This window comes from Kogia breviceps, chromosome 4 (assembly GCF_026419965.1).
Source record: "Kogia breviceps isolate mKogBre1 chromosome 4, mKogBre1 haplotype 1, whole genome shotgun sequence".
NCBI classification, from domain to species: Eukaryota; Metazoa; Chordata; class Mammalia; order Artiodactyla; family Physeteridae; genus Kogia; species Kogia breviceps.
The window spans coordinates 123,825,593-124,402,308 of record NC_081313.1 but is presented as its reverse complement, the minus strand read 5'-3'; the positions used below and the strand labels follow the sequence as shown (position 1 = coordinate 124,402,308).

The 576,716-nt window shown below is 39.9% G+C and overlaps 4 protein-coding genes and 2 pseudogenes across 8 annotated transcripts; 3 read left to right on the top strand and 3 right to left on the bottom strand.

The window, feature by feature from the left end:
- Window positions 1–19,945: 19,945 nt before the first annotated feature.
- Window positions 19,946–26,472, top strand: SPINK1 (serine peptidase inhibitor Kazal type 1). Its single transcript, XM_059063021.1, has 4 exons — window positions 19,946–20,000; window positions 21,723–21,754; window positions 23,233–23,339; window positions 26,427–26,472. Exons 1-4 carry the CDS (start codon window positions 19,946–19,948, stop codon window positions 26,470–26,472), a joined length of 240 nt encoding a protein of 79 aa, XP_058919004.1.
- A 31,038-nt stretch (window positions 26,473–57,510) lies between these two features.
- Window positions 57,511–227,014, top strand: JAKMIP2 (janus kinase and microtubule interacting protein 2). Of its 2 annotated transcripts, XM_059063009.2 has the most exons (22): window positions 57,511–57,805; window positions 160,564–160,839; window positions 171,990–172,487; window positions 175,976–176,185; window positions 177,989–178,087; window positions 179,324–179,470; window positions 180,352–180,492; window positions 182,746–182,802; window positions 183,721–183,840; window positions 184,817–184,945; window positions 187,631–187,714; window positions 188,398–188,460; window positions 190,963–191,061; window positions 192,451–192,549; window positions 194,232–194,285; window positions 195,597–195,662; window positions 199,688–199,756; window positions 202,676–202,753; window positions 205,816–206,019; window positions 211,140–211,205; window positions 214,805–214,875; window positions 225,132–227,014. In XM_059063009.2, exons 2-21 carry the CDS (start codon window positions 160,711–160,713, stop codon window positions 214,853–214,855), a joined length of 2,463 nt encoding a protein of 820 aa, XP_058918992.1. In that variant the 5' UTR covers window positions 57,511–57,805; window positions 160,564–160,710; the 3' UTR covers window positions 214,856–214,875; window positions 225,132–227,014. The 2 variants fall into 2 exon arrangements, with proteins under 2 accessions (XP_058918992.1, XP_066887978.1); XM_067031877.1 differs by lacking the exon at window positions 188,398–188,460 and having other exon boundaries at window positions 225,132–225,659.
- Window positions 227,015–245,051: 18,037 nt separating this feature from the next.
- Window positions 245,052–246,423, bottom strand: LOC131756163 (ruvB-like 1 pseudogene; annotated as a pseudogene).
- Window positions 246,424–298,275: 51,852 nt separating this feature from the next.
- LOC131755740 (ferritin light chain pseudogene) lies at window positions 298,276–298,803 on the bottom strand (annotated as a pseudogene).
- Window positions 298,804–325,464: 26,661 nt separating this feature from the next.
- Window positions 325,465–440,977, top strand: DPYSL3 (dihydropyrimidinase like 3). 2 transcript variants are annotated; one of them, XM_059063012.2, is made up of 14 exons: window positions 325,465–326,227; window positions 403,378–403,466; window positions 407,656–407,840; window positions 410,318–410,482; window positions 412,746–412,807; window positions 413,714–413,794; window positions 417,546–417,614; window positions 422,376–422,496; window positions 426,054–426,210; window positions 426,885–427,026; window positions 430,981–431,151; window positions 432,530–432,709; window positions 436,117–436,279; window positions 437,730–440,977. In XM_059063012.2, the coding sequence occupies exons 1-14, from the start codon at window positions 325,847–325,849 to the stop codon at window positions 437,816–437,818; spliced, it is 2,055 nt and encodes a 684-aa protein (XP_058918995.1). In that variant the 5' UTR covers window positions 325,465–325,846; the 3' UTR covers window positions 437,819–440,977. The 2 variants fall into 2 exon arrangements, with proteins under 2 accessions (XP_058918995.1, XP_058918996.1); XM_059063013.2 differs by lacking the exon at window positions 325,465–326,227 and adding an exon at window positions 374,421–374,684.
- Window positions 440,978–443,491: 2,514 nt separating this feature from the next.
- On the bottom strand, window positions 443,492–574,450 carry STK32A (serine/threonine kinase 32A). Of its 3 annotated transcripts, none has more exons than XM_067031875.1 (13): window positions 573,917–574,112; window positions 569,622–569,769; window positions 533,067–533,122; window positions 531,644–531,795; window positions 499,313–499,486; window positions 479,650–479,687; window positions 472,495–472,584; window positions 463,582–463,679; window positions 457,961–458,077; window positions 455,473–455,598; window positions 454,071–454,199; window positions 447,680–447,744; window positions 443,492–447,282 (listed from the first exon to the last, which is right to left on the bottom strand). In XM_067031875.1, the coding sequence occupies exons 2-13, from the start codon at window positions 569,671–569,673 to the stop codon at window positions 447,189–447,191; spliced, it is 1,191 nt and encodes a 396-aa protein (XP_066887976.1). In that variant the 5' UTR covers window positions 569,674–569,769; window positions 573,917–574,112; the 3' UTR covers window positions 443,492–447,188. The 3 variants fall into 3 exon arrangements, with proteins under 3 accessions (XP_066887976.1, XP_058919000.2, XP_066887977.1); XM_059063017.2 differs by having other exon boundaries at window positions 443,494–447,282; window positions 573,798–574,450; XM_067031876.1 differs by lacking the exon at window positions 472,495–472,584 and having other exon boundaries at window positions 443,494–447,282; window positions 573,798–574,450.
- Between the last annotated feature and the right edge of the window lie 2,266 nt (window positions 574,451–576,716).

Sequence of the window (576,716 nt, the reverse complement as noted above, 5' to 3'; positions counted from 1 at the left end):
CAACCACTGCGCCACCAGGGAAGCCCAAGTACAAACTTTTGACCAGGCATCCAGGCAACATCCATTCCAGTCTGGTCTCTAGGATTTTGTTTTACTCCTTTATTCCTTACTCTCAGGCAGCAAAACTTGGGGAAAGATATGTCTCATTCATTTTCACATTCTCTCCATACTCAGTAGATGCTCAAATGATGGAAAAGCAAATGTTTGGTAAACAAATATTTGCTGGGCCCTACAGAGACAAAGGGACGCAAAGAAATTTTAACAAAGACTTTGCTAGGTTCCTCCGTCTTTACACACATAGTTCCTACTACAGATATCTATTTTATAGCTCCCTTCCTGGAACAGATCCTCCATCTACATTCTTTAGGCAGTTCAGGGGAAGGTCAAATAGTATTCCTGAGTCTTTTGAGCCTTAAAAATAATCAGCCTAATTTAATCCTCAGGTCAAAGAGACACAATTTGGGGTGGCAAATTTTGCTCCCCTACACATTATTAAATTTTGTTCTATTTTCTCCTTTCAACCTGTAGCATGTCAATTTAATTCTCAGACCAGACAGAAGAACTTAGAAGGGTAGAGGAAAATTTCTTTCCTCCCCAACAAAAAGGCCTTCATATAAGGTTAAGGACTTCTCCACAGTTTCTATCTACCTACACCACAGTCTGAATGCTGATGTGCAATTTTCACAACAGTAAAAGAAGATGGTAACCAAGTTTCCTTGTGTAACAGGAGCCTGATAATTCAAGGCATTAGTAATAAAAGTTTGAAAAAGGGTAGGTGCAATATATGTCATATTTTGTCAACCAGTATTCAAATGTTCATATCCCAGGAAGTCTTAATAAGATTGAAGTGATGTTTCCTCCTTTCTCTGTTAATCCAAATCTTAAGTATCTTTCAAGGCTCATCTCAAGAACTCTTATAATGATGTTTCCAAGAAAAACTCTGGCAAGTATTAATTTCTACACTGTTCTGACCATTCATACAAGCTAAGAACTATTATTCAACACAGTTCTTCATTTTCTTTTAACACGTCAGTCTCTGTGTCATGTGTCCAAGTCTTATATGACTTTATCCACACTGAGGACCCATGAATATGCTTTCATAGCAAGTGATTTTTATGCTTTCCAACACAACCCCTCAGCCCACCTTTGATTTCATTATGAACAGCTGTGATGACCAGTTTTGTGCACACTGACAGTGTCTCACCTTAGAACTCTGTTGTGCCTTTCAATCTTTCTGCCTCAGAATCTTTTCCCTCCTCTAAGGAGCTTAAAAGCAAATTCAGGGAAGTTCACCTCCTGGAGCCAACCCTAAGCAATGGGAGCCAGAATTCCATAGATAAATACTCTGGCTTCCAATTTTATACACGTCCCCAGAGACCATCCGGTGGGGGTTGAGCCCCAATTGCCCACAACAGTAATCAGGCCAATAATGCATCACTTTTCTTTTTTTTTTTTTTCTGGTCTTACATATCTAGTTCCTTTCCACCTGCTTCCTGCTAAGTAAACTTCTTGTCTTAGTATCTGTATTGTCAAGAGGAGGGGAGTGTTTGGGGGGAGAGGGTTCATGGGGGTTCATTATTTCATTCCTCAACTCTATTTTCTAGCATAATTTATATCTGTCAGTTGATTAAAATTCACATAGAATTTTCACAAACCTACTTCATTACATTCAAACTAAAAATCTGTAAGAAGCCACCATGCCCATTTTTCAAATGAGGACACTGGTTAGTTGCCATAGTAAAGATTATGATATTATTCATTCAATACAGTTTATTCACAGCCTACTACCATGCAGTCAGAGCACTAAGGAAACAAACAGAAAGGCTTTCTAAAACCATGTTTGGGGAGTGGAGCATTGGTGAAAAATGGTTTCCCAGAAGCAGTGAAATCTAAACTGAGATGTGGGAGAACTGCTTCATAAAAAGGGGACAAATCATAAAGGATCGATTATGCCATGTTAAGGAATTTTTATTTTATCATAATTGTAAAAAAAGGAGTCAACGAAAAATTTGAATTAAGGGAGTTCATTATCATTCTCCTTCCAAGTGAAGAACAGATTAGAGGATTAAAAAACTGGCAGGAGAAAAATGGCTGATTCTAGGCCTGAGGCAGGGAAAATGCAAGATGAGTTTCAAGCATCTTGTAGTGATGGAAATTAAGGAAATGCTCAAAAAAAAAAAAAAAAAAAAAAAAAAAAAGAAAGAAAAAGAGCATGCCATAGGGCTACAGGAGCCAAGTGGAAATCACTCCCAATGGCAAAGCTGGAATGATTTGATCAACAAAATAAACAGCCTAGTATTAGATTATTTTTTAAATATAAAATAAATATTCATGAGGCTTTGTACTTACTTATATCACTATCTAGACTGTTGGGGCTCAGGGCAAGTCATCATATTGATTATTTTGAATTAAGGTGACTTAAGAAATGGCCAATGCAGGAAGGACACTCTAACCCTCCTCTCTGTCTCTCTGAAAGCAGGAAATAAATCTCATGTGAAAAGTGCACTCCCTGCATCTGGAGGTAGAGTGACACCCTTATCGCCAGAGGCAGAGAATTGGGGCCAAGATGCCTGTATAAACAAACCTTGTTACTTCTTTACTTTGCTACCCCAAGTCCAAACTCTGTTTAGATTCTTCACTAATTGTGCACCCCAAACCTAAGTTTCTTTGTCCTGTCAATTACTCATAAATTTATTGTTTCTTTGTCTAAAGAGTATAAAAGCTTCCTACTTTGGCCACCTCTTAGGTTCCAATTCTATGAACTTCGTGTACACAAATTAAAATTTGTTTCTTTTTCTTCTATTAATCTATCTGTGTCAATTTTATTACTGGTCCAGCCGAAAGAACTCAGGAGGGGTAGAGGGGGAAATTTCTCCCTCCCTGAAAACACTGATAATTATTGTATACATGAACAAATAAATAAGGGAGAAGAGACAAATATTCCGTATAGAGGAATTCAAAATAACTTATATAGATTCTCCCTCTTCAAGAAGATTGAACTTAACTTCTTTTCTCCCTGATTTAGGCCACACTTAATGATTTTGTTCCAAATAATATACTATGAAAAGAGGGAAAAGGTAACTTTGTAGTTGAGGAAATTGGCCAACACTACCTGAACAAGGTGACCAACTTTAACATCATCAGTGACAAGTCATGTTAATTGCATGTACCCAAGATGTATGCCGAGAAGGGGTATCACATCATCTCTGTGATGTTTTTCCCAAAATCTACAACCACAGTCTGACCATGAGAAAAACACAAACAAACCCAAATTGAAAGACATTCTAAAAATACATGGCTAGTACTTCACAAAACTTGGGCAAGAATAGGCAAGGGGATTAACAAGGGATAACTGAGGAACTGTCTCAGATCAGAGGAGACTAAGGAATCATGACTATTAAATGCGATATTGTATCCTGGATGAGATGGTGGGACAAGCAAAGGACAGCAGTGGAAAAAGTAGTAAAATCTGAATAAAGTCTGAAGTTCAGTTAATAGAAATGTTCCAGTGGCGGTTCCTTAGTTTTGACAAAGCTACCAAGATAATGTAACAATACGGAAAACTAGATGAGGGGTATACACAGTTTCACAAACTGAAATATGTGAAAATTTCAGTTTCACAATCTGAAACTATCCTAAAATGAAAGGTTTCCTTAAAAAAATAGTAGGATGTATTGAGAACAGTTCAGAGACTGTTTCAATGAGTTGATAATGGTCTGAATTAGAGAGACACTGTCCCAGCAGAGAACAGAGTGAAGATTTTGAAAGTAGGTTCAACATGATTTGGTGATTGTGTTAAGGGACAAAGGAAACTGGTGATACAGAGATAGAGAACAGAGAGTACATTGCTGGTGAGCGGATGAACCAAGTCGTAAATCCAGGTCCTATGCCCCTTTAGAACTATTAGGTGCATAGCACATAGCATATAGGAGAGCCCACCTAAAAGAACATAGGGAACTAATCCAGGCATGGTGCAGAGTGATAGAATCGGAATAGAAAGAAGGATGTGGATCAAAGATGAACTAGGAAAATTGTAGTTGATTAGATTGAGTGCCATGGAAAAGTAGGGACAAAAGATGGCTTTAAGCCTAAGATTTGAAATGATGATGACTCTCAGGAGTTTAGGAGAAGTTTGGAAAAGGAGGATTGATGGAAAAGATGATCAGATTTATTTGGTAAAGTGTTTGAAAATGATGTCAGGACATCAGTGGAAATGCTCCAGGGTAGAATGAAGCCAGGTAGAGAGTCTGGAGACATAAACCATAAATCTAGAGATGTGAGAAAGACTAACAAAAGATCATTTGAATTGGCAAGAATGAATTCATTAATAAAATGTGAGAGGTTAGTTTAAGAATAGTAGGACCAGAAGCCAGAATCTACTCCAATTGTTTTCATTCCTTCACATTCTCTCCCTGTGCTTCTTCCATACCAACCTGCATTTTCTTATTTGAAATGTGGTTAGTTATATATTGATCTTTTGTCCCTAAATATATGTTTCTACCTTTAGCCATAGAATTTTTCTTGGTTTCCACATATCCCCCAAACATTTGGTTTTCTTCCAGTAAACATTTACATATCTCAACTAGACTGTTTCCTTCTCCCCTATTTGAGCATCTAGTTAATCATTGCTGGAGAGGAATCAGTGCCAGACTGGGAAGAGAGCAAAGCTGCTGGAAAGTGAGACTCAGGGCTGTATCAACAAGGAAACATGGGTGGGAGGTGGTCACAACCACTCTGGGTTCAATGGAGGTGGTCTTCAACACTGATGGCTTGCCCCTTTTTAAAAAAGTTAATGCAAGAGTAGTTCAGAAGTTCCCTATAAATTAAATATACATTAGAGAAAGATTTTACCAATCAGAGAAAAGAGAAAGGGCAAGAAGTTCATCCCAAATCTATCATAAGCTCTACTGTGGCAGCAGTAATAATAGTAACCAGTTATTAAGCCTTTAGTGTCATGGTCTGAGCCATGAGCTTTACATAAATTATCCTCTTTATTTCTAATGACAACTCCATGAAGTACGTATAGGTCCACAGTCCTTAATTCATAATCCCAAATCATACAGAGTTCTGAAATACAGAAGTTTTGTTTTATTTTGTAACTCATTTGACAGCAAAATCTGTCAAGAGATAATTTAAGGTTATTTATTTTCTTTATATTATGTGTTTTGCTGCGGAATTATTAGTGTGCTTTTCTAGAGAGTGCTGCCCTAGACATCACTGAGCTTTCTATAATGAATAGTATATGCATCATATGACTTTTCTAAAATTAAAAAAAGAAAACCCTCTGAATTCCTAAACTCATCTGGCAACCAGGGGTTTTGGAGAAAAGATTGTGAAAACTGAGGGTAATAAACGTGAAGTTTAGCTCAAAGCCACACAGGCAGAGTTTTTTGTTTTTGTTTGTTTGTTTGTTTGTGTTTTTTGGGGCTGTGTTGGGTCTTTGTTGCTGTGCACGGGCTTTCTGTACTGGCGAACAGGGGGTCTACTTTTTGTTGTGGTGCATGGGCTTATTGTCATGGCTTCTCTTGTTGCGGAGCATGGGCTCTAGGCACACGGACTTCAGTAGTTGTGGCCTGAGGCTCAACAGTTGTGGCTTGTGGGCTCTAGAGCGCAGGCTCAGTAGTTGTGGCGCACGGGCTTAGTTGCTCCACGGCTTGTGGGATCTTACTGGACCAGGGATCAAACCCGTGTCTCCTGCATTGGCAGGTGGATTCTTAACCACTGCGCCACCAGGGAAGCCCCAGGCAGAGATTTGAAATGAGGTCTGTCATTCTCTAAAGACTGGGATTTGGGTCATTATATAACATGCTAAAAATGTTATTATTTTAAGAGCTGGCACCAGAATTTATCTTGGGGGAAGAACAGACTTCATTGGGAAAGGAATTTGTTGGGTATGATATCTTAAGGATCTAGGTGTCATCCGGTACTGCTTTAGAAGCTTGTTGTTTTGTTCTTGAGTAGAGGGGGTAAAAAGAGAAGGAAAGAGAAGGAGCAACCAATTTTTGTGGGTTTGGCTTCTGTTTGGGGGGAAACAGCCAAGAAAGACTCTCAAGTAAGACTGGTTCTAAAGACCTATGTGTTACTTTATAGTATTTTGTTGCCCGGTGTGTGATATGATTTCCTCCATCATCACTTTGCAAACTTATTAAAGTCTACTGTGCCCACAAAGGCTTAGAGTGAATCATTTTCCCCATTTTACCAGGTGCCTCTAGACTAAACAGCATGTTTATCTCTGGAGATGAAAAAAACAAGTCATGACCTCAAAGGGTTTAGTCTAGTGGAAGAGATAAGAAAAATAAACAATTAGAATTCGCAGTTTAATGTTCTATAATCGAAGCATGCCTAAGTGCACGGTTGGCACAAATAAGTGAGCAACTCTTTCTGTCTAGCAGAGCACCATTATTCTAGCTGGGTACCCACAGGGGCAGCCAAAGCAGGGAAGACTGTATTCACATGACACTAAAAGGTATGTCTTTAATAACTGTTATTTGGAAATATACTACTAGGATTCCCAATGCAGGAAGAAATTTCCTTATTGAGTTCCAGAGTGCCTTTTGATCTCTATAAGAAGTCCTTTTATTCAAAAATATGATTACCTGGAAAGTTGCTGAGTGTAAATCTTAAAAGTTCTATTACAAGGAAACATATGCAACTTTGTGTGGTGAAACACGGTGACCAGACTTACTGTGGTGATCACTTTGCAATATATAAAAATGTGAAATCATTATGTTGTACACCTGAAACTAATATAGCATTGTATATCAATTATGCTTCACAATATAAAAAGATTGTCTCCAACGATTTTTTTCCTTTCCAACGGTAAACACTTATCACTTGCCTTTCATGTGTTGAATACAGAAAGGCTCTGTTGAGGGTTTATGACATTATTTTCCTCCTACTCTGGTAAATGATTAAAGGAACTAGGAATTTTGAGTTTGCAGGAATGAGTGTTTAAGAGGTAGACTCATAGCCGTTGAAAACAAACTTATAGCTACCAAAGGGGATAGCAGGTGAGGAGGGGAGAGATAAATTAGGAGTTTGGGATTAACATATACATACTACTCTATATAAAATAGATAAACAAGGACCTACTGTATAGCACAGGGAACTATACTCAATATCTTATACTGATGTAATGGAAAAGAATCTGAAAGAGAATAAATATATATGTACAACTGAATCACTTTGCAGTACACCTGAAACTAACACAACATTGTAAATTAACTATCATTCAATTAAAAAAAAGAAAAGAGTGTTTAGAATGGGCCTGATAGTTGTTTTCAGAAGTCTATATTTGTAGTACATTGTTTCCAATCTTAAGACCATTTTTGACCCCATGGCCACCTTCAGGAACAGCCTCTATTTCCTACTGTCTTTAGAGCAAAATTTCTTGAAATAGATGCCATTCTCTTTGTCTCCATTTTCTCACATTCTGTTCACTTTCTAACTTTATTGTTTTTGATAGATCTTTATTGAAGTCACAATACTGTGTTAGTTTCTGTTGTACAATGAAGTGAATCAGCCATATGCATATATATATATATATATATATATATATATATATATATATATATATCCCTATATTCCCTCCCTCTTGCTTCACCCTCCCACCCTCCCTATCCCACCACTCTAGGTCTTTGCAAAGCACCAAGCTGATCTCCCTGTGCTATGCTGCATCTTCCTACTAGCTAACTATTTTACATTCGGTAGTGTGTATATGTCCATGCCACTCTCTCACTTTGTCCCAGCTTACTCTTCCCCCTCCCTGTGTCCTCAAGTCCATTCTCTATGTCTGCGTCTTTATTCCTGTCCTGCCCCTAGATTCATCAGAACCTTTTTTTTTTTTTTTAGATTCCATATATATGTGTTAGCATACAGTATTTGTTTTTCTCTTTCTGACTTACTTCACTCTGTATGACAGACTCTAGGTCTATCCACCTCACTTGCATAAACTCAGTCCCGTTTCTTTTTATGGCTGAGTAATATTCCATTGTATATATGTGTCACATCTTCTTTATCCATTAATCTGTCGATTGACACTTAGGGTGGTTCCATGTCCTGGCTAATGTAAATAGTGCTGCAATGAACATTGTGGTACATGTCTTTTTTGAATTATGGTTTTCTCAGGGTATATGCCCAGTAGTGGGATTACTGGGTCATATGGTAGTTCTATTTTTAGTTTTGTAAGGAACCTCCATACTGTTCTCCATAGTGGTTGTATCAATTTACATTCCCACCAACAGTGCAGGAGGGTTCCATTTTCACCACACCCTTTCCAGCATTTATCATTTCTAGATTTTTTGATAATGGCCTATTTTTTTTCTGGGATATTTATCCTGTTCCATTGATCTATATTTCTGTTTTTGTGCCAGTACCATATTGTCTTGATTACTGTAGCTTTGTAGTATAGTCTGAAGTCAGGGAGTCTGACTCCTCCAGCTCCGTTTTTTTCCCTCAAGACTGTTTTGGCTATTCAGGGTTTTTTGTGTCTCCATACAAATTTTAAGATTCTTTTTTCTAGTTCTGTAAAAAATGCCATTGGTAATATGATAGGGATTGCATTGAATCTGTAGATTGCTTTGGGTAGTACAGTCATTTTCACAATATTGATTCTTCCAATCCAAGAACATGGTATATCTCTTCATCTGTTTGTATCACCTTTAATTTCTTTCATCAATATCTTATAGTTTTCTGCATACAGGTCTTTTGTCTCCCTCGGTAGGTTTATTCCTAGGTATTTTATTCTTTTTCTTGCAGTGGTAAATGGGAGTGTTTCCTTAATTTCTCTTTCACATTTTTCATCATTAGTGTATAGGAATGCAAGAGATTTCTCTGTGTTAATTTGGTATCCTGCAACTTAACCAAATTCATTGATTAACTGTAGTAGTTTTCTGGTGGCATATTTAGGATTCTCTACGTATAGTATCATGTCATCTGCAAACAGTGACAACTTTACTTCTTTTCCAATTTGTATTCCTTTTATTTCTTTTTCTTCTCTGATTGCCGTGGCTAGGACTTCCAAAATTATGTTGAATAATAGTGGTGAGAGTGGACATCCTTGTCTTGTTTCTGATCTTAGACGAAATGCTTTCAGTTTTTCACCATTAAGAATGATGTTTGCTGTGGGTTTGTCATATATGGCCTTTATTATGTTGAGGTAGGTTCCCTCTATGCACAATTTCTGGAGACATTTTATCATAAATGGGTGTTGAATTTTGTCTAAAGCTTTTTCTGCATCTATTGAGATGATCATACGGTTTTTATTCTTCAATTTGTTAATATGGTGTTTCACATTTATTGATTTGTGTATATTGAAGAATCCTTGCATTCCTGGAATAAATCCCACTTGATCGTGGTGTATGATCCTTTTAATGTGTTGTTGGATTCTGTTTGCTAGTATTTTGCTGAGGATTTTTGCATCTATATTCATCAGTGGTATTGGTCTGTAATTTTCTTTTTTTGTAGAATCTTTGTCTGGTTTTGGTATCAGGGTGATGGTGGCCTCATAGAATTAGTCTGGGAGTGTTCCTTCCTCTGCAATTTTTTGGAAGAGTTTGAGAAGGATGGGTGTTAGCTCTTCTCTAAATGTTTGATAGAATTCACCTGTGAAGCCATCTGGTCCTGGACTTTTGTCTGTTGGAAGATTTTTAATCACAGTTTCAATTTCATTACTTGTGATTGGTCTGTTCATATTTTCTGTTTCTTCCTGGTTCAGTCTTGGAAGGTTATACCTTTCTAAGAATTTGTCCATTTCTTTCAGGTTGTCCATTTTATTGGCATAGAGTTGCTTGTAGTAGTCTCTTAGGATGCTTTGTATTTCTGCGGTGTTTATTGTAACTTCTCCCTTTTCATTTCTAATTTTATTGATTTGAGTCCTCTCCCTCTTTTTCTTGATGAGTCTGGCTAATGTTTATCAATTTTGTTTATCTTCTCAAAGGACCAGCTTTTAGTTTTATTGATCTTTGCTATTGTTTTCTTTGTTTTCATATCATTTATTTCTCCTCTGATCTTTATGATTTCTTTCCTTCTGCTAACTTTGGGTTTTGTTTGTTCTTCTTTCTCTAGTTCCTTTAGGTGTAAGGTTAGATTGTTTACTTGAGATTTTTCTTGTTTCTTGAGGTAGGCTTGTATAGCAGAAGTGCTTTTGCTGCATCTCATAGGATTTGGATCATCATGTTTTCATTGTCATTTGTCTCTAGATATTTTTTGATTTCCTCTTTGATTTCTTCAGTGATCTCGTTTATTTAGTAACATATTGTTTAGCCCCCATGTGTTTGTGTTTTTTATGTTTTTTCTCCTGTAATTGATTTCTAAGCTCAAAGCACTGTGGCCAGAAAAGATGCTTGATATGATTTCAATTTTCTTAAATTTACTGAGGCTTGATTTATGACCCAAGATGTGATCTATCCTGGAGAATGTCCATGCGTACTTGAGAAGAAAATATAATCAATGTCCTATAAATATAAATTAAATCTATCTGGTCTATTGTGTCATTTAAAGCTTCTGTTTCCTTATTAATTTTCTGCTTGGATGATCTGTTCATTGGTGTAAGTGAGGTGTTAAAGTCCCCCACTATTATTGTGTTACTGTCGATTTCCTCTTTTATAGCTGTTAGCAGTTGCCTTATAAATTGAGGTGCTCCTATGTTGGGTGCATATATATTTATAATTGTTATATCTTCTTCTTGGATTGATCCCTTGATCATTATGTAGTGTCCTTCCTTGTCTCTTGTAACAATCTGTTTTAAAGTCTATTTTATCTGATATGAATATTGCTCCTCCAGCTTTCTTTTGATTTTCATTTGCATGGAATATCTTTTTCCATCCCCTCACTTTCAGTCTGTATGTGTCCCTAGGTCTGAAGTGGGTCTCTGTAGACAGCATATATATGGGTCTTATTTTTGTATCCATTCAGCAAGCCTGTGTCTTTTGGTTGGAGCATTTAATCCATTCACGTTTAAGGTAATTATCAATATGTATGTTCCTATGACCATTTTCTTAATTGTTTTGGGTTTGTTTTTGTAGGTCCTTTCCTTCTCTTGTGTTTCCCACTTAGAGAAGTTCCTTTATCATTTGTTGTAGAGCTGGTTTGGTGGTGCTGAATTCTCTTAGCTTTTGCTTGTCTGTAAAGCTTTTGATTTCTCCATTGAATCTGAATGAGATCCTTGCCAGGTAGAGTAATCTTGGTTGTAGGTCCTTCTGTTTCATCACTTTAAGTATATCATGCCACTCCCTTCTGGCTTGTAGAGTTTCTGCTGAGAAATCAGCTGTTAACCTTATGGGAGTTACCTTGTATGTTATTTGTCATTTTTCCCTTGCTGCTTACAATAATTCTTCTTTGTAATTTTTGCCAATTTGATTACTATGTGCCTTGGAGTGTTTCTCCTTGGGTTTATCCTGTATGGGACTCGCTGCGCTTCCTGGACTTGGGTGGCTATTTCCTTTTCCATGTTAGGGAAGTTTTTGACTATAATCTCTTCAAATATTTTCTCAGGTCCTTTCTCTCTCTCTCCTCCTTCTGGGACCCCCATAATGCGAATGTTGTTGCATTTAATGTTGTCTCTAAGGTCTTTTAGGCTGTCTTCATTTCTTTTCATGTGCAGATATACATTTTATATACATATATATGTGCACACACATATACATAAATGTATATACAGATATCTGTGTGGATATATGTATCTATATATAGAGACACAAATATATGTATGTCAATAATTGATCTCTGTGACCAGAAACATGATAACAAATCTCTGTGCCTCAGTTTCTTTACTTGTAAATGGGAATAATAATGCCATAGGGTTTCTAAATGATGGAAATAAAGTCCCACAGTGCCCGGAATAAAAGTTTTGAAAATTTTCAGCTGCAGTGGTTATATTGTAATTATAGTAATGATGATGATCTAATTTTTTTAATTATTATTTTTTAAATTTTATCTTTATTTTACTTTATTTTATTTTATTTAATTCTTTTAGGTTGTGTTAGGTCTTTGTTGTTGCATGCACGTTTCTCTAGATGTGGCAAGTGGGGGCTGCTCTTCATTGTGGTATGTGGGCTTCTCATTGCAGTGGCTTCTCCTGTTGCAGAGCACGGGCTCTAGGCATGTAGGCTTCAGTATTTTCAGGACGCAGGTTCACTAGTTGTGGCATGTGGGCCCTAGAGTGAGCAGCTTCAGTAGTTGCAGCGTGTAGGCTCAGTAGTTGTGGCTCGTGGGCTCTAGAGCACAGGCTCAGGAGCTATGGTGCATGGGCTTAGTTGCTCTGCAGCATGTGGGATCTTCCCAGGCCAGGGATCAAACCATGTCCCCTGCATTGCATGCAGATTCTTAACCACTCTGCCACCAGGGAAGTCCTAAAATTATTATTAAGTGATAGGTTTATGAACTGCCATGATAGATTTAAGAGGAGGGGGAATCATTACTAATTGAATCAAGCACCACAGATATTTTAGCCAAGCTTTAGAGGATGGGTACAATTAAAATCACTGGTACTTGTTTGGAAAGTAAGCAGTAGAAGGAAAAGAAGGAATCATGTAAGAAAAGTCATGCAGGTCCATGAATAATGCAAAATAAGATTTAAGAGTTAAGATGCAGCTAAGTCAAAGAAGTCTTCAAATGTCAGGTTAAATATATGAGGCTCTGTCTCTCCAGTCTCCATCATTTTTCATACTAGTCAAACCTTGGGCACAGGATGTGAAAATCAACAGGTGCTCAACCAATATCCCCATTCCAGCCAATATTATCGGTACCATCAGAACAGTTCTCTTAAGGTTTGTTATCATTCTTTATTCAGGTGAATAATTTGTCCTTGAAACAAAGGAGAGTAGGTCATAATATATCTGCTTGAGTTCCTGATGATATACATACATGGATATGTACACAGAGAGGTAAAATGAAGGAGAGATTTACACAAGCCTAGGCCATGCAAACACATTAAATATGACTAATAGTCTAGCACAGTAGCAGAGTTGTTCCAGCCAGTGCCCATCCTATCCCCTAGGGCAAATAGTATTTATTCTGTCAAGACATTAATAATATGAAGCTTAAATGCATTATCCATTATTCCAGTCCATAGTGGGAAGAGTTATATTATTACCAGCTGACAATTATTATTTCAGGGGAGATGGAAGACAATATTTTCATACAATATTTATTTACTTTTCTAGGTTTATTCTCACTCCAAACAAATATATTATGATGTGCATTTTTATAGTTGAAGAAAATGATTTTCCCAGAGTCCTATCACAGTTGAAATGGCAGGCTTGTAATTGGAGACAGGTTTGTCTTTTCATGTCCTTTTCAACTTGCTGCCTCCAAAGAGTCATTTTCCTTCATAATTTTAAGATGAGTTTCTAATTAGAATGTTATCTAAATTTTACAGCAATTAAGAAAACAAGAGTGGGGGACTACCGTGGTGGTCCAGTGGTTAAGACTCCATGCTCCCATTGCAGGGGGCCTGGGTTTGATCCCTGGTCAGGGAACTAGATCTTACATGCCACAACTAAAGATCCCATATGCTGCAACTAAGACCCAGCGCAGCCAAATGAATGAATGACTAAATAAATAATAAAAGACAGTCTTCACCCAAAAGAAGCTTACATATTAAAAGAAAAGAAAAGAAAACAAGAGTGCATGAAGTCCATGGGATATCACTGTAGTGAACAGGTTTTCAAACTGCAGGTCAGGATTGGTGAACTGTGATATAGGACAGAATAAAAAGTACCAAAAATCATCACATATAAAAAGGTTATGTTTTATTTCTTAACAGTCTTACTTGTCTATACATATGTATGTATATACTAGGCCATAACACAAAATTTACTCTTTACTTTGGGTCCACAGTCCAAATGTTTAGTAATCACTGTTTTGGAAAGAGCACAGGCTTTGGCATCAGATGGCTCTAAATCTGAATATTTCACTGCTGCTATTATTATCTAAAGAATTCCTGCCCCACGATCCAATTCCCTCTCCTCAGACTACTTGTGAAACCAAAGAAAAATCCCTTTTCTCAAATATTAACTGCTCCCCACCCTTTACAGTGGCTACTGGAACCTTCGTATTGGCAACAAAACTACTATTTAAATTATGATTTGAGATAAAATTATGATTTGAAATGAGTAAAGAATAAAACTCTACTCATTAAAACTATATCCATAAATGCTTAGCCTAAACTCCATGAGGGCAGAAATGATACATTTCCCTAGCACTCAGGTGCCAGAGCTTTCAAATAGTAGGGCTCTATGAATATTTGACTATAACAATAGTTGAATAAATAAAAGACTGAAGAAACCAATGAATGACTACTCTATATCAGGCACTGAAGACACAGAAATGAACAAGGCATGAATCTGGGTCTTCAAGAAAATCAGTATATACATGTACTACTTAATTCATGTCTTCATTAAATATTTATTTAGAACCTACTATTTTCCAGGTACTTTGCTGCTACTACAGTAAACAAAAAAACCAACTCTGCTCCCTAAAGGTGAAGAGATATTACAGAATAATCATACAAACAGCTATATAATAAAAGTTAAGTGCTATACAAGGTATCATGAAATGATAAAATAGCAAAGCTTAATCTAGATGCAGAAGAGAATTAGGGAAGACTCAGAAAAGCAGCTCTCTGAGAAAATTTAGCCTGAATCTTGAGTGTTAAAAGCTAGATGCTTTTTCTCCCCCTCTATTATGAGGGAACAGAGAAAAGTCCAATGTAGTTTGACAGATTGAACAAGGAGGAAAATGGTGGGGGATAAAGTGAGAGAGGTAGAAAGGAACCATATCATTCAAATCAATCCTTCCTGAGGATTTTGAACAATGGGAAACTGGAGAGTGGTATGATCACATTTACACTCTATAAAGATCATTGAACTGTTCTATGGTGAGTAGCTTTGAGGATGAAATAATGGTAGATGTTGTGAAACTACCTGAAGGAAATTTCAGAAAGTAAAGGTGGAAATGATGGCATCATCTTAGATATGACAGTGTAAGGTAATTAGAAGTGTCCAGAATTGAGGTTATTTTGGACACAGAGTCAAGAAGAGAACTTGGAAATGAATTAAGAGTGGAAGACGGTGCATGGTAAGGGCAGAGGGAGGCATCAAGGAGAACATTTAGGTTTTGACTTGCCCAACCAGCTGGAAGGAAAAGAAGCCATGAGGAGACTGAAGAGACAAATATTTGTGGTAAATGATTAAAACAGTAGTATAGAACATTAAATTTGAAGTGCCTATAGTATGTCCAAAATTGTCAAGAAAGTACTTAATATTTGGTATGAAGATCAAAGGAGAGATACAGGAAACAGATATATATTTGAGAAAGATATATACAATTATATATATAATTTAAATAATGTGGATAAATGAGCTAACCTACAGAAATCGAAAAGTGAGGAAGGACTAGGACCCAGCACCAATACTTGAGACACACCAAGTTTTCACTCATTTGAGGAGGAAGTGTCAACAGAGAGGATGGAGATGACGTGAGGATGAAGAAGTTATGAGGAAATGTAGGAGACTGTGGAATCATGAAACCCAAGAAAAGAGATTAAACTGCATTTGATCAAGTTTGAAGAATTAGAGGTCATGTGCTCTGAAAAAAATGTTTATGGAATTAATCAACCTGAATTGGTGACCTAAACAAGATGGAGGAAGCTAGGATGGTAAAGGTTGAAGCATCAGTGGAAGATGAGGGAGCTTGTTATATACACAAACAGTTTCAACAGTGTATTATGTATTATATTCAAGCATGTTTGAGATACCATGGAAACTCAGAATGAGTTGAGGAAGTTTTCCAATAAGAAACAGCATTCAAAGTGAATTTTAAAGACTTAGGAAGAATTCATTGTTGTGTAAGTGTAAAGAGGAGCCTTCTGGTTAGATGGAACAACATTTTAAATACTGAAAAAATAACACCAATAAAAATAATAGTGATGGATAATATTTCTAAATGTTTACCATGTGCCAGAAACTGTTCTAAAAGCTTTATATGTATTAATTCACCTCAACTATAAAATCAACCTCTTTCTTCCACTTTCACCATCATCTCTTGGTTGGACTATTATAATAGCCTAACATTAGGATTTTTTGCTGCTGTCATTGCCTTATAGTTTATTCTCATAGAGCACAGAAACCTTTTAGAAGGAATGCCATATCATGTCATTCTTCTGCCATAACTCTCCAATGGCTTTCCATTGGTTAAAAACCAAAGTCCTTACTATAGCCTACATGGCTCTTCATTATCCAGGCCCCCACTATTTCCTTTATCTTACTGGCTATGTTTCTCTCTATCACTTTCCTCCAGCCAGATGGTCATCTTGGATGTGTCTCAAACACATCAGCAAGTTTCTGCCTCAGAGATTTTGCACTTTCTATTCCCTCTGTCTGGAGTGCATGTTCTTGGATATTTGCATGATTCAATTCCTCACTTCCTCCATGTTTCTGTTCAAATGTCAATCAGCAAGGCATTCTCTGACCAATCTGTGATAACTACCTCCCCAAACCTCTAGGTTTATCTTCTTTATTCTTTTTCTGCATAATATTTATTATAATCTTTATAATTATTTGATTATTTTTTTATTGCCTGTCTCCCCCAACTTAAATGCAATGGAAGCTCATGAGGACAGAGGCTGTCATTTTCACTCACTGATCCATCCACATAGATGACACAGTTCTTGACATACATTAAGACCTGGGAAGGTCTAAGATTATAACTTTGGAAGCTGACATGTTAGCCTGCCACAGTTAAAGAGATGCTGGCAGAAGACACAGACTCCTGACTCAGAGAAAAAAGATATAATCATTCAATAGCAATAGCCAGACTGCCAGCATTTGCTCTGGTTCCCCAGGCCCAGCCTCCATAGGGTGACACAAAGAGGGCCACGGGTACCTGCACAGAAAGCACAGTGTGTTACAAGGGAAGGATGCCAAGCTTTAAAAATCCCTAATCTTGTAAATAGAGCTGCAGTGAACATTGTGGTACATGACTCTTTTGAATTATGGTTTTCTCAGGGTATATGCCCAGTAGTGGGATTACTGGGTCACATGGTAGTTCTATTTTCAGTTTTTTAAGGAACCTCCATACTGTTCTCCGTAGTGGCTGTATCAATTTATATTCTCACCAACAGGGCAAGAAGGTTCCCTTTTCTCCACACACTCTCCAGCATTTACTGTTTACAGATTTTTTGAAGATGGCCATTCTGACTGGTGTGAGGTGATAGCTCATTGTAGTTTTGATTTGCACTTCTCTAATGATGTTGAGCATTCTTTCATGTGTTTGTTGGCAATCCATATATATTCTTTGGAGAAATGTCTATTTAGGTATTTTGCCCGTTTGGGGATTGGGTTGTTTGTTTTTTTTTTTTATATTGAGCTGAATGAGCTGCTTGTAAATTCTGGAGGTTAATCCTTTGTCAGTTGCTTCATTTGCAAATATTTTCTCCCATTCTGAGTGTTGTCTTTTCATCTTGTTTATGGTTTCCTTTGCTGTGCAAAAGTTTTTAAGTTTCATTAAGTCCCATTTGTTTATTTTTGTTTTTATTTCCATTTCTCTAGGAGGTGGGTCAAAAAGGATTTGCTGTGATTTATGTCATAGAATATTCTGCCTATGTTTTCCTCTAAGAGTTTGAGAGTGTCTGGCCTTTCATTTAGGTCTTTAATCCATTTTGAGTTTATTTTTGTAAGTGGTGTTAGGGAGTGTTCTAATTACATTCTTTTATGTGTAGCTGTCCAGTTTTCCCAGCACCACTATTTTTTTTTTTTTTTTTTTTTTGCGGTACGCGGGCCTCTCACCATTGTGGCCTCTCCCGTTGCGGAGCACAGGCTCCGGACGCGCAGGCTCAGCGGCCATGGCTCACGGGCCCAGCCGCTCCGCGGCATGTGGGATCTTCCCGGACCGGGGCACGAACCCGTGTCCCCTGCATCGGCAGGCAGGCTCTCAACCACTGAGCCACCAGGGAAGCCCCCAGCACCACTATTGAAGAGGCTGTCTTTTCTCCATTGAATATTCTTGGCTCCTTTATCAAAGATAAGGTGACCATATTTGCATGGGTTTGTCTCTGGGATTTCTATCCTGTTCCATTGATCTATATTTCTGTTTTTGTGCCAGTGTCATACTGTCTTGATTACTGTAGCTTTGTAGTATAGTCTGAAGTCAGGGAGCCTGATTCCTCCAGCTCTGTTTTTCTTTCTCAAGATTGCTTTGGCTATTCGGGGTCTTTTGTGTTTCCATACAAATTGTGAAAATTTTTGTTCTAGTTCTGTGGAAAATGCCAGTGGTAATTTGATAGAGATTGCATAGGATCTGTAGATTGCTTTGGGCAGTACAGTCATTTTCACAATGTTGATGCTTCCAATATACACTACCAAATGTAAAATAGATAGCTAGTGGGAAGCAGCTGCATAGCACAGGGAGATCAGCTTGGTCCTTTGTGACCACCTATAGGGGTGGGATAGGAAGGGTGGGAGGGAGGGAGACACAAGAGGGAAGAGATGTGGGGATATATGCATATGTATAACTGATTCACTTTGTTTAAAGCAGAAACTAACACACCATTGTAAAGCAATTATACTCCAATAAAGATGTTTAAAAAATCCCTAATCTTTTTATTTTTAAAAAAATTTATTTTTATTATTATTATTATTTAAATTTTTGGTTGCATTGGGTCTTCTTTGCTGTGTGTGGGCTTTCTCTAGTTGCAGCAAGTGGGGGCTACTCTTCATTGCGGTTCATGGGCTTCTCATCACGGCGGCTTCTCTTGTTGCAGAGCACAGGCTCCAGACACGCTGGCTTCAGTAGTTGTGTCTCGCGGGCTCTAGAGACCAGGCTCAGTAGTTGTGGCGCATGGGCTTAGTTGTTCTGCAGCATGTGGGATCTTCCCAGACTAGGGCTCAAACCCATGTCCCCTGCACTGGCAGGCAGATTCTTAACCACTGTTTCACCAGGGAAGCCCCCCAAAATCCCTAATCTTTTAAAAAGAGCACTATGCCTGCCTAAACTTCACCCTGGTGAAAGATACTATCTTATTACACCCAACAGTAAACAAACCTCCCCTTTATTCCAGAGAGAGACACTATTCCACCTCCCAAGGCTGTTTGTTATACAAACCCTCTTGAAAAAGTTGTTTGAAACACAGGCAGTCAGTGTCTCTACCCATGAGACAGCAGAAACATGAGAGATAATTGAGAATTGTCTCCCCAAACCACACATGACAGACACAATGCATATTTTAGAATGAAAGACCAACACTTTGAGGTAGGTACTATTATTATTTCTGTTCTCAGATGAATATACTGAAGCTCAGTGAAAGTGAACTACTTGTTCAAGGACAAAGAGCTGGTAAGCGTCTCTGGTGAACCCACTCTACCTCGGACCACACACACACCTTAGGGAACTGAGTCCTCCCTACCTCTGCCCTGTCCCTCTCTCAGCTACTTTAGGCTTTGTGAATGGGTGACAGAAACAGAGAGAAAAGAGAGAAAGAATAAAAAATGGAAAAGCTGAAGAAAAGGAAGAACGAATGGAGGGAGTTTTTTAGATATTCACACCTGTTCATACACCCAGAACTACAGAGTACAAGGACCCTGGAGTTTACCTTACAGATGAGAAAACCATGGCTTGAGAAAGGAAGGGCCTCTCCATAGTCACAGAGCAAGTTAGGGCAAGAACCAACTAACTAACCACTAGTCATCTCTTCCTGACAGTCTTTACCTTGCATATTTTAGGCCCACGGCATTCCTCTCACCTTTCTTACACTGGTGCTGTGCCCCAAACCTGGGGGCCAGGTTATGCTATCGAGTCAATCAATAACCAAGGAGATCTGTGACAAAGGGCAGTAGGTGGAGACTGGGATACCATCCTGCCTTTATGAACCTACCAGTCCCAGGATTCTAGAGAGAAGTGGTAAGTTGAGTTCAGTTTTTGACTGAACTCTGGAGCCAGCACTCCAGCCATGAAGGTAGCCAGCATCTTTCTTCTCACTGCCTTGGTCCTATTGAATTTATCTGGTAGGTGGTTTCGCATATTTTTCTGATTTAAGTAAAACCTTTTTGACCTGTTGCTTTACTGACCACATTACTTTCTAGACTTAGAGTCTACTCTTGGACAGATCTTTTGGTCCCAGTGAGATGAAATAAGATCAGTGGATGAGAATTATATATAGAAAGAGGGATTTTAACATAACACAGGAAAACAATTTTACTAGTGAGAACTGCCCAGACATGAAATGGTTTTCCCCAGGTAATGAGGCTGACTCTTTGTAAGAGATATGGTAGAAAAAAGAAGGGATTATTTCAATATCAAGTACACTTCTAACTCTGTAAATGTTTAAGGCCAAATTTACAAATTTTAGTTTCTCATGGAATTGCATAAATAGGTAACAATGATTTCCAGTTATTCCAGTATAAAGGGCAGAGTTTGATTAAAATTTTTATTTTTGACCTACAGAATATTTCTAGAAAAAATATTCTTCTTGAATAGACGGTATGTTTATATCTTCAAACTGTCTTAATAATTATGACAGATGATCTGAACCCCTGGAATTGGCATCAGCTTCCTTTTTGTCTTTGAAGATGGTTAACACTTTTAATTTTTTATCAGATCTAGCAAAGAAACCTACTGACAGCCAAATCAGCACTTTGCGAAGAAAAGGAACAATACTATTTGTTGTATTTGCTAAATATTTATGGGAGCAGTGATCCCTTTTCCCTTTCTCATGCATATTAATTAATACATATAGATGCCTGTGGTGACCACCTGCTCATTAAATTTTAGACTCAACTAGATTCTAAAATTCAGTGGGACTCTCACCACATCAGGTTCTGACTATTCCAGGGGCCTTTTTCTCCAAGCCCCTAAGTGTCTCACTACTTTTCAATACATTTAGGTAGGAAGAACTACTTCCTTTAGATGACCTCAGAGATTGTTAGTATCAAAATCAAATCTCACCAATATTTCTTCCTCTGGATACTATCAAATTCGTTCTCCTTCCCTGCAGTGAGCTCACCCACAATCACCATCTCTTGATGGTGATGTCAGCAAAACCTGCTATTTTCTAGAGAATGCAGCATGGCAGTTTTAAGTATCTACCTGTAAATTCAAGAAATGTGAATTGAACTAATAGTCAGTATAATGCAATGGAGAGAAGGAGCTCTTTGGGAACTGAAGGTAAATTGTCAAAAGAGCTCCATTTTTTTAAAAACATCACTTACAAAAGAAGACTTACATGTAAGTGCAAAAGTTAGTTTTTCATCAGAAGACCTGGTTATTGCTAGTGTTCACAGCTAGTTATAGAAACTTTCCATATCTTTATCTACAAACTGAGATAAAGATACTTATATTTCCTACATCACTGTGAGATCAACAAACGGGTTGTTACTAGAATGTCAGTGAGCATTCAGAAGGTATTTGCTCCGTGCCTGACACATTTGAAGCAGTAAGTACATCATTTCTATTTTCAAGAAAATGGGTCAACTTGTCTTAAATATCAAATTGAGATACTTTGGTCCTAATCAAATTTTTGCTTAATTTTTTTGAGGTTTCAGCAGGCAGGGAGTGAATGGACACCAATGAGATATACTTGAAAAAAAATGGTAATAAGAAGGGGTGGGTGGTGGAAGAGGAAGCAGAGAAGTCACAGACTTAAATGGAAGCAGAAAATTCTGAATGAGAATACATCAGCCTTCTCCCATTCATGATCCAACTTGACATGTCTGATTTATGTTTTCTAGGCAGTACTACAGCTAACTTCCTGGAAAGAGAGGTAAAGACAATTTTGTAAATTTTTATTTCTGGGGCTAAGACTCTTTGTTCCACCCAAAGCATAGTCTAACTCACCTTTCAAATTAGCCTGAAGTTAATAGGAGGAGTATGAATGCTGGCAAGACTTAACCCATTAAATGTAGATAGTAATTGTAGTTCCGCCCCAGGCGCTTACGTTGAAGGACAAATTCACTGATACACAGGCAATTTCTCTTTAATCATATTATGCTTGCTGTGAAGGAGTTTTTATATATACTAGGGCTATCTGGTAGGACAAGGATTTTAAGTGGAAACCTTCTAAACATCACTCCAAGCAGCCCTTCCTCCTTACAGCCAGTTTGACTATGCTGGCATAAAGTTCTCTTCATCAACAAGGTGAAGCTCTAACTTATAATGAGCAAATAATAATAATAAACTAGGCTCTTCCTCTAGAAAAATATTCTATATCTAACTTTTCCAGTTTTTCTTGTACTTATAATGTAAATTTCAGTAAATTTGGAGACCAGAGGAAGAAGTGTCACTCTTCTCTTTACATTTATATTTAGTGGGAGGGCCGATGGCAAACCAAAAGTGTTTAAGTAAATAAATTACTACATTGGTGATGTGTTATAAAGAAGTTCTGGTTCCATTAGAAACCTAGCCTCGTTAAATCAGGGAAGGTGCCCTAAGACAGTGAGATTTATTTTCAGTCCTGTATAAATAAGTGTTAGCAAAGGGAGAAGTAGGAGAGTAAAGTGGTTAAGAGCTAAAGCTCAGGACCTAGATTGACTGGGTTTAAATCCTGGATCCAGTAAATTAGGTGTGTGGCCTTGGGTGATTCAATCTCTTTGTGCCTCATTGTCTTTACCAGAAGAAGAGTATAATAAAAAGTTCATAGGATAGTCGTAGAGTTTAAATATAATAATACATGAAAAGCACTTAGGACAGTGTCTGCCCTGTGAAAGTCATTTGATAATAACTAGTTCTTACTGACAGTAGAGAAAACAGGCTGTGCAAAAACCCCAAGGGTAGAAGGCACCACATGTCTTTAATTGACTTAGAGAAGACCAGGGTGACAGGACAACCGTGTGCAAGGAAGAACACGCTCCAAGGTGTGGCTGACCTGAGAGAGCCAGCACAGGTAGTAATTGTAAATTTGACCATTATCTCACTCACTTTATTCAAACCTCACAACGCCATGATGAGATAGGTGGGGAAACAACATCATTCCCGTTTCGCAAATGAAGTGACTGTGGTTCAGAGACACCAAGAGATTTACCAATGTCACACAGCTTGCAGATAGCAGAGGCATTACTTAAAACCAGGTTTTCTGACTCCAAATTTTGGATTCTTCCTCTTAGAACACTTAGTATCACTCTCCCAATCACAATCATGCTTCCATCTTTAAGCTGATTAACTCCAGGGAGATTTTAGAGACTTTGCTATAAATTCAAAGAATGAAAAATGATGGGAAATGATTCTGTTTCATTCCATTTTTAGGCTAAATGTACATATGAAGTGAGTGGATGTCCCAAGATTTATAACCCTGTCTGTGGGACAGATGGAGTTACTTATTCTAATGAATGCGTGTTATGTATTGAAAATAAGTGAGTACAAACTTGAATTTCTTTTAAAATATATGTTTTAAGCTAGAAGTCTTCAAATTTTTACATATATTATCCCTTTAAGCCTCAAAGAATATACCAATAACATTAATCTCACCATGAGAGAAACAAAATACCTAGTTTTCCCCAAAACAATTCTTGATTTCTTTTTCTCCTTATTATATATGTTATGATTATATATAGAGGTGTGCATGTGTGTGTGTGTGTATGTGTGTGTGTGTATTATGATAGAAAGTACTATTTATTATGTCAAGCATTGTGTGAGGCACTTAATATTCACAATGACTCTATGAGGTAAATAATACTAAGCTTATTATACCCATGAAGAAATTGAGACTCAGTTAGTTTAAATAACTTGCTCAAGATCACCCAGCCATGAGTGGCAGATCTGGTACAAAATCCTTGCTCTTTCCACTATACTTTAAAGTCAGGTACTAGACTAAATATTTGTGAGATCCAGAAGAAAATCCAACATGTTTTGTCTCCCAGTTTGCTTACACTCAACGCTAACACGGTGTGGTTAATGGTAGTATAAGCAAAGTGCTCTGAAAGCACAAAATTAAAAAGAACTAATTGTGCCTGCTAGGATTTGGAAAAGTTTGAGGTTTTCTCTAGGACATAAAGAAGGAGAGAGAGGTATTTCAAGATGAAGAAAAAACTGAACAAAAGTGAGAAATGAATTAATAACATGGTGCTGTATAAAGAAAGAAAGGACAATGTTAAAGAAAGGACAATGGGCTAGAGGAAGAAAAATGGTTGAATGTTTCTTTCAATTAATTTAAAAAAAATCACTTCTATGATAAAAACCCAACCTTTTATAGCGAACAAGAGATAGTCTGGATTTTTTTAAAGCCCACATACCCAAAATACCATTATACTTTAAAAATCATTCTTGGTGATAGCAATGATTGTGTTCACTAAAGCCCTGAAGTATGCAAATATGAATTATATAGATTAGGTGACCAAAAACATATTTTTGTAACATTTTATATAATACTTTAGTGAACACAGTCACTTATGGATATGAGACCTAGCCTCAGTGGAGTTTCTGAACTGATTGTAGGTGGGTAGGTGATGGGAATTAGACTCAGGTACTCAGAAAAATAAATTCGCCACAGATTTTCTGTCTTACTCAGCTGCTGAACACTTATGTGCCAAGCATTGTGTGAGTCTCCTCTGCTTTCCTAGTGGATATAACTGAAAGAAAATAGCGCAAATAAGGTAGCTTCTTGTAACTTGTGACAAATGCCATCAAATGAGGTGTGAGCAACATGCTACAGGAGTGAAGGAGAAATACAGATTGCTTCTTTCTGAAAGGGTCAAGAAAGGATTCATGAAAAGGGTGTCATTTAAACTGTACTTTGCATTTTCATAGCATCGAAAAAGCACTCCAGGTTAAATAAAGGTGTAGAATGATCAAAACAAATAAAAGAGATTTCCACAAGTGACCCAGAAAACTCTGTTATTTTGGAACTGATGTGGTATTAAGATTTTGATTTAGGTTCAAATGACTGCATGCATTCCACAGCTCTAATTCCTTGTACCATGTACCCTCTTCTTGGTCTGCTTTAAGTCGTTTCAGAAAATTCTCAGTATTTAACAAGAATTATGGAAATAGGTCCCCAGGGAGAAACATCTAATATCCTGAAGTTTTAGGCCCAACACATTGGATGTTCTGCTTTTTCAAAAAACTTTCCACATTAAAGACTTGTAAAAGGAACTTGAAACCACCTGTTAAAAGGAACTTGAAACCACCTGTTAAAAGGAACTTGAAACCACTTGTTAATTATCCCACAGCCTATGCTCTTGACATTAAGGTCAAACATCATATTTCCATCCAAGGGCAGGAGAAAGCAACACAACAGCCTTGAGACTTGGTCAATTTCCAAGTGCCGAGATCAAAAGGCCCAGAATTGAGAGTGAACCATTGGAAAAATATGAGCATAGAGCTGGGACACCCTGTTTCCTTAGACTTTAAAACCTACCAGTCCTACCTGCTCTTTCTATTATTTTAAAATTATGTAAATATGGGAGCAACATTTGAATGCCAGAAAATGTAACTTCTCTTCCTATACTTCTGATAAGAAAACAGGTCTAGAGAGAAAATGTGTCTTTTTCAAATGCAACATATTTTCAAATATACCATTTTGCCTTTCTCTCTACTGCCCTTTAAAAGCCCCAAACAAATACATTGTATGGTTAACTAGAGCCAGGCTCTGACCTTAGTTGTTGAGCTTTGAGATGGGTAGAAAAACAAGGGCTTGCATCTCCTTGATCATTAAGTGCTTAGCAGATATATTCAGTAAGAACTTTTTTTCTAATTCCTGTATGTCTTCTTAGGAAATCTATACTGGCAAATTCTTCTCTATAGACTAGTATTCTCTTGTAGAATATTCTGCAATGACAGAAATGCTGTCCAATATGGAGGCCTCTGGCCATGGTACCAGCAATTAAAATGTGGCTACTATAACTGAAATCCTGGATTTTTAATATTACTTAACTTTAACTGATTTAAATTTAAATACTTATATGGGATAGTGGACAGCATAGCTATGGAAAATAAGCCAATCCGTGGGCGCTGTCTAGATGCTAACTGAAGCAACTATCATATGGGATAAAGATATAATTTCCTTTTGCAAGATCTCACAGATGAGAATCCCCAGAGTTCTAAGGCAAAGGATCAAACAATAAGAAGGTCCTGAAGTAGCCCAGGCACCAGCTAAGATGGAAACCTGGTAGCTAGGACAATGACATCAGAAGGAAAAGAAGCAACAATGGATTAAAGATTAATTTCAGAAGCTTTTTATAACACCCTGCTAGATCTGTAAACTCTGTAAGGACGGACATTTTTCCCTTTTGTTGTATCCTTAATATATGTTATAGTTCTCAATCAATATTTGAGGAGTTAATGAATAAGTGAATGAGTAAATGAATATGAGAAATAGAAATGGAAATGAATCTCAAACCTCTATTTTAAATAAAGCTGATCTTTTTTCCTTGTTTCTCTCCCATTGTCACGTTTTATCAGCAAAGTTTAAGCTGATTTTTTTTCCCCAATCTCTTCTATAGGAAACACAAGATTCCTGTCCTCATTCAAAAATCTGGGCCTTGCTGAGAACCAAGGTTCTGAAATCCCATAAGAACACTGTGATGCGGTGGCTGGCCTGATTGTTGAATAAAATGCATCTAAACACTTCCTGTTGCTCCCATATGCTTTTTTCTCAAAGGCACGTTTGATTATACTGGGGACGGAGGATGGAGGCAAACTCAGAATAAACCAAGTTTTACAAAATACAGCAATCCTGTAATTTTGGACAGGGTTTCCTTCATGCTTTTTTCTTCCCCATCTTCCTCACATTCTGAGGACTCTGTCTCAGGAAATGTGATTGCAGATATTATGTGACAGGACATGATCGATCATGAATACATGTAATCCCATGAGGACTAGACTAGCATTTTAAGAAACAGTTGGAAAACTCTCAGTCCAGAAACATGTTGCCCATCACCTTTCACTGACTGAAATAATTCCTTTAGGGTTCCTTGGGATTTAACTGAGCATCTACTGTGCCTGGCACTGGTCTAGGTACAGAGGCAAATGATTTTGAAATGCTGCCTGTCTGGTGAAACAGAGTTTAGTCTTAACATTTTCCATGTATCTCACAATGTAGATTTCAGGTGGGACACGACTTTTTCAAAGAGACTCTGAATCATTGAGGAAACCAAAAAAGCTACATTTTCTCAACTATGCAGTGGAGGAGCCTCTGCATTCAGCCTTAATTCTCTCCCCGCAGAGGCCATTCCCTACTAGCTGCTGAGGTGAGTAGCAGTGATGTAGAGCTCCCCATTTTCCCTGGTAGCCTGCGGACTATATCTCAGCCTTAACATGGAGATCTGCTTCTTTGGGTCTGACAGGTTTGTGCTGAGATAACCAAAGAACTAAGACCTCATTTTGAATTAACTTTTACCACCAAACCATCCCCAAGAGATAATTTGCCATGGAAGGAAGGGACTACAGACCAGATGAACTGATCGTGAGGCCGCTGTGTAGTTCACTTTGCTTTACATATGAACCACAATAACCCTGAAAGTTTATCCTTATCTTGTGAGTAAACTTAGAAAAGTTAAGTAACCTGACTAATATCACCAGCAAATAAGGTGGCAAAGTTAGGCTTTTAATTCAGGGCTGACTCCAAATCTAACGCTTCCTAGTCTAAACCACAATCACCCCAGGTGGCCTATTCCTTCACGATTTCTTTCACAGGAACTTTAGGTAACATCCTCATATTAAATGGCCTATGTGTTTATAGTCAGGGACAGCAAATAAGGTATAAATAACAAAGTGCCTCAAAAGTAGAAAAGTATCTATAATCACAAAAAAAGAGAAGGAGAAGCAGCTTGAATTCCTAAGCTCATACAAAGAAGCAGCCCAGCATGGAGAAGTGGGTAGGGGGTTAAATGAACCTGAGATGCATCAGGTTCCCTGATAAATAGTGGAGAATACATCACCCACTGAACCAAAGGTAGCCAATAAAATCTGTGCCACACTTGGAAAACACAGTTGCCTGACATTCTAAGGGTTAGGTTAATTTCTTGTGAAATTCAGAATATACACGACTTGAGGTTTAAATCTGACCACTAGGGGATGCTGTGGTCTACCAAGTGACTCAGCCAAACCACCACCTCACAGTTCAGGTAAGTTATGAATGCAAGATGGCTTCCAGCATCTTGTCTGTGATGCTAGAGGACATTTCAAGGACAATGCTAAGCTTAAGGAACTTGGACACAGTAAATGGATTTAAACATTGAGTGCTAGAAATTTTCGTGTCTAATTGGACCATATTACAGGAGAGAAGAGGTTTGGAGATTATAGGCAGAGACAATACATAAACCCAGATTGTCTGCCTTTAATGGTTCTGCTCTCTTTCTGACCTGTTAATAAACTTAGGCAACCCACATTTCTCCCTGGCGATGCCCCCAAAGTGTTGCCAAGCCAAGTTCTCAGGACTCAAAATAAGACAAACAAGAGGCAATAGCTGCCCCTGGGAAAGAAAGGATAGACAACCAATGGTACCTGAAAGCAAATTCACAGGTCACACAATTCAAGGATCTGAAACTGAGCAGGATCCTGTGGGGCCCTCCTGGGTACAAATCCTTTCCCTGTCCCCCATTTCTTGTTTGCAGGAAGAGGGCTTCATCCTCCTAGACCTTCCCTGAGTTCCAAAGAGCACATTCAAACAGTTGGTGATCAGGAAAGTAAGAGAATGCAGAAACAAAGGCTGAGCGATCAAGAAACTACAGTGCAGTGATTAAAGCCCCGTCCTCATTCCCCCTCAAGGGATATACTTAACAGTATCTTTGAGTTCTTCTGTAGGAACTATAAAGGCCTCATCCAGGTGGAGGATGGTAACTTCAGGCTGAGCCCAAGATTCCTGGAGCACCTCCCCGTTACCTCACCAACAACCAATCAGTAGCAAGTCACACCCCCTATAGCCCTCATCCCAAATTTTACCTATAAAAATTTATCCCTGAGAAGCATCGAGGAGTTCGGGGGTTTTTGAGCATGAACCACCCTATTCTCCTTGCTTGGTCCTGTATTAAGCCCTCCTCTGCTCCATACTCCGACATTTTGGTTTGTTTAGCCTCACTGTGTGTTGGGCACACAGGATCTTGTGTTCGGTAACAGATTAAAATCTTACAAATGTTTTTCCCGCCAATCTGGATTTTGAAACGAAGGGACAAAATGAAATTTTACCTTCCTCTCTCGACCAGGCAGCACAGAAAGAAACAGAGATGGGCCAGCTGACTTCGGTAAGGATTCTTGCCCTTGGCCGGCCCCTGCAGGATTTCCCTGGATCCTGTCTGTGGGTTCCAGAGAGAGTGGGGTGTCCCAGTAGGTTTTCCCTCTATCCTTTTCATGGTGAGCGCTTGGCCGAGACTCCATTTTCCCCAGGGCGCGTCATACATGAATAATCTTGTCTAGGTTCAAAGTTCTCCACTGCGGCCATTGTAATTAATGTTTACCTTTGGTAAGCTTAACCTGCTCTTTCAGCCTTCAAACAAAATCTTATTCCCCCGAGGCGTCACTCAGGACCAGTCCAGCGTTAAGCCGGACCAAGTCTGACCCGGGACCCGGTCTAGTTTCGGAGTCGGTCCCGTCCTTCACCGGAAACAGTCCGGTCTCTATGTCCGTTGCATTCCAGCTCCGACCAGTTCACAACCCAGGCCCGGGGGAAAATAATGCTCAAAGTCTGAAAGTTCTTAACACACAAGGTATGGATGGAGGATTGGAGTGAATTTACCCACCACCTCCAGAGGCGGCGAGAAAGCCGCGACTCAAGGGGCTCTGCAGGTACCTTCACTGCTGTTTCTCGTTCCCCTGAGGGCTGTCGAGGGTCTCCTTGGGTTCCCTCTTCTGTCACCAGACCTGTGAAAAGATATGGGAGAGGCCACAACGGTGAGAGGCCCATGCACCGCAAAAAAAATAATAATAAATAAAAAAGATATTTACAACTGGAATATGTTTAGAGGAGACAGATAACCATGATAGATAAGAATTTAAAGCTTTTTCCTATGATAGATGGTTGAAAGAAGTAGGAAACTTTCGTCTGAGGAAAGGAAAACCCTTAGAAATCTGGTGAGTCTTTTCAAACAATTTAAGGGAGAGAATGTTAACACCATGAAAGCAGAAACTTTGTTTTTTGGGGTTTCTTTTGTGGTACGCGGGCCTCTCACTGTTGTGGCCTCTCCGGTTGCGGAGCACAGGCCCCGGACGCGCAGGCTCAGCGGCCATGGCTCACGGGTCCAGCCGCTCCGCGGCATGTGGGATCTTCCCAGACCGGGGCACGAACCCGCGTCCCCCGCATCAGCAGGCAGATTCTCAACCACTGCGCCACCAGGGAAGCCCAGAAACTTTGTTTTTGTTTTATTGCTGTATTACAGGCCGGAAGACAGTACCTAACATCTAGGAAGTGCTCAATTAATATTCTTTTTGTTACATAATGAATGAGGAAAAGGAATAAACATGTTATTGTTGGCCCCAAAGGGTAGAATTTAGAATAATTGCATAGGGATTAAAGTGAGATTGATTTGGGTTCAGTAGAAAAGCATATGGTATAATGGTTAAAATCAGGGGCTCGGATTTAGAATGCCTGGGCTGGAATCTGGTTTTACCGCTATTTAACCATGTGTCCTGGAAAAAGGCAGAGGATTTCTCAAAGTCTCAGTTTTCTCATCACTAATATAGGGTTAATAATAACAAGTCCCTCTTAGGGCAATCAGTACAATGCCTGCTCTACAGTAAGTGCTCAAGAAGGACTAACTATTATTATCGCTGTTGTTATTGTTCATCTCATAACCCTTCGAGCTCACTAAAAAGGTCTCTTCCGTACATGAACATTTCCCTGATAGGAGGAGCTTTGCTTCTTCAGGTAACAATTCACTGCATTATTGAATTAGACTAAAATCACTCTGCTTTTAACTGTAGAAAATTCCAAGGTTATAAACCACACCCCCAAAACAAGAATTCAAGGGTAGTGACTGAGAATAAGTTTTGTGGAAGGAGAAGGGTTTTGTGGCCACGGTGGAAAATAGGGTAGTAAACCCAACTTCCACTGTTAGTTCCTCATCCCTGGGGAATTAGGAATGCAGGACAATTTCCTTTACTGGTTTCAGAGTATTTGAAATATAAAGCTATCAGACAAAAATAGTATACAAAAAAAATTTTTGTCCCATTGAAGAAGTAAACTTGTTTGAAATAAAACATTTTAAAGTATTTTTAATAGTTTTAAAATAGTTTTTAAAACTATGATGATTTTTAATAGTTTATGAGCCTCCTGAGAAATAGGAACATGAGGAACATTGAAACTTTTATTTCCATTTCTCTTGCCCAATTTATCCCCTAAAAACCTTTACTTATTCCAACTAAGTAAAAATAAAATGTATTTGCATAATAAAGGAAAAAATTACATAAAAAGGTGCAAAGCTCTCACATTTCAAAGGTCTTATTCTCTCTCTCTCTCTCTCTCTCTCTCTCTCTCTCTCTCTCTCTCTCTCTCTCTCTCGGATTCTTAACCACTGCACTGCCAGGGAAGTCCCTAGGAACTTGCATTTTAAGCCAGCTAAGCATCTGATGGGCTTGGGGGTTGGAGAACCTACGTGGGGGTATTTGGGCACAGGTAGGGACCTCAGAACAGTTTTCTTGCCAAGAGGGTGCTAGATGCATGGGGAGAAATACTGAAAATGGGGATGGGAAAAAAACTTATACTGAGTAAGTATAAAACTAATACTGAGTACTAAGCACTGCCAAAAATTTCCTTTGTTTTCTTTTCTTTTTTAAAAATTTTTATTGGAGTATAGTTGTTTTACAATGTTGTGTTAGTTTCTACTGTATAGCGAAGTGGAGTTCCCTGTGTTATACAGCAGGTTCTCATTAGTTTTCTATTTTATACATACTAGTGTATGTATGTCAATCCCAGTCTCCCAATGCATCCCACCCCCGCCACTTTTTCCCCCTTGGTGTCCATGCATTTGTTCTCTACCTCTATGTCTCTATTTCTGCCTTGCAAACAGGTTCATCTGTACCATTTTGCTAGATTCCACATATATGTGTTAATATACTATATATGTTTTTCTCTTTCTGACTTACTTCACCCTGTATGAGTCTCTAGGTCCATCCACATCTCTACAAATGACCCAATTTCGTTCCTTTTTATGGCTGAGTAATATTCCATTGTATATATGTACCACATCTTCTTTATCCATTCATCTGTCTATGGGCATTTAAGTTGCTTCCATGACCTGGCTATTGTAAATAGTGCTGCAGTGAACATTGAGGTGCATGTGTCCTGTTTTTTTTTTTTTTTTCACATCTTTATTGGAGTATAAATGCTTTACAATGTTGTGTTAGTTTCTACTGTACAACAACTTGAATCAGCTATATGTATACATATATTGCCATATCCCCTCCCTCTTGAGGCTCCCTCCCACCCTCCCTATCCCATCCCTCTAGGTCATCACAAAGCACCGAGCTGATCTCCCTGTGCTATGCAGCAGCTTCCCACTAGCCATCCATTTTACATTTGGTAGTGTATATATGTCAATGCTACTCTCTCACTTCAACCCAGCTTACCCTTCCCCTGCCGTGCCCTCAGGTCCATTCTCTACATCTGCGTCTTTATTCTGGCCCTGCCACTGGGTTCATTCCATATATATGCCTTAGCATACAGTGTTTGCTTTTCTGCTTTTGACTTACTTCACTCTGTATGACAGTCTCTAGGTCCATCCACATCTCTACAAATGACCCAATTTTGTTCCTTTTATGGCTGAGTAATATTCCACCATATAGATGTGCCACATCTTCATTATCCATTCACCTGTTGATGGACCTTTAGGTTGCTTCCATGTCCTGGCTATTGTAAATAGTGCTGCAGTGAACACTGTGGTACATGCATTGTTCTGAACGATGGTTCAGAAAGGTATATGCCCAGTAATGGGACTGCTGGGTTACATGGTAGTTCTATTTTTAGTTTTTTAAGGAACCTCCATACTGTTCTCCATAGTGACTATATCAATTTACATTTCCACTAACAGTGCAGGAGGGTTCCCTTTTCTCCACACCCTCTAAAGCATTTATTGTTTGTAGATTTTTTGTTGATGGCCATTCTGACCGGTGTGAGGTAATACCTCATTGTGGTTTTGATTTGCATTTCTCTAATGTTTAGTGATGTTGAGCATCTTTTCATGTATTTGTTGGCCATCTGTGTGTCTTCTTTGGAGAAATGTCTATTTAGGTCTTCTGCCCATTTTTGATTGGGTTGTTTGTTTTTGTGATATTGAGCTGCATGAGCTGCTTGTATATTTTGGAGATTAATCCTTTGTCAGTTGCTTCATTTGCAAATATTTTCTCCCATTCTGAGTGTTGTCTTTTCGTCTTGTTTATGGTTTCCTTTGCTGTGCAAAAGCTTTTAAGTTTAATTAGGTCCCATTTGTTTATTTTTGTTTTTATTTCCCTTACTCTAGGAGGTGGGTCAAAAAGGATCTTGCTGTGATTTATGTCAGAGAGTGTTCTGCCTCTGTTTCCCTCTAAGAGTTTTATAGTGTCTGGCCTTACATTTAGGCCTTTAATCCATTTTGAGTTTATTTTTGTGTATGGTGTTAGGGTGTGTTCTAATTTCATTCTTTTACATGCAGCTATCCTTTTTTCCCAGTACCATTTATTGAAGAGGCTGTGTTTTCTCCATTGTATATTTTTGTCTCCTTTGTCAAAGATAAGGTGACCATATGTGCGTGGGCTTATCTCTGGGCTTTCTATCCTGTTCCATTGATCTATAGTTCTGTTTTTGTGTCAGCACCATACTGTTTCGGTGACTGTCGCTTTGTAATACAGTCTGAAGTCAGGGAGGCTGATTCCTCCAGCTCTGTTTTTCTTTCTTAAGATTGCTTTGCGGGCTTCCCTGGTGGCGCAGTGGTTGAGAATCCGCCTGCCGATGCAGGGGACATGGGTTCGTGCCCCGGTCCGGGAAGATCCCACATGCCGCGGAGCGGCTGGGCACGTGAGCCATGGCCGCTGAGCCTGCACGTCCAGAGCCTGTGCTTCGCAACGGGAGAGGCCACAACAGTGAGAGGCCCGCATGTCACAAAAAAAAAAAAAAAAAAAAAAAAAGATTGCTTTGGTTATTTGGGGTCTTTTGTGTTTCCATACAAATTGTAAAATTTCTTGTTCTAGTTCTGTGAACAATGCTATTGGTAATTAGATAGGGATTGCATTGAACATGTAGATTGCTTTGGGTAGAATAGTCATTTTCACAATATTGATTCTTCCAATCCAGGAGCATGGTATATCTCTCCATCTGTTTGTGTCATCTTTGATTTCTTTCATCAGTGTCTTATAGTTTTCTGAGTACAAGTGTTTTACCTCCTTAGGTAGATTTATTCCTAGGTACTTTATCCTTTTTGTTTCATTGTTTAAGCAGTACCTAACTTTTAGCTAAATAATATGAAACATGTAGATAATAAAATGATGTTCATGAAAAAGGAATAATATAGGTTTTTTGCTTTTCAACAAGTCAACATTCAACATTCACTGGAAAGCCAACGAACATCAAAAGTAAAAAAGGCTTGTTGGAGATCAGGTCAAAAGACACTTGGTTTGGTGGATTGCTATTTGTGGCCATGCATTTTTTTAGATACTAATAGGTGAGCATTCTATTTATTGCATGTGTAGTCATGAATAAAGCATGTAAAATAAAATTAATACTATTCTGGGGGCGCTCTTTATTATTCCCTGTTGAAGGAAGAAAAGGACTAATAGAAAGTGGCAGATTAGGAGTCATCAAATAGTTGTGTTAGAAACAGAAAATAAACACAAAGAAAAGTACTGAGAAAATAAGAAAAATACATACCTGTGGAATTTAGAGGAGTAAAAAGCAGAAGGAACCATGTGTACTATAAAAACAAAAATAAAACAAAAAGACAACAACAACAAAAGAAACATAGAGATAAGCACCTGAATAGAAAAAGAATGAGAAGCAGAGAGAAAGACAGTGAAAATTTTGGAAGTTTTATAGTGATTATAATTTTTCAAGGCCATATGCAAAGTAAGTTATTATATTTTGAACTGCTTATGCTAAATATCAGGGTTTTTAAACTCTTTTGTTTATTAAAGTGTAGGTGCTTTTCTTTAAAACTTACAGCTATGTTTTTGAAATAAAGTTTTTTTTGATTTCTAGAGAACTTTAAAATATTCAAAAGAATGACTTAATGGAAATTAACTTTCAAACCTTAACAATGTAAATTACTATCAGGTGAAAGTTAATGAAGAATAATAAATAGGAGCCAACCTGTATTGAGTAATTAATCCTATGTGCCAGACCCTATGTTAAATGCTTTCCTTGCATTGTCCCATTGAATCCTCACAGTGACCCCTGAGATCCTCATTTTAGGAATGAGAAAACTGAGATTCTCATTCACACGGGGTTAGAACTATTAAAACCGCAGAATTCCTTGGCTTATCTGTCCTGTTACACTGCCTGTCCATCTCTTACTTACAACTGCTACTGCCTCTGCCTTCTATAATAGCATTTATAGCCTCCCCTTCTTTAAAAATAATTACAGGTTCCCTGAACCTACCATGCTCTCTGGCCTCTGCATTACTTCTCTGAGTTGTCCTTATTGTTCAGCCTCCCCACCATTCACACACACACACACACACACACACACACACACACACACACAATTATTCCCACACAATCCATCTGTCTAATTTTTTCTTGGCTTATCAGAACGCAGGTGTGACCTCTGAGAACTCTTTCTTAATACAACTCTTAAGTGCCCCCTCTTTTTGCTCCTTTTATGTGCTTGGCCAATTTCTCAAACATCTTTTCAAGATCTCTGCCACTGCAGAAACCACGGTCTCCCAAAAGTTTTCTAAGTTTTCCTCTTTTCTTGATTTTCTAGGCATTCAAAGCACTTTTAGGTATATGAGTCAGGTCAATAAGTCTGTTTCATAGCCAAACACTACATCCCCTTCCCCAACTCATGCTCATCAGAAAAATCAACTGTATCTAGTAGAGCTAAAAAGTGAGGACCAACAAAATTTTCCATAGAACTTGGACAATGGAATCCATTCCTAAAATACTTTCTCAAATCCAACCCTTCTTCTCCATTTCCTCAAATACTGCCCTCTTTAAGCCCAGCATTACTTCTGATATGGTTTAATATAACTCACTAGGTGCTCTGTCTGTCCAAGGTTATTCAGTCTGTCTTCCTTCCAGTGTATCCTCCTACTCTATACACTGCACAATGCCAACTCTTTCTGAACCAGTAAATACTTCTAGACCACAAAATAAAGTAGTACTTTGATTTTTTTTTAAAAAGCTGTAATGGCTACACATTGTCTACTAAAGAAAGTCCTAATTTAGCCTGGTGGTTATAACCCCTCAGGAATATAAAACCTCACATGTTCCTGTCTTCATTCTAGGCATTTTCCCACGATAATGTCTTTCTGCATTCCTTTTTTACCTGTCACTTTTACCTATTTAATAAACATCACACATGTGTTATCACTTAAGGTAGTAGTTCTCAAACTTTAAACTCCATGAGAATCCCCTGGAGAGCTTCTTTACAATTTCAATGGCCAAGCCTCACCCTCCAGATATTTTGGATCAGTTGATCTGAGGTGGATCCCACTGATTTGTCATCCATCTCAGTTGTTAAATCTCTCATGAATTTTTCCTGCTCTCCCAAGCCTATCTCTTCCAAATTCCCATAATAATTTGTTGGTTCCTCTCTTATTGTAACCAGTCAACCTTGAAATATAAGAAAGTGTGCTAATGTTTATTTGTTTTAGTTTCCTAAGGGGAGTGATTGAGTCCTAAGTATCTCTGTATTTTGTATTACACAAACAGCACATTCTCAGTATACTGACTCAATAAATAAACGAAAATGAATTTTATATCATGAATCTGGTGGTGGTCAATATTTTTAAAGAGTTGGGTTTCCTTCTTTCATATTAGGTGAAAATTCCTGTTTGAAAATTGATGTGTGGAGAAGGACACCTTTTCCTTTACCCAATTATATTCAGTATCTGGGGTCTGCAAATTAAACTGATATATTATAGATTAACAGGAGAAAAACGTCTGATTCACATGCATATGAAAGCTAACAAAAGAAGTAACTAGCTCATTAGATGGTTAAACAGAGGCATAGATGCCTAACTCAGTAGGAGAAAAGGAGGGAGAAGAAAAGGCTTCTGTGGGAAGAACAAATAGGAGAGACAAATGGGTTTTTAGGAGAGCAGATGAAAAAGTTTGTGATGATGTTTGTCTGTGCAGGTGTGAATGGTCTTTCGCTCTTCTTCATAGCCTTATTTTCATTTATAGTAGGTTTACTCGTCTTCTTTCATCTCCCAGTAGGCCTGCCTCAAAGAGGGAATTTATTTCCCAGAAGTTTCCTGGATCTCTGGATGAGCTGTTCCTTCTGTTCAGTAGATAAAATTCTGCACATAGAGGATGGGAGAATGGGCCACTGTCCTAGGAAAAAGAAAGCAAGACCTTCAAGCGAGGTAAGATTGAGGGATTGGGGGTTTTATGCCTATTATTCCCCCTTTCTGCTTTCAGTGTAGATGGCAATGAGAACAAGGTCTCTTAGGGGTGAGAGGGAAAGAAACATGTAAAGGCATGGGGTTACCTACCTAAACATCAAGGAGGGTTATCTTCAAGGAAAAGATCATCACTGTTCTCAAAGATATCATCCTGGTGCTAGATTTGTCACTTGTTTCACATCCCTACTACCAACACTCTCCGAAATCCCTGCTCCAGTGTAACTTATGCTTTTACTTTTCTCATATCTTGTTCCTACCTTTATCTGTCTATCTCTACCACATTTAACTGGAGGTCTATTGGAAGACAGTGAAGTGTACCATCCCTACAAATTGTGTCTGTGGGAAAAAAAATGGGTTTTTTGTACACGTAACTAGGAAGGAGGAGGCTTATTGATGATTTTGGGAAGTGAGACAGAGTTTTCCTCTCAGACATTCAAAAAGTCAAAGCCAGAAGTTACTTACCTGATATAAAGTACTTTCAATCAAACATAATTGAGAGACACTGGTATTAAGGATGTTAAGTTCTGAAAGAGAGAAGAGGGATAATTTGGCTTATTCTAAGGAAGCTGGGTGAAATACTCTATTTGAATGTCACTAGAGCAGAAAGAAACTGAGGCTGGGACACAGCAAAGTCCCCTAACACCCAGGCAGCACCAGCTTTCTCAAGATAACATTGGCTGGAAGTCAGTTTCAGGTGGGAGGCAAGGAACTAAGAGAAAATTCACCTCTGTAACAGGATCCTTTTAGCAGGGAGAGGTCTGCACTTTGGTCCCAGGAGAGGAAATTGTGAGCTTCCCTAGAAGGGATGGAAGGAGAAAGCAGAAGCAGGAAGGAGAAAGCCCTCTCCACTCTGACCTGTGTGTCCTTGACAGTCCTGTATTGTCTGACATGAAGTTCCTCTTAGAATCCAGAATACCCAGGTGGGAAGACCTGGTGCTATTTATAATTCCCAGTGTGGCCCTGACACCTGCCAATGAGGTTGCTGTGTAACTATCTACCCATCCTTTCAAAATGAAGGGAATTTCAGGGGTCACTTGTTTTTCATTCCTTAAAAAGGAAAACAGTGAGTTGGGCATCAGATAGAAACATCTGCCTCTGTCCTCCTCAGCTTCTGAATTCTACCCTTCAATAGTCACCAAATTCCCACCTAATTCCCCTTAAAAACCAAACAGTAGAGAGGTGTGTATATTTCAGTTTCTCCCCCATGATACATCCATGTTACAGAAACCACTGAATCATGCCCCAAGACACTCATTTGAAATTAGCTTTGAGTGGGCAAGTTTTGCAAGGGTCAGTTATTTCCCCTGAACTGGGAGACAGCACTTTAAGTGTGAGAGAAGGAGAAACACAGCTGTAAGGGACACTGAGGACAAGATTGGCCAAAACGTGTAAAGTAAGGAACAGAGCAAAACCAAATCAAGCATTAGAGTAGGATTTCCCAGGACTCAGATCATGCCCATATCATATCCATATCAAAATGATTTTTAGGGTTCCTTTCCCTTCATCACAGCTAAGCTCTTCAATTCTCTCTGCCGAGTCTCAGGTAAACTTAGGCCATCACCTGACCCAGCTTCTAAATCTTAATCTTTAGATGTTTATCCTACTGTTCTCACCTGGATGTACCTGTTGCCCAAGGCAGGTTAAGTGTAAGACATGTCCATCTGTCTCCAGAGATCAACTTAATTAAAATGAGCATATCCTTCTTGTTGCAAACAAGATGTGTTTTTATTGATGTTTCGGGAAACCTTGGATGGAGTCATTCTCCTAACATAGAGTACTGCATTTATTTACTGAAAGCCACTGGGAAGGAATGATTGATGGGCCAAGGTTTGCGTTTCACCATATGTAACACAAGGAGTCTGTACTTAGTGTTGCTGTGTCCCTCAGTATGCAGTCAATAGGAAATATATTTGATTTGAGCAAAAGAGAGCTATTTAAGTGACCTCCTTTATTTTAGTATTAATGTTAGACCACAAATGAATCAGGTCTTCTATATAAAAACTGGTATTTTAAGTCTTTTAAGTAAATAAAAAATTACTAACTTTCAGCACTGAAACCAAGAATGATCTATGTATTGAAGCACGTGAGATTTTTAAAAATCAGATATACTGATTCACTGGCCTATGAGACTACTATAAATGCAAATGGGAGATTCCAACTGAAAGGCTTCTTTCTAAAGATTTGTATGACATTAGCTATATGATTACCAGGATCCTGCAGTAAATGTGCCCTCATGTTTAACTTGTTCTTGCCATGTCTGCTTACCTTGACTTTCTGATTAATTTTTTTCCCACTGCTTTTTTCACCTGAGTTTCCCTTCCCAGATGCTTAACTGCAGGGAACTGTCTCCTATTCCAGGGAATATATTTCTAATGCTCTTTACTGCACCATATTTGAGGCATTTCCTTTTATCGTGGACTGGCAGAAAATCACATCAATGCCAATGCAGTGTGATTTGTGAGAGAAGAGGATGGAAAAGGCAGAATTTGGCTGTTTTTAAACTCTCTTGCATAAGTAGGCTCTAGAGAGTATTTGAACTGTACTTCCTTGAAGAATAATTATGTATATCATAAAATTAGTCAACAATGAAAATTGTTACTAAACCAAGTACAGGACTAAGGTAATCCCTCGGCTGTTCAAAACCTCAAGGAACACTCCTATCAGGTGAGAGTCATAGAGCAGGACCTCAGGAGTCAGAGGGAGGAGACAGAAGGTTCTATTTCATTTCCTACCTCTTCTAGCTTCTGCTTTACTCATTTGTTATAAACTAAGTGTGCATTTCCTTTATTCAGTCATTTGTTGGCTGGCTTCATTATCTTGGGGGAGTCAACCAATTAGAGGAAAGAAACTGAAGGAGAAGAGACATTTCATTGATTTGTTAGGAATTTCTTTAATCCAGAAACCTGAGAGGCAAAGAAAAGAGATTTCCTAATCATATCAAAAATCTTGGCAGATTTAAGCAAGATAATCCCATATAAAGCCTTCAGTTATCTCCATATTGTAAATTAGTCCAATCTCTGGAAAGAGGAGGGGATAATAGATGCCTGTAAAGGTACCTACTGTTTAAAGTTTTGTGAGCTCCAAAGAGGCTTCCTGAAGCATCTCCTTTCATTGTCTTTCTATGCCTACCTACAAGTCCCTACCACAAAGAATGGGTATGAAATAAAACCCAGCCTTCTGTTATACCTCTCGATGACTCCATGCATGCTGGGACTGAGAGCTATGGGGGAATGGGAATAAGTACTGGAGGTTCACAGGAAACTGCATGCCTTCTGATTCTACTTGTTGCCCATGGGAGGTTATGACCTACAGCAACTGTCTAGTAGTTGAGGCCTTTATGAGAGACAGTAGAGCAGAGACCCTAGAGAGCTCATATACTTCTGGGTACAAGAAAATGATGACCTCTCTTCAGAATTTTTTTTTCTGCGTCACAAGGACCCTTCTTAGATATTTATTGGAGAATAAGAAAAGGCTGCTTGAAACCATCATTTGATGGCATCCTCTGATGCCTACCTGTGGTCCTCTGCCATGAAACCAAAGTACAGAAAACTCTGGGAGAGAGAATGATCCTTCCTTTGTCCCTTTCTTGTTCACTATATGCCATGACCAAGTGGAGTAGTCTGGGAGAATGCAGAATAGTTTAGGATATATGACATGAATATTCATTTCTCCTAATTTCAGCTAATCTCTTCCCATCATTCTGACTATTAAAGCATCTCCAAGGTCTTCATTTGAAAGACTTTGCACTCATACTAAAAAATTAGAACTAGCCCATCCAGAAGGAAGGGATAGAATTAGTTGCACTCTAAGTGTCTGTGTATAATGTAGGAGTCTCTGACTTACCATCGTCACCAACACCAGAGTGATGATGCCTGAATAAAAATTAGGCAGATAATGACAACCACAGTGATGGTGTCTGAGGCTCAGAGTCAGACAGGACAATTCGCTTCCTTTAATGTAGCAATGGGAAACCTGGACATATATAGCTTCTTAAAGTATTCTTCCCAGACTGGGTCTCTCATACTAAGAATCAGGGCATGAAGACCCTCTTATATAACTCTGACAAGCTTAAAGGGGATTTCAAGAAGCAAGCCCTTCCCCAATGTCACATAACTCTGCATTTCTCTGCCGTTAAGCATGAGTGTAAAGTAGATAAGAATTTCAAGGAATGAGGGCATTACTTGAGGCACAGAATCCTTTTTTTTCTTTCCAGTCTTCTCTAGATATCAGGGCTTAAAACAATGGGGAAAAAAACTTGGGAATGTAGGAAGCACAATAGAAGATGCAATATGAAGCTTTATTCCTCTTGATTCTCCAACACTGAATTTGTTCCCAAACTCTAGGTATAGAAAGCCCACCCCCAGGGAGTTCTCTGGTGGTCCAGTGGTTAGGACTGGGCACTTTCACTGCCATGGGCCTGGTTTCTATCCTTGGTCAGGGAACTAAGATCCCACAAGCCATGTGGTGCAGCCAAAAAATAAATAACTAAATAATTTTTTTAAAAAAAATCCCATGCCCCCAATTCTATGGTACTAAACAGAAAGCATACCACACAGTTCACTGATCTACAACTTGACAATATTCTTCCAAAAGGCATATTTTTAAAAATAAGTAAATAAACATAGCCCTGAAGGTCAAATTTAGAGAGATCTGGTTATGCTCTTGGGAGGGAAAGACACTCATTATGCATTGTAAGGACCTTACATCTCATAAAGGCTGGAAGAGAGAGGTAGATTATCTCTAAATGTTCTTCCCTGGAGAAGGAACTCATAATAATAGATTCTCAATGAAGGTCCCAACACTAGTGAAAAATTTGCTGAGAATTTTATAGAAATTTCTAACCACAAGAATAAAGCATACAGCTTACTTCCTGTGGATTAAAAGTGTCTCCTTTAAGAAAATGACATGAGGAGATGTGAGCACTCATAGGTCAGAATCCTGCCCGCCTAAGAAGAAACATGAAGTTTCCTCTCCAAGGCTGAGTCTCTTATCCTGAAGTATGTCATGAAGGCACCTCCTAGAAAGCTCTGAAGGGCTAAGAGACAAGGAAGCATTGTCTCTCAGCTTCAGTTCCACTCTTCACTACTTTGATTTGCAGTATTAGGGTTGGGGTTATGCAAACCCCATTGCTGCTTGGCCAGTAAACTCTGCCAATAGCAGGTGCCAGAGGGAGACTAGAAGACTGTAGGAAGGAGAAGGGACTGGTTCTTTCCCATTTGCATTCTGTGTGTTTGAGATTCCTGTGAGCATCACTGCAGCAACACTGGAAGGAGGAGGGAGGGCAGGGGAGAAAGAAAAGAGGAGAAAGGGGGAGGAAAAAGAGAAACCTTACAGAGAAAAATTCAGACATTATGTTTTTTCCCCTAAATACTGTCTGTATTTCCTAAAAACAAGGGTAATTTCTTTCACAACAAAAATTCAATTATCAAAAGGAGGAAATTAACAATGATATAATTCTAATCTATATACCTTATTGAAATATTGCCAGTTATCTCAGTGTCCTTCATGGCACGTTGTTTTATGTTTCAGTTCCCCAGGATCCAATCCAAGATTCCAAAGCACTTAATAATCATGTCTCTAGTCTTCTCTAATAGGGAAGATTTTCTCAGTCCTACTTTGTCTTTTATTACTTTGACATTTTTTTTTTTTTTTTTTTTTTTTTGTGGTATGCGGGCCTCACTGTTGTGGCCTCTCCCTTGCGGAGCACAGGCTCCGGACGCGCAGGCTCAGCGGCCATGGCTCACGGGCCCAGCCGCTCCGCGGCATGTGGGATCTTCCCAGACCGGGGCACGAACCCGTGTCCCCTGCATCGGCAGGCGGATTCTCAACCACTGCGCCACCAGGGAAGCCCACTTTGACATTTTTGAAGCGTGCAGACCAGTTATTTTGTAGAACATCCCTTAATCTGGGTTTATCCACTGTTTCCTCATGGATTAGAATTGCGATGTCATGAGTTTGGCAGATTCCTCGGAAGGGATGTTGTGTTCTTTCCCATGCATCATGTTAAGGAGGCACGCGAGTTCTATCCTGTCCTACTCTTGGTTATCTTTAATCACTTGATTAAAGAGATGTCAACCAACTTTTCGTCACTATAAAGTTACAATTTTTCCCTTTGTAATTAATAAGGGCCTTGTGGAGAGATAGTTTGAGGCTCTGTAAATGTCCACTTCCTCATCAAACTTTAACTCATTACTTTTAGCATCCATTGATGATTCATGCCTAAAAATATTACTATGATGTTTGCTAAATGATGGTTTGCCAAATGATGGATCATTCCTTTTATAGTTATTAATTGACATTCTACTGTAGAAGGGAACTATCCCTTTTCCCCTATTTATTCCATTTTGTTTATTTGTTTATATATGTTGGTATGGACTCATGGGATTCTGATTTTATTCTATGTATTATATTCCATTACTACAGTTATTCATGTTGATGCTCAAACTTTCCCAGATTTTGCTAGTGGGAGTCTTTCAAGCTGGCTCATTTGGTTTTGAAGTAGCCCCGTCATTCTTTGAATACTTCTTTACTTTCTGGCATGGCAAGATGTTCCAGGCTCATCTTATACTTTACTGCCTTGCCCTGGAATCAACCATTTCTCCAACGAGCTCTTGTTTCTTTTCTTTTAATGAAGTATGGTATTTAGAATTCATGGTCTGGATACTGGTATGCCACGGCTGCTAGGCCTTCTCAGCAGACAGAGCTGACAGTTATGTTTAAGTATTCTCTCTCTGCCTCTCTCCCCCATCTCACTATTAATTTGCATTCACACAAGTAAACAATGAGAGTGTCTGTTTCTCTATGACTTCATCAGCAGAAGCTGTTTTCAATATAATCTGATTTTATAAGACAGTTTCCAATGGTCTTTTCTAGTCATAAAGGCATGATTCACACAGATCTGGGAAGGGACATTGCTCACTGTGCCACTTAAAAGTGTATGCTGGGGGCTTCCCTGGTGGCGCAGTGGTTGAGAGTCCGCCTGCCGATGCAGGGGTCACGGGTTCGTGCCCAGGTCCGGGAGGATCCCACATGCCGCGGAGTGGTTGGGCCTGTGAGCCATGGCCGCTGAGCCTGCGCGTCCGGAGCCTGTGCTCTGCAATGGGAGAAGCCACAGCAGTGAGAGGCCCGCGTACCACAAAAAATAAATAAATAAATAAAGTGTATGCTGTAGCATAGGGAGATCAGGTCGGTGCTCTGCCTGCAGCTCTCAGTAGAAGGCAGGCTAGGTATTCCTCAGTAATCTCTGTCCACCTCTCCCTTGTGTGTGGGAGACATAATAAGTGTGGTCACAAATTACAGGAAATACATGAAGCCCTGACTCAAAAGCTGGTCCCTGATATTAGACATGGATTATTAAGACTCACTGCTAATTCTGGATTCCTCATGTGTGTCTCAGTGAAAAAATCCTCTCTTTCAACTTTAAAGGCTACACATGAAAACTGGCCACAAAGGCAATGAAGCATAGAAAAGAATATTGGGGAGATGAGTATAAGACATAAAGCAAAGCATTCCAGTACTGCTCTTTGGCCTGTCCTCCATGCTAAGATCCTTGCCATAGTAGAAAGTGACTGAAAACAGAAACAGGATAAAAAGAGTTAGCATGAAGCTCTATTCCACTTGATTCTCCCATAGCAAGTTTGTTCACCAACATGAGAAAACCCATCCCAGACTGTTTAATAGCATAAGGTATGCGATATACCCGTGACTGCCCCACAGTTTAGATGAGGTCCTGCCAGAAGGCATGACTCAAAAGATCGTGGTCTTGATGGTTAGACTCAATAAGTTCTGGGTATGGTCCTGGGAGGGGTGAAATTCAGTGTTCTATTGATGAATTTTTAATCAAACCAAGACTAGAGGAACAGTTAAGTAAGATGTATTCTAAAGGCTTTTCACTGGAAAAGGAAAGTACAATTCTAGTTTCCACCTATAGCTCCCATGCACAGCTACAGAGACTGAGGGTTTTGCAGGGACAGTCATGGAATCACTCCTCTATTGAGGGATAGAGGTGGAGGGGAGATTGTCCATACTAAAAGGACACTAGGAGTGTTGGTGACACGTCACTCAAATATTTGTTAAAGGAGATGGAGAGAAACTGCATCAGGGTTCCTCTTCAAGTTTTGGTCTCTCAGACTAGACTCTGAACTAAGAAATTACTACTGTGTGCTTGGAATTTTTGGTCTCAATCATCTTCATTTTCACATTCTCTATTTCATACATGAATCTTTCTGACCTGAAAATAGGGTGCCAAATGGAGGAAAGTATGAGGATTGAGGGCATTGCTTCATTGAATTTTGTGGTGTATTAGCTAAAGCTTAGGTTAAAGAAATCTGGAAAGCCCAGGAGATGTTAGCAGCCAAAGCTCCTTTTCTTTTGTCTCATACCATCTGCGTGTAAAATCCTATTTATAGAGCCTTACCTAGGTTGATCTGACAAACTGAGGCTCAAAAACTAAATTTAATATCTCTTACAAGCTTTGGTTCAAGAGATAGAAAAGATTGTCATTATGACCTATAAAAGACCAGGACTTTGACTTAATCTAATTTAGGTCACAGAAGCCACAATAAGGCATAAATGTCCTTTCTGGGCATCTGGACATCTCATACTGAGGTCTGGGACATGATGAATCTTCCTTCAAGGAAGTTATGCGAAATAAACCTACTCTTGTTCTGTAATATCTCCATACAGATCTCCACATAAAGTCAGACCTAGGACAGTTTCCAGAAAATTCTGGAAAATTAGGACATTGCATGATTCAAAGCACTTTGTTCTTCCTCTTTGACATCCTCATGCTATTGTGTATTAGAGCCAAAATAGAAATGGTTGGAAAAATGGAGGAAATATTAGGAGCTCCATCACCTCTGATTCACTGTAAGTTTTTTAATCCTATTAATTATGTATTAAAATCAGATAGTCATTAGTCATTCCACTGTATCAAAAAAAAATAAAGATCTTCTCTCAATTATGAAGAGCAAACAAATCTTTAAAATTACAGAGGAGGGCTTCCCTGGTGGTGCACTGGTTGAGAATCCGCCTGCCGATGCAGGGGTCACGGGTTCGTGCCCCGGTCCGGGAAGATCCCACATGCCACGGAGCAGCTGGGCCTGTGAGCCATGGCTGCCGAGCCTGCGAGTCCAGAGCCTGTGCTCCGCAACGGGAGAGGCCACAACAGTGAGAGGCCCGTGTACCACAAAAAAAAAAAAAAAAAAAAAAAAAAAAAAAAAAAAAAAATTACAGAGGAATTTGCATGAAGCACAATACGTCACATCTCTTTTTGCTCTTATATTTAAAAATTGTTCCTGGGACTTCCCTGGCTGTCCAGTGGTTAAGACTCCTTGCTTCCACTGCAGGGGACGTGGGTTCAATCCCTGGTTGGGGGACTAAGATCCCACATGCTGCATGGTGCAGACAAATAAGTAAATAAATAAATAAATAAATAAAAATAAGAATAAAAATTGTTCCTGGTTACAGAGGCTGGAAATCTAGGGGACATAATCATGAAGCAATGTGACCTATTCCTCCTGTCTGGGTCTCCAGTTATTCAGTGACTAAAGATAAAATAAAGAAGGCTTGGAAATTGAGCTGTTTGGAGGTATAGAAAGAATGGACATTTTTCTTTGTCAATGTTAATTTGCTCCTGATGTAAATGACTTTTAAAGCCTCACCTAGGACAATAGAGTAGCCTGAGGTTAAATTCACCACTAATGGCATTCTTACATATCAGGCCTTTCAGGAGATAAGAGGATGATCTAATAACAGTACAGTCTTGAATTCTACCACTGATACTCTGTTCTCATATTGAAGGCAAAACACCCAAAACTCTGGATAAGTCCCTGGCCCAGTTTTCCTTATTATAACATAAAATCTAACTTTGCCTGGTGTTGGGATGATGTAAGTGACCCCTAAGGAGACCTCTGTGGTGTAAAATTCATTGACTCTCTGCATTGCCCAGAAGCACAGCTATAATTACTCTGTAGGGAACTGTGGCTACATGGTGTTAAGCTTTCTAAGAGGAGCTTTCATTTGAAGGGGACACTAAAGAAGTAGTGTCCACAGACTTTACAGTTCTATTGAAAAGGAGAGGCGTGAAGTCCTTTCCCCGGTCTGGATTTCTCATACTGACTCCAGGCTAGGAAGTCCTCTGCCAGACACTCCAGATAAATCAAGGGAAACTCGTGAAACAAAATTTCCTCTCTTCTCATGACTTCAAGAAACTCCCTTTTATGAAGACAAACAGCGAGATTAACAGGAAATTTGGGCATGAGCAAACTGTACAAATAAAAGTGTCTGTATTTTCTACCACTGTCCTACTATACTCTAATGTGGAGACAGAGACGCATGAAAAGTCAGACAGATGATAGGGTTGTAGCATTAGGCTGCACTGCATTTCTGTAGCTCACTCTCAGTTTATCCAACTGAAAAGAAGATATGCGAGATTGGAAAAGGAACCTAAAAGTATTTGTTGTATAACCAATATATCCTGACCCCTGATTTGCCTGGGTGAATGAATGAGCCCTGACCTATTCACCCTGAAAAGTCACATTCCTGCCAAATACTCCCTTCTGCCCTACACATCCTCTGCTTCAATAGCTCTCTAAAAGACCCCAAGGGGATTAATTATATGAGCTCAAGAATCCGTGCCACAGCCTCTGGTGTTTGCTTCTCAGGACCAGGCCTTCATCAGAGCCCGTAAACATGTAAAACCTTTTTGCTTCCAGGTGCCCAGCACACATGGTTGGCTGAGCTTCTACAATCCTACACAGCCCTCTTCTCCTCCACCCACGGTGGTTGACCCTGCCCACTGATGCCCTGGACCTTTGTCAGGCAGGAAGGCTTAGCACCTTTCAAGGTGAGGAAAAATTCACTCTCACCTCTACCCTTTAGGGAAGGAGAAAGCTCTTTCCCTTTATGCAAAGCTTTTTTAGTGAGGTGAGAACAATTCTCTCTACCTTTTTTCAAATGGGTTGTTCAGGCAGGAATACTTGGGCCCCAGTGTGTGAAAGTGTTGAGTAGGGGGATCTTTCAGTTTCCACACAGAGCACATCACATCTGTGATGAGACAAGACTGGTTCAAGCACCTGTACCACATTCTACCTGAAAGCATTGTTCTCATCCATTCTTCTTTTTTCTTCTCTATTTTCAGTTACTTATCTCTTTGCCATAGAGTTGAAAAATGGGAGGATATTGTGAGAGACAAAGACATTGCATGAAATGAGAACCCCCAGATTTAACTTTGGGCATGTTGTGAGTCAGTGGATGAGGTTAAAAATTATCTGGCAAAACAAAGAAAGGTTAGGAGAAAGGATATGAAATTCCATTTCTCCAACATCAGTATCAGACCATTGTGCCCATATCATCCTGTGATGAGGTCTCTCCCAGGAACAAGAGAAAAGATTAATATTCATTCTGTCTCTTGAATCAGGTGATACAAGAGCTGGCTATTACGACTGGCAAAAGATCAATCACTAGTTTAGTTTATACAGGGTCATAAAGATCAATCCTGTGCATAAAATGTGCATCTCAAGGCTTGAAGCTCAAGTTGACTGCATAAGAAAAACCACTTGTTTCCTTTCATTTTTCTATTGCCTATGAATATTTGGCTTCTCAAATGCGCTTTGGACCAGTTTTAACATATTACAGGACCTCTGATTTAATAAATAAATAATAAATGAGTAAAATCACTAATGTGTACATTTTGCATTTGCCTAAGTGTCGTGATTTTACCATTTTGAAAATTATACTTCAACAAGAGTTTACAGATTTACCTGAAAGATGGATTGGGATTTTGTTAAGAATTGACAAATTTATTAGAAGAAGAAATAGATGTTAAGAAAAGAGAAGGAATTTGGACTTAGGGAAAAAGAAAAGAGGTTTAATAGAGTTAAGAAGAGGAAGGCTGCTTTCCTGAAATTTAACTCCCCTCTCTGGGTTTGGTCCTGCCTTCCTTCCATTATCCACATTCAGAATCAAACCTACTTGGTCCCCGGCGGTAGTCTCTGACTCCTCGGGAAGGACCCTTGTAGCATGAGCGAGAGCCGGGAACACGTTAAGGAAGAATATCCGGGGGAGGCAGTGGGCAGATGCAAGAGATCTCAAAGATTTCCTTGCAAAATCCTCTTGTCCTTGGTGGGGAAGGAAAAAACCCATGAAACTCCAATTTCTTCATTGTGCATTTCTCTAGAATGAAAGTCTAAGCAAGCTCCAGGCTTCCAATTTCACACTTCAGATCAGCTATAAGAAACAAATCAAATAGTAATAAAATGTAAATGCAGGATGTAAATATTTAAAGAAAGTTGGCTCATAAATATGTGAGACAGACCATGAAATCTGTAAATTACACTTTTAGACAATGCTTTTCTCCTTTCAATTCTTCTGTACCTGCCCTGTCAGAGGAAAATAAGTACTCAGCCATTGAGGGATCTAAGGAATAATATGGAGGTCTTGAGGTGGGAAGTCCTAGGGAAGTTGTCCAAACATTTAGGGGCTGGAAGGAAAAGATTGAGGCTTTAGTGGCTTTCATAAGAAAGGTTCAGATGTGGAGGAGGAGACAATATAATAGAACAGCTGGAACTCATAGAGATCCTTCCACATGCCAGGCATGGACTAAGATTTTTACAAACATGATTTATTTAAACCTCCATTCAGTAAGCAAAGGCAAGTTTCACCCTGGCTTCATAGATGAAGCAATGGAGCTAAGAGAAGACAAGGTTTCCAGGTCTTATGATTAGAAGGTGGCTGAATCAGGACTGTAACTCAGGAAGAAGTCAAACTAGTTATGGAAGAGAATATGGTTTAGAATGTTTAGGAGGCTCAGCATAGAGGAAGGCCATTTCTTGTTGGAAATCCACTTCTCCAAGCTTGGGGATTTTCTGAGTCAAAATCATATGGTTTTCCCAGGCCTCATCTATCCCTTCCCAGCCAAGCTACTTCCACTGCAGTTGCCTAAGCTCAGTGATGATTTGCCCAATGCACCAACTGGTCATTAATGCCTAATTCGCAAGGACACTAGGCCTGGGGAGGGAGGGAGGGAGGAGGGAACCCCCGAAAGTTGGGCACTTAGAACCCTTTTGAGTTGCCCCACACTTTTTCAGAGCCAGAGCCCTGAGGCCTTTCCTCACCACAGAAGGTAAAAACCAAACCTCTTCCATTTCTTCAAAATGGAAGAGTTAGTTGTCTACTTAGAAGTAATCCTTAAAAAAGTAAAAAAGTGATCCTTGATATTTACCCCTTCCTCAGCCCTAGCTTTCAGTCCATCAGCAAGTCCTCACAATGCCACCTCTAATATATATTCATTTGAGATAGTCCAGTTTTCTCCCTATCCACTGCCACTAATTCTAGCCACTCTCATTTCCAGCCTAGGTGACCATGGCATCCTAACTTCGTCCACTTTTGCCCTTTAAAACTTCATTTCCCACAATGCTTCAAACCAAGTTTAAATTCTTCATGACTCCTCATTGCATTTAAGAAAAACTCCAGGGACTTCCCTGGTGGCGCAGTGGTTGGGAGTCCACCTGCCGATGCAGGGGACACAGGTTCATGCCCCGGTCCGGGAGGATCCCACATGCCGCGGAGCGGCTGGGCCCGTGAGCCATGGGCGCTGAGCCTGTGCGTCTGGAGCCTGTGCTCCGCAACGGGAGAGGCCACAACAGTGAGAGGCCCGCGTAATGCAAAAAAACAAAACAAAAAACAAAAACAAAAAAAGAAAAACTCCAGTTGCCTGATAGTGGGCTGCAAGGTGCTGCATATTTTGGTTCCCACCCACCTTCCCAGCTTCCCCTCATGGCACTTTCCCCCATGGTCACCATATCCAGCTACACTGGCCTTCAAAAATATTTCTCCTCCCTTGCTTTTCCTCTCCTCAGAGCTCATCTCCATTGGAAACTCTCTTTTCTTAGCTCTTACAGGGCTGGCATAATCCATACTTCATTTCTCAACTTAAATGTCACCCCACAGTGAGCCATTCCTCTCCATCTCTGGTCCTCATCTTCCCCTCAGTTGTTCACTGCTTCATGGCACTTGTGAAAATGTGCTATTGTTTTAGTGGTTGGTTTTCTTATTCTTTGGCTGCCCCATCCACTAGACTGTAAGCTCAGCTAGGACAGGAACTAAGTCTGTTTTGTTCACTGTGGGGTGCACATGCTTATTGTACTACCTGATTCACGTTTGCTCCTCTTGGTGCTGGAAGTAATGACATTTTGAGTTCCTGAGCACTGTAAAAATTCTGACAATTATGGTGCCTCCCATAGTAAAAATTATACAAAAATTAAAATAAAACTTCTACATATACTGAAATTAAACTAGCTTATTTGCAGATTTTCTTTTTTAAAAAATTTTTATTGGAGTATAGTTGATTTACAATGTTGTGTTAGTTTCAGGAGTACAGCAAAGTGAATCAGTTATACATAACATGTATCCACTCTTCTCTTTTTAGATTCTTTTCCCATATAGGCCATTACAGAGTATTGAGTAGAGTTCTCTGTGCTATACAGCAGGTTCTTTTTTATTTATTTGTTTGTTTTGTTTTTGTTTGTTTTTTAATTTATTTATTTATTTATTTTATTTTTGGCTGCGTTGGGTCTTCATTGCTGTGCATGGGCTTTCTTTAGTTGCAGGGAGTGGGGGCTACTTTTCATTGTGGTGTGCGGGCTTCTCATTGCAGTGGCTTCTCTTGTTGCAGAGCATGGGCTCTAGGCACGCAGGCTCAGTAGTTGTGGCACACGGGCTTAGTTGCTCCGCAGCATGTGGGATCTTCCCAGACCAGGGCTTGAACCTGTGTCCCCTGCATTGGCAGGCAGATTCTTAACCACTGAGCCACCAGGGAAGTCCTACAGCAGGTTCTTATTCTATTTTATATATAGAAGTGTATATATGTCAATCCCAATCTCCCAATTATTTATAGATTTTCTGATTACAAAATTTTGGAAAAATTCATTGAAATGGAACTTTTCCCATTTCTTTGGTGTCCCTGATTTTCTGGTAACCTAAGCACATGTGTTGTCTGCCTTTGGGTAATATACAGCTGCCCAGAACCAGAAAGGAAAAAACTTCTTCTCATTTCAACATCAGAGCAAAGGTTGTCTTATCTAGTAAACCTTATTAATAAATCTGTAGGGCTTCCCTGGTGGTGCAGTGGTTGAGAGTCCGCCTGCCGATGCAGGGGACACGGGTTCGTGCCCCAGTTCGGGAAGAGCCCACATGCTATGGAGCAGCTAGGCCCGTGAGCCATGGCCGCTGAGCCTGCGCGTCCTGAGCCTGTGCTCCGCAACGGGAGAGGCCGCAACAGTGAGAGGCCCACGTACCGCAATAAATAAATAAATAAATAAATAAATCTGTAATGGAGCAGTGGTCACTCTTAGCATTACACCTCTTTTTCTACTGTGGGAACAACAATGAATCTTTTGGCCTCTCTTCATGCTTTCTCATCCCACACATCCGGTCAGCTCCTTAGCTACTTACAAACTCTAATCCCTTAAATAAATTAACAGAAGGAAAACCTAGAGGAAAGAACTGTGTATCTATGTGTTAGGGGGGAAAGGAGGCTGATTCTTTCAACAAACACATATGTGGTACATGATGTGCACAGCTACTGTGCTAAGTAGTAGCATGAAACAAAAACTGAGTAACATGACTGTTTTCCACACCTAGGACCAGCATACATTTCCTTCTCTTTGTCTGAAGCCATCTGCCCGCACCCTACTCCACAATTCCTCCAAAAATGTCTTCCTAGGCTCTCAAACTCAGTTATATTCTCTCTTTATATCCTATCAGAGCTTCCTGTAGTTCTCTGTTATAGCCCTCACATCATTTATTTTAATAAATTATGTAGTGTCTCTTTCATTTTATATTATAAACTCTTTTTTTGAAAAGAGTGTTCACATTATCTTATGCACAGCTGTGTCCCTGGTACCTAGTACAGCATTAATGTATCAGTAAACAAATGAATGAATGGTATTGCTGACCTCAGTGTTCTTACAATCAAATAGGAGTGAAAGACAAAAAAATATTTACTGTTCAACATCATGATCATAGTAATAAAGATGTGACAAGGGACAACGACAATGGGAATCTCATTTCTAATGCTAATCTAATGCTAATCCTGGTATCAGTGAAGAGTCCCTGAAGGAGGCGATGGATAAATCTTGAAGGTTGAAGAATTAGGGCAGGGAAAGGACTTCCAGAGGTTACAGGGTGAGCAAAGGCAGAAGTGTCCACCTGTTATGTAGAGTCATCCATAACATGGTTGGCCATAGGACTGTAGAGTTCATGGGAGAGTTCCAATATACTTGCTTCCTGGTAGTATTGATAAAGGACATGCAGTGAGGTCAGAATGATATCCTTATCCTTAATGACCTCAAGAAGATTCTGGCTACTTACATTTAATGTTTTCTGTAAACAGACAATATGTTATTAACCTCTTACAGAATAGACAAGGAATAAACAACAGTCACTTCTGTGACCCCTAGCTTTTTGTCCTTTTTTGGGGGGAAATCAGGACATTGGCCTATCTCTGAGGTAAACATTTCCAGAATTCCTCATAGACTGCTGGTAGCTAGTCTACGGTCATAACAACAAGTTCTTAGAATAGCTTGGCGTGATCTGAGTATTCTGTAAACACCTAGAAAAATGTGCTATGCATAACCATGGTTATTACAAATTATGTTAATAATAATATTAGCTAACATTACTTATTTATTACATGCCAAATGCTTCTTGGCTTTTTGCACACATGAACTTTGATCTTCAAAAGAAACTGAGGTACAGAGAAATTAAGCACTTGCCCAAGGTCACTCAGGAAAAAAAAAAAATGGTGAAGTGTGGACTCAATCCAGGTACTCTGTCTCCAGAGCCCATACTTTGCAGCTTCCTCCCATTATGCTGTGGTTTCTCCTGAAAATTTAATGCTGCTTTTGGAGCCAAGACCCACAAACACCCTGTACTTTTTCAGACATCTCGTAGAATTCAGAAGTCAAAGTTGGAGAGATCTCAGGAGGGGTAGACAGTCTGGCCACAGTTAGTAGATGCTAACATATGGAGAAGATGCTCTTGGAACAAAATCAGTGTTTCCCAAAGACTACCAGCAGTACACTAGGTGACTCTGAATATGCATGGGCAAACATTTCCATTTTAATAACTATATACTTAAAAAATATGTAATAGATATACATTATGCTAATATGCATGTATGCTAAAAGAAATTATTATAATTACTTTCTAATTTTTAGAAATATCAAAAATAGATAACTGGAAAAATAAGGTTATAATAATAACTTATTTAGCCATGATTCAATGCAGAAGTTGTTTGATATTTCATTTATTTACTGGTTTGTTCATTTGACAAATATTTATTGAGCATCTAATATGGGTCAGGTACTGTTCACAAATAAACAAACAAATATCTCTGCCCTTTCATAGCTAACATTCAAGTGGGGAGAAACAGATAAAAATTTTAAAGTATAAATAAATAACATAGTATATTAAAAGATAATAGATACCATGGGAACATAGAGCACAGTAACAGGAAATGACAATGGAGAGAAGGAATGAAATTTTAAATTTTCTTTTTTTTTAACTAAAAATTATTACAAGTGAAGTTGAAGTCTTTGTTTAACTACAAAAAAAAAATATTGTTTTACATTAAGTTCCTTTCTCTGGGAACATTCTCTTTACCATGCCTAATTTTATTAATGTTTTGCCAAAGCCAGAGACAAATTTCCTTTTAAAGTAAATAAAAATAAATACCACACAATTAAATATCTAAAGGAAAATATTATTAAATAATGGTAACAATGCTGCATGGATATAGCCAAAAAAAAAAAAAAAAAAAAAAAGAAGAGTACTATTTGAATGGTTAAATTAGGGAATTGTTTAAATAGGGAACACCAAACACTTTTTCCTTCCTATTGACTCTGTGTTGATAGGAGGAGAGAAAACTAGAATCACTCACCCCAACCAAGTCAGCTCTTGGTGCTCAGGATAAAAGGTTTCCTCACAAGGCTGGTGGGGAGGATTCCATCACCTAAGCACGTCTGAGTTTCTACCACCTGCAGCTTTCTTCTCTGCTTACCTTACATGACCATCTTTGTGGAGACAGCAGAAGATGAAATACAGAGAAGAATACAAAAGCTAGACTATCACAACCCATTCCTTTATGCTACACAGCTACACTTACGTGCTGCTGACGTGCAAGTGTGTGTAGACTGACTGTCTAGGTTCTGGGGGAGGGAGGGGCCCCTAGCTGCACAGAGCAGGATGCAGGTGCTCCCCTGGAGAGGACCCAGAGGCAATGCCAAGTCCGGAGGATGAGTTGCAACCCTTTCCTCAACCACCTAATTGCCTTCAAGTCAGTTTTGCTAGAATAAGGCCCTGACATTAAGTGTGAACCCAAGCAAGAAAATGTCCTCTCACATTTTAAAATTAATTACTTGAGAATGAGTAACAAAGAATCATAGCTAGCATTTACTGAGCACTTACTCTGTGCTAGACATTGTGCCTGTGCTCTACATGCATCATCCTATTTGATTCTCATGATGAGGTTCTACAATTATTTCCATTTCACAGATGAAGAAACGTAGGTTCAGGAAAGTTAATTAACATGTCCCAAATCATACCTAAAGTCAATCGAGCCCCGGCTGTCTGACTCTGAAATTTGTACTAATCCTATTTGAATCTGTAAATAACCCTATGGGTTAAGAACAAGAGTATCTCCATTCCATGGAGGAGTAGCAGAAAATGTAATGGTTAGGAGAGCAAATGCTAGTGTTAGAAGCATCAGAGTTTTAATTCTGGCTCTGCCATGTATTAGCCGTGTGGATTTGGTAAATTTATTTAACTCCTTTAAGGCTTACAACGTCCTTAATTGTCACATTTTAGAGAACTTTTAATCTCTTAGGGCCTCTCTGTTTTTGTCATCATCGTCATTGTCACCATCATCTTCTTCATCATCATCATCATAGCTATCATGTATTAAGTGTTTTCTCACCTTAATTTTTTCCCATGACTGAGATTGCCACACTATTCCTTCAATCCCTTGGATCAAGAAGTGGCTACAATGTACTACCACCACTACTAATAATAGCAATAAGAGTAAACATTTATTGTATGCTTACTACATGCCAAATGCTTTTAGTGCATTATCTCATTCAATCTTTACAACTACTGCCTGAGATAAATACTAGTGTCATTTATAATTTACAGTTAGAAACAGAATTCATCTAGAACTCAGCACTGCTGATTTCACATCCTTTTTTTTCCTACTCACCACCCAGACCACCAGCTGGCTTGGGACCTCCAAAAGGGCATCCTTGAAATATCATGGAATTTCCTGCAGGATATTGAACACTCCAGGAGTCTGACACTAAAAAGATTTGAAACTATCCACCAACCGAGAGCCGTGGTTGCTCAAGGAATTTCTGATTCTTCTGTTCCAGCTTCCTTTTCCACAGGGGAGTGCCAAACAACTCCAGGTCCTCTTCAGAGGGGGAGCTGGAAAAACAATAACTCACCTGAGAAGAACAAGCAGAGTAGTGCCAAGGAATCAAACAGATTCTTTTTTAATGGCAAAGTCCAGCCACCCATTTTCCTTGTTAACAACCTTGAGTGACTTTGAGTAAAAGATGCTATAAAGAACAAACATATTTGGAGTGATAAGAATCTCCTATTACATTATATAACTTTCTCCATATTTGTTATTATTTTTTCTGATTGCAAATTTAATACATTTTATTGGAAAACCATAGAAAATGAAAAAATAGCTAAGCTGTTTTATATGATTCAGTCTAGATTTCAATACAATTGAAATTATTCTCTTCCCATGGCTATACACCATTACCCCATTTTTAAAGACCTGGAGTCCAGGGTAGGAGAGACCAAGAGCATCCCAGAGAGCAGCAGCGCAAATTCACTCCCCTCAAGCCCCTGCAGCTCCTTTCACCCATCTCACCTCCCTCTTAGTCTGGTGGCTTACCATTGGTTATTGCCATGACAACGAGCAGCAGCCAGGGCTGGCAGCCTCTACCGCAGCAGGGGTGGGGCTTTGGAGGAGGGGGCAGGAGAGGAGGAGCCAGAGGAGGTATCTGCTGCAAGTTCCTGGCTGCTTCTGAGCTCACCCCATCCTCCGAGAGGGAGGAGGCCTAGTGGTGATGCTGCTGCTTCTGCCGCCTCGACTGCTGATACTCTAGTGAGGCTGGAAGGGTGGTTCTTATTCGCACCGTCGCCAACCAGAGAGTGAGGGAAAAAAATCCCAGCAGCCGCTGCTGATGTTGGGTTCGGAGGCTGCATCCGACTCGGTCACAAGGAAAATGGATTCAGTTTGCATCTCTCCCTCCTTTCAACAGCTTCGCCGGGTCTCAGCATGGTAAGTAGCAGAGAGCGAGGTTATCTTCTTGGTTTAGCTGGCTATTAAATGACCTGTGTATACATTTGTGGCCTGCACTTGAACAATGACTCCCTCAGAGAAGGAGAGGAAGATGTGGAGACAGCGATGGGGATGGGAGAGAGGAAGGATGCCAGGAAGAGAGAAGTAAGAAGGCATCTGCTTGTGTTTAAAAAAAAAAAAATGGTGTTCTGGTTTTATCCTGAACTGGCTCAGAATGCAGACTGAGCCACTTGGTTCCTTTCCTTTCAAGCTTAGCAACAGAATCAGGGTGTGGAAAACGAGCTCACAAGAAATGGATGTTATTGAAGGGAATCATTTAATTTGCGGCTCTCACATACAGGGTTGGGCCTTCCTCAGAAACACATTTGGTGCTTCCTAAGCTTTCCGGCCTAATTATAAGGTGATTTTGCTTATTTCCCTCATTGCTAAGAAAAGGTAGCCCCAGAATTTAGCATTTTATTTCATATTCTGATGTACTCTTGGTGAGAAACCATTTGCCAGATAGAGTTTCATTTTTAGTGCATAGATTTGATTGTGAACATACAAATGGTTACCCTATGGATATGCATATCATACATACACATGTTACTTAGCATTTATGAAACATATTTATATGCAGTGTGCTTTGCAATCATTTTTATGGGTTATAAATGACCTTGCATGCTTGGGGGTAATTGCATATTTTTGAAACTGTGCTTCTGGTTTGTATTATTATTCATTGGCTTCATTTGGATTAATGCAAGATTATTCTTGTTATTGTCCCTTAGTTTCATTGTGACCAGTTAGGACAATCTGTATCATAGCACTGTATGTGAATTCATAGTCTGCCTCTTTTCTTTATTTTTAATTGGGTTTGTGGGGGGTGATTTGAGAGCCCTGAATTTACAATGATAGGAAAGGGAGGTGGCTTGTGGTATTATTTTGTGTCTAGCATCTTGCCAAATGAATGTTGAAACAAATCAGTTTTCTTGAAATTCTACCCCAAGCCTTTCACCTTTGTACCTTTCATGTGTGTCCCAGGAAGCACAGATGAGTTGGAAGGTGAAAGGCATTCATTTTTTTAATAGTGCTGCTATTTGCTGTTTATTCCTTCAGTATCCAGGCACCATTTTACAGTTCCCTCAAATGTTGTATTATGGGTCTACTTCTTTAGGTGGTTAAGTAGGAAAGTGGGACTGTTTTGAAAATCTAGGTGTTCCCAAGTACCTTAGCCATCTCCAAATTAGCCTGCTTATACAATGAAATGAAACAAGAGAGTGAGAAAAGCTTAGGGTGAGAATGTGTGGCTTGCAGGCAAAATGGGGAGGCTATTGTAGTTTACAAACGCTTAGTGGGATCTGCTTGACCTTTTATTATGTCACAGCTTTAAGGCAACTCAGGATACTAAAGACGCCTGAGATGAGTAGGGTACAGGGCTCCATTACCACCCAGGATAATGGAAATTTCATTGAATTAAAGCCAGAAAAATCCTTGCAGGTAAAACTGTGTTAGTAATATTACATTTATCATAAGGACTATTTTTTATCCATCTCTCTCTTCTCTAACAAGATCATTGTCAGTGCAAACATTTTTTACAATGTAAAAAAAACATTTGTTCTAATCCTGCATTTTATTTTACACACTGCTCCCCTTCATTTACAATCTTTACATGTATTTGAATCAGGTTTATAGTTTAATTTCTCTGAGAATAAATGTCCAGTTTGGTTTATATATGGGAAGGCTCTTCAGCAACTTAATAGGAAGAATGGATTTAATGTGCTCATGGCATGTCATATATTATATAGATTCACAGCTCCATCAAGTCATGCTACCGTAGGCCTTATTATCACAACTACATAAAGTAGAGCAGGGAAAGGGGTACTGGGCTTGTATGTCATAACAAAAATTTTATAACACTCTGCATCCTGAATCATTCATGATAACTTTTGACTGGCAAAAATTAAAATTTCAGTAAGCTTTAAAAAATTAAGACATGTTGTAGTTGCATTGTATTTCATGCATTGAAAACAGTTACTTTGGGCTTTGTTTTATTTCCTTTGTTTTGAGTTTTCATTGGGCTGTGGAAGTTGGTACAGTTTGAGCCGAGGCAAATCACTCTAAGTCATGGACATAGAACTGACTCTCAGCAGTGAGTTTCAGCTGTGTGGTCACACCCTGATGGAAATAAGGGTCTAGTTGTTGATCCTACAACTTGAGACGATTATATGACCTTTGCTGAGGGGCCACAGAAAAGTGAACTGTTTTTAAAGGACTACAAGTTGAACTCTCTAAGAAAGGATAAGGAAATTAGGATTATTTTATTGGGAGAAGTGAAAACTAAGAGATAATGATCATTTACTTCAAAGAGCTGGACATTGCTTACTGACATTTTTTGGAGCCTAAAATATGGTCAGTGGGCTTCAACTTCATTAGAAAGAATGAAGATTAGAAATACAAAATGTAAAACTTCCTGATAGCAAATTTGAACTGTCAACTGGATAACCAGATAAGGCAGTGCATCCTTCAAAACCTCCAAAAGTACACCATAGACATACATTTATTTGGAACAGGCTAAATTCTTTCTCAAGAACTTCACTGGCTTTTTCTAGAGTAAATTGTCCATTTAAGAGTGTGCTTTAGTTGTTTAACATCAGGTACTGCTAGACCTGCAACAGTAAGACTCCATGTTGTAATGGGCTTCTAAATTACAGAATCTGAATATTTTTAAAGAATGCAATTGACCATATGCTTGGAGAAACGTGTATGTTATCTTGTCAGGATTCAGGGAACTGAACGTTGTCCTCTTCATAAGACTCCTTTCTCAGCAGCTTTATGGAATGTGATGGCTAACAGCCATATTAACATTATTCCCTTTGGTATGGCTAATTTTAAAAAATGAAATGGGGTTTAGTGGGGTCTAGATACAAAATATCAATAGTTCAAGAGCCATCATTTTGATGTCAGAAAAAACAAAATATATGGAAGATACATACATTTGATTTAAATGTGCTATTTAACAACAAGCAAATTAATTACCTTTTTCTCAAACACTGTCTTGAAAATGCCATTCTTGCTGCAATATTAAACATTTTGACTGGCATTTAAACTTTTGTAAAACTTGTTTTAATTGGGATAAAACACATATTATCTAATTTCTCACTTTGTGATAGGATGTTCCTTATTTCTTCAAGTGACTTCAGAACATATTTCAGTCTTATGTACATGCTTCAAGTCTCCATCAGGGGAACTTAGAAAATAGCTGGAGAGTCAAAACTGTTTTCTACATTTTTCATAGATTCATAAAAAGATTAATGCTTTGTTTTCCATAGTTGGAACCAAAAAGAAAACAAAATTTATCTTGGAAGTTTTAACATAAATTACTCAATTGTTTTTTACTGAAATAAACTAGATGTATACTTGGGTGTTACTCTGAGAGGTCAGTTACAGTTCCCCCTGTTTGCACATCCCAAATGTTATTTTACCAAGTGAAAATGTGTTTTCAGACATGATGAATTAATCAGTTGAAAAACAACTATTTGTAGAGCTCTTATATGACTAGCACAATTTTCACATTCTAGGAACTAGAATTTCTTTGTGGGGGGTATATAAGCTATACACACGTGAAATAGTTAATGACGAAAACAATATAGTTGTAATTAGCACCATCGTTACACCTGATCTTTTTTTTTTTTTTTTTTTTTCAGTATGCGGGCCTCTCACTGTCTTGGCCTCTCCCGTTGCGGAGCACAGGCTCCGGACGCGCAGGCTCAACGGCCATGGCTCACGGGCCCAGCCGCTCCGCGGCACGTGGGATCTTCCCGGACCGGGGCACGAACCCGTGTCCCCTGCATCGGCAGGCGGACTCCCAACCACTGCGCCACCAGGGAAGCCCCACACCTTATCTTAATATAACCTTTTGTAGTTCTTAAAGTCATTTTACATTCTTTATTTGTCATCTTATATTCCCCAAAATTCTGTCATGCCAGTAAAGCTAGTGTCATCATAATTATTTTACATTAGTGGAAAGAGGCTCAGGAGATTAGACTTGTTCAAGTTTGGGTTTGGTAAATAGCCTAGTTGGGCCCTAATTCCAACTCTCATGAGCTCAAATCTGCCGTATTAGAAGATTTAGCAAATTATCTTGACGATTTGAATTTTAAAATATCAAATATAGTAAACTCTGCATTAAATGTAGTTCATTTTTATTTGGACATTTATTTGGATATTTCAGGTGCCATGATTTGTTCTTTGATCATATTGGATTGCCACATAGATTAAATGCATTCTTCAGTTATCAGCCAAAAAAAAAAGGTAGATGCAAAAATTATTTTGGAGGAAATCTGGGATTCATGATATTTCATAAAAGCATGAAGCATTTGGGGAAAAAATGGAACTTTGTTGGACTGATGTGCACTTATTTTATGCCTAAGTATTATTTTTATTTTTAATGACATAAAGTTGGGGGATAGCACAGTTTTTTTTCCTGTGCTTAGGACCAAACTAATTTCTATAGGTCCTGGACCTTGAAGAAACTTAACCCATACCTCCTACCTGTATGTCCTAGGTATCTCTCTACCTACATGTTCTTAAAAATTAAAATGATATTAACTCATAAATAAGTGTACGTCAGTTTAACAACTTTCTGATATTTCCTGGACAAATACTTTTATACTTTTCTGAAGTAACAAAAATCAAATACTTTTCTCCAAAATATTGTAGTGTTTTGATGTCTCCCTTTCTTTGCTAACACTGTAGGCACGTACTTTGTCCAACTGTTTGTTAATTCAGCACTGGCCAAAAAGTAAATCATGCCATCTGAACTATCATTTCACATTTGTGAAGTGTCCTTTATAATTAATTAGCTTGCAGTACAAGTGACATCTGTCATATTAAAGGCATTCTGCTTTAAATCAATATTCACCAATACAATTAAATTTTCTTTTAAAGGCTCTCTTACATTTAAAACATATATCCAAATTGTTGGAAAAAAAAGGATAAAGCAGAAATGTATAAGAAAATCACCCATAAGCCTACCATCAAGAAATAATTACTGGGGCTTCCCTGGTGGCGCAGTGGTTGAGTCCGCCTGCGGGTTCGTGCCCCGGTCCGGGAAGATCCCACATGCCGCGGAGCGGCTGGGCCCGTGAGCCATGGCCGCTGAGCCTGCGCGTCCGGAGCCTGTGCTCCGCAACGGAAGAAGCCCGCGTACCGAAAAAAAAAAAAAAAAAAAAAAAAGAAATACTGTTAGTACTTTGAAATATTTCCTTCTAGATTTTTTTCTATCTGCCAGTATAAACACACTCAGATGTACTAGTTCATAAATGGGGCCATACTCTAAGCATTGTTTTATAGTTTTTTTATTTTATATAAGTTGGCCATCTTTCCATGTTAATGAAATATGTCTCCAGTAAATTTTTAATCTCTGTGTGCATTTTTCTTGATGACTCAAGATATTTTTCCCCACTATGGGGTCTTCACACTTTGCTTTTAAATACAGGTAGCTCCTGCTTGATTTTCAGCAGCTGTGAGTCAAGCATGATTTTCAGGAAATAGGAGATCTGTTATTCTGACCTGCCACTGCATCTCACAGTGGGTATTAAATTAACCTCGGTCATCTCTTGTCTGCTGATAATGAATGAGTCTTAAGCTCAAGTCAGTGAAATCCCTGTTTGAATTGCTAGGAATTTCACCAGGCGCATGCATAAGTGGCAATTAAAAAAACAAAAACAAATCTCTTCCAGATTCATGTTATTTTTCCTCAGTATAACAATGGCATCCTGTAGTCTTAACCTCAATGACCAACTTAAATTCTTCATAAAAACATTTAAACAATATACCTTAGCTGTCACATGACTTCTCAGACTAAACTAAGATATATTTTTGGCATATGTATGTTTTTTAAACTGGTATATAGTTTTTAAACGAAAGCCCAGTCATCTGACTCTTCCCTTTTTAAAATATGAATGGTTGGATTCTTCTTATGCTTAAGTTTGAGCTTTAAACATAACTCCTTGGAGAGGTTTCCTTAAGTATATCTCCACTATTACTCTCCGTACCCTCTGTTTCCTTTATAGCATTTATCAAAGTTGTAATTATAGAGCTATTTATTTGCTCACTTGATTTTCCCTGCCCTTCACTAGATTGTAAACTCTGTGAGGGCAGAAAATGAAACTGTCAATTAATAATGAAAGCCTTGGAACCACATGTGTGTTCAATAAACAGTGGTTGACTGAACGAATAAACAGGTGCTCCCCTGAAGGACCTCTGGCCTAAGATCGTAGACGAGCTTTTCTAGCAGGTCTTCAGACTGTGACTCTTTTTCTTGTACTTTGGCTGTGAAAACAAAATGGATTGTATTCATATATGTGATATTCTCAGGATTTTAGGATGTTGATAAAGGAAAGCCAAATTCTTAAGTGACAAATCACAATATTTAAAAAATCCATCATTAAAAATTGTTCACTACATACTATGACATAAATAAGAAAGGCTGTGAATATTTCTGTGGCTCCATTTATTCCCTTTCAAAACTGAATTGCAAGTCAGAAATAATGAGACCATTAAGGGAATACCTTTGGATTCACTACAACTTATTAAAATAAATTAGTAATTTAATTACTAGCATCAAATTATATGATACACACTCAAAGCTATTTTGCTATTCTAGAAATCCACTTTACTAAATTCTCTAATCATAAACAAATCATTCCTTCATATCTATATCCAAGAATGAGGCTTAAACAGTAATGGAGACAATAACCTTACTCAGAAGATAAATTGAGGAAAAATCTTGCTTTCATGAAAGTTTTTTTTTTTTAATTTCACTCTATATTTATTTTATTTTTATTTTTCTAACATCTTTATTGGAGTATAACTGTTTTACAATGGTGTGTTAGTTTCTGCTTTACAACAAAGTGAATCAGTTATACATATACGTATGTTCCCATATCTCTTCCCTCTTGCGTCTCCCTCCCTCCCACCCTCCCTATCCTACCCCTCTAGGTGGTCACAAAGCACCGAGCTGATTTCATGAAAGTTTTGAAATCAAATATAAAAAGAGTGACCTGGAAGAGAAGGGGTATGCTTGGTAAATACAAAGAAATATCTTCAAAACATTGGGAACAGCCATCTCTATAGGTGCCTAACCTGCTGATACATTGAAATTTAAGTATGAGGAAAAAGTCTTTGTTCCCTGTCTTTGTTTGGCATCTAAATCAAGATCACTCACTGCACTGCTTGAAATTCTAGAGTCAACTGCGGTTAAAATATAGATGGAAAACCAAATCTGACTAAGTTTAGCTGACACTGTCTGGTCAGAAAACAATTTATTGGTATCATTTTCAAGAAGGAAATTTTGCTGAGGTCATTATGACTCTAAAAGAGCCTTGTGAGCATGTGCTTCAGAAAAGAGGGTGATATTGTCAACCTGCCTTCTGATCCAAACTGGAAATGTTTCCTTGGAAAATGCTACCCAGTATAACCACAATGAAAATGTAAACCAAGCAAGTGTTTCTCACCCACATGCCTTATCTGGCTTTTTCTTGTGCAGCATTCTTGGAGAGAGGTACCTTCCAAAAATAAGCATTTCATGGAGAGGTACCTTCCAAAAATGAATGGCTTATCTAGTCCTAACTGACCCATATTTAAGGCCTGTAAATTCTTCATAGGTCAGATATACCTAATTTGAACATATTTTCCAAAACAAAAATTGTTTTTTTAGATGCAATTATACTGATGAAAACAGCTAGACAGAATATTGAGTCCCAGTCTGTAAAGTCTAGGATATTGTGTCATTCTACCAGCAAGCCATTAAAAGAATAGCAAGACAATAATTTTATGTATAACAATAACCAATATGGAGAGTTTATATTAAAAATAAACACACTGAATTCACATGAGAATCCTCAAGATGGTAATTCTGCTAATTGGCACTAAGGAGACAGAGAAAGGGACTTAAGTGTTTTGAAGATATTATAGATCCCAAACTTGCTTTCTTACGAATTTCTTAGATAATTCAGATTGTGAAAATGGGAACTCTGGAATTACTGGAGTTTCTCCATTGTCTGCTCTGCTAGGGTTACCTAGACCCCAAGGAAGGAATTCCTCCTACTCCACAGGCTTAGTCTTTGTCTCCTGCATCTGTTAAGTAGGAATTTAAGTGGTTGCTAATTAACCATAAAGGGGAATTTGTATTTCAGAGAATATATGATTCTTTGTTGTAGTAAGGAGAACATTTGAATTTTGACTTAGTTTTATTTTAAAAGCACTTCATTTAATAAAAGTACCTACAAAGTTTAGAATTTATAGTATTTTGAGCTAGATGCCTGAAACATTAGCAATCATTAAAAATAAACCCTAGCTTTTAAAAAATGAATTAACAAGGACCCCCTTACCCCTAGTTAATTTTACATAAAAGGAGCATTTTAGCCATCTTGCTCTCTTCTTAGCTAGATTGTCCACATTCGAGGCTCCACAGGGTTCAGTGGCACCCTCTGAAACAAGAGAGAGGAAAATATCAGCCTGCAACAAGGGAAATTGATTCTTCTACCAGTGTAGACCTTCAGGTTTTTTTCTCTATAGATTGAAAAGAGCCCAATCTCTAAATGCGTGCTTAAACATGCCCAATTCACATGAATGCTCTCATCTGGACAGGTTTAGCTACACACATGGTCCAATCTCTTTTAAGTGTGGTGTATTATTTTATATTTTTCTCTTTTCACTCTATTTACAGTTTTGAAATCAAACCTAAATGGCTTAGCCAACACCCCTGGAAGGTAGTAAAGAGACAAGATTAATATTTCTAGCCAGTCCCTGGCTATTTGCTTTCTGCACTTTCACTAACATTTGTAGGGCTTGAAAACATTAACTGTCTAAATTTATTTTGTATAATCTTCTTGCTTTGAAACATCTTACTTTGATCTTTGGTTGTATAGTCAACTGTAATCTAAGCGGAATTGATCTGTTCTCATTTCACATGGTGCCACTGCTAACCACATTCTTGATTTCCTCAAATGTTGTTTTTCTAACGAAAGGATCTTTATGACAGAGGGTAACTGATGAAATAGTAGAAAAGCATTTTGTTCAGGAGACAGTCATTTTGCAAAGAAGCACTCTCTGTTGGGTCAATCTGAAAATTTTTTTCAGACTTGATGCTGACTCTATTCTTTAGAAGAATTGAGGACATCTGTAGTATCGAGTTTCCTTTATAATTCAAGTAAACCAGTTTATTCCAGGAACAAATGAGACAGCCTTGACCCTCTTAATAACAAGAATATCTGACATGGTCTGAATATAACAAGAATAAAAAGAAAACTTACTTTTACAACTTACTTTTCAAAGTTATCCAGAAAAAGAGCTAAATTCTTTGAGTACCTATTGTGTATTTATTATACTGTTTTCATCCATGTCCATTTTTTCAGTCCTCACAAACAGAGGCATTGTTCTTCCCACTTTGCAAGAGGAAAGTGAAGCTTGGGTAGGTTAAATTCTTAGCCAAAGCCATTCAGTTAGTGAGTTTAGAGCTAAGACTGAAGTAAGAGCTATCTGATTTTATAGCACAGTGGTTAAAACCTGAAGCTTTGTGGACTGGACCCAGCTCAGGGAAGTGTTTGTAAACATATGTCAGGTGTTTGTAAGCAAAAATATGTTTCCAGCACAATATTTTTAAAAACACTCTTTTGTCCAAAATTTTATAATTTTGACATTTCAAAAAATATCTGAGTATCTCCCTTCTCTTAGACAATAAGAAAATCTGGCATCACTAGGCCCACATGTCTTCATGGTAGACACATCTGGAGTTGAGTGATAGATATTCCTCTGGGTGGGTATTGTGCTTTTCAGCATGTGCCACACCAACACCCCAAGCCCCTTCCCCACCAGTGGATTCACATTAACTCTTTGGCCCTTGAGACAGTTGGAATTCTGACCGCTGTTTAGCCCATTTTCTTTTCTTTTCTTTTTTTTTTTTTAGCCCATTTTCATTCCACTATACCATGTTATTTCCCAGTTAAGCATGGATTTTGTTCTTTAGAGAAACACTCAGGTTTCATTAATATGGAAGCTGAAATGAATTTAACCCAGCGGATGAGCATTTGATAAAAATGAGCTATCTGTATGAAATTTAATGCTGTTGATCTGATTTGGGGGCAATCACAATTACGTTTCAACCAGACAATTTGTAGCTTCAGGTGTTTCCTCTATGCACCATCAATTATTTGTTTTATTTCTTTCATAATTAGTAAGCAAAGGCATTTTTCACAAGAATTAATGTGTTCAATACTTTATTTTACAAGTTAGCAAGGACTTCTGATACTTTAAATTTCACAAGCATATAGATAGAGAAGATATTACATATTATGTTACATTGTATTATATTATGTTAATTTATGTTATATCATTTATAATCAGCCTCAGGATAAAGTTCAGATTGTCTACCTGTATGCAGCATCACCTAACCACTAAGTGAAAAGTATACAACTCAAATCGAGGTTTCTTTACTTCAGAATTTATTTGTTTTATGAGATGTGGCCCCACACAACCAAATGATCCATCAGTAATGTGAATCAGAGCCAGAGAATTATGACATGATCTGACCTTCACTCTAAATCCTAACTCAGGCGCTAAGGGAATTTAGGTCACTTGGTTATCCTCACCAAGTCCTTCATTTCACATACGATCCGTGGATGTGTATCTGTATGTGGACACAACTAAATAAACCAAGAACTTTTGATGAGGGTTGTGGAGGGTGGGGGGATGAATAAATAGTTCCTACATGTGCATCATTACCATCATCACTAATACCACAAAAGCCTAATTGAAGTTCCTTAAAATAGAAAGCATTCATAGACTTCCAATTGTTATCCCTGGTTCCTATCCAAAAGGAACTTCTGTTTTTACAAGGAGAAAGGGCCAAATTTAAATAGAATATTAACACATGTAACACTTAGATGGAATACATCAATAGCACCACTGTTTTCAGCATGTCTTTGTTTTTGTGATATGACCACAATGGCTTCTAGCTAATTGGCCTCAACTATTAATGTGTGTGTTGACATGGATGGTTTTGAATCAGTATTCAATCCTATCTTTCTTCTCTAAAGATAGATGTTTCATTTGATGAGCCAAATATAATAATCTTTACATTAATAAATAGAGATGATGAGGCACATTAATCTACTTTTTGGACCAAATTCAGGTTAAAAAACCTCTTTGAAATTTCTTTCAAAACACATTTGACATTAATGTTAGTTGTTGTTGCATTGTTGGTTTATGTTTGTTTCGGTACCATTCCTAGATGCCAAGCAGTGCCCTAAAGTTGTTGCATACATACACCAGCACGCTTTGAAGAAGGTAATAGTATCCCTATTTTATGCATAGCTCATCTAAGGTTTATTACCATACAACAGTTTAATACTTACTGAAGATTATCTAACTGATAATAGATGGAACTAGATTCTGAACTCAAGTCCGCCTGACTCCAAAGTCATCTTAAGGAATGAGCAAAACCACTTCCCTCTTGTAGTGAAAACTTGATTGGGCTCCCCAAAATTAAAGTAAATAAAGAGAAAGGCAAGTGTATTTTTAAAGTTCTTCTTATTATTAAATATTAATGAAGACCCAATTCTTGCTAAGTAAAGGATAGAAACACTGTTAAAATTGACATTCAAGAACAAAGTCCACATAACCATAGTTTCCTCAGTGAAGAAAGGAAATAAGGGGCTAAATGAATCCCAGTCCTAAAATAAACCATTTGGAGATTTTGTGTTTTAATAACTCTTTGGAGATCATTCGTGAGTTATGTATATTTGTACAATGTAATCTGGGATTCTCTTTTTAAAATAAACATTTAAATAGGTATTAAATATATTTTAATAAAAGAAAATTACCTAGTTTTCCTTCCTACTTTTTTAAAGCAATAAAACCTCCAGAAAACATTTTATGTTGTGTTTTCCACAATTCTGTAAGCTATGAATATTTTCTTTTTTTCTAAAGAGATTCAGAGAGCAGTTTTACAGGAATTTCATTTCTGGAAAAAAATCCTCAATTGCAAAATAGACTGAGCAGCACAAATCCCAAACTTGATGCTATGAAGAGCACAGTTTCTATGCTCTTAATAGTTTCCCTGGTTCTAAATTCATGCAACTTTAAGATTCTTTGGTTTCAATTTTTTGCTTATAGTGAATAACAGGAGTTTTGACAAGGGTAGGTTTGGGTGAGAAAAGGTTGAAACCTTGATTTGCCTGTCCCTATATATATGATAAATTAATTGTGACCTATGCCAACCATAGAATGTAATGAAGCTTTCTAAGCAGTATGTTGTAGAAAAAGTTTCAGTGACTTAGGAAAATATGTAAGATACGTCTTCTAAGTTAGAAAAAAAAGAGATCAAAAATCAAAAGGTGGAATTTAGTCCCAATTTTGTGAAAAGGGAAAAAGTTACCTGAATATATATATATATATATATATATTTTAAGAATAAATCAAAATATTAACAGGAATTAATTCTGGGTGGTAACTTTATGAGAAATTTCTTCATTGATTTTTTTTTATGATTTCCAAATTTACTAAAATAAAATTTACTTATTTATTTAGCAAATGTGAATATTTTTGAAAGAACGATTTGGTCATCAAAATTTCTAAGTCATCCACAAATCCAAATAGCTTTACTATCTGCGTGACTCTGTAGGGCTTCTGGAAGATTGAAGTTTTGCTCTCTCTGGATCAGAGGTTCCAAATTGGTTTCCATAGACAACCACAGTGTCCCTGGTAAGCCATAGAGAGAAGAGAAAGGCTGGGAGGATAGGGTCCAGGCTCTCTAAGCAAACACACACACACACACACAGAGAGATACCCACTGGATGTCCTCCTAAAGTTTTGAGAAAAAAGATCCTTTCACAAAATGATTTGAAAACCCAATGATATATCTGATATAATTGACATTCTGTATGCCAAAATATTAATTTCTTTAAAAACTAAAATTTTTTATTTTCACTTGGATATTCATCATCTTACTTTCATCAGCCTCTAATGGTTTTAATTTACAGTATTTGTTAGAATCAGACAAAACTCCAAGCTTAACATCATGTGATTCAGTCATAATTCATTTCCATGGAAGACCTCAAACAAGGATTAAATGATGAGAGAGAAAAATGCACACAAATTCTTCAAAATTCTGACCTTTTTCCCTTTAAGAAGTAGGCGCAGTTATCTCCATCATGAAGGACCTGCTTACACTTTTGCTGCCCTCTCTGTAGTTTAGATGAAGTGAAATCTTTCTGTTCTTGAGCCTAATAATAATGTTGATGTTGTAATGATGATGCTGCTAATGGCAGTCAGTGCTTTGAAGGTGGGGTCTGGAGTTGCACAGTCCCAGGGAGCACTGTGAATGACACTTCCCAGAGTTGTGCAGGGGAGCAGTACTGAATAAATACCTGCTGCGTGCCCTATGAAGTTCTGAACACTTTATAAGCATAACATCTTGGTCGTAGGTACCGTTGTACCCCCTTCTTACAACTTTAGTTGAGGAAACTAAGACAGAGAAGTGTTCAACCAGCTAACAAATGATTTACTGAATGTTTCCTAAGTACTTGTCTTTATATTACTAGGTATATGGGATAAAGATCAGGGCCTTTTTCTCAAAAGGCTAATAAGTAGTAAAGGAAACAGGTCTGTAAACAAGAGTTAACAGTAAAACCTGGCAAACATTGTAATGGTATGGCTTTCCCATTTAGCTACCAAAGGACATAGCCTAAAACAAAAACAAACAAACAAAAAAAAAACAAAGAATACCTTAACATTTGCAATCAAGATATAGAGTCTTATTTTAGCTGAATTGTATTTGATCTTTACTGAAGAAATAAAAACAAGATGTGAACAACTTTTTAGTGACTATTTCCTGCTGATTTATGTTACACATTGTAATACTGTACATTAGGTCGTATATTTTAACACTATCTGACCAAACCCATCTAATTGATGAGTTGTAAGATAATTCAAATATCTTATTTCTTAGGTGAATTACTAACCAAAGTTAGATTTTTCTCTTCATAACATCACCTGGTGAACCTGTTCAATTAGAAACTAGGGACATATTTAAACATTTTGAATTAGATCTTTAATATAATCTTCAAACCAAATGTAAATGAGTATTCTTTGAATTTGTGGCCCTGATTTTAATGCAAAGGAAAATGATGTTTAAAAATGATTCTAACACCTACGATGTGTTCTTCTAAGGTGTATGTGTGGAGGAGTAGAGAGTGGGGAGCATACAAAGATGAGTAAGACTCAATCCCAAAGGTATAGTAAGCAGTAAGCATTTAGGCACTAAAATTATGCCAAGAGACACAGAGACCTTTATCAGAACATAAGAACATCTGCAAATTGGGTATCACACATGTGAAAATCTATACAAGAAAACTGAGAAACATCCATCAAGGCACATAAATAAAGAAATAGAGTAAATTCATGATGATTAAAGATTGAGTTTCCTTACCTGAATGTGGGGCAGGGGCATTGTAACCTGCCTGGCCTTAGAGTTAGAAAGGAATGTTATAGTGATATGGAATCAAACCCTTTTTCAGAGAATGCAGACTATGATTTTTTAAAATAAAGCAAAACAGAAGAACTTAAACATTAATCACTTTGCAGCATGAATAGTTTGCTGTGCTCTGAATTTTAATATACTTGAAGTTTTATCACTTGGGATGTATTAGAAAATAGAGTGTAAGACTGGAGTAAGGAATGGCTGTTAAATCCTGAAGAGGAAATTATGAATGGCTTCCTACATTTTTTTTTTCCCTTTGAACCTTTCTTGGCATGTGAATGTAATGAAGCCACATGCACAGTAATTATTGGAAAACGTGTTAGATACATTGATTCCAGTTACAGTCAAGGGACTGTTTCATGATTATTTTTTCTTTATTTAGTACACAAAATGGTAACCCAGAAAGTGAAGGAAAATGTAAGTCCAGAGGGGGAAAGGTAACTGAGTATTTAATGAGAGTATTGATTCTGATCCACCTGCCTTCATTTTGGTGTTTTTCCTTTTTGAGCTGTGATTATCAGTACTCCACCCTCTATATTAAATAATCTATAAACCCTCTCTCTCTGTGTAGTCAAATGCCACTGAGGCAGAAACCTGTAAAAGCCTAGCAAATCTTTTAAACTCTTTATTTCCTTTTAAGTAAAAGGAAAGTCTTGGGCTACTTTTCTACAAGAAGGACCCTTCCAGCGGTAAATATGTTTTTTACTCTGTGACTGTCCATCACATTTTCCATTTTCCTGTGTCATAATAAATGCCTCCCAAGGTAATAATGCAATATTGGCTTTTTGTCATTTTTCTCTTTCACTGTGTATAAGTGTGTGTCTGTGTGTGTGTGTGTGTGTATGTCTGTGTGCGATGTCGTTGTTCAGTTTGGCAAAAAGGTCATTAAATCCAAGCCATACATCTAAAAAGGCATAGAATGTGGTATACTGCAGGGCTAATTAATCAGTCCAATGAATGAAAGTATTGACTTTACTTTTTCGTGGCTTCAGCCCAGATCCTGCATCCTCCATAAGTGCTTACGTTCAAGCACAAGGTGAATGATTGATTGACAGGTATTATTAAGAGGTTTCCTGGTTTATTTAAAGGGCTATATTAGATTATATTCAAAGACTGTTTCCACTCAACATTATCAACATGTGAAAGTAGACCCCCAAGCAGGAGCATTCTCTGTCCTACAAAATATTTCCTCTTGTGCATTCAGGAAGTCACTTTCTAGATTTCCCATTGGGGAAGCCAGCTTGCCATAAGTGTGATATTTTAATCCAAGTATGAATATAGCTCTGCTTGATAGAAAAACATCCAAGGAAAGGATACAGGATTGTCCTTTTCATTCTCTCCCATTTCTCAGGAAAGGTTTTACTGTTGTATATCAGGTCAGTAGAGTTTCTTGTAAAATCAGGGCATCCCTTCACTAGACAAGTATTCTTCCCACAGTTTTTGTCTTGATCCCAAGTTCACTTATCCTGGCTGTAATTTTTTTTTAGGGTGAGCCTGTGTGACACAGTTTGAAAGCACAAAACTGGGATACAGAAGTCCTGAGTTTAATCTTTGTACAGCCACCAACCAGCTGTATGACATGAGCAGGTGTCCTATCCATTCTTTTATTTTTTTTAACATTTTTATTGGAGTATAATTGCTTTACAATGTTGTGTTAGTTTCTGCTGTATAACAAAGTGAATCAGCTATACATATACATATATCCCCATATCCCCTCCCTCTTGTGTCTCCCTCCCACCCTCCCTATCCCACCCCTCCAGGTGGTCACAAAGCACAGAGCTGATCTCTCTGTGCCATGTGGCTGCTTTCCACTAGCTATCTATTTTACATTTGGTAGTGTATATATGTCAGTGTCACTGTCTCACTTCCTCCCAGCTTATCCTTCCCCCTTCCCACGTCCTCAAGTCCATTCTCTACGTCTGTGTCTTTATTCCTGTCTTGCCCGTAAGTTCATGAGAACCATTTTTTTCTTAGATTCCATATATATGTGTTAGCATATGGTATTTGTTGTTCTCTTTCTGACTTACTTCACTCTGTATGACAGACTCTAGGTCCATCCACCTCACTACAAATAACTCAATTTCATTTCTTTTTATGGCTAAGTAATATTCCATTGTGTATATGTGCCACATCTTCTTTATCCATTCATCTGTCGATGGACATTTAGGTTGCTTCCATGTCCTGGCTATTGTAAATAGTGCTTCAATGAACATTGTGGTACATGCCTCTTTTTGAATTATGGTTTTCTCAGGGTATATGCCCAGTAGTGGGATTGCTGGGTCATATGGTAGTTCTATTTTTAGTTTTTTAAGGGACCTCCATATTGTTCTCCATAGTGCCTGTATCAATTTACATTCCCACCAACAGTGCAAGAGGGTTCCCTTTTCTCCACACCCTCTCCAGCATTAATTGTTTGTAGATTTCTTGATAATGGCCATTCTAACCAGTGTAAGGTGATACTTCATTGTGCTTTTGATTTGCATTTCTCTAATGATTAGTGATGTTGAGCATCCTTTCATGTGTTTGTTAGAAATCTGTATATCTTCTTTGGAGAAATGTCTATTTAGGTCTTCTGCCCGGTTTTGGATTGGGTTCTTTGTTGTTTTGATTTTCAGTTGCATGAGCTGCTTGTATGTTTTGAAGATTAATCCTTTGTCCATTATTTCATTTGCAACTATTTTCTCCCATTCTGAGGGTTGTCTTCTCATCTTGTTTATGGTTTCCTCGGCTGTGCAAGAGCTTTTAAGTTTCATTAGGTCCCATTTGTTTATTTTTGTTTTTATTTCCATTTCTCTAGGAGGTGTGTCAGAAAGGATTTTGCTGTGATTTATGTCATAGAATATTCTGCCTATGTTTTCTTCTAAGAGTTTTATAGTGTCTGGCCTTACATTTAGGTCTTTAATCCATTTAGAGTTTATTTTTGGGTATGGTGTTAGGGAGTGTTCTAATTTCATTCTTTTAAATGTAGCTGTCCAGTTTTCCCAGCACCACTTACTGAAGATGCTGTCTTTTCTCCATTGTATATTCTTGCCTCCTTTATCAAAGACAAGGTGACCAGATGTGCATGGGTTTATCTCTGGGCTTTCTATCCTGTTCCGTTGATCTATATTTCTGTTTTTGTGCCAGTACCATACTGTCCTGATTACTGTAGCTCTGTAGTATAGTCTGAAGTCAGGGAACCTGATTCCTCCAGCTCTGTTTTTCTTTCTCAAAATTGCTATGACTTTTCGGGATCTTTTGTATCCCATACAAGTTGTAAAATTTTTTGTTCTAGTTCTGTGAAAATGCCATTGGTAGTTTGATACGGATTGCATTGAATCTGTAGATTGCATTGGGTAGTAGAGTCATTTTCACAATGTTGATTCTTCTGATCCAAGAACATGGTGTATCTCTCCATCTGTTTGTATCATATTCGATTTCTTTCATCAGTATCTTATACTTTTTTGCATACAGGTGTTTTGTCTCCTTAGGTAGATTTAGTGCTAAGTATTTTATTCTTTTTGTTGCAATGGTAAATGTGAGTGTTTCCTTAATCCTCTTTCTGATCTTTCGTTGTTAGTGTATAGGAATGCAAGAGATTTCTATGCTAATTCTGTATACTGCTACTTTACCAAATTCATTGATTAGCTCTAGGAGTTTTCTGGTAGTATCTTTAGGATTCTTTATGCATAGTATCATGTCATCTGCAGACAGTGACAGTTTTACTTCTTCTCTTCCAATTTGGATTCCTTTTACTTCTTTTTCTTCTCTGATTGCTGTGGCTAAAACTTCCAAAACTATGTTGAATAATAGTGGTGAGAGTCACAACCTTGTGTTGTTCCTGATCTTAGAGGAATTGGTTTTAGTTTTCCACCACTGAGAGCAATGTTGGCTGTGGGTTTGTCATATATGGCCTTTACTATGTTGAGGTAAGTTTCCTCTATGCCTAGTCTCTGGAGGGTTTTTATCATAAATGGGTGTTGAATTTTGTTGAAAATTTTTTCTGCATCTATTGAGATTATCATATGGTTTTTGTCCTTCAGTTTGTTAATATGGTGTATCACATTGATTGATTTGTGTACATTGAAGAATCCTTGCATTCCTGGAATAAACCCCACTTGATCATGATGTATGATCCTTTTAATGTGCTGTTGGATTCTGTTTGCTAGTATTTTGTTGAGAATTTTTGCATCTGTGTTCATCAGTGATATTGGCCTGTAGTTTACTTTCTTTGTGACATCTTTGTCTGGTTTTGGTATCAGGGTGATGGTGGCCTTGTAGAATGCGTTTGGAAGTGTTCCTCCCTCTGCTATATTTTGAAAGAGTTTGAGAAGGATAAGTGTTAGCTCTTCTCTAAATGTTTGATAGAATTTGCCTGTGAAGCCATCTGGTCCCGGGCTTTTGTTTGTTGGAAGATTTAAAATCACAGTTTCATTTTCAGTTCTTCTTATTTGTCTGTTTATATTTTCTGTTTCTTCCTGGTTCATTCTTGGACAGTTGTACTTTTCTAAGAATTTGTTCATTTCTTCCAGGTTGTCCGTTTTATTGGCATATAGTTGCTTGTAGTAGTCTCTCATGATCCTTTGTATTTCTGCAATGTCAGTTTTTACTTCTCCTTTTTCATTTCTAATTCTGTTGATTTGAGTCTTCTCTCTTTTTTTCTTGATGAGTCTGGCTAATGGTTTATCAATTTTGTTTATCTTCTCAAAGAACTAGCTTTTAGTTTTGTTGATCTTTGCTATTGTTTCCTTCATTTCTTTTTCATTTATTTCTGGTCTGATCTTTATTATTTCTTTCCTTCTGCTAACTTTGAGGTTTTTTTTGTTCTTCTTTCTCTAATTGCTCTAGGTGTGAGATTAGGTTGTTTATTTGCGATGTTTCTTGTTTCTTGAGGTAGGATTTTATTACTATAAATTTCCCTCTTAGAACTGCTTTTGCTACATCCCACAGGTTTTGGTTCATCGTGTTTTCATTGCCATTTGTTTCTAGGTATTTTTTGAATTCCTCTTTGATTTCTTCAGTGATCTCTTGGTTTTTAAGTAGTGTATTGTTTAGCCTCTATGTGTTTGTATTTTTTACAGTTTTTTTTTTTTCCTGTAATTGATATCTAATCTCATAGTGTTGTGGTCTGAAAAGACACTTGATACAATTTCAGTTTTCTTAAATTTACTGAGGCTTGATTTGTGACCCAAGATATGATCTATCCTGGAGAATGTTACATGAGCACTTGAGAAGAAAGTGTATTCTGTTGTTTTTGGTTGGAATGTCCCATAAATATCAATTAAGTCCACCTGGTCTAACGTGTCATTTAAAGCTTGTGTTTCCTTATTTATTTTCATTTTGGATGATCTGTCCGTTGGTGAAAGTGGGATGTTAAAGTCCCCTACTATGATGGTGTTACTGTCGATTTCCCCTTTTATGCCTGCTAGCATTTGCCTTCTGTATCGAGGTGCTCCTGTGTTGGGTGCATAAATATTTACAATTGTTATATCTTCTTCTTGGATTGATACCTTGATCATTATGTAGTGTCCTTTGTCTCTTGTAATAGTCTTTATTTTAAAGTCTATTTTGTCTGATATGTGTATTGCTACTCCAGCTTTCTTTTGATTTCCATTTGCATGGAATGTCTTTTTCCATCCCCTCTCTTTCAGTCTGTATGTGTCCCTATGTGTGAAGTGGGTCTCCTGTAGACAGCGTATATACATTTCTTGGTTTTGTATCCATTCGGTGAGCCTGTGTCTTTTCGTTGGAACATTTAATCCATTTACATTTAAGGTAATTATTGATATATATGTTCCTAGTACCATTTTCTTAATTGTTTTGGGTTTTTTATTGTAGGTCTTTTCCTTCTCTTGTGTTTCCTGCCTAGAGAAGTTCCTTTAGCATTTGTTGTAAAGGTGGTTTGGTAGTGCTGAATTCTCATAGCTTTTGCTTTCTGTAAGGTTTTAATTTCTCTGTTGAATCTGAATGAGATCCTGCTGGGTAGAGTAATCTTGGTTGTAGGTTATTCCCTTTCATCACTTTAAAAATGTCCTTCCACTTCCTTCTGGCTTGCAGAGTTTCTGCTGAAAGATCAGCTGCTAACCTTTGGGGATTCACCTTTATGTTATTTGTTGCTTTTCTCTTGCTGCTTTTAATATTTTTTCTTTGTATTTAATTTTTGATAGTTTGATTAATATGTGTCTTGGAGTGCTTCTCCTTGGACTTTTCCTGTATGGGACTCTCTGTGCTTCCTGGACTTGATTGACTATTTGCTTTCCCATGTTAGGGAAGTTTTCAACTATAATTTCTTCAAATATTTTCTCAGACCCTTTATTTTTCTCTTCTTCTTCTTGGACCCCTATAATTCCAATGTTGGTGCATTTAATGTTGTCCCCGAGGTCTCTGAGACTGTCCTCAATTTTTTTCATTCTTTTTTCTTTATTCTGCCCTATGGCAGTTATATCCTCTATTTTATCTTCAAGGTCACTTATCTGTTCTTCTGCCTCAGTTATTCTACTATTGATTCCTTCTAGAGTATTTTTAATTTCATTTATTGTGTTATTCATCATTGTTTGTTTGCTCTCCAGTTCTTCTAGGTCCTTGTTAAACATTTCTTAGTTTTTCCATTCTATTTCTGAGATTTTGGATCATCTTTACTGTCATTACTCTGAATTCTTTCTCAGGTTAGACTGCCTATTTCCTCTTCATTTGTTTGGTGTGGTGAGTTTTTACCTTGCTCCTTCATCTGCTGCATATTTCTGTTTTTTCATTTTGTTTAACCTACTGTGTTTGGGGTCTCCTTTTCACAGGCTGCAGGTTCGTAGTTCCTATTATTTTTGGTGTCTTCCCCCAGTAGGTGAGGTTGGTTTAGTGGCTCATATAGGGGACTGGTGCCTGTGTTCTGGTGGATGGGGCTGGATCTTGTCCTTCTGGTGGGCAGGGCCACGTCTGGTGGTGTGTTTGGGCGTGTTTGTGAACTTAGTGTAACTTTAGGCAGCCTCTCTGCTAATGGATGGGGTTGTGTTCCTGTCTTGCTAGTTGTTTGGCATGGGGCATCCAGCTCTGTAGCTTGCTTGCCATTGGGTGGAGCTGGGTCTTAGTGTTGAGATGGAGATCTCTGGGGGCGCTGTCGCTGCTTGATATTACATGGGGCCAGGAGGTTTCTGGTGGTCCAGTGTCCTTGACTCGGCTTTCCCACCTCAGAGGCTCAGGTCCGACACCCAGCCAGAGCACCAAGACCCTGCCAGCCACACAGCTTAGAATAAAATGAAGGAAGAAATAAAAATAAATAGATACAACCCCAAACCAAATGGTAATAGTGATACTTAACAAAGAAACATCACACAAAGAAACATACACACACACACACAGTTATAAAAAAAAAAAAGAAACAAATAGCTAAAAAAAAAGAAATGAACAGAGAACCCTAGGAGAAATGGTAAAAGCAAACATAAACAGACAAGATCACAAAGAAACATACACATACAGTCACAAAAAGAGAAAAAAGGAAAAAAACATTAAAAAATAAAAAATAATAATAAAATTTTAAAAACAAAATAAAAATTAAAATTTTTTAAAAAATAATTGTTAATAACAGGAAGAGAACAAACAAACCAATAAACAAATCCACCAATGATAACAAGCACTAAATCTAAACTAAGATAAATGTAAAACCACAATCCAATCAGATGCAGAAAGCAACCCCCAGTCTACATTTGCTCCCGAAGTCCACTGCCTCAATTTTGGGAACATTTGTTGTCTGATCAGGTATTCTTCAAATGCAGAGATTTTCAAGTTGATTGTGGGGATTTAATCTGCTGTTCCTGAGGTTGCATGGAGAAATTTCCCTTTCTCTTCTTTGTTCACACAACTCCTGGGGTTAAGCTTTGGTTTTGGCCCCGCCTTTGCATGTAGGCTGCTCTCAGGCATCTGTTCCCCTCCCAGACAGGAGGGGGTTAAAGCAGCAGCTGATTAGGGCTCTCTTATTCACTCAGGTTGGGGAGAGGGAGGGGTATGGTAGTCATAATTGGAATGTGGGGCGAGCCTGCAGTGGCAGAGACCAGAGTGACATTGCAGCACCCTGAGGCACACCATGTGTGTGCCTGGGGGAATTTGTCCCTGGATCATGGGACCCTGGCAGTGGCATGTTGCACAGGCTCCCAGAGTGCTGTGGGTAGTGACCTGCACTTGCACACAGGATTCTTGATGGTAGCAGTGGCATTGTTAGCAGTTCATGCCCGTTTCTGGGGTCCAGGCTGATAGCCACGGCTTGTGCCCGTCTCTGGAGCTCACTTAGGCAGTGCTCTGTCTTCTGTTGGCACACGGAGTGGGAATCCCCTCTCCTCACGCACCCCAAAACAATGGTCTCTTGCCTCTTCGGCAGCTCCAGACTTTTTCCCGGACTCCCTCCTGGCCACCTGTGGTGCACTAACCCCTTCAGGCTGTGTTCACGCAGCCAACCCCAGTCTTCTCCCTGGGATCTGACCTCCAAAGCCCGAGCCTCAGCTCCCAGCCCCTGCCTGCCCCGGCAGGTGAGCAGACAAGCCTCTCGGGCTGGTGAGTCCTGGTTGGCACTGATCCTCTGTGCAGGAATCTCTCCGCTTTGCCCTCTGCACCCCTGTTGTTGCACTCTCCTCCGTGACTCCGAAGCTTCCCCCTTCGCCACCCGCAGTCTCCGCCCACAAAGGGACTTCCTAGTGTGTGGAAACCTTTCCTCCTTCCCAGCTCCCTCCCAGAGGTGCAGGTCCTGTCCCTATTCTTTTGTCTCTGTTTTTTCTTTTTCCTTTTGTCCTAACCAGGTATGTGGGGAGTTTCTTGCCTTTTGGGAAGTCTGAGGTCTTCTGCCAGCGTTCAGTAGGTGTTCTGTAGGAATTGTTCCACATGTAGATGTATTTTTTATGTATTTGTGGGGAGAAAGCTGATCTCCACTTCTTACCTCTCCTCCACCTTGAAGGTCCTCTCCTGTCCATTCTTGATTTTTTTTTTCAACTATAAAAAGAGAGAAGAAGATGCACCTTTTTTTCCTCTTTGCTCCTCTCAAAAGAAAAAAAGCAAAGTGTTGAGAAGGGTCTTTTCATTCCTTTGCTTTCAGATGTGTAGGCATATTTGCAAACTGATGGAGGAATTCTCTTTTGAAATCCAAAGTCCTTTTATTTGCTTGTGGTACTGATTACAGTTATTTATGGACCTTGCTTATTTCTCCCATTAGCCCACAATCTCCACAAGGGAGGTGCAGTAGGGAGAGAGAGGGAGAAAAGGAAGGAGAAACACAATCTAAGGAGTAGACTAGAATTTAAGAAAGGGTGATGGAATTGCAGATGGCTCAAAAATGCACATAAATGTAAGCTTTAAATTTATAATATATAACTGTAAAAAGTAAGACTGCATAAAATTGCCTTGACTTGTTGGAATATAGTGAAGATATGGTGAAAGAACATTGCAGAAGGCATGTGCTATAAACATTTTAAACAATATTACAGGTACAAAAAATTTAATGATATGAAAAGACAGTTAGAATATATTTAGTGAAAAGCCTAGATTTTAAAACTCTGTCTATTGAAAATATGTTCACATATGCATAGGGAAAAAAGACATGAAGGAAATATAAAAATGTAAAAAGTGGGGAATTCCTTGGTGGTCCAGTAGTTAGGGCTCTGAGCTTCCATTGCCAGCAGGGGATGGGAGTGGAAGCTTGGGTTTGATCCCTGGTCTGAGAACTAGGATCCCACAAGCTGCACAGTGTGGCAAATAAATAAATAATAATTAGTAAAAAAATTTTTTAATGCAAAAAGTATTAAGGTGGTAGAAATATAGGTGAATTTTATTTTTCATTTAAAAATTTTTGTTGATAAGGTTTCCTAGGTTTTTTCCAATGAACATATATTACTTGGTTAATAAGACAAGAAGCAAACCAAAAAGAACTTTTTTGTTTTTGTTTTGTGTTCTTTGGTTTTATGTTGCTCTTTTTTTCCTAGTTTCCTAGTATGAAAGCTCACGTTATTTATTCAAGACCTTTCCCCTTTTTCAATTGAAGTATGGTTGATTTACAATATTGTGTTAGTTTCAGGTGTACAGCAAAGTGATTCAGATATAGATAACTAAAAATATATGTATTAGATTGTTTTCCATTATAGTTTATTACAAGATATTGGATATAGTTCTGTGCTATACAATAAATCCTTGTTGCTTATTTATTTTATGTATAGTAGTTTGTATCTGTTAACCTGATAGTCCTGGTTTATCCCTCCTCCCTCCCTTTACCTTTTGGTAAACAAAAGTTTGCTTTCTATGTGTGAGTCTGTTTCTGTTTTGTATATAAATTCATTTGTGTTTTTTTTAGATTCCACATATAAGTGATATCTTATATTTGTCTTTCTCTGTCTGACTTATTTCACTAAGTATAATATTCTCTTGGTCCATCCATGATGCTGCAAATGGCAATATTTCATTCTTTTTTATGGCTGAGTAATATTCTAGTGTGTGTGTGTGTGTGTGTGTGTGTGTGTTGTGTGTATACATATGCCACATCTTCTTAAGCAACCTATCTATTGATGGGCATTTGGGTTGTTTCCATGTCTTGGCTATTGTAAATAGTGCTGCTATGAACATTGGAGTGCATGTATCTTTTTGAATTAGAATTCATCTTTTCCAGATATATATCCAGGAGTGGGATTGTTGGATCATATGTCAACTCTATTTTTCATTTTTTAAGGAACCTCCATACTGTTTTCCATAGTGCTGCACCAATTTACATTCCCACCAACAGTGTAGGAGGGTTCCCTTTTCTCCACACCCTCTCCAGCATTTGTTATTTGTAGGCCTTTTGATGACAGCCATTCTGACTGGTGTGAGGTAATACTTTTTAAATAATTTTAATATTAACGTAATAGTTATTGCATTTTTTAAAAGATTTATTTTATTAATTTTTGGCTGTGCTGGGTCTTAGATACATGCAGGATCTTTGTTGAGGCACATGGGATCTTTTGTTGTGGCATGCAGGCTCTTCGTTGTGGTGCACGGGCTTCTCTCTAGTGGCATGTGGGTTTTCTTTCTCTTCTCTGGTTGTGGTGCACAGGCTCCAGGATGCATGGGCTCTGTAGTTGTGACACGTGGGTTCCTGAGCACATGGGCTCCAGCGTGTGTGGGCTCTGTAGTTTGTGGCACACAGGCTTTCTAGTTGAGGCGCTCAAGCTCAGCAGTTGTGTTGCGCGGGCTTAGTTGCCCTGAAGCAAGTGGGATCTTAGTTCCCTGAGGGATCGGACCTGCATCCCCTGCATTGTAAGGCAGATTCTTTACCACTGGACCACCAGGGAAGTCCTGGTAATAATTCATTGTGGTTTTGTTTTGCATTTCTCTAATAATTAGCAATGTTTATCTTTTCATGAGCCTGTTGGCCATCTGTGTTTTCTTTGGGGAAATGTCTATTTAAGTCTTCTGCTCATTTTTTGATTGGGTTGTTTGTTTTTTTAAATATTGAGTTGTATGAGCTGTTTGTATATTTTGGATATTAACCCCTTGTCAGTTGCATCATTTGCAAATATTTTCTCCCAATCCACAGGTTGTCTTTTCATTTTTTTTATGGTTTCCTTTGCGTGCAAAGGATTTTAATTTTGATTAGGTCCCATTTGTTTATTTTTGCATTTATTTCTTTTGCCTTGGGAGACTGCTCTAAGGAAATATTGCTACAATTTATGTCAGAGAATGTTTTGCCTGTGTTCTCTTCTAGGAGTTTTAGGGTGTCATGTCTTTTAAACCATGCTGAGTTTGTTTTTGTATATGGTGTGAGAGTGTATTCTAATTTCATTATTTACATATAGCTTTCCAGCTTTCCCAACACCACTTGCTGAAGAGACTGTCTTTTCTCCACTGTATATTCATATATTAATTGACCATAGGTGTGTGGGTTTATTTCTGGGCTCTCTATTCTGTTCCATTGATCTATATGTCTGTTTTTGTGCCAATCCAACACTGTTTTGATTACTGTAGCTTTATAGTATAGTCTGAACTCTACAAGGGTTATGCCTCTAGCTTTGTTCCTCCAAAAAAGACTTTTATGTTGCCTCTAGCTGAATATTTTAGAAAGTTTCTGATGTATATTAGGGAAGGAAAAGCAGGCCTCATATTCTTTCACCATTAAGATAAATTGTTTCATTGTTCTCTTATTTGTTTTCTTAAAAAACATGAATTAAAATAATTATCAATCATAAGTATATGTAGGAAATGAAAGCCCTAGAATTTAGACAAGCCAAATGAAGACCAGCAATGCTCTCCTGCCAGATTTAAGCTGTTATGATATTAAAGAAAAAGCCATAAGAGCAGGTCAGGCAAACCAGAGTGATTACGTTATCATTGTCAATAGAAAAAAGTGAGCCTTCTTGATGTTCTATCTACTAATAGTTTTGCAAATTAATATTGGGGTTATTTCTTTTTTGGAATATATGACCAAATGGTTTTTATTCATGGATATTTTTCTTAATTTACAAAATAATAAATCATTATTGTTATCTATTAGTATTTATTCAGCACATACTCATACTGTAATCCTTCTTAGTCATTCTAATTATATTTTGTTGTATCTATTATGAGCATGAATTGCTTTTTCCATAGACTATAGGTCAGTTGAAGAGTTTCATTTGTCACTTTTGCTTAATTTTATTCAGTGTCCCTACCAGTTTTTGTGTCTGCTCGAGCATCCCTTACCTCACCCACCCCCTTTCAACATTCTCTTTCCACAGTTTGCTTCTGTTAGTTATCCCAGACACCCAGTATGTAAGACCCAACAATTTGACAAATGTTTCACTGGTGGAGTAGTTCTGTGCACTCAGTTCTCCCTTTGTCTGAATTCCTATCGTGCTTGTGATCATTGCCACACTGTTTAGTGCATAATTGTTCTCCTTGTTTCAAATGTTCTCATGTTGTCTCCACATCTATATTGAAAGGCTCTTGAAGAATTTACAGTCCTTCTCCATTTTCCAGAAGTGGAAGGAAGCCTCTGTTTTATGAGTGCATCCAGTATGCCATGTACTATGCTGGGCGTTTTGCTTATCTCATTTAAGCCTGTTAATTCTTCTGTTAAATTGGTATTAATATCCTCATAAGTATTGGAAGAAGACTAAACTCAGAGAAGTTGCATACTTGCCTGAGGCCACACAGCTGGTTTGTGTCCCAACTGTCTGACTCTGGGTCTCTAAATGTTTTCCATTCACCATATTGTCTGACTGGTTGATAATATGTTACTTTCACATTGTAGCTCATTTATCATTTTATTTAATTTTCTACTTTTGTATACTCTTGCTTTGTGTTTGACATAATTGAGGTAAAATGTCATGATAGAAACATTAAATATAATCAATTCTTGCTTTTAAATGGCCTTCCCTGTTCATGCCAAGTTTTCTTCCTCTCTTGGTACCTTCCCCATGATTTTTTTTTCCACTCACCAAAACTACATTAAACCTCAAAGTGCCTAATTCATTAAAGTACTTCTCTATTCCATGAACAGTATTAAAGACATGAATACATGGATTGGCTCTCTCTATTCCTTGCATGAAAGAAGGTACCTTCTCTTTATTTCAATTTGAGATTCCTCTCCCCCTCTAAATTATTCTCCCAATAGTGGAGGCAGCACACTTGAGACAAAAGGCAATGAAGAGGAAGCAGTGTTCTGAGCTTAATTCCCTGTAGTGCCTCTAGGATATGCAAAAGCCTGTAATAACCTGACCTCTGCAGGAGACAGCAGAAGTGAATATTTACAGAGAGAATCCTGAGTGGGAAAAGGCTCCCTTTCAACTGTGTTAACTTACAGGAAGCTAGAGAAGACAGTCATAGCCTCCCCCAAATTAACCAGCACATGCCCACTCTTCTGTTCCACCATGTTTCTCTTTGTCAGAAAGTGCCTGGGTTTTATCTTCTTAATGCAGTTTGTAGAACTAGGAGGAGTAATTTAAAAACAGGCAACAAAGACACTAAAGGAAACTCTCTGAATGAGTCAATCCAGGCTCTTCTAATTCTTTTCCTTCCTCATGAAGTTCTCTCCAGAGTTCAGGTGGGACTGAAAATGTTGTTGTCTGGGGCCACTCACCACGTATGGTAGGCAGTCAAGAGACAACGGCCTGAGGTGGGATTTAGTTGAGGGTTAGAGAATATTACACATGTATATTGTTCTTTAAAATGGTTTGTGTTTTCATTCTCATAGTCTACTGGCAGAAGTTCAAAGGAAAAAACATTTCCAGAAAACAACTTGGCAGTTCATACCAAAGGCCTTAAAATGACATACTCTTTGACCTAGCAATTATGCTGTTAGGATTATATCCTAGGGAGATGATTGGATAAAAATCACTTTATCATTTATCATCAGTATGATTTATACTACCAAAAAATTGGAAACAACCTGTTATAGCCTGGATTGTGTTCTCCCCCCAAATTTATACATTGAAGCCCCAAGCCCCAATTTGACTGTATTTGGAGATAGGGCCTTTAAAGAGGTAATTATGGTTAAATGAAGTCATAAGGGAGGGAGCTTAATCCAGTATGACTGGTATCCTTGTAAGAAGAAGAAGGTTACTCCAGGAATGTGCAGACACAGAGAAAAGGCCATGTAAGGACACGAGGGGAAGGCAGTTATCTGCAAGCCAGAAGAAAGGCCTCATCAGAAACCAACTTTGCTGGCGCCTTGATCTTGGGCTGCCAGCCTTCAGAACTATGAGAAAATAAAGTTGTGTTCTTAAGCCCCCCAGCCTCTGGTGTTTTGTTATGGTACCCCTAGTAAACTAATACACAACCTAATCATCCAATAATAGAAGAAGATTACGTGAATTAGAGTACAATCCAACAGTGGAATATAATGCAATCATAAAAATAATGATTTATACCTACTTGTTGATATAGACAGTGCTCCCAATACGGTTGTAGTTAGAAAAGGAGGTAACTGAAAAACACACATGGTATGATCCCATTTATATAAAAATGTGTTTGTATATGTGTGTGTATACAATGTCTGGAATTATATGCAACAAACCCACACATCCTTTCCAGATATGGTTTTATTCCTCTTTCCCTCTCACCCTCCTCGCCTTCCCCTTTTTCTTCTTTTGCTTGTCTGTAAAGCCTGTTTTCCAATGAACATGAATTATTTTTAGAAATATAAATTCCTATATGTATTTCTCTATATATAATTTAGACATATACATTTTTATCCCATATTTTTTAAATGGCTTTTATATGGAATGAAACATGTCCAGATTGTAAAATTCTTGAGCTCAGCAACTATTACTATCCTATAAACCAATGCATATAATATCATTAAATATTTAATTATCTTCTTCATCATTTAATTTAATCTGTTTTATTCCCTTAATCAAAAACTTCCCTTTCTATACCACTCGTCATAGTTATTCAGCATTTTTGAGTGATGAAACATGTAAACTTTTTACTTTTTCCGTTTCTAAAACTTATATAGCGTTAAGTGCTGAGAACATACACTTGTAGAGAGAAAGATACAGATTTGAATGCTGGTCCAGCCACCTAAACAGCATAATCTTGAGAAAGTTATTTAACCTTTCAAAGTCTCACTTTTCTTAGCTGTTAAGTGTATAATAATATACTTTTCTTAAAAGTTTGTTGTTGAGATGCAATGAGATAACATATCCAAAGCACAACAGAGAGGTTCAGGGCAAGGATTCTGGCATCAGAATGCTGAGGTTTGAATCTCAGCTCCCTGACTTTTTAGCTGTGTGATTCTGGACAAGTTAATAACCTCCCTGTACCTCAGACTCCTCATATCGGAATAATGATGCTATGTACATAATTGAGATTGTTTTGAATATCAAATGTGTTGATATTTATTAAATTCGTATAACAGTGTGGCACATAGTAAGACTATATGGGCATTTATTAACTCTATGAAGAATATAGGGGTAATATATAGTATTTACCATCAAAATCATCACATTGTCAAAATATAATAGTCCAGGTGTTTTAATATGTCAAAACAACTGTATATTTGTCAGCTCTTTTCTTGCTGTGTAACTCGTGAGAGCACCTTGATTTAGCAGCTTTTTTGAGAATTTGTTATTTAAAAAATTTCTATTTATTATAAAAACAGATATTAAAGGACACAAGGAGGAAGAAGATTCCCCTTAGTATCCTCACTTAACTCATCAAACACTCCTCTTTCCTTCCAGTCTGGCTAATACATATACGAGGTAGTAGTTCTAATTAGAGTGTATATTTTTGTGGGGGGGGCCTCATACTTTTCTCAATAGAAGAGACTCCCTGCACCTGTCAAGGCCAGAGAGGAGCCTGTAAGTTCTGGATCCTATCCCCTCTCACCTTCTCAAGGTCTTTTCTCCTGAATCATCCATTCTTCCTCTCAATTGAATTTTTCACATTAGCATGTAATATGCTCTTGTATCTCAAATCTTAAAATATTCCTCTTTTGACCTCAACATCCCCTTTAGTCATTATCCCATTTATAGTCTGCCCTTCACAGCAACACCTGTTGAAAAATCTGTTTCTTGTGCTGTCTACACCTATCACCAACACTTTCTCCTTGACCTGCTCTAGATGGGCTTCCATTCCCATCACTCCCCTGAGACTGCATTTTTCAAATCCCCAACAACCACTGTGATGGGAAATTCCAGTCATTTAGTCCTTTCCTTATCTTGACCTTTTCTTATCTTGACCTCAAAGAAGACTGTTGACCAGTCCCTTCTTGCTGTTTTTCCCTTCATGGATTCTTTTACTACACACTCACTGACATTTTCTTCTCTTTCACTGGCTCCCCCTTCTCCATTCTTCTGGCTGGTCCCATTTCTACTTTCCGCCTCTAAGTATTTGAGTACAGCAAGGCTCAGTCCCAGACCTTCTTCAGCTCTCTAGCTATACTCTCCCCAGGTAATCTCACCCATTCTCCTCCATGGGATGGCAACACCCATGTGCAGTCCTGCCTTCGCAGAAGTCCAGGCTCATATTCAATCACCTCTTCAACATCTCTGATGATATATTTACTAGTCTCTCAAACTTAACTTGGACAAAGCAGAACTCTTGACTTATGTGCACGTCACCCTGAGCACAAATTATTCCTTCACCAGTCTTCATCTTGGTAAATGACATTGATATCCTCTAAATTTTTAAAGCCAATCTGTGGAGGTGCCCTTGATTTCTTTCTTTCCCTGATACCCCAAATCCAATCTGCACAATCCTGTTACTTTTACCTCAGAACATCCCCTAAGCTGGTCTAACTTTTTCACCTCTCTTTCCACCCTCCTAGTCACAGTTGGAGACACCTCAACAACTCACTAGAGGGATTGCCTGTTTCTCTCCCCTCTTACAGTAAATTCTCCTTACAGAAAACAGAGCAATCCTTTTAAACATAAATCAGATCACAAATCTCATTTCGAAATCATTTAATAAGTACAGCCTCCTTATCAAAGTTTACACGGTCCTGAAAATTGACCTTGCACACCTCTCTAACGTCAAATTATACTAACTACTGTCTTCCTCATGTGCTTCCCTTCCTTTACCTCAGACACGCTCTTCTTGGAATGCAGTTCTCTCTTACTTTAAGAAGTTGCCTTCTTCTTATCATTCAAATCCCAGCTTAATGTCTTCTTTTCAGAGAGGCCCTCCCAGATCATCCAATCTAGAGAAGCCAACAGACACTTCTGTCACCTCACTCCATCTTAATGATCTGTATAACACTTGTCTCTGATATTTTGTTTAAGGATGTGTTTGCGTTTTCTTTACCACCAGCACTCTATCTGTTCATTTCCATATCCCTGAAGCCTAAAACAATGCCTGAAGAGTAGGCACGCAAGTATGTGTTGAATGAATGCTCTAGACCAGAGATCACATAAGCATTTCCCCATGTGACTGCATCGTCTACAAAACTATCTTTAAAAAATAATAATTAATCAGGCTTCACTGGTGGCACAGTGGTTAAGAATCTGCCTGCCAATGCAGGGTACACAGTATTGAGCCCTGGTCCAGAAAGATCCCACATGCTGTGGAGCAGCTAAGACCATGCGCCACAACTGCTGAGCCTGCACTCTAGAGCCCATGAGCCACAACTGCTGAGCCCACATGCCACAACTACTGAAGCCTGCGCTCTTAGAGCCTGTGCTCTGCAACAAGAGAAGCCACCGTGATGAGAAGCCAGCACACTGCAACAAAGAGTAGCCCCCACTCACCGCAACTAGAGAAAGCCAGTGCGCAGCAACAAAGTCCCACTGCAGCCAAAAATAAATAAATAAATTAATTAAAATAATAATTAATTGATATACCAGCTCATATTTTTTGGACATTCAGGTCATTTCCTTTTTTCTTCTTTTCTCCTCTATTGATTCCCTCCCTCTCTCACTCCTTCCCTTTTAAAAAAAATATCCACCTGTGGACTTCCCTGGTGGTGTACTGGTTAAGAATCAGCCTGCCAATAAAGGGGCCACGGGTTCGATCCCTGGTCTGGGAAGATCCCAAATGCCACGGAGCAACTAAGCCCATGCACCACAACTACTGAGCCTGTGCTCTAGAGCCTGCATGCCACAACTACTGAAGCCTGCGTGCCTAGAGCCTGTGCTCCACAACAAGAGAAGCCACTGCAATGAGAAGTCCGCGCACCGCAACGAAGAGTAGCCTCTACTTGCCACAACTAGAGAAAGCCTGTGTGCAGCAACGAAGACGCAATGTAGCCAAAAATAAATAAATAAATAAATTTCTCCCTGTACCTTCCTTCCTTTATTTTCTTTTGTTTTCCATTATTAGATAATGCTGATATGAACATCTTTAGGCATGTACTTTTATTCTTCCTCTCAATTATTTTCTGGGAATAATTTGCCTAGGGATGGAAATCAGATCAAAGAGTAAGACACACCCTAACCCTGAAAATCTGTTACCTCTCTCCCCAACCCTTGAGTCCTCTATCACCAAAAATGAGAGACGGCACAATGGTATGAGGAGATACAGTGGTTTCTAAGAGTATAAAGTGGACAGTGAATGCTTTCCAATAAGTAGTAGGAGAATTAGTCAGTATGTGAAAGGCCTTAATGATGCTCCTGAACTACACATAGCCTCATAAATTGCACTCTTGGGACCTTTGTTTTCCTTTTTGTTTGTTTGTTTAGTTTTTGCCTACATATATAGTATCTTTCTGTGTGTTCTACTGGGATTTTCATTGTATAAAACTCTAAAGCCGTTATATTTGATTCTGTTGAACTTTGTCTTTGTGAAATACAGTTTCTATTTTTTCAAACTTTAGAAAGTTATTGCTTTGAAAGTTATTGCTGATAGTCCATTTTTAGCTTTTTCTATGATTTGAAAGTCATAGTTAACTTATTAAGCAACCTGAAGTTTATTTTGATATATGGTATAAACTGTAGGTTGTCTAAGTTTTTAAAATATATTTTTCTTTGCTCTATTTAATATTACATATACCTTCAAAGAAGTTACTTTTACCTTTCCTAAAATTAGCTGTCATTTGTATTTTAGCAATTAATCAATAAATCTTTCTGTTACCAACAGAAATTATTTACATTATTTGTTACAATGCCATATACATTGTTATAACTGTTTAGGTAAAGTTGTAAAATTAGGAAAAAATGTACATTTTGATTACCTCAGTACTTCTGTGTTCTCATTATTGTCTTCACACTTCAATTGGAGGAATCAAGCTTTAGGGACCCATATTATTTTCTGAATCTTTACTAATCTGTTCATTACTACATCTGTCTTATATAAGATAAGTTGATGATGAATAGCCTTTTAATAGATAAATTTGTCCTTTAAAAGTTAAATAACATATGATATAGCTTATGCATTAGTTAAAAAAACTTTATGGCTTGTATTTTGAGATGAAAAACAAGTTAATCATCATTAATACTTGATACATTCCAGAAAAGAAAAAAGAAGCTGATCTTGTGGATTGATGTGTATGTATAAAATTTTGTATTGATTGATATACATAAATTAAATACATCAAATTTTCCATTATATGTCTTTATCAAAAATCTTCAGAATGCTCTAAAAATGGTATAGATTTATATTAGGTCTCACAAGTAAGTGCATTATCATCCCAGTATTTAAAAAAAAATGCTACCAGCATAAAGTAATATGTATTGAATTTTTACCACCTGCCTGGCACTGTGCCAAATACCCACATTGCCTCATCTCATTTCATTATGATAATTGCCCTGAGTAGCAGGTATCACAGATATTATTGTTATGGCCCATTTCATAGAAAAGGAAACCAGGATTCAAAGATTATATAACTAGGCTCAAGTTAAGTGGCAGAAACTAGATTCACACTCAGGCCCATCTGACTCCAGAGCCCCTTTGATACTATGCCTGACTTGCTTTCAGTAGCTCTCTTGTCTTGTGAAAGCTATAGCTTTTCAAAGGTCTTCTCTAGACTTCTACAAAAGTGTCAGGACCAAGTTTAACCCTGTGGGTAGAAGGAGTAAAAACAAGTCTCCCTAATGCCCCATCACAGTCTCCGCTCTGCTACCAAAGGCAAAAACTCAGGCAATGACTTCATTTATGAAGAGTTCTCAGCTAGAGAAGAGAGATCTATGGTTAATTTGTATTCTTTGTCCCAGTGGCTAATTCTGTCCCTTGTCCCTTGAGTTCTTCGTTTTTGGTAGTAATGTTATATGTGAATGGAATGAGTCCTACCCGGTATAATCACTACACAGAGCATACAAGTTGACCTTGACCAGCACTTCACCAGCCCTTTCCTTCATGCCTCCGTGCTGATGCATAAATTAGCTTATTTCATGACCAGCAGTTTTAAATCACAGGGATTCTCTTTTTTTCCTCTACGAATACTAGTTTCCTTTAATCAGATAGCATAATTTATGTGAAAGGGAAGAAACTAAGTATTTATTAGGTGCCTACTGTAAATATGACAGCATCTAGCATAGTTTCCTAAACACAAGAAGCACCAGTAATTGTTCATTTTTCTTATCTTCCTTCTTTTATCTCCTGCCCTCTGCACTTTTAGTGTTTTGTTCCCTGTTACTCACCTGTGTTAACAGATGGCAAACTGTAGAAACAGCAGCTACCACCTGGGAAGGGTAGAGCGCTGGCTGTTTATAGAGACAAGGACAATTAGAGGAGAAATGTGTGCAGCCCCAAACTTCTTTGGTGACTTTAGATGACAGAGGGTGCCTGTCCGCCCTCCTTTTCTCCTCTCAGCCTCTCTTCTCCCCTTACCTGTCCCCAGTCTCCATTGACTGGGGAAGAGTTCCCACAAACGACTGTCTTAAAGAGATTTATTAGGTCTTGTTTATAAAGCTTTTTCAGTTATTCAAACAAAAAAAAATGTAGTACAGCACATCACATGGAACAAGATCTTGTTTAATGTTTTATAAGCATGAGAACTTTTCATGAACAAAGCCTTTCTGAATAGCTCAGAGGTGAAGTATGTAGTAATTCCAAGGCTAAATAGTTAGACTATTCTAATCTCTGCACGTACCAGGGTAAGGAGGGAGGGCAAGAGCCTCCCTCTCGGATTCTATTGACCTTGACTGACAAATCATTTCTGCTGTAAAGACAACACAAATGCAAATTGTCTTCAGTAGAATGCTTCATTCTGATGCTTTTGTCACTAGATAAAAATATAAGGTACTTTGTAAAGGAATTCTTTCAAAGCATTGTACTTTCATTTAATCCACTGCAGTTTGAACATTAGTAATCACAGTGACTATTCCTTCTTAAAAAACATTTAAATGTTTATGTTGGGCCTTTCTCTTTGTACTGATATACTTATTTGTTTATGATACTTTTATATAAATGTTTTTAAGTAAGCTGTGTTCCTTTTTGTTAAAGCAATATAGGATATACACACCTATGTAGATTAAAGTAAATTATCTCAATTATCACTATGGGTCCCCAACTGGAATATGCCTAGCTTATTGATACCCTAGTATTAGTGAATGCTCAGACCCTCTAGCCATTAAATACTTGTAGATGGAATAGCTGTAAAAAAAGAAAAGTTACTGTACCTTGGTTAATTTTAAACAATTAACTAAAACAAATTACAGAGGCTCTGAAAAGAATTGTGCTTAATATCTGGTTAAACCTTATTGTTAACATCCTTATGAAACTATTGTTGGTGTTGCTATTGTGTCTTAGGTCTATTTCCTCTCATTCCCACACTTTGCCTGGAGTAGATGATCTCCCCTTTTTTGTGGCTCCTAAATCTATGTTTTCAAGACAAGTTTCCATATTACCAATTATTTGTTGGACTTATCAATTTGAACATCCATAGACCTCTCCCTCTTGTTCCACATTTCATATCAACACCTACTCAGTTATTCAAGCCAGAATTCCTAGCATCACCAGTGATACCTCTCCTTTATCTCTCCCATAAATCCATTCTGAAATCATGTCGATTTTTCCCTCCACAACATCTTTATACATCCTTATCTTCTTTTTTGTCCTCAATGCCAGTCTCTGAGTTTAGACCGTCATCTTCTTTTGTCTGCATTATTTCAGTAACCCTTTAGCAGGTTTTCGAGCATTTGGTTTCTCCAAAGCTGCTTCAGAGATCCTGGATTTATCTAATGAGCTCATTCTTGATCATGTTACTCTGATTTTTACAATCATCCCAAGAGTCCTTGCTGACTATGGAGTAAAGCTCCAAATCTGCAGTCTTAAAATCTGGACCCAGTTTACAAGTCTTATATCAAAATATTCACAGCTGCTCCCTACCTGTACCCCTATTGCAACACACATCAATGCAAGTTACCATCTACCCATAATGGACTAATCTCTAATCCTTAAACCAAAATCTTTTATATACATGCTTCTTACCCTATCTGGTGATAGAATATAGTGTTTAATAGCCCAAGCTTTGAAGTCACACAGACCTGGAATAAAATACAAGTTTTGCTAATGACTAGCTATAATGCCCTGGCTAAATTACTAAACAAACCTTCTGGACCTCTATTTCTTAATCTGAAAAATGGGCATTTAAAACAAGTTAACTCATTGGGTTGTTATGAAGAATGGAGTATAAGTGCTCAGTATAGTACCTTATTTATAGTAAATTTCTGATAGATAATAGCTTGTATTACCCAGAATGCACCTCTCCTTATACCTGAATTCTGAAACTCCAGCCATCCTTAAAGTTAGAGCTGAGTAGTAACTGTTCCTGTATAGCATTCCTTGACCTGGACTTCTCCCAGGTCTGCCCACATGAAGTCATTGTTAATCATCCTTTTATCTAAGTTCCCAGAGCATTTTGTAATCCCTCTATTATAGCATGGGTCTCAATCTTTTATTATTTATGGATGTTTCCCCCACTGGAATGTGAGTGCAGGGCAATGGCTTGTTCATTTTGTGTCCTGGGACCTAGCACAGATCCTGGCATATAATAGACATTCAGTAGTTATTCACCAAATTCAATTCATTAGATAATTTAAACATCCTATTTCCCTCCTCATTACACCATTTAGTGGTTGTTTTGCTTAAACTTGAAAAGATAAGCCAATTATAGCATTTTCTAAGCTCCCATTTTATGAAATTAATTTAAGCTGGAACCATCAGTATAATATCCAGTCTCTAAAAAGCAGACTTAATAATAAGAAATGAATTTTTTTTTTTTTTTGAAAAGGAAGCATTCAGTATCTTTAGTTCTAAAATTGCAGGGCTTATTGGCACAGTGAGGTCAGTGTATTGCATCATCGCGTTAGAAGAACTACACGAATCTATTAGCCACTCAGTGTGATTGGGGGTTTCACTCTAGGCATCAGGCAGATGTTCAAACATCAGAGAATGGCTACAGAATGCTAGACACAAAAAGCAAGTGCCTAGTGAAACCTTAGCTGTTATAAGAAACATCTTTAACAAAAAGTACATTTAACTGAGCCCACAGGGACAGTATGTTATACCAGATTCACCAATAACTTTTATTAAGGATTAGATTAGCTTTTCTCCCCACTAGAAAGGAGGTTAGTACACAGAGAAAAGTAGGAGAGATGCCTGCCAGGATTGGATTCTCTACTGCTTCCTCTAGGACAATGTCTTTTTTTACTTTTTGAGAGTTTTCAGTTTATAAAAAACTGGATTTTCAATTTCTGTTGAAAAAGCAGACCTGGTAATATTGGGTAGCTGCTTTTCCACAGAGCAAGCTTCAGTGGCAGCCAAGAAGCAATTGCCCACTTAAAGAAGGCTGTCATCCCACAGTACATCCAACTATTGCATCCCATTGTCGATACTTGCCTCCCCTTCACCCATTTCTATCTCCTGGCTCAGCTCTGTAGGGCAGGGAGTTGTGCTTTTAATCCCTTGCTCTAAGCCTCTGTTTCCAAATCTGTAGAATTGGTATAGCATCAACTAGCTTGCGGGATTTTTGTAAGGACTAAATAATGTAATTTATGTGCAGCGCCACACTGAGTTCCTGATGTCATAGTAAGTTCTCTGTGAATGGTTACTATTTCTTCAGTTTGCTTTCGAAACCGTTATTTATGGAGCTTCTTCTATGTGCCAGGTGCTAGGCTGGCCATGGAGATATGATGGTGTGCAATGCAGGCATGGCCCCTGCCTTCAGAATGTTTATGGTTTAGCGTCCAAGGAAATGTCAGCTATCATTCTACTGGCCATGTGGGTTTTGTTTGTGTTATGCAACAAGGGGGGAACAAGTCATTGGGTTGCTTTGGGAATAACTGCACTGGACTGAGGAGGGGAAAAAGCAGCAGAGAGGCCTTATAAAAATGCATTTTGAACTGAACATTTTCCAACAGCTCTTCATTCTTACTGTTTCCACGAAGCTGCTCCTCCTCAGGAGCTTCCTATCTCAGTACAGGACCTTGTTAATCTACCCAGTTGCTCAAGGCAAAATGCTAGAAATAGTTTGATTCCTCTCTATCCATTCCTCTCTCTCCCACTATGTTTAGTTCTTCAGGAAATTCTGCCAGCTCTTCTTGCAAAGCATGTCCTAGATCTGTTCATCTCTTGGCATCTGTACTGCTATCAAACACACTGGTCCAAGCCACCATCACCTCTCCATTGGATGACTGCACAGCCTCCTAACTATTCCCCATGCTTCCCCTACAGCAAACTTTTTCTATAAAGGGCCAGTTAGTCAATATTTTAGGTCTTGTGGGTCATATAGTCTGTCTCAAGTGCTCAATTTTGGCCTTGTAGCACAAAAGCAGCCATAGACAACAATTAAATGACTGGGCTTGGCTGTGCCCCAGTCAAACTTTATTTACAAAACAGGCTGCAGCCTGGATTTGGCCTGCAGACCGTTGTTTGTAGTTAGACTCACTTAGCTTAAACCCCTGCAATGGTTTCCCAGAGCACTAAGAATCCCCATCTCTCCTGATCATGTTCTACGTGGCCCTCTTGATCTAGTCCCCTTTTGAATCCCAGCCACGCCATCCTTCCTTCTGATTTTCAGGCACACCGAGGTGATTCCTGCCACACGGCCTTTACACTAATTGCCTGGAATTCTCCTCCCCTGTGTTAGCATGGCCATGACCACAGTTCAGACTCTATCCAAATTATAATGTAAAGTTATCCATTGCTATCTTTTATGATCTTTTCAGTACTTACTATCATCAGAAAATATTGTATATGTTAATGTGGTTAACTGCATATTGTGGTCTGTATTTACATCCTAGTTTGAAGCTGGAGGCAAAGACCAAGGCTGTTGTTTCTCTGCTCTATCCCCAGAGCCTTGCTCAGTACCAGTCACACAGCAGGCCTCAAAATATATTTTTGGAAGAAAACTAAGAAAATAAATACTCTCAATCAGTGGAAACCATACTACCACTAAGCCTGCAGAACCTTATCAGTCAGTTCTGGCCATGGTTTTCTTCTGCCTCTTGACACACAATTGCCAAGCATGGCTGGCTGAAAAAGATGGAATTGTACCATCCCTTTCAATTGGAAAAAATTTAAATTTCAGAAGGACAAAGAGTAAAATCCATGTAACAAAGAGCCCATATCATTGCTAAGTTTATACTGATGCCTGCTGTGTGGCTGGTCTTTGTCTTCCCATGGCCCTTTGCCTGTGCTTGGGGTCTGGAGGGAGGTACTTAGAGATTCCTAATAAAGAGATACTTTATAACACAAGTGCTATGTGTGGGGTGTTAAAATTCTTTTTTTTGCCTGAAGTATGAAAGTCAGGTGATCCAAACTACATTTCCCAAATGGACTCCTTGACTTGAAAGAGACACAAAAGTCCTTTGTCCAATAAGCCATCCTCATTTTCATTGGAAGAATATAAACATATTGTTATAGGAAGACAGGAAATAATGTAATACAAATATTAGTCTGTTCCTGCTGTCATAATGGGACACCACAGACTGGGAGGCTTAAAAACAGAAAAATCGCTTTCTCATGGTTCTGGAGGCTGGAAGTTCAAGATCAAGGTGCCAGCAGAGTTGATTTCCAGTGAGGCCTTTCTTCCAGGCCTGTAAAAGGCCACCTTCTCACTCTGTCCTCAAATCATCTTTCCGCTGTGCATGTGCATCTGGTGTCTCCTCTCCAGATAAAGTCACCAGTCCTATCAGATTAAGGCTCCATTCTTATGGGCTCATTTAACCTTAACTACCTCCTTACAGGCCCTATCTCCAATACAGCCACATTGGGGGTTAGGGCTTCATCATATGAATTGGGGGGCACATAATTTGGTCCATAATAGTCAGGAACCTTCAAATGCTGCAATTTCATGTAATATACATTTCTTTATTGATTAATTGGGAAAAATACATATATATAATATAGTATTTGCTGGAAACATGAGTGATATATTCCTTGGGAAATCTATGTGCTCACTCTTTATTTTATCACCTCTAATATTTTACACCCAGTTTTAATTTTGCAATTCTTAATACATTAGACATCAGAGTTTCCAGATAAATGAGTTCTACATGTGAAATTCACTGTCAGTGAGACTGGAGAACAAAGGAAAACCTTCACTGTAGGGCCTTTATCACACATTGTAAAAACACGAAGACACCCAGTGGGGTTTGTGTCCCTTGGGTTAAGAATGGAGACGTTTACCACAGAATGGTCCCCCTTCCTGCCATTTCTCACATGCTTGGCCCTTTCAGGGCACTTCTCCCTAGAGAGTTATTTATTTTCTGTTCACTCATCTTTGCTCAAATTTATTTCACAATATCTGGGGTCTTCCCTAAGGAAGATTTTACATCTGGAAAAGAGCAGTTGCTTGAATGATCAAGGAGCTATTCTTTAATTATTTGTTTTTTGTTGTTGTTAATATTTATTTATTTGGCCGCGTCGGGTCTTAGTTGTGGCATGCAGGATCTTTCGTGGCAGGCTCTTCATTGCGGCGCATGGACTTCTCTCTAATTGTGCAATGCAGGCTCCAGAGCACACAGGCTCAGTAGCTGCGGTGCACAGGCCCCAGAGCGCGCGAGCTCAGTAGTTGCTTTGTGCGGGTTTAGTTGCCCTGCGGCAGCATGTGGGATCTTAGTTCCCCGACCAGGGATCGAACCCGTGTCCCCTGCATTGGAAGGTGGAGTCTTAACCACTGGGCCACCAGGGAAGTCCCTATTTGACTTTTGAAAATATGTAGGTTTTTATTTACAGAGCAAACTTTGCTGAGTGCTTACCATGTATGAGTCACAGTGCTAAGTAGCTTTATGAATGTTTACATTGAATCCTATCAGAAACTCTAAGAGGGAGTATTATTCTTATATTTTACTTGTCCATGAGGAAACCAAGATTTAGAATGGATAAATAAAACAAAGTTAGTATGCTTGGGGATTGATTCCAGATGAATCCAGTTTCAAGGCTGAGCCTCTTCACTAATGTGAAAGTTGTTTCTCATTTATTAGCCATTTGTACAAGAACTGGACTCAAGCTCTTTGTCATTATAACTTAACGTGTCAGCATACAGGCAAAACATTTTCTGTGCAACATTTGATTCTTCACGATCCAACATACCACATGAAATTCAGTTCGGTCCAAGGTTTATTAGTATGTACTTCTCGGAAGATGCTGTTAGGCAGGCGGTGTGAATAGGACAGGGTTCTGCTTTTCCAGTGATTGACAGATTGGCAGTGGTGTCTGACAGAAGCACAGCTAACAAAGTGCCCAGTGACATAGAAATAGCTTCCGCTAAGAGAGCTGGAGAAACAGAAGAGTAGGGAATAAACCCAGCTAAAAGTAAGGCAGGGTGGCATTTCAGATAAGAATCTGGGTTTTGAATCCTAGTTCTGTCACTTATAAGCTGTGTGACTGAATAAGGTTCTGTAAAGCAGTTTCCTCCTCTATAAAATGAGGGTAAGGGTGGTCTTCAGTTATTAAATCTGCTGTGTGAATTAATGAGATAAATGCATGGATAGTGTTCAGTACCATGCCTAGCACATAGTAAGTATTTGATAAATATTAGCAAATATGGTTGTTGCTGTTATTGTTTACCCTTAGGGAAATCACTAGATTGAAAACAAAAACAACTAGTCTGCAGAAAGTGAGATTAGAGATTTAGAGTCGACAGGTTTATGTGTGTGTTCTGTATCACATATTTGCTCCATAACTTTGGACATACTTTCAACTTTTCTAAGCTGAAGTTTCTTCATCTCTTAAATGGAAATAATGAGGACATCTACCTTGTAGCATATGGTGAGGTATAATAGTAGCAGCAGCTGATATTTATATTGTAATTACAATATGCCAGGAATTGTTCTAAGGGCTTTATATATATTATTTCACATAGCAATCCCCACAATAACTCTGTTAGGTCTTAAATGTATTATAGCTATGCCCATTTTACACATGATGACACTGAACACACAGAAGGTAAATAAATTTTCAAGTTCATTGGCAGGTAGGTGGCAGAGCCGTGATTTGAACCCTGGCACTCCGCACTCTTTAACACTGTGCTTTTCTCACTTGTTACACAAGTCTAGGAAACCTTTAGCAGAATGTCCATTACAGTGTTAATGTTCAGTAAATCTTCCCAGTTATTGTTATAAATAATAACATATGGGAAAATGGTTCCTCAGAAGAGGTAGCCTATGAGATGCACTTTGAAAAATATACATCAGGAAGTAAATAGTTCAGCAAACTCGGGCCTTGAGGGAATTTTTGCATTTAGATAGTCTAAACAGAGTAAATAGCTTATGCAGAGATACAAAGACAGGAAGTCACAGCACATATATGGAGAATAGTGAGAGTTCAATTTGGCTGGAACTTAGGATGAGGGAGGAGGTCTTGGACCATAAGCCTGAAAAAGGTCAGCTGGTGTTAAACTTTGGAGTGGTTTTAAATGGAATGAAAGGAATCTGATTTTGAGTAGAAAGAGACACTCTCAGGCAGAACCCTGATGGCACCTTGAAGATGGGTTGCAGGAAGCAGAGCCTGGAAAAGGGGAGACTGGTAGATGGCTACTGAATTAGTTCACATGCCATATGATGCTGGCCGTGAAAATACATCAGAGCAGAATGTCAGCCTCTGTCCGTTTATTTACATCTTTGGTAATTAACAATTTTTATTGCTAGAATCGTCGTGTTTTCAAGCCAGCTGTGTCCAGGGTTGTAATTTTTGTCCTTCAACTTGTTTAATTTACCCTCAGAACATAAACTCTTGGTAGCTGGGCAGAAGTGTGCTTTAAGCAATTTTTCTTGAAGGGACATTTATATGTTAAATGATTCCAGCCTTTATCCCCAGCAGAGAAATGGAGAGCAGTTCATTCCCCTGTGCTTGACTGCACAGCCTTCTCTGGATGCACCAGGGCATCACCAACATTTAAAATAACCTTGTTTTTTAAGAGAGTTCCTCATGACTCTGCCGGGTAAAAAAATGAAGGTACTGTGGCATGTGAGCAAGTAGGGGGGCATTCGCATTTAAATTACATGGAGTCTTTTTCATGTCCTATGACTTGTAATGCTGACTAATCGTTAATAAGCATTAGAAACATAGACAGCTTTTTCTGCATGCAGGCTTGGTTCTGGTGAAGACTATTTTGAGAAAAATTCAATCTCCTGCCTTAAAAAGTACAAACTTATGGGCACTGGCTCATCTGGTGACTTCCTTTTTATTAGCAGAATAAGTGTGTGACTTATACATGTTCAAAGATATAGGAATCATGAAACAGATCATGCTAAAGCAGACCAATGGACTACCAGTTATTAAGTTAAATATGTGAACAGCAGTAGTTCTTCAAATGTATGTAACTGAGAATTTCTGAGTAAAAATCATTTTTAGAAAACCAAAAAGTGTATATTTTTATACTAATGGGTGGACAGATAAAGATGTATGTATAAAAATGGAGAAAAATATAGAGTTATATAATTGGCTGGTGTTTTGGCAGGTATTTAATTCCGCAGTAATGGAACTAGCTAATGTTTCTTGAGTACTTTACAGGTTTCTGGCTCCATGATAAATACTTTGCGTGTGTGTGTGTGTGTGTGTGTGTGTGTATATATAAATTATATAAAATAGAAATTTATAAATTTTATTTAATGTATTTGTTATTTGTGTTTCCTATATTTATTTTATTTATACATATTAATATATTTATGAATAGTTTATAAGGTATAAGCACACCTAAACTCTCAGGAGAGCAGCCGAATCCAGGAAATTGTTCTTCTTCTGACAGATTAGAGGTCTATCTCCGTGTTAATTTTATTACTATTTTTTTATCCATGAATACAACTTAGGTCATCAGGCTTTTTCTAGGGAGGATTAGATGAGGAAATACCTCTATCAGGCACGTCTGAATGAAAGGCCACTAAGCAGTGCTTGGAGCCTGGTGAAACCCTGCTATCCAGGATGGCTTGGACACTCCAGAGAATCCTGAGAAGTTTACCTATTCCTCTGTTTCCTCTGGCTAAGTCTGAAGCATGCAAAAGTCCATGTCTTTCTAACCATATACTTATTTTGGATTTTCTCAGCTTGGATCCTATACTCTCAGAATTTCAAAATTTGATTTCACCTCCCCAGAATTCATCTTTCTGGAACCCTCATCTATCTTTAACACAAGTAATAATCAGAAACAATAATGACTAAAAATGCTTGCCTATATTATTATAAGCACACGATATATCTTTTAACTATATGACTGTATTAATACTCACCAAAATTCTGAGCACAATTTTATGGATGATGAATGTGAGGCTCAGAAAGTCTCTGAATAAGCAAGAGAACAAAAATAAACTCACAAAAGTTCAGGTACTACAGTTGATAACTTGTATCTTGAATTCATAATAACATCACCCCAAGGTTGTTTGTGTCTTTCTTTTTGTTTCTAAATGCTGCCCACAAAGTTGGTTCTTTAAGCTCTTAGGGAAAAAAAAGTGTGTAGGTCAAAGGAGAGTCTATTATTTGCAGGCTCCATAGCAGATGTGAGAAATACAATCGTTAACAATAAAAGGGGAGAGTTACAAAAGGCCACAAAAATCAACCATAAGAACTGAAACCTCAGTCTGGAGTGTTGAGGGAAGGGTGTGTATTCTTATCCTCCTGGGTGGATGCTAAGGGAATAACTTGGCCACAGCAAAGACAGTCACTAATCATTGTAGTGGTGTTGCAGAGACTACAAGACAAGACTTTGTTAATCTTGGGAGTCTTTGTTTAAATAAAGCAAGGAGTGGTTAATCCAACAGAATCTAACAAAATCCAAAACCTTAGGAATCTAAAAGAATAGGTCTTGAGTTATCCAAATCATTGCAAAACAGTTTTAGTCTTTATTTTCCTGTACTGGTAAATATTTTGCTGATGTGCTGTCCTCGGGTCATTGGTAAGTGTTTGCTAGTGTAAATCTAAGTTTCATCCCCCCAGGTTTGTCTGTCTGTGTTTTCCCATAGGATCTGTTGTTTGGGGAGCACTCAATGGGTCTACAGTACGGGCTGAGGGCAGACCTCATTTCCAAAGAGGGTCTCACATTTAAACTTTGATGCTCTGTCCACGTGAGGTTCTGTGTGCAGTCACAGAGCTACCTTGACAGGATTGAAAAATGTCCATCATAAAATCTAAAACTTTTGTCCCATTGCAAGACCTTACAGCCTTTAGTGAACTATGATTAATTTTATATAATAAATGCTGTAATTATTTTTTGTGAGGAATACAGTTATCTTGCTTTGCATCTTTTGCTTAGAAACAGTACTGATGGGTTTAATAGGTTTAAAATACGTAACTTTTGAAGAATTGTTTTGGACTTTATTTATTTTTAACATCTTTATTGGAGTATAATTGCTGTACAGTGGTGTGTTAGTTCCTGCTGTATAACAGAGTGAATCAGCTATACGTATACATATATCCCCATATCCCCTCCCTCTTGCATCTCCCTCCCACCCTCCCTATCCCACCCCTCTAGGTGGACAGAAAGCACCGAGCTGATCTCCCTGTGCTATGTGGCTGCTTCCCACTAGCTATCTATTTTACATTTGGACTTTATTTTTTTAATACAGCTGGCCTTTGGCAATTTATTTATAAACATCATAGAATGTTTCTCCAATGCAATTTTTTTTTTTTTTTTTTGGCTGCATTGGGTCTTCGTTGCTGCACGTGCACTTTCTCTAGCTGCAGTGAACGGGGGCTATTCTTTGTTGTGGTGTGCAGGCTTCTCATTGCGGTGGCTTCTCTTTTTGCAGAGCACGGGCTCTAGGTGCACGGGCTTCAGTAGTTGTGGCACGTGGGCTCAGTAGTTGTGGCTCGCAGGCTCTAGAGCGCAGGCTCAGTAATTGTGGCGCATGGGCCCAGTTGCTCCACAGCATGTGGGATCCTCCCGGACCAGGGCTCAAACCCGTGTCCCATGCATTGGCAGGAGGACTCTCAACCACTGCACCACCAGGGAAGCCCTCTCCAGTGCATTTTTAAGAGTCTTAGCATGTTCTTAATAATGTCATAGAAAAGGTCAAGTTGGAACCTGGTGGCTCCTTGTCATAGACATAGTATCATCAAAAAAATATGACATTAAAAAAAAATATGGCATGACAACCTGGAGAAAACTTGTTCTCCTTTGCCAAGCGTAGTTTACTAACCATCCTATAAGTCCTTGATATCTCCAGCTAACTTTTGGAGACAGGCCAACTCCCTGTGTTGGCTCATTTACTTGTCTTTTTTTTTTCTTTGAAAGACAAAGGCGGCATCTTGCATTTTAAAAAGAGAAAGAAAAAGAGAGAGAGAGAAAGAAAGGAAGGAAGGGAGAAAGGGAGGGAGGGAGGGAGGGAGAAGGGAATGAAGGAAGAAAGAAGGAAAGAAAGAAAGAAAGAAAATAGGGGAAATAGCTGGGTAGTACAGGGAAGGGATATTGAACCCAGTCTTTGATTAACATTGGAAAAATGCCAACCTCCACACAAGAGCATAATCTTCAGTTCTATTTTGCAAAACTGAGCCTTTTGGAGAAGAAAGTCACTACGAGATTAAGGGCTTCAAGGGCCTTCTGGTAGCTCTGGAGAATTCACAAGGAAATCAGAGCTAACTCAGGGGTGATACCCTAGACCAAAAACAGGGGAAGGAAAACAAAGACAGACTCCCTACATTCAATAGGATAGGATGTGCTATAGAACATTCTCAGATAAATACTGAGAGTAGCATTGGACTGTCCAATCAGGTAGCTCATCCATGAATTATTTTCCAGGATAATGGAAAGACAGTAAGGAAAATCTAATCTGAGTTTGTTTTGCCCAACCTCAACTTCATCTCATAAGTTAAGAGAAGAGATTTTTAAATTATCTGGGATGTAAGTTTCCTTTGAGATAAAAGTCTGATGCCTGCATTTTACTATGAGGAATACACAGATTCCAGTTAGAAAGGATTTCTCACCATACACACCCACTAAAGTACTGTTATTCGAATACCGTAAGCAATATTTGTACTTTGATTAACCAGCCTTCTACGTGAAAGCTATTTTAAATTAAGTGGATAATATAAGGCTTATTGAGACAATATGCGTGAGAGTGATGACAAACACTGATCTGCTCAAATCAGATAGTCTTGACGCCTAGGGTGTCCTACCTCCTACAAGCTGTGTGATGCAGCGCCGGTCACCTAACCTCTCTGAGCATGTTTCCTCCATAGAAGGAAGGATCCATGAGTACTTTGTCATAGTGTGGGTGTAAGGATTTATAAAATGATCATCTAAAGAATTAATGCAGCAACACATTTATTTATCACAGCAAGCACTCAATAAAGTCGATTATGATTATGGTTATTATTTGAAAGCTTTCTTACAGAGGAAAGCCAAACACTGAGGACCAGGATAGTACATGCAATTCTAAGGGGGAGAATCAAAACTCAGTCCTATTTAAGGTTTTCAGTGCTGTAAGTCTGCAAGCCTTGTAATATACTGATGCTATGCCAAGCATTGTGCTAGGCATTCTTCTAAGCCATTAATATTCATACTTCAGTAATTAATTTGCTCCTAACACAGAAATAGTGTCGGGTTGATTAACAACTAAATAAGTTAAAAAGGAAACGCCTGGAGATAGGTATAGGTAGCAGAGTTAAGTACAGGTCATCGTTTTTTTAAAGGACCACCTGACCAACTTACTCACAAATGTAAGATTGTGCACAGCTGCGCTCCATCACTTACTCAACAAGCCTTTATTGACTGCTCCCAATGCACTTTCTTGACCATGCTGCATGAATAAACCTCCACCTCTCCCTCCCTTACCCTGCTTTACTTTTTCTTCTTAGCACTTATCATCACCTGCCATACTGCATACTTATTTTTGTTTTGTTATTGTGTGCCTTCCCTCACAAAACCGTAAGTTCCATGAGAATCAAACTTCACTGGTAGTTTCCTCTCCCCCTGGCACAGAGTAGATGCTCAATCAGTATTTCTTGAATAAATGAAGGAATGAATGAGTGAAAAAACAAACTTGCTGCTCCCCACAGAAGAGCTCAAGAATGAGTTGATTTATGAAGAGAGCAAGATCTCAGAGGGAATGAGCCTGCCCGGGAGGCTGGGGTTCAGAGGGGGCTGCTCTGTACCTTAGTTGCATCAAATAAGCAAGCAGTGGGCTATGACACACACCACCGAGCCAGTAGTGCAGCACCGACTAGCCCTGCTTTTGTGACAGCTTAAGGTGTCTCTAATTATCTTAAGGAATATGTTGCAATCCCACCAGAGTCCTACCAAAAATCCACTAAAAAATACAGTCGTTTAAAAATATGTATGATCCACTTGGTTTGTGGGGAGCCGAGAGAGACAGTCACAGGTAAGGTGATATCAAGGTCACAGGACACTGGCAGTGTGGTTTGATAGTGGCAGAACTGTTGTCTTTGAATATTGTGTGCCTGTGTGTATATATATGTGTGCATTCAAATGAAACCTTGAGCTGGGTCTTTTATAACTGGGTCAACATTAACGGTGTTGTCACCTTGATTGTTAAGGTTAGGTGACCTGGAACAGCAGCAGGAGTTCATCTCGAATGCTGTTTCTTTTTGGCAGTTTTGCTGACACCTATACTCACGTTTCAGTCAGGCTCAGGTATTGATTGTACTGACCATTGATTCTACACCAGTAGCGTTAATTCAATACTTAACTACAGCTCACAGGCTTTCCCTGAAGCTAGGAAGAAAACACTTTCTTGTGCATTGCTGAAAGGAAATTACTTTCCTGTAGTTAAAATCTAGAATAAGTACTGCCCACCTCTATCAGTCTTCTGGATAAGTATCTTCTTGCATGGAGTAACACATATATCATCAAACTCTGTAGACAGTTACAAAGGAAAACATAGGTTTCTTAATTTTCGGGTGAATTCATCAAAGAAGCCTCTTGGAAAAAGGTACATACTTACATTTATAACCTTTACTTTCTTATATATTGAGCAAATTGTATGTGTTCATTTTAGAAAATTAGAAAACAAAGTAATAAAATTCAAAGGACTAGACACATCATAAATGCTGCTCACAGTTATACTCCCCAAGAAGTAGCATTTTGGCAGTCACATTCTGAAGCTGGAAAAGGTATATTTGTTGAAAAGTAGATTACCTGGGCTTCCCTGGTGACGCAGTGGTTGAGAGTCCGCCTGCCGATGCAGGGAACGCGGGTTCGTGCCCCGGCCCGGGAAGATCCCACATGCCGCCGAGCGGCTGGGCCTGTGAGCCATGGCCGCTGGGCCTGCGCGTCCGGAGCCTGTGCTCCGCAACGGGAGAGGCCACAACAGTGAGAGGCCCGCGTACCGAAAGACAGAAAAAAAAAGTTGATTATCTGATAAGTTTTTTGCAATGCAGTTATCATCAAAGTTATTTTAAATATACCACGTGTGTTTTTAATTTATATTTGGAGAAGTGCTGAAATTATTTTAATATTTAGGTAAGTTTTTCATATGGTAGCCTAACAATTTAGCTTAACAAGTTTGTGTTTTAGTTAATTAGGTTTTTTGCATCAGGCTATGTCTGTAATGTACTTCCAGGCCTGAATGGACAGTGTTCTGAACTCATCAACTCATCATTCTAAGAAGGCAGGCCCTTATGAAGAGTTAGTTGTGTAGGATACCATGAAGGGCTACAATAAAGCATCTCACTGGGCCTTCCAGCTCTAGCAATTTATGATTTTATTCCAGTGCTTCCCCACATAAAAGGAACTCACAGGTCATTTTAGAGACAGTGTTCCTCTTCACCAACCCTATATGTGAGGTTTGCTCTTCAAGATGGGTTGCAGTCATGATAACAAGCACTTTATTTTCCAGCTGTCTTTTATCAAGCACATCCTAAGTGTCATTTGCTGTGCTAAGCTCTGGTTCTGAAGACAAAGCCTGATATCAGAGCTTTGACTCTAGTCCATTCATTATGCCTCATGATTCCTGAAAGATGAGAGAAGAACCTGCAAGACAAGATTTCAGGATTATTGTGACCATCCCATACTACTTCAAAGTTGTCTGAAAATTTTTGTAAATGCACATATGCTGAGCATCAGTGGGGAGAGAGATGGCATTGAAGGGAAGTGTCATGGGGACAACCCCCAGGTGCTAGCCTGGGAAAGGCCCTCAGTCAACAGGGAGTGGCTTATCATTTAGAAACAAGACTATGACCAGACTTACTTGTCCCAGCTGCCACGGTTAGCTCTATAACCCCCAGCAAGGTACAGTCTGGCTTCAGAGTGTGCTGACAATATATATTTACATATGTCATGGCAATTAGTCTTCAATTTCTTCTCTCTATCTGAGTGATTAATGTGTGTCCTCCATTCTGATTCTATAATTAGGCATTAGATCTTAGTGATACCTACATTCCTACCTTACATTTTATTTACCCTTACATGACCTTGTGCAGGAGTATGTGTAACAAGAATGCCTTCTCTGTGATGGCCTCTGGCCAAAGCCAGTATAGCTGGTTAGGAGTGTGACTCAATGGGTCTGGTGTCCAGGAAATAAGGTTTTCTAGTTGTTAAAACAAGAGAGAGAACTAGTTATACCCATAATCAGCTGTACTTTGAACAAGCATGGCTCATGGAACACATTAAAACACTTGGAACACTTAAAACAATTTTTCATTATTCCCTTTAAAACTTAGATTCTAGGCATAGTCTTTCCATGACCATGAGTGGAAAATGGGCAGGGCTGTGACTTTTCTGGTCAGTCTTAGGTAATAGAAAGTCCTGTGATCTCTTTAAATCACACATAGTCTTATTTTAGAAACTGGACTGTCTAGTCCCAGAGGGTGATCACAACTGAACTTGATGTGATGTTAGATTTTCTCTGACCAATATTGGAAGCTGGCGTCTTGCAGTGTGTGTGCGTGCATGCGTGTGTGTGTGCATGCATGCGTGTGTGTGTGTGGCGGGGGGGGTGTGTCCTTATCTTTTTCTCACCCTCCACGACGGCTGGAACATTGGGAAAGGGAAGTGCAAAGGAGCATGTGGGAATTCTTTTTACTTGAACCGGTACTATTTCAAGATGGCTTTGTGTTCTCTCCCCGTGGCCTTTTTGCTTTTTCTCCACAAGAGCAAAGAGTTCAAAGCTGACTCTTTTACCTTGTGTACATTTTTTGTTTGTTTGTTTTGTGGTGTGCGGGCCTCTCACTGCCGTGGCCTCTCCCGTTGCGGAGCACAGGCTCCGGACGTGCAGGCTCAGTGGCCATGGCTTACGGGCCCAGCCGCTCCGCGGCATGCGGGATCTTCCCGGACCGGGGCACAAACCCATGTCCCCTGCATCGGCAGGCGGACTCTCCACCACTGCGCCACCAGGGAAGCCCTCTTGTGGACATTTTTGAGAGTTCTTCAGAGGCTATCATATGGGCCCTAGAGCTGTTACTCTTATGAGTCAGGCAGTGTTCCTCCTCTGGCCGGCCACCTGCTCATTCCACGGCCAGTTTTCTAGAAGGACACTCCAAATGGACTCTCATGGACGAAATCCCATTGCCTTTTCCAGGTAGCACTCTTGGGCATAAGTGAAACACCCCAAGGCCAGCTTCTTCTCTTATGTGGCTTAAATTTGAGGGTAAACTCACATATTCTTTGATTTGCTGTTAGAGAGAATACAGTTGCAGGAGGAACTCTCTTCTACTGTCCCAGCAAAGCAGCTTACCGGCCTCTCTGCTGCCTTCCAGATTTCCCTGGTGGGAGTCAGACTCGAGTCCATTGCCTTTAAGGATCTGGGAGAGCCGTATCAAGCTCTTCCAGTGGGCGCATTAAAGTCCCTCGCTAAGCTTCAGTGGTGAGGATGGGTACCCCCATCACTTCCCTTTGGTGAGGTTTAAGGAGCAGGTGTGACGTACCATCCTCTGAAGCCTCTTTTCCAAAATCAGCTAAACAAAGTCCTCCTCTTTTCCACCCTCCAACACTTTATATTCTACATCTTTTTTAAAGATCCTTGGGTGAAGACCCAAGGGTCATGAAACTGGTTCTCAGGACATATGCTGAAAATGTACTGTATTTTGATCTGGTATCTCTCTTTGGCTTGCAACACCTATTATATCTTCAGCCTTCATTAATATGTTAACATTAGTGTTCATCACCTTATGATCATCTCATGATGTTATTAAATCCCAGTAACAGTCATGTGAGGTGGCTGATATTCTTATCACTTTTTTTCTGATGTAAGAAATTAAAACTTAGAAAAGTAACTGCCTCAAGGTCACACACCTGGTAAGTGGCAGAACCAGTCATTGATCCTAAGTTTTTCTCACTATAAAGCCAAGCTGTTAATCATCAACTTCATATTTATTAACACACATTATAAATCTAACAGTTCTGTAAGGGAAGTGCTAAAATAGTGTTCAGTACTAAGTAATCACCTGAACTATACATTGAATTTCCATACAATGAATTTTCTTATAAAACACACAACCTGAAATTCTCGTCTTCAAGGCATTGCTGCTTAAAACCATCATATTAACATTTTGAAAATAAGTGTGTGTATGTGTGTATATATATTCCATCAGACACTTGTGTTGACTGAGACATTTAAGTCACTCAGCTTAATCAAGGAGAATCCTGACTACCTTTAATGAGAATGTTATTTTCCAATAGAAGAACAAGCATGTTTAATGAGCAGAATCTTAAAATCAATCAGCAGCTGTTGGAATCAATTCCTGTATACTTTTTAGATAGCTAAAACTAGAGATCTATCACAGCTTAAATGCATTCTTGGTCAGAATGTGTACCTTAGGGACTTCCTGGTGGCGCAGTGGTTAAGAATCTGCCTGCCAGTGCAGGGGACATGGGTTCGAGCCCTGGTCCAGGAAGATCCCACATGCCGTGGAACAACTAAGCCCATTGCCACAACTACTGAGCCTGCGCTCCTAGAGCCCATGAGCCACAACTACTGAAGCCCGTACGCCTAGAGCTCATGCTCTACAACAAGAGAAGCCACCACAACGAGAAGCCCACGCACCACAACGAAGAGTAGCCCCCGCTCGATGCAACTAGAGAAAGCCTGCACGCAGCAATGAAGACACAACGCAGCCAAAAATAAATGAATTAATAACAACAAAAAAAGAATGTATACCTCAAAGATTATAAAGGTCGGAGAATTGTGGGAAGAGCCGGTTCGGAGTGACAGCTCCAAACTGTGACGGCTTCACTTCTAAATTTGTATCATTACCATCTCTGCTAAGGGAAATTAAAATCTCAGTGCTGTTTATTGGTGAGTACTTTCTTCTTTATTTCTCCCTGTCTCCAGGAAGAAAAAAAATACTTGAATGTCTTGATCTAAAACCAAAAAGATTAAAAGTTATAACCTTTATTTATAGTCCTGATTTATAACACCAAAAGAGCAGAGTTACAGCAAGGCTAGAGCAGGGCACAAAGAAAAGACATAGTGATAATCATATGCTTTCAGCTCTATAATTAATTTTATTAAGAGATGTTTTGACATTAAAGTGGGAAGTATTTTCATTGTGCAAAATCAGGCAATACTAAATCTAAGAAATTAAAATTAAACACAGCATTCCAAATGTCTATTATTATGATAAATATTTCTGGGAATATTCTGGCTTCTTTTCTAAATCTGTGTTCTTTAGTGGAGATTAGTGGGCCTGACATCAGCTAGTCAACAAATACCTTACCTAAAAGGACAAACGCCCATCCCAGTAGTAAGAGAGGTAAATGAACACTTATAAGGTCTTAGAAATCATGTGTCTTGTCACTTGAAAAAGAAATGCACAACCTAAAAGTTGAGACAAAACTGAGGACTTAAGCCCAGGTCACAGCATCTCAGAGATAACTCTAAGGGACTGCTCCAAGGAGACAAGAGGGGAGCCAGGATATATAGGAATTTTTGCAACAAAGACTAGGTAGTCAAAACATCAAAAGATTATTGTTAACTAAAGAAAGCCAGATACTTCAGGTTAAGGAATTTAGTGCTTTTCTATGTATGGGAAGATGCAAGAGTCTGGGCTCCCTGAAATCATTCCTTTGATGTGCACCTCAGCTATCTGGGGCCAGTGTCTTGTAGCTTCTGATCCCGAGTTCCCTTGGCACATCGTTGAGGGGTGGCTGCAGTGGCTGATGACGCCTGTTTCTATCCTCAGTTCCCTCAGGGCTCACTGCTAGGGTGACGCTAATGTGATGGCTTGATGGCTGCAACATCCTTTGTTTACTGATATGGCAGGCAATATTTTTCATTCACTATCTCATATGATAATAGTAACTATGGATACATCAAATCTCTATCAGGCTCAGTGTCTCTTCAATCTCTTCTAGTAAAATTCTGTCTTCCCTTGGGAACTCAGCTGGGCGATAGTAATACATAGCAGGTGTGTATGAAGAATTGACCTTAAGATCTTTAAGTTGCTACCAGTTACCAGAATATCTTCAAAATTTTAACATTGAAACAATACGGGGCTTACATAAAATCTGTGTAAAAGATCCATGTAAGGGCTTCCCTGGTGGCTCCTGCTGATGCAGAGGACACAGGTTCATGTCCCAGTCTGGGAAGATCTCACATGCCATGGAGCGGCTGGGCCCGTGAGCCATGGCTGCTGAGCCTGCGCGTCCGGAGCCTGTGCTCCGCAATGGGAGAGGCCACAGCAGTGAGAGGCCCGCGTACTGAAAAAAAAAAAAAAAAATCCATGTAAATACTCAACATCAGAAACCTTTAAAATATGGGGTTTTGATGAAATGAACTTTAAGATACCCCTTAATAGCTAATGCTCATTCTTTAAATCAAATGGATTAATCTTTCTGGAATGTTCTTGGTAGTCATTGAAACAAAATTTTAATCTTAATCAAGAAATTACATGAACTAGAAAACCCCATCTCTTGAGAGTGGTAGATGAGAAGCAGTTTACTATGTTTCTTTCTTAAGCCAGGATAAGGAATATGAGGCGGGAAAGAGCATTAGTTTATAGGAATTACCTCATTTAATCTGCCCTGAGGCTCAGAGAGGAGAATGAGTTGCCCAGAATGGTAATTAGTCGGACTGCAAACTGAGACCAGAGCCATCAGACTCCTGACTTCTCAACCACTGTGCTAGAAAGTGCAATAGCAACATTTAGTACCATGCCTAACAAACGGAATTTTGAGATGGCCAGTTAAGGCTAATCGTTAACAAATATGAGAATTCAGTTGGTGGAAATACTTGGAAGATAATTCCTGTAATAATAACAAGCAACACTTGAAGTAAGCTTTACTGTTTGAAAATCACTTTCATATTCTATAAATTGCTGATTTGAGTGTGATGCCATCCATTTTTTTCAAACAATGGAACTAAGACAGTTTTGGTAATTTGACCATGGCGACATTGTTGACAGAGCTAGCATTCAAACTGAGGGCTGGCAGGTGAGAAACACATTGAAATAGAAATAGAGACACCCGAATAGCAAGGATCTCCTGGGTGCTGACCCCAGCTTATGCAGATCCACAAGAGTCCACTTTTTGGGGATTCCCCTCTGACCCTCTGCACTGAACCTTGCAAAACGGGTAGGCAGTCTGCCTGGGAGAAGGCTGTTTGCTGTTTCTTGCAATAGAGCATTTTCTTCTCACACAGATGTCTGCAAGGGCCCTCAGGGTGCCCTCCTACACCTCCTCCTTTTACACAGAGGATAAATCAGACTCTGTTCATGCTCATTAGACACAGCAAGCAGTTTATTAGCAGTTTGTTATGATCTGCATGTAGTTTGTAAGTCTTACCCCCGAATCAATTTCTGTTGTTCTTCTTGAAAAGCAATCTGTTTTGTCAATAACCTTACTTACAAAGATGCTGAAACAGCAACAGCAAATGGAGGGATGGAAAGTATATCAAGAATAAATAAGAAAACAAAAGGGCATAGGGAATAAAATGGAAAATACCAACCCAAAAGGATAATAATTAGGAAAGGCAAGAATCAGGTAGTACAGTAACAGCATAAACATAAAGACAGACCTTTTCCTTTGTTCCTCCCCTCCTTTGTCAGACACAGAGCCCAGCATGGACTGAAATTGCCCATTTCAGTTTTTCAATACAGAGCCTCTCTCACAACCAAAGTGAGTGATATTATCATGAGTAAAGTTTTTTCTTTTTAATTCGCATTTATTCAATAAGCATTACCTGGTGACAACCACCTGTCAACTATCGTGCTCATCAGTGGGGATGAAATGATTGATAGCATCTCTCCCATTAAGAACCTCAGAGTTTAATGGATTTAAAAAATCCTCACCTGAACCATAATTTAATTACGAGTAACAGTTTTGCACAGGTGATCTGTTATCAATTTTAAATTCTATAAGCATCATAAAGATTTTTACTTTAGATATTTCCTTGAAGGTGCTGGGAGGACAGAAGAATTCGAATATAACATTGTAGGATCAAACGGCAGGGTGGTGTTAGGTATGTCAGAAATTCATATTATGAAAGAGAAATATCATAGCATGAGATTAAGAGCAAATTCTAAAGCCGGACAGTTCTGAGCTTAAACCCCCAGCTCATGAAAAAGTACCAGCTGTGTGACATTGGCAAGCCATTTAACCTCTCTAATCCTGTTTCCTTACTTGAACAATAGGAGTGATAGTACTTACCTCTTCAGTTTTTTGTGAAGATAATTGACATGATGCAGGTAAGATCTTTAGCACCTAGTAAATATTCAATACACATTTGTTATTATTACTAGTAGTATCGGTCATTATTATCTGAAGGATAACAATAAGCCCTATGTTTTCTCCTATATCCACCATTGAGGCAGATAGGGAGAAATGGCCATATTTAAATGATAACACACTCCACTTATTACAAGAGATGGAGCCATCTCTTTTTTCTGTGATGATGATAGCAGCTATGAATAGAACTCTGGAAGCCACACAAATACATGGTAAAAGAGAAGGACGTTAAGAATTACTCCAGCAAAATGGGGGAAGGGCATAAAAATGGCAATGATTCCAAATGAAGCCACTAATCTTTTTTATCATTATGTTCGGTGTTATGGGAACTACATGGAGTCACATGACCTGTTCTCTTATCTGCCATTTAATCAAAGCTTTATACAGAGTCAATTAAATGTGCGGAAAATAACTTAACTAAACATGGACTGGAAAGCTAAGGTGGTTGGAATTTGGAGATGCAAATCAGGAGTCTGTATTAATCACCTTTCTCAGAAGAACAGCTCAGGGAGAGGGAAAGAGATTGCCCATGCAGAATATAATCTAACTTGCAACTGTTCGGCAGTATTTACTTTTTAAAACCCACGTATTCCAACATGTTCCAAGATTTTCGGTAATGATGCTTTGTATGCACAACACACTGATCCTAATTGAAATGCTGAGTAGTTTGTTTCTCCGAGGTTCAAATTCTTGATACATCTTCTGAATATCAAATACCCAGAACAATGCTGCAACACTGGCAGATGGGCATATAAATGTGTTATGTCAGGTTTCAGCCATGATACTAAGAACGGCTCATTTCAAAACCATCCTCAGCCCCAGATGGCTCGAAACAAAATAGTTTTGAAATCTAGGTGACCTATTTTTCAAAACTATTGTTGGGATTATCTTGGAGCAAAATAATCTAGATAAAAGGAAGAGGAGAGCATTTCTGTGTTCTCTGGGACTCTAAATCTGAGGCTCTTTTTCCTGAGTAAACATGACCATGAATTTAAGAGATGATGCAAAACCTCTAAATAACATACAGCATGTTATTCGAGGATCTGCTGCTTTCACAATTCCTGTAAAAACCTTATCCAGAATCCCTCCAAATAATCCCCTGATATTGTCAGGCCTCAGAAGTAGGGGCAACTGTGTATAATTCCTAGTCCAGACCTGGATACTTCTATTTTTTTATGTTTTTAATATTTATTCATTTATTTGGTTGCACCGGGTCTTAGTTGTGGCAAGCGGGCTCCTTAGTTGCAGCTCCTGGGCTCCTTAGTTGTGGCATGCATGTGGGATCTAGTTCCCTGACCAGGGATTGAACCCAGGCTCGCTGCATTAGGAGGGTGGAGTCTTATCCACTGCACCACCAGGGAAGTCCCAAGACCTAAATACTTTTAGAGCATTGTTAATTGTTACACCAGAGAGCAGCTGCGAAGCAAGTTTGTCCCGAGTGAACTGGAATACTACCATTGCTTATCCCACATCTCCAAAGGACTCTTTTCATCTTTAATGATTTCTTTCCCCCTAAAAATTCCAAGCAGTGCCCTTTATTGCCAAACTATATCTTCGTGGCTTTATTGATCTCTCTCCCCTAGACCATTCAAAATGGAACTGATACGAATCTCGTTTCTGCATCACATTGTCCTGTGCCTCTGGCCTGAAACCCTCACCTTCCTTCCCTGCTCATTCACTTTCTTCCAGTCTAACAAACGTGCCTCGATTCTTCCTAGCACCTTAATCTGCTTGCATTCTCTCTTAACTTAAAATGGCCTGAAATCACTCAGGCTTGGCCCATGGTTAAAAAAACAAACACAAGCACATTGGTAGAAAATCACTCAATGTACCACTCTGCAGAGCCTGAGCATTTTCTATGTGCCAGGCTCAGAGCCAAACACAATGCTGTGCAGTTTGCAAACATTTCTTTTATTTAACTTTTGCAACCATATTTTCAGATAGCTATTATATTATTAAGGCTATTTTGTAGACAAGAAAGTGAGGCTTACGGAAGTTAAACAACTTCTTCGGTCTTGTAGATGATGAAATGGCCAAGCCCATTTCAAACCACGTACAGCTGACATCAAATTCCCCTTCCCTAACCCCTGAATTTGCTGCTTCCCCATTAAGGACAAACTCTTGTGTTTCTCTCTCTGCAGGGAAAGTTTTTCAGAGAATAAACATTTAAGAGAGCAAAGCTTTTTATGTGACAGCATCCAACCCTGCCTTAGCCTTTTGAAATTATAGCACTTTAGGGGGGTAAAGCTTGGTGATTTTTGTCCTTTATTTTCTCTTCTCCCCCTAGTTTTTATGGATGACACTTCAGCATATTCTTTAGGTTTCCAAAGTGCTGTCTCAAATATCCTCTCATTTTATCCTCCTGAAAGTAAGGAGGCAAGCTAGGCAAGGATGGAATTAAGACTTTATAGATGAGAAAGCAAACATGGAACTGTTAAATATGTTGTCAAGGTCGTGCATCTATAACTAAAACTGATGTTGGCCAACTCTTAATGCAGGGATACCCTTATCATATAAGGAGTTCTATCTATCTGTCTGTTTATCTATCTGTCTATCTATCTATCTATCTATCTAGACAGTGATTAAAAAGGAAATGAAAACTACTGATCCAACTCTTTTGCAAATCAGTTTAAACTGCCCCAACTTGTGAAGACATCATGAAGATGGAGTGGGTACCAGAAAATCTTCCTTCTGTATCACCATTCCATGCAGCAGACTTGAGTTTGAGTTTGAGCTGAGCTTCTTATTAGCCTGGTTAACTCAAGGGATTTAGTAAATCACTCTGAATCTCATTTCTTTACATTAAATTAAAACGATAGTAGTTCTTACTTGATGGAGTTTTTCAGATGGGTTTAAAGTGGATGCCTATAAAACACATAGCGCAATGCCAGGCACACAGGACACAGCACATTAGATGGATTTTCTTTTTATTGTTGTTATTGTTATTGAAGAGCAAGAAAGATATTAAAAGATACTTCTCTACAACACCTTGTCTCATGTCAAGTGGCAGGTGTAGTAACTAACAAATAAGAGGAAGATGACAAAAATAATAATGCTAGAAAATGTACATTTGGCATGTTTACATGGGGCCTTCATTTATGAGCATATGGTACATTCGATGGTAAAAGAAAACTGCTTTGCATTATAAGTATTCTAGAATTAAAAAAACAAATTGAGGTCAAGTGTCTTGTATCCTTGGGACTTATCTCAATGCTTGACAGTGTTTTTTTTTAAATGTAGAATTATGAACAAAGGAATAATTTGTTTAATTAACTTCTTATTTGTCTTTTTAACCCTGTCATCTTACAGTGTGCCTGCCACAAAATAAGGTTTTAATTCAGTATCTGGTAAAGTGGATTGTTCTTCTTTATAATAAATAGCGTCTTCTTGATATTGGATTGAATTTGATTGAAGCCCCTTTGGAGAGGTGAAAATGCCTTCTCACAGGTGGTGGGAAAGTACAAGATCATTTTAACACTGTATGTCTCAGATATGTTATGCATCTCTTCTTTGGGGTTTTAGACAATTCATTATATTTTTAAAAAAGCTAATGTGTTAGAGATTGTTATCCCTAGGCTACTGTGAAGAGACAACTGTATAGCCATAGCTGGTGAATAAAATACAATAGCACTTTTTAAGCTATGTGCTCTTCTTTCCTGTAATGTCTAATGATGGTTTATACAGACTGCATAATGAATGAGCACAGGCAGAGCTGTAATTGCTAAAAATAACTATGGCAAAAGGCATAAAAGAGTAATAGAGAATCATCTAGTGAATATTGAGTATCAACTTTTTACTATATTTGGATCAATGATTACCTGTTTTAAAAAATTCCGTATGATTGAACACCCAGCACTGACAGCAAAAAGGGTTTTTTTCTGAAAACAGTGACCAAACTTTGCCCCATGGCATTGTCCAAAATTAACATTAATAACCCTAAGGGGCAATTGTAAGAGAACATACCACCTGGAATGTACAAAGTCATTGTGTTTAACTCTTCTCCTAAACTGTTTGAATAATTTTTTTTAAAAAGAGCACACTAACGTTTCCTATTGTTGGAAGAGTTACTTTACTTGGTCTCCATATTCCAGTTAACATATGTGGGAGGCTGCTGATTTGTTGAGTTTAATTGTATCTTATTCTCAAATGATGAAATCTTCTCTCACAGATTATGTGCAGAAATGGAACTGTTTTGTTTCTTAAAGATTTATGTAAACTAGAAAGTGGATATTAAAATCACAGTATTATATGCTGGTTTATCAAATGTTTAGTTAAGATACTCAGTGTCATATAATTCAACATACAAAATACATATATTTCTGGATTTTGTGTATCTGATTACATGTGATGTATGATATTGTTTTTCTCTATGTCTGATATTAAAATGGGAGTAACGGGCTTCCCTGGTGGCGCAGTGGTTGGGAGTCCGCCTGCCAATGCAGGGGACACAGGTTCATGCCCTGGTCCGGGAGGATCCCACATGCCGCGGAGCGGCTGGGCCCGTGAGCCATGGCCACTGGGCTTGCGCGTCCAGAGCCTGTGTTCCTCAGCGGGAGGGGCCACAACAGTGAGAGGCCCCGCGTACCGCAAAGAAAAAAAAAAATGGGAGTAGCGTAATAAATGCTGGAGAGAGTGTGGAGAAAATGGAACCCTCCTATACTGTTGGTGGGAATGTAAATTGGTGCAGCCACTATGGAAAACAGTACGGAGGTTCCTTAAAAAACTAAAAGTAGAGTTGCCATATGATCCAGCAATCCTACTCCTTGTCATATATATGGAGAAAACTAATTCAAAAAGATACATGCACCCCAATGTCCACTGCAGCAATACTTAACAATAGTCAAGACATGGAAGCAAACTAAATGTCCATTGACAGATGAATGGATAAAGAAGTTGTGGTATATATATATATACACACACACACACTGGAATACTACTCAACCAGAAAAAAGAATGAAATAATGCCATTTGCAGCAACATGGATGGACCTAGAGATTATCATATTAAGTTAAGTAAATCAGAGAAAGACAAATACCATATGATATCACTTACTTGTGGAATCTAAAATATGATACAAATGAACTTATTTACAAAACAGAAACAGACTCACAGACATAGAAAACAAACTTACAGTTACCAAAGAAGTAAGGAGGGGGGAGGGATAAATTAGGATTTGGGATTAGCAGATACAAACTACTATGTATAAAATAGATAAATAGCAATGTCCTACTGTATAGCACAGGGAACCATATTCAGTATCTTGTAATAAACCATAATGGAAAAGAATATATATATATACGTATATGAATCACTTTGCTGTACACCAGAAATTAGCACAACATTGTAAATCAACTACTTCAGTTAAAAAAAATAAAATAAAATGGGAGTAACAAGGTATAAAGCCCTAGTATTTAGAAAAGTCAACCCTATTGAAATGTAAAATTTATGGGTTATATTCTAAAATTTCTGCTATTTCCTTTAGATTCAATACTATGCTAATGATGCATGGTTAAATTTTTCAAAATGCAAAATGTAATTTATCACATAATATTCATATTTTTCTTCTCCCAGAAATGCTTTGCTGATGTTATGAACTAACTATGCTAGCATTGTAAAGGTAATGCATTCTCCCCTGCAATAACAATATGAAATGAGGTTGCAGGGGAAAGAAAAGAAAAGAAGTTACAAATGGAAATGAACTATATTTTCTACTTTTAATTTTTCAAAGTAGGTAATTCTTTGAGAAAATTAGTTATTGTGGCATTAAAAGAATAGTAAATTACAGATAGATTTGTTTTATCAGACAAAACAACAAACTTGACATCTTCAGAATCAGATGGTTTAGTTTTTTATTTATTTCATTTCTAATATAACCAAAATATTGTCACCATTCTCCTATTACTAACATAGTCCCATGTTATCCTTTCATTAGCTATACTTTGCTGGGGCTGGTGGTCACATACTTAAAAAAAAAAAAATCTCAGGTCAAATTCTCTTCACTCTATAAGATAGAAAAGAAAGAAGAAATTTCCATCTATGGAATTCTGGAGCTCTCTGGTGCAAATCCTCAAGGATTTAGAAATTTGGGAAATCATGGAGAGGAATGTTCAGGAAACCGCCACTCCTTACACAAAGAACCTCCCATGTGCACAGCATATAATCAAAAACAAAGAAAAAATAAAGGGGGGAGAGGAGGGAGTAGAAAGGAGAGAAAAGAGAAGAAAGGGAGGGAAGGAAAGGAAAAAGGAGGGAGGAATAACTAAAAAGAGCAAGTAGACACGCCTGAAATATGTGATAGCAAGTTATAACAGCATTCTTAAAAGATTGCACAGGTATTTATAAAAGCATCCATGTGATAATTACAACAAGCAGTAAAACACTAAGATTAGTCATTTGCAGCAAAGTTGGGTAGACAGTACAAATAGCAATTAGCAATTAAAATGTTAAGCTCTGGAGGACCCTTTAGAAATCATTGAGTTCATTGGCTTTAAAATGTTGGACCTTTAAGTATAATGTATGTTAATTATACTTAAATTTTAAAAAGAAAGAACTGTAAAAAAGAAAAAGTAGCTTTGAGAAGCTTGGCAATCTATGATCATTCTAACTCTGATTTTGTAGATTTGCATATTCAAATAAATCCAGGTTCTAAATTTTTAAAAAATGTTCCACCTTCAAATACGTTTGCATTGCAAACTATTTATGAATACCTAGGATAAATAGGACCTGTTGAAAGTATGGTGGAGTTTGTTTTTTTGTTTTTTTTTGCGGTGCGCGGGCCTCTCACTGTTGTGACCCCTCCCGTTGCGAAGCACAGGCTCCGGATGCGCAGGCTCAGCGACCATGCCTCACGGGCCCAGCGCTCCGCGGCATGCAGGATCCTCCCGGACCGGGGCACGAACCCGTGTCCCCTGCATCGCCAGGCGGACTCTCAACCACTGCGCCACCAGGGAAGCCCTGGAGTATGGTTTTTGAAATACTTTTCATCTCTAGGTGAAATCCTTCCTAAGAGGTCCCAGCCATGGGAAAAAAATAAGGAAGTTGACATCCATTTCCTCCCATACTTTAGCATGGAAGAAATATGATTTAAAACTAAAAATATCATTAGACGTCTTGAAGGGGCTATCTTTTACTTAGAGAGAAGTGTTTTAAAAAAAAAAAAGCCTCCCTCTATTTATGGATTTTTCCCTTTCTCTTTATAGTTTAGTTAGCTTTTGCTTTTTTTTTTTTGAGGCTATGTGGATAGTTACACACAAATTTAGAGTTGTTAAATCTTCCTGCAGAATATGAATTTTATCATTAAAAAGTTACCCTACTCATCTCTAGTAAAATTTATTTTTCTGGTATTAATGTAACCGCCACAATTTTCTATTTTGTTTTTATGTTACATAAAATAAATCATATAAATATATGTATTTTTAAGACTATTTTATATCCTTATGTTATAGATAGGACTCTTTAAATTAGGCTATGATTTTGGCTTTTTTTGTTTGTTTTTCCCAGTTTGCCAATTTTATCTTTTTAACTGGTATATTTTATTCATCCAAATTTAATGTGATTACTGATATTTGGCTTTACATCTACTACTTCATTAAATGTTTTCTGTTTGCCCCAGGAGTTCTATATTGGTTTTTTCCTTCTCCTTTCTTAACTTCTTTTGGATTGATAGGTAATTTTGTGATCATTGAATTTCTTCTTTTTTCTAATGTAGAAGTTATAGATTGTTTATTCTTTTAGTGCTAACCCTAGTAATTATAACATATGCTTGACTTATCAAAGTCTAACTTTACATGTCTATCTTTCTTCTCATCCTTAAAGCTATACTTACTCTTCTTGAATTATGGAAGTATATGCTTTTATTTCTGTGAATTATAATTATATAGATACATTGCAAGAAATGCATTCATTTAGAATTTGCTTAGATATTTATCACTTTTTCTGCTCCTTTTTCCTTCCTGTATCATTTTCCTTCTGCCAGTGGAATACCCTTTAGGGTTTTCTTTAGTATGCATCAAAAATGTCTTTATTTTACCTTTATTCTTAAAGGATATTTTCAGTGGTCACAGGGTTCTTGTTTGGCAGTTACTTTCTTTCAACTTATTGAAAATATCATTCCACTGTCTTATGCTTTGCATGCTTCTATTGAGAAGTTAGCTGTCAGTATAAATGTTCTTTTATATGCCAGCCATCTCTCTTTTTCTCTGACAGCTTTTAAGATTTCCTCTTTATCTTTGATTTTTGCTGGTAATTATTGGACTTATTGAGTCTATGGATTGGTGTATTTCAACAATTCTAGAAAAAATTTAGCCATCATCTCTTTAAACATTGCGTCTGCCCCATTCTGTCTTTTGGATCCTTTCATGGCTCTGTGGAACATGTGCCAAACTTTTACTCAAAATCCTGTGTCTTCTCTTGTCTCTTGAGTCATTTTTCATCTTTTGATCTCTCCATGCTTTTGACCTCTCTTTCATTTACTGAGTCTCTCTTCTGTTGTACCTAAAATGCCAATGGACTCATCTACTGATTTCTTAATTTTTGTTGCTCTTTGATTTTTCAGCTTAATACTTTCTATTTTGTTCTTTCCCAAATCTCCTATATCACTTTTTATACTTTCAGGTTGCCTTTCAACATTTTTAAGCTTGATTTTTATCTCCTTGAATTAAGTACGCATAGTTGTTTTATAGGCCCTTTCTAATAATATTACAATATTTGAAGTCTTTGTGTTTTTCTGTTGTATCTTGGTTCTGCTGGTTCTTACACATGCTATCTTGTCTCCTCATTTATTTGGTCACCTGTGATTGTATGCTGAGCATGGTATTTCAATAATTGTTAATATAAATTATTTGACTTCTCCAAGTCAATTTCCTTTTGCCTTTCCCAGACTCCTGAGGGTAACAGCAATTTGGGTTTACCTTAATCTATATTTGGGGTTTGAGATTTTCTGGGTCATCCAGATGTCTCACAGCCAGCCTGGAGTTTTTATGAAGATTTGTTTGCTTATATTTCATCTTTTCTTTTAGTATGCAGCACTCTGAGTTCTCAACCAAAAGCAAGGACAGTTTAATTGGATTCCAACTTTTTTCCTCTAGACCTACTGGTCTATCAAAAACTCAGTTCAGCCGCTTAGCCATTCTCTCCTGAATCAGCAAATATGGTCAGACCAAAAGCCCCAGGGTGCTTTGTGCGCTTTCTTGGCTCTGGGTTTCTATTTAACCCCAAATCTGACTAGTAATTCTTTATAATCTTATTTGTTTTTAATACTTTTTAAAATTTGGGATTTTTCTCCCCAGCCTTTTAAATTGTCTTTATTGGTTGAGAGTTGGTCAGAATTATCCAGTCTGCTATTAATTAAATAGAATCCTCAATGTACTTAAAAATTTACCATTTTTCCTACTATTAATTTCCTCATAAATAAAAAAGGAATTACCTGCTTCTTTAGACTGATTTAAGTGAATTGATGCATGTAATGCCCCAAGAATAGTATATGGTAATTAGTGAACATTCAATAAAGTTTAGCTTATATTGTTTTTCCTAACATTATTGCTATTTGTTAAAAAATATCTCATGTAAAAAATGGAAACTTGATGTTATGGAAGGCTCACATTTGCAAAAAGACATAGTCAACTGTCAAAAAGTTAAACAAATGTTAAGCAATTTTTATTAGTATAATAAAGATATACTAATTCTATAATCTACAATCTTTGAAGTGAAAAGAAATTTGAAGTCAGCAGCATTATGTCATTCCTGGCTAGAAATATCTTATATGTAAAGTGTAACAAATTAAATTTATACAATGCATTATTAATATTCAGGATGTGTTTATTTTTGGAGATTGCCAGTTTTGACAGTTTCCTTTACTCTCACTTTCCTCCCTCCTTGTACACATATCTAAATTGTTAGCCATATTTCTTAAAGGAATCTGCCTAACTAGAATTACTTGAATTTATGAACTCAGCATAACAAGGAATATTTATTTCAATCCTTAGCTAGGGTTATTGTTTAAGCTTTGCCTTGAGAAGGAGAATGGGAAGTGTCTGTGTTTGAATCTGGAATGTGTGCCCTTCCATTTTTGCTTGTAAACATTCATAGACATGACCATTATTGCCATCAGAGTGGAAGGGGTGGGTACTAGGTGCTGTGTGTTCATGGTGTCTAAATTAAGATGGATGAGGGAGCAACTGAGTGAAACATTCAATTCCTAGCTTTAAAATATTCCCTCCCCCCTCCACTAACTGATATTGGCAGAGCAATTTTATAATGTGAGAAAGACACACAAAGAGAGGAGAATAAAGCCCTGTGTAAGTATTATTAGTGGAAAAACTCCAAAATTTGCTCCCTGGCTTGTGTGTTCCTACTGTTTCAACAGATTTCATGGAATTTTACAAAGGACTCTATGCAAAATATGATCATTTTCACACCAAAATAAAAAAGAGAAACGAATTTATAAAATGATGGATATCAAAATGAGACCTTATGGAGCATAATTTGCTTTATTACAAACAAAATTCACTAAATACCTTCCTCAGGATGGAGCAGACCAGGTGGGAATCTTGATCCTAGGAGTCCAGGCAGTATTATCTGGAGTAGGTAGGAAACATAGCTTCTGCAGATGAGTGTAGATTGTAGCCAAGAAGGGAAGCCGAGAACAGGAGAGACCATTTCAGACATAAGTCTGATGGTAGGTATGAAGTTAGACCTCAGACAAAGGCAAAGGTCAGAACTCAGAAACTTGGATCAGAAAATCAAGTTCCAGAGAGCTTCAAGATGGCAAAGGAGTAAGATGTGGAAATCAACTTCCTCCCCACAAATACATCAAAAATACATCTACATGTAAAACAATTCCTACAGAACACCTACTGAACACTGGCAGAAGACCTCAGACTTCCCAAAAGGCAAGAAACTCCCCACGTACCTGGATAGGGCAAAAGAAAAAAGAAACAGAGACAAAGAATAGGGTTGGGACCTTCACCTGCTGTGAAGGAGGAAAAGTTTCCACACACTAGGAAGCCCCTTTACTGGCGGAGACAGGGGATGGGCAGGGTGGAAGCTTCGGAGCCATGCAGGAGAATGCAGCAACAGGGGTGCAGAGGGCAAAGCGGAGAGATTCCTGCACAGAGGATCGCTGCCAACCAGCACTCACCAGCCCGAGAGGATTGTCTGCTCACCCGCCGGGGCAGGTGGGGGCTGGGAGCTGAGGCTCAGGCTTCGGAGGTCAGATCCCAGGAAGAGGACTGGGGTTGGCGGTGTAAACACAGCCTGAAGGGGGCTAGTGTGCCACAGCTAGCCAGAAGAGAATCCGGGAAAAAGTCTGGAACTGGCTAAGAGGCATGAGACCATTGTTTCGGGGTGCACGAGGACAGGGGATTCAGAGCACCACCTAAATGAGCTCCAGAGATGGGCACAAGGCACAGCTATCAGCGCGGACCCCGGAGATGGGCATGAAACACTAAGGCTGCTGCTGCAGCCACCAAGAAGCCTGTGTGCAAGTACAGGTCACTATCCACACCTCCCCTCCCAAGATCCTGTGCAGCCTGCCACTGCCAGGGTCCCGTGATCCAGGGAAAACTTCCCTGGGAGAATACACGGCATGCATCAGGGTGTTGTAAAGTCATGCCAGCCTCTGCTGCCACAGGCTCACCCCACATTCCATACCCCTCCCTACCCCTGGCCTGAGTGAGCCAGAGTCCCCGAATCAGCTGCTACTTTAACCCCGTCCTGTCTTGGGGGCTGGGAACAGACACCCTCAGGCAACCTATACGCAGAGCCAGGGCCAAATCCAAAGGTGAACCCTTGGAGCTGTGCGAACAAAAAAGAGAAAGGGAAATCTCTCCCAGCAGCCTCAGGAGCAGTGGATTAAATCTCCACAATCAACTTGATGTACCCTGCATTTGTGGAATACCTTAAGAGACAATGAATCATCCCAAAATTGAGGCGGTGGACTCTGGAGGCAACTGTAGACTTGGGGTTTGCTTTCTGCATCTAATTTGTTTCTGGTTTTATGTTTACCTTACTTTAGTATTTGGAGCTTATTATCACTGGTAGATTTGTTTATTGATTTGGTTGCTCTTTTCCCTTTTTTTAATATATATATATATTTTTCCTATTTCTCTTTTTGTGAGTGTGTATGTGTCTACTTCTTTGTGTGATTTTGTCTGTATAGCTTTGCTTTTACCATTTGTTGTATGGTTCCGTTGGTCCTTTTTTTTTCCTTTTTTTTTTTTTAGCATAGTCTTTAGTGCTTGCTATCATTGATGGATTTGCTTATTGGTTTGATTGCTCTCTTCTTTTTTTATTATTTTTTAATTTTACATAATTTTTTAAATTATTTTATTTTATTGATTTTTTTTTCTTTTGTTCTCCTTTTTTCTCCCTTTTCTTCTGAGCTGTGTGGCTTACAGGGTCTTGGTGCTCCAGCCAGGTGTCAGGCCTGAGCCTCTTAGGGAAGAGCTGAGTTCAGGACACTGGTCCACCAGATACTTCCAAGTCCCACATAATATCAAATGGTGAAAACTCTCCCAGAGATCTCCATCTCAACGCTAAGACCCAGCTCTACTCAATGATCAGCAAGCACCAGTGCTGGACACCCCATGCCAAACAGCTAGCAAGACAGGAACACAACCCCACCCACTAGCAGAGAGGCTGCCTAACATCATAAGTTCACAGACACCCCCAAACACACCATCGGACGTGATCCTGCCAACAAAAGGAAAAGATCCAGCCTCATCCACCAGAACACAGGCACTAGTACCCTCCACCAGAAAGCCTACACAACCCACTGAATGAACCTTAGCCACTGGGGGCAGACACCAAAAACAATGGGAACTACAAACCTGCAGCCTGCGAAAAGGAGACCCCAAACACAGTAAGTTAAGCAAAATGAGAAGACAGAGAAATATGCAGCAGATGAAGGAGCAAAGTAAAAACCCACCACACCAAACAAATGAAGAGGAAATAGACAGCCTACCTGGAAAAGAATACAAAGTAATGATAGTAAAGATGATCCAAAATCTTGGAAATAGAATGGAGAAAATATATACGTTTAACAAGGACCTAGAGCAAGTAAAGAGCAAACAAACAATATGAACAATACAATAAATGAAATTTAAAATTCTCTAGGAGGAATCAAAGCAGAATAACTGAGGCAGAAGAACGGAGTGACCTGTAAGATAAAATAGTAGAAGTAACTACTGCAGAGCAGAATAAAGAAAAAAGAATGAAAAGAATTGAGGACAGTCTCAGAGACCTCTGGGACAACATTAAACGCACCAATGTTTGAATTATAGGGGTCCCAGAAGAAGAAGAGAAAAAGAAAGGGACTGAGAAAATATTTGAAGAGATTATAGTTGAAAACTTCCCTAATATGAGAAAGGAAACAGTTAATCAAGTCCAGGAAGCACAGAGAGTCCCATACAGGATAAATCCAAGGAGAAACATGCCAATCACACGTATTAATCAACCTATCAAAAATTAAATACAAACAAAAAATATTAAAAGCAGCAAGGGAAAAGCAACAAATAACATACAAAGGAATGCCCATAGGTTAACAGCTGATTTGTCAGCAGAAACTCTGCAAGCCAGAAGGGTGTGGCAGGACACATTTAAAGTGATGAAAGGGAAAAACCTACAACCACGATTATTCTACACAGCAAGTGTCTGTAGATCTACACAGCAGATTCAATGGAGAACTTACAACCTTTACAGACAAGCAAAAGCTAAGAGAATTCAGCACCACCAAACCAGCTTTACAACAAATGCTAAAGGAACTTCTCTACGCAGGAAACACAAGAGAAGGAAAAGACCTACAAAAATAAACCCAAAACAATTAAGAAAATGGTAATAGGAACATACATATTGATAACTACCTTAAATGTAAATGGATTAAATGCTCCCACCAAAAGACATAGACTGGCTGAATGGATTTTAAAAAAAGAGAACCGTATCTCGGTTGTCTGCAAGAGACCCACTTCAGACCTAGGGACACATACAGACTGAAAGTGAGGGGATGGAAAAAGATATTCCACGCAAATGGAAATCAAAAGAAGCTGGAGTAGCAATACTCATATCACACAAAATAGACTTTAAAATAAAGACTATTACAAGAGGCAAAGAAGAACACTAAATAATGATCAAGGAATCAATCCAAGAAGAAGATATAGCAATTGTAAATATATATGCACCCAACATAGGAGCACCTCAATACCTAAGGCAAATGCTAACAGCCATAAAAGGGGAAATCAACAGTAACACAGTCATAGTAAGGGACTTTAACACCCCACTTTCACCAATGGACAGAACATCCTAAATAAAAATAAATAAGGAAACACAAGCTTTAAAGAATACATTAAACCAGATGGACTTAATTGATATTTATAGGACATTCCAACCAAGAACAACAGAATACACTGTCTTCTCAAGTGCTCATGGAACATTCTCCAGCGTAGATTATATCTTGGGTCACTAATCAAGCCTTGGTAAATTTAAGAAAATTAAAATCGTATCAAGTGTCTTTCTGACCACAGTGCTATGAGACTAGATATCAGTTGCAGGAAAAAAAGTCTGTAAAACATACAAACACATGGAGGCTAAACAATACACTACTAAATAACCAAGTATCACTGAAGAAATCAAAGAGGAAATCAAAAAATACCTAGAAACACAATGACCCAAAACCTATGGGATGCAGCAAAAGCTGTTTGAAGATGGAGGTTTATAGCAATACAATGCTACCTTGAGAAATAAGAAAAATCTCAAACAACCTAACCTTACACCTAAAGCAGTTAGAGAAAGAAGAATTTAAAAATAAGACCCAGGGCTTCCCTGGTGGCGCAGTGGTTGACAGTCCACCTGCCGATGCAGAGGATGTGGGTTCGTGCCTCAGTCCAGGAAGATGCCACATGCCGCGGAGTGGCTGGGCCCGTGAGCCATGGCCACTGAGCCTGCGCGTCCAGAGCCTGTGCTCTGCAACAGGAGAGGCCACAACGGTGAGAGGCCCATGTACAGGGAAAAAAAAAAAAAAAAAACCGAACTTAGCAGAAGCAAAGAAATCATAAAGATCAGAGCAGAAATAAATGAAAAAGAAATGGAGGAGACAAAACCAACAATCAATAAAACTAAAAGCTGGTTCTTTGAGAAGATAAACAAAATTGATAAATCATTAGCCAGACTAATCAAGAAAAAAAGGGAGAAGACTCAAATCAATAGAATTAGAAATGAAAGAAGAGAAGTAACAGCTGACACTGCAGAAATATAAAGGATCATGAGATTACTACAGGCAACTGTATGCCAATAAAATGGACAACCTGGAAGAAATAGAAAAATTCCTAGAAAAGCACAACCTTCCAAGACTGAACCAGAAAGAAATAGAAAATATAAACAGACCAATCACAAGCACTGAAATGGAACTGTGATTAAAAATCCTCCAACAAGCAAAAACCCAGGACCAGATGGCTTCACAGGTGAATTCTATCAAACATTTAGAGAAGAGCTAACACCTGCCCTTCTCAAACTCTTCCAAAATATAGCAGAGAGAGGAACACTCCCAGACACATACTACAAGGCCACCATCACCCTGATACGAAAAACAGACAATGATGTCACAAAAAAAGAAAACTACAGGCCAATATCACTGATGAACATAGATGCAAAAATCCTCAACAAAATAATAGCAAACAGAAACCAACAGCACATAAAAAGGATCATACACAATGACCAAGTGGGGTTTATCCCAGGAGTGCAAGGATTCTTCAGTATACACAAATCAATCAATGTGATACACCATATTAACAAATTGAAGGAGAAAAACCATATGATCATCTCAAAAGATGCAGAAAAAGCTTTTGACAAAATTCAACACCCATTTATGATAAAAGCTCTCCAGAAAGTGAGCATAGAGGGAACTTCCCTCAACATAATAAAGGTCATATATAACAAACCCACAGCCAACATTGTCCTCAATGGTGAAGAACTGAAACCATTTCCACTAAGATCAGGAGCAAGACAAGGTTGCCCACTCTCACCACTGTTATCCAACATAGTTTTACCACAGCAATCAGAGAAGAAAAAGAAATAAATGGAATCCAAATCAGAAAAGAAGAAGTGAAATTGTCACTGTTTGCAGATGACATGATACTCTACATAGAGAATCATAAAGATGCTCCTAGAAAACTGCTAGAGCTAATCAATGAATTTGGTAAAGTAGCAGGATACAAAATTAATGCACAGAAATCTCTTGCATTCCTATACACTAATGAAGAAAAATCTGAAAGAGAAATTAAAGAAACACTCCCATTTACCATGCAATAAAAAGAATAACATACCTAGGAAAGGAGACAAAAGACCTGTATGCAGAAAACTATAAGACAGTGATGAAAGAAATTAAAGATGATACCAACAGATGGAGAGATATACCATGTTCTTGGATTGGAAGAATCAACATTGTGAAAATGACTATACTACCGAAAGCAATCTACAGATTCAATGCAATCCCTGTCAAACTACCAATGGAATTTTTCAGAGAACTAGAACAAAAAATTTCACAATTTGTATGGAAACACCAAAGACCCTGAATAGCCAAAGCAATCTTGAGAAAGAAAAACGGAGCTGGAGGACTCAGGTTCCCTGACTTCAGACTATACTACAAAGCTACAGTAATCAAGACAGTATGGTACTTGCACAGAAACAGAAATATAGATCAATGGAACAGGATGGAAAACCCAGAGAGAAACCCATGCACCTATGGTCACCTTATCTTTGATAAACGAGGCAAGAATATACAATGGAGAGAGAGAACAGCCTCTTCAATAAGTCGTGCTGGGAAAACTGGACAACTACATGTAAAAGAATGAAATTAGAACACTCTCTAATACCATACACAAAAATAAATTCAAAATGGATTAAAGATCTAAATGTAAGGCCAGATAGTCTCAAACGCTTAGAGGAAAACATAGGCAGAACGCTCTATGACTTAAATCACAGCAAGACCCTTTTTGACCCACCTCCTAGAGTAATGGAAATAAAAACAAAAATAAACAAATGGGACCTCATGAAACTTAAAAGCTTTTGCACAGCAATGGAATGCTATTGCACTGTTGGTGAGAATGTAAATTTCTACAGCCACTATGGAGAACAGTATGGAGATTCCTTTAAAAACTAAAAATAGAACTACCATATGACCTAGCAATCCCACTATTGGGCATATACCCTGAGAAACCATAATTCAAAAAGAGTCATGTACCACAATGTTCATTGCAGCTCTATTTAAAATAGCCAGGACATGGAAGCAACCTAAGTGTCCATCAACAGATGAATGGATAAAGAAGATGTGGCACATATATACAATGGAATATTACTCAGCCATGAAAAGAAACGAAATTGAATTATTTATAGTGAGGTGGATGGACCTAGAATCTGTCATACAGAGTGAAGTAAGTCAGAAAGAGAAAAACAAATACCGTACGCTCACACATATATATGGAATCTTTAAAAAAGAAAAAGGTTCTCAAGAACCTAGGGGCAGTACAGGAATAAAGATGCAGACATAGAAAATGGACTTGAGGACATGGTGGGGGGAAGGGTAAGCTGGGATGAAGTGAGAGAGTGGCATGGACATATATACACTACGAAATGTAAAATAGATAGCTAGTGGGAAGCAGCTGCATAGCACAGGGAAATCAGCTCAGTGCTTTGTGACCACCTAGAGGGGTGGGGTAGAGATGGTGGGAGGGAGATGCAAGAGGGAGGAGTTATGGTGATATATGTATATGTATAGCTGATTCACTTTGTTATAAAGCAGAAACTAGCACACCATTGTAAAGCAATTATACTCCAAGAAAGATGTTTAAAAAAAAGCACTAATCCAATATGTCTAAAAAAAAAAAGAAAACCGATGTCCAAGGGCAACATGTCACACATTTTAGAGATCTGAATTATTAATAAGGTAAGGTTCCTTGTAGAATGTTCTAACATGGCATAAATAAAGTGTATTCAAACTGTTCAAAGTTGTATAGCTGGTAAAGATATCTGTATCAACCCCTTAAAGTCTACCATTTAGTAAGAAGTTACTATTTATCACACACTATGATCTACACCCATTGTTTCATTTAATCTTCCAAAGTACTCATGACATTGGTGATAACACTGTTCCATTTTTATCCATGAGGAAACTGAAGCTTAATAAAATTAGGTTGCCCCCAATTCCCATAAGTATCTGTCTCATTAAGCTCTTTGCCTTCTTAGAGACATACTTCCCTGGTCCATGTTCTTTAAACATTTGTTTTCTCTGCCTGATTGAAAAGTCTGGGAAGGAAAGAACTCCATCCTTTTTATTCACTACTGAGTCCCCACTTTCAATCACAGTACCCAGAGCAAAATAAATACTTGTTGAGTGAACTAATAAATGAGTAAATGAATAGAGTATATACCATTTTATCATTACTTCTATGGACTGGGAACTACCTCATTATGACCCTAGGAAATTGTAGGCTCTGGGTTTGTTCCCCTTGTATTAGGCACAGACATCTATTTCTTGGCAGTAATAGTCATATTCTCTTTTGCCATCAAGCCCATGTTCTCAAAGTCCCTCTGAAAATAAAAATAAGAAAAGTTATTTTTCAATAGCGAAGACATGGAAACAACATAAATGTCCATTGACAGATAAATGGATAAAGAAGATGTGGTATTGATACATATATACAATGGAATACTACTCAGCCATAAAAAAGAATGAAATAATGCCATTTACAGCAACATAGATGGACTTAGAGATTATCATACTAAGTGAAGTAAGTCAGAAAGAGAAAGACAAATACCATATATTACTTATATGTGAAATCTAAAATATGACACATGAATTTATCTACCAAACAGAAACAGACTCACAGACATAGAGAACAGACTTGTGGTTGCCAAAGCAGAGAGGGAGTGGGGGAGGGATGGATTGCAAGTTTGGGATTAGCAGATGCAAAGTATTATATATAGAATAGATAAACAACAAGGTCCTACTGTATAACATGGGGAACTATATTCAATATCCTGTGATAAACCATAATGGAAAAGAATATGAAAAAGAATATATATATGTATAATTGAATCACTTTGCTGCACAGCAGAAATTAACACAACATTGTAAATTAACTATACTTCAATAAAAAATGTAAGTCGCAGAAGAAAAAAAAAGTTATTTTTAAAGAGCCTAATTTTTGAATTTTGAAGAGCCTAATTGAGACTTCTTAGGAAATAGTATAAACATTTCTATTTCTCTCTGTTCAGATACATTAATTTGTTACCTAGTCATTTACTACTTGGAATGTGTCCCTGTAACTGATTCAGAAATCTGCATCAAGATATAAAATAATAACAGTACCTTATATTTGCATAATGTAATTAAGTTTTCAGAGCTGCTTCCTGTCACATCTATCATTTTAGTTTTTTAGTTTATGTTTCTCTTTAGCAGAGACTTGGTGCATTTTGAGTTCATTGTGCCATAATAATATATAGCTGAATACCATTAAAACATTGGTATTGAGGTATAAAACTACAGCCTTCATTCGTACAGCACTATATAAACTGCTTTCACATAAATTATCTTAATGGACCTCACAACAACCCTAAGAATGAGATAAAGCCAGTATCATAATCTTTATTTTACCGACCAGGAAATGGAGCCTTAGAATTCAATGGACTTGTTACTGAAGGTCACCCAGCTAGTAAATTGCAAAACTCAGGCTGGATTCTAGGATTTCTGACGTTTAAGTGAAATAAGCTACTTACAAAAGAACACAAATTGTATATTTTAGTTTTCCTTGACACTTCACTGTATATATAATGCATACCTGTTGGTTTTAGATATTTTAGTTGAATTTTCTTTTGTTGATAGCTAATATATTTAATGGAAGAAATGATAAAGTTATGTGTCACAGAAGAATCTATATAATCTCCATAGTGTTATGGAGCACTTATAATAGTTTTTGAAATTTTTAAAATATGTGAAACAAAATAAATCTCCAGGATCCCTTGGAGGCTAAACCAATTCTGTAATTGTAAGGGTGAGTAAACTGCATTCCAAGGAAATTAAATGACTTGCTTAAGTTTAAGAAGGTAATTAATAAAAGAGCTCAGAATGGAGCTTGTGTTTCTGGACTCATCTATTCATTTAGTACTCCTTCATATTTTATTAAGCCTCTGTTGTATGCAGATCACTGTGTTAGGCACTGAAGGATTCGAAGAGTAGTGGAGTATCATTGCCTTTAGATAATTTGTAGTCCAATGGAGAGCTGAGGCAGGCACAGTGATAAATGAAGTACAAAGCAGAGTATAATGTGACTTGAGAAAAAAGTACAAGCAGGAGAACAAGAAAAGAAAGACGAATAATATTTTCACCTCCCGTTTTTAAAAAAATATTTATTTATTTATTATTTATTTTGGCTGCACTGTGTCTTAGTTGCAGCACACAGGATCTTCATTGCAGCATGCGGACCTCTTAGTTGCGGCATGCAGACTCTTAGTTGAGACATCCATGCAGGATTTAGTTCCCTGACCAGGGATCAAACCTGGGCCCCCTGCACTAGAAGCGCTCAGTCTTACCCACTGGACCACCAGGGAAGTCCCCAATTTACTTTATATTGACTTTGGAGTAAGTCATTAATATGTGACTTGCTCAGTTACAATAGACCACAGAAAATATTTAATTGCATTTTTAAAATATCCTGTAATGCATACTATACACATCAGTATATATGTACATATCTATATAGAGATATGTATATAGATCCATGTGTGTATGTATAGAAATATTTATATATGTGTAATTGTAGGCATGTATATATATATAAATAATTATAGATGTGTACATAAACATTTGGGGGTTGTTTGTATGTATATTTTCTTTTTTCTTCTGTGTACAATGTAAATTTTTTTCCCAGTTTTACTGAAATATAATTAACATGTAACATTGTATAAGTTTAAGGTGAACAATGTGATTTGATAGGTGCATATATTGCAAAATGATTGTCACAGTAAGTTTAGTCAAATTCCGTCACCTCACATAGCTACAATTTTTTCCCCTTGTGATAAGAAGTTTTAAGATCTATTCTCTTGGAAGCTTCCAAATATACAATACAGTCTTGTTAACCATAGTCACCATGCTGTATATTATATCTTATACCTGGAAGTTTGTACCTTTTGACCACCTTCACCCACTTTGCCCACCCTCCATCCTCCACCCCCACCTCTGGCAACCACCATTCTGATCTCTGTCTTAGGAAACCTTGCTCAGAAATCATCCTCAGCTTAAGCTTTTTTCAGACTTTCCTGACTAGTCAATGTAGCCTACATCAGAACAGCCCAAGTTCTGTTCCGTGGAAGCATTTGGTTCAGATTATGGCTCCTTGCCAACAACATCTTGTTACAATTCCATTTTTCTAAAGAAGACTCTTGACTTACTATTTGTGACCTGATTTACATACCAAACATTGACTCATCACAAATTCAGTATCACAAACCCACTGTTACATACCACATCAGTAGTCTGAGTCAAACATTTAAGGGAAAATGCATGATGAAACATGTATATATCTGTCCATTTTGGAGTGGGATTTGTCACCAGGGAGGATGCACCAATGCTAACCAAACTGTGGTAGCAACAGCATCATAAAACTGAGTGAGAGAATCTCACGGGGCATAGGGGGGCATTGTTGCTCTGCCCCAATCTAGCATTAATCCAGGATTTCCCAAAGTGTATCATTAGATGGGACACTGACTGTTTTCTTTTTCCCCGTAGCAATGTATTTATCGTTCCATATACTAGAAAATGTTACTAGCATACCACAGCTTTGGTTTTACTTCGATGGAGGCTAAAATTGATAGACTTTAAGGGAAAAAAAGTGAATTGATTTAAAGAAAAAATAAAGAAATAATATTATAGTTGGTGTGTAGATATAGTGAAAATCGTGAAGGAAGAATGAAAATGCCTGACGTTTGGGAAGCACTGCATTTAACAATACTGATTATACATGGAACATGGGCAGCCAGTATCACTGAGAGCACATGTCCATTTCTGGCCTTTCTGGACTTTCTAATGCTGGACTGTACTTGCCAGGGACTTAGCGCCGTGCATGGGACATAGGATTAATATGAATTAAATCACAGTGCCTTGTATAAACTGTTTAACTTCCTGTATGAAAAATATACAGTTGCCCTCAAAGAAGGCCTAGGAGTACAACGCACAGGTAAACACATTTAAGCTTTCATAGCAGAAAGAATGAAGCACTAACTTCAACTCCTCACTAGCTGTCATTCTCTGAGTAAATTATTAAACCACTCGGAGGCTAAGTTTTTTCATCTGACAAATGGAGATAACATTTAGGTAGACCATAGTTTTTTTGATAAATGGCAAGATCTATATAAATTTCTAGACATACTGTGTGGCACATTGTAGGTACTCAATATTGTAATTGTTATGTTTTTTTAAGAGGTGTTCATTTTATCAGGTGACTATAACGTGTTAAGAAAAAGTTTGTATTTCTTTTTTTATTATTTTTTAAAATTAATTAATTAATTAATATATTTTTGGCTGCTTTGGGTCTTTGTTGCTGCATGCGGGCTTTCTCTAGTTGAGGAGAGCGGGGGGCTACTCTTCATTGCCGTGCACGGGCTTCTCATTGCGGTGGCTTCTCTTGTTGCGGAGCGTGGGCTCTAGGCACACGGGCTCAGTAGTTGTGGCACGTGGGCTCAATAGTTGTGGCTTGCGAGCTCTAGAGCACTGGCTCAGTAGTTGTGGTGCATGGACTTAGATGCTCCAGGGCATGTGGGATTTTTCTGGACCAGGGCTTGAACCCGTCTCCCCTGCATTGGCAGGCGGATTCTTAACCACCACACCACCAGGGAAGTCCCGAGTTTGTGTATTTCTGATAGAAAATAGTAACACACAAGCATCGCTGGTAAGGGAACAACTGTAAGAAGAGGAATAAGGCAAGGGAAAATACCATGAATGGATACCTCAGCCAAAGTCCGCAGATCCCATCCTTGCCAGTGCTGACTGAAAGGAGTTGCTGGTCAGTTCTTTATTGGAATGTATTTGGCTGGCCTTAGACCCGTTCTGGATACTCAAGTCTTAAGGAAGATTTTAAAAGCTAGCATCACTTTTGAGCTTTTCTTTAAATCAGTTAGCTAAGGTAATTCACTTTTGCAAGTCTTTCCTTATTAACGTATTTTAACATTTTTCTGCCAGAGCTACCTTTTATTTGTAAAAGCTGCATGATATTTCACTGTAGAATTTTTCTCATTGATATTTAGGTTGTTGCTAGTGTTTTGCTTCTATTACAAACAAGCTATAATGACTATCCTTACACAAAGGTAATTTCACACGTGTAAGTGTATGTATAGCATAAATTCCTAGAAATAGAATGTCTAAATCAAATGGTGTATGCATTTTCAGTTATTAAATATGTTGTCATATTGCTCTGCAGAAAGGTGCTGGTTTACACCCCCATTGCCATATAAACGTGTTTCCCCACATTCATGCCCAAACAGTGCATTTTAAAAAATGTTTTCTTCTGATAGGTAAAAAGTGGAATTTTAAATTGCAAGTCCTTCATCACACATAAGGTTGAACTTTTGCTCTCTTTCAATGCTTTGTGTCAAACTGAATGACCAACCTCCCAACCACACACTTTATCCTGAGGTTAGAGTCAGAGCATTTCTGCCCTGGAATTGACTGTAGGTTTCCCTCAGTCCAACACCCTCACTTTGCGGACCTGAGAGTTGAGGCCCAAAGTGAAGAGGGTTTTGCCAATGTCACGCAGTTCCTCAAACATATTCTTTACTTGCCAAGTGACCATTTACTGTCTCTGAGTTAAGTAGTCTTTGAATTCCCTTCTAGCTCCAGTAATCCACTGCTTAAGGTGCAGAAAAGATGTCACACATAGTGAACTCACATAAAGAACTCTGAGGTTCAAACACAGCTTGAGCAAGACACGTTTTTCTGTACATTCACAATGGGCTTAACTGATGCAAAAGAAATTCCAAATAATCAAGAAATCAGAGGACAATTATCCTCTAGGGCAAAGCATATTCTCACTTACAGCACCAATGAGCAGATTTCATTCACTCATCTTGGGTGTAGCAGATGATGAGATAGAATTATCCCAGCTGATTTGTGTGTGTGCGGTTGTTGGCCTGTACCTTGCTGTTTGCACTCTGCTGTGTTGTTAGTGCTGTTTTCTCTCTCTGGTTCTATCCAATAAGTGCTGCATTTTTCGGACAAGTGAACAAACACAGCTCCAGCAGTCCTCTGACTGCCTGCACACACTGTCACACTGCAGGGATGTTTTTTCAGAGGAGCTTCTTAACTCCACCCCAGAGCCTTTCTTCAAAGTCAGGATTGTCAGCAGTATCAAGTATTAATACAAATGATTATTGACAGCCAAAGATGTTTAGAAGTTAAGGAAGGAAAATCTCAGCCAGGCTTCTCTACTGAGAAATGACCATGTTAGTTATCACAGAGAATCCAGTTGATTTTCCATGGAGAAGCTGATTGATTATTAATGGATAATTCAGTCCCCAGAAAGAGTAAATCCCTCCTTGCTACTTGCCTTTCCTCTTACTTTGTTCCACCTCTAATGTTGGAGACTCTTCCTCTTGTCCTCTCTAGCACCAAAAGCCCAAGTAGGGGGAGGCAAGGAGAGAAGGGGTAAGTACAACCCCATCTCTTCTTAAGAGAAGAAAGTATGGGAGACCTGGACTTTAGTAGTAGATCTATCATGAACTGACTACAGAACTTAGAGCAAGTCAAAACATTTCCCTGGGTATCATCTTTATCTCTGGGGTTTTATACTACTTTGAAATTCTAGGATTGGCTTTTTTATGCCTCGTGAAGCTTCTTTTTTATTGCAAATAAATTCCATCCAGTTCAAATTTTGCCAAGTGCATTTGTCAGAAGTTATTCTTTTGCAAGCGACAGAAACACAACTCAAAGTGATGTAAGCAGTAAAGATGATTTATTACGTCATATAAATGGAGAGTCTGGAGAGAGAGATATAGTCAGACATGTTAGTGCTATTTTCTCTCTCAGTGTTCTGTCTTGCTGACTCTCAGTCTTCCTCCCTCTTGAGTTCTACTGCACTCTCTGTGTTAACTCTTGTGTTGGCAAGGTAGCCACTACCTGATCCAAACAAACATTCCATCAATTCAAGCAAAATAATTCCATCAGAAGTCCTGGAATTGAGTTCCACTACACAAAATTGTGTTCATCCTAGAATCACAAAATTGTATTCATCCTAGAATCAGTTGCTGTGGTCAGTTCTGGATCATGTACCAACCTTTTGCCAGGCAAGTAGGAGAGAGGTAGAGGGGGAAAGCAGTTGACTCTACTGAAACCATATGAACTGGAAATGGAAGAGGGACGTTTCCCTGAAAGAGTTTCCCTGAAGGAGTTACCAGAAGAATGCAGAGATGATGAGCAAGCAAAATGAGTGGGCAGTAGCTTTTAGAATCATTGAAGCCTAACTTTTGCTAACAAGAAGATTCTCTCCTTACTTTTCCAGTAGACTGCTTATCATCTTTCTTGCACTAATTATGAGGATTAAAGATAAAGAATTCACATTCTCTTTATCTTTAAAATACTCTGCCTTTACCACTCAACCACCAACCAGTGTCTGATGGCAAAATGAATTAACTTATTCCTCTGTCTTTGGACCCAAGCTTTCTTCTTCAGTCCAATCCCAGGATACCCTCTCCCTCCACCCAGAATCATATTCCTTCTTTATATCTTATCCCTATCTTTTTTTGTGTGTGTGGTAGGCGGGCCTCTCACTGTTGTGGCCTCTCCCGTTGCGGAGCACAGGCTCCGGACGCGCAGGCGCAGCGGCCATGGCTCACGGGCCCAGCCGCTCCGCGGCATGTGGGATCTTCCCGGACCGGGGCACGAACACGTGTCTCCTGCATCGGCAGGTGGATTCTCAACCACTGCGCCACCAGGGAAGCCCCTTATCCCTATCTTTAGAGACTTTTTCATTCATTACATTGGTCCTTACCATATTTTGTTCCTTCCATATTTTGTTCTTGTAAAACTGAATCCTTACTATATCCTACAAGGTTTTACATATCCTCACTCACAGCTATCAACTTTTTCCTCTATCACTTTAGCCACAATGGTCCCTTCATAAATGCTCTAACCAGTTGAATATGCTTAAATATCAAAGAAGCCTCCCTAAATTTTCCTTCCTGCTAGAATGAAGTAATTCATGACAGGTTCATACTCCCACTGAAAATAACAAGAAAAGCCAAACATGTTACACAAGTCACACTTTAAAGGCATTAGAGAGCTGCAGAAGCAAGGAAGACTAGAGGGACTAAATTTCCACAGAGGTGAGAAACTTTCGGAGGTGATCTGAAGATCTACAGTTGCTGTCTTCCCTTGGAGAGTTGCTAATTCTTGGTTCTGGCTACAGGCTAAGACCCTGGGCTTGGTCCTGATCAGAGCTTTTAGCAGTGACACAATGAGGAAACACAAACACATAGCTGAATTTCCCTCACAAGACACTTGCTAAATTCTAAGGCTGCCATTACCTCTTCAAATGTTACTTCTCCCCAGGTTTGCCTACTTTCTCCTCCTGGAGATATCATGAGATACATATTAGACTTTCTTATTCTGGTTTCCATTTGTTTTAACCTCTTGTATATGCTTTTTGTTAATCTCTGTCTTTTTGTTCATGCTACTGAAAACTTTCTTCAGCTCTGTGTTCCAATTCACTCAATATTTCTTCATCTGTATTTAACCTGATATTCACCACCAATTTAATTTTTTAACTATATTTTTTTCTACCTAAAGGTTTGAGTTATTTTTATTTATAAAAATTCAATTTTGGTTATTTTATAAATCATATTTATATGGTTATTTTCATTATTTTATAAATTTTTCTATTTTTATAACTAGCACTTATATTTTTAATCTCTTATTTTATTTTAAAGTATTTTTAACATACATATTTTATGTAGTATGCTTGATAATTTCAGTATTTGAATCTTTGTTAGTCTGATTTTGTTGTCTGCTCCTCCTCAGTAAACTTTCTACCTTGGAACATTATTTGGGGTAATTCTTTGAGGTCTGTGTTAAGGGTATGTTTCACAAAGTGGTTTCGAGTTTGCTTCTCTCTGCTCACTTAGAGCACTGGTTTTTCAACCAACGTGTTTTTACCTAACACAGGTAGTTAAAAATAGGTGGTATACGTTCAGGCCACACATCCCCATGAAGGATGACTTGTGGTTCCATCTCAGGAAATTGTTTTCTCCCTTCTTCACACTTCAGCAAGTTTGAAATAGGCATTTTGTCTTAGTGTTCTTCTGGTAGAGCAGGTTGATTTTTAGTTCTCTTTGGAAATCTTACACAGCCTCCTTCATAAAAAGTAAGGCCTTACTTGTGGCAAACAGTAGGGTTTATTTCCTGTTCCCAGTGCTCAAGAGTCATCACATTTTGGCAGATGTTCCTAGGATAAAGCCATCTGTGGTATTTGTTTACATTTCTGGCATCCTATTTTTATTTTGTTACTGGATGTTGCTATTGTTGTTAATCTATAAATTTTAGGTAATTTTTAAGTGGGTAAAATGTTCAAGAAAACTAGTTCACTGTATGGATGGAAATGAAATTCTCCTTAATTCCTCTTTATTACCCAAGCCCCTCAGCCCTATTCCCACCCCACTTGTCTTTCTACCCACTCTCCTTAGTCATGGTTTTATTCTTAAAAGACTCCTTCTCTAATTGTCTTTTTTACCACTGTAGACAACTTCCCAGAATGTGTCTGTAAATTATCTTTTCTTACCCTGGAAATCTCACTACATCTACCCTTATCCATATCCAGTGTGGCTAGATCCTGATTCTGTCTTGTTTAACAATTGCAATACTTTTCTTACCAAATCCATTTGTCTTATTAATACACAACTCTGCTCCTGTCATGCACTTATTCAAACCATTAGCAAACCCTGTGACCTACTAAATAAGGCCTTTAACTGGCCTAAATTACCTTTCCAGCTCTATTTTCTTTCCGTTTCCTTCACCAACAGCACAAACTTGGTGTGCCTTAGTGTTTTTCATACCCTATGTAATACTTGGGTGTGTATATATTCTTTGCTCTATTAGATGGGGGTCACAGCATGAGCAAAGGCAGGAGGGGTAGAAGAGTATATGTTAATTACAGCAAAAGGTGGGTAGCGAATAGATCCTTTACAGCCAAATCTTAGATTACACAGATTGTGATAAATGAGGTTCGGGCCAGATAGCAAAGAGCTTTTAATGCTGAAATGTCATTATTCTGGGGACCACAGTGTACCAATGAAAGACCATATTATATATATTTTTATATCACCACTTTGCACAGCACTAGGGAGCATATACGAGTGACATGCCCTGAAGCTGTGTAACGTGTCAGCCTCAATAAACCTCATTTCATATAGAAAAAATTCTTAATCATGGCTGGCATTCATTATCTGCTTACTAAATTTTGTCCATCCTCCATAGGGATTTATCTTAACATCCTTTTTGTAATGACCTAACCTTTGTTGGGACAAGAAAAGTTAAGACAGGTAGCAGTCTGTATATTGGGAAGATCCCCATAGAATCTTGTTTTGTTTTTGTCTCTCCTTTAAAATGGAAGCAAATTAACATAATATTATATTCAGATTTTAGATACTGGATTCATTGTGGTTTTAAAATATATAATATAATAGATCTATGTATTATTCTGCATAATTTTTCAGAAAAAAAAATGTTTTGATTTTATATAATTTATGTCTAAGTCAAGTAAATCCTCAATTCCTATAAATCAATATGCATTAAATGAGTATAAATGAAGAAAAAGTCCTTGAGCTTTCTCTCTCTCTCCCCTTCCCCTTCCACTCCCCCTGCCCCCACAAAGATAGACCCTCCACTTCTGTAACGTAGGAGAAGAAAGAAACAAGCCTTGCCTTGTAGGTCAGAAGCTAGGGAGGAGCATACATGTCTGGTCACAGGCTAGGGCTGTTGCAGTTGGAAAGTGCTGTTTCCATTAGTTAATGCCATAGGAAGGAAGCCAGTGCATCTAGCTCTCTCTAAAGGAATACGGGAACCGGTATAACCAAACTGCAGACTAAGAGAAGCCATCATAAATTTCGCCTGCCTCAAATCTAAGGAAAACAAGCCTGCATCTTTGAGAGTGTTCTACCCTGTGGAGTGTTATCGAATGGGGGTCTCACTGCTCGCCACTTACTAAATCAACTACATACTTACAGATGTCGGTAGAAAGGAAAGGTGCCTTTAATCAGAATGCCGGTAGTCTGGGGAGATGGTGGATTCAGTGTCCCCCAGAAACCCCCTCTGAAGATTCTGCTCAGCCATGAAACTTTTAAAAGGAAACAGGGAAGTAATCTCAGTTAATCACTGAGATAGGGGGTCAGAGTTGTTGCCATCCCCCGCTGAGTGCAGGCTTGTGGGCAGGCTTGTCGTCTCCTCATGATCTTCCTCTAGATGTTATCTTGTTTACACAATTTGGTCACACAGTTTGTTTGGGAGATTACTGAAGGAGAAGCTAAGGAAGAGATCTGGTCATCTGTTAATTACTTATTCTTCATTTCTACTTCTTCAATCTATGGAAAGAAACAACAAGTTAGGCAATGTATTGTGTGATTACAAGATTTGAAAGGTGGGCTTGAGCCAGAGATGAGTAGAGTTCGGGGGTGCCTGGTTAAAAGTTACAATATAGCTTTGCTAAAGTGACAAGGAAAGGGACTTCCTGCTCAAGGCAGTTTCCTGCAAAGAGCCGCTTACAAATCCCCACTTGTCAGAACATCATTCCATTTTTATGGGATTATGGGCAAACATCTGTCTTCTGTAACTTCATGCTGACATAGGGTGCCATATTCTCAGAGTGGAAGATGTTGACATGGGTCTGTCACATCTCTTTGCTGACAGTTTTAGTTGCCCACTTACATATACGGGCAGAGCAAGCTACAATTATTTTGATGCCCACAAAGATATAGATTATTGTGAACAATAATGTTAATCCCATTCTCTTGAGGCCAGTTCTTGGTATAGTGCTAGCCATAGATTCAGTACTGCTCTGAAGATGGAGCAGCTTATGTCATAGCTATAGTCTGGTCATCATGCAGTTAGCTTTTTCCTCTGGTGGCCGTTATAGTATCTGTAAAACAACTCAGGAGTGTGCACCAGACACTGAGTCTCTGACTCGATTGTCCTAATCATTAACTGCTCTGTTTTGTACCTGGCGGGGGCCCTGCAGGGTTCTGCTCATTTCCACGAGTGTGGAAGGAAACTTGGAAATTGGTGCCAGTTTGCTTTTCTTTTTTATCCTCTCAGCCAATATATAGGCTTTTCTTTGTTTAAGCTTGTGCTAAAGAGCAATTAATTTAACTGGATTGGTAGCTATCTATAAACTGCCAAATTTAGTACAAAAATTACTCCATAAGAGTCCTGAGTGCTGACGTGGAAAAAAGGGAACCCTCCTACACTGTTGGTGGGAATGTAAATTGGTGCAGCCACTATGGAGAACAGTATGCAGGTTCCTTAAAAAACTAAAACTAGAGTTACCATATGATCCTGCAGTCCCACTCCTGGGCATATACCCAGGCAAAACTATAATTTGAAAAGATACATGCACCCAGTGTTCATAGCAGCATTATTTACAATAGTAAAGATATGGAAATAACCTAAGTGTCCATCAACAGATGAATGGGTTAAAAAGATGTGATATATATATATATATATATATACACACACACACATACATATATGTATATATATAAACACACACAATGGAATACTACACAGCTGTAAAAAAGAGTGAAACAATGCCATTTACAGCAACATGGATGGACCTAGAGATTATCATACTAAGTGAAGTAAGTCAGACAAAGATAACTATCATATGATATCACTTATATGTGGAATCTAAAAAATAATGGAAATGAATTTATTTACAAAATAGAAACAGTTACAGATAAAGAGAAAAACTAGCGGTTACTAGTAGAGAGAGGCAGGGAGGAGGGGCAAAATAGGGGTAGGGGTTTACGAGGTATAAACTACTATATATAAAATAAATAATATATTGTATATTAGCCATTATTTTATAAATAACTTTAAGTGAAGTATAATCTATAAAAATATTGAATCACTATGTTGTATACCTGAAACTAATATAATTTTGTAAATCAACTATACTTTAATAAAAAAAGAGCTCTGAGTGTTAATATTTATGTCTTCAGTTTGGTATGATTCTAACTGATCATGAATACTCATCCTCAGTCTAAATTTGAGAATGAGGGGAGAAAATCCTTCTGGTCCTGTGTCTAGGAATGGTCATATAGTAAAACAAATTGACTTACTTGCATGTACTTCTATTTTATTCTATGCCTTCAAGTTACTCGGCCTCCATTGTAGAACCTTAAACAAACACAACATTTGTCACAATTTGATAAGCTCTGAGCCACATATATATGCATTACTTTTGTCAAAAGGCCAAGAGGACATAAAACTTAACTTCTATCCCTGTCAAAACAGTTTAGTTCTCTATGTTTTATTTTCTTTCATTTGTTTCCATCTTTACTGTATTTTTTTCAAAGTTGAACTCTGACTCTCAACAACAAAGAAGAATGAATCTGAACAATACTAAGAGATAAGAAAACCTTGAGAAAGGTGCAGTCTCAAAAGAAGATGTAACATGAAGGCACATTCAGGGAGTCAGGAGAGGCCAAATTACACATCAGACTGCAAAAGCTGCAGATGGAAATCACCAGCTGCAAAGAGGGAGTGGGAGAGGATGAAAAACAGTGGCTTTGACAAGCATAGCCTATCCATTTTCCAGACAATGATAGGATCTGTAGGAATCTTGTTGGGGTGGCTCATTTTCCTGCATGGCCTCTCCATCTCTCAGGAAGTTCTGGCCTGGGGTAATGACTACTTGTGATGCAGACAGCCCACGGAGGAGTCCTGTTTCTATTTAAGCTGCCCATAATCGAAATGTGATCCCAAAATTAGCCACGAAGGCAAGATAGGAAACACCCTAAAAGATAACAAGCTGCTGGCATCCCTCTCAAATGAACTTTATCTTCTCTAGCCAAAATAGACCATTAAAAGAATTTTTTAAACCTCAGTATTTTTCCAGTATAAGTGGTAGCAGCTGCCAGCAGACAACTCCATTAAATCTAAGATGGAATGAGAGTGATCTTCTTTGACACCAAGAAAAGAGCTAAGTTCCAGTGTGGCTATTCTTATCATCAGTTTAAATATATTAATTAATTTGCCATAAAATTCTTTAATAAACCAGTTAATGGAAATGTTGTTAGAAATAAGTATTTCTTTGAGAAGGAGCGAACACCACAGATATGTTTAATGGATTTGATTTTCTACTGAAATCTGATTTGTGTGATCAGAAGTTCAACCCCCAAATTAATTATAATTCTGAGTCTTTAAACCATTTAAATCATTCTGTTAACCTGAGTTTTTAACAATACTTTGAAATTTTGACTTGACAGGACTAAGACTAAAGTGCAAAAATTTGAACTTAAAAATTACCATAAAAATTAATTAATTGCTTCAAAAGAATGGAAATAGGGCATCTTAATTTTTAATTCCATTATTTGACATTTTACTCCCCTTACCCCCTTGCCAAAAATAAAAGATTAATTAAGCTTTCAGTACTTCTTATTACAAAGAAATGTGTTTGTAAAATCTCTTTGCCATCCCTAACCCCACGCATCATCCACCAGTCTATTTTGTTCATTGCTTTTTAATTCTGGAAGATAAACAGGGAAAATGATTTGTAATTTGTAGCTATGACATAAATAGATGAGATTATCTCAGTGACTACTTAGCATGGTCTCATAACTGTCAGATGTCTAATAGTAATAATAATGCTAAAATGTATTGAGTTTTACTAAGTGCCAATTACTCTTGTATGTATTTGCATATATTAGCTTATTTCATCCATACAACAACCTATGAGACAGAAATTAAAAACTGGGCAGAGAGGAGTTAAGTAATGTTTCCCAGATCACACCCTAAGTGGTTAGGGCTGACCTTTAAGCCTGGGGTCTGATTCCAGAGCTCTTGCCCTTAACCATTATGCAACATCATTTTCCTATACTTTTTAAGATATATGAGTATGTGATGATGTTTGTAAATAGCTAACATAAAGATAGGAAAAAAATATATATGACTTCTGCTGTTTTCATTAAATAAAAATTATCTACCATTTTCAATTGTATACAAAATTGATGGTACAAATAATTATCATTATACTGTTTGATAGGACAGTGAAAAAAATCCACTTTCTCTAACTTACAGAAAGAAATCATTTGTTTTCATATTTTCACAGTTTTACAGTATTTATCAGTTGACAGTTTTCCCTGTTACCATGAACTGTTTTGTCAATCTTATCATTCCCCACAGACTTTTAAAAAGACAAATGTTCTAATCTAACTTGACAAAAGCAAGAAATCAGAGAGACAGAGATTGAGGGAGAGAGAAGAGAAACAGAGTTTGAGAGAGAAACAGATCTTTGTTCTGGTTTCAGATGCTTTACCCACACTCCTAGGCCAAAATTACAAGTGCCATTCTCTCTTCTTGCCAATCATCAACCTATTCATTCATTCACTCTTTCTTTCATTTAAAAATTGTTCATTGCATACCGTGCTGTTTTTATGCTAGTCACTGTTGGGTTTTTTTTTTTTTTAAACCTCATTATAGTGATCAAAACCCAACACTATTCATTTACATAGGGCTTCCATTTTAGTGGGGGGATAAATATTGATCAAAAAAAAAAAAAAAGCAAATATATAACCACAATGCTATTTACAGTGCTATTTAGAAAAAAATAGCTGATGCTATGAAAACATGCACTAGATGAACCTTCCCTATTCTGGAAAAGCTGGATGGCTTCTGTTATAGTTTCCTAGGGCTAACGTAATGACCGCAAACTTGGTGGTAAAATGACAGAAATGTATTGTCTTATAGTTCTGGATGCCAGAAATCTGAAATCCAGTTATTAGTAGAGTTGGCTCTTTCTGGAGGCTCTGAGGAGACCTCTTCATGCCTCCTCTCCTAGCTTCTGGTGGTTGCTGCCAATCCTTGGTGTTCCTTAGCTTGTAGATGTGTCACACCAATCTCAGCTTCCATTGTCCAGGCCTTCTCTCCTTTGTGTTTGTGCATTTGTTTGTAAATTTTTCCTTTTCTTAAAAGGACACCAGTCCTTGGATTAGGGCCCTAATCCAGTATGACCTCATCTTAACGTGATTACATCTGAAATGACCTTGTTTCCTAAATAGTGTCACATTCATAGGTACTTGGTGTTTGGACTTGACCATGTCTTTATCAGGGAGCACAATTCAACCTACAACAGCTTCCTTGAGTCAGTTACATTTGAGCTGAGATCATTAGACTCTGAAGGAAGAGAGGACCCTGCAGAAGGAGTGGGATGTGTAAAGGTTCTGAGGCAGGAAGGGGCGTTCTATTTGATGACTTGGAGGAAGGACACAGAAACAGACGCATGCACGGGGAAACACAGGAGTGAAGACTCAAGAACGTGCAGACTCAAGGACGTGCAGACTCAAGAGGCACAGGTGCAGCACATAGGCTCCTACTTGGTGTCCCCTCACACAGCTGTGGACAGTCACAAGCCTGGCCACCTCCACTGTAGTTCCAGTGCTCCTTCCTCTGCATCCCACTAATCAACAGCACCTCCTGTGTCCTTGAGCAGAAAGAGGGAAAAACACTCCCCTCTTCCGGGTGAGGCTGTAGGACAGAAAGTCTGTTTGGCCAAGCTCGGGTTGTGTTACATGAACACAGTGCTTGGAAGAAGTTAGGTTACATCCCAGCTTTGTAACAACTTGGGTAAGTGACTTCATGCTTTTGAGGGCCAGTTTTGTCATCTGTAAAGTGGGGATCATAGTATGTCTCAGAGTCTCATTGTGAATGTTAAATAAGCTAAAGGGTATTCGAGCACTTTGTAAACTTGTGAAAAAAAAAAAAAAGGAAAAAAGGAGAAAGAATGCTAGGCAGTACTAGGAACAGGGAAGATTAAAAATCCTTGGCCTTTTAAGCCCAGCACAGTTCATGCAAATATCTTCCCAGCGACAGAAAAAGCAGGGCTGGGGGATGGGGAGATTTATTAATATCATTTCCCAATCTGTCTACTGTGGAGGAGGTGAGAAGGTTAATAATAACAATAACATTTAATCTGTGTACAGTAGAAAAGGTGGGAGAGTTTTTTGTTTTGTTTTATAAATTTATAAATTTATTTATTTATTCATTTTTGTCTGTGTTGGGTCTTCATTGCTGCATGCAGACTTCTCATTGCAGTGGCTTCTCGTTGCAGAGCACCAGCTCTAGGCACGCGGGCTTCAGTAGTTGTGGCACACGGGCTCAGTAGTTGTGGCTCACAGGCTCTAGAGCACAGGCTCAGTAGTTGGGGCGCATGGGCTTAGTTGCTCTGTGGCATGTGGGATCTTCCCGGACCATGGATCGAACCCATGTCCCCTGCATTGGCAGGCGGATTCTTAACTACTGTGCCACCCAGGAAGTCCGGGAGAGTTAATATTAATCATTTTAATAACTGAGTTTATGTACCGTGGTTTATGGGTAACACTAATTTTCTCATATAAAATCTCATACAATGCTTGTGTCTCCTAAACCCCTTTCTAAAATAAAACTCAAATATCAGGGGGATGGGAGAGTCTGTAAACACAAACCTTATCTGCTAGAATGTTGGCAGGAGTGGCTTATCACGTTTGCTGAGCTTGGGAAGGCTGAGTGGAGTGAGGCACTGGGCCAGAAGATGGTGACAAAGGTGGGAGAGAAAGGGGCCAGAAAGAGGCTTCAGTCACCTCCAAACCCCCTGGAAGATCCTGGGAGACAGGAAAGAAACAAGATATTTTTTTTTCAGCCAGGACTGACCTGTCCACTCTAAGGGTCTCAGCTTTCCCAGAGACAGATCAAAGTATGTCATTGTCAGAGCTGTCATGAAGGTGGGGCTTATCACACAGAGGATGACACAGTGTATCTTGCAGTGGCCACACTGCCACACAGCTCTGGAGACTGACCCACAGTTGAGAAGGGAGGAGTTGGAGGCCTGGGAGCAAATGATGTGAAGTATGTGGGAAGCTTTTTTGATCCCTTCACCCGTGTCTTTCCAAAATATATTGTGACTTCATATACATATATGTGCACATGGTGGTGTATGTGTGTGTGTATATTAAAAATTACACTTTGTGTTTTGTTCATCATATTGCTCTTTTGATTCAGTAATATATCTTGAAGTGCAGCTGGTCTCATTGGTTCAGTATATCTACTTATGTATCTTATAACTATTGTATACTAGTTTATAGACTGGACATACCACCTTATTAAGCCAGTTCCTTTCACATGGATGTTACATTGTTCCTAGTTTTTCCCAATTACAGTGTTGTGCAGGTATGGGTTTGACCTTTATGAAGTCCTTCATTGTTACCTTTTGGAATTTTTTTGTGTGTGTGTGTGGTACGCGGGCCTCTCACTGTTGTGGCCTCTCCCGTTGCGGAGCACAGGCTCCAGACCCGCAGGCTCAGCGGCCATGGCTCACGGGCCCAGCCGCTCCGCGGCATGTGGGATCTTCCGGGACCGTGGCACGAACCCGTGTCCCCCACATTACATTGGCAGGCGGACTCTCTACCACTGCGCCACCAGGGAAGCTCCATTGTTACCTTTTAACATGCTATATAATTTATATATTTCTCTTGCTCGTTTTTTGTCTCGCTCTCCTAGAATATAAACTCCATGAGAGCAGGGAGTTTTGTCTCGATCTTCAGCACCTAAAACCGCATCTAGCAAATATTCATTGGAAGAATGCATACGGCCACATTCTGCCTCCACATATAGCTGTGGTATATTGTCCTCTTACTACTTAGAGTTAAGCTCTCAAAGGGGCGGGGATAGTCACCCTCATCTCTTTCATCTGCAGTGTCTGGCATAATGCCTTTCTTAGAGTGGGAGCTTAATAAATTTCAGAGACAAACACCCTAGCATACTGTTTAATACTTCATTCAGCCCTATGTGACTCTGCATCTCAGCTTAACAACTGATTCGTTGTAATTGTGGCCAAACACCAACTTAGAAAGGATTAACAGCAGCTTATATCTGGTTCCTCCTACCACCTCTACAGCTCTCAACCTGACCTAAGCCACCACCATCTCTAAGCTGGATTTTTGCAGTGGCTTCCAAGCCAGTCTCCTTACTTCCACTCTTACGAAAATTCTTCTACTCTTACCATTGCAGTCAGTGAGATGCTAAAACCCAAGTCAGATCAGGGCACCCCTCCTGTCAAACTCTCTAATGGTACCTCACTCTGAATAAAAGCCCAGGTCGATGTAAAATGGCCTAAGAAGGGGCTTCCCTGGTGGCACAGTGGTTGAGAGTCCGCGTGCCGATGCAGGGGACGCAGGTTCGTGCCCCAGTCCAGGAAGATCCCACATGCCGCTGAGCGGCTGGGCCCGTGAGCCATGGCCGCTGAACCTGCGCGTCCGGAGCCTGTGCTCCGCAACGGGAGAGGCCACAACAGTGAGAGAGGCCTGCATACCAAAAAAAAAAAAAAAAAAAAAAGGCCTAAGAAGCACAGCATGGTTTGCACATGCTGCCTTCCCTCAACTTGGCTGCTGTCCTAGCTTGCTCACTCTCTCCAGCCTGGCTGGCTTCCTTCAGCTCCTGGAACTTGGATGTCTGTGCCCACTGCTGAGCTCTTATACTTGCCCTGCACTCCTGGAATGTTTCCGCCCAGGCATCTGCATGGCTCACCCCTTCCAGTCTTTAGCCAAATAACACCTGCTTGGTTAGGCTTTCCGTTATCTAAAATCACAACCTACCTGGACACTTCCCATCACCTTCCATGCTTTTATTTTTCCCCATAGAACTTTATCATAATCTAGCAGAGTACTTATTTATTTATCATGCTTATTGTGTGCCTCTCCCAACTAACATGTTACCTCCATGAGCTGGAGATTATGTCTGTTTTCATTTATTTACTCAGTGCCAAGACCAGTGATTGGCAGCTATTAAGTGTTCAAATAGGCATTTGTCAAATAAACTCATTTTTAAAAAGAGCTCTTATTTGATACATACCTTGCTAAACCCTTCACCTGCCTTAGTCCATGGAATTTTCATCACCACCCTCCAAGAGAGGCACTGAATGATAGGGTGAAGACATGGGCTCTACAGTCAAACAGCTTGGATTAAATCTTCCCCAATCAGTACTTACCAGCTCAGGGCTGAATGAAGGTCAATCATTAATCTTCACTAAGTCTCTGTTACCCCATCTGAATGAATACAAGGGAAATATTACTGATTACTGTTTACTACTATTGGTTGTATTTTGTTAGACTGTCTGAAGGCACCAGGTCAACACTATAAGAAGTTTTTCAACCACAGCTCTAGATTCAGGCTTCCAATCCCATCTTATTTAATTATCTATCTCATGTGATCATTTAAGACTTAATAGCTATTTTGTGTGCACTGTTTTGCAGGAGTAAAGTACTGGCTTGTCTTACCGGATTTCACACAGGAAAAATGTTAACTGCTAGGTTATAAGTGCCCTGAAGAATGGGATTTATCACTGAAATGCCCTAAGTGACTACTTCAGTCAGGGCTCAGTGCATTGCTGCAATAATGATACAAAGCCTTGTGTTAAATCTTTGAAACACCCTGGACAAGAAATGTGTTTGCAGCCTTATGCTTTGATTTCTATAGAGCAGGACTTATTTTTGATTCATCTGAGAATTTTAAAGCTAATAATAGATTTTAAAAAATGATATTCCCTTTCTGATCCTAAAGGAGAAATAAGTGCTATGTTGTAGTTAAAATGAATGTTTTCGAATCAGGCTGACCTGATTTTAAATTTTGACAGACATATCATAGGCTGTCAAGAAACAACTGAATCAATGAATGGCTCATAGACATACAAGCTGTGTAAAGTTGGGCAAATTTAGAATTTTTAATGTCTTCTCTTGCATAATGGGAAAATGATATCTACATCAAGAACATGTTTCAGAGAGAAACTATATGTGCAATGGTAAATACTGTGCTTGACATATAGAAAGATTTCAATAGCATTATTATTCAACAATTTTTTAGTCTACAGCTCAGCATGTAGAACCCTCCTCCCCCGAATTTAATGTTTTACATGAGATGTAAGAATAGAGATGCGCTTAGTATCAGATATAAAAATGAGCCCTTTCCAAATTCTCTTCTCCCTCCTCCATCCTCCCCCTAACTCAAGTTAATCAATAGTCTTGGTATATGCATAATTCTTACTAAATCTTCTCATATAACATTTATTCACTTCTTCCTTATTTCCTCAACCACATGACAAATCATCTCTCATCATTCAAGACTCTGCTCAGCCTTCCGTTCTGTTAGAAGCAGTCTTAGTCCTCCCCAGGGAATTGGATCTCCTCCTCTGTGCTCCAGTAGTGCCTGGTTTGCTTCCCTGTTACAGCACTCATTACAGCTTCAGACTTGCAGTTCATTATTTACATGGCAATCCCTCCCAGTGGGGATAGCTGTAAAAAGTATTCATAAGTCATACATTTGAGGCTGGACTAGATGACTTGTGTTCCTACCTCAGAGCATTAAAAATATAATGCATGTAAACATTTTAGCCCAGTGGCTGGCAGTAGTAAATGGTCAATAATAATAATGATGATGATAATCAGCAGTAGTAGTAGTATTCAACTGTCACAGTATGAGGTGAGTAAGCAGATAAAGTATAATAATTATCTGTACAAAAGCTATGATGATCTAGAATATTATAGGCAAGCACTCCAGGGTTTTGGAATGTCAAAGATTGCTTACCATACAAAGAGGAAATAATGGATCTCAGAATCTTTCTTGTGGGTCTGCACACAGAAAAAAAAAAAAAAATGAGCCTTTGAGTTTGCTTTTCCTAACACAGTTGTCTATAGAAATAGTTTAAAATCTTAAATGAGAAATTAACACTACCCAGTATTTCCTCCTCAATAAATGTCTACTGAATGAATGAATGATGACTATAACTCTTCCATTGATAATATATTCCTACATTAAAATTTGCTCTCAAATAGTGGTCCTTATTTTAAAATGCAATTGCGCCTGAGAGCCTGTCTCTAAATTTTCTGGTATCTTTATCAGAGACTTGGTTGCAGAGAAATTCAGCCTTGGTGGCTATGGGAGGTATCTGATTAAGGACAGGGTAGGACCAGAGGATAAGCTAAAATTCTCACCTTTGGTACCTCACCGCATTGCCTGAGGCTAGCACTACCATCATTGCAGCTGAGAACTGGAAACCTAGGGATCACTTAAAATTCCTTCAAGTTTTTTTAAGTTATGAAGCCGTCTCCCCCTGCTCACCCCCTCCCACCAGGATTGTCCCTTAGCTGAACAAGGCTTCTGTCTTTCCTCCAGATCATCTGCTACATCAGATGTGATCAGCGACAAGGGCTCTGAGGGTGGCCCAGAAACATTCCATCTGTGTGCAGTGATCCCTTCAAGCTCTCCTTTATGCTCTGGAGCATGCTCCTTTGAGGGGTGGTGTCCCTCTGCATGTGGCAGCCTTTCCTGAAGGCTGACCTCAAACTGCTTAAGGAAAGGCAGCACAAGTGCCCATCAACTGATGAAGGGATAAATAAAATTCAGTTTCAACCATACAGTGGAATATAATTCATCAATAAAAAGAAATGAAAGATTGATACATGCTATATTATGGGTGACTCTTTTGAAGTAGAAGCCAGTTGATAAAAAAATCCACATATTGTATGATTCCATTTATACAAAATATCCAGAATAGACAAATCTATAGAGAGAAAAATTAAATTAGTGATTGCCTGGGTTGGGAGAGTTGGGCAGGCAATGGTAAATGACTGCTAATAGGTATGGCTTCTCTTTGGCATGATGAAAAGTTCTAAAATTGATTGTGGTAATGGTGTGCAACCTTGTAAATATGCTAAAAAACTGAGTTATGGATTTTATGATATGTGAATTATACCTCAATAAAGCTGTCCAAAACGGGGAGGGGGCAGCACAAAGCAACAGAAGCATTTTAGTGAAATTATATATGAGAATCATGAGATTGCCAGGCACCCATCACAACTGGAAAAGACTTTGGAAAGTTGCTCTCCAACAGAGGGGTAGGTAGGGCCATACATATGAACAGCTGCTTACCTTAAGGTATCTATAAATGGATTCCATCCTCAACTTCCTGTGATGCTTTTTTTCTCTCCTAAACATGTCTAATTTATTAATCCTATTCTTTTTTCCAGCTCTTATGGGATGAAATTCATGATAATTCCCAGACTAAAAATATGTGAAGTCAGGCACATATTTTATATTTTTTGGAAAGGATTATAAATTAAAATGTAAAATATGGCTGTTGCTTTGCACATTCTTGCTGCAAGCAATGACAGAGAGCTGGTACTCGTTATTTACAATGGGACAGAAGAATGTAATGTTTAAAAGTAGGACGTGATTCCATCCAAGTCTCCATGTAACAGAGCTGCCACCTCCTTTTTCATCCCCATGGCCATGGCCCCATTCAGGGCTGCATTATTTCTCACCTGGACCATTGAAGCAGACTCACTAATTTCCTGCCTCCATTCTCTCCCTCCTTAGTAACTCATCCTCCATCACACTGCTGGAGCTACCTTTCTAAAACGCAAATATGAGGCAGGCTAGCCCAGGGTACACACCTTGGATCTCAGTTTCAAACTGCCTGGATTTGAATCTGGGCCTCACCAGCTTTCCACTCAGTCCTCTTAGGCCAGTTACTTAATCTTTCTGTGAATCATTTTATTCCCCCCCCCCCTATTTTTAGTGAGAATTAGATGAGAGCAGTATTTTAATTGCTGAATCCAATGACAGGCTCATGGCAATCAGTCACCATAAGCTTTTATTATTATTACACTTATATTCAAAGGCTGCTATGTTTCTCCATTTCTACATAATGAAATCTAATCATTATGAATTAAATTTAATCATCGATTATTCAGGAGCCTGTGAAATCTAACCCCAGTCTCTATTCTCCCAGTTTACAACCTTCTCTACATACATCAATTGTGTGGGTCCATGTTTTTCTCAAGTTCCTTCCTCTGCCATTTGAGTATCTCCAGTTAGAAAAGCCCATTCTTCATTCAAGATGACGATATGGCAAGGAAGTGACTGGGAAGCTTTTCCCAAACTGCCCTTTCCTCTGTGTTGTGACAGCACCATAGGGATTTGAGAAAAGTTGACCAAAGTGAGACATATTTTATAGGTAGAACAAACCAGACTTCCTAGTGGACCGGATAAGGGAAATAAGGGATAAAAAAAAAAAAAAAAAAAAAGGGATGATTTCTAAGCTTAGATCTGGAATAACTGGGCATGTGCTGGTGCCATTTATTGATATGGGAAAACTTGGGGAGGATAAGGTTAGGTTTGAGATACCAATTGGACATCCAAATGGATTTGGTAAGGAAGCAGTTGAATACATGAGTCTGGGGTTTGGGGAATGGTCAGGGCTATGGATATAGCACTGATAGTCATAACCGTATAGGTGGGGCCAGGACGAAGCCCTGGGGACCAGCAACATCTAGAGAGCAACTAGAGGAAGAGAAACCTGTTAACTGTATACACATGAGTTTACTCACCCAGAACCTGCTTGGAGTTAAGTACTATCTTACTTATCTTTGTGCCTAGTGGCATTTGTCATACAAATTTTCAATGAAATGCTTGTTGAATTCATTTCAATTCTAAAAACAAAGAATGGTAACCACTTAGAAGTCTCCCAGCCATACACTTTAATGATTTCGCAACATTCGCAAAACAAGCATGAAGGACAACTCCAGCATCTAGCCGAGGTTGGAATATGGTGGACAGCTCCGTGATGGCTGGAGACAGGCGGATCCAACTTCCTAACCTTTTCCTATCCCCTTTCCCTAGGGACACTCTCCAAAGGGCATGGCCCCAGTGCTCATGGGTAGATGGCAGAAAGCCCAGGATCCCAGCATGGTCCTCAAGGCTGAATACCAGGGGTCTTGGTAGAGCAGCAGCTGCTAGAACATATGGATCATCAGCAGGAATTCCCCTTAGTTCTGGACTGAAGCACCTAGATGTACACAATACTCAATTTTCTGAAAGGTTGCATGGGAAACTCTCTAGTATCTTCTTTATCTGGTCATGGTTTTTGCATTGACTCTAACAGTTTAGTATTCATATTTTTCTTACCTCCTTGTACCTATAACACATTTAAGAATTTGTAAATCAAGATACATCTCTCTTTTTTCTCTCCTCTTTCTACTGTTCTGACTAGGCCGTCATCATCCTTCACCTTGGCAAGTTTAATAGCCTTCTATCTGGTCTCCCTGCCTTCATTCTCTCCCCACTCTGCCACCAGAATAACCACGCGAAAGTACTGCTATATCAGGGCATCTACCTGCCAAGAGCTCCTACAGCTTCCTTGTTACTTACTGAAAAATAAATAAATAAATAAAAGATGCCAAAATTCTAAGGATGGCATACCAGTTCTCCCAGAATCTATCATTTCCAGGCAACCTTTCCAGCATTAATGCCCATCAACCATATCCTGGGTTGTAACTAATCAGGCCCCCATTTCCCCCAAAATAGTTACTATGCTTCCTCTTTGCTGTACCTTGGCATCTGCTGTTTCCTTCACCCAAGGTTCACCTGTTTCTCCACCTGTTACAATCCTACCCGCTCCTAAAGTTCCAGGCAATGCCACCGTCTTCAGGGAGCCCTCCTTACTCCTTACTTCTCTCTTGAGAAGGAAAAGTTCTTATCTATATTTTTGAAACAACTAGTGTTTATTTTTTTAAGACAGTTATCAGATAGATGATGGTGATGATGATGAAGATAGATAGATAGACAGATAGATAGATAGGTAGATAGGGATAAAGGTTTGTTGTTGGTTTTGCCTTGGAAAGCTAACAATTTCAATTTCAACGTACTGTACTTAGCACAACATATACAAGCCTATTGACTAAATGAATAAGTGAGTGACCCAATTAACTCAGCATAATTAATCCCCACTTCTCCCAGTTTATCCACTGTATAATTCTAGAACTTTATATATCAGATTTTCTTAAAGTTGGATCTCTCTATAGGGCGACCATAGGTCATCATATAAGTGACTTCCTTTCACAAATACTAATTAAGTGCCTGGTATGTCCCAGGTCTTGTGATGGATCCTGAGAAGCAAGCTGTAAATACAAACAACACATTCCTGCTCTTACAAAGCTTACAGATTATAGAGGTGACCGCACTTACATAACAAGGGCATGTATTAACCTAGGGGTAAGGTGAGGCTTCGAGGAGGAACTGATATGCCAGCTGAGACCTGATGGAGTCATAAAGGTTAGTCAGACTAACCTGTCTGTGTGGCAGCATGTGAGGATGAGGATACAGGGAGGACCATGTGAGGAGGCTCGGCAGAGGATGGAGAAAAATGAAAAGTCCTTATGCGAAGAGAGGAAGAATCAGAAAAAGACATTCCTTACGGCCAGGGTATAAGTGAGTGATGTGGAGGAGGTGAGGCTAGGAAAATGGGCAGGTTCAGGCATAAAGAGCGCTCTGAGATGTGAAAGATATACTCATATATGTATTCATAGGCCTTTGAAGGGTTTTAAGCAGGGCGTTGACATGACCAGACTAGCCCTTTGGAAAGCCGGCCCTAAACTGATGCACCAAGTGGACAGGAGCCCTCGGGAGGAGGCTCGTGCAGGCAGCTCAGGCTGAGTGCCTGACGGTCACATGGCCCAGGTCTTGGTCACAGTGGTAACTGCTGTCTCTGCCTCTCCCAGGGCTTCTAGGACAGCGGCTGAGAAGACCTTCCCGAGGGGCAGCACGCAGTAGCTGCTGAGCATTCGCAATCAGGAGAAGCAGCAGTAACATGGGAGCCCCTGCTTGAGAGGAATTAAACACCAACAGACTCCATTCAGAGAGGAACAATGTCCAAGAAAGGGCGAAATAAGGGCGAGAAGCCCGAGGCGCTCATTGTCGCCCTTCAAGCTGCCAACGAAGACCTCAGGACCAAGCTCACAGACATCCAGATAGAGCTGCATCAAGAGAAGTCCAAGGTGAGTGAGGTTCCCCGAGGCTGCAGCCTGGGAGGCTCTGGCCTGGGTCTGCCCGCTGGCCTGCCTCAGTGGGCTCCTGTCTGCTGGTTGCCAGAGAGGGCAACAACCCCTGGACAGATCGAGATTCCCTGCGTGTGGCAGGAGAGAGTTGAGCACAGGATAGACAGAACATGAGCAAAACCTGCCCGTGGAGCTGAGCTCTGCCTCCCCAGGGTGCCAGATGTAAAAACTGAGACCGCACCTGCCCCCACCAACACCTCTGGACACTTAATAGGCATATATGGCCTTGGGTAGCTTCCAATGACTACCCTTGCCCTCTGTAGTCATTTCCCCTGTGGCATTTCTCAGATGTGTCCCTGGTGCCACTCCACTGCTCAGAACCCTGCAGAGGCCTCCTGCCTCTCAGTCACAGGGCTTTCCCCACCACCGCAGGGACTCTCCCCCAGCTCACTCTGCTTCAGCCTCTTTGTGGGACCAGGAGACACATGCCCATCACATTTGGGCCTTTGCCCTTGTTCTTCCCCAGTCAGCGGCATGCCCCTTCCTCACCTCCTTCAGGTGTCAGCCCTAGTACAAGCATCTGACCACAGTGTCCAAAACAGAGCACTTCCTGGGCCCACATACTCCCTAAGGCCTGCCTCTTCTTGATTCATCTCAGAGCAGTCTCTATGTTTATGTATTCACATGTTTAATGCTTCTCTCTCCCCAGTCAAGTGTAATCTCTAGGACAACAGAGTCTCATCTTACCTCTCTATTCCTAGAGCCTAAATAAATGTCCAGAACTGAAAAGCTCAACATGTATTTGTTAAACGAGTAGATGAATGACATGACCAAAAGGTGATTTCTTCCCTATACCTTAGCTTCTTCATCAGTCACATGCTGTTATCCTGTAGAGCTGGGATGAGGTTTAAGTTAGACAAGTACAAAAAGGAGTTATGAGGAGTACATGAGAAAATTCATGTCAGATGCTCAGAGAGCTGCCTGGCACATAGCAAACTCTGAAAAAAAAAAGAATTCATGGTAATATCCCTTCTAAAATGCTGTATGCTTGAGTCAGTTGCTAACTAGACTTAAGAAAGTCTCTTTACTTCTCTGAATCTCATCCCTTAAATGAATATGCTAACACTTATTTACTAGAGTGGTATGGATATCAAACAGGGTCATGGAGAGGAAAGCATTTTGAAATATGTGACAGGCATAAGACATTTTTGCAAACTAGAGACAGCCATGTCAGCATAAAGTTGCCTTAAAGAAATAACGCTTTCTGTAGTAAGGAAACATTCTTGATCAAGCTATAGATCACAAACCAACAGATATCCCTATTCTTTTTAATCTACCTCTTCTTCCTTGATGTTACTATTACATTTTAATTAGTTATTTTCACCCAAATCTATTTCTTCTGGTTTGAGCAATAATAAAGCTTGGATTGGCCAAAGCTCCTGGCCTCCTGTCTCAGCTAAGCCTTGACCTTAACCAGACCCCAGTGTAAAGTTTGTGAAGGATATTATAGTTTCCATGAAGCTAAAAGGAATGTGATGTCCAAAAATGAAAACAAACAAACAAAACCCAAAAACTTTTATGTAAGAGTCAGAAAACCAGAATATTGTCTTTATCTCTCCTTGGGGACAAATTTCAGTGTTTCAATATCTCGATCTGTAATTCAGTGACTGAATCTGTTCCTCCATATCTGTGTCCCTCAAACATCACTGGGCATTAGAATAACCTGAGGGAACTTATTAAAAATTGAGATCCCTGGGCCCACAATCCAAGGATTCTAATAAAGTAGGTGGGTTAAGGATCAGGGCTGCAATTCCAGCAAACAGTCCAGACAGTCCCCATGGAGGTGGTTCTCTGCCTTCATGTTAACAAACACTCCACTCCACGATTCCTTCCAGGTTGACAATCTATAAACATTTCATTGGTTTTAACTTTCCCTGGGGCAACATAACATTTCAAGGGAGGCAGACTCCTTTAATTGTAGTAACAACAGAATGACAAACTACCTTCACAGGAAGAAACCTATCCGTCTAAAGACCAGCAACCATAACCTGCCGTTGATTTACAGAGAGCAAGCTCATGAGATTTTAAAGAGGCAGAGGCCCGAGAGACCCCACCGTGCCATTTTCCACACATTCAAGCCTTTAAAAAGGAGCAACTCTTGACCGCAGACAGAGCTGTTTATCCTGCCTGTTTATCCAGGGCCCGGCCCTGGTGTCTAAGCCAGCAGGTCAGGGGTAATCTCCCTTTCCTCTAACAAGAGACGAGAAGCCAGACCCTGGAATAAAAGCACTGCCCTATTGTCCCCTCTGCTGCCCCCTCCCCCGTCTCCCTCTCCACGGCAGTTAATTACAGTCTCAGCACAGGGGCCACAGCAAAGCCTCACTGCCTGTCAGCAGCATTCTCCAAAGAGCAAAGGGAATTTAGAGGGCAAACAAGTCATAAAGCAGTTTTTTTAAAAATAAATACAATTGTGTTTCCAAAGGCCCAAGCTTTAAGAGAGAGAATATGAACAATGCCAACACATGAATTCACACTGTCAGTTTGGCTCCAAGGCTATGATGATAAAATGACAATTTAGCCACTGGGGAATGGACTAGTTAAAGAGCAGAAACCTTTGGAGTGATGGGGCATTACTCATTTTTCCAGAAAGACAAATCATCCCATTGACATTTGCAGAACACATTGTAGTAGAGCAGAGTCACAAATGCTAGACTTTTTTGAATGTTTACTATCTGTCACACACTGTAAGAACTGCATTTCCTCCTGACATAATCCCAGCTCTTTCCTTTAGTGCCTGAGTGACCCTGAGCAGGTTATGAAATCCCTCTGCATCTTCCTTTCGTCATCTGTCATATAGGATAATAGTCGCGTTTACTTCCTAAGTATGTGTGTGTTATTTTTTGAGGCATTAGTGTCAAACATGTTGTGTTATAATTCAGTTATCTCACTTCATCCTCACTACCATTCTCTGAGGTGGGCATTGTTGTGATCCACATTGTACAGATGAGGAAACCGAGGCTTGGTGAGCTAAAGCAATTCACCCAGAGTCACATGCTAGTCGGTGAAAGAGCTGGGTCTTCAACTCCCCTTCTCTCTTCTCCCAAGCCAATGCTCTTTTAAAAAAATGTTTTAAAAAAACATATCACATTGTATTTGTTTTAGGTATACAACATAATGATTTGATATATGTATAAATTGTGAAATGATTACACAATAAATCTAGTCAGTATCAGTCACCTCACATAGTTACAAAGTTTTGTTTTCTTGTATTGAGAACCTCTAAGATATACTCTCCTTGCAACCTTCAAATATTGTTAACAGGATTGTTAACTATAGTCGCCATGCTGTACATTACATCCTCAGAACTTACTTATTGTATAACTGGAAGTTTGTACCTTTTGACCCCCCTCGCCCATTTCTCCCATCTCCTACATCCTGCCTCTGGCCACAACTGCCAGTCCATTCCCTGTATCTATGAGCTCTAATTTTTTTTTTTAGATTCCACACATTATCTGTCCTTCTCTGTCTGACTTATTTCACTTGGCATAATGTTGCAAATGACAGAATTTCCTTCCTTTTTATGGCTGAATAATATTGTGTGTGTGTGTGTGTGTGTGTGATATATTACATTTTCTTTATCCATTTTACATCAGTGGACACTTAGGTTGTTTCCATGTCTTTCAAAGCCTATGCTTAAAATATGTGAAGGTCTGGAAAATACTGAAAAGTTTAGGCAGAGGAAGAGAGAATGTAAGAACTTTTCTTTACACTACTGTGCAAATTTTCAAATGGAGAAACAAAGTGGGAGAGGGAGTGGAAACATACCCCTATACTTCTCCCACAGATGCCTGCATTTCCACTGCAGGAAATGAAACAAAATTACTAGATACAGTCAACTTCTGGTGAGTAGAAATTATCTAAAAGATTCGCCAGTCGCTGATAGGAATAACCATGTAGATAGGTAGGTCATTTTGCCTGGACTCCAGGCATAAGGGCCAAGAGGATATAACTGTGAAGAGCCTGTGGTGGGTAGGAAAGAACACAAGGCGGAGTCTTTTTCTGTAATTAATTAATTTATTCATTATTTTCTTATTTTTTTGGCTGCATTGGGTCTTCGTTGCCCTGTGCGGGCTTTCTCTAGTTGCGGCGAGCAGGGGCTTCTCTTCGTTGCGGTGCACAGGCTTCTCATTGCAGTGGCTTCTCTTGTTGGGGAGCATGGGCTCTAGGCATGTGGGCTTCAGTAGTTGTGGCTCGTGGGCTTTAGAGCGCAGGCTCAGTAGTTGTGGTGCATGGGCTTAGTTGCTCCGTGGCATGTGGGATCTTCCCAGACCAGGGCTCGAACCTGTGTCCCCTGCATTGGCAGGCGGATTCTTAACCACTGCACCACCAGGGAAGCCCGGGGTGGGGTCTTTATGCTGGATGATCTTGTCATTTCTGGGCCTGCACTTGTGCATCTATAAAACGAGCAGATTGTAGACAACATAAAAGAGCTAAGATCCTTGCAAAATGGTCGGGATTAGTTAGGAAAGGAAACTGCTCTAGCTCTTCGGGACCCTTCCCTGACCACCGAATTAGATGACACTGTTCCCCTAGTTCCATGTACTCTATCACATCGCCCTGTAATACTTTAATCACAGGACTCTGTACTGTCTGAAGTTATGTTATTCGTTTATTTGCTTGTTTATTGCCTGCTGCCCCCACCCCAATGAAATATATGCTTCTATGGGTAAGAGACCATGTCTGCTTAAGGGATCCCCTAAGTAAGGTATCCCCAGAGCTTGCAGTGCTGCAGGGCACGTAGGAGACATGTCCTACTTGTTGAATGAATTTCCATGGTTCTTTTTAAAACATTCCCAACAACCCCAAGGGATAAGTACATTATAGTACTTATTTAGGTGGGCAACCCCAAGCCTGGGTGGAGAAAGTATTTCCACCCAGGTCTGTTTTTCTTAGAGCAGCACTGAGCCATTAAGCCACGGTATTTCCCTGTCTGTCTGCTCCATGGACACCATGATCCACTGATCAGGGTGTGTAAGCACACTAGGGATTGCAGTGAGATGTGAAATCCACCCATCCAATTCCCCAGGGTTTGGTCTTCTCCCTCAGAGGCAGTCTGCAGCTAGGGTGAACCCCACAGGCACAGAGGGGATGAAGCAGGAGCAGAGGACAGGGCTCCAAGGGTAGGGGCAGGGGGGCAACAGGCCTGGGAGGCAGGCTCTGGGAGGAGTCGGCTCCAGACAGCAGTTGCCACCTTGGAAAGCCCTTCAGACTGCAAAGCAGTCCTCACAGAGAGCCTGGGACAAAGGCAGTATGCGATACTATTCTGATTTCACTGAGAAAGAAAATGAGTTCTAACCATGTAACTCATTTGCTCCTAGTGACACAGCTAGTAGAGCAGCCAAAATGGGAATTCCCATCTTCTCCAAGGCGGTGATCAAGGTAATGCTGTCTTATTCCACCGCACTCTGTTGCCTCCAGGGCACTCTCAGAAAACCAGCCAACCTTCTCTATCCTCAGGCTAGTACTCTAGAGCTTCCAGGTTCAGGGACCACACTGGGCATCCAGTATTTCTTGCTTTCTGCAAATTTAGTTTTATTTTCAGGAAACCTAAGTAGCTAAAAGCAAGAAATGAAAAGAGAGAAGCTTTTATTACTTCCCCAGGCTGTATAAAAATTCTCCCTTCTCCCTTATGGGTCACATTCCTGTGGCAGCAGCCTTTCCCTCTTCACATCTCCTGTTGGAGAGTTACTCAGTGCCCACGAAAATCCCTGCCAGCCTACCATGAGTTTAGATCTCCAGCAACATCCAATACAGATAATCCAAGCTGAACATTTTGCTAGCTTGTCTTGTCTTGATAACCTCTCAATCCTCCTTATCTTTGACAGGCTGTCCAATGTTTAATCCTAGATTTCTAAGGTCACATTAAAGCTCAAACACCACCCTCTTTATCTTGGCAGAACTTACAGTGGCATTTTTCAAAGGCCAGAACAGAATGAAGACAGAAGAAGAAAATATAATGTGAGGCCTGGGAGGGCTAGTCATGAATTTTCTTCCTTCTGTCATAGTGGAAGCTTTCCCCAGCTGGATTAAATTTTCCTAATGATCTTTATTTATTTTATTTTATTTTATGGATGACCTCTGGGGTAAAAGGGATATGGGAAGTGTACCATTCAAAGCTCTGTTCAGTGCTCACCCCCTGGCCCTGTCCCACCCCACCCCCCAGTCCTTCTTCGTACACATAATCCAGGTGTCTTCCCAGTTAAGATTAGATGCCACCAGGGAACTCAAGACATCTTGAGGAAAATGTTACCTTTGAACATCTCTATCTATTAGGAAAATAGTTGCTATGGTCTTGATAATGTAATAATAGTAACATTCATCTTACTACCATAATGTGGGTATTTAGATTTATGTTGTTGTTGGTATTAGTATATCATTGCATGGTATAATATTAATATATACTATTATGTTCATCAAAATTAATATCTAGTATCTACCATGTATTAATAATTATTAACCTCCCATGTGTTCCAGCCTTTCCAAAGGACTTTTGCTACATTATGGAAGTCAAGCCTCGCAACAATCATGTGAGAAGGATATCACCAATTCTATTTTACACATGAGACTGAGGCTGAGTCAGGGGCCCCAGCTTGCCCAAGGTTTCAGAGCAAACTAGGAGATCTGGGATCTGACCTGACCTGGCTCCTGGCCCACACTGGACTCTGATCAGCCTCTTTATGTTGTGCTTATGTAGAGCCTGTTCCCCACTTTTCTCATCAGAAATTCAGGTGCAACAAATACTACCTACATCACAGAGCTGCCTAGGAGGTTAAGTGTACTGATAGGTGTAAAGCCTTTAAAAAATTGCCTAACTCATACATAGTAAGTTAATCCCTCAATAAATGCTTACTATTTATGTGATCGAGCTGAAATTTTTCTCCATAAAACATTTCCACTAACAAAATTGATTCTCTCTCCAATCAACTAAATAATTTTTTCCATTTCAAAGTATTATCATCTTCACATTTTTTCACTGTTACTCAGGGGTAGTTCTTCATCTCTTTGTATACTCATTCTCATAATTTACATTAAGATATTAAGATCTATTTCCTTAGTGGTGCAATCTAAGCTGCAAATAATTTTCAGAAAATGATTTTACTACAAAATTTCTATTGGTTCTTTTTTTCTCCCAGATGTCAGTCACATTCTTTGTATCTCCTTCACAGTGAAACTCTTCTCCCAAGCCTATAAAAAATCATACCTAGAAATCCTGCCAAAAAGGACAGTTTCCATGACAACCAAAATAAGCAGACAAAAAATGCCAAATGTAATTCAATACCTTTGAACTTTCTTTGAGTTCTGTGGATTCCTTTTATGTGATAGACAAAAAGGCCAGTGTTAGTTTTGTCTTCATGCTGGAATGTATTTCCCATACACCTGTATTTTCACTTTTTTTTTCTTTTTCATTCATTTCCTCTCCAGTCTACACACAAAAGATTAGTGTTTATAAATAAATTTTAGAGAAATTACGGAATCACAAAGTAGTACAATCTAATGCACCTGCAGAGAATTTGACAAATAATTTTAGATCAAGAGTATCTCCTCATATCCAATAATAATATCACTACCTTACACTTTATAGTACTTTACAGTTCAAGCTACTTTCCCATTCACTATCTAATTTAATCCTAAAGATAATTCTTTTACAGGTATTTTTAAAATTGTAATCAAAGATCCTCAGAATAAAGCAACCTTCTTAGAGACAGCAGATGATGAAATCAAAATACAAACCCAGAATTCATTACCCTTTATCCATTTTTACTACAACGTTTTATTGTTTTAGGAAGAGTTGCTAAAATTCCCTTAGTAACTTGTTACCTATCAGCTATTAATTGGCATGATACTGTTCCAAATGCCTAAGGAACATAAATATGTCCTGCTGAAATTGAAGGTGATCCCATTCCCTATCACTCAAGCTAAAGTTAACTTCCCCAAGGTCCTAGATGGAAAGTAAATTACAGAGTTTCTAAATCAGTGAAAAATAAGGCCCCCCTCATGTCAAAAAGTGCATTATCTAAAAGAAGAATCAGCAAACATTTTCTGTGAAGGGCAAAACAGTAAATATTTTAGGCTTTGTGGGCCAGTCTCTGTGAAACTACTCAACTTCATTGTAGCATGAAAGCAGCCATAGGCAATATAGAAATGGATGGGCCTGGTTGTGTTCCAATAAAACTTTATTAACAAAGATGGGGGGTGGGGCCAGGAAAGATTTGGCTTATGAGCTGTTGTTTGCCCACTCATGGTCTAGAAGATACTTCTTCAGTTCATTGTAGAAAAATGGAAAGTTAAATTTAGGTTTTCATCACTGGAGAACTGAGAGAAACATCAAACAGAGGACAGGCAAACATTATATGTTAGGGGTTTTTTTGTTTAATTGTTTTATACAGGGAAGGGATGGATGAAGGCTGCTCTAGGTAACAGTGCAAGCCTATGTTCGTTCTCTAAAACGTTGACAGGATATATTATTCCTGCCTCTGGTTACGAGGCTAGCCAGGGAAACATATTGGCTTATGTTCTTTAATTCCACACATACTCTTTGTCTTCTTATCATGTGTTGTGCTGACAACCGTTGGGTAGACAAAGATGAACAAGGCTCACTGGCAGCCTTCTAGGAGTTTCCAATCAGAGGTGAGGTAGGAGAGGAGGTGGTGAGGACAGAGAAGTATGTAAAAAAAGTACGGCATAAAGAAAAATGTGGAAGAGACCAGTAAGTAGGTATTAGCAAACTGCACTGACAAGACAAATGCAGGAGAAATAAGCTTGTTCCTGGGTGATTGGGGTGTCATGATCAGAGAGGGTGACATTTAGTTGGGTCATGAGGAATGAAAGGATCCCAAAAGGAGCTGAGGGAAGGGTAGGTCAGGAAGAAGAAACTCAGGTAGGCACACAGGTACAGCGATGTAGGGCATGTGCAGAAAATAGGATAATCCCCCGTGCCTGGAGAGGTAGAGTGAGGAGTTGAAATGGGAGCTGGAAGTCCAACCAAGTCTCCTGAGAGCTGAAAGATGCAGTTGAAGTGTTGGGATCTTATTCCCCAACAGAAAGGAGTCCTGGCACATAAATCAGGTCATAACAGGACTTTACTAAGAGAATGTCAGCAGCAGTGTGAAGAAAGCTCGGTTCATTAAATGAACCTCCAAGAACTCTGGAACAATACTGTCCAAAAGAAATATAATATGAGCCACAAACGCAAGCCACATATGTGATTTTAAAATTTCTTATAACCACAATTTTAAAAAGTAATACTAAACAGAATTGATTTTAATGATATACTTTATTTTACCTAATTTATCCGAAGTATTATCGTTTCAACATGTAATCAATGTAAAAATTATTAATGAGATATTTATGTTTACCTCATACTAAGTCTTCAAAATCGGGTATGTATTTTACACTTAGGGCAGGGCTCAATTCAGATTTTCAACATTGCTAGTGCTTGGTGTGGCTAGTGGCCACCGCATGGGACAGCGCAGCTCTAGAACATATGAACTAAAGGGCATCCGGGAGGGAACCTGAGCCTAGGCTGGAGGCAAGACCCAAGGACAGTCATCTGGGGATGCCTGGCTGCATATTTTGCCAAGTCTCCTTGTGCCCTGAGTTCTTTTAGAATAACCTACATGGGAATAATTGCTGTGCCTTTAAAATAAAATATTCATAAAATGCCATGTGGACTTAGAAAATCCTGTTCTAGCTAAAGGTAGGTAAACTGTTAAGGTAAGTGAAATCTCAAGACACTTTACATTATAATTACAATGGTTTCAATAAGGAATTTGGATCTTAACATTTTTCAGCTGGAAGGGCTCTTAATTATTTTATGAAACGTTCTAATTTTACAAATGGCAGAGACTCAGTATCACTCACCTAGATATTACTCCTGGGGCTGCCCAGTTCTTCCCTTTTTCCAGGTTACTGTGTGGCTGTATGTGTGTGCGTGTATATGTGCAAATGACAGAGACAGAGGAACAAAGACAGGCAGCAGAGATGAGGAGGGGGAAGGGGAACAGTACAACAAGAGCCTGGTGAGGCTTTTTTAGCTACAAATGCTGGGGCCCTACCCTGATCTACTGAATCAGAGACAGACTCGCAGCCAAATTAAAGTAGTGCCATTGCTAATCTATGAAGAAACCTATATTATCATTAGAAATAGTACAAAACACAGGAGAATTTTTTAAACCAGAATACTTGACAGGTGAAAAGATGAGAAGGAATACTTTATTAAATTCCCTGGAGTGTTGGCTTAGGTGGGAGAGAGAGGGAGATAAGAGTGCGGGGTAGTGAAGGATGCAGACACCCATGTAGCAGAAATAACAACAGCCACTGAATGCCTTTAGCACAGGGCCCTGCACTGCAGGGTTTTGGGCTGGTGTGTGTGTATCTGTAGTAATTTTGAGGGTGGAACCAAGTTGCCATAGTAAGAAGGGTAAAGTTGAGGACATATCAACTGTCTTCATTTCTCACCTCCCCCTTAGCAGCAATTAGCTTCTCTTCCAAAAAAAGGGGCGGAGGAATATTTTATACTAACACTTTAGGCACCAATTTCTTAGCCTGATCATAATATTGAACTATGGACCAACCTGGGTGTCCCGGTACACCCACATTTATCAGTTTGGACCTTGCTAGGGATGTGTAGTCTAGGAAGCTCTCCAGGTGATCAGTTTTGAACTCCTCACCAGGGTGAAGACTATTATAGTACCGCTTCCTAATTTTAACGTGTACACCAGTCACCTGGGGATTTGTTACACTGCAGGCTTTGATTCGTAGGTCTGGGATGGAGCCCCTGCATTTCTGACAAGCCCCTGCGTGACGCCTGTGCTGCTTGTCTGCAGACCACACAGAGCAGTAAGGCCCCAGAACATCAACTATTTGTCTGAACAAAGCAATGTAAGCACCCTCGGGTATTTCCTCCTTTCCCACTGCATTCCCAGTATTAAAAGACCTGTGGTTCCCCTTGCTCCTTCCACAGGGGGCTGGAATTTGAAAAGAGACAAGGCATTAAGAGATCACAGGGGTCTGAGCTGCCAGTCCTGCCTAGGAGCACACCTGTTTGACGAGGCTCACCTCTTTTTATCCTTTCACCTCTCTGCCTTCAGGTATCTAAACTCGAAAGAGAGAAAACTCAAGAAGCCAAAAGGATCCGTGAGCTAGAACAGCGCAAACACACGGTCCTGGTGACCGAACTCAAAGCCAAGCTCCACGAGGAGAAGATGAAGGAGCTGCAGGCCGTGCGGGAGAATCTCATCAAGCAACACGAGCAGGAAATGGCCCGGACAGTGAAGGTGCGGGACGGGGAGATCCAGAGGCTCAAGTCGGCGCTGTGTGCGCTCCGGGACGGCAGCAGCGACAAAGTAAGGACAGCGCTCACCATCGAGGCCCGCGAGGAGGCCCGGAAACTGTTTGATGCAGAGCGCCTTAAGCTCTTACAGGAAATTGCGGACCTGAAAACGGCCAAGAAGCAGGTGGATGAGGCGCTAAGCAATGTGATCCAAGCGGATAAAATCAAGGCTGGGGACCTCAGGAGTGAGCATCAGTCCCACCAAGAAGCCATCTCCAAGATCAAGTGGGAGTCGGAGCGGGATATTCGGAGGCTGGTTAGTAACCCAGGGCAGAACCATTCTCTTTCCAGGCTTCAGAGCGCTGTGGGGTTTGCTTTTTCAGGTGTCTTTCATGAGTGGATTATAAACAGTGCCCTCCTTCTGTCTAGTGCTATGGCCAAGATACAAGATAGGTCAATAGATAAGTAGATGCGCCCAGGCCAAAATTGGCATTGTAAAAGGTAAAAGATTTTGGAGTCACCTTGCTCATGAAAACTGGATTCTTCCAGCCCCACACGTATGGAGAGTATGGGTTTAATGACTCCTGTTTTCTTGGATGTCCATGGAAATATTCTGAATTATGAACTCTTCCAAAATCAGCATGTTTTGTAGGCTTTCCACTTATAAAATGTTTTGAGGTTTTTACCGGGGAAAGGGAAGTTTCTTTGGCTTTCAAGGTGTCTGAAAATGGCAGCCACTGGGAACATCCTCTGGGATTCACCTGTCTTCTCTCCAGGAACCGTGTCTGAAAGCAAGAAATAGAGCTATCAAAACCCTAGTCATTTTACAAATAGATCTTCTTTCCCAGTATAAACAGGGGCCATTCAAAATAGGGGCCATTATAATTCTTAAATTGGATGTCATTCCTAAATAGCTTATTTGCTATTACAAATTTCCAAGACTTCCTTCAACCCCTACTGAGCCAAGTCTTTCTTTTTAATATGTATGACCAAAAGCCACGTCAGTCTCTCACTATGCTTAAAAGTAAAACAAATAGAATTATTGTGTGAAAGCTATAATGTTGCAGATTGGCCTTGTCTTAGAAGTATCTATATGCATCTATATTCAGAATGTTTAACATTAGTTATATCTTGGTTATATATTAACTATCACCTGTTCGAGTGTACTTTATGCTTCTCTAAAAATATTTTCTTAGGAAAAACTACACTTTCCTTCTTGTGTGTGCCAGGTCTAAGCATTTATATTCTAAGAATTCCAATTATGTTCCTTAGACGATATCTCTAGAATTTCAATTTTATGTAAAAAATGGTTATCGTAGAACATTTTAGAAAACTAAACGTGTGATTTTCTTTGTACTGCAATACAGTGTGACTGTAAAATGTTGCCTTTGCTACACTTTCCAAATTCTTTATCTGCAATTCATACTATCACATTGGTTGACAATAAAGACCAAACACAGTGCAGAAATATTGGTCTCTGCCCTGCCTTTGGTTTTTAAGACAACAATGGCTGATGAAGAAAGAATCAAGACTGTGAACTCTGGAGTCAGCAGGTAGGTAAATGAAAAGGAAGCTTTACATTAAATATTTTTGCTTGTCGATGGTTTTAATGTAAAATCTACAAATATATCTACCTGTTGGTCTGCAATTTTTTCCATGATTTCCTTTCACCAGCACATTGCAGAAGCAGACATGAAATCCCTCTTAATAACAATGTAAAATCTAATCTGTCTGAAGATTGGTTCAAAAATTGGGTACAAACAGAAGAACAGGGGAAACTTTTTCATTAATACAGATGCACTTGTCTTCATTTTTTCCTTCTAATCCTGTTCTTACTGCAACACCCAGTTTTATTTTTGGAACTGAAAAGGAGAGAAATGGGAGCTATTCAGTGTAGAAAGTTTTCCCAGTGAATTCTGGTATGTACCCCCTCGCCATCTAAGAACTAGAAATTTGGAAGATTTTCAGTATTCTGAAACCAGAGTCCATATTTATAACCAGCATGCAATAGAGACTCCTTGACACTAGGTACTGGATATTCTACAGAAAACCACTTTGGGAAAATGCTGGAAGGATTACCTTGGCATAAGTATAGCATAGTGCCAAATAGAATGGGCTCTAGGTTCATAAGACTGTATATTAAATCAGGCTTCATCATTTATTAGCCATATGACCATGACCAAGTTCTTAACCCTTTGGGTCCTCAGTCGTCACCTGTGAAATGGTGATAACAGAACCTATGTAATAGGATTGTTATAAAATTAGACAAGGTGTGTAAGGCTCTGAATGCCTTGAATGTAGAAAAAGATCAATAAATTTCAGTTATAATGATGAGGCTGATTATATGGGTATAATGGGGTGATTTCCCAGCCAGTTCAGTTATGTAGGGTACATAAGAACCGAGTAGAAGCATACAGATCTGGAGCTACGGTAAACTGGAAATAAACCATAGATGACAGATCTAACAAAGGAACGTGCTACTTAGATAAGAGTAACACTGGACTCAAGTCTCCTGCAAGGAGATAAAATAAAGACAGTGCTTTTACTCCCCAATTAACAGGACAGTGTTTGATTACTTGCCAAGTTATCAGATGATGTCACAGCATCATGGCCTCCCAAAAATGATCTAAAGTTTTATCCTGTGACTTGGAGGCAGTAGCTCACAGAGAGTTACATGTGGGAACATGTGATTGTATAACACAGTTTCTGTCCCAAATATATATAAATACGTATTTTGGTCTTAGGAACACAGCAAAGAAAGATTTATACCAAGTGATTTGTTTTATATATAAGGAGACATTTTTATAAAGAGGAGAACAGTATAATATTGTTTGTATTAAATGTGTCTATTCTATTTCCATTTTTAAGATTCTCATGGAATATAATGAAATGAGAAGAAAGGTTTTACCTAATGGCTATGCTTTCTTCAGAGATTATTTATAGATATTAACTTCACTAGGCCTCACCCAGGGATGGCAAAAAGTTTTCAGTCCAGTGGAACTCTGATCAATTGGTATCAAATGCTTTTGGCCTTTAGTTGAGAAGTATTTCTGAGGCCATGCCCAGGCTTAACAAAAATGAGTGTTGGGGTCAATAAATATATCCCACAGATATAGGTGGGAAAATAGTGACTAATATTACCAGGTATTTTCTATTCTGGTTCTTGTCCCAACCATGATTTTCTGACTGTAATAGTAAAATGGTTGCTAAGAACTGGCTTCCCTGAAAAATGTATAGGAATGGAAAGAGCCAAACAACATGAACCATGGAAGGACAACTTCACCACTTGAATGCAAACATATTGGCCTTAGGAAATGATGAGGCTACTGGAAATACTGTAGCTTCTTCAGTTACACATGACCTGTTCATAGTTGTTACTGCTATTTAAACTGAACTCAAAAGTCATTCCCCCAAACAGGAGGTAACATCACACATTGTCCTGGGAAACATTGTAGTAGAATATTTAGCATCTGTCTTTATTAACACTAATGACCTGTTTTAAAGTTAACTTTTGCTTTCCATATCCAACCAAACCAGACTGTTTCAAACAATATATTGAATCACAGCACCTACATAGGATATACTAGAGAGAAAAAATTACCCTCCTTGACACCTAATTAGTCTAGGATGGACGTTCATTACATATTCTTGCCTTGTCTGATTCCTGAATTCAGTATACTTGTCATATTCATGATTTTTTCCCCTATGTCAATCAGCAGAACAAAAGTTAAGCTCGTACCATTGTAAAAATGCACTTCTTTGCAGCATTGTTAAATAAAATGTCATGGGTGTCATTTAATTCAGATGGATGAAATCAAAGCCAAGGACAGGATCATCTTTTCCCTGGAAAAGGAACTGGAGACCCAAACAGGCTATGTACAGAAACTGCAACTGCAGAAGGAGGCTTTGGATGAACAGCTCTTTCTGGTCAAGGAGGCTGAATGTAACATGAGCAGTCCAAAACGAGAAATTCCGGGAAGGGCAGGAGATGGCTCTGAACACTGCAGCAGTCCTGTAAGTCTATTCAAGTTGAAGTTAAAAACTCAGGAGTCATCTTTTATTTAGCACCTAAGTTTTACTTTTCACTTAAGCTCTTTTCCTGTTTACTACAGAGCAATCAATTCCACCTCCTACTATAAAACAAGCAAGTATCTTGGGAGCAAGGTTTCTAAACTCATAGACAACAAAGTGGTCTGTACTGCATTAGCTGATCACAAGAGAATTACATATCTTTTAAAATCCTTTATAGAATTTTTCTAGCTGTGATACCTGTCCAAACATCAGCATATTATAAGAATCATAAATTAGATGAAATACTTTGCCTCTTGCCAAGACTGGTCATTTTCCCTGGTATGAACAATTGAGTTGAAAAGTGGTAAAAATGGTTGTCATGTACAGGGGTCAAAATGTATAAATGTGTAAAAGACTAAACCATTTATAATCATCATCTGAAAGCTTCAAGTCTGATTGAGTTTGACACTTATTTTCCTGGATTTTCCTCATTTTATATGAGAAATTATTTTCAGAAGTTTAGTGATAGAAATCTGCTTGTATATAGTTTACTTTCATATCTTATACCTTTCGAATAATTTAGCGCTAAAAAAGATGACAATGTATTTTTTAGGAACAGAGATAGGTTCCAAAGTAGTACTTTGAACAGCCTAATAAATAATTTATGAATATATGTGTATATATATACATATATCCCAGTAGGTGGCGGAAAGAATACTGAACAAGGATTCAGCAGTTGTAAGTTTTAGTTCTATCACTGACACTTAACCTGCAGTGTAGTAAGATTGTCAAGAGAATGGGCTTTAGAGTCATACCCTTTAGTTTAAATCCTGGATCTGCCATTTGCTGTGTGACCTTAGACAGATCCTTTGACTGCTCAGAGTTTCCTCATCTGTAAACTAGAAGCAATGGTGGTACCCATAGAGCTGGTCTAAGGCTTAGAAGAAAAGATATGTAAAATATAGAACATAGTGTCTGGCACACAGCATCCAATACATATTAGTATAGACCTTGAACAACTTACGACCTCCCTGAATCTTACCGATTCTGCTGAATCCTCTAGGATACTGTGAATCAAGGAAGAGTGTGTGTGAAACTGCTTTGTCAACAGTACAGCACTATCAAAATGTAAGATGATAATGGAATTGCAAGTATATAGGTCCTATGGACTCTAGAGCACAGAATTAATCTATGACTGCTGTGTGTAAAGTGATTCCATGACTATTATGCCAGTGGGGAAGCCAGCTGATCTGGGCAGAATCTACCAGTGAAGTCTATCCTATAATCTACTGTCTTCTGTACACGAAGGTAATGCACAAGCCTTCTGAGTCTGAACTTTTTCTCCGGGGTATGCAGGAATTTGCAAATCCCATCCCTATATCCTGCTTTATCCTCTCTTTGGCTAAGAGTAATAGCAGGACATCTGTCTAGGCTGTGGGAAGCAATGTGCAACCATGACACAAGGGATGAACCTCATGTAATCACAGCGTGACCTTGGTCTCACAGCTCACAGATCTCATAAACTGATCCAACCATCTACCACTTCCTTTGCCAGGAGCCAGGACTCCAGGGAGTACCTGCCACATGGAATCATTTACAATTTCAAACAGGCTTGATCTTAAACCCAAGCAGTGAATATTGGGGATCGGAATAGGGTAAATATTTACTCTTCTCTGAATAAGAGAACATTTTACTCTCAACTCATGAGACAAATGAAAGGAACCAAGCCTATTAACTATTATGAGCAGTATTCTAAAATTTTGTGAAAAGTATTATTGAAGAAATAATTTTAATTTTCATGTGTAGGATTTGCGAAGAAATCAAAAGAGAATAGCTGAGTTGAACGCCACTATAAGAAAATTAGAAGACAGGAATACCTTGCTTGGAGATGAACGAAATGAATTGGTGAGTTCTAAGCAAAATTTTTTTATTTTATTATTTTTTTAACACTTTGTTATAGTAGTGTATACGATGTTATAGAAGTATAGCATAATAAAGAAAAGTGCACAAATAATAAAGGTATGGCTCAGTAAATATGCCCAGTGTGAAACACCCATATAACCACTACCCAGATGAATAAGTGGAAGATTACCAGCATCTCAGAACTTCCCCTTTGTGTGACCTCTTTCAATCACCATCCTTCTAAAGTTAACCACTATACTGAATTCTCTCACTATGGATGTCTATCGCCATTTTTAAAATGTGTTGTAGGGAATTCCCTGGTGGTCCAGTGGTTAGGACTCGGCACTTTGACTACCAGGGCCTGGGTTCAATCTCTGGTTGGGGAACTAAGATTCCCACAAACCGTGCGGCCCAACCAAACACAACAACAAAATGTGTTGTAAATGGAATCATATGATAATTACTCCTTTGTGTCTGGCTTTTTTGCTCAGCATTACATTGGTGAGAGTCATCCACTGTGTTGCATGTAGAATTCATTCATTTTCACTTTCTATCATATTCAATTATATACAATATAATTATATATATATATATATTGTAAAAGTATAAACAATATACGATATGTATATATAATTATATGATAAATATATATATTCATCTATTGTTAATGGACATTAATGTTGTTTCATAACAATTTGTAGCCGTTAATGGTGCTGCTACAGGTCCTGGTGAGAAAATGTGTTCATATCTGGGGGGAATATACTAAGGAACAGAATTACTGGATCATAGAGTATGCATGCAGTCAGCTTCAGCAATTGCTACCAGTTTTCCACAGTTGTCTTAACAGCTACATTTCCCCCAACAACGTATGAGAGTTGTAGTTTCTCCATGTCTTTGTCAACATGCAAAGATAATTGGTCATTTTAGTCATTTTGTTGGGTGTGATGTATATTCTTATTGTAGGATTTTCCTTCTTACTAATGAGGTGGAGTAACTTTTCAAATATCTATTGGCCTTTTGGGTAGCCTGTGTGATTTGCCCTTTGTCTTTTGCCCATTTCCTCTTGTGAGTTCATTTTCTTACTAGTATTAGGGATTTTCTTACATCATTTTTGGATGTTTGTGTTTAAAATATCATGCTCTGTGCCTTACATTTTACATTCTTTTTGGTGGCTCTTGGTATAAGGAAGTTATTTTCAGCCTCTAAATACAAGGGACACATTGTCTTATGTCTTCCTAGTTAAAACGCGTGCGGGAAACCGAAAAACAATGTAAACCTCTTCTGGAAAGGAACAAGTGCCTCGCCAAGAGAAACGATGAACTGGTGGTGTCTTTGCAGCGCATGGAAGAGAAACTAAAAGCCGTTACCAAGGAAAATTCAGAAATGGTGTGTACCACAGACTCTGCAAAACTGCAGCTTCCTTCTTTTTATTACTCTGTTAACCTGACTTCCTGGTCTTTTCCAGTTTATTTTTAAAATACAATGCTATTTGTGAAAGCTTAGATTTTTCCCTTATGTAAGCAAGGAACACATAAGGAAGAAATCAAGAGAAGGTTGCTGGCTCTGAATTTTGTGGGGTTTCTAAATTTTGCAGAACGATGAGAGCACTTCCAGGAATCTGTACACTCTCCAAAAGCTCCAAAATAGAGAAGTAGAGTTTCAACCTAGCTCCTCAGCCACAGAAACCTCCTTCCAGGATAAACGAGGTCTTACTGTATAGCCTAGGGAACTATATTCAATATCCTGTGATATTCCAAAATGGAAAAGAATATGTATATATGTATAACTGAGTCATTTTGCTATACAGCAGAAATTAACACAACATTGTAAATCAACTAAACGTCAATAAAACTTTTTTAAAAATTAATAAAATTTTAAAAAAAGAAACCTCCTTCCAAGAATTTCACTAACGTGCACTTTGTGGAACCATACAGTGGGTACCCCACATTCTCCTAAGATCTTGCATAGTAACTGAGAATAGATGCCATCATTTGCATTATATATAGAAGTGACGTGCTAACGTACTCCTTCACAGACTTCCCGTCCAGCTGTAGAGATCTTCAGACATTCCCAATGATTTCCACCTATTACAGCAGACAAAATGTACTTGAGGGTGTTACAGCTGGTGTGTGTGTGTGTGTATTGAAGCTGGGCCATTTTCACATTTAGCTGTAGCCTCATAAAGTTTCTACAGATGTTTTATGTTATCCACTAAAGTTTGGGATTTTCAAAGTCTCCACCTGAACTTTCTTTTTTTTTCAACCCAGAGAGAAAAAATTACATCTCATCCACCCTTGAAGAAATTAAAGTCTCTGAATGACCTCGATCAAGCTAATGAAGAACAAGAGACAGAGTTTCTAAAACTTCAGGTCATTGAACAACAGAACATTATTGATGAGCTCACAAGGGTAGGTCTTGATTAATCTATAAACTCTAAGCTGTTTCCAAGGACAAGTAGCCAAGAAATCAACATACACTAGAAGCACTTAATAATTTTGGTGGGCTTCCCTGGTGGTGCAGTGGTTGAGAATCCGCCTGCCGATGCAGGGGACACGGGTTCGTGCCCCGGTCCAAGAAGATCCCACATGCCGCGGATTGGCCGGGCCCGTGAGCCATGGCCGCTGAGCCTGCGCGTCCGGAGCCTGTGCTCCACAACGGGAGAGGCCACAGCAGTGAGAGCCCTGCGTACCGCAAATAATAATAATAATAATAATAATAATAATAATAATAATAATAATAATAATTCCCAAATGCATGATAATGTGAGTAGGTGGATTGTGTGATGTATCATATAATTGCTATCCAGTATCAAGATTCTGAGGCTAAGAGATTAAATATTTTGCCTACAATAACAAGACCATAGGTCTCTTGTTTCCCAACACCTGATTCAGTGTCTGGCACATAGTGGTAGTTTAATAAATATTTGTCAAATGAACAACAATATCATAATGAAATAACAGCTGAAATTCCAGTCCAGATCTTCTGACTGTGACTTCAGTACCTGCTGAAGTAGGTAAAGCAGTTGTTACTCCCATCTGCATCTGGCTGAGGCCTGTGTTACCTACAACTTTGGACTAAGACCTGTATATGCGTTTGGGTTTTCCTCTTTGACTCTGTCTTTATTTGTGAATGACATCTGTGATCACTCTTCACTTCAGAACCAAGCCAAGGCTTACAGAGGTGAACTAGTGATGGGGGAGTTTCAAGCAGTAGTATCCAGAGTAGGGTGAGCAAGATGATTTACTGCCATTGAGGGAAGAAAAGATTATAAATTCTGCTTTATAATTATTTATGGTTCACCCTTTTAAAATTTTCCATGTTGAGTGTATGTTATAATGCATATGCTACATTTGGAGGGTCATCTAAGTATAAATTTTAAAAGTTTTGGATATATTAAGGTTGCATGATCAAATTACTTTTACTTATAAAGGTGAAAAATCAAAAAAGTTAATACCACTGGCTTAACCAGATTATTTCTTAAACATGCGCTTCAAAGCTCTATGCCCCTCACTTCACTTCCACATCCTTAATAACTCATAAATCTCACAGATTCACTAGTCCAGGAATTTGCTTGGCTTTGAGTATCCTGAGTTTAAGCTAAAAGTTTCTTACAGAATTTTGAGGCATGTCTAACAGACTTTCAAGAAGACATAAGTGTCACTTATTCCATCCACTTTTTAAAAAAATATTTATTTATTTATTTGGCAGCGTTGGGTCTTAGTTGCGGCACACGGGATTGTCGTTGCAGCATATGGACTTCTCTCTAGTTGTGGTACACGGGCTCCAGAGCACGCAAGCTCAGTAGTTGTGGCTCATGGGCTCTGTAGTTGTGGCACACGGGATTGCCCTGCAGCATGTGGGATCTTAGCTCCCAGACCAGGGATCGAATCCGTGTACCCTGCATTAGAAGGCGGATTCTTAACCATTGGACCACCAGGGAAGTCCCTCCATTCACTTTTGAATTTGTACAGTAAGTATATGGAGTATTTAGCAGGTGGACACCAAAGTCCCAGGATATCTCCTTTCACAAAAAGAATGAATTAAGAAATCGATCGTTATTTCTAGATAGTCTTTGAATTTCCCAGAACATTCTAACAAGGACCACCCCCGTCCAAAAAAAGAAAACACTAGATGATTCCAACCAAGCCGATACCCTGTTCCCATTTTCAGAGGCTACAGGTGAAAACAAGGGTCCAAGCATAGTCAAAAGATAGCTTTCTATGCTTTTCAAGTGATTAAGTGAAAAGAATGTTTTATTCTTTAAAATAAAATAATATTTTTTCAACACCTAAATTTAAAATAATTTGGGATCTGAGAAAATTGAAGAATTGTGCTTTGGGAGAACACGAATGACTATTTTGTTCTTGATTTCAAGTATAACACACTTGGAATCCACTTCGCAACACAGTGTATACAGTGTACTTCCTGACTGTGAGGCTCTCATCCACATAATCAGGAAAAGTTGTAGAATATTCTTCCTTTGAAAATACTTAAGTATCAAAGTTGCCAAAATTTACAAAACATAATCTTATTTTAAATAGAAATATGTAATGCCTCAGGGGAAAAGCAACTCTGTCTTTGGGGAAAAAAACAAAAACAAAAACCCTACGGGGAAATATGTACCAACTCAAGATCTGAAAAGTCATTAATCTATTTTCCAGGACCGGGAAAAGCTCATTCGTAGGAGAAAGCATAGAAGAAGTTCCAAGCCAATTAAGGTAATGAGAAAACTAGGTTATCAGGCTTTTGTCACACACAGAGCCAGAGAAGTGAGGCTTGCCAAGGAATCTTCCTGCAAAGATGTGATAAATCAGATGTTCCTGAATTGCAGCAAACCCGGGGGTTTATCTGCCAGAAGAAAACCTCTTCTCTTGACAGTTCTCAGAAGTCCAAAAATGATTGCGTTGTGGATCTTAACCTGAAAGAGTTTGCTTTAATATGAGTTCGTCTTAGTGAAGAAGCCACTAGGTTTGACGTAGAAAGGGTTATCTGACAAGCTGGAGAGTCATACTCCAAGAACATGCAAGAGTACTTACGATTTGATGTCTCCCCTGAATAATATTAGCATCTGGTACCCATCCTATAATTGATGAATATATTTTCATTATTCACTTGGGCCATATTATTGATAATGATACTCTCAATCCACGAATATCTGTATAGCCTCTTATAATCCACAAAGTTTTGTTATTTAATTCGTCAATGTGTTTGATTTTTGCTTTTAACAATTGCATCATTTGATTTGGATGTGGAATTAGATGATATGAGTTGATAATCCCCTTCCCATAGATGCCTGGACTTTCAGAATTCCTTGATTATATTTTAAATACTGGACAGAGTAAATGACATAAAATCATCATGGTATAAAATGTAACATAAAGAGGATACAGTGTTTTTATGAAGAGCCCAAATATTAATGAATCTTCCTCTGAAATATCAGAAGTGAAATAACATAGGACAAACCATTATTGGAATTATTGTGTTCATGCCTAATATGTTTATTTCATCAAAGAAGCATTAAAGGATCTATGTCTTCTCTGTTCATTTGCATGTTTGCCAGTTGACAGTGCTTTAATAATATGTTGACGTTCCCCACTGTTAGTTTTATTGGTAAATATGTACTGTCCCTCCATTAGAGACCTGTTTTGGACCCATTTATTGGCTACGATGAGGACTCCATGGACTCAGAAACATCATCCATGGCCTCGTTTAGAACAGACCGAACGCCAGCTACTCCTGATGATGACTTGGATGATGTAAGCTTTTTCACTTCTCTCACCTTTTGTGATATTGTCACCACATCTTTCCTTGAAGGGGGAGGAAAACCATTTCACTTTTTATCTGCTTTATGAACAGCACATAATCTCATAATAGTGACCAATTTTGAGACTGTGCTTGACTTTGTTACCTCTCAGAAATAGCTTCACCTATGTTATGTAGCCCTTGTAGAAACTTCTCTGAAGTTCAGCTCTGTAACTTGAAGACTTCTTTCAAATTAAAATTATTCTCCCAGATTCCTCATCCAGAGGAGGAGTGAACCAAAGAAGAAGCTTAGAGGAACAGCTTTTAAATAAGTCTAAGACGGTGTTTAGCCAAGTTTCTTTGTCAGCCACCTTCATCTGAACTATCTAGGGGGTTCAATTACCATGAAAGTTCCTGGACCACACAACTCCTGACTCAGGATCTTGAGGGTGGAACCCCCAAATCTGCATTTTTCACAGAACTCCTTGGTGATTGTATTATGCTCTGAAGTTTGGGACCTAACACTGTAAAACTATGTTTTTATAATTTATCTGGGGAAGAAGTTGTTAGATATGAATGTATTGAAAGGAACTGAAACTAAAACTCTGATTATCATCTCCTCAAATTTGGATCCAAAATCTGGGTGTACATTTTTCTCATTTTGATCCAAAATTGTCTGTAATCCAAGCCCAAATGGGTAATAATCAGAAAGGTATAAATAAGCAAATGCTTCTCTTATTAATGAATACTTAAATATTTTTGAAATGCGCATCTAGAAAGTGTCATATGTGTATTTGTGCCCATACACATACTTTAAAATTAAGAATAAAATTTTAAAATTAAGAATAAAATCACATAGAATCCAATATCATACAATATCATACAAACCTTTATTTCTCTTTAAAAAATGGACAAATGCTAATATTTCATATTGAACACAGGACCTGAACATAACATAATTATTTTTCAACATTTTTCTTTAACCTCAAGAGTCTAGCAGCTGAAGAATCTGAGCTACGATTCCGACAATTAACAAAAGAGTACCAAGCTCTCCAAAGAGCCTATGCCCTCTTGCAGGAGCAGACTGGAGGCATCATTGATGCTGAAAGAGAAGCCAAGGTTAGTGTACATCTGGGAGAGTGCCCTGAATAGGCTTGCGACAGTCACAGCATAAAAGTATTGCAGACATAAAAGTACCAATAGGGTAGCTTTCTCTGTACCCTCTCTCCACTGCAGTTTTGAACTGCTTTATCTTTTATGTCAACAAACCTTGGATCTAGAGACATTAGAACCAGCTTAGATTGATGCTTTTGTTCCTTTAAAGATAGTTGAGTACATAGTTCTTATTTTTGCTATTTGAAAACATATTTTTAAAGTTAAACAATGTTGAATTTTGGTAATCCATGTTTTTCAGTTTCTTGCTTAAAAAAGAAAAACTTTACCTTTCAAAAGCAATGGTTAGCCAGTTCTTTTTCCTAGTTAATAAGTGCACAGCATTACATTGACAGCTTACTGAGAATTGTCACTAACAATATCTCACTTGACCCATGTGCCAGCCCCCTAAGGGGGTATTTTATAAAAGAGCAATTTGAGGCTCGGAGAGGTTAATTGAATTGCCCAAGATCACACAGCTAATAAATGCAAAACTGGGATTCCAAGTCATACCATACTGGGTCAGTTGTTTTTTCCATTATGTTGCAACTGCCTCTCATAAGTCTGTTTTTTTAAAAAAAAACCACATACAGTACTAATACTTGATATTTATTGAGTCGTTGCTGTGTTTCAAGCATTGTACTGAGTACTTTATATGCATTATCTCATGTAAACCTAAAACAACTCTATGAGTTAGATGCTATTATTAACTCCTTTTTACAGGAGAGGAAATAGTAGCTTAGTAGAAGTTAAATGTAGCTTAATTAGGTTAAAACCAGGGTTTGTAGCTTAGATGAAAGCTAGGATATGAACCTCGTCCTTCTGAATTCAGTCATAACCATCATGCCATAACTGCCTCATAGGTTAGTTTACTTGGGGCAAGAAAGAGTGTGACCATCCAGTGATTTTATCCTACTTCCTAAATAGAAGGTCTACAATATACTGAGGAGTGTTGTAGGAACTACTGTTAGTTGGTTAGTGGGAAAGGATAGATATTATAGCTATATTTTTAAATGGTAGCATACATACATGCATGCACATACACAAGAGAGTAAACATTAAAGAAAACCCACCATGATTTGGAATAGACAGGTAAGCAGTCATTAGGAAGGGATGTGTGTGTGTGTGTGTGTGTGTGTGTGTGTGTGTGTGTGTGTGTGTGTGTGCTTTCATGTCTGTGCCCTAATACTGTAAGAGTTGTGGATTCCTTTATCAGTATTTACTACCCATTCTTACCAGCGTAGGATTGGTCAATTGAAATAATAGCATATGCCTTGTTTTTTGGAGAGGTGACGACATAGAACCCAGTTCTCTTTCTCTAGTCTCACTCTCCCATCAAAATACAGGTTTAGCATTGTTTATGGCCTTTAAAGTAAGACAACTTACTATTCTGAGCAAAATAGTCTAAAACAAATCAAGATGTTGGGAAAAGAGTAGTAGGGTAAATTCAAAGAAAGTAGAAATGCAAAAACAGTTAGTATAGATGAAAAAGTATCAGTGAAAACAGAAGACCTAATCACTTCAAGACAAGGAAAAAAAAATAGGTTATACTCAACACCCATTCAAAGTTAAAATAATTCTTTTTTTAAAAATTTATTTTCGGCTGCGTTGGGTCTTCGTTGTGGTTCACGGGCTTGTCATTGTGGTGGCTTCTAGTTGCAGAGCATGGGCTCTAGGCACACAGGCTTCAGTAGTTGTGACACACAGGCTTACTTGCTCCGAGGCATGTGAGATCTTCCCGGACCAGGGATCAAACTCGTGTCACCTGCATTGGCAGGCGGATTCTTAACCACTGCACCAACAAAGTTAAATTAATTCTTATCAAACGAAGCTTGGAATTTTTTAACCTGATAAAGGTAAATATAACATTTAACAGTCCAAAGAAATATTCTCCTCACAGTGAATAATAAGAAAAGAATATTTACCATCACTGATTTTGTTCAACTTTGTTGAACCTATCCAGATCATAAGACAAGGAAAAAAATATGTGTATAACCAGAAAATTTAAAAAGCTATTTTTTCACAAAAAGTAGGATCATATTAAGAGAGAATACAAGTGAATCTAAAAAATTACTAGACTAAATGAAATAAGGTTGTTCCATAAAAATCAGTGTCCCAAACTGCTGATGTGCGCACATGTGCACACACACACACACACACAAAACACATGATAGATACATATATACATACATACATAGATTTGGATTTAGATTTAAATATAGGGCACAAAGTTGGCTTTGAAAGAACAGAAGGATTTGGGGGAGGCAAAATGGGAGAAGGCTTTCCAGAAGGGGAAGTCGTTCAAATAAAGAGAGAAGCGGAGAGGTACAAGGCATATTTAGGAAACAAGGAGATCACCAGCAGGTAAGGGATGGACCCTGAGTTGATAGTGGTGGGAAAAGATTGGAAATATAAGAGAAGTTCTCAAATCCCAAGCTAAACAGTTTGAATTTTAACCTGATGGTAAAGGGAGCCACTGAAAGTTGTACACAGAGAATTTAGGTTGTAAAAATAGATTGAAAATATTCTTTGGTGATAGAAAGTTCTTTTTTTTTTTTCTCAATTGTTGAATTCTAATCAAGGAACATGAGGGGAAGAAAAATGTTGAGTTGCCATTTTACTTACTGAGTTCTGGAATTTTGATTTCACTAGGCTCAAGAGCAACTCCAGGCAGAGGTGCTAAGGTATAAAGCCAAAATTGAAGATCTGGAAGCGACTCTGGCTCAGAAAGGGCAGGTAGGCATTTGGTTTCTTCCACTCCTGCAGATGCAGACAATTCAATCTGACCTTCCTCTAGATCACCCTGTGCATGGGCCCATCCAGGACACAGCTTGGCTCTCCACAGTGACCTTTCCCAAACTGTGTCAGAATGTTCAACTCTCTGTTTCTGTCCCTGGTGTTTTGTTGGCCAGAGTGTGAACCCAGCTACAACAGTGAACGAGGCTGGGCAAGAGAGAGAATGCCAGAGGAAGAGGAGCCCTGTACACATAGCCTAGAGTGGTCATGAGCTGCTAAGACCAAGACCCACCCCTCAAGCTGCATTCTTTGCCTCTATGCTACATTTATGGTTCTGCATTTTAATGTTTTCCATCCATATGTATCTAGCCTGTGTGCATTCTGACCCTTTTCACTTTTTGCCTGTGTGGTCACTTCTGAGTCCCCAGAAGGCTGGTCCTGGATTATTCAGACTTAAAAAGATAGGGATAGTGAGTGACAATAAAAAGGGGGTTAAATTTTCCCGGCAACTTTGGCCCCAATGTCTTGGAATAAGGAGCAGGCCGGGGTGGGTGTCATTTACCAGTCGTTGGCAGGCAAACAATCTGGGTGGAGAGAAGACGGCTCTGGCAAAGTGGTTTGACAACACATGCTCTTTCATGCCACTCTGAAATGCTGACTGCGCGATATTCTTTGTCAAACAGGATTCACACTGGGTAGAAGATAAACAACTTTTCATTAAGAGAAACCAGGAGCTTTTAGAAAAGGTATGTGGGGCGCAACACCCTAGTGGGGCAGAGGAGAGAATGATGAGAGATCCAGGAGCAGCAGGGGGTCCTCTCAGGAGTGGCACAGGGGCTAGGGGATGGGGAGGCTTTTCTGGCGCTGTGCTCCCCTCTGCTGAGTGCCCAACTGCATCTCTGTCACTGCCATCACCATCAGTTGAGTGGCACGTGGTGTGCATGGCTCTGCACTGGGCGTTGTGCCGACTTGAAAGGATGTGATCCCTGAAACCTATTGATTTGTTACCCATATATATATACTGTATATGTACTGTACGTATATATATACACACCCACACATGCACACATCCTATGTGGTTGTCCATCTACAAGAGCACCCCGTGAATAGGACTTGTTATTTTGTGCAAGGACGTGCTGCAACCTAGCATAGACTGTGTTCTTACTGTTAATTTTTTGCTAATGTTGGCTGCTTGTTTGTTTATTTTTTATGAAAGAACATTTCAAAAGATGCATCCAGAGCACAAAAGAGCATTTCCAGGAGGTTGGAACAAATCAAGATGCAAAGGCATGGTTTCGGCCCAATAGATAGAATTAATTTGGGTTAGCTGAACATAGACTTTTGATTAGGGGCAGTGAAATACAACAGAGATCATTTTAAGTTCAAATGCGGCTTTTCCTTTGGTATTTCCCTTTGATGATGTGAAACGTTTACAAAATAATCTCATATTATTCTTGTCAGAAAGACAATTTGAAAGCCCATTTGAAAAAGGGAAATAATTCTGTAGGGTGACATAGAGTTATATAGAAATTATTTTAGGATTGTTTCTACCAATATTCACTAGCCTTGACAAGTAATAAAAGTTAACCACAACACCCTGGTAAGCATGAAAAGGTAAAGAAGATACTTGTCCTCCCCTCCCTCTGGTCCTGTCTCACTTTCTACATGATGAGAGACAGAGCTGATGTATAGAAGAGGGGTGGGTATTCCAGGATTGAGGACTGGTACTCTCAGAAAGGTTATGGGTCCCTATAAAGAAACTTTATGGACATTAGCCCTGGTCTATGAATTGTAGCCACCTGTGAACCACTAATATGATGGCTAGTGCTAACCACCAGATCCAGGAATCTCCCCAGATATCCCATCTCTGATGTCAATCCAAGATTCTAGGAAGTAGTCAACTTCTAAAAACTTTCAAAAGTTTACTAGACCACAAAAATCTAGTGGAAAAAACTTGAGATGGCTACATAAATTAATGTTACATAGTATCTCACTTTCCCCCATCTTTATTTTTCTATAATTTTTCTATATCAGGAGGCCATGAGAGAAAGATTTTAGTAGTCTCCGAGATGCCCAGTAATAAGTGTTATTACACTTAATTAACATCTAAAAAAATAACTCCCATTATGTCTTCTTTCTGATTTTCTTTGGTCTTGATTTCTTTGGGCTAAAAGGGGAATTTTTTGAGCTCAGCCTTCTAAGAGTAAAAGAAAACCAAAGTGACAATAAAGCTAAACATTCTACTTCAGGTGTTTATCCTTGAGAAAGTAAGATTCACCCTACATTAAAAAGCCCCTGATTTTTTATTTCTAAATTCAAGATTTTAAACAGTTACTGTACAGAAGACCCACCCACACAGCTAATATCGAAGGCAGCCCCAAACCTAGATCATGAAAATGTTCTGATCCCTTGTTGGACACGGGCACTGTGTACAGGGCAAGGAAGGTTTGTACACAACTAACTTAATTCCATGCTTGATCAGGTTACACTAGATGTCCTACAGGAAAGCCCTATGGGAAAACAGAAGGGAGAGTTGTCACTTTGGATTGAGGAGCCAGGGGAAGGCTCTTATGGTAGGAGATGTCAAGGAAGTGTAGGATTTTCTCATGTAGAAAAGGGAATGGGGGAGCCCTTTTCAGGCAGAGGTGAGCATAGACAGAGCTCCTGGAGTAACCAGAACATAGGGTAGATCTGGGTTACTAGATTCAAGTGTGCGTGATCACATGTGAGTGTGTGTGTGTGTGTGTATATATGACAGTGATAACACCTAAATCTGGTGAGCAGATTATTAAGGTTTTTGAATTCCATTGAGGACTTCAGCTTTATTTTGCAGGTAACTGGAATTCAACAAATTTTTGTGTAGAATCAGAGCTGTTTTAAAAAAATATTTCTTCAACAACTTGTAACTCCAGAAATAAGAGGTGTCAGTCTCCATTATTTGCACCATTAAATCTAGTTCTTGGACACTGTCCCAGACAGCAAGGGACAGATTCACTATTCATAGGGTCCCTAGACTTTACCTCAATGAATGGAGGCATCCTCCAGTATTTCCTTCTATGACCCGAAAAACTCAACCAAAGGATAACTAGAGGGAAAACCAAAAATTTATTTTATTCACATCTACTTGGGACTTTTTTCATGGTCTAGACGATTTATTCACCGTGTAAATGAATGCTGTCCATGCTTGCTTTGCAAAGTTGTAGATGCTTTTCGCAATGTCCACCTAACTTGAGGATTTACTTTATCAGATAGAAAAACAAGAGGCAGAAAATCACCGGCTCCAACAGGAACTGCAGGATGCCAGAGACCAGAATGAGCTGCTGGAGTTTCGAAATCTAGAGCTAGAAGTAAGGAAATGATGATAATGATAATAAAATATTAACGTGCACTGAACCCATTCTTTTTTTTTTTTTTTTTTGCGGTATGCGGGCCTCTCACTGTTGTGGCCTCTCCCGTTGCGGAGCACAGGCTCCGGACGCGCAGGCCTAGCGGCCATGGCTCACGGGCTTAGTTGCTCCGCGGCATGTGGGATCTTCCCGGACCAGGGCACGAACCCGTGTTTCCTGCATCGGCAGGCGGATTCTCAACCACTGCGCCACCAGGGAAGCCCTGAACCCATTCTTTGTGTGAGGTGCTAACTTAAGCATTTCAGATACACACTCTCATTGGACCTCACAACCGCAACCAAGATTTGATAGATGAGGCAACTGAGGTTAAATAACTTGCCCAAGTCCTGTGACTAGTATGTGGTGAAGCACTGATGCAACTCAGAATTGTCTGCTCAGATACTATACTTTACAACACTGTTGCCTTTATGAACAAGGCTAATGAATAATTTTAAAATAATTTGAATAATATATTTCAAACTTTATCAATATTTATTGCTTTTAAATAATCATTTCCATCCTTCATTGAATTCTGACTCAGGAAAATATTATTTCAAGAATTATATTTTAAAATTTACTATATACAAAAACATTTTATTGGTAGACCCTTGAATTTGTAAGTAAACTGTTTGTTCTGTAATGCATTATGCAAAAGGCTAAGAAGCAAGGTAATTTGTTTTAGGAAATACTTTGGTTAACTTGACCAAGTTTCAGAGTCTTTGTTTTTAAGTAAAACATATCAATCAAATCGGATTTTGATTGTATCGTGCAGAATCTGGCTTAGGGTCTGGTTGAATGTGCGCTGATATGTAAAGGATAAGAAAATTTCCCATTTGATTTCTTTGTTATTTTACCAGCAATTTCTTCTTGAGGTTATTTTACATTAGGTTTGGATAATGTTAGCAGTTGGTATGCTTCAGTGAAAAAGAGTTAAGTCATCTTTGGTAGCACACGAATCTTACTAATAAAGCTTGAGTGGATTGAATATGCAAAAGACCATGAGATGCCATAGAACTTCATGGTCAGAAGAACATTCTTTGTGATACCTGAAAGCTCTAAATGTTCATGTAGTTTAAAATGGAACTCCACCTCCCACATTTCCTTGATCAAAAAATTTGCAAAACTGGATGACACCATGTTAAATTCTTCTCCCACATCTCTTAGTTGACTTATCAGTTCTTTTCCATTAAATTCAAGCATGAAGATCTTGAGTTCGATTTTTTTTTTTTTTGCCATATGGCATATTGATAAGCTGCTGAAATAGCATAGAGGCCACAGACAACTGGTTTAGTGATTAATCAGTTGTTGCTTTTTTTTTTAATTCCCATATATTCTTCACTGTATTTCAAGGAAAGAGAGAGACGATCCCCTCCATTTAATCTGCAAATTCACCCGTTCTCAGATGGTGTGAGTGCTCTACAGATCTACTGTATGAAAGAAGGTGTCAAGGTAGGCAGATATTTCCTTGTGTATGTTGTAGACAGTAGAAAAACTGGGAATTGGAAAAGGGGAGGTTGTGTGTGACTGTTTTGTCTTTCAGTCACTGGGTGTCATTTTGATACAAACTATGTAGGAACTGAAAATAGTCACATCTATGAGAAAGTCGACAACATACACAAAATAAATGTGTGACAGATGTATGAATGGTAACAGCAAACAAAAACAAAAAAATAGGAAGCCATGATTATTTAGAACAGAGTAACATAAAAGTGATACAGAATCAAAATATTAAGATAATTACCCTTGATTATCTGGAGGAAATATTAAATAAATTCAATATTTTAAGAAACATATCTCAAGGATGCCAGATAAAAAGGTATTTGTTGAGTCCCTTTGTTGTGCTGTTCTAATTGCTATGGAATTCATGATCTTGGAATTTCAGTATTAGAAGAAACCTTGAAATCATCTTGCCCACCATCTCTTTTGATATGGATGTTTTAGGGGGGATTTCACTTTTGGAAGGCCCTGGGGATTATAACATGTTGCTCACTTAGACAAAATATAATTTTATCTTTAGTGATATTGGAATACATTTTAAATATTAAGGTCAAGTGGAGGTGGCTCCATCTCCTGGAAAATATATTGTCCCTCAATGTAACAGAATCACATAGTGACTGACTTTTCCAGAGGTAAGGCTAGGAAGCCTCCCGCTCTTCCTGGTCTCTCCTTACCTTCTGCATGGCCCTTCCTGCTCCCACTCTCAGCTGCCAAATATACCTGCTTTAGTTGCCTTCTTTCTACCTCTGAGATTGAGCTAGACTTTTGTATTTCTGGCAGTAAGGATCTGCTATTCTGTTATCTGAACCTGAGAAAAAGGAGAAAGTGGTACTAATGGGGTGGAAATTAGGTCGAAAATTGTGCTTCTTTGACTTCTGTCTTAAACCACTCTCATGTTGTTTAAACTCCTGGCCTTCCTGGGCTGCCTGAAAATTTGTAAACCAAAGCAATTTTCTGATTCAACTTTAATTCAGTGAGAAGCACTTTACTTTGTCTTTTCCTTAGACGTTTTTAGATAAATCACAAACAACCTAATCAGTGCATGTAGTTTACATACAATGGAACTCTTTTAAATGGAGTTCAGCTGCTTCAAATTGACTCAGGGACTATAATAAAAATCAGCTGTTTTCCATAGGATGGAATTAATGCTAAACACCTAAAAAATAGAACTGCTCTGTAGTTTTCTATGTGGCAGTCAAAATCTCAACCACGTCAGAATTCCATTAATTAGAATGAAATTGGTTGGTTATTTAAATTTCTTTCCTGTTACTTTTCTTAATACTTGAAATCTACCACAGTTGAAACAATTTTCAACAATTATAAGAAAAAAAGTTACTGAGCAAATCCCGAGTCCTTAGTACATCCTAGACGCTTTCATGTACAATCTCTTTATCCTCAAATCAGCCTATGAAGGAAGTATTTATTTTGCAGTTGGCGAAATTGAAAATGCACTGTTAAGTAGTTTTCCCAGGTTCACACAGCTTATAGGAAGCAAAGTGGAAATGTAAAACCAACTGTGCCTGAATGAAAACAAACCAAGGAAGAGCAGGTCTCAAAATGTCCTAACTCAAGGTTCAGGCAGGCACTGATAGAACGGTAAGCCATGACTTGAATGAATCTCCTTGATTTTGCAGGATGTGAACATCCCTGATCTCATAAAGCAGCTTGATATCTTGGGTGATAATGGGGTAAGTAATGAATTAAGTGCAGTAAAGATATGAATTTGCCTAAAGAGAAGCAAGAAATACTTGCCAATGCATCACGTGTAAAATAGTAGCAAGTGAAGGGAACTATACTCAGTATTTTGTAATAACCTATAAGGGAAAAGAATCTGAAAATGTATTTATACATATATATGTATATATGTAGTTATACATATACATGTGTATAACTAAATCACTGTGCTGTACACCTGAAACTAACACAACATGGTAAATCAACTATACTTCAATTAAATAAATAAATAGAAAAAAAACAAAAAAATAATAGCAAGTGAGACAGCAGGTTCACTTAAGCATGCGGCTTCTGGAAAAGAATCAACAATCTATCGAACCACTCAGCTAAGGGATTGTAAGGATCTCTGGAAGGTAGTGGCAGAAGTGGGAACTGGTAAGGTGTTTTTCATGCATAGGTTTCAGGTTTGAATGCCAACTGGGTCTGCACTGATTAAAGCTAATTACCTTCTGACTGTTGCTGGGAGGCATACGGGGTGAAATTAATCAGTCATGCAGTTGTAAATGCTGCTGAATAGTAGGGCTGGTGGCAGCCCCATAAAAATGCACTAGGAAACTATAATCCCTTTTCTTTCTAAAAACACCTTCCAGACAGGGTCGAGGCATATTAATTCAGTGGGAGGACCATTCATTGAGATACTAGATGAATGATGTATGTAGGTTGAAGTAGTCACACTATTTTTTTCCCTTGAAAAATTACCAAAGGAGAGAACAAAATCAATTAAATCACATCAGACTGCTATGAAGAGATAACTCTTTATTTCATTTTAAAAATATCTTTATTGGAGTATAATTGCTTTACAATGGTGTGTTAGTTTCTGCTTTATAACAAAGTCAATCAGCTATACCTATACGTATATCCCCATATCCCCTCCCTCTTGTGTTTCCCTCCCACCCTCCCTATCCCACCCCGCTAGGTGGTCACAAAGCACGGAGCTGATCTCCCTGTGCTGTGTGGCTGCTTCCCACTATCTTTATTTCATTTTGGTTTCTGCTTTTCTTATGACTATTAATGCAGTATGCTTACAGTGAAACATAAAATCAAGTCAGTGCTAGAGATATAAAAACATCACATTTAATGTACTTTTTACAGGTTTTGAATGAACTCTTAGTTAAGAATAATTACTAAATAGAATAGGCCGTTTGTGAATGTTCCATGCATGCATATGTGGCAGGCAAGTTAGGCGGTATCTTCTTATAGTGTAAATGTCAAAAAGTGTTTTCAGCTTATTTTCTTTCTCCCCACACCTTCAACTCCCACCACAGAATTTAAGAAATGAAGAGCAAGTGGCTATAATTCAGGCCAGCACTGTGCTGTCCCTGGCAGAAAAGGTAATAAATCATACTAACATTCAAATCATCTCAGTGTCTGGCTTAACACTTGGGGTTGAAGGGCAATCTCTTTGCACATGATTCTGCATTATTGAATACCTAATAAATATTTTATTCTTCAGGGTGATATAACCCAGATAGAATGAGAACACACAAAAGAAGAGTCTACACACTGATTTAGGGTGGGTGGATAATTCTTGCTTTGAAGTCTCTTAAAAATATAATTCTGTAAAAATGCAAAACCTGGATTACATTACTTAAGCCATCCTTACCAAGCTGGGAAACCAATAAAGAAGGGTTTTGTTAAGTGGTAAATCGGAGCATGGCTCTTTCTGTGGGCTTTTCCTTGGGTATGTACATACCAGTTATTCCAGCTAATTCTGTAACTTGGTGGTGGCTCCCTGCACCTTCATTTAGAAAGCCCAACCTGGGGACTGTCAGAAGAGCAACACTGAGCGTTCTCTCACCCCCTTGTGTCTAAACCTGGTAAATGCAAGAGAGAGAAAAAAGGAAAGAGCCAAGTGAAGAAACCTGGTAACTGGCTGTATTCAGGGCACCTTGAGAATCAGCACATAGTTGACAGTCATGTGTACATGGCTGGATAAAGTAAGAACTTATGTGCTATAAGTTCCTTGAGATGCTTTCTTAATTTCTAAATGCATAAAAAAGCATGTTGTCAATTAAATGAAACCATGAGCAAGCATTCACCTTGCTCCAGTCTGAAATGAGGGAATTCTACTGGTCAAATGACCCAGTTAAGTTACTCAAACAAAACAATGACATTCAGAAAAATGGCAGAGGGAGAGGGAAGAATTGCTATAAGATAAAAAGTTACTTAAGAAATATTGAAATGGTCCTTTTTTGCATCCTGATTCAAGCAAACCAAGTGTGAAACAAAGGACATTTTGCTGACAACTGGGGAAATTTTAATATGGACCAGGTATCGGATGACAAAAGGAATTAATGTTAATTTTGCAAAGTGTGGAAATGGCCTTGTGGTTATGTTTTTTTTTATATAGACCTTAAGTGTTAGGGACATATACTGAAGTATTTCATGTGAAATATCTGGGATTTGCTCTTTTAAAAACTTCCTCCCTTCATAATTTAATAACAGACCTTATCACTTTCCATTTCCTTTTGTGATCAAATTAATAGCACCACATTGTCCCTAACATAGGTCTAGAATCCAGAATTTGGCAAGAGGGCCCCATGGGAGCTGGCTCTTACCTATTTCTCCAGCACCCCACTTCCTTCCTTGGTCACCAACCAAGGTCCAGCCATGCACAAATCCCTTTGGGGCTCCAGTCTCCTCTCGCCTCTCTTCTCTCTCCTCTAGCTCTCTCTGTCTCTCTCTCTCTTTCTATCTCTGTCTCTGTCTCTGTCTCTATCTACCTCTACATATTTTCATCCCTTGGTCCTTTAGACTGTTCCTTTTGTCTAGATTTTCTCTTCTTCCATTTCTACCTTTGTCTGGCTAAATCTTAATCATTAGACCCTCCCATACACGGGGAAGCCTTCCTATTCACCGAAGCCCAGTTAGGTCTTCTCACTCTGTGTTCCCACAGTGACCTGTGCTTCTGCTACCATGGCTTTTAGCAACTGTAATACAACCATGCTTTTTTTATTTATTTATTTTTTCTGTAGTTCACTAGACTCTACACTCCACGAGGGCAACTCTGGGATCTGTTTTTCACTCTTTGTTTTCCTAGTTTTTCACACCAGAACATCTCATCCAGTTGGAGTCATGAAGGGCTATGATTCTTTATTGCAAGCTTTCTCTCAAGCTTCCTACTAAAAGCAGAAAGTACCCTATAGCACATAGGAGGTGTTCTAGTAAAGCTTTGACGTATTAGTTCGTGCCTCCACTTAACCTCCTTTGCAGAACAGGTTTGAGGGGTTCAGATTAAACAATCAAGGGGTGATGCCTTATGCACTTAGCACTGTGATTGAAAGTGAGGAACCAGCTGAATAAGACACAAGCTTGTCCTTAAAACGTTCATGGTCTTTGCAATTCATAAGCTAAAGCCACACACACCCCATGTTTGGGATTCACAGATAAACATTTCTACCTCCAAGTAATTGTAAATATCATCTTGAACTTCCTGAGACCACACATTTGAATTATCTCTCTACCATCTGAGAGTGTGGCCTTTAGCCAGAGGTTGAGCCTAGACAAATTTCCAACACGGAAATCCTATTGTGACTTCGTATTAAAAATAATAAGAGCAGTGACCTTATGTGAGGACATGTTATGGGCCAAGGACTATGCTAAATACTGTCTATGCATTATCTCATTGCTCCTCACAACCACCCTATATTCATGCACTATTTTCATTTTATCTGTGAGAAAACTGTGGCCTGGGCTGTTCATTCCTCATCCTGCATCATCCATGTAGTCAGAGTTGGGAGCTAACATACAAATCTATAGCTAAAGCCCATGACCAGACTACTTCACTTCACGGTTCTCTTAAAAACATAGTGTGGGATTTCCCTGGTGGCACAGTGGTTAAGACTCCGCATTCCCAATGCAGGGGGGCAGGGTTCGATCCCTGGTCAGGGAACTAGATCCCACATGCATGCCACAAGTAAGAAGCCTGCCTGCTGCAACTAAGACCCAGCACAACCAAATAAATAAATATTTAAAAAAAACAAACATGGTACACAAGAGAATTTGTTTCTCAGTGGTAAATGGGCAGCAAGCAAGAGGAAACATTTTAATAAAGCTTGATGGTACACAATTGCAATATGAGGCTGTTTGCAAGAAACCCATGACTTTGCACTGAAATTTGTTTCATGAGGGAAGCCATGTGTATGTACAAGAGCTGAGAGATTAGCACCTCACCAGTGTCCACAGCCTTTTTTCTTTCCCCATGTTCCTTACAGCCAAGAGGCTTTTGGATATGGTGGCCCCTTGTGAATACCAAGGCTTTAGTATATAGAAAAAAGCTCAGTACACCACATAATTTATTTCAAACAAAGAAGAAATAGTTGGTAGCGAGGCAAATTTCTAACAGTGTGGAAGTAAAAAAATGAATGTTAACCAAAAACTAGAATGTATTCATTACCTAGTACGTGCAGTACACTGTCAGTAGGACCTTAGGTTAATTACATCCTTTAATCTTCACATTATTATTAATCCCATTTCACAGATAAGAAAGTTGAGGCTAAGAGAAACCAGGTAACATTTCAAGGCCACATAGCCATGAAAAGCTAGGATTGGGATTAGACCCAAGGTAGTTGGCCTCTAGGACCCACACACTTAATTATTTGCCCAATTGCCTCCCTGAGGGATAAGCTTATGGTTAAGTTGATGGAGACCCATTATAACAATTTATTCTCTGAAACCATATATGTGGTAGGCTCACACTATATTATTCAAAGTCTAAATTCATTCAGGGTATTGATCTAGGCTAATATCAACACCATCTAACAGAATGATATATTCTAAGTGTTAGGAAAGATAAGGTCTTTCTGTGTGATTTAAAATTTGTCTCCACTCAACAAAAATGATTCCTCAACATTTAGCTGTAATCAGTGTCATATACTGAAAAAAATGCCATTTCTCCAGTCTTTCCTGGCCTTCTTTCTTTCATCATGCTTTCTCCAATCATGGAGAATTAGACATACCTTCTGCTTGGAACTTGCCCCTCACCTTTGCTTAGTCATCTCTGACTCATTCCTTATACCCAGTGCAATTGTCATTTCCAAGAAAGCCTCCCATGGTGTCCTCCAATGAGGGCAAAACATGTGTTGGTCTTATTCACCATCACAGCCCTAGTACCTAGCACATTGCCTCACACATGGTAGATATCAATGAAGGCTTTCGTTGAATGAAGAATGAATGAATGAGTGGAAATTTATAAACTTGCTTCTGAGCTAAGAGTTAAAATGTACAAAGTTTTCACTCCAATTCTTAGTCTGCTTCCTGAGATATAAGGGGAAGAGACTAAGCAGCTCAAGAGGCAGTACCATTTACACCATGTCAAGCAATCATGTCAAACACTTGTGTCTGGTTTACCCCTTAGTGGATCCAGCAAATTGAAGGAGCAGAGGCTGCCCTGCACCAGAAAATGATGGAATTGGAAAGTGACATGGTGAGTAAAAATGAAATATCAGAAAACAAAAGAAAAATTGACAAGACAAATGGAAAACAACTGTTTTCTAGCAGTTTTATCTGGCACGGATGGACGTTTGTAGCCTTGCCATTATTTTGTGTATAGACTGGGAAACAGAATGCCCAGAAGTACCCCACAATTTCAAGTTATAGCCTCCAGAAATATCATGTTGTAATTTTGTAGTATTTTCAGAACTAATGCTGAATAAAATCCAGTTAGGTGTTTTCTTTCTTAGGCTAAATAATTTTTCCACCAAATTTACAGAAATGATGGGTGTAACTTTGGTACTAAAAATCCCCAAGCCACCTCGCTCCCATTAAGATGTCTACTATCAAAAAAAACCCAACAAAAAAACATAAAATAACAAGTGTTGATGAAGATGTGGAGAAACTGGAACCCTGTGCAATGTTGGTGGGAATGTAAAATGGTGCAGCTGCTATGGAAAACCATATGGTTAGTGGTTGCTCAAAAAATTCAAAACAGAATTACCATATGATACAGCAACAGCACTTCTGAGAGTACACCCAAAATAACTGAAAGTGGGCTCTTGAAGAGATATTTGTACACCTGTGTTAAAAGCAGCATTATTCTCTATAGCTTAAACATGGAAGCAACCCAAGTGTCTGTCAATGGATAAGCAAAATGTGGTATATCCATCTATGGAATATTATTCAGCCTTAAAGAGTAAGGACATTATGACACATGCTATGACATGGATGAACTTTGAGGACATTATGCTAAATGAAATAAGCCAGTCACGAAAAGAAAAATACTGTGTGATTCTACTAATATAGGGTACCTACAGTAGTGATATTCATAGAAACAGAAAGCAAAATGATGGTTGTCAGGAGCTAAGAGGAGGAAATGGGGAGTTATTGCTTAATAGGTACAGAGTTTCAGTTTTGCAAGATGAAAAGAGTTCTGGAGATTGGTCTCATAACACTGTGAATATACTTAACGCTACTGAAGATAAGAAAGTTTCTGTGAAACTTTTTTCTGTGGAACTTTCTTATCTGTGAATATACTTAACACTACTTAAAAATGGTTGCAATTATAAATTTTATGTTGTGTGTAGTTTGCCGCTATTAGCTTTTTTTTTTTTTAATCCCCAAGCCTGGGAATTGGTCATTTTTAACTTACAGCAATACATAGACTTTTATAACAGTACTGTCATTACTGTTATCATTATTACTAAAAATCAGGTAGTGATTCCTATCAGGTTAGGGAATCCTATAGTAAGAACAACAAGTTGAATTTATATAGCATATGACAGCTTACAAATCATTTGCTCATATTTTACGCAGGGCTTACATTTTACCAGCAGGTTAGGCTGTAAAGTCAAAACATATAACAAGAACTGTTTATATTCAAAATACCCTTGAACTCTTTAAATGCACAAATATTAATTAAGCAGTCAGCTTGTTACACTGTTCTAGGCACTGGAGCTCAGAGGTAATTAGGAAAGTCACTAGCAAAATCGCATGCAGACATATCCTCTCTCAAAAGTTGATGCAATCAAGTTTACCTTCAGTGTTGGACGAGGTCCTTGTTCCTTGTTAAGCATACGGAGAAAGAATTGACTTGTGCTTGGAGCTATGTTCTATACAAAGATACATTTTTTTAATGCCACTGGCAAGATGCTCGCAATATGAGAACCACACAGAAACTGAGGACAAGCAAGGGAACATCAGATTTACGTTTCCCAGCTCACTCTGGCTTTGCAGCAAGAGCAGACACTCACTCATTAAGTGGCACTGTGGATGGAATTGCCTCCACATTCTTTTTTTTTTCTTTCTTTCTTTTTAAAATAAAATTTATTTTAAATTGTGGTAAAAAACCTACAGCATGCAATTTGCCATCCTAACAATTTTTTTGTGTACCATTCGGTAATGTCAAGTACATTTACCTTGTTGTGCAACACATCTCCAGAACTTTTTCATTTTGCAAACCTAAAACTCTATACCCATGAAACGACAACTCCCATTTCCCCCTTCCCATGACTCTATTTATTTATTTATTTATTTATTTATTCATTTATTTAGGCCACACCAGGGCCCAAGTTCCCTGACTAGGGATCAAACCCATGCCCCCTGCAGTGAGAGCACAGAGTCCTAACCACTGGACCACCAGGGAAGTCCCCCATGATTCTTCTTAAAGCAGATGCCCTCTCCCAACCCCCTGCCTCCACCACCCCTTCATAAGTCTTAGCGAGACAGAGGCAGATGAATAAATTGGTCAGTTAGTTGGTATGTGGATGGAGCAATATGTGTGGTTAACTTCACGCCCACTCTCTAAATTATCTTTGTGTTTGCTAATGATACACAGATGAGTTTGAATAAATTGTTTTTTATTATACAACTTTGCTCTATTACATTTCATAACATTCTTACAAAAATATACTATCCCAGTATATTTACATAGATATACTTATTAGTTAGCATCTGTAGCATTTATCTTGTCAGAAATCTACCCTTAGGGACTTCCCTGGTGGTCCAGTGGTTAAGACTCCATGCTTCCACTGCAGGGGGCATGTGTTTGATCCCTGGTCGGGGAACTAAGGTCCCACATGTTGTGCAGTAAGGCCAAAAAGCAAACCAACCAACCAACAAACAAAAATCTATCCTTAATGACATACTCTTAAATTGGTATAAAAATCCTTTAAGACATTCCATGTGGATTGTTTGTTATATATTTTTTCTTCTTTCCATTGATTTGTACATTTCCTGTGTGAAACTATAAAAGTTGAACTATTTCCCTTCAAGACAAAATCTGTGACCCTACAAATACTAGTGATTTGTCTTACAGTGGAATTAGAGAAAACACTAATCAATACAATTTATATATCACTTTCTCATTAACTAAGCTGACTCTTTCTATTAATGTGGCCCTTTTCTCTAGGAACAATTCTGCAAAATCAAAGGCTATCTGGAAGAAGAACTAGACTACAGGAAACAAGCTCTCGACCAAGCATATATGGTAGGTACAATAAGCATTAGAGATACTCCGAGTGTTTACAATTACATGCTCTGGAGTAAAGCATCCTGTGTAATTTGTCATGTCATGTATTTGAATAGACCACAACGTGCAGCTCATTTATTCAGAGGTTTCCAGTTCTCATTTTAGAACAAATATATCTCTAGTTCTTTGCTGTTATAATACTCTTACAATAGTTAAAAATATTTCATTATACTTCATTTTTTAAAAAATTGAGTTGTGTTGTTAAATAATATTTAAATGAACAACAGATTGGATGGCAATGTAGATTAAAGAGAAATTGTATTAAATCAAATCTGATTGTCGGGGAGCCTAATCTAGGGATAAAATAATGATGTATTTAATGTGATACATATTTTTAATTCATTTATTTCTGACAACAACCCTAAGAGGTAGAGGGAATATTATTATTTATATATTACATATGAGAAAATGAAGGCTTAGAGAGAGAAAGAACTTGGCCCAGCTTGGTACACAAGTAGGTAGTATTTAGATCTGACTCCAGACATTGTGGCCTTAACTACCGTCATCCAGCCGCAGTAAGAATATATGGGTATGTATAAAATGGATAACTAATAAGAACCTGCTGTATAAAAAAATAAATAAAATTTAAAATTTAAAAAAAAGAATACATGGGGAAATGGGCTGTGCCTTTTTCCTCTCCTCCAGAAGATTGTGCTGACTGAGGAGCACATTTGATCCACTCCCCTGTACCAAATTCATAAAGCATCATTCCTAATATTGGACTACAGCTTGCATTTCTTCTCTCTGTGTAGACACCACCCTGCCCCCCACCATAATACACTGTAATGACTCAAGAGAAAAAGAGGAACATTTCGAGGAGTTGCTAGTAGAGGTTTTTATAATGCTTTCCTGGAAGCAGCCTGAGTCACTTTTGGGAAAAGAGTGAAGCACTTAGCCCCAGCTTATAACAAAGATGAATTAGTACTCCCCACCCAAGATGAATAAGAGATTCTGAGCACTGACTGATGGGGAAAGGAGAGGATGAGTATTGGCTGCTGACTAGAGAATAAAGAAGGAGGTAATTTTTCCCTCCCTTCCTATCCTTTTAGCCTTGCCGTCTCTGCCTACACACGGTAAGATTAAACTGCATGTGTGTGTGTTCTAGGACTGAAGACCATTCAGATAATTATTAATATATTTAACTTTTAAAACATGAGACCTGCTTAGTCCAGGACAGGAGCTTGGAGAACATCCCTCACCAGGGCATGTCCTTTCACCTACATCAGAGTCACAGGGGATAAGATGATAGATTTTGGTAACTGTATCTGAAGCATGTGAAAGAAAAGCAAACTGGGATATAAGAAGCAGTAGACTCTTCATCTAAAAAAGAAAAGCCTCAAGGAAGCATTTTATAGCTAGAGCAACTATAAATCTCAAGAGTATTAAAAAACAGACCAATTACAAAGACTCTAGGCTATATTTCTCAATTTTTATTTTTTTTTCAATTTTTATTTTAAGAAAAAAATGGAGACTGTAAAGCCATCTTCAGAGGTGTGTCATGTGGAAGAGAGGTGGCATTGTGTGTGTGAAATATCTCCAACTTCAAGTATTTTATTCCAACTTGGACCACTTTTCATTGCTTATTTCTAAAAATACGGCCACCACGATACATGTCTTTAAATATCTGTTAAATGAAAGAGAGAACAAACTTATTTTCAGCTACATTTGCAAATAGAAGGATATACAGTTATTATAACAAAGTAAGGACTTCCTAAAAATGAAAAGTATGTGAAATGGACAGGATCCCAAGAAAAAGAACAAATTCTCCATCATCAGAGGAGTTCACGTATTGGCTAGATGATCCTTATGGCATCTTATAAAGGGGATCATCAAAAGGATATTTAAGCGGGAGACGCTTTTTTTTTTTTTTTTTGGCTGAGTTGGGTCTTCATTGCACGCGGGCTTTCTCTAGTTGTGGCGACTGGGGGGCTACTCTTTGTTGCGATGCACGGGCTTCTTTTTTGTATATATAAATTTATTTATTTTTGGCCACGTTGGGTCTCCATTGCTGCGTGTGGGCTTTCTCTAGTTGTGGTGAGCGGGGTCTATTCTTTGTTGCAGTGCACGGGCTTCCTTTTTTTATATATAAATTTATTTATTTTTGGCTGCGTTGGGTCTCCATTGCTGCGTGCGGGCTTTCTCTAGTTGTGGTGAGCGGGGTCTATTCTTCGTTGCGGTGCGTGGGCTTCTTTTTTTAATATATAAATTTATTTATTTTTGGCTGCGTTGGGTCTCCATTGCTGCGTGCGGGCTTTCTCTAGTTGTGGTGAGCGGGGTCTATTCTTCGTTGCGGTGCGTGGGCTTCTTTTTTTAATATATAAATTTATTTATTTTTGGCTGCGTTGGGTCTCCATTGCTGTGTGCGGGCTTTCTCTAGTTGTGGTGAGCGGGGTCTATTCTTCGTTGCGGTGCGCGGGCTTCTCATTGTGGTGCCTTCTCTTGTTGCAGAGCACAGGCTCTAGGCAAGCAGGCTTCAGTAGTTGTGGCTCATGGGCTCTAGAGCGCAGGCTCAGTAGTTCTGGCGCATGGGCTTAGTTGCTCTGTGGCATGTGGGACCTTCCCGGACCAGGACTCGAACCTGTGTCCCCTGCACTGGCAGGCAGATTCTTAACCACTGTGCCATCAGGGAAGTCCCAGTGCGTGGGCTTGTCATTGCAGTGGCTTCTCTTGTTGCGGAGCACAGGCTCTAGGAGTGCAGGCTTCAGTAGTTGTGGTGCATGGGCTCAGTAGTTGTGGTGCGCAGGCTCTACGGTGCAGGCTCAGTAGCTGTGGCTCACGGGCTTAGTTGCTCTTCGGCATGTGGGATCTTCCCAGACCAGGGGTCAAACCTGCACTGACAGACAGATTCTTAACCACTGCACCATCAAGATAGTCCCTAAGCTGGATAAGCTTTGAAATTTATTTTGTTGCTAGGATCCTGTAAGACTAAAATAATACATCCCTCCACATGTACACACGTGTACATTCACACACCACACGTAAGATGCTAAATTCCAAGCTTTTCTAATTCTATGTGCCAGAGAATCCAGGAACTAGAAGCGACTTTGTACAATGCTCTGCAGCAAGAAACTGTTATCAAGTTTGGTGAATTATTAACTGAAAAACAGCAAGAGGAGCTGAGGACAGCAGTGGAAAAGTTACGGCGGCAGATGCTGAGGAAGAGCAGAGAGTACGACTGTCAGATTCTACAGGAGAGAATGGAGCTCTTACAGCAAGCCCATCAGGTGAGGATGTAGTCACTACATCTATGTTGGATGGTACTAAGAAAATGGGACCAAGTGCTTAGTACATAGTGTTGAGTATGAGTAGGGAGAAGCCTGGGAGCTAGAAGCTATGTTCAAAGAGTAAAATAAATAACTATTGTTTTCCACCTACACTCAGAAACAGGACGATGATTTTATAATGAATTAATCTGAAGAAAATTGGCACTTCAGAAGCACTGTGTCATGCTACTGTTTTTGCAACTACTTTGTCATGAAATATCCCTTGAATCTCATGGAGCCTGATTATGTCCCTTATGCTGGGAAGGGACTCTCTGGGACTCACTCCAGGACACAGATAATGCTTCCCTGCTGTTACTCATCCCAGTCCATAACCTAGCCTGATCAAATAATCCAAAGAGGATAAAAGGGAACAAGGACCTTTCTCTTTATTCCCAGAATAAACAGCAACAGCAACAAAGTATGGAAGCTGCCTCTTATTTACTGGCATTTGCTATAGGTCAGGAACTAAACTGAGGGCTCTACTTCCATCATTTCATTTAATCTTGGCAATAGCCCACTACTGTAAGTATTCTTATTATCCCAGCTTAAGAGATCATGATACTGAAGAAAAGAGCGCTTAGGTGATTTGCCCAAGATGACAGATAGTAAGCAACAGAGCCAGAATTACAACCCAGATTGGCCTGACTCCAGTGCACATAAACATTGCATTATACTGTCTTCTACAGCTTGAGTCATCTATAATTTATATGATTTATCTAGACCAGCAAGGCTCAAAATAAACACCCAATATTAACTTATAGCCAAAATTCTTAATTACAACTATTTCTTCATGTCATAGATTGACAGGCAAAAACTAGGGTCCTGGTCAAAAAGCAGATTCTGTAATAATTCCAGAATTGAAAGTTCCAGGCTAGGGTATTTGGTACTCATAAGCTGAAATAATCAACTGGTACAAAATCCAGATGGGCTATACAAGAGGTAAGAATCATGTGGTCATTAGAGATCAAGGTGAGTAGAAAAGGAACAGGGGTTATTTTTTGTGGATCTTTACAGCCTAACAAATTACCCAAGTTAACAGGGAACTCTGAAGCCATTTTGTCCCAGAGATGATAAACACATGCATGTTTGTTTCACTGGTTCTTGAGATTCCATCATAAAGGTTTGGATTTTGACTCTGAAGAGAGTTTTAAAGCTTTCAGTAATAGACTGTATGGTATCATTGCATCAATGCAGGCATTCTTTCCTTCTATAAGGGAATGAACATGTCCTCTGCATAAATTTCTTAGGCTGCAATAGCAGTTAATTAATTTCAGCAAAGAAGGAGGTATGTCATGGAACCACGGAAGTATTTGTTTTTAAGATGGACAAATAGTTATCTAAATTTTTTTATGATTAAAGCCTTGTCAATGCTTTTGTGTGTCTTCAGTCAGCTAAGGTACTTCACTCCCAAAAGAGATGGTTGTTTGTTTTGTTTTAAGTTACCCAGTCTGAACTGTTAAGTATATTACATTTCTAAGCCTCAGAGAGTTTCATTGACATTTACTGTCACCCAAACAGATGTTCATTAGCATATGCCTTTCCAGTTATTTCTTACTTTTCTTTCCTTTCAATCAGTAGCTTTGATTTGAGAGAATTATTCCAGAAGGCATTGGCCAGGATTTGTCATATATAAGTTTATAATGCAGTCTAAATTCTAGAGCATATCACTAACCACTTATTAGACATTTCTGTTTGAATGTTTTAGAGTGAACTCATATAAAACATACCTAAACACACATTCTTATCCTTACTTCTCCCTTACTCTCCCCATCTGCCTGTCTTGGTTAGTGGAACTACCATATGTCAAAGCACTCAAGCTGAAAACCCTGGGGTCTTCCTTGTCCTTCTCACCTTTTCTGATGTCATATTCTTCCTCAAAAGCCTCCATGATTCCAATTTCCAGTTGAGTCTAGTCGTGCTATCTCCAGGTCCTTCAGTAGCTGGCTACTCTTCCCCTAAAACCCAGATTTGAGACAATCTTCATAGCTTACCTTCCTCTCTGTTCATGCAGAACTCTTCCCGTACCTTTTAGGCCATGATTTCCCACCTCCAAGCCTTTGTTTTTCTGACTGCTTACCCCAAAATGTCGTTCAGAGTCTGCTGCACTTATCAAAATCTTCTCATTTTTCCAGTCCCAGTTTAGATCCACCTCTTCAGAATGCTCTCCCTGATGAAGACAATGAACTACATACTACTGAAAAAATCGACATTCCATACCCTTTTTATACACAAATTCAGAACCATTTATTGAGGGCCTGCTTGTGCTGGGTGCTGGGAATGTGATGGTGGAACAAGACATGAAGGTCATTGTTCTCATGTATCCTACAGATGAAGAGGGAAAAAGCGACAACGCAAATGAGCAATAGGGCAATTTCAGAGAGTGTCAATAAGTGCTCTGAAGATGTGTGTGTGTGAGAGAGAGAGAGGGAGAGGGAGAGAGTGAGAGTGAGTTTGAGAGTAGGATTAGCCACTCTAAACTGGCTGATCAGAGCAGGCCTCTCTGAAAATGTCAAAATCCCAAGAAATCAGCCACACAAAGATTTTGGCGAGGTGTCCCAGAAGTTAGGGTCAGCAGGAGCTAAGTCTCTCTCACGGGAATGTTTGGAATATTTAAGGAGCAGAGAGAAGGCCAGTATGGCAGGAACACATGGAGCCAAGGGAAGGTTGTTATGAGATGAATCTGGAGAGGTAAGACAGGCCAAGATCATGCTGGGCCTTGAAGGAGTTTGGGTTTTATTCTGAGAGCAACTTGGCTAACTCCCCCTCTCCCTCTTCCTCGCCCCCTTAAAACTCAAGGGCTGCCGTGATCATTTCACATTCTAAGAGTTCACACTGGCTGCTATAGGTGGATATAGGATGCACAAGATTAGAAGCAGGAAGAGCCGGCAGTAACCTCTCACACAGTCGTGATGGGGGACTTGGTATACTTAGTAGCAGTAGAGACCAAAAGTTGTAGAAAAGGGATCTACTTTGGACTCCATAGAGTTTACTGTTAGACTGGATGGCAGGCTGGCAAGCACATGGGAAGGGCAAAGACATAAAGCCCGCAGCACACAATGTAGCTTACCTAACTCATTTAATAAATATGTATACGCAGCGTCTTTGTGCTAAACACTGTACTGGGTATTAGAGATTGGCGATGAAGTTGTGCATAGTTTCGCCATTGTTTACTTTTTCTGCTTAATCTGTTTTTCCCTGTGTTTTACATTTTTTCTCCCCGTCTGGATGTGATAGTTCTTTGAGATCAGGAACTAATTGATGCCTTGCCTGTATTCTCCATCACATCCGTCACAGTCCTGAACATGTAAGAAGGTGCCCAACAAGCACAGGCTTGGTGGCTGAATAGATGCCATAGTAATTTCATGATTTTATTGGTGTAGTGCTTGCCTCTACATCCAGCAGACATATGAAGGAAGTTCTTGCACACTCAAGGTAGAAATAGCTAGCAAATTTATACTTTCACTGTGTAGCTTTGGAGCATACGCAGTACTACGGAAATACAAGCACACACATCACACACATTTATCATTCACTGTCACACACATCAGCATTCATTGTCACATAATTTCATGGTCCTTCTGACAAAACACACCCTCCCTTCCTGCACAAACCTCACCCTCTTTCCTTTAAAGCAGGATTTCTCAGTCTCTGCACTGCTGACATTTTGGGCCTGATGATTCTTTATCGGGGGGGCAGGGGGGGTGGAGACTGATCTGTGTACTGCAGGATGTTTAGCAGCATCCTTGGCCTCTACCCCTTAGGTGCTAGTTGCACCCCTCCCCCAAGTTGTGACCAGTGATCACATGTGATTCAAAACTGTCCAGAAATTAGATAGTGGTGATGGTTGCACAACTTTGTGAATATACTAAAACCACTGAGTATTACACTTTAAAATAAATTAACTAACTAACTTTTAAAAATGTCCAGACATTGCCAGATGTCATCTGGGGTGCAAAATCACCCCCAGTTGAGAACCACTGTTTAGAGAGAGGAAGATATAATTTCCACGTTCAACTGTTCTTTGTTCTAGCCTCCCTTTTGTCTCCCCACATTGCACTGTAAAACCTCTCCTTCTAAAAAAAAAAAACCTCTCCTTCTATATTATCACGTTGTTTAGCTTCCATTGTTTTCTTCTTAGACTCCAGTTCTCCATTTTCTAATTATTCACAAAAGAGGCATTAAATTACAAGCTTGCCCCGTGTAACCTTGTACCATGAACATACAAGGCCTTTAGATTGCCAGAAGGAAATTTGAAGACTCTTTTCACTTATAAATTATTGTCTATGTAATGTCGATTTCAAATCTGTGCTACTTAAATTACTGGAATTTTGTTATAGTTTACAGGTAATTTCAAAGACATTTCTGGAACTTTTTTGTCTTCAGGATTACTTGTGTTATTCTTGTTAATGGTTTTTTTTTTCCCTAGTTTGTCAGTTCCTTCTTTTGAATTTTTTTGAAGTGGAATCGCTACCTTGTTTTGTGAAAATTGGTCAGTCCTGTTTCATGAGGAAATTCCACCCTGAAACAGATTTGAAATGAGGTTGGAAAAAAAAATATAAGGTAGAACAGAAACCGATGGGATAGTTGCATTTGTGTGAGCCAGTTTTAGCCATTTTTTAATGAGGTAATAAACAGCCAAAAACCTTAATCAAATGGTTTACAACAAAGTTTGTTTCTTGCTCTCTAGTTCTGGGACATACAGCTGTCTCTACAAGGATGTGGCTTTCCCACATCTCACTCCACTCACGTTCCACTGGCCAAAACAGGTCTCCTGACCAAGCCCAAGGACAGTGGGGTGAGAATCATACCTCTCTCACAGGGAAGGGGTCTTTAGGGCTAGACTGACCCAGAAGAGAAAGGGATGGCAAATATTTTTAAAATATAATCAATGACAATGATTTTCACTGTGGGTACGGGTAATTTTTGATCCATGCAATAACCCTCTGGGTATAGAAAATCATGTATGTGACATTTCCAGATGTTATGTTTTTATAGAAAGTTCTGTGTTTAGGTTGGTGAATGATCTTCTTGTTTAACTTAACAGACTGAAAAGCTTCTTTTTCCCTCCCCTTTTTTTTCAGAGAATTCGTGACTTAGAAGATAAAACAGACATCCAGAAAAGACAGATAAAGGACTTAGAAGAAAAGGTACATGTGAAGTTCAATATGTATTTCAATCTTTATTTTTCAGATCAGACAATAATATTGTTTTCACTCACTGTGTTTTCTTTCTTCTCAGCTATTGTGTATCTTGTGTAGGCAGGTATAGTTACAGTAAATGTAAACTCTGCCTGTAGTCAGGCACCAGGATTCTAGCAAAATTTCTGCCTTCAGTTACATTTTTGCCTTTTGTGTTGATTCCTGTCCTTTTCTATAAGTATTTTCTTTCCTCAGTTTTCCCTTTCCCATCTTCACTTCTTTGCCAAAAGTTTCTTCTGAGTTTTGTTACTCTACATTCCTCTTCCTTTTTAAAATCTTTTTAGTCCCTTTTTAAAAAAGTCTTTCCCATTATTCATACAAAGCCCTTTCCTCCTTGTGCTGCAATTTCACCTCAATAATACATTCAGAAATTTAGATTGACACATCAAAACTATGCCCTCATGTCACTTCCCCAGTGGTCTGAGAGAGGAACTGCTTCTTCCAAGTCAGCCAACACTTTTGGCAGGGGTGGGGGTGAGGTAAAGAGGGCATTTGGAAATGTGTGTGTTCTGGGAGAAGGGAGAGGGCAAGCGCAGGGATGCTCCTTAGCTACAGTGAGTTCAACAGTCTTGCATAACAAATAATTATCCTGCCTAGGATGCCAGGGGCGCCCTGCCAAGGAACACAGCAGGGATGGCAAGAGGTGTTCTGTGGAGTTCCAGTCTCATTGACTGGAAGTAGCAGCCTGAATCCCTGTGTTGTGAAAAAGCATGGTTGTTTTGCAGTATCTTTCATGGGCACCCAAGAAGCAAATAGCAAACCACCTGCCATTTCCAAAATAGTGATTAGAATTTGGTCCATCCCAGATGGCTTTTATAGTTGCCCTTATGTGAGCTCAAAGGCCACTGGTAGGGTCCAGTAGCCAAACAATCAGCCACCTAGATTCTTATGGCAGGCTGGGTCTTCATGTACTTATTTGAGCTTGGGTAAGTGACTTTATCCACTGTGTCTAAGCCATATCTATTCAATAGGGATGGTAACACTCACCCTCACCTCCTCTCATGGGTTCCATGAGGAAAAAAATGAGGTCACTTACATGAAAATTAGGAAACACTGAAAAAGTATAAGTCAAATTAAAGTATATTTTTTTAAATTTCCAAATGTAAAGTTACATATCTTACACAAAATTTTAAATTTGAATTTTCCTCATTTCCAAAGTATGCTATTTAGTTCTTTAGGGTAAGAGTGTAGTAAACGAAAAGCTGCGTCTAATTTCCCAGTGTTTGGCAGAAAGACCCATAGAAAGCAGGGGTTGTCCGCAGTTTCCCTGGCTGTCAAAGGACACACCTGCTATCTTCCGTTTTCCACGTATTTAAATGGCTACTTGGTCCTAGTCAGTCTCTCTGCTAATTCGTAAATAGTCCTGGGGTGGCTCAAGGAGGAAGCTGCCAGCTCTTCCCCAGAAACTTCATTCAGTTCAGTCCCCACTTAACTGAGGAAAAACAACCAAATAAAGGAATTTTCTAACATCTAGTCACGTCACCACCCTAGCCAAATTAAGTGTGAACTTTTCATTTTACAGGTCTGAACTTCTTAAATATTTATGATAATAGAAAACAGAAAATGACGATTATTTAGCTATCAAAGCAGCATATTCCATACGTAGTACTAAACTAAGCCACTTCAAAAACAATCCAGTTGGTTTTCGATTAAAGGTTGGAATGACAGATGAGGTTTATAAAGTACCTTCTATTCACTTGACCTCAATTCTACTTATCCAAAAGCATAAAAAAGGCTAAAGATCACTTATGTCAGGGATAGTCTTCATTCTTTCCCCTGGAGTACTTGAACACCTTCTCAGGGTACATACAGTATTCCTTCCTTGTTCCTAATTCCCATGCACACAGTGAGTATAAATCAGGTGATAAAAACAAACATAGCAAAATTGCTTCCTATGTGCCACTCTTCACCATCCAAGGCACTTCCATGTTCATCATCTCATTTGATGATGAATTATCATTAATTATAATTATTAATTATAATAAATATTAATTATTATAATTAATTATAATTATCCTGAGAAATATACCACAGATATTATGTTCCCCTTTTATACAGATAATAAAACAAAGGCTCAGAGACATTAAACAACTTTCCCCAAATCATATAACCAGTCTATGGCAAATCAAGACCAGCGGTCAGGTATCTGACCCTAAGTGCCACAGCCTGCCTACCACATAGCATGGAATTTAGACTCTCATTGTAAGTCAAGTGATGGGCATCCCCTCATGCCCAGAGAGGTAGCTCTGACACCTGACCTTCTCATGGGAATAGTGGAAGCCTTCCATTCCTCTCCTCCATCCACTCCTGCTACATGTGCCATCCTATTACTATCCATCTTCAAGGAATGGAAAAAAAAAAAAGGACAGAGTTTCTGCTTTTCATAGTACTAGACCAGTCACTAATACATGGCTCTTCACACCATGTTTATAACTTGTTCATGCAATTTTGCCACAGTGAAGCAAGAGCCTTATAAGTATGGCATTAAAGGAAATATGCAAATAATATGCCCAATATGAGACTGCCATACAGGACCCTATTCAAAAATGTCATGTCCAACAGAAGCCTCCGGAAGTGTGATAACAAGGCAAAAGACTTCATGACTCTGTAAGAGTAAATCACTGAGGAAATCAGTATTTGAAAAAACTGATCTGACCTATGACATTTTATAATTAGTATAAAGTTGGTTTTCTACCAGTGCTACACAAGTATATTTTCCATCCAAGTATCTGCTTCTCTGGTGAAGGTTCTTGGTGAAGAGAGAAATATCGGACTCCATTTAACTTCTGTGAGTCAAATAAGGAGAAATCTATCTCAGAAGCATGACAGCCTGGAGTGACAGCATTCATTCACTGTGTGAAGTTATTTCTGATGAATAAGCATAGTTCATACCAGTAGGAGGACCACATATCCTCACTCAACCAGGACAGACCCAGGTTATACCTGTTGCCCTGATGTAATTACTAATACAATTCCATTTCCCTCTGAGGAGTGCCCCACTGTGGATAAGTGATCGTATGTTTACCCTACAGATTAATATTCTTCCTGCTCTGCCTTAGTCCTAAAACCTAACACGTTAACCAAATAATGATAGCATTGAGTGATTGTGTACACTTTGATCATTTTTAATTTTTTAAATTACCCTCTCACACATTAAAAATAGAGACAATAACATGTAATATAGTAGGACTTGGAAGGTCTAAGCTCTAGGCTTCACTATACCATCAGATTATATGCAATTAGACTATTGATTAACTGCTCTGTGCTTATTTTTCTTACTTATAAAATTAGGAGCTTAGACCGATTGCCTGTTAAGACCCTCTCAGAGTTCTAAAATGTATCAGTCGATGTTAGTTGAACACCAGTTATTCATTGCATTGCTTTACCAGTGGATAAATAAAAGGTATGGTTTTTTGAAATAAAAGTTGTTTGGTGTATATATGAGAAATGGTCAGATTTGAGCAAAGTGGAAAAGCTGAGGTTTTGTACAACCTGACTGGCAGTACAGAAATTCAGATTTACATAATCTTCTTCTTTTTCTTCTGCAGTTTCTGTTTCTATTCTTGTTCTTCTCTCTTGCCTTTATTCTATGGCCTTGATGTCAAGGTGCCTCTTACAGGTAAGATTCCATTTAATTCTCAAAATGTGCTTCTAAGAGGTATTTGATAAGAAGGATGCTGCATATAATTACTATGCCCATGTTTTTAAAAAACAAATACACTGGGTATTTAAATGCCAATCTTAAATGCCATAAAATGAGAAATAGATCCAATCCATTTGGGTGATTATTAAAGAAATGAAGCAACCATGAAGCATGATGGAAATCAAGAATTTTTTTCTAGCTAACTGTCTTGCTTTGGGAAGTCATGATGTCTGTGGATCTGTGAATTCTCATTGCAGCCCCTCATTATACTGAAAGAGTCATTTCTGTATCTGCAAAGTAAAAAAATATGAGTATGTTTTTAGTGTCTCTTCCAGGTTGAAAATTCTGCTTCTGTAAATCTAACAAGTTAAAAATGACTGATTTTTTTAACCCTTTCTCCCAGTCCCTCTTCGTCAGGACTCAGGAAAAAAGGCTATTTAGGGAAATTGGATCTTGTTTTAAAATAAGATAGTTTTCAGTGTCAATTTAGAAAAAAAATGAAGACTCACTATTATTATATTATCAAGTCAATTTCTTATGAATACAAGTATAAATCATCTTAGACAGTGATTCCCAATGCTATTAAAAATACAGATTCCAAAGCCTTACCTCCTATTTAATGAAGCAGATTACTGGACATGGGGATGAGACAGAGGGTGAGAAAGGTGGAGAGTAAAGATTGATCTATATTTTTAACAAGCATACCAGGTGATTCTGATGTCTACCCAGGTACAGAAACCACAAACCTTAACACCATTATTTAAAAATAAACAAGAGCTAGCTGCTATTCTAAATCTGTTTACCATGGTGTGTGTCCACTTTGGTTATCCTATTAAGTTATATTATGTAGGGATTTTTCCTGGACTTCACGTTACTTAACATTTTCTATAACAAGTTGAAAAATGGAAGAGAGACACTTTCTCTCTCTGTGGGTATCAACTCTGTTACCTGGATGTGAAACAGAAAAGCAAAAGTACTTTAGCATGACCTGATACAAAGAAGGAGTGAAGCAGATATCCCGAGAAAGTTTTATCCTCATATACCCAACTCCCTGGCTTTATTCCTTCCTCCAAAACATTTTCTTTTCAGACTGAGAATTATCCTCTGTTTGACAAGAGGGGTGGTAACCTTGCAGCACATAAGGAAGAGGACTTAGTTTCTTAAACTGAATGAAAATATCTAAAGAGAAATGGGCGAGATTCTCTAGGAAAGGGTCAAAATGGCCAGAGCATGAGAAAACAAACAGCCCTCCCATCCCCCAAATAACAGTCAATCAATGAGGCAAATAAAGTTCATTGAGACACAAGTACTACATGGTGGTGTAGGGAAGAAAAATCAAACTTCATAAATACATAAATACTAGCTAGAAAATGAGTAGGCTTGAACATTAATATCAATAATGACTAACAATTACATGCTAGGTGCTTTTCTAAGCAATAGATACATTAATCCTCACAAAACCCCCTAGAAAGTAGGTGTTGCTTTTATTTCTTCTTTTTACAGTTGGAGAAACTACAGCATGTGATTTTCCCAAGACCATATAGCTACAGTGGGCAGGACTAGGATTTGTACCCAGACAGGCTCACGCCAGAGTCCATTTTTAACCCCATTCTGCCTCACAAATGAAGAGGGCCTTTCTCTCACATTTTGAGTATTATTTATGTTCATATATATCAGCAATCAGAGGGGTCCTATCTACAATCTGTGTACTACTACATAGCTCTTGGGTTTTGAAATTGCAATGTGCTCATCTCCATACCTTTTCTAGTTTTTTGTAACTCCTCGAGGGATATGCAACATTTGATTTGCTTTTCCTCCAGAGGCGTGCGTGATTAACACCTGGGAATGGTCGAATGAAAAAATGCAATTATAATTAAGAATAATAATATAGCAAATTAATGTGGCAGTGAATCTGGGTAGTAAAAATATGTAGAGCAAAAAGGCTGAGTAGGGTATACAGCTTTGAAGTTAACTCTACTGTTAAGTTTGAATCCCGCCATATACTAGCTATGTCATGGTAGGTTTAGACCAAGATTAGGTTTCCTATTCCATAAAATGGTTATAATTATATTAACTACAGCATGGTATTATGTTGAAAGAATTAAATAAGATTGTACATATAAAGGATTTGCCACATTGACTGGCACATGGTTCAGTAATCAGCAACTCTTAGCTATTATAAAAAAGAAAAAAGAAGTCGGCTATCACATTTACTGAGTTTGCAAATATACAAGTTTGAAAATAAAACCTCTAAGTACTGCCGAGTAGTTTACCACCTAAACCAAAAGGAGTAGTTACCTTTTCATCTCTTCTTTTCTGAGAATAATCTGGATTTCAATAATACAAGGGAATAAGACATTACTGGAAACTGATTAATGCTACTTATATGTCCAAAGCAGGCAAGAGAGAGGTAGGAGGAAGTAAGGAAGAAAAGTGCTTTCTTATTGGCGGGTAGTAAGAGCATGCTGCAAATAACCACAAAAATATATTTCCTATTAAATTAATGATTTATATTCTGCTCTAAACCTAAGACTAACTTAAATTGTATATAAAGATAGCCTCCTTAAAATGAAATGACTTATGCTTCTTTCCTTTTAGCAATTACCTAAGTCATTTTTATCAGTAATGATCTAGAAGCTGCTGAAAGCTCCTAAGGTACCCTTACTGCTTTCAGTGGTTGCTGACTAAATAACTCAGTTAGTGCGTTATCGTGGGACTTTTACCTTAAGTAGGGGAACCCCATGTAGTTTTGGGAGATACCATCTGCTCATGTGTTCATTTTTTTCCTTCCAGTTTTATTGTGATATTATTGACATACAACACTGTGTAAGTTTAATGTATACAGCATAATGATTTGACTTACATACATCGTGAAATTATTATCACAGTAAATTTAGTGAGCATCTACAGAATTTTAAAAAAAGAAAAAATTTTTTTCTTGTGATGAGAACTCTTAGGTTTTACTCTCAACAACTTTTATATATAATACACAATCACGTTAATTATATTTATCATGTTGTACATAATATCCCTAGAACTTATTTATCTTATAACTGGAAGTTTGTACCTTTTGATTGTTCATCCAGTACCTCTTCCCCCTACTCCTCGCCCCTGGTCATCACAAATCTGATCCTTTTTTCTATGAGTTTCTTTGTTTGTTTACTTGTTTTTGAAGTATAATTGACCTATAACACTATGTTAGTTCCTGTTAACACAACATGGTGATTCGATATTTCTGTACATTTCAAAATGATCACCACAATAAGTCTAGTTACAAGTTGTTACTACAACTTATTGACTATATTCCCCACACTGTACATTTCATACCCAGGACTCATATATGTTGCAACTGGAAGTTTGTACCTCTCAATCTCCTTCATGTATTTCTTTCCTCCAAGTATTCTGTATTTTTATTCTAATAAATAGTGTACCACTAATTCTTCCATGTTAGACACTTACACAGGAAGGCAAAGGAAAGAAGAAAATGAGAGGAGTGCAAAAATAGCTATCCCCAGGTTAGTTGTTACATCCAGGTTACAATGACCATTGAAAATCCTCCTCTTCTGAGGAGGGATGGATTAGTGAAGAACAAAACAGAACCAGCTTTGTTTATTTTGAAGTTGGGAAGACCAGACAGAGAACAGGTGATCGTGATTCTTCATCCACATATTCTAGTTCATTTTTAACGATACTTCTCTGGTGTCAACCATGAATTTTTGACTTGAGAGCTCAATATTTTCGCTTCCTGTCTAGTAACATAAACCATGTTAAAAGGCACATAATATTGCGTTGTTGTTCTGATCTCCAAAAAACTTAGCAATAAATGCTGTATTATAAAAACAGCCACAGCTGATTAGTTACAAATTCTCCATTAAAATATATGAATGTTTATTTCTCATTTACATTTACATTTTTTTCAGTCCCTCTTACCAATAATGCCTATAGGCGAGTGTGGAAAACAAATGGCAATTGACCAATATCTACAATATACATTGTTTAAAATAGGAGAATTTTGCTCCTTGTTCTTTTATATTGGTAAAAGAAGTCCTTTTGATGCAGCATTATATGCTAGCTAACCAGCCCTTCCTTTATGTAAACATATCCATTAGCCTTTATCTAATCGTATTAAAATTGTTTCACTATCCGTCTCACACATTAAACTGTTAGTAAAGCATAGGGTAGGGCTTATGCTGTATTCATCTTTGTATCTTCAGTGTCTGCAACAATGCCTTATATATACTTAGGTGCTGAATAAATTTTAAGTTGACAGATGGACTGAAGGGCAGATGTATGAATGAATAACTTGCTGGGTAAATGAAAGTGAAAGCAGATTTGTGACCTGTTAGATCAGGGCCCTGGATAGCATAGTAATGTAACACCAAGATAACTATCCAGTTTGTTCTTTATATGTTGTTTGGAGAATAACTTAAAGAATGAGTGAACAGAGGAAAGAATACATAAACATATTCTCCCCCAACTCCACAGGGGGGATATCTTACTTACTGGAGTCAGTGCTTCTCAGACACTCTCATAACTCACTCTTCATACAGCAGCCCAAATGAGTTTTAGGAAACACCCATCTAATCATGCCCACTTCCTGGGAAAGCATCATCATTAGGGTCAAATCACGGTTCCTTAATGTGGCCAAAAAAGCCCTGTCTGATCTAACTACAGACTAGCTGAGGCCTCGTGTTATTCCAAGATTTACCCTGATGAGCTATACTCCTTTCCACCTACCACAGAGGTCTGCCCATTCAGCCCTTGTGTGCAGAGTAGAGTCAGTTCTCTATAGCCACAGGTTCCACAACCTTGGATTCAACCAACTGTGGATGGAAAATATTCAGAAAAAAATAATTCCAGAAAGTTCCAAAAAGCAAAACTTGAGCTTGCTGCATGCAGGCAACTATTTACATAACATTTCCATTGTATTAGGTATTGTAAGTAATCTCGAGATGATTTAAAGTATATGGGAGAATGTGCATAGGTTATATGCAAATACAACACCACTTTATATAAGGGACTTGAGCATCCTTGGATTTTGGTGGGAGGTCCTGGAACCAATCCCTCATGGACACGGAGGAACAACTATACTTTCTGTGCTGCTTTATCTAGTGAACACCTGCTCACTCATCCTTCAGATCTCAGCTCACTTGTGATTCCCTCAGGGAAATCTTCCTAGATTTCACTCCCAGTCAAATGTTATATGCATTTGGAGTTTTTGGTTTTGTTTTGTTTTGTTTTAATTACTGCCTCTCGCCTTCCTTGCATATAAAGTTCGTGAGGGCAAAGACCATAGATGTTTTCTTTCCCCTTGTATCTCAGATACCTAGACAGTGTCTAGCACATAGTTGACAATCAATAAATGCATTTTTAATGATAGTAATGACACTATAACAAGGAAGAGGACATCCTGTTTTGCAGCTGAAAAAGTACATTTTGTGTCCATTATTTTATGTAATACTTAACAACAGTTCTGGAAAATAGATACTATTATACCCCTGTAAACATTAATTTCCTAATTAAAAATTAGCAGGTAATAGCATCTACTATTTTTCTGAGGATTAAGTAATATTATATAAGTAAAGTAACCAATATAGTACCTAGCCCATAGAAAAGATCATTAAAAGCCAAGTTTCTAGGACACACCAAGCGTTCTGTTTTAGATCATGCATTCTGAGACGTGCTTCCCTCTACCTGGACCACATTTCCAACAGCACCATCAACTAGTTAATGTCCATTTGTCCTTCCCATCTCAGTGTAAAATTAGGGACTCAGGGGAGCCTTCCTTGATCCTCTAGCTTCAGTTAAGTTTCATTCAAAATTATTTATCTTCTTTACTAGGATTCTCATGGACCAATAATCTAACAATCCTCCATATCAGTTTCCTCATCTATAAAATGGAAGTAAGAATAACAGCTACCATTTATTGGATACTGTACGATAAGTTGTATATAAGGGTTGACAGATTGAAAAGTATTGGGAATGGCCCTTAGGGTCCTAGATGGTACAGTATAACTGGTTAGATGGTGGTACCCTTTACTATGAAAAGCATATATGGAAATCAGGAATAGGGTGTGACTGCTGTTCATGATTTTTGGCTATTTGTCATAACCAGAGAACAGGAGTTAGCTACAGTTTGTTAATCAATGTGCCTCTAAGTACGTGGTCCATAAAGGATCTGAACCAACTTCTAACAGTTAGAAAACTCTGAAGAACAGTGAACATAAGTAGCCTATCAATTGATCTTGGCACATATTTGCTAGGTTTCTTCTGTGAACTGGGCAATGTGACAGGTACTTGGATACTAGAATCAGAAGTCAGAAATGACATCACTGTATTCATCAACTTAGAGTCTGGTGGCGTGTCGTAAACTCTCAGAAGGGATGACTGCAGTCACTGTTTTACAGAGGAGGAAACTAAAGCTCAGCGCTGTAGAGCAATACATTCAAAAGAATCCCTGAGGTTTTGTAATATCCAGAAGGGCCTTCTGAATCAAAGATGAATTTGTATTTTATACAGTTTTAGTTATAGCATACTGACCTTTAGGTCATTGAAAATGGGTCATCTGTGGTGACCCATTGGATACTACTTCAGTTTTCATAACACCTGTTTGAATAAACCTGGCTTTGCTGTAGAAATCATAGTTCCTTTTACAGATACTCAATTTGCAGAAATTTAACATTCTGGGAGACTGCCTATAAATCCATTTTTTTTTAAAAACCAACATGGTTTTACTCAAATGATGGGCTTTACTTCAGTTGTGATGGGGAGAAATGGTGCATACGTGCTTCGAAACAGAATTTAGGATTTATCTCTGAGGTTATATAAATTGAAAATTTGCAAGTAAAAGACTTTTATGTTTACATATTTATTTTATATATAAAAACACTGGGTGTGTGTGTGTATGTATATACATATATATTTATAGAGAGAGCGTGCACGTGCACACAGACACACACACACCTTAAAGCATCTTTTATACAGGTTCAGATTAGTTCTCTTCTTTACCAGGGATTATGGGAATATTATAGCTGTAACGAGTTGTTTGGGGCTCTCATCTCAGTAGGATGTAAGTCTGAGCAATCTATTTTAAAAAAAAATAAATTTATTTATTTATTTTTGGCTGCGTTGGGTCTTCATTGCTGTGTGTGAGCTTTCTCTAGTTGCGGCAAGTGAGGGCTACTCTTCGTTGCGGCGCGGGCTTCTCACTGTGGTGGCTTCTCTTTGTTGCGAAGCACGGGCCTTAGGCTCGTGGGCTTCAGTAGTTGCAGCACACGGGCTCAGTAGGTGTGGCTCGCAGCCTCTAGAGCGCAGGCTCAGTAGTGGCGCACAGGCTTAGTTGCTCCATGGCATGTGGGATCTTCCCGGACCAGGGCTCAAACCCATGTCCCCTGCATTGGCAGGCAGATTCTTGCCACCAGGGAAGCCCTGCAATCTATTTTTATCAAAACAAGGCTTTCACTTATTTCCCTCTCTCATCCTTTAATTAAATCTTAGGTTGGTTCCCCAGTTTTTTTAGTCATTTCCAGTTCTTGAAAGTCTAGCCTAATTTAAAAATTCAGCTTCAGTCTCTGCTTCATCTCATTTCTTCCCTTAACCCCATGGTGAAGGAGATGCACGAGCTGGCTTCAAGAGGTCTCTTCCTCTGCCCTCTTCAAGGTTCAGCTCTTCTGGAGGGCAGGGAAGAGGAAGAGGGAAAATGATCCATGCCTCTCAACCCCTGGGCAGTGGTTATGGCCCCCTCCCTGGTGGTTGAAGCTGGCTATTACTGACCAGTTCTTGTTGTATTTTCTATGAGAGGTGATGGGGCCATTTGGAGGGTCATATGTGTGAAGTCTTTAGAAGCCCAGTGCACTATTCCCTGCCTGGCTGGGGCCCAAGCCCTTCCACTGAAACTCTGGATCTCATCATTGGTGGTACTGGCCTCAGCTCTTGTTGGGAAGGAAGTTACTGCCCCTGTTTCGCCTTGCCATTCCTCTGCGGTTCTCTGCCTAGATAGACAAAGGAGGATGAGAAATAGATGAGCATTGCTCTGTGTTTGTGCAATAGAATGCATGTCTTCTTTGTGCCAGCACCACCAATCTCTATGCTTTTTAGCACCCTCCCCTCCCTCCCACAGTGTACTTTCATCCCAACTATGGCAGTTCCTTCCCAGTGATTCTCTTCTGTGACTCAGTCACTCTTTCATCTCAGTCTAATCTAATCTTTGGGAGTAGACAAAGGAGCTCTGCAAATACAAGTTCGAAATATTTCGAACTTGCACCTATGGCACCTATGGCAGGAATTTCTTTGAATCTCTAATTTGCCTCTGTATGGTGGACTGGAAGCATCCTTAAGGTACTACATGCCTCCTTTTCCACCACTTTGGATCTTGGTCACTATTTCTGGAGTGCCAGTAAAATCCTGCTACAGAATTCGTATATTTACCTTATAGATGGGGAAATTAAGCCTTGGAGAATTTAAATGACTTTTCCATGGAAATCCCATTTTCTCCATCCATGCCATGGCCTAAAGGCCATGTCCTTAGGCAGCACATGGTAACATGTCCTCTGTGCCATTTTCTGGCTTTATTGGAATAGCATATTATGTCCTAAACGTCTACCCAAGCAAAAACCCAGACACATGGACTTAAAGAGGAACAGGGATAAGAGACTTGACTGGCATAGCCCAGGGAAATACCTTCTCAGAGATACTCTGGGACCAAACAAGAAATCTGTGTGGCAAAATTCCCAGGGAATCCTCAGGTCAGGACCTTGGGGTAGAGACCATCTGCCATTAAATACAATTGTTGGGGAGGGAAGGTGACATAAAAGTAAGTCACTGAAAAACATAGATAGACCAGCTTTTAAAATAATATCTTATGCTACTGACAAGGGCTTAATTTCCAAAATATACATACAGCTCATACAACTCAACAACAAAGAAACAAATGACCCAATCAAAAAATTGGGCAGAAGACCTAAATAGACATTTCTCCAAAGAAGACATACAGATGGCCAATAGGCAACATGAAAAGATGCTCAACATCACTAACAATTAGAGAAATGCAAATCAAAACTACAATGAGGTATTACCTCACACCAGTAAGAATGGCCATCATTTAAAAGTCTACAAATAACAAATGCTGGAAAGGGTGTGGAGAAAAGGGACCCCTCTTACACTGTTAGTGGGAATTTAAATTGGTACAGCCACTAGGGAAAACAGTATGAGAGTTCCTTAAAAAAATAAAAATAGAGTTGCTGTATGATCCAGCAAATTCAAAAATATAAATGCATCCCTATGTTCATAGCAGCACTATTTACAATAGCCAAGACATGGAAGCAACCTAAATGTCCATTGTCAAATGAATGGATAAAGAAGATATGGGAGATATATATATATATATGTATATATATACACAATGGAATATTACTCAGCCATCAAAAAAGAATGAAATAATGCCATTTGCAGCAACATGGATGGACATTATCATACTAAGCAAAGTAAGTAAGAAAGAGAAAGACAAATACCATATGGTATCACTTATACTTGGAATCTAAACATACCTATGAAACAAAAAAAGACTCATAGATACAGAGAACAGACTTGTGGTTGCCAAGGGGGAGGGGTTTAGGGGAAGAAATGAATGGGAGTTTGGGATCATCAGAGGCAAACTATTATATACAGGATGGATAAACAACAAGGTCCTACTGTATAGCACAGTGAACAGTATTTAATACCTGTGACAAACCATAATGGAAAAGAATATATATATAATATATATCCATATATATCCATATGTATATATATAACTGAGTCACTTTGCTGTACAGAAGAAATTAGCACAACATTGTAAATCAACTATACTTCAATAAAATTTTTTAAAATACAACAAAATGAAAATAATATTTTAATTGAGCTTCTCAAGGCATTGGCTTAGAAGGTCCCAGAAAGAAGGCAATAATGATAATAGCTAATATTTCAGGCCACTTATATGAGACAAGAACTGTTAATTGCTTTACATGCCTTACATTGCAGTAACCCTTGAAATAGATACTTCTGTTCTCTCATTTTAAATTAAAGAAATTAAGCTTAGAAATTTTCTTTATATAACATGCACAAGATCATGCAGTTCCAAGAGGTGGTAAAAAATAAAAGATGGTTTTTTCTTTTAAAAAAAGAGTTTGTGCTTTTATTCTGTTTCAGCTATTGACAGAAATGATGATTAAAGAATTTCTCCCTCTGTTTTACAGAATAACCGAAAACACGGATAAGACTGCAGAAAAGCAGATACTTCTAAACCTTCAAAGATGGCAGAAATGTTTACAGCAGTGAAAGGGAGATCAAACGCTTAGAACTATAATGTAGCCAGGACTACAGCTGTGTATTTTAAAGCCATTATTCAAGGTTTCTTACTTGACAGTTCCTACATGACCCTGTTGAAAATCTACAATATATGCTGCATTTAATGAAACATGTGTAGGTCAAACCAGAAGGAAAGAACAATAAACATAGATTGCCTGAAGAAAACATTTCAGCAATGGAAACAGTTTCAGCAGATCAAGCAAAGATGTGTCTTGGACATGGAACCAAAGTTACAAAGAAACATTCTACCCCTGCTGTGCAGGGGATGTCATTTTAATGTAACACTACACCCCATGGAAACACTAGTCCTGAAATAAACATCATTTTAAAAAATCAAACAAACAAATAAGGGTGGGTGGGGATTGAAGCACGAGGAATACCTATGAGGAGCTATTTACAATAAAATATTTCATTTGAAAAGTCTGGTTTCTTACTACAGGGATTTGCTTTTCTGTCTTTATTATTGTTTAAAACTCAGGAACTGAGACATCTGCAATTTGAGTGAGAAGAAAAGCAGTGTCTGGTTTGTTTTTCTGCAAACAGTGGAGCTTGTGGAATGCATTCCACACATGACAAATGAGAAGTGGAATCACAGTGACCCCGACTAAACTGGCAACCAAAGTGAAAGACCCAGGCGAATGCAACATAAGAAATAACAGCAGATGTTGATGCTTCCTTGGTCTTCTGTCACATCTGTGGTCCTCCACGAACAACAAACTGATCTCATTCATATTGAAAATTAAGAAGATGATGCTCTAAATCACAAGCTCCCTGACTTAGTTCTGTTTAGAATGTCAAGACTATAGGGCCAGAGGCACCTCTGAATATTTCCATTTCCAAAATACTGGTCTTCAAATGGCTGCTTAAAATTGCCTGCAAATAACATGTTATGTGATTTGATACAAATAGAGATGATAAGTAAACTTCTACCAACAGTTGAGTTTACTACAGAGATGTGACTATTAAATGAAATTATGATTATTTTTAGAAGTATCCTGATATGCTTAGAGCATTCTGACCTCTTGTCACTTAGACTGATAACATGTTTTTTTTTCCCCAGAGATCTGACAGCAACAAGGTAGCTCTACTTTTTTATATAAAAGTAACATTGTGTTACTGATAAGGTCATTTTCTACCAGAGACAATTAGAAGACTGGTACTTTCCTAAGTTATGTAATACTGAGTCTTGGATTCGGCTCTGAGAGCAAATAAATGTTCCTGAAAAGCTAATTTTAGCCTCATTTACTGTAGATAACAAACAGCCTCAATTTTTCAAATTGTCAACGTTTTATTTACAGGGCTAGCATTCCCATGCATTAAGAATGTGTATAGGGAACCAGAAACTCTTTCTGTGAAATGCTACACAAATTCTTCCACACATGGGTTCAGTATCTTATTCTTCAGTTTTAGCACTGGCATTTTCAAAGCCAGAACAATAACTGAAGAATGTACAAGAAAAGCTACAATGCAGGAATCCCACTTTTTGTTCTTATATTTACTGCTGACCCAGGTATCTTTGGCCCAGTCACTTAACCTCTCTGTGCCTCAGCTTCCTCGTCTGCAAAATGAGGTTAAAATGCTTTTTCATAAAGGTTTTTTGTTTGTTTTTTCTTTTTTGTTTTTTGAGGGGGTTTTTTGCAATTCTGGAACAAGAGGTGCTTAAAGTAGCACGAAGTGCTTTGTAATTATAATGACTGGTATATGTGACTTTCTTGTGTTGTTGAGAAAGAGTCCCCTGTGTAATAAAATAGTGCTTCAGTTTGGTTCAATCTAAGCACCGTAGCACTGAAGCTTTCCCATCAACTGCTAGCAATAAAGATTGAGCGATCCAGAACCAGGATCCCTAATCACCTATAGTAAATAGATCATTCTCATGCTACTGAACAAGTTAGAAGAATGTGTAATTTCAATGATAAGCATTTTCTAGCTCTCCTTACTGTATGTATATGCATGCCATAATACAAAACTCCACTTTTATCATAGGAGAGCCAGACATGAAATTAAGGTTTGAAGTGAACTGAGACTATCACATAATTAGTCTAATTATCCCTTTCATTTGGAGGGGGAGGCCTTGTGAGATGTCCTATTGGGAATATACAATATAACTATCCTTCTGCTGGATTCTTTGTTCAACTGGGTAGGTTCAATATTAAGTATGAATAGTACATGCATTGTGCAGGCAATATGAAAAAGGGTGCTACTACAGTTTGTGACCCAACACTTTCAAATCTCAGTCAGAACATATGGAAGAGGATAAATTACTCTCCCATATCTTAGATGACTTTTCCATTGGCCATTCCAGGGTGCATCTGAGCAAATTCATACCCCATCTGCTCCACCAAACCTACTTTCTTCCTCTTCATCTTGCTTTCCCCACCAAGAAACTTGTAGGTTAAATTTTATATCCAAGCACTGACTGGGGTTTGAACAATCAGAAATATTTATTGAAATAATGTAGTTTAATCATGTACCTTATCTGCTATAAATCTGATTGTATCACATACACACAAAATCATACAAGAGCGATGCCCATGAGAATGACCATCTAAGCAGCTTTAGATGTGTTTAGGGAAAATGCAAAAAAAAGGGGGGTTAGCTTAAGATCCAGGAGATTAGCAAATTTCTCTAAGATTTTAAGCTGAAAGGTGATATTTTTAACCATACCTCACTCATGGTCCTCAAAATTAACATATCTTGGGACAGGGCTAAATATTTTGATAGGCACATTCTCTGTTATCCATTTCCACAATTATAAAAAACAGCAAAATTGTACATGTGTGTTCCAGTCACTCATGGATCCACAGAAATGGACCATATCTAAATGAATGCTTCCCTTGCATACTATGTTCAGCAAGCATAAAAAGTGTCTCAATGATGGAGAGTGACTCCACTTCTTACAGAGATCAAATGATCCCCACTTGGGTCTTTAATATCTGCTTTAATTTATACATCTTAACTATCCTGACATATTTGGCAAATGGGTTAGCAGCAATCAGAACAGCATTCTTCAGAGTTCATTTTACTTAATTTTTCTTAACAAAGTGTTCATCTCTTGGAAAATAAACATAACTGAAGATATTAAAAAAAGTTTGAGATAAAAATGAAAGTCCCAATTTAGCACGGCTATGGAGGACAGGAAAAGTTTCATGAGAAAGGGATAAGAAATAGAAGACTATATTTGACTATAAAACTAGAAAGCATCTATTACTAAATTGACTGTCTAACTTTTTTTAATGGCCACCCAAGTTTTGTTTTAGATAACACTAGAATTTGCTAAAAATAACTATCAAATCCCTTTTAACTTACATCATATAAATGAAATTTTTGCCAAGAGCAAGGTTTTTAGGGGTAGAAGAATAAATTTTGCTTTGATTTTTTTTCCATTTATTAAAAAAACTGCTCACGTAGGTGGCATGTTCTTCTAAAGGATAGAGATGATGTAGAAGGCTCATGGGTCATCACTGGAGTAGAATGAGGACATATATTTTCCACTAGTAATAGAAGAAATAAAGTTTTGCCAAACAAATTTTCGCTACAGTATTTTATTTCAACTTACTTTTGTGGTTTTCCATTTAAAATAAATCTCTGGCAAATTTGTTCCTTTTTGCCTATTTATTGTCAACTTTTTCTGTAAACCCATTGTATAATTCATGTGTTCAATGTCTTCGACGTAATTCATAAGTTCATTGTTTTAAAATGAAGCATGTCTTTTTAACCTGCCTAGGTTTTCATGGAAACTGTAAAAATAGTATTCATCAGTTTTGTGTTGATGCTAAATAACTGGATCATATGTGTTATATTACATCAAAATAGATGGGCAGCATAGACATTTTATTTTTTTAATATTTAATTGCATTTTTGATCTGTCAGAATGGTACAGTATATATATGTATACATATATATATGAATGTGTATGTATATATTTATCTGCTTTATTGAAAAAGTTCGATATAACTTGAGAGACAGTCATCAAAGCAAATCTTAGATGACTGTTTATGTCATGAGTTAATGCTTCCAGGATGGAACCTAGCCTCTCCTTAAGTGGACTTCTACTTTCTAAAGGGAAAAAAGTAGGTCAAATGGTCTTGAGGGCCAAAAGCTTCCATACTGTTTAACTGCCTTGTCATTTCTATATAATATATTGTCTTGAGACTGAACCTCAGGCATTGTGGCAGGAGGATTCAGACATAACAGAAGTTGGAGTTGATCCTCTGTGATCCCATTTCAGTACTAGGCAGAGGAGATTCACATTCCTTTGCTGCCTTTAGTTTGGCAGTTTAGTTCTTTCTAAATAAATCTTCTGTCGTTAAGAGTACAACACCAATGCTTAATCATAATCACTAAAGATATACTTCAAGGAGCAATGTGGCAAAAATAAAAGGACTATAATTTGCTGTATTCAACCTAGTATATGAAACTCAGAGGTACAGGTGGTTGATTGGGTGAAGTTCCCTGTTTCTGTGTTTTTGCATCGAGGTCTTTGAACCCATGCTTATATTTCCATCCTTGTGATATCAAAGTTCTGTAGGGTGGGAGTGCTGTAGATAAACAACTTGGAGTCCAACTTTGCCTACAGTCAAGCATCTACAAACTTACTCTAGTGTGGATGATGCAGTTTCCCAAAAGCAGATCCCCAGCATCCATTGATAACAGCAATCACTTATATTTGATTGATAAGTCACAAAATGTGCCTATTTCCCCCCATTAACCATAATAACTTCCCACAATGAGGCAGATCAAAATCCAAACACTTTTATAAAAATGTGATGTAGATATATACACATATACATTCTGTATATAGTATGATGGTGTGAGTGCTTACTAAATGTGTACTTCTGTCCTAGGACTGAGGAATTGGGAAGGGGTTTTCTGATGCTGCTGGGTAACTCATGTTTTTGTTTAGCATCTGGTATCTGTGCTCTTCCTCTGCTTGCCTGTCTCTTCTCCCTTTTCTCTACCTTCTGTCCATTACTACTATTCCCTGTTTTTGACTGAGGCAAAGAACTACTCATTGGTTTTCCAATTACCCAAGCCCATAAACTAGCCTTCTGGTGATGCCAGTGGTTTTTCTGGAAAGAGCAACAGAGTCCAGCACAATCTACAGTATTAATATTAGCCCAAAGTCACATATTTTTATCAGCTAAAAATCTCATTCTGTAAAGGGTTTATGCCTGCTTGAACCTCCACAATACAATTCTGCGGGGACTCAAGTACAAGGCCCACGCATGGGAATACGTAATTCCCCAGACGTCTACTGTATTAATGCAGCGAGGGGGTCAATTTCTCAGAGTTTTCATTCAATCAACTGCTTCAGTTGGGGTTCTTTCTCTCCATCTCATTAGCATGACTCCATATATTGCTTCAGTGCTTGTTTATCAATGGAAGAAAAATATAAATTCACTGAGTTTCACCAGAATGATCCTCTAAAGTACACCAAACATGTACATGTACTGTATGTTATTACCGTAGAGATTGGAATCAACTTATTGTATGTAAAGTTTTATGAATGGTTATTTTATAATTTATGTATTTAATACAGGAATCAATGAGCTCTGGTGTTTTAGTTTATATAAAAATAAAACAAACTGCATTTTTAAAAACTTTATCTTGCATTGTCCATAGGCTTTTGTTTTGTTTTAACTCTTAATCTACTTTAGAAAAGCAGGGTGAGGGAAATCAGGATTATCCATATAATGTTGGGGAACAAACTCTACATCAAAGATGGTAAATAGGTTTCTTCTCATCTATCCACTCTGAATTTTTTATTGTACCTGCCAGGGGTACTATGGTGAGGAGTCCAAGGCACAATTTACACTCATGACGAGGGAACTATGGTCATTAGCATGCCTGCTCTGAATATAGTTTGGGGAAGAATCTTGCCAGCTATTTGCCATTTGTATTCTAGCTATTACTTATTTTCCTTTATCCACCTACCTTTTTTCTCTACCTTGTAGACCCACTAGACGTAACAAGTTAACAAGCGTCTGTTACATGTCCATCCATTATAGGTCCATCCCTATGGCCTGGTATGAATGGGTCGACCCTCAAAGAGCTTACAGTTTATGTGGGAAATGACCCATGTATACATGAAACAAATAAAGAACCAATATGGCACAATGTGAGGTATAATTTTATAGGTCACTATTGAAAACAATTAAAAATAATATTAGTCTTTGGGGGTGGGCTTGAAAAATCCATGCTAAGAATGGTTCTTAAGTTGCAACTTCTTCTCTTTAACTAGCAAAAAATGTCGCTCATCAAGTTAAAGTTATGTTACCCTTTTATAGGAACCATCTCCTGTGTCACGTCAGATCCCTAAAACAGAGAATAAGACACAACCCCAGCACTCAAGACATCATGACTACGTTATTTGAGGAAGACTTACAATTGCCTGAGTCTCTATGAGAAAGGTACCAAGCATATCAGCATGCCATGAAATAGGCAGTTATTGTTATGAATTCTGTCTAATGTTATAAATGAAAAGTTTTGATGAACTCCAGTTCTGATATATAACTCAAATATGCTAATCATGTCAACAGCTCAACTGACTTCTTCTAGCTCCAAAACAAAGTACCCTGGTGTCTTTTGGAGATATTAATGGGGGCAGGGAACACTTCCTACCATAGTACCAGTGGGACAAGTAAACATCCACTAGGTTCATACAAAGCCCACTCAAAGGGACTCTTCCTATGGGCTCATGATACAGCTCTGCCTCTGACCTACAGGTGAGCAGCTTTCATAGGGGTGCAGATGTGTAGTCAAGTGCTTACCTACCCCATGGGTAAAGATATGTGTCCAGTGGCTGATAAAGAATGCTTACTTTATTTAAGCTACTTTGTATTTACATACGAAATGTCAGAGTGAATGATGAAGGCTTTTTTGCTTACTGAAAATGCTCCAAATAAAAATGTGTTTAACAAATACATTTTTGCATGCAGATGCACTTATAAATATGAAACCATTGGTTTTGATCAATAGGCTCTATAACAAAGAGGCATTGGGAATCTGTGCCTGTAATTACTGTAAAAATATTGAGAACAAGGGCCACTACATCTATATCATCTTCATGAAGCTCCATATGACACTCTTTATCAGAATTTAGAAGGAGAAAGAGAAAACAAAACAGCCACTTCAAGAACTAGATTCTTCTTCCTTTATAATAAGAAATAATTTATTATGTAAATTATTTTGCCCTGACTGCCTAGAAATGCATGAACAAATCTAAAATTTAATTATGGAATCTTGTTGATTATTTCTATTTTCTTTTTACTTTATTGATTTCACTCTTTTGCCTTTAATTTACTTTAGTTTTGCCTTTAATTTACATCACCTCAGATGTATTTTTGTACAGCCACAGGGTATAAATTCAGTATTTTTTAACTGCACATTAAGTATTCTTAGAGCTACTATAGAAAAGTATCAATATGTAGAAAAATATTCAAAACATGGAAGTAAAGCAAAATGATGAATATTTGTCTTTCTAATTTCATTTCAGAGTGGTTTCTAATATGTCAATTGAAAAGTCTTTTGACTCTGGGGAAATGCAGCAATTGATGAGAGCCCAGATGTTTTACAGCCCTGTAAAGCTAGAAGCTAACTTGCAGAAAGTTGATAAGGTGAGACTTTTTTTTTTTGCCTGATAAAAAAAGAAAAACTCAGAGATTAGGGGTTTGTCCTATATACAAATTAACCACTTTGGTTTCTAGCATACTGCCTTCTTTCACCATACTTTGCCCCATTCTTCAAATCTTTCTTGAATCAGGTCAGTTATTCTACTGGTTTCTTTATTTAATGAAGTACATAAAACTTGGACACATGCTCATTAATTTTTATGAGAATGACATTTTTAACAATTTGAAAAGAGTGCTTTTTCAAAAGGCATTCTAAGGGATATAAGACAAGAAATGTTCCTTGCTCTCGATGAACTTCTGGTAAAATAAGGCAGTTAAGTCCCCAAAACAATGAAATAGAAATCCATACGGGAGGGTTAAAAGCCACCATCTACTAAGTATCCTGAGTTAATCTTTGATTCCAGACCTGTTCCCTCTCCTAGTTCCCCCAAGTCGGTGAGAGCTGTTAGATAGAATTATGATAGTTTCATGGGCTTAATTCTCTCCTGCTTTTCCCTCACCCTCCATATCCAGTCCTTCACAAGTTCTATTGATTTTACTTCTCCCACCTGTCTTCTATTCTCCATCACTTCTATTAAGAGCTTCTCGCCTGAACCCTTGCAGCAGCTTCTTAGTTAAATTAACTGCTTCCACTTGTGTCCTCTTTATATATACCCTACTTGTTGTTTCCAGCTTGATTTAATGTGCAAATCATAGCAGCTTGTTCTCATCTTTAAAATTACTCCTTGCTTTCCCATGCCTACCTGGGGTTGACTTTCAAACGCTTATGGAACTAAACATGGAATTTGGGGCTGGGGTAAGACACTGCAGCCAACACAAGCCTGTTATTTTGTCTAACCCAGCTATAGAAAATAAGGCTCAAACTCTCAGCATGGCCATTTATGTCCTGGATACCTCTTCTAAAACTTAAATATTCAGCTTAGCCATCGACTTCCTCAAGAGTTGGACACAATATCCTTTTTTCTCCCAAAGCATTCTATGTGTACTCATCTTGTCATTTACCAGGTAATTAAAATTATTTGTTCTGTTCATCCCCACTTATACCCCCAATTAAATCTGAGTTATTTGAGAGCAGAGAATATGCTATTTTCAGTTTTCAATCTTCAGCAGCTAATACATTTCCTAATACCTAGCAGAGTCTCAGTAAATTATCCTAATTTTATTATTTATATATTAGATTGTGGAGGGAGTCCTTTTTCCATGTTTTTATTAAAGTAGACTTGATTTACAATATGTTTCAGGTGTTCAACATAGCTATTCAATATTTTTATAGATCTACTCCATTTAAAGTTATTAGAAAATATTGGCTATATTCCCTGTGCTGTACTTACATCCTTGTATCTCATTTATTTTATACCTAGTAATTTGTACCTCTAATCCCTTTCCCCTTTCTTGCCCTTCACCGGTCCCTCTCTCCTCTTCTCACCACTAGCTTGTTCTCCATATCTGTGAGGCTGTTTCTGTTTTGTTATATTCATTTGTTCATTTTTTAGAGAAGTATCACTTCTCATTTGGATGATAAAAGAAGGCTCCATGAATGTGGAAACAGGTAAACTGGGTCATTTTTTGGAAATTTATTTTATTGTTGTTTCTGGGGTTTTGTTGGTTGGTTTTGTTATTATATAAGGGTTTTGCTATTTCTTCCTGTTGTTACCTTATTTTATATTTTGAACAATAATTTTGGTCCATAAACCAAAAGCTCTTCAGAAAACAGGCAAAAAGACTAACACATTCCCTACTCGCTTCCCTTATCCTTCCGGTTGAAGTTCTCTATTCCCCTGTATTCTACCCTCTGACCACAGGAGGGGAGCATTTGTCTAGAAGTCCAGGAAAAAGGGTCAGCGCAAAGAAAAGCCGAAGTTGATTTTACGGGGCATTTTGTGTCTCTTGTTTTTGTGTTTCTCTTCTGCACGTCCATATGAAAGCAATAATCTAAATATAAACACTGTCTTGTCCACTTTTCTGGTGTGGTTTTTCACCATCTTGGTTGTTTTCAGCCTCTCCTCACTTCAGGGAAGCTGGGTTGTTGTCTTTACCCAGGCTGCAAATTCATTTGCAAACACAAAGGCTCAGGGAAACTTAGAGACCAATTACAGCCTCAAAATATTCCAGACTCACTAAGATGCCAGACAAAAAGGGTCAAGGCAGTTCATCAGATTCAGTCCCTAATTCTCCCCCTCTAAAGCAAGTCCTTCCCAGAGAACAGACAAGGGAAGGTATGTTATTGTGTCTAGAGTTTCTCTGTGTGAATGTACTTGAATTCTTTTAAATGGCAGTGTTATGTTTTAAATATCTTTGCCAAAACACATTATGTTTCCTAAAGGAATTTTTAAAGAAAAAATAATGATTCGTCCTTAAAAAATATTTACCTCCCAAGAAGCACAAGAATGAAAAAAAACAATAATTTCCGATTGCTTGTACAAAACATTGACTAGATAAGCTTTTATTCTATTAGTCTGCCATTCTTAACTGTAAATGACATTTTATACATCACTCTGTAATTGGCAAAGGATCCCTGCTTCTTAGTGCTGGCATCTCCCCAGTTATATAGGGGCTGCAGTGGGAAAGAACAGTTCAAAACAAGCCAGGTACTTCCATTTTATTTTAATTACTGATGGACATAAAGCAGAATCCAAGTTATATTGGTCCTTTCTCTTTCTGGCCTATTTTTCTTTCTACTCTGTTATGAGAGGGAATATGAGTTTGGAAGACAGACTGGGTCCCAGCCCTAGCTTTGCCACTAGGTGTGTGTCACTGAGTTACTGAAACATTTGAAGCCTTCCTTTCCTTTTTGTAAAATGGGATAACGAAGATAATTTCCCTTGTTAGGCTGTTGTGGGAATTAAATTAGATATGTAGCAGGGTTAGTACCGAAAGTTTTCATGTGTGGCTGAGATATAAGGACTCGGTCAACAGTAGGCTTCATAAGTCACATTTTAATCATTTGTAAAGTCTTCAGTTCATTTATAAGTATAAAAGGATATAGTATAGAAGATCAATATAAAACCATAAACTATGAAAGAATAGTATATGCATCTTACCCCAGACATCCCTGCCTTCACAATCCTTCCTGACTCCTGGCACTCTCTAACAAAGCCAAGCGATATGTATTCTGCCAGAGCTTTGCAATATTACGTGAATAGGCAGGCATTTATATAGAGGACTAAGCAAAAATCTTACTCCTCAGGCTAGGGTTAATAGGCAGCAGAGGAGGAGCAAACACGGGGCAGCGCAAACAAATCCTGGGCAAAATGCCAACATCAGGCATTACCGGGAAGCCTATGCAATAACCCTTGCAGTACCCCGTTGGCACCACAGGGGTCGCTATAAGGAACCGCTGTGGTCTGGGGTACCTTTGACTCAGACTACTGACAATGAAGTTTTCATGTGAGCATTAACTATTTAATTTTTCATTTGTGTACATCACGATAGTCATTTTTTAAGACCCAGAAGAGACAAACATTTACTCATTCGTTGATTCCTTCGTTTATTCCTTCAGTTTTCAACAAATATTTATTCAACAGGTACCATGTCTCACTCATGCCTGTGTATGAAGGAGAGTTACTGGTATGTAAGTGACTTGCCTATTGGCAGAACTAATAAACAGCAGAGCCAGTGTGGGTCAGATGATCCGACTCCAAGTTTAGTCAACTTTCCACTTAATTCATATAATTAATGCATTGTATAATACATTATGTAATCTTATATATTATGATACATAATTATATTAATATAATTATCAATATAGCTAACATATAATTAATTATATATTAAGTGAATAACAACATAACAATTGCTGAGCCCCTACCAGTGTCAGAATTTTCTAATACATTTTTTTCATAGGCTGTATGGCCTCCAGAGTGGTCTTTTGAATCCCAGTCCTGTTCCCCATTTGCTCTATGACCTTAATCAAGTTAATGAATGTCTCTGAGGCTCAATTTTCCCATCCATAAAATGGAAATAATACAAAGTGCCTGGCAGGGTTATGGTAAGGATTAAATTTAGATAAAGTAAAATGAAACAGTATAAAAACAGACATAAAATGCATGGTACAGGGTAGGGTTCCAGTTCTTACCATTTGTGTTTTAAACAACTTTGCATCTACTAATGAGGAAACCAACACATAAAAGTTTGGTAACTTGCCCAAGTTTATTCAGCTAGTAAGTGGCCGAGCTAGGATTTGAACTCAGCTCTCACTTCAAAGCTTGTACTCTTTCCTGTCTACTGGGCTGCCAGTGTACTTTTTTGTCTCCGGACAGTTAGTGGGTCCTTGAGGTGAGAGAACATTTACTACTTTCCCACAGCGCCTGGGGAAGTATACATATAATAGTTGACACAAGTCTGTTAAGTGAGCAACATACTTAGACAAGGGGAGAAGACAGAATAGCAAAGTTTTGTTTTTGTTTCTACTCTTTTTCTGTCTACAAGTAATGTACTAAGGGTACCAGGAAACACAGCACACTTGTTGACTGAGGATGAAAGGATACGGCCCTTCACTGTATGAAAGCTTATGAATCCACTGTGATCTGCAAAGAATCTCTTTGCCTTTTGACCCCTTTTCAAGTGGAAAGCAAGGTTCTCTTCCCATTTCCTATCCTCTGCCTCAACAGAAGGGACCACTGACTTCCCGCAGCCTACAGAGAAAAAGATGGGACCGGGGGAATCAAGGCGGGGCTGACCCTGAGTGTGGATGACTCAACACTGCCTGCTTGGTGGGAATGGAGAGGGCACTCAAGACCCCTTCTACCTCCCACTCGTCATTTTACTGCCTCTCTCTCACACATCCAAACGTTCTCTTGGAGTTAAAAACAAATACGTATTCCAGAAAGTCCCTGGGCAAAATGAAAGTGAGTTACTAAGAAAGGCCATAATGAAGGTATTAGAATCCATCAACAGAAAATTCTTTTTTTTTTTTTTAGACTATCTAGCTGCCTAGTCTACAGCCCAGAGGAAAAAATCATCATGAATGATAAGGAAACATCCTACTGGGGAATAAGATTTTACCGAGCCTGAGGTGAGGAGACGTATATGCAGAAATTGGATCAGCCAAGACAAGCTGTCAATGGCCAGGCAAACAGCGGTGTGCTGGTCAGCAGGCTCAAGGAAGAGAGGGCGAGCCTTGGTTTATACTCTTTGCAGATTTCTCTGAGGTAAGTGCTTCCATCATGGCTGATTTCAAGCTACCAATGACAAAATTCCTGAATATTTAACAACTGGCCTTCAGGACTGTTATAAGCTCAAGCACATCCTGACTAGTCATTCTGAAAGGATGAGGTAACTTCCTGCCAATTTGTTACCATATGAACAATAATGTGCCTTTTTAAAGTAGGTATGTGTTTATCCCTTTAAAGTGTAGTGTGCTCTATAACCCACCCTACCACTATAATTAATAGCAGTGCTCACTGAGAGGTACATAGAGTTAAGATGGGGTGTCACCACAAATCAGTGCATGTCAAAACTGGTGAAATCGGAATCAAGTCTGTAGGTTGTATTGTTCCAAAGTCAATTTCCTGGCTTTGCCATTGTACTATAGTCATAAGTTGTTACCATAGGGAGAAGCTACATGGGACTCCTATTTTCCTAACTTTGTGTTTATAATTATTTTAAAATAAAAAGGTTTGGGGGAAAAATATAGGAAAAATATAGGAAAATATAAAGGTGACAGTAAAATTTCCCCCGAAATTATACCATACAGAATTAATCATCAGTATCGTTAGGTGACCATCATTTTAGACATTTTTCTTTGTAAATATTCAGGTGGAAGGAGAGGGGTTAAGGCTACTTTTAGGGAAATGGAGTTCTATAGTAGATCCTATTTTTAAATACAAAATAATTTAATTGTATTTGAATGTAACAAAAGAACCTGATGTTAAATTATAAGAATCAGTGAATTTCAAATACGTTTGCTGTGACCATGCCTGCGTGCACACACACACACACACACACACACACACACACACACACAGTGGAGTATCAGGTTTCTTAAATGACCAGACAAAAGCCTGTGAGACCATTTCTTTGGCCCTAAAATTAAGGCTCTGAAAATTATAAGTTGAGTTCATCTATTTCCTGTTACCAAAGATCATACCACTAAGAAAGAAAGCCTTGAGAGAGCCAGCCCACTAAGGTTTCAGAAAAGAATGCAAAAACAATGAGCATTAACCCTTCAAAGCATCTTACAGCCTTGAACCACACTGTGCATTCTGAATTTGACTTCCTGCTTTGTTTCATAGCTAAAGCTTTTAACCTTACTGTCCTCTTTTATATCTCTTAAGGCCACTGATACAGTAGTACAATATTAATGAAAAATAACAAAAAAAATTTAATATTGATATTTTGTCAAAGAGTTCACTGGTTGTGTACTTCAATGAAATAATAAAAGCCATCTTACAGATACAGCAAACTTTACAATTTTAAAATCTCTGCACAGTTTTTACCTCCTTTGAATGTCATAGCAACTCTGCGCAAGAGTCCAGGCTGATATTTTATCCCCATTTTACAAGTGGTGACAGTGAGGCTCACAGCAGGTGAGCAACTTGCCTACAGTCATAGGGAGTAGGTAGAAGGGCCATGGGGTTTTACAGATTCCTGGACTTTTTCCCTTTCTATCACATGTTAATAGAAGCTTAGTATCACGTTAGGACCCTTAAAACCCCCAAATAGTAAATGTAATTTAATACAGCTTGTAATACACTCAGGAAATTAAAGCATACAAGAAAATTGAAATCTTCTCTACTCCCCTAAAGAAAAATATGCCAAACCTACTAAGAGGTTAGTAGGATTTTTAAACATCATATTAGCGGATTATCCCATCTTACAAAGCAGGATCCAAGGGAATAGAACACAGGACAGATAAAGTTTTATTTTGGATAGAGAAAATAATAATGGATAATATTTTTAATATGCCATGGTAGTGCTACATATTTATCTGTATTACCTAGTGCTCAAACAATCCACTGAGGTAGATATAATTGTTATCCCAAATTTGCAAAAGAAGAAACTGAAGTTTGAAGAGATCAAACAGGTAGGAAGCAACAAAGGATCTGGGATTGGATCCCATGTTTATCTGATGCAAAATCTTGCATTTTTAGCCAGAGTGAGGCCATACTATACTGTGGAGACTAGAGGGAGGCCAAACAATCAAAACCCAAGAGTAGTTAAAGGTACAGCTGAGAAAAACTGAAAAAGTAAAGTTGATCTTTGGGATTGTCATGTATTCTTGGCCCCCTTCTCTTATTCCCCTTCTCCCCATAGTTATCCAATACCCAGTTAGCCACTGGGTATTTCCTCTCATCCAGATCTAAAGTTACTGTCTAAAAAGTATCTAGATCTCATTTAACATAAGGGACAAGTGACTCTTCACAGTTTTAAAATCCTTGCTCCTGAAGATTTAGATCAAGCATTAGTCAATCCTTTGGAAGCTAAATTGCTTAGTTCTCAGGAACTGGAGTTTGAGGATAGAAAAAAAAAAATTCTAAAAAATGTGACATGTAGTCAGTTGATTAGTTGGTTTTGATTAGAATACTAAGACAGAGAATTCCCTGGTAGTCCAGTTCTTAGGACTCTGTGCTTTCAGTGCCAAGGGCCCTGATTTGATCCCTGGTCAGGGAACTAAGATCCCACAAGCAGCAGGGCCAAAAAAGAAAAAAGAATGCCAAGACAATTAAATGGAGGAGAAATAGTCTTTTTAACAAATGGTGCTGGGACAACTGGTCTCTACATGTAAAAGAATGAATTTGGATTCCTCCCTCACACCATATACAAAAATTAACTCAAAATGTATCATAGTCCTAAATGTAAGAGCTAAAAGTATAAAACTCTTAAAAGAAAGGTGTAAATCTTCATGCTCTTGGATTAGGCAATGTTTTCTTAGATATGACACCAAAAGCATAAGCAACAAAAGAAAAAATAGTGAAACTCGACATGATCAAAATTAAAAACTTTTATGCTTCAAAAAACAGTCTCAAGTAAAAAGATGACCCATAGAATAAGAGAAAATTCAGAAAATCTTATATCTAATAAGGGACATGTGTCTAAAATATATAAACATATGTTCAAACTCAGTAGTAAAAAGCAAATAGCCAATTAAAAAGTGGCCAAAGTATCAAAATAGTTCACTAAAGGAAATATACAAATGGCTAATAAAGACATGAAAAAATGCTTACCATCATTAGACTTCAGGGAAATGCAAATCACAATGAGATATCACAGTAGGATGACAATGATCAAAAAGAAATATAATGATCACTTTAGGCAAGGAAGAAATTGTAACCCTTATAAGCTGCTGGTGGGAGTGTAAAGTGGTGCAGCCATTTTGGAAAACAGTTTGCAGTTGCTCAAATGGTTAAATATACAGTTACCACATGATCTAGAGATTCTACCCCTTGGTGTATACCCAAGAGAACTGATAACATGTCCACCAAAAACTTGCACATAAATGTTCATAGCAGCATTATTAATAATAGCCCAAAAGTCGAACAACCCAAATATCCATCAACTGATAAATTAATAAATAAAACGTAGCATAACCATACATTGGAGCATGATTTGACAATAATGAAGTAACAATATATGCTACAACATGGATGGACCTTGAAAACATTGTGCTAAGTGAAAGATGCCAGTCACAAAGGACCACATACTATATGATTCCATTTATATAAAAAGTCCAGAATAGGCGAATCTATTGAGATGGTAAATAGATTAGTAGTGTCCTAGCACTGGGGGGAGGTGGAAGGTTTGAAGTTAATGGCTAAGGTATAAGGAGTCTCTTTGGGCGGTGATAAAAATATTCTAAAATTGTTGTGGGGATGGATACAGTACTCTATGAATAAATTAATAACCATTGAATTATACACTTTAAAAGTGTGAATTATATGGTATGTGAATTATATTCCAATAAGGCTGTTTAAATATAGCAATGCAACTGATGGGACTACAAATCAAGACTATGATAAGATGTCACTTCAAACCTATTAGAACAGATATAATAAAAAATAGTGACAATACCAAATACTGGCAAGGTTGTGGAGAAACTGTATCTCTCAGCTATTGCTGGTAGGAATGTAGAGTAGTACAGTCACTTGGAAAATAATTTGGCACTTTCTTAAAAGAAATCTATGCATTCACGTACCATACAACCTAGCAACCACACTCCTGGGCGTTTACTCCAGAGCAATGAAAACTTATATCCAAATGAATTCCATACATTATTGTTCATAGCAGTTTTGTTTGTAATTTCAAAAAACTGAAATAACCAAAATGTCCATTCAAAAGGACAATTTGCTTTAAAAAATTGTGGTACAACCATACCATAGAATACTACTCAGCAATAAAAGGTAATGAACTATTGATACATGCAACTTGGGTGGATCTCAAGTTCATTACGTTGAGTGAGAAGAGCCAATTTTATGAGGTCCCCTATGTGATTCCATATGTACAACACTCTCAAAATGTCAAAATTACAGAGATGGAGAACAAATTACTGGGTTGCCAGGGGTTAGGGATGGTGGAGGCAAGGAAATGGGTGTGGCTATAAAGAGGTAGCATGGGGAAGACCTTTGTGGTGATATAATAGTTCTATATCTTGAGTCAGGGAGTGGTTACACTAACCTGTAAATGTAACAAAATGACATTGACCTATGCATACCTTGTACCAATATTAGTTTCCTGGTTTTGATATAGCACTGTTGTAAGGTAAGATATAATCATTGGAGAAAACTGGGGGAGGTGTACGCAAGAACCTCTCTATACTATCTTTGCCACTTCCTGTAGATCTATAATTATTTCAAAATAAATTAAATATATGTATGTATATTCCTATCTACCTATCTATCACAATATAAATACACTGCCATAAATATATATATTTATCTATGACAATTCAGTTGGCAGACAGTCAGTAACTATTAACTAAGCTATTTCTTGAGGAGATATGTATAAATGTATAGGAAATGCAGAAGATTTATTAAAGTTAAGCACACTACTCCTTGCTCCTCTCAGATGACGCCCAAGATAAAATCCAAGAGAAATGAGTCATCCTCTGGAGAAGGATGTGCCTTATCTACACTGAAAATGTATGCAAATAAATGATAAATAAACATGCCACACTCCCTAAATTTTTCCCGTTCTAAATATACATTATAATAGTGGATTTTAGTTTCTCAAGCTGTCTAAGTCATGGCTGTGATCCCCCAGTCTGGAGGAAATGCTGTGCTTGCAAGAGCTATGACTTCATTTCCTTCCAGAGCAAGTTCCCCCCTTTCAGGTTCTTGCACATGTGAAATTCCCTTGTCTTTCACTCCATGGGGCAGCTGGTTCCCAGCCTTGGAGTAAATTCAAACATTGTGGTTCAGAACATGCCAGCAGCTGCCAGAAGGATCCTAATCTTTCAGTTCCTGGGCCATTGGGGAAAGGGTTTTTGGCCAAGGTAATCAGAGACTGACTCCACTTAATACAAACCAGACAGCCAGGGTGGAGGGCTTCCCCTCGGGAGCCTGGCTCAGCTTCTCATCCATACAGACTCCTTTCGCAAAGTCTCAGCTGCATGAACCTCATCCCTCACTGATCATGTCCCTCCCCAGCAGGAGTGGAACAAAGCTCTGTGAACTCGGTGGCCACACACAAACTTGTACTCCATCTCTTAGGCTGCCGGGGCCCACCAGGCCAGGATGGACTCAACAAGGGTGCCCTCACCACACTGGAACCCACCTCCAATGATCTTTGTATCTCTAATTACAATTCCTCAAGCCTGCTACCCAACTGCCAAACTTCCTGCTATACTTCACGTTGTTATATATATTTTCTTACCTCCTACAAAGTGTCATACCACCCACATCAAAGTCCAATTACTATTGTTACCATTATTATTGACAGTCACCATTTCAAAAAAGCTTATTCTAGGATTTTATATACAGTATTTAATTTAGTCATGACAACAACCATCAATGTTAGACAATTACTTTCTCAATATTCCAAACAAACTAAAAACGATATCAGCAACAACTGAGGTCTGCATATTTCCAAGTCCTTGCTTATAATGTTGCCACCATAGGTCTGCCTGTGATACAGAAGGACCTGTCTTTCCATGGTCCATGCTGTGACCTTCGGAATGTGAGACACCTGAGCTTGAACCCTGTTAGATGACTCTTGATCAGTGGCCCTTGTACAGCACATAGGGGCCTGAGCCCATTTCTTCATCTGTGAAAATTGAAGATGAAAATAATGCCTGCCTCACTAAACTGTTGAATGAATTAAATGAGATAATAATGTATGTAAACTACTCAGCCTGATACCTGACAAAAGATGGACCCCAGTGAATGTCTCTCAAGTGAATTAAGAAATGAGCCTATAGCAATTAACATGAATAGGGGAGAAAAGAGAGAGAAAATGTCAGTGACTGACAGGACTCAAAGTCATATTTGGCTTTGTGACACTGGCCAGACACATTTGGATAAGGGAGTCCCATGGCTTTCTCCCAATTCTGTTGCCTGTTGCTGTCTGTAGAAGTTCAGTGCTAATCAGGCCACACCATGCCCTTGGGAGCAATTCACTTTGGTTCTATAGGCACCAACGACATCTCTAAGGCAGCTGTTCAAAAACACTTTTTAAAAAAAAAATTTATTTATTTATTTTTGGCTGCAGTGGGTCTTCATTGCTGCACACGGGCTTTCTCTAGTTGTGGTGAGTGGGGGCTACTCTTCGTTGCGGTACGCGGGCTTCTCATTGCAGTGGCTTGTCTTGCTGCGGAGCACGGGCTCTAGGTGCATGGGCTTCAGTGGTTGTGGCATGTGGGTTCAGTAGTTGTGGCTCGTGAGCTCTAGAACACAGGGTCAGTAGTTTTGGTGCACAGGCTTAGTTGCTCTGCAGCATGTGGGATCTTCCCGGACCAGGGCTTGAATCCATGTCCCCTGCATTGGCAGGCGGATTCTTTTTTTTTTAATCATCAAAATAACCTATCAGGGTTTATTAGAAAACACACCAGATAAGGCAGGATTCCTTCAAAGCAACCACGGGAGGAGTCACAATAATTTAAAAAGAAACCCTTCCACACTAAACTGACAACACTGCCACCCGTCCGAGTGGGGACAGAGCCCAAACTGGGGGCAAGCATCCTACCTACAGGCTGGACAGGACCCAGGCCCACCCAGAGTCTCCTTGCAGAAGACCTCAGCCGTCTCACTTCATGTACTTGTCCTGCTGGTCAGCCAGGATTTGGGCTGAGGACTTGGCATCGTAGAAGAGCTCACTGATCTCCTGGACGTGCTCCTTCTCAGTGCCGTCCTTCCCGTTGATCTTGGCCAGCAGGTTGGCCGGGGTCAGCAGCTGCACCGTGTACCTCAGAGTGGTCTTGGTACCAATCTCCCCCAGGTGGTTCAGCGCCTTCTCACTGATGTTGATTCCCTCTGTCTGAGCTCGGATTTTAATGATCTGTTTCATCTCCTGCAGGGTGTACAGCATGGTCCGGATGATCATCACTGGGTCCAGAAGGTTGAGAGGGATGCTGTGAGGAGAGATGATGTCCTCTGTGGCCCTGATGACACAGTTGCCTCAGTTGGACACAAAGATGATGATGGGGGCGATGGAAGACTCCAGCGCCTGGTGCAGGTAGGTGAAGCACTCGATGTTCAGCATGTGGACCTCATCAATGAACAGAACCCCCAGAACCAGCTCTGCCACGCTCTGGTGGATGCACTTGTTCACCAGCTTGTTAATCTCCCCTCGGAGTTTGTCTGTGATCTCTGTCTTCTTTGGCTTCATGAGCTGGCCCATCAGGGACAGGATGTCTTTTCCCCCCTGGGACCGTGAGTTGGCCACGTCCAAGTCATGCAAGGTCACGTCTTGGATGATATCCTCCTTCTTGGGCATATCCCCCTTGGGCAAGAAGATGTACTCTTCAGCTTCAAGGTCGAATTCTGTGGCGTAGGTATCACACCTGCCCTGCCTCTTCACAGCTCCACTGTTGGCTTCGATGTAAATCACATCTCCAGCTTTTACTCACTCTTTCTGCAAACTTTCAAAAATGCTGGGGTCCAGTTTCAACTGCTTGGTCCCCTTGGCTGTCTTGAGCCCTATGATCATGTGGCTGATGGTCTTGCCCTAGCCCTCCATGGGGTTCTCCGTCTCACATGAGGTGAGCTCCATGACCTCGCCTTCATATACCTCCTTGGTCTCCTTTAGCCGTGGCTCAATGGCCCTGCGGAAGTTCTCCATCAGCACTTCTGTCTCCTTGATCTCCGTGGAGTAAACTTCACTCCCCACCATCCGGCAGAAAGGGACCTTACTACCCATTTCCTGAGTGATAGCCAGAGCTAGACCTGTCTTGCCAGTTCCAGGAGGCCCTGCCAACAAGACTGCACTTCCAGCCATTTTCTTGCTTTCGATTAATTCCACTATCACACTACGTACCTTGCACGTGTTCTCCTGGCCCGCGAGCCCCAAGGCCACCGCCTTGGCCAGGCCCTCTCTTGTCCAGCTCCAGCCCCTTCACGTGGCTGTGGGAGGTGATGCACTGCATCTGGGTGGTGCTGTTCACCTTCTCGATCTTCATCCTGTGCACCTGGAGCCCAAGCACCCGCTGAGCCCTGGCAGCCCACAGGTGGATTCTTAACCACTGCGCCACCAGGAAAGCCCCCAAAACACTTTTTTTTGAAACTGAAGTGTATAATGATTTATAATGTGTTAGTTTCTGGTATACAGCAAAGTGATTCGTTTTATATATATATAAACCAAATATATATATATATATATTCTTTTTCATATTCTTTTCTGTTATAGTTATCACAGGATATTGAATATAGTTCCCTGTGCTATATAGTAGGACCTTGTTGTTTATCCACTCTATGTTGAAATCATTTTCATCTGCTAATCCCAAACTCCAACCCCTCCCTCCCCCACCCCCCTTGGCAATAACAAGTCTGTTCTCTATGTCTTTGAGACTGTTTCATAGATAAGTTCATTTGTGTCATATTTTAGATTCCATATATAAGTGATATCATATGGTATTTGTCTTTCTGTTTCTGATTTACTTCACTTAGTATGATAATCTTTAGGTACATCCATGTTACTACAAATGGCATTATTTCATTCTTTCTTATGGATGAGTAGTATTCTATTGTATATACGTACCACATCTTCTTTATCCATTCATCTGTCGATGACATTCAGGTTGTTCTCAAGTCTTGGCTATTGTGAATAGTGCTACTATGAACAGAGGGGTTCATGTATCTTTTTGAATTATAGTTTTGTCCAGATATATGCCCAGGAGTGGGATTGCTGGATCATATGGCAACTCTATTCTTAGTTTTCTGAGGAACCTCCATACTCTTCTCCATAGTGGCTGCACCAACTTATATTCCCACCAACAGTATAGGAGTGTTCCTTTTTCTCCACAGCCTTTCCAGCATTTGCTATTTGTAGACTTTTTAATGCTGGACATTCTGACCAGTGTAAGGTGACACCTCACTGTAGTTTTGATTTGCATTTCTCTAATGATTAGTGATGTTAAGCATCTCTTCTTGTGACTTTTGGCCTTCTCTTTGTCTTCTTTGGAGAAACATCTATTTAGGTCTTCTGCCCATTTTTAATTGGGTTGTTTGTTTTTATGTTGTTGAGTTGTAAGAGCTGTTTGTATATGTTGGAAATTAAGCCTTTGTCGGTTGCATCATTTGCAAATATTTTCTCCCAGTCCTTAGGTTGTCTTTTTGTTTTGTTTATGGTTTCCTTTGCTGTGCAAAAACTTACGTTTTGATTGGGTCCCATTTGTTTATTTTTGCTTTTATTTCTATTGCCTTGGGAGACAAACCTAAGAAAACATTGGTATGATTTATGTCAGAAAATGTTTTGCCTATATTCTCTTCTAGGAGTTTTATGGTGTCCAGTCTTATATTTAAGTCTTTAAGCCATTTTGAGTTTATTTTTTTGTATGGCATGAGGGTGTGTTCTAATTTCATTGATTTACATGCAGCTGTCCGTCTTTCACAATACCACTCTTTGAAGAGACTCTCCTTTCTCTATTGTATATTCTTGCCTCCTGACTGTAGGTGTGTGGGTTTATTTCTGGCTTTCTATTCTGTTCCATTGATCTATACATGTTTTTGTGCCAATACCATACTGGGTTTTGTTTTGTTTGGTTTTTATTTAACATCTTTATTGGAGTATAATTGCTTTACCATGGTGTGTTAGTTTCTACTTTATAACAAAGTGAATCAGCTATATATATACGTATATCCCCATATCTCCTCCCTCTTGAGTCTCCCTTCCATCCTCCCTATCCTACCCCGCTAGGTCACAAAGCACCCAGCTGATCTCCCTGTGCTATGCAGGTGCTTCCCACTAGCTATCTCTTTTACATTGGTAGTGTAATATGTCCATGCCACGCTCTCACTTCATCCCAGCTTACCCTTCACCCACCCCGTGTCCTCAAGTCCATTTTCTATGTCTGCGTCTTTATTCCTTACCATACTGTTTTGATTACTGTAGCTTTGTAGTATTGTCTGAAGTCTGGGAGGGTTATACATCCAGCTTTGTTCTTTTTCCTCAGGGTTGCTTTGGCAATTCTGGGTCATTTATGGTTCCATATAAATTTTATGATTATTTTTTCTAGTTCTGTGAAAAATGTCATGGGTAACTTGATAGGGATCAAATCTGTAGATTGCTTTGGGTAATATGGCCATTTTATCAATATTAATTCTTCCAATCCAAGAGCATGTGATATCTTTCCATTTATTTGAATCATCTTCAGGGAGTTCCCTGGTGGTCCAATGGATTCAATTTCCTTTATCAATGTTTTATAGTTCTCAGCATTTATCTTTCACCTCCTTGGTCAGATTTATTCCTCAGTGTTTTTTATATGATTTTAAAAGAGATTTTTTTTTTTTTTACTTTCCTTTTCTGATATTTCAGAAATGCAACAGATTTCTGTATGTTAACCTTGTATCCTGCTACCTTGCTCAATTTGTTTATCAGTTCTAGTAGTTTTTGTGTGGCGTCTTTAGAGTTTTCCATATATAGTATCATGTCATCTGCATATAATGACAATTTTACCTCTTCTCTTCCAAATTAGATACCTTTTATTTCTTTTTGTTGTATGATTGCTGTGGCTAGGACTTCCAATACTATGTTGAATGGAAGTGGTAAGAGTGGGCATCCTTGTCTTCTTCCAGATTTTAGTGGGAAGGCTTTCAGGTTTTGCCATTGACAAAAACACTGTTTTTGAGAAGGACTCACCCAAAAATGTTATATCTGAAGTTCTCTCTCTCTCTCTTTCTCTCTCTCTCTACTGCTAGACAGAGGAATAACTCCATACAAAAGCAAAATTCATGGGAACACTGACTCATATCTGTGTTGAGCCCAGTGTCTCTATATCATCAATTCATCCATTCTGAGACTTTGAGATTTTACCTACTAGTAAAATAGGAGGGAAATAGGGAGAAACCTCAAAAAGGTATTTTGTAAAATAAAGAAGATTTTAAAGCAAAAGCATAGAAAGAACTTATCTCTATTTTTTTAAATTGTATAAAATTTGGGCTTCCCTGGTGGCGCAGTGGTTGAGAATCCGCCTGCCAATGCAGGGGACACGGGTTCATACCCCGGTCTGGGAAGATCCCACATGCCGTGGAGCGGCTGGGCCCGTGAGCCATGGCCACTGAGCCTGCACGTCCGGAGCCTGTGCTCCTCAATAGTAGAGGCCACAACAGTGAGAGGCCCGCGTACCACACACACACAAAAAATTGTATAAAATTTGATTAACACTCATCACAGTGATCTTTTTTTTCTTATTCTACTATATACCCATGAAAACTTTGTTATGGAACTAACCTCAATATATGGACAGGTATTTAGGAATGACTGCAGTATATTATTTGTTTCATAAAAATCCAGAAACACTGTTACTATTCTCCGTTTACATTGGAAGAAACTAAAGATAAAGAGATTAGGGGAAAGAGATTTTTCAAAGACACAGTGCATTAGACTGAGTGGGTGGACTCAGACCCAAAAAGCTCAGAATTAGGAAGTTCTCATGTTGCAGTGCCAGCAACCTATGAAATGCTAAGTAATTCACAAAAGCTTAATCACAGCAAATTTTAGGCTACAGTTATGTAGCTGTAAATATATAAAAGAAAATTGAAATTTTCATCAATTATCTTTAGATTTTCCTCTCCCCCAAAAACAAATTATATATCTAGATAATCTAAAAATATGGTTACTGATTCAATATAAGAATAATATTCATCTATATATTGCATTCATATATATATTCTCAAATTAAGAGAAAATAGCTTCATCATTCTCTTTCTCTGTCTTCCTCCCCTGCCTCTACTCTTTTCCAACATCTAACACATACTCCCCTACATTCTCAGTGCTACCTAATGTCTTGACCTTTCATATACTCTGTACACTACAGTAGGAAAGTGTTGGTGTGAGTAGGGTTTTTATAAGTTTGTATATGGTTTTAGAAACAATTTGATAATGATAACATCTTGGAAACTCAGCTAATTAAAAGCCACTCAAACTCTGATGCCAGGTCCCCATATCACAATAAAGTATTTCCTCTGGAGGTAAGGCTGCCTGGCTCAATCTGCTAAGACTTCTCAGCTCCTGAGTCTTTAGAATTACTGCCCTTTAGAGCCACTATTTTAGAGCAATGCCTAGTGTCACCATAATTGTTGCATTTTTGGGTGGACTAGACGCCCTGCATGCAAACACTTGAGCTGACCACACATCTGAGTGAGCCAGCTTATAGCCAACTCCATGCTTGGGAATAATCAGCGGAGCTCCCAAACCAAGTCCCATGGACCTCCATTCTTCAGGGTGTCATTATGTGTGCCTTTCTGCTCCCTCACTCCAAACAACAGCAGGTGCAATAGAAACAACAATGCTTCATACTCAGATTTATTTAGTTAATGCTGAATTATGTTATTTTCATATAGGCCTGCTCAGAAACTGTATGCTAATATTCATGATGAGTTTCCAAATACACTGAGTTTGTCAAATATATTAAACCAAAGTACCCATTTGTATAGGATTCAAGGAGGTAACTTAAAAAAATATTTCCTGCACTATTATTTGTGGAAGTGTGGCTTGGGAAATTATGTTTAAGCATCAATGTGTTAAACCAGAGTAGCTTACTTGAAACTTTTCATATGTGTAAAATATTTCCCTAACTTTATACCCTAGAGTAAAAAGATAAATTACAGATGCTTTTATTCTCCAGAGTTCATGACTTCCTGGACTTGGGCCTGAAACATTCTATAATTTTTCTCCTTTCCAGGACCCAAGGCCACCTCCCTCCATAAATCTATCCTCAGCTATAATTATAAAAGCGAGAGTTTAATAAAAGCATGAAATGTTCCAATAACCATGCTGCATGCAATATTTCACTTAAACCTCTGATTAATGCTGTGAAATACCTATAATTATTGTTCCCATTTACATATGAGGGATCTAAGTCTTGCTAGGTTAAAGCATTTTCGAGATCACTTGTATAATTCTTGGAACTGAGGCATACTGTCTGTAGAGCCAGCATCTTTCAACACCTATTCTTTCTCTGCTGCATAAGTCCTAGTGCCTATACTGATTCTTTATTATACTTGACCTTGTAAAAAGCTGCACATGACTCACACACTTCTGCAGCCCCCAGTGCCTTAACAGTGTTTCATCAGCACTTTTGTATTTAAATAGAGATAGAAAATAGCCAAAAGGATCAAGACATCTGCAGAGGGGCAAAGGGGACTGACTGGCTCTCCCTTCCCAGACAAAGGCTTTGTCCATCTTAGTCCTTTGTGAGCTGCTGCACACTTGAGGGATCCTCAGGGAACACAAAAGACTTGGGAAAAGGGAAGAGCAGTCCAACTGACTGTTAAAAAGCCTTCTCTGTGTCGTGTTCTTCTAACTTGGACCCCAGTGAATACCATTTGTTTAAATAATGATGAGCACATAATAGATATGATGAGGTTGCCAAGAGCCCATCCATTCAGCCTCTATTTGGCTAAGGGAAAAACAAAAAAAGAAAAAGAAAGAAAACAACCCACCCTGATGTGGTTATGACATGATTCATTGGGCTCAGATTTCGCCAAACTGAAGTTTGAACTGGAATCCCAAGATCTATCAGTTCTAAGGAATAAAGAAGTTGGCAGATGAACAGGACCTGCCTCCACCCTCAAAACAAAAGTGGGAGGAGACAACTGGTAACTACTTAGGAATAACTGTCAGAGCAGCAGTCCTCAGTGGTACTCCCTTCCTCTAACTGCCTGAGTTGGGTAATGGGCGATGGGTTTTAGATGGCAGAGGTATACAGGGGAAAGATACTGACCTTTGGCATCACTGGATTGAGGTTGGAGGCCTAGCTCTTTCTTGCTCAGATTATGTGCTCTTGATCAAGTTAACATTACTTCTCTGAGACTTGGTTTCCTTCGCTGGAAAAAGTGGAGAAAATATAGCCAACTAACAACCATATAACAACTTTTATGAAAATTCAATAATTTAGTATGCTTATAGTCGAGATAGAAACATTTTGCTCCTCACTGAAAGCAGAATACCCACCATTGAAACCATGGATGATGCATTAATCTCTTCCCACCTCTACTCTCACCCAAGAGCCCTAAACTCTCCTCCCTGTTTTAGCCACACTTCACATAAAATTTTTAAGAGGAGCATGTAGTGCTTAAAATCCAGTATAGTAGTTTAAAAAAAAAATAGAGATGCTGGTGAAGCCATTATGTTTCGAGGTATCCATGAGGCTTAGTCATCTCCAGGGAAGAAAATGGGAGATTGTTATAACTCATCATGCACCAAAGTTCACAGCTATCCCTGTTGTACCCTGAAGCCTGACATTCTAACTTAACAGAGGCATCAGCACACCTCTCTGGCCTCCAGCAGAGGGAATTCAGAACTGCCCATTGAGGAATGGCAACTGAATATTGTTCTTGCAGGTGGAGACTGTTGTGATCCAGACTTCTCTAGCAGGAATGCTGCAACCCAACTAGCATAACTTGTATCTCATGGTGTTGCCAATTTTATTTCCCTTTATCCTATTCTCTGTATAAGCAAGGGGAGGTACCAGATGGTGGTAATAAACTTGCCCATTGATTGGAACCCTAGACACCAAGAAACCTTACTATCTACCTAGGAAGTGTTACCAAACTCAGGTCCCCTGAGAGGCAGTTGTTTGTAGCAAGGGAAGTTGCTTTTAATCAGAATGCCAGCAACCTGGGGAGTTGGACTCAGTGTCTCCCAAAAACCATTTCCCAAGATTCTGTTCGACCATGAAAGTTTTTAAAGGGAAAAAGAAAGGTAATCTCAATTAATCATTGAGATTGGGGGTCAGAATTGTCACCATCCCCCACTGCGTGCAGGCTTGTTGACTTGTGATCTTTCTTTAGATGCTATCTTGTTCACACAGTTTGTTCGCAAGATCACTGAAAGGGAAGCTAGAGAAGAGATCTAGTCAGCTGTTAATTACTTATTCTTCCTTTCTATTTCTTCTCACTGCTGTGGCCTCTCCCATTGCGGAGCACAGGCTCTGGACGTGCAGGCTCAGCGGCCATGGCTCACAGGCCCAGCCTTTCGGCGGCATGTGGGATCTTCCCAGACCGGGGCACGAACCCGTGTCCCCTGCATCGACAGGCGGACTCTCAACCACTGCGCCACCAGGGAAGCCCCATTTCTACTTCTTTGCTCTATGGAAAGAACCAACAGGTTAGGCAAGATATTGTGTGATCAAAAGATACGAAAGGTGTGCTAGGATGGGAGATGAGTAGAACATGCAAGACCCTTGAATTAAAACTTAATTACTATGTAGCTTTGCTTAAATTGACAAGAAAAGGGTTTCCTGCTGAGGGCAATTTCTTGCAAAGAGTTGCTTACAAATGTACTCAATAAATGAAACTGACTTTATAATTTAAGACAAGACCAGTGGGGTGAGAACCTTCTTTCCAAGATAGGAAGAATTTAAAACCATGTACAGATGATCATCAAGACGAGTCCCAGATATTATCCTCACAATCCCCAGAAATATCATCTAATCTCCATCAGTTTTGCCCAGACTTTCATTTTCTTTAAACTCAGTCTCTTTAAGCTGGTGCCTAATTAACTTGTTATTCTTCAAAATATCTTCTTTGTCAACTTCTCCCCCATAGTTCCTGCAGGGGAGGAAAAATAATTTTCCCCCTACTCTTCTAGGTTCTTGGCTGAGAACCCCATGTAATAAGAGACAAATTAACAGGAGAAAAACAAAAGTTTAATAATATGTATACCTCCTATATATGTGGCAGATACCCAGGAAAACTGAGTACCTCCCCAAATGGCCCAAGTCACCACCTTAAATACCTTCAGCTAACGACAAAAGAAAGATGTGTTGGGCGGGGAGGAGGGCACCTATGGAAGTTTTACAGGCAAAGCGCAGTTAACAAGGATTTAAGTCCATGCCTTCTCCATTGGTAAGAGTTTCTAGAGATTTGGCCATCCTCCTCTTCCTGGTAGAGACACCCTTACAAATAGAGATTTCCCTTATAAATATAAGTATAAAGGTTAACTTCTGCTTGTTTTTGGAGATTCTCCTGTGTCTGCAGCTTTTCTAAAATAATCATCCCAAAATAACCTATATGCCAAAGAGGAGTATTTTTTAAATAATGATTATTTAATTTATTTTTTTTTATTTTACTTAAAAATTTTTTAAAATTTATTTATTTTTGGCTGCATTGGTCTTCATTGCTGCATGCAGGCGTTCTCTAGCTGCGGCAAGCAGGGGCTATTTTTTGTTGCAGTTCACAGGCTTCTCACTGCAGTGGCTTCTCTTGCTGCAGAGCACGGGCTCTAGGCACACTGGCTTCAGTAGTTGTGTCACTCAGGCTCAGTAGTTGTGGTGCACGGGCTTAGTTGCTCCATAGCATGTGGGATCTTCCCAAACCAGGGCTCAAAGCCACGTCCCCTGAATTGGCATGCGGATTCTTAACCACTGAGCCACCAAGGAAGCCCCAAAGAGGAGTATTTTGAGGTGGTATTTTTTTTCCCTTCACTCCATTCTCTTTCCACTTGTGCATTACCTCCCTTCTATATAAGTGGACTCTGTTTATATCAGAAGTATACCCAAATTATTTTAAAAATGATTTGAGTAATCTCATATGTATTTATGTGAGCCATAACCCCCAGACAACTGACACACATACACATACAAAAAATTATTATGTAAAATCAAGAGTCTGAGGTATGAAAAATGACCAGGTCACAGCAAAGAAACCAGCCATCCTCTACCCTTCCCCCACTGCTCTGGGTTTGCAGAGAAGGATTTGCAATCCTCACACTAAGAAGCTGGAGGGTATGTATGCTAGGCTCCATGGGAATAAACAAGAAAATAGCAACCAAGTGAATTAGATATAACTACCTAAATAATTCAAGTAAAGGACAGCATTTGCTCAGTAAGTACCTGAACATTTAAACCTTGGAAATTTTATCTTGGCCTGATTTGGTCAATTAATTAAACTATTTTAGTTTACTCTTTTTCTTTGCCAAACTGTAACTACCTATCCCCAAGCTAAAGCCACCCAGGGTGGTATTTCAAAATAACCTAATCCTCCAATTTTGAGCTCAGTGTGAGGCCCTTCAGAACTCAGTCACTGGGGTCCAGAATCAAACAGCACTTAAGAATCTGCTCTTTCAGTTTTCATACAAATAACTTCCTGGGACACAGACAGGTACCCGACTGACTCAGCCTGACATCTACACCTACCATGGCCCCCACCCGTAAGAAACTAGACCACCAACCCTTCAAGGGCCTCCCAGTAAAGGTGGAACAAGTCATTTTTCCCAGGACAATCATGGCTCCCTCTGTCCCTAACCTGGTAAGGGAAGCCACAAAGAGTGATTAAGGGTATGTCCTTGTTTAAAAAGTTATTATCAAGGGCTTCCCTGGTGGCGCAGTGGTTGAGAGTCCGCCTGCTGATGGAGGGGACGCGGGTTCGTGTCCCGGTCCGGGAAGATCCCACGTGCCACGGAGCGGCTGGGCCCGTGAGCCATGGCCGCTGAGCCTGCGCGTCTGGAGCCTGTGCTCCGCAACGGGAGAGGCCACAACAGTGAGAGGTCCGTGTACCACACACACAAAAAATTATTATCAAGTATTACAAGATGATATAGCTGGCAAGTTCCTCAGCTGAAAAGAGAAACACAAAAGTCTAGCTGGCAAGTTCCTCAGCTGAAAAGAGAAACACAAAAGTCTAATTCTATACTCTGTTTTTGAATGCCAGTTAAAAAAAAATTCAAATGATAATGATTATGCAAGAAAAACACAAGGCCCCACCAGACTCCTAGAAATGCATATGAAGATACAAACTAAAGAAGCCAAGAACTTCCTAAGGAAAGATCTGTGAAGGGGTCCAGAGGGAAGGTCTTGGAGGGAAAAGAAGTTAAAGCCAGCAGACTAGGTGATGCTGAAAATTCGGCCTCTGTGCCCTGGTGCCAAATCGAATCTCAGAGACAGAGTTTTGGGTGAAGCAGAAAAGAACAGTTTTATTGCTTTGCCAGGCAAAGAGGGACACAGTGGGCTCGTGCCCCCAAAAACTGTGTGTCCCAACCAGGAGAATTTGGTGAGGAGTTTTATAGAAATCGTTCAAGGAAGGGGAGGATCAGGGTTTGTGCAGGGCCTGCACTCCTTTAATCTGGTCTCCTGATGAACTTTTCTGGTTCCTTTAATCTAGCCTCAGGTGGTATCCTGATGAGTTTCTCAAGGTTATCTAGAATGAAGAATGTTAACATCTTCCTTTTGTTGGGGGTTTTAGTTCTATAAAGATCTCAAAGATATTGTTATGAGTATCCCTTGAGGTGGAATCTGTCGCCCTCCCTGGCAGGACCCCCGGGGTGGGGAGGTACACAATGCATATACACAACTGTGTACATACTCTGTTTCCACAACAGAACTTTGGATACACAACGCGTATACACAATAGTGGACATACAGTGTTTTCACAAAGGAACTTTGGGTACACATTGCATACACACAACTGTGTACATCGTATGTGTCCACAAAAAGACTTTGGATACACAATGCACATACACAATAGTGGACATACTATGTGTCCACAGAGGAACTATGGGTACACAATGCATATACACAACTGTGGCTGGACCCCAGCAGGGTGCCCGGGCCCCACCTCAGGGAACTTTATGTACCTTATGTATATACACAACTGTGTGTGTAATATGTGCTCCTCCCTTTTCTTTGCATTTCCTCCTTTCCCTGATTAGCAACTGTTGGAATCTGCCTTTTGGGATTCAGGGAAGGTCATGGAGGCTGGAGTCTATTCCCTACAAACAAGAAATGGGGGACAGAAAGGCTTCCATCCCCAGGAGCCCCACAATGTACAGCTCGGTTTCATAGGGAGGCCATGGAAAAGGAGAGTTGGAAAAAAGAAAGAACATGTCTGGCACCAGGACAGAAAACAGAAAAAGAACAAAAACAGGAGAAGTGGATTTTATGAAATCTGGACATATATTTGAGATGTTAGTGTATTTGCAAAAGAAATTATTCAATCTTACAGCTGCCGATGGGTGAGCAGAGACGGCTAGGCAATCCAATCTCATTTGAGTTGTAGATCCTTTTTTTTTGTAAAAATTATTTATTTATTTATGGTTGTGTTGGGTCTTCATTTCTGTGCGAGGACTTTCTCTAGTTGTAGCAAGCGGGGGCCACTCTTCATCTCGGTGCACGGGCCTCTCACTATCGCGGCTTCTCTTGTTGCGGAGCACAGGCTCCAGACACGCAGGCTCAGTAGTTGTGGCTCACGGGCCCACTTGCTCCGCGGCATGTGCGATCTTCCCAGACCAGGGCTCGAACCCGTGTCCCTTGCATTGGCAGGCGGATTCTCAACCACTGCGCCACCAGGGAAGCCCCTGTAGATTCTTTTTTGTTGAATACTTTGAAAAGGCAAAATGGGATCAATTTATCTCTTAAATTCATTGCCATTTAATGAACATTCCTTTCTATTTTGACAGCAGATTTTATTCTTTTGGTGCAGTGTGAGGGGGGACTAGGGGACATGAGTGAAGAGTTCTGCTTTTCCCTTCAACTAACTGTTCTGTGATGATCTGATTCTAATTCAGCTATACTTCCATATAACCAGACATACATAACTATTCCACAAACTGTAAATACATACTTTGTGCTAAGCATCTTCAGATTTTTATGATCTCTTCTTTATATAAAAGAACTAAAGTTAAGAGGTTTAGAAACTTATCCTGAATCCATTGCCAAGATTTGAAGACATGTTTTTGGCTCCTAGATTGAAGTTCTTTCCACCACACCTGTGTAGATCTCAGAATGTGGGCCTCAGACCAGCCATATCAGCACCACCACCAGGGAGGGCATTCACTTCTAGCTATGGCATTACTCTGGATATGAAATAGCTGAGAAAATTTCTGTATGAAATTTGAAAAATCTATGCCGTTAAAACACCATATGGGATGAAAGAGTAAGCTGCAAAGCAGTGTATATAGAATAATTGCATTTTAAAATAAATTTTATATAAATAGGCGTGTATATCTATGCAGAGAATAATGACTGGAAAGATTTAGATGAAAATGTTCTCTCTGGTGTTGGAATTATGGGCAATTTTTGTCTTTTTTTAAGTTTTCTTTAAGAAGCACCTATTAAATTTTAAAAGTTAGTTTTTGGTAATCTTCGCTGAATCTAGATATCTAAGAGAAGAGAAAAGTAAGGCACAGAAAAACTATACGTTGGCATAAAAGAGCCCCATAGACTGTCACTACTGAAGTTTTCTGGGGGTAAACCCACCAAGCCCAGAGGCTTGCAAGCATTCTCACCTAATTTAATTTAAATTAAATTAATTTAATTTAATTTAATTCTACAATTTAATTCAGCCTCTTGCAGCCCCTCCACTCCCTGCCAGAGGGGCTCACTCTTCTGGCCCCCAGGGGGCAGCCCTGTGTAGGTTTACAAGAGCATCCCCATCCCCCCCCCCCCCCAACTCAGTGTGACTAATCAGGCGTCCTGTTAGCCATAACTCATCTAAAACCAGGGTATGAAGGATTCTGGGCGCATTAACAACAACAACAACAAATACTGCAGGCACAAAGAGATAATATTTTATAAATAGAGGCAAAATCCCCAAATAAACAGAAAAGAAACAGAACACGAACCACCCGCATTGCTCAGCCCTAGCACCAAAGAATCTCTAGCTACAATGGTATCTTGTTTGTGGAGGGTAGGGGAAGGTGGGAAGCACAAATACAACAGAGACACTGGATGCAGGTCAGATTACTTAAGGAAAGGTCGAGTTGTGCTGTGGAGCTGTTTAACCTTGGGCAAGTCCCTAAATTCCTGTTCCCCTATTTCATACCATTGTCAGTTTCGCAATCCCCAGCTTTGAGGATTGAAGGAGTGCTTTGATAACTGTCAAGTTTACAAATGTGAGAGTTTCCCTGCTGTGCTGGTCTAAGGAAAACCCACACCCCCGTGTGTCTCCTCTCCTCTCAATCCCCTTCTACAACGCTGTTTCGCTTCTGACACCAGATCTGTGAGTTTTCCATACATCAAGCAATTCTTCAACACCACCTGGGTGTCCTACAATTTAATTCAGTTCTGACACTATCTACCTGGAGAGAGCTCAGATCCCACAGGTTAAGGGCTCAGTCACACAAGACAGCCCTCCCCCTCCCCCTACTGCCAATGGGAATCTCATGTCCCAGGTTTCCACCTGTACTTCTGACCTAGGGGCTGTGAATCTCATGTTCCCACGATGCCCTCCTTTGTTTCAATTTATTTGCTAGAGCAGCTCACGGAACTCAGGAAAGCATTCACTTACTAGACTACTAGTTTATTATGAAAGGATATAACTCAGGATCAGCCAGATGGAAGAGAGAGATGCACAAGGTAAGTTGTATGGAAAGGGCTATGGAGCGTCTATGCATTTTCTAGGCACACCACTCTCTCACCACCTCCAAGTGTTCACCAACCCAGAAGCTCATCAGATCTTGCTGTTTTCGAATTTTTATAGAGCTTTAGTCTCCAGCATCCCTCCCCTTTCCAGAGGTCAATGGGTAGGACCAAAAGTTCCAACCCTTTAATACATGGCCTTCTGTGTCTGGTCTTAAGCCTTTTTAAAAATATATATATATATTTATTTATTTATTTATTTGGCTGTGCCAGGTCTTAGTCACCGCACACTGGATCTTTCTTTTTTTTTTTTTTTTTTTTGCGGTACATGGGCCTCTCACTGTTGTGGCCTCTCCCATTGCAGAGCACAGGTTCCGGATGCGCAGGCCCAGCTGCCATGGCTCACGGGCCCAGTGCTCCGCAGTATGTGGGATCCCCCTGGACCGGGGCACGAACCCGCTTTCCCTGCATCGGCAGGCGGACTCCCAACCACTGTGCCACCAGGGAAGCCCTGCACGCTGGATCTTTACTTGTGGCATGGGGGATCTAATTCCCTGACCAGGGAATTGAACCCAGGCCCCCTGCATTGGGAGCATGGAGTCTTAACCACTGGATCACCAGGGAAGTCCCCCAACCCTTTAATCACTTGATCTTTTTTGGTGACCAGCCCCATCCTGAAGTTTTGTTGGGACCTCACTCTAAATCACCTCATTAGCATAAACTCAGGTGTGGTTGAAAGAGCTTGTCATGAATAACAAAAGGTAATCTTATCACTTAGGAAATTACAATGGTTTGGGGAGCTTTGTGCCAGGAACCCAGGACAAAGATTAAATATATTTCTTATTATACCACAAAATTTGATCCACTTGATCCATTCTATGCTCTTCTCTGGGCTAGTCTGTGCCTTGAGACACTGATGTCTTTGGACTATATTGTCCAGACTCCCTTGCCCACTGGCTTCTGTTGGGTTTGGCCCATGGGAAGGAACAATAAGAGATTAGAGAAAGGAGGTGATAGAGGCAGAGGTGAGGGTGTTTACTCCTTCACTCCCACTCCCTTCTTACCAGACACCTATGTTACCTTAAAGAGTCCTCAGGAGCATAGGGGCCATCGTCTCTACTATGCACTGCTGAAGGCTGGAAGGCATTTATGAGATTTTTGGAGGGGTTTTGTGCTAATCATTGAGTGGTAAGTCTTATTCACCTTCAAAAAGTGACAGGACAGACATCATCTCATGGACCTTATGTTGTAGTGTAGAAGACACTCATTAACAAATTTTTACCCAAATAATGGTTTAAATTACATCTGTGACAAATGTTATGAATGAAAGTTGGAGGGTGAGAGTGTAGCTATATCAAGGGACAGTGCCCAGTCTAAAGTGTCAGGGGAATCCTCCCTAAAGAAGAGATATTGAAGTTGAGACTTAATACTCTTGAAGGAGACCACTTTGCCCTTCACCAAGCCAGTGATCACCCCATTGGACTTCTCCACCAAGCGTATCGGACAGTTGGCACTATGCAAACTGTGTAACAACTCCCCAGTGTCTTGTTCTAGCACTTGGGCAGGAGTGAACTTTAAAATGAGTAAATTTTTTTTAAATTATTGAGGTATAGTTGATGAACAATATTATATAACTTTCAGGTGTACAATATATTGATTCACAATTTTTAAAGGTTATATTTCACTTATAGTATTATAAAATGTTTACTATATTCCCTGTGTTGTACATATTATATATCATTGTAGCTTATTTATTTTATACCTAGTAGTTTATACCTCTTAATCCCCCATCGTTCTATTGCCCCTCCCCCCTTCCCATTCGCCACTGGTTACCACTAGTTTGTTCTTTACATCTGTGAGTCTGTTTCTGTTTTGTTATATTCACTCATTTGTTTTATTTTTTAGATTTCACATATATGTGATATCATACAGTATTTGTCTTTCTCTGTCTGACTTATTTCACTTAGCATAATGCCCTCCAAGTCCATTCATGTTGTTGCAAATGGCAAAATTTCATTCTGTATTATGGCTGAGTAGTATTCCAGTGTGTGTGTGTGTGTGTGTGTGTGTGTGTATACCACATCTTATTTGTTCATGCATCTCTTGATAAAATGAGCACTTTAAAATTATCAATATATTCCTTTGCACTCTTGTTACATGTGGGCATTCTACTTCTTGCCATGCACATACTTTTTTTTTTTAACCTTTTTTTTTTTAACTGGCTGCAGCTGTGGGTTGGCTGCTGCTTTTTTTTTTTAATTTATTTATTTTTAGCTACACTGGGTCTTCGTTGCTGCGTGTGGGCTTTTCTCTAGTTGCGGTGAACGGGGGCTGCTCTTCGTTGCGGTGCGTGGGCTTCAGTAGTTGCAGCACGTGGGCTCAGTAGGTGTGGCTCGTGGGCTCTAGAGCTCAGGCTCAGCCCTTGTGGCCCATGGGCTTAGTTGCTCTGTGGCATGTGGGATCTTCCCGGACCAGGGCTCGAACCCTTGTCCCCTGCATTGGCAGGCGGATTCTTAACCACTGCGCCACCAGGGAAGCCCTATGCATATACTTTAAAGATGCTCATTTTAAGGCCCCTCATGCTAGATTGTAAAAGAGGATGGTCAAATAGAAGTCTTATTATTGTGATGTGCAGCATTTTTCTTTACTATTGGAAAATTAACCTGGAGCAGATGGCAAGGGTGAATATATTTGTTTAATTTATCTTAAAAATGGTTTTGGGTTATGTTGAATAAATATATTAGCCTTTGAATCTCAGGAAAGTTTTGTCAGATTTTAAGTGTGTATACATCATATTGATTCAGAATCTCGTTCTAGCACGTGCTGTGGATATTGTGATTTTACAAAGTCATCACAGACTGGGAGAAAGGGAGCTTTCACTCTCTTAAATACAGGGTTGTCAAAGCTATGAGGTTTAACCTTAATTTTGCACTGGACTTTGAACCATTCTTGAAATCCTCTAATGTTTGAGTAAAAGAAAAATTTATGCATGTAAAACTGTCTAGTCCCAGCTATTTCAGAATGGCAGCAGGCTTTCTTGTTACTGCTCAAATCACATCACATGTAACGCCGTAATAATCAGTGGGCCTCCACACCAGTGAAGCCCCAGCTTCCTCATCTATGAGATTAGGATAATACTAATACTTTCTATGATTGCTAGGAGGTTTAAGTGAGATATTATTTAAAAATCTGCAATGCTCAGAGTTTAGAATTTGGAATGATGAAAGGTCCCTTTTTGTTTTTTACTGCTCTCATCAAAAAATCCAGTTAGAGAACATAACCTTAGTATGACATCGAGAAAAGTGAAAAATTCAGTGGTTTTATCCTAAACAACAACAGAAAGAATGTGTTTCTAATTAAGGAAAAAAAATACCTTGACCACCAGCTTCCAAACGTCAACTTCCTGAAAGAAAGTGGAAAAATCCAAATCTAAATAAAAATCTGCAGCTTCTCCCATTCCCATGCTTAGGGCCATATCAGCTAATACTCGGAGGGAGTCATTTCCATACACCAATGAAACTAGCTTCCCTTTGCAAATCCCCTTTTATAGGCAGAATTCCTTTTCTATTTCCTTGTGGTTTTATTTCACTCTCTGGGCTGTTTGCAATATTCTCGTTTGAGGGAGTGAAAGGCAGAGAGGAGGCAAAATGCAGGGTGAGTTCCTCCAAATGTCAGGCTGGGTAGTGCCAAGACAGCTGGGCCTGAAACCCTGCACCCAAGGAGGGGCACTGTTGTGGCTGGAAAGGATGTGAGCTCAGCCTCATCTGGTTTCTTTTAATGCTCGCAGCAAAGGGCCTGAGTTATTGCATTCTTTCTTGATGTCTTACATAAAATCAGATTATTAAGTGCAGAGACAGTCAACTGTTCTCTGTCCTCCTGGCTAGTGTTTTAGCATCACCATAGCAACATCAATAAACAGAGAAGTAAATTAACCTCTGAAGAAGAAGGTCACTGGTTTTACTGTCCAAATGGCTTTTACTTTCCCTGCTTAAATACACACACATACACACACACACACACACACTCACACTTATGCACACTATTGTTGTGGTTGTTTTTCTGGTTAAATTTATGAGCTATTTGACCCAATGGTGACAAGACAAAGAACGAAGCTTGGTTCCTATCACCCTTTTGTTTAAAAAATCTTCAACTATTCCCCATTGCCTATAGAATTAAGTCCGATTCCTTTGCACAGTGTTCACCATCTTGATCTCTTTCAAAGCCACATCTCCATCATTTATTCATCAGTGGCCCTCTTAAACCATTCAAGGAGGAAAAAGGCCTCATTTCCTTATAAGCCTCTTGCCTGACTTGGCACTTCTGTCCATGCCTCCAGCTGTCATCTCAGTACAACCAAGGCAATCTTCAGGCCCACCTCCAACACTGAGTCTTAAGCTTCCCCTCCTCTCTGTTTCTACTGCCACCAGCCTGGACCAAGACATCCCCAAGTCCAACCTGGGTGACATCTGCAGGAGCCTCAGCACTGGGCTGAGCCTGTCAGCTCCTGTCCTGCGTGGTCTGTTTTTGACACAGCAGCCAGAATGAGCTTTTAACATATAAATTGTTTTAGTTCACTCTCCTGCTTAAAACCCTCCCGTGACATTCCTGGCACAAAAATTAACTCCAAAGGCCTTACTGGGTGGGATCCCCACCGGGTCCTGTGTGACCTGGCCTGTGCCCATCCATCTGACTTCATTGCATAGCCTTCTTCCATCCCTGGCACTTACTCTCCAGAATCACTGCCTTTATTTCCGTTCCTTAAATGTGCAAGCCCTTTCCCTGCATCTGGCCTTTGCATTTTCTTAGTCTAGAATAGTTTCCTCTGATAGTTACGGGGTTGACGCCTTCTTATCACTGTTCAGGTCTCCACTTAAATGTGTTCTCCTTAGAGAATTTTGTGGTCACCCTATCCACAGTCATACCCCTCCAATCCCAGCTCGACCCTCTATCAAATTGTCATATTTTGTTTCCTTGATAGCACTTAACACTATCTTATGTTATCTTGCTTATTAATTTGATAAATTAATTTATAAATCATATGTCTTTCTTTTAGAGTTTAAGTAAGGCAGGGACTATTTTTGTTTGCTCACCACAGAATCCCTAGCTCCTAGTAAAGTCTCTGGCACACAAAAGGCCATCAATAAATTTTTTTTGAATGAATCAATGTATAAACCTCATTTTTCAAGACTCAGTTTACATGTGACCTTTCTTGAAGCCTTTGTTACCCATTACTAGAAACCTCCTTTCCCTCCCCTATGTATCTCCTACATGACATTGATCACTTTCTTCCTTTTTAAAAATTTATATATGTATTTGTCTAAATATTCTGTCCAATTCTTTTCCATTGTCGGTTATTACAAGATATTGAACATAGTTCCCTGTGCTATACAGTAGGTCCTTGTTGTTCATCTATTTTATATATACTATTATGTATATGTTAATCCCAAACTCCTAATTTATACTTCCCCCACCCCTTCCCCTTTGGTAAACATTCTAAAAAAATACTATTTTTTTAGATTCCACATATAAGCGTTATCATATTATATTTGTTATCATATTATATTTGTCTTTCTCTGTCTGACTCAGTATGATAATCTCTAGGTCTGCCTATGTTGCTGCAAATGGCAATATTTCATTCTTTTTTATGGCTGAGTAATATTTTATTGTATATATGTACCACATCTTCTTTATCTATTCATCTGTTGATAGACACTTCGGTTGCTTCCATGTCTTGGCTATTGTAAACAGTGCTGCTGTGAACCAAGCCTCTGTCATTTATGGCAGCAACCTCCGTAATATACCTTTATACTGGGTTTCTATCCTTCCTTGTGCCAATCTTCCTTTTCCTTCACTCCTGATTCCTGAGATCACTTGCCAAATAAACTATCTGTAAATAAGTTCTTGCCACAGGCTCTGCTTAAAAGGACCTCAAAATAAAACATTAACTTTTCTTTTAAGAACTTCCTTTGCTTTCAACATTGGTGTTGAAAAAACTGATTATACACATATAAAACAATGAAGTTGGTTCCTTACCATATATCATACAAAAATTAACTCAAAATGGATCAAAATCCTGAACATAAGAGCTAAAACTATAACACTCTTAGAAGAAAACACAAGGGGAAAGCTTTATGACATTGGCTCTGGCAAGGATTTCTTAGATATAATACCAAAGACACAGGCGATGAAAGAAAAAATAGATCAATTGGACAGCACAAAAATTTTAAACTTTTGTACGTTGAAGGAGTCTATTAACATAGTAAAAAAGCAACCCATGGAATAGGAGAAAATATTTGTAAATCATATATCTGATAAGGGGTTAATATCCAGAATACATCAATAACTCCTACAACTCAGCAACAACAAAAAACAAACAATGCAATTTAAAAATGGACAAAGGACTTGAATAGCCATTTCTCCAAAGAAGATAAACAAAGGGCTTTTGTATATCTTTTAAGCACATGAAAAGATGATCAACATCATTAATCATTAGGGAAACGCAAATCAAAGCCATAATGAGATACCCATTTACACGCATTAGGATGGCGACTATCAAAAAAACCAGAATATAACAAGTGTTAGCAAGGTTGTGGAGAAATTGGAACCCTTGTGAATTGCTGTTAGGAATAAAAAATGGTGTGGCCTTTATGGAAATCAGTACAGCAGTTTCTCAAAAAACTACACAGAAGTACCATATAATCCAGGCATTGCACTTATGGGTATCTACCAAAAAGAACTGAAAGCAGTATCTCAAACAGATATTTGTATGCCCATGTTCATAACAGCATTATTCACAATAGCCAAAAGATGAAAGCAACCCAAGTGTCTACAGACAGATGATTGAATAAACAAAATGTGATGTACACATGCAATGGAATATTATCCAACCTTAAAAAGGGGAGGAATTCTGGCACATGCTACAACATGGATGAATTTTGAAGATGTTATGCTAAGTGAAATAAGCAAGTCACAAAAGAACGAATACTGTCTGATTCCACTTATATGACGTACCTAGAGTAGTCGAATTCACAGAGACAGAAAATAGAATGGTGGTTGCCAAGGGCTGGAGTAGGGATGGAAGTTATAGTTAAATGGGTACAGAGTGTTAGTTTGGGAAGATGAAAAATCCTGGAGCTGAATGGTCATGATTGAGCAACAATGTGAATGTATTTAATGCAACTGAACTGTATACATTAAAATAGTTAAAATGGTAAAATTTAAAAAAAAACAAGAAAAAACAAAACAAAATAAAGCCCTTTTCTGCAAATTATAGAGACAGACAGTAGATTATTGGTTGTCTAAGGCTTCAGGGGGTTGGGGGAAATAAGGAGTAAGTACTAATGAGTAAAAGGTTTCTTTGAGGGGGTTATAAAAATGTTCTAAAATTTATTGTGCTGATGGTTGCACAATTCTGTGAAATACTAAAAACTATTAGACTGTATATTTGAAATGGGTGAACTATGTGATTCATTATATGTCAATAAGGTTGTTATATTTTAAAAAAAAGAAACCTCTTTTGCCATTGGACAGTCCCTCTACTTAGGCATTTAATAACAATCTTGGTTGTCCATCACATTCCTTCTCATTATATCCAGAAATTCATAGTTCTTTCTTCTTCTCCATCAAAATTAACTATGCCCCATTTCCTTTTCATCCTGCTGTCTAAAAACTAATACAATATACGTCTATGTTTTTCAAAAGTCCTAATGAGTTCCTATGAATAAACACATTTGATAAAGAGCCTCTGAGACTTTAAAGATTGAACTAATGTGGAAAGTCCAGGAAACCTGGCAGACCTAGGGGATATATTAAAAGAGGTGTGACAGCAAGCACACTAAAAGCTGCCTGTGATCCCTTCTCTTTTTGCTGCCAAGAGAGAAACTATCAGTCACAGTGCTAAGCTTTCACTTTCCAGAAAGGAAAAAGAGAGAACATGGAGCAGAATGTCCCAGCAGCCTGAGTCACTGGACTCAGCATTACAGTAGTATTCTGGATTACTGTTGGTTCCCCGAAAGATAAAATCCTGGGATTCATTGAAGAGCTCAAGATTAGAAAGGGCAATCTGGGTTCTAGGGCAGCCTGTTCTATGTCAAAGATAAGCCAGATACTAGTTAAAGTGGTAAGGACAGATTTTAGTCAGTAGTAACCTACTGCAATAGGAAAAGAGTCCAGCATGAACAGAACTCAACTTTGATTTGTACAAAGGAGACTGGGTGTTCTAAAGGGAGATTGAGGGAAAAGGGAGGATGGTGAGTGGGGGCTCAGTAGAACCAGGAAAGTGAAAACTTACAAAAACTGGGAAGGTGGGGTTGGTCCATGTGAATCCCACCTGGTTTGTTAATTGACACCATGTATGGAAGTTGGGCTCCTCCCCTCCCACAGGGGCTGAGAGACAGGGGACCCCATCTTCAGGTGTTGGTGGAACAAACAGTAAATTCTTTTGGCAGCCATAAGTTTTCTCAGGTGGTCCCTTTAAAGGGACTAGTGTCATTCTAAGGGTGAGGCATTGAGCTGGTAGAAATGATGTTAGCATTTTGCTTTTGTTTCTTCTTATTTTATTTAATTAATTAATTAATTTATATTTATTTTACATCTTTATTGGAGTATAATTGCTTTACAATGTTGTGTTAGTTTCTGCTGTACAACAAAGTGAATTGGCTATATGTATACATATATCACTGTATCCTCTCCCTCTTGAGCCTCCCTCCCACTCTCCTTATCCCACCCCTCTAGGTCTTCACAAAGCAAAGAGTTGATCTCCCTGTGCTATGCGGCTGCTTCCCACTAGCCATCCATTTTACACTTGGTACTGTATATATGTCAATACTACTCTCTCATTTCATCCCAGCTTCCCCTTCCCTGCTGTGTCCTCAAGTCTGTTCTCTACATCTGCATCTTTATTCCTGCCCTGTCACTAGGTTCATCAGTACCACTTTTATAGGATTGCATATATATGAGTTAGCATGGAGTATTTGTTTTTCTCTTTCTGCCTTACTTCACTCTGTATGACAGTCTCTAGGTCCATCCACCTCATTACAAATAACTCAATTTTGTTCCTTATTATGGCTGAGTAATATTCCATTGTAGATATGTGCCACATCTTCTTTATCCATTTTTCTGTTGATGGACATTTAGGTTGCCTCCATGTCCTGGCTATTGTAAATAGTGCTGCAGTGACCATTGTGGTATATGGATCTTTTTTTTTTTAACATTTTTATTGGAATATAATTGCTTTACAATGTTGTGTTAGTTTCTGCTTTATAACAAGGTGAATCTGTTATACATATACATATATACCCATATCTCTTCCCTCTTGTGTCTCCATCCCTCCCACCCTCCCTATCCCACCCCTCTAGGTGGTCACAAAGCACCAAGCTGATCTCCCTGTGCTATGCAGCTGCTTCCCAATAGCTATCTATTTTACATTTTGTAGTTTATATATGTCCATGCCACTCTCTCACTTCATCCCAGTTTACCCTTCCCCCCTCCCTGTGTCCTCAAGTCCATTCTCTACGTCTGCATCTTTATTCCTGTCTTCCCCTAGGTTCTTCAGAACCATTTCTTTTTTTAGATTCTGTATATATGTGTTAGCATACAGTGTTTGTTTTTCTCTTTCTGACTTACTCCCCTCTGTATGACAGACTCTAGGTCCGTCCACCTCACTACAAATAACTCAATTTTGTTTCCTTTTATGGCTGAGTAATATTCCATTATATATATGTGCCACATCTTCTTTATCCATTCATCTGTTGATGGACACTTAGGTTGCTTCCCTGTCCTGGCTATTGTAAATAGTGCTGCAATGAACATTGTGGTACATGACTCTTTTTGAATTATGGTTTTCTCAGGGTATATGCCCAGTAGTGGGATTGCTGGGTCATATGGTAGTTCTATTTTTAGGTTTATTTTTTGGCTGCTTTGGGTCTTCATTGCTGCGCATGGGCTTTTCCCTGGTTGAGGCGAGTGGGGGCTACTCTTCATTGTGGTGCACAGGCTTCTCATTGTGGTGGCTTCTCTTGTTGCAGAGCATGGGCTCTAGGTGTGTAGGCTTCAGTAGTTGTGGCACGTGGGCTCGGTAGTTGTGGCTCATGGCTCTAGAGCACAGGCTCAGTAGTTGTGGCACACGGGCTTACTTGCTCTGCAGTGTGTGGGATCGTTGCAGACCAGGGCTTGAACCCATGTCCCCTGCATTGGCAGGCAGATTCTTAACCCCTGCACCACCAGGGAAGCCCTATATTCAGTTTTTTAAGAAACTTCCATACTGTTCTCCATAGTGGCTGTATCAATTTACACTCCCACCAATAGTGCAGGAGGGTTCCCTTTTCTCCACACTCTCTTCAGAATTTATTGTTTCTAGATTTTTTTTTATGATGACCATTCTGACCGGTGTGAGGTGATAGCTCATTGTGGTTTTGATTGGCATTTCTCTAATGATTAGTGATGTTGAGCATCTTTTCACGTGTTTGTTGGCCATCTGTACATCTCCTTTGGAAAAATGTCTATTTAGGTCTTCTGCCCATTTTTTGTTTGGGTTGTTTGTTTTTTTGATATTGAGCTGCTTGAACTCCTTATATCTTTTGGAGATTAATCCTTTGTCTGTTAATTTGTTTGCAACTATTTTCTACCATTCTGAGGGCTGTCTTTTCATCTTGTTTATGGTTTCCTTGCTGTGCAAATTTTTCTAAGTTTAATTAGGTCCCATTTGTTTATTTTTGTTTTTATTTTCTTTTCTCTAGGGGGTGGGTCAAAAAGTATCTTACTGTGATTTATGTCATAGAGGGTTCTGCCTATGTTTTCCTCTAAGAGTTTTATAGTGTTTGGCCTTACATTTAAGTCTTTAATCCATTTTGAGTTTATTTTTGTGTATGGTGTTAGGAAGTGTTATAATTTCATTCTTATACATGTAGCTGTCCAGTTTTGCCAGCACCACTTATTGAAGAGTTTGTCTTTTCCCCATTGTATATTCTTTCCTCCTTTGTCAAATATAAGGTGACCCTAGGTGCGTGGGTTTATCTCTGGGCTTTCTATCCTGTTCCATTGATGTGTATTGCTATTTTTGTGCCAGTACCATACTGTCTTGATTACTGTAGCTTTGTAGTATAGTCTGAAGTTCAGGAGCCTGATTCCTCCAGCCCCGTTTTTCTTTCTCAAGATTGCTTTGGCTATTTGGGGTCTTTTGTGTTTCCATACAAATTATAAAAATTTTTGTTCTAGTTCTGTGAAAAATGCCATTGGTAATTTGATAGGGATTGCATTGAATCTGTAGATTGCTTTGGATAGTACAGTTATTTTCACAATGTTGATTCTTCCAATCCAAGAACATGGTATGTCTCTCCATCTGTTTTTATTGTCTTTGATTTCTTTCATCAGTGTCTTATAGTTTTCTGCATACAGGTCTTTTGCATCCTTAGTTAGGTTTATTCCTAGGTATTTTATTCTTTTTGTTGCAATGGTAAATGGGAGTGTTTCCTTAATTTCCCTTTCTGATTTTTCATTGTTAGTGTATAGGAATGCAAGAGATTTCTGTGCATTAATATTGTATCCTGCTACTTTACCAAATTCATTGATTAGCTCTAGTAGTTTTCTGGTGTTAGCATTTTGTTCATGTTTTTATAGGCCAAGTTTGAGACCTAGTCAAGAAGAGATCTCAGAGGGCCTGGCTGGAGCTTGGTTAGGGAGAGAATCTTTGTCATCTATCACCTGCGAGCTGTGTGATCCTGGGTGAGTCACATATCACCTCTGATCCCTAGTTTTTAAGATCAAAATCAAATATTTCTGGGCCCAGTACCTTTACCAACACCCCACCCCTACCATAGTTTCTTATTGTGCTGAAAGGAAGGGGACTTGGATTTGAATCTCATTTCAGTACTTATTAGCTTTATAACTTGAACAAGTCATGTAGTCACAGTGTTGACACCCTTAAAATGATGACAAATGACCCTTACAAAGACTGGAATCTCTGGCTCCTCCTTCACTACATTTCCTTGAATATTCCAAAGGTGTATATCATGGTATTGATACTTGGGGTTTTCACTATTTTGTGTGATTAAGTGAAAAAATTTTAAGTATTCCCACGTCCTTTGGTAGAGGACTGGTTAAGTAAACCACACATTCAAACATTGGAATCCTAAGCAAAAATTTAAAAATAGGTCTTTATAATAGACTTAGAATAAAGGCCAAGAAACACAAAGTGGAAAACAATGAAGTTACAGAATAGGATTATTAATTAGATCTTATTTTAATTTGTTATTAAATAAAAAATATAAATAGGTATTATATGAATAGGTACATGTACATATTTATTTATATAGGAATAAAAGCTTGGTTGAATATACACCAAGCACTAATATATGTGGATTGTAGACTACTGTGTGTATATTGTATGTGTGTGTTTAGGTGTTGGGGAGCAAGTGATGAATTAAATTTAAGATTTTAGAACACATCAATGAGGATACCACTTTTTCCCTTATAAAACAGCCAATACTGTGCTAACCATTTTAACCTTCAATAACTTATTTAATCATCCAAACAACCTGTAAGGTGATTATTATTAATATGATTATTACTATTCCCATTTTAAAGATTAGAAAAGTGAGGCACTGAAAGATTAAGTAACTTGCTTGATATCACACTACTGTAAAGTGCCAAAGTCAGGAGTCTACCATGGCACTGACTTCAAATTTTTTCCTCTTTAACCAATATTTAGCTTCCTAACTAATTGCTTTGAAATTAAATAAATAAATAAATAAATGCTTATCAACAGAGTAATCTCTAATTCCAAGATGTTTGTTCTGTCCTTATCAAAAGATACCAACTACAGATTTCTCCATTTACTATGTGGAAATATTTCCAGTATAGGAGTGTATAAAGGTGCAGGAGCACCTGTCCATATTATTTTAATACCCATCAGTAATATTTGTTCTTACCAACATTTAGTTTAAAATCTTCAAACTATCCCTTTGTTTTCCATACCTTTATAAATAGTCAACAAATTGAGTGAGGGTAGATCCTATATCTAAAAGTCAGAAAAGTGTTGCTCCCCACTTCTGCTTATTGCCCCTGCCCTCTAATAATCTGAGGGAGAGTGAATGTCTGTAGATAAATACCTGTAGATACAACCATAAGGCAGAGAACTCATTGTTGGAGAGCAAAAATGGGAATGAAAAGGAAAAAATTTTCAACTGTTTAAAGACAAAAAATGTAGTTAAACTGGAATACAATTTGTCAGTTATCCAGCATCCTCCAAATAGAAATAGTTTTAAAAGATGATAGTAAAATGTCCACTCCCTTTGGGCCAGATACAGTCAACTTTCTCAGCAAAGAGCATGGAGTTAACCATAGAAGGGAAAGAGGGAGTGGGGGATCAAACATAACCCCCTGTCTCCCCACCTCTGCCACACACACACAGTATTACATTACACGGTCATTACATAAAATGAACAAGGAAGCTCAGATTCTTGCCTAGAGTCCCTTATTGCATGACATCTACCTGTTTGAATTCCCATTTCCCCCATTTGTGAAATCACATCCTTCCTACTTCATCTCTCACAGGGAACAATTGCAAAGTATGGATCCTTTGTTGAGTGCTTTGAACACAAAGGATTTATAAATAGAGGTATGATAAAGGCAAAGTAATACCCGGGGTCAGTGATGCAGGTAGATTGCTCTTCTTTTTCCCCTTTTCCTCTTTCTGGTCCATATGAACCTTGATCTCCTGCTTCCCACCCTTCCCTGGTCCCATTGCATCTGAAGCCACCCAAAACCTATTTCATAGGCACATTCCCTGTTCTATGTTTAATCAGACAGGTTTCCTAAAATTTCAAAATGACAGAAACTACTTTTGTTTCCATCATTTAAACTACTTTTTGTTTCCATCATTTTGATGTAGGGGAGGTGGCCCATTTCATAGCAGAAGGGAATAGAGTTCCATCCTGCCCAGGGGCAGAGACTGCCAGCCAGACTCCAGAACCATATTCTCTTCATGGGTCTGCAGCTAGAAAATGTTTTCCTGGCTGCCTTGTGACTAGGTGTGATTGGTCATAAAAATCTCCCAGCTCTCATCCTCTTTGTTCTCTCTCCTTCCCCTAACTTGATGCTAAAAAAGGACAGCATTCCTAAAACAAAATGTCATTGTTTTAGGTTATATTGTGGTAAGGCCACAGCATTAACTTCTCTTGTATTCGAGCCGTTATGCATTTCCGGTTTCTTTGTTATAGCAGCTCTTTTCACCTAATACAAGCTTTCATCCACTTAAAGAAAGACTGGTATGAAGAGGCCATGGTTAAGAATTTGATCAGGTTAATAGAAGACTACAGTGTCAGCAAAGCACCATGATCATCCATTTTGCTTGGGAAAATAAAGGCCCCAAGAGATAGACTGAAAGGCCAAGAAATCAGATCAAAATAACTAAATAATTCTATATCTAAAAGAAGATTTTTAAAAGTTTTCTAGAGTAACCCTAGAATGGTGAAAAGGCTAAGAAAGGCACAAATGGGGTTTGAATATAGAGACTGGAGATATGAAAGGAATATATTAAAGAGAGGATGAAATGGAGCAACAAAATGGTGGCAGTGTGAGGATATGCAGAGAAATTGGCCAGTGACCGTTGCTAGTGGTCTGACCGACAATAGGATTTTAGGAACATGAAAACCTTATATTAAATTTTATATCATTAGCTTTGTTATGTGACATAACTCTCTTTAACTAATATAGTACATTTCTTTGTACTGGGATATTTTAAGAAAATCAAGAAAAATATGCTGTAGGTACATCTGGGTCATACTCAACCTACAGGAGAATAAGATAGATAGGAAGGTAAGAGTGACAGTAAATACTCATCAGAAGCCAGCAATATAAAAAAGAAATGAATAGGAAAAAATATAAGCCTTCAAGAACTTTTGAGGTTAATGGGAAGAGTCTAGATTTTCTACTATCTATGGAGAAATAGTAATGCAAATTATTCTTTAACACTGGCTCTGAAGTCGGACTGCCTATGATTTAACCCAAGTCTTACCAGTTACTAACTGTGCATCTTTGGACAAGTTATCTCTCTGGGCCCCAGTTCTGGGCCCTTTAAAAAGAGGATAATACTAGAACCTATCGCCTAGTGGTGTTATGAGGAATAAATTAATTCAATGATGTTAATACGAATAAATGAATAGTGTCTGGCGTATTGTAAGCCTTCAAGATGCTTTAACTATTATTATTGTTATCATTATTATTTATTTATTTATTTATTTTTGCTGTACACGGGTCTCTCACTGTTGTGGCCTCTCCCGTTGCAGAGCACAGGCTCTGGACGCGCGGGCTCGGCGGCCATGGCTCACGGGCCCAGCCGCTCCGCGGCATGCGGGATCTTCCCGGACCAAGACACAAACCCGTGTCCCCTGCATTGGCAGGTAGACTCTCAACCACTGTGTCACCAGGGAAGCCCATGTTATCATTATTTTTACTATAATATCTAGAAGATAATGTAGAGGGGTCAGGAATTGGTGAATACCGAAGCTTTTAGAGTATGTAGTTTTAAGAAGTGAATTATGGCAAAGTAACATTTATGTCCAACTATTATACATGAATGTAAAATTAGTTGACAAAGAAAAAAATGACTGCCTAAATAGACATTATTAAAATGAGGTTATTTCATGCCAAAATGGCTAATATTAAAAAGACTGACCATTCTCAAATTCAAAATGGGATTCTTATATAGTGCCAGTAGGAATAAAAATGATTATAACCACACTGGAAAATGGTTTAGCATTATCTATTAATATTAAACATACACAAACCAATGGCCCAGCAATTCACTCCTAGATGTATTCCCAGTAGAAATCCATGTGTGTGGTCACTAAACACTCTATAGAAAGATGTTTATCTCAGCATTATTCTTGATATCCTCAAACTGGAAACAACCCCAATGTCTATCAAGAGTAGAATGGACAAATAAATAAATTTATACCATGGAATACTACATAGCAATAATAATGATAAATGCACTACAAAAAAATGGGCAAATCTCACAAAAATAATATTGAGAGAAAAAAGACACAAAGGATTAGGTACTTTGATTGCACAAATGAATGAATGGTTTGAAATTAATGGTTCATATATATGCAATGAATACATCTAGTTATAAATAAACAGTGTAATGAATATATAATGAACCTACAGTGTTGAATACTGTATACTGAGATGAATGTATACTGTTAAATGTCAGGGTAGTAAGGACCTTGAAGAGGTAGGGGTAATAATTGGGAAGGGGGCGCAAGCAGGATCTTTAGTAATGTTCTAGTTTTTTCCTTGGGAAGTGGCTATTCAGGTATGTTCACTTTGCCGTAATTCTTCAAACTACATACTTACGATTCGTGCCCTGTTACACTTCAGTGAGAAGTTTTTGAAAAAGAGGACCCTTGATAAGGTTGGATTCAGGGTTAGCCCCCACTAGATCCAAGGTGATACTTGCTCTCTACTCCCAGGATCACAAACTTTCAGTCTCCATCACTGTTCATAGAAGAGACTCTAGCCTTACCACAATATAACCTAAAAACAATGACATTTCTTAAAGGAACTAAGCAATAAATCACATATTGCTGTCAGTTCCCCACAAGCCACTAATTCCATTCAGAGCTGTTCAAAGGCTTAGAAAAATGAAAAAAGTTCCTCCATTTCCACAAATCTATTTGTGTTACCATTTTCATTGCTCTGCACAGCAGGAATTTTTTCTTTCTTTCTTCCTTCCTTCCTCCTTCCCCCTCTCTCTCTCTCTCTTTCCTTCCTTCCTTCTTTCCTCCCTCCCTTCCTTCCTTCCTTCCTTCCTTCCTTCCTTCCTTCCTTCCTTCCTTCCTTCTTTCCTTCCTTCCTTCCTTCCTTCTTTCAATTAGCTATTTGAGATCCAATTTGAAATGCATTTGAATAGATTCTTACCAAAAAATAGTGATATGTGTATTTTTCTGTAAAAAAAATTTCAAATCCATTCACCCAATCATTTCTATATTTGGTGATGTCATTTTGCCACCCAAAATATTTCATTGTAAGTTTAATAGTCAGAGCTCCCAATCAAAAAAACCCCCTCATTTTCATCACTACTTACACTTGTAGTTGTATATTTACTTGGCTTCTTTAATTTCTGTCTCACACACAAGACCATAAGCTTCATTAGGACAGGGAATAAATCTTTGTTGGTTCTTTTGTTATATATCCAGTTCCTAGAAGATATACAAATAAAATAAATAACTAAATACTGTTGTGAGTTACCAATGTCAGTATGTTTCCAAACATTCTTAAGGGAGCAGCAACAAATCTTTTACAGATCCTTGATACATCAAGTACATAAAAGTGGAGTTACAATGCAGGATTTTCTTCCAGTGTCTCTATACAATCCTTAAGGAGACTCACAGCAGAATATGAAGACAATGTGACTACCTAGATAGATAATTATATAGCTCTCTGTACCGGGTAAAACTATTCATATATTCAGCTAGCAGGAAATCTTCTGGATACATCTAGCAGACCTGCAATAATAGGAGCAAAGCAAAGCAGAAGTTGGACCACTGTGAAGCCATCATTTTCAACCTCATTGGTCTAACACAACTCTCTTATTTTGTGTGGACTCTCCCTTAACATTTTTCAGCAATTTGTTCAAACCTGTGAAGTTGTCAAGTAGAATAGTAAAAATATGTCTTTACTGAGCAATTACTCTGTGCTTGTGCTGTGCTAAGTGCTTTGCAAACATTATTTTATGTAATCCTAATTATTACAATTTGTAGCTGAAAGAAGTTGAGTGTAGAAGAGACTTAAAAACTGAAGATAGGGAATTCCCTGGTAGTCCAGTGGTTAGGACTCAGCACTTTCACAGCCCAGCACCCGGGTTCAATCCCTTGTCCAGGAACTAAGATCCCACAAGCCACGTGGCCAAAAATTAAAAAAATAAAATAAAATAAAAATGAAAAAAACTGGACACAAGATTTAAATCATTGGTTCACTCATTGATTCAACAAATATGTTCTTTTGAGTGCCTGCCTTGTTAGGCCTAACCCCTGTTTACACCTAAATAACTTTACTATACCAAGTGCCTTATGTACGTCTGTCATGGCAAGATACCCCACTATACTCCTAAATCCATTTATTCTTTTTCCTTTTAACTACTAGTGAGAAGTCTTTTAGCTTACTATTTTTAAAAAATTCTTATTAATATTACTCTGAGAGAGAGCCAGTATCAGTCAGAGGAAGATGTCTTTGCCTGGTATGCTGTGCATCCTAATTCTACTCTTAGGACTATAAAGGAGCTAGCACCATTCTCCCATTCTCCCAGGATACAGCAAGGATTATGGTCACCCTGACCATGGCCTTGACCAGGAAGATTGAAGGAACAGAGACTGGGCAATGGACAGAACAGTGCAAAAGAAATCAAACACAGTGGACTCCCAAGCATCCATCTGTGATTAACTCTTTGGGAACCAAAAAGTGATTCAGGGAGAAATTTAGAGACTATTTTCCATCTTATCATCTACGTTCCACATGTGCTCATCATCAGCTTATAGTCCAGATGTTCCTTTTCTGATCTTAGGTTTTACTTACACTCCTATTCAGGACACCATTTTCATCTGAATATGGCTGAATCCTTTTCCCTAGAATCAGATGGAAAAAACAAGACAACATAAAATGAAGAGGTTGTATTATCCAATTTTGCAAGAAACAATTTAGAACCCTCCTCCAAACCAGGGTTTCTTTCCTTATTGGGCCATAAGGTAAGTTAATTAGGAAGTATGACATTTCTATTATTTTGTTCTTTGACTCAAAGTAATTCACAGATATACACAGGGTTGACTCGGATTTGACTTTGGGACATACACAATGTAGCGAGGTAAAATCAGCCCAGAGAGTTAATTTCAAGGCTTCTGAGCAACATGTCAGAAATAGTGACCTGAATAGGCAGATTGGCTTCTCTGGGAAATGTAGCTCCAACCTCAAGGGAACTAGGTGACTTCTAAGAAGTGAGAATATGTAAGAGACTCACATTAGTTCCCAATAAACTTCTAAGTCCACACAAGGATATCAGTGGTTGTGTGTGAGTGTGTTTATCCTTGTGGTTTGCATAAACTGTCCAATGTAAAATGCATGCGTTTTCTGCCCTTTTGTATGTAATATTTCATTTGCAAGAAGTTATTGAACTGAATATTGTAAGATATTTACTCAGAATTACCGGAAGTATTAATGTACTGTGTAGAACATCAATATAAAAAGCATGCAAGAGGGCTTCCCTGGTGGCGCAGTGGTTGAGTCCGCCTGCCGATGCAGGGAACACGGGTTCGTGCCCGGTCCGGGAAGATCCCACATGCCGCGGAGCGGCTGGGTCCGTGAGCCATGGCCGCTGAGCCTGCGCGTCCGGGGCCTGTGCTCCGCAACGGGAGAGGCCACAACAGTGAGAGGCCCACTTACCGCAAAAAACAAAAACAAACAAACAAACAAAAAAAAGCATGCAAGATAACTTCACTGGAAAAGTAGTTATTTCCATCTACACTATCCTATGTGAATTCATTCATTCATTTATTAACTTAATACATTCAACAAATATTTACTGGGTCCCCATACATGTGCCCACCACTCTAAAAGGCACTGGGCTTATAATAATAATTTTTAAACAGAACAAAACATTTACCTTCCAGGGGAAGACATAAACAAAATAAATAAGTATATTAAATTACATGATCATAAGCTAACTCTATTTTTAGTTTCTTAAGTAACTTCCATATACAGTTCTCCATAGTGGTTGTACCAATTTACATTCCCACCAACAGTGTAGGAGGGTTCCTTTTTCTCTACACCGTCTCCAGCATTTATTATTTGTAGACTTTCTGATGATGGCCATTCTGACTGATGTGAGATGATACATCATTGTAGTTTTGATTTGCATTTCTCTAATAATTAGTGATGTTGAACACTTTTCAATGTGCCTATTGGCCATCTGTTTGTCTCCTTTGGAGAAATGTCTACGTAGATATTCTGTCCATTTTTTACTGGGTTGTTTGTTCTTTTGTTATTGAGCTGTATGAGCTGTTTGTATATTTTGGAGATTAATACCTTGTCAGTCTCTTCCTTTGCAAATATTTTCTCCCATTCTGTAGGTTGTCTTTTTGTTTTGTTTATGGTTTCCTTTGCTGTGCAAAAGCTTTTAAGTTTCATTAGGTCCCATTTGTTTATTTTTGTTTTTATTTCCATTACTCTAGGAGATAGATGGAAAAAGATATTGCTGCGATTTATGTCAAAGAGTGTTCTGCCTATGTTTTCCTCTAAGAGTTTTATAGTATCTGGTCTTCCTTCAATTTAGGTCTTTAATCCATTTTGAGTTTGTTTTTGTATATGGTGTTAGAGAATGTTATAATGTCATTCTTTTACATGTAGGTGTCCAGTTTTCCCAGCACAATTTATCGAAGAGATTGTCTTTTCCCCATTGTATATTCTTGCCTACTTTGTTGTAGATTAATTGAGCATAGGTGCATGGGTTTATTTCTGGGCTTTCTATCCTATTCTATTAATCTATATGTCTGTTTTTGTGCCAATACCATGGTTTTTTTCTGTGTTTTTTTTTAACATCTTTATTGCAGTATAATTGCTTTACAATGGTGTGTTAGTTTCTGCTTTATAACAAAGTCAATCAGCTATACATATACATATATCCCCATATCTCCTCCCTCTTGTATCTCCCTCCCACCCTCCCTATCCCACCCCTCTAGGTGATCACAAAGCATGGAGCTGATCTCCCTGTGCTATGTGGCTGCTTCCCACTAGCTATCTATTTTACATTTGGTAGTGTATATATGTCCATGCCACTCTCTCACTTTGTCCCAGTTTACCCTTCCCCCTCCCCATGTCCTCAAGTCCATTCTCTACGTCTGCATCTTTATTCCTGTCCTGCCCCTAGTTTTTTCAGAAACTTTTTTTAAAAATAATTTTAGATTCCATATATATGTGTTAGCATATGGTATTTGTTTTTCTCTTTCTGACTTACTCCCCTCTGTATGACAGACTCTAGGTCCATCCACCTCACTACAAATATCTCAATTTCATTTCTTTTTATGGCTGAGTAATATTCCATTGTATATATGTGCCACATCTTCTTTATCCATTCATCTGTTGGTGGACACTTAGGTTGATTCCATGTCCTGGATATTGTAAATAGAGCTGCCATGAACATGGTGGTTCATGACTATTTTGAATTATGGTTTTCTCAGTGTATATGCCCAGTAGTGGCATTGCTGAGTCATATGGTAGTACTATTTTTAGTTTTTTAAGGAACCTCCATACTGTTCTACATAGTGTCTGTGTCAATTTACATTCCACCAACAGTGTATGAGGGTTCCATTTTCTCCACACCCTCTCCAACATTTATTGTTTGTAGATATTTTGATGATGGCCATTCTGACCGGTGTGATGTGATAGCTCATTGTTGTTTTGATTTGCATTTCTCTAATGATTAGTAATGTTGAGCATCTTTCATGTGTTTGTTGGCCATCTGTATGTCTTCTTTAGAGAAATGTCTATTTAGGTCTTCTGCCATTTTTTTTTAACATCTTTTAGAGTATAATTGCTTTACAGTGGTATGTTAGTTTCTGATTTATAACAAACTGAATCAGTTATACATATACATATATCCCCATATCTCTTCCCTGTTGCATCTCCCTCCCTCCCACCCTACTTATCCCACCCCTCTAGGTGGTCACAAACCACCAAGCGGATCTCCCTGTGCTATGCAGCTGCTTCCCACTAGCTATCTGTTTTACGTTTGGTAGTATATATATGTCCATGCCACTCTCTCACTTTGTCCCAGCTTACCCTTCCCCTCCCAGTATCCTCAAGTCCATTCTCTAGTAGGTCTGCATCTTTATTCCCATCTTGCCCCTAGGTTCTTCTGACCATTTTTTTTCTTTGTTTAGATTCCATATATGTGTGTTAGCATACAGTATTTGTTTTCCTCTTTCTGACTTCCTTCACTCTGTATGACAGACTCTAGGTCCATCCACCTCACTACGAATAACTCAGTTTCATTCCTTTTAATGGCAGAGTAATATTCCATTGTATATATGTGCCACATCTTCTTTATCCATTCATCTGTTGATGGACACTTAGGTTGCTTCCATGTCCTGGCTATTGTAAATAGAGCTGCAATGAACATTGTGGTACATGACTCTTTTTGAATTATGGTTTTCTCAGGGTATATGCCCAGTAGTGAGATTGCTGGGTCATATGGTAGTTCTATTTTTAGTTTTTTAAGGAACCTCCATACTGTTCTCCATAGTGTCTGTATTAATTTACATTTCCACCAACAGTGCAAGAGGGTTCTCTTCTCCACACCCTCTCCAGCATTTATTGTTTGTAGATTTTTTGATGATGGCCGTTCTGACCAGTGTGAGATGAGATCTCATTGTAGTTTGATTTGCATTTCTCTAATGATTAGTGATATTGAGCATTCTTTCATGTGTTTATTGGCAATCTGTATATCTTCTTTGGAGAAATGTCTATTTAGGTCTTCTGCCCATTTTTGGATTGGGTTGTTTGTTTTTTGGATATTGAGCTGCATGAGCTGCTGGTAAATTATGGAGATTAATCCTTTGTCAGTTGCTTCATTTGCAAATATTTTCTCCCATTCTGAGTGTTGTCTTTTCTTCTTGTTTATGGATTCCTTTGCTCTGCAAAAGCTTTTAAGTTTCATTAGGTCCCATTTGTTTATTTTTATTTCCATTTCTCTAGGAGGTGGGTCAAAAAGGATCTTGCTGTGATTTATGTCATAGAGGGTTCTGCCTATGTTTTCCTCTAAGAGTTTTATAGTGTTTGGCCTTACATTTAGGTCTTTAATCCATTTTGAGTTTATTTTTGTATATGCTGTTAGGAAGTGTTATAATTTCATTCTTATACATGTAGCTGTCCAGTTTTGCCAGCACCACTTATTGAAGAGTTTGTCTTTTCCCCATTGTATATTCTTTCCTCCTTTGTCAAAGATAAGGTGACCATAGGTGCATGGGTTTATCTCTGGGCTTTCTATCCTGTTCCATTGGTCTATATTTCTGTTTTTGTGCCAGTACCATACTGTCTTGATTACTGTAGCTTTGTAGTATAGTCTGAAGTCAGGGAGCTTGATTCCTCCAGCTCCGTGTTTCTTTCTCAAGTTTGGTTTGGCTATTTGGGGTCTTTTGTGTTTCCATACAAATTGTGAATTTTTTGTTCTAGTTCTGTGGAAAATGCCATTGGTAGTTTGATAGAATTGTATTGAATCTATAGATTGCTTTGGGTAGTATAGTCATTTTCACAATGTTGATTCTTCCAATCCAAGAACGTGATATATCTCTCCATCTGTTTGTATCATCTTTAATTTCTTTCATCAGTGTCTTATAGTTTTCTGCATACAGGTCTTTTGTCTCCTTAGGTAGGTTTATTCTTAGGCATTTTATTCTTTTTGTTGCATTGGTAAATGGGAGTGTGTCCTTAACTTTTCTTTCAGATTTTTCATCATTGGTGTATAGCAATGCAAGAGATTTCTGTGTATCAATTTTGTATCCTGCTACTTTACCAAATTCATTGATTAGCTCTAGTAGTTTTCTGGTAGCATCTTTAGGATTCTCTATTTATAGAATCATGTCATCTGCAAACAGTGACAGCTTTACTTCTTCTTTTCTGATTTGGATTCCTTTTATTTTTCTTCACTGATTGCTGTGGCTAAAACTTCCAAAACTATGTTGATTAATAGTTGTGGGAGTGGACAACCTTGTCTTGTTCCTGATCTTAGAGGAAATGGTTTCAGTTTTTCACCATTGAGAACGATGTTGGCTGTGGGTTTGTCATATATGGCCTTTATTATGTTGAGGTTAGTTCCCTCTATGCCTACTTTCTGCAGAGTTTTTATCATAAGTCGGTGTTGCATTCTGTCAAAAGCTTTTTCTGCATCTATTGAGATGATCCTATGGTTTTTATTCTTCAGTTTGTCAATATGGTTTATTTCATTGATTGACTTCCATAAATTGAAGAATCCTTGCATTCCTGGGATAAACCCCACTTGATCATGGTGTATGATCCTTTTAATGTGCTGTTGGATTCTGTCTGCTAGTATTTTGTTGAGGATTTTTGCATCTATGTTCATCAGTGATATTGGCCTGTAGTTTTCTTTCTTTGTGACATGTTTGTCTGGTACCATGTTGTTTTGATGACTGTAACTTTGTAGTATAGTCTGAAGTCAGAGAGCCTGGTTCCTCCAGCTCTGTTTTTCTTTCTCCAGATTGCTTTGTCTATTTGGGGTCTTTGTGGTTCCATACAAATTCTAAAGTCTTTCTTTCTAGTTGTGTGAAAAATGCCTTTGGTAATTTGATATGGATTTCATTGAATCTGTAGATTGCGTTGGGTAGTATAATCATTTTAACAATATTGATTCTTCCAATCCAAGAACATGGTATATCTTTCCATCTGTTTGTGTAATCTTCAATTTCTTTCATCAGTGTCTTATGGTTTTCAGAGTACAGGTTTTTGCCTCCTTAGGTAGGTTTATTCCTAGGTATTTTATTCTTTTTGATGCATTGGTAAATGGAACTGTTTCCTTAATTTCTCTTTCTGATCTTTCATTGTTAGTGTATAGAAATGCAGCAAGTTTCTTTGTATGAATTTTGTATCCTGCAATTGACCAAATCCATTGATCGGCTCTAGAATTTTTCTGGTAGCATCTTTAGGATTTTCCATGTATATTATCATGTCATCTGCAAACAGTGACAGTTTTACTTCTTTTCCAATTTGGATTCCTTTTACTTCTTTTTCTTCTCTGATTGCTGTGGCTAAGACTTCCAAAACTATGTTGAATACAAGTAACAAGAGTGGGCATACTTGTCTTTTTTTTTTTGGCTGCATTGGGTCTTTGCTGCTGTGCATGGGCTTTCTTGCTTTCTCTAGTTGCAGCAAGCTGGAGCTATTCTTCATTGTGATGTGCATGCTTCTCATTGCAGTGGCTTCTCTTATTGCAGAGCATGGGCTCTAGGCGTGTAGACTTCAGTAGTTGCAGAATGTGGTCTCAGTAGTTGTGGCTTGTGGGCTCTAGAGCACAGGCTCAGTAGTTGTGGCACATGGGCTTAGTTGTTCCACGGCATGTGGGATCTTTGCGGACCAGGGAATGAACCCATGTCCCCTGCATTGACAGGAGAATTCTTAACCACTGCACCACCAGGGAAGGCCCCTGTCTTGTTCTTGATATTAGAGGAAATGCTTTCAGCTTTTCACCATTGAATATGATGTTAGCTGTGGGTTTGTCGTATATGACCTTTCTTATGTTGAGGTATGTTCCCTCTATACCCACTTTCTGGAGAATTTTTATAATAAATGGTGTTGAATTTTGTCAGAAGCTTTTCCACATCTATTGAGATGATCCTATGGTTTTTTATTCTTCAAGTTGTTGATGTTTTGTATCACACTGAATGATTTATGTATATTGAATAATCCTTGCATCCCTGGGATGAATCCCTCTTGATCATGTTGTATGATCCTTTTAATGTATTGTTGGATTTGGATTGCTAGTATTTTGCTGAGGAGTTTTGTGTCTATGTTCATCAGTAATATTGGCCTGTAATTTTCCTTTTCTGTGGTATTTTTGTCTGGTTTTGGCATCAGGGTGACGGTGGCCCCATGGAATGAGTTTGGGAGTATTCCTTCCTCTGCAATTTTTGGAATAGTTTCAGAAAGATAGGTGTTACTTCTTCTCTAAATGTTTGATAGAATTTGCCTGTGAAGCCCTCGGGTCCTGGACTTTTTGTTTGTTGGGTATTTTTATTTTTATTTTATTTTTATTTTTTTGTGGTATGCGGGCCTCTTGCTGTTGTGGTCTCTCCTGTGTGGAGCACAGGCTCCGGACACACAGGCTCAGTGGCCATGGCTCACAGGCCCAACCACTCCGCGGCATGTGGGATCTTCCTGGACTGGGGCACGAACCCGTGTCCCCTGTATCAGCAGGTGGATTCTCAACCACTGTGCCACCAGGGAAACCCTGTTGGGTATTTTTAAATCACAGTTTCAATTTCACTACTTGTGATTGGTCTATTCATATTTTCTGTTCTTCCTGGTTCAGTCTTGGGAGTTGTACCTTTATAAAAATGTGTCTGTTTCTTCTAGGTTGTCCATTTTATTGGCATATAGTTGCTTGTAGGAGTTTATAGATTGTAAGAGTGGACTGAACAGGAGTAAAAATTTGGGAGTCATCAGCCTGTAGATATTATGAGATTGTCAAAGAAGTGAGAGATCCTGCTGGGAGATCAAGTAAGAATACAACTGGGAATACAGCATTGGATTTAGCAATATAGAGATTATTGGTGATCATGACAAGAGGGTTTGTTTTTTTTTTAATAATTTATTTATTTTTGGCTGCGTTTGGTCTTCGTTGCTGCGCACGGACTTTCTCTAGTTACGGCAAGCGGGGGCTACTCTTCGTTGCATTGAGTGGGCTACTCATTGCAGTGGCTTCTCTTGTTTCGGAGCACAGGCTCTAGGCATGCACGCTTCAGTAGTTGTGGCACACAGGCTCAGTAGTTGTGGCTTGCAGGCTCTGGAGTGCAGGCTCAGTAGTTGTGGCACACAGGGTTTATTGCTCTGAGGCATGTGGGATCTTCCGGACCAGGGCTCAAACCCATGTCCCCTGCATTTGCAGGCAGATTCTTAACCCCTGCACCACTAGGGAAGCCCAACAAGAGCAGTTTTAATGGAGTGATCTAGAGGAAAAGATGTGGTAGAAAGTTTACAACGAAAACCTCCATCCTTTCTTTCCTCCTTGTATGTGAATATTGTTCCTCACATCAAGAGGGAAATCTAATACTCCTCGCTTTGAATTTTTGTAACTTGTTTGACCAATAGAATTAATATTCTAGGAAGTAACAGTATACTCAGGCCTTTTCAACACTTATGTTTGGAGTGGTCCCACCTGGAACCCAGTGGACATGGTGAGATAAACCCAGGCCACATAGAGACGCTATGTCTAGACATTCCAATTGATAGTCCATTTGATAGTCAGGATCAACTGCCAGCTATGTGATTGAGGCATCGTAGATGTCCAGCCCAACCAACCTGTTAGATGACTCCAGCCTTAGCCACCATCTTGAGTGCAACCATGTTGTAGGTTGGGTTCCCCAGAAAGTAGATTCTGAGACACAGAGGCTCCATTGGGGAGTGCTTTGGGGATATATGCCTATGGAATGTATGCAAGGGAAGGGTGGAAACAGGATTGACAAAGGGAGAAATCACGCTGTTAAGCAATTCCATCAGAACCTCAACTGATGCTTTTAGGGAGTTCTGAGGATGGGATAATCCCCTGTATCTGCCCCAAGTTGGGATGAAAGTGTTGTGCTTTATATCCTCTATATTAACCAGTCCTCGGATATGGGCTACTCTGGGAAGGGTATGAGAACTTGGGTGAGGTGACCCTCACAAACTGAGACTTTCCCTGAAAAAGACTGACAGCTGAGGGCTGTCAGCCAGACTCCCAGCAAGTGCTGTAATAATTTGTTCATTTCTGAAGCAGGATCTGATCGACACATCCCAGGGTTCACCACACACTTCCTGATAGATCCCAAAAGAGAACTACCCAGCTTTGCCCAGTCAACCCACAGAATCATGAGAGGTGACCATAAATTGTTGTTCTAAACAATTTAGGGTTTGTGGGCGAGAATTTGTTGAGCATTTTTGGATAACTAGACAAGAAGGTGGAACATGGACTGAGCTTTGGAGAACCTCGATGTTAAGAGGGCAGAGAGAAGAAGAGGAGCCAGTAGAAAGACAGAGAAGGAGTTACCAGTAAAGCAGGGGATAAAGCAATCTGTTGTGGCAGACTTGGCCCTGTAGACCCTCTTTCTGTCCCTCCTCCCCTTCTTCCTGAGTCTGTATGGCAGTGGCGTTGACCACTGCAAGCTGCTTTTTCCAAGATTCTGATGTTAGTTAGTTTCCAGCTGGGATTAGTTTATGAAGGACACTGATGGAAAATTGGAGGGAGAAAAGGAGAAACCAGGGATTCCTCTCCTTCTCTGCGGTGGTGTCTCTTATTGTGTCTGTACCTCTGTTCTGGCTCCAGCTTCTGCTAGACAAACCTTTCATGATGCTAGCTTCTGCTGGGTCCTTCAAGCCCATGGACACCTCCTCTCCTCTCTGTTCCTTGAGCCAAGGTTGATATCGTGTTTCTGCAGTTGCCCATTCTCGTTATCTCACTTTCTCCTTTTCTTCTCTTTTGCCACCTGTGTTATCAAGGCTCTGAATTAAATTCCCTCTTGTCAAATGCTAAGAATAATTTTTGTTTTCTTGATTAGATCCTGACTTGATTTGATCCTGAAAGCCAAGTGAAGAAAGTGCATCAAAAAGATAGGAGTGATTAACTATGCTAAATTCTGCTGAGAGGTCAAGTAAGATGGGGGCTGCAGATTGATTATTAGATTGAACAAAATGGAGGGAGGTCAGTGGTGAAATGACCAGAGTGGTTTCAATAGCATGTTGGGCAAGAAAAGGTCAATTAGGTTAAATCAGGGACCACCTCTGCAGCCATGGTAGGGCCAGTCCCCCAGAGAACTGACACAGGGAAGACAGAATCATTGTGGGGAAATAGCCACAGTATCTACTCTCACTCTCACTGAGAGGGATGCAGAAGATTAAGGCCACAAGAGGGAATTCATCAATGTGGAAGCAGCCCACGATCAAAGTCAGAAGCTTCCAGTGAATAAACTCCAGGACTTAAGTTCATGGCAGAAATACATGCCAAAACAAGAAGGTAAAGTAACATAAGGAAAATTCAGAAACTCTGGTTAAAGCAACACAAAAATTCAGAATGCCTTTGGGAAACAGTGACTTTCTGCTTTCCAAGCCTTATTTTTGGAATTGGACAAACCAATTAATAGTGTATTGTGGGTGAATTTATTGCAGGAAGTTAGTATATGCTGATAAAATTTGTTTATCTGCAATAAACTTCAGAATGCAACATTTTTGAGTAGTGATTCCACTTGAGGGAAGCTAATCCAAAGAAATAATCCTAAAAAAGGAAAATGTTTTGGCATAAAGATGAATACTGAACTAATATTTATTAGAATAGAAAAGTTGGAGACATTATTAGTTTAGGAATGTGGGAATATGTAGTTAAATTACAGGGCATCCACTCGAGAAGACTATTATGAAAACCATTAAACGTTATGGTTCTATACATTAAAAAATACAGTTCAGCCTTTAAAATGAAGGATGCAGCATTTATATGCAAAGCATAATTATAACTAAGTGGAGGTATGCCTAAGTTTAAGTACCAGTGTGAAGGTGGTGAGACCCTGGGTAATCTTTCTACTTTTCTCTGATTTATTCATTGATAATGTATAATTATTTTAATAGTAGAAAAAATAAATTCTTTAAAAGGAAAAAAAATTCCACGTGATAGGAGACAGATTATTTCCTATTGGAGAAATTCTGTATTTATAAGGAGGCACAATAGTGATGGCATCTTTTAAGATAGGCTATATTTTAGCTAATCAAAGTCTTAATCTGAGTTCCAATTTCTTTGGTTGCTTGTGATTAGCAAAATATTTAACTTGCGTCAAAGCTGCCTCCCTTGCAATCTTTCTTATCCTATTACTGAAGTTTTTAATGTCATATCATGATGCTTGAACTGACAAAATTGCTTATATGCGAATGTCATAGCCAACTGCTCCAAGTTTCTGGGATCCTAATTATATAGAGGAAAGCTTGTGTTGCATGCAAATGGATTGAAAACCTTCACAGAGAGGAATAAGAAAAAAATATATATCCTGTAATAAAAATATCTTTAACACAGTCTTTAAGAGAAAAAAAACGGGGGATTGAGTCTGAGATGAAATTATGTCATTCAAATACATTATGAGTTCTCAGTCTCAGCTCTGAAAGATTCTGTCCACAAATCTCCGCATCCAGAACCAACACCCTTTTCAAACCACTCTGTTATTTCAAAACCTAAATGGATAGCTTACATGTTATGCTTTCTTTGTATTGTTGGAGAGTACATGCTAACAAAACATAAGGGAGCTCTCAGATAGGAAGCTCAGAAGAATGTCAATGTCAACCAGTATAGTACTTCCAGTAAACCCCAAGAACAAAGAAATATTTGGGATTCCACTGGAAATGAGGAAAATCCAACGGTTCTTTTTGCTTCTTCTTAAGGTTAACCAAGAAGCATCAACCAACATTATCTGCATGGCTTTGATCATAGCAACAAAACATTCCAGATATCTTATGCAGACAAGGAGTAGAGGTCTAAATTTCAATTCCCCTTACATTCCTCAAATTATTCTAAAAGAGGAATAAACGGTGGATATGTTTTTTTGGTAACCCAAGAGATTCTAATCAGGTATATGAATGTTTTCTCCAAAATTTAGCATTCTTCCTTCCCTCAGGTCAGACATTATATTTTTCCCTGCTCACAATAGTTCAGATTCCTCTTCACCCACTTATAGATTAATGACAAGCCTAATTCATTCAAATTTTAACAGCACCTTGGGTCAAAAACAGGGTATAGTATTGGGCAATGGGTATAGCGTAGTTTTAAAAGCGTAGGCCTATGGGTCAACGTTCCTGATTCAAATCCTGCCTTTACCACTTACTAGCTGAGTGACTTCATTCCTGTAAAAGGATAACATTAGTGCCTTCCTTCAGGGGGTATTATGGGACTCAATGAATTAATACATATGAAGCACTTAGAGTGGTGACTGGTACATCGTGTGTATTTCATAAAGTGTTAACTGTAATTACAGTCAGCAACCTTTGTGTCCGGCTCCAGGAAATTCCTTGGAGATGATTATACCCACCCTTCAGGATAATGTGGTGGGACTGATAATTAATCTCTCTAGCTCATTTAAGTGAACATCTGGTAAAGTTTTCATTCCAAACAATATCAATCGGAATGACTCGGCCAGACCATGATTAAATAAGGCAAATATTCTCTAATTCTACTGTATTGCTGACCAAAACTGTTTTTCCCCTCTGCTTGGAGCCAGAGACAATATTAAGGCTCGGTGGTAATTCATTTCATTTCACAGACAAGGGAGTGGTTAAGCTAAATACAAGAATTCCAACTATAAATATCTGGAGAAATATTTTTTTAAGAGCAGACTCTTTCAAACCATTCTTATTCTCCGGGAATGTAACCACCAATTCTTGGTTATTTAATGTGATAATTTCTCTCTTATAGAGAAAAAAGGTAGAGGCGATATAACTGATTGACAAATGGCAGTCTTCATCAAAGTTGCATGCCGCTCTGTAAAATTTAACACCTTCTTGTCCACAGAACCTTGATGATCCCAGAGATTCTAAAAATAGCAAAGGACTCCTTACTCCATAAGAATAATAGAGATGAGGAGATCTTTGAGGTTATCTTTTGTTCAACCACCACTGTTTAGACAGGGGATAATTTAAGAGTGAAGCAGAAAGCTGATTTATTGAAGGCCATGTGGCAAGTTTAGGACAAATCTGGGACTAGGATTAGGTCACCTAACTCCTAAGGCAGTGCTTTTCACATCTTTCCCATGCTTCCCCAAACTCCACTGCCTGCAATTATGGATACGAGGGTCTTGGCACCTTAACTTCCAGAGAGATATCAGTGTCTATTTCCTCCTTCTATTGTCTTTTTTGCAAGTTGAAACCAAAATTCTTTTCCATCCTGACCACCTGGACTCCATATGTAGCATTTTTTTGTGGCTCTTTTTAAAAAATTTTATTGAAGCATAGTTGATTTAATGTCGTATTAATTTCTGCTGTGCATTTTGGCTCTTTAAGTTGTGGATATGCCAAAACAATTCCAGTAAGTGATCAACATACATTGTACTTGGGAAGGTTCTAACTGTCTATTATTGAAGATGCAGAATGGACCAGGTCCTGGACTATATACTTCATAGGGATGACTTGATTTACTGCTCACAAGAATCCTATGATATAGTTAATATTATTAACACTCTTTGACAGATGAGAAGACTGAGATTTAGCGAAGTTAAGTCAATTGCCTAAAGTCACACAGGTATGAAATATCAGAGTCTAGTCAGATACTTTGATAATCTTACCCCCAAACCTGTGGGTAAGTTTTTTCCTATTTGGGGACTATCACTACCATCCATAGATCTATCACTGTCCGAATGTTCTATTTCTTGCTTTAAATTTCACATGAACGTTCTCTAGATTTGTTGGCCTGGTGCTGTTTTCTCCCGTATTTTATTTTATTTATTTCATAAAAACAGATACAATAGTTAGGGCCCGACACTGTTCTAAGCAATCGATATATATCACACATATATTTCATCTTTATCACAACCCAGTGAGTTTGGTAAAATTAGTAATTAGTATCCTCATTTTATAGGCAAGGAAACTCAGGCATGTGTGTAACTTGCCCAAGGTCACACTGCTAATTAATGACAGATTCTACCATAAAAGTTGCATCATTTAATTTTATACATTTTTCTCTTCCTTTCTTTATTTTTGATTAAGAGCATATTTTCAAAAGAAAACAAAGGAGAAATGTTTTGCTAGAATGAAGACTGGGTCATCCCAGATTTCTCCTCAACTCCTATTCCATGGTAATCTTTGGGGTATATACCAAGGATCAGAATCTGAAAATCACTGCTTTAGAATGTGCTCAAATAATTTTTTTAAAGTAATTTTTTTCTTCCTCAGTTATTTCGTATAATTGTTACCTGTTCTTAAACCAAAAGAAATGTGTTGCCAAAGACAATAACTTGCAGATGATTACACAACCATTTAAAAAGTGATAATTGTAAGGGCTATGTAATAACATTGCACAATGACTATAGTGTAATAGTAAGTGCAAAAGAGGAACACAGAACTGCATGCATTGTATGATGATAGCTGTATAAGAATCTATGTGTCTATATACCTTTGAGTGGCTTTGGTAGAGCAGTGGAATTATGGGTGATTTTTTCTTTTTAAAATTTTATCTGACGCTATTCTATTATCTAAATGAAAAACAACCCCAACAAAGTACCAAAATAAAGAAATATTCCTGAGAAATGACCTGTTCTTAACCTAAAGGAAAGACTTAGTTGTAGGTGAACCATCAGGATAGTGATTCTTCTCCAGATTATGTTTTTGGGATTTGTGTCTCATAATGGTCTTCAAGTATTTGGTAGATTATGTTAAAGACATTGCTCTGGAAAGTTAGCCAAGAGCCTGATAAATTGAATTGTGCCCATCCTCTTTAAATGTAATGTAGCCATCAAATGTACTATTTATGGTATGTTATGATATAGGAGCATGTTCAGTTACTTAAAAAGCAATATAATGTAGTATGCAAATAGAGTATGACAGTTATAATACAAAAGCAATACAAAGGAATAATGCAGAAAAGAAATACATCAGAATATTAAGGTTGTTTGAATTGGAGAGAAGACGGTTGGATCATTTTTCTTCTTTTATTTTTCTATATTTTCCAAATATTTTGTAATAAACACAGATTATATTATAATGTAAAGCTGTGAACTGAAGCTTTAAGACGAATTAAGAACCTGAAGTCAAAAGTGGGGGAAGTCAGCATCTTATTTGAGGAGTCTGAGAGTAGCAGAAATTGTCCAGAGTTCCATTTCCCATCTCTCTCCCTCCATGAAGGATGAGAGACCAGAGGGAATGGAAGATCATTGAGGCCAAATGTAACCCTCAGCTTTCTCAAAACCACATAGGTAGCTGATGTTTCAGTCCCTGGGGTCTTGGACAAAAGTCAATCTTCACAAGAGCATGCACCTTGTGAAATGTTAGGATTATAGCCATCCCTCTTCTCATGGAAGCTGTTTGTTTTTGTTTTTAAACACAGCTCAACTTCAAAGATATTACAAAAATTAGAAAAAGGAAATGTTATATCGATTGCATTTTCCATTTGAGACCGATAGAAAGGATTCTACTTAGGAATTACTTGCAGCATCTCAGAAACTCCCAAACCTGGCTGGTTATCAGAACAACCTGGGAAGCTTTTAAAAATAATAAGTGATTGGGCTCACAGGAGACTGTGACTCAGTAGACAAGGGATGAGTGTCCTCTCTGGTTTGTTTAAACAGAGACCTCTAACTAGGCCAAAAAAATACCATCTTTGTGTGACCAACCTCATTCTGATTTTTTCAGGCATGTTCTGATCTTAGAACTGAACATCCTGCATCCCAGGAAACTCCTCAATGCTGGGCAAACAGGGCCAGTTGGTCATCCTAAATCATCTTTGCAGACTCCTAACCAGGACATACACTTGACTGACTTTTAGTTATGGTGCAAACACAGAGAAATGAAGAACAGAAAGAATGGTGTGAAATCTTTGAAATGTACAAGTCATCTTTCTTGGACCATTGAAGCCATCAAAGTGATCACATTAGAAAAAAGAAAAACCTTTTAGTTTTTTTAATCTTCTAACTTCCCGAACGTTTCTCCTTTCCAATGAGCATTTTATTTAAAAGAATACAATAGGGAATCTTAGCTGTTATGACTCCATTTAAAAATGCCTCTTAGGAATAGGCCAAAAGAATGACAATTTTATCCAAAATATAGGTCCAATCCTTAGCCATCATGGGTAAACATTGCCTTTATTTTATTTTTGGTTTTGTTTTTTTTTTTTTTTTTTTTTTTTGGTGGTGCAGTGGGTTTATTTTATTTATTTATTTATTTATTATTTTATTTTTTAACATCTTTATTGGAGTATAATTGCTTTACAATGGTGTGCTAGTTTCTGCTTTACAACAAAGTGAATCAGTTATACATATACACACGTTCCCATATCTCTTCCCTCTTGCGTCTCCCTCCCTCACACCCTCCATATCCCACCCCTCTAGGTGGTCACAAACCACTGAGCTGATCTCCCTGTGCCATGTGGCTGCTTCCCACTAGCTATCCACCCTACGTTTGGTAGTATATATATGTCCATGCCACTCTCTCACTTCATCACAGCTTACCCTTCCCCTCCCCATATCCTCAAGTCCATGCTCTAGTAGGTCTGTGTTTTATTCCCATCCTACCCCTAGTCTCTTCATGACATTTTTTTCCTTAGATTCCATATATATGTGTTAGCATACGGTATTTGTTTTTCTCCTTCTGACTTACTTCACTCTGTATGACAGACTCCAGGTCTATCCACCTCACTACAAATAACTCAGTTTCATTTCTTTTTATGGCTGAGTAATATTCCATTGTATATATGTACCACATCTTTATCCATTCATCTGTTGATGGACACTTAGGTTGCTTCCATGTCCTGCCTATTGTAAATAGAGCTGCAATGAATATTTTGGTACATGACTCTTTTTGAATTATGGTTTTCTCAAGGTATATGCACAGTAGTGGGATTGCTGGGTCGTATGGTAGTTCTATTTTTAGTTTTTTAAGGAACCTCCATACTGTTCTCCATAGTGGCTGTATCAATTTACATTCCCACCAACAGTGCAAGAGTGTTCCCTTTTCTCCACACCCTCTCCAGCATTTATTGTTTCTAGATTTTTTGATGATGTTCATTCTGACTGGTGTGAGATGATATCTCATTGTAGTTTTGATTTGCATTTCTCTAATGATTAATGATGTTGAGCATTCTTTCATGTGTTTGTTGGCAATCTGTATATCTTCTTTGGAGAAATGTCTATTTAGGTCTTCTGCCCATTTTTGGATTGGGTTGTTTGTTTTCTTGTTATTGAGCTGCATGTGTTGCTTATAAATTTTGGAGACTAATCCTTTGTCAGTTGCTTCATTTGCAACTATTTTCTCCCATTCTGAGGGTTGTCTGTTGGTCTTGTCTATGGTATCCTTTGCTGTGCAAAAGCTTTTAAGTTTCATTAGGTCACATTTGTTTATTTTGTTTTATTTCCATTTCTCTAGGAGGGTCAAAAATGATCTTGCTGTGATTTATGTCATAGAGAGTTCTGTCTATATTTTCCTCTAAGAATATGAGAGTGTCTGGCCTTACATTTAGGTCCAATGGTAAGATAATGAACTCAAACATTAACGAAAGTGCTTTCTTTCAAAGTTTGGGCTGGAATTAAAGTGTTTGGGTCACTTGTTCCCTCTGTTGAAGTTGGAATGGGTAGCATAGAAATTCTCGCTCTGTGTTTCCCTCTTCAGCCTTTGTTCAATAACAATACAGTTGGAGGTGTGGAATAAGAACTTGAACATCAACAATGGGAGGAGTGCTGTGTGTTGTTATTAGAGATTTATTCTATTATGGGGAACACACACTGAACCCTGAGAAACTACACAACTTTAAGCAAGCCTCTTATACATGTAGTGAAGAGTGACTTTTGCCCTTTCTGTACCAAATCATAGTGTGGAGGCAAAAACTGACCAATTATTTTTCAATCATTGTCCCAAATAAAGACTTACAGTTTTCCCCAGAAAAAACAAAACACTTATTTTTACCTTTCTCATCTCTGTGTTAACGAGAAAGAAATTATATGGAAGTTCTAAACGATATGATTTCCTAACAAGTCCTTTTGACATTCATTCCCAAGTGCAAAATCTTGGAGAAAGCTGGCTTATAGAATTTTAATAGCTTTGGCTATGCTTTCCAAGTGTCTTACTTACTTTAACAATAGGCTTCCTAACCAGGTTCACAGAGCAAGGAGTCTATGACTCAATCAGTCTGTCGTCTAGCTAGGACCAAGGAAAATCTGAGGGACGGCAATGCTCTGGAGAAGCTGAGGTGACCAGTGTGCAGTGTGTAGTGGCTTAGCCTACCAGCTCTGGAAGCAATGTGATTGTGTTCAAATCCAGGCTTTCCCTCTTACTGGCTCTGCAGCCACAAGCAAGGTATTTTAACTTTAAGCCTCAGTCCCCATCTGTAAAATGGAGTAAAAATGCTTACCCCAGAGAGTTTTTTGTGGCTTGAATGAAATAAGCAAAGCACCTAGCACACTGTGGGAAGTGAGGTGTGTGCTCAGTAAGTGCTGGTGGCTGATCGAATTCTCTCCCCCTCATTCTTTATGTTCCAACCACGTGGGATAGATTAGCTCCCCCGATGAACTACATGTTCAGTTTCAACCGTAGACCTTCACCGATGCCCTTGCACCTACAAAAAGCTCCCTAGCCCTTCACCTTACTAAATCTTATCATCCTTCCAGCCTCAGTTTTGGGGAAGCCTTCCCCACTCACCTAAACTTTAGGCTGATCATAACATCTTCCTGAACTTTCCCTTTATTTGTCAGGACTGGCACATAATAAAACTTAACAAATGATAATTATTTACTAATATCATTCTTATTTAGAAACTTTTTATCAAATAAATGGGGTAAAATCCAGCTTTACAAAATAATGGATTCTCCCACCTCTGTTGCACGTAACCAGATTACAGCAAAAGGTATCATGTAGCATTTGCCAAACTTCAGTAATTCTTACACTAATACATGTTTTTGCCATATCTCTACAATATCCATACTATTTGCCTAGAATTTTCTTTACATTGGTTCACTTTTTGTTTACATTGATTTGTTTTGAGGAAATATTAAATCACAGCCCTTAATGAGAAACCGGTCTTTGGGAATTACTAACCTATTCCATCTCTCTCTTTTTCCATGTCAGGAGACTGAAGCCTGGAGAAGGGCAGGAACTTCCCTACAGTCTTTTACCAAGTATGTGTCAATGGCTTATCAATGGAGATAATTCAGATTTCCTACTTCTTAGCCTGCATCCTCTAGAGTATTCCATGTTGCCTCATGTGAGTTTCATTCTGGACAGGTCCTGTTTTAGTTTGGTTGACACATTTGTAAGGGACTGACAGAATAATCCATACTTGTTTGATAACTTACAAAGCTAACTAAGGAACACACTGGTGGTAGTTGTTCCTAACATAAAACAATGCCCTGTTCCAAAGGAGAAATTTATGTTTCATGACTGACCAGTGACTTCCTTTCCTATCTCTTAAGATCTGCTCCAGTAGCTTCTACCTACTTTATCAACAAGTAAAAACAAAAAAGTTAATTAGAACAGATTTCGTTATTGCAATAACAATATTGTTATGGAAAAGCTGCTGCTTCTTTATAAATAGTTTTATTGAGATTAATTCACATTTCATATAATTAAAATATATTATTCAATGTTTTTAGTTTAGTCACAGGGTTGTGCAACCATCACCACATTATAATTATAAAACAATTTTTCCCCCTAAAAGAAATCAGTATCCACTACCAGGCAATCCCCATCATCCCTCCTTCCCCGTGCCCAGTAATCACTAATCTACCTAACCTACTTTCTGTCTCTATGGATTTGCCTATCCTGGACTTTTCATATAAATGGAATCATACAATATATGGTCTTTTGCGATTGTCTTCTTTCACTTAGCATGTTTTCAAGGTTAATCATGTTGCATGCATCACTACTCCATTTCTTTTTTTTTTTTTTTTCTTTTTGCTGCAAAAAGCTTTATTGTTTCCATTTGGTCCACGTCTTGGGAGAGGGCCCCAGGGTGGTTAAAAAGCTGCCTGGTGGCTGCAGAGAGAGGCTTTGGGCAGAAGCCCTGACACCAGAGGGAATCCTCAAAGGCCGTGGGCTTCAGAGGTTCCTAGACATGCTTGAGGTGAGCCTTTGGAAGAGATACTCGCCCAGCCCAGCCTGGGGACCAGCCAGCCTGCAGAGGTTGGTCAGGTGGTCGCCATCTTCTTGATGAGTTTCACCTTCTCCTCCAGGAAGCCGCTCTCCAGGGGGAGAGCTGGGGGTCTGCCGGGCAGAGTGCAGGGCATGTAGATCCAAAAGAACCTGGTTCAGGCTCTTCTCCATGAGCATGGTGGCTTCCCTAGCATCCTGGGTTTTGCCCCACTCATCTTGAGATGGTTTCTGCACGTCCTGGAAGAGGGCACTGCCGTGGCGCTGGGTTTGCATTTTCAAAAGACGCTGGGTGGCCCCGTGCTTCTCAGCCATTTCAAGGAAAATGTGGCCCACGCCCTCCAAAGCCACATCGTCGTGGTCAAAATCGAAGCCCAGAGAGAGGGAGGTATAGGAGGCCCACAGATGCATGTTGACCAGGCGATTGATGGCGGCCTCCACCTGGGCGGAATAATTCTGACGAATCTGGGAGCTCATGCTTAATTGATAATAAGGAACTAAGCTCAAAAAATGGTGTTGGCTGGGCCTGGAGGCCGAGGATAGCTGAGTGGCTGATTCCGAAGGTTGTGACTGGAAAAAAGGTTGGAGGGTAGTTGGAGGGGGGAGCAAGGGGCGACCCTGGGTCTGTTCCGTCCAAACACTGTTGAAGCAAGAGACAAACCTGTGGGGACTGCCCAGTGCACAGCGATTCATTTCTTTTTATAGCTGAATAATATTCCATTGGATGAATATATACTTATTAGTCAATGGACATTTAGGCTTCCCACTTTATGGTTATTATGAATAACACTGCTAGAAATATTCAGGTAAAAGTTTTTGTGTGGATGTATGTTTTTATATCTCCTAGGTGTGGAATCACTGAGTTACGTGGTAATTCTATGTAAAGCTGCTGTTTTGCCTTCCCCAAATCCTTGACTTTTCCTTTTAGTAACAGTCCTTCCCACCTCCCATTTTGCTGTATAATTTCTCCCACTTTGGCTACTGTCAATCAACTCATCAGGATTGAGCCACCTGCCTCTGCCAAGAGGTGAGCATGTGATCCAAGTCCTGTCAATCAGATGCCCTTTCCCTGGACTTTGATTCTTTGGCAGAGGGACAGTGAGGCTGAAAGGAGTAGGAACCGCTCATCACTGTCCATTCACTTTCTACCATCTATATCTCAGAGCTGTGCTTATTCTTCAACTTTTTCTTCAAGTACTGAGTTATACCGAATCCTTCCAATAAATTCCCTGATTTTTGTTTTTCCTTAAGCAGGTCAAAGGTAGCTTTGTTGCTGCATCCACCTTTAGCCACATCTTTGGATAAGTAAAAATACATTCTTATTTCGTACTCTAAACTAGTCTTTCTGTTCATGCTGTTAGTCAACTCAAATCTTCACCCCCCACCCCAGTCCATTGTCCAAAAGGGAAGGAAAAACACTCTCCATTATAGGCCCTAATCCCCCAAATGAGGAATTCAAACAAGTCCCTGGATTCACCCTGTGTCCCAAAGACAAAGATGCTTATGCCAGCGCTACTGACAATAGTTTCTTCTTTCTTGGCCAAGTTATATTCTGAGGCTTTCACAGCAGCCTGGTCCCTGCTCTTTCATGTGTATAAGGAGGATGCAGTCAAAACAAATTAAAAGCTTGGATGCCTTCACCCTATATTAAACCACAGACCCACAGGAGGGTTCTTCAGATCCAGAGATTAGGTCCAGAACTCTTCTTTCCTTCTGTGAAAGACAAAAATGCACAGGACAATGAAAGAGGTGATTTTATTTAGGCTATTGCAATATGGAAAATGTTCATTAATGAGGAGCATCTCAAAGGAAAGGACAGAGACCTGTGGTTTATAGAGGGAAGTAGACAAGGAATCATGAGGCAGTGTGGAGGAGGGTCTTAAATGAGTCATATGGGAAGGGTGGTCCTTGGTGGTTCTCTCTCCCCTGAAACAGTAAAGCTTGAGGAACAATTAGATGAAGTTCAATGTTGTCCTTTCCTTCCCCCCTTCCTTCCATCCCCCCTTCCTTTTTTCTTTCCTTTCCTCCTTCCATCCTTCCCTCCTTCCTTCCTTGCTTCCTTCTCTCCTTCCTTCCATCCCCCCTTCCTCCCTCCCTCCTTTCCTTCCTTCTTTCTTCCTTCCATATTTTTTTTCATTCAGGAAATATATACATATTGAATATCTACTTTTATGCTGGGGCTAGGGCTCTGGGCTGAAGGTAGAGTATTCTGCTGTCAAGTCCTTGTGAAAGGAACAGAGCTTAGTGTGCTCTAAGCTCACTAAGCTTAGTGAGCTTAGTGAGCTTAGAGCACACTAAGCTTAGTAGGTGTCTTGACCTGCATAGGCTGAGGGAGTGCTGGGTTTTGAGGCACACTCTTTTCCTCTTACTGCCTCTTTCTTATCATTCCCCTTCCCATGTCACCTCTCCTCTCTTGGTTTCTGTGTCTTGGAACAAGATACCCCTTTGTCTGGATAGCACGTCTACATTTTTGTACTAACTCCCAAGTAATCTAAATACCAAGGAATTTTTCTAGATTTCAAATGAAGTCCACGAGATAGCTTTAATGGCTCCTACCAAGCACCATGGAATTCTTTAACAGAGATGATCTACTTTTTCTTAGTTTTATGTAAAGTGGTATCTAAAAACAGCTTCAGGATAGCCTCCAGTCCCCTCTTCCAACTAGATTGCCTCTCCTAAATGCCTCACATAGAAATTCTAATAGGTTCTCAGAGCTGAATGAATCTCTCCTTCCCTTATTTATATTCTTTAACAATCTGCCTTGTTGAAATCATTTATGAATGTCTGCTCTGGTAGTTTTGTAAGTCATTTTTTATTCATATGTCTATCTTCTAAAATGCCTTTGACACCTATCAGTTGTAAATCTTTCTGGGTTTGAGGAACAAGTGTGAAATGTTCGTATTATAGGAAAAAAACAAAGCAAAAAACAACTGTATTTAAGTGAAAAACTATACATTGTCTATAGCATATTCTTCCAGTGTTATCTTATTCTGATTCCATGGGAGTTACAATTTTGTAAGCTGTAAATAACTGATAGCAACGTAAAATAAGTCTTGTCTATAGACATGCAAATTCTATCCAGTGGAGGAAGTCTAGCTGACTTCTGGCTCCCATTGTGGAAGAGTCCTCTATCACCTCTATATCACGTTCATTTCAATATTCCTGATCTATAAATGTGTCTTTTTTTTAGTGGCACTTTTAACACCTACCTAGTTTTCTCATTAACAGGTTAATAAAATCTTTGACACATGTTCATGCTTATATCTATATGAGAGTCATAATTTAACCTTTTTTTGAAAATTATACTTTACCAAGATTGAATTTCATTAAATTGCTCAGATCATCAAGGTTCACTGAGGAAATGGGTTCAGGGGAAATAAAGTGTAGTAGTGAAGAATACAGGACTTGCAGTTAGACTCCCTGTGTTTAAGATCTACCCAGATCTACCACTTTTTTTTTTTCCTAAGCTCTCTGACCTTAGGCATGCTACTTAGCCTCTCAGTGCCTCAGCAGAGATAATAGAGCATATTTTATAGGATTATTGTAAGGACTACATGAGCTCCTTAAACAATGTGTGGCATATAGTAAGGGCTCAATACATACCAGCTATTGATATTATTATTTAATAAGGAAACATGTAAGTAAATTCTGGGCCCCAGTAAATCTTAGCAGGTTAAAGACAGAAAGCAAATTTTTTCCAGTCACGTATCTCAAGTATTCACAGTCACAGTTCCATGTATAGGAGGACAAGTTGAGGTGACAGAAAGAGGTAGAATCAAACCCCAATCAAACTTTGAGCTATTATTCTGCAATCTTGTCCCACTTTGCAAATAAATCATTAAAATGTTAGCCCTGGGATTTTCAAAACAAAGCCTCTTAGTTGACAGACAATGGGCCCTTCCTGTTTCTTTTAGACCAGCTCCCACACCCTCACTCTCCCAGGATTTCTTACAAATCTCTCCTCTGACTCAAAATAGAAAATGGGCAGAGGCACAATTATCAGGGTTATTTTGGTCTCAGAAGACCCATTTTCAAGGTACCAATTTAGAATCCCTTTCTAGCCAATTCCTGCTAATGTATTTTCTGAGACATTTTTGGGTCCTCCATGACCTTACATTTTACTGTCTCTCTTTTTGGCTCATTGATAAAAAATCTCCTTTATAAGTATCTCTGATTGGGTGTCAGGAAGACAAAGACAAAAAGAAGATAAAGAACCCAGAAACAGTAGGGTAGACTGAACTGGAAAGCCAGCTTGGGAGAAGCAGCCTTTATCTGCACACACATGGCAATTTGTGAACTATGCTCACGAGGAAGAAATTATATCTCAGGGAACCAAACACAGTGCTTGCTTTGGTTTTTTTTTTAGGAGGAAAGTTTTGTTTGTTTGTTTTTAAGCTGCTTTTGTTTTATCTGAATCAGAACAAATTTTTAAAAAATTTTGATACATAGTTTTGGTTTGAATTGTCTGATTTTCTGCTATGTGCTCATCTGCATTGGTAAAAGTTGAAAGCCACATCTATTTTTTTCCTAAAGTGTCAGGTTTCTTAATTATGAATTCATGAACTCTTAAGAGGTCAAGATAGGTGAATATTTGAAGTATATATATTTTAATAACTTCTTCTGGGCGCCTTACTTTTATTAGCTACTTAAAAGGGCTGAAGATTAACCCAAATTTAAGACTCACTGCTTTAGACAATTTTAAAAGAATGGAATCATTTTATCATTTCTTCCAGTCAGTAGGCAATAGGGGTATGCACGTGAAGAAGAGAATTTTTTTTTGCATCATAATTACATTTATTGTGGTACAAAACTGTATCACTATAAACTAGTGTCCATTAAGTATTATAAATTGCTATTTTTATTAACATCTTCATTGGAGTATAATTGCTTTACAATGGTGTGTTAGTTTCTGCTGTATAACAAAGTGAATCAGCTATAGATATACATATATCCCCATATCTCCTCCCTCTTGTGTCTCCTTCCAAAGAAGAGATTTTGACTCAGCCTTTGTTCCATCTCCTCCAAGACCAGAACTCGGTGTGAGTGTAATTCAGGGAGGGAGTGACTGCAAGAAGCTACAGAGCGTGTGATCACTGCAATTTCACAGACTAACAAGAGACCACTTTTCAAAATTCTTGTTTATTCTGTGCCACAAAATAAATAAAGCGAAATGAGTTCATCTTTCCTTTGGAGAAGTAAGCCTTCAAGGTCAACTGGTTAAGTGATGTGGACCAATTTCATTCCAGTGTTAGATAATGTTCTGATTATTTAGAATGTTTGGAGGGGTTTGTTCTCTGATGAGACTGAAAAATCACCACATTAAGGCTATCAATGATTCATCGCAAAGGTCCGGGGGTGGGGGGAACTACTCCCTGCCCTCAGTACAGCATAAAGGGTTGAATTCATTCTCCCAGCTTTCAACCTGCTTCTGAAGTGTTCTGAACTGGTTAAAGCAGAGGGGCACAGGGGGAGAGGGGAATCCACTGATTGTTCAGCTTGCTTCCTCAGTAGGCAGCACGGCCATATTTAAAAACTTGTTAATCATGTATTTAGCAAGACTTAAAAAAAGGTTGTTGCTTTTGACCAACGAATTTCATATTTAGAAATTGTTTACCTCTGAACAACTTCATAGCACCTCTAGAAGTAGGCCCTGACCATCATTAGCTTTAAAAAGTTCTCCAAGTGATTCTAATGTGAAACTGAGAATCATCAGAGTCAGAAAAATCTGGATTTTTTAACACCATTTTACGATAAATCACTTCAGACTCAAAGCCTGTTTGCTTATCTGTAAAGTGGGGACATGCAACAAATATTATATTAGTCTTCCATGAATATGGAAAAAGGAAAAAAAGAAGGGCACACTCTTAGGATTAAATGTTAATCCTTTTCCATCCTACAATAGACACTCTCCCCCACAAAGAGTTATAAAAAATGACAAATGCCTCATTACCATATTCAAATGTAATGAATTTAAAATAAGGGTTTTTTAAGCTGATTAATTCTGACCAAGCACTTTTTCCCTCTTTGCTGAGTGAATAATAATAACTCATTTACAGTAAGCAGGTGATTCACATTCTACTCACACTCAGGAGATTTGCTGGCTAGAACCAGTGTGGAAGATCAAGCTATCATGGCTGGCTGCCTATTCATCCATGGGATTATTCTTTACAACAGACCCAGCCACAGCAAGAGGAATTTATGCCCAGCTGAGACAATTGTCCTTATCACCATTCATCTTCTGGGAACATTCCCCAATCTCTGCCACATGTCCTTTGCCTCCTTTTGTAATAATACCAGCAACCATTTTTGAGTGACTTCTCTGTGCCAGTCAATTTGTGCTAATTATTTTACATATAGTATTGCATTTAACCCTCACAACAGCTTTGTGAATGAAGTATATTATCTCCATTTCACAGATGAGGAAATAGGCTTAGAGAGGTTGAAAACCTGCCCATGGGCACAGAGCTAATATTTAACATCTGGATTTGAATTCAAGTCTCTCTGGCTCTTAAACACTACACTAAATTCCTTCTTGGCCTTCCCAGATTCTGCCCTTTGTTCTAGCTCAAATCAGAGAACAAATAAGGTCTCCATCTCAGAACACTGCTACTTTGTGTTTTTATTACGCTAATAACTCACATTTTTGAGGGCTTAGCAGGCACCGGATACTCTATATTCCTTATTCTTCCCTTTGAGCCACCTCTTCTAGATTATCTACATGTATTTTTAAATTTTTAAACTAATAGATTTTTTTTTACACATTGACAATTACGTATATGTTCTTACATACATGTATCATGTCTACTTACTTTAGTTCTCACTCTTTTCTCCTCCCCCTCTGCTCATAGAAACTATTTACAGCTCCAAATACCAGCCACACTATTGCTTCTGGGCTTTTGCATACAGTCTTCTTCTGAGAGGTGTTCCTTCAAGTTCATTTTCCTTCTCCTTACTCATTCTTTAGAACTCGGTTTCCCATACCTTCCAAAGATGGCTTTACGTGGCCCACATGTGAGCTGATCTATTTGGTAACGCTTATGCTGTGTTTACATATTGTTTATTCAAAATTTGTCTCCCCCATGATGTTGGGAGCCCCTATACCACAATGACTGATGCATCAGCTGTTCATAGCAAAGTGCCCACATGTGGTAGACCCTTGGAAAAAAAAATTTTTTTTAGAAGTTATATTTTTATTTTTATTATTTTTATTTTTTATTTTTTTATTTAGAAATATGTACTTTTAAAAACACATTCAGTAATATCAATAAATTCAGGGATGCACAGGCCAGCTGCCCATGGATGTGTTGTTTTGCCTGTACACTGTTTTACAAAATACAGAATTAGCTGCCAACATTAAAAATATATATAATAATTCAAATTTTCACAGATTTCTCATCAATGTTCTAGTTTTCTCAACTCCTCCCTTATCATTTTTCTTCCTAGTGAAGACCAAACATACCAAGTACTTTTCTATGGTGTTGCTTGGTTGTTGTTTTGTTGTTGTTGTTGTTGTTTCACACACACACACACACTGTATTTTATTTTTACAAGAGATAAATAAACTGACACCAAGCATTGTAAATGGATGACCACAACAAAAGCAACAATGACTGCAAGTACCAAACACGAAACACACTCATACTATGTCATAATATTGACATTCAGTCCAATAATCCTCCACTGTAACAGCTCCTTTACTTTGCAGTGAAAATTGATTTGTATATTTTTTGCCTCTGAGTCCTTGTGGGATTTTTTTTTTTATTCAAACAGAAAGTCACAAAAATTATAGTCATCCTCATCAGTTCACTCAGTCCCATGTAATTAATTTTTTTTATCTTGATCTTTTGTTAGCATTTACGAATTCATCCGTTTTCCATTAGAGTTCTGAAAATGCTTATTCATTCAGTTCAGCAGTATAGTCAGTTACCAGAAACCTGTACTTGTCAGAGTCTTTTCCATGAATTCGTTGAAAATGAAATCCTTTTATAGGAACATTTTTGCAAAAGCATCAGAGTATACCCAGAACTGTCTGTAAATGACAAAAGACTTAAAAATGACCACGGTTAAAGATTTGATGAAAGTTCATAATAATGCAAATGACAAGGAAATTTAGTTATTTCTGAGATATACATTTTAAAGTAATAACTACAATTATGATTTATAACATTATACCAGAATATATAAGATTTTTAGAAATTTCATGTAATGTCTGAAACATTTATATTAACATATTTCCATAAAAATAACCCAAAGACAGTTTAGTATTAGTTGTTTTATTGTTTGTTTTTTTTATACTGCAGGTTCTTATTAGTCATCAATTTTATACACATCAGTGTATACATGTCAATCCCAATCGCCCAACTGAGCACACCACGATCCCCACCACACTGCGGTTTTCCCCCCTTGGTGTCCATAGATTTGTTCTCTACATCCGTGTCTAAACTTCTGCCCTGAAAACAGGTTCATCTGTACCATTTTTCTAGGTTCCACATACATGTGTTAATATACGATATTTGTTTTTCTCTTTCTGACTTACTTCACTCTGTATGACAGTCTTTAGATCCATCCACGTCTCAACAAATGACTCAATTTTATTCTTTTTTTGGCTGAGTAATATTCCATTGTATATAGTACCACATCTTCTTTATCCATTCATCTGTCAATGGGCATTTAGGTTGCTTCCATGACCTAGCTGTTGTAAATAGTGCTGCAATGAACATTGTGGTGCATGTGTCTTTTTGAATTATGGTTTTCTCTGGGTATATGTCCAGTAGTGGCATTGCTGGATCATATGGTAATTCTATTTTTTGTTTTTTTAGGAACCTCCATACTGTTCCCCATAGTGGCTGTATCAATTTACATTCCCACCAACAGTGCAAGAGGGTTCCCTTTTCTCCACACCCTCTCCAGCAATCATTGTTTGTAGATTTTCTGATGATGCCCATTCTAACTGGTGTGAGGTGATACCTCATTGTAGTTTTGATGTGCATTTCTCTAATAATTAGTGATGTTGAGCAGCTTTTCATGTGCTTCTTGGCCATCTGTATGTCTTCTTTGGAGAAATCTCTATTTAGGTCTTCTGCCCATTTTTGAATTTGGTTGTTTGTTTCTTTAATATTAAGCTGCATGAGCTGTTTATATATTTTGGAGATTAATCCTTTGTCCATTGATTCGTTTGCAAATATTTTCTCCCGTTCTGACGGTTGTCTTTTCATCTTGTTTATGGTTTTCTTTGCTGTGCAAAAGCTTTTAAGTTTCATTAGGTCCCATTTGTTTATTTTTGTTTTTATTTCCATTACTTTAAGAGGTGGATCAAAAAAGATCTTGCTGGGCTTCCCTGGTGGCACAGTGGTTGGGAGTCCGCCTGCTGATGCAGGGGATGTGGGTTTGTGCCCCGGTCCAGGAAGATCCCACATGCCATGAAGCGGTTGGGCCCGTGAGCCATGGCCGCTGAGCCTGCGAGTCCGGAGACTGTGCTCCACAACGGGAGAGGGCACAACAGTGAGAGGCCTGCATACCGCAAAAAAAAAAAAAAAAAAAAAAAAAAAAAAAAAAAGATCTTGCTGTGATTTATGTCAAAGAGTGTTCTTCCTATGTTTTCCTCTAAGAGTTTTATAGTGTCCAGTCTTACATTTAGGTCTCTAATCCATTTTGAGTTTATTTTTGTGTATGGTGTTAGGGAATGTTCTAATTTCATTCTTTTACATGTAGCTGTCCAGTTTTCCCAGCACCACTTATTGACTGCCTTTTCTCCATTGTATATCTTTGCCTCCTTTGTCATAGATTAGTTGACCATAGGTGCATGGGTTTATCTCTAGGTTTTCTATATTGTTCCATTGATCTATGTTTCTGTTTTTGTGCCAGTACCATATTGGCTTGATTACTGTAGCTTTGTAGTATAGTCTGAAGTCAGGGAGTCTGATTCCTTCAGCTCTGTTTTTTTCCCTCAAGACTGCTTTGGCTCTTTGGGGTCTTTGGTGTCTCCATACACATTTTGAGGTGATTTGTTCTAGTTCTGTAAAAAATGCCATTGGTAATTTGATAGGGATTGCATTGAATCTGTAGATTGCTTTGGGTAGTAGAGTCATTTTCACAATATTGATTCTTCCAATCCAAGAACATGGTATGTCTCTCCATCTGTTGGTCTCATCTTTAATTTCTTTCATCAGTGTTTTATAGTTTTCTGCATACAGGTCTTTTGTCTCCCTAGGTAGGTTTATTCCTAGGTATTTTATTCTTTTTCTTACAGTGGAAAATGGGAGTGTTTCCTTAATTTCTCTTTCAGATTTTTCATCATTAGTGTATAGGAATGCAAGAGATTTATGTGCATTAATTTTGTATCCTGCAACTTTACTAAATTCATTGATTAGCTCTAGTAGTTTTCTGGTGGCATCTTTAGGATTCTCTATGTATAGTATCATGTCATCTGCAAACAGTGACAGTTTTCCTTCTTTTCTGATTTGGATTCCTTTTATTTCTTTTTCTTCTCTGATTGCTGTGGCTAGGACTTCCAAAACTATGTTGAATAATAGTGGTGAGAGTGGACATCCTTGTCTCATTCCTGATCTTATAGGAAATGCTTTCAGTTTTTCACCATTGAGAATGATGTTTGCTGTGGGTTTGTCATATATGGCCTTTATTATGTTGAGGTAGGTTCCCTCTATGTCCACTCTCTGGAGAGTTTATATCATAAATGGGTGTTGAATTTTGTCCAAAGCTTTTTCTGCATCTATTGAGATGATCATATGGTTTTTCTTCTTCAATTTGTTAATATTGTGTATCACATTGATTGATTTGCATATATTGAAGAATCCTTGCATCCCTGGGATAAATCCCACTTGATCATGGTGTATGATCCTTTTAATGTGTTGTGGGATTCTGTTTGCTAGTATTTTGTTGAGGATTTTTGCATCTATATTCATCAGTGATAATGGTGTGTAATTTTCTTTTTTTATAGTATCTTTGTCTGGTTTTGGTATCAGGGTGATGGTGGCCTCATAGAATGAGTTTGGGAGTGTTCCTTCCTCTGCAATTTTTTGGAAGAGTTTGAGAAGGATGGGTGTTAGCTCTTCTCTAAATGTTTGATAGAATTCACCTGTTAAGCCATCTAGTCCTAGACTTTTGTTTGTTGGAAGATTTTTAATCACAGTTTCTATTTCATTACTTGTGATTGGTCTGTTCATATTTTCTGTTTCTTCCTCGTTCAGTCTTGAAAGGTTATACCTTTCTAACAATTTGTCCATTTCTTCCAGGTTGTCCATTTTATTGGCATAGAGTTGCTTGTAGTAGTCTCTTAGGATGCTCTGTATTTCTGTGGTGTCTGTTGTAATGTCTCCTTTTTCATTTCTTATTTTATTGATTTGAGTCCTCTCCCTCTTTTTCTTGATCAGTCTGGTTAATGGTTTATCAATTTTGTTTATCTTCTCAAAGAAGCAGCTTTTAGTTTTATTGATCTTTGCTATTGTTTTCTTTGTTTCTATTTCATTTATTTCTACTCTGATCTTTATGATTTCTTTCCTTCTGCTAACTTTGGGTTTTGTTTGTTCTTCTTTCTCTAGTTCCTTTAGGTGTAAGGTTCGATTGTTTACTTGAGATTTTTCTTGTTTCTTGAGGTAGGCTTGTATAGCTATAAACTTCCCTCTCAGAACTGCTTTTGCTGCATCCCATAGGTTTTGGATCATCGTGATTTCATTGTCATTTGTCTCTAGGTATTTTTTGATTTCCTCTTTGATTTCTTCCGTGATCTCTTGGTTATTTAGTAATGTACTGTTTAGCCTCCATGTGTTTGAGTTTTTCATGTTTTTTTTCCCTGTAATTCATTTCCAATCTCATAGCGTTGTGGTCAGAAAAGATGCTTGATATGATTTCAATTTTCTTAAATTTACTCAGGCTTGATTTGTGACCCATGATGTGATCTATCCTGGAGAATGTTCCATGCGCACTTGAGAAGAAAGTGTCATCTGCTCTTTTTGGATGGAGTATCCTATAAATATCAATTAAATCTATCTGGTCTATTGCGTCATTTAAAGCTTCTGTTTCCTTCTTTATTTTCATTTTGGATGATCTGTCCATTGGTGTAAGTGAGATGTTAAAATCCCCGACTATTATTGTGTTACTGTCTATTTCCTCTTTTATAGCTGTTAGCAGTTGCCTTATGTATTGAGGTGCTCCTATGTTGGGTGCATATATATTTATAATTGTTATATCTTCTTCTTGGATTGATCCCTTGATCATTATGTAGTGTCCTTCATTGTCTCTTGTAACATTCTTTATTTTAAAGTCTATTTTATCTGATATGAGTATAGCTACTCCAGCTTTCTTTTGATTTCCATTTGCATGGAATATCTTTTTCCACCATCTTTTTCCACCCTCTCACTTTCAGTCTGTATGTGTCCCTAGGTCTGAAATGGGTCTCTTGTAGACAGTATATATATGGATCTTAGTTTTTTATCCATTCAGCAAGCCTGTGTCTTTTCGTTGGAGCATTTAATCCATTCACGTTTAAGGTAATTATCGGTATGTATGTTCCTATAACCATTTTCTTAATTGTTTTGGGTTTGTTTTTGTAGGTCCTTTTCTTCTCTTGTGTTTCCCACTTAGAGAAGTTCCTTTAGCATTTGTTATAGAGCTGGTTTGGTGGTGCTGAATTCTGTTAGCTTTTATTTGTCTGTAAAGCTTTTGATTTCTCCATCGATTCTGAATGAAATCCTAGCCAGGTAGAGTAATCTTGGTTGTAGGTTCTTACCTTTCATCACTTTAAGTATATCATGCCATTCCCTTCTGGCTTGTAGGGTTTCTGCTGAGAAATCAGCTGTGAACCTTATGGGAGTTCCCTTGTATGTTATTTGTCATTTTTCCCTTGCTGCTTTCAATCATTTTTCTTTTTCTTTAATTTTTGCCAATTTGATTACTATGTGTCTTGGAGTGTTTCTCCTTGGGTTTATCCTGTATGGGACTCTCTGTGCTTCCTGGACTTGGGTGGTTATTTCCTTTCCCATCTTAGGGAAGTTTTTGACTATAATCTCTTCAAATATTTTCTCAGGTCCTTTCTCTTATCTTCTGAGACCCCTATAATGCGAATGTTGTTGCATTTAATGTTGTCCCAGAGGTCTCTTAGGCTGTCTTCATTCCTTTTCATTCTTTTTTCTTTAGTCTGTTCCACAGCAGTGAATTCCACCATTCTGTCTTCCCGGTCACTTATCCGTTCTTCTGCCTCAGTTATTCTGCTATTGATTCCTTCTAGTGTATTTTTCATTTCAGTTATTATATTGTTCATCTCTGTTTGTTTGTTCTTTAATTCTTCTAGGTCTTTGTTAAACATTTCTTGCATCTTCTTGATCTTTGCTTCCATTCTTTTTCCGAGGTCCTGGATCATCTTCACTATCATTATTCTGAATTCTTTTTCTGGAAGGTTGCCTATCTCCACTTCATTTAGTTGTTTTTCTGGGGTTTTATCTTGTTCCTTCATCTGGTATATAGCCCTCTGCCTTTTCATCTTGTCCATCTTTCTGTGAATGTGGTTTTTGTTCCACAGGCTGTAGCATTGTAGTTCTTCTTGCTTCTGCTGTCTGCCCTCTGGTGGATGAGGCTATCTAAGAGGCTTGATGGGAGGGACTGGTGGTGGGTAGATCTGACTGTTGCTCTGGTGGGCAGAGCTCAGTAAATCTTTAATCCACTTGACTGTTGATGGGTGAGGCTAGGTTCCCTCCCTGTTGGTTGTTTGACCTGAGGCAACCCAACACTGGAGCCTACCTGGCCTCTTTGTTGGGGCTAATGACAGACTGTGGGAGGGCTCACGCCAAGGAGTACTTCCCAGAACTTCTGCTGCTAGTGTCCTTGTCCCCATGGTGAAACAGAGCCACCCCCCACCTCTGCAGGAGACCCTCCAACACTAGCAGGTAGGTCTGTTTCAGTCTCCCCTGGGGTCACTGCTCCTTCCCCTGGGTCCCGACACGCACACTATTTTGTGTGTGCCCTCCAAGAGTGGAGTCTCTGTTTCCCCCAGTCCTGTCGATGTCCTGAAATCAATTCTCACTAGGCTTCAAAGTCTGATTCTCTAGGAATTCCTCCTTCCATTGCCGGACCCCCAGGTTGGGAAGTCTGACGTGGGGCTCAGAATATTCACTCCAGTGGGTGGACTTCTGTAGTATAGGTGTTCACCAGTCTGTGAGTCACCCACCCACCAGTTATGGGATTTCATTTTACTGTGATTGCACCCCTCCTACCATCTCATTGTGGCTTCTCCTTTGTCTTTGGATGTGGGGTATCTTTTTTGGTGAGTTCCAGTGTCTTCCTGTTGATGATTTTCCAGCAGCTAGTTGTGATTCTGGTGTTCTCAGAAGAGGGAGTGAGAGCACGTCCTTCTACTCTGCCATCTTAGTTCCTCCCTCTCAAAAATTTTTTTAAATAATGGAATTCATTCCAATTTCTGTATTCCACACTAAACCACCTAGGTGGCACCACATGCCATATTTGAAATCCTTGCCTTGCCAGCCTTGGTGAGGTGGAACCAAAAGCTATTTATAGCAGGACTGTATAGAACTATTTTACTTGATCAATGACTTTCTCTTTTCTTTTTCAATTATTAACTTTTCCTGGGCCATTCTCAAACTTTGCGTTTTGACAGACATAGAAACATTAGCTAAAATCAGTCTGGTGCAGATTTAGAAACAGGACTAGGGAGCAATTAGATTAATTTTAAATTGCTAATGTCAGTCCAGATTTTTTGTCCTTCTTGACACCTGGAACACAATTTCAACTCTTTGGAATTAATGTTAAAATTTAAAGCAGAGTGTTTTGGCTTAAAAAAAAAAAAAAAAAGCCGAAACAGGATGGTATGCTGTAAGGTGCAAGATCTTTTTCCTGACTCTGAAACTATAAATCCTTGCCTCCACACAAAAGGTCAAAACACTCTTTTCAAAGAAAAAAAAAATCTAGAACCAGTCAGGACATTCTAGTATAATTAGGAAAAATCCCAAGTTGTATGATTTGCAATCAATATGAACTATTGCCATTTATTACAGGGAATCCTGAGAGTTCTGAGGATTTGCTCCTTGAATGATCCATCAGTTCCCAAACTTCATTCAGGTGTTTAAACTGCCTTTAGGTGTGTGAACTGCCTTTGACTGGACCTATGGGGTGTGGTGCTGAAAGAACAGTTCCTAGAGAAGCATTTTCACCTACCCCAGCACAAGGAAGTAAGACCTGGGAATCTTCTCCAAGTTAGGAAGCATCAGCAACACGAAACAAAAAGAGTTTCGGTAGAGACAGTATCCAATTAGAGATAACAGAGGACAGCATTTCTCAGAATGTGCCCTGATTAAGAATCACCTGCAGCAGAAATAACTGGGAGATGCATGCAAATTTCTAGAATGTATTGGGACTCTTGCTTATCTATTGTCAAACTGCCTTTTAAAAAGGGTGTACCAGGGCTTTCCTGGTGGCGCAGTGATTGAGAGTCCGCCTGCCGATGCAGGGGACACGGGTTCGTGCCTCGGTCCGGGAAGATCCTGCATGCCGTGGAGCGGCTGGGCCCGTGAGCCATGGCCGCTGAGCCTGCGCGTCTGGAGCCTGCGCGTCTGGAGCCTGTGCTCCGCAACAGGAGAGGCCAGAGGCCCGCGTACCGCAAAAAAAAAAAAAAAAAAAAAAAAATTTAATTTAAAAAAAAGTAAAAATGGTGTACCTACAAACATTCCCAGAAGTGATGAGAACATATTTTGCTATATATTTACCAGCCTGAACCCACTATAGATCAATGGTTAGCAAACTCTTGCTGTGAAGGGCCAGATAAATATTTTCAGTTTTGTGAACTGTGCAGTCTCTGTTGCAATTTTTCAACTCTGTAGTTGCAGTGCGAAAGTAGCCGTAGGCTACAGGTAAACAATTGAGTGTGGCTGTTTTCCAATAAAACTTTATCTGTAGACATTGAAAATTCAGTCATATAATTTTCGCATGTCTTATAATATTGTATGATTTTTTTGCCGCTTATTTTGGTTTTTTATTGAGATAAAAAAATCACATAACATAAAATCGATCACCATTTTAAAGTGTATAACTCAGTGGTTTTTAGTATATTCACAATGGTGTGCAACCATTACCATTCTGTAATTCCTTTTTTTTCTTTGCGGTACGTGGGCCTCTCACTGTTGTGGCCTCTCCCGTTGCGGGAGCACAGGCTCCGGACGCGCAGGCTCAGCGGCCATGGCTCACGAGCCCAGCCACTCCGCGGCATGTGGCATCTTCCCGGACCGGGGCACGAATCCGTGTCCCCTGCATCGGCAGGCGGACTCTCAACCACTGCGCCACCAGGGAAGCCCTGTAATTCCTTTGAAAACAATTGATGTATAATTGACATACAACATTATATTTGTTTCAGGTGTACAACATTTGATATTTGTATGCCTTGAAAAACAACCACCACAATAAGTCTGGTTATTAATACCCATCACCATATATAGTAAGAGTTATTTTCTTTTTTTCTTGTGTTGAGGACTTTTAAGATGAACTCCTAGTTTTTTTCATACTATTTAAAAATGTAGGGGGACTTCCCTGGTGGTCCAGTGGCTAAGGGTCCACGCTCCCAGTGCAGGGGCCCTGGGTTCAATCCCTGGTCAGGGAACTAGATCCCACATGCCACAACTAAAAGATTCCACATGCTGCAACTGAAGATCCCGCATGCTGCGACAAAGATCCAGCACACGACAATGAAGTTCCCGTGTGCCACAACGAATATCCAGTGCAGCCAAATAAATAAATAAATATTTTTAGAAAATAATAAAGGGCATGGAAGATCTCATGCTCTTAAAAAAATGTAGAAAACATTCTTAGTTTGTGTGCCACAGAAAAAAAGGCATTGAGCTTGGATTTGGTCTGTAGGCTGTCGTTTGCTGACTGCCAGGATAGATGCCACAAGTCAGCTGTAGTAGTAATTACAGAGATTACTTTTGGATTTGCACTTAACTTTTGCAACATGTATAAAAGGTAAAACTCCTGAATCTTCCCCTATGTACTTCCATCATTCCCTTTTAAAGATATAGGAAGAGAAGGAATTTTTATTTCAATTCAATGGAAAAAGTCCTGCAAAGGTGTCTCCTGCAGAGGAGCTGTCTGACTTAGCCACATGGACATAAATTAAGTCCTCAAGTCTCCGACTTTAGACCACTTCTGAACCTCGTCATGAGAACTTCTGAGGCCACCTAGAGTTGAAGTGAGCTGCTGAGGCTGTAGTAGGACCAGCTGATGAAGGCTGCATAAGCAAGAGTCTGCCACTGATCTGACTCACAAGATTTGGCTTCTCTGGCTTAAATATTTGGGGTGGGGGGTCTTACACAACTAATAACTCATCAAGATTTTGCCTAAGAATTTCTCCCTAAATTTCATATAAGTTTCCACATTATATTACCAATCTTCTTGGATCCTTATAGCAACTTTTCAAAATAGACATCTGTTAGGTTTACTGTTCCATTGTGTACACTGTAAAGATTCAGAGAACTGAAGTGGCCTGCCTGAGAGCCCTCTACTAGTAATTGATGCTGCCTGAAATAGAATCCAGATCCCCTAATTGGTCCTCCCACTGCTTCACAAGGACTCTCAAAAAAATCCCACTCAACAAAAAGACAAAGCATTTTATTTAATTCAATATATATTTTATTACATATCACTGGGCACTGTACAATAGTTTTGTGCATTTGTGCTGGCACCATGAATATTATATAGTAAAATTCTTTTATTAAAATATAATTTTGAATCATCTGATCATATCCATATCCATATAACCATACTCAAATATTATAAATGTAGATATTTTGATACTTAGTATAGTCTTAAGCACTAAATGCTAAGCAGTGGAACGAATTGTATAGACATGTAAGACATGGCTGGGCTGACCCACTTTTCTTTCTCTCTATTTTTTTAAAAAATATTTATTTATTTATTTGCCTCCGCCAGGTCTTAGTTGCGGCACGCGGGACCTTCGTTGTGGCATGTGGGCTCTTTATAGCTGCAGCATGCATGCGGGATCTAATTCCCTGACCAGGGATCGAACCCAGGCCCCCTTCATTGGGCTCACTGAGTCTTAACCACTGGACCACCAGGGAAGTCCCTGGCCCACTTTTCAACAACTTTCCCGATGGAAAAAAAGCATTAGTATGAAATCCTCACCTATTAAAGATTCTGGCATATGTTTCTTTGTGACAAGCAGAATTCTAAAATGGCCCCCAACAGTCCCCACTATCCTAGTTGTATACACTTCTCCCAGTTCTTTAATCAAACATTAATCCAAGTCCTGCTCTGAAAGGATTTTGCAGATGTAATTAAGGGCATTCATCAGTTGATTTTAAGTTAGGGAGCTTATCCTGGGTGGGCCTTACCTAATCAGGTGAGACTTGAAAAGAAGTCAGAGACTGAAAGCAACAGAGATTCTCGCTGATCCTGAAATAGTGAACAGCCACGTTGTGAACTACCTAGGAAGGGGAATCACATGGCAAGGACATGAGGGTGGCCTCTAGGAGCTGGGAGTGGTCCCTGTGTGACAGAAAATGGCTGGTGGGCTTGCAACTGTAAAGAACTGAATTCTGTCACCATCCAAGGAGCTTGGAAGAGGACCCCAAGTCTGCTATGAGATCTCAGCCTCATCTGATACCTTGAGTTTGGCTTGGTGAGACCTGAGCAGAGAAACCAGATAAACCTGTCCCCAAATTCCTAACCCTTGAAAACTGTGAGATAACAAATGTGTATTGTTTAAGCTGCTAAATTTGTGGTAATTTGTCATATAGCAATAGAAATGTAATACTCTTATACAGAGAGAATGATTACATAAAACCTTTCTTCAGGTGCTCATATGCATTATTTACTCCTGTATTTCATCCCCCACCCTGCCCCCCAGTGAGACAAAAATCTGCTCGTCTCATCAGTCACAGCTCTAAGCTTTTTGCTTTGCTGTTGAATCACTGGTTTTCCCACAACTGTTCTCATCCCTTGACAAAAATGTTCAACTCTCTTCTTAAGATTGAATAAGCTAATTCAAGAACTCACAGTTTTTTATAAGGACAAGTTTCAAAGTGGTTTCTTAGATGTTTTCAGTGTCTTCAAAGGTTAAAAAAACAACAACAAGCAAGCTTGATTTCTGTATCATCAAGTATTCTAGAACTTGGGAAAGAGTACTTAACGATCTACAGAAATAGTTATATTTCTAATAAAAGTGAATCTGCCTTCCCCATGGCGAGTTTTCATTTATGCCTTGTCCTGACTTAAAGACTTCTCAGGATCCAGATGTAAAAAGCACTGGAAAAAATCCAAATGGTAAAATAAATCATCATTGTATGATCTAAGATTATATTCTAATTACTGACTATTGAATTTTTAAATAAGTAATTATGGATTTGCCAGCCAGTGTCAAAAATTATATCCATAACAAAGAATAATCCAGCTAACAATATTACATCCTTATTGTATTTTGTTATGGGGTAATTGCCAAGGTACATCCACTGGAATTATCACAATATTATAGACGTTTTATAAGTCCTATCCAAATCCCGAGTCACTCACATTTTTTAGTTTGAGAATTAATTTTTAGTTAAAATTAAGCCATGAATTAATTATATTAAAGATAAAATACTTCACGAGGTAATTAATCTACTATAATTTTTGCATGGTAGTTAACCTCAGTTTCTTTTGAAAACCCTGTTAAATTATGTACTCAATAAATGTATGGTTTTAAGAATTTTAGATTAGTCCATCTTGATATACTCTAGTTATTCCCAGAACAAGTCAGTCAATCTTATTGTAAAAGACTGCAATGTATATTTTTGTAGGTATAAATTTTATAGCCAAAAAATTATTTCTTTCTGATATACTAATGATTTTGTAGTGTATTGTTTGAGTGTATAGTTATACTGAATATTTTTTGGAAAAGAAATAAACAATGTTACAATTCCTAGTGACCAGTCCACGTTAAAAATTATTAAATACGTTATTAGACATCATGTAGTCAGAACTGAGTAAATTTTAATATGAGCTCTGCTTGAAAATAACAATCTTTAAAAACTTCTGTCTGTTATTGTTTTTAGTGTATTTTTATATAATAAGTTTCACATATACATCTGACTGTATCTTTGGTCTAGGATACCTTTGGAGACAAATGCCTAAGAGTTTTAGGATTAGAATAGAAGGTAATCTGACTTGGTTTCCCAAAATATGTTTTCACTTTGGTCATGACTTAGACTGATTCGTAATTATTAGCTATATACTATATTCAGTTCTACCTACAATTAAAAAATAAAAATTCCAGATACCATTAATTCAACACATGTTTATTGTTAATCTGTTGAATCACAGAAATTGGTGCCAGGCACGGAAGGAAATCAAACAACAACATTTATAGAGAACTGTTGCAGCTTAGTATGCCATATCTCATTTGTTTTTTCAACACCACAGCTTTTTATTCCCATTTTGTTGAGGAGGGGAACAGAAGTAGAAAGTTTATGCAATTCCCCCAAATTCACTAAGCCAGTGGCGGACCCACAGTTGTCGGTCCAGTTTTCTTGACTTCAAGTCCCACGTGTTTCTCAAATGTAACACACTCCACATGAATACTCTGATATTCTTAATCAGAGATGGAAATTGGGGCTATATGATTAATCTAATTATCTCTCTACATTTTTCTTCATGTTTCCAATATAAATCAGTATAAAAACTTGAAACATGGAAGGGATCCTGTTTCCTATCCATTCTTCTGAATTTTAAAAGATCTGGAGGAATAATGTTATTTATTAACGGAAAAAATGAAATCAGACAAAAGCCCTGGGATACGAAGACATTGCCAAAATGCCAAAACATTGTCATGTTTTCTGAATCTGTACATAGCTATAAAATTGTCAATGAAAGAATTATTCACCATGTTTCCATTTTTTTCTCCCATATCTCGTAGTATCTGTCGTTCATACTCTTGCCTGTCAGCTATTTATATTGGAGCCAGGATGTTCGCTAGTCTTGTGGAGCCAGCAAATTTCTGTCTGCAATGAAAAAAGCTTCTCTTTTTAGATTGTCATTTTTCTTTTGACTACCTTTCTTTGAGTTTTACTTCATTTAGGCTCAAGGGAAAACTGAAATAAAGTCATCTTTTTAAATGTTAAGTGTACATTTCATGTCTGGGGTCCTTGAGCCACTCAAGTTACGATAACAACAATATTTCCACTAAGAGAAAATTGGTTGGTTTTTGGCCCTGTCTCTAACAGAATTAGTATTGGTTGATTCAGAAACTCAGTCTTCTGAAGACACACACCTTCTATTAGAGTTTGAGTTGAACATGTTCTGCCCTAATGCATGAAGTATGATCACCTTTGTTTTAACAGGATATACCCTGAAGTTACTTTTGCAAGTCTTGGCTCTCTAGGAGTAAGGGGCTTCTGTATATTATCCCTGACGAGTGGTTATTTTTTAAACAAGTAATTAAATAAGGACAGTAGTTTATTTGGTAAGAAAAAGAGTTATAAAAATCGTAAAGGATCAAGTTCCAACAGATAGAAGACCCTAGGAGAATATGAGAGATTAATATAGATTAATGGTTCTTTTTTCATTTGGAGAAAGAGAGAAAGAACAGGTAAGGGATACATAGGGCACTTCAACTCTATTTTTTATTGCTTAAAATATATGTCATTAAAATATGATGAAAAGTTAACATTTATAAATTCTAGAGAATGCATACATGGGCATTTGTTAAACTACCCTTTGCTCTTCTGTAGTTTTGAAATTTTCATTGAAAAGGAAGGAAGGGAGGGAGGAAGGGAGGGAGGGAGGGAGAGATAAGCTAATAATTCATTATTGTTATATTTTTCTCTAAATGGCAAAAGGTAAGAGAGAATTATTTTTATTCTGAATAATCAGAGGAAGATTGGTATAACAATAATGTAAAACCAATGAGATCAATTTGTAAATGAGCAAAAAAACAGAAGAGTAACTGGAAAAACAACAAAATAAGTACATTTTTAAAAATCTTGGAAACGTATTATGAACATTGTGGCTTGTAAAGAGGTTGGACAGGTTATAAGTTTTGTTTGTTTTTTCGGTTTTATCCTTTAACTCAATTTATGTCTGGCCCTTACTTAGAGATTTTCATTTAGGAGATTAAGTTGCACCTGTGAACTGGCATCAAGGAAATTAGAGCATTAGAGCATTCCACGTTGAGTATCTATTTTATCATCTTAGCAGCTACTTCAACGTTTGTCTTCTTCACAGTTAAGGCAAAAGAAACTTCCGTGACTGGGAATGGCTTTCAAACATTTGAGAAAAGTAATATCAAATAGAGATGCTTTGTGTATAAAATGGGGAAGGGAACCCCCAACAACTCCACACTAGGAAGGTGATTATGTCTTGTCTTATTAACTAATCCTTTGGTGGAAAGGATTTGCCTCGAGGACATTTTATAAGCCCTCATTTCACACCTCATCATAATGATCATTTTCTCACTCAGCTGTCCAACTGCTGAGATGCTTTGCACGAGACGACAACTTGACTCTGATGAGGAGCTTAATTTTCCTTTATTTTTATTTTTCATTTTAGATAATAGGTCTTCATAATAGAGAGCTAACAGCTTTGCTCAATAATTCTCCATCAGCAATTTTCAACATGCTCAATAAATGTATTTTGATCTAAAATAACATCCTGGACATGCATTTAAAAAATCACAGACTTTATAATTATTAAAAGTTAATTCACACTTATAGAAATTTTGAGATTTTGGAAAATATAGAAGTGCTTGAAAGAAGAAACTAAAAGTTACTCATAATCCTACAACTCATCTTTCTGTTAATATTTTTATATGTATTCTTATAGTTTCCCCCCTACGTGTATATATTCATGAAATAGCAGGGATTTTTCTTCTGTGTACACAGTTGGGATTATTAAAATTTTTTATAACATGGTTTTATCATTGTGCATATATTTGAAAAACAACCTGTTTTTAGGTTTCTAATGAACACTTTGGTCACCAAATATTGAGCTGAAATGGACTAGTGGCCTGTCAGGAAAATTCTTAGAGTGTGATGGAAGTATATTAAAAATAGTCATTTTTAAACATACAAAACATTATTACAGTGTCAATTCGCTCCATAAACCCCTGCAAAGTTAAAGTTGCAGCACATGGTTAAGCTCGTTATTACAAACTCTGTGTGATATTAATGATATATCTAAATATACTCTGAGGAAATGGGGAACTAATGTTTATTGAGCACCTACTGTGTGTCAGGTAGAGTGCTGAATAGTTTGCAACAATTGTCTCATTCCTATATGGCATTTATAGGGTGAAGAATTAGGTGTCTAGTGTCTGTACCCATGAAGTGGGAAAGAGATAATGTAGGTTCAAATTCTTGAAATTCAAGGAAGGAAAAGACAGAGGGTGGGTTCTGATCAGAGATATTTAAATTCACTTTTGAGTCAAGGTAAACTGCATAAGTCCTCTATTTTCTCCTTGTTTTGAGTATGGAGGCACAGCCTTAGTGAGTATTAAAATTTTATCTTCTGTTGGGTAGATTTTTGCCTTATAAGACTGCAGTGAAGTTTATTTCGCATAAAAGTTATACTAGGGCTTCCCTGGTGGCGCAGTGATTGAGAGTCCGCCTGCCGATTCAGGGGACACGGGTTCGTGCCCCGGTCCGGGAAGATCCCACATGCCGCTGAGCGGCTGGGCCCGTGAGCCATGGCCACTGAGCCTGCGTGTCCGGAGCCTGTGCTCCATAACGGGAGAGGCCGCAGCAGTGAGAGGCCCGCGTACCGCAAACAAACAAACAAACAAAAATGTTATCCTAGCCTCTGCTGTATTGGGATTGCTCCATGCATGTCATTGCTTACTGTCAAGAAGTCTCTCTGCCTTCTTCTGATCTATAGGTAATAGAAGGCACCTCCGGAATACATTTCCCTAAAGTTATAATCGGATATGCAATGGGCTCACTTCACAAGTCATCTCAGTGCAAACTGGCAAGTCATTTACTCCAGTTACAGGAAATGCAAATTTGATCTGGTGTGTGACAAGTTGAAAGCTCTATTTTGTTGCCCATGTTATAGAAATAGCTTGCCGTTTGCACATGGTTTTGGATAAATTTTTCACTAGGAAGTGACTTAAGGTGGCCATAGATATAATGTTGCTCTTATGTTTGTGACTGCCCTAAGTAATGTCTCCTCTACCTTACCAGGGAAAGATGTAACAAAATCACTATGTGTTCATGGGGCTAAGGCCTTCGTTGGGTGGACATTGGTAGGATATTTCTTTATGTGAATGTTTGTCTTAATTAACTTCTGCCCAACAACAGCTGGGGGTACTTAGAATAATTTCCTTTGTTAACATCTTACTTTTAGTCTTTAACTGGCTGTTTGGATTCTTACAAGAGAACTCTGTTGTGGAGTGCTTTTTAAGAGCACAGGCTCTGAGTTAGCTGGTAGAGGATATGAATTCTAGCTTGAAGTACTAGGCATGATACTTTGGGCAAGGGACTTAACTTGTGTAGGCCTCGTTTTCTCCACCAGTAAAATGAGAATAATAATCATCCCCAATTTATGGGGTTGTTAGGAAGGTTAAGGCAATGCATATGGAATTCTCAGCACAATGTCTTACTCAAGGAATGAAGTCCTTAATAATCCTGTCAAGTGGGTGAGGTAAATATGAAGGAGAAAGACATCTAGAAGTTAAGTAAGATGCTTGGCCTAAGGCCACATAGTTGCAGAACTGGAGTCAGATCAGCCATTCCCATTTCAGTCTTCATTTCAAGACTGCTTGGCTTTCTTAATTAAACACATATGTGCATATGCAGCTGTTGATTCTTAAATGTGATGTTTCATCAACAAATGTAATTATGGAGCATACACATCGCAACAGACTAGTCATGAGGCAATGCGGCTCTAAAAATGGGGCTTATCTACGCCCACACGTGGGAGCACAGACAAGCCTGCATCTACATTCAGAATGTGCTTGTCTCAAAGGAAACCTTGGACTCTTGGATCATATTTTGCTTCCAGTTATGATTCTGTCATAACTTGGGCATTTACTCAGAGCTTCAGCTTCTTCATTAGTAAAATAATGGCACCTGCCTTGTAGCATTATTAAGATTAATCAAGACGCAGTGGAAATCCTTAGGACTGAAGCTGGCACAGAATAAATTCCTGATAAATGTTAGCTAATATCTTTACTGTTGACCTTGCTGATGGTGGAGGTGCCAGTGGCGTTTATAGAGTCAGATGGGGAAGACTTCAAGTCTTTCCTGACCAGCCAATTAAAATGTTGGCTATCTTATTTTCTTCATAGCTCTTGTGGCTATCCGACCTAATCTTTCTTACTCACTGTCAGTTCCCTGCCACTAGAATTGTGTTTCACAGAGAAGGCAACCCAGGCAATTCTGGACACATAGCAAGTGTCCCACTAACAGTCTGTAGGTGAATTAATGAAAGGAGGAAAGATGAGAGCAATAGGAAAGAGGAGGGGGGAAGTAACCTATGGGAGCAAAGAGGGAGGGAATGGCCTGTTTTCCTGATTTCTCACATGAATTTCTGAGTCCAACCATCATCAACCAGCATTTGTTAAAAAGGAGCAGCTGCCCAGGGGAAGTCAGCTTAAGAAATCACAAGTAATTTTGATAGAACACAGACAGTTTTTAAGTGTCTTTCTCCTCACTCGGGATAAGTATAACTTGTGTCAACATACTTGGCTTTGATATGAGTTCATGTCAACTTCCATCCCTCAAACCTCCAAGGCTTTTACAGGCCTGTCAATGAGATCCCATTTTCCAGTATCCTAATTCCCCCTCATATTGGAGTTCAGAGTTTCAGTTCATCAATTTCAGTGCAGATGCCTTTAAAGATCTTGTTTGTGTGCACGAGAAGGCTGCCAGATGCTTATGGGCATTAAATGAATTAATACATATATGCGAAACAATTATATTAATGAGTGGCACACAGCAACCACATCATAAATGTTCCCTATTGTTGTTTTTATTATTGTCATCATTATCCATTCATTCAAAAAGGATTTACAGAGTACCTTAGGTGCCTACAGATGCTCTAGACTCAAGATATTCAAAGGTAGACTAAACAGATGGGGTATCTGCCTTCATGGAGCTTATGATGTAGTGGAGAATTCAGAAGATGAACTTGGGCAGACTAGTGAATGACTGAGCTACCCAGATGGGTGGTTGTAGTCTATACTCTTGCTGGGGACAGGCCCCCATCTGCCTTGTTTCACACTGTTGCTCCAGTACCTTCTGAAGAGCATAGCAGGCATGCAGTTCATGTTGGAAGACTAAATAACTGCATGAGTGAATTTCTGAGACGGGGCCCAGCTGAAGGTGGGTGTTACAGGTTCAGGCTTTAGGCTGTGTGGGCACCTAAGATGTGAGCTCTACAGTTTGTGAACTCTGTGTTTATGTGGCAAAGTCTGGCTTAGAGTGCATGTGGGTGGACGTGGAGAAGAGGATGAGGTTGTGAGAGTGTGTCCCAGCACGAATAAAACCTGTGTGTGTGTCAGCTAACAGGAACAGCAAAGTCTTTGGTTGTCCATTTTTGAGGTAAATCTGGACCCTTGTGTGAGGTCAAGGGTACAGTTCTGGCCTCAGTAAGTGAGGTATCAGCCAGGGGGCTGTGCTATGAAGACAGGGTATGAAGAGTATTTTGCAAGGCAAGTCTGATCTGTCGCGTAATTGTGTGTGATGCAAATTAAGGGTGGATAAAAAGCAAAATCTAGGGTGGTAGATATGAAGTAAGAATGGGTTGAAATGTGAGTCAGTTACAGGTTTTTGTGATTGTCAGTGAAGTAAGCTGGTCTGTCTGTATGGCTCTGTAAACCAATAATTCAGGAGTTCATTATGTGAGGGTGCAGGTTTGTGAGGCAGATTCTAGAACTGGGAGCAATCGTGAGACAGTTCTAAGATTAGGATGAGACAGGTCTGGGAATGTGAGTCTGGTAAATCTGAGTTTGTGCATGTGTGTTGCTCTAAATCAGGAAGGATTTGGCTTTTAAATCAACCCACCTGAGCCAATAAGGTTTCTTTTACCTTTTAGTAGGGCAGAGAGACTTGTGTTTGGAAGGCCAACTCCGGAGTGAGTGTGTGTAAAGCAGGGTTTGTGCGCACGTGTGAGTGAGGCGAGTTCTTGAGTGTGACTCTGAGGGTTGCTGGGCGAGCGGGAAGCGTGCGTGTGTGTGCGCGCGCGCGCGCGCCAAATTGGATTTCTCCTTTGGATGGGCGGCGGGGAAGCGTGATCGCGGGAGGCCACACTTTCGGGTCTGGGCGCGCAGGAGGTGCGGCCGGCAGGGCGGGCGAGGCGGGCGAGCAGAACACGCCGCTGCTCCGGCCCCCGCGCCGCGCTCGCTGGCTCGGGGCTCGCAGGGGACTGGCAGGAACCGGAGCAGCACTGCCGCCTCTGGCGCGAAGGCTCAGGCGCCTCCTCCCGCCCCAATCACTGTGGCTCGGCGCACGCTGCCGGCGGCTGCCCTTTCCGCCTCTCGGGAAGAGGACCCGTGGGCCACTGTCGCGATCCAACCATGGCCTCGGGCCGCAGAGGCTGGGACAGCTCCCACGAAGACGATCTGCCCGTGTACCTGGCCAGGCCGGGCACCACGGACCAGGTCCCGCGGCAGAAGTACGGCGGCATGTTCTGCAACGTGGAGGGCGCCTTCGAGAGCAAGACGCTGGATTTCGATGCCCTGAGCGTGGGGCAGCGGGGCGCGAAGACTCCCCGGAGCAGCCAGGGCAGCGTCCGAGGCTCGGGGAGCAGATCTGGCGCCGAGGGGGACACACCGCGCCGGGGCCAAGGCCGAGAGGAGAGCCGGGAGCCCGCGCCCGCGTCGCCCGCTCCCGCTGGGGTGGAGATCCGGAGCGCCACGGGCAAGGAGGTTTTGCAGAACCTCGGCCCCAAGGACAAGGTAGGTGGGCCCGGATCTCCTCTCCGCCTGCCCTCGTTCCCTTTCCAGCCCGGGGCGCCATGGCCCAGGCGCAACTTTTTCCTGCTCACTTTGCAAGGGGATGGAGGACTAGGGGGAGGAAAAGGGCATCCTCCTCTGAGTGCAGCGAGCCCTCCCGGCCCGGATCTGGAGTATTCGTGCGTGTCTTCAACTGTAGCATCTTAGTGCGCGCGGGACGGAGTACGTGGGTCCCCTCGCCTCCCTGCCGCATCCCCGGGCCATCGGTTCTGTGTGGGTGTGTCAGCCCGGCCAGCCCAGGAGTGCTGAGTGATTTCCAGCCCTTTTCTAGGTCTGAGTACCCATCAGCACAATTGTCTTGGTCTCCCCTCTGCCTCTAGATTAAATCTCAAGCCAGGTCACCAGGGCAGAGGGCAGACTGGTCCTGGGAAAATGGGGTCATCTCCATAGTACCCGGATGAAAGTACGGGGTGGGCGGTCTCCCCTCTCACTCTTCCGACATCAGCTCTGTCCCTGAAACTTTTGAGTGTGGAGCCACTAAACTCCCCAAACCCCATGCCTCTTTTCTGTCCTAGATCGACATTTCACATCTGTGTTTGTAAAAAGTATATTTGTGTAGGTAGCTTGGCACAAGACTGGGGATCCAGCTGTCTTTGGAAGAGTATTGTATTTTTTGAAAAATGGGCGAGAGGATTAAGGGTACACATTAAACTGGAGCGAGCTGCAAGTTCCCTGCTGCTTTTCCTTGTGCCAAAGCCAATTTCTTGTATGTGTGTTTTTTAGAAACTCATGTCACACTGAGCTGACTTAAGATATGGCACTGAAACCCAGCTTGCCCTGATTTATTTGTTTATTTCATAGAAAATCAGGACCATAGTTCAGAAAATTCAGGGCCTGAGCAGAGTTGGAGTATTCAGAGTTCAAACGGATGCTTTTGAGTTGGGGAACAATAGTAATCAGATACCTCACCCTTGTCTAGATAATGGCTGCAAAATCCAGCTGCATATATTATACTGCACTAATACTGTTATGAATAATAACCTGAAATGGAAATGTTTGCCTGGGAACAATTACAGTTAACGCTAACCCAAGTTTTAGATGTTTTTCCATTAAAATGCAGCGAGCCAGTGAAAGGACAGGGCTTCTCTGCACTGCATGATTTTTGGAAGTTTAAAAATAATAAAGCTTTAAGTATTAATAGTGGGAAAGAAAGTACTGAAATTAGTACTGTTTTAAGGTGCCTTTGGGGAACAATGTCATTGTGCCTTGGAATCACTTATTTAGTTTGTGATTTTCACATCATCCTTAGTATACAGGATTTTTCTAGGCCTTGCTCAAATACCCTTTTAGGAAAATCTTCTGATCTTTTGGAAAGGGTTTGGCTGATTTCTAAACTGAAGAATGGCCCTGGGGAAAGGTTATTGCCTCTCTTCAGGTCTGACTTTGATCACTATTGAAATGTTCCCTTCCTGACTCTAAGGGGTGGGAGAGGTGATGGAAAAGGTCGGTAACAATTGCCCTGAGTCAGTGCTATTCCCTTTGCTGGAACACCCCTGATGTAAGCCAGATAATATGCCTGGTTTGCAAGATTTAAGAATGGTAACTAGAGAAAGGGAAAATGTTCCTCTTTTAAACCCAACAAGTCTTTCGTTTTCCTTCCTTTTGCAAACCCTGTACTTTTGCCTCTTAATTGAAAAATAATAATACAACCAGGATTTCTAGTGCTACATGGTTATTTCTAAGTTTGGGTTTGCTGTCAGCTTCATCCAGACCATGTTATTATCCCTAATTTCGTTGAATCACACTGTTAGAAGAGACAGCAGAGGTTATCTACTTCTGAACTTGATTATCTCCTTGAGGATAGGGATCTGGTGTTTGGATTTATCTTTGTGGCTGAAATGCCTGGCACATTGGAGGTGCTGGATAAAAGTTTGATAAAACCCCCTTAATGAAGCCATCTCTTTTGCTACATAGGTACAAAATCATCATCTGGCCTCTGTTTAAATACTGCCATTTTCAGGGAGCTCACTTCTTCATGAAGCAATTTTGGATGACTTTACGTTAAAAAAATTAAATAAGCCCAAGCCTACCACCTGTAGTTTCTACAAACTATTCTTAGTTCTGACCACTGGAAATATAATAATAACTATGTTTCCTTATTCTGAGATATCTTAATCATTTTAGGCATGTAGGCTTGTGTATCTGTCAGAAAAGTAGGGGTAATGCCACAGTAACAAACAGTCCCCAAATCTCAGTGGCTTAATTAAACAATAACTGTTTTCTGCTCCTGCTCCTTGTCTGTGATGGATCTGCAGGGCCACTCTGTTCATTATTGCTCCTCAGAGACCTAGACTGATGGAGGTCCCATGTCCTCACATCCATGGTGGGAAAAGCACTTGGTAAATTGCTCACAGCCTCTTAAACTCCCACCCTGAAGTCATGAGCATGACTTATGCTCATATTTCATGGGCCAGAGCAAATCATCAGTCCAAGTCCAACTTCGAAAGAACTGAGAAAGTACAATCTTACTGGGATCCTGTAAGATAGAGGTTAGAAATATTTGGGAAATAGCTTTAAGATCTCTCCCAGATCTGGGGTGCGTTAGTGGGATGAAAACTGGCTCAACCCTTACAAATTATGTGACCATAAATGTGTAACTTATTCTCTGTGCCTTAGTTTTTCTCTTTTGCAAAATGCAGATAACAGTGACTACTTTGCGTATGGTGCTCAATACATGTTAGTTACTGTTACTCATTGATTTTTACTGCCTTTTATATGTTTTAGAGCAATTATCACATTCTTCCTAAAATTCTCTTTTGTAGCCTTACTATTCCTAGCTTCTTCAGCTCTGCATTGTATGAGCCTTTTATCACTTGGATTTCCTTTTCAGGTTATACTATATTTTGTAAGTATTCTTTTGAAAATATAGTGCCCAGAACTGAACACAGTGTTCTAGATGGGATATGGCCATGGCAAAATGCATTAGGCTAGTTACTTTCCGTGATTTATACACAACATATGTTTCTGTAGTAAAGATTACACATAATAATTCATTAATCCATGTCCTACTGTTGTCTCCATAATAAACTCCATGTCATTCAGCCTTCAGAAACTTTTCCACATAAGCCAGGATATCTTCATACTATGTTGGTACAGTTGAACTTAAAACAAAACCAAAAGGAAAAAAATATTTTAACTGCAGGATTTTACTTTTTCCCTCTGTAATATTCATCACCATTTTGCTCATTTTTCTATTATAATGATAATTTTGAAGCTTAATTCTATAGTACAATATCCCTTACTCCAGTTTTGGACTATCTGCAGATTTGATAATAAATATCTCTTTTTGAGCACTTTCTATGTGCCTGACATCTCTATCTCTATCTCTTTATCTGTGTCTTTTCCGGGCATGTTACTGTAATGCAAGGCAAGGACGGACCTTCCCACTACATATACCTTAGAAACCATCTCCTCCATCTCCCTGCCAGTCCATTATTCAGAATTCTTGGAGCTCAGTTGCTCAGTCTTTGAGAACAGTTGCTGCAAAATCCTTATTCTTCCAAGTTTATTTTGAAGCTATAGAAAGAGGTTTTTAAAATATCGTGATAAAATTAAAATATGCTTTGTCTCTAGCATACCTAGTTATTAATTCCCACCTGAAGGAAATGAGTGTAGTTAATAAAAAAAAATAAATTATGAAAGGGTTAAATAACAAAAGTGTTTGGCAGAATAAAAATGTAAAAAATGTCACTGAGTTATACTCCAAATGCCATGTTCCAGGTTTGAGGTATCACTGGCTGTTTCTATTGTGGTTCTGGATCTATCTGTAAACACCTTATTAAATTATGTATTTACATTTTTCTCATGATAGGCATTCATATTGCCAAACTCTTCCACACAACTTTTTGTTTATGAGTTTTGACAGTCAGTACATAAAAAAGCAATTCTAAATGAAAAGTAAATATTTTTTCACCATTTGTCAAGATGGTTTCCATGCATGCAAAAAGGAAATCGCTTCTAGCAGTGAGGAAATTACTAAAGGGAGGAGAATTATGATATATAGTCTGCCAAGAGCAAATGATTCTGCAGACTCTGTCATCCAGTGAAAACAAAGTGAAGACATGATTATGTGGGTCTACTGATAACTCCCTTTCGGGAACTGGGGGTCATTTCTAGTTCCCTGCTTCTCACGTGGGCCACTTTTGTGCAAGGTTTTTCCCTATGAAGTCAGCAGGGCTTTGGGGTCTAGGAGGAGAGAATTTGAAACAAATGAGCTGTGCCTCTTACCTTTCACCATTTGTCTTTGTTGTCCTGGGTGATGGTTTTCAAAATGATTCAGAGAAATTGAAGTCTTCCTCCTTAAGCTACACAAAGGAAGACAGCTGGCAATAGAATTCTAGGCCTATAAAGGCCTCTCTGGTCATCCAAATCGAAACCCTGTAGTGGGCTGCTTGGACAAAGTAAAGTTTGCACTCAGGCTGGGAAAAAATGTTCTTACTTACCTGGCCCTCAGGCCACACTTGAATCTGGGAGTACATTTACTTAGCCAAACTTGGATGTGTTTGAAACCATTCAGAACTTTAGTTTAGTCTGACAGTAGGCATTTGAGGGATATAAAAAACGTGCCTTCTAAGTAATGCTGCGATTGGCAGAGTTCCCTCAAAGTAATGGGCCCTGGAGACAAGGTTTTGCTGATGGCTCTTGTAAGTAATGTTTTAGAAGCCAGAGGAAGGTCTGTGATACTTTTCTGTGAGTGATTTCTATAGCTGATTCTCTTTATGATTAGTTTCCAGTAATCAAATAATGTTCCTGTGAGACAGTGGATAAAGCTTCCTAGGAAGAGGAAATCTGGCCAAGCGGAATGGAATCCTTGAATGCAAGTTCAGCCCTTCTTTTGCAAGAGGAGGCAGAGGTCTATTTGGGTGTGTAAGCACTTTTAAAAAACTAAACCTTCAGGAAAATGTCATATTAAAATTTATCTGTACTCTTAACGTGGACTCACATGGCATTCAAAAAATAGTTCAACTCCATCCAAAAAACAGTGAGATGAGGCAGAAAAAAAGACAACTGGATAAAGCATTAGCTTCCTTTAACCAGCTAGCTATACAATTTAGGCAAGTTACCTCCCTTCTCTCTGAGTTTTAGTTTCCTCCTTTCTAAAATGAAGGGGCTGGACCAGTGGTCTATAAACTTTTCTGATTGTGTACCTTTATGCAAAAATTTTTTCAGCATGCTCTCTTTCTATATATGTGTATATATATGTATATATACATATATGTACACACATGTGCATATATAAAAATTATATATACAAATAATATATTAATATCTTATGACATTATTAGATACAAAGAAAAAGTACAAACTAAAAAAGAAGAGTTATCTTCATAAATATAAATCCTGATATTTTTTTCTTGTACCCTGGTGGTTCATCTTGCCCTCCCAGTTGGGTGAGTGCTTGTAAGTCTATGATCTTTGGAACAAAGCCATAGCAGTCAGTGGTTCTAATATGAATATAATAGTCATTAATGAGTTCACTGTCACCCTGAGTCCTTCAGGGACATATCGTCTTTTATGGACCAGTATCTAAGAGACAAGTTCCAAACCATTGAAGGCTTGTGATGAGGCTGCAGGCCAGGTGATGGCTAGTGTTCAGTATACTCTTTATAAATATATGTCTGGGGTTGGGCCACTGGGGCGTGGATAACAAGGGTCACCATAAATATGATGAGGATTCCCCAAATCTCCCTTCATGCACTAATATTCTCTTTTCTCATTGATTCAAAAACATTTACTAAGCACCAGCTATGTAGATGAGCAATCAAAAACTAATGTTAGAGGAACAAAGGTGAACCAAATAGATACACTTAGGAAAACATAAACTGCCTTTTGTCATAATCTTTCAGAGAAAACTGCCATTAACACAAGAGTGTATTATCTTTACTCCAAAATAAAAGTGGGAACATGCGGTATTATCTGTTTTTAAACAGTTTTTTTTAACCACTTTTTAAAACATCTAATAAAGTTTATTTGTGAGGGCAGGTTTAGGTTCATTGCAAACTTGGGTGGAAAGTACAGAGATTTCCCATATTTCTCCTGTGCCCACTCTTGCATAGCCTCCATTATCAGCTTCCCCCACCAGAGTGGTATATTTGTTGCAATCGATGGACCTATTGACACATTCTCATCACCCAAAGTCCATAGTTTACATTAGGGTTCACTCCTGGTGTTGTGCATTCTGTGGATTTTGACAAATGTATAGTGACATATATCCAGTAGTACAGTATCATACAGAGTATTTTCACTGCTCCAAAAATCCTTTGTGTTCCTCCTGTTCATCCCCCCCACTTCCTCTAACCCCTGGCAACTATAAATATTTTACTGTTTCTATAGTTTTGCCTTTTCCAGAATGTCATACAGTTGGAATCATATAATATCTAACCTTTGCAATTGCTTTCTTTTACTCAGTAATATGCATTTAAATTTCTTCTGTGTCCTTTCATGGTTTGATAGCACATTATGTTTTAGCACTGAATATTCTGTTGTCTAGATTAACTACAGTTTATTTATCCATTCATTTACTGAAGGACATTTTAGCTGTGTCCAAGTTTTGGCAATTAGGACCTAAAGCTGTTGTAAACATTCATTTGCAGCTTTTTGTGTGGACATGATTGTTTTTTCTCTTTTATTTATTTATTATTTATTTTTAAAAATAGATCTTTATTGGAATATAATTACTTCGCAATACTGTGTTAGTTTCTCTTGTACACCCAAGTGAATCAGCCATATGCATACTTATATCCCCATGTCCCCTCCCTCTTGAGCCTCCCTCCCACCCTCCCTATCCCACCCCTCTAGGTCGTCACAAAGCCAATCTCCCTGTGCTATGCAGCTGCTTCCCACCAGCCAACTGTTGTACATTCGGTAGTGTATATATGTCAATGCTACTCTCACTTTGCCCCAGCTTCTCCGTCCCCCGCCTGTGTCCTCAAGTCCATTCTCTTGGACATAAATTTTTAGTTCATTTGAGTAAGTTGAGTATGATTCCTGGATCATATGATGAGTATGTTTAGTTTTGTAAGAAATCTCCAAAGCAGAAGAAGTAAGAAGTCTTCCAGAGTAGCTGTACCATTTTGTATTCCCACCAGCAATGAATAAGAATTCCTTTTGCTTCACATCCTCGTCAGCATTTGGTATTATCGCTATTTTGGATTTTCGCCATTCTAATAGGCGTGTAGTAGTATGTCGTTGTTGCTTTAATTTGCAATTCCCTAATGACGTGCAATGCTGAACATGTTTTTATATGCTTACTTGTCTTCTGTATATCTTCATCTTATGAGGTGTCTGTTCAGGTCTTTTGCCCATTTTTAAATTGGGTTGTTCATTTTATTATTGTTTATTGTTTTAAGACGTCTTTGTATTTTTTGGATAAGAATCCTTTATCTCATGTGTCTCTTGCAAGTATTTTCTCCCAGTCTGTGGCTTCTAATTCTCTTAACATTTTCTTTTGTGGGGCAAAAGTTTTAAAATTTTAATCAAGTCCAGCTTACCCATTATTTCTTTCATGGATTGTACCTTTGTTGTTGTATCTGAAAAGTCATTGTCATACCCAAGGTCATCTAGATTTTCTTCTATCTGATTTTCTAGGGGTTTAGAATTTTGCATTTTATTGATACATTTAGGTTTGTGATCCTTTTTTTTTTTTTGTGGTACACGGGCCTCTCACTGTTATGGCCTCTCTCGTTGCGGAGCACAGGCTCCAGACGCGCAGGCTCAGTGGCCATGGCTCACGGGCCTAGCCGCTCCGCGGCATGTGGGATCTTCCCGGACCGGGGCACGAAGCCATGTCCCCTGCATTGGCAGGCGGATTCTCAACCGCTGTGCCACCAGGGAAGCCCTGTGATCCATTTTGAGTTAAATTTTGTGAAGGGTATAGGATCTGTGCCTAGATTCATTTTGTTGCATGTGGATGACCAGTTGTTCCAGCACCATTTGTTGAAAAAGACTATCTTTGCTCCATTGTATTCCCTTTGTTCCTTTGTCTAAGATCAGTTGCCTGTATTTATATGGGTCTATTTCTAGGTTCTCTATTCTGATCCATTAATCTATTTCTTTATCCATTTGCCAAAACCACTCTGTCTTGATTACTGTAAGTGTTGAAGTTGGATAACGTCAGTTCCTTAGAGTTTCTCACCATTAAGCGTTCAGATTGTCCATTTCTTCTTGTGTGAGTTTTAGCAGATTGTGTCTTTCAGGGAATTAGTCCATTTCATCTGGGTTATAAAAATTATGGGTGTAGAGTATTTCATAATATTCCCTTATTATCCTTTTAGTGTACATGGGATCTATAGTGATGTCCCCTCTTTTATTTTTGATATAAATAATTTATGTCTTCTTTTTCCTTAATTATCCTGCCTAGATGCTTATCAATTTTATTGATCTTTTTGAAAAATCAGCTTTTGGTTTAATTTTCTCTATTGCTTTTTTTTTTTTGATTTAGTTGATTTATGTTCTAATTTTTATTCTTTCTTCCCTTACTTTGGATCTAATTTGTCTTTCTTTTCTAGTTTCTTAATATGGAAGCTTACACTATTGATTTTAGATCTTTCTTCTTTTCTAATATATGCATTCAGTGTTATAAATTTCCCTCTAAGCAGTGCTTTAATTGCATCCCATGGATTTTGATATGTTGTATTTTCACTTTTATTTAGCTCAAAATATTTTAAAATTTCTTTTGAGATTTCTGCTTTGACCCATGTGTTACTTAGAAGGGTGTTGTTTAATCTCCAATTATTTTGGGGATTTTCCAGCTGTCTTTCTCTTATTGATTTCTAGTTTAATTCTATTGTGGTCTGAAAATAAATATTATATGATTTCTATTCTCTTAAATTTGTTAAAGTATGTTTTATAGCCCAGAATGTGGTATATCTTGGTGAATATTCTGTGTGAGCTTGAGATGAATGTATAGTCTGCTGTTGTTGGATGAAATAGTCTGTAGCTATCAGTTATATCTAGTTTATTGATAGTCCTGTTGAGTTCAACCATGTCTTTATTGATTTTCTGCCTGCTGGATTTGTCCATTTTGGATAGAGGAGTGTTAAAATCTCTAAGTATAACAGTGGGTTTATCTATTTCTCCTGGCAGTTCTATCACATTTTGCCTCACATACTTTGATGCTCTGATTTTAGGCATGTATACATTAAAAATTGTTATGCCTTCCTGTAGCATTGACCCCTTTATCATTATGTAATGCCCTTCTTTATACCTGATAACTTTCCTACTTTGAAGTCTGCTCTGAAATGAATATAGCTACCCCTGCTTTCTTTTAATTAGTATTAGCATGGTATATTTTCTACTTTTAGTTTATATGTGTCTTTATATCTAAAGTTGATTTCTTGTAGACAATGTATAGCTGGGTTGTGTTTTTTGATCAACTCTGACAATCTGTCTTTTAATTGGTGCATTTAGACCGTTCACACTCAAAATGATTATTGATATAGTTGGGTTAATATTTACTGGATTTGTTAGTGTTTTCTACTTGTTGTCCTTGTTCTTTGTTCTTATTTTTGTCTTCCATTCTTTTTTTGCCTTTTATGATTTTAATTGAGCATTTTATGTGATTCCATTTTCTCTGTTTTCTTCGCATATCAGTTATACTTCTTTTTTACTTTTCTTATTGGTTGCACTAGAGTTTGCAATATACATTTACAACTAACCCAAGTCTACTTTTCAAATAACACTGTACTGCTTCACAGGTAGTACAAGTACCATATAGTAACCAAATATTCTAATTTCTTCCCACCTATTCCTTGTGTCATTGCTGATATTCATTTCACTTATATATAAGCATAAATAAATAAATAAATAAATAAAGGAATACATTTTTGCTATTATTATTTTGAACAAATTGTTACATATTAGATCAATTAAAAATAAAAATTTTGGGCTTCCCTGGTGGCGCAGTGGTTGAGAATCCACCTGCCGATGCAGGGGACATGGGTTCGTGCCCCGGTCCAGGAAGATCCCACATGCCGTGGAGCGGCTAGGCCCATGAGCCATGGCCGCTGAGCCTGCGCATCTGGATCCTGTGCTCTGCAATGGGAGAGGCCACAACAGTGAGAGGCCCGTGTACCACAAAAAAAAAAAAAAAAAAAAAAAAAAATTTATTTTGTCTTCACTTGTTCCTTCTCCTGTGCTCTCTTCCTGTCTTTATGTAGATCCAAATTTCTGAGCTATATCATTTTCCTTCTCTTCGAAGAACTTCTTTGAACATTTCTTACAAGGCATCTCTTGCCGACAAATTCCCTCAATTTTCGTTTGTCTGAGAGTCTTTACTTCTCCTTCACTTTTGAAGGATGTTTTGCAAGTTCAGATTTCTAGTCTGTTTTTTTTTCTCTCTCAGTACTTCAAGTATTTTACTCCATTCTCTTCTTGCTTGCATCATTTCTGAGAAGTCAGATGCAATACTTCTCTTTGCTCCTCTGTAGGTAAGGTGTTTTTACCCCCTCTGGCTTCTTTCAAGATTTTTTTAAAATCTCTGATTTAATTAAATTTGAATATGATATGCCTAGGTGTAGTTTTTTCATTTGTTTGCTTTGTTTTTTTGGCTTACTTTTTTTTTTTTTTTTTTTGCGGTACGCGGGGCTCTCACTGTTGTGGCCTCTCCCGTTGCAGAGCACAGGCTCCGGATGCGCAGGCTCAGCGGCCATGGCTCACGGGCCCAGCCGCTCCGTGGCACGTGAGATCCTCCCGGACCGGGGCACAAACCTGTGTCCCCTGCATCGGCAGGCGGACTCTCAACCACTGCGCCACCAGGGAAGCCCTGGCTTACCATTTTGTGAGCTTCCTGGATCTGTGGTTTGGTGTCTGACATTAATTTGGGGGAAATTCTCAGTCATTATTGCTTTAAATATTGCTTCTGTTTCTTTCTTATCCTTCTGGTATTCCCATTATGTACATGTTACACCTTATGTAGTTGTCCCAATGTTCTTGGATATTCTCTTCTGTTTTTTTTTTTTTTTTTCTTTTTCAGTCTTTTTTCTCTTTCCTCAGTTTTGGAAATTTCTGTGGTTATAACCTCAAATTCAGAGTTCAGGTTTTCTTCAGTTGTATCTAATCTACTAAAGAGCCCATCAAATACATTCTTTATTTCTGTTATAGTGTTTTTGTTCTCTAGCAATTTTTTTATCCTTTGTTAGAATTTCCATCTCTCTCCTTATATTATATCTCTGTTCTTGCATGTTGTCTACCTTTTTCATTGACACCCTTAACATATTAATCATACTTTTGCCAAATTCCTTGTCTGATAATTCCAACATTCCTGACATATGACTCTGTTTCTAATGCTTATTCAATCTCTTCAAACTGTGGGGTATTTTTTGTTGTTTATTTTGCTTTTAGTATGCCTTGTTATTTATTATTATTATTTTAAAATATTTATTTATTTATTTGGCTGTGCTGGGTCTTAGTTGTGGCCCACAGGATCTTTGTTGCAGCGTTCGTGATCTTTAGTTGCAGCATGCAAACTCTTAGTTGTGGCACGTGGGATCTAGTTCCCTGACCAGGGATCAAACTGGGGCCCCCTGCATTGGGAGCGTGGAGCCTTAGCCACGGGACCACCAGGGAAGTCCCTGCCTTGTTATTTTATTTTTGAAAACTGGACATAATGTACTGGGTAAAAGGAACTACAATAAATAGACCTTTACTAATGTGGTGGTAAGATGTGGATGTAGGGGAAGCATTCTGTAGTGCTATGATTAGGTCTCAGTCTTTTGGTGAACCTGTGCCTCTGAACTGTGAACTTCACCAATTTCACAGTCCTCCCCTGACACCTATTAGATGGGACAGGATGGCTGGAGGGGGCTGGAGTTGTGTATTTTCCTTCTCCCACACAGGAGGCTGGAGGTGGCTAGTGCTGGGTATTTCTTCCTCTGCCTCAGGGAGGTTAGGCTCTGATTAATTAGTTACTTCTGAAGGCAGGCCTTGTTAAGAAGAACAGAATGCTCTGGTGTATTTCAAAAGGGTTCTTTTTCTCCCCTCTCTGCCAGAAGCAGCAGGGGATTTTTCACTCTGAGGTCCAAGGAAAGCTCTTGGAGGTAACAGTCACAGAACTGTGAGGGGTCTCTGTTAACTGGATAACTGGGTCCCCTGGAGTTTTTAACTCTCAGAGTTGTCCACATGCTGAGCCTCCAGAATTCATCAATCCCAGTTCAGGTTTTCCTACCTTGGCACTGGTTCCCTTGGTAGTGTTTGCTTCTGATTTTCTGTTCAGGTAAGTTGTGATTCTGTATTCACCTGTTTTCTCCAGTTTGGGGGGCAGTGGTTTTCCCTGTGTCCTCACCTTAAGAGTTGTTTGTGTGTTAGTTTGCTCAGCAATTTCCTTGTCAGGATGGAGTGGCAACTTCTTAGCTCCTTACATGTTGGATCTGAAACCCTAAACTATTTTTTCTAACTTGTTATTATGGCGTCTTTACAGAGCATCAAAGATTTTCTAAAATATAACTTATAATAGCAGTATAGTACTCTACTGTGAGGCATCACATATTTAATCACTTATGCCTTTTAATTGGACATTTATATTTTTGTTTTCAGTTTTGACTTCATTTTTACTTTCTCTTCTTTTGCTACTGCAAATAAGGAAGTGATAGACCTCCTTCTAGCTAAATCTTTTTGCATATTCACTTCATTACCATTTGTCAGTGGAAAATTCCTAGAAGTAGACACCTGTGGTGTGGTCATTTTCAGCTGCAGGAACACTTGAGTATGGAATGGTTGTTTCCTGTGTGAAACTTCACGGGCAGGATTCTGCAGTGTATAAAGCCAGGAAAGTATTTTGTGTAAATTCTGTAAGAAAGACGGGTACAGTCTGGGCCAAATTGCTCAATAACAGATGAGATTAAGGGGACACAAAGCCAGGTAAATGGGGACAAAGTAAAAGACATGGGAAGAAGAAGATTTTAAATCTTAGCTGGAGATAAAAATATGGACAGGAAGAAAGTTAAAGTTGTAAAAGGAGATCCACTAAAAAATAGAATTTTTCTCTACCAAAGTAGTTCCCACCAAAATCTATTGTTATTTTACTTTTCCTTGAGTTTAGGGCACAAATATGAGGTTCAAGGTGTGTTCTAATGCAGAGATCCATTTATGGAATACTAATTTATGCAAGGTACTACTGTCTTTAATCCTCACAATAACTCTACAAAATAAGTATTAATAGCTGCGTAGTCTGGGAGAGAAACTGAATCTCAGAGAGGTTATTTGACTTCCTGTAGTCATATAACTAGAAATGGACAAAGGATTTAAGCTCTTAGACTGTCCAACTGCTTTTTATACCACTTTGCTGTTCTCCTAATATGTGATGGCAGCTAAGAATTAGTTCTGAATGGGGTCAAGCACCTGGCACTGGCTTGGCTAAGAGGATTATCCAGAATAAAATATCTACTGGTGAGACTTTTTGGAGAGTAAGAGGATGGGGCTCTCAGAATCGAAATAGGAAAGCAGAGTTTGGTCAAGTCCAAAAGGTGAGCTCAGTGGCTAAAGCAGAAAATACCGGAAGTTAGGAGGCCCTAGAAAGAGACCAGGAGATAGAACAAGGGAAGGAAGAAGTAGACAGGGACTCAAGATAGTTGTCATGAAATGCACCAAATACCTAATAATTATTTTTTAAAAATTTACTTTATTGAAGAATAGTTGATTTACAGTGTTGTGTTAATTTCTGCTGTACAGCAAAATGATTCAGTTATACATATATATATTCTTTTTTATATTATTTTACATTATGGTTTGTCACAGGATATTTAATATAGTTCCCTGTGCTATACAGTAGGACCTTGTTGTTTATCCATTTTCTATGTAATAGTTTGCATCTGCTAATCCCAAACTCCCAGTCCAACTCCCCCACCGCCCACCCCTTTTTCACAAGTCTGATCTGATCTCTATGTCTGTGAGTCTGTTTCTGTTTGGTAGATAAGTTCATTTGTGTCATATTTTAGATTCCACATATAAGTGATGTCATATGGTATTTGTCTTTCTCTTTCTGACTTACTTCACTTAGTATGATAATTGCTAGTCCATCCACGTTGCTGCAAATGGCATTATTTCATTCTTTTTGATGGCTGAGTAGTATTCCGTTGTATATATGTACCACATCTTCTTTATCCATTCCTCTGTTGATAGACATTTAGGTTGTTTCCATGTCATGGCTATTGTGAATAGTGCTGTTATGAACATTGGGGTGCACGTATCTTTTTGAATTATAGTTTTGTCCAGATATATGCCCAGGAGTTGGATTGCTGGATCATATGGCAACTCTATTTTTAGTTTTTTGAGGAAACTTTGTACTGTTTTCCATAGTAGCTGCCCCAATTTACATTCCTACCAACAGTGTAGGAGGGTTCCCTTTTCTCCACACCCTCTCCAGCATTTACTATTTATAGATTTTTTTTTTTTTTTTTTTTTTTTTTGCGGTATGCGGGCCTCTCACTGCTGTGGCCTCTCCCATTGCGGAACACAGGCTCCGGACGCGCAGGCCCAGCGGCCATGGCTCACAGGCTTAGCTGCTCCGCGGCATGTGGGATCCTCCCGGACCAGGGCACGAACCCGTGTCCCCTGCATCGGCAGGCGGATTCTCAACCACTGCGCCACCAGGGAAGCCCTCTTTATAGATTTTTAAATGATGGCCATTCTGACTGGTGTGAGGTGATACCTCATTGTAGTTTTGATTTGCATTTCTCTAATTATTAGTGATGTTGAGCATCTTTTCATGTGCCTGTTGGCCATCTGTATGTCTTCTTTAGAGAAATGTCTATTTAGGTCTTCTACCCATTTTTTTTTTTTTTTTTTTTTTTTTTTTTGTGGTACGTGGGCCTCTCACTGTTGCGTCCTCTCTCGTTGTGGAGCACAGGCTCTGGATGCACAGACTCAGTGGCCATGGCTCATGGGCCCAGCCGCTCCGCGGCATGTGGGATCTTCACGGACCAGGGCACGAAGCCGTGTCCCCTGCATCGGCAGGCGGACTCTCAACCACTGCGCCACCAGGGAAGCCCTGCCCATTTTTTGATTGGGTGGTTTTGTTGTTGCTGAGTTGTGTGAGCTGTTTGTATATTTTGGAAATTAAGCCCTTCTCGGTTGCATCGTTTGCAGATATTTTCTCCCAGTCCATAGGTTGTCTTTTCATTTTGTTTGTGGTTTCTTTTGCTGTACAAAAGCTTGTAAGTTTGATTTGGTCCCATTTGTTTATTTTTGCTTTCACCTAATAATTATTTTTATTGGGTGCTGTGGCTTGCTGGTTGCTTGACCTGATTTAAAGGCACTTGCTAAGGGCAGATAGTATTCAAAGGATCGTGGCAGAGATGGAGCTCAGATCCAGATGTGCAGGATTCTGGAGCCCACACACCACTATTAATGCCAGTCTCTTTTTTTTTTTTTTTTTTTTTTTTTTGTGGTACGCGGGCCTCTCACTGTTGTGGCCTCTCCCGTTGCGGAGCACAGGCTCCGGATGCGCAGGCTCAGCGGCCATAGCTCACGGGCCCAGCCACTCCGCGGCATGTGGGATCTTCCCGGACCGGGGCACGAACCTGTGTCCCCTGCATCGGCAGGTGGATTCTCAACCACTGAGCCACCAGGGAAGCCCAATGCCAGTCTCTCTTTTTTTTTTTTTTTTTTTCAGTATGCGGGCCTCTCACTGCTGCGGCCTCTCCCATTGCGGAGCACAGGCTCCGGACCCGCAGGCTCAGCGGCCATGGCTCACGGGCCCAGTTGCTCCACGGCATGTGGGATCTTCCCGGACCAGGGCACGAACCCGTGTCTCCTGCATCGGCAGGCGGACTCCCAACCACTGCGCCACCAGGGAAGCCCGCCAGTCTCTTTTGAGGGCAGAATCACTTGGTTTATTTCCAAGAAGCTAGACTATGTCCAAAGAGAAAAGATGCTGTGCTTACAGGGAGTTGGAAGTGGGCTGGGGAAGGGCTGTTTTCCTCTGACTACATCCTGTCACTTAGATAGAAATAAATAAAGCCAATGAAATGGAAAATTGTATGATTAATGGATACTGAGTAAGAAGGAAGATAATACAGTTGATAAATGATGATATGTCACACAATTGGTAGTGAGGGGAAACCTTTCCAGAGATACACTTTTCTGTATTCTACAGTTTTCTACACACCACCAAGGGAGAGTCAGGAAGCCAGTGAGATTACAGGTGGGGAACAGGGAGTTTGAAGTGGGTGGAGGTGATTTGAAATGAAGACAATATCTGGCAATGCTTGCTTTCAGCTAAGTGTCTGCAAATGAAAGGATTAGGTGTCACTCAATTATCTACAATAGGTGTTTGTAAACTTTTTCTGTAAAGGTCCAGATAGTGAATACTTTAGGCTTTTCAGGCAATAAGCTATCTGTCCCAACTACTAAACTCTATATAGCAAAGCTTTCCGTAGACAATATGTAAATGAAGGCTGTGGCTGTGTGCCAGTAAAACCTTATTTGCAGCATCAGGTGTTGCACTGGATTTGACCGAAGAGCAATAGTTTGCTAACCCCTGATCTTGAATATAAGAAAAGGGGCATCAGTGTGTGTGTGTGTGTGTGTGTGTGTGTGTGTGTGTATGTTGGAATGGCAGAGTGAGTCATGGCAACTTGTCAGTATGAAAAGATGTAGAAATTTGCAGTAGGTATAGGAACTATGCAAGATCGTCTAAAAGGCTCGGAAACACCTGTCCCTCTTTCCGGGTGTCTGAGATTGGAGGAGGACATTACAAATAAATACATATCTGACCATGAAGAGGAGAACTATGCAAGCTATTTTAAAAGAATGAAATATGAGGCTTCCCTGGTGGCGCAGTGGTTGAGAGTCCGCCTGCCGATGCAGGGGACACGGGATCGTGCCCCGGTCCGGGAAGATCCCACATGCCGCGGAGCGGCTGGGCCCGTGAGGCATGGCCGCTGAGCCTGCGCGTCCGGAGCCTGTGCTCCGCAACGGGAGAGGCCACAACAGTGAGAGGCCCGCAAAAAAAAAAAAAAAAAAAAAAAAAAAAGAATGAAATATGAAGTGGAGGCAAGGCTTTGTAAAGGACAGGAGAAAGGGACAGGGTAAGGAGGATGACCTGGACATGACAGTTAGAAAGAAAGAAAGGAAGCCTGAGCGATTAGGAAGGAGGAGGTCAAGCTTTGCTGGGGTGCTTGAAAAAGGAGAGGTGCGAGGGCAGCAAACAGCTTGGAGCTGCAGAGAGGAGAGGGGCCTGTGGAGAAGACCTCCTGGAGATGTTAACAGAAGGTGGTAGTATTAAGTGAATGGGGAGAAGGTTAGGCTCACTCACTCTTTTTTTTTTTTTTTTAAATTTCCTTCTGCCTACTTGAACCCAAGCAGAAAGAGAACCACCCTCCTACTCTTAAGACTTGTCAACAGATTAAAAATGGGGAGATTTGAGAGCTGACATGATGGCTTATCCAATAGAAGTGTGATCAGGATTTTCAGGTTAAGGATATCCTTGGGCTGGTGTTTATTACCTCTTGGAAGATGTGTGCTTACCATTCAGGAAACCTGACTTGGGAGGCAGAAACTCCACTGCAGCTGGCTCCCCTTGAGGCCTGCAGGCAGTGTCAGTGACTATCCACTCACTGTTTCCTTCACTGATTCTCTCAACCATTTGTGGCTCCAACAGATATTTACTGAGAGTCCACTATGAGCCTCTTCCGGGTCACCAGCCATTGGGGATCTGTCAGGTACTTGAAGGGTTCGTGTGGAAGAGGTGATGGCAGCTTCAAAAAATGAGCACTCAGAAGCTGGGAGCTGGGCCTGCATCAGGTCAGAGGTGGGGGGAGGGGAGGAAATGGATATTCACGAAAAGAGTTCTCTATCACAAGACAGATTTTTTCCAACTAGACTGTAGAATCTCAGAGCTAGAAGCCGTTTCGGAGATCATTTTGTCTCTTTCACTTTAGAAATAGCAAAACTGAGAGCCCAAGATGGGAATAAAGATGAAAAATAAAATTTATTGAGTGCTTATTACATGCCAGGCACTGTTTTTTTAAAACAGTAGTAAAATATACATAACAAAATTTATCATTTTGACCATTTTAAAGTACATTTCAGTGGTAGTAAGTCCATTTACAATGTTGGACAATCGTGACCAGTATCTAGTTGCAGAACTTTTCCATAACCCCGAGAGGAAACTCTCCACCCATTAAGCAGTTGTTCCCCATGCCTCCCTCCCTCCAGCTCTTGGTAACCACTAATCTGCTTTCTGTCTCTATAGATTTGCCTGTAATGGCCATTTCATATAAATGGAATCATACACTAGGAAGCCCTTTTGTGTCTGGCTTCTTTCACTGAGCATAATGTTTTCAGGGTTCATCCAAGTTGTGGCACCCATCAGTACTTTATTCTTTTCTGTGGCAGGATAATATTCTATTGTGTGGATATATTACATTTGGTTTTTCTATGCACCAGCAAATGGACATTTGGGTCATTTCTGCTTTTTTGGTTGTTGTGAATGGTGCTGTGCCAGGCACGTTTTAAAAGCATTTTACGTTTATTAGTTTAATTCCGTTCACAAAAACCTTGGAGGGAAGTTCTCTAATTACATTGATTTTACAAATGAGAAAAAAAAGATTAGATCACATACCCAAGTCACACACTTACAAGAAGGGGGTTGGAAGGGTGGAGCTAAGACCCAAATTTCCTATCTCCCCGCCCAGTGCTCTTTCCACTCTGCACACTAGCTCAGCTCTGTGAGGGCAGGACCCGCCACTCACTCCTGGCTGCTCTTCCTTAATGTTCACCACAGTCACATGTGCTCAGTGTATTTGCTATAAACTAGGTGAATTGAACCCCTCTGCTGAATAATACATAGGAAGCTAAGGAAGGACTAGAGATTATTTATAGGAAGTCGCTTTTTATTTTAATATTAAATATAGAGAACACCTGACTCAATAGCAGGACATTGTAAATAATTTATGGCCAATAATAATAATAATAATAATAATAATTTATGGCCTATTCATAGGACAGAATACTATAGAGCCATTAAAAACAATGCTGTGGAAGCATAGAGGCGTGAGAAGGTGTTTCTGGGTTAGTCCCTCCACTCTCTGAAGCAAGTCACCATCAACAACTTGAGTAGGAAAATAGATTTACAGAGGTTCAGTAACCTGCATGAGCTCAAACAGTTTTCAAAGCCAGAATTCTGTCTGAATCCCCAAACCCACTCTCTCAGCCACAATAAAAAAGTAAACAGAAATTTAACAAAATCTTAGCAGTGGGATAGTGGATTAACTTATGTTTTCTTCTATTTCTTCAGAACATTTTTCACATTTTTTTTTACAGTGACCTTGCATTGCTTTTCAAACTGAATAAGAGCTTTGCATTTTCTCTTTCAAAGAAAAGAATCCTGCTTAAATAAGCCTCAGAATGTAGTTGATTAAAAAGAAAAGATTAAACCTCTCATGGAAGAAAATACAGGCCACAAGAAAAGTAAAGAACAGTTGCTGGCAAGATACACTCAGTGGAGGTCTGGTTTTATGGTTGCCTTATCATCTCAACATTTGGGAACTATTAATGGGTGCTGACCACTCCTTTTCCCTAAATAAGCATTTCTATTTCCCAGTTCCTTGCAAAGCTCTTCTGATGATTAGAGAAAGCAGTTAACAAGCCACACGAAATCCTATGCAGTTGTAGCCTGGTCTTGTGTGACATGGTGGAAATTAGAAGTATTCAGTTGCTTAAGTTACACCCCTCAATTCTCTAACCTCTATCTAAAATTTTACCTTGTTCTCATTTCTTCTTTTATCAGATTTTTTTTCCTGTGATGAGAACTTTGAAGATCTACATCGTAGCAACTTTCACATATACAATATAATAGTATTAACTGTAGTCCCCATGCCATCCATTACATCCCGTGACTTACTTACTGTGTAACTGGAGGTTTGTACCTTTTGACGCCCTTTGACTCATTTGCCCTCCCCTGCCTCTGGCCACAGCCGCCAGTTTCTCTGTATCTATGTATTTTTGGTTTTTGTTTTTTTTTAGGGATTCCACATTTAAGTGAGATTCTCATTTCTGACTATTGCCAGTAAGCACTGGCTTGGGGCCTGATTTTTATCTTCTCTGTGTAATCTCCATAAGGGATTTGAGAAATAACCCTTCTTCACATTGTTAATACAAGAACAATACTAGTTTGTTATTGTTTGTTACTGTGGGTAGGAACCACATTACAGAAAAACTAGTCATTGTTGCTAAGGACTTAGGTTGTTGATATTTAATTCCGCATTTCCCCTTTCAAGTCCCGTCTCCTCATTCAATCAGCAGTGATGTGGCTCCACCATAACTGTAATATTGTCATAATTTCCATAGAAACCATCTGTAGAGCTGCAAACACAGGATTACACCCTCCCTGCAGGCTGAGGCAGGAAGGCCAGATGGGCTGTGAAGGGGAAAAGGTCCTCAATGGGACATAAATCACTTGGTGCCGGGTGGTGCGGGGTGGCGGGGGAGGAAGCCACTTTAGGAGGAAAACTGTTTGGTACAGTCTTTGCCACAGGGTAAAATTCCTGAATAAAGTGGCCAGCCGTGTAGGCTCCTTTCCAAGGCCAGTGTCTAGGCCTGGTTATTTGTTTGGACCCTGATGCTAAGGAAGCTGAAGCCAGATTTCTTCCTGTGTGGGCTGCTGACTTCCTTGGTCATCAGCCACAGACAGACAGACAGACAGACAGAAGGCCCTGGTCAGCTCCTGTGTGTATGAAGATAGGGGGAGAAGTAACATGTAATGCCATCCCAGTGTGCCAGGCTGGACACTTCACATGAGTATCTCTTAGGACCTTCACAGCATCCCTGAGGGGAAGATATTATTATTATTCCCATTTTACAGATGAGGTAGCTGGGCTACTGTCACTCCCTCTCCTTCAGATCTCAGCTTCATCTTGAGTGTTTCCAGGACTTTTCTGTGGGCCCTCAAAGCCAGGTGACGTGCACCTATGTACTCACCAACGCACCTCTGTTTGATACTTATTATTCTGTATTATAATTTCTTATTTACTTCTTTCCTACTAGCCTGGAACCCATTGAGGGCAATGCCCTTGCTCAGTGTTTAACTCATAGTTGGTGCTCAGTACGTATTTTTGGATGAATAAGAAAGTTCCAGTAACTTAATCAAAATTTATCTTTTTCACAGTTGTATTCCTGGCAGTTAGCACAGTCCCTGGTATATAATAAACCCTCATTAAATATTTGAATGAAATAGTGAATAAATGAACATCAGCTAGCTCATTATGCAGTGTCTCAGAGTCACGCCAGGCTGTCTGACTTCAGGCACTCTGTTGCATGTGCCGGTAGGAGAGGTCATTGTCATGTCTGGCCGGGCAATTCAAAGTACATGGTTTTCTGGTAGTGGATTGGTACCGGCTGCTTTTCGAAGCACATCTCATTATATAACAGCTTTAGCACTTATCTGAGGCCACACCCAGCCTGGTGGAAAGAACATTTGTCTGATAGCCAGGAGAGCAAGGGTGAGACATTGTTCTGTAACTTACTGTGTAAATTTGGCCAAATCACTTAGCCTTTCTGGGCCTTAGTTTCTCTATTTTTAAAATCAAATTTTAGTTTAGTTAAGTTTGAGATTTCCTAGGAGCATACACCTCCTTTAAAAAAAAAAATCAAAAGTAATCTTATCTATAACCCCAGTAAAAGTGGAGCTGCTTGGGTGGAGGTCTTCCCCAACCTTCCCTTCCTGTGTCCCACCCTCCACTCTTGGTGGCCTCTGAGGGAGCTCAGTGGACAACTAGGTCTCTGGTAAACACAGCTGGGGACCTGCAGAATAGATTATATTTAGGGCCCCTCTGCTTCTAAAGTTCAAGAATTCTAGAAATACGGGCACTGAGTCTCACAGACTACCTAGCCAGTCCTGGACTGATGGTATGTGACACCTGTCCTTACCAATGGGCATTGTGCTGGAGAGGAATGGGGGTTGGATTTGGGTGTCTTGACTTCTGACTTTTGGACAGATAACTGCCACTTCCCCAAAGGGTATCACCATTGAGCAAGTCATTTCATGTCTCTGAGTCACTTTTCTCAACTCTAAATTGGGGCAAGTATTCCTTCATGACTGGGTTTTATGAGACTCAGAGTGGTAACCATCATTTACTGTGTCATTACTAAGAAAGTACTTAGTAAATTTTGTTGGGAGAGACGATCCACCATGGACTTTTAGTATTGCTGCATGTTCTTGCTGGTTGCCCCCCAAATGCAAGGCTCTGAAGGCTCTTTGATCATTTCTCATGGCTATGTTTTCGAGGAGCGAGCTTGAGAGATGAGGTAACATTTCCCCCAGACAAAGAGTAGTCTTACTTCAGCTTTCTTTAAAAGTCGTGAATCCACCAAGCACAGTGTTCTTCCATAACACAACCCACTGTGTGTGCAGACGTCCATGATGGGCTGTTGGCGTCATCCTTATGAGACTTGGGAGGCATGAGCAATCCCTGAAAACCAACATGAAACTGGCTAATGCTTTTGTCCTGAGTAATAACCTTGTCTCTGACCCAGGGGTCTCCTGTCTTCTGCCAGCCGGCAGGAAATACTAACAAGCTAACTTGTTAGGCTGTAAGCAGGATAAAATCTCATACCCTACACAGTCCTTGACATGTTTTATATATATATATATATTTATATATTATATGACATTAAATGATCACAACAGTCACATGTGGTGCATAGTTTGAGTAAACGTATTTCATAGATAACAAAAACTAAGTTTCAGAACAAGGTTCAGTAATTTTCCAGAGATCACACAGCTGTTATATGGCAGACCCAAGATTAAACTACTATCTTTCTTACTCCAGAGGTCATATCTTTAACTCTAATATATTTATTTCCTGAATCATAGGAAGTGATGGCTGTGAAATCCCTTCCAAACTCTAAAGCATTATACACATGTTGTTGTTATTAATGAAAATATAATTATGACGTGACACTAAGAAATGGATTCATTTTAACATATTTGTACCGATTGTCTGCTATGGCCCTAGCTCCGCATGGCAGATAAAGCTGCCTATTTAAACTTCTGTGGAGAGCCTGGGCTTTGTAATCAGTGTGCTGCTTACAAGCTGTGTGATATTGGACAGATAGTCAACATCTTTGTATCTGTCCAGCCTCAGTCATAAAAACAGACACTGTAATAGGTACTTTGGAAAGAAGGATTTAATACAGAGAATTGAGTGTACACGTGTTGGAAGCTGCCAGAGCAAAAAGGAACATAGCAGTGAATTTAGAGATAACTAGAGGAAATACCAACCACCCAAGGCTGAGGGAACAAAGAGGCTGTCAGAATGAGGGTGCTCAGAGGGGCTGCACTGCAGGGTTGGCACTTGAGAGTTCTGAGGAGAGAGCTCCACCTGGCTGCTCTTGCTGCCCATGAGAGGCTGTGGCAAAACACACTACGATATATAAAATAAACAACAAGGACCTACTGCATAGCACAGGGAACTATATTCAATATCTTGTAATAACTTACAATGGAAAAGAATCTGAAAAAATATATATATGTATAACTGAATCACTTTGCTGTACAACTGAAACATTGTAAATCAACTGTACATCAATGTAAACATCTAAACAAACAAGCAAAAACTGGGAGTGGAAGTGTGGAGAGAAGCTGGAGACTGGAAGTGACTGCAGCTACAGGAACAGGGAAGCACGAAAGGTTCTGTTTCCCCTTCTTCTCCATTGTCTGCCTCCTATTTGCTGAATAGGAAACTAGCTGTTTAAGGGCCCTGGGTGATGTAGTTTGCAGAGTTCGAGCCACGTAGAGATTAGAGCGTAAGAATGTAGAAGGATGAACTTGGGGCTGAGAAACAGTGGAAAAGTAACAGACACAATTGCTGTCCCTTGGTCCCCAGCCTGTAAAATGGGGATGATATCTGTCTCATTATATTCTTTTGGAGGATTAAATGAAATAACCACTCCATTGCTTGAGACTGATTACAAGTACACAATAAATGTAAGCCTTTATTACTCTTATTGTGCTAAGCTTGCTTTCTGAATAATCTGCTGCCTTTGCGGGTGTTCCTGGGGGACTTGGGTGTTATGTTTGCTTCAGGGATTATTGGGCCAGCTGGGAAGCTGGTTTTGCTAAGCCCCATGCGGAGAACAGGCTTCAGAACTCAGCACTTGCCCTTGCGAGTCAAGATGGGAACCCTCTCCCCAGAGATCTTTAATTAGCTGGTTGTCAGAATGGTGTTAATAGATGAAATGCCTGTCTGAGATTGGATCTGCGGTTGCTCTGTTGTGGGATTCTCATTTTACTTCATTTGTCATCCTGCTTCCTCTCTTTCCCAACCTAAAGCCCCCCTAGCCTTTCACTTCCCTCTCTTTTCATTCTCTCTTTGGAGAAGATAAAATGTCCTTCTCGGAGTCACAGCAAGATTTGCATTATCACCCAGCTCCTCAGTGCTCTGGATCTTCCTTCTAGAGCACCCTCTCAGAATATGCAGTCAGCTTGAGTTTCAGCCACATAGCCTGGCAATTAAGGATTTAGATGGTGGAGTAGAAACAACCAGAGTTCAGATCCCTACACCATGTTTTATTAACTCTGTGACCTGGGCAAATCACATCTCTGAGCCTCAGTTTCCTCATCTGTAAAATGAGCATGGGAATTGTATATATATCATAGAGTTGTTGGAAAAAATCAGAGAAGCTAATTCATGTAAAGCCCTAAACCCAGCATGCCTCACATTTCATAAACCCTCAATATATGGGAACTATTATGACTGCCTATCTGCACTATGGTTTTCCTTTTATGAACTCCTGAAATAGAGTGAAAGTATTAATTTATTTAATCCACAGATGTTTATTGGTCACCTGTTAGGTGCCAGATACTGTGCAAATAATTGGTGAGCCAAAAATGAGTAAGATGCAAACCTGACTTGATGAAAATAGAATAGAGTTCCTGCCTTTAAGGTTCTAACAGCTTGGGAAATGGTGGGAGGGAGGTTGGTCATGTTCACAAACACACTTGCAGTTTGGTGGGTGTGATCAGTGTTACAGTAGGGGTTTGCACAAGGGGCCACAGGGGCTAAGAGACAGATGGGAGACTGAACTGGGACCTGGGGGATAGGGAAGGCTTCACGTGGCCCCAGTGTGCATTTGTGTTAGCCTGGCAAAACATGCATGCATGGTGATGGAAATTTGTGCTGGTGGTGGGTGTGTACGCCTGTGTGTGCTGGTGGGGGGACGGGGTGGGGGGCGGGAAATGGGTGTTTCCAAGCCAGTGATCTGTGAAAGAGAAAGTATGGCATACTTAAGAACCAGAAATCTTATAGATGGTGATGGCATAAACTGGGCAAAAATCAGTGTTGGAGAGGTCAGCCAGGGCCAAATTATGCAGAGCTGTACAGAGCATGTGCAGGGCCACAAACTCTGGAAGGCTCTTGCATCCTCTTGGCTGCCTTCTTCCAAAAGTGCCTTCTGTGTCTCAGACCACACTTCTTATATCTTATGGCCTTTGTCTAACCAATACTCAACTGTCTCCTAAGACAGCCCCGATTTTGTTGAGGGAGGCGGTTTGCCCAGCTTGAAAATCTCCATTTTCCAGCCTCCCTTGTAGATAGAGATATGCACAGCTAAATGCCAGTCCTCACTGACTGGTGTGTACAGATAAAATGAAAATAAAAAGTCAGAGTGTATGTTAATAAGACCTGTGACTCACTTCTAAGAGACCAGTAATAACAAAAGAAACATTTGAAGCTTTGAGAGGTGTGTTGTCTTATGTAGTGGATAACTCAGGATAAATCCACTATTTAAAAACATTTTTATAAGCTCAGTAATTATAGAGAGAGCTCAAAATGGTAGGACACAAGAGACATGAATTCTGGTACCAGCTCTAAAAAGTCTAATTGTAGTTCTGAATGAGCAATTAGCTATCAAATCATAGAATTCCCTGGGAAGATGGAAACAAAGTCTCCACTGCAGTACTATTGTGAAGATCAAATGAAATATGGTAATAAAAATAATGCTAAGTAATATTCATTGAGTGTTTCTTGTATTCCAGGCAGTATTTTAAGCATTTTACATGAATCATTTCACTTAAATCTCAAAACATTATAATAAGCTATGAGTGCTACCATTTTATAGATACATGAAATGAAACAGAGACTAAATAACTTGTGCAAAGTCAGAGAGAGCTTCTAGTGGGAGGGGTCAGGGTTAGAATCTCTGCCATCTGACTCCAGAACCCAAGATCACATTCTTAAGACTAACCTCATCATGTGGTAGAGATTTTGAAAAACTGTGTACTACATCCAAAGGGAAGACTGTTACCATTTCCACGTGTGACTTGCATGGGTCACTGAGAATAGGAATAAATAACATATGCTAAAACATTCACCTTATACTGGGTGGAGTTTGATATTTCTTTAAAGATGTCAGGGAACTTTCAAAATCTTATATGGTTTCAGAATCTAAGTTCCTTTGTCGATCATCTTTCTTTCTCTCCGCTTGCCTTTAGCATCTTTGACTTTGAGTTCTGCAATTTTAGTAAAGATTTTTCTCCTCTGAATGCAACATTTTTTTGAATCTGAGGATTCGTGTCTTTCAGCAGTTCTGGAAATGTCTTAGCCATTATCCGTGGAGAGTAGCCTCTCTCCATTCCTATCTGAAATGCCTATTAATTATGGTGAACCATCTCACTAATGTCTAGGTTTCTTAATCTCTCTGTTATATTTTCCACTTCTTTTTGTTCTTCACCACAATTAGAGTTATTTGATCATATTTACATTCCAGCTCACGAACTTTCTCTTCAGATGTATTTAATCTGCTGGCTAACTATCTGCTATTAATTTCTCTGGCTATTTTTTCATTTCCAGAAGATAAATTCCCTTTCTCCTTTTTAAAATTTGCATTTTCTGTTTTGATAGTGTCTGATTCTGTTCCTGTACTTATCTCTTATTTTTACTGGGAATTTCATCAGTTTAAACTTATTGATTTTATTGTATCTGATTGTTCTATATGAAGTTTTTGGTTGTCTGTAAACTTACTGTGTTTGCCAAGTCTTGCTCATGGTACATTATTTTCTTATGTGTTTTGTAATTTCTAACTGTGAGTTCATGTTAGGTAATGTCTTTTCTGAAAGAGTCTAATGAACCTGGGTCTAGGGTGTCTCTTTTTGAATGTTTTTGCTTTTGCAAGATACCCCAGTGCTTTTTTTGCCAGGATCATTTTTAATGTTAATATCCCACTTTAAGAATTTCTACTGGTTTAAAATAAAATCTAAACCTGTGTGAACATCCTCCCATTGTGACAAATTCTGAGGAGACTCGCGCACAATGTCCCATCAAGAGCATGGGCCAAGGCAAAAAAGCTCCATGTCATCATCCTTTTTTAATAAGAAGATTTTCCTAGTTTACTTTTTTCATAGAAGGACCAAAATTTATGGGGGGGGGTCGGTCTCTGTTCCAGTCTCTCCCTCTTTGGTGAGGACCAAATGGCCTCATTTCTTGTCCTTCCAGAGCTTTAAAACCCAGACCCTTGGTTATAATTCCCATAAGACAGCCAAAGTGTCAGCTCTTCTGATTACTTCTGTTTTCAGTTCTCATGGTTTTTTGCCCCTAACTATGCATTTATATTTTGTGTTGGAAAGGTTAGTTTGTCTAATCTATCATATTGCTTTTCTCATCATTATGAATTATTTTATAGTCACAAAAAATTGTCCTCTGGGGCTTCCCTGGTGGCACAGTGGTTGAGAGTCCACCTGCCGATGCAGGGGATGCGGGTTTGTGCCCCGGTTTGGGAGGATACCACATGCCGCAGAGCGGCTGGGCCCGTGGGCCGTAGCCGCTGAGCCTGCGCGTCCGGAGCCTGTGTTCTGCAACGGGAGAGGCCACAACAGTGAGAGGCCCATGTACCACACACACACACACAAAAAAATTGTCCTCTGATTGGACCCTGGATAACAGAAAGCTTTGGTTAATTCTAATATTCGATAAAATCAATTTGATTCTCCCTTTGTTAGGTGATCGAGGGACTAATTGGTATTAGGGATTAATTTTCTATGCTAAAATTATAGATTAATTCATATCCTTTATTTAATTTTGCATTTCAAAATGGGATTTATGACCATTTGTATCTATATCAATTTCAGCTCTAGGTCCACCATTTACTTGCTATATGAGTTTGATCAAGTTATATACATTCATTGTGTCTCAGTTCTGTCATTGTAAAAAGGGCCATGATAATAGTATCAGTATTAGCAGGTTGTTATGCGAATTATGAAAAAGATGTAAAACATTTGGGAAAGTTCTCTTTTTAAAAAATATTTATTTATTTGGCTGTACCGGTCTTAGTTGCGGCACATGGGGTCTTCGTTGTGGCATGCAGGATGTTAGTTGCAGCATGTGGGGTCTTAGTTGTGGCATGTGAGCTCTTAGTTGCAGCATGTGAGGTCTAGTTCCCGAACCAGGGATTGAACCCGGGCCCGCTGCAGTGGGATCTGGGAGTCTTAACCACTGGATCACCAGGGAAGTCCCTAGGAAAGTTCTTGGACACATAGCATTTAATAATTGTACTTCTTATCATTAGTATTACTGTTATTATCTGCAGAAGCAGTATAGTAATTGCATATTTATTTCTGAGGATGTGTTCATTTGTCCTACTTTGTGTCCAAGCTACTTTTTATTCATGGTTTTATTCCAAATAAATTAACTTCAGATTTTTTTCACTATAATTTTCCTGTCTAAAACTTTAGGAGTGTTTTCAAGAGTTTGAGTCACCGTCCTCATTATGATAACATGTTAAGACAGTCCTTGTTGTGGGATTTCTTCTGTAGTTTCTAATTACTTAGATATTTCCACCCTTCCCATGGAATCTTTTACTTATTCTTTTATTTAGCTTATATTTATAAACCAGCTTTGAGGCTCTGCTTTCATCTGTTTGTTCAAGGTGTTCTTTCCATTCCCTTGAATAATTTTCCATTTTGAGCAATTTGTTTTGTGATTTAGATCTTTCTGTCAGGTCTTTAACAATGATGACAGATGTACCCATGTTCGTTTTCTGGTCTTGGTATTGTACTTCTGTTATGTAAGATGTGACCATTGACAAAAGCTGAGTGAAGTGTTCAAAGAACTCTCTGTACCATTTTTGCAACTTCCTATAAACTTATAATCATTTCAAAATAAAAAGTGAAAATAATGGCATTTCAAAAGGAAAGTCAAAATGAGTTTTAAAGAAGATACCCAGACCTGAAAACTGGTACATGTATGATTTTGAGATAGTTCTTACGCTTGACACAACTTGGTCATCGTGTGTGTGTTTGTGTGTGTATAGTTCTATGCAGTTTTATTCCATGCGTATTCATATAACCATCCTGATGCAAAATACACAATTGTTCCATCACTACAAAGGAGCTCCCTCATGCTACCACTTTATTGTCTACCTACCTCATCCCTGTCCCCTGGCAACTACTGACTTGTTTTCCATCTCTACAGTTTTGTCAATTTCAGAGCATTATATAAGTGGAATTATATAGTATGTCACTTTGTGAAATTATTTTTGTTCATTAAGCATAATTCCCCTAAGATACATCCTAGTTTTTCACCTATCAATAATTTGACCCTTTTAATTGATGAGTAGTATTGCATTGTGTGGATGTACCAGACTTTGTCCATTCACCTGTTGAAGGACATTTGGGTTGTTTCTACTTTTTAGCTCTTAGGAATAGGACTGCTGTGAACATTCCCATACAAGTTTTTATGGAAATGTATGCTTTCATTTTGGGGGGATAAATGCCCAAAAGTACAGTTGCTAAGTTGAATAGTTAATGCATGTTTAGTCGTTTTTTTAAAAAAAATTGAAATGTAGCTGACATACAGTATTATGTAATGCATATTTAGTCTTATAGGAAGCTACCCAATTATTTTCTGGAGTGGCTGTACATTCCCCAACCAACAATGTATGAGAGAACTGTCTTTTTTTTTTTGCGGTACACGGGCCTCTCACTGCTGTGGCCTCTCCCGTTGTGGAGCACAGGCTCAGCGGCCATGGCTCACGGGACTAGCCGCTCTGCGGCATGTGGGATCTTCCCGGACCGGGGCATGAACCCGTGTCCCCTGCATCGGCAGGCGGATTCTCAACCACTGCGCCACCAGGGAAGCCCGAGAACTGTCATTTTTGATATGATATTTTCTCCTTTAAGAAACCTCTGAATATCCATATGTTAAAAAATAAAAGACGTGTCTGGTGATGAAATGTTCACCACTTAGATTGTGGTGATGTTTGTACAACTCTGAACATACTAAAAAACCATTGAATTGGTTACTTTAAATGGTGACCATTATGGTATGTGAGATAGAGCTCAATAAAGATGGTAAAAAAAATAAAAGGATATTACAAGAAGGGATCTAACTGTATTACAAAAAAACCTCTTCTTCCTTCACTAAATTTCTAGTATTGATTAAGAATTGACCGTGTGGCAGGCATTACATGTAATGCTTTACAGGATACACGTCAACTCCTGACCCATCTAACAACTAGCATGTCACTTAACCATTCTCAACTTCTGCATCCTTTTCTGTAGTAAAATTACCTTCCTTTGTGAGGATTAAATGAAATAATGCATATAAAAGCATTTAGAATGCTGCCTGCCTAGTATCATCATCCTCATATTAAATTCATGAAAAGGCATTTTCCCCTTACCAGTTCATGACAGCCTGGTAACAGTATTATGAGAAAGTGAGCCATGTGTATTAATAAAAGATGACATATTTTCCCATTGTATATATAGGAGGACAAGGGAAGCAGCTGATGTTTACTGATCACCTACTATGCACCAGACACTGTATTTACTAGCCTCAGTTATGCACATTTAATCCAAACATTGGTCCACGACGGGAGTAGTATTATCGCCATGTAATAGAAGAGGAAACAAACTCAAAAAGCTTAAGAAAATTTCCCCGTTTCATAAAGCCAGTATTTGATGTAACCAAGTTAGCAAACCAGGTCTGTGCCCTAAGTTCATGTTTTTCTACTTTCACAGATGAAAGGAATTAAATTAGACTTTTCTTCAGACTCTGCAATTAACTTTGGGCATTTAGGTCCTTGAAGTTTTTCTCTCCGCTTTATTCAGAAACTAAAATTTAGCATGTCTAAGGTTGTTGGTGTTTAAAATATTCTTAATATTTTAAATTTCATATTTAAATTTAATATTTTAAATTTTGACAAAATTTGGATATCCTTCTGGGAGTTCAGAAAGAGGTTTTGTTCATCCTGGATTTCCAACTGTTTGGAGCTTGAATCGAAGTTAAAGTGCAAAAAAACAGAAGTGCTGGTGGGAAAGCCCATGGCCAGAAGCGCTCAGGAAGAAGTGAAGAGATAGATCCTAGAGATTGGAAGAAGGCAAAGCACCCACTGCCAGACTCAATTAAAAAACGAAACAGAAACAAAAAAGAATTCCATGCCAAGAAGAAAATTGTTTGCAATAATATGACAGCGAAACCATTTCTCAAGTTTATTCACCCGTGGATTAGTCTCTGTGTTCTTTCTCTGTCTTCTTTAAACTCCTTTTTCTTTAGAAATTGCCAAGTGTTGTAGTGGTAGCAAAGACGGGACTCTAATGTCAGCAAATTTATTGAGAAAAACCACGAAGAGAAACTGTTTCTTTGCAGTGAGCCTTAAAGATTATACCTCCCATTCTTCAGGTTTATGGAGGAACTTGGCTGCAGGTTTCCTCTGGAAAGAAACAACAAGGGTTTGGAATTCCAGTCGGAAAACTTAGGTCTTCCTGATTTCTGGATCAACGCAGGGGCAGAATCCCAGTGAGCACTCGCATTGTTGTGAGACAGGAGATCCTTGGATAGGAGCCCACTAATTGATTCTCAGGGCTTTAAGTGCCTGGCTTCATGTGTTGGCATGTTATAACTTATCTTATTTCCTTTATTTTATTTAGTATAAAATAATAATAAACAGGAGTAGGAGAAACAAGGTCTGGTTCCCATATGATTAAAAAAACAAAACCAAACGGTCTTGGGTTGGGTTAGGGAGTTCTCTGAACTATGAGAAATGACCTCAAAACTGGCTGAAAAACCCAAGAATGAAAAATGGCATGCTGCAATTTCCAGGAGGATGCTGGAGAGATGGGCTTCAGACACATTTCATTTTGCATTGTTAATAATGGCTTGGAAAGAGGCTATAAACCTATTATGGCAATTATATCTTCAGATGAGGGTAAATAGGATGGTGTTAGAGACACTAGTGAGGAAGAGACATAGTACAGAGCAACCTAGAGAGATTAGAAATATGGACAGGAAATGAACAAATGAGATCAGCCTGGGAAAGTAGAAACATGCATCTGGAGAAATACATAATTTGAAAAACAGAGAGGTACATAAAGGAAGGGTCATACTTGGAAAGCAACAATGGTAAATGGGCTTTCGAGCAGATATCCATTTTGGATATGTTTGAGACATGATGGAAAAATAATATGAAGGCCTGGTGTTCAGATAGCCTTTTGGAGAGCATTTTTTTCAAACAAGGGCATTTCTATTATCTCATTTGATTATCAGCCCAAAGAGGTTGGAAGTAAATAATTTATTCTCCATTAAAGAGATGAGGAGAGGTTAAGTGAGTTGCTTAAAGTCAAACAATTTGTTCATAAAATAGACTTGGTTAAAACGTGGATCTCTTGACTCTTTTTTTTTTTTTTTCTCTTTTCACGACAGCACCTTGTCATGACGTCTTGGATCTCAGAATAGTAACTGTTTCTGGCTCAGGATTTACCCATCTCTTTCTGATATTGTGCCCAATTTTATTTCATCTGAGACCGAGCTTAGTGTGACTGAAGCTCTGAACAGAGATAAACCCCACCCTGCCCCACAGTCCTGTATTTCCAGGATGAAGTGAGGCAGCAGGTAATGGGTGGTGGATCTCTGGATTAGGAGTCAGAACCCTACACTAATGGTGTCACTAACTTCAGGGTTCCAGGTGGGCAAACCATATGCCTTCTCTAGTCTCGTGTGTTTTACCTGTAGGACTGAGTGGGTAGATTGCTTATGGTCTCATGGAATTGATCTCTTTGAAGGTCTGAAAAAAGAATGAAGCTCGTGCAAATAGACAATCAAAGACAGAGACCAAGAAGCCCAAGAGGTGGTGGGGGGAGAGGGAGAGACCTCGACGCAGATGCGTGTGACATCCGGACTGTGAACACTTATTAGCATATGGCAAGCAGGCAGATTTACGTTTTCAAGGATCGCCATTGCAAAACTTATTTCAGGCTCTTCTCTTGTGCTCTTGTTAGTTCCTATCTTAAAGCTGACTCATCATTTTTTTCTTTTCCTTGGTAATGAAGTATGAATTTCGGTGCACCCTCATCTGCCTGTTTTGTGTGGACCGCAAGTAGAAATCACTAGATGTCTTTTGAGTTCTGTCAAGCTCATTATGGCCTGTACGTCCACATGGGTAGGCTCCTTGCCGCCATGTTTATGTCATGATTCCCCCATTCTGTCTCCATAGGTGATTAGATTGTAGGGTAACACCTGGCTCAAGCAGAGCCAGTTCCTTCCAGTTGGGAATTAGAACCAAGAGATACTCCTTTTATTCTCTCAGTATGATTAGAACAAAGAAATATGGAGTAACTGAATGTTTAGAGAAAGGATGTAGCTAATGTTAACACTGAATGTCCGTGAGGCCTTAGAGGGGAAAAGAGATGGGGGCTGACAGATCCTGATTCCAGCCTAGCTGGATACCTACACTTAAATCTTTTTAATGCAGTCCCCTCCACCCACATTTTTAAAAATTGTTTTATTGAGATTAACTTTTTAACAAGATGTTTTCACTGAGTCAACTGAATTAATATCCTGTTGTCATACAAATAAGCCCATCCTAAACTTTTTCCACCTCAGCCAACCCATTAGTCCTTCAGGATTCTGCTCCAAGGTGGGTTTACATTTGGTATGAGGTTGTTTGTGTATGTGTGTGTGTCTGTGTATGCATGCGTGCATGTATGTATATATGTATGTTGGTACGTATTCATCCAAAGCCATCATTTAACACACATCTCATAACTGCCTTTATCTATGTGCTAGGGCACTGTGCTGGACCTGGGATACAGTAATGAATAAACAGAGCCATACCCTCAAGGAGCCCGAGGAAGATGGCCAACAAAACAGATAATCAAAACATACACTATAAGCGCGGTGCTGGAACTTGGCAGAGACTCAGGGAAGCACCAGGGGTCACTGGATGGGTGTCTGGGAAAGCTTTCTGGAGAAGGTAGTGCCTGAGTTGAGTCATAAAGGATTGTTTGGAGATTCCCAAGTTAAGAAGGGGGATGGTCATTTCAGCAGAAGGTATGACATGGGCAAGCACTTGGAGGCAGGAAACAACATGATGTGAAAGAAATGCCTGGTTCCTAGGGTTATTGGAACATAAAGTACAGTAAAGAGTTAAGAGAGATGAAGCCACAGAGATGAGGAGAGGCCTAGTATGGGAAGTTTTGTTCATCATATTAAGAATCTTAGACTTTAACATGAGAGGACTGGGGAATGATTGGAGACTCCCATCCAGATAAATGACATTGAACGTGAGAGAAGAATGATAAGAAGGACCCAGACTGGTTGAGGTTGATCCAGGCAGGGAAAGCAGACATTACAAAAGCACCAAGGACTAAGGCTCAGGTTTCTGGCTAAAGACCAGGTGAAACGAGGTATCACCCACTGAGGTGCAAAGCATTGGAGAAAGTACACAAGGTTCTGGAACCTATCTGAGACATGTTGAGTGTTCCAGTTTCCCTAGGAGTCAGATCATAAGACCGGATTAACGTGCAGAAGGTTTTCTATGGGATGCTCTTGAGATCAACACCAGTGGATGGGAAGGGAGGGGTAGGGGAAAAGGAAGCAGAATTGAGTAGAAGGAAAATGTAGCCTCAACAGAAATCACAGCTGGCCCTACCAGGAGGTCTGGAGAGAGGACGAACATTCAGATCTGACCTGAGTCATTTGTATCATTGGATGTGCACCACCCCCCAAGGCAATGTCATCTGGGGTAAAGTGGACCTCCTTAGCTGAAGCGACATGCAAAGGTGGCTGACAGATGAGAGCCTCTGCTGGTGGCACTTATGTAGCTGGGATCATAAGCCCTTTCCTCCTGAAGGGGGATCTGGGCGGTGCACCACAGTGGGGAAGAGGTGCCTGTGGCTTTAGGTGGAGACACCCCTTGTGCTACTGGATGTATGAGCTTGACACCGAGAGAGGAGGTCTGGCTAGGGGTAAGGACTGGGAGGTGGTGTCACATCAGTGATGAGAATGCTTGATCTTTTCGGGCTCATGCACGCTTTGGAGAATCTGAAGAAAACTAGAGACTCACCCTCCCCAGGAAAAAATGTGCCAAAATACATACCTTACAGAATTTGTTCAGCTTTCTTTGGACTGGGTGCATTCAATAACACTCTGTACCCCGGGCCACATCGTGCAGTATTTTAATTAATCAGGTCAATCCATCCAGTTTCTTGAAGCGTTCACAGAATATCAGGTACTGTCCATTATTTCACCTAATCCTCATACCATATAAGTTAACCATATTAGCCCATTTTACAGAGGAGGAAACTGAGTTTAAATGAACTTGTCCAGGGGCACCATTGTTAGCAGGCACCACATGGCTTAGAATTGCAATCTGTGTGACTAGCAGAGTTGGATTCCATGTCTGAGCTCCCTGGTGGGCTCTCTGTGTGCCCACTTGGGCATTATCAGGGTAACAGTGGATTCTTGCCAAGTGGGGAGGAAAGCCAGCGGCCCCGGGGATCAGTCAAGAAGGTTTATGGACACCACCCTCCAGCAGCCATCAGGGTGCAGAGACCTGCGTTGCTGGGGAAGGAGAATCTACTGCTGGCATCAGGCAGACGGCTCCAGGGTGCAGGGGAGGGGGGCGCAGGCCAATCTCCCAGTGTGATGTTAGCTTGAGGGGGGCCCAGTGGTCATAGGAGTTTGGCAGGGGAGGAGGACCAGCCGGTCCCTCACTCTGTCCCTGGTGGGCAGGTGGCTGCCTCAGATATTTTTCTCTTGTGTGGATGTTGTCATGGAAAATAGCCTATCTTATGTTCTCAAGTTCATGGGCTAGTTACTTTCTATTTTACTTGAAAAAAATTGTCATATGAGTGTCATTCGTACTGTCCTTCTAAGAGCCTTTACCATCTTTTTATACTAGTTAATGAGAAGTCAGTGAGCAAGACCACAGAAAATTTATCATCACAAAGAGTCAAATCAGCCTTCTGTGGCAAACATAGTTTCTACCTTTATCTGAGTAGGATCTCTTACAACAAACTTTGTGATAAAGTAGTTTCCCATGAGAACCTTTCATAGTCCCAAGCTTTTAAGTGAGGAGACCTTGCATTAAAACATTACAGAAGCTTTAGGGATTTAGAGAGAAACTCAACTTTATGCTGACAAAATAGAGACTAAATACAGATTCACCTTAAATTGTTTAGTAAATGTGTAAATATTCAGTAACCGTTTCCCTTAAAGCTACCCCTACAAGTGATTTCCAGGGCTCCTGGCTTAGAAAAAAGAGAGTGGCCCCAATCTTAACTTTAATTTTAATTAAAGCTGAGTCAAAGATATGCAGCTGTTTATAATAATTGTTTTCCACAGTGGCATTAGCTTACAACAGAACCATTATTCTACTAACCAGCATCTTGTTATATATTACTTTCTCTCTTGCTATAGAGAATCCCCAGGAAATGTATAAACTAGGCAAGTGTCAATAACAAAATGTGTTCATCTCTCTTATCAGCAATACTTTGGGGTTTTTGGAGGTCATTGGAAATTATTTGTGGCTATGAAGTCATGAAAACAGGACTTGGTTACTTTTAAAAATATGTATTAATTATACATACCTTTTTGGAAGATGCTCAGTATATTGTACTGTAAATTCAGACAGTCCTTATCGACTTTGGTTATGATTACAGCAGGGAAGCAAGAGTAGAATTTGACTGGAGCCTAGGTTGGTCAGGGCTTCTCCATTTTTTACCCACTCACTGTCACAGGGACTCCAAAACCTGTTCTGTTAATCACTCTATGCCATAAAGATACACACAAGCAACTCCTTTTAAATGGGTCAGTTCATCTGTTTATCAGACGTGTTCTTTCATGTTCGAAAGAACATGTATGTGTCAGCATATCCACTCAGCTCTTCTACTGACCCATTTTACAGATGAGGCAAGCTTAGAAGTTTTTCGGGCTAATTCCAAAGTCAGCTAATTTGAAATGAATTTGGAAAACCTAAGTTTTTCTCTATTTCAGTCTCTGGTTCCTGCCTCTTCTGTTCACTGTCTCCAGTAAAAAAAACGAGTATCTGGACCTTCAAAAGTGACCAAGCACTCTGCCTGGGGCCAGGTCAGCATTTGTCTTGAGGTCGGAAATCAAGGGTTTCACTTGGGATTCAGTGCACACAGGTGACCCTTCCAACTAAGAAGCGCTTATTCGTTGACATACCAGTGATGTGTGGGAGGAGCCTGTTTTCCACTCCACTGTTCCTTTGGAAATTTGCTCAGAAAAACCTGTGGCTAGACCCTCAGGTATATGTCTCTGCCATTCTTATTTGTCTGAAAAGATAGGGAACCAGAGGCTGATGAGGCCCTATGGCCCTAGAGCCTTTGCTACAGCCGAGTACAGGAAACTGGAGGGGGAAAAAAAAAGACATGCAGCCAAAGTCCCTTCCTGGAGGCGGATGGGAAACCTGGAAAATATAAACTGGGGTTGCAGCCTTGCACTTGGGGGTTGGCTTGCTATTTTGAGCCTCCATCCAAGAGTGAGTCTCACATCCTCATCTGGGGGTGAGCTGTTGTGCTGGGCCCGGAGAGATCTGAATCCAATCACATGTGTTTCCATTCAGCCCAAAGGTGAAACTGATTGCATGTGACCGTAGATCCAGCGGCTCCAGCCCATGCTGTCAAACTGGCTTTTAGCAGAGGGTTGGGCAGTCCCAGGATTCAATCTTGTGGTTTAGGGCCCAATGCGGGTGGAGAGAGAGAGTGGGCTGCGGAGGAGGTCGTTCCCTAGAGATAACTCACCGCTGTCTCAGTTCTGAACAGGCACCAAAGTCTGCTTCGGGAAAGAACAGCCCTCACCTTTGAGACACAAAGTTCCTGTTCCATAATGCCTAAATAACTCAGTCTCCAAGTGGTCGGATATCAGAAATTCAGGTGACTCTAAGTCAGGCAGGTGGCATAAAAACATGGAAGCCAACCCTACGTGAAGGAAGAGGAAGCAGCAGACATTATAGCTAATTGGGGAATACACGTTTGTTCCAAAGGGCAGCCAGTCTTCAGTTGTAGCTGACGGGCACCACTGTGTATCTACAAGCCCAGAATTGCCAAGTTTTCCAATTTTTAAAGAAATCTAAATTTGAATATGAAATCTATATATTTAAAAATATTGACTAAATAAAAAATGTCACTCCACATAAATATTTATTTAATACCAGCCTCACTGTTGCAGGTTGAGTTTCCTGGGAAGCAGATTCTGAGAAGAATAAGATGCAGGAAGCGTATTAGGGAGTGTGCTTAGGCTCAGCATCTGTGGAAGGGAAGGGAAAGGAAGGATTGAGCAGAGAGGGAAGTTGAACTGTGATGTGGTCTTAACAAAGGCTTCAGTTGACCTTATAGGTCTGAAACTGGGATAATTCATTAGAGTTGTTGCCCTTTGGTACCTGGGAGGCCAGGCTTTTATATGCTCACATTAGCAATTACTGGATCAGGCTGCCCTTGCGGGAGTGTGTACCTTAGACAAGGGCAGTTTCCAGGAAGGAGCTGAGAGTACCTGAGGGGCTGAGTCCTTCAGCTCTGAGTTGGGGGCTGGGTGGAGATTCTTGTGTCTATGCAGACCCCTCCTTGTGTAATTTCTGGGAGCAAAAACTCCAGGATCTGTGTGTGCCTCTTCTTTTGGGGGTCTCAGGGCCTCTTAACCACGCTGCTCTTATGGCCACAATAGTACTCATTAATGTCCTCTCCTAACCATTCTAGATTCCCTTCACTCTTAGCTAACTCCTCTGCTGGTCCAGGTGGTGTACTTGGTGTTGGAACATGGATCTGCATCTCTGAGGGGTAAGAGACCCCGGTCACCATGTCCATCTCAGGTTACAGCTGGTGTACTTGTTCATTTACCATCAAGATCAGGCAGGGCTGTACCTGAAAGAACCCCTGTGGATCATAAGAGTGTCTGACATACTCCTCCATGCCCCCATTGTGCAATAGCAGCCCTATCTCCTCCAGCTCATCACGGTCCTACCAAGAAGGATACCTACTCTCCTTCTTGCCTGTTTAGTCCCTGAGCACAAAGCACACAAGGTGCCCTATAACAGCTGTAATTTGTAGTTCAGCAGAGTTCTTGCTGTGCCCCCTGGGAGAAGCACTTGCCCCTTGGGGAAAAGACACTGAACAACCCAGAGTTGCAGGGATGGGAAACACGTATTTCCCAATTGGGTCCCTGGCAGTGAAGGTAAAAGGGGTCTCTCCTGCTTCTTCCCCTTGTTTCTGGGATCCACGTGTTCTTCCTTTGGAAACAGCACCATATAAAGGGCACTGATTTACAATGTGCAGTGCATCCTGGAGGGTGGTGCCTTATCCTTGCAAGGAGTCGTCTCTGAAATGGTGCTTCATTTGTGCCTTCAGTAGGCCATTCCTCCTTGCTCAGGTTAGCAGGTTCAAGGTGATGCGGTATTTGATACAACTAGTGGATCCCGCAGTCATGTGGCCTTTCTTGCATCTCATTTGCTGTTAAACAAGCCCCTTGGTCTGGTGTGTGATGCTATGTGGATCCCATGCCAGTGCCTCAAACACTCCTTAAGCCCTCAAATAGGGTTGACTGAGGCCACAGCAACAGAAGATGCAAATCCATATCTAGAATATGTATTTGTTTCTGTAAAAGTGAATCACTGTGCTTTCCAGTGTGAAAGGGGTCTAAGGTCATCTACGCAAGTGGCTGTGTGTATCTTTGAGGCATGATGCCATCTTGGGGAGGAAGTGTTGCTCTGTGTTGCTGGCAGCATGGATGTTTGACAGCACCAGTAGCTGGGTCGGCACTAGTGACTGGGTATTGGTTCCCTGCATGGCCTCTACCCCTGTCACCATGTCTTGTCTACTCCATCCATGTGCTTATTGAACCAGCACTGGGGTGGTGGAGGGTGATGGAGGGTGGCTGATGTCAGCTGACTGAGTCATTTTGTCTGCCTCATCGTTTAGTGCCTCTTCCGTGATGGATGCTCTCTGGAGGGCATTAAAATACAATACATGTATCTTCACTCTTTATGCCCACTCCCCTGGTCTACCATGTGCTGCTAGCTAAGGCCATCTTTTCCTTGATCTTTAATCTTTCCCCTTACTGCCTAGGAATACTTCAACACCATGTATAATCTTGAGCCACTTTTCTTCTTCAACATTATGTATAATCTTGAGTCACTCTTCTTTCCAAAGTGGATGACTAGCTATACTATCTGAAACTCTGGACATTTGGAAAGACATCTCTTCACTATTGTCTTTCAACACCACCCCTGGGTGGGACTGTCAAGTGGCCATGGTCTGTTTTCAGTGTGATCTAGATGCCGAGCCATCCCATCTAGAAATCAGGCTCAGGTGTTTTCCTCCTCCACCAGCTGATCCTAACAGGGCCATAGGTGTGTGCTAACAGAAAGGTACTGGAGCAGCAGTAGTGGATGACATGGGAGACGGGGCCACCTTCTCAGGTAGTTTATTTGTGCCCTTCAGCCTTTCTCATGATCATCTGCTGCTTGGCCAACTTGGTCTTGTGATTTGGTGGGTCTGATAGAACCCAGCTCATAGTGGACATTTCTGGCCACTTCATGACCCTGGTCAAGCCCTCCACCTCTACCAGGGTCCAGGAGCACTTAAGGACCTATTTTTCAAATAGTGCATAATTTTCTTACTCCAGGGCCCTAAGAGTGTAAATTGTGATACTTCTGTTGGGACTGCATAACCTTCATGTGGTGGCTTTTCCCACCACAAATACCTCCAGTGCTGTAGAGTTTATTGGGTCTTATGGCTAAAGTGGCGGGGCTGTTTGCACTTGCATCCTGGATCTGCTGCAGAGCCCTTTCCTGCCCCAGGCGTGGCTCAGAATGGACAACCTTTGATGTAAATGTGCTGTAAAAGTATTTCCAGGACTAAGTTGTCTTTGAAACGTGAAGAGGCCTCCCAGGCTTTGTGCGGAGAAGGCCAGAGGCCTGCAGAATCATTCTCTACTGAGGAAATGAATGAGAACGTCCATCCAGGAAGAAGTAGGATTGCATGCCTTGCTCATGCTGATATAAGTTTGATTTTGGAATAAGCCCATGGGAATATTTTCCTGTGGCTATCATATTTTTTTCTTTTTTTTGGCTTATGTGTTTCAAGGGTAGGATTGTCAGGTTACTTCTGTGTATTTAATATGTAAACATCTAATAATAGCAGCTGAATCACCACTTTGATTTTCATTCTGTGACACTGGAAGTACACGACTAGGATTTCCTTTGTTTGAAATGTAGGTAAAATTAATGGACCCAAATGACTTAATGGGAAGTTCTGAGATGAAATGTTTATTCACATTAGAATAGCCTATATATTTCACAAAAGCCTGGCATATGTCTTTTGCCCCTTCAGAACTCTTCCGTATTTGTTCTGGGACTATGTTTTTCTTCGGACTATGTTTTTCTTCATCCTTCAAATCAGGACCGGGGGAAATATTTACCCATATTAACAGAGCAAAGTATAAATTTGTTTTTAAAAAGTAGAAAGTATTTTTAATAGTCAAAACTGTGTGAATTACTAAGCACTTATTTTAGATATTTTGGAGGTTAAAAGGAAGACAGAATATTCTTGACTCTCCCCTCTATTCAATTAATTTTTCCCCATTGATTCTACTCTATTCCAAGCTTTATAAAAGAGCTGGAGACTACCAAGATAAATAAGACATAGTCCTGGACACAAATGAGTTCAGCAAATAATAATCAGAACATTAAAGATAATGGTAGGAATAGCTGCTGTCTAATTAACTTTGTGCTAACAGCTTTATGTGAATAATCTTATTTAATCTTCAATATGTTCACTGTCCTTTACCCCCATATACACTGGTGCCCTCCCTTCCCTCTTAACCAGCTTAGATCCCATGGTTTATCCTCAATTCCCTTGAGTTTCTTTCTCCCTTCTCAGCACTCATCTAGCAAAACCCTTGTTGAAAGTCCACACGCTGCCTACTCCATGCCTTGCATGTATACAGCGGTACATGACTGGAGGTGTAGCCACACCATGCTTACGGGTTTCTCTTTAAATTTATGGCCGCTACCTGAGGGGAATCCTTAGTGCTGCGAGGGGAATCCTTAGTGCTGCGAGGGGAATCCTTAGTGCTGCCAGGGAATCACACGGTATTTCCTTAGCCCCTTTAATCTCCTAAAAACTGATTTTATACCAGCTCCTCTCCCCTCTTAGTTTTCAGTATCTTCTCTCCCAGATTGTCTTAGCTGATAGCAGAGAAAACAGACACAGTCAGAAGAGAACTGCCATAAACTCCCACCATGAAATTTACCTAGCTGCCTGTCTCTGTGCTGGTATACTCTTCCCCTTGGTTACTCGAGGAGGAACAGTCCTTGCTCCTGGCTAAGGGGAAGCCAGGAAAGTGGCTCCATTTGAACACTAGATGTCACCTGTGTTGTCTATTCAAGAGCCCTGACAGCAGTTGTTCCATTTCTCTCCTGCATCCTGAAGTTTCCTCTTCTTTCTGAATCAGCCCCGTTGGCATAAGCCGTGCTGTTTTCCTCATATTAGATTCTACTTTCTCTGCTAGTTACTGCTCCATATACTTTTCCCTATTTACAAAAACCCCTTGAAAGAGTTGCCTGTATTAGGTGTTTCCAGTTTCCACTTTGATTTTCTTTTGGAAATGCTCCAATCAGATTTGAGCTCCACAACTTCATTTAAGACTGCTCTGGCACACATACACACATGGTAGGTATGCAGTAAATCTTACCAAATTAATTTAATACTCTCTTACACATACACAAAAAAACCCCACAGTGAGGTGGGTATGAATATACTCATTTTATAGGTGCTCTGGTCAAGGTCCTTGGTGATTTCACGCACTGATGAACTCTCAGTTCCCATCGTCCTTGACCTTTCAACAGCATGTGAACACTTTCTCTTTCTAGAAATAATTTTATTTCTTGATCTTCACAATACTGTACTCTCATGGTGTCCCCGCTGTCTCATTGACCACTGTCTCTGATGCTTTTTCTGGTTCTTCCTTTACCCTCAGGATGCTTACTCATCTCAGAGCTCTACCTGCACTCACGTCCTTGGTCAGCTCATCCAGCATTGTTCCTTTATATAATAGCTAGAGGTTGACTGCTCCCAAATTTGTATCTCTGGCCCAGCTGTTCCCTTAGATTTCTAATCTCGAATATCTACCTGCCCGCTCAACATTTCACTTGGATGTTTAATAGGAAGGACCACCAGCATATTCCTGACTTTCCCCCCCAATCCCATTTCTCCCACAATTTTCCCTATCTCACCTTCATCTTTTGAGTTGCTCAGGCCGACACATTTAGTGTAATCTTTGATTCCTCTTTTTCTCATACCGCAGTCAAATCCATCAGCAAATATTGCTGGCTTAACCTTGAATTATATCCAATATCTGACCATTTCGCACTGCTTCCACTGTTACGATTTGGTTCAAGGAATCGCCATCTCACCAGACCTTCTGTGATCCCTGATATGGAAAATTCTAGCCCATCCTCAAGACACTGGAATTACTTTCATTTCCCCATCCCTGCTTTATTTATCCCCAATGCACTTGCCACCATTTAAACACTATATACTTTTTAAAACACTATATAATTTTTTACTCTTGATTTATGCGTTCTCTAGAATGGAAGCTTCAAGAGAACAGGGATTTTGTCAATTTTATTCAAATATTTGTATCCCTAGTGCCTAGATACCCATAATAGGTACTCAGTTTTAATGACTGAATTAATAAACCATCACAAAAATACTGTATGGTAGGTAATAAGATGCTCATTTTAGAGGTGAGGTAACCAAGGCTCAGAAGGTTGAAATAATCTGCTGAAGGTCATAGAAACAGGAGCTGGATGAATTGGAATGTGGCGGAGGTCCCTCTATTCCCAAGTCCAGATCCTTAAACAGTATACCATCCTGGATTCTAGTCCATAGTTTTCCTTCTGAACTCAATATCATTTTTTTCATTTTTAATTAATTAATTTAATTTATTTATTTTTGGCTGTGTTGGGTCTTCACTGCTGCATGCAGGCTTTCTCTAGTTGCGGTGAGTAGGGGCTATGCTTCATTGCAGTGTGTGGGCTTCTCATTGTGGTGGCTTCTCTTGTTCTCTTCTTGAGCACGGGCTCTAGGCGCATGGGCTTCAGTAGTTGTGGCACCCAGGCTCAATAGTTGTGGGTGACTGGCTCTAGAGTGCACGCTCAGTAGTTGTGGCCTGGGCTTAGTTGTTCCGCGTTATGCCCACATAACGCTCCTGCTCCTCTTCGCGGAGCAGGGATCAAACCTGTGTCCCCTGCATTGGCAGATGGATTCTTAACCACTGGGCCACCAGGGAAGTTCCTTCATTTTTTTAAAAAGGAAGTTCTTTAAATTAACACAAGGCCTTTGATCTTCTCTTACACTTTGATGGTAGCTCCTTTTGAGCCACAGCTCTCTAATCACTGCTCAGGTACCAAATCTATTCTATGGAGTCATTCTTTGGCCCATGTATTGCCTTGGAATTTTGTGATTGTATCCTATTAGCAAAGTGATTCCTCACCATCTTGAATTCACTTGCTCTGAAATCTGGAATCAGGAAACTCTAAGAAGGCTTACAGAAGCAAAAATAGATATTCTTAAATCTAGATTCTTACCATATGCCCTTCAATTACAGGAAAGTTCTTATTCCATCTTTTTCTTCAGACACAGTTTGAAACATTCTTACATTCACTCACCTAATAATAATTGAGCAGTTTCTATGGGCGAGGCCCTATTTCACACACTCAGGACCCAGCAGTGAATAAAACAGACACATTCCCTGCCCTCAGGGAGTTTACATTCTAGGGATGAGAAGGAAGATAATACTTAATAATAAAGTAATATATTATGTGATGAAAAAGTACTATGAAGATAAATAAAGCATAGAAGGGGGCTAGCAGATGACAGATGGTATTCTCTTGAATAAGAGTATAAAATAAACTACCTGAGATCTGGGATATTATTATTATTATTGACATCTGTAGCACAGGGTAAACACTGTGTGAGTATTGTGAGAATGAATGAATAACAGTGAAGAAGAGAGCCCAGTTAGGAGGTTACTGCAGTAGTCCAGGTGATAGCTGATGGTGGCTGGACACAGAGAGAAGCTCTGTAGATGTAGAGAAGAGATCATAGTGTGTATATATGTAAAAGACAGAACCAATAGTATTTCCTGACAGGTTGGATGTGGAGTGCAAATTGGATTGGACTGAAGGAGAGAAGTCAAGGTTTGGATGATGCCAAACCTTTGGTCTGAGCAACTAGAATAAAGCCAGTAGCCTTGACTGAGGTGTGGGAAGTCTATGTATGTGGTAGGTTTGGTGGCCAAAATTAAGTTTCTTTGGGACCATAAAGTCGCTCAGTGTCTCCTTCTCCCTCTCTAATAGTTTCCTGAGATATCTAAAGCCAAGTACTGCTGTGTATCCAAGGAAAATCATTAAGTCATTCTACTGTGGAAAACATCCATGCCGGTTCCACTCCTCACTCTCTTGGCCAGACACAGAGGCATCCTGTGTTGATCACAGCCTTTCTTCTTATTCCTTGAATAAGAAAGGCACCGCCAAGGAAGGCTTTTTTCTTCAAACTCATCTTAGACACTTGATTTTGATTTAAGAAAGAGAAAGATGATTGAAGGGGATGAAAGAGGGAAAAAATAGTGTTTGTTGTACATTTCTGCTGATGGCAACAGCTTGAACCGATTAGCTGGTTATTATGCATTCCTGTGCATGGCTTTTCACAGCAGTCTGATCCAGAGAAACACATCACAAGTCCCATTCTGCATGGCTTCTTGCATGCAAGCCTGACCTCAAAGAGATTAACCAAGTCTTGTAATTTGAAACAACAGACACACACAAAATCATCAAGTGATCAAAAATATGGTATAAATCTATTTAGTAGAGAGTGTTCTGGATTATAATGACAGTAACAGAAGAGATAATTAGGATGCAAAGAAAGGAAACAAAAACCCGACAAACCCATGAAATTAAAAAAAGGAAGGCAGTGGTATTTCTTTAGGACTGTAAATGTCCCCTACATATTTTTTGCTTTTCCTAAGAAGAACTTGCAAGATCCCTTCAAATAAATTTGGAGCAGTTAAAACTATGGGAAAGATTCAGAGAGACCTCTGCAGGGTTGCATAGTATGTAGTTAATTCTCTTTTTACTCTGTTCTAAATATAATCCTGCTCATTTGCATGCCAATCCCCAGAATGCTTTGTAATTTCACAACTCTTGGCTAGTGGTCTCAGCATTTAAGCTTTAAGAACAAAGCAAAATGTTTAGGGCGTGCCTTTTTCTTCGGTCTTTTTTTTCCCCCCTGTGCTTTGCAAAAGAGTACAGGGAGGTGACCTTTGCTTTGCATTCATCCTCTAAGAGTATCACAGAAATAAAGTAGAGAATGCTGTGGACTTCTCCTGTGAAGACGGCATTCAGTCTAGTTACCCATGAATAACCAGCCGCTGGATTAACTCACTTGAGAAGGAGTGTTTCACGGGGGCTTAGTCTGCCGTTTGATTATGTGACCAGGCTGGTTCATTTCAGATTTATGGAAAGCCCAAGCTGGAGTATTCTGTACCCTCTTTCTGTGGATGCTTTATATAGCTTCTCTATTGCAAAGGAAGCCTTCAAGTTAATGAGGAGATGTCCCGAAGTGTCGTCGGTGGCCTGCCTTGGAGAAATGTGAATTCAAGATCTCTAACACAGACCTAGTCATGCTCCGTGATATCTACAGAATTTCTATTTAGGGAGGATTAGGATCCACAAGGGGGTGTGGTGGTCGTGGGAGACTGGTCTTGAGAGGGCTTTATAATTTTTGCATAGCAAGCCATTTTTTGTTGTTGTTGTTATCCAAGTGGTATATTTGGGATTATTTTTTTCAGGAGAGCTGAGAAAGCTCCCCCATCCGACCATCCCTTAGCCCCGAGCCACAGTGGCTCCTCCAAACATGTCCCCCTTGGCCGTTTATTTGAAGCGGGTAGCAAAAGGATAATATATTCCAGCACCGAAAGGTCATGTTTTTGCTCCTAATAGCACATTGATCTCTATCAGCCCTGCCTAAAGTAAACTCGGCATTGTGAACAGCGCGCACCAGATCGCTCACAAAACCCACGGCTGCGCAGTAATGTGCCAGGGCGTTTGGCTTCTCACTACAGGTGTTTTCTACTCTTTACTCACGGAGCAGCTTTAATGCTTTTTCTTCGATTCTGAGAGCCAGACAGTTTTAAAACATTATTTTGAGAATTATTTTTACAATACAGAGAACGGCTGATGGTAGCTGACACGGTGCCCCCTCGCAGCCCTCCGAGAGTGAGGGGTTGCTTCGCATTTTCTGATGCCTATTTTCATGGTCTCAGGATAGCAGCGGCCGGCCAGGCTGCACAAAGTCAGCCCAGGTCTCGGCTTACTAAGGGGTCGCGGCGGCTGTTTACACACACAGCAACCAGCAGAGGCGGCGCTCGGCCTCCGCGGTAACAAAGGCAGCTGTATCCAGCCCGCGCGGTGGCGAAGGAGAGCCGAGTTCCGGGCGGGAAGTCCAGGGCCGTCTCCTTTTTGAAACCAGGGTGGGGAAGGTGGGGAATCGGATCACGGGCAAGTCGGAGGCGTGGGCGCTTTCCCGGGCTGCGGCGGGGCCAGGAGGGCTACGCTGGTGCTTCTCTGCCGCCGACACCAGGGACTGCAGCATCCCCGCCCCGAACAGTCCCTCGCGCCCCCTGGTGGCGGTGGAGCAGGCTGGCTCTGCTGCACTCGCAAGTCACCAGAAAAAAAAAAAAGGAAGAAAAAGTGGGTGAGGCAGATGCAAGGAGGAAAATCAATAGGGATAAGAGAGAAGAGGGAGGAGTCGCAGATCAGCCATTCTTGTCTTACGGGGTCCCAGCTGGCACCGCAAAAGACAGGAAAAAAAAAAAAAGCTCGGGCGTGAACGCGAGTGGAGGAGGGTGTGTGTGGGGGGGTCGGGGGTGAAAGGGGGACCGGGGAGATTTACTATTGTCTCTGGCAGCCGCCGCGGGAGCCGGGGAGGGGGGTGGAGGCGAGAGGAGGAGGCGGCGGCCGCGGCCAGCGCACCATTCGCTCCACCTGATCTTGGGGCGCTGTGCGCTGAGGAAGGCGCGGGCAAACAGGAGTAGAAGGAGGGAGGGAGGCAGCTGCCGCAGCCACCGCCGCCACCATGTCCTACCAAGGCAAGAAGAACATCCCGCGGATCACGGTGAGTCGGACGCCGCCGTGGCTCGCTCGCTCGCTCCTGGCCGGCTGCACCGCGCGGTTGGGGGGCGGCTTGGATCCCGCCGGCTTCCCTGGGCTGGTACCCGGGGAGGGACGGGGGGCCCGGGGCCGGGGCCGGGGCGGGGGTGGTGGTGTGTGGAGAGCGGTGGTCAGTCCAGCCGGCGCGGCGGGGCGCCACCCAGACGGAGCGACCCTGGGATTTGGGGAAAACCAAACAAAGAGGAAACCCAAACAGTGGCGTGGAGAACTTTGGATTCTTTATCTTCCTTTCCCACCACCCGGTAGTTTCCAAATTACACAGGGTTCTCGGCCCTCCCTGGACCCCAGCACCGCCTGGGTCGTCACTGTGTGCTGCCCCAGGCGAGGTGTGTTTTTTGTAGAAGGTTCCTTTTGGCGGGGCGGGGTATGGAGAGATGACACCTTTCCCCAGGGGTGCTTGGTAGCCCGACCGCGCCCCTCTCTGAGCTCCAGCCCTGTGGCTCCCCGCCCCCACCCCCCGACCCTACCACCCCGCGACGGTGATGGGATGCCTGGACATCCGTCTTCACCTTGGCTACTCCTTGCTTGTATTCACCCCAGTTCATATTTCGGTGCCTCATACTCGGACTGGACAGCTAACGTGGCTGTAGTGAGAATGACCAACTTTTTTTTGCCTTTGATGGATTTACATTTTTCCTGTCATTTCTCCTCCTCATCCCAAGAAAAGACTGAGTTTTTAGAACAGGTTTTAGTTTGCGGTGGCAGGCGCACGCTGTGTACATGCCGTGTCCAACTGCCATTGTGTGCAAAGCCGAGCCTCCCGCGGCCGGCGGGTGTCAGATGCGCTGGGCGAGCATCTAGGGCGGGGTGGAGAGGAGATATGCCATAATCAGGTACAGAAGCCTCATCTTCGCTGGCGTCCAGCAAGCAGCTATCTCGGCAGAATACCGCGCCCTGGTGCGGGATTCCTCCAGGTTGCGCTGAAATGACGCCTCGAATGGAAGGGACATACGACACGACAGGCTGGAATGGACATTTTCAAAAAGGGGGCAAGACAAAAACAACAGAAAACCCACTGTCATTCGTTAGTTGAGCACGAAGCAGTGCGGTTGTGCTTTGTCTGTAGTGTATGGTGTGTGTGTGTGTGTGTGTGTGTGTGTGTAGCGGGGGAATGGGTGGCTACTCCATCTTTGCAAGACGAACAAAGGAAGTGATCAGCTGGTCCCTGGGAGGCTCTGCAGCTGCCCTAGGGCAGTGCTGTACCTGCTACTGTAGTTCATTTGCCGGGATCCACTAGGTTTTGCTGTGGGCATGGGTCTCTTTGCACTTGCTGGGTTAGGCTTGGAACAACCTGATTGCAGTGCAGGACCTTCCCCTCTGCAGGCAGGAGGAAGCTGTTCTTGCCTCTAGTACACTTTATTGTCAAGTGGTTTATTTCTATGGCAGTACCCTACCTTTTTCATGCACCTGAGCTTCACCGGACACACGTGTGCCCCACCCCTACCTGCTGTCCACTTGGTCCTAGGGAAGCAACACTCCCCAGGGGGATAGAGTTGGGATGGGTAGGAATCCTTTTGCCAGGTAGAGGCATTGGGTTTAAGCCCATACTCCTTGACCACTACCTGATATCACTGACTTCACATTATTGTAAAAGCATAGTGAGTCTTTTATAATAACACTCTTTTCTCAGTGCCAATTGTCTTTGCAAAGAGCTGTGGATGGTATTATTTGTTTTAAAAGATGATTGAGACAAAAGCTCAATTTTTATACTTATTTCTCTAACTCAGGAGACATGAACCTCAGCTCTCATGCTATGTATGCTGTGTGGAAGTTATGTTGCATGTATGCCACTTGCTTTATATCCAGTGTGCATTTGGCAGTTCTCCTGTCTGGAATAAGCAGAGAACAGATTATTTTTTTCTTCCCAGTCTGAAGACTGCAATGGTTCTTCTTATGGATTCAGCCTATGCTATGGCATTGAGAGCCATGCCCATTCTTAAGCCACCTTTAAGGAAAGATACAGAAATTTAGCCCATATGATAACAGCCTCAGAAGCTCCTGTAAGTGTGGCTGGGCCCTAATCCCCGGGCCAGGTTTACAGGGGGCTCCCTTTTGTTCCCGCTTGGATGCTCTTCCCTGGGGTGCATCCTTCATTTTCAGTGCTGCTTCCATCCTTTCTCTGCGTGTGGGGCGTGGTGCTGCATAGCAGCCTCTGCCTTGAAGCTGAGGCTGTGCCTTCGGCAGCTGTGACGGGGATGGATGGTGGCTGTGAATTTCTTCCAGCCGGCCTGACTTGCATTCATTGTTGAGAGGGGTATGGGCTGGGGAGAGGCAGAGGGGCATGGCAGGATGGGAGTGTGGGTCCTTGGGGGCAAGGAATCCATTTGTTGATTTTTCTCATGCTTTGCTTTTGTATTTCCTTGAACAAGAATTATATTTTAGAACAAAACAGTGTTGTAATTTTTGTACATTTGCAGGTCCATAGATGATTATGGTTATCTACATACTACCAGGGGTGAGATACCCTTCCTAGGTATAGCTAAAAACAAAAAAATACGGACACAGGCCTATATATACAGAAAATATGATTAAAGATCTAAAAAGAGCATATGTCTCCTGCTGTCGATTCTAGTCTGTTTTTTAAAATGGTAAGATTATGGAATTTGAGTTAAGTTTCCTATCCTCTCTCTATTCTGTTCTGTGAACTGCCCCACCCAGTAGCTGGAATGTCACTGTAATCTGAGGACTGATGGGGGCAGTCTTTCTTGCTGAGTACCTTTGCCTCACAGGCGCATTTTGGGGGACACAGTAAGGTTTTGTTTGCTTATTTTCTGCTTTTCCTTCTACCTCTGTTTGCTGCCCTCCTGAGAGTAAAGCCTTCCTACTACCCTGTATTTATTGGTTTCCTGGAAGGGGTTATTTCTCTGTCGCTGGTAGAATTAGCTGGGGCTTTCCCTGGGAGTAGCTCAGGCCTCAGATCTCATTGTTCTCAGGACACCTACCTGAGTAATCTGCATGTCCTTACCCCAATACTAGCCCTTGCTTCTAAATGGCAGAGACAGCAGTGTGGGTGGCCCAGCCAGTCAGATCAGGGAACCTGGTATTGTCATCCACCTCTGTCTCCTCTGTCTCCCACAGTGCCTGGCACATAGATGCCTAGTGATGATTGGTTAAATCAAGAAATGAATTAAAAATTGTTCCTACTAAGAACAGCTCACACCTACTGAGTGTTTATTTTGTGTCAAGTATTGTGCCTTATATGCATTGTTTCATTTAATCCCTCAAATCAACACTGTCTGAGAGGTACTAGAGTTATCTCTATTGTATAGATTCTTTTCTTCTGCCCGGGGTCATAGATATAATAAGTGTTGGAGGCAGGACTCAAACCTCCACACCTGATGGAAATCAAAGTGCATGTCCCTCACCGCCCCACTGGTTTTGGTGGCTCTGCCCATACCATCACTATTATGTGGTGTTAGTAGGGCAAACGGTTTAGATCCTATAACATGGTCTCTCTTACTTTTTACATTGAATAAATGTAAACTTGGGGAATGGTAGCTGACCATCTCAATTCTGCTGGTAGAAAGTTTGACAAATCATTGTATTCTTCTGAGATATAAGCTACAGCTTGAAGCTGACTGCAAGAGTGGGTGGAGATCTAACACTTAGGTTCCAGTGCTTTACATGTATTCTCTTAGCAGGGTCTCTGCAAAAGCCCATTTTACAGTTCAGGAAATTGAGACCTAGATAGGGGAAGTCAGTTATCCGGAGTTGCACACTGAGGATTTGAGGCAAAGCTGGAAATCAAGCACAAGTCTTGTCTGACTTCACAGCCTCAGCTGCTTCCCAGAGGTACCTGCAGTAGAGATTTTGAAAGCTGTGGATAAAGAGCTCCAGAATTCCCTCTAGGAGACAAATCACCGAGAACTGGCTATTGGCAAATACTAATTGGATTTTTGTAAATACTATCTTGCAGCTCATGCATTTCTGCCACATTGAAAGTTGGGGTGTATGTGTATGATGTTTAGGATTGCTGGAAGACACATCCTCTGTCCAGAACACGACCTGGAGAGTTTGGTTTAGGGCACGTAGTCAGGGCGCTGTGATCTCATTTGAAGAGTGTGATTGTGAGCATTGTGGGTGCCATGGGAATTTTTCACTTGGGAGGAGAAGTAAAGGAGCTATGTGAACTGGAGGAACACCCAGATCTCTGCAGCTGTTGAACTGGGGGCCTTGAACTAGACTAGAAACTGGGGAAGGGACAGGTGCAACTCCTTCCCTGGATCTGTGCCTTCCTTTTGCTTCAGTAGGTGTCACTTTGGATGGGGAGCAAATATTAGGAGATGGAGGACCAGAGTTTGCGAGACCAAAAGAAGAAATGTCACCCAAAGCCAGCTTGATCTGTGTAAGGCATCTTGGAAAGGAAATTCCAGAGAAAAGACAGAGGAAAAATATCAAAGACTTAGGAATGGGAAGCATCTTAGATATCTGATCATAGAAACCTTAGCTCAAGCCCTGCCTGGGGTGTTTGTTTGTTATTTTATTATTATTATTATTATTTTGAGGTACACGGGCCTCTCACTGCTGTGGCCTCTCCCGTTGCGGAGCACAGGCTCCGGACGCGCAGGCTCAGCGGCCATGGCTCACGGGCCCAGCCGCTCCGCGGCACGTGAGATCCTCCCGGACCGGGGCACGAACCTTATGACCCCTGCATCGGCAGGCGGACTGTCAACCACTGCGCCACCAGGGAAGCTCTGTTACTTTATTTTTTGAACAGGTCTGTGGTGATTCGCAGCCAGGTTATTCCTCTTGCTCAAACACTAGCAAAGTGCCTCAGGTGGATAAAGAGAGCTCTGGCTATTAGTAGCTGTGACAGAGCCAGCTGGGCCCTTGGGGGAATTCTGGAGGAATAGATTTCCTGAGAGGATTCAAGTCTGTGTAGTAGAACTGTCAGTTTATAAATAAAAATCCTCCCTCATTATCTCACCGGGATGTAGAAAGGCTCAGATGAAGGAGTGACTGTGGACAGTGGTCTCTGAACCCCGAATGTGTGCAAGATTGGAAACACCGATTTATTTATGAAATCTTAACTACTTTGGAATGTGGAAATTAATAAAGGAGGACTTGACAAAGGTCTGGAGTAGGAAGAGACTACTTAGGGATCAATGTTTTAATACAAGTTTTCTAACACAAACAAAAATTAACACAATGTTATACAGAAACTTTTTTTTCCTGCGTTAGTTATGTTACAGTGTTTCTCAGAATTATGCTTGTCTGTAACTTCTGACGTGCTAACGAGGCCATTAGACTGCATTTGGACTTGGATACAGAGTCTCTCCCTTAAACTAAAGAAAGGGCATTTTCCTTATTCAGTTGAACTATATTGCTTTCAGTCCTAATCAGCTTCTAGCCTAGACTGACCACAGATTTATGGATACCCTTTCTAGCAGTTTCTTCACAACTCACTGTTGAATGGCTTTTTCTCTGTCCTTTCTCCTTAGTTAAGGAGAAAAAATTATTTGAAAAAGAACCAAGAAACTCTTCATATCCTAAAGGGCCCTCTCTCCTTTACCCATTGACATATTTCATAGATCTGTTTATGTCTGTTTATTATATTTGAAAAATCACAAAATGTTTACAACAGTTGGAATGTCTCCCTAGGAGGTAAATGTACCTCCCTTTGATTAAATCACTGCTTCTAATCATAAAGGGACTGGAAATGTAAATATGCCATCACCTCCTGGAATGGATGCTAATCGGAGGACTGGACTGCTCCCTGGCCACACCCTCCTCAAATCAATGCTCTTCTTTACCTTTTCTCCTATTTTCTGTAGCCAGAGGGAAACAAATGAGAAGGACCCTGGACAACCCAGAGAAATAGGCTCCTCTCTTTTCAGACTCTTGTACTGTGAAATCCCCTTTTCATCAAATTCAGTGTGTATCTATTTCAATGTATGAAATAGACCAAAAAAATAATTCGGTGGAATAGGGTGAGCCCCTCAACTTGGCCTCTTCTTTGGCCCTAGTCTGTATGTGGAGTCTAGTATAAAAATGACTTCTCTGGGGGAACATTTCTCCTGTTAACTAGATTACAGGGGACTCGGTGCTTGGAGTAAGGATAGTGGAGCTGTTGTTTATCACTACCATTTCTCGAGAGCCTTAGCGCAAATCTCATGGGTTATCTCATTTGACTCATGACAGCTCGTATAGCTGTAATGGTTAACCATCATTCTGTGTTCTGGATAGAGGCTCAGAGTGATTAAGTAACTTGACAAAAGTCACACAGCTGCAAAAGTAAGATCCTGGCATTGATCCCTCCAGAGACGAGTTAGTTTCATAGGCAGGAAAGCAGTGATTCCATACTCACAGGTGACTGTCCCCACCCCCTTGCCACCAGCTAGCCAGACCTGTTAGCTCAGAAAAGGGGGCCAGTGTTCACAGGGTGGAAGGGGTGGGAATGGTCAGGTCAAACCTTATCACATCACCACTGGAACGACTGAGTCCACGTCCTTCTAATAGTGGTTCGCTCATTGCTCTGCCAGCTGTCTGAGTTAGCTTCTGGCTCTTTTCCCCAGGAGCGTGTGTGTGTTCGGGGTGGAAATGCAGATGCTATTTTTCTGCCTTGCATAAGTGCAGATCTGGGCCCAAGGCCCCTTCTCAGTCTCTGTCCCTGTCCTCTTCCCGGACATAGAACGAGCCAGGCTCTCTGTTCTCCTTCAGCCAGGCCGAGGAACAGAGGACACACCCGGCACTCTAAGCCAGATGGGGGAACTCTACTCGGGAATGGTCCAGGAACGAACGGGAACATCTGGAACTAAAGGGCACGATTCTCTTGGCTAAGTTAGTCTTTTTTTCTATGGATGGGCTGGACAATGAGCTATGAAGGATAAAATGAGATTTTATTTTTTAAGAGAGGGGTTCCTCTGACAGGTAGAGCAAAGGAGCCCTCTTGTTTGATGACACAGGGAAAGGGAGAGCGCCCTGGATGGAGTGTTGGTACGTTGTAGTTCAGGCCTGCCCTTGCCTCTAATTTATGTGTGACTCTGGGCAGACCCCTTATTATCCCTCTCAGATTCTGCATCAGTCAAATGAGGGCATTGAACTAGATAATCCCCAAATCCCTGCCAGTGCAGATGACCCTGCGAGCCTTTATTTTGTCTTCTATTTTCTCCTGAGATCATGGTCAGCCCTCTGTACTGTGTTCCAAATTTGCAGAGAGGAGTTCTGATCCCTCCCCATAAAGGAAGAGAGAGCAGTGAGAAAATGGATGAGGGCAGTAGTTGTTGGCTTAAGCTCAGTGGGACCAGCCAACATCTGTGCTGGATATAAGGGTCTTTGGTTGTTTTTTACCCTTAAAATCCTAGCCTTTTTCTCATTCAGAGAGCAGTCTTGGTTAACAGACTCTGTGCAAGAGAGCAATGGAATAATGATGTTTGATAGGTTCTTTCCTTAGCAGAGCTTTAGTATTAAATTAAATGAGTATTATTAAAATAATACCACGATTCATTCGCTGGAACATACAGTGTCTCTTCTGGATAAGGCTACCATTGATAAGGGCACAAAGGCAACAGTTGCCCCGAATCTAGACTGGTCAAACAAACAAGCAAACCAACAGGGAACAGCTCTGAGTCTATAGATGCTCCGCAAGCTCTTTTCACTTTGCTTTTGCCAGTATTTGAAACGCGATGGCTCCCATGCGATGGAAATAACTTCCCCCCAAAGGCCAAATAACGCCATGGATGCTCCATGAGGTAGGGATGGTTTTTTGTTTCATTGCCACGGAATCTCCAGCACGTAGCCTTTGGCTGGCACATATTAAGCCCTCTGTAAACATTTGTTGAATGAATGGGTACGTTTATTTAACATTTACCTTGCAGGAATAATTTCAAGCGAGAAAATGATCAGATGATCAGAACGTGTGTACATTTGGCTTCTATGTCATCCTGCCTTTCACTGACAACTTTCTAGAATATTAACTTTCAAGAGATAAGGCTTGGCTCTAAGAAACCAGCATGGGATCACTGGACGAAGAGAAACATGACAGCGCTTTAGCAGACCAGTCAGAGTTAACTGTAGTCTGGGACCTGACTGGGGCAGATGTGCCAGGGAGCCCATCCATCATTTGTACTTCTTCCTTCTCAGGCCTCCACTCCTCTCCTTCCAAATTCTGCATCTGGCCTCATTTTCAGCCTCTTTCAGGGGTCTACCTGGGTACTTCTTACTTGCAAACAGATTCATCATTTCTCTTACTGCAAATGATTTAAAAGAATTAATGGAGACCTTTATGTCCTCTTTCAAATAGAGAAAACTACATGACTGAACCAGGATCTAACAGAGATCTTAACTGATCTTCTGGGCTTTCTGCCTTTGCCCAGAAACCACAAGTCATTCCAGTTCTTAGCAGCCAGTAGATAGCCTAGTATGCATTTGCACAGTGAACTCCACCTTTCAGAAAGCTTGGCTAAGGAACAGCCTGTAGTTCCTTCTCGTTTCTCAAGTAGTATTGGCCATTTTAAAATGGAATGTTTTTGTGCTTGTGTGTGTGTGTTTTCCCAGAGGTTTCTGGTCCCTCATGCTATTGTGTCTGTCAGCTTTCTCTGGGCTTGCAGCTATTCCTGTTATTAGCTTTTATTCTAAAATTCATTTTTGGCTTGAGGGATGGGGACAGTTAAAACACATTTTACCAAGCTCATTTCTGACTGTAAACTATACAGTCGATGGTCTCAGTACTCTAAATGTAATAATAATCACTAGATCTTTTTAAGGGGAGCATCTATAAGGGAAGACAAAGGGGAGAATTAAATATATTCATGGAACTTAAAATAATGCATTTGAAGTACTATGTGTATTAAAATGTGTCTTATATAATTAATCATGTATAATAATACCTTTCTTCTATTTTTGATTGAATAAATATTTTATTGACCACCGTCTCTTTGCCTAGCAATGTGATGCTTGTCGCAGAAGCATCTAAAATAATAAGAATTAACATGTATTTATCACTTATTAAGTGCTTTCTTTCCCTTATCTCATGCAATCCTGAAAACCACTCAATTAGGTATAGTTGGCTTTCCAACTAGGTTTTCCCATTTTATTGATGAGGAAACTTTGAGAGATCAGGAAATTGGCCTAAATCACACAAGCCTTTCAGTGTTGGAACCAGAATTCATACTGACTCAGAGCCACATTCTTAACCCAACTCTACGGTGCTACCTTAAATTCTACCTTCTTTTATCTTCTTGCACCTCTGGGGTCATGAGACATTGGTCCCAACTGGAGTTCACTTAAGTCCAGGGTTAAGTCCTCCTCCACATATATTTCCAATGGGGCATGAGGGTCAGGTTATGGCAGATGGGAAGCACAGCCAGTGGGTGCCCTGGTCTGCGTGGGGTTGGACTCGGGAGCCCTGCCTGGTCCAGGAAGCTCTTTTGCTTTCCCCTTGGAGCAGCCTTGCTTCCGGGAATGTCAGGAGCAGCTCCACACTGTTTGTACTTTCAGAGCCAACTTGCCAGGGGGGTGCTCACCGTGCCCACAGCCCCCAAGGCTATTTGAGTTGAATTAGCAAAAATGCCAGTGAGGGCTGCTTCTTCAGGTGGATTTGAATGCCACTTTCTCATTCTATATCCCACACTGGCCTCCCCAGCTTCTTGAATAAATCCTAAGCAAGATTCCGCTGAGGTTTTGACTTGATGGCGCTTTGTAAAACTCATGGAATCAGAAGCTCCTTAAAGAATTTCTCAGTCAAGTCTCCCCTTACCCCTTACAGATGAGGAAACTGAAACCCAAGTCTCAATTTGAGACTGACTGAATTAGGGCTTTTCCAGCTGTCTGGTTTACTGTAGGACACTGAAATTTACAAAGTGAGCAGGAATTTTTTTCCAATTACAAAAAAAAACCCAAAAAAACCCCAAAACCAAAAAAACCCCACGATGGTTGTAGAAATATTTACCAAAAAAAAAAAAAAAATGAGGACAATAAAAATAGGCTACAGTGAAATCATTCAGTGATAGTCATTGTCAAGTTTGAGTATACCCATCTAAAATTTTTTCTTCCTACGATATATGCTGTTTATTAAAATAGTATGGCATATTGTTCATGCTATTTTATGTCCTGCTTTTCATTCCATAATATATTATGACATCTTTCCATGTTTTAAATATTCTTTCATAACATAATTTTATTTTTTTAAGTTGAAGTATAGTTGATTTACAATGTTGTGTTAATTTTTGCTGTACAGCAAAGTGGTTCAGTTTTAGATATATATATATATATTCTTTTGAATATTCTTTTCCATTATGGTTTATCACAGGATATCGAATATAGATCCCTGTGCTATACAGTAAGACCTTTTTGTTTATACATCCTACATATAATAATTTTCATCTGCTAATCCCAAACTCATAATCCACCCCTCCCCCATTCCCCCTCCGCTTGGCAAACACAAGTCTGTTCTCTATGTCTGTGAGTCTGTTTCTGTTTTGTAGATAGGTTCATTTGTGTCATATTTTAGATTCCACATATAAGTGATATCATATGGTATTTGTCTTTCTCTTTCTGACTTATTTCACAAAGTATGGTAATCTCTAAGTCCATCCGTGTTCCTGCAAATGGCATTTTTTCATTCGTTTTTGTATGGCTGAGTAGTATTCCATGGTATATATATACCACATATTCTTTATCCATTCATCTGTCGATGGACATTTAGGTTGTTTCCATATCTTGTGAATAGTGCTGCAGTGAACATTGGGGTGCATGTATCTTCTTGAATTACAGTTTTATCTAGCTATATGCCCAGGAGTGGGATTGCTGGATCATATGGCAACTCTGTTTTTACGTATCATAATTTAAAATACCTACATATTATCCCAGTGTTTCAATTAATTCCATTTTGTTTGATTTTTTTGATTGTTTCCGAGATCTTGGTACTAACAGCAAAAATGAAATGGTGGGTGTGTTTTCAGTTACTGTTTTTTTTTTTTTTTTCCGGTACGCGGGCCTCTCACTGCTGTGGTCTCTCCCATTGCGGAGCACAGGCTCCGGACGCGCAGGCTCAGCAGCCATGGCTCATGGGCTCAGCCGCTCCGCGGCACGTGGGATCTTCCCGGACCGGGGAACGAACCCGTGTCCCCTGCATCGGCAGGCAGACTCTCAACCACTGCGCCACCAGGGAAGCCCTCAGTTACTGTTTTTTAACTGAAGTTAAATTAAAAGCTACTCCAGGATGAGAAGTTGAGTAACTTGCCCACAGTTGCTCAGCTTGTGAGTATCAGACTCTGATTTGAGTCCTAGTATCTTTAATCTTAGTCTTATATTCTTGTCATCACTCCACTTGCTCCAGCAGTTTTGCCATTTTCCAGGGAAAACTCTGCTTTCTGTCTTTGTTTTCTCCTTCCCTCCAATGAGCACATTTGTTCCTTCACCACCACCCTTGCTCGCCTCCCTGTCTTGCTGAGGCTGTTGACATTTGTGGAGGTACACAGTGTCTTAGGACCAAAAGCTGCACAGCTGGAGAGGAAATATGCCCATTCCTTTTTGCCCTCCCTTGCCTTAATGGCTTAACCTGTAAGCTTGGGAGCTGGTTTTAATTTCACATTTTCTGTGTGTATGTGCGTTTGTTTTTAAATTTTTTCCCCCTTAATTCTTTCAAGGAGACCTTTATTTGAAATCATACACTCTTTCCCTCCAAGCCAATCTGTGCCCCGTATCTTGATGAGATTACTTTGTTTGGGGATATTGATAAATTCAGAATGGGGTTTCTGGTTTATCCAACTAAGTTGGTTTAAATTATGGCCTTACAGAGAGAAAGGGCTTTAAACAACCTAAAACATTTTAAACCAATTGAATGTAATCCTCTGCTTCTAGAAAAATTCATCCTAGGTTTATTCCATAAAGAAGGCATGTTTTTGTTTTGTTTTGTTGTTCTTTGATTCCAGTTATTTCATTGAATGCTCTATCTCAGATTCCTTGCTGTGAGAATTCAACTTAGCTTTGCTCAGTTAAGGGCAGGAAGAGAAATAAGCGATCCATTATTGCAACCCTTTCATTTTAATGATTAAGAAAAAGCGGGCCAAAGAGGGAAGATAATTTGCCAAAGGTCACACAGCAAAATAGTTTTTAAAAACATGAGGCCAAGGACTCATTTCCCTTGCTCTGGCTCAGTGCTTTTCTCACAATTTTTTCCCCCCCAGGGGGAAAATGTGAGGGGTGGGGGTGTTATGGGCAGATTTGTGTCCATTCAATATTCATGTGTTGACGTTTTAACCTCCTAGTACCTCAAAATGTGACTGTATTTGGAAATAGGGTCTTTAAAGGGATAATTAAGTTAAATAAGATCATTAGAGTGGGCCCTGATCCAGTACAACTGGTGTCTTATGAGAAGAAATTAGGACACAGACAAACACAGAAGAGAGACCGTGTGAAGACACAGGGAGGAGGAGCTGGCCATCTACAAGCCAAGGAGAGAGGCCTCAGAAGGAACCAACCCTGCCGACACCTTGACGTTGGAGTTCTAGCCTCCAGAACTGTGAGAAAATAAATTTCTGTCCTTTAAGATAACCAGTCTGGGACAGTTTGTTGTGGCAGCTGCAAACTAATATGGGGGGAAGTTAAGAACAAGGACATTTAAAATTCAAAACTTCAAACTGGGGAAGTTCTCAATGAATAGAAAAGGGAAACCCAGGTAATTAGTATTTCTAAGAAATAATGCCATGCCAAAGCCCATACTAACTTGATTTTCAGTCATATTTTTATATACGGCATCTCATTTCATGCTTATAACATGCCTAAAGTATAGTTATTATTAGTTCCACTTTACAGATGAGGAAACTGAGGCTCAGAAATTTAACTTATCTAAAGTTTCGTATTTATTAGCTAAGGGGTGGTGTTAGGTCCAAATCCATCTCCTTGTCTAACTTTAAAACCCTCACCCACTACACTGAAGTTAACCCAAGCAGTTTAGTAACCATTGTTATCAAGTTGTTTAAAGTTAGGAAGAGAAAAAATATACTCTGAAGTCTCAATCACCTGGAATCCACTTAATCGACTGAACAGGAAATATTTGGCCCTTGATTTTAGGGTAAAAATGGAGATCAGGGAAATTTTAAAAGATAATCAGGGGCTTCCCTGGTGGCGCAGTGGTTGAGAATCCGCCTGCCGATGCAGGAGACACAGGTTTGTGCCCTGGTCCGGGAAGATCCCACATGCCCCGGAGCAACTAAGCCCGTGAGCCATGGCCGCTAGGCCTGCGCGTCCGGAGCCTGTGCTCCGCAACCGGAGAGGCCACAACAGTGAGAGGCCCGCATACCGCAAAAAAAAAAAAAAAAGATAATCAAGGTATTTGAGGTCTACTGCAGAGTCTGCCCAGTGGCTTATACCTTCACACGTCAAAGTGGACAGCTACACATAATGAAGGATGAATGTTCATAGCAATGGGCCCCAGGCCCCAAAGAAATCTGACCCATCAGAGGAGAATCAGTTACGTGTGCTGGGTCACACTTGCTAAAGCAGGAAACCAGACCCGTATATCTGTAACATGAGGGGATGTGGAAACTGTGCCAGAGTTTTACAATTAACTTATTTTAGAAGTGTTTTCAACAGTAAGACCTGATAAATATGTAATCAGTCAAAAAAAATCAAATGAACTTGAGCTGTGGGTAAAACCACTTGTTATGATATGGGAAACAGAAGGTGCTTGAAATATTGAATGTGGATGGCTCTCTTGCAGCTGTGTCCTCCCTGTTTTAAGGTTGTGTGGTCTATCATTTCTAAAACATATCGGTTAAACTTACTTGGACTTTATCAGTGAGAAGACACAATCAAGTTAAGAGGTGGCCAGGCTTTGTTTCCAGCAGATATTGGGGTTAAGGTCCAGCTCAGCTATATAGCAGCTGTGTAACTTAGTGGGCTCTACCTTTAAAAGAGAATTTTAATCCAGCCACTTCTCACCATTTTTCATTCCTGCCACCACCCTAGCTGAGCCTCCATCACCTTCCCTTGCAGGAACCCTCCAATGGTCTCAGTGCTTCCACTTTGCCAACCATCAGGTCATTTCTCCATGCACAAGCAGAGTGATCCTTTTCAAATGTAAATCAGATCAAGTCACTCCCCAGCTCAAAAATCTGTTGCACTTGGAATAAAACCCAGACCATGGTGCTCAAGGTTCCACGTGCCCTGGCCCTAACTATCTCCACTGCCCCCAGTGTCTTGGCATCAGCTGTCCTCCCTTCTCACTCTCCCTTGGACCTGATGTGTTTATCTGCAGCTCAGAGCTCCTGTCCTTGCTGCACCCTTGGAGTGGGGATTAGTATTTTTTTCTAGGAGTCTTTACTTGTGGAGCTCAGTTTGGCTGATAGCTTCCTAGATATGCCCTCTTTGAAGACCTGATCAGAAGCAGTCCCAGACCTTCTTCCAAGCCTCCATCCCCTCACCTCTTTCTGTTTTTAAAATTTGTTAGTTGAAAAAAAAAGTTATTTTGGCTATGCCGGGTCTTAGTCGCGGCATGCAGGATCTTTAATTGTGACTTGCGGACTTCTTAGTTGTGACATGCACGCGGGATCTAGTTCCCCGACCAGGGATCGAACCCGGGCCCCCTGCACTGGGATTGCAGAGCAGAGTCTGACCCACTGGACCACCAGGGAAGTCCCTCACCTTCTTTCTAAATGTCACTTATCACTGTTGAAATTACAGTACTTATTTATTAGCTGACTTATTCTTTGCTATTTCAACTCTTACAGCTGCAATGGCAGGGAATTAATATTGTTCACTCGTGTATCCCTAGTACTGTGAAAAGGCGGCATTTACAAATGTTAAATGAAGGAACGAATGGCTAAATAAATAAATGAATGAAAAGGCATGTTGTTCCTTTACTTTAAACTAATGTGCTTTCCCTTAGTAAGTAGTTTAGGGAGAACGGGTGTCAAGGAAACAGGGTTATTAGAAGACAACTAAACTATCTGCCCCATGGTCTAACCTCAAGTGAATGAAATGATCAATGAAAGATGAAAAAGACTTGGGATAACAGACAAAAGTCATAACACATAGATGAAAACCTGCTGCGTCTGAGATGACTTGAAGAGACTTGCAAAGGTCCTAACTCCTTTGCTATTTCTTTTAGACACAATTTAATACATGTCACAACACACATCTTATTCTGGTATGCAGAAAACACCTGCAACTGTAAACTTCGGTTGCCTTAGCACTTTTGGAAACATTTCTGAGCAGAGACACGTCATAAAAGAACAGACTGTTTTGGAACTATTCCAAAGAAGATTATTCTCCTGGTGTTAGAATCACAGAATGTGAACCAGTGATCATTGGGAAGAGAAGCAGGTAACTCATGGCTTTGCAGGTAGGGATGAAGTCTGCGGGCTCTTAGCCACAGGGAATCAATTCCTGTAATGTCAGCATAGCATTTGCAAATAGAAAGCAGTCTTGAATATATCCCGGGAAGTGCCTATAGGGTGAAGCCTTAGATCTTCATTGAAGATGAAGAAACCTTTTGTCACAGCAGGATTAACTGCCCACTAGTCTCATTTTTGCGTTCTGGTAATTTTCAAGTGGTGCCTCAATTATATTTATTTCAAGGGTTCATTTCATTCCAAGTCTGCCTGATCTCCTGAAGTCCTTGTTCTCAGAGCATCTGCGGTTTTCTCTGTCAATATAACCTGGAGAAGTTTGGGGCCGAAGAGTCAAAAATAGGCAGTGCTTAACCACCGATCTATCAAACGAAAGCAGAGCTGTGGGTTTGCAGGTACCGGAAAGCTGTGACCCAGAGAGTCAGTCATCACCACTGTCTGCTTCTTGTGTCAAGAAAGAGCCAGAAAAAAGAGAGAATGCCCCACCTCCTCTGCTTCCCATACTCCTTAGGAAGTATGTTTGGGTTCTTATAAGAAGGTAGTTAAGGCCTATATGTAAACTAAAGAGAGGTGAAAAGTCAAGCTACTTTTCAAAGGTAGCAGTGAGAGTGGGTAGGCGTCCAGGTGAAAGATATTGACACGAGAAGATTTGAGTCCAACTTTGAAAGAAACGTGCGTCTCTTGAGCACTGCGATGCACCAGAATTTGGGCTTGACTCCTGACCTCAGTCCTTTGGAGCAGATGTCATCGTCCTCATTTTACAGCCAGGACTGTGACTGTAAAGCCCTTCTCTTTTTCACCATTCCACTGAGCTGCTCTGGCAGATTCACCACTTAGATCTTTTAGCTGCAAAGTGACTGACAAGGCAGGCCCCTTTGCTGTCCTGTACAGACCCAATCCCTGATGTCTGGACTCCTTGGCAGAGCAAACCGAGAGCATCTCTGCCCTTTGAAACAGTCCCTTCCTCCCACGCTCTCTCTCCAAGGGCCCCTTCTGTGGCCACGTGATGTGAGCTGCAGCACGGCAGCCGTATGTTGTCGACGCATCCATCACAGGCCAGTTTTAGGAAGTTGCAGAAGCCAGTGGTTGTGTGCTTGCAACCGCAATCCCCAGGCAGCCCTGGCCAGTTGCAAAGTATAAGGTCAGACCTGGAGAAAAATCCTTGTGGCCTTCACAAATAGCTGGGGAGCAATTGCCTGCCATGTGAAGGTGCTGCTCACACATTCCAAGGCCCAAGCCCGCATGGCTCCTCTGGGAATTGCATTTTGGCTGGCTTTCAGATTTAGTGAAAGAGTTTTTTGTTTCTGAGAAGCAATAGTGGGAATTCACTGGGCTTTCCTGTCATTCCAAAGGCCCAGTCAAAGCCAGCTGCCAGGCACACATGATCAAAGTGGAGAGAAAGCTGCTTCTAAAAGAGCGAAGAGGGTCCCATTCAGTGGACAGCAGCCCCGAGAGGCAAAGTGCCTTGCTTGGGTTCGCAGAGCTGGGACCAGAATCCAGGTCCTGACTACCATTCCAGGTGTCCGTACTACCTTTCATTGCCTTTCAGTTGGTATGGCCATCTCAGTGTAGGATTAACTCAACTCCATCCATCAGCTTCTGACCAGCCTGTTAAATCTCAAGTCCCCATTCCTGCCTATTTGGTGTGTAGCTAACCAGCACCTCAAAATTATTCTTCACACTCTCGCACCCCAACTTTGTGACTCATTTCTCTTCTGCATTTTTATTCATCGGTTCTTCCTGGCCAACCTGCCTTGAAAGGTCATTTACCTTTGGCACTTCACTTCCTATCTGTCTATCTGTCTAAGTATAGTTGATTTACAGTGTTGTGTTAGTTTCAGGTGTACAGCAAAGTGATTCATATATATATATATATATACACACACACACACATACACACACACATATATATTCTTTTTCAGATTCTTTTCTATTATAGTTTATTACAAGACATTGAATATAGTTCCCTGGGCTGTACAGTAGGACCTTGTTGTTTATCAGTTTTATATAGAGTAGTTTGTATCTGCTAATCCCAAACTCCAAATTTATCCCTCCCCCACCCCATCCCCTTTGGTAACCATAAGTTTGTCTTTTATGTCTGTGAGTCTGTTTCTGTTTTGTAAATAAGTTCACTTGTATCATTTTTTAGATTTCACGTAGGAGTGGTGTCATATGGTATTTGTCTTCCTCTGTCTGATTTACTTTATGTAGTATGATAATCTCTAGGTCCATCCATGTTGCTGCAAATGGCATTATTTCATTCTTTTTTCATGGCTGAGTAATATTCCATTGTGTATACGTACCACATCTTTATCCATTCCTCTGTCGATGGACACTTAGGTTGCTTCCATGCTTTGGCTACTGTAAATAGTGGCACGTCACTTTCTCTTCCCCTTCAGTTGCTAATTAGATTCCAGCTTTCCTCTGCAGTGTGCCATACATGTTCTAATCCATACTGTTGCTGTCATCTGGACCATAGCAAACTCCTTACTCTTTTTTCCTTTTTATAATTTTCTATATTAAATCCCTTTTAAAAGTTATAAAATGGCATATGCATTGTGCAACTAGTGAAATAATGTATGTAAATAGAGGAGAAAGAGAAAAGAAAAAAGTTCCCTATACCTCCTCCCTTTGCATCCTTTTCCCCTACCATACCTAATGTTGACAAATTTGGTATACATCCCTCCAGACCTTTCTCCTGCTCACACAGAAACATAATAGTATTTGTTTGTTTGCTTTTGCAAGAACAGTATCGTATTTTGCACATTGCCACTTACTTATTTTAGGTATTTCTTCAGTTCAGTATATAGATATAACCTGTTTAAAAAGTAGCTGCACCATAATCCACAGTGTGGCTATATTGCAGTTTTATTAAACTGTGTCCCATGGTTGGATGTTCAGGGACTAGGCTGGATGTTTTCTGTTTGCCTCTTTAGTTGCCCTCGCCAAGGTTTTCTGTCCTGCTCCACACCCTGGACCTGTCTGGGCTGCGCCAATAGGTCCTTTGCCCTTGGGCTCCTGGTTGGATTTAGTTGATGTGGAACCACTAGGGGACTGGAGGGAGGGTGGATCACGAAGTCAGGGTGTTTTCCCTCTGATTCCTTGCTGCTGGGTTGCTGTGGAGTGGCGACATGCCTCTGCTGGAGGTCACAGCAGGCGCCCTCTCCATACAGCTGCCCTCTTCAGCTCTGGTAATCACTCCTCTGGCCTCCTTGGACCTGGGGATGACATTTCTCCCTGCTGTTGGTGAGCTCTGTATGCTGCCTATCCATTTAATTTCCCTAAACCCTGCCCACGCTTTGTTAAACAGTCTTTGTTAAATGCACTTTAATAATCCAATTGGAGTATTCCATCTGTTTCCTGGCATCCTGAGTGATATAGGTTGTTGCTTTTTCTCCCTCCTCCCCCCACCCCCCACCGCTTGCTATTACATTCTAACTAGTTCCTTCCTTTATCTCCAGCATGGCCATTCTGTCAGCTTTTTTTTTTTTTTTTTTTTTAACTCTGCGATTGTATTTCACTCATTTTCTCAAAATCCTTCCCCAGGACCTATGGGATAAAGGTCAGACCCCATAGCCAGCCACTGTTTGCATCCCCTTCTTCCAGAATCCAAAGCATCAGGGACCCCACCCATTTCCACAATTTTCCCCTGAAATGCATTTCTTGCCTTGATACATTTGGTTTTCCCAGTGACTGGCTATGACACCCGACCCTGCACTAACCCCCCTAAGTTGCCATGTCTTCATCAACCCAATGGGGAGAAAACAGCAGATAATTCATTTCGTTGAGGATTAATTGAACAAAATGTACATAAAGCTTCTAAGAGTTTCTGACATGTAAGAAGTTTTCAGTAAATGCTAGTTACGAATTATTGTTCCTCCACTTGCCTTGGATCATACCTGTGCGTCCAGATTAGCCATTTTCCCAAGACCCATCTCAGCTTGCCTCTGTGGACCCTTCTTTGATTTCTACCAGAGGAAGGATTTTTCTCCCATTTCTCTCTCTCTCTTAATTAATAGACTTTGCTCTTAAGATCACTTTTTTTTTTTTAACATCTTTATTGGAGTATAACCGCTTTGCAATGGTGTGTTAGTTTCCACTGTATAACAGATCACTTTTAGGTTTACAGAAAAATTGAGCAGGAAGTAGTAAGAGTGCCCATGTACTCCCTCCCACTCCCCCCCACCCCAAGTTTCCCCTTTTATTAACATATTGCATTGGTGTGGTAAACATTTGTCACAGTTGACGAACCAGCATTGATATGTTATTAATGAAAGCCCATAGTTTTACATTAAGGTTCACTCTTTTTGGGGGGTACCTTTCTATGGGTTTTGACAAGTGCATAATGCCTTGTATCCGCCATTAAAGCATCTTATGCAATAGTTTCACTGCCCTGAAAACCCTCAGTGCTCTGTCTGTTCACTTGTTCACCCCTCCCTCCCACCCCCTACCTCCCAAGCCACTGGCAACCACTGATCATTTCACTGCCTCTATAGTTTTACCCTCGCTCTTTTTACTTCACATTATTATTTGTGGTCATGGCTTAATTTTTCCGACTGTTTTGTCCTTGCCTTCCCGTACACCTAACATAACATCTTCACAGCCAGTAGTCACACAAGTGTACGTTTCAGGAATGAATTATTAAACCTGTTTATCCCTAGAATCAAGACGTGGTTGAAATTTCAGGCCCTCCTTCCTGATGAAGTAGGCGTTTGGCTTTTACACAGGCTGTTGAGCTAATGGGACACAGGATCCCGTTTGAACATAGCTGGACCCCAGTTTCCTAGTGTGCATATGGGACAGAGAGCTTTCACCCATAACACATGGATTTGAGGCCTAAAAGGAACAATGCAAAACAAAACAAAAAACCCCAAAATAACAAACACAACACAAAACTCTCTTATAAACCCAGACCAAAGGTGGCCATGAATTAGATCTCTAAAGCACTGACTTTTCTTCAATCTATATTCTACTTTATACTCTGTGTCCCAAAGGTGGCCATGAATTAGATCTCTAAAGCACTGACTTTTCTTCAATCTATATTCTACTTTATACTCTGTCCTGAGCAACACATTTCTCAGGCACTTTATATGTAATAGTAGTAGCTTCCTTACATTTATACTGCAATTTGGATTTGCCTTTAATTGTACATGTACATAATCAGAGCAATAAAATAGAGGTGGTAGCACAATCGTGAAATTAGTAGTAGTAGTAATATTTGTAATGCCTGCCACCCATGGAGCTTTTTCTAAGTGCCCCGACCCTGCATCATGATATTTAATTCTCACAGTAGCCGGGGAGGTAGGCATTAGTATCTGTACTTTACAGATACGTAAACGGGCCTTTTTAGAGAGCTACACCTTCACTCAGCTGAAGAAGCTGAGGTCCAGAGCTGGATCAAGCCACTTGTCTAAAATCACACAGTGAGTTAGTAGCAGAGATGCCAATGCAGTTCTGGCTTCCAAACTCCCTTGGTCACTACCTAAATTCTGAATGGCTTTGCAAACTGTGATGAGGGCTGGTTTCCATCCAGACAGCAACCTTTCCATTTTTCCTTCCCCAAAGCCCAGCTAAAGATGGACCACATTTTTTTTCTTGTACCCAGATTTGTCACATCCTATTTTATGATAAGTCATACTTGTTCTCACACTAGATTTACCCACCCTGCCCCTCTCTCTCCTCCTCCCTAACCTTCTGAAATGGTGATCCTTCATTCCAATCATCTCCTCTGTGTGCTGTGCTGCCCAGTACCTGGGACGTCCCTGTGACTCTGCTTTGGACACTGCTCAAGCCCATGTCGGTCCATGTCGGTCCATGTTTCAAGAGCAGGGATGGTAGTCCTGATACGTTAGATCATTTTAGGTGATTCCGGAAGAGGGCATTCAATAACGCTGAACCACAAAGAGAGAAATTTTGTCCCCTTTCTAATTTTCTAACCTTCTGAGCAGGTCAAGGAAAAAGTCTTAGGATAGTGCTACTTTGTCTTGAACCCCACCCCTCCACTCCCTGCCCCACCCTGACACTGGGTTATCTTCCTTTTAACAAAGGTAGCAGATCTGACTCGTCCTTCAGAACCCTTTTGAGGGCAGAGAATGGAGCCAAAATATCATGAGGTTTTTATGGTATTCATTCCTAGGTTTACTGTCTATTTTTGGTAAGTGATACTGGCTTAGAATTTATGGGAGTGAGACAGTGTTTACTTTTAAAATATATTTATTTCAGGATAATATTAAGTAAATCACAGTACAGTTTGTACCAGGATCTGTCCAGTATCATGAAAATAGCACAACAGTGACTGAGGTTTGGGCTTCACAGGCCCAGCTGACCTTCCTTCTTGAGGTTGGAATGGCTTTGTGGCTTCTTCTGTCCATTGCTGTGTCATCCCTCCCCTCCCCCTCCTCTGGTTCCCTGTCTGGTTATCCACTCTTGCTTATCCGTGTCTGGAACCCTGTTAAAGACTAGGAGAGTGTTATCGGGGCCTGGGATTAAGATGCCATCCACGGTTCATTTCCCCACTCCAGTCTGACCCAGGGCAGAGCACATCACTTGTCTGGCCCTTCGATAATTACGTCTTCAAAATGGTGAACATGAAGTTCTGGGGGGAAGAATGCACACAGCTGGCTTTGATGTTCTAGTTCAGAAGAGGAAGCCGCCACCCTGCCCCGGTTGATCCTGCCCTTGGCTACTGCTTCCTCTGCATTACTGCTTGCCTACCTTGTGGTCTGTCCTTCCAGGGCCAAACCAAACACTTGAAAGAGACAACAGTGCTTGCCATTCATTATGCATTCTGCTCGGTGGGCTGTGCTTTGAAGGGAGTGCCCCCCCCCCACTCTCCCCTCCCCACTCTCCTCCCCACCCACTCCCACCATTAGCCTCCATGGTGCATACTTGGTCATAAGTATGTTTGGGTGGTGAGAGAAAGGAGGGATGTTGTTGAGATTCATCTGTAGCAGTTCACAGGTTTGTAATAGCCAGCCCTGTACAACTATGCCCGGTTTCAGTAAAGACTCAGAGCCAGGAAACTGCATTGCCCTTCAAGAAGTCTTATTTCCTCCCTGACCTTACTCGTTCTCTCCGTCTCCATGGCATGCTTGTCATTGAGGGGCCTGGAAACAGATCCATGCATTGGGCCGGGAGGGTGAGTTTGGGGGCAGGTTTGAGACCTTGCCACCCACTCCGCATTCCTGCTGGAGGAGAGCAAGTAGATTGTTATCTGCTCGTGGAGCCTTATTTCCAGTGGAAGAGTGACCTGGAGGGGCCGTGGGAACTTGTCCTGGGGGAGTGGGTTTAAAAGAAGAAGTCTTGGCTGACCTTGGCAGCTGGTGGCAGGAGCTGAGAACAGTTGCTGGGGGTTGGCTGGGGACTGGCGCCTCTGGAATTCCCTTTATGGCAAGGTCTGTTAGATTTTGATTAACAAAGTGTTAGTTCAGTTCTTCTAGAATATTTGTGAGAGGGCCATTGTACAGTGGCCAGTTATGATTGAAAGGAAGAATAATTATGATAGTAGCTCACATGTACTAAGCATCTATAAATTGCCAAGCAGAGTTCAGCCCTTTACATGTAGGAACCCCCATAATCCTAACCAGCACCCTGAGAGAAAGATATCATTGTCCCGCATTTCACAGATGAAGTAACTGAAGCCCAGAGAGGTGAAGTCACTCTCCCAAACACAGCTAGTGTTCGTTGCAGAATTCAAACTCATGCCTGTGCATCTCACCCAAGGTTGCATATTTAACAGCAGAGGTGGAATGAGAACTCTGGTCTCCTGAAAGCCTATTCAGTACCTTTTCTTAAATACGATGTTGAGGCAACCAGGACTATCTTAGAAAGCCTTTTCTCTGTCTTTAAATGATGCTGCTTTGGCGAAGAAAAGCTACAAGATTTCATCTGTGTAGTCTATCCATCCTGTTGTATTCTTAAGCATGGGAGTGTTTTTTAGGGAGTCAAATCTAATTACCCAGATGGGAATTTATTTTAAATAACCACCTGCGCCTTCATCTGGACTTTGAAAGGATCTTGAGTCCCCACTGAGAGTCAGAGTCTGCGCATTGTGATTTGAACACAGGTACTAAAAGATTTTATTGTGGAAGACTTCTTCTTCAGTTTATATTCTCTTTTTCTCTTCCTAGGATTATAGTTTTTATTCTGAGCTGCTGGCATATCTGCAGAGTATAGGACAGATGTGTCCTAAGTACTGTTCTGGGGCTGATTTTACTGACTGGGAAGAAATCCACGGAGGGCTCTGGGTTCTCTGGGAGGCATATTCTCATTAGCTCAGACAGACATGGTCATTTAAGTTCTTTACATTGAAGACTAGGTGAGGAAAACTAAAATGGGAACCAGCATCTCCAACCGGCTTAAGTTCAAGATCCTGTCCTTGCATTTTCTATTCTAGTTTGAATCACAGCCATTCTTAACAGCACCCCTTGTTATAAGTTTATTTCCTCCTCCCTTCCCTCTCTTGCTACCCCTGTCCCCTCTGTACCTCTGTCTTTTCTCACTCCTTTCCTTCCTTCCTTCCTTCTTTTCTTTGTTTCTCTCTGTCTCTTTTCTCTCCCATTTTCTCACAAACTCTTGCTTTTTATACTTGATTTTTCTAATCATTGTCATATCCTAGTGAAGGAAAAAGGGTTGGACTTTATCAAACTTCAAGGGCCTCTGCTACCCTGGATTGTAAATCAGGTCCCTTTATAAACTGCATTAACACATTCAGGCCATAAAGGGCAGGTCTAATCCACTGATTTTATAAGTAGTGGCTTACAACTGATTGGATTCCTGAAGTTTCCTACTGCAGAGGAAGTCAGCCGTTCCTGCTCTGGAACTGTCAGATGCAGTGTCAAACAGAGAGGACAGTCCTGTCTGAAAGAGCCACTTGGCATATGGTTTAGGCACTACTGGTGCAGTGGCCTCAGGTGGAGAAGAAGTTTGGTGCCAAGAGATGGGAGACCTGGATTTACTTCCAGCTGGAACTAATCAATGCTGTCACTTGGAGAAAGTCATCTGTCTCTCTGTGTAGATCTCCTCATTGGGAAAATGGGAACAATAATCCCTCCCCAGTATGCTTCTTAATTTAAGGCATTTTATAAAAATTTAAAGTACTGTAAATAATGAGTGGAATAAATATAACTATTATTTATAGGTGTTTACTGTGTTAGATATTTTATATACACACACCTTTCCCCCTTCATCCACCTCATTTAATCCTGGTAGCCACCCTGAGAGGTGAGCTAGGTGTTATTATCCACTCTGAGCTAATAAAAAACTTGAGGTGCTGAGAGGTTAAGTCCTAACTCAAGGTCATACACCTGGTTAAGTGGTTGGCCCAATTCTCCTAGTAGTGGGAGAACCCAGTGGAGCCCAAGCTTGGCAGCTGGCACACCTGGCACTCCGCTGGGCTGCAAGGCCAGGCTGCACTCAGCCCTGGTGGCCATGCAGGGGCCAAAGCAGCCAGAGTCCTTGGCCTGGTGCTGCAGGCTCTGAAGAGCTTCATCTGGGGTTCCAAATACCCTCTGGACTATCCCTGTGTGCTCTAGAAGTACCATCATCCTTTATACCTATTAATGCTGAGAAACATTGGTTGGCTCCCATCTAGACCACTTTCCCTCCTTGGCCATCAGCTCTCGGGTTCCTGACCGCCTCAGCTGCTGAGAACAGAGAGCAAAGAGCCCCTTAGAGCCATGCTCACCTTTCTAACACCGTCGAGGGTAACTTTTAACCAGAGCTGTCAGAGTTGTTCATCTTGTTGGCTTTGGGCCCCAGAATGTGTTACTGTCTAAGGCTGGTCCATGACTTCACAGACAAGCATGTTCCGTAACCAGGGAGGTTTGGTTTTATGTGGCCTTGGAGTGGTCAGTCGTTGCATCATTCTTCAATGCCAAGTCCAATACTTGCCTTTTAGATGCTTCTGTGTCTGATGACTGTTTGCCTGGGTTGTCCTTTGTAGTGGATCTCACATGCATGGAAAGAGTTAAAATTAATAAAGCAGTTTTATTAACCACTTTAATAAAAGTTCAGGGGACAAGCTGAAGACCCCCAGGAACAGCATTTGCTTGAGTTCTGTGAGTTGTGGTTTTGATATCTCTGATCTACATGATAAAGACAAATAATACTATTAATAATACTATAGTGCATAGAGCAGGGGTCTTGTTACTCCCGTCTCTGAAACTTACACCAGGCCTGTAGTTCATCTTTGTGTTCTGTTTAGGTTCCTGATGATTGAGTCAAGCTTGTTTCACTAGCATTTGAATGGTTTTTAACGATGCCATCTCAATGATGTTAATTCCACTTGGGTCACCTCTTACTACACCCCTGATGCACAAGGGGCCTGAGATAGCTTTTTTCCCCTTTGTTGATATTTGATGCTTATTGAAGGAAGTGATGATCCCCAGTGGCTCAGGACTGGATGCCCCCAGGTAGGAGGATGGTCATATTTCATGCTGGGCTCAGTTCAGGCAGTAACTGTCCCCTTTCCCTAAACCAGCATACTTCAGCTCTTTGCTAGAAAGATAAAGAGCATCAGAAAAGCACTGAGCTGTGGGGGGAACTCTTATAGTCACCAAGATTATTATTAGTATGAAGCTCATGCTGGAGAAGCTTCTGTTGCCTTCACAGACACACAAACTGTGTCTGGGGCCGTGGTTCCTGGTGCTGGTCTGTGACTTGGTGTGGGCTGGCTGATAGCTGCTTAAGAGCCGTTTATAGAGCTTATAAAATACATAGTTGTTGGCCTAGAGCAGGGCCAGGGAATCTATATTTTTCTAATGTGCACCCTAGTTTGAGAAGCACAGTCCTAGGACTGCCTCCTATAATTTTGCAATTACTGTTAAAGTAGTAGATTACAGTAGCCGTCAATTAAATTTTTTTTTTCCTTAGAAGTCCAATATTCCGACCACTTCACATAACTTTCTGACTCAGATGGCCTTTTTATCATTCTGATATATAATACAACCTCCGATGTCCCACCCTTCAGCCATTCATTTGACCAATATTTAACAGCTATCGAAGATGGGAATAAGGTAAAAAGATCAAAAGACACATAGTTCTAAGGCTACAGGAGTCTTTGGTCTAGTCAGGAGACTGATGAACAGTAGACCAACTCTTGTAGAACAATTCATTGTTTCAGCCACAGTGAGAGCAGATAGAATTTGCTGGAAAGTCTGGTAGTGCATCCTAGGGGAAAAACCCTTTGATTGAGGCACGACAGTGGAGAGGATGGTTGTCAGTGGTAGGTGAACATAGGAGAAGGCGGAGAGAACATCTTTGCAAAGGCTTAGTGGCCAGAGAGCCTGATAGGTGGCTAGAACTACATGTCTCTTAGTTTTGCCACCATATAAAATATGAGGCAACGTGTGATAGAACCTAACAGAGTGGATGTGCTGACAGAGGCCAGCTCCTGAGGGGCTTGGAGATCACGTGTGGTAGTAGTTTGTATTTGACCTCATTAGCACATCTTCTTTGCCATATATGTAGGTTTTGTCTACACCTCATTGATCTGTATCTTTAAAAAATCCTTCCCCCTGACAATACAGTATGATGAAATTTCTTATTCTTACCCAATACCTTGGAAGCAGGAGAGAGTAAGTGGTAAGTGGCTATATCCCCAGAGGAGCCCTAGCTTCAATTCTCATTTTTTGGCCCTGTTCACAGTCTTTGATTTCGGAAGCCAGAAGTCAGCCTGTCTGTGGGGCTTCCTTCCCCCATTAAACCTATGTCCTTTTTTGAAAGCCCTACCTCACCAGCATCATCTCATGCCATTTCCCTCCTTGATCCCTAAGCTTCCTCCACACTGATCTTTTTCAGGTTTTCAAAGAAACAAGACTTCTTCCTCCCACAGGGCCTTGGCACACCCTGTTCCCTCTGCCTGCAGTTTTCCATCTAAATTGATCTTCCCTGAAAAGGCCTTTTCCAGCCTCTATTTAAACAAGCCCCACTCCCTTGTATTTTGTGACATTTGATACAATTTTACATTGTTTTACTTATTTTGATGACTTTGTTTCTTTATTGCTAGACTTCTCCTTAAGTTCCATCAAGGCAGTGACCTTGATGGCGTGGCTCACTCACAATTGCATCCTCCCCACCTATTTAACAATAAATATTAGATACTTATTTGCTGAGTGAGTGGATGTGTGAATAATGGATGGATGGATGGATGGATGGATGGATGGATGGATGGATGGGTGGATGGATGGAGAGTTGAAGTCTGTATGTTGAATTCTTAACAAACTGCAGCCCACTATTGGTTTTCAGGTTGCAGTTCCACTACAACCAGGCTCCTAGGGATTCTGTTCTCCCCTGTGAACCCAACAAAGCTATGTCCATCCTTCATGCTGTGGTCTAAGCTCCATTCATTTAATGAAATCTGTGATCTCTAAAGCTGACAAGTGATTTGTGTCTCTCCTGACTTATAAATAAAATATATGTTTATATTTTGTTAATAACCTCGGAGTGTATGTGCCTTGTTTCCAGTTGGATCACTTATCCAAACTTCATTTAAGTTATAATTTTTAAAAAGACGTTTCTCATAAGAAAAGCAATTTTTTCACAAGAAAAGCAATAAAGAAATATGTTTCAGAGAATGTGAGAAATACTGAGTATAGTGAAGCAAATATGAATCCTGCATAATTTCTCCACCTTGAGTTATACATGCCACAGCTTTGTGTGCATGTGTGCACATGTATAAATAAGTATCCTGAATTTTAAACATAACATGATCCCCCTGTCATATAAAGACTTTTTATTTTGGTGGTACGCGGGCCTTTCACTGCTGTGGCCTCTCCCGTTGCGGAGCGCAGGCTCCGGACGCGCAGGCTCAGCGGCCATGGCTCACGGGCCCAGCCGCTCCGCTGCATGTGGGATCTTCCCGGACCGGGGCACGAACCCACGTCCCCCGCATCGGCAGGCGGACTCTCAACCAGTGCGCCACCAGGGAAGCCCCATATAAAGACTTTTAAAGGCCATTTCATTGTATGCCTGATGCTAAGTTCTGTTTTGGGGAATCACTATTGAGTGCCAGCAGAATACCAGAGTGCTAGGCACTGAGGTAGATGTTATCCACTTTGCATTATATAGTGCTTTCTGGAAAAAGACAATATAAAGAGTAGCTACATTTCTGAGTGGCTTTGATAGGTTGCAGAAGCAAGAGGTGAAACTCCAGAATAATTTGAATAGGGTCAAACGAGAAAGACTGGGTACCTAACAGAAAGACTGAGTACACTGAGCACACAGATGTCTTAAGAAAATGGTTTCTGCTAAACCTCTCAAACAATGAATTGGGAGAACCTCGGCAGACCTCTCTTCTCTGAAATCCTAGCTGTGACAATGACTCCTGTTTTCCTTCTTTTCTAGAGTGACCGTCTTCTGATCAAGGGAGGCAGAATCGTCAATGATGATCAGTCCTTTTACGCTGATATTTACATGGAAGACGGCTTAATAAAGTAGGTGTATAGTACCCTTTGCTTTGTCTTTTGAACTTTCTTCATTAGAGGCTCAGAAGGAAACTTGCTTCTTATCAAAATTCCCCACATTGATAAGATATTGTATAAAACTGGTATATCCAACCCACCATATGAGCCAAACTTGGCCTCATTCAGTTTTATTTTTATCTTGTTCAGCTTCATTGGCTAGCTTAAGATTCTGGTTATAGATTGCTTACTTATCTTTGGAAACTTGGCTTAGGTACAACTTTCTGTAGGCAAACATTCCTTACCAGCCCCTAAATCTAGGCTAGCTTTCCCTTTGATGAGCTTTTAAAAACCCTGTGCTTTTATCAATCATAGCAATTCTGACACTGTTGGCCCTCTTAGAGCAAGGACCATGTCTTATTATTCTCCGTATTTACAGCACTTAACCCAGTACTTAACACATAGAGACTTTTGTAAGAGCTACCTTTTATTGAGTATATAGTATGTGCCCGGCACTGCATTAAATGTTTTACATGCCTTATCATTTAATCTGCCAGCAATCCTATGAAGTGAGTACTCTTATTACCCCCTTTGCAGAGGAGGATAGAGGAGAAAGAGGAACAGAGAGAGTAAATAACTTGCTAAAGATCAACATATTAATCAATGCATTGAATGAATGGATGAATGAATGAATGAATGGATGAATGAATAAACAAATGCAAGAATGAAGATATTTGTGTTTGTTAGCCTTGCCAATTTGCATAAATACTTTTTCATATTAGAAGTAGGAAAAACAGAATTGTTAGACAAGCCAACCAGTGTAAAACAATACTTTCTTCAAAATATGAGCCACGATTAATTCTACATTTTTCTCTTACTAAGACATTATTGTGTATAGTCCACTCTGGTGGAAGTGTGTTCCCTCATTTAAAGATCTTCAGAGTTGGAAAATAATTTAGTACCTAAATGCTTCTTCCTCATTCCAGAGCTCATGGCAGGCATCACTAATTGATCACAGAACTTTTCAAAGTTGAGCCCTAAATACAGGCTCACAATCCATCTTCATGCAGTGATTCAGGCACCTACTACCATAGTTGAATACATAAACTGAGTCTTCTTTGCCATCTCTATTAAAATAGACTGGAAGGCCACTTGCCAAGGATGTTATAGAAGGAATTTAACCATCGGATGTGTGTGTTGGTGGTGGAGAAAAGGTTGTATAAACATGATCTTCATCCAGTCCTATAAAATGATACATCTCCAACAACATTCTTAACTCACAGACCATAAAAACAGAAATAATTTCCTCCAGTTTCTACAGAATTGTTTCTTGTGAAGATTGATGGAGTGGCTGATATGTGCAAAGAAGTTGTCTCAGGCACTGGACACATACCATGTCACATGCTATGGTAGATATCATTGGGACCCAAATCATCGTGCTGTCTTCCCCCAGGGACCTGAGAGTCTTTTAGGGGAAGTGACATGTCTGTACATGCAAAGCACATGACATCACCAGATAATATCAATATCGAGTATTAAGTTAGTAGAAGAGTTGAGATCCAGAGGAAGGAGAGGGCTATGTGAGATTAAGATGGTTATTGATTATAATAGCTGATATTTACTGAATTTTCATACGCTTAACTAATAGTGTTCTTTGGGCTTAACAAAGATTAACGTTTAATCTACACAACAGACCTATGGAGGAGGCACTTTTTTTTTTTTTTTTTTTTTTTTTTTTGGTATGCGGGCCTCTCACTGTTGTGGCCTCTCCCGTTGCAGAGCACAGGCTCCGGACGCGCAGGCTCAGCGGCCATGGCTCACGGGCCCAGCCTCTCCGCGGCATGTGGGATCTTCCCGGACCGGGGCACGAACCCGTGTCCCCTGCATCGGCAGGCGGACTCCCAACCACTGCGCCACCAGGGAAGCCCAAGGAGGCACTTTTATTACATTTTACAGATGAAAAAATTGAGACATGATGAGGTTAAGTAACTTGGCCGAAGTCATAACGCTAGTATTAGCAGATCCAAGATTGCAAATCCACATAGCGCACATCCAGGGCAGAGCCACACTCTTAATTATTAGACCTGGCTGTCAGTAGAAACTTGACCAAGGAGGGGAGATGGAAGCTAAGCCTTCAAGGATTAAGGGGACCTTGATTGGTTCAGTGGGGAAAAGGAGGGAAGGCTTTTCTTTTTCAGACTGTGTGTTATACCAGTTGTCAAAATTGGTAGAAGCATACATACATAGGCACACCCAAGCCAGGCAACTCTTCATGCCTTTGGATCTCAGTTCCCCTTAGAGGTGAATCAGTGAGGCAGGGAAATGGGAACACACTGGCCAGTATCTGGACTAGAATGGACTTACAATCAAGGCTGCATTTTTTCCACAGTGTGTTTTGAATTGTGTTTCTGGAATGGCAGAGTGGTGATGTGGTAAGGGTGAACTCTTAGAGATGTCAGGAAGACTTAATTTTAGTTGTAGAACTTAGATTTTGTCAGGCAAGTGCTAGACTTCTTCCTACCCCAGCAGAGTGCCTTTCTTAGTTGGCTATGAACAAAAGCGGAAAGTATTTATGCCACTGGCAGTGGGGTACATGTGTCCCCAAGGTAGGAGAGGGCTCATGATAAGGTAGAGCCTTAGGAATCATAAGTTTAGGGTTTCCCTGGTGGCGCAGTGGTTTAGAATCCGTCTGCCAGTGCAGGGGACACGGGTTCAAGCCCTGGTCTGGGAAGATCCCACATGCCGTGGAGCAACTAAGCCTGTGCGCCACAACTACTGAGCCTGCGTGCCACAACTACTGAAGCCTGTGCGCATAGAGCCCATGCTCCGCAACAAGAGAAGCCACTGCAATGGGAAGCCCGCGTACCGCAACGAAGAGTAGCCCCCGCTCGCCACAGCTAGAGAAAGCCTGCGAGCAGCAATGAAGACCCAATGCAGCCAAAAATAAAATGAATAAAATAAATAGTAAAAAAAAAAAAAAGAATCATAAGTCTACCTGGAATTAACTGGATGTTTCAATCAAGGATGTGAACTAAACAACATAGATGGTCTATGCGGTTACATTGTGCTAGGAGTAGTTGTATTTGTCATTTGTCTTGTGTAGTGTGCCCTTGGCATACTTACTGGCTTCCTTCCCAGCCCAGTCTCCCCGTCTCTGCCTCCCTGGGATGCTGTGAAGCTTCTTGGGTGAAGCTGTATCTGGTGGAGGTTGTCATAATCACCTTCCTTGGGTTGAAACTTGTACTGAGATGCTGACCATACAAAAGCAGCTGGTGTAGGCATCTGCATCTTTGGCTTCCTCTTTGAGAATCTGCCATCAGCTGTGATTGACGGATAAACTATCAGGGAAGGATGGAATTGAGAGTGAAGTCGGAGCTGTGAAATGCCCCAGACAGATTCCATTTGTTATTAGGAGCACAGATGAACCCATTTAGAGGATAGCAAAGTTCACACACCTATTCTTTAAAATGATTCTTTACCTCCTTCAGTCTCTCCTAACAGTTCATTATTTTACAGCCATTTGGTCCTTCTGCAAACGTTCTTCCTGACCTTTAAATAAAGAAAAAAATGAAAAGGATAATAAAAACACTTATTAAAAAATATTTATTACACACCCTATATTCTAGACATGGTTAAACCACTGGGGTTACAGTACTAAGCCGGGACACTTGGTCCTACCAAACAGCATATCAGAATTGTTTTGTGTCTATAAAAAAATTGTTTTCTGGATGGACCTAGAGATTATCATACTAAGTGAAATAAGTTAAAGACAAATATCTTATGATATCACTTGTATGTGGAATCTAAAACATGATACAAATGAACCTATTTACAAAACAGAAACAAACTCACAGACATAGAAAACAAACTTATGGTTACCAAAGGGGAAAGGGGGATAGGGATAAATTAGGAACTCGGGGTTAACAGATATACTATATATATATATAAATGTATATATACACACACACACACTACTATATATAAAATAAACAGCAGGGTCCTACTGTATAACACAGGGAACTATATTCAATGTCTTATAATAAAAAAAATGTTTTCTGTTATGGATACTTGTCCTTATGTGTTTCTAGATTGCTAAACTTGTGAATCACTTGCAAAAGACTACTTTGATAAACATAAGTTACAACATTTCAAATCCTTATAATACTATGTTTATCTTGGAAGTCATTCTTTTAAATTGCTGGTTGTTTCCCTGTCTCACCAGGCAAATTGGAGACAATCTGATTGTCCCTGGAGGGGTGAAGACCATTGAGGCCAATGGGAAAATGGTGATTCCTGGAGGCATCGATGTCCACACTCACTTCCAGATGCCCTACAAGGGAATGACCACCGTGGATGACTTCTTCCAAGGGACCAAGGCTGCCTTAGCGGGGGGTACCACCATGATCAGTAAGTCCCCCGACTTTACACATTTGTGTAAAGCATGCGAGGGGTCCTAGGGAGTGAGTTTAACTAACATGTTAACTGCAGTGGTCTCTGTTGGTAACTCGTACACTTCCCCTCAATTCAGTTTTTAGACTTTCTGCCTGATGAGACCTGATAAAAGCTGGTTATAGTGAGGACATTGGCAGCTCCTATAACCGCGTAGAGGAGATTCAGGAGGTTCATGACCTTGAAAGCAGCTGTCTTCTCTGTCTGCCTTAGAGCAGGGGCCCAGTATGCCATGGGTGGGGAATCAGTACTTATCATCTCTGGGCCAGTCTCTGCTAAAAGTGGACTTTAAAAGTTGTGGATCGTGGGCAAAAAGCGATTTCAGGACTTCCAACTTGGGTCTGAGGCAGCAGGGGCAGAGAGTACAGGCAGAGCAGTGAGAATGGGGCTGAGAAGCATCCCATGATAATGATAATGAGATAATGAGACTTGCAGTTCTTGAGAACTTAGGAGGCTTCAATGGTGGTTAGTGTTATTTGGTCTGTGTTGTATTTTGACCAAATCATATCTTTAAGATTGGGCAAGCTGGGGGGTTGTTTCTCTTGTTTTGTTTTTCTGGTGACTTTTGCAATTCCAAAGAAACCTAGGGAGTTGAATGCCAGGATTACTGAGCAGATAGCATTCCAGGGCACTCCTTCCTAAGCCAAAGGAATCCCAATGAATTGGCTCCCGTCCCAGCCCTGGCCCCCAACTTGGTCAGCAAGAGCACTGTTTACCACAGTATACATCCACTTGAGAACTCAGTACAGCCTGAGCCGTAGACTTACTCACTGTCTTTCGCTTCCTTTCAATGGGAGTAGTAGCAGGGTTCAGCTCTAGCTAGTTGGGTGTGAAAACCCAGGAAAATTGTGTCAGGGCCATAAAGGGTGCAATTCTGGGAGACCAAAGCCTTTCTTCAGCCAAAGGGAGGAAGCCAGCTGACTTCTCGGCAGCTGCCTGTCCACGAAGACCCTGGTGTGGGTCCAGGCATCAGTAACATAGCTCCATGACGTTGCTTTCCGATAAGTGCACTTAGGCTGCCTGTGCTAGAAGGCTGAGGAAATGAGTGATCTTGGCCTGGCTTTCTGCCATCTTGCCGAGGAGCTGGACCTGTTCAGAACCCTGGACATATGCATTAGGCTTGGGCTTCTGCCTTGGGCTTCTGCATTAGGGAAGGAGCTCCACGTGAGAAGAGAGGAAAGCTTACAAGAATGACAGAAGTGTACATGTCCTTTGTAGATAATTTAAAAACCCTAGGTATGCAGAAAAGAAAAAAACCCTATAAATCTCACTTCACTGTCACAGTTTGGCTATTTTTTTTTTCTATTTAACAAAAAGGATTGTAATAAACATCTGTGCTTTAGCCTTCTATTTTCACTAATTAATATGTCATATATATCTTTCCATTCATTTATTTTTATTCTACCAAATTTTAAATGGACTCCTGACATCCGTTTTATGAAGGTATCACAATTTATGTATTTAACCAAACTTCCCTATTGTAAGACTTTGTTCCCAGTTTTCCACTTACATAAATATATAAATAGTGGCAAACATCTCGAGGACCCAGATTTTGCATATAACCATGTTTATTTCCTTAGAGGTAATTCTTAGGCATAGGAATAATTGTTGAGGTATGAAAAATGTCATGGTTTTTGATACACATTTCAAAATTGTTCTTAGGAAAGTTGTACCAATTCATACTTTCTCTCGACTGCCATGGGGAACTATGAAAAACTCTAATTTTTGCCTTAACTTCACCAATGTTATTGGTGTAAATCTTATTCTTTTTAGAAGTATTATCCACCATTGCAGGTACTGCATGAGTAGGTTTTGGCCTCAAAAAAAACATATTCTTGATGAAAGTTTGCATGGAAATAATATCTGTGGGCCAAGCGTCAAGTTCACTTAACTGATACTAGGTCTTTCCTACGGCAGTAAACATGAGGACTCATCCTCTTGTGCTCAGACGTAACTTTAAAACCCCTCCTTCTTCCCATAGAAGGGAGTCCAACTTTGATCGCCAGCAGTGACTCCTGTAATAGTGGTAATAATGGCACACAGTAGGTGCTCATCAATTGATAGCTAATATTTATGGAGCACTTACTATGTGCCAGGCATCAGGTGAAGCACTTTCCATGCATTTTCCCATTTAATCCCTTAACAAATTTAGAGGGAAGGCAGTGTTACCCCTGTCCCCAACCCCACTTGGTGCCCATTTTAAGAATGAGAAAATTAAGGTTTAGAGAAGCTAGTAATTTGCCAAAGATCCCATAGCTCAGTGACACTTGAATCATCAGCAACGTTGAAACCACCCGGGAACCCTTTCTAAGGTTAATCCTATACTCAAGAAATAGAGACTTTGCTGTCGTAGCTAAGCAAGCAAGAGCAGACCTGTACAGAGGGGACCAAAGGCTGTGTCGATGAGTCGCCCATGCGGGGCCTCTGTTGTTCAGTTGACCACGTGGTGCCCGAGCCCGAGTCCAGCCTGACGGAGGCCTATGAGAAGTGGAGGGAGTGGGCCGATGGCAAGAGCTGCTGTGACTATTCCTTACACGTGGACATTACCCACTGGAATGACAGCGTCAAGCAGGAGGTGCAGAGCCTTATCAAAGAAAAAGGTGAGCCCGGATGTGCCTTCCTCCCTTCCCCCTTGCCTGTCCTTCCCATACTGTCCACTCATTTAGTCGCTTCTCCTTGCTGGACCCTGGAACCTTGAGTATGAATGCCGGATATAGGGGTACCACTATGGACCAGGCACTTTATGCCATCCTACTTATTCCTTATAGGATCCCCATGACATAGGGATTATTATCCTTACTCTGCAGTTGGAGAACCTGAGACTCAGAATAAGTAGCCCAAGATCATAGAATTTGTAAGCAGTAGATCTACCCAAAGCCTGTGCTCTGCACCTCCGTGCAATACTGCCCATTGTACAGAGGAAGAAACTGAGGTCAGGAGAGCTTGACGTCTTACATAAGGTCATACAGCTAGTACATATGAGATTAGGAATGTTTAACCTCTATCATTTTGATTCCAAAGATCCAACCATTACTATTATATAATAATAGCATCCTCGGAAAAGGGTAAGACATTTCTGGAAGCAAAGATGTGTTCGTACTCCAGATAGGAGCTTAGGGCCTGAAAGTTGTGTGTGTGTGTGTGTGTGTGTGTGTGTGTATCTGCATGTGTCTATGTCCTCTCTATGAGTCCATGATTTAGGTTCCCATTGACTTAGATTATTCTGTGTTTACTTCTTTCTGTGTTCTGATGGTCACGTATTTCACACACGCACCACCCCCTCTCCATGCACGCAGACATGTGATGTGCTCTGCATCCAAGGGGGCCCTGGAGGACTTAGGGGAGTATGAGGAATGGCCTGTGCCAGTAACTGTGGCAAAAGGAAGCAGGCCGGTTCAGAGCAATAGGATAAATGCCGCAAGATGCAGAATATTGTTATACTAGTAACAATAGTGCTACGATACTAGTACTAATAGTATTATTATAATTATTTATACTAATTTTATATACTGTTATCAATTAGCAGTCTCGATGCAAAGGTCGGGAGTGCAGTGGAAGGCAGTGTGCTCGGGGTTAGGGGGAGGGGATGACCTCCAGAGGACAAGCTCTCCTTTGCATACCCCCCCCCTCACCCCACAAGTTCTGCCCAGTTCTCACTATCTGATACAGAGGGTGAGATTAACCCCTCCCTTTTTTTGTTTTGGCCGCACAGCGTGGCTTGCGGGATCTTAGTTCCCACACCAGGGATCGAACCCGCGCCCCCTGCAGTGGAAGCGTAGAGTCTTAACCACTGGACTGCCAGGGAAGTCTCCTTCCTCCCTTCTTTCTGTGTCTCCTTTCACATTGCATCTCAACTAGGTAGAAAAGTGAACGGCTTTAACACCCACTTCCCTTCCGAAGGGCCTGAGTCGTACCACGGATGACCCAGAGGCTTGTGGGAAGGGTTGTGTTGGGAAAAACTGCCCTGAGTTGCACCATTCTGGGTAGGGAAGGTCCTAGATTACAGTCCACTTTTGGCCTGGAATATTGTGGGCTGAGATGGCCCTAATGGCCGGAGAACAAAATTACCCTCCTTTCCTCTAAATGACTCTCTGTCCCCCAGTCCCACCTATTTCTATAAATTACTCTATTAATAGTATATTTGGGGGAGAAATTAAATGGCTCTTTCCTTGTAACGCTGATGACTTAGATATTTAAGCCCAAGGTGAACCTTGATTTCTCTGCATTAACTCTGTTACTTCCCTTAGGACAGGCTCTAGATTTTAGTTCTCTCTCAGACCCAACACCTTGCCCAGGCCTGGTGGAGAGCAGGCACTCACAAAGAACAAAATAAACCACTCCCAGGAGATCAACCACGTGCTGGTGCTAAGAGTTCTGCATGTGTTGTCTCTTTTAAAGTTTCCAACCACCTTATGAAGCAGGGTGGTGTTATTTTTCCATTTTATAGATGAGGAAACCGAGGCTCAAGGGGTTAGGTTTTCCAAGCTCGCTGACCCAGCACGTGGTGCCACTCCTGGTGTGTGTACACAGCTGGTGTGCTGCAGTGATTCTTGACACTGTATCCTGCCTCGAGCAGTGTTGAGGCTTGTTGGCCCTCTGGGCTGGGAACAGTGGAGGGGGAGGCAGGAGGGAACCGCAGAAGAAGAGACCATTCTGCTATGACGTCATAGGAATCATCAATTTTACAGGGTAGAGGAGGAAATAGAAAAATGCTCTTGGAGAATGGGACGCATCCGCTTTGCATTGGGCAGGGGCCTGAGATGCCCTCAGGGCCCCGGGGGTGTCACAGTGGGAGCACAGGATGCAGCAGGGTCATAATAATGCTGTCTTCCTCCTGTCTTCCCTCCCATCCCTCTCTTGCAGGGGTGAACTCCTTCATGGTTTACATGGCCTATAAGGATTTGTATCAAGTGTCGAACACAGAGGTAATAACCCATCACTGTGTGCTTTGGGGTCTCTGGATGGCTTTCCTATGGTTGCCGGTGACCTTGGCTCTTTGCACATGAGTTACTGTGGTCAGTGTGGGAGACTGCTGGGCAAGAGAGCTTCCTGAAGTCCTCGCTGTCCATGCTACATTTTAAGTAAGGTAACGGGCAGGATGCCCGGGGCAAGGCAGACAGGGAGCTAAAATTTCAACTGGCAGCAGCTTTCTCAAAATGACAAGAGGAAGGGCGTGTCTAAATCTCCCATCTACCAAACAAACTCTACAGCCCTCGGGAACTCTGGGGAAGTGTAAGTGTTCAGCCCTGTGGGATTAAGGAGGGCCGTCTACTCTTTGGGGTAATCGTACCAGCTTGCCTCTGACTCTCTCCGAAATGCATGGGGTGTGCTTGTTTTATACAAAGCTCAGCTTCTCAGAAGAAATACAGAAAATGAATTCCCCTACCACCTGGCAAGGAGATGAAGGGTGGTCTGCCTGGAGGGGCTAAGAGATAGAGGTTTCAGCTTTTGAGTTAGCTTCTGGCCAGGCTGCAGTGCCTTTCAGGAGTGTTAAGAAGGATTCTGAAGATCTATCTGAGTTCAGTGGGAAGTAATTCCATTTAAAGTGTGTGCAGGAGGCAGAATAGGGGGGTTAGTATCACTCTGTTAGATGTGTTCCCTGTCTGCCTAGGAGACATGCTGGGTTCCTTATATAGACAGTTTCCTAGAGTTCCTTTGGATTAGCACTCCTCTTTGGTTGTGCATGTGTTAGTCTATATTTCTGCCCTAGTCACTTATTTCCTCTGGTTCATCCCATTTATTTTAGCTCTGGCCGTAGTCGTTGGCCCTTGCATGAGATTGCTAAAAGCATTGTGTCTTGTGAATGTGACAAAGACTTATTTCTGTTTCAGCTGTATGAGATCTTCACCTGTCTGGGAGAGCTGGGAGCCATCGCTCAGGTGCACGCTGAGAATGGGGATATCATTGCCCAGGTAACACAGTGCAGCTCCCTGCAGTGCACTTCCTGCTTGGGCTAGGGTCTGCCTCCCATTTATTTTCTCATTTCTTCAGTGTTGCCAGAGCTCTCAGTATGTGCCAGGCACCCTCATAAGTACTCTGCTAAGAACAAAACCTGCCCTCAAGGACCTCACAGTCTAGGAGGAGGAATTATGAGGGCAAATAGACAAGTGAGGGAGAAAGCAGAAGATGCTGGAAAGCAGGGAGCTGTCTGGCCATTCTGGGGAGTCAGAAAAGGCATCCTGGCAGAGGAGGTTTTCAAATTGGGCCATTTAGTGGGAGAGCATTGCTAATTCTGTTTTGAAAATGAGTCCAAGGTACGTGTCATGCTCAGTCCTAAAGAAAAACTCTAAGACAGCATTTTTCAGAAGCTGGAAATCTGATCCAGGACTGCCTGGATCACGGCCTTAGATAATAAAGAATTCAGGTCTTGTGGGGATCAGACATCCCACTGATTTCCTAGAAATCATATTGAGAAACCTGAGGAAAGAGTGATGAAAGCAAGGGCCCCAAGGCCCCAATTGATCATTTGTAAGGAAGCAGAAAGCACTTCCTTCTCCATCTCCTGGGTTGCTTAGTGGGCTAGATGGACAGATGTGTCTTTGCCAGGGTTTTGTTTATCTCAGAAGTGTTCAGGATTGGCTTCCGCTAGGAGGCGGCAGCCAATAAACAGTGTCAGCTCTCTTAGTCCATTTGATAACATTAACAGCAAGAAACCATTATTCATTCTTTTAAGAGTATTTCCTCAGTGCTTTGTGCCAGGCACTAGACTATAGCGGGGAGCCAAAACAGATGCATTCCAGAACTCTTGAGTACTCGGGCTGTGCTTTAGAATGTGGTCGGCAGGGGTGTGGGAACACATTGAGGCCGACCCTCATCTCAGACCCGTCAGCTTCCAACAGCAGGTCCCACCTGGGTAGCACTTCCCACCATGTGCCAGGCCCTGGTCAGGGCTCTCGTATGTTCCCATTTAATCTTCGCCCAAGCCTTTCAAGATGGCGCCCACCGTCTTCCCTGCTTTATAGATGAGAACACTGAGGCTCTAAAGGATGAGGTCACTGGCCCAGGAATCACAACCAGCAACTGGGAGAACACAATCTTAGCTTCTCGGGGGATGTGCCTCAGTGAACAACTTTACCCAGAGATGGTGGAGAAGGGTCCTTCTCCACCAGTCCAGCTGCAGGCTCCCAGAGAGTCAGCACCCCGGCTGTACAGGCTCCAGCTGTTAGGATTTCAGACTCTCAGGGCTGTCTCTCTAGTGGAGGAGGTGAGTTAAGCGTGCAGTTTCCACTCCCTTATGACCGAGAAGGTTAATTAGTGAGGCCCCTGACAGCCTTCTCCCACATCCCCCGCACACCCAGATGATGAAGTCATTTTCCGAAGAGGCTCCAAATGCCTTGCTCCCATGGGAGGCATCCTGGTGGTGGTGGAGCTGGCTCTCCTCCCCATTCTCAAGTTTGCAGTGCAGCAGCCAGACGCCCCAGCCCTCCCTCCAGATGCCCTAGCAATCAGACTCCCTGCTTCTTCATCCTAGCCTCTGTGGAGGCAGATGGGCTCCGACTCACAGCCCCTTTCCAGCTTCCTTTTGAGGCTTCTTAGCACAGAAGTCTGTCTGCTTCCTCACTGCCTCCCCGCCTCCGCCCCACCTTGGGAAGATCTGTTCCCGGTCAGGAAAAGAATAAGGGCATTTTTCCATTTGGATGAGTTTCGTGTATGTGTTTATTAAATTCAGCTCAAGCTGAAAGATTTTATCACGTTGTTTATTTAAATGAAGGCAGATGCTATACTCGGAGTTTTTGCTACACTTTATGCAAAGTGACTAAAGAGCAAGAAGAAATATTTTCTAAACGTACCAACAAGGGACATTTTCACAAGTTTCAAGCTGGCAGGGCAGTCGGAGAGTACAGCGTATTTAGCCTTTCGTCCAACGAATATCTACTGAGTGCCTACTATGTGCCAAACCTTGGAGGGGGAAGGTGAAAAAGACAGGGTCACTTTCCTCATGGAGCAATCGAAACTGTGATGTAATTACAGCAGCGATCGGTGCCTCTAGTTGCCCACACCTCCCCCACCCATGTCAGGTGGCACCCATGGGTCTTTACATGTTATTCTTAACCTTCCAGCTGTAGGGACACCGTGGCTTTGCGAATAGGCCATCCCAACGTGAGCAGTGCACTAGAATCACCCGTGGAGCTTAAGGAACGATCCCTGGGATTCTCCGAGTTCTGGAGATCCAGATTCGGGAGGTCATAGAGAGCTCAGTCAGGTGTATTATGGAAAGGTTGCCCTGGTGATTGGAATGTGCTTGGAGACCATTGTTCGAGCGAGTTTCATCCTGTGCGTTGTCCCAGCACTTTTGGACCAGATAGGAAAGAGATTGTCGTGTAAGATGGAAGATGCTTTAGTTGGACACCTCAACCCTTGTGTGACTTCACGAGGCAGTTCAGAATCAGAAGTCACCAGAGTTTGGAAGAAATTGTATTTAATCTAAGCTTTGATACATGGAACAGGAAGAATGAAAAGTGGAGGTACTTTGCTGGAAGTATCAGCCTCTGACCTTTGGTCCAGTTATGTCAAGCTAGAGGCAGTGACCACTTTACTTCTGGTGGCTGCTGATAGTATATGCACCTTCCTTCCTCCTCCTCTTTAAAAAATGTACGTGAATTAAAAAAACAAAAACAAAAACAAAAAAAGAGTTCTTCTTTTCCAGGGCGAAGGGATCCCTTACTTTCTAAGTGTCTCATAGTTTCTAGGTGAGACAAAGCCTCGTTCAGCTCACTCCCTCCTTCATCTCCTGTATCACCAGCGCGAGGTTCCTAGGAAATGGCCTCAGTGCTTGAGTGTGAATGCCTGCAAAACTGCAGATCTGCTGCAGAGGAGTTGTGCCAGCTCCCATTAGCCCAGCCTCCTGCTTCCAGAAAGCTGGCTGGGTCTGAGGAAGTTAGCCATCAGCTATGAGGGCTAGAGAGCTCTGCCACATCCACAGCCTAGTTAAATCGAATTTGACCAAAAGGCTAAGTCAGGTAATGCTGTTTAGAGGCATGATTTAGTCTGGTGAAATTCTGAATCTGCTTATTATAGCCGAACATTTAAAGCATGAGAAAGCCTGAGGGGCTTATTAAAATACAGAATCCTAGAACTTATCTCATATATTCTGACTTGGTAGACCTGGGTAAGGCTAGACATCTGCACTTTTACAAAAGCAACTCAGCAGATTCTGATGCAGGTGGTGGATGGAGCAGACTTTGAGAAACAGAGCAGGAAACTGTAAGCTCCGTGAAGTTAATTCAAGTGTGTAACCTGGAGCCTCTCCCAGAGCAGGTACTCGATAACATCTTGTTGAATGGACGGGTTTCAAAATGCATGAATGAATAAACAAACGAGTTAAGCAGTGTCCTTTCAGAGTTGTCTGCCTCTGAAAGAAATGAAGAATGAGTGAGCTGGTGCGACTTTTGACGTGTAATGGACAAAAAACTTGATACTTTGACAGACTGTTGTCCTTTTAATAAAAAAAAAAGCCACCCCTAAAGGTTCTTTTCTTCTTTTAGTTAAGACTCTACCCTGTTTTGTAATTCCAGATATAGAATTAACAAATTTGTTCAACATCTCCATTTGATGCTTTTTTTCCCCTTGAACACATCTTTAGATTAGAATATACCAGCTTAACTTTTTCAAACCTTGGTTGAGCTAATATAAAAACTCTTCTCTATTCTTTTCTCATTCTAGGAGCAAACCCGGATGTTGGAAATGGGGATAACTGGCCCAGAAGGCCATGTACTGAGCAGACCAGAGGAGGTAATTTTCAGGAGGATGGAGTAGGGGAGAGGGGTGGAGGGAGAGAAGCAGTAGCAATGGAGGCTCTTTTTTTTTTTTTAGCCTCATCTTCCAGGAGACTCTCGGTCATCGCAGCAGCCTGGTTTATGGCCTGCTGCCCATTTTACATTGTAGTGTTTGCATTCAGCTCCCCCTTCATTGGCACACACACATAAGGTGTGTGAACAAACATCTCTGAAAGTTGGTGGGACCCTGTGAATACCAGACAGAAACTGGAACATTTCTTTCAAAGACCACGTCTGACTGACCCAACTCAAGGCCCCTGAGGAAATTAGAAAGGGTCCCTAATCTCTCTAAAGACAGTACAAGTCGGAGGGTGTTGCACAGTTACTCAGTAGGAGTGGTAAATAACTAAATCCTTTCTTAATCATGTGAATCTCAGAGGTTTCCACTATTCCTTTATTCCATATAATGAGTCCTGCACAATATCAGCCATATGGACAGGGGGCCGGATGGGTTTGTCATAGACATTATATCTGTTGATTTGTGTATGGTGATGAGGACATCCAGGTACGTTTTTCCCATGTGTAATATGAATGCTGATTAGCATCAGTGCTTAGGAGCTGAAGAGCCAATGAATGGAAACTAGCGGCTGATTCCACGTCTCTGGGCTGTCAGCAACTTCAGCTGCTGGCACAGGCCCGGAGCTGGGAATGGGCTGCCCATATGGCTGACAGCACATTGGCTTTGGGAGATCAGCCTGGGTCTGGCACCTGCAGCAGATTCCAGGCCCTCCATGTCAACAAAGCAAATCCGTTCCTGTTGTATCATCCCAAGCTCCATACTCTACTACAGGTAGAAGAAGGAGCCAGAACCAGAAATCACAGTATTCCCGTTGGCCGTCTCTGTTAGGATCTTTTTATTTTATTTTATTTTATTTTATTTTGCGGTACGCGGGCCTCCCACTGTTGTGGCCTCTCCCATTGCGGAGCACAGGCTCCGGACGCACAGGATCAGCGGCCATGGCTCATGGGCCCAGCCGCTCTGCGGCATGTGGGATCTTCCCGGACCGGGGCATGAACCTGTGTCCCCTGCATCGGCGGGTGGACTCTCAACCACTGCACCACCAGGGAAGCCCTGTTAGGATCTTTTTTAAAAAGAAAATGTAGCACACATAGAGAAAACTGTTCCTATCATAAAGGAATGGATTTTCCCAAACTGAACACACTTGTGTAACTAGCACCCAATTGGAGAAACAGAACATTATTAGCACCCTAGAAGCTCCATTGTGTTTAATGATATTTTTGTTGCCTATTGAAATAATTTATAATTGTGTGATCAAGGTTACAGTCACAGCCCTCCAGAAAAGTCCGTCTCCTTAATACCAGGTCCCTTCTTTGGAATATTTGCCTATACCCAGTACTATGCTCATTGCACTTAATGGAGATAACGGTTATCCTTGCTCCAGTCTTGGTATTATCATTACATAAAGAAGCAGGAGCTCAGAGAGATTAAGCCACTGACCATCACAGTTGAAGGACTGGAAAATTGTTTACCCTGTGTGAATAGGCCAGGGTGAACAGCACTGTTTGTGAAACTTTCCTTCAATGCTGTTCACTGTGGAGAAGTCCTGGCAAGATCGATTTCTGCCGCAGCAGCCAGGGGATTTCTGAGCAGAGTCTATTTTTGTTCCTTGGTTTGTTTTTCCAACCCCCCCCCCCACAACCCTACTCTCCTCCTGTTCCCATCTCCTTTTTAGTAAAAAGCCTCTCAGCTGCAGATCTCGACAACACTGGAAGCCCTTTTGGGTGAAGTTGGAGGGTGATGTAACCTTCCAAAGATAGTCATGTTGTCAAGGTGCTGAAAACCGTGCGGTGCTTGTGGGTGGGGGTGGGTGGGGGGGTGGGAATGAGATCAAAGGGGCCGGGACTGCAGTCGTGGAGGAGCTGGAGTGGTCAGCACAGGCATGAAGAAGGAGGCATGGGTGCAGGAGGGGCAGCCCCTCTTCAATTCAAAGCACACCTAGATAGCATCTGGAGTAATGCTGTTCAGAGAGCTGAAGCCGAGGCTTGGAGACAGCCACTCTGACATCTGGGTGCTTCAGGAACGTGGCCACATTCACCTGTGCTTGGGGCTCCAGGACCTTGATCTCACCACGTGGAACAAAGTGCAGCTTGGGGGATGCTAGCTGGACCAGCCAAGTTCTTACAGCCTTTCTCCTAAGTCACACTGACCAAGGGCAGTGACTGGTTTGCGTTTTACAAACACTGGGCATGTATCTGCAAGCTATTTTTGATATTTTTTTAAAGTGTTGGGCTGCATGGCTAACCAGAGGGTCATATCCATCCAAAAAGGAGCTGTTGTTGATTGAAAGGAAAAACGCCAGCTTGTCTGCATTGGGCTGAATTGGACTAATTCGGGCTTTGGGTAGTAATGCAGGCTCTCCCGCCGGTCGGAAGGTGTCATCGGCAATACAACCAATAGCCAGCCTTCAAGGAACACTTGCCTTGTTCCAGGATTGAGTTAATTGCCTTACAAGGATGAACTCTGTTAATTCTCTGAACAGCTCTGTGTGTCAGGTCCTATTATTATCCCCGCTTTATGGACCAGGAAGCTGAGTCTTTGGGAAGTTGTGTAACATCCCTGAGATCACCTGGCTGCTAAGTGGCAGAACCAGAACACAGATCCAGCTCATGAGAGAGGCTGAGCTCTAAGGTCTTGCTTTGTTAATAAAATAAGGGAAGATTTACTATTTCTTACTCATTTAATTCAACTGGGTCGGTTAGAGTATTTGAAAACATGAATTCTACATTAGGGTGGGCTGGAGGAAATCCGTGATAAAGGAAATCTTTGTGTTGAGAAGCCTGGGAATTATTAGTGTAAGAAATGCCTGTGGGAACAAACCCATCACTGACCACACATTGCTGCAGGAAGGACTTAATGCCTAGTTGCCTTCACTGGTTATTTATACATACTGGTGTCGGGATATTGTATTTTGCCAGAGATTCTGCTCTAGGCAAATTGGGGAGCAAAGACTTCCATCACATGTGGCCTTTGTGATAACCACAGGGAGAGGAGAGAATAGGCCAAGGGAAAACTCTAGCTATGCTGATGCAGCGCCCACTCTGGCCAGACACTGCTCTCACCCCACTGTCCCCTGCTACACCCTCCCTATCTCCACTTCTTTTTTTAATTTTTAATTTTTATTGGCGTATAGTTGATTTCATTACAGAGTATCGAGTGGAGTTCCCTGTGCTATACTGTAGGTCCTTATTAGTTAGCTATTTTATATATAATAGTGTGTTTATGTCAATCCCAATCTCTCAATTTACCGTTCCCTTCCCCCCACCCCTGGTAACCATTTCTATGTCTGTGACTCTATTTCTATTTTTAAAATAAGTTCATTTGTACCATATTTTTAGATTCCACATTTAAGTGATATCATATGATGTTTGTCTCTCTCTGACTTACTTCACTTACGATAATTTCTAGGTCCATGATAATCTCTAGGTCCATCCTTGTTGCTGCAAATGGCATTATTTCATTCTTTTTTATGGCTGAGTAATATTCCATTTTGTGTGTGTGTGTGTGTGTGTGTGTGTGTGTGTGTGTGTGTGTGTGTGTGTGTATACCACATCTTCGTTATCCATTCATCTGTCGATGGACATTTAGGTTGCTTCCATGTCCTGGCTGTTGTGAATAGTGCTGCAATGAACATTGGGGTTCATGTATCTTTTTGAATTATGGTTTTCTCTGGATATACGCCCAGGAGTGGAATTGCTGGATCATATGGTAACTCTATTTTTAGTTGTTTAAGGAACCTCCATACTGTTCTCCATAGTGGCTGTACCAATTTACATTCCCACCAACAGTGAGAAGGGTTCCCTTTTCTCCACACCCTCTCCAGCATTTATTGTTTGTAGGTTTTTTGATGATGTCCATTCTGACCAGTGTGAGGTGATACCTCATTGTAGTTTTGATTTGCATTTCTCTGATAATTAGTGATGTTGAGCATCTTTTCATGTGTCTGTTAGCCATCTCTATGTCTTCTTCAGAGAATGTCTGTTTAGATCTTCTGCTCATTTTTGATAGGGTTGTTTGTTTTTTTGACATAGAGCTGCATGAGCTGTTTGTATATTTTGGAGATCCCTTGTCAGTCACTTCGTTTGCAAATATTTTCTTCCTTTCTGTGGGTTGTCATTTTGATTTGTTTATGGTTTCCTTTGCTGTGCAGAAGCTTTTAAATTTAATTAGGTCCCATTTTTTAATTATTTTTTAAAATGTTCATCACTCTAGGAGGTGGATCAAAAAAGATATTGCTGCGATTAATGTCAAAGTGTGTTCTGCCTCTGTTTTCCTCTAAAAGTTTTGTAGTGTCCAGCCTTATATTTAGGACTTTAATCCATTTCGAGTTTATTTTTGTGTTTGGTGTTAGGGAGTGTTCTAATTTCATTCTTTTACATGGAGCTGTCCAGTTTTCCCAGCACCACTTATTGACGAGACTGTCTTTTCTCCATTGTATATCCTTGTCTCCTTTGTTGTAGATTAGTTGACCATAGGTGGGTGGGTTTAATCTCTGGGCTGATCTCCACTTTTGAGAAGCCCAGTAGAGCAACACAGCTGGGAAGCTCTAGTTCTCAGGTTTGGATCCAGGGCGTCTAACTGCAGATCTACCAGGCTTTTAACCCCTGTGCAGCACTGCATTCTCAGTTTGTAGAGACAGGGGAGTGGTACTTTGAGAGGTTCGTGCTCCTCTTGACTCCTGGGGACTTTTTTTTGCAGCTGGAAGCTGAGGCTGTGTTCCGTGCCATCACCATTGCCAGCCAAACCAACTGTCCTCTCTACGTCACGAAGGTCATGAGTAAGAGCGCAGCTGACCTCATCTCGCAAGCCAGGAAAAAAGGTGATTTGTGCTCCGAAGATCTCAGAGCCCCTAACAAGCCATGTGGCTCCTTTCCCTTGGCTGTCCTGTGTAAATGGTGCCTATTTTGCTCATTGCCTTTTGCTCTCAGGGAAGCCCCTCATCCTTGTTAGCCCACTGGATCCTTTCTGTATCCTGTGTGGATGGCAGGATCCCAGATTTCTTCTACTTGGCAGATGAGTAAACTGAGGCTCAGGAAGGGTAAGTGGTCTGCCCGAGATGACACAGCTTGAATCAGTTCTTTGGAGAATTGGTGCATCTCTTTTCCTCCCTGCGATCTTTCACTGTCAGTTCATGTTATCTGAACTTTATAAATGGACATATTAATGAAGATTATATTTGGTGCAGCAAAGCCCCTACTCAAATGGACTTAAACGAGTAAATTATTGGTTGAGGGTGTTTCAGGCATGGTTGGATCAAGGGGTTTCAACACTGATATTAGGGCTCTATCACTGTTACTCCTTTCTGGACTCTGCTTTCCTCTCTTTTCAGTATGAACAATGACAAGAATAAATGCTAAGAGCTGCTCTTGTCCTCCACACTTGGTGGGGGCATGGTGAGGGAGTAGAGAACATCTTTTCCCATAGCTCAAGCAAAAGTCCCCAGGAACACAGCCATTGCCTTGGCTTGGGTCGTGGGCTCATCTCTGAACCAATATCTGCTCCGGAGATGGTGTAATTGATCGGCCAGGGTTGAGGGCAGAGTACAGGGAGGAGGTCCCACGCCCTGTGCCACGCAGGGTAGCACAGGTTATTTCAGAGAAGGAATTGAATGGGTCTCCAAAGGACGTCCAGCGGTGTGGCCTTCATGACCCGGCTCTGTGCCCGTGGCCTTCTGACTTACACTTCTTTTCTCCACAGCTGTTAACTCGGCTTCCTTTGCTCGCCTCGTGCTAAGCTCAAGTTTACCCTCATTTCAAAACTTGCTTTCCTGCTTTCCGTTCTTGTCCTCAGTGACACACTAATGGGCTCACTTGTGAACAGAGAGTGGTTGAGACGCAGGAGCCGTAGGGCTCTGCGTTTGGTTGGGAGGGAGGATTTCCTAGGCCCGGCTGTATGATTGTGACTGCCGTGTGCCAGTGGGACCAAGCTGAATGATTCATCTACCAAACCCAGAACTGGTCTGTAAAACTCCACATGTGAGTGACTGGGGCGGCTAAAAATAGTCCCAGCTGACTGATGGCCGGGTGTTCGGCTGCCTGGCCTTCTGGCAAACGGGACCCTTTTCTTACGGGAGGGGAATCTCCCTAATTGCCCTGACAGCCTTTCTAGCTGGCTGATTCTGGGGCACCACCTGCCTTACCCTGCTCACGGGAAGCCTGCTGTTTTCTCGCTCGGCTTTTAAGTGTCTCCATATGATATGGCCTGGCTGCTTCACTGCGTATGAGTCATCAGGACAGAACCACGAAAGAAGCCCAGTGCTGCTTACCCGTTCCTGAAGGAGGGAAAAAGGAAAAGAAAAGTGCACGGGGATATCTCCACTCCTCTCCCCATGGCCACCTACTATCCCCATCCTCTCATGCCTCCTGCTGATGGCCACATCTGGCTTGGGACCCATTCTCGGATGACCTGGGGGCTTCAAAGACAGTGTGTTTCAATTATATGCTGGGTCTTATTTTAAGTTCCACGTAGAAAAATTCCTCACCCTTAGCCTTCTGGCTCGTGACTCTCTGGCAAGGAGAACTAGTACAGCTGTGTCTCCAGGGTGGAAGGGAGGCATTATTTTAGTGATGAAAAACCGGCTGCTGAGATGGAAGCCAATAAACATCTCATGAACCGTCATTCTCAGGGAAGGAGTCAAGAGCATTCAGAGCAGGAAGACAGTGTATGGCAGGGTTCACTCTACCCTCTGGACCAGGGGACTGTTTAAGCCCCAGGGTGTTTAATCCTCAAGTGCTCGTCAGCATCTCTGCACGGCTGCTCAGAATCAACATTAGGAATTTCAATTTAATGAGGACCAACTGTATGCCCTGCATTGAGGGAAATAGTTTAACTGTATTATTATGTAGAATTCACAAAGCACCAGGAGAAACTGGCATTTATTATCACCATTTTTCAGATGAGGAAATTGAAGCACATCTTGTCCAGAATCTCCCAGCTTGGAGAGCTAGTCTCCAAATCCAATTGTGTCAATAATATAATTACAATCTCTACTTATTCTAGTCTTCCATCTAAAGAGTCCACAGGGAGAGGTCTTTTACTTTTAAGGTTGTATTTCTCTTAATAGTACTTGAATGCTTGCCTTGACTTTCATTTCTTCATTTCTTTGTAGTCCCATACGCTTTAGTTTGGTAAATAGTTTTGGAGAGTCCTTGAAATTCTCTTTAGTCCGGTGTGGATCCTTTTCACTGCCACCCCAAAGAGCAGGGCTGTCCTATATGAATCATTGCCATTGCGTCCTTCTTTTGCCCATGGCAGACGTCACAAATCAATCATGAGCCTTTTCTAGTGAGACCAGAAGCATATTTAGAATTCTTCCCAACACAGAAATCCAGGCAACTAAGACCAATTGATTGGAGTTGAAGCAAGGCAAAACCTGTAATCCTAGCCATAGAGCCTTCTTAAACTTCCACCTTGTGGGGAACTTGAATGTGGAAGATGGACGACCAAACTTAAAGAAGCCAAGGGCTGCACAGGAATCGTTAGCCCAAGATTCTGGCACAGAGAAACTTGGTACCAACCCACCTTCTATGAGATAGCGATTGCCTTCTGTATCACTATCCCTTCTTTCAGAAGCTCAGTTTAGATCAGCCTATGTCCCAGTATCCTTCCTCCCCTCTCCTTAGTTTGGACATTCCAGCCTCTCCTTCTAGACACAGGGTCCGGGAAGCTAACCTCAGCTTTGCTGTGTCCCTGGTTGTTGGGTGTCCTTGAGCAAATCACTCATTGCCTTAGGTTAAGGAGTAACAAACATGATGCAAATAAGATGTGTCTTCCTCAGGAATTGGTTTTACTTTGTGGAACCAAAGCATGTCTTTGCGACAGCAGGATGTAGCAGTTCCCAGTGATGTGGGCACATATGGGGCTTTGGGCTTCTACAGTGGGGAAGAGTAAGAGGTGTAAAAGAAATCACATTTGCTTAGCGTCTCTTATGTGCCAGACACTTTGTGTATGCCAAACCTTTCATTTTCACAAGGCTGAGAAGTAGACATCGTCTTATTTCATCAATTCCAGGACCTATTTATTCCACATTTTAACATTTCTGAAATGAAGATGAATCTTCCAATTAATATATATATATATATATATATATATATATATATTTTTTTTTTTTTTTTGCCTCAAATGTTAATTTGCCTCAGAATTTGAGAATTGATGCTGCATCTTGCAATCAGTGGCTTCTACAGAATACAGAATCGTTCCCATTTAGAAGAGAGAAAAACAGAGGCTTAGAAAAGTGGGGGAACATGGGCTTGAACCCAGGCCTGCCTGACTCCAGAGCCTCAGCCTTGAGTAGGCTTAGGGGCTATGATTATCTAAGCCTGGCCCAGGGCAGCACATACGTTATATCACCCATTGCCTCTGTCCTACCTGTTCCAGGAAACGTGGTCTTTGGGGAGCCCATCACCGCCAGCCTGGGCACAGATGGGACCCATTACTGGAGCAAGAACTGGGCCAAGGCGGCTGCGTTTGTGACATCCCCACCTCTGAGTCCTGACCCAACCACCCCTGACTACATCAACTCCTTGCTGGCCAGGTTGGTGCAGAATGACAAGTAGTGGGCATTGTGTGGAGGCATCTTGGGAACGATGGGATGAGGACTGGAGCCGCCCATCCATCAGCTAGACTAGAGTCTGCAGTGAGGAAAAAACGTCGAGAATTCCCCTGCAGTGTTGAGCACAGATGACAGGCTCTTCCCTATCGTATTTTAATAGATACTACAGTGATCATATTAGTAATGGTAACAGCAGTTAATACATATCGTATGTCAAGCACTAGGGTGAGATTGCACGTGTGGTCTCATTGTTCCTCATAACAACGCTGTGAGTGAGGCACGAGCATCACCATTTTACAGACTGAGCAACTGAGGGTCCGGGAAACAAAATCATTTGCCCAGTTTTGATGATCACCTAACCAAAATTACAGGGAGACTAGTTTGCTACTGCCCTCTGTGGATAAGTCCCATCCCTCCTTTGGGTCCTTTTTGTTACACAAGAGGTGATCTAATCCCACCCCCTCATTTCCCCGATAGGGTAACTGAGCCCTAGGGAGGGGAAGAAATTCACCCAAGTTCGCATAGTCGGCAAGAGGGAGAATAAGGATTCCAAACTCAAGTCACGGCACTCCACGTGCTTACCCTAGACCCTCATCTCTGGGCCCCTGCGGTGCCTCTAGCCTCCCCGTTCACATGGAGTTTTTCTCCTTTGCCAGTGGGGACCTGCAGCTCTCCGGGAGTGCCCACTGCACCTTCAGCACTGCCCAGAAGGCCATAGGGAAGGACAACTTCACAGCCATTCCCGAGGGCACCAATGGTGTGGAGGAGCGGATGTCTGTCATCTGGGACAAGGCCGTGGTAAGCATCAAGGTCATAGGAGGGCATCCAGGGCCAGATCAGAGCCTCCTGCCACTGTTCCTCTTTGCCCTTTGATGAGGGTGCTGGGGGTACAGATGAGGCCTCATACCTGCTCAGGTGGCTCTGGAGCCAGGTGGCTCAGGTGGTTTGGGAACGTCCCTTCTAGAGTGATGAATCCTGGGGCCTGAGGTTCTGAGGAGGCCTCCTCTAGATTGTTAAGGGCTAGGAACCAGAAACACAGATCATTTGTCTGATGGTATGAACGATCTGTGCTTAAAATAATAGTGAATTAAAAATTCTTTTTGTTCGGAGGGTTTTATTATCTCTTTTGAAAAGGTTGGATATAACCCTTTGAAATGATAAGCAAGGGGTCTGTGACTAAGACTCAAGTCATTTGCTCACCGAGGAGTGGTGTGTGGTCATCCAGGCTGTACAGGTGATTGTCTGTCAAAGTCTTCTGGCAAAGTGGCCAGGTTTTATTTTCCTTGTTTAACATCACAGAAGCTGAAAAAAAAAAAAAAAGTCATGCAAATGAAGTCTTCCTAAGATTTGAGTAAAATTAATAAATAACTCATTATTAAGTTGATCACTTCCCTCTGTTTTATTTTTAAAACTGTAAAGACACTCATTTTAGAGCCAAATAGAGTACATATCTACACAGTGTAATCCAAGTTTCCCTTTTCTTGGCTCCCAGGAAGCTCAAAACTAGATTTTAAACTAAATTCTTCTTTCCTTACCCAAGTTGTTTTGTGAAGGGGGAAAGTATAAATATTTTTTGTCTCTTCTCTTACAAACTTAGATTTTTTTGGTCTTTCTTTTACATTGTTATCTAATTATGAATGTGTATATGTATTTATCTTGGCACTAACTGGAACTGTTAAAAAATAATATATATTTAAAAATTACCAACATGATACATGCTCAGTAAAGAACATTTGGAAACTACAGAAAAGTACACACATGAAAGAAAACAAAACTCACTTATAATCCCACAACCCAGGAATAACAATTGTTATCATTTGGGTGAGGTTCTTCCATATTTATCCTCTGCCCATGCAAATACAAACATATTATCTGAGATATGGGCTCATAATTACATTTGTTTTTACTGTGAACTGTCTGTAATCCCTTTTGGAGTTAGAAGGGGTAAATAAGTATGTAAATGTATGTACATGTCCAGAAAAAAATGCATACTTCCAGAGCAGTCACTTCCATCTTCTTTATCTTTCTTTTTTTCTTTTTTTTTTGAGAAGGATAAGTGTTAGCTCTTCTCTAAATGTTTGATAGAATTCAACTGTGAAGCCATCTGGTCCTGGACTTTTGTTTGTTGGAAAATTTTTGATCACAGTTTCAATTTCATTACTTGTGATTTGTCTGTTCATATTTTCTATTTCTTCCTGGTTCAGTCTTGGAAGGTTATACCTTTCTAAGAATTGGTCCATTTCTTCCAGGTTGTCCAATTTATTGGCATAGAGTTGCTTGTACTAGTCTCTTAGGATGCTTTGTATTTCTGCAGTGTCTGTTGTAACTTCTCATTTTTCACTTCTAATTTTATTGATTTGAATCCTCTCCCTCTTTTTTTTGATGAGTCTGGCTAATGTTTATCAATTTTGTTTATCTTCTCAAAGAACCAGCTTTTAGTTTTATTGATCTTTGCTATTGTTTTCCTTGTTTCTGTTTCATTTATTTCTGCTCTGATCTTTATGATTTCTTTCCTTCTACTAACTTTGGGATTTGTTTGTTCTTCTTTCTCTTGTTCCTTTAGGTGTAAGGTTAGATTGTTTATTTGAGATTTTTCTTGTTTCTTGAGGTAAGATTGTATTGCTATAAACTTCTCTCTTAGAACTGCTTTTGCTGCATCCCATAGGTTTTGGATCGTTGTGTTTTTTGTTGTCACTTGTCTGTAGATATTTTTTTATTTCCTCTTTGATTTCTTCAGTGATCTTTCGGTTATTTAGTAAGGTATTGTTTAGCCTCCATGTGTTTTGTGTTTTTTACATTTTTTTCCCTGTAATTGATTTCTAATCTCATAGTGTTGTGGTTGGAAAAGATGCTTGACATGATTTCAGTTTTCTTAAATTTACCAAGGCTTGATTTGTGACCCAAGATGTGATCTATCATGGAGAATGTTCCCTGTGAACTTGGTAATAAGAAAGTGTAATCTGCTGTTTTCAGATGGAATGTCCTATAAATATCAATTAAATCTATCTGGTCTGTTGTGTCATTTAAAGCTTGTGTTTCCTCATTAAGTTTTTTATCTGGATGATCTGTCCACTGGTGTAAGTGAGGTGTTAAAATCCCCCACTATTATTGTGTTACTGTCTATTTCCTCTTTCATAGCTGTTAGCATTTGCCTTATGTATTGCGGTGATCCTATGTTGGGTGCATACATATTTATAATTGTTATGTGTTCTTCTTGGATTGATCTCTTGATCATTATGTAGTGTCCTTCCTTGTCTCTTGTAACATTCTTTATTTTAAAGTCTATTTTATCTGATATGAGTATTGCTACTCCAGTTTTCTTTTGATTTCCATTTGCATAGAAAATCTTTTTCCATCCCCTCACTTTCAGTCTGTATGTGTCCCTAGGTCTGAAATGGGTCTCTTGTAGACAGCATATATATAGGTCTTGCTTTTGTATCCATTCAGCAAGCCTGTGTCTTTTGGTTGGAGCATTTAATCCATTCACATTTAAGGGAATTATCAATATGTATGTTCCTATTACCATTTTCTTAATAATTTTGGGTTTGTTTTTGTAAGTCCTTTTCTTCTCTTGTGTTTCCCACTTAGAGAAGTTCCTTTAGCATTTGTTGTAGAGCTGGTTTGGTGGTGCTGAATTCTCTTAGCTTTTGCTTGTCTGTAAAGCTTTTGATTTCTCCGTCGAATCTGAATGAGATCATTGACGGTTAGAGTAATCTTGGTTGTAGGTTTTCCCCTTTCATCACTTTAAATATATTGTGCTTCTGGCTTGTAGAGTGTCTGCTGAGAAATCAGTTGTTAACCTTATGGGAGTTCCCTTGTATGTTCCCTTGTATTTGTCGTTTTCCCCTTGTTGCTTTTAATAATTTTTCTTTGTCTTTAATTTTTGTCAATTTGATTACTATGTGGCGTGGCATGTTTCTCCTTGGGTTTATCCTGCCTGGGACTCTCTGTGCTTCCAGGACTTGGGTGGCTCTTTCCTTTCCCATGTTAGGGAAGTTTTCAACCATAATCTTTTCAAATATTTTCTCAGGTCCTTTCTCTCTCTCTTCTCCTTCTGGGACCCCTATAATGTGAATGTTTGTGCATTTAATGTTGTCCCAGAGGTCTCTCAGGCTGTCTTCATATCTTTTCATTCTTTTTTCTTTCTTCTGTTCCATGGCAGTGAATTCCACCATTCTGTCTTCCAGGTCACTTCTCCGTTCCTCTGCCTCAGTTATTCTGCTATTGATTCCTTCTAGTGTATTTTTCATTTCAGTTACTCTATTGTTCATCTCTGTTTGTTTGTTCTTTATTTCTTCTAGATCTTTGTTAAACATTTCTTGCATCTTCTCGATCTTTGCCTCCATCCCTTTTCCAAGGTCCTGGATCATCTTCACTATCATTATTCTGAATTCTATTTCTGGAAGGTTGCCTATCTCCACTTCATTTAGTTGTTTTTCTGGGGTTTTACCTTGTTCCTTCCTCTGGTCCATAGTCCTCTGCCTTTCCGTTTTGTCTGTCTTTCTGTGAATGCGGTTTTTGTTTCACAGGCTGCAGGATTGTAGTTCTTCTTCGTCACTTCCATCTTAAGCCATGCATTTAACCATTTTCCCTGGGTGATGGTGACAGCCCCGCTGATCCTGTAGCTTGCTGGGTGGACTTCTGTGCTCACCACCTCAGAGGTCCCTCTTTGTATATGTGGGCCTTTGTGGTCCCCCTGCTCTGAGCTCAGAAGCCCTAGATGGACCATTTTGTGTGTGTACGTTTCAACAGGCCACAGGGAAGATGGATGAAAATCAGTTCGTGGCCGTGACAAGCACAAATGCTGCCAAGATCTTCAACCTGTATCCCCGCAAGGGAAGAATATCTGTGGGCTCTGACAGTGACCTGGTGATCTGGGATCCAGATGCTGTCAAGATCGTCTCTGCCAAGAACCACCAGTCGGTAAGACCTGAGCAGGTGGGAGTGGAACAGAGTGGGGAACGTGGGCAGGGAACATGGTTGCCAGAGACGTGTGTTTGTGGTGAACCAGGATAGTCAGGCAGGGACGTGTTGCAATAACAAACCATCCCCAATTCCCAGGGACTTAAAACCTCAACAGTTTCTTTCACACTCCTGCTTTCCAAAATGGGTCGGCAAAGGAGAGGGGCTCTGCCATCACAGTCACTCAGGGTTGGGGGCTGGTAGAGGCACCAACTCTACACGTGCTATGATTGCTGAGGTTGGGGACCAGGACATGGCTCTGAAAGCTTTTCTGAGATATCACTTCCTCTCACCCTGCACTGGCCAGAGCCAGGCCGGAGGCCATACTTTACTTCAGGAGGTGAGGAAGTACAAGGATACCTAGTGCCTAGAAGGAGAAAGAATGGGAAAAAAATTGGTGAACAGCTCTGATGACTTCCTCATGAGGAGTTCCATGTGAAAAATGATAGTTAAAGCCCGGTACGTAACAGAAAGGGTTTTAAAAATACAGTGCTTGTTAGTAAAAAGAGTATTTTTCAAGCACTTATGTTTCAGGCACTGTGCTTTTTTTTTTTTTCGGTACATGGGCCTCTCACTGCCGTGGCCTCTCCCATTATGGAGCACAGGCTCTGGGACGCGCAGGCTCAGCGGCCATGGCTCACGGGCCCAGCCACTCTGCGGCATGTGGGATCTTCCCGGACCGGGGCACGAACCCCCATCCCCTGTATTGGCAGGCAGACTCTCAACCACTGTGCCACCAGGGAAGCCCCAGGCACTGTGCTTTTAACTTGTTGAATCTTTGTAACAGTCTTCTTCAGGTAGGCACTATTATTAAGGAAGTGGAGATGCAGAGATTAAATAATTTATGCAGCAAGTAAATGGTGAGGCTAGGATTCAAACCCAGATAACTTGACCCAAACTGATATCCTTAACCACTTTTCAATAATGCCTTGCACTTATTGAATAAATGAAGGAGGTAGGGAAGAAGCCCATTTTGGGTGGTAGTGGCCTTTGCTTCAACATTGTGTCATATTACATTGTTTAATTTTGAGCTAGTGAGGATTTAAGGGTCATGTAACCCATCTATCCAGTACAAGATGGCAAACATACACCATCTCTGGTAGTTATCCACCTTCTCTTCGAACACTGCCAGTGACAAAAATTTTCTTCCACATGAGGACCTTACTTAAGATTGGATGCTTCTCTTCGCTAGGAAGCCCACTCTTAGCAAGCTTCTGTCTCCCGAGGCCTCCACCCACTAAAAGCTGAAGGCAGGATCCCAAGCACAGGAGAACTGCGTTCCGCTTTCTGCCCTTACTGCACCCATAACCAAGGCTTTGTCCCTCGCCCCTGTCTCTAGGCTGCAGAGTACAACATCTTTGAAGGGATGGAGCTGCGCGGGGCTCCTCTGGTGGTCATCTGCCAGGGCAAGATCATGCTGGAAGATGGCAACCTGCACGTGACCCAGGGGGCTGGCCGCTTCATTCCCTGCAGCCCCTTCTCAGACTATGTCTACAAGCGCATTAAAGCCCGGAGGAAGGTGAGAAGCAGGCAAAGCCCAGAGGTGGAGGGGATGGGCTCTGTGTCCCATTCAGCACAGGGACAGGAACCATGAGATGGGGAGGGGTCTGTGTGCTCTAGATCCTCCCAAAGAAATTCACAGCAACCATCTCTTCCCGAAGGACCACTGCACAGATTTAATGGACTATTATAAAAGGGGGTTTCAAAAACTTTCTTGGCTAAAGAAAGCTTTTTTGCAAACGATTTCCCCCCATTTTTAGAGGGCTCTTCCTTAAAGTAATTAAACATTTTAATAATTCAAAATAAAGTCTTTATTTTATGTTAATAATTTACTCTTCAAGGCTTACAAAGAGTAGCAGCAGTCCACCTGCACACCTCCTGGTTCCATCCCACATCTGTCTGATGCTGCACCATTGGGACAAATGTTTATAACTCTTTAAGCAAGTTCTGTGGCTCATATACAATCTTATTTATGTCCCTGATTTCACAGATAAATAGGTAGATGCATACACAGCCATATGGGTACGTGTTTACGTACATGTCTGCCTACCTCCCTACACGTTACAGACAGAGTAGCTCTAGCTGATGGAGGGGTGAGGCCCAGAACTCTGTCTTTTCAGCGCCCTCTCGTATCCCCACACTCATCTCCAGGTCGCCTTCCTGTAGGGAAACCTTAGGGCTCCTCAAAACAGGGTTTGACCAGCCCTGGGATTGTGGGATTGGAGCCATGGTACTGACCTTGTCTGTTAGACAGGATAAAGTTATCTGTGCACATGGGATGGGGGAGATGGTGGGGAGAGGAGGAGGAAGGGGGGAGTTCCCTTTGTAAGTCACTGGGGGCCAGGCCAGAGGAAACAGAACCATGCCACCTCTGTGCCTGGACCCACCCCAGGGGTTTCCAACTTTCCTGCAGAGTACGTTGCCTGGGAAACAGGCTCCGAAGGGGAGATTTTCACGCAGGAGGTTTCCTGGGTGTTGCTTTCAGGATCACCCCTTGTGGCAAAATGAAGGAAGCAGAACAAGTCAGAGGGAGAGGTCAGGCTGGGATGCAGCTGTAACCAAAGCTGGGCTGGTCCTTGAAAGGGGTCTGGGCCTTATATTCACTCCCTCCGCACCCCCGCCCCTCCCAACCTACAAACCAGTATGAGATGTGGGCTGCCCCGGAGCAGAGGGTGGGGCTTTGGGCCTAGAGGTTCTCTTCATCTGAGGGCAGTTCTTGGGTGGGCCTCCAGTGAGCCCTTCCTATTGTCAACACCCTCGCCAGCAGGGAGAATGAGTCTTCAGTCGTGGTGACATTGGGGCAGGGCCTTGGGGACAGGAAATGGGTGCCCACTGCAGTACCTCTTAGAGAGAGAATCACAGAAACTCAATATGTAAGTGCCCCACCCGACTCCCAGACCCCAGTAAGTGGTCGTCGAGCCTCTGGGTGGATGTTTGCAACAGAGGGGGGGCCTTCCCATCTCATGAGGCAGCTGCCCACCCCTGCCTGTGACAACCAACTTCTTTTTTTTGTCTGTGTTTGTTTTCAAATTTAATGTCTTATTGGAAGAGGAACAGATAATCCAGTCAGTTATAAAATCAAAAATAGAGGATTCTAGAATTATGATGGAGACATAAACATAAATTGAAATAAATTATTCAGAATTCTGAGAAGGCTTCTTTGTGCAAATAGCCCCAGCATGATCTTGGTTGTCCAATTACTGAGCTCCTATGTGGGAAGTTCCTTGTAGTTTCAGATGTAGGGTTACCGAGGCAGTTGTTGAGTAGAAGCCAGAGAGAATCCATATCCTCCAGAGCCCAATGGGTGGCAGCAGCCATATCCATGGCCTCCATAGGAGAACGAACTTCGTTCTTCTGGGCTCCAGTCTACCTCTGTGCAGCCGACCAAGCTCAGTTCTTCTCCAGGCACCTGCACAGAATGAGTTAAACCCATCTGAGCACCTGTGTGTTCCCAAAGTCATCTGTCCTTCAGTCTAAATATCCCTGCAGCTTTCTGCTGTTCATTCATGACAGTGCTCTAAATCCCTTTAATTCTTCTCTCTTTATGAGTGATATTTTAAAGGTAGCTAGTATGGAGTAAAATTCCACACTCCAGTTTTGGCCTGATAGAGAAGAGAATGAAACTCAAAACATCCTAGGTATCAGCTTTGTATTTCCATGAATGTGACTTAGTCTCTGGGGACCCCAAGAGATGTTAATGAAGTACAGTTATTGGTCAAGGTTTGGGGGGAGTACAGATATAGTCATCATCTCACCTGAATCATTAACATCTGCAAATTTGGTGAGCTTTGCCTCTGGGCCTGCACCTGAGTCACTGACAGAAGAGAGGGAAGCCTCTGTGGCCGGCATCCTTGGAGTCTTACAACGAGCTGTCCTGTGATGTGTCAGCACTTGACATGTCCTCATTGCCTCACCTCTGCGCAACGATAAGAAACAGGCGGAGGCTGTGCGCCGGCCATTCTGCTGCCTTGGGTGGTCTTGCAGTGTTTGCATCATAGACTGTGAGCACCTTTGGGGGAGGCGCCCTGTTTCATGTGACCGTGAGCTCTGGATCCACCACGCCTGGCCTCTGCCGATGTTGCTGGCGGGTTCCACGGTCCCAGGGCAAGTGCTGTGGGACCACAGCCAGAGGCCAGGGGGTCAGACCCACTGAATGAGGACAGTCATTTCAAGGCTGCCGCTTTTGATCTGTGCTGAGGAGCGTGAGGACGGAGCTCCCATGCAGTGCTTTCCAGCACTTATGACCTTATCTCAAACTGCTACCCTTCCCACCGGCGCTCCGGCCGCATGGGTGGTTCTTCTGTTTGATGACGTTCCCACTGTCAGTTTCCTCTGCTGAGAACGCTGCCACCCACACCTCCCCCAGCCTCCTCCCTCCCTCCACCCGGGCCCCACCAACAAGCTCCTTTGGTCCTTAAGATAGAAGCGCATCTATTTAGAGAGGCCTTCACCCGCCACCTCCATGGTCACTCTATCACAACACCCCACATTATTTATTTTATACTGCTTCTCCTTTCCTTAAAATAACCTTTTAATTTTTTTCCCAGTTTTATCGAGATATAATTGACTTGGGCAGCACAAACATAAGTTTGAGGTGTACAGCATAATGGTTTGACTTGCACACACCATGGAATGGTGACCACAATAAGTTTAGCGGACACCATCATCTCATATAGACACAAAATTAAAGAAATAGAAAGAAGATTTTTTTTCCTTGTGATGAAAACTCTTAGGATTTGATTTATAGCATACAGCAGTGTTAAATATCTTTATCATGTTGTACATTGCATCCCTAGTAAAAATAACACGATTATTACTTTCTGGCTCTCACTACATGCACTTAATTCACTGCCACCTCTGTGCTGCCTAGAACACACCCTTAACTGTTGAGGGAATAAACTTTGGTGCCCGCTTTCTCTGCTGCAGATGGCGGACCTGCACGCAGTGCCCAGGGGCATGTATGACGGGCCGGTGTTCGACCTGACCACCACGCCCAAGGGGGGCACCCCCGCCGGCTCCACCCGGGGCTCTCCCACACGGCCCAACCCTCCTGTGAGGAACCTCCATCAGTCCGGATTTAGCCTCTCAGGTGAGTCGGAGAAGATGATGGCGCAGGTAGTGTAAACGGGGAGGACGGAAGGGGTAGGGGAAGCTCAGCGCTGCGAGGTTAGCTGTGATGCCGGGAGCTAACCCAGATTGTCTTCTAGGGAGACGGTCACTGGGCCGCAAGCTGGGAGGTTTGCTGAACCAAAGAAGTCCTGGTGCGAAAGGAAGCCAGGGCTCAGCCAGGTTAAAGATCAGGTTTAAGTGATGGCCAATTCTGCTTAGAGATCACACCTGGCGGGGCGGGGCCGGGGCGGGGCCGGGATGGTTTCCTTATGAATTGAGAGTGATTTTCTGTGTTAGACAGAGAGCCCTGCAGTATGCTTTGTTTCCTTTGTTTGCCCAGGTTACCAGATAGCTCAGATTATTTTTATGCTCAAATTGCAGTAGCTTCTTCTAATCTAGGATTTTAATTCTATTCTCCCCTTCTTTGTCATGATAATGATGCTAGCAATTACTGAACATTTGCCATGGCTTAGCTGTATCATGAATCTTTAAGAACTATGATATTCATAGAAAATATTCAATTGCTCAATAACCAGTAGTCTTAAAATGGGAAAAAATAAGTGTAGATAAGCATCACTATGTTGGAAATTGTAAAGTGAGGGAAATGAGATGACAAAAAAGGAAAGGGACAGTAACTGTGTGGGGAAGGAAGAGGAGGAAGAAGTGGGAGAAAAAAGAAGATAGGGAGGAAAACACATAAGGGGCCATGGGGAGGAAGACAAAGGAAAAGTGCGAAAAGTTAAGGTGATGTTGTCAGAGATCACATACGCTAGTTGCCAGAAATTTTTCAGTATTTTTGCCATTTTTCGTTGCTCCCTGGCCACCGTCACCGGTAAACTTTTTTTGGCTCCTTTCTGAAAGGACATGAGTGCATATCATATCAGTGTTTCCCTTTTTTCGGCTCCTTTCTGAAAGGACATGAGTGCATATCATATCAGTGTTTCCTTTTAGCTGCGGCCCCAGGCCAGACTATCACCACTGCAAGCTGTGAGACACTGGGCAGGTTGCCTAACCTCTCACAGCCTCAGTCACCTCCTCTGTAAAATGAGGTAATAACAGTACCTGCCTCAAGGGTAGTGGTGAGGACTGAATGAAATGATCTGACGAGTATTTCAAACGTTGCTTGTCAAAATGAACGTGAGCATCTATTTTTCATATCATTCCCGTTGTTATTTTTATTATCATTGTTATGAAGCCGAGGGTCCGACGAAATCCAGTTAAGACCCTGGCTTTTCCTGGCAAAGGCTTGTTTTCAGGATGGTGGGTATGAAAAGCCTGGAATAGCTGTGACAGACTAGAATGGAAGTTTCTTGGGAGATGAGGAAGGCATTTAATGTCTTACACTCTTCAAATTAATCCATTTTCTCTCTTGTCCACACCCCCCTGTCTCTCTCCCTTTTTAATCCCTGGGAATTTATTGCCACCTGCAGGCACCCAAGTGGATGAGGGGGTCCGCTCGGCCAGCAAGCGCATCGTGGCGCCCCCTGGAGGCCGTTCTAACATCACATCCCTGAGTTAAGCGACCCCTCCCCCAAAGAGAGGGGCAGAAGCAAGAAGCGATTCTTTTGAAGCCAAAATGGTACACCAATATTTAAGAAGGAAAGTGAATCCAAACAGTTTCGATCTAAAGAATCAATAAGCCTCAAGCCTTATGTTTCTCCAATGTTAACGCTCGCTTGCCTAGCTTTACGAATATTGCTTTGTTTTCTGTTTATGCATAGCCTTGATTTGTTGGACGCCTCTACCCCCCATTTACATGCATGCAATCAGGCCACTAAGGTAAAAGCATCCGCTATATAGTGTTGAGAGCGTGTGTAGTGCTGCATCTTATGACAAGGGGACAGACAAAGCTGGGACGTCAGGAAAATGAACAAAAGGGACGCCAGTTATTTGGGGTGAGTGGGTGGTGGGAGCCCAGAGCAAGGCAGAGGGCTCAGAGGGACTGGGGTAGGGTGTGTATGGGGGAGGCGGGTGGGTGAGCATAAGGGGTCTTGTGTATTGTGTCGATGAAGTGCGTTGATTTCCACGGAAGATGGCCACTCGGGGCAACTGTCACGCCATCACGGTCCCCTGGGGTCTGTGGAGAAGGCAGGCAGTCTTCGGGTTCTGGACTTTGTCACATCCCCTCCTAGTAGATTTTATCCTTTGGAACATTTTATTAAAACACCAAACCACCAAAACCCAACCGTTGCTTCCACCTGCTTTGGTCGTGCTGGTGTTTGGTCGGGCCTTTTTCCTCACTGTTGCTTTCAAATTCTTCTCTTTCCTGGGTTGGGAAGGAAGAGGGGAGAGAGGAAAGGACCTTTCTCTTCCTCTTGCCCTCCCTGACTCTTTGGTGCTCTTAAAAGGCAGCAGCTGGGAGCACAGCACAGGCCCTGGGGGGAGGGCAGCCACGCTTAAATAGCGCCTCCCTCTAAACACGTGTTGGAGCTCACCTCTCACGGCTCTTTGCAAACCGAGGCAAGCAGGGGGCTTCTCAAGTTAGGACTGGAGCTGAGATGGGCTTCTCTTGCCAGGGGTGAGTGATTCTCTTGATCTCCTAAGATCCAGGCACATCCATGATTGAATATGATTTGTCATTATTGTTAAAAATTTGTTTGCTTAGATGTTCCCTAGCTTTTATTATTAATAGGGAGTCTCTGCTCCTATGGGAGGCCAGCAGGACTGTGGGAAAGCCAGTCTGGAGAGGAAGGAGCACGCTCTGTGGCCGTGGTTCTCTTCCTCAATTCTGAACCTTCTCTTTCCCCTTCCGTTAGCATATCCTTTAGGAGAACTTTCTGTTTTAGTACCAGAATCTCCCAGTGAGTGGAAGTGACATGACATGTAAAGGAAATTAGCATAAAGCATTAGCAGCCACCTTGTCTGTCAGAATGAATGTCCAATTCCCTATCGTGCCACTTCTGAAAATTCAGTTGCTGGAGCAAGTTCTGAGAGCCCCATGAGAATCTGTAGAACCAAGAGGCCCATATGCAGGAAAAATAGATTCAACCTGGGATCAGACTTCGGTGCTCAGGGGATCCAGCTGGTTGATCCTGCAACTCTGTGTACCAAGTACTCTCAAGAAAAGAGCAGGCCTGGAGCACCTTTCAGGTGCTTAGGAGAAGCCATTATCTCTTCAGGTTTTAATAAGACCAGAGAACAGGGGACACGTGGCTAAAAAGGAATTTGGAAATAGCGAAGGAAGAGGATTTCCCTAGCAAGCTACTTTCTGTTCTAATCATGAAAAAGATGATTTCCCTTCATAAAAGGAGTCTTGCTGTTTTTAAGGCTTTTTCATGGTGCGTTTATTTTAAGGGAAACGTGAGCGAAGGGGAGGATGTAGCTCTTGATTTATAACTCAAAGATTTGGGGGCCTGTGGTACAACAGAACTCAGAATGACAGTTTTGCAAGCAGAGGAGCTAGTCAGATCTGAAGCATCTGTATATATGATATGCCTCATTGGCTGGGCTGGGCTTTAGGATACGTTGCAGTACCAGCTATAACCACCAGATGGAGGAAAAGACACGTATATGACTGACTAGTCCGAGCATCCACTTGTGTGCCCTCTGCAGCTCTTACTGCTTTGCTGAGTCCAACTCATCCTCCCCATGACTTCTCTGTGCTTTGAAAGATAAATCTTTCATGGCCAAGTTGGTTGCACTTGGGACTTCTGAATGAAACACTCAAGCAGAACTTTATATTCTACACACGTTTCCTATGCTGTAGGAACAACCCGTATGCCTTCACGATGGGCAGCAGTATCTGAGGAAGTCTCCCTGTCTTCACGTACTATTAGTAACTTTCCAAGCATAGAAAGTTCTGAGAATTCCAAGAAAACTCCCACCATATTCTTGACTTTGATTTCTGATGCGTTGTTACTTAAGTTAAAATTTATATTCAAATGTGCCCTGTTCTATGAGACCCGTTAAAGAGCCCTGTCCTAAGGGTTTAGGAAGAGAACATGGTGGTGAGTCACAGCCCTCTCAGAATTCCCTGGCATCTCATCCGTGTGTGGGAGGCCATGCCGGGTCTTCTGTCTCCCCCAAGCTTGCTTTTGCTGTCTCATCTCTTGGCCTGGCCCCCCTCTAAGGTGGGGGGGATGGCAGTCACCTGGGCTTCTCTCTGGGACGGCCACCATCTTGGGTAGTTGAGAAGGTATTACTAGAACTGTTAAATCCGCTGCCCCACTAGAGAGATTTCCTCTAGGTTTTTTAAAGATGGCAGTGTAGTTATCCCGAGAATGGGTTTCTTCAAAGTCCCGTCATCCTGTGGCCTTTTTCTTCATGACTCCATGCAGAGAGTCATGCTGTGTTCCACAGGCCTCAATCCCAAGCCTGCACTTGGGCTCCCCCTGAGAAATCTTCCCAGAAGCTTCCTGCCACAGCTTCTCAGGCCTTCTCCCCTGGAAAACTCCAGCTCGAGTCCCAGTGTACACATGGGCTGTCCTGAGCAGCCAGCATCCCTTTTGAGTTCCCTCTTTGGAAATGGTGTGTGGGTGTTCAGTTGTGTCTGGTGACTATGGACAGACAGTAAATCTCCCTGTGATCTGTGGTAGCTGTGAGGCAGCTCTGGAACGCGAAGAGCTGTTTGCTTTGAACCGTGAAGAAAACTGTGTTTTGAGTTTAGCTGAGATTAAGAAAAAAAAGTTCAAGTGACTGTTAATGTAAACCTGGTTATTAAAATAACTATAAAATCGCAGCTGTCGTTGTGTAGCCTTCTTCTGTGTGTGTCATGCCGGTCGACCTAAAGTGTGACAACTGCACCATAGAACTGACAGGGTTAGTAAGAGGGCACATCTGATGTAAACCCTGAGAAAATTTGGGAGTTTCAGTTGAGCTTGAGGTTTTGTTTTGGCCACAGAGTTAGATGGCCATTATTAAAACTTTGGAGAATAACTAACTTTTTAAAATGTTCATCAAATGTAGCATTAATGTACAAGGCCATTTGGGATAAATCTAGCTGACTACAGAACAGATCCTGAAAAGTTTTGTTTTGGGTTTTTTGTTTGTTTGTTTAGGTCATCCCCTTAAAGCATTTTCTGCTTCTTTCTAAAAGCTTGGACTTTGAGAAAATTCAAACAAAGCATGTTTCAAAATATATTCTTTAGCAGACTGTTCCCAAGGTGTCTAATGAGTGTGGGGAAAGGATTGTTTACTATAATAATCTGAGAGATTGAAAGTACATATAATCAAGTTAAAGGCTCTGAGAAATTTTATGTCTTTCAAAATTTATCCACCTTCTATATCATCTTTTATGCTCTGCTAAACCTGTTATACTAAACCCTTTTGGGGAAACACTCCTGAATCCGATTAGAATTTATGCAGGGCATTTTTCATTGCAAATGTTAGACGTGTATAGGCAAAGAACAGTTTTTGGAAAGGGTTTTTTAAAGTCTGGTGTAACTGAAAACTTCAGGGATAGATTTGGGTAGATTGAAGCATAGCTGGATGGAGAATATTGTTTCTCTCCATCTCTTAGCCCTGCTTGCCTTTAGTAAGTGCTTCATTCTTAGGAAAGCTCTTTCCGTGTGGGAGCAGAACTGACCTCCAGCGCCTCCAAGTTTGCATTTTTTACCTGCTTAAGAGATTTCAGGGGGAGAGAGGTTCTCTCCGTAGTGCCAGCCAAGGAGGCTGATTCTGATTGGTCCAGCTTGGTCACGTGTTCACCGTTGACCTCGGCACTGTGGCCTGGAGACTGGGACTGATTGGCCACACCTGGTAACACACCCGGCCCCTGAACCACCTAAACCACGTGGACTCTGCATAACTCGAAGAAAATCAATTTGTGATCCCAGAAGAGGAGGGCATGGATGCTAGGCAGATAAACACAGCAGGTGGCCACGGCAGAGTTCTCAAGCCTGCAGGGCACGACTGTTTTCTCAGCACAGTATCTGTGTGTAGGCTGGGGCAGGTGCTGGAGAGGATCAGGGGATGGTAATTCCTGGTGAATTGCTTTTATGTGTGATGAACCCCCCTTGGTTTGGCAGAACAATGCCGTCCCTGCAGGAGCTCAGAAACCACGTCAGAAGCTACTCTGAGCGTCTAAGGAATTATTTCAGTTTGACGTTCAAGGTTTGGTGATTAAGAAGCTTTTGCCCGTAGTCGCATTTTGTGGCTTGAACTCAGGACTGGTGAAACACCTCTCCCTGCTCATGACTAGGGCAGCAGCTGAGCTCTGCTTAGGATAAGTTTGGGTGTAAAGCTCAGGGTCAGTGCTTAAAATGATCTCAGCCTGCAGGGCTCTAAAAGGGATGAAGCAGGTTTCTTTGTTTTTGTTCTTTTAAGTTAGTGCAATTCACACATTGACTTTCACACCTCTTCGGGACTGGAGGTATTCAGGGCTGAGTCACCTCCACCAGGTGGGGAATGAGAACACTGAATAGGAATAACAAGGTCCCTCTGGTTTTGAAGAACTTTCTGGAATCAACTTCGTTACCATCAAGAGAAAACCAACCATGAGCGGGAAATGGGATGAAAGGGCCAAAGCAGCCTGCAGGAATGAGGTTGCATTCTTAAGGCTGGCATTCCTCTGAATGGAAGGTCTAGATCCTGCCCTGTGATCCGTGGATGCTGAGAACAAGATAGCACACTTCACATGACCTGGACGACAGAGTACTCTGCATGCAGGACTGAAGAGCCCACAAGACTTATGAGAACCTATCCTGGGAACCAGTTAGCCTGTGGCTGCTAAGCTGTTGTGGGTCTGAGAGGTGATTGGAAGGCCCCTTGATTCTCCCCTGAGGCAGAAGTTGCTTCTGGCTGCAAGAGTTCAGAGCTGTCTGTTAACCTTCCTGTCCCGGGATATGGGCCTTGGACCATCCACCTGCTTGCTTGGGTATGTGGAACAGGACAAAGATGTGGAGGGGTAAGAAGGCAGAGTGCTGAAAAAAAAAGAGGTGCAGGGACTCTCCATGGCCTTAAGGTCATAGCGAAAGGCAAAATCCAGAATTCTGGGCTGTGCTTCCTTAGGTGTGAATACTGGAGGAGTCAGGTTTTCAGTTTCTACATATGTGGAGCAGCTTGATTGTGCTGCATTCCATAGTTCTAGAACATCATCTCTAACACTATCTTGTCTCTAGTAAAGGACATTCCTCACAGCAGGAAATGGAAATAAGACCAGGTGACTTTGACCCTACCCCTAGGGGAAACGATTACACACACACACACACACACACACTCACACACACACAGCTGACAAAGAAGAAAGTGGCTTATGGTGTACAGAAGACATTTTAATACACACAGGCACACTGACAGTACATATGCTACAGCTCAACAGAAGCACAAATTTCCCATCCAAGTGCTACCTGTCCACAACAGCACAGTTTGTGAACTGTGTTTGGATTTTTAACGTCAATGTTAAATATCAGACACACTGAGATTGTAAGAAACGGTAATCACAGGCACAGTTTCTAGGAAACAGGAATTTGTGTCGACAGAATGCAGGGACAACTGGATACTGAAACAGTTCACTGCTTTACATGCCTTTTCATTCAGCCCTTGAAAAATTAAAGCCTTAGCATTACTGTGTCAGCCAAAAGCAGCAACACTGGCTCCTGCTAGCTATATTACCCACTCTTTCTCCCTAGTTATTTGTTCATCCATCCAGTCTGGAAAAGCTATTATGATATGAAGTCTACTTTTTTCTGGTTAAAGCTTTACTATCAGTAGTAGTATTGTTGGGAAATTATGTGAGATAGTATATGTAATCTAGAGCACTTAGAATGAATGGTATATGGTTCAACCAAAGACTATATATGTGTATGCTTTCTTCATGGTATTTTATTGGGTATATGCAATATAATTAATTTAGCTAGTTTCCAAAAAAAAAACCCAAAAAACAAAACAAAAAAACCTTTTACTATCAGAAGCAGCCTAACCACTAATTAATTAAGTGAGCCTAATTAATGGAGCAATGCTCTGTGTGGCTTGACATTCATTCCTGCTCTAGCAATGACCTCAGCCCAAACCAGTGCTGCCTTTTGGGGTGTGAGCCATTAGCAAAGCCTTTCCTTCCATGGAGTCCGGGTCATGGCCAGGGTCACAGGGCTGCCCCACCCATCCACTAGCGGTCCCTGTGTATGCACTGGGGTGGGTGACTCTGCTACAGTGCCAGAGGGTTAGAACCCGGATGCTCCTGGTCTTCCAAACCTGCTCACTTTTCAGATGTTCCACACAGGTAAGGGAGGAAGCCGTGAGGAGAAAAAGATGCCAGAAATGCCGGACAAAAGGAATTAAGAGTCACCCTGTTTTCTAAAATGCTTAGCCCTGAGCCTTCGTTGTCACCAACCTAGATGAGATATGTTCTACCCTGTAGGGTAGTAAATTTTAGCCCAAGTTATGGAATAAAACCCAAGGATCAGATTTCAACAACTAGCAATCATGGTAAGGATTTAAGAATTCTTTTATCTTTTGGAAAACATTTTTGTCCTAACACTCAAAATGCCCAGTGGTGGGAGGTGCTTAAAATCAGCCGTTCTGTACTGATGGATGCAATGCTTTTTCTTTTCTAACTTGAAATATTACATTTCAAGTGTGTGGGTCTGTAACCTGATTAGGACTGGAAATCCATCTTACCTCTCTAGTCAGTGCATCCATGGTTCTTGACAGCCCGTAAGGGTGCTGTAGGCATGGAATCAGGTCATTGGAAGTAAAAACTAGGGATTCAACCTACAGAGGTTGTATTGGGTTACTATCCCATTATAAACTGTATAGACATGAAATGGCACAAATGATTTAACTCCCATCCCAATGGAGACTCTACCAATCCCATTGCACTTGGGTAAGTGTTTCCCAAAGTCTCTCCTTTGGGATGATATATATATATAAGGTCAGAGCGAGAGAAAGAATCAGGTAACTGGAGAGGTGAGTTGACAGCATATCAAGGCTTGAATTGAAACAAATGAAAAAAATTGGTAAACATGCAAGTGGCCCCTGACACTCCTGATTACCAACCAGGAGCAGAATCTGGTCACCTCCTTATAGCTCTTGTCAACCCATTCCCCCTCCTTGGGAAATTGAGCCAGAGTTTACAGTGTTTGGAGAAAAACAAAATAGCACAAACAAATAATGTGGGGGAAATGTAGAGAAAAGGAATCAAACAGAACACAAGAGCTGGCTTTTAATTCTTAACAAAAATATGGTTACTCTTAAAGTAGAGAGACACTATTTCACAGCTTTTCAAGGCCAGGAATTTTGGGCCTATTAGCTCAGTGGGAAGAAAACCATCAATGCTGAATTAAAGTTCAGCACTGGCTTTCTGCCCATGTCTAGTTGCCCCAGTGTGACCTCCCTTCTGGAAAAGTCCTATGTAGCTTGCGGCAGTCTGTTACTTTGGCCCATTTCCACCTGTCTGGTCTCCCCTGTTGCCAGCTTACTGCCACCCTGCTGAGGCCCATAGTCTCCCTAAGTAAGGACATGGTTTAGGTGATCTGAATGGCCAACAGTTAAAGCAATCCCCCACCAACCCTGTTTATTCTTGACTACCCAGCAGCATCTGTGAGTTGCCAAAAATAGTTCTTCTGCAAAGATCTTCTGTGTATCAGGAGAGTAGAGTTACATCCCAACTTAGGTGAATTAAACTTTGTGTTTGGCAAATAAATAAATACAATATAAAGAAAAGGTGAAATATCAATACTATTTTAAATAGGGGATTCTACCCGCCATTCTTGCAGTAAGCAGAAGTAACTATTGCTGTTCCCTTAGTCAATCTTAGACTTCTCAGATGTGTGGGCATCCCACGGTTTTAAGTGTGTGATTCTAGTCTATAAAGGCATGTATAATCTGTTCAACACTTTAGTGCATCTTTTATTAGCCAAAAGTGAGACCAAAAAAAAAAAAGAACCAAAAATGATTACTCGTTTCATTAGTGAAGGATCTCATGATATTGGGCTTCTCTAAGAAAAGATACTCACCATGTGTTGTGTATATTTAAAGGAATTTTTCAAGGGTAAATTTTAGTATCTTCCAAATTCACCTCACTTTCTAACAGACTGTAACTCCCATATAAGATACAACTTCAGGTACTACAAGGTGGAGGTGCTTTCAATGTGACAATGTTCTTTTCTGGTGCTCTCCGGACACAGGTCTCTGGTAGTCTTAAGAGGACAATTAGCTCTCAAGGAACATGCTTCTAGAAAAAGGCCAGTGGTGTGCTAATATTTCACAACTGGCTTCCCGGGGTCGGGTGGGCGGTGGCGGCCGGAAAGGGTGGAAAGCCCTGATTTGTAGCATCTGCCAATTTCCATGATGTAAATACTTCCACCATCACCAATTTCAACTCTCAACTTCACGTCACCGTACGGGGTGCTGGGACAGATGCGCATAGTGGCTCTTAGAATTGATACAAGCTGGTACGGTGTTCTGACTTCAGCACACCACTGGAAGGCCCTCATCAATCTGTGTTACTTATAATCTGGTCCCACTCATTTCTTCCTGAATGAATTCCTTACTCCTCTTCAGTCGGATTTGGGGATTGTGACCAATCTATGAAGTTTTCTAACTCTGAAGAGAGTCACTCCATCACCCACCTATGTCCATTTGTCACAGTGTAATTAGGAGTGGAAAAATAAATCTGCGTCCAAATATTCCTTTTAAAATAAAAATAGAGGCTGTTTAGAATAACGGAATGGAGAATGGTGGCAGTGAAAAGGCAGCAGAGGGCTCATCTAGTATTACGTTCTCATTTTAGATGAAAAAACTGAAGCAGAGAAAGGGGGTAAGTAACTTGCTCAAGGTCACGTGGTGGTGACTCTAATTCCCAGGAGCCTGGGGACTCTTCCCTGGACCATGCTGCCTCCCTCCAAAGGTATTCAGTCACATTGTCTAAGGTGTGTGAGGTGTGGAGAGGTGAGCGTCTCTGTCAGCTCTTCCTGACGTGGAAATGTCCCAAGAAGAAGATGTTGAGGACTTCACAGGTGGTTTTTCTGGCCATCCTTTTCTTGTGGGTCTTTGGTTTGTTCCAAGGCTTGACTGGCTTGTCTTTTATTAAAGTCCTTTTTGACTCTTAAAAGGAAAAAAATAAGGTGGGTTTGTTCATTGAAGTGAAAAAGAAAAGATTTAAGCTTTTGAAGTGATAGCATTAAGCCCAACAGTTTATAAAGAGGCATGAGCCAGGCTAACTCTTAAAAACATCATTGATTTTAAGTGTTGAAGGCCCAATTCTACTGCCCTTCCCATCAACAGAAACCTGATACTAAGCTAATTTACCTATTACAATTTTTGAAATCTCTTACAAGAAAAAAAAGTTTCTGAATTTTCCAGATTTTCTATCATGGTTATGCATCATTTTTGTAATCAGAAAGAAAAAAAATGTTTAAAACTATATTAAGTCTTTGCAAGTTGAATCTGGCTGAAACACTCCACCATTTGCTGAGCTGCTGTTCTTCCAGGGGTTACTTACTTCTCTCTGTTGAAAATTATGAACTCCTTCTGGACAGTTTCAAGGTGCTCTTGAAGAAGGCCCATCTTTTGGGTGAACGTTGAAAAAAAAAAATAGAGGTATAGTTAGCAGACCAATGAAGATCCTCAAGTAGCCAATAACCTACTGAGTGTCTGTTAACTGAGTGGCCCAAATCGATGGGGACCAATGTGTCCTCGAAATAGATGCTATTTGAGAGTTTGTAGGAGGAGTGAGACCACAACCAGCTTAATAGAGGAGCATATAGGAAAGAAACGGGAAAAAAATACATCAACTCTCTGCTCCCCACAATGAGGCAGCAAGGAAGACCTGGGTTATGGTTTATGAGCTTGATGTCTTTCAGCCATTTAGCCCAAGAAACCATGGCTTCAAGGCAGATGGGCACAAGGGTTTATTAAGCTGGTCAGCTATTTGCTTCTCATCTCCTGGCCCTCCTGTAAAAGGTTTGGAGGTTCTGAAACCAAGTCCCCCTAAAACTGAGTTCCCCTGCCAAGTTTATGGTTAATCTCTCTGTCCAAAACTTTATTCCCTTTTCTGTCCTGCCCCTGTCCCCCTCAGGATTCAAAGAGAAGGGGAGACTGAAGCTGAGCAGGACCCTGCAGGGCCTTCCCAATAAAAGTCCCTCTGTGCCCCCATTTTTCTTTGTAGAGAAAAAAGGGTTTAGTCTCCTAGGCCTTTTCCAAGTTCCAAAGAGCACTCAAGCAGTTAATGATTAGGACAATAGAATCATGGGACTCCCATTTCCTCCTGAAGGGAACTGGATAACAATCTGATGCATATCTTTGAGTTCTGTAGAAACTCAGACCCCCCAGCCAAGTGGGGGGGATGGTGACTAAATGCTGACCAGAGCACATAGACCCCAGGCTGGTTGGAACCAGAGGGTTGAGATTTCCAAAACACCCTGTTCCCTCACCACCAACCAATCAGAAGAAGGTCCATGAGCTAAACATGCATCCTAGGACCCGATCATGCATACTATGACCCTCTCTCCTAACACTGTCTTTAAAAACCCTTGTCTGAAAGCCATCGGGGAGTTTGGGTCTTTTGAGCCCATCCCCTCCTCCCCTTTCACCTTGCTTGGCCCCTGCAATAAACCTTTCTCTGCTCTAAACTCAGACATTTCGGTTTGACCTCACTGTGTGTCAGGCACACAAACTTGGGTTCAACAACAGTTCTACTTGGATTTAACGAGTAGCCTAGAAACATGTCTTCACACTGAATTCTGATTGACTGTTCCCCTCAACTGCACTGGGGCTCATTATACTTCAGTTGTGGTGAGCAGCCTTCTTCATTTGTGACATTCTCACAGATTTGCAAAGCATTTGCTTTGCTGCTTCACTGTCTGGCTGTCAGTATCTCTAGATGACTTTTCCAACATAATGAGAAAATTTAACCTCAAAGAAATGACCATCATCAGGCCCAGGATAGTGTCAGCCCCAGATCAAATGTTTTAAAAGTCTGTAACAAACTACTTCCAAATTACTTCTGATGACAAATATTCTTCTCGAAGGAAGAAATATCATTCATTCATTTTGTTTTTAAATCTAGGAATTAGAAAATACTAAGTCTTCAAGTACCAGAGAGTTGTTTTTTGTTTTTTTTAACCTTTCCTGAACAAATATTTAAGTGCTGGGAGAGTAAACTATAAAAAGGAGAGGAAATTTTCAGAGAAGGGGTGGGGGGAAGCAAAACAAAGGAGAGAAAAGAGATTCTGCTACACCTGACTCTTATCCTCAAGTTGGGGTACCTGTAACCCTGGGGGTTTCCAGTATCAGTAATAGGGGACATGAAGCTAATGGGATAAACATGATCTGATAGAGCTCCTTGGAGCAGCAGCTTTACCCCAAGATTGTAGAACAAATATTTTTAACATTGAAATATTACATAAAAATATATAAAATATTATCTAATGTCTTAACACATTTATATAATACTTTATATGTTTATATAAACATGTTTATATATTTTATGTATGTTTGTATTTTATACATATACATGTTTCTATATGTACATATTATGTATGTATATATATTATAGACAAAAATATATGTATAATATAAACATAAATACATAAGCATACAAAATGTTATATAAAATTTAACATGGAGATATTTAAAATATTAACATTTTAAAATATTTTAACATTAAAAATCAAGATTATAATCACTAAAATGCAGAAATTCATTCAAGTTCTTTTCTCTGTCATATAACTCTGTTTTGTTTAAACAAAGATGTAAAATGCACACTCAAGAGATGAGTTTGTGATACGGCACTGCAGACCCTGTGAGTCCCACCCTGGCCCTAAGGGCTCATGTGCCACATGTTCTCTTTCCTCTGCTTTAGTTGGAAAAGTTTCAGAAGTGCAGCTACATGGACAAGTCAACAGGAGTCGCCAGAATAAGAGTCTGAGGGAAAGGAGTGGGGAACAAACAGAATGCAGGAACGAATGAGTCTTATGTGATTGAGAAGAGAACTACTGGTTAAAAATCTTAGAATGTGCTTCTCAGGGATGACAGAGCAAACAGAGATTAGACTGGTGTAAGTAGAGATGGCATCAGAAATATCTGAAGGGTTTAGAGCAGGTGGAAATCTCAGGAGGCAGAAAAAGAGGACTTAAGTCATTTGCTTCCATAGCAGGCAGACTGGGTGTGTGTCAGTCTTTTTGGTTCTTTACTTTAAAGGGGCTGATGAGCAGAGATGGCAGTGGAGAACATCCTGGATGCAAAGAAACAACAGAGGCATCTACTGTGAGCATGAACCAGAGTCACGGAAAAGAATGAAGTTAGAAGTCAGGAAGTCGAGTGGAAAAGTAAAACGTAAAAAATGGCTAACATTTTTTTTTTTTTTTAGGGTTAGCACTTTAGTTTTTTTTGTTTTCGTTTTTTTATTTTATACTGGACTATAGTTGATTTACAATGTTGTGTTAGTTTCGGGTGTACAGCAAAGTGATTCAGTTATACATATAGCTATTCTTTTTCAAATTCTTTTCCCATTTAGGTTATTACAGAATATTGAGCAGAGTTCCCTGTGTTATACAGTAGGTCCTTATTAGTTATCTATTTTAGATATAGTAGTGTGTATATGTCAATCGCAAACTCCCAGTCCAACCCTCCCCACTCCATCTCCCCCTTAGCAGCCACAGGTCTGTTCTCTGTGAGTCTGTTTCTGTTTTGTAGATAAGTTCATTTGTGTCATATTTTAGATTCCACATGTAAGTGATATCATATAGTATGTCTTTCTCTTTCTGACTTACTTTATTTAGTATGATAATCTCTAGGTCCATCCATGTTGCTGCACATGGCATTATTTCATTCTTTTTTATGGCTGAGTAATATTCCATTGTGTATATGTACCACATCTTCTTTAACAACGGCTAGCATTTTGGCAGACATGTACTAATTGACTCAGAACAGTCTATGAAGTAGGTAGTAATACTAACTCCATTTTATAAATGAGGAAACTGAGACACAGGGGGAAAAGGAAAACTTTAGTCCTTTTACTTTATTTAATCACAGCCTGCATTCTACATCTGTAGATGGTAACAGTCACTGCATACCTGAATCACCTGAAGAACTTAAAAAATCCTGATGCCCAGGCCACACCCCCAGATTCAGCTGAATGAATAAACAAGCATGATGATAATGTAGGGAGCTGCTAAGATTGACTCTCACATTTTAAAATCCTTGAATAGAGATAAAGTGCTACTTTGAGATTCACCATCTTTCTGATTCTTCTTTGAGGGAAGGCTACTCTTTCTTTTGAAACAAAATCCTTTTAATTTTTAAATAGAGGCTATAAGATTAGGAGAAACTAGAGCAAAATGATGGCATAGGCAGCTCCAAACCCCCAACCCTCAACAGAAACATAAGAAAACAAACAGAAACTGTTAGGGCCAACACTGTCAGAACTCTGGAAAGCAAGCAAAGGTTTATAGCAACCAGACAAACACTGAATCAAGAAAAAAGCAACTTAAAAATGGTCCTGGTATTTAAGGAAATCTCTATCAAAATATTATCTGAACACAAGCAAACATAACGGGACAGCAGCGGTGATGCATGACAAGGAACAGTCTTTTTGCAGAATAGTTTGTAAAAGTCACTCAAAAATGCAAGTACAGCCTTCAACAATCAAAAAACAGCAAACTCTAGAGAAGGAAGGGGAGAATCTGATTTCTGGAGTTACTGGATTGTAATAGTCAACTAGCAAGTTTTCAACAAAAATACCACAAGGTGTACAAAGAAACAAGAAAGTATGCCCCATTCAAAGAAACCAAATAAACTGACATAAATCATCCCTGAGGAAACCCAAACATTGGACTTACTAGACAGAGACCCTAAAACGACTATTTAAGGTATGCTCAAATAGTCAAAGGAAACCATGGAAGGAAACCATATGTTAGGCTGCAAAACAGGTCTCAATAAATTTAAAAAGATTAAAATCATACAAAATATTTTCTCTGACCACAATGAATGAAGCTAGAATTCAAAAGCATTAGAAAAACTGGAAAATTCACAAACGTGGAAATTAAACAACACATTCTTAAGCAACCAATGTGTCAAAAAATAAATCACAAGACGAATTAGGAAATATTTTGAGGTGAATGAAAACAAAAATACAACATGCCAAAACCTAAGATATGCAGAGAAAGGCAGTGCTCACAGGGAACTTTATAGCTGTAGATATCTACATTAAGAAAGAAGAAATATCTTAAGGTCAAGAATGGCATAGTACAAGGGTTGGGGCGGGGGAGGTAGACAGATCATATAGAACATGGAAGGCATGGCAGAAATTACTCACAGATTGCTGTCATCTCTAAAACTTTAGAAAACTTGTAATTTAGATGAAGTCTTGTACTTGGCTACATTTGGGGGTCTGTTAACAGAGGAGCCTGCATAGGCAAGCTTTCTAGGTGCAAAGGAAGGAGCTGGCCTGGAGAAGCTGGTTGGTTATGATATGAAGAAGAACACATCATTAGGAGGAAGATGGGTGCAGTAAAAAGCAAGAAGCAAGATGGGTTTGTGGCATAGCTAAGCATTCCTTGGAGGGCCCTAGGAAACACTTAAGTACGGGAATCTGGTAAGAGGCCAGTTCTGTGGACAAACAGGATGTGGACTTTGGTTAACTGACCGTTAAAGGGTATAGTAGCCCCTGAGGACTAGGGACATTGAGGATACTTATTTGTTTGAAGAGCTATTTTCACCACAAGACTATGCAATCTTTGAGAACAGGGATGTCAGTGAATGCAGGAATAATATCTATATCTCTCTCCAGTGTTGAGCACAGAATGTGGCAGATAATAGGGATTCAATAAAAATAGCCTAAATAATTGGAAGGGGGGAGGGATAGAGGGGTGGAGAGATGCAGGAATGAAGGAATGGAGGGAAGAAGGGATGGAAGAATGGAAGACCATTAGTTGAGTCGGTAGGGTGACGGGTGGATGATTTTGTGGATGAATGGATGGCCATTGAGGCAAAATGAATGTTTGTCACTTTACCATCATTATAATACGCAGAACCACATGTATAAAATCCTACTGAGTCCCTTCAAGTTACCGTATTGAAATCTGACCTCGAACTCTGACAGAGGATAATGCGGTTAGTTACAAAATTAATTTGACTCAGCCTGAGTTCCAGCAATAGTGCTCAACCGTGTAAGAATTCTATCTTGGGCTTCCCTGGTGGCGCAGTGGTTGAGAGTCCGCCTGCCGATGCAGGGGACACGGGTTCGTGCCCCAGTCCGGGAGGATCCCACATGCCGCGGAGCGGCTGGGCCCGTGAGCCATGGCCACTGAGCCTGCGCGTCCGGAGCCTGTGCTCCTCAACGGGAGAGGCCACAACAGTGAGAGTCCCGCGTACCGCAAAAAAAAAAAAAAAAAAAAAAAAAAGAATTCTATCTTTTCTGTGAATAGATACTTCTTACTTCTGCTAGCCCTGATATCACAAGATTCTGCGTGTGGCAAAGAACAGACACCCCTGTCTAGGGTCGGCCGCTCCCAGTGATTCCTTGGAGTGTGGCCCAAAACAGCCATGTGTGTACTTTAGAACCAGCCTATTTCCATCATTTTAGGGATGGTCACCTGACCTAGGCTTGGCCAATTAGATTCTCTCCTAGGAGATTGCAAAGTTTGAATTGAGAGCTGGGAGAGGACAGTAAGAGAACCAAGTTAATGGCAGAGACCTAGGGAGGGAGTCCACATGTGAAATGTTGCTGCTGGGATCCCCAGAGCTGCCCTTTCAGAAGCTGGGGTGTTCAGCTCCGCCTCACATTCAAGAAGCAGCCGATTATCGTGGGATGGCCGCCCATCAGAAGCTCTCCAACGAATTGCAGCTGCCATGAAGATTCCCACGACCCTGAGTCTGAGGGGACTGCTTACCTGAGAGGAATCACATTTCCTCATCTCCTTCTCCTTCTTGGCCAGGCGCTTCTTTTTCTTGTGAAGAGGCTTGGACTCCAAAATCATTTCTTCAAGTTCAAAGGTGGGGTCACAATTCAGCCTGCCTTTCTGCAAGGAAGACAGGTTGACTCACTCCTTAGATACCTGTATCTTTCTAAAACTAGACCCAACCGAATACGGAGAATAACACTACGTCCTGCAGGAGCAGGTCCAAGAATAACCAGCTGCGAGTTCCACTTGAAGTTTGAAATAATTTATTGCCAACCTTGCTTTTCATGTTCTTTGATTTTGTATTTTGTTTATTTTTCTAAACTCCCAAGGAGCCTTCCATGAGTTAGAAAGGAAATCCTATTATAATTATTTTTCTGAAGTTTGCCTTTGGTGCTGTTTTTTGAAGGGGGTTCAAGGGTAGATCAGAATCACCTGAGTTGATTCCCAGTTTACCCAACCAGACCTCGAGAAACGATGTTTCTGAACACGAGGGCCAGGAAATTGCATGTTTAACGAGCTGCCCAGATGATTCAAATTCACAATTAAGTCAGAAGTCCAGGTAGAAGGTCTCTCGAGGCAGCGCTGACGGCTCATTGCCGGGCGCGTGGCAGAGCCGAAACAACAGGAAAGGTGCCTAGATCTCCACGGCGTCATGCATCACCCACGGTGCAAGCGGCCCCTGCTGGACCTTGTCGGGTGGCCAGGTAGGACCCCACCCCCCTGCTGCTCCATGAGCGTGTTATTCTGCCAATCTGCCGACAGCTGAATGTGTAGAATCAGGCTGTGGGGGGAGAGAGGAGTCAGAGCGCTCACTTGGCCCCTGGGCCGGAGCTTCTGGGTCTGGCTTTTACCGGCCGACTGCGGGAGGCCACAGATACCTTGGCTGGGTATAGCCGGTGGGAATTATTTCGCTTTGGCTCTTAGTCATTGTGAATATGGTTCCCAGCATAGAACTACCAGAGGAAGAGGGGTGCATGGTAAACATAAATACCCCACCCCATCCCCAGCAGCTGTCAGTCCTTTGACTCAGAACTCCTTGGATACAAATTTCTATATCTTTGGAATCAGAGAAAACTTTTTTTTTTTAATTGGCAGATTCCCAGAAATGACTGTTTGTAGGATTAGGACTTCTTTCCATTAAAAGTAAGCCACAAAACGTGGTTAGGATCTAGAACTCCCAACATAGATCTAGATTAGAATCCCAACTCAGCTGTGTGACCTTTGGTGGTCAACCTACCCTGTGTGTGCCTCTGTTTTCTCATCTGTAAAATAGAAATTTGGGCTGTCTTACAAGATTGGCGCGTTACCTAATGAGACCATGTGCGTATCTGGCGCACAGAGTTATGTGCATTGAATGAGAGTTACCATGGGTTTTTTAAGATTGACTTACGTTAGGAATAAATCCTGGAATGAGCCTCTTCTGCAAAACTGCGTCCCAGTTCATATCATTCATATATGGGAAGTTTTGAACATCGGACAAATGGGAAAATCGTTGGTCTGGATTCGGTTCCAGAAGCTGCCAATGGAATACAAACACCAAGATCATGACGAAGGTCAAAACTTGTAGTGCAAAAAATCATACAGATTCCCTATGAATATTTCCAAGTATAGGATTGAAGGAAACAAGTAGTGTTCTCCTTTCTTAGCCCCATAAACAAATAATATAGATGAGTGGTCAGAAGGAATTGTGAGTTGGTTTTTGTAAGTTGCAATGTGGTGAGTGAAAATAGCTTGTCCTAGTGAGTCAAACTTATGTTTGATTACTGATTCCCCAACTTAGTAATGATGGGCAAGTTTGTTCTCTAAACCTCAGTTTACCCATCTGTAAAAAAGGGATAATAAGCTATTTCATAAGGTTTAGCTACGATTAAATCAAGTCATGTATACAAAGTGACCAAGAGAAAGTCTGTTCTTCTTACGTGGAAAATGTACATTGGTTTTAACAAATGAAATTTATTTCACACTAAAAAATTTAGCAGTTTTTACCACTAATCAAAATATACTGGGGTGACAAAGATAAGATGTAACTAAGGTTGCTGTGATAGTTCTGGGTTTTATGAACTGGGATTAAAGATTTTTTTCCCCTTTAACCACTCCAGAGCCAACATCATTTCAATCCTGTGGCTCTCACTTGAGAATGGGCCTGGAGGTAACAGCTATGGGTCATCAGTGTGCACTTTTGGGATAGTAGGGCTGTCTTGGAACTAAGGAAAATGACCCCCACCCCCATTCTTTATCTTTGACATCACCAACGGCAATATCCCTATTCCAAAACAGAACACTGGACCCATAGACAAGAGACATAGGTTTTGAATTCTTAGCCCCCAAAGCTCTTTTCCTTGACCAGTTACAACCTGGGCAATTTTCTCTCTTCAGAAAAAAGCCAAGCTCATCCTCTTAGGCTCCTCATTCTTTCTTTCACGTAATTATTCACTACACATGATTGAGCTCTCACTACAACTGTCCTTAATCTTTCTGGTGAACACAGGCACCTTGAAAAGCTGAGGAAAACTGTGGACCTCATTAATTCAAATACCAAAGTATACCACCTGTTATACTCTGTGTTAAGTGCTGAGGACACCATGAACAAGTCAGACGTGGTCCTTCCCTCATGCAGCTTAAAGAACAATGGTCATTAACCCAAGAGCCACACACGTGCAATGTATAATTTAAAAGTGGGAAAAATATGATGAAGGAAAGTTCGTGCTGTGTGATCTGACAACAGAGGGAGGCTCCCAGAGGAAGTGATACGTGAGCTGAGATCTAAAGCTGTGTTTCTCAAACTATGCAGAAGGGCCAGTTATTTCTCTTTGTTTGTTTGGTTTAATTTCCAACCCACTGAAGTCAATATGTGGTGTTACTGTGCATGGCTAGTATAGAACAACACACTGTGTGCAACTTGTGATTTGAGTTCAACATCACTGCATAGGCTTGGACCCTATTCAGTGAGATGAGTCTACTGACCATGTGCTTTGAGGTATCAGAGTTATCAAGTTGCTATAAAAGTTTTTAAATACTTCCCTCAATTTCTATACGTGTTATGGACCTGTTGGAAGTAATTCATGGACTTGAACCAGTCAGTGAATCGCATTAGTAGTATTGACCTAAAGGAAGGAGCTGGAAGAGCTGGGGATGGGAGCAATGTTCTAGGCAGTGAGACTAGCATGTGCAAAGGCCCTGTGGTTAGAGAATGATATGTGAGGGTGAGGAGGGGGAGGGCAAAGAGGAGAGAAAAGAAGCTCAAAGCTGTTTGTAGTCAAAAGAGGGACAACAGTCCAAAATAAGACTTGAGGGGTAGTTAGAACCTTTATACCATACAAATAATTTTGATCTTTATTCTAAGAACAGTGGGAAAGCAATAAACATTGCATTGAACAGATATCTAAGGGGCACAGCAGAGAAGAGCATGGAGTGTATAAAAGTGTACAGGGGCAAACCAGTGAAAAGGCAAGACCTGATGGCAGTAGGACTAGGAAGATAGTAGTGGAGAGAAGTGACAGATTCAGAAGACATTTAAAAGGTCAAATATGAACATGGTGATGAACTGCTATGTGGATGATGAATGATTTCTGGTTCTGGCTTATATTAGTGGGTGGATGGAGAGGCCAGAGCAGGAACGCTGGAGAAAGTCCAGGAAATAATGAGTTCAAGAATTCCATTTGGCACATGGAGTTTGAGATGTCTTTGGGACATTTAAGAGGACATGTGTGTCACCTTATTAATGAAGCCATGTATTTGAAAGCCGTTAGCTGCAAAACCCACTCTGGAAATGTATTTATCATGACTGCCTCCAATATTGTAACTTAACTTTTAACTTCAAACCAGAGCATGTGCTTCATTTTTATCACTTTCTTTTGCCATGCATCTGTCCTTCTTACCTTTTTAAGAAGTGACACCATTTCCTGTGACCAGGCAGAAGGGTAAGTCACAAGCGCCGTCTCAAACATGTGTGCAATTTCCTTGCTGGAAGTACTGGAGCGAATATGATACGGTCTCTTAAGGGAGAGAAGTAAGAGTCTTCATTTTTAAAGGGTAAAAGAAAAAATGTTCCTTTGCAAATGCTTCCACGCTAAATTTTCAACTAGTAAAATCTAAATAGCATTTTCTAACCCCCTCCAGCCAATTGTTGTGTTGCCATATGCATATGTGGTCCACGGTTGCCAGATTTCCTACTTGTAAAAAAGTATACCAGAAATCTATACATCCTTGTGAAATCTTGGAATTTTTAAAAGTTGGTAACCCTCTGGGTCAAAGGAAACATTTCTATGGGCTAAATCCACGTCTGAGATGTCAATTTAGAACTGCTTTGTAAGGTTAACTAATGTAAGTATTTACCTAAAACACTGGACAAGCGCTCAGTAAATGGAAATTTAAAAAATTGTTATTTAAGTGTTGATTATAAAGAGATTCAGAGTTTTACCATACACACACCTCTTTTTACTTGTTCAAATCATAATGACTAAGCTCAGGTTAGAAGGTTACCCAGAAGACTTCAACCCCAGTCCCCAATGCTATGAGCTGCTAGTACTATGGAGTGGGGCGGAGAATTTTGTGATGAGGCAAAAGTATTTTTACCTCTGAGAGAACCGGATTCTTCTATAGTCCTAACTTGAGGGACAAAGAAATTAAACAAAACGGTGGCTTTGTTATAATTTTCACAGATATCCACTAGAGGGCAGTCTTTACCTACATTGATTTCTCTGTTTCATAAAGGATTCACCCTGGAATTGTCTCTCCTTATGTGAAGTGAGCTACTTAAAGCTGGAGATTTTACCATATTCACATTTTTGCCCATGGGACCTAGCACCTAGTGAGTGCTCATTACATGTTTGTTGAATGAACAAAATTTTCATATTAGATTAACCACAGTAGGACAGTGAATATGGATATGTTATCAAGTGCCTGACCCTTTCGAGATAATAAATGACTATGGACCGATTTCTCCCAACTAAATTGGGAGAAATGGAGGAGTTTAATTTTTTTCCTTGTTTTAAATCATTATTAAAAGGTAACATAATGTAATTAAGTGTTGGAGCTCTGAAGGCAAAAGGATTTGAGTGCTAAACTGGGTCAGTCAATTTGAGTTTCAATTCCTTCATCTGTAAGATGAAGTTACTTCTGTAAAATGAATCACCTTAGGGGAGTGTTGGGAAAATTAAATGACATAATACATGTAAAGTTCTCAATAGAGTGGCTAATATATATTAGACATAATACAGGAGAGATATTATTGACATAAAGGTAAAAAGGATGGTGGCTCTAAATGTAAATAATGAACGGCAAGATGAGTCATCAAAAAAGATGATGTGAAGGAAGGCTTAAGTCCCTGCATGGCATGTCAACAGCAGTTACCCAGGGAATCAGGAAGTGCTAGGGGTTGACTCCCTAAAAGGGAGATTGACCAAACTTTATTTTTTTAATGCAAGGTTTAAAAACCCCTTCCGCATATTTTCTTCCCTCAAGACTGCATAAAGGACCATAGTTAATTCATTTGTCTCAGTAATGATACAGTGGAAATAACCCTTGTAACTCAGTATCAGAAAAAGAGTGCCGGGTACCTTATCAGTGTCATCAATGTTTATTGACTGTTTGCAAGCCAAGGGCACTGTGGGTCACTACATGTGATTCACTGCATGTTTACCATTAAGAGCTGGGGCAGGTTGGCACACCAAGTTTCCCAGGTTATATACATGTGCACATACATTTTTTCTTTTTTCTAATTTTCTTCAATTCATTGATGTCTCGAAACCTGCTTTAGAGACATCTAAAAACACAAAATGCTTTGATAAACTCATAAAGGAACAAATGACACAAGCAAATGGCTTAAGTATGTTGTGTTTTTTTCATTTACTTTAGGCCATATGACTGAATGTAACATACATATATTTAAATCCTCATATGCTCTGTTGACTTGTTCAAAATAGTCAAATTACCTTTGTCTTATATAATAATGTATGTTTCTAGTTCCAAACTTTAAAATCCATATTAAGCCATCAACAACCAGAGCTTTATATTTATTCATTTACCAAATATTGATTGAATGCCTACAATGTCCTGCACCTCTGCTGGGCCCTGGGGATACAATGAAGACAGGACAGATGGGATTTCTACAGTGGTAGAGACTACAGTCTACTCAGCAAAACCATAAATAATAACAGACTGTATACACACACACACACAAATCAATGGAATACATGCTATAAAGAAAAATTACAGTGTGCAATGACAGGATATAGCAGACAATTTTAGGGCAGCATATAAATTAAGAATGAGAATATAAAAAATAACCAAGGTGGAAAAGGTAAAATGTTAGATGGGACAAAGTGAGGTGTTGTGATTATAGTCTTATTTCAGGAGTACAAAAGCAAAAGAGCTGCAGCCAAGGATGTACAATTAGTGCAAAACGACGTACTTCCCTATCATAAGCTAATACTATGGATAATACAAAATTAGAGAAGTGGACCTTGCCTTTACAATGGCAATGCAAACGGGGACACAGAGAGATGACAAAGCAGCTTGAGAGCTAAGGGACCATGGTCAGGACAAGATCAGATACCACAGGGAAGTTTCAGGCACATTTCCCTTTGAAGCATATATTTTTCTGTTAATCACAATTTGTAAATGTGGAGGAAATGATTGTTTAGCACCCTTCTTCTGTGGTTTAGTTGTGTTGCCAGTTGTAATTAAATGTTGGTATTTCATTTCTTCAGATTAGCTATATTTTGAAACATAATTACATGCAGGCTCCTTGGTGATTCTTTGTGAGAATGTGTCAATTGTTTTGTAGTTACTTGTTCCTCTGTATTTTCAACAAGCATTTGTTATGTACCTGTTGAAAGCTAAATATTGTGGATAATACTAAACTGTATAAAACACTGGCTTCACCTTTAATAAATTTACAGTCTGATGATATAGAAGAGATTAAAACCATAAAAATAGATATACCTGGAAAAATTTACAAGGGCGATACATTTGCGAAATGGATTTAATCCTAAAATGTAAAATAGATTTACGTGTTCTGATGTAGAAAGTTCTACATTTTATTTTAAGTGGCAAAAAAAAGTCTCAACAGGTTAAAGCATAATTCTCTTTTTACTGAAGCAACAATAACTGTATATGCGCATTTATGTGAAAACATTATCCTTATAAAATCAGGAAAGGTTTGGAAGTAAATACAAGCTGTTAATTCTAGAAGATGAGATTGGAAGGTCAAATGAGTTTTTAATTTCTTAATTGAGAATTTTCTAAGTCTGTCCTTTCTTAGAAATGGTCAATATACATGAGATATAAGGATTCTGTTCTACAATTAAGACACATCCTTAACTTTACTCAAGCTTAATTTAGCAATTTCCAAACTTATTCAACAGTGATTTTTTAAAAAAAAAAAGACCAGGGCGGGCTTCCCTGGTGGCGCAGTGGTTGAGAGTCCGCCTGCCGATGCGGGGGACACGGGTTCGTGCCCTGGTCCGGGAGGATCCCACATGCCGCGGAGCGGCTGGGCCCGTGAGCCATGGCCGCTGAGCCTGCGCGTCCGGAGCCTGTGCTCTGCGATGGGAGAGGCCACAGCAGGGAGAGGCCACAGCAGTGAGAGGCCCGCGTACCGGAAAAAAAAAAAAAAAAAAAAAAAGACCAGGGCTTATCTTAGGAAAATATATTTATAGGCAAAGGAACAAGAGGAAAAGAGCTCCAAGGGATGCCTCGAGACAGGAGGGAGTACAAAGAGGCTGAAGTGAGTTTGTGAAGAGTCAGGGTCATTCAAATTGAAGCAAAATCTGAAAAGTTAACATGGTTCTAAAGGGCAAAGAATTCCAAGCTAAGGTGTCTGAAGAGTGTCGCGGAGGAGAGGGGTGGGTAAGGCAGGGGTGTGTGTGTGTGTGTGTGTGTGTGTGTGTGTGTGTGTGTGTGTGAGAATATACGAGGCATTAGGGAGCAACAGCATTTTTTTTTAACATGAAAAGTTATATCTGTGCTTTACAAAAAAAGAATTTGCATTCCCATGTTCATTGCAGCATTATTCACAATAGCCAAGGCACAGAAACAGCATAAATATTCATCAACAGATGAATGAATAAAGATGTGTGGGGCTTCCCTGGTGGTACAGTGGTTTAGAGTCCGCCTGCCGATGCAGGGGATGCGGGTTCGTGCCCTGGTCTGGGAAGATCCCACATATCACGGAGCGGCTGGGCCCGTGAGCCATGGCCGCTGAGCCTGCGCGTCCGGAGCCTGTGCTCCACGATGGGAGAGGCCACAACAGTGAGAAGCCCGCGTACCGCAAAAAAAAAAAAAAAAAAAAAAAAAAAAAAAGTGTATGTACATGATATACATATATATATTTATACACCCACATATATACATATATTTATCTATAATATATACTTATATATGGTATTATATATTTACACACAATATTCATTATATATGGATAAATTATAAATGAATAATGGCATATTATACATAACATATATATATTCATATACAATATATATGAATAATGAAATATTATTCAGCCATAAGAAAAAAGGAAATCCTTCCATTTGTAACAACATGGACAGACCTTGAGTCCAATACACAAACTGAAACAAGTCAGACAGAGAAGCCAAATAACTGCATCGTATCACTTACACATGGAATCTTAAAAAAACAAAAATTCAAACACATAGAAACAGAGTAGAATAGTTGCCAGGGGTTGAGGCTGGGGAAGATAGGGAGAGGTTGGTAAAAGGGTACACACTTTCAGTTGTGAACCGAATAAGATCTGAGGATCTAAGTGTAACATAGTCACTATAGCTGATAACCCCGAATTTATATATGTAGATATGAATTCAGCAACCTAACAGTAACTATGTTTCACCTTTCCTAAGCAGAAAAGGAAAAGAAAAATGAATCTGACAGTGTTAATACATTGTCAGTTACATCAAATCACAGGGAACTACCACGAGGTACAATGATATGGGAGGGAGAAAAAAAAATCTTTCCTTAGCAAAATTCTTCCTAGGCATTTTCTTAGTTTAAGAAATATTTCTTTTAAAAAGAAACTACTCTAATTTGCCACTGAACCCAGAACCCAAGAGGCAGATGAAAGACAGGAATCCAACAAGACAGGGCATGAATTGTGTTGTATTAATAACTCACACTGAATCAGAGCCCTGGCCTATGACTGCAAAATTATTTTCTTTAAACAAACAAACATATTTATATAAGATATGGAGTGACATGTATTGATTTTCCCTCTCTGGGAGTTAATAATATCCCTATAATTCCTTTAATTTTATCTGCATCATTTAATGGCAACTCACATGCCTGGCCCCATATGTGGGAGAGTGAATTAATTATGGGCGGAAATCCCCAGGTGTGTTACCAGCATCACATGGCATTGTTGCTTTCATCTCTGAAACAAACTACTTGACTTTTGGCAAAAAAAAAAAAAAAATCAATCCTTTCACTGTAAAAATGAAACTTGCTGGAAGAGTAACTAAAGAGAAATGTAATTCTACGGTACCCGGCCTCTCAACAGCTCATATGCTGTCACTCCCAGCGACCACCAGTCAACAGCAAAGGAATAACCTCCTTCTCTTCTGGAGTTGAACATCTCAGGTGCTGAAAAACACAGAAGAGTTAGGTCAGTTTTACTCCCTGAGGCATTAACAAATCTATCTTCCCAGCATGTTCCTCCAAAGGCAAATTACCAGGGAAAAGGGTACAAATACTTTGATGTGTGTTTATCATCCATTGCTAGATTGCTCACTGCAGGCAAAAGTTTCTGAGTTTCTAGTCTTTCTCATTCATCACCAACACACACAGGCATGGCATACACAACCCTTAATGGACAAATTCTCCTCTGACTTAGAACATGCACCTATGAAAAATTGGATCCCATCAGGCCTCAAATGTGTGGCTGACTGAAAGCAGGAAGGCTGAGAAGAATATTTATATTCATTGTCTTGATTTGGAAGAGGTGTGATCAGGACATAAATTTGTACTACTGCTGCAAACATTGTTCAGAATTTAGCTCCAACTACATGGGATTGACTCTCCATGTCAGGGTCATCTGGAAGAGGCAAAGGCAGCATCTGCAGCCTGTACTGGGGGTGAGGGAGGGGAGAAAGGGCGGGACACTCTGAGAGAGACACGGTTTTCCATCACTTGTGGGGCGTTGACACTTTGTCCCTTAGTTCTGTGAATTGGCTCCAGTGGAAGGCAGAACCTCAGTCAATCTTACCCCAGTGGACACCCCTAGTTATGTGTTCTCTAACACACTGAGAACCTTCTACCTTCTACACACCCTTCCAAGAATATACCTAACTCCTGAGGGATGGAGTGGGGGAAATGAAGTACAAAGCAAGGGCAGGTCTCTTCTCTGTTTGCTTGTCTAGTACCGAATCTGGCATTTAGTGTCACTCAACAGAAATTGGTTAAAAGAATGAACAGTACTGAATCAATCAGTCAAGCCCTGGTTGCAAACATTAGCTGAAACCAGGCTGTCTGTGTTCAAAAACTGGCTTCACCACTTATTGTGACCTTAAACGAGTCAGTGGGCTGAGCTTGAGAATCTTCATCAGCAAAATCAGAACAATGAGACGGCAGTTCCTATAGAGGTGAGAAACTAAATGAGATAATGCATGCCAAAATCTCAGCACAGTGTCTGGCACCTGGAAAGTACTCAAAAAACTAGGCAGTCTTCTGGAGAGGCAAACATCCATAATAATGGGCATTTTACCTAGCCAAAAGCTGCACACTTGACCTAAGCCTCTGGTAGTAAGGTGCTGGCTCTGGACAAAGGAAATTGGTGTGATGTGGGACCTGCATACAGGTTTGCCCTGCCTGGTGCACTCAATTTCAAGTAAAATCCTGTGGGCAGCATCCAGTTAGACAGGTAGAATGTTGACATCCCAACGTCCAGGGTTGACCCAGACTATAAAAGCCCACTGTAGCAGAACTAAGGAAGCTTCATTCCCTGGTGGATTCACCTTTCATGCGTCACTGCATTCTTTCTGCAAGTCACAGCTCCCCATGCAATTTGGGAGATAATGGTCCTGACCCCACGGTGCTCCCACAGACTGGATGGAGTGGGCTATACTTCTGCTTTCCCTTATCAGTATCTCACAGCAAGTCATCTGTAGATGACGTAGTCCCTCCGGGTGACAGGTGACAGATATCTCAGAGAAGCTGCAGAGAACTTTGAGGGATAAACAGACAATTGTGCTAAGAAATTATCCACCAGCATGAACATCACTCTATGAAAGCTGTGTATTCTGTTGTCTTGGACCACCCTTGGAGTTTATATGAGTGGAATCCTCTTCTACTTACCGTTTTCTGGCGTGAAGACACTTGAATATGCATTCATTCATTCAACAAATATTCACGGTATGCTAGGCATTGAGGAATTTTGGAAGAACACTAAGAAAAAAACATGATGGCAACATACACAAGCATAATGGATGGGTAATTCTTTGAGCCCTCAAAGAGCTGAAAAGCCAGGGCAGGGAGATGCTGAGGGCTTCCATCAACCCTGCAGGAGGACTCCTTGCTCCTGAGATGGTACAAATAGAGGTGGAGAGGGACTAAGTTTCCCTCAAAACAGACGCTGAGTATTTCATTTAGTTCTTAAACTATTTCCATACTTCCATTCAGAAAAGTAAATATAAAAGAAAAATTAACAAGCAGTTATAAGTAAATGGCCATGTAACCTTTCACAGGGCACAATATAGAATCTTGACTCCACCACTGGGTCCTGTCCTGTTACAACCATAGAAGTAACCACTATGCTGCATTTCTGTCGGTAATTTTCTTCTTGCCTTTCTACATAGATTTACTACCTGTGTATGCATTTCTAAGGAGCACCTTAGTTTTGCCTATTTTAGTAATACATATGTTACATATATGTTGTGTGTATATATATGTATATGACATTACATATATATAACAGATGTGTGCATAACATGTATGTATATGTATTTGTGTATATATATATAACATGGGTATGTGTGCTGTGTGCATGTGTTAAATCTTACTGCTTGTTTTCTTTGGTGACTTGCTTTTCTTGTTCAACATTATGCGTATAAAATTTATCCAACTTGCTGCACATAGTTTGTTTACATTCAAAGCCATACAAATACACTGTCATTTACCTACCTTTCCTACTTTTAATAGCCATTTGGATTGTTTTCCATTTGGGGTATTTTGAATAATGCTTTCATGAACATTCCTATACATGTAAGAATCCTCTAGGTCCACACGTCTTTAGGTTACGTTTTTGGGAGGGGAAATTCTGGGATGGGCTGTGCATCTTCACCCATGCTAGATAATGCCAAACTATTTACCACAGTGGTTGTACCAATTAACGCTCTGACTAGCAACGCATGAGACTTTGCTCAACATCCTTATCCACACTCGACATTAACTAACCTTGTGACTTTTCCAATCTAGTGGGTATGTAATGGTCTTCCATGGTGGTTTAAATTGGCATTCTCCTGATTACTAATAAGCTTGCCCATGCTTTAATACATTTATTAGCTATTTGGATTTCCATTATTTGGCTTTCAGATTTTTTTTATTTATTTTTTATTTTTTTTGCGGTATGCGGGCCTCTCACTGTTGTGGCCTCTCCCATTGTGGAGCACAGGCTCCGGACGCACAGGCCTAGCGGCCATGGCTCACGGGCTTAGTTGCTCCACGGCATGTGGGATCTTCCCGGACCAGGGCAGGCTTTCAGATTTTAAAGCAACTGGACAGTAGATTCTGCTCAGGACATAAAGAAAGGGGCCAAAAACTGATATAGAAATATAGTACAACAGAAATAATTCATGGAATTTACAAAAATGATTCTAAATTTCCTCTATAAAATATGTGAATAATAAAGGTTTCCTGAAAAAGGATAAAGGGACTTGCATTCCATGTGGTAAACCACATTATAAAGCTACAATAATTGATTTGAAAGCCACAGAATATAGATGCTAGTACATAAAAATACTTAGTTTATGATGAACATGTTTCAAATCAGCATGTATGGGATCTTATTTGATACATGGTCTCAAAACAATTATTTAAGAATATAACAAAAATGAAGTCATATCCTTTTTTTTTTTTTTTTTTTTTTTTTTTTGTGTTATGCGGGCCTCACTGTTGTGGCCTCTCCCTTGCGGAGCACAGGCTCCGGACGCGCAGGCTCAGCGGCCATGGCTCACGGGCCCAGCCGCTCCGCGGCATGTGGGATCTTCCCAGACCGGGGCACGAACCCGTGTCCCCTGCATCGGCAGGCGGATTCTCAACCACTGCGCCACCAGGGAAGCCCGAAGTCATATCCTTATTGTATATCTTACCACATATATGGCTGGATTAAACTATAACAATAATAAGAATATAGGTAACCATGTCTAAATCTAGAGGTAAGAAGGTCTTGCTAAGAATATCATCAAAGGTAGAAACTATAAAGTAAAAAGACTAGTGGTTTAAGATCTGGAAGCAACCTAAGTGTCCATCAACTGATGAATGGATAAAGAAGATGTGGTAGATATATACCATTGGAATACTACTCTGCCATAAAAAAGAATGAAATTTTGCCATTTGCAACAACATGGATGAACTTGGAGGGTATTATGCTAAGTGAAATAAATCAGAGAAAGACAAATACTGTATAATATCACTTATATGTCAAATCTAAAAAATACATCAAAAAGAGTCATGTACCAAAATGTTCATTGCAGCTCTATTTACAATAGCCAGGACATGGAAGCAACCTAAGTGTCCATCAACAGATGAATGGATAAAGAAGATGTGGCACATATATACAATGGAATATTACTCAGCCATAAAAAGAAACGAAACTGAGTTATTTGTAGTGAGGTGGATGGACCTAGAGTCTGTCATACAGAGCGAAGTAAGTCAGAAAGAGAAAAACAAATGCCATATGCTAACACATATATATGGAATGTAAAAAAAAAAAATAGAAGAACCTAGGGACAAGATGGGAATAAAGATGCAGACCTACTAGAGAATGGACTTGAGGACACAGGGAGGGGGAAGGGTAAGCTGGGACAAAGTGAGAGTGGCATGGACATATATATACTACCAAACATAAAACAGATAGCTAGTGGGAAGCAGCCTCATAGCACAGGGAGATCAGCTAGGTGCTTTGTGACCACCTAGAGGGGTGGGATAGGGAGGGTGGGTGGGAGGGAGACGCAAGAGGGAAGAGATATGGGGACATATGTATATGTATAGCTGATTCATTTTGTTATAAAGCAGAAACTAACACACCATTGTAAAGCAATTATACTCCAATAAAGATATTAAAAAAAAATAAAAAATACAACAAATTAGTGAATATAACGAAAAAGAAGCAGACTCACAGTTACAGAGAACAAACTAGTGGTTACCAGTGGGGGAAGGGAGGAGAGGAGGGGCAATATGGGGGGAGGGGCAATATAAGGGTAGGGGATTAAAATGTACAAACTACTGTTAGGTATAAAATAAGCTACAAGTATATACTGTGCAATATAGGGAATATAGCCAATATTTTGTAATAACTATAAATGGAGTGTAACCTTTAAAAATAAAAAAATAAAATAGACTACAAAAGAATATGACTAAGGTTTGATGTTAGGAACAGTTCTTCATGTCAAAAATGCTATAAGAACAACAGCAACTAAAATGTAGGAAATTATAACACATGATACATTAGAATTTAATATCCTTTATATATAAAGGTCAAGAATTCTTTACATAATAAGAAATAGAAAAAAATGTATTAACACTCTAATAGAAAACGGGCAAAGAACATGAACAGGCAATTTACAAAAGAAGTAAAATAAAAGCAATTTTAACGTCATAATGAGGTACCGTTTTCACTTATCTTTTTTGCGAAGATTAAGATATTGACAGTGCAGCCCTGGTGAGGATTCAAGGAAGTGAATATCCTCAGATGCTTCCAGAACAAATGAGTAGAAATCAACGCAAACTTTCAGGAGGGAAATGCAGTAACATATATACCCTTTGACCAGAAATTCCTTGAATGGGGATTTATCACGGGAAATAAATTGTAGCACATATTTCTGCTACTGCTAACAGGATTTTTATCACAAATTTATTTATATTTCAAAATGAGAAATAACCTAAGATTCAACAATAAAGAATTGGTTCAATAGATTTTGATGCAGCCCTCTAATTCTGTAGCATGTGAACATTAAAAATGATAGTTATATATTTGGGCCTGGAAAAATAAGTAGTGTCAGTTGTCCAGAGCCAGGCTCTGAAGTCAGAGAGAAGCGGTTTCCGTTCTGGCTGAGACATGCTTATTGCCAAGAGGCAGAGAGATAGCACAGCAGCGTGTGGAGGGTTAGACTCTGGCATCCCTCACTGGATTGCTTTTAGTTTAAATGATGTCACACATGCACTTAGGACAGTGCTTGGCCAATAGGAAGAGCTCAGTAAATGTCAGCCATTACTCCTCCTGCTCCATTGTCATCACCATCAACATTCCAGACTTGAGACGTTTTCGATTTGGATTTAACTTCGTGCCCTGCCAGTTGCTTGCTGTGTGATTATAATCATGCCACTTTCTCTGGAGGCCCGATTATTTTTAATGTATAAAAACATTTTATTGAGTTGCTTTGAAAATTTAATGATATATTGTTAAAAACTTAGCAAAATGCTTGGGACATAATAGATTCTCACTATATGATGCCTATTACTATTATTGTTATTACATTTTAAAGTGAAAATTTAGGTTGCCAAACTCTAGTATGATCCAACTTAAAAAAATGTGTTTGTGTGTTTACAGAATAAAGGTCTGGAAGGAAACCATAAATATCTACAAGTAGGGAGATTAATTTCCCCATTGCTTAATCAGCATTTTACACATTTTCCATAGTATATCTGTTTGTTTGGTTTGGTTAATTTGGAGAAGAGGAATATTTTAATTGGTTAAGCTCTAAGTGATCTGGATGATATTCACACAGACCAGGGGTGGGGAGAAGGAGGGATTGGAGTTGATTGGAAAGAGCATGGAGGTAGAAGATGATGAATTCAAAAAAGTAAAACTTCCTTGTTGGGTGCAGGTGCTTAAGAACTGACAGACAAGGGGTGGGGTAGGGAGGGTGGGAGGGAGACACAAGAGGGAGGGGATATGGGGATATATGTATATGTATAGCTGATTCACTTCGTTATACAGCAGAAACTAACACACCATTGTAAAGCAATTATACGCCAATAAAGATGTTAAAAAAAAAACTGACAGATAGCTTATCTTCTTATTGCCAGAGTCGAGGAACTGCTGTATAATATGCTAAGCATCTTACATTAGAAAATGTTGTATATTCCTATATTCTTTTTTTTTTTTTTTTTTTTCCTGCGGTACGCGGGCCTCTCACTGTTGTGGCCTCTCCCGTTGCGGAGCACAGGCTCCAGACGCACAGGCTCAGCGGCCATGGCTCACGGGCCCAGCCGCTCCACGGCATGTGGGATCTTCCCAAACCGGGGCACGAACCCGTGTTCCCTGCATCGGCAGGTGGATTCTCAGCCACTGCGCCACCAGGGAAGCCCTCCTATACTCTTCATTCAGTATTTCATCCTAGTTTTCTTTCTTTTTAGAATTTTTTTTATTTCTGGTTAATTGCTAATTACATTCTGCAGGAATGCTATCAAATGAGTGCTGGTGAATGTCTGTTAGGTAGATTTTACCAAATTATTGGGAACATAATTTTTAAAAAGAGAAAGCAGACTTCCGCTTGTGATACCTCTTAGGAAGATTCCCATCCAAAAATCAAAGGCAAGAACAACTTCTGGATGAAAATATAAGCGTTGACAGTCAGATATTCATTTTTTAAAATAAAACTAGAAACATTTCTAAGAGCGTGGCCTACCTAATTAGGCTTACATCTATTTAAGAATCATAAATACATAAACTTTAAAATTTCCCTCTCTCTTTTAGGGAGAAGCTTGGTTTTCTAAAGTCAGAACGAGCTTGCTTTAAATCTAGGCTTTTTCAACTATAAGCCATGTGATCTTGAGCAAATTACTTAGCTTCTTATTTTCCTCATTGTAAAATGGTGATAATTACAGTTTGCCTCACAGGGTTGTTGAGAAAACATTAATGAGTCAATGAATGCAAAACATTTAACACATTGTCTGGTCCCTAGAAGGCTTTCAATAAATATTAGTAATTGTTAATTATAAGGGTGAGGGTGGAGAGGTGCAGAGAAACTTGACTGGATTCCAATTTCCTAGCTCTATGTCGTGAAAAGACTAGAAATGCCAAGTTTTAGGAGAATCAAATTATATGGATATTGTATTTAAAATCACTGGGGAGAGAAAAGAAAGATGGTCTTCCTTTACTCCTCTCACCATGGAAACCAGGCTTAGAAAACCCAGATGCACATTTTCTGATTTGGCTCCAAGCAAATAGCCCTTAATACGGATACCCAGGAAACCTGGGGAATAAACTCATCAGGCCAGCAGCCTCAGAGATTCCTTTTTATCATTTGAGTACCATGGGTTTTAGGCAAGAAAATAGGCTGAATTATATGTGTCCATTATTTTAGAAGGACAAAGGAGACTTCTTCCTCCCACTGATAATTGGAAGCCAGGAACTTGCAGTTGTTCAAATACCATATAAAATCAGGCTCATTTTTCCCCACAGATGATTTCTTTCTCTTGGAAAGTGAGGTGGCCCTGCACAGAGTTCTCTTTTCCTCCCTCTCTTTAGTTCTCTCTTTAGTTGCATGAGGAAGAGAATGAAATATTGAAAGAAAGTGGCATTGCTCTTGCCTTTAATTTCAAGTTCAAATATTTCACCTGCGAATTATTCATGGGATTGTTGTGGTGATAAACCTAAAACCAAAATTACAACTGGAAGGTACTTTGTGAACTTACAGCCCTATGCATGTTATGCAGGATTACGTAAATCATGGTTATAATAATACTTATATCACTTATTACCATCCTACTTATGGCTGTACCTTCTCTGTTTGATTCTTTTTTTTTTTTAACTCCTTTTACTAGAAGGTAAGCTCCATGGGCTGGAGACCTTGTATGTTTTGCTCCCTACAGGATCACCAGCACCTGAAACAGTGCTGAGTACACAGAGGCAATTAGTAGATATTTATTGAATTAATTATTTACTATTCTTCATCAGGAAGTAGGTAGAAACTGTTCTTAATAACTCATAAAATAGTGTTTTTACATGTAATCCGTGACTCTCCTGAATCAAGATCAGACTGGGTGCTTGCTAAAAGGAGAGTCCTGAGGCTCACCGCAGACCTGTGAAATTAGAAGCTCTCCAGGTAAAGTCAGAGGGGGACTTGTCATTTCTAGCTTCAAGGCCCTACAGATGATTGAACCCGTAGTACATGGTGTCTACAGGAATGAATAAAAAAGCCTTCCTCTTAGTCGCTATGGTGGCTCAGGGGGCCCATACCCATGTAAGGCTTGGTGCCGGCCATGGTGGTGATGCATGTCTCCACAGGTAGCATCGTAGCAATGTTGAAGTCTGTGATGTGCACGTGCCCTGAGAGGGAGAAGGACCACAGAGAACGTTAAGTTCCATTCAACACAGTGGCACACCACGCTTTTTTTTTTTTATCAATAGTACCTGGAAGCTTAGTTTGTAAATTCTTGTACGCCATTTGCAATTGGGTACAGGCAGTAAAAACTCTATTATCCTATCCTATCCTCAAGACCAATATAGTCTAAACCAGCAACACTCCAGGTGCCAAAACACGAAAAGGTTAATATCTGGTTGTAAATTTGTAGTTCAGTGTCAGAAAGTTTTAACCTTGGTCTTTAAGAGCCCACGCTCTGGTAAATTCTACTTAGGCAATTTTTGCCTGTTGTCAGCATTTTAAGTTGGTATAGCCTGTGAGAATCAAGAGGGGGGCAGATAAGAACTATTTGAAGTATCAAATTTCCAAGCATCTTTACAGGATCTTTTTTTTTTTTTTGGAAGAAATAAATGTTGTTAATACAAAGCAGACATGACTGTGGATACATATATTTATTTCTTTGCCAAGAAAGAGTTCCTTCTCTCCTTGTTTTTCTTAATATCATTAGTAGTTCTTTGTCTGATAGCTCAGGTTGTCCCCCAGTGGTTCCCAACAAAATAATGGACCAAGGGAAAGTAGGGAAAAGTCAAGTTTTATTTTTAAAGAGGCTCTAAAGAGAGCCCTAGACTGGGAGCCAGGAGACTTAGGTCCTGCCCTGAATTCTGCTCCAAATACATCGTACACTTGAAGTTCCTTTCCTGTGTTGAACCTAAGTTTCCCTTAAAAAAAAAAAGTCATGGGCGGACTAGATGATCTCTAGGGTCTCTCTGCAGTGTTCACACTCATGGCAATATAGTGTGGGTCTAACACTTAAGTTCAGCAGGGAGCACACCCTACAAAGTGTATTAGGGTCCTTACATTCACAGCAAGAAGTAGGATAAGCCTGTTCTGTCAGCTGTCGGCAGGAAAGTCATATGCTTTCAGAGGATCGTGAAGTGTTGGCATTTCCATTTGCATGCTTCTGTGGTTGTGATGAGATATGGTGGTAACTGGAGGGGATTCTTCTTCCATATCCCACAGACCACACTCCTCCTGCCAACTGCACTATCTTCTCCCTGATAGCATCCAGCCTGCCACTAACGATAAATCTCACTGTCTTTATCACCAGGGTTTTGTGTGGTGCAAAAAGTGTTTTGTTTATATCTGATGACATTTTCATAAAGTAAAAGTAGCGCTCGTCAAGCTGAAAGTGAAGGTATTCTTGCATAAGTGGTACCAACAGATGATTTCCAGAAATCACCTTATCATAATATAGGTTGTTTCAGTATTTTCTTTCTCTGTTTTCTCCCCACGGGTCACGCTCAAAGCACTGGATCAATGTTTCACAAAGTTTGATACAAAACAGGTGAGCCTGGAGACTTAATAATTAAGAGCCTGTTCTCTGGTCTCTGACTGCCTGGCTTCAAGTCCCGGCTCTAATACTTACTAGCTGTGCTGCCTCAAAAAGGTGACTTATCCTCTCTGTAAAGTTGAGATGATAGTAGTCATCTTCTCATGAGGTTCTTGGGAAGATCAAATGAAATAATGCTGTGGAAGGCTTTGCTCAGCATTTGGCAGGAAGTTGCTATTTGTCATGATCAGATGTTCCAGAGTGATTTTGTGAAACACACATGCCTGGACTTCATTCTCCTGGGACACCAATGCAGTGGGACTGGTGGGAGAGCCAGGCATCCCCGTTAGAAACAGAACAAGAAACTCCACAGGTGATTCAGACGGGCAGCCAGGCATGGGATCCTCTACGTTAGCCTGAGCAGGTGTTCTAAGCCGACTCAGTCCTGAGATTGGCTATGCTCATGTAGAAGTAGAAGGTAGAGGATGTTTCAGAGTCAGCTGGTTCTCAAAGTGCAGTCTCCAGACCAGCAGCACCAGTATCACCTGGGAATGTGTTAGAAATGCAAATTCCTGGGCCCTACCTCTGCATACTGAATCAGAAACTAGGAGGATGGGGGCCCAGTGTTTAAAAAGCTCCCTAGGTGATTCTGATACCCAGTAAAGTTTGAGACCACGCTTTTAAAAGAAGACCAGGCTTAGTAGAAGATCTTGACTGCAGTAAGTACTCACTCATGACATTTCTTTCGAATGTGGTTGAAAGAATGTTAATGTTATAAGTAGTATTTTTTACATTCATATGATTAGTTGCAATTTTCAAAAGGTTTTCGTACACTTTAGCCTAATGAAGTAGTTCTTATTTTACAGAAGAGCTGTTTGTGGCTAAGTTCTCAGTGCTTAGAAGTAGCAGAGCTAGAATTAGGATCTAGAATTTGGTCCAGGACTTCTTTGGTGGGTTATAAATTGCCCCAAAACTTGTTGCACTTTATCCTAAGACCAAAGAGCTGAACAAACTAAAAGAACTATCTGCTGGTTGGCTCAGGGTTCCCCCACCAGGGTGCATAGTAAACAATGGGGAGGAATCATTTGAGGGGGAGGATCTCCTGGAACTGTTGCCTGGTGCCCTCAAGCTGAACAAGGAAAGCAGAGCTCCTGGCCACCAGCCCCGACGTCTCCATTCCAGGCCCAGGATGCTGCCATACTTCCCTGTGCTGACCGTGGGGATCCTTCTGCCATGTTCCCTTCTGTGCTGTGGAAAGGAATCTGAGTTCTGGCTCACAGAGGAAGGTTCAGTCACCTGCTGATGGAGGGACACAGGAATTGCTTGGGTGTGAGGGACCACTCTGGCCTCTTCCGTAAGCCCCAGCCCTGAGGGAGCCTTAGAACAGAATTTTTCAACCTGGAACTACTGAGACCTTGGACCTGATAATTCTTTGCTGTGAAGGGCTGTCTGGTGCATGGTGGAATGCTTAGTTGCATCCCTGGCCTCTGTCCACTAGATGCCAAAAGTACTTCCCTCTCCTGGATAGAATCCTGACCATCAAAAATGTCTCCAGACATTGCCAGGTGTCCCCTTCAGGGAGAGACAGTAGAGCAAAAGCATCCCCAGTTAGAACCACTGCCTTACTGTGACGTTTTTCAGATACAAGGCTCAGAACTTCCTCACTGTGAACACCCTAGGGAGTGATCTGCCAGTTCTTCTCACCTCTGTACCTTGAGGCACAGAATCACATTAAAAATTGGAGTTCATAGTATTGAGTCACTGAATTTAGTCATCATTGTGGTCATCACTTATACGCTTTCTCACTGTGCCTGTGTTCAGCCTGAGAATGTTTCTCAACACAGCCCTCAAGGACACCATAACCAATTGGTTGGCATGGCTCCTAACTTCCAAAAATTTCCTCAACTCAAAAATAGTTAGATTATGTGTGCCACATTTTTCTAGGATTCTTATTAAAAATTCATATCCTTAGGCACTAGCAGAGACTTATATACATGATTATCTGGGGATGGGTACAGAGTTCTACTATATATATGTGTGTGTGTGCATGTGTATGTGTGTATATATATATATGTATATACGTACATATACATATATATGTATATATATACACACACACACATATATATATATATATATATATATATGCTTTAAGATGCTACCCACTTGATTTTTAGGTACATTTTGGGACTCTGCAAGGGAGAAGCTGTTAAGGTAGCAGGATTATTTCTTCCTCACACCCCCAAACCGAGTTTTTGCCTTTCTCTGTTCCCTGTGACTAGGGATGATATTAAGAAACCTAAATTATAGATGATGTGGTAATTGTCATTCTCTCAGATACACCAGGGAGTCATTATTGCTCCTTTGTATGCAGCTCTTATTTCCTGAATAGCTTAGGAAAAACACCAGAATTTTAGACACTATTGAACTGATAGAATTGGGCGGGGTACTTAAGTTGGTAGGACATGAAACCTATATATCAGGACAGTTGGTTATGAGCCATCCAAGATCTAATGCCATCTTGGGCTCTGAACTAGTGAGTGAGACATTTAAGGAGAACAGGTATGCTCTAAATTACAGACTTTTTAAAGTCAAATTCTGATGTATAAGGAATGTTCATTCACACCAGTGGAAGGATTCTCCATTTACAAAAGAATTTAGCTCCTTTAAATATCAGTCTTTTCTGATGAACATGAACCAATATGAATCAGTAAGAGTAAAACAAAATTTCTGCCTCTTACTGATGGTGCTGAATTAAAATATAAGCCATGTGGTGTAATACTGTAATACAGCTCACTTGGAGGAACGGGCATAGGAGGTGTATTAGAGGTAAATAATTATCCTTTACAGTTGCTAAATCCCCATGCAAGAGGCATACATGATCTTGTCCATAAAGGGTGAAAAGTCATAAATGTGGACAGAGGAGACAAATGAAGTTTTCGAACGTGAACCCTTGGAAAATCACACCAGAAAGCACTCCCAAAGGCAGGCATTGATTTGTGGTCCAGTTGGTTGTCACGAGAGCAGCTCTGCAAAATGAGATGAGGAGCGAGCGAGGGCCACCGGGAATTTCTTCATTTCAAAGTAGTTAATTATGGCCCCTGAGCAATGCCTGAAAGCTTAATTTTTCAGAATTTGAATAAACGGAAAGTAAATAACCTCAAAAAATTATTTTCTCCAGAAAGAGATCCCCAGGACAATGCTTAGAGAATGGCTCGCAACCTTTTTGTTTGCTTGCTTCTATCCCATTTGCACGTCCAGTCCTTCCCAAAGCAGTGTTTCTCTTATTGACTGAGGTGATCCTCCAGTTGAGTTTAGGATGGGAAAAAGTACAGAAAAGCCCCCTCTTAAGTCATTGTCGAAACCCCAAAACTTGAGAGTGAAAAAGATCTTTGTAAATAGTACACCAGATAACAGGTGTAGACTAGGACCGTCCCTCAGGCAGACCGGGATGCCTGCTTATAAGTCCCTAAGCAGCAGAGCCCCAGTCCAACCAAGAATAAAATGCTTGAAAAGTGGGCTTAACCCCCTGCATGCATGAAGGAAAGGCAGAATGGGCCACTGAAAGTGGTGTTGCTTGAGAATTAAGTGCCAAAGAAAATTGTTTAAACACAAGACCTAAGAAGTAGACACACACAATCCTTGGTATATCCCACCTGGAATCAAAATAATTCTTTAGTAAAGACAGGTAAGGACCCAGCTTTCACTTACACTATATGATATAGATAAAGTCATATAAAACAAAATGAAGTCACCTAAGCTTCCTTCTGTAGGGGAGGAAGCCCCTACTACCTCACGGAGTCATACTAATATTTAACTGTTATTGAGTGATTTCCTTGTGCACGTGGCAATCAAGCACTTTATAAAAAGGGTGTCAGTTAGTGTTTACAATTACCCTGAGAAGTAAGGACGCGTTTCATCCCTGAAGAATCTAAGGTGCAGAGAAGTTTTAGGCAACCTGTCGAGCGTCTCAGAGCTGGTGAGTGAGAGAACTGGGTTTTGAGCTCAGAACCCCATGCTCTTATCTACGATATCACACAGTCTTTCTCAAGGGTAGTCTCTAAGGGTCAAAGATTAATTTATTCCTGGATCTTTCTACTAATCTACAATCACCAAGTTGACAAGAAAATAAGGAAGAGAAAGAAGTTGAATGAGAGAGAACAGGACGACCTCATGGTAAAAATAAGATGAGGCCAGGTTTGAGATCCAAGACCGAAACGTTGTTCTCTGAATGGAAGGTACTTTTTTTTGGTTGACAGGACCAATATGTCTCCATTCAGGGTCCTGACAAATGCTTGAGCAATATATGGGGCACAAAGGCAAGCAGGTGAGGGGGTAGTGGGGACAGAACCCGAAATCAGGCTCTGCATTACCAGTGGTCACCTTCCCAAGGCTGTGGTAGGCACACAGAGCACCTTTTGGTCCATCGTGCAAAGATGGCCTCTAGAGACTGGGGGAGGCCTTGTCCACAGCTGTGAAGCTCCACAGAGTTTATCTGCACCGGTGTGAGAGGGGATCCTGCTTCCTATTTAAGGCAGAGATAGCTGGTGCTTTAATGAAAGTCACCTTCATGTTGTCTCACCATTGCCCTCATTTCTGAGATTCAGAAACTATTCCCAAATGTCAGAAGCAGTAAAGGGAAGGAAGAAATAAGGCATTGGAAGAAAGTGGAGAGAATCTTTTTAGACAGTCCATAAATAAATAATGACTCCAAGCTTTGAAATTAGAGGTCATACACAGAAATGTTTCTTAGCCCTCTGAGCACATATGGCGTCTGGCAAATCAGGCTTAAAATGCAACTAGGTAAGTAAATAATGAGCAATGGATGGTCCGTGGAGTTTCAGTCCCACTTGCAAAGAGATACAGAGCTTTGCAGATTTAGGACTCCCTCCCCTGTAGCTTTCTGAAAATTTAACAAGGATATTATTGCCTCTGTAACACTTATAACATGCAGGCTGTGTGTCCTACAGGTCTGCTCTAATAAATAAATCCAAATGTACATTAAAATAATATTAGGAAGAGATTATACACATTTAATCACTGTTGGTCAAAGCATGTTCTGTAGGACATCTTCAATCAGTGCTTCTTGAACTTCAGGCATTCATGTATCACCATCATGGTCATTGTCATATCCCTCTGTCACTTTCATAGCTGGGTACCAAAGATACTCTTATCTGCTTTATATCTTTCTTCAAATGGACTGATTTTTAGTAACTGAAAACCTTTGAACAGAAAACTTGATATCTCTTCTGTAAATGTGAAACCAATTTACCCTCACAAGAAGGAAAGTCTGTCACGAATCTCTAGGTAGATACTATTGCCTACCAAATGCTCTAAGCCTCTTCTGTCTTTATGAAAAAAAAAAAAAAAGGAGACGATTGCTATAGAGATATTAAAGCAAACTAGCACCAAAAAACTGGGATGGTTTTCTTGAAGAAATCAGTAGGAATGGAAGAAAATTGAAAAGAGAATGACTTTCTCCTTATGTAAATGCAAGGCTATTTAAGGGTGTACTACGTCACTGCAGTAAATTATAAAGTTCCCCCATATGGTCCCTCCCATCATAAAATGGAGTTTGTACATGCACCTCAGCTGAACCGAGTAAGACACTTTTTCCCTGTATAGTACTACTTTGCTGGGGATAACCAACTTGTTCTACATGCATGTTATGTGGTTGATTGCAAACAAATCATTTACTTACCATGTTCATCAAGCAAAATATTGTCAGGCTTCATATCCCTAGGGGAGTAAAAAGAAAGGAGAAAGTTGCTCATAATAAAACAAAGAAACAGAACTAAAGGATACAGGTGAACTGCTTAAGAATGCTAGCTAGGAATGAATGTACTAGCTAGGAATGAATGTACTAGATTGTGCACTCACAATCTCATTCAATTCTTACAGTGAATTGAGATAGTTACCATGAATACCCCCAATTTCTAGGTCAGAACTGAGGCTTAAAGAGGTTAAGTAACTTAACCCAAGGTTACAGAGCTAATAAACAGAAAAACAGGGCTCTGAACCTGGGTCTCTCATTCAAAACCTCAGACTCGTTTTTTTTTAAAAAAATATTTATTTATTTGGTTGCACGGGGTCTTAGTTGCAGCAGGCAGGCTCCTTAGTTGTGGCATGCGAACTCTTAGTTGTGGCATGCATGTGGGATCTAGCTCCCCGACCAGGGATCAAACCCGGGCACCCTGCATTGGGAACGTGGAGTCCTATCCACTGTGCCACCAGGGAAGTCCCTAAAGGCTCCAAGTGTGTCAGTATTGCTCCATAGATCATCCGGCATTTATTTATTTATTTATTTAAATTTTATGTATAATTTTTATTTATTTTAAAAATTTTATTGGAGTGTAGTTGATTTACAATGTTGTGTTAGTTTCAGGTGTACTGCAAAGTGATTTATTTATACATACACATATATTCATTCTTTTTCAGATTCCTTTCTCATATAGGTTACCACAGAATATTGAGTAGAGTTCCCTGTGCTATATATAGTAGGTCCTTGTTGGTTATCTATCTTACATATAGTAGTGTGTGATCATATAGCATTTAAATTGTCATAAGGTAGTAGTACAGTAGTAGTGCTAATCATCATTGTTGTCTGTGTAACTCTAGAGCTACAAAGATGAAGTAAACTTAAAGACTATAAAAAAGAGAAACAAAATGATCTATAAGGTGATTATATTTTAAACTTGCGGAGATTAGAATCTTTTTTAGGATGATGCTATAATGCCTCTAGTTGCTTAATAAGTATTATTCCTGGGGTTGTTAATTAAGGGATTTGGACCAGTTTTCTATGCATTGGTGAGATCCTTAAATCCATAGAAGGGAACATAATCCACCCTCTTCCAATGAAGGCAGTAGTTTGATGGTAAATACGTAGAGTTTTGATGGTAAATTCTTAGAGGAATGGCTTGTAGAGTTTCAGAAGTCCTCAAGAAACAAATATTATTGTAAGCAGTGTTCCTCAATGAGAGCAAAGCTCTGTAGTTTTAAACAGCCCTCACTCTTCCACACTCCGGTTTTTACTGCCCTTCCCTGATGTACCATTAAAGCCCTTAAACCCAAATTCACAGAAGCCATTAGGGAAGAAATTCTGCAACAGGTTTGGGAACACATTTTCAGCCTAGTCAAGTGGCTTTTATGTCGCTGGAATAAGGTGACTTTAGTCTGTGACAGACCAAGAGTGTCAAGAGTCCTCTTTTGAAAATATAAATGAATAACAAGCCTCTTACCTACACATAGAACCAAGTATATGCCCCACCCAACAGGCAGGTGCATGGGTACTTTCATGAGCTTTGAATATCTTCTCATTTAGTTTATTAGGTTCTTAAAATTAGTTCTGGATTCATAAGCGGTCATTTGTAGCTGTGGCAAATTTTTCTCTGGTTCAGGGTATAATTTGCTAAAAACAGAGTGCAAGGGGGTTTCAAATTGCATGTTTCCCTGGCTAAACTCTCAGCATTGCAGACTCCACCCTAACCCCTTTGATGGATTTCATTATTCCAAAAATTATCAAGTCTAAATTCACTCACATGGAGTAAAGGCCCTTTCATAATCTGGCTCCTGTGCCAGCCACATGGAGTGCATGGAGTCCCCTAAAAGCTCCCTGCCTCCCCTCACCTTCTGCCGTTCCTTTGCCTGAATCAGAGCCCTGAACCACTGGACCCAGAAAATGCAGATTCGTCCCTCACCTCTTAGCTCAGATGCCACTTCCTACAGGAAGCCTTCCCTGATTTTTCAGTTCTGAGTCAATGGCCCCTCCTGTGTGCTCTGCATGGTATGCTTATCCCATCACAACATTTATCACACTTCTATTCATTTTTTTCTGCAACTGGATCATGAACTCCTTGATGGTGGGGATGGTTTCTTGATTAATACATAAACCAGGATATACCAGAGCACTCCAGCGCACCACTGAACACTCTGCAGTTTAAAGCTCGAGGTGAACTAGCCATTAGGCTCTTGCCACCTCTTTCAGACCTGTACCAGTGAGCATCAGGTAGTGTCTGCCAGGGAAGGAGGAGGCTCTGAGGAGCCCTGCCAGGAAGGGAGAGACTTGGGTGTGGCAAGACGAACACAATGATTTCGTGGCCCGAATTTATGAGGGCTTTGCTAGGAGAAATGAATTGTTGTGGGTCTGGCACTTTATGAGCTATTAAATCCCTAGGTGTAATTTTAAAAATTTGTTCTAGCCACACTTCGTTATATCCACCACTTTCCCCAGAAACTTCCTTGCAGCTTAAAGAATAATACAGAGATCAGAGAGGTCATAGTTTAAGGTGATATGTCCTACTTCAATCTTTTTTTTTTTTTTTTTTTTTGCGGTACACGGGCCTCTCACTGTTGTGGCCTCTCCCGTTGCGGAGCACAGGCTCCGGATGTGCAGGCCCAGCGGCCATGGCTCACGGGCCCAGCCGCTCCCCGGCATGTGGGATCTTCCCGGACCGGAGCACGAACCCGTGTTCCCTGCATCGGTAGGCGGACTCTCAACCACTGCGCCACCAGGGAAGCCCTATTCATTTATTTATCAAACATTTATCTACTTTGATAAGTCACTGTGTTAGGATATGAGAAATATAAAGATAGATGAGACATAGTTCCCTCAGGGATGGGGAGGGTAAGAAAGGTTCATAAGGAACCATGCCAAAGGGATTTAAAGTGGTAAAGAGGCATGTTTATTACTAAATTCAGAGAAAGACTATGAGGAAAATCTAAGAAAAATAAAAAGTGGACTTTTAACAGAAAAATAAAGTATATAAGCATAGATTCTAAGTACATAGTTTCTCTAAAAAGTGATGAGGTAACCTCTAAGTCACTACAGGGTGAATGGCAGTGTGATAAGATTGTTTATTCATGCAGTAGGAGAAAGGAAATGAAAATAAACCCAGGTGCTGTATTAAAATTCCAGCTAGAACAAGTTGAGATTTTCTAGTTCAGAATTTTAGCACCACTTCTTATCTTTTCTCTCTTGTCCAATAATCCTAAATGGTCTTCTTCATTTAAGGCAATCTATAATAAGATGGTTTAACTGGGTAGTTACCAAACCTGGGTATATCTAGGATCACCTGGGGAGCTGAAAACAACATGCACCCCAACGGTTTCCTCACTCCCATCTCCTTAATCATTCCTGTGTCATCACGACAGCCTATCCACTGGGCAGCAAGACCTTCTATCATATACCTTTTATCACCAGACCCGACCCAGGGATTCTAGACTATGTAAAACTTCCTGCCTGATGTTTCCATCTGTATGTTTAGCAGCCATGATAAATATAAATATAATATGTCCTAAAGAGAACCTTTGATATCCATCACATCCCACACAAACACCAAAAAAACCCATGAAATTAATACTTGATCTAGTAATTCTACTTCTAGGTATATACCCCAAAGAAGTGAAAACAGGTATTTGAACAGATATTTGTACACCCGTGGCAGCACTATTCACAATAGCCAAGAGGTGGAAACCACCTGAGTATCCATTGATGGGTGTATAGATAAATGTGGTATATACATATGGAATATTATTCAGCTTTAAAAAAAGAATAAAATTCTGATACAGTCTCTAACATGGATGAACCTTGAAGACATTATGCTAAGTGCATAATGGCAGGGTCCAAGGCGGAACTGATATATCTGCTGTTCTCACTTGAATGCCTTTAACAAGACATTAGCAGAACTTAATAGGCTAATTACATCCCTTCACTGCGCCTACCCTGGAATCAAGTTGCTCACCCTGCAATCTGATATGGGGTATTGTGAGGAGAGGGAACAGGCAAATAAGTGTATCCAAATCAAACTCAACTTCTTCAGTGTCCCACGGCTTTCTGATATGTCCACAGTTTGGATTTAATTCTTTGTCACATAATGCTCTCCTGGATTGGGTCCTCTCCAAGTTCTTGAGAGGGGGACAATATAATACATATAATATTTTATTTATATAATATTATTTTATAATATCATATTTATTGTACATATAATATATTAATTACAGTGCTACATGAAGGCTATTGATCACATAAACAGACCCATGTTAAGAAAAGAGAGGTTTGGGGGTGTGAGAGTGTGATGGGAAATTGTAAGCAAAAACGTAATTTCGAACAGGAGGCAGAAGTAAAAAGCTGCCAGGATTGGATTAGTAAGGGCCAGGTATCATCCTGCAACTTTCTTACCACGTGGATGCTGCTGCTTTTTTTTTTTTTTAACTGAGACATAAATGACTATTATATCAGTTTCAGGTGTGCAATATAATAATTCAATATTTGTGTATATTCTGAAACGATCACCACACTACATATAGTTAGCACCCATCACCACACATAGTTAAGCATTTATTTTTCTTGTGATGAGAACTTTTAAGATCTATACTCTTAGCTACTTTCTGGCTACTTTTTGTTGTTACTCAATCCCAGCCTTTCCCACAGTTTGTTCAAAGTAGTATTAGTTACAGAAGCCATTACAAGGAAATGAAGTAAAGAGACTGAATGAAGGCTTTCAGGCTGTGTTGGTAAAGGGCCTCCATGTCCAAGGGAAAAGATTGATTAGCAATGCGTGCCATTGCCATAGGAATAGGTGTTGGGGCTAGTCCATAATAGTGTTTTCAAACTGCTGTGCTTCCCATGAGTCAAGAGAGTGGTTATAGCTATTATTATTATTTTGTTTTGTTTTTTTTGTTTTTGTTTTTGTTTTTTTTTTGGTGGTACGCGGGCCTCTCACTGCTGTGGCCTCTCCCGCTGCGGAGCACAGGCTCTGGACACGCAGGCTCAGCGGCCATGGCTCACGGGCCCAGCTGCTCTGCGGCATGTGGGATCTTCCCAGACTGGGGCACGAACCCGTGTCCCCTGCATCCGCAGGCGGATTCTCAACCACTGTGCCACCAGGGAAGCCCTATAGTTTTTTTGTTTGTTTGTTTGTTTGTTTTTTATAGCTATTATTTATTGTCCATGCTGTGGCAGGCACATGGCACGAACTTGAGAGACAACATCTCTCTTATTCTCTATAACAGCTCCACAACTTAGATATTACACCCATTCTTGCAAATGAAGAAGGGGAAGCTCAGAGATGGTTCAAGATTTTAAGTAACAGACAGAGCTGGGATTACAACCAAAAACTGCAAGGTGCAATCTTAGTTTATATCTCAAACATTCGTATCTTACTTCCTCTCAGGAGAGAGAACGTCCTAACATTCCCAGGGGTCTGGGGTGTGGTTGAAATTGTTCTGCAGCAAGTTTAATTTTTTTCATAATTTCTATTGTATATTTAAAAATCACACAGACTTGCACCCTACTCTATAATATATACATATCTCTTTTAATATAAAAGTAAAATTCCACCTTTCTTACTCCGGATAAATCTGTTGTTCTAGGAAGGTGAATCCCCAGCAGCACAATAGTACAGACATTCCAGTTTGAGAAGTATGGCCATGTACCACCATCCCAGAAACTTGAGATTTTTAACCTTTTTGTAGTCTCTGGAGGCAGAATGTTTAGATGACAAGGCTTCCTGCCTTACAGTTTAACATTAGTCAATGCTCGTTCATCATCATTGTTTTCCTTATTTTGGATTCACACAGCTAGAATCCTAGGTCACATTTATGCATTCTGCACACAAGGAGACGGGGACACAGAGTAAATCACTCCACCACAGAGACCAGCCTGAACTCAGGGCTCCTGGGTCTTCCACTCAAACCCAGGAGGTTTTAGGTAAAGAAATGTACTAGTTAGAGGCAGGGAAAGAGTCTGCAAAGTAAGAGGAACCAGAAAGGAACAAGACCACTTGTGGTCTGTTGATGGTAACAGATAAAGTCTGTCATCTGGATGCTGGTGGGGGCACAGGAGCAGAACCTTAAGTGGCCCCTCCTGGGCCAGGAGTTAGCACTTTAGCTGCTGGATCAAGGGAGCTGGTGGGCGAGAGAGCAGCAAACAGGAGGAAGGGGGGCAGGAAAGGGATTGGGTAACAGGAAGGCTCAGGCAGCAGCTCTATCAACCGATACAGTGAAATACAAGAATGTCAGTAGTTTTACAATGGGTATGTCTATACCAGTATATGGACTAAACATGTGCCTTGTATATGCTATACTGTATTGTACTGTGTAGTGTGTGTGTGTGTGTGTGTGTGTGTGTGTGTGTGTGTGTGTAGAATACAGTTAGTAATCACAAATGTTTCTATCCGTTCCCAGGCATTACTAGGTTTATTTGGGAAGCAGTAGAACCTAGATGTTAAGAGTGGGGCTCTGGAGTTAGATGACCCAGTTTCAGATCTCAGCTGAGAACTTGCTAGTTCTGGGAACTTGGGCAAGTTATAACCTTGTATGATGTACATTGTGATTGCCCTGCTAACATGCATTCTTCATTCTCTTAATCATTTCAGTACTCATTTGGGTATTTAACCTCTCTGCCACACACACACACACACACACACACACACACACACACACACACACACACACACGCTGTAGTCCTTTTGTTTGGGGGAGTCTATCCCACGCTTGACTTTAGGAGACGGTTCTGTGACTAAGGCCTAAGCTAGTGAGAGTTATGCCACTCCATAGTCCTGGTTATTGGGCCGGGATGGGCTGTAACACTATTTAAGCCATTAAGTAGGAAGAAGAGTTAAGCTATGGGCTTCTGAGGAAGAAGTTTCCTTGCTGCCTTGGGGAAACCTTCCAGAAGGTGTGTGATTCATTGGATTTAAAGGAGTTAGCATAGAGTCCCAGGCTTAGGTGTTGGATCAAGATAGCCTACAAGTCTGGCATACATCTGGACTTGCAAGTATCATAGAATAATAAATCCCCTTTATTGTTTAGTCTCATATGAGTTAGTTTTCTACTGAGACTAGAAACATGTTTGGTAATATGTTTCTGAGACTCGGCCCCCTGAATCTATAAATCGAGGACAGCAATAGTATCTGCTTTATAGAGCTGTTGTGAAGATTTAGTGAGATGGTGCATGTAAAACTTTTAGTTTAGTATCTGGCACATAGTAATCGTTCAACTGACTTTCAGAAAACATTGAACAAGTAATTAGAAAGTGTCAGTGTAGGGAGGGCTAGATGGCAAGAAACTGGTGTTAAACTGAGAACGATAAATGATGAATAGTTGTTTTCAACTCTCATGGAACCATTGTGATGTACTCATGATGATAGATCTCAGTTAATGCAACAAGTGAGATAAGGATAAGCCCTTTAAATACTCTATTCCCTATTATCCCCTAACAACCTTATGAAATAGGTATAATTATTACCCTTATTTCATAGATGGGACCACTGAGGCACACAGAGGGCTAATTCCAGGAACTATTGCATTGTCATCCACTCTTATGAGAAGAGTCAGGATTCCAGTCCATGTTTACCTGACACCAGGAGTGATATTCAAAATACTTAACGAGGAACAAACACTAATCACAACAGGGCACTGATCATTAGGAATCCTGGAGGCTAGAGATAAATTACCAGTAAGACTGTGAGTGGGTGACGACTAATAGGAGCCCGGTTTGACTTGACACCTTACTTAGTTCAGCTCCAATGGGCAGCAGGGGAACCACGAGGCTGATGGTGAGTCAACAGAAGGAAGAACTTTCTAAGAATTCAGCATGTCTAAAAATGAAATCATCTACCTTATGCGGTAGTGAGTATCTCACCTCTGAAGTGTTTAAAAGCTAGGAAGACAATTCCTTGTTGGAGAGGCTGTGGAAGAAATTCTGCCACTGGATGCAGGTAGGACTTGAGCTCTAAGTTAACCTGCACTCTAAGGTCCCAAGGTTCCGTAATAGCCCATAGTTGTTTTCCAACTGGCAGGAAAATAGTGTGGCTTCCGTTCATTAGCCATCCCTGATTTTCTGAGCACTGTAATAAGGACTTGTCATATTTTTCCTGCTTTAATATATATGACATTATTAAATCTACTTCACAAATTAGAGAAATAGATCTCAGGGCTTATTAATTTTCCTAAAGTCATACAGCTAATAAGTGGATGAAGCCCCAGGCTGAGCCCTGATCTGACTAGTCCAAAGCCCCTTACCCTGTCTACTATGTCATACTCTGCTTTCAAACGAGAATATTGTGTTTTCTTAATGGTTGTATTATAAGATAAATGTGTGATTTTGGTGATGATGTATTCTAGAGTATGAGAAGGGACAGTATGTTTTCCCCATAGTTTAGTGCAAGGAAGGTAATGGAAGCAAATGGATATAGTGTTTCAATATTAATCAGTAGCTATAAATTTATTGAACACTTGCTATGTAGATGTTGTGCATACGTTAGAATTTATCTCCACCACAGCCCTGTAAATTATATATAGGTCTCTTCATTTTACTGATAGAGCAAATGAGGGTCAGAGATGCTAAGTAACTTGCCCACGGTTGCCTCTCTTGTAAGTGGAAGAGCCATCATATAATTCTAATGCCATCAGTCACTGCTTATGATGGACACCTTGCAAATAGCCTTGCTATGGGCATATGAATATCATGGTGGACAGCTACATGATTTGAGCATATAAAATATCTTCATTTTGTTTACAAAGGATATGACTATATGTATATATTCGTATATTCCTATACATATAGTGATAATTCTGTAAAAGATTATCAGTATGTATTTAATGCTCAACCACATAAGGCTAGAAATAAATAAAACACATTAGATTACCACTGGGTTTTTATTTTCTGTAATACTTTTCTATATTCCCCCACAAATTTCTAAAATAAACATGCCATCTTTATCAATTTGAACCAAAGTATTACATAAAAATCTTCTTATTATAAGATATTACATAATATCTTCTCATTACTTTTATCAATGAAGACACTATTTTTTTTTCTTTTAAGTACCAGTTTAATAGCTAGAACACATGATTTCTTATCTTAGCCTTGTCTCTGATTTGCCTTGTAACCTTGGGCATATCACTTGCTTCTCTGGGCCACAGTTTTAGCATCTGTACTGGGGTTGACAAACCATGGGCCAAATGTAGCGCACATCATCTGTTTTTGTATGGCTATGAGCTAAGAAGGGATTCTACATTTCTAAATAGTTGAAAAATTAAAAAAAAGAATACTATCTTATGACACATAAAAAATCATGTGAAATTCAGATTTCAGTGTCTGTAATAAGGTTTTATTGCAACATAATCATGTTCATTTGCTTACATATTATCTAGATGACTTCACAATACAATGGCAAAGTCGATGAGTTGTGACAGACCCTATAGCCTACAAAGTCTAAAACATTTGCTATCTAGCCTTTTACAGAAAAAGTATGCCAATCCCTTACCTATAGAGGGAGCAAGTTGAACTAATAATCTCCAGGCTCTTTTTTGCCCTAGTATCTAGAATAGCTAATGGATCCCATTCTCTATGATTTCCATCCTTATTTTCCTACCACCCACTGTGAATATTCTATCCTTATCTCCAAACTGATTACAAATTCAAATATGTCTCCTTTCCTGACTGGCTCTGTATTTTCATTAAAGCACAAATAAGAAATAAGTTTGAACTAGAGCCTTTGTTAGAGCATGGTAAGACAACCTGGCTTCAGCTCACCTCTCCTGTGGCTTCTTGAACCACTTCCCCCTTTCTCACATGTTCCAACCACAGAGGCCTCTGTTCTGCTCCAGGACACCTAACAAACTTCCACCTTAGAGCTGCTTGTCCTGCAAGGCTTGGCTCAAATGCCACCTACTGGCGAGGCTTCTTTGAGCGCAATGACCCTCACCCCCAACTCTGTACTCTTTTTCCTAGATCCTTGTTTATTTCCCATAAAGCACTCAACAGAATCTGTAACTAACATGATTAATTATGTATTTGTTCATTGTTTATGTTTCTGTATTATATTCATTGTCCATCTCCTCAACCAAACTGTAAGCTCTAAAGGGACAGAAACCATGTTTTTATTCTTCAAAAACTCTTCATACTAAGTGAAGTAAGTCAGACAGAGAAAGTCAAATATCATATGATATTGCTTATATGTGGAATCTAAAAAAATGATACAAATGAACTTATTTACAAAACAGCAATAGAGTCACAGATGTAGAAAACATACTTATGATTACCAAAGTGGAGGAGGGGAGGGATAAATTAGGAGTTTAGGATTAACATATATACACTACTATATATAAAATAGATAACCAAGAAGGACCTACTATATAGCACAGGGAACTTTACTCACTATTTTGTAATAACCTACAATGGAAAAGAATCTGAAAAAGAATATATATATATATATATATATATATATATATATAGACACACATATATATACACATATATATGTATATATATAAACTGAATCACTTTGCTGTATACCTGAAATTAACACATTGTAAATCAACTATACTTCAATAAAAAATTTTAAAAATATACATGTGAATAAACAAAGTTGTTGATGAATCAAAAGTCCATTCAAGAGCTGTGTGCCTGGCACATAAATAAGTCATCAATACTACTTGTTAAGTGACTAAACCTGAAAGAATGAAGCTTCAGCTTTGTACTAAAATGTAGGCTAGGCAAAGTAAAATTTAATTTGGACTAAGTTACAGGTTGCATATTAACGAAACTCTTGACCTTACAGAAACTATTAAAAGCTCAGCACCAGGCGAGTTAAATGTTAACCTGTAGACGAGCAGCTCTTTGCCTTGTTCACGTGGGTTTTCACAAATGGGTGCCCTCGTGTGAGAAACACCGTTTCAAAGCTCCTTTCGGAACTGCCTGACGCACAATACAAAGCAGGCAGAGCCTCCTGTTTTCACAATGTGTAATTCATGCTCATTCATTATTCGGTAGCTTGGGAGCAGGTGCTGAATAGAACATACCAACCTAATACCCTCATTACTGCACTGCCGTTTTGTTTTTGAGGCTCAAGTGGCCCTTCCGCCATGGGAGTTAGGAAGAGAAAACATTCGCAAGGGCTGGTGAGCTTCTGAAGAGAAGATTTACCAAAACAACAAGCAAGGGCATTTTCTCAACCACTCCACAGAAAATGGCAGTCGGAAGCCAAAATCTATTATCCCGCTGCAATAAACAGAAAATATTATCAATACACTGGGAGGAAGAAAGGCAGCATCACGTGGAGCATGAACAATAAAAATAATCGGATCATCTATAAGTATTTTTAGACTTTTAATTTCATCATCCTGGACATGCTGCTTTGGTAAATTGGAAAAGATTTCACTTCCCTTAGAGATACGTAAGTGCAAAACAAAACTCCTTGGACTAGAGAAACATTATGAAAAAACCAGAGATATCTGAAATATCTCACCAAATCTGAAATATGAAAGTAAGCAGAGACAGTCTCTGGGCAACATAAAATAGCTTACCATATACTAAAGCTAATGGATTTGACTTAGTGAACTCTCTCTCGGGTTACTGTAATTTTATAACCAATTCGAACAAGTTGTGTTCTGGTCTTCCATCCCATAATATATTTGAAGCAGCATATCAGGAGCGAAGTAGAAGTTGCTCTGAGTAGTACGTGCTAGAGAAGCAAAGATTGAAATTTCAGCACCTAAACTATGAAAACGTACTGTATTCATTTGCCAGGGTTGCTGTAACAAAGTACCTCAAACTAGGTGGCTTAAAAAACCAGAAATATACTGTTTCATGGTTCTGGAGGCTAAAAGTCTAAAATCAAGATGTCATCAAGGCCCCCCTCCTTCTGAAACCTGTAGGTGAGGGGTCTTCCTTGCTTCTTCCTAGCTTGTGTTGGTTTGCTGGCAAACTTTAGCCTTCCTCGGCTTATAGACACATCACTCCAATCCTTCATCTTCACAGAGTTCTCCCTGTGTCTCTTCACATCATCTTCCTTCTGTTTATATCTAGCTCTATGTCCACATTCCCTCTTTTGATAAGAATCCCCATTACACTGGGTTAGGACCCACCCTCATAAACTCATTTTTACTTGATGACCTCTGTAAAGACCCTATTTCTTAATAAGGTCACATTCTGAGTTACTGGGGATTAGGACTTCAACATACCTTTTTTTTGGGGGGGGGACACAAAATGTAACCCATAACACATACCAACTAAAAATGTGTATCTAAACTAATGTTTGTTGCTATTGGGTAGATAGCACTACATAGCTCATCTGATCTTGAAGAAGTCTATTATGTTCATAAGAATGAAACTAAAAGAGCCTATATTAAGAGCAGGATCTTTGGATCAGTTCATCCTACTTTTGAATGTGGCCTTAGTATACCAGCTGTATGGTACTGGGCAAGTCACTTAACCCTGTCATAGTATTGCTGACTATCAGACTAGGTAGTGTGTGCAAAACGCTTGTTAGCACAGTGCCTAGTTCTTGGTCTATGCACAGTGAATGACAGCTCTTCTTAAGCCATTAAGAAAATGAGATAGGTACTTGTAGTATAATTTAAATGGTGAGCAGAGGGGAGTAAACACCTCCAGGAATTAGAAAAGCATCTCTCCAGATGATTCATTTCCACAGGCTTCAGAAACCTGGGGTGTCATTGTGTTGACAAGTTCATTCATCAGAAGCTCATCTGTCACTCAATGGTCATTGACTAAAATGATTAGCTGCAGAAAGATCTTATTTTTTCCCTATGAATGATCAACCCAAGAAAATAAAATGTGATTTCCAAGATGTTGCAGTGTGTATGAGTCAGACAAAAAGACGAACTCTCAGCCTTGAAGATCTCTGCCTGTAACAAACTGAAGACCTTCGTTAAAACAAAGAATTTGGGCTCACAACTGAATTGCAAAAAGGTCTTGATTATTAAATGTGTTAAAGGCTGATTATCCCACCTCACTGTCACATGCTCTTTGGACAGTTCATTTCGGTCATGGGCCTTGCTGGGGAGAAATGGGTGCGTGGTAGAGAGCAGAAAGTCAAAGAGGTTATACTTTGAAGAGCTTCATCCTATCAGGGCTGAGGGGAAATCACCCTAGACTCTTAGGTATGAAAGAACCATTCCTGTTCATTTGGCCAAACCACCTGATTGCTTCCTTGACAGGGATGTTCAGGGTTATGTTTACGGTCATAGAAGATACTGATGTAGGAGTCAGGCATAGGAAAATTTGTTTAGAGGAAGTATGGTGGACAGACTTTATGGTGCCCCCCATGTTCCCCACCTCCTGCTGTTCATGTCTTGTATCATCCTCAGCCCTTGAGTGTGGGCTGATTGTATGATTTGCTTCTAACCGACATTATACAGCAAGGGTGATGGGAGGTCACTCTTCTGATTGTGTTACATAATTTTATTCCATGATATATACCCTGTCCTGCTAGCAGACTCACTTTGGAGTCTTGGTCTCCTCACTCAGTTTGAGGAAACAAGCAGAGTCCTATAGCCATGAGGCAATGAATTCTGCCAACATCCCTACTGAACTTGGAAGCAGACCCTTGCCCAGTCCAGCCTCTAGAAGAGAACCCAGTTCTGGCCAGTACCTTGATTACAGCATTTCTGAGAACCCCGCTAAGGTGTGCCCAGACTCCTGGCCCAAAGAAACTGTGAGGTAATCAATGTGTGTTATTTTAAGTCACTACATCTGTGGTGGTTTCATTACACGGCATAAAAACTAACACAGCATGGAGGAAAGGCAGCATGGAGCCCCACACACTGTAGACACAGAGCGGGAATAAATTAAAAAGATGCTGAAGACAACTTTATCCACAGCAACCTTTACCTTCCATGTCCACCCAAGGAGCACGTGCATATTCTGTCCTCATTCATTTGTTCAGTCACTGATGTATTTAGCAACCGCTCTGGATTAGACTAGAGATTAGATTAGAGATTAGAACAGGAGTGAGGAGTAGGGCCTCAGTTTAAAAGGGAGAGACCACTTCTTATCAAGAATATTGTGAGCCAGGGGCTACCACTAAAAGTAGGATCAAGACCACTGTGAAGATGCATTGTGTGTGAGTGATGTGTATGGGTGGCACAGGATACACACATAACTGCTTATTTCCTTTGTAGTAAATGCCACAGACTTTAAACACCTTTCTGGTACGAGTGTTGCATTGTTTACTTGACTCCCTTTCACGCTATATTATCAACTCTGGATGACGGGGAAGTTGTCCGTCCTTTCAGCATTGAAGGTCAGCACCGAGAACATTGTCTGGCAAACAGATACTCAAGAAACAGTTCTTGAATGAATATTTATGAGAGAAGCATATCCCTAAATGTTTTTCTTCACCATCAAAATGCTGATTTCTAGAAGAATGATATAAACACCTGGCAAGCAGCTACTTCAGTCCAGGGGGGGATGTGGGAAAACTAATTCCTTTGTGTATTTTATGGAGGATCCGAGATGGACTGGGTGTCAGTTAACGGTTTCTGTGATTATAGCAGAGAAGACAAAGGTGATGAATAAAAATAGCATCTTATTCTTTCTCTGACAATCATGAATTTTCTTTTATTCCTACTTCAGCGTATCTGTAATCAGTTGGAGGTGAACTTTGGCAGCTCATGCTGTTGCCATCATTGATATCAATGGCCTAATTAGATTTTTATCTTATTCCTGTAGGAATTTAGAAAGCAGTCAGTTATAACTTCATTCGAGTGAGATAATTCTTAGAAAGACGGAAAAACAAACATCCACTCAAATGGCATTTTGACCCAAGATGACTTACTATTTAACTGTCCCAAACAATTCATCTCATTAGATTAAATCTGTAATTGAGTCTTTAACATCTGACCAGGGAAGGAATACAAATTTGTCATTAGACTGTAATAATTACTTTCTATCACTTTATTCACTGAAGAGACTGTGGCAATCAACAAATCAGAGTACTATCCCATAGGAAGGATTGTAATGAGTTTAATTTTCCTTATTTTAAAAAATAAAAGCAAATAATCACGATATCCATATCTTAAGATCTTCATTCACAGATGTAATGTAAGTAAAGTGAAATATTGAACAAGGAAATGGCCATAATTTGGAAACTAGAGCTGATTTTCAAGCTGTACTCATAGAAAAATGTTTGACTTCCCGACCAATAAGAAATATGTCTAATCGCACAATTCAAAATTAATGATTACTGTGCAATCCTGTCTTTCACAGATTCTAAAAGTGAAAAAAAATTAGCTACATAATCTACGTATTTGGGAAACTACAAAAAGTCAAGTCTGCGGATTAAAAAAAATCCACAAACAAAATAAAACAAAACCCCATTTATGTCTCATTTGGAATTTAGGCAGAAATAGCATTTATGGTATTAAAAAAAATAACTAAGCTGGCCATTGCTGGCAGGAAAAACAATGCAAACAAAAAAACTAAAGACAGAGCCTATTCTGTGTTACCACAGGGAGACAAATGAATACTTTCATTCAGAATACAGTTCCCCTTACACAGACTAAACTCTCCTTCCTGCTTTTAAGCCCTCTGAGCTCAGAAGAAACTTGTTTTGTTACCCCAAAGCATCTTCCCTACTGAAGCACTTCAGTCTTTCTCATCCAATTTAGCTTCTAGTTTTAGGCTCTTCTGTTGTCTGTTGGCTCCGTTTGCGTCATCTTCACTTGTGCAGCCAGACAGCGGGTACCTGAAGGCAGGTGGCCGTGCCCCACCCTGTACCACACCCTCCTCAGGGCAACAACAGTGCTGAACATCGTCAGTAGGTGTGGAGAGTGGCTAAGAGCTCTGCATATCCTTCAAGTGTAGGTGGCCTCACCTACACGTTAGCCAAATTATTTTCTGAACCGGAGTTTCATCAGCTGTAAAATGAGGACGATCACACCATCAGCCTCTTGGAGTTGTGGGCGGACTGAGTGAAATTATTCAGAAGTGCTTAAGCAGAGCACCTGGTACCCAGGAATCCCTCAGTCAGGGCAGCCTATTACTGCTCCTGCCCCACACATATTCACTGACCACCACAGATAATTTGGAATCTTCTACACTGTCCAGAGACAAAATGTTGTTTTGAAATTAGGAAGTCACATATTTTATATTTGCACTTTTATGCAGGTGATCTTTCCTTGCCTGGGAAATCTGTATTTTGTCCTTTTTTTTTTTAAATTCACATTTTAATACCTTGCAACTCAGGTTGTGTCTTACAATCCAATCCTCTAAGTAGCTGAAAGATGTTTTGTTATCATAGATTCCATCAAATACAGCATGAATTCTTCAGATTCTTTTGAAGAAAGAGATTTAGAAAGAGAATTACAGTACTCAGAATCCTCTATCTCTTCTTCTATGTTGCTCTTCACCCTTTTATCTCTGCTCCAGAAGCCCTGAAGCTGGCTTCAGAGTGCCGCCACTATTATGCTCTAAATGCCGTAGACAAAGGGACACTGCTTACTTCACCATGTACATGTCTTTTAAGCCATTTGATACCACTTCAAATGGAAATCACTTCACATTGATATCTAGTAGTTTGAAGGCAGAAAGTCCTGGTTATTAGAGCTCTCTCGCAATTAAAATGCCTATTTGGTCATGACTGTCTTGAAAAGCCCTAATGAGGTTGATATATGTTCTGATTTTTCCGAAACACTTAAGAGTTTTGCCTGTTGTCCCAGCATAATTATTAATACAACTCCTTTCATTCTCAGGAGTACCCTGGTTTGGATGATAAATTATATGATTACCCAATGTGAAGACCAAGGTAGGTCTGAAATTTATGGCTTTAATGCCTTTTAGTTTAATTCCGTCTTTGTTATCTGTAAAGCTGGGCTTTTAGTCAGTCTGTCATCCATGTGGTTCGGGCAGTGTTCATTCCTTCAGATTTTTGTCACACACTGGTTACACAGTGAGGAGCAAAAGACTCATGGCCCCAACTCATGGAGTTCACAATTTAGCACAGCAGACAGACATTAGGTAATTACATACCCAAAACATCACAACTCCTCAGGAGAGGTGCAAAATGCTACGATTGCCTATAAAATATAACGAATGGGGAGGTAAGTTAGGACATATGGGCAGTAAAAATACATCTGGATTGTTTTTTGGTTTTTTTAAAACATCTTTATTGGAGTATAATTGCTTTATAATGGTGTGTTAGTTTCTGTTTTATAACAAAGTGAATCAGCTATACGTATACATATATCCCCATATCTCCTCCCTCTTGCATTTCCCTCCCACCCTCCCTATCCCACCCCTCTAGGTGGTCACAAAGCACCGAGCTGATCTCCCTGTGCTATGCGGCTGCTTCCCACTAGCTATCTATTTGACATTTGGTAGTGTATGTATGTCCATGCCACTCTCTCACTTCGTCCCAGCTTACCCTTCCCCCTCCCCGTGTCCTCAAGTCCATTCTCTACGTCTGCGTCTTGATTCCTGTCCTAGTATTCTATCTCATTTTAACCCAGCATTCATAATGTCATGGTGTTTGCCTTCCATTCATCTGCCACGAGGAGGAGACATTTCAGTAAAAAGAGGCCCTCTGAAGACGGGCACTAAGTAGTAATTGTGAGTGTGTAAAGGGCAAGGAGCAGAAACTTAGTCCTTGGTTTCTTATTCAAGTGGCAAAATCATGATAGGAGCAAATGAGAGTGAGGGAGACAAGGACAGAAAACAATGCTATTTGGTATGGTTATGTTCCTTGGGGGTGAAAATTGTATCAAGTTTTCTGTTTTGTTTTTCTCCTGTATTCTTATTGGAACATGGTTCTAAGCACATGGCAAAAATGCTCAGAGCATCTTGACTTGTGATGACTGAGAAAATGAAGCTCAGAGAAAGAAGGCACAGAACTCAGATTCAAACAGAGAAGGGAAAAAGTTACAAGGTGGCCTCTGGTGATGTTGGCTTTTCATAGTCCCTGGCTTCTGCCTGAGATCTGCAATGTCAGCACCCCAAACAGACTGTAGGTTGGCAATTTGGGGGAGGATGAGTGAGCATGAAGAGACCCTGACAGGGACTCTACAGCCTACAAATATGAAAAGTTTCTCCTCGGAAAGAACTAGGCAGGAGGTAGCAGAAAGCCAGTATGGAAGAAAGATCGCTTGTCAACAGGATTCCCAGTTATTGACAAAAACACCAGGTGTGTAAATTTACTTCAGAGATCATACATGAGTAACTGGCCTGCTTTCCATTTATCCATTGCCAGAAGAGCATGTATCCAATACAAATGGGCCCTTCCAAAGATAGAAAATTAAATAATAATTATGTAAGTGCCAAGACCAAAAAGAAAAAAAAAAGGATTGGTCCACAGTGCTTGCATGGAGAATCTATAAATTATGATGTTACATCTTCAACCACAGGCCCTGTACTAGTCCTGGTAAATTCTAGATAAATGTCAACTAGTGGTGGGCAAAAATTTTTATCTAGACAAATTTTCAGTAAATGAGACATAATTAAATTTAAAAACTCAGCAGATTCTTCAAGGATTAAAGATGACAGTGGCAGAGTCACATGTTGGTTGTTCATTTAACAATGTATAATTAATTAATGTATATATTTCATATGTGTAATTAATGCAAGCTAGTGTAGTAGACAGAGCTCTGACTTTAGGATCGGAGAGATATAGGTTTGAATCCCGGCAATGCCAATTGTCAGGGTCTCTCCTTGGCAAATCTTTGAGCCATACTTTTCTCATCTGTATAATGGGAATACTGTAATGAAATGTGGAGTCCTCTTTGAGTTTTGAGAATTTAACAGGATAATATATGAAAGTACGTAGCAGTACCTGGCATACAGAAAGCCAGGTAAATAGTAGCTGCTTTGATGGTGATTAGGTTCAAACTTCTTATAAGTAAACTAGATGATACTTTCATGCCTCTAAGTCACAAAATCTCATATTTAATACTGGTCTAACTATACCTGCTTGGTTCACTTATCACTTATTACAGAGATCAAGTGAGATATTATATAGGAAACTGCCATAAAAACTATGAACTCCTTTATAAACATAAAGTAGTATCCTTTTCTCTCTGTTATCTGTTTGGGTTTATAGCTACTTGAGTTATTTGTTTGTCTTTAACACAAATGCCCCAAGTGAAGGAGATACATTGCTTTTGCTGACTTCTGTCTTCAGCATGCCCTCACACTAGCGTAGATGACAGGCAGATGTTAGGACTCAAATTTTCTCCCCAAAGAATTTTCTTCCTACCCATTCTATTTCTTTCCTTTCATGCACTTCCTCCATTTCTCTTTCGATTAATTCATTTAATATTTATTAAGTTCCTATATGTCACCTTTTCTTCTCTTTTTCTAGGCTTAGTTATAAGCAGCACCAACACTCACTAATTCTGGTCTTGTTGTTTACTAACTGTGACCTTGGGCAGACTAAGCTCAATGTGCTCAGTTTTTTGTTTTTTGTTTTTTAATCTGAAAAATGGGGACAATACACCTACCTCCAGGGATGTCATAAGAATTAAGTAAAAATTAGATGTCACGTTCAACAAGGACCTGTTGAATGCTTCAGGTTGTGCATTCCCTCCTGTGCATTCAGACCAAGGCTGTCCCCTTGGACTTGACTGACCTGTGAATGATGCGCTGGCTCTGCAGGTAGTCAAGGGCCATGGCCAGCTCACAGATGAAGAGCTTCACAGTGTCTTCCTGGAAGCGGACATTCTGCTGCAGGTGATAACGCAGGTCCCCGCCCAGCAGGAGGTCCACCACCATGAACATGTCTTCCTCATCTTGGAAGGAGTACCTGGAGGGGAGTTAGAAATGCAAGTGGGTTAAATACATTTACACACTAAAGAGGCTCAGAGGCAAAGGACATCTTACAGATCAGAGCAGAACTTTTCTAAGCTAGGGGTTCAGGCTTTGGGAGTACTGGTCTATTACTCACTCCAGGCCCTCAGTTTCCACATGTGTAAAATGGGCATGATAAGAAGATCTTCCACACTTGATCATAGTAAAGACTAAATATGATGAGTATAATATTTAATGTCATTCCTGGCATATAGTAAGAACCCATTAACTGGAGGTCTACAAAGCTATAAAACCCAGGAAATAAAGAACATATCATATTCCGAACATACTGTTGCAGGAGGTCCATAAAATATGAGTTACAAGCCCTCCTTGAAGCACCTCATGCTTATTTTTCCACACTAACAACTTCATTGCCCAGCAACATTATAACAAATCATGAACCACATAAATGATAAGAAAAAGATATAAAAAGGGCAATAAAGAAGTAAGTGCACAGTACAGGGCAGTAATTCACTCAGTCTCTGGGATAAGGAGGGAAGGGAAATCTTCTCAGCAGAGGAGAAAACTGAGTTAAATTTTGAAGGATGGTGACAATAATAATAACTACAAAATAAAGCCAACGTCTCTGGGGCAGACTCTAAAGCACTCCACAAATGTGGTGTCGTTAACCCCACAATGCTGTTCTTATGCTCCCATTTTACAAATGAGGAAATCAAGGCCCAGTGAAGTTTAAGTAATTTAAGCACGAGGTAAAACACCCAATAAATGGTAGAGGTGAAGGGGTCTTCAGGTCCAAAAGTAAGATTTGAGAGAGGAAAACAGCACGAATTAAGCGCAGACGTGGGAAAGAACACAGTGTGAGGGGGGAAAGGAAAATAGTTTGGGTTTGTTGGAATGACAGGTGTTACGGGGAAGCTTGAGCCTGGAGAGAAAGATAGAGGGCAGATCCCGTGACAGGAGCTTGTTCACGAGTCTGTACATGTTGGAAAGACGGTGAGGAGGTTTAAGCAGGATGTACTATCAGACGGGGACTTCACACTTGAAGGAGCATGGGCTGGAGGGACGGGAGGAGGAAAGGAGACATAGGCCAGCAGAATTGGCCTCTGCTGTCTGCAAAGAGTCTTCTGTTAAAAATGCATTCCAACTGCTGTGACTTGTTTTGTTTTCCTCAAAGCACAAACATGATCTCTAGTCACAAAAAGCTCTCTGTATCAGCACTCTTTCAACATGTTTCTTTTGACATCGTGTCACTGAGATCGTATTTTAAAGTTTTATTTGAATAACAGAATTAAGAGTCTGCAAAGCAGTGCCCAGGATGCAAACGAATTCCTAGTGACAAATTCTTTGCTTAGGAAACAAACATAGAATATCAATGATGGGAGAACTGTACTGAGTACATTTTCTTCTTTAGAGTGATCATTGTGCTAGAGGGGAGGACTCACAAACAAAAGGAAAAAGAGAAATTCAATGAAGCATTAATCTGAGGCAGTCACATTCTAATGAAGACTAGGTCCCCGGTGTTTACTTGTTCAGCAAATAAAATTCTGTTTACCACTGAGGACTGATTCACACAGAAGATTTCAGAAATTAAGCCCTTAGGGGGAATTTAGACAGAAACACAGGAAGTGCTTGTAAAAATGTGGGCAGGGCATCCTTGGTGTTGTCTTTTAGGAAGTGTTATTCTTCACCTCCTTGCAAGGACTGGCTGCGTATCTCTGCCATAGGTTTAATGGGCACCAGGATAGGTGCCTGAACCTGGGCTATTTGGTTCAGAATCCTCCCAGCTGCACCACTGCATGTTATATCCATTGTGTTTTACAGGTCTTTCAGGAAGTAATAATGTGCTAGTTATACGTAACCCTTTCCCGGGATCTACTGTACTTAGGCTGCCCTCAGCTAATATAACAAACGATGATGGCTCAGGGGATGTGAGCAGTGTCTTGTTGGGATAGCTGACAAATGAGGTGACTGAGATCTGGGTACCTAAAGAAGGGAGAAGAGAATTCTAACCATGAACGTAACTCGATGCCAGTGGATACAACCCAGGCAGACTGGGTTCGCAGTGATTGGCTGCATTCAGCTCCCCACTGGAGGCAGGCGGAGGTCCCAAACCCGGTGACAGAGAAGATGACTCCTCTCCCATTATTCTATTTAACTCAAAGTGGGGGACAAGGGTATTATTAAGTTCACCCTAAGTGAACGAACATTTTTTTTTTTTTTTTTTTTTTTGTGGAACGCGGGTCTCTCACTGTTGTAGCCTCTCCCGTTACGGAGCACAGGATCCGGACGCGCAGGCTCAGCGGCCATGGCTCACGGGCCCAGCCGCTTTGCGGCATGTGGGATCTTCCCAGACCGGGGCACGAACCCGCGTCCCCTGCATCGGCAGGCGGATTCTCAACCACTGAGCCACCAGGGAAGCCCTGAACGAACATTTTTGTTGCGACTTGGGCTCATCGATTTTTATTCAAAGAACAAACTGATAAAGGTGCCAGTTGTGTCAAGTTAACGACAGTGTCCGGCCACGCGGGGGATTATTAGTCAGAGAAGAAGCAGCCCAGGCAAGAGGCAACACGCTTCCCTTGCCCAGTATGATTTTAAATTTATTTAATCATGGAGCCAGTTGGCTCTTAATCCTTTTTCCCCTTAGGCACATCAGACCTGAAGCCCTCTATCACAGATCCTAGACTCTCAGAGGGAGAGAAGATAAGATTTTAATTTCCAGAACTATATCCAGTAAAATATGTGGGCACAACACAGTTGGTAATAACTAGGATATGAAGGTTCATATCATAACCTGATTTTTTTTTTTTTTTTTTTTTTTTTGCGGTACGCGGGCTTCTCACTGTTATGGCCTCTCCCGTCGCGGAGCACAGGCTCCAGACGCGCAGGCTCAGCGGCCATGGCTCACGGGCCCAGCCGCTCCGCGGCATGTGGGATCCTCCCGGACCTGGGCACGAACCCGTGTCCCCTGCATCGTCAGGTGGACTCCCAACCATTGCACTACCAGGGAAGCCTCTATAACCTGATTTTTTTAACCTAAAAGTGAAAGAGCTTCCCTATACCTTGGCCATTTATCCCATAGACTCATTGATGCATTTCCATTACTTTAAAAAATGCTTTATCATGGCTTGTTAGTTGACAGCTCCAAAATTAGTAAATCTGGTCCCACTGCATGTGAAATGCATTGTAAAGTCTGCTCAGTAAGAGTGGAGATAAGTAACAAAGGACCACCACCGTACTCCACCCTACTCCATCATATTGCCATAGACTATACACAGCTCTCTCTGTGTAATGTTGAACCTCTCCAATCCATTTTACACACCATGGTTATCTTTTTACAATGTGAGTTTTATGTTATCCAGCCCCATAAAACCCCTTCACCGCTTTCCATGGTCTGCAGGATCCTGTGTGGTCTGGCCCTGTTTACTTTTCCAGACTTATTTTGAAGATCTTTTCCTTCCATTACTCAACTAGCAGTTCATGCCTCCTCCAGCTTTAGAAGACTGTGAAGTGATATGACCTTGCCTGCACGCACAATGCTGTCCACTACCTGCTTATTGTCTCTTCCTCTTTCAGTCTCAGCCCAAAGGACACTTCTCACAGAGACATTTCTAACACTCCATATCAAACCTTGTCTCCCTGTTATACACAGTGCCATATTCTTGTTTGCTCAATTTATCATAATTTGAAAATATTTTCCTGCATGCTTTTGGATTAACAGCTTTCATTCCCACTCTGCCATCAGGAAGCATGCCTGCTTTTACTCATCCTTCACTCCTTGGTCCCTGTATGCTTCCTGAAATGTAGACTCTACAAACTGGTAGAAAAAGTAACAAATTCATGAATGAACTAAAAAAAGGAAAGAGAAAAACAAGATTAAAACTCAGGTTTGGGTAGGTCTGATATACATTCCTTAGGTTCTATTTTTAGAAATTAGCATGGCTACCAAATCAGTCACTCACCTTCTTGAAGCTGTCTCATGCAGGCCACTTTGAAATAAATCTGAATTGGAGCACTGGAAGAGATCTAAAGTCTTTTCCAATGGAGGGTTTTTCAAATTGTGGCTCATAACGCACTAATGGTTGTGAAATCAGTTTGGGTGGTCCTAACAAGCACTTTTTTGGAAGAAATAAAATAGACTGAATAAAATAAATGCTATTAACATACAAGGCCAAACATTGCTTTTGTGAATATAATGTGTGTCTCTGTGAGTATATCTACTGGGTTGTGATGAAAAATAGATTTCTTCCTGTGGGTTGAAGACAAAAAAAGCTTGAAAACCATGACACTCGGGCAACCTGCTGCTTATTCCCGAACTATTGGATCAAATCCTCATTCAGACTTTACCATTTCTGATATCTGTCAGTTCTGATGTCTCTATCTAGCAAAGCATGGGAAATGTAGGACAAATATTATTAGATATTGCTTTTAAAAGCTCTCGTCTTTGGGCTTCCCTGGTGGCGCAGTGGTTGAGAATCCGCCTGCCGTTGCAGGGGATGAGGGTTCGTGCCCTGGTCCGGGAAGATCCCACATGCCGGGGAGCGGCTGGGCCCGTGAGCCATGGCCGCTGAGCCTGCGCGTCCGGAGCCTGTGCTCTGCAACGGGAGAGGCCACATCAGTGAGAGGCCCAAGTACCGCAAAAAAAAAAAAAAAAAAAAAAAAAAAAGCTCTCAGCTTTTGTAGAAAAAGATATTGATTCATCAAAGATGGAATCCATTTAAAAACACATTTAAGGAAAATACAAATGGAAAATGCATAGGCTTTAGGCAGGCCTGGGTTTAAATATCACATGTGAATTTGGAGCAGGTCCCTTAAAGGAAACTGAAACACTGAGAGGATATTTGTACATTGGAAATGATTTTATGTACCATGTGGCAAAGAGCAAATTAGATATAATGTTTGTAAAGTAATTAGCTCAAAGCATGGCTCATAGCATGGTGGTAAGGAACTTGGCCCTGGGGACAGACTGCTTGTGTTCAAATCCCAGCTCTGCTCTTTGACATCTTTAAAACTGGATGGAGCAAGTTATATAAGCCCTCAGCATGCCCATCTATAGTAGTATATACCTCATAGGGCTATTGGGAAGATCAAGTGTAGTTAATACACATAAAGTGCTTAAACGACTACATGGAAGTACTTGGAAGATAGCTATTATAATTACTTTTCTTCTTCCACCCATGAATGTAATATAACTCTGGTATTAAGCAGATTAACTTGTTTTATGCAATTGTTTCCTATTATTTTATATGAGGTAATTATATGAAGATACTGATGGATTTATAGTTGATTTATAATATTGTGTTAGCTTCAGGTATACAGCAAAGTGATTCAGTTATACATACATATGTATATCTATATTTTTTGATTCTTTTCCATTATAGTTTATTATAAGATATCAAATATAGGTCCCTGTGCTGTTTAGTAAATCCTTGTTGTTTATCATTTTATATATGGTAGTTGTGCATTTGTTAATTCTGTACTCACAATTTATCCCTCCCCACCTTCCCCTTTGGTGACCATAAAGTTTGTTTTCTATGTCTGTGAGTCTGTTTTGTAAATAAGTTCATTTGTGCTATTTTTTTAGATTCCACACATAAATGATATTATATTTGTCTTTCTCTGACTTACTTCATTTAGTATGATAATCTCTAGGTCCATCCATGTTGCTGCAAATGGCATTATTTCATTTGTTTTTATGGCTGAGTAATATTTCATTGTATATGTATATATATACCACAACTTCTTTATCCATTCATCTGGTGATGGACACTTAGGTTGCTTCCATGTCTTGGCTATTGTAAATAGTGCCACTATGAACATTGGGGTGTATGTATCTTTTCAAATTAGAGCTTTTGTCTTTTCTGGATATATGCCCAGAAGTGGGATTGCTGGATCATATGGTAACTCTATTTTTAGTTTTGAAAGGAACCTCCATACTGTTTCCCAATTGGCTGCACCAATTTACATTCCTACCAACAGTATGGGAGGGTTCCCTTTTATGAATATATTTATTGTCAGTGGTGTAATCAACATGATTACCATTAACTGAGCTCTTACTACGTATCAGATACCATGCTAGGTACTTTATGTATATTATTGCATTTGATTGTTACTATAAACCTGTGAGGTAAGTAATATCTTTTTTTAAAAATTTCATTTATTTTTTTTATACAGCAGGTTCTCTATTTTTTTTTTTTATTTATTTTTTTTTTGTGGTACGCGGGCCTCTCACTGTTGTGGCCTCTCCCGTTGCAGAGCACAGGCTCCAGATGCACAGGCTCAGCAGCCATGGCTCACGGGCCCAGCTGCTCCGCGGCATGTGGGGTCTTCCCAGCCCAGGGCATGAACCCGTGTCCCCTGCATCGACAGGCGGATTCTCAACCACTGCGCCACCAGGGAAGCCCTATACAGCAGGTTCTTATTAGTTATCTATTTTACACTCATCAGTGTATACATGTCAATCCCAATCTCCCAATTCATCACACCACCACCAACCCCACCCTCGCTTTCCCCCCTTGGTGTCCATGCGTTTGTTCTCTACATCTGTGTCTCTATTTCTGCCCTGCAAACTGGTTCATCTGTACCATTTTTGTAGGTTCCACATATATGTGTTAATATACTTACTTCACTTACTTCACTTACTTACTTCACTTACTTCACTCTGTATGACAGTCTCTAGGTCCATCCAAATCTCTACAAATGACCCAATTTCTTTCCTTTTTATGGCTGAGTAGTATTCCACTGTATATATATATACCACATCTTCTTTATCCATTTGTCTGTCCATGGACATTTAGGTTGTTTCTGTATCTTGGCTATTGTAAATAGTGCTGCCATGAACATTGGGGTGCATGTGTCTTTTTGAATTATGGTTCTCTCTAGGTATATGCCCAGTAGTGGGATTGCTGGGTCATATGCTAGTTCTATTATTAGTTTTTTAAGGAACCTCCATACTGTTTTCCATAGTGGCTGTATCAATTTACATTCCCACCAATAGTGCAAGAGGGTTCCCTTTTCTCCACACCCTCTCCAGCATTTATTGTTTATAGATTTTTTGATGATGGCCATTCTGACTAGTGTGATGTGATAGCTCATTGTAGTTTTGATTTGCATTTCTCTAATAATTAGTGATGTTGAGCATCCTTTCGTGTGTTTGTTGGCAATCTGTATACCTGCTTTGGAGAAATGTCTACTTAGGTCTTCTGCCCATTTTTTAATTGGGTTATTTGTTTTTTAAATATTGAACTGCATGAGCTGCTTGTAAATTTTGGAGAGTAATCCTTGTGTTTGCAAATATTTTCTCACATTCTGAGGGTTGTCTTTTCATCTTGTTTATAGTTTCCTTTGCTGTGCAAAATCTTTTAAGTTTCATTAGGTCCCATTTGTTTATTTTTATTTTTATTTCCATTACTCTAGGAGGTGCATCAAAAAGGATCTTGCTGTGATTTATGTCAAAGGGTGTTCTGCCTACGTTTTGCTCTAAGAGTTTTATAGTGTCCGATCTTACATTTAGGTCTTCAATCCAGTTTGAGTTTATTTTTGTGTATGGTGTTAGGGAGTGTTCTAATTTCATTCTTTTACATGTAGCTATCCAGCTTTCCCAGCATCACTTATTGAAGAGACTGTCTTTTCTCCATTGTATCCTTGCCTCCTTTGTCATAGATTAGTTGACCATAGGTGCATGGGTTTATCTTTGAGCTTTCTATCCTGTTCAATTGATCTGTGTTTCTGTTTTATGCCAGTACTATATTGTGTTGATTACTGTGGCTTTGTAGTATAGTCTGAAGTCAGGGAGTCTGATTCCTCCAGCTCCATTTTTCTTTCTCAAGATTGCTTTTTCTATTCGGGGTCTTCTGTGTCTCCATAGAAATTTTAAGATTTTTTTGTTCTAGTTCTGTAAAAAATGCCATTGGTAATTTGATAGGGATTGCATTCAATCTGTAGATTGCTTTGGGTAGTATAGTCATTTTCACACTCATTTTCAATCTGTATGTGTCCCTAGGTCTGAAGTAGGTCTCTTGTAGACAGCATATACATGGGTCGTATTTTTGTATCCATTCAGCAAGCCTGTGTCCTTTGGTTGGAGCTTTTAATCCATTCCATTTAAGGTAATTATTTATATGTATGTTCCTATGACCATTTTCTTGTTTTGGGTTTGTTTTCATAGTTCCTTTTCTTCTCTTGTGTTTCCCACTTAGAGAAGTTCCTTTAGAATTTACTGTAGAGCTGGTTTGGTGGTGCTGAATTCTCTTAGCTTTTGCTTGTCTGTAAGGCTTTTGATTTCTCTGTCGAATCTGAATGAGATCCTTGCTGGGTGGAGTAATTTTGGTTGTAGGTTCTTCCCTTTAATCACTCTAAGTATATAATGCCACTCCCTTCTGGCTTGTAGTGTTTCTTCTGAGAAATCAGCTGTTAACCGTATGGTAGTTCCCTTGTATGTCATTTGTCATTTTTACCTTGTTGCTTTTAATAATTTTTCTTTGTCTTTAATTTTTGTCAATTTGATTACTATGTGATACAGCATGTTTTTCCTCAGGTTTATCCTGTCTCAGACTCTCGGCACTTCCTGGACTTGGGTGGCTATTTCCTTTCCCATGTTAGGGAAGTTTTCGATTATAATCTCTTCAAATATTTTCTCAGGTCCTTTCTCTCTTCTCCTTCTGAGACCCCTGTAATGCAAATGTTTGTGCATTAAATGTTGTCCCAGAGGTCTCTTAGGCTGTCTTCATTTCTTTTCATTTTTTTTTCTTTATTCTGTTCTGTGGCAGTGAATTCCATCATTCTGACTTCCACATCACTTATCCATTGTTCTGCCTCAGTTATACTACTATTGATTCCTTCTAGTGTAGTTTTCATTTCAGGTATTGTGTTGTTCATCTCTGTTTGTTTGTTCTTTAATTCTTCTAGGTCTTTGTTAAACATTTCTTGCATCTTCTCGATCTTTGCCTCCATTCTTTTTCCGAGGTCCTGGATCATCTTCACTATCATTATTCTGAATTATTTTTCTGGAAGGTTGCCTATCTCCACTTCATTTAGTTGTTTTTCTGGGGTTTTATCTTGTTCCTTCATGTGGTACATAGTCCTCTGCCTTTTCATGTTATCTGTCTTTCTGTGAATGTGGTGTTTGTTCCACAGGCTGCAGGATTGTAGTTCTTGCTTCTGCTGTCTGCCCTCTGGTGATGAGGCTATCTAAGAGGCTTGTGCAAGTTTCCTGATGGGAGGCACTGGTGGTGGGTAGAGCCAGTGTTGCTCTGGTGGGCAGAGCTCAGTAAAACTTCTGCTTGTCCGCTGATGTGTGGGACTGATTTCCCTCCCTGTTGGTTGTTTGGCCCGAGGCGACCCAGCACTGGAACCTACAGGCTCTTTGGTGGGGTTAATGGTGGACTCTGGGAGGGCTCACGCCAAGGAGTACTTCCCAGAACTTCTGCTGCCAGTGTCCTTGTCCCCATGGTGAGCCACAGCCACACCCCACCTCTGCAGGAGACCCTTCAACACTAGCAGATAGGTCTGGTTCAGTCTCCTATGGGGTCACTGCTCCTTCCCCCTGGGTCCTGATGTGCACACTACTTTGTGTGTGCCCTCCAAGAGCGGAGTCTCTGCTTTCCCCAGTCCTGTCGAAGTCCTACAGTCAAATCCCACTAGCCGTCAAAGTCTGATTCTCTAGGAATTCCTCCCGTTGCCGGACCCCCAGGTTGGGAAGCCTGACATGGGGCTCAGAACCTTCACTCCAGTGGGTGGACTTGTGTGGTATAAGTTTCTCCAGTTTGTGAGTCACCCACCCAGCAGTTATGGGATTTCATTTTATTGTGATTGCTCCCCTCCTACCATCTCATTGCGGCTTCTCCTTTGTCTTCGGACGTGGGGTATCTTTTTTGGTGAGTTCCAGTGTCTTCCTGTTGATGATTGTTAAGCAGTTAGTTGTGATTCTGGTGATCTTCATGTTAGATTCTCTGCCATGCGTGATGTCCGGTGATTCTCTCAGTAAGTAATATCTTTATCCTCATTTTTACTAATGGTAGAAATTCAGGTTTAGTCATCAGATAAAATAGCAAACCAAATCCATCAACATATTTAAAAAGTTATACACCATGACCGAGTGGGATTAATATCTGAAAATCAATGAATATAATACATCATATTAATAGAATAATGAACAAAACATTATGGTCATCTCAATAGACACTGGGAAAGCATTTGACAAAATACAGCACTCATCCGTGATCAAAATTCTTTTTTTTTTTTTTGAGTTTTGAGAGTTTTTTAATATATTCTGGATACAAGTCCTATGTCAAATATATGCTTTGCAAAGATTTTTCTCCCAGTCTGTGACTTTTTAAAAAATTTTCTTAACTGTGTCTTCCAAAGAGCAGAAGTTTTTAATTTTGATGTACTCCAGTTTGTCAATTTGTTCTTTATGGATTGTGCTTTTGGTGTCATATCTAAGGAGTCTTTGCCTAACCCAAGGTCACAAAGCCTTTCTCTGTTTTCTCCTAGAAGTGTTTTAGTTTTTATCTGTCAGTCTATGATCTTTTCTGAGTTAACTTTTTTTTTTTTGTACTGGGCAAAGTAAAGATCAAAGTTTATATGGAAATCCAATTGTTCCAGCGCCCTTCATTGAAAGATTACGTGATCAAAATTCTTAACAAAGTTGAAACGGAAGGGATCTTCCTCAGTTTGATAAAGGGTGTCTGCAATAAAACCTAAAGGTTGAATACTTCCTCCTCTAGGATCAGAAACAAGGCAAGAATACCTCTTCTCACTTCTTTTCAGTACAGTACTGGCGATTCTAGCCAGTGAAAGAAAGAAAGGGAAGGAGGAAGGGAGGGAGGGAGAGAGGAAGGAAGGAAGAATGACATATTGGAAAGGAAGAAATGAAACTTCCTTTAATTATAGACAACACGATTCTGCATATAGAAAATCCTAAGGGAACTACAAAATACTATTAGAACTAATAATCAAGGTAGCAAGGTTTCAGGATACAAGATCAATATACAAAAACCAATTTTATTTTTCTATATAAGCAATGAACAAAATGGAAATAAAATTAAGAATACAATTGCATTCAGAAAAGTTCAAAAATAATAAAATGCTTAGGAATATTAAATTAAAATTTAGCAAAGAAGAGCAAGACATACACAAAAAAATCACAAAACTCTGCTCAGGGAAATTAAAGATCTAAATAACTGGAGAAACAGTCCATGTTCATAAACTGAAAGACTCAAATATTGTTAAGGTGTCAATTATGCCCTCAAATATCTATAGAGTCAGTGCAATTCCTATCTAATTCCCAGCAGGCTTTTTGTTTTTGTATGAACTGACATGCATCTCTTAAATTTATAAGGAAATGCAAAACACCCAGAATAGCAAAAATGATGTTGAAGAAGAAAAAATCAGAGGACTTTCACTTTCCAATTTCTAAATGTATTATAAAGCTGTAGTTATCAACATAGTGTGGTACTGGCATAATGTAGAGGTATAGGTCAATGGAACAGAACTAAGAGTTCAGAAATATATCTTTATATTTATAGTCAATTGATTCTTGACTAAGATGCCAGGAAAAGATAATCGGTTTAACAAAGGGTGCTGGTTCAATTAGATATTCACATCCAAAAATGATGAACTTAGACCTCCACACCATACATAAAAATAACTCAAATGGATCACAGATGTAAGTGCAAAAACAACAAAACTTTGGGCTTCCCTGGTGGCGCAGTGGTTGAGAATCCGCCTGCCGATGCAGGGGACGCGGGTTCGTGCCCCGGTCCGGGAAGATCCCACATGCCGCAGAGCGGCTGGGCCCGTGAGCCATGGCCGCTGAGCCTGCGCGTCCGGAGCCCGTGCTCCGCAACGGGAGAGGCCACAACAGTGAGAGGCCCACTTACCACAAAAAAAAAAAAAAAAAAAAAAAAAAAAAAAAAAAAAAAAACAAAACTTTTAGAGTAAAGAAAATGACAAGGCAAGCAACAGACTAGGAGAGAATATTTGCCAAATATGTAACAGATAAAAGGATTATACCCAGAATTTACAAAGGACTACTACAATTCAATAATAATACAACACAAGAAAAAAGTGGGCAAAGATATGAACAGATGTTTCACTAAAGAAGATACACATGTGAGGTGGATAGACCTGGAGTCTGTCATACAGAGTGAAGTAAGTCAGAAGGAGAAAAACAAATACCGTATGCTAACACATATATATGGAGTCTAAGAAAAGAAAAATGTCATGAAGAGATTAGTGGTAGGACGGGAATAAAACACAGACCTACTAGAGCATGGACTTGAGGATATGGGGAGGGGGAAGGGTAAGCGGTGACGATGTGAGAGAGTGGCAGGGACATATACACACTACCAAATGTAAAATAGCTAGCTAGTGGGAAGCTGCTGCATATCACAGGGAGTTCACCTCTGTGCTTTGTGACCACCTAGAGGGGTGGGATAGGGAGGGTGGGAGGGAGGGTGATGCAAGAGGGAAGAGATATGGGAACATATGTATATGTATAACTAATCACTTTGTTGTAAAGGAGAAACTAACACACTATTGTAAAACAGTTATACTCAAATAAAGATGTTAAAAAAAAACAAACAAAAAAAGAAGATACACATGAAAAGATGCCTAACATTACTAGGCATTAGAGAAATGGAAACTAAAACCACAAATGCCATGCTCACCTGAATGGCTGTAATAAATAAAATAGACAATAAAAAACGTCAGCTCTAGGATGTAGAGAAAAGGGAACCCTTATACATTGCTGGTGGAAATGTAAATGGTGCTATCACTTTGGAAAACAGTTTGTGAGCCTCTCAAAAAGTTAAACATTAAATTACCATATCACCCAGCAATTCCACTGTTAGGTATCTATCCAAGAGAAGTAAAATCACATTTCTATGCAAAGACTTGTATACGAGTGTTCATTGCAGCATTATTCATTATTGCCCCAAACTGGAGACAAGCTACATGTCCATCAACTGGTGAAGGAACAGACAAAATGTGGTACATCCATATAGTGACATACTATTCAGCTCTAAAAAGGAACAAATTAATAGCACAGATGACATAATGGATGAACCTCATAAACATGCTACATGAAAGGAGTGAGACACAAGAGATTACATATTTATAATTCCATTTATATGAAATTGTCAGAAAAGGCAAATTTATAGATACAGAAAGTAGATTATTAGTTGCCTGGGGCTCAGGCTTGGAATAGGGGTTAACTAAATGGGCACAAAGGATCTTACTAGCAGGATAAAAGTTTCTAAAATTGATTTATGGTGACTTGCACCACTCAGTAAAATTACTTAGGATCACTGAATTGAGCACTTGAAATGGGTGAATTTTATGATGTGTAAAATATACCTCAATAAAATTGTTGCAAAAAAGAGGACAGTGATTAGGGGGGAAATAAAAGATTATGGTGTAGAGAGATTAAATATTTGCTCAAGAGCCACATGCTAGGAAATTGTGGAGATGGGATTGCACCTAAACCCATGCAGTTAATATACATGTGTGCACAGCGGCCAATAAAGTTCATGCGACAAAAAAGCATCTAAAGCTTATAATAAAATCCTGTCAGGGAGTAGGATACTTATTTACGTGCCCTTCAATTCAGCTCTCAAAATTCAATTTGTATGCCTCTTGGGTAGTCTCATTCCAATGGTGGGACATTTCTGATCTTCAGCCGGGGATCTCCACAGAAGTGTTTTTAAGAACCATTGTTGTCCTATGCACTAAAATGGTAGAAAAATTGATCTGTGTTTTTCAGACTCTGACCAGGGAGTGCCCACAGCAAGCTTTTCACAGTTTAGGGAAATCATTAGCCCTTGTGAGAAGAGATCCCTGAGAAATGGGCAAAGAGGAGGTTAGGGTGCACTATCCCATTGTCTTTCTTTGGAGCACTGCTCTATCATATTTCTCTTCTTGTGGCTCTGTAGTAATTTTCCAAAGTGTGTCTAGTGTGAAACTCACAAAAATTAAAACCAAACTAGTATCATTTCATCTAACGAATTTGCCATGACAATACAGAAAACCTAAGGTTTGCAAAAGTCAGATTTCAACAGTTTATAAATAACTATGCCCAGTTGTTGGTGTGTGTGTGTGTGTGTGTGTGTGTGTGTATGTGTGTGTGTGTGTGTTTGAACTGAATTTCCAAAGCATACATGACAAACTGAAGTAAAAGAAAGGTACATGGCTAGTATAACATGGGAACCAAGTTGAGACAAGAATCTAAATTCTCTCTGCTATAAATTTAGAAGGAGGGAATTTACAACCTAAACAAGCATGTTTGACTCCTACTCAGTGTGTCAGAGTGAGAACACTTCCATCAAGGCTTGAAGCGAGGCACACTTGGTGGCAACTTGGAGAACTGGGCACTCTCATGTGCTCTGGTTGGAAGGTAGTTTGGTAAAAGTGCCTCTGAGGACAATTTGGAAATACCTCTTGAAAAAACACATGGTGTTTGACCCTGTAATTTCACTGCTAGAAACTTTCACTATAGATGCACTTGAAAAATCACACCAAGATGTACTTGTAAGGATACACAGTACATCATAAAAAATCGAAAACCATTTGCATGCCCATTAATAGGAGAACATGTGAATAAATTATGGTAAATTCATGTTACTGATTATATAGCAATTTTTAAAAAATAAGGCAAATCTATATTCTCATATGAAAAGATTTTCAATATATTATATTATGAGATAAAGTGAGGGAAAGAAAATGTTTAGACTATAATATGCATTACAGTACATGAATGCTTAGTGTACATAAAAACTATACAGTAAAAAAAGATATATAAACACAACTACAAAAGGAAACATATTACACAAATATGCTGGTATATGCATAAAATTTTTTTTGAAAATAAGATAACCAGTTATCTAAACAGTGAGATTACATCATTTTATTTTTATATTTAAAAGGCCTAATAAATACAACAAAAATATTTCCACTTTGATATACCTAATATATTTTGTCTCCTTGTACTAGATCCCAGTGATCTAGTATATGGTATAGTGAATATAGACAATGCTGTATTATAATCAATAAACTTGCTAAGAGATTAGAATTTAGTGATTCCAACCACTAAAAAAAAAGGGATCATTATTTAACTAAACAAAGGTGCTAATTATCGCAATGGCAACCATATTAAAATATATAAATGTGTCAGATTAACATGTTGTACACTTTAAATTTGCACAGTGTTAGATGTCAAATATATTTCCATTAGAAAAAGAAAAAATGATCTATGTTGTCTCATCAGGAAAGGAACTAACACAGATGAGTCAGCTTCTAATCCCTATAAATTACCTAGACTCGAGGTTTTCACCAAATACTCAATGTTCACAATTCCCTGATTGTTCTATAAATGTCTGCTTTTATTTTTTAGTTTTTTCTTGAATTTTGTTTTTAATACAGCAGGTTCTTATTAGTTATCTACTTTATACATATTAGTGTACATATGTCAATCCCAATCTCCCAGTTCATCCTACCCCCCAAACCCCTGCTTTCCTCCCTTGGTGTCCATACGTTTGTTCTCTACATCTGTGTCTCTATTTCTGCCTTGCAAATCGGTTCATCTGTACCATTTTTCTAGATTCCACATATATGCGCTAATATATGATTAAATGTCTTCTTTTAAAAAGGAACTTTTATAGAATATTTGGGTCCTTTAAATGGATTCAAACAAGGTCCATACTTTGTCCTTGGTTTATGTGCCTTTAAGATGTTTTTTATTCTATAGCTTCCCTGACCAACTCTTCTTTTATTCCTAGTAATTTTTTGTTGAAGAAACCAAATCATTTTTGCTGTAGCAGTTCCACAGCCTGAATTTTGCTGTTTGCATTTCTGGCTTGTCTTTCTACATGTTTCACAACTCTCTGTATTTTGTGAAAATTGCTGGTTAGATCTTAAGGTTTGCTCAGATTCAGGTTTGATGCAGGGGGGGCAGGCAGGACTTCTTCACAGCTGGTGGTGTGTACTTTGAGCAGGAGGTAGATAATCAGTAGGTCTTTCTTTTCATGGTGAATGACTAGATCCAAAAAGGCATCTGAATGCCTAGATCCAAAAAGTTCTTAGGGGTTGTAATATTTGAATTCTATCATTTCTCCTTTGTATTTTAGCTGGAGTACTTTTATAAAGAGAAATTGACTTTCAGCAATTATTTGGTTACTTTTTTTTTTTTTTTTTTTTTTTTTTTTTTTTTTGCGGTATGCGGGCCTCTCGCTGTTGTGGCCTCTCCCGTTGCGGAGCACAGGCTCCGGACGCACAGGCTCAGCGGCCATGGCTCACGGGATTAGTTGCTCCGCGGCATGTGGGATCTTCCCGGACCAGGGCACGAACCCGTGTCTCCTGCATCGGCAGGCGGATTCTCAACCACTGCGCCACCAGGGAAGCCCTATTTGGTTACTTTGAGGTACAGTTCATACAGGAAATGTAAAACAAATGCTGAAGTCTTTTATTTATCACTTTTCAAAATGATTTGTTGGTTTCCTAGAATCCTCCCAAAGCAATCAGTAAGTTTTTTTATTCTAAATCGTAATGAAATCATGGGTTTGATGGGTTATCACCCTTATTGATGTCCATTCTTTGGCCAGTAGGAACATAGTCAAGTTGGATCATGTGTTTTTTTTGACATGACCCAGTAGGTTTTGATAGCTTTATGACTTTCTGATATGAAAAAATATTTCCTCCTCCAGACTGAGCGATAGAAGTGTCTGCTGCAACTGGATTGTCATTGTTACTAGGTCTTTTAAATGGCTAGAGCTAGGAATAGATACAGATATTTGATATAAGTATAGGTATAATATATATATGCATACACAAATGTAATTGAAGATAAATACACTGTAAATTCATAATGATAGTTTCAATTTATATTCAAGACTGCAGTGACTCTTAATCTCATCACTATTATATCAGTAACTCCTTTCTTCCTTACTGAAAACCCTAGTTCTCAACGATTTTGAGATCTCTCAAGTTTTTACCAAATTACCCTTCATGCTGTTTGCTTTATCCATAATAGATGTAAAACACTTTCAGAATAGCAATATAAACATTACCTTCAACAGTACCGTTACTGAAAACAGCTTAAGATATTGCTATTCTTTTTTGTCATTAAGGTATAATTCCACTAATGATATATAGTAAAGTCACTGTTTGAAACTCACTTGAAATAGTACATTTCTGTGTGGTTATGCCTCAAACTGGATAGATACTTGGGTTCATTTGTTTTATTATACTTTCCACTTGGGGGGATTGTTTTTAAATTTTCATTTTGTTTTAGAGTTATATAAAGTATTTATATATTTTATAAAGTCAAAGTCAAATCTGCAAAACAAGGTATATTGAGAAAAAATCTCCTATCCCTCTCTGTTTTCTTTAATACCACCATTTGTCTATTAATAACTTTTTAAAAAATATTTTTTGATTGTGGTAAAATATATATAACATAAGATTTACCATATTAACCACTTCAAGTGTACAATTCAATACTATTAAGTACATTCACAATGTTGTGTAATCATCACCACTACCTATTTCCTTTTCTACCTATTTCCTTTTTCTTCATCCCGAACAAGAACTCTACCCATTAAATAATACCTCCCTATTCTCCCTCTCCCCAACCCCTGGTAAACTCTGTTTCTATCTGTATGTATTTGTCTATTTTAGGCACCTCATGTAAGTGAAATTATACAACATTTGTCCTTTTGCATGAGGCTTATTTCACTTAGTATAATGTGTTCAAGGTTCATTCATGTAGCATGTATCAGAATTTCATTCCTTTTTAGGCTGAATAATATTCTGCTCTACGCATATACCACATTTTGTTTTTCCATTCATCTGTTGACAGACATTTGGATTGTTTCTACCTTTTGATTACTGTGAATAATGCCGCTAGTGTACAAGTATCTGTTTGAATCCCTTTCAATTATTTTAATATATACTTAGGATAGGAATTGCTGGATTGCATGGTAATTCTATGTTTAACTTTTTGAAGAACTGCAGAACCACTTTTCACAGTGGCTGCAACATTTTACATTCCTACCAGCGATACGTACTGGTTCTAATTTCTCCATATCCTTGCCAACCCTTGTTATATTCCAACTTTTTAAATAGTAGCCATTCTAATTGGTATGAAGTGGTATATCATTGTGGTTTTGATTTGTATCTCCCTAATGTCTAGTGATGTTGAACATCTTTTCATGTGCTTATTGGCCATTTGTTTATCTTCTTTGGAAAAATGTCTATTCTGACCCATTGTCCATTTTCCAGCTGCTTTATCTCTCTTTGTATTATTGAGTTGTAGGAATCCTTTACATATTCTAGCTGCAGGTCCCTTATAAGATATATGATCTGTAAATATTTTCTACATTCCATGGGTTCTCTTTTAACTTTCTTGATGATGTCTTTGAAGAAAAAAAGTTTTAAATTTTGATGGTGTCCAATTTATCGATTTTTTCTTTGATTAGTTGTGCTTTTGTTGTCATATATAAGAAAACGTTGCCTAATCCAAGGTCACAAGGATCTACTCCTATTTTTTAAAAAGTTTTTACTCTTATATTTAGGACTATTATCCATTTTGAGTTCATTTTTGTATACTGTGAGGTAGGGGTCCAACTTCATTCTTTTGCATTTGGATATCGCATTGTCCCAGTACCATTTGTTGAAAAGACTTTTTACCCATTGAATTGTCTTGGCATACTGGTCAAAAGTCAATTGATCATAAATGGAGGGTTTGTTTTCAGACTCTCAATTCAGCTTCATACCCATCGTTACGCTAGTACTACACTGTCTTGATTACTGTAGCTTTGGATTAAGTTTTGAAACCATGTGTGAGCCCTCCAACCTTGTTTTTTTCCAAGACTGTTTTAGCTATTCCCTTGAATTTCTTGAGTTTCAGATCCCTTGAAGTTATATATGAATTTTAAGATCAGCTTGCCATTTTTTTAAAAGAATCTAGCTGAGATTTTGATAGGCATTTTGTAGAATCTGTAGATCAATTGAGGCTACATTGCTTTTTCCACTTAACAGTATATTCTGGACAGCAGACCATAAAAGTATATAAAGATACTTCTCATTCTCTCTTTCAGCTGTGTAGTGCTGCATTTTATGGGTGTCACTTGTTTACTCAACCTGTTCCCTACTGAAGGACATTCAGGTTGTTTCCAGCCTTTTGCTATTACTGATACTGCAATAGTGAAAAACTTTTTGCATCTGGCTTTTTGTATTTTGGCCAGAAGTACTTTGAGATAGATTCCTAGAAGTGGGTTTGCTAAGATAAAGTTTGTTAAAACAAAGGATAAAGGCATATGTAATTTTAGACTCTATATTGCCAAATTATCTCCATAGAGGGTGTATCATTTTGAATCCCCACCAGGAATTTATGAGAGTACCTAGTTCCCCACATTCTCTTTCTAGAATATGTTGTCAAGTTTCCATAAGTTTTCATCTTCAGAAAAACCCAGCAGTAGAGTAAGATTTGAAACTTACAAAGTGCATTTTCTCTGTCTCATAAGTAGCCTTATAATGTTCTAAAAGGGAAGAAACACACCTTAAATGCCCTCATCAAAACACACATAGATGACCTCATCCACCCTTCTGTATATTGTGTATACAGGATATCCAGGTTCAAAACCCATGTATGTAAAATTCATAAACATGTAAAATTTAGAGTTTACACAGATCTTTTTGGCAGTGGATAGAATGGATTTGAGGGACCTACCATATAATAGTTATGATAAATGTTCATTAAAACTTCCTTTTTAGCCAGAAGAAACTTTTATGTACATCTCATGAGACATAAAGACTCTGTCTGAGTCCATTTCTCCTTTACATTAGTCTTTCCTGACCTCTTCTTACCAAACATAAATTAGATGTTATCCTTCTTTGCCCTTCCACAGCACCCAGCCGTTTCTCTGTCAGAACACTCCAGAAACCTAGCTATAGATGTTTGCATTGTATTATATTGTATCATAACCATTAGGTTTCTTTTTGCCTGAATTCCTCATTTGACTGAACACTTTGAGGAATCTGTGCTTTGCTCATCTCCATCCATCAGCAACCCAGCATATATTATCAGCTTGATACATAATGAACACTTGTTTATTCAGTGGCCATTTTACAACTATTTATTGTATATCATACAGGTGATGAGGCTAAAACAGTAAACGAAGGAACATGGTTTCCTTCATCTTAAACCTAATCATCTATACAACATAAATATTTACATAAACAAATATGTAGTTATAAAATGTGGTAAGGGCTGTGAAGGAAAAGTGCAGGATACTGTGCTAGAAACTAACAGAAGGACCTAATTTTGATTGCAGGGGATCATAAAAGCCTCAGCGACAGTAATACACATACTTACTTGCCTGATTCAAACCATAACCTATAGCTTCCAATAAAATGAACAAAAATCCATAATTTACACAATGAAAAAGATTGTGGATGATTTTTAAACGTCACACCTAACAGGTTGCAGATTATTTTCCTGATGTTCTGATGTACTAGCTGATTTCCTCCAGCTCTGACCTTTCTCTGGGCAGAGCTTTAAATGCTCTTTTGTGATCTGTCAGCTCATCTGTGCTGGCTCTGGAGATGTATTTATGAAGCTTCTCTGGGGAAAATATAACTATTATTATCTTCTACAGAATCTCTTGAGATAGTTACCTCAGAGAATAATATAGCCAATAAACAGGCAAAGGGGAATAACAACATCTTGCCACCCATATAAAAAGAAAAGCCAAGCTGCAAGCTCAGATGATAATGAGGAACAATTAAATCTGACTCTTACCCATAGAATTTTTCAGGGGTCCAGAGAAAAAAATGTTAGAAGTTAACACTTTTTGTGCTTCTGGAGAACTGTAGAGTGCCAGCAGAGAGACAATCCAGGGAGATGAGTTTGGGTCACTGATGGATCACAAATTACCACTTGTGATTCAGAGAGTGGCTGGGCAGGTCCTGGATGGGCTGAGAGGGTTCCAGGATGTGCTGAGTTATACTTTTTTTTTTTTTTTTTTTGCGGTATGTGGGCCTCTCACTGCTGTGGCCTCTCCCATTAAGGAGCACAGGCTCCAGACGTGCAGGCTCAGCGACCATGGCTCACAGGCCCAGCCACTCTGCGGCATGTGGGATCTTCCCAGACCAGGGCACTAACCTGTATCCCCTGCATCGGCAGGCGGACTCTCAACCAACTGCGCCACCAGGGAAGTCCGAGACATACATTTTGATTGATCATTTCTCCAGAGTGGATGAAGTGGAGAGAGGGCAAGTTCATCTGGCTCATGGTATCATCTACCCCTCTGCCTCTCTAGCCAGAAAAGCAATTTATTTCCTTACTGACCTAGCTGCCCCTGCCTCAGAATTCCAGGGCAGGGAGAGGATTTCCCAGTGCTGCTACCAAATACAGAGATTCTTACTTTGCCCTCCATGCCCTTCTCCTAGTCTCTCATTTTTAATGTATCCCACTTCCTATTACCTGACTAGTGTTTATAGTCCAACTAGATTAGTTGCACCTTCAGAAATGTTTTGATCTATCCTGTCTCTGCTCCCATCTCATGAGGCTTTCCATGCAACTCTAGTTCTGATATCCAGCCCTTGGAACTCTACCAAGGAAGCAGGAGTAGGCATAATGTTTTTTTTTTTAATCTCAAACTGAAATATATTAAGTTGCAAGTGGTGATTTTGTTTCTCTAAAACATCATAACTCATCACATTAAAAGGCTCTTGAAATCTTTTTAAATGGATTTTGCAGTGGTGTATAATTTTTTAAAGTTCAGTTTCAGAGTTTTGGAAGTAATGATACATGTATAAGCAACATTAAAATAAAATATAAGTTAACACTGAGTGTTTTAAAGAATTTGGGGGTGGGGTTTAGAATCTAGATGTGCCATGACTTTCTGGTTTCGTAGTTTGGCAAGGAATCAAACCTCTCATCTTCAGCTTACTCATATTTATAAGGGGATAAATACTACTCCTATTTTATAGGAACTAGTATTTGAAGATGTATGAGATTATGCATATAATATTTTAGCATAACACCTCAAAAATATTAACTGTCTTAGACTTCACGAATGTATGATTTCTTTAAGTTTCCCCCAGGAGTCTACTTCTTGAGTCTACTTCCTCAAATATATTTTTCAATTCATCCAATTCTATCACAGTGAGGATACCTCTCCCAGCTAAATTCCAATCCTGATTAAACACACCTATATGCTTTAAAACAGCAATAGAAAACAAACTAATATCCATTAAATGTACTCTGAGGAGAAAAAACACAAACAGTGCTGATTGGATTCACTTAAATTTTTAACCACAAGTCTCAAATAGATATTAAGAAAGTCCTAATTCTCTCTTAATTTTACACTTTCAGTCACTTAGCTTTTCTCCTCAAAATTTCCTATACTGGGCCCATTCCTCAGTTGGTAACTCATGTGTCACAGAGGCAATGGCATGAGAACGACTTCATCTGCCCAGCAACAAATCCACCACTTTAGGAATATATACAGTTACATACTCTGCCTTCGGTCCTAGTACAGTGAAAGAAGTGCCCTGGCTTCTCCCTAAGGCCAGCACACTTACCTGTGCCCTGAATCACATCCATCTCTCCACCTTCAGCAGCTTGCTCTGGCTATCTTCCCTTTTCTATCCTATGTTACCAGGTCCTTCCTCTTGACTGGCTCATACTCTGCATTCAAACTTGTTTATGCACATTTGAAATATATATATATATAGTATACATAATAAAATAAATGTTGATAAATAAAAATAATATATAAAAATAAATACTTAAAAATATGTGTTATAGTGTCTAGTGATATATACAAAAGGATAATAGAACATGACCAACTAGGGTTTATTTTAGGATCTAGGTTATTTTAAGATCTTCAGATCAATTAATATACTTCACCACATAATAGAAATGATCTTGATAAAACAAAAACACATTTGACAAAATTTAATACCCATTCATGATCAAAACTTCTAGCAAACTAGGACTGGAAGGAAACTTGCTTATTGTGATAATGGATATCTACGAAGAGCTTACAGCAAACATATGAAATCTTGAAATCCCTAAAACCTTCCCCATGAAATCAGGACAAACACATAAGGATGTCCACTATATTCAACATTGTTCTCAATGCAAATACAATGGGCACGAAAGTAAAAGGTAAGAAGATTGGAAAGGAAGAACTAATACTGTCACTGTTAGTTAATGACATGATTGTAAATATTGAAGATCCAAAGAATCTACAGGCCTACTGGTAGAAAGAATAAGAGAATTTAACAAGGTCATTGGACATAAAATCAATATTGAAAATCAATTGTATTTTGGTAAACAAGCAACAAACTACTAGAAAATTAAATTTTGATAAACAATTACTATTTATAATAATTTAAAAACATTAAATACCTAGAAATAAATCTAAAGACAAATATGCTAGAACTCTACACTAAAAACTGAAACTAAAGATAGAAATTAAGGGATACCTTAATTGTGTGTGTGTGTGTGTGTGTGTGTGTGTGTATCTGTGTGTATTTGATAAATTGGAAGATTTAATAGTTTTCAAATATTTTAATTCTCCCTGAACTAGTCTATAAATTCAATGTAACCCAATATAAATACCAGCAGCTTTAAAATACAAATTGACAAGCTGATTATGAAATTTATATGGAATTGAAAAGGTCCAACTATAATCAAGATAATCAAGAAGGAGCATTATGTTACTGAATTCTTTTACCAGTCTGAAGCTGTAGTACTTTGGGTAGTGTGATAAATGTGTCAAGGTACACAAGTAGATCAATAGAACAAAGTCTGGAAACCCACATGTATATGACTAATAACAAATGTGTTACTGTGATGCAGGAAGGAAAGCATAAAAGCTCCAATAAATGGTGTTGGGTTAATTAGATAGCCATATGGGGAAAGAAAGTGAATCTTGGTCCTGGAATATAGATCTAAATGTAAAAGCTAAAACAACAAAGCTTCTAGGAAACAGGATAGATATTTTCACATTGGTATGGGCAAAGATTACCTAAACATGACACAGAAAGCACTACCCATAAAGGAAAAGGTTGATAAATTATACCACATTTAAATTCAAGCTTTAATGATTATTTTAAAAAACATCATTATAGAGTGAAAAGGTAAGTCACAGATTGGGCAAATAATTTACATCCTCAAAAACACTTGTTTACAGAATATATAAAGAACTTCTAGGGATCAATGAGAAAAAGAGGCAAACCATAAAAAGATGGACCAAAAACTCAAGCACTTCTCAAAAGAGGATTCCCAATGGCCAATAAGCATATAAAAATGTTCCCAAACTCTAAGTCACCAGGGAAACTCAATCTGAAACCAAATGAGATACAATTACACATTTACTGGAACACCTATACGTAAAGAAACTGACAATACCAAGTGTTGGTGAGGTTTTAGAGTAACTTGAATTCTCACATCTTGCTGATGTAAATATAAATTGGTACAACTTCTTTGGAAAACTGTTTGCCGGGTAAACTTACATAAATCTTAGGATCCAGTGATTTAATTCCTAGGTTTATTGCCCCCAAATGTGTGTACTTTTGTTTACCAGAAGATACAAAGAAGAATGTTAACAGCAGGACTACTTGTAAAAGTTTCAAACTGGAAACAACCCAAACATCCATCAATAATAAGATGTATATACACACACTACTATATATAAAATAGATAACCAACAAGGACCTACTGTAGAGCAGAGGGAACTATTACTCAATATTTTGTAATAACTTATAAGGGAAAAGAATCTGAAAAAGGATATATATATATAAAACACAACACTGTACATCACCTATACTTCAATTAAAAATTGTGTTGCATAATAAAAAAATAGTAAGATGTATAAATAAGTCATGGGGTATTCATACAGTGAACTATGATAGAGAAATGACAAAACACTATTGCTACTTGTGACAACATGGATTAATCTCAAAACACAACAAAACCACTTTGCACTCCACCCTCCAAAAAGAAAATTACTCAGTCCCATGCTGTGATCAAGTCACTCTCTTCCACCTTTTGTCCAGCCATTTGGAGTTGGCTCATATCAAGGTCACCACATCTATCCCTTCCCAAGTTAGTGGGCAGTTGTCTCCTTATTCTTGACTTCTCTGCAGCACTTGAAATGGTTTACATGCCTTCTTTTCTGAAACACTTTCCTTTCTTGATTCTAGGATTCTCTCCTGATTTACCCCTAGCTTGTTGGCTAGGTTCCTGGGAATACCTTCTTTGTCTAGTTGCCTGAGTTTTCCTCCTCTGTCGGAACTACTGTATTAGATGCTCTAGGTCTTGAGTCCTCAGCCCTTTTCTTTTATGTAATCTCTCTCCAAAGGTGCTTCCTTCCAGTCTCTGATTTAAATAGCACCTATAAGCCAATGATTCCCATATTTGTGTTTTGTGGGACTTCTCCTTTGACTCTGGATTTCTCTTCTGAGCACCCAACTCAATGCCTATTCAACAGCTTTATATGGATGACTAAGATGCAGCTCAAAATTAACAGAGTTCTTGTTAATTAAAGAGAATTCTTGATTTTGACAATGAATCTGCTCCTCTTCAGTGAATGACACAATTATTCACCAAGTTCCTCTGGCCAATGATCTACGAGTCATTATTTGTTTCACTCTTTCTTCTAGCCAAGGGGTAGGCATGTTTCTGAGCAAGTTGGATTCCCTCCCAGGACTTTGAACGTTGAGTCCGTGATGCAAGGTTAGAAAATTGGCTGGAGCTGATCCATCCCCGCTGAGATAGCCTTAAGGGCCTGTCCATTACTTCCTGCTACCTAGAGTCCCAGAACTGCCTTTGTCCCTCACCCTCCTGAGACCTACTTCTTCAAGCTTTACTTCTGATACTATGTAAGCTACCACATATTCTTCCAATGAATTTCTAAGGAATCCTTTGTAATATTGAGGAATAAATGAATAAGTCTGCATTATAAATATCCAGTTTCTTGACCATTAGCCCAACAGTCAGTCAGTCAACAACTATATGGAACAAGTACTATGTATTGGCCACACGATAACACTGTTCTCTGCCAAGTTCTTCTTCAGGGACTGCTTCCTTTTCCCCCAACTATCCAAGTTCATCAGGGACAACTTCTTCCTATGACAACACTGGATAATTCAGGATAATCTCCCCTTCTCAAGATCCTTAATTTAATCACATCTCTTCCTAAGTTAACAAAGCTGACACTGGTTAAAGTAGTAGGGAGAGAGTTTAGTCCATAATATCCAACTGCAATAGAAAGAGTCCAGTTGTGAACTGAACTCAACTTTGATTTGTTGAATAGGGAATAGAGAGGGTGGTGAGCTGGGGCTCAGAAGAGCCAGGAAAGTGAAAACTTACAAAAACTGGGAAGGTAGGGGTTGGTCCATGTGAATCCCACCTGGTTTGTTAATTGAGGCCGTGTATGGAAGTTGGGCTCCTCCCCTTCCACAGTGGCTGGGAGACAGGGGCCCTATCTTCAGGTGTTGGTGGAACAAACAGTAAATTTTTCTCCAGCCTTGAGTTTTCTCAGGCAAGCACTATAAGTGGGCTAGGGTCATCCTAGGATGAGGCCTTGAGCTGTTAAAAAGTATGTTAATGTTTTGTTCAAGATTTTATTGGGTAGGGTTGAGGCCTAGCTGAGAAGAGGGCCCAGTGGAGAGTGGCTAGAGCTTGGTGAAGAATCATCATCACCAGGTGGGCCCAATGCAATCACAGGAGTCCTTAAATAGATGGAAGAGGAGGGCAGAAAGTCAGAGAGAGAGGTTTGAAGATGGAAGGAGGAGCCATGAACCAAGGCATGCAGGCAGCCCGGAGAAGCTGGGAAAGGTAAGGAAAGAAGTCCTCCCCCTAGAACCTTCAGAAGTAACACAGCCCTGCTGATAGCTTGGTTTTAGCTCAGGAAGACTGATTTTGCACTTCTGACCTCCACAGTTGTAATATAATACATCTGTGTTTAGAAAAAATTTTCCATATTATTTTAATGAGGGAAAATTATTGTGAAATGCTCAGATATTAAGTATAAAATGTAATGAAGTTTTACAAATATATACTCTCCTATGAGCAACACCACAATAAAGATACTGGAATCTTTCAATTACTCCCTAAGTTTTCCACATGCAACCGTCTAGTTAATCTCTACATTCCATAGGTAGTCATTGTTCTGATTAGTTTTGTCTGTTTGTGAAGTTTCAGTGCAAATAACCATGCAGGGCAAAAGGAAAATAATGTTTTCATTATATTATGAAAATAGCTTTAACCTCAGCTACTTCAATTCCTGTTGTTTTAAACCGCTAAGTTTGTGGTAATTTGTTGTTTTTTGTGTGTGGTAATTTGTTAAAGCAGCAATAGGAAACTATTACAACAGTTATTTTGAGTGACGATATATGGGTATTTATTATTTTCATTAGAACACTCTGTATTTCCTTATTTTATATCAAGACATTTATTTTAGATTCAAAGAAATTGTTTGAGTTACAATTTTAGAACAAAAGACTTTCTAATGCCCAAGCCAGCTCAAGTTCTGGTGCATTTGTCCACCTAAGAATCTTTAGAATCATCTCTGGCTATGGGGGCAGGGGTTCATGTCATTTCTGGGAGGGGCCTCAGAGTTGTTTGTTTAAAGCCATCATTTATTAAATATCTACTGTGTTTGAGATGCTTTATATACATGTTCTTATTCGTATCAGTACCTTCTGCTATGGATATTGCTGTTATTCCCAATTATAGATGAGGAAACCAAGAAAAACACATAATGTAACTTGCTTCATTTACCAGTTAGCAAGTGGTGAAACAGGGATTCAAACTCGGGTCCCTCTGACCTCAGGGCCTACAAAGAATCTGGAATGGGCATGATTATATGGGGCTGTTTGTGAGTGTGCAAGAGGTGGCAGAGGTATGATGGGCAAAGAGCAAAAAACCAGGAGCCAGAAGACTAGTCCCATTGCTAATTCACTTCATTTGTTCATTCATTCATTCAACATATATTTATTGAGCCCTTTCTGTGAGCTGGGCACTATTGCAGGAGCTGGAGAGTGAGGCAGTAAACAAAAGATACTAACATATCTGCGTCATGGCATTTGTATTTTGGTGGGGTGTAGAGAAAGATCAACAAAATAATTGCATTTCTGTATGTATTTTGTAAGAGAGTCTCACAAGACATCTGTGGGGGAGGGTAGAGTATAGCAGGAAGAGCAGGGTCTTTGAAATCAGGATTCCTGGGTTTGAGTCCTGGCTGTGTGACTCTGGGAAAATGGTGTAACCTCTCTGAGCCTCAGTTTCTTCAGGTGTAAAATGGGAAGAATAATCCCTATGCACGTAGGTTGTTGGGATGAATACATGAGAACATATATGTAAAACCGGAAGTATTAGAAGCTATTATGGTTGATGCTGGGACTCTGAACCCCTGAGTTCTCAAAGGTCTCTGATTCCGTGAAGAGGTGCTGGGACTCTGAGTCACAGATGATTAGGGGTTGCTTCCAGGGAACTCATTTATATGACTGTGTTGCGCTATCTCACGGGGCTCTCTTTTCACACTCCCAGTACCAATGGTCCTTTTCATTTAACACAGACAATCGCATCTCCTCATTTCCTGAAATCACACGAGGACCCTTGGGGTTCACAGGACGGGAGGAACGGGAGACACGGGCGAGGAGAGCTCGGAGCCCTGAGTGGCTGTGCGCAACTGCAGGCTTAATCTCAATGAACAAAAGCCACCTGGGGATCGGCTGTGCTGGTCAGGACTGGGGCGATTGTTTTGCAGGCTGTGGGTTGCCAGGGCTTTGTTAGAGGCCCTCAGGGAGGGGCTCGCAGGAAGATTGTATTTGCTTTTCTTGGATGCCAGCCCTCTCAGGCAGCCTTCACTTTATAAGATGGCCTTTATCTGGTAACTGTGTTCTGGGTTGGGCCAGGTCTGTGGAGGCTGGAGAGGCTGAATTTTAATTCAGAAGGTTCTTCCACCCTTAACACTGATGCTCCCAGACTCGTCACCTTCCTTCCCTGAAAACCCTCAAAACACACACCTCCCACACCCCTCTTTCTACTTAGTTCCTTCATGCACTTCTCATAGTTGATGTATTCATGTGCTATTTGACTAATGAAAGCCTCTCACGGTTATGGTGATGTGGGACACATCAGGGCCTCTGTCTGCTACCGCATCCCCACAATACAGGTCTCTGTTACAATTACGGTCCCCAGGTTGAGCAAATAAAAATACAAGATGCCCACAAATTAGAAATTCACATAATGAGTAATTTTTAGTTAAAATATGTCCTGTGTGATGCTTGGGACATATACTAAAAGTTATTGGTTATTTATCTGCAATTCAAATCTAATTATGCATCCTGTATTTTATCTGACAGCCCTGATTATAAGTTGTGATGCTCCGGAAATATATACATGAATGAAAGAATGAATGGGACTCATGCACAATCAGATGCAGACATTTTACTGGAAAGTACACACTGTTAGGAGTGGTTTCAAGGTGATAGGATTATTGGAGAATTTTCATTTCTCTATGTGATTTTCTGTTTTTCAACTTGCAATGAGCAGAAAAGTTTTCAAAGATCATATGTGTATGTGTTTATACCAATATATTCATAAACCGACTTCTTATCATTAGTGTAAAACCTGCTTGAAAGAGAAACAATTTGTGTTTTCCTTCATCCTGATAACCAGAATTTTCTGAACACATCCCCAGAGGACATTTTGAGCATCCATGAGAAGATTATTATTAAAAGCAATATTGGCAGGCCTACACAACATATCAGCAAAATAGAGTACATGAATGGGTACAGAAGAGTTCTAAAAAATATTGCTATTATTTTGTTAATCATAAAATGCTTCTTAAGAAAATCGGCTCCTGAAGTTTTGGAGATATAAAGCTCAGTCTAGTTAAACCCAGGATAGAAAAGTCTTGATTAAGTTGTACATAATACACAGGGAATCTTTTCTTTGATTTGCAGAATGCAGGTGGAAGACAAAACAAACATAAGCTCTTACAGGGAATGAGTTGAAGACTCTTCGCCATTTCCTTCACCACACACAACTTGCCAGGATGCCTTGGGACCAAGCACCCTTCAGATTTGTCTTTTGGGGTTCCACACTGGCCACCAGTGATGGGCATTTGAGATGCTATGCCTTAATGGAGCAAGGAAATTAAGAGCTACCATTTGTAAGATGCTTACTATGTGCTGAGCGCCGGGCAGAGCACTTGATCATTCTTCACTCATAGAAACAACCCAAATTACACACATTCAGCGTATCTTATAATAATGGGACTTAAAAATGGTAAAGTAAATTACTCACAGCCACACCTCCTGAAGCACTGCAAGGTGCTTAATAGTTGTGGAAAGATCACTTATATTTACTATGCTGTACTGAGTAAGGCAGAAAGCATTTATTAGAAGGAATAAAGATGCTGAAGTCTGAAGACTTTTATACCAGGATTTGAAAGACAAAGGGGTTTCTGCTGTACCTTTAGGAATGCCCCTTATCAGTTTCCAGTTATGAATGTGGTACTAGAATCATGGGGGTGGAGCTGTCTCTTCTCTCTCTTCCATCAGTGTTAATGGTGCCCAGGATTCCACTGTAAGATTCAGTGTCAGAAGTGAGAAGAAGGGTAGAATAGGATATATGTCCTGTTACTGCCAAGTCACCATGCACAGACAAGAGAATGATGTCTGGAATGAAACCAAGTGAGCAAGTAGCAAAATCTATACTCTTTGGCCAGCTTAAAGTCTTACAACACTCATGTTATTAAAAAATAAAAAAGGGAATAGAATGAAATCAACGTGGCCTTCTCAGGGATGACAGACAAGCATGAGAGGGCAAAATGCTAAATGTGCCCTTACAAAGGGTTCCTGGTCTTAAAAGAAGAAAATTAGTTGGTTGAACTTTTGAAGGAGGACAGTGTGAGTTTGAACAAAGGGAGGATCATCATTGTGAAGAGAGGGAAAAAAGGGCAATTTGATGATTGCTAAAGATGGGGAAGAAAGAGCTGCATCCATTTAACTCTTTACATGGCAGCATTGTGAATAGGCCATTGTAAAATACTGATTAAATGCACCAAGGCTGGGCCAAAATGAGCTTCCCCATGTCTGAAGAGTGCATAAACTCTAACAGACCTATTTCCAAGTCATACAGAACCATCTTCTTTTCAACTGTGGCATAGAGTCTTCAAGCAAATTGTGTATTAAGTGAACTGTATTAAAGATGGAGGGAGACAGGTTTTATGCACTGATTCCTCTAGAGAATCTCCCTAAACACACAGTGACATTTTGATGATTTTCCCATTAGTATTCTCTGAATAGAGATCTCTTTTTTATTTTTCCCTTTGCTAGTAAGTAAGAACTGCTTGGTATACATATTTAAATAACAGTCATACTGAATTAGCTTTAAGAACTGGCTCTTAACATAATGGATGCATTAAAATGTAGAGCAAAATGAGCCAGCCACATAAAGACCTCCATGGGTAAGAAGAGAGCAGGAAGTAATAGGTAATGCAAGTGTCTCCGCAGTCTTCTAAGACTTGGATTATGATAATGGCTTTGAGAGCAGATTAGTCATTTAATGTCTAGCTACTGACATAAATTAGCACCGGTTGCGTTAAAGTCTGTTTGGTGAGAAAGGCAGCACCCGTCCTTTTCCAACTCACAGGTATATATGTGGCTGCTTAAGAAGTATGCTGTAAGGAAAAAAGGTTGATTGCCAATCACTTTAAGGAGAAAGTGTTTTGTACGAGTCCTAACAGTCAACCTCATCTCTGTCAGTGATGCGATACTTTGCACTCCAAGTCCCTGCCCCACGAGCAAGGGGGAAAAAAGACCTAATGAGTGAGAAGACATCTGAACTCATTCCTTGCCAGCCTATTGAATGACAATGCTTTAAAAAAAATACTGACCTCAAGGACAAGGGGAAATATGGCAACTGAACTGAGCAGTATTTACTGGTGATAATATAACATTTTTGTTTCTTTATAAAGTCAAAGAAACCGAGGTGAACGAAAGTCCCGAGGAAGATCCCAATGTGAGTTTTGCCAATGCCCACGTAGAAATCAGGATGTGTTTATGTAACAGGATTTGGGGGTGAAGGTAGGAGTGTCCCATTCAGAGGTCCAAGAAAACGACTTACCACAAATTAACCAGGAAAGGATGCTCCAGCCCCTGCATGATCTGGAGCTCCTTGAAGACATTCCTCACTTCATTGCGCTCCACACACTTTTGTTTGTTCATGTACTTCATCGCATACATCTTCTTGGTATCATTCTTCTGTACGATGCAGACCTAATGGTGCCAACCAGAGTGAGAAAGTGATTAGGGAGATGATGGATCACGGGAATGAGACAGAGAAAGACCGTCGATCACAGCGTGGAGGCCCCATCACTTGCAAATCCTCTGATGTTGAAGTTGCCTCTTAGCTCTGATTTCAGAGTAAAAAATTTCATTTTTTTCCCCTGTACCAAGTCAATTTCTAAATCTCTGCCTTCTCAAACAAGTTTGCCTGATTTTGCTTTTGGGGATTTTTAAGACAGCATTTTGGGGAAAATAGCTGCCTCCATGTCAGGAATCTTCCAATAACTAACAACAGCCTTATTCTGCTTTTTAGTGACCAAAATAGGCATGGCTAAACTGTCAAGATGAACAATATTGTGCAAGAATTTCTGTTGACAGCCATAGGTGAGACAACCAAAAAGGACTTGAAGCGTGGGGAAAAACCCTAAGCATGATGTGCATATTTTTGAAATTCTTTTAGAGGTTCATATAATGCCTGATAAAGTTGACAGCAGATGATTCTAAAATGCAAGTTCACTATGAAATATGAGATATTCTGTTAAAGTATGTTTCCACAAGACACAATAGTAATCAGGTTATGAATCTAGAAGATTCTTATAAAGAATTGGACTGAATGTGTATGATTTTTATGGTAGGTTTTTTGGTTTTGTTTTGTTTTGGTTGCGGTACGCGGGCCTCTCACTGCTGTGGCCTCTCCCGTTGCGGAGCACAGGCTCCGGACGCGCAGGCTCAGCGGCCATGGCTCACGGGCCCAGCCGCTCCGCGGCATGTGGGATCTTCTCGGACCCGGCACGAACCCGTGTTCCCTGCATCGGCAGGCGGACTCTCAACCACTGCGCCACCAGGGAAGCCCTGTGGTAGGTTTTTTAAAATAAAACTATGGTACAACTGGGGAAAATAGAAATCAGGTGGCTTCTTTCGCACATGAAAAGATTTAATTCTTATACTGACAAGACAACTGTTACTGAATGTACTGGTACAACTTGCAAATGATTATGAAATCTTACTCTCCCCATTAGTGTAGAGAAAGCCTCAAACTCCAGTGAGTAAACTGGTTTGACTGAGATAATTCTGAGAACATACATGTTCATTATGTAGCTGCCTGTCTCATACTTTGCTCAAACTGTGGTAATAATTTTATAAAAACCCATTATAAAAACATCTCTGAATTATCATTTACTGTGGTCCCAGTAATTAATCTGAACCTTCTTGGGTTCTTTGAGCTACATACCCCATTATTGGTTAGTCATTTTGGTTCTTACCTTCCCAAAACTGCCTTTTCCAATGGCTCTTAAAATTTCAAAGTGGTCAAAGTTGACTGTAAAACAAACAAAAAGAACATCATGAGTGATTCAAGTGCTCTGTTAGTAGCTAATGAATAATATATAAAGATTGAACTAAACCTAAGTACTTTATTTAAAACAACATTCCTTAACATGACTATTCATTCATCCAATAGACATTTCTTTAACACATAATCACATTGCTTAGTACTGGGGGATATAGTAGTAATAGAGTAGAAATAAAATCTCTACTTTTATGGAGACTGTAATCTAGTGAGGGCTCCACAGAGAGACTCTTACGGATTAAATAGTCACAAAATGAGTGGACAATTAAAACTCTTGGTGAATGTTAAGAGAGAAGTTGTTGGGCTCTAAGTGGATATAACAGAGGGTTTCACATAGGTGGCCAGAGACCCGGTCCTCTGTGCATACAGTTCTACTAAGGGTTGGCACTTTAAAAATCTTCTTGTCTGTTTTCTCATTAAAACACTCTTTCGTGTATCCAAATGATCTCAATTTTCCCAAGTAAGAAACTATTACACATGTAAGTTTATAGAATGAGTTGATCCCCAAGGCACAGATATCTAAGAGATGAGGATGATTATGAGTATAAAAATCTATTTTATACACTTCATTTGAAGTTGAGATGATCTTTTCCATCTGCCATTTAAAAATTTCCACTACTAAACTTTAAATGGAATATAATCTATAAAAATATTGAATCACTATGCTGTACATCTGAAACTAATACATTTTAAATCAACTATACATCAATTAAAAAATAATAACATGTTCACTCCTAGGAGTTAGAAGCAGTAGATGTTTAGTTTATAGAAAGCATGGTCTCTTGGGTCAATGCTCAAGAAATGCTTGGTGAAGAGAAGAACAAAGCATAGATTCTCCCAGAGAGATGACATTCTTTGGTTCCTTGCCTTGATGATCTTCAGAAAATGCCCCACTTTCTTTCCTGGTTTTTGAAATACGGATTTAGATGAGTAAAATTCCAAATGAGGGATTTTAAGAATTGAATCAGAAAAGATTGCAAAATACAAGAAGGTGCCATTCTTCTCTTTAAAAGACATAATTTGTCGATTTCAAAAATAATCAGATTAGCTCCTTCTGAAGGAAAGGGAGATGAGAGCTCTCATCTTCCAAGCTTTCTCAAGGTTGAAACTTTTTTATAATGTGACTTAATCATCACTTCTTCTAAACTCCCAACCCACTTTATTTCAGGAAAAAAACCAAAAAACATTTAATCATGTGAGGCAGCATGTCTATTACAAATAATCCTGGATTTGGCCTGAAAACAATGGTGTAATTCTGGTAAATGACAGATTCTTTTTTAAAATTTTATTGAAGTATAGTTGATTTACAATGTTATGTTAATTTCTCCTGTACAGTAAAGTGACTCAGTTATACATATATGTATATTCTTTTTCATATTCTTTTCCATTATGGTTTATCACAGGATATTGAATGTAGTTCCCTGTGCTATACAGTAGGACCTTGTTGTTTACCCATCCTATATATAATAGCTTGCATCTGCTAATCCCAAACTCCCAGTCTTTCCCTCCCCCAATCCCCCTGGCAACCACAAGTCTGTTCTCTAGAACTGAGTCTTTTCTGTCTTGTAGATAAGTTCATTTGTATCATGTTTTTAGATTCCACATATAAGTGATATCATATGATATTTGTCTTTCTCTGGCTTCCTTCACTTAGTATGATAATCTCTAGGTCCATCCATGTTGCTGCAAATGGCATTATTTCATTCTTTTTTTATGTCTGAGTAATATTCCATTGTATAAATACCACGTCTTCTTTATCCATTCCTCTGTCGATGGACATTTAGGCTGCTTCTGTGTCTTGGCTATTGTAAATAGTGTGTTATGAACATAGGGGTGCATGTATCTTTTTGAATTACAGTTTTGTCTGGCTATATGCCCAGGAGTAGGATTGCTGGATCATATGGCAACTCTATTTTTAGTTTTTTGAGGAACCACCGTACTGTTTTCCATAGTAGCTGCACCAATTTACATTCCCACCAACAGTGTAAGAGGGTTTCCTTTCCAGCATTTGTAATGATGTCCTTTGACTGGTGTGAGGTGATACCTCACTGCAGTTTTGACTTGCATTTCTCTAATGACTAGTGATGTTCAGCATCTTTTCATGTGCCTATTCGCCATCTGTATTTCTTCTTTGGAGAAGTGTCTATTTAGGTTTTCTGCCCATTTTTCGATTGGGTTGTTTGGTTTTTTTGTTGTTGAGTTTTATGAGCTGTTTGTATGTTTTGGAAATTAAGCCCTTGTCAGTCACATCTTTTGCAAATATTTTCTCCCACTCCATAGGTTGTCTTTTTGTTTATGGTTTCCTTGGCTGTGCAAAGGCTTATAAATTTGATTAGGTCCCGTTTGTTTATTTTTGCTTTTAATTCTGTTGCTTTGGGAGACTGACCTAAGAAAACATTGGTACAATTTATGTCAGAGAATGTTTTGCCTATGTTCTATTCTAGGAGTTTTATGGTGTCATGTCTTATATTTAAGTCTTTAAGCCTAAATGACAGATTCTGAGTCTCCATTTTCTCATCTGTAAAGATGGGACTGACCCTGCTAGATAAGGAAACACTTTTTATCCAGAAAAATGCTAATAAAACAGTTTGCTTACTTATGTCATTCACTTGACTATGTTGTCTTCCCAAACTCCTTGAGTTCTGAGTTTCTTTCATTCACTAGATCATAAACTCTATGAGGGCAGAGATTATATGTTGCTTTGTTCACCTGTGTTTTCCTGGCAACTCAGAAAATTCTTGGCTTGAGGTAGTTGAAGGCATCTCTTTGCACTTCCCATAGAGCCTGGTGCAGTGATTTACACGTAAATCTCACATAAATCTGGTTCTCAGCAAATAAAGTAAGCTGTAAAGATACAGAAGAACCCCCAAACAATTGCTTCTTGGAAACCAGAGCAGTGTGAGAATGTGGGTCTTCTAGGGAAGTGTTTTTCAAACTGAGTCAAGACCCATTAATAAGTTATGAAATAAATTTAGTTGTAATAAAGAACATTAAAAAATTTAATGGAATAGAAAATAAAATATTAGAAATGTCTCAAATGTAGTTAGAGTAGTATTGACTCTGAAACTTTTGTTTCAGTTTACATCTGTGTGTGGATAGACATGTACTGTATCATGAGAATATTTTTAGTCTATATTTTACTATGAGTTGTGGTCAAAATAACTTGAAAAACACTTTTATAAGTTTTTTCTTAAGTTTTAAACTGAAATAACCAATGCAATGATTTCCTCACACTCATCACATGAGGCTGAGTTATGCATTATGTACTATGGAAGTGTTAAAAAAACAAATAACCAAGATTTGTTTCATTTTTAGCAAATCCAGTAACTCACAGTGGTTTCTCCACTAGCAGTCTAGCCTACAATGCTGTGATGATGTTTTGAATCTCCAAGTATATAGCAGGTACCTAGAAAGCAGGATGTTCCATTGTGATATCAATCCATTTCATGAACCATGTCTCTTTATAAGCCATTTTAAGCTTTAATGAAAATGATAAAGGATTAGATGCCACATTGCTGATAAATTTCTACTAGCAGAACTGCCTTAATTAATGTCAGGTTAGGTCCCAGAAAAGTGGCAACCTTAAGGTTTACATCTTATTTATGCCTTTGTTTCTACTCAGTCAAAGAAAGATCCAAATCCAGTCCAATGCCATAGTGCCTAAGGTCACTTCCCTGTGTAATAATACATCCTGGAGAAAAAGCCGATGACACGCTGAAAGTGACTGAAAAATAAGCTCTTATTCCATCCTTAAGGTCCCTTCTTAAATGTCCAACAACAGCAACACTAGTTTGGAGGAAGGCTGATTGAAAAGGCAAACAAACCTCATCAATTCAGACAAAATGAGAGAGAGAGATGAAGTCAGAACTGTGGATTATTTTGTCAACAGAAAACCAATTATATTATAGGCATGTAGGATTTGCCTAAGGGGAGTATGCAATAGCACACCCACTGTGTGCTTAAACCTTTGATCAACGTGTGCAGTACTAACCAGCAGATTACATATGGCCCACAGACAAAATGGGCCTGCCGCCTGTATTTGTGCCTCCTGTGAGCTAAGATTGGTTTTACATTTTTAAAGGATTTTAAAAAAATAATAAAGAATATGCAACAGAGACCATATGAAAATTGATAATATTTACTAGCTAGCCCTTTACAAAAAATTTGCCAGCCCCTGAGATTAAGAGCACAGTCTGTGGAGACAGACTACCTGTGTTCAAATTCCAGCTCCTACAATGAATACTTGTGTAATCCTGGCAATTACTTTTTTTTTTCCTGTCGATTTATTTCCATGCTCTGTATCTTCATTGATAAAATAGGGATCAAAATAATATATACATTACAGGGTTTACAGCAAAATGAAATGAGTTAACATATGTAAAGTACTTAGAATATAAAATGGAACAAACTACTTTTACTAGTACTACTACTACTGCTTAGGGAATAGGCTAATTCAGAGCTCCCAGCAAATACCACGGTAAACTGCTATCACGACACGTGGATGTTAGCAGGCGACACGGAAGTAAATGGCAGCTGTCAGTGTCATTTCTACACATCTGGGCTTTGCAGTCTGTGGTGTGCTGGCCTCGCAGCAGTGTTCTCTTCAATCTCTGAAGCAAAGTTAACCTTTGTTGCGGCTTCTTCTTGTGTCTTGTCCTTGTATCATGTTCTAAAACTTTCCTTCTGGTTCCTGGAGAAGCTCTGGTGCCAAGAAGATAAAAAGGGTCTCCTGGAGACCCTGGGTCTTTGTGGGGTTTAGAAGGTCATGGTTGAGTGTAGGGAGAGACAGAATCTGGTTCTCACTTACACTGATGGGGCTGGGCCAGGGAATGTGGCCCGCAGGGAAACAAACAGGCAACAGCAGCTCAACCTCCGGCACCTTCCTCTCTGCCTCAGAGTCTTGCTTTCACACAGGTCTTTTCACCCCAGTCTTAGCAACCGTCAGGTCAGTACATACAGTATTCTTAAGGCTGCCTGGAGGTATATCAGGTTAATAGACAAAGCTGAAACAGATCCTAATGTTATGATATCCCTTGGAATATTTTTATTTATTTTTAAAACTAAGTATCTTAAAAGGACTTATTTTAGAGTTTTTCTTTTGGATAGGTGCCCATTCTCCACTAATCAACCAGACACAGAAATTCTATAGGCATTAGAGGTCTGTTTATGTATGTTTCCTTTGTATGTCTCATTGTATTCTCTCAATAACCTTACGGCTTTTACAGATAGGTGTGTTCAGCCTCAGAGAGATTAAATAATTGGCCATGATTATAACTAGTATTGTGACTCACTCATCTTGGGTTAGGTTCGTAAGTCAGAAGGTAAGGCAAAACCTATTCAGTCAAAACTACACATGTAAATCCTCGGAGAAGGTACCCCATTTGAAGACCTAGACAGTCTGTCAAAGTCCATTCCAGTTTGGTTTTCCTTGTGTGAGCACCGAAGGAATTGCATTTAGGGGCTATTGTATGAAAAACAAATGTTTAAGCACTAAAATCACACTCAGCTCTTTGGTAGGCTTGAATTTATAAGTCACGTGGACAGTAAGACCAAGTGAGGGGACAGCGGTTGACTGTTGTCACAAAGCTACACCCAACACTTGAGTGGAGGAGCGGATAGAATAAATCTACTTTCATGTAAATTCATATACATCTTTCTGATCCTGCAGCCACATTTTTAGTCTCTATAGCTATCTTATGGTTATTCTTGCTGTGTGTCCACCCATTCCAGAGGTAGAATCAGGAGAAGCAAGGTGGAACTTTTTTGTCTATCCTTCTAGAATCACAAGTCAGGCTTTCCCAAGTCTTTCCCTAAACGGAAGCGTACTGATGGTGGGATTCAGGCCTGATGCTCTTTATTTCCTTTGTTCTACTTCTATTACCATCTCCCCAGTCAAAACATTCTGGTCAATAAACAGTGTTGAAGGAAAGAAAAGGGGAAACACTTTTTAGACTTTGTTATACCACCCTGACACTTGGAATTTGGGAGAAGAGCATTCTAGAAAGTAAAGCAGAAAATCCATTCTTTTTTCTACTTTTGAGGTAAAAATATTTGGAAAATATTTTATTTTTTCTTTAAAAATATTTCAGCCTTCCTAAGTATGGAATCATGACCATACGTGAGATTACTGAGAACTGCACTCCTTGATATTTCTGTAAACCTTTCTATTGATGAGAGAACAAGGACACCAACAGTGGCACCCTAGATAAGTTACTCCATCTTTTCAAATCACAAGGTCCCCATCTGTAGAACAGAGCTAATTAAACTTGACTGGCCAGTGGTTTTGAAGATGAGATGCTATAAAGCAGAAGTATAATGTCTGGCCTACTGAAAGCTAAAAGTTACAAATGATAAAAAAGTACAATTATTCAGAGAAAATTAAGTCTTCTTCCCATTCCAAAATTTTAGTTCTATTCCTAGAAGGCAACCACTATTAACCATTTCTTCTGTATCCTTTAAGAGATTTTTTCCTGCATATTATATGTATTCCCATTAGACAGCAATAACAAGGTACTAGCATTCCTGTAGGAACAGAGATTATAAGCCCTTTCTACATAATTATACTGTTTCTGACCTTTCATACCATTACATATAACTCTATATCTAATTATTTTAAATAACTCCTTTATACTTCATTGCATAAATATACCATAAAATATTTAGCCTGTTGATGGACTTTCAAAGATGATTTAATTATCTGCTATTTCCTACAATACTACCATAAACATCCTTGATCAGCTTATGTACATGTGTTGTAGGCTAACTTTATAAAAGTAGAACTACTGGGACAAAGATTATGTGGATTTTCCAATTTAATGGATATTGTCAACAGCCGTCCAAAGATGTTGCACCCAGTCTCCTTCCAGCAAAGTGTAAGAGTGACATTTTGTCCACCTCCCTGACAACACTATCACATCAACTGTCCTTTATCTGACAAGTGAAAACAAATTGAATTATTTACTTTATACAGTTGACCCTTGAACAATATAGGGGGTTAGGGGTGCCAGCCCTGCTCTCAGCAAAAATCCACATGTAATTTATAGTCAGCCTTCCAAATCTGAGGTTCCTCCATATCTGTGGTTTTGTATCTGCGGATTTAATCCAAGGTAGATCATGTACTACTGTAGTTACCGTAGTATGTACTTATTGAAAACAATTAGGGGACCACACAATTGTTGATCAAAGGTCAGCTGCATTTCTTTAATGAGTAAAGTCTCATATCTTTGTACATTTATTTTTTCAAAGAACTGCCTATTCATTTATTTTGCCTGCTTTTAATGAGTTATTCTTATCGATTTGCAAATGCATGTAAAATATTAAGTAAATTAACTTTCTCTTAGTACATCTCGGAAATATTTTTCTAGGCTGTCCATTTGGCTTTTGACTTAAAACATTTTTTAATTAGGTAGAAAACTTAAGTGTTAAATTTATATTTTATAGTCAAATTTTATATGGTCACATGTATCAATCTTTCCCTTTTTGTCCCTCTGGACTTAAGCCTTTTTAAAAAAGTCATTTTTTTTTGTTAAAAGCATGTACTTGTATTTTATTTTATTTTTTGCGGTAGGTGGGCCTCTCATTGTTGTGGCCTCTCACTATTGTGGCTTCTCACGTTGCGGAGCACAGGCTCCGGACGCGCAGGCTCAGCGGCCATGGCTCACGGGCCCAGCCGCTCCACGGCATGTGGGATCTTCCCGGACCGGGCCACGATCCCGTGTCGCCTGCATCGGCAGGCGGATTCTCAACCACTGCGCCACCAGGAAAGCCCTGTACTTGTATTTTAAATCAATAGCTTTTGACATTTCTAAAATACAACATCGTTTATTCTAAGGTTATACCTATCCAAGATACACAGAACAAAAATATTTCCAAATTCCAACAATTCTAAAAACTCCTGCTACTGCTTAAACTAAAAGCCAAAACAATCAATCATTTCCTTGCATGCCATCATGCCAATGTGATTGTTAATAAGTGGATACTTTTAAGTGCTTTGGGAAATATCCTCTTGAAGCAGGCTCTCCATATCTTGCTTATGCTGGCAATTTATTTAGTAAACACTTTACTTATACAGCATGATGTTAAATTCCAGTGCTATTTGGTCCCAATTGATACATTACACACATTGGTTGCTTAAACATGACACTGGGGGTGGCTGTGGTTCTCTAAAGGCAAAGTCAATTCCACGTGGAGACAGTAATGGCTTAGCTGGCTCCATGTGCCCATTCTTCACTCCAGTTCAGGAAGTGTGTGTGTGTGTGTGTGTGTGTGTGTGTGTGTGTGTATGCGTGCGTAAGTGTGTGTAATTCCTCCCCCCTCCCTCCCCCCACTACAGCAGAATAGACACTTAGGTGGAGTAAAGTGCAGATGTTGCTCACTGAGCTTGGTCTGCGTTCACCGACAACAAAGCTGTACTGATGGCTCACGCATTAACAACCAGGTATTGTGCTCTGTGCTGGGGAGAAAGAAAGCCAAGGTTGCCTACCTTCCTGGAGCTGACAGTCTAGTGGGACAACAGAATAATTAATGATAGCTAATATCTAACATTTTTGTAAGGAATACCAGGCATTAGTCTAAGCATGTTATATAGATATATTATCTCAATTTTCCAACAATCGGATGAAATAGTACTACTATTATTGCCATTTTTTTAAGCTGAGTAAACTGCAGCCCAGAGTAATTAAGTAATTTTCTCAAGGCCACAGCGCAAGCAAGGGGCAGCTGCAAGGGGTGGAGTCCGGAACTGTCCTCAAACACTGTTCTCTGCTGCCGCCCATTAAATGTAGATAATTGTACCCGAGAAAGTAGTATAGGCAGCACAGAGTCAGGGAAAGACTTCTCTCACAACAGTGTCCATCTTTCTGGCTTGTCTTCTTCAGCAAGATCTTTTTTTCATGGATCCTGTCTTGTGACACTGATCCCACCAACCATGTGCGGTCACTGGTATCTGTCACTCATCATGTCCCCCACCCGTCGCCAGAAGCTCTGGTCTGGGAGTGGGACTGTGACCTGAGCCACTCCAATCTACATACTCTACACGCAGGGTTTTCTGATCTGGAAATGCATGCTTCCCCGCTATCACAAAGCTTTCTGAACATGAGAACAGAACTGGCCAAATGGAGAAAGAGCAGGTCAGTAGGTCCCAGGAAATGAAACCAAAACATGGAATAAAGTGGACTTGCAAGATAAAGAGATCCCTGATAGCATTAAAGTGTGTGCCTTTCTATTCAGATAGGGACTATCTTGATTACTCTGCAGGCACCCTGATATTCTTCCAATAATTTTTAAATTTTTATGTTTTTAGCAAAACTCATTCAAGTTCCAACTAATACAAGCTCCACTGCTGTAGGGAGAAAATCAGAGTGTTATGGGAACATACAGCAGGAAGAGCTGTCCAGGGGATGCAGTAAAACATCTTAGAGGAGATGATTAGGACCTGAGAAAAATGTTACAAGGGACTTCCTCTTTCTATTTTTTCTTATTTTTATTCCTACACTGAATTGGAGTATCGGAAAGATAATCTCCAAGGAAAAGAAATGAAACATACACATAAATGACTGCAATGTAAAGGAATGCATACGTACTGAGAGCCTCATGTTGTCCTACAGTGATTCCCAAATATGTCTGCCCACTAGAATCACACAAAACACTGTTTTAAAGATGCAGATACATGGGCCTCATCTGAATCAGACTCTGGAGGCTGGACCTAAGAATTTGTATTTTAATCCACTTCCTGGGGGATTTTGATGGAAACTTCCTGGAACCAGTCTGCAGGGCTTGATTTACGAACCACCGTTTTGTCCACTAAAAACCATGGGAGTTCTAAGGTGGGAGAAATTTCTTCCTACTATAGAAGATGAAAAGAGCTTCAGGGAAGGGCAGCATTTCATTTGGGCCTCGCAGAAAGGGGAGGAGTTGAACAGGTGACCAAGCAGTGGAGGGCAGGGAGGATGTACTTACTGAGCGACTCAAACCCTAGTGTGAAGAGGTTCTCAATAAATAGTTTACCTGATTTGATTTCCAAGGCCTCAGACCTCCCCTTCTACCTCTGCCCCCACCCCCATGAATTGGAAGCAAATTAATAATGGTGTCTATAAATACTTAATAGGCCTCTGTTGCCTGCACTGTGCCACATCTTAGGTCACAGTTGATAATTATACTCATAATCTATTATGTACACCCATTGTACAGGCACTGATCCAGTGCTGTATATACAGTATCCTAATTAATCCTTACCAAAACACCATAAGGTTGTCATATTATTGCTACTTTGTGGATGAGTTACAGAGACCCAAAAAAGTTAAATCTCCCAGGAGCGGTGCTTGGACTTGAAACCGACTATGTGTGGCTCCAAGTTTGGTGATTTTAATAGTACAGATGAGTCCTGGAAGTTTTGCAATACAATATGGTGGTTATGAACATGAAATTCTGGGTTTGGGTTTGGCTGCACTGCTTGCTAGCTATGGACTTTAAATCAGTTAACTTCTCTGAGTTTAAATTTCCTCCTCTGTAAAACTGATTGCATTTAGTATCCCTTCTAAGGTTATTAGGAGGACTAGGTGAAATAAGGCATATCAAAGGTGCTTATCAAGAGTTTGTAGTTAGAACTCAATAAAAGTATCATTATCACTGTTTTTGCTATTGTTACTGGATGAGTCACTGTGGTATCAGCCCAGAACAATGCTTTTCTTGCCAAAACATTAGGCAAAATGACGTTGGGACATGACACAAGATGAACAGTACCAAGAATATATCCTCTATGAAGGCAGACACTGGGTCCATCCTGTTGACTATGGTACCTACATTGCCTTCAACTGTGTTGGGCATGTAGCACATGCATAATCAATACTTATTAAGTGGAGGAAGTACCATCACCAAAGTTTAACAGAGTATGTTATAGCTTAGGAGGAAACATTTTAAAGATATTTTTCTTCATGTTAATTTCCTAGCATGTCATCATTTAAAATTGGTACCTCCACACAGCATTGTAAATTAACTATACTAACTATATTATACTATATTATAACTATACTTAACTATATTAAAAATTGAAAAAAAATTTTTTAAATAAAATGGGTAGCGTAGCTACTAAGGAATGTCTTACCAATGAGCTATATCAAAAGGCTTCTTAATGAGCTAGGCAGTTAAAAAAGAAAGTCTCCATTTGAATGGTGACAACTTCAGATTTCTCTGAAGGCACTAGATTTATATCTTAAACACCTCAAGGATTGATCTACTCATTCTTTGAGCCCCAAAGTGTCAAGAACTGCCATTCTCTGAACTGCCATCTTCCATCCTACCAACCTCATAACCAACAACTATCCTAAGAAAGAACATGGATGAAAACCCCAGGAACTGAAGGATAATTAACAGCAGGAGTCAAAGGATATTGCCTTTGTCACTGCTGCATGCTCTTCAGACAGAAGTAAATGCATCTCACTATGTCAACTGGAAGGTACCCACATTCTTCCATATACCTCATCATACCTTCCATATACCTCCTGCTGTCAGTTTGCCCATTTATTTTTAAGAATGGACACTGCATGATTTGCCAAAAAGGGAATAAAAGGACCGAAAAAAATTGAAGTGCTGATTAAAAAGTTATTTTGGTGGATTTTACCAGTTTTCCGTTAATTAGGTGAATGTTTAGTAATCCTGCTATATTCCCAAATGGAGGCAGTTAGCAAAAAAACCTACTTACACCCTTTCAAGACACTCACAACAAGGAGGAAAGAAGTTCAACTCACTCCTCCAGAAGGCATAGCTTTACTAGCAAGTCAAATCAACCAATATTCTTTGAGCAGCTCTGTGCCCAGGACTGTGCTAGACACTGATGGAAGAACAAAAGGAGCATGGGATCAAGTCACATCCTCAGGAAACTGAATATTACTCATTCAGTTGTATTTGTGAGAACCTGGATAATCATATGCCCCTGCCTCACTTTTATTTTACTTTGCTAGAGTGTATGTATCTTTGGAATCCATTCTTTAATCTTTCTGGAATTAAATGAGTATAAATAAATACATAGGCAAATAAGCAGACAAATGAAAGCAATCAAGTGTTTGGTATAGAAAGAAGCTCTATGGAGAGGGGAGCAAGTATTGTGGCATGGCAATTTTGCTTCTTGGTTTTTAGTGAAGATGGAATGCTTTGATGAAAGATAAAAAATGATTTGAGTCAGACGGAATTGCACTGGAATCCTAGATCCACCACTTACAAGATAAATGGAATTAGGAAATTTACTGGCCGTTTCTGAGTTTCAATTTCTTGTTCGTAATGAATATTTTTTATATAAAACTAATATGCTTTTATCATAAATATAGAAAAGTAGAAGAAAAATAAAATCATCTAAAGATAACAGTGATTACTATTTTGATTAGTTTTTCTATTTTTTAGACCTTTTTATTTTTATCAAAGGTATGTATCTATATCTATATACATTAAACACTGATGTTAGTCCTATGATCTGCTTGTCTCATGCTTCAATCTCTTCTGGCCAAGAAGCTAACACTTTTACTTCTTTGAGTTAATAAGTTTGGTAGTTTCCATCTATCATCTAAATAGTATCTTTTTTTTTTTTCCTTGTCAGTTTTAGGCATTACTTACTGAATTTTCAAGGTGGCAGGTGGGCAGTTAGCTCACTTCCTTGGTCTTTTGGTCTTACCCCAAAATGCTCCTATCTTTCTAAGACAGTATAGCCGTATCTGATAAAATAATTTCAATTAGATCAATATTCAGTATTTCCATCATTATGAGTATGGAAATGGTACACACACCTGAGTCATGTAGTAAACCACAACTTCTTGCACATGTTTTTTTTGGTTTTCCCTGGAGTTAATAATTGTCTTGTTTACACTTGTTTGCTTTTCTATAGCCTTTTTCCTAATTCAATCTCAAACTCTTCTCTAGTTGTCTAAGTTCCCTTTCAACATGTTCAGGTGCATCAGTCACAAGGCTGTCTTCCTGAAAATGTCTCTACTGGAGCCCTCCAATCTGGACTCTTTATCCTTTTTGCTTCACAGCTGTCATTCTTGGGCTCTCCGTCACAGTCGTCCTAGGGATTTCCTTCACTCCTCTTTCACGAAGGAGTCCCTGCTTATTGCGTGCACTATCTCTCTCTTTCTTGTTTGATTCCCCTGTTTTCGTGGAGTGCATTCTACAACAGTTTTGTAAGAAGGATTGCACGGGAGATACATTTTTGAAGCCTTATATGTACGCAAAATATTTTATTCTACTCACGCTCAATTACAAGTTTGGCTGGGTATTGAATTCTAGGTTCAATTTCCTCCAAAATTTTGAGGCCTGGCTCTCCTTAATTTCTAGCTCTTGGTGTTGCTGTTATGTCTAAAGCTATTTTGATGCCAGACCCTCTGATGTAACAACAGTTTTCTTCTCTGGAACCTTGCAGGACTGTGTATTCAAAACATTGTGAATGTTTTGAGATTTTATGATTATATGGGCTTATTTTATTTGTCATGCTGGGCCCTTGATAGGCTCATTCAATCTGGAAAAGTTCTGGGCTTTTCTTTTTCCTTTAAATTATATAGTGATGGTTTCCTCCCTTTTATTTTCTCTTGCTCTATTTTTGTACCTACTATTATTTAAAACTAGAACTCTTAGACTGGCTCTTACGTTTTCTTGTACTTACCCTTCTGTTTTTTATCTCTGTTCATTATTCTAGGAAATTTTCTTAAATCTACCTTCTGAACCTTTGGAATTTTTCCATTCTTGCTGTAATATTTTCTCCTCACACTAATTTTTGGTCTATGAATGCTGCTCTCTTGGTATCCTATTTTTTTTTTCATCAAAATAAATTATCGGTCGCTATATCACATCTCTCTGTGATAGTTATCGTCAAGTTGCTGTTTTTTCTGTTCACGTGTTTTAGTATCTGTCAGTCCTATTAGAAGCCTCTCCCATATGTCCAAAAATCCTTGGTTATCTGTTCATCTTTAAGTGTGGACACCTAAACCCCTGTCTGAAAGTTCTGAGCATGAGGGTGGAACTTGTCGACAGCAGGCTTCACTCCAGAAAACAATGGCTAGGGTGTTGAGTTAGAAAATTCTGAAGTCGGCTAAATTTAAATCTTCCTTCTTGGGTTGTCAAAAGCTCCAGGAAAGACACTACCTGGAGTCTTGTCTGGAGAGGGAGGCCCCTGGTGTCAGTGTTATCAGAGCCTAACGGGAAAGGGGACTGAGGGCTTGCACACCCAGCATGCATTCATTTATCCAATTCCTCCATTCTCCACAAGGCGCTGGTGGCCCTCAGTGTGCCAGGTCTTTCCCGTTAAGGGACTTTCCTCTCCAGAGGATAAACCACAGTGTGGATGTGTGGAGAGCAGATGACTAGTTTCTTTCCTTTGACAAAGTGGTAGAAGGACCCGACCAGTTTTTAAACAGATATCTAAGCAATCCTCCTTATTTAACACCCCCCTTTCACCTCTACTTCTAGAGACACGTAACACTGCAGATTCCCCGGGGACTGGAAGGAGGAGAATGTGTTTCACTCACCATCTCTCCTTGGAAGTCTTGCTTCCACTTTTCCTCATCCTTAAAATAGATACCTACCTCACAGGGCTACAGTGGGAACTAAATTAGATTAAGTAAAGCAGGCATATAACCAGAGTACAGTAGGTGCTCAGTAAGTGAGCTATTTTTGTTTATTTTGGGGAGGTGGGAATCAGAGATAGCTATCAATATATCATTTATTTGCTATGTTACCTTGGCTAGTGTTTTTGGTTTTTTAATTAATTAATTTTGGCTGCACCAGGTGTTAGTTGTGGCATGTGGACTCTTAGTTGCAGCGTGCATGCGGGATCTAGTTCCCTGACCAGGGATCGAACCTGGGCCCCCTGCATTGGGAATGTGGAGTTTTTACCTGCTGGACCACCAGAGAAGTCCCCTTGGCTAGTGGTTTTAATTTTTATTTATTTGTGGTACGCGGGCCTCTCATTGCTATGGCCTCTCCCGCTGCAGAGCACAGGTTCCAGACGCGCAGGCTCCGCGGCCATGGCTCACGGGCCCAGCCGCTCCACGGCATGTGGGATCTTCCCGGACTGGGGCACAAACCCGTGTCCCCTGCATCGGCAGGCGGATTCTCAACCACTGCGCCACCAGGGAAGCTCTAGTGTCTTTTAAAACCATCTTTAGACTTGTATTTTCATCCAAATAAGGGATAATAATCGCTTTCTTATTTTATCTCAGGATTACTTTAAGAGTCACATTACAAGAGGATGAGCAAATACTGTGCAGCACAAAGCTGTCTCCTTGGGCTGGAGGCAGCCAGGAGTGGGTCAGGGTTCTCGCTCTGCCTCTTCCTAGCATGTCAACTGGGCAGACTTTCTAACCTTGCAGTGTCTCCACTCCTTGCTCTGGAAATCAGCGTGGCTAATATTCCTCATAATTTGTGATGAGGATAAAGCGAGATAACCTTAGCAAAGTACCCCGTTTTGAGACGCACTCCTGGGAGCACTGGTTTCTTTTATTCCACCAGACATCCACCTGTCTCTCTGACTCAGCTCTAAGTTTTCTATATTGAAGGTTCCCTATAACCTCACCATGAAGGGCTAAGTATGAGTACAAGCACAGTCTTAAACTTGAGGGCGTGGCATGGACTCCTTGGGTGAATATGTGGCCTCTTTTTCCAGGGAGAATAAAGAATACAAGCATGCAAACTAGTCTTGGTATAAATCACAGGGTTCCTCAGAATCCTATTTATAGATCCCATGTTAACAATTAATAGATATTTTCTAAGTGAGAGATACTACCTCTAAACCAGAATCGTAGCATAAAACCCTAAGTATAAACCCCGTTCACAAATCAAATGGTAATCTGATAGCACTTTCAAACGCTTACTATATGAAGCACTGTGCTAGGCATTTCCCTTGCATTATTTCATATAATTCTTATTAGCCCCCAAACACAAGTAAAACATTGAGAAGAGAGTAGGTAACTTGCTCAAGGTCACAGAGCTAGTAATGGCTGGAGTTAGCAATCAAACCAAGGGTATAGGTTATGAGTTGAGTGTCCCCCAAAAAAAGATAAATAGGAGTCACAACCGCTAGTACCAAAGAATGTGATCTTATTTGGGAATGACGTTATTGCAGATGTAATTAGTTAAGATGAGGTTGTACCAGAGTAAGGTAGGCTAGGCCCCTAAACCAATATGACTGGTACCCTTGTAAGAAGAGAGAAGTCTGCACACAGACACAGACCATATGAAGACAGAGTGAGAGAGTACAGTGATGCTGCCACAAGCCAAGGAACTCCGGGGGCTGCCAGAAGCTGGAAGAGGCAAGGGAGAAACCTACCCTAGAGAATCCAGAGGGAACATGACCCTGCCAACACCTTGACTTCAGACTCCCAGACTCCATAGTTTTCAGTGGAAACTCACTGAGGAAAGCAAGCAAGTCAATTCTAGTTACCAGTTAGGAACCTGAGTCTTCAACAGAAATTCTTTTTAATGCTTCAATCAAGCCTTAGTTTAGAACATTTTTCCTGCTATGTTATACCCTGGACACAAAATGAAGTTATCAAAGTGACAATGACTTTAATATGTGATAAAAGTAAATCAACATTATTCTACAAGGTATCATACAATTAAGTTGATCTAAAAAAGGTTGAAGAGTGAGTGAGTGATGATGATCAGGATGGTGAAATGAAAGACATGGATGGAGGTCATTGAAATTGTTGTCCTTGGATCAAAATGAATAGAGGAAGACAAGTAAAGCTCAAGAGTAGTGATGAACTGCGTAATTAACTCCAGGGAAGAAGAGGTGTTACATATTGAACCCGTAACACTTCAGCAATAACACTGAAAGCGTGTGTGAGTGATAGCAGACGTGAAGATGAATGCCACTGTGAAATGAAATGACTCAGCTCCCCGAGAGCAGGATGCACCAGTAGGCACGTAATCAGTCTCTGAAGTATTCTTATTCAAAAGCAATCCCCTAGGTTTGTTTAATCTTATAAATTCATTCTGTTTGGCCATCGTGGGAGGATATCTATAACTGAAACAAATGAGATTCATTTATATCAAGATTCAGGATGTAGTCATGTGGCTATCCGATTTCAGTGGTTTAACCTTCCTACGCCTCAGTCCTGCTATGTTTAAATTGCAGGCTGATCTGATGATAAAGTGCATTTTGGTAGTTGGTCTCTGCTGCCACTCCTAACAAGAACGTTACTGGGTGGTGAGTACATCTTTACATCACTTGATTCCAAATCGAACTCCATCACATACTCAGTATCTGGATGGGAAGGTGGTGAGTGAGATCCCAAGAGACAGTGCCCACCTGGCCACCTACCAAACTGCCAGCCTGAGGCAATGACAGCCACCACGAAGCCCCATCTGAGTATGTCATGGGGGTGCTCACCCCCAAACATCCCCCTCATCAGCACCCAAATCTTTGTTGTAGGTGGAGGGTAGGAGGGTCTAGGTAACTGACTTAGAAGGCTTCCTAGGGAGGGGACAGACTATGAGGCAAAGCTCCAAGCCTCTGGCAGGTGATCCACTGCCCCATCAGACCTCACAAACATAAATTCTAAGATAAAATTAGTAAGAATTTAGAGACAGCAGCTGGAGGCAGTGAAGCCCACATGTGGGGCCCTTGTGAACACAAGGCACTGTGTGCTTGCACTGGTCTCATGTGCATGAAGCCAGCCCTGGTTCCTGGTCACATCATTTCACAGGAATTAACCAATATAAAAGGAAGAAACCATCAGCTAAGACTTGCTCTACTATCTCCTCTTAATTTAAAAAAAAAAAAAAAAATCCTCCCTTAACATCATACTCAGCTTCAGCTCTTGGCTCATTTCTCTGCTTCCCTTTAGAGTAAACTTCTTGAAAGGGTTTACTGTACCGGCCATGTCCACGCCCTCCCCTTCCAAACACTCCTAATCCCCCAGACTCTGGCTCTTGCCGCCATATCCCCACTTGAACTGCTTTTGTCAGGATTACCTATATCCTGCTGATTGCCTAATCCCACAGATACTTCACTTTACTCAACCACCCAGGAACGTTCAGCACAAGAGACTACTTCCTCCTTCTTCAAGAAGTCTTCTCTCTTACATTTCATGACAAATGTTTTTCATGTCTCACAGGCTGTTCCTTCTCAATTTCCTTAGCCGATTGCTTTCCTCTGCCTGACTTCTAAATACAGGGGTTCTTCTCCTCTGTTTCTCCTTACCCTCCCAATGCAGACTCATCCCTCCCCATAAAATTAAAAACCACATCTTTGTTTCTCTAACCCAGACTTTTCCACTCATCTCTGGCCTTGAGATCTCAGCCTCCTACTTGACATCACCATTTTATGCACAGTCATTTTATGCATTCAACCAAGAATTCTTAACTATGTCTAAACATGTCTGCAACCCTTCAGCCCCTCCTTCTTCTGCATCTCAGCAAACTGTCACTGCCATCTACTTGCCTTCTCAAGCAAAAGCCTAGAATTCATTCTTGATTTTGTTCTTTCCCTCTTATCCACATTCAAACCATCAGTAACTTTCAGTTATTTCATATTGAAAGTACATGTTGAATAAACTCTAAGCTTTCCATCTCCATTGCCACTCTGTTAGCCCAGGCAGCACCATCTTTCACCTCAATATAATATGATTGTCCTAATTAAAAGAGGTCACCTCTTTCTTTTTTATCTTAGATACTTAAATGTTAACTACATAGTACTTGTTAAAAATTACAATTATATTTTTAGATTTTACAGATCAGAAAATCCCATCTACCTCAAAAACAAAAAGCAAACAAAAACTGGGGGAGAAAAGGAAAACAAACTTTGGGTAGTTTTTATATTTTATTTTATTTTTTAAAAATTTTATTTATTTTCTGGTGGTGTTGGGTCTTCGTTGCTGCACACGGGCTTTCTCTAGTTGAGGTGAGCATGGGCTACTCTTCATTGCAGTGCGTGGGCTTCTCACTGTGGTGGCTTCTCTTGTTGCGGAGCATGGGCTCTAGGCATGCAGGCTTCAGTAGTTGTGGCTCACAGGCTCAGTAGTTGTGGCTTGTGGGCTCTAGAGCACAGGCTCAGCAGTTGTGGCGCATGGGCTTAGTTGCTCCGTGGCAAGTGGCATCTTCCCGGACCAGGGCTCGAACCCGTGTCCCCTGCATTGGCAGGCAGATTCTTAATCACTGCACCACAGGGAAGCCCAGCTTTTATTTTTATTTGCCAAGTAAGAGCATTAAAAATTGTGATTATGATAATAGTAGTAATAACTTATTGAGCAATTACTATGTACCAGGAAGTATGCTAAACGCTTTTTATGGGTAATCGCTCTTTATTTCCACAAAAAATATTTGAGGCAGATATTATTAATAACCCTGATTTACATATGAGAAAACCAGGGATCAGAGAGACAAGTGACTTCTCTAAGTTCTCACTGTAGAAAAAAATCTATTTTCACAATCCTTAAATACTAGACACACACACAACAAGAAAAAAGGTAATCTTAAAGTTAAAATTTTTGGTTGGAGGCCTTCAAGATGGCAGGGGAGTAAGGTGTGGAGATCACCTTCCTCCCCACAAATACACCAGAAATACATCTACATGTGGAACAACCCCTAAAGAACACCTACTGAACGCTGGCAGAAGACCTCAGACCTCCCAAAAGGCAAGAAACTCCCCACATACCTGGGTAGGGCAAAAGAAAAAAGAATAAACAGAGACAAAAGAATAGGGATGGGACCCGCACCAGTGGGAGGGAGCTGTGTAGGAGGAAAGGTTTCCACACACTAGAAGCCCCTTCACTGGTGGGGGGGCAGTGAGGGTGAGAAGTTTCACAGCCATGGAGGAGAGTGCAGCAAGAGGGGGTGCGTAGGGCAAAGCAGAGAGATTCCCGCAGAGGATCGGTGCCGACCAGCACTCACCAGCCCAAGAGGCTTGTCTGCTCACCCGCTGGGGCGGGCAGGGGCTGGGAGCTGAGGCTCGGGCTTTGGAGGTCAGATCCCAGGGAGAGGACTGGGGTTGGCTGCATGAACACAGCCTGAAGGGGGCTAGTGTATTACAGCTAGCCGCAAGGGAGTCCGGGAAAAGGTCTGGAGCTGCCGAAGAGGCAAGGGACCATTATTTTGGGGTGCGGAGAAGGGGGGTTTCACAGCACCGCCTAAACGAGCTCCAGAGATGGGTGCGAGCCACGGCTATCAGCGCGGATCCCAGAGACGGGCATGAGACGCTAAGGCAGCTGCTGCAGCCACCAAGAAGCCTGTGTGCAAGCACAGGTCACTATCCACACCTCCCCTCCTGGGAGCCTGTGCAGCCCACCACTGCCAGGGTCTTGGGACCCAGGGACAACTTCCCCAGGAGATCACATGGCACGCCTCAGGCTGTTGCAACGTCACGCTGGCCTCTACCGCCGCAGGCTCGCCCCGCATTCCGTACCCCTCTCTCCCCCCGGCTTGCGTGAGCCAGAGCTCCCTAATCAGCTGCTACTTTAACCGCATCCTGTCTGGGCAGGGAACAGATACCCTCAGGCAACCTACATGCAGAGGTGGGGCCAAATCCAAAGCTGAACCCCGGGAGCTGTGCAAACAAAGAAGAGAAAGGGAAATTTCTCCCAGCAGCCTCAAGAGCAGTGGATTAAATCCCCATAATCAACTTGATGTACCCTGCATCTGTGGAATACCTGAATAGACCACAAATCATCCCAAATTGAGGAGGTGGACATTGGGAGCAAATGCAGACGTGGGGTTTGCTTTCTGCATCTAATTTGTTTCTGGTTTTATGTTAATCTTAGTTTAGTATTTAGAGTTTATTATCATTGGTAGATTTGTTTATTGATTTGGTTGCTCTCTTCCTCCTTTTTTTAGAATATATATAGGTATACTTTTTTTTTCCTTTTCCTCTTTTTGTGAGTTTATGTGTATGTTTCTTTGTGTGATTTTGTCTGTATAGCTTTGCTTTTACCATTTGTCCTAGGATTTTGTCTGTCCGTTTTGGGGGTTTTTTTAGTATAGTTTTTAGTGACTATTATCATTGGTGGATTTGTTTTTAGGCTTGGTTGCTCCCTTCTTTCTTTTTTTTAAAATTACATTTTAATTTTTAGTAATTGTTTTTTATTTTTTATTTTAATAATGTTATTTTCTTTTCTTTCTTCCTTTCCTTCTTCCTTTCTTCCTTTCTTTTTTCCTTTCTTTTTTTTCTCCCTTTTCTTCTGAGCTGTGTGGCTGACAGGGTCTTGGTGCTCTGGCCGGATGTCAGGCCTGTGCCTCTGAGTTGGCAGAGCCAAGTTCAGGACATTGGTTCACCAGAGACCTCCTGGCTCCACGTAACATCAAATGGTGAAAGCTCTCCCACACATATCCATCTCAGTGCTAAGACCCAGCTCCACTCAACAACCAGCAAGCTACAGTGCTGAACACCCTTTGCCAAACAACTACCAAGACAGGAACACAACCCCACCCATTAACAGAGAGGCTGCCTAAAATCATAATAAGGTCACAGACACCCCAAAACACACCATGAGATGCAGTGCTGCTGATCAGAAAGACAAGATCCAGCCTCATCCACCAGAACACAGGCACCAGTCTCCTCCACGAGGAAACCTACACAATCCATGGAATCAACCTTGGCCATTGGGGGCAGACACCGAAAACAATGGGAACTATGAACCTGTAGCCTGCAAAAAGGAGACCCCAAACACAATAAGTTAAGCAAAATGAGAAGACAGAGAAACACACAGCAGATGAAGGAACAAAGTAAAAACCCACCAGACCAAACAAATGAAGAGGAACTAGGCAGTCTACCTGAAAAAGAATGTAGAGTAATGATAGTAAAGATGATCCAAAATCTTGGAAATAGAATTGAGAAAATACAAGAAACGTTGAACAAGGACCTAGAAGAACTAAAGAGCAAACAAACAATGATGAACAACACAATAAATGAACTTAAAAATTCTCTAGAAGGAATCAAGAGCAGAATAACTGAGGCAGAAGAATGGATAAGTGGCCCAGAAGATAAAATAGTGGAAATAACTAATGCAGAGCAGAATAAAGAAAAAAGAATGAAAAGAATTGAGGACAGTCTCAGAGACCTCTGGGACAACATTAAATGCACCAACATTCGAATTATAGGGGTCCCAGAAGAACAGAAAAAGAAAAGGACTGATAAAAATATTTGAACAGATTATAGTTGAAAACTTCCCTAATATGGTAAAGGAAATACTTAAGTCCAGGAAGTGCAGAGAGTCCAATACAGGATAAATCCAAGGAGAAACATGCCAAGACACATACTAATCAAACGATCAAAAATTAAACACAAAGAAAAAATATTAAAAGCTGCAAGGGAAAAAAAACATACAAGGGAATGCCCATAAGGTTAACAGCTGATCTTTCAGCAGAAACTCTGCAAGCCAGAAGGCAGTGGCAGGACATATTTAAAGTGATGAAAGGGAAAAACCTACAACCAAGATTACTCTACCCAGCAAGGATCTCATTCAGATTCGATGGAGAAATTCAAACCTTTACAGAAAAGCAAAAGCTAAGAGAATTCAGCACCACCAAAACAGCTTGACAACAAATGCTAAAGGAACTTCTCTAGACAAGAAACGCAAGAGAAGGAAAAGACCTACAATAACAAACCCAAAACAATTAAGAAAATGGTAATAGGAACATACATAGTGATAATTACCTTAAATGTAAAAGTATTAAATGCTCCAAACAAAAGACAAAGACTGGCTGAATGGATACAAAAACAAGACTCATATATATGCAGTCTACAAGAGACCCACTTCAGACCTAGGGACACATACAGACTGAAAGTGAGGGTATGGAAAAAGATATTCCATGCATATGGAAATCAAAAGAAAGCTGGAGTAGCAATTCTCATATCAGACAAAATAGACTTTAAAATAAAGACTATTACAAGAGACAAAGGAGGACACTACATAATGATAAAGGAATCAATCCAAGAAGATGTAACAATTGTAAATATTTATGCATCCAACATAGGAGCACCTCAATACCTAAGGGAAATGCTAACAGCCATAAAAGGGGAAATCGATAATAACACAATCATAGTAGGGGACTTTAACACCACATTTTCACCAATGGACAGATCATCCTAAAAGAAAATAAATAAGGAAACACAAGCTTTAAATGATACATTAAACAAGATGAACTTAATTGATATCTATAGGACATTCCATCCAGAAACAATAGAATACACTTTCTTCTCAAGTGCTCATGGAACATCTCCAGGATAGATCATATCATGGGTCACACATCAAACCTTGGTAAATTTAAGAAAATTGAAATCATATCAAGTATCTTTTCCGACCACAATGCTATGAGACTAGATATCAATTACAGGGAAAAAAATCCGTAAAAAATATAAACACATGGAAACTAAACAATACACTACTTAATAACCAAGAAATCACTGAAGAAATCAAAGAGGAAACCAAAAAATACCTAGAAACAAATGACAATGAAAACACGATGACCCCAAAAGTATGGGATGCAGCAAAAGCAGTTCTAAGAGGGAAGTTTATAGCAATACAATCCTACCTCAAGAAACAAGAAACATCTCAAATAAACAACCTCACTTTACACCTAAAGCAACTAGAGAAAGAAGAACAAAATAAACCCCAAAGTTAGCAGAAGGAAAGAAATCATAAAGGTCAGATCAGAAATAATTGAAGAAGAAATGAAGGAAACAATAGCAAAGATCAATAAAATTAAAAGTTGGTTCTTTGAGAAGAAAGACAAAATTGATAAATCACTGGCCAAACTCATCAACAAATGAAGGCAGAAGACTCAAATCAACAGAATTAGAAATGAAAAAGGAGAAGTAATAACTGATACTGCAGAAATACAAAGGATCATAAGAGATTACTGCAAACAGCTATATGCCAATAAAGTGGACAACCTGGAAGAAATGGACACATTCTTAGAAAAGCACAACCTTCCAAGACTGAACCAAGAATAAATAGAAAATATGAATGGACCAATCACAAGCACTGAAATTGAGACTGTGATTAAAAATCGTCCAGCATACAAAAGCCCAGGACCAGATGGCTTCACAGGTGAATTCTATCAAACATTTAGAGAAGAGCTAACACCTATCCTTCTCAAACTCTTCCAAAATATAGCACAGGGAGGAACACTCCCAAACTCATTCTACAAGGCCACCATAACCCTGATACCAAAACCAGACAAAGATGTCACAAAGAAAGAAAACTATAGGCCAATATCACTGATGGACATAGATGAAAAAATGCTCAACAAAATACTAGTAAACAGAATCCAACAACAGATTAAAAGGATCATACACCATGATCAAGTGGGGTTTATCCTGGGAATGCAAGGATTCTTCAATATATGCTAATCAATCAATGTGATAAACCATATTAACAAATTGAAGGTGAAAAACCATATGATCATCTCAATAGATGAAGAAAAATCTTTTGACAAAATTCAACATCCATTTATGATAAAAACTCTGCAGAAAGTAGGCATAGAGGGAACTTTCCTCAACATAATAAAGGCCATATATGACAAACCCACAGCCAACATTGTTCTCAATGGTGAAAAACTGAAACCACTTCTGGTAAGTGGTTTCAACAAGACAAAGTTGCCCACTCTCACGACTATTATTCAACATAGTTTTGGAAGTTTTAGCCACAGCAATCAGAGAAGAAAAAGAAAGAAAAGGAATCCAAATAGGAAAAGAAGAAGTAAAGCTGTCACTGTTTGCAGATGACATGATACTGTACAGAGAATCCTAAAGATGCTACCAGAAAACTACAAGAGCTAATCATTGAATTTGTTAAAGTAGCAGGATACAAAATTAATGCACAGAAGTCTCTTGCACTCCTATCACTAATGATGAAAAATGTGAAAGAGAAATTAGGGAAACAGTGCCATTTACCATTGCAACAAAATGAATAAAATACCTAAGAATAAACCTACCTAAGGAGACAAAAGACCTCAATGCAGAAAATTATAAGACACTGATGAAAGAAATTAAAGATGATGCAAACAGATGGAGACATATACCATATTCTTGGATTGGAAGAGTCAACATTGTGAAAATGACTATACTACCCAAAGCAATCTACAGATTCAGTGCAACCCCTATCAAACTACCAATGGCATTTTTCACAGAACTAGAGCAAAAAATTTCACAATTTGTATGGAAACACAAAAGACCCCGAATAGCCAAAGCAATCTTGAGAAAGAAAAATGGAACTGGAGGAATCAGGCCCACTGACTTCAGACTATACTACATAGCTACAGTAATCAAGACAGTATGGTACTGGCACAAAAACAGAAATATAGATCAATGGAACAGGATAGAAAGCCCAGAGATAAACCCACACACATATGGTCACCTTATCTTTGATAAAGGAGGCAAGAATATACAATGGAGAAAAGACAGCTTCTTCAATAAGTGGTGTTGGGAAAACTGGACAGCTACATGTAAAAGAATGAAATTAGAACACTCCCTAACACCATACACAAAAATAAACTCAAAATGGATTAAAGACCAAAATGTAATGCCAGACACTATCAAACTCTTAGAGGAAAACATAGGCAGAACACTCTATGACATAAATCACAGCAAGATCCTTTTTGACCCACCTCCTAGAGAAATGGAAATAAAAACAAAAATAAATGGGACCTAATGAAACTTAAAAGCTTTTGCACAGGCAAAGGAAACCATAAACACGATGAAAAGATAACCCTCAGAATGGGAAAAAATATTTGCAAATGAAGCAACTGACAAAGGATTAACCTCCAAAATTTACAAGCAGCTCATGCAGCTCAATATCAAAAAAAACCAAACAACCCAATCCAAAAATGGGCAGAAGACCTAAATAGACATTTCTCCAAAGTAGATATACAGATTGCCAACAAACATATGAAAGAATGTTCAACACCACTAATCATTAGAGAAATGCAAATCAAAACTACAATGAGGTATCACCTCATACCAGTCAGAATGGCCATCATCCAAAAATCTACAAACAATAAATGCTGGAGAGAGTGTGGAGAAAAGGGAATCGTCTTGCAATGTTGGTGAGAATGTAAACTGATACAGCACTATGGAGAACAGTATGGAGGTTCCTTAAAAAACTAAAAATAGAACTACCATATGACCCAGCAATCCCACTACTGGGCATAGACCCTGAAAAAAAACCATAATTCAAAAAGAGTCATGTACCACAATGTTCATTGCAGCACTATTTACAATAGCCAGGATATGGAGGCAACCTAAATGCCCATCGACAGATGAATGGATGAAGAAGTTGTGGCACATATATACAATGGAATATTACTCAACCATAAAAAGAAACGAAATTGAGTTATTTGCAGTGAGGTGGATGGACCTAGAGTGTGTCATACAACGTGAAGTAAGTCAGAAAGAGAAAAACAAATACCGTATGCTAACATATATATATGGAATGTAAAAAAAAAAAAGGTACTGATAACTTAGTTGCAGGACAGGAATAAAGATGCAGACATAGAGAATGGACTTGAGGACAGGGGGAGGGGGAAGGGTAAGCTGGGACGAAGTGAGAGATTGGCATGGACTTATATATACTACCAAATGTAAAATAGATAGCTAGTGGGAAGCAGTTGCATAGCACAGTGAGGTCAGCTCTGTGCTTTATGACCACCTAGAAGGGTGGGATAGGGAGGGTGGGAGGGAGACAGAAGAGAATGGAGATACGGGGATATAAGTATATGTATATCTGATTCACTGTTATACCACAGAAACTAACACACCATTGTAAAGCAATTATACTCCAATAAAGATGTTAAAAAAATTAAAATTTTTAATAGTGTTAGCTTTATGAGAAATTACATTGCCCTTGTTTTTCACCTCTCTCCACAAACTAAGAAAAAGGTTACATTTGTCCACAGAGGGTGTCTGGAAGCTACTGATTTTACCTGTAACTCTGACACCATGATGCTAGTTAAGGTTGAAGGTCCACTTTAGAACATTTCACTGGTGATTCACTGATTAAAACATTACTTAGTTGGCTCACTAGCCCTTTATCAAACCAAACGGTTGGCAGCCAATGGTTGCCACTAATACATGTGGAGCTTGGTAGGTCGTTTCAGGATGTATTTGAAACTTCTCCAGGGAAGGAGCTTCCAAGGCTAGTTGAGGCATCTGCTTGCACAGTCACCACTTCCCTTTTAGGAAACGCGGTGCCCCAGGGAGTCTGGGCTTTACCGACACCCATTACTGGTACCAAGACCAAGCAGTGGGCACCAACAGCTTCTTTTTCTGCTGCCTGGACCCCAGTTCATGAATTTGCTCAGAAGTCAGAATTACACTGGCTATTTCTTTTTAGAATAAATCAGGAAGTAGAACTGTGGTACAGGATGGGGGATCAATACCCCCAACTGTTGGATGCCTCTCAGTTGACTAAATAAATGCCCCAGTAGGAAATAAACTCTATCTAATGATATTTCAAACGAATTCTAGGTTGTACCCATTTAACTGAATCCAGTCTATGTGGTTACCAAATAATATATATCACAAAAATGATATATTTTATTCTCTAAAACAGTAGATTTGTCGGTTCAAGTACTTCCACTGACTAAGACTAATGAACCAAAGGAGAGTTGGTGAAGACTGCCTTTGTTAAGCATCTATAGAGAACAGATGTCAGTCTCCTGGCCCAGTCGCTCAGTTAGAGCTAGAGGGTTATGAATGGATATCAGACGAGCCCCTGGCACATGTAAAGAAATGTCTGCAGGATGCTTTAGAGCAAAGGTTAGTGCAGTGTGGCACACGGGCCAGATCCAACCCACCATTTCTTTTCATATGGCTTATAAGCTAGGAATGGCTTGCATATTTCTAAATGCTTGGAAAATAAAAATATTTTGTGACAAGTGAAAATGATGTGAAATTCAAATTTCAGTGTCCACAAATAAAGTGTTAGTGGAATACAGCCATGTTCGTTAGTTTCCACATTATCTCTGGCTGCCTTCATGCCGCAACAGCAGAGTTGAGTCGTTGTGACAGAGACTGTCTGAACAGCAGAACATAAAATATTTACTATCTGACCCATCACAGAAAAAGCATGCTAACCCCTACATTCAACTGTTCTCAGAAATAACAAAAAAAATAGGTTACTTAAGTGTAAAACAAGGTTAATATTACTCATTGTACTGTAAATATGCCTCCAGGAAGGAAAGAAGAAATAGTTCAGGAGAAAAAAAAAAAAAGCCTCTGCCAGTCTTTTGAATTCAAAATCTATACCCATAGGTTTTTCAGTCCTTTCAACCATATAAATTGTGCTCAGTGTCCTATTTTAACAGGAATATAATTCCATCATTGGCATTGTGTATGTGTGTTTCCAAATAAAATTTCCACAAATGGTCCCATAGCAATGCATAGTTGAAATCCCCATATAATTCATAGGACCTAAATTGGTAAAGTGATGGGTAACACTGGTCACTGTAATTAAGTTTACACTGGCAAGGCCATATAGCAGAAGTCAGATTCTCTGAAGGCCTTCACTCCCATTCTCATTGAAGTAGTTGCTGAATATGGAAGCCAGCTTACAGATTTTGTTTTTCAACCTAGGTTAGTTTCAAGATGAAAACGAAAAAAATGTCTATAGCTTTGGATAGGACAAAAAGTATAGCATGAGTGTTTAATAATCGGCAAATACATCACCATAATTTGTCATAAGACACTCTTTGAACTAAAATGTTCTTTATTTAAAGAACAATAAAGAAGTGAATTATCTCCCCATCTAATTCCCACTTGGACTAGAAGCATCCCACCATTAAACAGAGCTACCTTGTGTTTTACTCATTAACCTGAGTAAACATGAATTGTGTTGCCTGAATAAGTTGTGGTGAGGAGACCTTAGAGAAGAACATAATCACTCTTCAGCTGTAGAGATTCTGCAAATCAGAAGCTGTAGCTGTTAAACCAGGGAGGGGAGGAAGGGGGGGATAAATGGGAAGAAATGATGTTTCCAATAGAAAGAGAGTGTACCTGATCATGACCTTTTGTTTCCCAAATTGAGCTCCACAGAGAATTATTTGCCACAAGGTATTAAAAGGTTTTCCACAAAACTGATTTAATTTTGAAATAAGTTTGAAAAATATCAGAGTACCAAGATTTCAATATTGTTGCACATTTCAGAGCCTTTATTATGCTAATAAGCATTGTGAATCTCCAAGGGCAGGATGTAAGTTTCCTAAATTTGTTTGAGTAGATTCTCCTAAACATGTATCAGGAAGCATGCAAATCAGAAGCACTAGCTCCGTCTTTGATGTCTGTTTTCTTGGCCATCTAGTCTGTTTCTCCCAGATTCCTCCAAATCCCTTGGGATAGGGGAAATTAAAACCCTTCCAAGTTAAAAGTGTTTGTTGCTATAAACTAGTGGATCTGAGATTATTTATGACAAACACCTTAACTAAATATTAGACCGTCCAAGATAACATAATGGTTTTAAGAAGCCGATTTTGGGGCTTCCCCGGTGGCGCAGTGGTTAAGAATCCGCCTGCCAATTTAGGGGACACGGGTTCAAGCCTTGGCCCGAAAAGATCCCACATGCTGCGAAGCAACTAAGCCCGTGCGCCACAACTACTGAGCCTGTGCTCTAGAACCTGCGAGCCACAACTACTGAAGCCCGCGCTCCTAGAGCTCGTGCTCTGCAACAAGAGAAGCCCGTGCACCACAATGAAGAGTAACCCCTCTCTGCAACTAGAGAAAGCCCGCGCGTAGCAACAGAGACCCGACGCAGCCAAAAATGAATAAATAAAACAAATAATTTTTTTAAAAAAGCGTCAATTCTTACTAGGGAAATTTTCATTTTACTTTCCCAATCGTTTTAACACAAAATAGTAAATAATATCAGACAACATAACTCAAGTTTGAGAGGGGAAAGTCTGAAATTGATTTGCCTACCCCACTGAGTACAAATATGCAATGCATGGACATTAAAATAACAAAGAAGAGTCTTAGAGTCCTTCCGTGGCTGGAATCAATTCAGTAACCTCCCATTTCTTTTGGATTGCAAATCTGTGGCCAATTTTTTTGGCCCAACTTTTTTGAAGGCCCCAGTGCCTCCCTCAGCAAAGAAGATGTAGGAAAACTGGAAGCGATCACATATCCTAGGAGACAAGTGTTGCCAAATGAAAGTGGAACATTGGGTTTTCAGCAAGTCTGAAGAACAATGCAATAATTGAGCTCTCTTTGCAAACACAGGGCATTGATGTACTCTTTGTAGAGGCATTTTAACCTAAGGCCAACCGTTCTTAGCTACAGCACTCCAGAAGAAGGTTGTCTCTTGGTTTAACTAAACCAACTCTATCACCTCTACATTCTTTGTATACGCTTGGAAACACATACTACTTATAATGATTGCAAGATCCTCTTCTGTTGCCCAGACTGTGAATTATAACCAAGTCCACTTTTTCCCATACTAAAGAATTTCTTTCTCTAAATCAGCCTGAAATCCTCAATGATTGGCCTTTAAAAATGTTAATTTTTTAATCAAACAAGCAAAAGAAAAAAATACCCCAAACAAAACAAAAAGCACTGCATTCAGAGAGAGGAAATAAAGCAGATATAATGAATAAGCTATAAACATTAAAAACAAATATTACCTGTACTTCTTTTCTTTCAGAAAACTTAGGATGCTTTTCTGTATCCTTATTTCTCATAGTATCCACATGATAGTTGGGTCTGGGGCACAACTGTCACTGTGTCTGTTGATCGAATGGGATTACTTAATCTGCTTTGGGCTTAAATCAGAAAAAGTAAGTTTATCGATTTTTCAGCCCAATGAGTTCTTGATTTTGCCTTAAATGAAAATACAATCACCCCAGGGGGGATCACAGAAAAAACATGTGATTATGTTTCTGTGAAGTTAATAATTTGGCTTCTTTTCAGAGGACTTATATAGGTTTTCACAGAATCCATACAATCTGCCATCTGGCAATTCAGCTCTGTTGATAGAAGTGTGAATAGGTCATGTTAACTATGGCATCTACACAGTTGCATGTAATCGATTTTGTTACTTTTAGAAGTTGAAATACTTCAAAGAGTTCATGCTCAGAGACTCTGACACTGGTAAATGATATTATTATTAGCATTAATTGGGTGGTTACTTTATATGAGACACCTTGCTAAGTGTTTTATCTGCGTTATTTTATTCTGTCCTCACAATGACCCAGTGAAGTATGCCCAATTAACTTGTATTTTATATATGAAGAAACTGAGCTTACAGAGGTTTGATAACTTGTACAATAGAAGAGTTTGTTTGTTTTTCAAATTAATTCACTAGTAATTATTCAGATTTGGGGACTTTTTTCTATTGTATTTCAAATCCCTTTAGAACACTTTATAATCAGTCAAGTTGACTCTAGTGTTTGATGGTTGATCAGGCTATATCCCCTTTGCTTTTTCTCATAGAAATACACAGATTGCTAGTCTGTGGCACAGCTGAGATTTGAAACTGTGTATGGGTTTCCACTACCAGAGCACTGGCCTGTTATGTCAGATGGTCTCCCACTACTAAACCACAAAACATAATTAGGTGGAAGACATTGTGCAGGGTGGTTCCTCAAAAAAATTGAAGAATCCTCATAGGATCCAGCAATTCTGCTTCTAAGGATGTACCAGTTGAAAACAGGGACTTGAACAGATACTTGTACACCCGTGTTCACAGCAGCATTATTTATGGTAGTCAAAAGGTAGAAACAACCTAATGTTCACTGATGAATGAAAGAATAAACAAAATGTGGTATCTGCATACAGTAGAGTATTATACAGCCTTAAAAAGGAATGAAATTCTGATACATGCTACAGTATGGATGAACCTTGATAACTGAAATAAACCAGACACAAAAGGACAAATATTACATGATTCCACTTATATAAGGTACCTAGAATAGTTAACATCATAGAGACAGAGTAGAATGGTGGTTGTCAGGGGCTGCGGGGAAGAGGGAAATGGGGAGTTACCGTTTAATGGGCACAAAATTTCAGTTTGGGAAGCTTAGAAGGTTCTATGGTGCTGGTGATGGTTGTCCCCAAATGTGAATATACTCAATGCCACTGAACTGTACACTTAAAAATCGTTAAAATGGGGCTTCCCTGGTGGCGCAGTGGTTGAGAGTCTGCCTGCCGATGCAGGGGACGCGGGTTCGTGCCCCGGTCCGGGAAGATCCCACATGCCGCGGAGCGGCTGGGCCCGTGAGCCCATGGCCGCTGAACCTGCGCGTCCGGAGCCTGTGCTCCGCAACGGGAGAGGCCACACCAGTGAGAGGCCCGCGTACCACAAAAAAAAGAAAAAAAAATTGTTAAAATGGTACACTTTATTATGTATTTTACCACAATAAAAAATGTAAATAGGACTTGGGTTTGCCCTAAGCCACAAAAGAAAACAATAGTATCATGTGAGGTCTACTTTGTAAAAAAATCACTTAACAGTAGTTAAATAAGCAAGACTTCTGCTCTTCCACAGCAGCTGTAAAGCTTATACTTTGTTTTCACTAAATAAAGATCAACGTAAGTAACTAACAGAATGATCTCAAGATCAGTATCAGATGGAACAGCATGAAACACAAAGTGTCAGGATGAGTTCCAGGAAGAACAGCTTATCTCAAGGGACATCCACTGACATCTTATTCCATAATTACCTTCAAAGTGAACCAAAACATTTTTTCCATGAGAAAGAAATCTTGAAATATTACTTGGGAAAATGGGTACACGTTTTCTCCTCAAATCTATATATTGGGAATAGTAAACACTTTGAAGGAAATATTAGATACTTTTCCATCACATTTTGGGATTCTTTTCAGCAATATATTAAAAAGAATTAAACTGGTTCATTTAAGAGCCCTAGATTCTGGCCCCATTTGATTATTTATATAAAAATAGATCAAAAATGATATAGGCATTAATGTTCTTGGATTAGTCAGTGCTTTTTGTTGTTGTTTATTTGTCAGAAGCCTCATAGCAATCAAATAAAGTTTTACTTTGTGCTCAATCCAGACCTATGAAAGGAGCCAAATCACCCTTATAGGATTTACTGATTTTAAAAAAGTAAATAACCAGAATTTCATACTTTTCCTCCCCCAAACTCAATGATCTTGTAAACAAGTTAATACGGCAATTAAATGCAATTCCTTTCAGTATTTCCCTGGTGGCGCAGTGGTTGGGAGTCTGTCTGTCTGGGGTATGAGCCCTGATCCGGGAAGATCCCACATGCCTTGAAGCAACTAAGCCCGTGCGCCACAGTTACTGAGCCTGCACTCTAGAGACTGCAAACCACAACTACTGAGCCCATGTGCCACAACTACTGAAGCCCGCGCGCCTGGAGCCCATGCTCCAAAACAAGAGAAGCCACTGCAATGAGAAGCCCGTGCACCACAACGAAGAGTAGCCCCCACTCACCACAACTAGAGAAAGCCCGCGTGCAGCAACGAAGACCCAACACAGCCACAGATAAATAAATAGATAAATAAATTTATTTTAAAAAATCCCTTTCATAATATACAAACTCATCCTCATCGGAATGTGAAGACATAGGCAACTGGTCATTTCCGACTTTGTCATTATTTGGACTTTTTCCTGTGCTTGAACTGTTCTTCTGTTATTACATGAGTGGCTTCCTCACCTTTTTCAGGCTTTACCTCAGATGTCACTTCATCAGAAAGGCCAACCCTGGCCACACCCTAACTGAAGTGGTCTCACCATCACCCTGTCACTCTCCATAAGATCACTCAGAGTCATTTCCTTGGTGGCACTTTAACACTATCTGAAGTTATCTGGTTTATGTATTTGTGAACTAGTTTATTGTTTGCCTCCCACGATTGGAATACGAGCTCCACAAGGGCAGGGGAAGGGCCACCTTCTCTCCTACTCTGTTCCTCACATCTAGCAGAGGGACATCTAGCAGAGTGATGGGGCTCATAGTAGGCAGATTTGCCTTTCTACTTCTGCCTTGCAACTGTGTTTGTGAATGGACTCAGAGCTTCACCCCTGGGAAGTGCGGACATACTGTTATGCTCAGTTCTTCTCTCTAAGGGTGCTGCTGTAGGCTCATCTCATTGGCCTGGGGGGCAGAACAACAAAAAGTGGTGACTTAGAGGGTGTTAAGAAAGATCTGCTTGCTCCTTAAGCCTAACTTCACTCCAACCTAGTTTTCTCAGAGCCCCTTGAAGGCACTTATAAAGTGGTACCTTATTTCCCATTTGCCATAATCCCTTGGGGCAGTTGCTTTCTTGGGCACTCCATGAGACCAAGGGCTGGCTGGATTAAAGATTTAGACATCTCTGTATTTTCTCATTATCATGTTACCCTAATACCTTAAAACAGTACATACCCCTAGCAAGTAACAAGCACAAAGCTGGCCTCTCTTACCCGCTCTGTTCTCTGAAGGCCAGCCTCATGCACATTAGTTTTGAATCTGTAGGGAGCACAGTGAACCAAACAAATGAAATCCAAGCCTTTTTGCCTTCCCATTTTAGAGATGGAAAAATCAAGTAACATCCCTGGCCTCTAGATCCTTGACTTTGCAACTTGATAAAGCAAAGCAAGGCAACAGATATGAGTGGGAAAATGTTTTCTTAAGACCATTTTCAAACTATATAATTTCAGGGCTCCTATGAAAATATTTTGTATAGGTAGTCATGATGCACCTCTAAACTGATAGTGAATAGCTGGCAACAAGGCATCTTGATCGGTTAGACATTTGTTTTTTAAAGGGTCCAACCAAAGACTCAAATTAAGATTGCAGCAGACCTCTGTTTGTCTCCCAGCCATGGCAAATAGCTAATTGTCCCCTTCTTTTGTAACAAAACACAACTCCTTGTATTTAGAAGGTGTGTGGCCATGCAAGATAACTAACTAAATTTCCCAGTCTCCTTTGTAATGAAGCATGTGCATGTGAGTGAAAGTGACAAGCAAGAGGCAGATCATATCCTTAAAAGAAGTGGACTCAGTCTTCCCACTCTTCCCCTTCCCACTGGCTGGAATGTGGATGTGGTGGTGAGCCATCCTGAGGCATGAGGGTGACAATAACACTCTAGGGCTGGGAAGGGAAGGAAAGAAGCCGGCTTGACAGAGCCAGAGTCCCTAACCCTTCGCAGCCACATCTCACCTGAATTACTTATGCCTAGATTGTCATGTGAGAAAGAAAAACACTACCATCTTCTTTGTGCCACTGTTATTTGTAGTTTCTGTTTGAGCAAACTTTCCTTGATGATTCAGATGCTGCTTCATCATTTTTGCAAAGTGCCTTTAGGATCTCAAACTGATAAACTTTTGGAGTTCAAAAAGACCTTCAAGGTTATTACCCTCTCCTCTCAACTTGACTGATGAGGAAATTGAAGGTAAATAAACTTCTTGAGCACACAGGTAGCTGGTAATAGGACTAGTGTTCAGATCTCCTGGATTTCAGTTCATTGTTCTTTTTCTCTGTGGTCCATTTAGCAGAACTCCCTGGAAATGACTCTGAGGGCTGCCTCTGGGGTGCCTGGATAACTTACTAGCTAGGACCCAGGGCCACCTTTTTTCCCAGGCAACCTATAAACAGTATATGCCTGCAAGGCTGCTGTAAAGTTTCCATTTTCTCCAATAAAACTGATCCTTTTTCCTATGACCTAGCATTGTGGAATTTGGCTAGGACCCAGGAACACATGCTAATCAGAAGCTCAGAAGGCACCAGCTTGCTTGCCTGACTCCACTCTATAATATTATGAGCATCAATTATCATTCACATGCAACTTGATAATATAAGAATTTTTCTATAACAACTAGCAATAGGGGTAACTTCAACTGTCAAGGGAGCAGCACAGAGAACAAATAAATCATTTTGTTTCAAGGTCTTCTATCCACCAGATGACAACCCATAGCTCCCTTTGGACAAAGGGCATTGGTAGAGTTGTGATTAAGAAAGCTGTATGATATCACTTATATGCAGAATCTAAAAAGAAATTATACAAATGCACTTATTTACAAAACAGAAACAGACTCATAGATGTAGAGAAAGAACTTATGGTTACCAGGGGGAAAGGGATAGTTAGGGAGTGTGGAATTGACATGTACACACTGCTATATTTAAAATGGATAACCAACAAGGATCTACTGTATAACACAGGGGACTCTGCTCAATATTCTGTAACAACTTAAATGGGGAAAGAATTTGGAAAAGAATAGCTACATGTATATGTATAACTGAATCACTTTGCTGTACACCTGAAACTATCACAACACTGTTAATCAACTATACTCCAATATAAAATAAAAAGTTAAAAAAATCTAATATATCACTTTTCTAATTAAAAAAAAAAAAAAGGTCCCATGGAAAGTGGAAGGTAAAAATTCAGCTCTTAGCATACCAGGTCCTCAGGCTTACCCTTGCAGTTCTTTTTTTTTTTTTTTTTAAGGTCTTACATGACAGTTTACTTATGAAACAAGGAGCTTATATTTGAATTTTGCATACTCTATGTTTATATACAATTATCGCATGTTTCTCACCATCATCATTTTCATCAAACACCGGTGGTTTGCTTGAAGTGTTGGCTCCCATGGTCAAGTCTGCCCAGACCTGGATCCTCCAGTTACATTATCCCAGCAGAAACATTCAGCTTCACTCAAAAGAGGACCGGAAACCTTAGCTAGATATCTAGGAAAGAAAAAGAAATGGTATCCTTATGATATGGTGTACTCTAGGTACCCTGATTATAGACGATGGCTGAAAATTAACCTCATCTATGCCCCTGCAGTGGATTTTTTTTGTTCTTGAAAATAATAATTTCAGAGAAGACAGAGGACATCAAGCATCTGGGAGTACCCACTACATGGCCTCATCAGAAGTGGACCTGAACTTACAAAAAAGGAGGAAAGCAAAATATTTTTCTAAGTGTGAAGGCAAGTTTAAAATGAGGTCAGCAATACTTTATTTAACCACTATAAACTAAAAAATATTTTATTGTGATTCTCCATGTATTTGAGAAAATATGTTAATTTTAAACATTTTTTTTGGGGGGGGGCTTCCCTGGTGGCGCAGTGGTTGGGAGTCCGCCTGCCGATACGGGGGGCGCGGGTTCGTGCCCCGGTCTGGGAGGATCCCACGTGCCGCGGAGCGGCTGGGCCCGTGAGCCATGGCTGCTGGGCCTGCGCGTCCGGAGCCTGTGCTCTGCAACGGGAGAGGCCACAGCAGTGAGAGGCCCGCGTACCGCAAAAAAAAAAAAAAAAAAAAACAAAAAAAAACACATTTTTTTGATGTGTGATCAACAACTTATTTTTTTAGTCACAAAAAGACATACCCCTCTTTCCTCCTACCCTGGAAGTTACTACAACATGAAAGGAACAAGTTCTGAGTTTGGGCTTGATCAGACCAGCAAGTCACTGAGTTTCATGGAACACATTACTTTTTTTCCTTTCCCTGAACTTGAAGATCATAACGGTCCTTACCTCAATGACAAATTAAATGTGATTTCATGAGATAATACGCAAAGTCTTTTCACAGAAGTGCTTGATAATTGCAGGCCACTAGGGAGCCCAAACTGAACAACATATGTGAGAGCTAAAAAGCCCTGAAAGTTGTGTATTTATGGCTTTGTTCATTTTTAAACATAAATAACTTTACTTTCTTGTAAACTGGTAAGGAGAGGCAGCATCCAGAGTTCTAGTTCTAAAACTGACACTGATAAGGCTTTGGCTCAATGACCTAATCTCTCATCTCTTAAATGGGAGAAACAGCAGTGCCTTCTGTAGGAATAACAAGCTCAGATGCCTACAAGAGCCAGAGGGAAATGCAAGTAATTGAGCTGGACCTGGTGGAAGACATTACTGCCTGCTGGCGACACTGGTGACCTAGTGAATCCAGGCTCCATCTAAAAGATGTCACTGCTCTTGGATCGAAAAGATTGTTGATAAGTGGAAACATGGGCCCAGGGGCCAGATCTTCAGATTTACCCAAAAAAGGATAAAGATCCAGATGTTATATAAAACTATATTTAAAAGTTCATTTTATGTAAAACAACTATACTCCAATAAAAATTAATTTAAAAGTTCATTTTAGCTATATGGCTTGAGCAAATCTCATGTACAGGACAAATACAGCTCATGGCATATAGTTAATGAGACAATCTGTGAGGCAGCTAGCACCACTCCTGGCACATAATTTGCAAAAAATTAATATTAGCTATTGCTATTTTATTAGTAGTGGGTATTTCCTTATCACCTATTATTTTCTTTTAAATTTGACACCTGTTGATTTCCTCTTGGGAGTTTTTGCATGTGAAGGAAATACAGATCAGAGTCAGAATTGAAAAAAGTATCCCACGTGAACCTGGGCTAAGGATGAGTTATTGAAAAGGAACTAGAGGAGCCCCGGAGCAAATCTATAAGAAAAGCTCCTTTTCCTATTAGGGGAAATGTAAGTAAAGCCTTCATTTGGAAGGCAGACTCATTAAGGAAATGTGGCTTGTCATACTGAAAGCCAACTGCTGGCAAAGTGCCTTCTGGACTTTAAAAAGAATAATTAAATGGAGAGCAAAGACAGAGTCAGCAATTAGGAAGCAAGTGATTAATGGTATGGGGGAGGGGAGAGAGGGGCAGGAGGTAACAGGTGCCTGGAGGAAGCTCAGAGGGGATGATGGAGATCAGGAAGATAGAAAGAATTCAACTGTATCTCTGGGCTAAAAACAAAGGGTTTTTAATCCCAGTGGGAAAGAGGATGGGGAAGAAGCAGGTGGGATGCCCTTAGTGTTTCCTTATGGGCTAGGGAGAAGCAAATGGGGTGCCCTGTGTGTTGCATTACTGCATTTAGAGTCCTGAATAAGTGGGAAATGGTGTCAGGGCTGAGCCACAGATGACATTAGAGAGGCTCAGTCCTAAAGAGAACATCAATTTGAAGGAGCTGCAGTTGTTAATACTACCAACTGGAGCTATGTTCTCTTTAATTTTGTGCGTAAAACCTCAGTACATGTAGTTGTCACACCACACCCCAATCCTGTCATTCTTAGATTTTTCTTCACACCTCAGGCTTTTCTCAAGTAGCCCATCTTCCTGCAACACAAGAGGTACCGAGCACTGACCTTGCAAGTTGTCAAGTCAGAAAGAGAAAGAGGAATATGATCACAATTTGCCATATTTCTGAGTTGCATTCTGATGTGCAGACAATTTTGTTTACCAAAGATCCAGTGATTTTTTTTTAAGCGGGAAGAAAATATGTAAACAGGGAACAAATTTTGTGTATGTTTGGGGGATGAGCTGGAGGCTTGGACTATTAGGTGGTGGTTTCTCCACTGCACTTAATACTCTCAATCCAGTCTAGAATGGTCTTTATCTTTTTCTCCCTTTGTGGATAACCAAATTGGTAACTTTCCCTCATATCCAGAAAGAAATCAACGTTTTTCTGGCAGGCAAGTGGAGACACATCTTTTCCATTCCACTGAATAGGGCCCAGAAGAGCTATAGGCCTCTTTCCTGACCTGACGGTAACGCTACAGTGTTACATAACCACTTTTTGAGATGTCAAGCAGACAGTCACCACCCATGGAAATGAACATCCTAAACAGAAAATATAAGAGAAACAGCAATGTGTCTTACAGGAACACAAGGAGTTTCCAGATTCTACCTTGACCTGGCCACTTATCAGACTATTAACTGCAGATGACATTTGACCTCTGGCCTATACTTTTGGGGAAAGTCAACAGGCGAGCTGCTCCAAGCAGCTAAGGCTCCCTAGGTAAAGAGGTGTCTTCTTCAGGAAGAACCTATGTTGTGATGCAAGAAAGTTGTAACTTCTGACAGAATTGTCTAGTTTTATTGTCACAGCATATGCATAGACATAATTTATTTTGTTTGCATTTGAAAAACAGAACAACTTAAGCTGAGACAAATGTAGAAATGTGAGAAAGAAAGAAAATATCCTGAAAAAGACCCAAGTTACAACCACTTGCAGTTAAGTATTATTTATATTTCATCAACTTTTGCTTCCTCATTTTTATATATTAAAACTGTAGGTAAATAGTTTTTCCACCTCAATCCTCATGCCAAATTAATTCCCCTTTCATACTTCCCCAAAACAGCCACAATTGTGAATCTGGTATACATTTTACAGTCCACTTTCTACGATTTTACACACACGACATGTCTTTTAAAGTAAGTCTCCTAAATGACAACATATAGTAGGTATATTTTGCATCTTACTGTAATCATTACCATTATACTTGTGCGATCTAGCCACGCTGATCTCTACAGCTCTGATTTCTGCTTTTTAAGCGCTGCATAGCAGTCCATCGTGTGACTCCTCCTCACTGTGTGTAAAAACGTTAAAACCCTTCAGCTTAGGGGGGAAAAATCCTGGTGGAGATGAAGCCAACCATCAAAGGCAGTGTTGGCTTGTTTTGAGACTGGGTAAGAGAAACAAGCAGAAATACCTCCCGTACTTATCTCCACCCAGCAAATATTTATTGAAGTCTGTCCGCATCTGGACCCGAGCCAGAGGCTGGGGGACAAAGTAGGGTACAAAATAGCTAAGAAGCTAGGAGTGGTCCCAGCCCTGTCAGCTTGTGGTGGGTCATCCTGCCTGCCTGCCTGTCTGCCTTTATATTTCTCTTCCGTTTTAACTTCCTAGGTTCCCAACAGTGCCCTTAGTATGCAGGTTTACTTAAAAGGAAAAAAATCTAGACCATCACTCACCTAGATCTCGGCTCTCGCTTCACGCCTTCCGAGAAGCTCAGACTGGTGCTTCCACCCGGGGAGCAGGAGCTAAAAGATCAACTCCGAGAAACGAGGAACAAGCAGGGAAAGGCACCTACCTGCCTGGGCGTTCCAGCGGGCGGGGCAGGCTGGCACCTGCAGCTACTGAGGGGTCCGAGCGCAGGCAGAGGTCGCAGCTCCTCCGGGAGGGGTGGTTCCGGGGCCGGGGAACAGCCGGCCGGCGGGCGGTCCCGGGCGCCGTGCTCCGCGCTCCGCGGGATCGGCCGGACAGTCTCCAGGGCTCCGAGCTCCGCTAGGGCGAGGGCGAGGCGGGAGGGCGGCGCTGCGAGCTGGCGGCGGGTCCCGCGGCGCATTGGCAGGATCCGGAGACGCAGAGCGCGACCCAACTTCCCCGACCGAGACCAGGTTCCCCTGAAGTGACCCCCTTCCCCGCCTCTCCCCCCCCCATCTCCCACTCAAGATACCCAGGCAGCGCCGCTGAGGATGGTGGATATGGAGGTGGCGGATAGGGGCCTGCAGATCTCAGATGGGGAGAGGCACGATTTCCTTTAAGACTTCCTAGGGGTGTTAGGAAGATCCAAGAGAGGGTTGAGAATTTTATAGATCCCGACATGAAGGATCATGTAACGATTACGGTTTTGCAGATTTCCTCGTTTTACAGCTGCGGAAATTGAGACACAGAGAAGAAAAATACTTGTCCAGTGTAACAATTAATGGAGAGAACCTCTTCTAGACCCGTGTCTCCTGGCTCCCAGCCCGCATTGTTAACATCAATCCCACTGGAAGTTTCTTTGTTCTCTCCCGTGGCAGCTCCCTGTACTTCCCCTTTGTAATAATCAACACGATTGAAATAACTTCTTACTGTTTTCTCTCTAAACTCTAGAGTCACACACACTTAGGCCATCAGAGAATTGGCACATAGGTTTCTTACTGAAATTGCCAGGGTGTGAGATGGTGGGCAGTGGTGAGGCGCGGGTGAGGGGGGAGACACCGGAGGGTGTAGGTCTAGTCTGGGAGTGATGTGGGAACAGATTCTATTCAATCCAGCGTTTCGCTGCAATGTGGAAATACCAGCTCTGCGTTGCCAAATATTCAGATTTTAAAAGAGAAGCGAGACACAAGAACTTCTGTGAAATCTCACATCATTTATAAACATTGGCAAGTTTTAAAAATGTTAAAAACTGTGTTGGTCCAACAAAATGTGTCTGTGGCTGAAACTTACTTTTCAGACTCCCACTTTTTGATCTATCTAGATGTAAACTTGCACAGAGTGCAAGAACAACCTTGGCTTTGGTCACCTTGTTTAGTACTAGCTCATACAATGGTGTCTAATGCATCTTAAATATCTGCTGAAATTGTTGAAGCTGTTGGTGGTCACCTTATAGTCAAGAGCCCCATAATTTACTCAAATATGTCAGAGTAATTATCTTGTTTTATTATCACTTAGCCCCTTTCGTCTTCTTTCTATTACCTCAGCCATGGGCTACATTCTATCCTAGTAATGTTCAAGGTTGGAATAACCTTGAACTTCAACTGGCCCACTCTCTCCTTTACCAATGGGGGTCCTGAGGAAGGGATTTGCCAAAAGCCACACAATGAGTTGGTGGCAGAACTCTGTAGAACCTTACTTTATATTGCCAGCTCCTTATGAAAACCTGTTTGAGAGAGGATCAGATGATATAAATGAAGATTTAGAATGGAATTTGGGTCAAGTTCCAAAAGAGGGCAACCAAGTTTAGAAAAAAAAAAAGAGAATTTTTAAGCAATCATTTTGGGGAGAGGATATTATTTTTAAGGCACAAATCAGACACCTGATTGAAAATACATTGTTTTTATATAACATCTGGTAGTTTCCAAAACACTTTGATTGTCTTCATGGCATTGGAGATTCACTGCAGATTTATTGGACCCCTATTATTATCTCCCCCTTTCCCCTCAGAGATAATGATATCCATTCTATCACTGAGAAAACTGAGATTTCACTAAAGTAGATTGAGACTAGAAGTGATGTCTCTGGAAGCCTCTTTTTAGTCCTGGCTTGCATAAAGGGCTTTGGAATCAGGCAGCCTTCTACCCAAATGTGATTTCCACCTCTTAATATCTCTGAGATGTTTGCCAAGTCACTTAAAGATCCTAAGTCTCAATTTCCCAATTGTAGTAAAGGGGATAATGGTCATTCCTATCAGCTATAATTAATGGGAGATTTAATGAGACAATTATATGCATTTAGTGTGCACTTAGCGTGCACTTAGCATGGTGCTAATCAGCACAGAGTAAGCACGAAGAAACTGGCAACTATTAAGGCTGTCATTTTAATTAGAAGGCTGCCAGGTTCTGCCCTAATACTTCTCAGATATCTTCTATAAACCATTCTTCTGTTGGTACAGTCACTTCTACTTAAAATAAAACTACTCATCAGTCCTAATGTATTAAGTCATGTAAAGGCTTGGCATACACGGGTTTTATAGAAAAAATAGTGATTCTTGTATCATATATAGTCTATCAAATGCAGGTCTGTTTCAAAGAGCTGATTGTGTTTTACCCTTTTATTTACTTAGTTGTTCATACTCTCTTGTCTGTATTCCTATCTTCAACATAGCTGTTAAGGAGACTGCCATAAAGTAGTTGCTTGGGAGACTAACCAGGCCAGACACTTATGACAATCTTTGGAGCCACCCAGTGGAGAGGAGAATTAAGTGACCAGTAAACCAGTGAGGAAGTCTTGTCCAGATAGATATCCCGAATTTGAAAACTTTTTTTCTTTAAGTGATGGCTTACAACACAAGCACTAATACCTCACCAATCCAACCGTCCCATTCTTGGCTTGAAGCTGTCCCCTGGCTTCTACAGCATTGAGAATAAAGTGACGCTCTTTTATCCAGTTCATTCCCTGCCAAC

Bases quoted from the DNA above. Each gene is read 5' to 3' on its own strand.
- SPINK1 (XM_059063021.1), top strand. From the start codon at position 19,946: ATGAAGGTAGCCAGCATCTTTCTTCTCACTGCCTTGGTCCTATTGAAT. The intron at 20,001-21,722 runs GTAGGTGGTTTC...TATGTTTTCTAG, and splicing joins GGTCCTATTGAATTTATCTG to GCAGTACTACAGCTAACTTC. The intron at 23,340-26,426 runs GTGAGTACAAAC...TCTCTTCTATAG, and splicing joins GTGTTATGTATTGAAAATAA to GAAACACAAGATTCCTGTCC.
- JAKMIP2 (XM_059063009.2), top strand. From the start codon at position 160,711: ATGTCCAAGAAAGGGCGAAATAAGGGCGAGAAGCCCGAGGCGCTCATT. The intron at 178,088-179,323 runs GTGAGTTCTAAG...ATGTCTTCCTAG, and splicing joins GAGATGAACGAAATGAATTG to TTAAAACGCGTGCGGGAAAC. The intron at 183,841-184,816 runs GTAAGCTTTTTC...TTTAACCTCAAG, and splicing joins CTGATGATGACTTGGATGAT to AGTCTAGCAGCTGAAGAATC.
- DPYSL3 (XM_059063012.2), top strand. From the start codon at position 325,847: ATGGCCTCGGGCCGCAGAGGCTGGGACAGCTCCCACGAAGACGATCTG. The intron at 410,483-412,745 runs GTGAGCCCGGAT...CCTCTCTTGCAG, and splicing joins GAGCCTTATCAAAGAAAAAG to GGGTGAACTCCTTCATGGTT. The intron at 427,027-430,980 runs GTAAGCATCAAG...ACGTTTCAACAG, and splicing joins TCATCTGGGACAAGGCCGTG to GCCACAGGGAAGATGGATGA.
- STK32A (XM_059063017.2), bottom strand. From the start codon at position 569,673: ATGGGAGCCAACACTTCAAGCAAACCACCGGTGTTTGATGAAAATGAT. The intron at 479,688-499,312 runs GTCAGTCAAGTC...TTACTCCCCTAG, and splicing joins AGCCAGCGCATCATTCACAG to GGATATGAAGCCTGACAATA. The intron at 458,078-463,581 runs GTACCGTAGAAT...CTCTCCCTTAAG, and splicing joins ATGAGCTGTTGAGAGGCCGG to AGACCGTATCATATTCGCTC.